Source organism: Schistocerca piceifrons, chromosome 9 (genome assembly GCF_021461385.2).
Source record: "Schistocerca piceifrons isolate TAMUIC-IGC-003096 chromosome 9, iqSchPice1.1, whole genome shotgun sequence".
Classification (NCBI taxonomy): Eukaryota; Metazoa; Arthropoda; class Insecta; order Orthoptera; family Acrididae; genus Schistocerca; species Schistocerca piceifrons.
The window spans coordinates 86,469,390-87,046,105 of NC_060146.1; the positions used below are offsets into that span (position 1 = coordinate 86,469,390).

The 576,716-nt window shown below is 40.5% G+C and overlaps 4 protein-coding genes across 7 annotated transcripts in view; 2 read left to right on the plus strand and 2 right to left on the minus strand.

Annotated features, from left to right (window-relative positions):
* The window catches only part of LOC124717384 (diablo IAP-binding mitochondrial protein-like), a 103,867-nt gene extending 67,705 nt beyond the window's left edge, over positions 1-36,162 (plus strand). For both annotated transcript variants that reach the window (XM_047244235.1, XM_047244234.1), the window contains 4 exons: positions 29,742-29,869; positions 31,402-31,537; positions 35,710-35,835; positions 35,930-36,162. In XM_047244235.1, the coding sequence (XP_047100191.1) occupies positions 29,742-29,869; positions 31,402-31,537; positions 35,710-35,835; positions 35,930-36,061 (522 nt within the window). In that variant the 3' untranslated portion in view covers positions 36,062-36,162. The remainder of the gene's footprint in view (positions 1-29,741; positions 29,870-31,401; positions 31,538-35,709; positions 35,836-35,929) is intronic.
* A 48,728-nt stretch (positions 36,163-84,890) lies between these two features.
* On the minus strand, positions 84,891-222,258 carry LOC124717263. Of its 2 annotated transcripts, none has more exons than XM_047244071.1 (7): positions 222,128-222,258; positions 178,267-178,398; positions 168,885-168,969; positions 149,623-149,726; positions 114,027-114,201; positions 104,651-104,729; positions 84,891-85,416 (listed from the first exon to the last, which is right to left on the minus strand). In XM_047244071.1, exons 1-7 carry the CDS (start codon positions 222,149-222,151, stop codon positions 85,314-85,316), a joined length of 702 nt encoding a protein of 233 aa, XP_047100027.1. In that variant the 5' UTR covers positions 222,152-222,258; the 3' UTR covers positions 84,891-85,313. The 2 variants fall into 2 exon arrangements, with proteins under 2 accessions (XP_047100027.1, XP_047100026.1); XM_047244070.1 differs by having other exon boundaries at positions 149,587-149,726.
* A 247-nt stretch (positions 222,259-222,505) lies between these two features.
* Positions 222,506-355,005, plus strand: LOC124717201 (CLK4-associating serine/arginine rich protein). Its single transcript, XM_047243980.1, has 18 exons — positions 222,506-222,835; positions 223,029-223,142; positions 230,542-230,639; positions 245,694-245,875; positions 248,960-249,226; positions 275,080-275,255; positions 281,554-281,627; positions 289,588-289,875; positions 297,086-297,202; positions 305,986-306,054; positions 310,720-310,980; positions 320,126-320,236; positions 324,348-324,390; positions 330,243-330,309; positions 332,684-332,789; positions 335,862-336,107; positions 343,853-344,020; positions 354,851-355,005. Exons 1-18 carry the CDS (start codon positions 222,833-222,835, stop codon positions 354,867-354,869), a joined length of 2,409 nt encoding a protein of 802 aa, XP_047099936.1. The 5' UTR covers positions 222,506-222,832; the 3' UTR covers positions 354,870-355,005.
* Positions 355,006-377,061: 22,056 nt separating this feature from the next.
* Positions 377,062-457,069, minus strand: LOC124716937 (breast cancer metastasis-suppressor 1-like protein-A). Of its 2 annotated transcripts, none has more exons than XM_047243518.1 (6): positions 456,940-457,069; positions 436,923-437,066; positions 436,667-436,757; positions 420,387-420,594; positions 408,143-408,524; positions 377,062-377,373 (listed from the first exon to the last, which is right to left on the minus strand). In XM_047243518.1, the coding sequence occupies exons 1-6, from the start codon at positions 456,956-456,958 to the stop codon at positions 377,336-377,338; spliced, it is 882 nt and encodes a 293-aa protein (XP_047099474.1). In that variant the 5' UTR covers positions 456,959-457,069; the 3' UTR covers positions 377,062-377,335. The 2 variants fall into 2 exon arrangements, with proteins under 2 accessions (XP_047099474.1, XP_047099475.1); XM_047243519.1 differs by lacking the exon at positions 377,062-377,373 and adding an exon at positions 378,276-386,768.
* Positions 457,070-576,716: the final 119,647 nt, after the last annotated feature.

The window sequence follows — 576,716 nt, forward strand, 5'->3', positions numbered from 1 at the left end:
CCAATGGAGTGTCCATGATGATTTGTATGACCCTTACTTAGCATCACTCACCTGGGCATCCACCCAATTGGCTCTTAACAACGCTGACTGGGATGCATTCACCATTTACACCTTATCACATGGAGGTATCGATGCAGCTGCACCCATTGTATTAGCAGCAGACTGAATGATTCCCTACTCTTTGGGATCTCTCTCCCTGCCTTTCTCATTTTGTGCGACTTCAATGCCCACAACTCTTTGTGGGGTGGAACTACTGCTACAGGCCACAGTAAAGCTATTGAAACTTTGCTTGCAGGGCTTGACCTGTGTCTCTTGAATATTGGTGCCTCCACACAATTAGTGTGGTATATGGATCTTATTTGGCCATTGATCTTTTCATTTGCAGCCTTGGTCTTCCCCCTCCATCCGATGGAGAGTCCTTGATGACTTGTGTGACAGTTATCATTTCCCAATCATTCTGTCCCTTCCTCAGCACCACTCACCTGGCCATCCACCCAGATTGGCTCTCAACAATGCTGACTGGGATGCCTTCGCACTTAACACCTTACCACATGGATGTATTGATACGGCTGTGCAGAGCACAACCTCAGACATTGTATCCCCCCCCCCTTCCCCCAATTGGAAGATGGGTGCCTTGGTGGACTAACAAATCAGAGTTCGCAGGCAGGGTCTTCAGTGCCAAAATGCCCCACCTAATAAAACAACAGAAACAATTCTGGGAAAGTATGTTACTACCATTGGACTGTGTATCCCTTTCTTCACAGTTTTGGGCAAAGATTCAATGCCTCCCACTGATGTATGTAGTGTGTCTGTGAATGGTGTTGTGTATGCTGGCTGACCCAGATATTGTCATGGAATATTTCGACTTCTGACAGTTATCAGCCTGCATTTTGTGTCAGACAGCGGGTGGAGTGAGTTCGCTTGTCTTTTCACTACACATCACCTGGAGCCATATAATGCTTCACTAAGTGAATGGAAATTCCCAGTGCCCTAGCCCTTTGTCCTGACATGGCTCCAGGGAAGACTGCATCCACAGCCAAATGCTTAAATGCCAAACGGTGTATTGCCATTGTCACATCCTTACCATTTCCCACCATATATGGAGCTCTCAGCATGATCGGTCTGGTACTGTGAAACCTGGTAAACACTCCCTTGAGATGGACAGCTATAACATAATTGATATCGCTAATGTTCTCTGCAAGTTGCTTGAATAGATGGTGAGCCAGCAGCTGTGCTAGTGTGATGAGCTGTGGTCTTTTGGCTCCAATCCAGGGTGGTTTTCACCAAGGCCATTCTACTGCTGCCAATTTGTTCTGTCTGGCGTTTGCAATCCAGTCAGCTTTTGCCGGCATCAACATCTTATTGTTGCCTTCTTCAACTCATAAAAGGCTTATGACACCAAATGGCATCACCACATCTTTATTACCTTACATGAATGGGGTCTCTGGAGCATGCTCCCGACTTTTGTAGCTTTTTGTCACATGGTACTTTCTGGGTTTAAGTTGGTGCTTCCCACAGTGCCCCCGCCCCCCCTCCCCCCTTCTCCAATAAATACAAGAGTTCCACAGGGCTCTGTATTATGTGTGCCCCTTTTTCTGGTGGCTATCAATGGTTGACAGCATCACCTTCCTGTATTTTGGCAACTTCTCACATTGACTATTATTGCTCCTCCACTTTGGGTGTTGCTGAATTCAACTGCTGGGTGCCATACAGAAGGCAAAGTCCTGGGCTGTTACACATGGCTTCCAGTTTTCAGCCACCAAGACACGTGGCATGCACTTCTGTTGCCATCATATTGTCCATCCACAGCCAGAACTCTACCTGATGACCAATTTCTCAATGTGGTGGAGTCTTATCACTTTCTAGGAGTGGTCGTCGATGCACAGTTGATATGGCTTCCCCATCTTCACCAACTTAAGTGAACATGCTGGTCACACAATAATACTGCCCTTCTGACCAGTTCTATGAACAGCCTACTTGTGAAGTCTGGGGCCCCTGAACAACGCCAGCAACTGCTGCTCAACTATGCCAATACACATTTGCTGGGTTTGAAACTAGCAATGCAAATTAATAAACTCTGAAGAAAGAGAACAGCAGTAACAAGACAGTAAACTAATTACAGATGTAAAAGAATAACAAGAATTAAAATGGTGGGGAGAGCAGGAGCCAGGACAAACCACCAAGAAAGGGCAGCCACGGGTCCCTGGGTCAGAGCGGGCAACAGGGCACCCCTCCAATCCTTCAAGGGGCCAATGTGCACTACAGAGAGACATAGAAACCACCTTCATGGGTAAAATGTAAAACCAGATCAGCCACTCTGGCACTGTCCATTAGTATCAGAGGCAGCATGTCAGCAAGTATTTGGAATCATCGTAAGGTGGTCAAATTGGGACAATCCAGTAGGATGTGGACTTATGCCAGACATGAACCGTACTGACGGTGAGATGGATTCTCATGTTGTAGGACGTGACCATAGGTCAGCGAAGTTTGGGCACTGCAAGCGGAAAAAGAACAGTAGACTTCCTGCAAGACGCAAGAACAGAACACTGTCACATAGTCATGTCCCCTTTATTGCTTGGAGTTTGTTTGGAGAAACCAGGGCACACCAATAGTGCAGCACAGAGTCAACCAAAGATCCGGTTCTAGTACCCTCACCTTCAAAGTTGGTATCCTGGTAGCGAACTTTGCCAATCGGTCAGCATCCTCATTCTTTGGGATCCCAATGTGACCTGGGGTCCACACAAAGACAATAGGCTGGGCAGCATGATGGAGGTCAGAAAGGAGACACTGGATAGTCAACCAATGACTATCAAGAGTAGCACTGGTCAATCGTCTGAAGATTACTCAGAGCATCACTGACAATTAAGAATATCTTGCTAGTGCAAGAACGAACATGATGATGATGATGATTGGTTTGTGGGGCACTCCACTGCTCAGTTATAAGCACCCGTACAAATTCCCAACCGTTGCTCAGCCCAATCTCGCCACTTTCGTGAGTGAGGATGAAATGATGAGGACAACACAAACACCCAGTCCTCTCAAGGCAGGTGAAAATCCCTGACCCCGCCGGGAATCGAACCCGGGACCCCGTGCTCGAGAAACGAGAATGAGACCACGAGCTGCGAACACAAACATGATGAAGCCTAAGTGATGGCCACAAAGTCTGCAGTGAGCACACTGCATCCATTCGACTGGGAGTGCCGGGCTGGGCCAGCACTTGGATGGATGACCATCCAGCCTGCCGAGTGCTGCTGGCAAGCGGGGTGTACCCTGCCCTTGTGAGGCCAGTCCATGTTGCGTGTGGGTAGGCAAACCCAGCTGGAGAGTGGGGAAACACTGGTCAGATGCAGAGGGCGTGTCTCCTATTGCCAAACTTGTTTCAGGGGACCTCCATCTGCTTTCTGGGTACAGCAAGTAAGCTATCTTGTTTCACTTCTACTTGCTTCTCTCTCTTGGTTTTATTGATTCTCAGTTACAGTCAGGTTCATCAGGATTTGCCTTCTGTGTCCTTCCTCCCTGAGGACTCTTCCCAGCTTTATGCATATGGGATGGAGGGACTGATGACCTTGCAGTGTGGTTCCTTTAACCCCATCAATCCAAATCATTCACTGCGTTACATATGAGTCAGAGAAGGAGCTCTAGAAGTGAGGTATTTATGCAAGAGTCCAACTCACTCTCTCAAACAGTGAAATTTAGAAGGCCATAGACAACAGTGCCCCACTGATGTGTGTTCCTTGAATTCTGAAAGGCATTCAGTACAGTTCCACAGAGTCAATAAATTAATAAAATATAAGATTATGAAATGCTGAACTATCTTTATATCTGTATTCAAGACCCCCTAAGAGCAGTTACTTTTCATTATGATTTATATAAATGATATAGTGGGTAATGTAGGAAGCCCTGTGAGGCTGTTTGCAGAAGAGAGTGTTGTATATAGGAAAGTTTCAGCCAGAAAACTATATCAGAATGCATGAGGACCTACAGAGGGTAAACACTTGATTCAAGGACGCAGTTGACCCTCTACATAAAGCAATGCAACTTGTGGCATGTAAGTGGATGTTACACTATTGGCTATAAATCACCGGAATAGTAACAACCATAAAATTTCTGCGAATATCCATCGATAGTGACCTAAATTGGAATCGCCACATAAAACCACTTACAGGAATGGCAGATGCTAGGCTGAGATTTATTGGAAAATCCTAAGGAAATGTAATTCATCCACGAAAGAAATGAATTCAAAACCTTCATTTGACCAATTCTTGAGTGTAGCTGGTCAGTCTAAAGCCTACTGTATTAGTAGAAGAGACAGTGTGTATCCAAAGAAGAGTGGTTTCATGTAGTATAGATGAGAGGGTTACAGAGATACCAACAAACTCCAGTGGCAGACACTGCAACAGAGGCATTGTGCACAGTTAAAATTCCAAAAGTATACTTTCATTTATTTTGTCTGACATACAAAATGTGAAATGCCAACATAAGTAAATCAGAAACTTAGTGTCTCAGATTTACATGCTTGATCAGCATCACCAAAGTAAAATTGCAGCATTATTTGTGCTCACAATTATTCACCCCATAGTGAATTTATTACCACACTTATTCCTGGTGTAGGATTATTCCGTACTGATGGTTGTTCCAAGTTGTAAGGGAATTTAAGGATAAGGCACTGCTTAAGTTGCTTCTAAAAAAAGGTATTTCCAACCAACATCTTAAGATCAATCACTAGAAAATTATGAAAAACAGCTCTTTTAACATACAAGCATCGTACTGTTAAGATTAATCTTTTGTTAACCACATGAAAATCTATTTTATGTCTCAGATCATCATTCTGAATTTGTGTGTTCCTATTTGTGACATCTATCAGTAATATAATAGAATAGCGATTCTGGCAATGCTTCACAGTTGCTAAATATGTATGGGAATTGTATATACATCCTAATCTGCTTCTTGACCCTCTCTCTGTCCATCTCCTCCACAGATGCTTTGTCCAGGCCCCTCCACCTCCTCTCTGTGTTCATTACCTCCTCCACTCTCTCTTTTGTGTATCTCCTTCTACCACTGTCTCCATTTCTTCCTCCCCCCTCTCTCTTATCATGAGCTTCATTTATTCCGTAGCAGTATTCTAATCATAAGCTGCTAAGCTATTAACACTATTTTTCTGTTTACTGTGAAAACTGGCTGCGATGAAAAAAATAAAACAACACATTGTTGTATATACAATTTTTCTTAATAAGATGTAATGAGAATTAATATATATGGGAAGACAATGAGTTTGACTGTGAGAAAGAAAACAAAACAACACATTTTCACATCAAAGTGCAACACAGCGTTCTGTTTTTCACATTTGCTTTTAACAGGAAACCTGTACATTGTTGTTTCAAAAAACAATATATAGCCTATATCCATATGAATGTCTGTTAGAGTATTGTGTAATTATTTGAAGTAAATTGGTCAAGAACTTGTAGGGAAGCAGCCTACTCACGCTGTAGTAAATTCACATCAGTTTCCATTGTGTGCCAGCCAGTCTGCTGTAACTAGCTCTGACGTCATAAATGTTGCGCAATACCTTAAAAATCAAGCAAATGAACTAAAACTTTTATAGCATGTCAGGAATATTACTAAATTAATGTGTGTTAAATATCAGTTCGATAACTTCAGCCATTTTCGAAATTTGGGCGGTTTTCTAAAAAAATCATTGGCGCAACAGAAACGAGCTAGCGACTTCAAAATTTATATTTAGATTCATCTTTCATAATGATTTAATAAAAACAATACTTTGGATTTCACATATTAAGATTTTAGTGGAAATTCATGATTTTGTGGTTTTCGTATCAAAACTGAAGGAAGCAAGATAGATTAAGTAGGTTAATAAATAAGGCTAGGATGTTTAGATTTAAATAGGTTGGAGGTCCGCTATGATTATGAAGATGTGTAAAGTTTCTTTTTAATACCTATAAAATTATAGCGATAGCGGATCTCAAAAGGGGCAGTTCAGAGCTCATCTACTGCGGGTAGTGTAATTAGATTAATTCTCTCGCCCAGAATATTTAACTTAGCCACGTCAAAATTTTATTATCAATACTTACCTGCGTGCTGAATGCACGTTTAAATTAAGAGCTTCATCGGCCATAAGCAAAAGAAGCTATAAATTATTATGTAACTTGAAGTGGTGCGTTACTAGCCCAGCGGCTAGTCGGGAGAGCCGAAAAGATCAGGCGTTCCCTTAGCCGTCCGCACCGCGGCTTTATATATAAGAACACTGCGCGAGGAAGCAAGGCCCCAGTTCTCTCCAGACGCTGAATGACACGCCATCTGTGTCGGGAGCCGCGTGGCATCAGTGTCACTGCTACAAACAGCCTCGGGTGCCGTATTAAGTTACTAGAGATACGCGGAACCATGAAAACATTTCATGTGAAGTGTTAATTCTGGGATGATTTTCATTATCTAGTTTCAGTTTGCGTATTGTCGTATTTTCACGTGCCGTCGCGGGACAGACATTCTACCAAATATTTAGCGTGGCGTTTGATGAAGTATTTTCATCAAATTATGGTGAGCATTCTTTTTAACATTTAATTCGGACATTTATAGTTGCATCAGCGCATTAGACTCTGAACTGCTCTGTTAGTTAGGTTGTAGGGATACTTGTGTTTTTTATCAGTGAATTTCAGAATATACTTAACTATTTTGGAAAACCGTTTTTGATTAGAAATCCCGGACAATCTCCTAATTCCTCAGAGCTATAAGCTGCAGCTATAATGGTATCTCAATTGAAGTGGGCACTAGGATCTCTAAATACTGGCTCCATGTTTTATTAAATCACTTTCTGGGTGCCAAGAAGTAAATAGAGAGCCAGTGTTGAGAACGGCGAAAGACAGCATTAACAACATTCTAAAAGCTAGAAACTGATCTACATGCAAGCAATTAAACAGCAACATAATTTTTTTTTTTTATTTTTAATAAACTCATCCGCCGCCCCACATTTGGTGCATCGGCCGGGAAATGTTACAACATTCAAGCAAGGATACAACAGTAATTTTTTTTACAAACTCACTCGCCGCCCCACATATGGTGCATCGGCCGGGAAATGTTACAACATTCAAGCAAGGATACAACAGTAATTTTTTTTACAAACTCACTCGCCGCCCCACATATGGTGCATCGGAAGGGAAATACGCTAAGTGAAAGTGATTTTTAACTATTCGGATTCGCGAGTGAAATGCGACACGCAGCTGAGTAATAGAGCAGTGAAAGTGTTACGTGTGCATATGGACGACGCAATTGGATTAACAACGCATCTGGATTGACGGAGCTGGCACTGAGTCTAGCGGTGCTGCCGGCATCGCGAGAAGCCAGTCTCGCCGTACCGCAGTCGTCCCCTGGAGCAGCCGGCGCAGAGCCTGCAATTGCGGGCCACGCAAACACACAACAGCCGTCGGAGAGCCGTCTGCAGTTCAACGTGCCACGTCGCATCAGGAATCCTGGTACGCCGCGCCGGCAACGCCATACGTCGTGCAGAAGGAACTAAGTTAAGTGAAAAGCTGTTAAAAATTTTACTAACCTGCACTAAAAGACTGTCGGCGATGGAACCGCCAAAAGAAACGGAGTGTAAACGTAAATTAGAACCTATGTCTGTTGAGGGAACTGTAAATCCAGACAACGGTTCAAGAGTAAATAGGCATGAAAGTAGTAATGTTAAAGTGAAAAATGAAGTATTGTCTCCTGACAGTAGTGTGGGAAGGGGCAATGATTCAATAATAGAGACCCCTGTAGTAAAGCGGAAAGTAGAAATTGTAAATTTATGGGATGATAGTTTCTCTGATGAATTAAAAATGAAACAGTCATCAGAGATGGTAGAGTTTAAGAAGGAGCAGTTGGATATGACTAATCAATCAGAAGTTTCATGTAGTTTTGATGATTCGGGTATTGGAGCTAGTTTTATGTCACCTGAGTGTGATAAAAAACCCGCCAGTGAGCAACCCAAAGATGCTGGGGCTGTTGATCTAAATGTTATATTACAAGCAATAGCTGCCAGTAATGCACAAATGACAGCTGAATTAAAATCTGAAATAAGTGAACAGGTCAAAAGCAGTAATGCTGAATTAAAGTCTGAAATTGTGGCCAGCCAAACCAATTTTAATAAACGGTTTGAGGCGATGGACAATAAATTAGAATCCAATAAAGCTGAATTAGAAAATTCTTTCAAGGCTAGTTGCAATAAGTTGAAAGAGGATCTGGACAGTTTGAATTATAAAATTGATTACAACCATGAGGATATTAAGAAAAAGGTTGCTCAACAGTTTTCTGAAATGTATAAAACAGTTAAATCCGAAGTTGCTGAGGTTCGCAAAGACTTCCGAATGGAAGATGCGAAGCTGGAGCACAAGTTAACAGAAAAGATCGAGGCGGAATCTGAACTGTGCTCAGATAGATTTAAAGATGTTAACATTAAAGTAAACATATGTCAAGCAGATGTAGATGCAATTAAAACTGACACTGCTCATATTGTGCAAAGAGTAGATAATGTTGAAATGAAAGTAGAAAATATCAGTACTAACATTGCTAACATTGAGAGTAAAGTAGCTTCAGTAACTTCTGGTAATGGTAATGTACAACAAGTTGTACCTGCAAACGCCGCTTTTATCGGGTGTCGGCAGTTCTTGCGGTTCGATCCAGATAAAAATATCCATCCGTTAGATTTCTGGAACGATTTTGAAGATGTGATTCCACCAACTTGGTCTGAACGAGAGAAAATCTCGTTTGTTAGAAGCCATTTAGCAGGTGACGCCATGCGTTGGTCAGCTGATGTTATGTTGAAATGTAAAACATTAGCAGAATTTAAAACAGCTTTTATTAATGAGCATTGGTCTAGCAATAAGCAAAATGAAGTGTTGAGAGAATTTTGGAGTGGAAAACGCTTCAATGCAGGCAAGGAATCAATTAAAGAGTTTGCTAGGTCATGGATTTCACGGTTGTCACATTTGGCGGAAAAGCTGAAACCTGCAATGATTATACTAGGTCTTGAAACCAAACTGCCATGGTATTGGCAAACTAGAATTATATCTGCCCCTAGAGACAATCTGGATCGTTTCATTGAGTATTTGGAACGTGTAGAGCGTGTTGCTGCCAATGAGGAGCAAGCACGTAATAACAGAAATGCTAATAACAATAGTAGTAATTTTAGGAACGAGCAAAATGGCAATGTAAACATCAGCACAGTAGGTGTTCGCCATCCTAAGAGAGGTAGGAATTGGGGAAATAATTATCAGAGCCAACAATGGCGTCCAAGGGATAATAATGTTGTTCCAAACAGAAATATGCATGTAAACAACAGTACGGAAAGTAATGCTGTGCCAGTCAACTATAATGAAACTAAAGGAAACAGCAGTAGGCCGAGGCAGGAAAACTAGTTCCCGTCTATGAGGACACTGGCGCTCACCAGGCGGTTACTTTTCCTATGCCAGTAGTTAAGGGAATTGGTAAGACAGATCAGAATACTCAAACTGAACAGGTGGATGAAGAGTCGGTAGCACCTAAGGATACAACAGAAATATTAGATCACTCACAGTATTTGATAGATACCATGTTAGAGACGCTTTCTAAGTGGGAAGAGAAAGAGAAGGCGCAGCAGTGTAACGATAGGGACGAGCTACAAAATACTGAATTGACAGGTGAAGAAACAGAAGAAATTCATGCTTATATTTACGATGAAGATGATGTGCTCTTATCTAAAGTGCCTGTGCAGGATGTTGATAATGTACTAATAGATTTAGGACAGGAGATAAGTGGGAATGTAGAGGGTAGGCTGTTTGGGGCCGATGAACCCAGTAGCTGTGACCAGTTGTCACTTGAGAAGGAAACCGACGATAATGGTGAAAGTGGTTTAGCTGTAACTAATGTTATGCCCGGTCTGGAGGCGCAGAATCGCTCAGACTACAGTAATTTGGGTCATGTTCAGCAAACTAAATGGAATGAAGTCGTGCGGTGTTTCGATTTAAAATTAATAGACCGACTGGAAAAGGCAGCTGAAAATGTAATTCAGGAAACCCCTACACACTGTGACCTAAATGTAATGAAGACAGATGTCGATCACTTTAGTTGGAGACAAATCCAAAAGGAACTACTAGATGAATGTGAGGAACCACCTGTACAACCTAGAATAAGCCACCCTATAATAATAGTGAATATGTTGGGTATCAATGTACGTTGTCTCTTAGACAGTGGAAGTGAGGTGAGTGCGATATCTCAGTCCTTCTTTGACGCATTACCTGGTAAGGACAAGCTTACAGTAATGAGGGTATCAGGACTAAGAATAATTGGTGCTACTGGCAAGGTGTCAAAAACGGTAAAGCAAGAAGCTTTGCTGCCCTTTAACATAAATGGTAATTTAATTGATCATCCATGTTTAATTGTAAACAATCTCAGTATTGAGGTTTTAATTGGCATAGATTTCTTGTCAAAATATCAGAGTGTTGTTGACTTTGAAAGAAACCAGTTAAAAATGGTCTTGCCAATAACCGGAGTAATTATAGTACCTTTTAGTGATAAACATGTAGTAACTGATCATGAAACTCGGGAGCTGCCTATACGAGTTCTGAAAAATAGGAGGTATTGGGACGAAGGTGTTAATCTTAGTAACAGTAAGCTGAACACAGAAGAAGAAGAAGCAATTATTTTGGACAAAATAGAAGCTAAATTGCAGGAAATCGATAGGATTTCAGGCAATCAAAAGGAAGAACTGAGACAGGTTCTAAAAAGGCATCATAAGGTATTTTCAGATCGACCTGGCAGATTCATAGGTAGCCAATGAATGCTGTAGGGAGGAGGTTGTTCTGTAACCTCTACACAGTGTGGCAGCTGTGCAGTCCCAGCTGTGTGAGATCTTCTTTCCCTTTCAGGTCTCACTCATTCTTCCTCTTTCCTGTCCTCAAAAATTTCGACCTTTTCTTTCCAAATACAAAAATTATCCGTTATGGTTATCAAACCAATAACAAACCAATGAATGCTGTAGGGAGGAGGTTGTTCCTTAACCTCTACACAGTGTGGCAGCTGTGCAGTCCCAGCTGTGTGAGATCTTCTTTCCCATTTCAGGTCTCACTCACTCTTCATCTTTTCTATCCACCTAAAAATTTCTAACTCTTCTTTACAGCATTAAACCAATGAATGCTGTAGGGAGGAGGTTGTTCTGTAACCTCTACACAGTGTGGCAGCTGTGCAGTCCCAGCTGTGTGAGATCTTCTTTCCATTTCAGGTCTCACTCACTCTTCATCTTTCCTATTCACTTAAAATTTCTAACTCTTCTTTACAGCATTAAATAAATGAATGCTGTAGGGAGGAGGTTGTTCTGTAACCTCTACACAGTGTGGCAGCTGTGCAGTCCCAGCTGTGTGAGATCTTCTTTCCATTTCAGGTCTCACTCATTCTTCATCTTTCCTATCCACAAAAATTTCGACCTCTTCTTTCCAGACATGAAAATTTTCTGTCATGGCTATCAAGCCACGAGTTATGTAACCATTCTATCTACCGATTAGTGAAGAAAAATACCTAATGTGACAGACCTAATAGTGACAAACAATAGAGAAGTATGACGTAATTAAGATACAAATGTATTTGAGTAACAATTATGTATAGAACCCTGGTAATATTGTAAGTACAAAGTGTTGTTTTATTGGAAATGGTCCACCAACAGTAATTTAAAAAGATATATGAATTCATGTACAAGCAGGATCTGAAGTGGTAGTGAAACCTAGTGTATGCATTAGAACTAACTAATAAATAGTAAGAAAGAGATTGCTTAGTGGTATGAAAAATATGCAGATAAGTTGTAAGATTAAACTCACCTGATGTAGCAAGGAAAGGCAGTGTAATAGAATTGAGCAGTGTTTGTGGTTGAGACGTGAAGGACACGTCCCTGAAGTCTTTATAAGGTTGGAGCTGGCCATTATTTTAGTGTAGTGTGTGACAGGATACACCTACACGTATTGAGGTTATGAGTTGGAGGCGTGAATGCGACCATAGGTACCCTTATGTTAGATGAGACAGAGCAGCTCATGGTGTCCTATAGGTTTAAGGAATTTAGCATTACGTTCGTCCATAATTACTTGATGCACTTTAGTGGTAGGTCTGAGAGAGACTACCTGAGGTTTCAGCGTCCGATCGAGTGGAAATGGATTGCCACGTGAGCAAACTAATCAGCTGCAATACACTATGAATATGAAATAAAAATGTGCTATCCTATGCTTTAAATATTAATACAGTGAGTGTTAAATAAGTTCATACACTAGCAAAGTAAATAAGTAACACAATGGCAGACGTAAAACATTATTTTAGCTCAGCATAAATACACTTCAAAGTAAGTAAGTACCTAATTGCAGATGTGGAACTGACAACAGTAGAGGACCAATAAGTGGATTTTGTAGTCAACTAAACGTAGTGTGTTTTGAACACTCACAACTGTACTATTACCAAAAGTTACTCACATGTACATAGAAGCTGAGAAAACAACCACTAATCATACTCATACTATCTCTAAGAATAAGGTAATCAAAGATGAGACAGTTAAGTGCTTAAAATACAAATGTGTCTGGAATGTACCGAGCATTGGTTCAGTGTTCCGGCCCAGAACTAATAAATTCAGATTAAATAGTATTTATGATTATATGCCCTGAGCATAAAATTTTCTCTTATAAGTGACTAACGGCGTTTTGAGCCAATTGTTGACCGATTTTATGACAGTTAAGTAATCGCGAGAGTAATACTGAAAAAGCTCTGTTAACTTTGTTCCAGCAAAATATTGATGGATAAAATGTATGTATCCCCATTTCATTGTGACCCACCCATAGAGATTAAGTGAACAGAGTCTGAGGCACTCTTTTTGTTTGTTCTACAGGACAAACCAGATAATGGCAGCCTGGTAGCTGCGTGAAAGCGTGGAGTGACTTGGACACAACTCACAGTGACCCCTCCCCTTTCCCCCATGTAATTTAGAGAGAAGTGAAGGACGCACACCATAGCAACTTCCCCTCCTCTACCCTTGTGAATGGAAGTGTAGGACGCCAGCCAAAGCGGCTACAACCACGTGTGTAAAAATTATTTGTGAAATTTTCTTTCAGGTTTAGAAAAAGACTGCTAAGAGACAATCATCTGTTTATGTATCATGTTATTTTCTTTGAATTTGTGTATGTAAAAATGTATTTAATGTATTTAATGGATCTAAGATTTTCATAATTTTTCAATTTGTATGTGTTTGTTTGTCTAAGGCAATATGTATGCCAAAATATTTCATTGACTTTGCTTAAAATTTTGAGTAATGACATTGTTTAAAAGGCAGTGAACATGCCTACAATTTAAATAATTAATGTAGGTAATCAGTCTTCTTTAATGTTTCTACAGGTTTATATTTCAATTTTGATTTTTCATAGGGAGTTAAGCTGTACTCTTGCTTCCCTTTTTGTAATTAAATTTTTTTTCATTCATTAACATTCATAAACAAAAAATTTAAGTAGAGGGTGATGTAGGGAAGCAGCCTACTCACGCTGTAGTAAATTCACATCAGTTTCCATTGTGTGCCAGCCAGTCTGCTGTAACTAGCTCTGACGTCATAAATGTTGCGCAATACCTTAAAAATCAAGCAAATGAACTAAAACTTTTATAGCATGTCAGGAATATTACTAAATTAATGTGTGTTAAATATCAGTTCGATAACTTCAGCCATTTTCGAAATTTGGGCGGTTTTCTAAAAAAATCATTGGCGCAACAGAAAAGAGCTAGCGACTTCAAAATTTATATTTAGATTCATCTTTCATAATGATTTAATAAAAACAGTACTTTGGATTTCACATATTAAGATTTTAGTGGAAATTCATGATTTTGTGGTTTTCGTATCAAAACTGAAGGAAGCAAGATAGATTAAGTAGGTTAATAAATAAGGCTAGGATGTTTAGATTTAAATAGGTTGGAGGTCCGCTATGATTATGAAGATGTGTAAAGTTTCTTTTTAATACCTATAAAATTATAGCGATAGCGGATCTCAAAAGGGGCAGTTCAGAGCTCATCTACTGCGGGCAGTGTAATTAGATTAATTCTCTCGCCCAGAATATTTAACTTAGCCACGTCAAAATTTTATTATCAATACTTACCTGCGTGCTGAATGCACGTTTAAATTAAGAGCTTCATCGGCCATAAGCAAAAGAAGCTATAAATTATTATGTAACTTGAAGTGGTGCGTTACTAGCCCAGCGGCTAGTCGGGAGAGCCGAAAAGATCAGGCGTTCCCTTAGCCGTCCGCACCGCGGCTTTATATATAAGAACACTGCGCGAGGAAGCAAGGCCCCAGTTCTCTCCAGACGCTGAATGACACGCCATCTGTGTCGGGAGCCGCGTGGCATCAGTGTCACTGCTACAAACAGCCTCGGGTGCCGTATTAAGTTACTTGAGATACGCGGAACCATGAAAACATTTCATGTGAAGTGTTAATTCTGGGATGATTTTCATTATCTAGTTTCAGTTTGCGTATTGTCGTATTTTCACGTGCCGTCGCGGGACAGACATTCTACCAAATATTTAGCGTGGCGTTTGATGAAGTATTTTCATCAAATTATGGCGAGCATTCTTTTTAACATTTAATTCGGACATTTATAGTTGCATCAGCGCATTAGACTCTGAACTGCTCTGTTAGTTAGGTTGTAGGGATACTTGTGTTTTTTACCAGTGAATTTCAGAATATACTCAACTATTTTGGAAAACCGTTTTTGATTAGAAATCCCGGACAATCTCCTAATTCCTCAGAGCTATAAGCTGCAGCTATAATGGTATCTCAATTGAAGTGGGCACTAGGATCTCTAAATACTGGCTCCATGTTTTATTAAATCACTTTCTGGGTGCCAAGAAGTAAATAGAGAGCCAGTGTTGAGAACGGCGAAAGACAGCATTAACAACATTCTAAAAGCTAGAAACTGATCTACATGCAAGCAATTAAACAGCAACATAATTTTTTTTTTATTTTTAATAAACTCATCCGCCGCCCCACATTTGGTGCATCGGCCGGGAAATGTTACAACATTCAAGCAAGGATACAACAGTAATTTTTTTTCAAACTCACTCGCCGCCCCACATATGGTGCATCGGCCGGGAAATGTTACAACATTCAAGCAAGGATACAACAGTAATTTTTTTTACAAACTCACTCGCCGCCCCACAAACTTTTAATAAAATGTAACCTATGTCCGTCTGAACATTTATTAGAGTATGGCGTAAAAATTTGGATTAAATAGACCAAAAACTTTTTGAGATTTTTGGTAACAATGTTAAACAATGACTTGTATTTATATGGTAGCATATATTGTAGATATACATTGCATAAATTGTGAGAATAGTAAAACTAGTAAATATTTTTGTAATTAACAAGTTCCTTGTTTAACTTTTGCTACTATTGTAAGTGATCTTTTCTGCAGTATGAAAAACATTTTTGTATTTGTTTGGCTGGTCCCACCCCACAGCAAATGATGTATTAATTCAAAATACAGAGTGCTAAGGGTTTCAGAATTAAGATGTGGTGATAATCTAAACGAGGAAAAACTGCAGCCAACCACCCCTGAGAGCGTAAGGACCAAAAAAGGTCATTTCAACATACGGCTGTTATGCACGGTGTCTGTGCTACAGGGTATTTATTAATTCAGCATGCATTATAGAGTATAATGCAGTGCATGACATGCTGTGATGAGACCATTGTTCAAAAAAGTGCCATGGACCTCTAAGTGTGTGCAAATACAGTACAGCTTCGGCACACGTTCAAATGTGCGATTCCGCAACCAAATGGTGTCACAGGCAGCATTATGTATTGTTCCAGAGTCTGCACAACTGGGAAAGGCTCTTCATAAACAGCTTTTTCAGGTGCCCTGACAGGTAGTCATGTAACTGTTCAATGCTTGAAGTCCAGCAACCGGGCGGGCTATGCGTCCGGACAGACTGGTCCGATCTATCGGCAGGGGTATATGTTGTCGAGTTGCCCTGCGCAGAAATGCGGAAGTGAGCTGGAGATGTCATCATTGTGTAGTAGCCACATACATTTCACACCAATAAAGGCACATCTTTTAGCAGGGGAGGCACCTGTTGGGAGTGCAGATAAGCCACATCTGTGAAGCACATGAAAGGATGACTGTCCCTCAAGGCGGTCACCAATAATCCCTGCCCACACATTGAATCTGAACCTGTGGTGACGGTTCGCTGCCATAGCCCGCAGGTCTGTGTCATGAAGGTCGATGATACTGCTCCTTGTAAAGGTAGCCTCATTTGTGAAAAGGGTGAATGACAGAAACCCCACCATTACAGTGGTGAGCTGTGCACAAACGGGTGACAAAACCATTGCCACAGAGGCAAGTCTGTAGGTAACGAGGCCTGCATGCATTGTAAATGATACGGATGTGACAGTCATCGTGGAGAATGTTCCACGCATTCGTCTGGCTTACCACACGCTGGTGGGCCACCTGCCTGGTGCCGACACTGGGGTCATATTCTACAGTGTTCAGTACCTGTTCCCCTGAGGCCTGTGTACATGCTGGACACACCCATCTTTCGTGGTTACCCATGTATGTAAATGAGCCTGACACACAAATGGTGAGACACTGTCACAAAAATTTACAGTGCGATTGCTGTCGGTGGGGATACTTTTCTGATACAGTTGTGCCACTGCCAGCCTGTAGCCATTTGCTTGTCCTTATGTAAAGACTGTATCAGCCTATTTCTGGTTGATATACTGGGCCACTGTGTCTCGGCGCTGCACTGCACGACACGTGTCCACGCCAGAGTAAGGTGGCAAGAGCAGTGAAGCAGATGGCTGATGTGTGAGCACACTGCCATTGTGGTCAGCTGTATTGCCTTCTTGAGTGTGGAGCTAAAACAATAGTACAAAGAGAGCATGCTCACTTGCCTGGTAGGTTCATGTGTGCTTTCAGTCATTGAAACCTACAATGTCAGTGACCTTGTATCTTCGCCTTCCAGTGGGTGTACCTCCCTTCAACCCATTTCTGGCCATATGTCCAAATAAGATTTTTGTTGCTCCTTCTCCTCTCAGGTATCATTTTGAGCAGTTTGTGTAGCCATATCACATTGTGTATATAGTGGATGTTACTTTTTTTCCAGGTGTGATCAACATTTCACTTTTGTAATAGCCAACCATTTATGTTTTCACAATATTTTGCCTATTTGAACCCACTCTGTTTAATGCGAACAATACTTGTTTCTTTCTCCCATTTAAGGAAAAATGTTTGTTTTGTTAACAACTCACCTTACTTCTCGACAGTCTCCTTAGAGGGATACACACTTGGTCCAGCGATCCTCCCAGCTTTTTCATCCCATTGGAAATGTAGGTTCTCAAACTCCACAAAGTACTCGTTGATGCAACTAACACTTGGTCATTTGATGAAAACTTTGTCCTGATAAGCTAAAGTTTAAAGTTATTGAACAGGAAGGAGTCACTTAGCCCTAAGTCCAGTGAATTGGATGGATGTGGAACCAATTCAGAGCTCATTTCATACATTGCTATCACTCATGTGACAATGGTGCATTATTGTGGTGAAAGAGCACTTTTTTTGTGTGTCAACCTTGATCTTTTTTTCAGCCAACACAAGATTCAAATGATCCAAGAATAAAGCATAATAGGGTCCATTTATGGTTCTGCCTTTTTCCAAGTAATCCATGAGGATTAGTCCTTGGGACACCCCCCCCCCCTTGCCCCCCCCCCCAAAAAAAAAAACAGTAATCACCTTACCAGTCTTTGTCCACTGTTTTGACTCTGGTGTGTAATAATGGATCCTGGTTTAATTAACTGTCTCAAACTGATGTAAAAAGTCTTGCGGATTGCAATTAAACATCACCAGATATTACATTGAAATGTATTCCTGGATGTGCTTTTGGTTAACTGTGAGTAATTCCAGCACACGACTCCTCTGTAGCCAATTATCAATGGAGGATATTACAAACTGACTCAGTTGAGATGTCTACAGTTTCAGCAGTCTCACGAATTTGTATTCAGTGGTCTTGCATTATCTTATCATTGATTTTGTCAATGGTTTCCTTTATGGTGACATCATTTGAAGACCAGATCACGCTTCATCTTCTGTACTTGTCCGACCAGGCTGAAATTCGGTAATCCGAAAGTAAATTGTCTTCAGTGATGATGGAGAGTCTGTGTGGACCTTACCCAGTTCTATTTTGATTTTATTTGTGCGGCAATCTGATCCTTCAAATGAAACTGTAGGCCTATGATAAGTGCATGAAATATGGTCTTCTAGATTTTCAATTGCATTTGACACACTGATCAATTCAGATGTCTGTCTACAATGAACTGTACATTTTTGAAATTCTTTATTCAATCCTTGGAATAATCATCCTTAACAACCATTAAGGCACAGCAAAAATGTTCCATTCTTTCATGGAAATTTACCAGACATGGCAAACTACCTTCATAGTGATCGGATGGCTATTATCTACAAAACTTTGAAAATCATTTACATAACATGCCATTTGCAAATGGTATAGCAAAAGAAGAGACTGATAGTGGCATCAGAAGTGCCTTCCACCAAACATCATAAGGTAGCTTCTGAAGTGTATCTGTAAATCTAGATCATATTATTTTCTCTAATTGTTGAAGCTAAAACATGAGTCCTGGTGAGATGGACCAGTGGTTAAGACTGTGGAATCACATACAACAGGAATGGCCTTAAAATCTCCAACCAACCATCATTGCATATTTAGATCTCATCTTTTTTTTTAATGATTTTCCCAAATCACTACACTTGACTACCAGTTTTTGTTTCCCCAAGGCACTTTGCTGGACTTCTATATCTATATCAACATCTAAAAACAAAGATGATGAGACTTACCAAACAAAAGCGCTGGCAGGTCGATAGACACACAAACATACACACAGAATTCAAGCTTTTGCAACAAACAGTTGCTTCATCAGGAAAGAGGGAAGGAGAGGGAAAGACGAAAGGATGTGGGTTTTAAGGGAGAGGGTAAGGAGTCATTCCACACACACACACACACACACACACACACACACACACACACACACACATATATCCATCCGCACATACACAGACACAACCAGACATTTGTAAAGGCCAAATGTCTGCTTGTGTCTGTGTATGCGCGGATGGATATGTGTGTGTGTGCGAGTGTATACCTGTCCGTTTTTCCCCCTAAGGTAAGTCTTTCCGCTCCCGGGATTGGAATGACTCCTTACCCTCTCCCTTAAAACCCACATCCTTTCGTCTTTCCCTCTCCTTCCCTCTTTCCTGATGAAGCAACTGTTTGTTGCAAAAGCTTGAATTTTGTGTGTATGTTTGTGTTTGTTTGTGTGTCTATCGACCTACCAGTGCTTTTGTTTGGTAAGTCTCATCATCTTTGTTTTTAGATATATTTTTCCCACGTGGAATGTTTCCCTCTATTATACAGGGCGTTTCAAAAAGAAAGAGCAGATTTCAAACATTTATTTCTCAAAAACTACAAATGATAGAAACACAATTCAAACGTTTCTTGTCAGAGAAAGGTTCAAAGTTTTTCAATGGTCCGCGCAGAAGTTCCATGCAAATCCGCAGTGGCGCTGGCGTTTGTTTGTAGGAAAATGGCGACGACACCACAGGAACGATCATTTTGTGTGCTGCAATTTGCAAAGTTAGAGTCCATTGTTGGTGTGCAACGTGCATTCCGCCGTCAATTCAACAAACAGCCGCCTCGTCATAAGCAAATTTATGAGTGGCATCACAGATTCGTAGAAGATGGTTGCATCTGCAAGCGAAAAAGCACGGGTCGTCCACGCACATCGGATGAAAATGTCGAGCGTGTCCGTGCAGCTTACGAAAGGAGCCCTAGAAAATCCACGGCACGGGCAAGTCACGAACTAAACATGTCTAAAACAACGGTATGGCGCGTTCTGAGTAACCGTCTGCACATGAAGCCGTACAAACTGCAGTTATTGCAAGCATTGCGTCCTGACGACCACAACAAAAGGTTCGAATTTTCAACTGCAATTCTACAGGACATGGAAGAGGACAATTTTGCCGAACGATTAATTTTTTCAGATGAATCAACGTTTCACATTTCTGGTAAAGTTAATCGGCATAACGTACGAATTTGGGCGAGTGAAACTCCGAGGGACGTTATTCAACATGAAAGAGACTCACCAAAGGTTAACGTCTTTTGTGCAATTTCGGTAAACAAAGTTTATGGACCTTTCTTTTTCATGGAGAAAACTATCACAGGAACCATTTACCTGGACATGTTAGAAAACTGGCTATTTCCTCAACTTCAGGAAGATTCAAATCACTTCATCTTCATGCAAGATGGCGCCCCACCACACTTCTCTGAACCTGTACGACGGTACCTAAATAACACCATTCCAGGACGGTGGATTGGAAGAGCAGGAGCACAAGATCAATGTCATCGTCTGTGGCCTCCCAGGTCACCAGACCTTACTCCCTGCGATTTTTATTTGTGGGGGTACATAAAGGACTGTGTTTATGTCCCACCTATGCCCGCTACTCTTCAAGAGGTACGACATCGAATTGTTGCGGCCGTGAATTCGGTAACTAAAGACCAGTTGCGTCGTGTGTGGCAAGAAATGAGATACCGGTTTGATATTTGTCGTGTAACAAATGGTGCTCATATTGAGGTACAGTTTTGATATTTGTTGTGTAACATTTGGTACTCATATTGAGTGAAGGACCGTTGGAATTGTGTTTCTATCATTTGTAGTTTTTGAGAAATAAATGTTTGAAATCTGCTCTTTCTTTTTGAAACGCCCTGTATTCATATCATTAATTTGAACCCAACAATTACGTTTGTTATCGTCACTATTGCATTTCGAAATCTTTACTGTCGTCTTATTTTCTCTTTCTGTTTTTGCCAGTAGTTTCACTTTGTATTCACCTTCAATTTTTTACCGTAATCTACTATACAATTTTATCCCGCCGATATATACTCAATAATACGTAACCCACTTCCAAAACATAACAAAAAAATTTTTTACTTTTTTTTTATTTTTTCCGCTTTCAACACTATCGCTGCTATAAAATCCACCGTTTCTAGTTCACAAACAGTTCCTTTCACCTATTAAACAACCATTTCGGCTAGTTCTAATAACTTTTGCTTTATTTTCATTTCCGTTTTTCTCACATTACTGATCATTTTTAGCCGCTTCCCACAGGTTTTAACGTCATTATTTCTTCGCCAGACAATTGTTATCCTCATTTTCATAATCTGCCACCACAAAACCACTCCTTTTAATACATTTACACACAGTTTTTTCGAAATTTTTCCGAATTTCTCAACCCGTTAACGTGTTTTGGCGGCAACACAACCTCCTAACCTTTATGCACATCATTGTCTACCTACACAAGTTCACCACAGGATCAACATAGCCCAGCTCTAACCAACACTTTTTCGCCTTTTTTCACACCAGGTCTCCAGTTGCTTTCTAGTTCACCTTTATCTCTCCCCATATATTTTTATTTTCATTTCAGCCTCATGGGCTTTTACAAATGTCTGCTTGTGTCTGTGTATGTGCGGATGGATATGTGTGTGTGTGCGAGTGTATACCTGTCCCTTTTTTCCCCCTAAGGTAAATCTTTCCGCTCCCGGGTTTGGAATGACTCCTTACCCTCTCCCTTAAAACCCACATCCTTTCATCTTTCCCTCTTTCCTGATGAAGCAACTGTTTGTTGCGAAAGCTTGAATTTTGTGTGTATGTTTGTGTGTCTATCGACCTGCCAGCACTTTTGTTTGGTAAGTCTCATCATCTTTGTTCTTAGATATATTTTTCCCACGTGGAATGTGTTATAACCTTTAATCACTAATAAATAGCATGGATATACAAACGTAGAAACAATAGCTGGTTACATGCTACCAATTCCGTATCGGTCATTCGACTGCTGTGCCATAACATGCGGCCCACGCCATTCGTAGCTAGGTGGCGCTCCCGCGCTCAGCCGAGTTGCGGAGCGCCTCTGTCGCCATTTGCGCGTACTGACGTGGCGGCACTCTTAAATGTCGTGGCGGCACTCTTAAATGTCGTGGCACTGTCACAACACTTTTCCCCCATGGAAAAAAAAACACTCACTTCCTGGGAGACACGGACGGAGACATCCATGGCCTCTTGGGAGGCCCCGAGAAGATCCCGCGGAGAAACACGAGAGTACGGTCGAAAATGTCCAGGACGGAAGCCCGTGTGTGGAACGTGCCTCCTGGACGAGATGATGGGTGAAAACTCCGGAGCAGCATCCGTAGGTGTTGTGGACCTGGGGGTGTGCTCCAGCGAGATGGGTCCCGGAGAAGGCGGCGTCGCGACTGGGGCCGGTTCCGGCGTACTCGGAAGTGGTAGTGACGTCGGCTGCAGCAACACGCACGGGAGATTGGCAGCAGCGACAGGACTGGCTCTTGGGCTGGTGGAGGCGAAGGAAGGGGCGATGGCACCGGGGTGGCCACCACTCGTGGGCACATCTGGTCATAATGGCGAACAACCATGCCGTCGTCCGTACGTATTTCACAAAGCCGGCGGCCGCGAAGAGCCTTGACCAGCCCTGGAATCCATTTAGGGCGAGATCCATACCGTTGTGCCCACACGTCGGCCCCCACCGAGTATTTTCCCGCACGAGGGGACACAGTACAAGGCCTGACAGGGTGAAGCAGGTGCAGTAGAGTGCGCGGTTGGCGGCCATGAAAGAATTCAGCAGGGCTGCGATCACCCAGAGGCATGAAGCGATAAGAACTCAGAAAATGCAACAGAGTGTCATCTGTGGAAAAATCACTAAAGAATTTTTTCATCTGGGTTTTGAAAGTGTGGACAAGGCGCTCGACCTTCCAATTCGATTGCAGATGGAAGGGTGGTGCTGTAACATGATGAATCCCGTGCCCAGCACAAAAATCACGGAAGGCCTGCGAAGAGAACTGAGGGCCATTGTCCGTGACGATCGTGGATGGAAGACCTTCTAGCACAAAGATTTTGGACAAAGCCAGCGTCGTCGCCGCAGTGGTGGGCGACAGACATCAAACAACAAACGGAAACTTCGAGAAGGCATCAATCAACAGCAGCCAATAAGTGCCGAGGAAGGGGCCGGCAAAGTCAGCGTGCACCCGTTCCCATGGCTGCGCCGGGTCAGGTCACGGAGAGGGCATTGTACGGGGTGCGTCACGGAGAGGGCATTGTACGGGGTGCAGCCATTTGTTGAGCACACTGACCACACGCAGCGACCATGTAGGCGATGTCTGAATCAATACCGGGCCAATAAACGTGCCTGCAGGCCAGGGACTTAGTCCGAGAAATCCCCCAATGGCCTTCATGCAACAGTTTGAGAACACCTTTGCGAAGAAAGGCTGGCACCACGACCCGTGGAGATGCGCCATCCGTGGCCAGAAGAACAACACCATCACGAACAGACAGACGAAGGCGCAAGGCATGGTAGTTGCGAAGGGGATCCGATGCCCGGCCCTTGGTCCTGTCCAGCCAACCCAGTTGAATAAAACCGATCACCTGATGCAGGACTGAGTCCCGCGCAGTAGCCGACGCGACCTGCGACCCTGTAAACGGAAAACCTTCAACCGCATGATGTTCTGCCTCATCAATGTGGAAACAGAGTAGTTCATCTCGATCGAAAACCGGGTCGGGGCCCATCGGCAAACGCGACAACGCGTCAGCATTGGTTTGCTGGGCCGTGGGGCGATAGTGAATCTCATAGTGAAAACGAGACAAGTATAAGGCCCAATGTTGCAGGCGGTGAGCTGCCTTATCCGGAAGTGACGCCGATGGGCTGAACAGAGGGACCAGCGGCTTGTGGTCGGTGATGAGGTGAAACTTAGAACCATACAAAAAAATGCTAAACTTTTTTAGAGCATAAATGATAGCGAGCGCCTCCTTTTCGATTTGAGAATAACGCCGTTGCGCATCGTTGAGGGTCTTGGAAGCATAGGCGATGGGTCGTTCCGACCCATCCTCATACCGATGGGCGAGAACAGCCCCTAGGCCTTACTGGGACGCGTCAGTCGCCAGAACCAAGTGCTGACCCAAATGGAATGTGGCAAGACAAGGCGCCGACTGCAAATGAGCCTTCAGGCGGACAAAAGCCTGCTCACACTCGTCGGACCAACAGAAAGGAACGTTTTTGCATAACAGCTGATGCAGAGGATGAGCTACCGCTGCCACGGATGGAATGAATTTGTGATAATAAGCAATCTTGCCTAGAAACGCCTGAAGTTCTTTTACCGTAGACGGCCGGGGTAGAGCCGGTAATGGCCGCAACATGCTGACGTAGAGGACGTATACCCTCACGGGACAAGTGGAAACCAAGGTACACGATGGAGGGTTGAAAGAACTGTGACTTGTCCAGATTGCACTTCAACCCAGCCGAATGCAGAACCCGAAACAGTGAACGCAAATTGCGAAGGTGCTCCTCAGTGGAGGCCCCCTTGACAACAATGTCATCCAGATAGTTTATGCAGCCGGGAACGGAAGCCGTGAGCTGTTCCAAAAACCGCTGAAAAATGGCCGGCGCGCTAGTGACGCCAAACGGTAACTGCTGGTACCGATACAACCCACAAGGAGTGTTGATGACGAGAAATTCCTTGGAAGACGCATCCAATGGCAACTGATGGTACGCCTCCGATAAGTCAAGTTTGGAAAAGAACTGGCCCCCAGCGAGATTGGTAAGTAACTCCTCAGGACGGGGAAGAGGATAAGTGTCAATGAGGCTCTGAGCGTTGACAGTGGCTTTAAAATCACCACACAATCGCAGACTCCCGTTTGGTTTAGAAATCACCATGATTGGCGATGCCCATTCGCTGGAGGTAACAGGAAGGAGAATCCCTGAAGCTGTTAACCTGTCTATCTCAGCCTTGACAGGTGCACGCAACGCCACCGGAATAGGGCGTGCCCGGAAAAACTTAGGGCAAGCTGTAGGTTTAAGAGTAATGTGGGCTTCAAAATCCTTGGCACGATCTAGACCAGCAGAGAACACGGACGAGAATTCAGAACATAATCCATCCAGCTGTTGATGCGGAATATCCTCAGATATGAGGTGCACATCATCATCAATGGAGAACCTGAACAACTGGAAAGCATCATAACCGAACAGGTTTTCAGTGCCCGCATGATCCACCACGTAAAACGTGAGGGGCCTAACAACAGACTTGTAGGCAGTGGAAGCATCAAACTGGCCAACAATAGGAATTTTCTGTTTATTATAAGTTCTCAGATTTCACGTAACTGGAGACAAGGGAGGGGAACCCAACTCCAAATACGTGCGAGAATTAATGAGAGTTACTGCAGAGCCAGTGTCCACTTGCATGCGAATGTCTTTATCCAGAACACGAACAGTAACAAACAACTTATTTGTTTGAGAAAGCACACAGTTAACATCCGTGTCCGATGCCTCGTCCTCATCGACAGGAACTTTAGGGGACTGACACACAGAAGCAATGTGGCCTTTTTTCCTACATGAATTACACGTGGCCCAACGTTTTGGACACGCGACCCTGTCATGCTTTACGAAACAACGTGGACAAGAAGGAAGTACGGAACGGACCTGCTTCTGTGGTTGCTGTTTTCGCTGCGAGCGTGGCGGCCCAACGCGACGTTGTTGACGTGAGTGAACCGCCGCCACATCGTCGGTCCCCTGGGAAACAGGCAAATTGTCTGTGTCGAAAGTGGTCTGTATAGCGCCTACATCACACCATGCGTCTATTTGCTCACCAGCAGCGTGAGACACTTCAAAAGATTGAGCGATGCTTAGAACTTCCGACAACGACGGGTTTGGCAGTTGTAAGGCATGTTGCCAAACTTCTGTATCAGGAGCAAGCCGTAGAATAGCTTCCCTAACCATTGAATCAGCATAAGACTCATGATGAGTGTCCGTGACAAACTGACATTTCCTACTCAGACCGTGTAGTTCCACTGCCAAAGCCTGGTAAGATTGATGGGGCTGTTTACGACACCGGTAGAACGCCACGCGGGCGGCAACGACATGGGTGTTTTTTCGGTGATAGTTAGACAATAAGTCACACATTTCTTGGAAGGACAGAGAGGCAGGTTCCTGCAGTGGGGCTAACTGAGATGGCAGCTGATAGATCCGTGGGGAAATCCAAGATAGAAATAACGACTTACACATAGGAGCGTCGACAACGCCGAAAGCCAAGAAGTGTTGCCGCAAATGCGTCTCATAATCCTCCCAGTCTTCAGCGGCCTCGTTGTAAGGAAGGAACGGAGGCGGAGAAGAGGAAGACAGACGATGAGTAAGCGACGTCGACAACGCCTGAATAGCAGCTGTCAGCTGTGTTTGCTGTTCAATGAGCGCTTGCATAAGCTGTTCCATGTCTGCCCCGACACGAACACACAAATCCACAACGCAGGAACAAAAATATCTGACCTCGTCGCCAAAAAGTGTTATAACCTTTAATCACTAATAAATTGCGTGGATATACAAACGTAGAAACAATAGCTGGTTACATGCTACCAATTCCGTATCGGTCATTCGACTGCCGTGCTGTGACATGCGGCCGGCGCCGTTTGTAGCTAGGTGGCGCTCCCGCGCTCAGCCGAGTTGCGGAGCGCCTCTATCGCCGTTTGCGCGTACTGACGTGGCGGCACTCTTAAATGTCGTGTCACTGTCACAACAGAATGTTTCTCTCTATTATATCTATATCAACATCCACATACATACTCTGCAAGTCGCAGTTCATGGTATCACGTTAGGGTTTCTTCCCATTCCAGCAGCGTATGAAGAATGACTGCTTAAATGCCTCTGTGTGCCATATAATTAGTCTAATCTCTTCCTTATGGGAATAATCATAGGGGGCTCATGCGTATTCCTGAGTTCTTGAAACTTGCTGATTAGGCATTCATGGGATAATTGGCATCTATCTTCAAGAGTCTGCTAGATTAAGTTGTTCAACATTTTCACTATGGTATCCTGAGAGTCAAATAAACCTATGACTATGTGTGCTCCCCTTCTTTATATATTTTCATCAGCTCTCTTTGGCAAGAGTCCTACACACTTGGTTAATATTCTAGGATGGGTCACACAAGTGTTTTGTAAGAAATGTTGCTTGTGGAGAGAGTGTTTTCTCCAGCATTCTACCTGCTTTACCTGCAACTGAACATATGTGATTGTTCTGTTTCATAATCCTACAAGTCTTTACAAGCAAGCAGGCGCGGCTCGTGGTTTCTATACGGGGGAAGGCTGCGGCATTTATCGATCGGAGCCAACATAGACCTCGCGTTACGCTACAGATTAGTCTGACGTAAACAACTAAGAATTCAGGGGGAGGGGGTGGGCAGATCACTCTCTACCCATAATTTTACGTACTGTATCTTCTATAATCAGGTATTAAATATCATTAGAAGCTAATTTCGAGTTAAAATCTTTGGTTAGTGTTTTTATACGTCATTATTACATTTTCTGACACTTTGCAGCAAATCATATGAAAAGACGCGTTTCGGAGAGATCTTTAATGCGGGTCTGGAAGCACCAAGTTCTTTCACTTTCATCCTATGGCCGTGTTCCAAGTTTTTACGTATTAATTTGCACACTGAATTCATATTGCGCTTGTTTCACACTCGCGGTATGTCGCAGATATTCACCAGCAAGTAAAACTCACAAAAATCCTGAAAAATATGCTCCGAAAAAGAAACTTGCTAATATCACACGGTATCAACAAAAGCAGTCAGCATCAGCAAGCAAGGAAAGTAAAGTAACGGGACAAATTTCGCGCGCTTTGTCCTCTAACCACTTATCAAACTCTCGCTAGATGGCAGTACTGGTATGTTACTGTAGTGTAGTGCAGTGCACTCTGGCGGGATATTTGCAAACTTATTATAAATGTGGATAAAATAGCCAATAGCAGAAACAAAACAAGTATGTAAAACATTATCAAAACAACAATACTAAATGTCGATTAATGACGCGTCGAACCGTAGTAGAGATGTGCAGAGACAGAGATTGGATAGCGAAGTTTCGGCCACTCTACATTCCTTTATTACACAGATAGTGGAACCTGAAAAATGTGTGGTGGTTGGTATGACACCCTTAGGCTGCAAGCTCTGAGCCTTCGGGTCGCCCATAAAGAGCAGTACTATGTAGAAGCCACGCCCCCAAACCACTACTACATGCAGCTTACGGACGTTCCAAGGCGCAGCCTAAACACTACTAACCGTTCGGAAAACATCTATCGATACAACAGTTCCAAAAACGTTGACCGTCGTTATTTTAATCGGAATGGGAAATATGCGAAATTCGTCCTGATAATTTAAATTATGTAATACGTTCTTGCGAAATTTACTTTAACATATATTTTGGGGCGGCTCCGCCTCAGAGCCTTTAATTACGAGCCGCGCCTGCAAGCAAGTATTTGTATGAATTGGCAAATTACAATTGAGAGTCATTGATATTGTACTCAAAGGATACTACTATACATTCTTTTCCTTTTGTGAAGTGCACAATTCTCTGAGCAATTAAAGTAAGTTACTAATCTTTAGAGCATTTTAAAATTTTATCAAGGTCTGATTGAAAGTTTGTGCTGTTTTTTTCTTCATATAGAACTTTGTTATAAGATGAATCTGAATTCACTATTAATATTGTCTGAAAGTTCATTAATACACAACATTAACAATAAGGGTCCATTTCCCTGGGGCACACCTGAAGTATACTGCATGTGTAAAAGACTTCCCATCCATGATAACATACTGCGTCTTCCTTATAAGGAAATCCTCAATCCAGTCACAAATTCTCCTCAGCACTCCATAGGCTCATACTTTTGATATTTAGCTTAGGTGTGGTAATCAGTCAAGCAGTTTTTGGATGAAATAAAAGTGTTTACCTCCTTGCCTAGCATCCAAATTGCAGTTATGTGCTCTGGTACAGAGGTATTTGTCAAGCCCATATCTAATATGAAGCAAGAAATTGTGTGTAACAGACAATGAGAAAGAAAAGTTACTACATACTTCATCAGACACTCCTATAAATTCTCTGATTATCAAGATTTGTTGCTCATATGACAGGTACTAGTATTCACTGTAAAGTTGCGCAGCTAATAGTTGCGAATTGTAAACAGGCATAAATAGGTAACTATTTTCTTTGAAAAATACCAATGTACTGAAATAAATATTATTATACTTGTTGAAAGTAAACAGCTGCAAAGTGATCTAAATAAGAAAGCAGCAGATTTTTCAGAGTAGTGACTTTCCTTCTAATGTACTAGGTTCCATTTGGCTTGTGTAAGCATAGGTATTATTTACCAGTACAGTACCAGCTTATTCTTCATGCAGTGTGCAGACTGAGTTCCAGTGATTTACTTATCTATTGTTACTGCATACTTTGACTCAGGAAAGGTTCCTTCTGGATGAGATCCACAGTGTGTTAGTATTTGCAGCTGGAATTCACATAAATACTCGATTTTCATTGATGAGACACTATGGAATTAAAAGGCAGTAATGTGTGTGCTCATTATACATTGGAAACTATCCTCTTTGTTGAAATTGGTAATACAATAAACTTATTCAGAAATTAACATTTCAGTTATCACATGTGTAGCTTTTCTGAGAAGGTTTAAGAAAATAATCAAGTGTTCAAGAGTACTGCTTATTATTTCTATAGGAGCAGCATGATATCTCTGTCACGTTTGCGCAAAAACTGAAGTGTATACACACTTACCCATCTCACATGAAATGACCAACCAATGAGGTATGTGTTCTACAGCTCCCTGAACCAGCTGACTTGAGCAATTTGAACCTGATACGGAGAGCAACAGTTGTAACAGTGGATGCAGCTACTCAGTTGCTGACGCAGACACTTGCAGCAGCAATGGAGAGCAGTGAAATGTACAGGCAAGTAATGTGTATGATTTAATTTGCTGAATACTTAACTTTAATAACTAAATCAGAGCTTGGTTGCAATAACAATTTTCTTGCACTTATACACATAAAACATTTGTCATAGTAACAGTGGGCTAAAGCCGTTTCCCAGGAAAGGTGGTCTGAAATTCACACAGATGTATTCCAAGGGGCAATAGTACTGACATGGATTTTGTTTCCTTCTTCGTCGCAGTCACACAGAAAGAGACTGGTATTTCAAAAGTGAACCAGGTGTGACATTAACTAACCGTTGTTTCTACAAGTTAAGGTATTGTCTATAGTCAAGGATATAAAATGCCAGGTGCTGTTAGGAAAGATAAAATAGGAAACCTCGGAAGACTCTGGAATTTGAGCCTGCACTATTCTTGAAAGACGGCGGTGATGTGTTAGTCTTCAGTCCGAGGATTGGTTTCACGCTGCTTTTCACATTACTGTCCCTTGTGCAAGCCTCTTCAACTCTTTGTTACTGCTGTGATCTATATACATTTTAAACTCTTTACTGTGTTCGAGTCTTGTCCTTCTTCAGTTATGATTCACCCCCCCCCCCCCCTCCCCCTCCCCATTACATGCACTTGCTTCCAATACAGAATTGTCTATTTCTGTCCAATGAAAGAAAATCTTTGTTGGGACACAGCAGAAAGTTTACTTCTGTTGTAAAAAAAGAAAGATTAAAATCACATTTCCATTAAAACTTAAAAGCTTAAATTCACTTTAGGCAGAGTAAAAAATATGAAAAAATAATGAGTAGCAAGGATTTCCTACATGTTAAACTTTAACCCGTATATTCTAAAACAATACATATTAATATGTGATATAACTGTTAGCAGGTGAAGTAAGAAGGAAAGAAAAAAAAAATAATTTTCTGCAATTTTACAGTGCAACCATTCTTTTCTAGAATTTCTTAAAATTTTGAGTTCTAAACCTAGAACCACATACAAAATCAATTTATAGAACAAACCAACAAATTGCTAATGCATGTAATTAAAAAAAGATAGTCCTAGTGTATTTTATGCCTTCAAGAGATGTAGACATAAATAACTATTTATGTCACAGTTGTGATACCCGTTACAAGCATTCCCTATATGTTCAGTTAGGATGTATGTGTATTTTCAGCAGTAGATAACTATCTTGTTTTCCAGGAAACTTACACATTCCAAGAGAGATATACAAGGAAATCCCACTTTTGCAATGAATTTCCTATCCCCTTCCTTGCTCAATTCATAATTAACGATTTTTGTAGTGGTAGCAAAGCAAGCTGACACTTCTTGATTGGCTGCGAAGATGGATAGGAGCTTTCAAGTGATGTGAGACCTACATTTTTTCAGTTGCACTGCAGTAAACATGCAAACTACTCAAGTAATTGCCAATACTATAATAAGCAAAATACTTTTCAAATTATTCTATATGCCAAAATACACATGCTCACTTGTCTACTTTTAAAAATTTTTAAGGTGTTTTTTTTTTTTTTTTTTTTTTTTTTTTTTTTTTTTTTTTTTTTTTGGTAGGAATGCTATGGAACACATGATGGACCATATGGATGAAACTTTAAGGCACGCAGTTGGCAGTCCATGCCAGGATCAGCTGTGGGATGACATGGTTTCTATTCGAGATGAACTTAATTCAGCACGGGATGCATTACTGGTATGATTAGTATGCTTTTGTTCCTGTTTCTCACTCATAACATTCTGCATGGAAGTTATTTTCTTACATGAGACTTTTAGTTATAAGTAGAGTGTTCTGTGGTTTTGCTAGTGTGTTTCAGGAAGAATGTTACATATTTCAGGAGATGGTTATATGGACAGTAACTAATTAGAATCTTCATTTATGTGTGTGGTGTGTTTTCAGTGAGTGTGAGTATAGAGCTGTTTGAAACTGAAGCATTCACTTCCATTATATGTACAGAAGTCTGAAGCAGCTGTCCAGTATTTGTAACAGAAATGCTCTTACTATTTGTGAAAAGATCGTGTAGGTGCAGTCCTGGCCACTGAGCTCTAAATTTAAAGTTATTTACTTGTGTTTTCTCAACAACTTTTGTTAAACTGTTGTTCACAACAAATGCATTTCTGCTGCACCCACAATTCAGCAAAATGTGGATGAAAAAGAAGCCATTTTTCAGTTGGCAGAATTTATTCTCACTGCAAATGCATAAAAATTTTAATGTTCCATATAAAAAATTATGATTGTTCCTATCTATTGAATTGTGAGTCGCTGCAACACCATTTGCAGGTAATGACGCTTTAAAACTACTAATTCATTTCACTGATGAAGCAGCTTTACAGCATAACTAATACTAGCAGCGAGGTAGAAATTCAGGTACCCCTCTCCAGACACATTTTCCACAGAACTACTCTGTAAATATGGTAACATTTGGGTCATACCATTTTTGGTCAAGAATTGTTGTGTTGATTGGGCTGTGTGAGCAGGGGCATTGTCATGATGGAAAAACCAGTCACCCGACTGCTGCGAAACAGGCCGCTTCCGCCATTGTCATGATGGAAAAACCAGTCACCCGACTGCTGCGAAACAGGCCGCTTCCGCCACGTGCTGCTGCACAGTCTTTTCAAAACTTCCAAGTAGAAAAACTGCTTAACTTCCTGACTCTGCAGAACAAACTCTGAATGGATAACTCCTCACACACTGAAAAAATAAACTAAATCGGCATTGTTTTGATGTTCGATTTCACCTGATGAGCTTTTTTGTGGTGAGACAAACTGGAAATCTTCCACTGGCTCCATTGTCGCATTTATTCAGGATTGTAAGCATAGCACCAAGTTTTGTCACCTGTGATAATTTAAAAAAAAAAAAAAAAAAAAAAAAAAAAAAAAGTTTGGATCATTTCAGGATTCTCCTTTTGAAGCACAGCATGAGGTCACAAGAGCTGGTTTTTGTTCAGCAGTTAGCAGTCGTGGCACGAATTTGACAAACACCCTTTACAATCCAAAACTTTTGTAATAATTTGCTACACTGAACTCCAAGTTACTGTCGACAGCTCCAAAATTTCTTCAGTGGTCCATTATCGACCTTTGATGATGATCACATGAATGTTTTCAACATTTTCATGTGTTCGGGCTGTGGAAGGATGACCAGAATGAGGTTTGTCATCAAGTGACATTTCACCATTTCTGAAAGAGGAAAACCATTCAGATACTTGAGTTTTCCCAATAGCATCGTCCTTCTATATCATTTTTAACATTTCGAGAGTTTTTGTTCCACCTTATCCAAGAAAAAAGCGAAATTTCACTGCCGCATAGTGTTCAGGAAATTGGCCATTGCGAAAACAGCAATCACACCAAACAGTTGTTACTACAGGGTGTTTCAAAAATGACCGGTTTATTTGAAACGGCAATAAAAACTAAACGAGCAGCGATAGAAATACACCGTTTGTTGAAATATGCTTGGGACAACAGTACATTTTCAGGCAGACAAACTTTCGAAATTACAGTAGTTACAATTTTCAACAACAGATGGCGCTGCGGTCTGGGAAACTCTATAGTATGATATTCTCCACATATCCACCATGCGTAGCAATAATATGGCGTAGTCTCTGAATGAAATTACCCGAAACCTTTGACAACGTGTCTGGCGGAATGGCTTCACATGCAGATGCGATGTACTGCTTCAGCTGTTCAATTGTTTCTGGATTCTGGTGGTACACCTGGTCTTTCAAGTGTCCCCACAGAAAGAAGTCACAGGGGTTCATGTCTGGCGAATAGGGAGGCCAATCCACGCCGCCTCCTGTATGTTTCGGATAGCCCAAAGCAATCACACGATCATCGAAATATTCATTCAGGAAATTAAAGACGTCGGCTGTGCGATGTGGCCGGGCACCATCTTGCATAAACCACGAGGTGCTCGCAGTGTTGTCTAAGGCAGTTTGTACCGCCACAAATTCACGAAGAATGTCCAGATAGCGTGATGCAGTAATCGTTTCGGATCTGAAAAATGGGCCAATGATTCCTTTGGAAGAAATGGCGGCCCAGACCAGTACTTTTTGAGGATGCAGGGACGATGGGACTGCAACATGGGGCTTTTCGGTTCCCCATATGCGCCAGTTCTGTTTATTGACGAAGCCGTCCAGGTAAAAATAAGCTTCGTCAGTAAACCAAATGCTGCCCACATGCATATCGCCGTCATCAATCCTGTGCACTATATCGTTAGCGAATGTCTCTCATGCAGCAATGGTAGCGGCGCTGAGGGGTTGCCGCGTTTGAATTTTGTATGGATAGAGGTGTAAACTCTGGCGCATGAGACGATACGTGGACGTTGGCATCATTTGGACCGCAGCTGCAACACGGCGAACGGAAACCCGAGGCCGCTGTTGGATCACCTGCTGCACTAGCTGCGCGTTGCCCTCTGTGGTTGCCGTATGCGGTCGCCCTACCTTTCCAGCACGTTCATCCGTCACGTTCCCAGTCCGTTGAAATCTTTCAAACAGATACTTTATTGCATCGCTTTTCGGTCCTTTGGTTACATTAAACCTCCTTTGAAAACTTCGTCTTGTTGCAACAACACTGTGTTCTAGGCAGTGGAATTCCAACACCAGAAAAATCCTCTGTTCTAAGGAATAAACCATGTTGTCTACAGCACACTTGCACGTTGTGAACAGCACACGCTTACAGCAGAAAGACGACGTACAGAATGGCGCACCCACAGACTGTGTTGTCTTCTATATCTTTCACATCACTTGCAGCGCCATCTGTTGTTGAAAATTGTAACTACTGTAATTTCGAAAGTTTGTCCGCCTGAAAATGTACTGTTGTCCCAAGCATATTGCAACAAACTGTGTATTTCTATCGCTGCTCGTTTAGTTTTTATTGCCGTTTCAAATATACCGGTCATTTTTGAAACACCCTGTATAAACGCTGCAGAAACTAGGCTTCACCATCTCCAGCAATGGCACTCGGCTTACTAAGTGCTCCTAGCAGCAAAACACGGCACTACAAAAGCTCTGTCCATCAAAAAATTAGTTCGGCTTCTTTTGGGTACCTCCTTGTACATTATATTTCATTCAGTAGTTGTCGTCTATGAAAAATGCTTTACTGTTCATCTTGAAATGACGTGTACAATTGTTACTTAACACATGCTCATGGCTGCACTTAGCACATTGTTCTTGGCGCAAAATCAAAACAGTTCCCCACACTAGTCTGTTGTGTGCAAGTCTTTTCGTACCTGCACCCTAGATACTGTATTGGTCTCCCTCTACAATTTTTACCCTCCACAATGTCTTACATTATCAAATTGACAATTCAGAATTCATCCTAGCAGCTTGTCCCTCTTTGCCAAGCTGTGCCATGAAGCTCTTTCTCCACCCAATTAACTTCTTTGTTAATTATCCAACTACCAATGAAGTCTTCAGCATTTTTATGTAAAAGCACATTTCCCTTTCCTATAAGGCTACACACAATGCAAGTGCTTGCCCCCCCTCCACACACACACACACACACACACACACACACACACACACACAAAAAAAAATTCATAATTGCTGTTAACATATTTATTTTTTTAAGAGAGCTTTTCTGCCATTGCCAGTCTACACTTTACATCTTTCCTTTTGATGCAAAACATGTCTACTACTTTCACTATGTTATTTCCCAATCTAATTTCAGTAATCTTCCATGACTGCATTGCATTTCCATGTAAACCCCCTCCTAATAATAAGAGACTGTCGATAATTGACGTTATTCTGGTAACTGCATGCACATTGTAATAAGTGATAGTTTAGTGTGCTAAAATTAAAAACTGTGTATATTACCGTGGCTATGGGTATTTTGTTAATTACCAGATTCACATTAACAAGCTTCGTGTTTCAGGAGATTGAGAGTTTCATGGTGTACGCGATGAGACTAGCTACTGATGCAGCTGAGGCATCATACATGGCTGGAGCTGAATCTATAAGCACAGCAATGTGTGAAAGATTGAATTATGCAGAACAGATGGTTAGTTTGTTCATCCTTCTCACTGTAGTATAGGGACAGGCAAAATAATGATGTACACATGAATTGAAAGACTAAATTTCCTTTTCATTTTCAGTGGAATGCTGAAAGGCAAAAGATAAAAAAACTTGAAGATACCTATCTGAAAGAACACGAGAGATTTATGGTAAACTACACTAAGGCAGCAGCAACTGATCAAAGAAGATCCGAAGAAGGGGTTGATGTTTAAGAGTAGATCTGGGTTTCCTAGTTCCCTGCATTTAGTTGGTAGTACTGGCTGTAAATCCTGCTGTGTTGTATTATCTAGGAATAAATTACACATATTGTAAACTGGTTGGTTTTTGTCTCGGTACTAAAAATACTCAACAAGAGTGGGATATATTCTGACAGGTGCACTGTGTGCTTTTGCATTACATCCATTCTAAAGCATACTTTGTCATTCAGTAAGAAGTGTGAGCTGGTATTATCATGTTACCAGCAAAATACAAAAATATATGAAAGAAAATTATATAATAAAATATAAATCTTATGTTAAGCTAGTTGTAGACTGAAAATAACTGTTTCACCTTCAATAATTTTGACAGTGACTCTTACTATATCTTTATGTTCCTAGAACAGACTGTAGGAGTTAAATATAGTTATAAACTTATTAATAAGTGATGAGAACAATCTTTAAGAATAAAGTAGAAAAAAATTTGCCAGTCATCAGACAATGTATACATGTCATCAGCACACGGTTCACTCCAGTGGCTGTGTACATGACTTTTTTTTGCATCTTTTGTATAAATAAAGTGTCAAAACCATCCCACAAGATTTGGTGTTGGTCCTGGCCCCATCTGGAGGACTCTTCAAAAATTGAGGTTTGCCAATGACACACATGTACCAATAAAGAGCCTAGGAAGACACAGCCAGAAAAATAATGGAACAAGTTTGAACCGGTTTCAAAGGAAACACTTTAATCCTTAATCAAAGAAAAAAATAATATTGTGTAATTCCAAACAAATGAAAATGAGTAGCAGGTATAAGAAGTAGAGATCAATGGGCACTAAGGATAATTCTCATTGTGTGAAGTTCATTAGCAGCCAGAGATGGCACTAGCATTAATTGAAAAGCTTAATTCTGTGTGCTGTATACTGAGAAATCTCATTGTGCTAACGGGATTGTTACCTGTCATATGGCACAATCATCTGGGGCAATGCAGCCAAGGTCCAAAAAGTATTTATTCTTGTAAGCATACAGTAAAAATATAGAGTAAAGTTAATAACCGAACATTTTTAAGCCTCTTACACGCCAGTACACATGCTCCCAGACAATATTTGTGGTTTAGTAAAGGAAGGAATCCACTCACCATAAAGCAGAAGTGTTGACAGAGAGTCTCTCTCTCTCTCTCTCTCTCTCTCTCTCTCTCTCTCTCTCTCTCTCTCTCTCTCTACCTACCTGCCTACCTCTGTGCCCCTACACGGTACCAGCTGGATGAACAATACCAGTGCTGCATTTTGGCAGATGGACAAGGTTGACAGGGAGAGGGGTTGGGGTTGCATGAGGGAGGGGTGTCAGGTGCTTCAGCTATGCATGGCTGTGTTCGAGCCGGTGTGGAGCAGCGCATGATGACATTTTACCTCCTGCCTTTGTTATATGCACGCCTCGCTACTTCCGACCGACATGGCCGTGCGCAACTTTCGTGATGCTCTGTGGCACTGTTACAATCGTGTTGCAATCTGTACCACATACCATCCCTCCAGTCCAGCGGACCACCCAACAATTTCCCCTTCCTCCATCCTGTCACATTCTTCCAGTTCACATCCCCACACCACCTTCAATGTGCACCACTCTCCAGTGGCTGTGACCACTTTGCATCACATGCCTAGCCTGTGCACCTGCCCCCTTTCCCTCCCGCATTCCTAGCTGGCAGACAGGCTGCCTCCCTATGCCACCCACCCACAACCCCATCCCCTTTCTTCATCTTCTCTCCCCTTCTACCCATCCCACATAACACAACCCCCAATTCTAATGTACTCCATCTGCTGAAATGCAGCACTAGTATTGTTCGTTCAACTGGCACCGTGTATGGGCATAGGCCCGTGTTTGTATGTGCGGATGTGCGTGCGCGTCCGTACCCCTCGATCTAGCTCCAAGAACAATTAACTGAAAGCTGCCAAGTTGTTGTTGTTTCTTTTTTTTCTTCATCTGTTGATGACTCAACACCTCTGCTTTTCAGTGAGTAGTCTTCTTTACTGCTGATAATAATATGAGTTAATTTAGGATGAACTGTGCAATTCACAAACGGAGTACAGTAAAAACAATTTGTATACAGACTACACATTACTATTTATGGTTCAGAACAGAGTTTTAGGTTCTGGTGCAAAAGTCTGTAACAAGTTATTAGCAGACAGGTAGGAAACTGAAAATCACGAGATATTCAAAAACAAAGTAAAAGACTAGTACCTCACTATCCACTTCTACAATTCCTTAACCTTTGGGATACAAATTCCATATAAGTAATTTTTATACAGGGTGATTGTGTGGTGCTGTTACTAACTTTCCAGAATGATGGAGAAGGGTAAATATATGTCTGAGGCAAGGCAGTCCAGAAATGACCGAGTCAAAAGTTATATGTAAAAATTGTTCTAATACTTCTGACAATGGAATATACACTGATAAGCCAGAACATAATGACCACCTACCTAATAGCCAGCATGCCCACCTTTGGCACAGATAACAGCGGCAACAGATTAAGGCCTTGGTAGGTTGCCAGAGAGAGAGAGAGAGAGAGAGAGAGAGAGAGAGAGAGAGAGAGTTGACACCACATTGGCACACACAAGTCAACTAATCCCCGGGGAGGGGGTGAAGAGCTCTGAAGCCACATTCCAGATGTGATCAATCGAGTTCGTATCTGCTGAGTTGGGGGCCCAGAATGTCACATGGGACTTGGCACTGTGTTCTCGAACCACTCCATCACACTCGTGGCCTTGTGACATGACAAATTATGTTGTTGAAAAGTGCCACAGCCTTACCGAAACATGGTCGTCATGAAAGGTGTATGTGGTCGGCAACCTTGGGCCTCATGGTACCTTGTACAAATTCCACTGGACCCATGGATGCCCATGTGAATGTTCCCCAGAGTGTAATGGAGCCGCCACCATCTTGTCTCCATCCTGCAGTACAAAGAGCTGTTCTCCTTGAATACGACGGATTCGCTCTCTCCCATAAGCATAATGAAGATGGTATCAGCATTGATCAAACCATGCAATGCTCTGCCCTGTGCCAATGTCCAGTGCCGATACTCACGGGCCTATTTCATTTGTAGTTGCTGGTGTTAAGATTGGCAAATACACAGGTCACTGGCTGCGAAAGCCTACTGATAGGAGTGAGTGGTGCACTGTGTGTTCAGACACACTTGTACTCTGCCCAGCATTAAACTCTGATGTTAGTTCCGCCATAGTTTGCCACCTGTACTGTTTTACCAGTCTGCCCAGCCTATGACATCCAACGTCTGTAATGAGCGTTGCCCGCACAACCCCATTTCGTCAGGACACGGTTTCAGCTTAGTTTTGCCACATGTTGAAGACACTCACCACAGCAGTCCTCAAACACGCAAGTTGTGTAGATTTTGAAATGCTCATGCCAAGCCTCTGGGCCATCACAATTTGACCTCGGTCAAACTGAGATAGTTTGTGCACCTTCTTCTCTCTACACACAGACAGCATGCTTGCTGAGGTTACATGCACCATGGATGTGTCTGATTAGCAGTCATTCCCTCACAGGTGATGCTGCTATCACCTGTATGGGTTTATATCGATAGTAGGGTGATGGTCGTAATGTTCTGGCTGATCAGTGTATGTACTGGTACTGTTGTTGTTAGATTATAGGGTAGGTAACTTTCAAAGGTGGTAGTATGGACCAAAACAAGGGAAAAAAATCCAGAAAATGTGGGCTCTAAAATGCATACCTTATGAGCACTTGCTAATCTTCAATACTGTGAAACACATCTCTTCTACTGCAGCAACAGTACCGGTACACTTTCAGAGGTATCAGAACAATTTTCACTTACAACTTTTTACTCTGTTGTTTCTGGACCATGGTCCCTTACCTCTTCTTCTTCTTCTTCTTATGCCTTTGTCCAACAATTTTGCAGGGTCAGCATGGTTATGATCAGATTTGGCAAGGTCAATTTAAGGGGCAGCCGAATGCCCTTCCTGTTGCCATCTCATAAAGCGAATGAAGAAGATCATCATGATGAAATGATGAGGACAACACAAACACCCAGTCCCCGCACAGAGAAAAATTCCCATCCCAGCCGGGAATCGAACCCAGGACACTGTGATCCAGAGGCAGCAACGCTAGCCACTAGACCACGAGCTGCAGACACCATGGTCCCTTACCTCAAACTGATAAATTCATCCTTCTCTATCATCTGTGAAAGTTGCATCATCATCAAGGAATCACTCTGTATAAACACCTCTACTTCACAAGTACATACTCAGTTGATAGTACTCTGTGTGAAGCTACATAAATGCTGTCCTTGAAAAATTACTTAAAAAAGAAACTGCTGAGTGGTAGAAGAGGAGCAGTACCTGTTTTTTCTCTGAGAGAGAGGAATAATTCCCATTGCTACCAGTATGGGTAAATTAGCCCTAGTCAATTTGTTGTTAGTGTACCTTACAGCAATAGTGTACCTCAGCTTGTTCTTACTATTAATGAATAACAGACTCATTCCACATTCCTGAAGTCTCTCCTTTGTGATGAGGTTATGGAACACAGTGTGTAAATCAGCAAATGATCGAAGTGAAGTTATACACCATTTAGCCATTAACTCTGATATCTATGACGGGCTGTCTTCATTGTGAATTAAGAATACAAGCTAAAGATATATGTCACTGATAATAATTTGTTGAAGTATAGAATGTACTTTTTGCATACACATAATAACTTACTTTGCAAACTTAACATGTGCTGTTCTAGTGGAAGTAATAGATACAGCCCCAAATAGCCATTTCCTTACTGTACTGAGGAACTTGAAATTTTCACACATCATTTGAAGAAGTCGGACAAAGGCTGGCCACACATATGTGGATTTCTGCACTGGGCTAAATCTGAAAGCGATGTTCCATGGGTATTTTGCACAGATCCAGACTGCTAGTCTTAGGCCCTGCATTATCCATTAACATGCAGCCCCCCCCCCCCCCTCCCATCAGATCTGATCTCTCAAATCTACCCGAAGGCTGAGAACCTTTGTGTGTGCCATAAATTCACAGATTTTCATGATTTATCCACGAGGAACACAGACCACAGGCAACAAATTTTCAGTGTTGTGACTGTGCCTTGCCGAAAGTACATTGTAGAGTATGGCGTTTTAAAGACGTTATTTGTTTGTAGTACATTTTTGGATTTTGAAACTCACTCATGTTGTCAAGAAGTTATTATGGATGATAGTATAAGGGGCAATCAAAAGTGTTCGTTGGAGGGCATTGCTGGAGTGTATATGCAACTTGGCATTGTATCTTTCTTATGCTTCCAAACAGGACAAATGTACTATTATTCTTTTCTTGGCTGCCAAAGGACAAACGCATCAGAGAACGGAGAATGTGTACTGGGCAGCGTGTCTGTCGAAAACCACGATTGTGGAATGGCGTGCAACACGGGGTTCTGCTGCTTCATGATAATGCACGTGTCCTTACCGCAAATGTTGTAACGCAGAAGTTACACCAACTCAAGTGGGGACATTCCAGCACCTGTCCTATAGTCCTGATCTCTCCCCATGCAACTACCACATCTTTAGACCCTTGAAGGGTAATCGATTCCTGTCCGTCAAGGAAGTGCAGCAGGCAGTTATGGACTTCTTCACACAGAAAGACATGGTATTTTATCAAATTGTTATCTTCAACCTGCTGCATTGGTGGGATGATTACCTAAATGCTCATGGCAAAAATCACACAAAATGAGTGAAAAAATGGAATGCCAACAGACAATATTCCAGCAATACGGGTATGATTCAGAGTCTCCAATACTAAACCTGATGACTAGAAGATGTACTTAATAATGAGTCTGTATAATTTTTAAGCACTTTTAGGTGATGGGGAGCACCTTGTACACAAATTGTATTTTAATTAATCACGCCATACTTCCAGGTGTTCTGCTGAGTTGTCATTTCCATTTTATGCACAGTATTTCGAGGACCAATCCTATAGTCTCCTTCAGGTGCTGTGAGTTTTGGTGTTACGTATAGCCACTTGTGGCCTGGTGGGCATTGCACCAGGACAGAAGTTTGCTTTCTTAATGATCGGCACTTCCCAGAGAATTGTGAAAATTTGGTATGTTACGAAGACCGTGTTCATGATTCTTTGTAAAGGAAAGTAACTCTTAATACTTGTAAAATTACAGATATGACACAGTAATGTTTAATAGAGTAATGATCATAGTACATGAACTTTAGTGACTTATACACTTGTTCCCTTTCATTTTCCACTTGCTTCAATGTTCCTGATCTCAAATTTCGTAGCTTAGGTATTATTCAGGGTGTATACGCGGGAAAAAAATCCCGAAAAATTTTTCCGGATTTCCCGGTTAAAAATACACTTTTTCCTAGGAGAAGTGACACTATACTTTCCTTCTGAATTGTCAAACTTATCAATTGTTTGAGAGAGATCTTTGATCTACAGCAACATGTAAGCTGCATATTTTCATACTGCAATATGCTCGACTTCCAGCAAACACAGCATGTTTGTTTCCGAAGAATTGAAATCTATATTGCAAAATCCTTTTGTAAGCGCACAGCTCATGTCACGTGATCTTACCAGCCAATGACAGCAGATGTTCAGAGCAGAACACGTGATGTAGTCAGCCAATAGCAACATCACTGTTAAATAGAGCGAACACACACACAGGAAAAGTTAATTGTTTAAATTAATATGCATAGTGTAGCTACAAGGAAAACTAAGCTTTCACATATAGTGGTCTCTAAAGCCTAGTATACACGACGACATTGGGTTGCACCACTAGTCGCGTGAAATGAGTTTCACACAAATACTTTCATATATGACTGTAGACGTGGCGAAACCAGTATACACTTCAGTTTTGTCAGTTTGTGGGTACCTGAGAATCGTCCGAAATGAAAATTTTGGCAGCTGCACGTCGCACGAGTTGTGTGATAGAGTTGTATTGTATTGTATTGTATTGTATTTCATTGATCTAGGCAATCATAGTATTGTACAGTTGTACATATGATATTGGACAGGTCAAGAGAACATATTTACAAGTAATTTTTACAAATTTATTTTTACATTATTTTGTAGTGGTTCGTGGTGTGGGTTCCTGTTGTCATGCCCTAGTTCATAAACCACGGGCAACGTATGAGTGGCCAAGTAAGTGGTCCTGCCAATCAGGATACCAGTTACTTTGGAATAAGGCTGGGCATCTCGGACATATTCTGAGTTGGGGTCACCTTTGTGCTCAGACGGCAAAGACTACCATCCACCGGTTAGTCCCTCAACTGTTTGGGGTAAAACTCAATGGGACCCGGGGCAAGTAAGGCTAGCAACCTGCTTCCCTGGTACTTTAAATATGACGCTGGCAACAATAAGAGCAAAATGCCTTGGACCTTTGGAGGTGTCGGAGTCCCACCTCTAATAGACAAACCAGGGACTCCTAAGATACAACTCGGCAAACGAACGGTAACGATATGGGGAACTTTAATACCAATGGGGGCTACTCTGGGAAGAAGGTAGAGCTGGCAGAGGCTGCAAGTAAGATGGGGTTGGACGTTTTAGCTGTTAGTGACATTCGGGTAAGGGGTGAGAAAGAAGAGTAAGTGGGAGAATACAAGGTCTACCTGTCAGGAGTCAAAGCAGAAATAGCACAATGGGATGTAGGGCTTTACACCAGGAAAGAAATGGAATCTAGTGTAGTTGCAATAAGGTATGTAAACGAACGACTGATGTGGATAGATTTGACAGTGTCTAGCAAGAAAATTAGGATTGTGTCAGTATATTCGCATTGTGAAGGGACAGATCAAGATGGATAGTTTTTATGATGCACTCAGTGATGTAGTTGTTAGAGTAAAGGACAAGGACAGTGTTCTGCTCATGGGTGATTTTAATGCCAGGATTGGAAATCGAACAGAAGGGTATGAAAAGGTTATGGGTAAATTTGGAGAGGATATGGAGGTCAACAGGAACAGGAAACAACTCTTGGATTTCTGTGCCAGTATGGGCTTAGTAATCGCAAACTCCTTTTTTAAACATAAGAACATTCACCGGTATACTTGGGGAAGGCAGGGGAACCAGATCTGTCATTGACTATATAATAACAGACAAGGAGTTCAGGAAGGCTGTGAGGGACAAACATGTATTCAGGGGATTCTCCGACGACACTGATCACTATTTAATCTGCAGTGAAATTGGTACTGTGAGGCCGAAAGTGCAGGAGGTCAGGTCCATATGTAGGAGGATAAGAGTGGAGAAACTTCAAGATAAGGAAATCAGGCACAAGTACATAACAGTGATCTCAGAAAGGTACCAGTCAGTTGAATGTAGTCAATTACAGTCATTGGAAAGGGAATGGACAAGGTACAGGGACACAGTACTAGAAGTGGCTAAAGAACGTCTTGGAACAGTAGTGTGTAAAGGCAGGATGAAGGAAACAGCAGTCAAGGCAGCCTGTAAAAGGAAAAAGAAGGCGTATCAGAAATGGCTTCATACTAGAACTCAGGTAGACAGAGAAAGTTATGTTGAAGAAAGAAACAAAGCCAAACAGATAATTGCAGCATCCAAGAAGAAATCTTGGGAAGTCTTTGGAAACAGGTTGGAGACTTAGGGTCAAGCTGCTGGAAAACCATACTGGAGTGTAATTAGCAGTCTTCGAAAGGGAGGTCAGGAAAACTGCTGGTGAATCCTGTTGATTCCTTTGGCAGATGGAGGGAATATTTTGAAGAGTTGCTCAATGTAGGTGAAAATACGATCAGTAATGTTTCAGATTTCAATGTACAATGGGATAGGAATGATAATGGAAATGGGATCACATTTGAGGAAGTGGAGAAAATGGCCAATAGATTGCAGTGCAATAAAGCAGCTGGGGTGAATGAAATTAAGTTGGAACTCATCAAATACAGTGGAATGTCAGGTCTTAAATGGCTACATAGGATAATTGAAATGGCGTGGGAGTCAGGACAGGTTCCATCAGACTGGACGAAAGCAGTAACACACCAGTCTTTAAACATGGAAACAGAAAAGATTGTAACAACTACAGAGGTATCTCTTTAATCAGTGTTGTGGGTAAAATCTTCTCAGGTATTGTTCAAAGGAAAGTGCGAATATTAGTTGAGGACAAACTGAATGAAAATCAGTGTGGGTTTAGGCCTCTTAAAGGTTGCCAGGACCAGATCTTCAGCTTACGGCAAATAATGGAGAAGTGTTACGAGTGGAACAGGGAATTGTATCTAAGCTTTATAGATCTAGAAAAGTCATATGACTGGGTTCCTAGGAGGAAGCTATTGTCTGTTCTATGAGATTATGGAATAGGAGGCAAACTTTTACAAGCAATTAAAGGTCTTTACATAGATAGTCAGGCAGCAGTTTGAGCTGACGGTAAATTGAGTTCATGGTTCAGAGTAGTTTCAGGGGTAAGACAAGGTTGCAACCTGTCTCCACTGTTGTTCATATTATTTATGGATCATATGTTGAAAACAATAGGCCGGCTGGGTGAGATTAAGATATGTGAACACAAAATAAGCGGTCTTGCATATGCGGATGACTTAGTTGTGATGACAGATTCGATTGAAAGTTTGCAAAGTAATATTTCAGAGCTAGATCAGAAATGTAAGGACTATGGTAGGAAGATTAGCATCTCCAAAACGAAAGTAATGTCAGTGGGAAAGATATATAAACGGATTGAGTGCCAAATAGGAGGAACAAAGTTAGAACAGGTGGACGGTTTCAAGTACTTAGGATGCATATTCTCACAGGATGGCAACATAGTGAAAGAACTGGAAGCGAGGTGTAGCAAAGCTAATGCAGTGAGCACTCAGCTACGATCTACTCTCTTCTGCAAGAAGGAAGTTAGTACCAATACTAAGTTATCTGTGCACCATTCCATCTTTCGACCAACTTTGCTGTATGGGAGCAAAAGCTGGGTGGATTCAGGTTACCTTATCAGTAAGGTTGAGGTTACGGATATGAAAGTAGCTAGGATGATTGCAGGTGCTAGTAGGTGGGAACAATGGCAGGAGGAAATCAAAGAAAAACTGGGAATGAACTCTATAGATGTAGCAGTCAGGGCGAACAGGCTTAGATGGTGGGGTCATGTTAACACATGGGAGAAGCAAGGTTACCCAAGAGGCTCATGGGTTCGGCAGTAGAGGGTAGGAGGAGTCGGGGTAGACCAAGGAGAAGGTACCTGGATTTGGTTAAGAATGATTTTGAAGTAATAGGCTTAACATCAGAAGAGGCGCCAATGTTAGCACTGAATAAGGGATCATGAAGGAATTTTATAAGGGGGACTATGCTCCAGACTGAATGCTGAAAGGCATAATCAGTTTTAAATGATGATGATGATGATGATGATGATGATGATGATGATGATTTGTAGTGAGGAGATTGTCTATCTTAAACAGAGCAGTCAATACAAATCATAGAATTGTATGGTTGTACATATGATATTGGACAGGTCAAGAGAACATATTTGCAAGTAATTTTTAATGAATTGGTTTAACATTATTTTGTAATGAGGACATTATCTATCTTTAACAAAACAGTAAATACAAATGTTGTATAGTAAAATACAAAGAGCCAATACAAATGTAATAGTAAAATAATCCAGTATATTTCATAGACATGCACAGTATATAATTTTCAGACCTAATTGAACATTAATTAGAAAATTGTTTACAATTTTAACCCCTTTCAAAAAAACGATCAACTGCATAAAAGCATTGGTCCAAGAGATATTTTTTTAACTTATGTGTGAAGGCTCTTGGGTTCTTTGTTGCTTTGATTTCATTTGGTAAATTGTTATACATTTGTATCACAACATTTAAAACACTTCAAAATTCAAAAATACCCATATGTGAATGGGGAGCAATGCTGCGACGTTTTAAGTATATTAATATTGAATAAGGAATGCAGCTTCTTGATTTGTGTACCCTCCCTCCTGTCAGCAATATTCCTTTAAATAAATAAAAAAAAGTCGGCCTACTCGAACGATGGGATTTTAGTCTTGTAGACGAGAGCATTTCCGCAGCCAGAGTTGTACTTGCTTGCATTTTTCTCAATTCAGTTGTATACGTGCTCCTAATTCTATAAATTTTACCCTGCAGTTCAGATATTGTCAAACCATCTATGTTCTGATCGCACATGACCTACTCATGAGCAGCAATATGTTGCTTGTTTTTGTAAGCAGCATCACTGAAATCCCACAAACACCTATGTAAAGCATAGATATCCGAAAAGCGAACATTATTCTCCGTTCCCCACTTCATATTTCAGTTTGTCCACAAGATTTAGTTTCACCACCGACTTGGGCAAACGCGCAGCACGCATGCGCAGTTGCCTGCAACCTAGTGTCTTCTTGTAAACTAGGCTTAAGGTTAATAAGCTACAAGAGAGAGAAACTTTCACATGTAATAGTGGTCTTTCTTTGCGTGTGTTTGCCATACACTTTAAATGCATCACACAAATATACCAGTACAATTTAAAATAATGTCTAAAATGTCTGGTCTGCTGGGCTCGAAATTCTTCTCAGTGGCTGATCTTCAAAGTGTTACGTTTTAAACAAGAGTCAAACGCTCTGTGGTGTAAGACATTCACTGCATATTATCACACGCAACATAATTTAGCTTGCGTAAAAGAAAATTTACTTTGAAAGTACCGCTTCTTCCTGCAACCTTTCAGAAATATGTTTGTTTCAGCAGTTTCCAGAGCCAGAAAATAGGCGTTATTGCGTGTGCGCAGCTACGATAACGTAGGAAGCCCGTAAGTTTGTACGTATAAGCATTAAGAGGTCTTACGTCATAAAAGAAACAGGACATCAGAATTACTCCAAGAGCATTGGAATTTTGTAAACCATACTAAGATGCATAATTCGACCTAAAATGCACATTCTTATGCCCAGATTCACAATGAAGTATGCCCCCAACCTGGTGTTAAGCTTTTCAGTGTGGTTCTCGGGATGTCTATTTTCTTGGAGTACCAGTTCTGTACTACCTCATTTTTGCTTCTTTATTATGGCATAATGCCATACGTGCCAGAAGATGATTCACTTCAAATAAAATGACTGCCTCAGCAGAAAATATTTATAAAAGCCATATTTCTTTAGCTAACCGACAGAAATTACTTCATTGCTTGACTGCTATACCCGTGGAAATAAAATAAGAAAACTGGAACTAATAACAGATTGTAGCCTTCTGTAATTATGTGAATGTATTTTAATTCCCTTGATAGCTTCCTGCCATTTGACCTGAGAGCTGTAATCAAAGAGGAAGCAGCAAAATCACTAAATGTATTTTTAGACATGGGTCACTTGGAGACTACCCCCTCCCCACTATAACACAGACTGCTTTGCGTATGCGCGAATGTGGAAGCTTAGGCATGATAGGCCTTTGACGCATTTTGCTGTTGGCAGACGCTTCCCGTGCGCACTGTCTTTGTTGTTGTAAATGGCAAATTTCCTTTGCAAATATAGTTTTATTTTGGATTTTTCTCTCTGTTATTTGTTACTGCTACAGTGTTATTCTGCAGTGGGGTACAGTAATATTCTTTGTTAGAGTACCAGTTCTTACCAGTCAAAATTACAAAAATTTAACTAAGAACTGAAACAATGAAAAATTTCCAGAATTCCAAAAAAATTCCAGGTTTCTCCCGGATGCAAAAATTCCCGGTTTTTTCCCGTATCTCCCGGTTGTCCCCGGGCGTATATACCCTGTCATTACAATGTGGTCCACAGTTGGAGTATCGTCTAGGAATGTTTCAACCATCTCTCCATCTGCACTACTTTTTTAATATCTTGTTTGCATACCATTCATGAGTCATTTTCCACAAACGAGGTCCATCTTTCAAAGTGCAATGGTTTTTTGATATGGTCATCGGTCAGCTACTTTGCCATACTGGAAGCAACTACAACTTGCTGTCTTGTTAAGACCACAGGAAAAGTCATCGACTTCCCGAATGTGGCCCACCGCAGAAATCTGCACGTATGTGCCCATCTAATGAGAAAATCACCAGTTCCGAGAACTGCAGTTGACGGGCATAAGGTCGTGTCTCCACTAATGCACAGGTGGGGAATGGTGGTGTTCCACAATCCGTAAGAAACATCTGGCCCCTCATTAAAATCTGCTTGTGTGTGGCCAGCTATTCTGCTCAATGAACAAAACAATTATCAGAGTCATAGATTTATTTTAACTTTATAAAGACATTTTATAGACACATACTACCATAAACATGCTGAAACAGTTAAGCTGTTACGAGGGGTACACCGACTGATGGTACCAGCCTGGCAACAGTGAGACTGTAGTAGGGACAGAATTAGGAGATCCTTGACAACTCGCAGCACTGTCAACTGTGAAGTGCTAATGGCTGCAAGCAAAAACCATAGCTGTCTACAGAACTGGTGCCAAGCTCACTGCAAGTGTCAGGGATCAACTTATGCTGCTCAATTACAGCCCAGCAGCGGAGTTTTAACTGCAAGCTGTACTTGTTCTCAAACCACAAAAAACGATGCCCTCTAGTGGAATATTCACAAAAGCACCACACCAATGTGCAAGATTGAAGAAAATGATGTGTGAATTGCGAGATTTTCTTCCATTTTAGATTTGTTCACTGATCATAATTTTATTTTATCTTTGTAACTGTTTTATTTTAACACAATGACTATTATCTTGACGTAGCACAAACAGAAAGTGACATCGCCAACACTCTTTCGTAATTCCTGTCTTTTATAATATAATATATCTGCCCAGTCCACTCAACCAGTACCACCTACTCCAGTCTCATCACAGGCTTATCCTACCCCAGCAGAGGCTGGGCCACCTGTGAAATCAACCATGTTATATACCAGCTCTGCTACAACCACTGCACAGTGTTTTACATTGGTACGTCAATCAACCAACTGTCAACTTCAGTGAATGGCCATTGTCAAACTGTTGCCAAAGAACAAGGTGGACAACCCAGTGGGGCACAACATGCAGCAGAGAACAACATGCGAAATTTCAATGGATGCTTCACAAACCGTGCCATCTGGATCATATCCACCACCATCAGCTTTCCTGAGCTGCGCAGATGAGAGATACGAGGGTTATTCCAAAAGTAAGGTCCGATTGATTGCCAAATTGAAACCACAGTGAACATCAGAAATGTTTTACTTGTAACAATTAGCTACACCTTTCAGCTACTTCTCTACGTAGTCGCCGTTCTGACTTAGACTTTTGTCATAGCGTTGTACCAACTTTTCAATAGCCTCATCATAGAAGGCAGCCGCCAGTGCTTTCCGCCAATTCTCCACGCTGGCCTACACCTCGTTGTCTGTGTCAAAATGTTGTCTTCAAAGACAGCGGTTCATGTGACCAGAGATGAAACTCAGGGGGAGACAATTGCGGACTGTATTGTGGGTAATCTAACATTTCCATTTGAAAACGATGCAGGAGCATCTTCATTGCCCCTGCAGAATGCGGCTGAGAATTGTCGTGAAGACGAAACAGCACGACAGTTATGTAATGTTGGCTGCATAGCTTCAGGCGAAATTTCTCACCAGGCCCTCGTACTTGGCGGCAGACACTATTTTCTAGACATCTTTACGCACTCACTGCGAGCTCAGAAATGAGAAGAGCGACGTGATGCTAACTGGGGTTATACTAGAGACACTACCCAACACATCTGTGCAAAGCTTTATCGGATTTTCATAGTCGTTTCCATTTCGCGACCGATCGGACCTTACTTTTGGAATAACCCTCGTATCATTACAGCACATCCATCGCTTCTGTAATCCATCGCTTCTGTAATCCATTGCTCCTGTAACCTTCCTGGTCCAAACCTAAGGTAACTTGCTCCCGTCCCCTCCACCCAATACTGCAAGTGTAGGCTATGTGTTTATTTTTCCCTACAGCTAGAAGAAGGAAGTACATTTCGAAAGCTAACCGAGCTCTGTACCTTTTTTTCGTGTGCCTATCGACGACACAGACACAGTGCTTCTGCTTTTCGTCGAGTCGTCTCCTTTATTCCTATATAATTGGTGACTTTTATAATGTATGCATTTTAGTGACCTATGGAGGCAGTTATATTTATCACAAGTGTCTTTCATATTAGTTATACTGAGTTTAACATATCTGAACTTAAAATTGTAGCACATAATCCTCCATTTGATATTGTGTCAAGCTTTCACAGACAAAATGTTTTCCTTTGCTTTTTACCCATTCATATTCTGGGACATATATGACACCTTATGCATATCATGTTTCCGTGTTTTATTATTGTTATTATTATTATTTTAGGTGCATCATTTAAGACTTGGAATTAACAAGATGGCTTCTTCTTGTTCTTTTATGGTCTGACACCACATCGTGTTTTGCCATATGGTGGTTCATAAGAGTTTGGTGATGAAAATGCCACAAAATTTATTATTGTTTAGTTGGAACAGGCAGATGTGCTTTGATGGTGCTGCACATATTAGTGATTTTGAATGAGGGAAGATCATGCTGCAGTGTTCTTCTTCAGCACACCAGTGTAGAAGTGTGCACAGAAACAGCTAAGTGAAAAATAACATGCGGTTCACATGTTTATTTACATATAAAAGCTGATTTTGGAATTTTCATTTGTGTGAGACCACATGTACAAGAGTTGTGTGCCAATTTGAAATTCTAGATTCGTATATTTTACTGTTCGTGTTGGTTCTGCATAATCTTTCAAAAAACCCACAGAAATTCTGGTCATATGTAGAGGCTGTTAGTGGCACCAAAGTTACTGTTTGGTCCCTAGTGAATGAGACAGGAACTGAAACTGAGGGTAACAAAGCAAAACCTGAAATGCTTAACTCTGTTTCCAAATGTTCCTTTACAAAGGAAAACCCAAAGGAGCCGTCCCAATTTAATCCTCGTACCACTGAGAAGATGAATGAAATAAGTATTATTGTCAGTGGTGTTGGGAAACAGCTGAGATCATTAAAATTGAACATAATTGATGGAATCCCTGTCAGATTCTATAGTGAATTTGCAGCTGACTTAGCCCATCTTTTAATTATAATCTATTGCAGACCTCTTGAATAGAAAACAATGACCAGTATTTGGAACATAGCACATGTCACACCCATATATAAGAAGGGTAGTAGAAGTAATCCACAAAACTACTGTCCAACATCTTTGCCATCAATTTGTTGTAGAATCTTAGAACACATTCTGAACTCAAACTTAGTGAGGTATCGCGAACAGAATGATCTCCTCCAAGCCAACTAGAACGGATGCCGAAAAAAATCAATCATGTGAAACTCAACTTATACTTTTCCCACATGATGAACTGAAAGCTTTGGATCAAGGCAGTCAGGTACATGCAGTATTTCTTGATTTCTGAAAAACATTTGATTCAGAACATGCGGTATCAAATGAAATTTGTGATTGGACTGAAGACTTTTTGGTAGGGAGGACACAGCACGTTATCTCAGATGCAGAGTCATCGTCAAATGTAGATATAACTTCGGGTGTGCCCCAGGGAAGTGTGTTGGGACCCTTGCTGTCCATGTCATATATTAATGACATTGTGGACAATATTAACAGCAACTCATATCTTTGACATATGATTTCATTACCCATCATGACATACGGCCTGCATGAAGATGTGTAAATATTCTGCCAGATCTGGAAACAGTTTTGAAGTGATGCAAACAATGGTACCTTTTTTAGTCACACTTGGAATCAGCCAACTCGTACAAGTACCCAAGTGTAACACTTTGTAGGGATATGAAATGGAACAATCACACAGTCTCAGTTGTCGGTAAAGCAGCTGGTAGACTTTGGTTTATTGGTAGAATACTGGGGAAGTGGAATCAGTGTACAATGGAAATTGCTTTAAAATCACTCATGTGACTGGTTTTAGAAAATTGTTCAAGTGTGTGTGACCTGTACCAAATAGGACTTAGAGGGGATACTGAATGTATACAGAGGAGGGTAGCACAAATGGTCACAGGTTTGTTTGATCCATGGGATAGTGTCACAGATATACTGAAAAAACTGAACTGGCAGACTCTTGAAGATAGGTGTAAACTATCCCAAGAAAACCTACCGTACTAACAATGCTGCAAGAACCGTCTTTAAATGATGACTATAGGAATATACTGCAACTCCCTACGTATCGCTTGCATAGGGATCGTAAGGATGAGATCAGAGCAATTACTGCACACACAAAGGCATTCAATCAATCATTCTTCTTGCACTCCGCATGTTATCTGAACGGGAAGATGCCCTAATTAATGGTACAATTGGACGTGCCCTCTACCATGTACGTCAGGGTGGATTGCAGAATGTACATGTAGATTACTATTTTCATACAAAAAAGCCGTAAGCCTTAATATTCCGGGGAAACTCTTAACTGAAGAAGACAACATTTGGTGCACAGAAGGATAATATGCATACTATTTTGAAATTTTTTTAAACAGCGCTACTGACCATAGCACATTTATTTCACTTTGAAATCTGTTGTCAGTAATTAGTCACAACTAGGAAACATTCACAAATAGTGGGTCCCTCGTGGATTAGTTAGTAGAAATTGCAATTCTGATAGAGGGTTTGAGGATGGGTAGCGAGTGGCTTGAGAGTTGCGGCAGGTTTGCTGGCTAGGAATGCAGGAAGGGGAGATGGCAGGTGCACAGGGTAGGGATGTGATAATACAGATGCCAGAGCATGTGAGGTGAGTTGCTCGATAATGATAAAGGAAGGGGAACAGCTGGGTAGGGGGTGTGGGGACAATGGGTTAGCAGAGATTGAGGCCAGGAGGGCAATGGAAGAGAAGGACATGTTGCATGGATAACTTCCATCTGCCTGATTCGGAAAAGCTGGTGATAGAAGGAACGATCCATATGGTCCAGGATATGAAGCAGCTGTTGGAATCAAGCATGTTGTGTCTGTGGTTGGTCAACTTTGTCATTGCCCACAGTTTGGTGGTGGCCTTCATTTTGGTGCTGATTTGTTGTCATACTAACATAAAAAGCTGTGCAGTGAATGCAGTGGAGTTCATGTGTGACATAACTGCTTTCACATTAGGCCCTGCCTCTCATGGAGTAGGATAGGTCCATGATAGGACTGAAGTAGAATGTACTGGGTTGGTGAATTGGGCAGGTTTTGCACCTGGGTCTTCCATAGTGATATGACTTACGTGGGAAGGAGTTGAGGATGGGAGTGGCTTACGGATAAACCAGAATATTGTGTAGATATGGTGGATGGTGGCTACGACTTTGGGAGCGGTAAGAAACATTTTGGGTAAAATGTCCCCATTTCTGGACATGGTGGTAGATAATCAAAGCCTTGGTGAAGGATATTGTTCAGTTGCTCTAGTCCAGGTGACAAGGGGGGGGGGGGGGAGGGGGGAGGCATTTCTTCATAGCTGATTCTTGGGGGTGGTGGGAGGGTTAGGGTCATGTAATGATATGGCATGGAAAATAATTTGTGGATTAGGTTGGGGGGAGGTGTAGTGTGTCTGTGAAGGCCCTTGTGAGTCCTTCAATATACTGGCATACTGGGCAATAGAATTGTCATCACTGCAGGTAAGCCATCCACAGGTGGCCATACCGTCTGGGATCAATTTTTCAATGTGGAAGGGGAAATTAGCTATTAAAATGCAGGTGTGGATGGAGCCATCAGAGAGTTGGAGGTCAACATCCAGATATGGCATGTTGGGTTGAGGAGAACCAGGTGAAGCATATGGGAGAGGTGTTCGAGTGTGTGGAGGAATGAGGATAGGGTATCCTGGCTGCGAGTCAGAATATAAAGATATCAGTAAACGTAAACTATACAAATGTTTTGGTACCAGTCTCTCTCGTATTGTCCATCCACATCTTTCCCTACATTTTCCTTCCAACCTTTGTTACACACATGCATCGCCGACCACGAGCAATGTAGTCGTGCATGACTTTGTGACACCTTGTGGCACCAGTTAGAGACATTTTGCCTGTGTCACATGCAATTCTGCAAATCAACTGGCAACTGGATGACATTTAAAACACTATCCCAGCAACAAACTATTTAATCTCCAAATTGACTCCCCTTCCTTACAAACTGCACCAGTCAGAATCTTAAGTCTTTCCTTTTTCTTTCCCATGTATGATGGTGACTCATCATATATTCTCATTGCCATCACCACAATTTCTGCCAAGCCTTTCACTGCCCAAACTAATGCTTTGTTATCCCGTTCCATTTACAACCACCTAACACTTTCGTTCGCCCATTTCCCACATCATTTCATATTTTTCTAGCCCAAATTGACCCCTGCTCCATATATCTGTGTCCTTTCGGAAAAGTATCCCTTTCCCTAGCTAAAACACACCATCTTTCCCCAGGACCCTTTCTAAGAACACTAACCTCTCAACAGACGAAACGACAGCCATTCAAAACCTCAAACCAGGTCCTGACATAATCATCCTCCCTGCAGACAAAGACTCCACCTTTGTCGTGATGAATAGCAGTGACAACCTGACAGAATGCTTCTGCCAACTGTTTGAGTCTACTTGCAAGCTCTGGCATAGCGATCCCATGGGACCTCTCCCAAGCCCATCTCCTTCCTCAGCCCGAGACCCCGCACACCCACCTCCTTCATGCATCCCAAACTCCACAAACCCAACACTCTTGGACAACCCATTTGTAACTGTTTATTCTGCTCTTGCTGGTAGAATTTCTGCTCTTGTTGACAAACACCTCCAATCACAATTGCCCAAAGCCTAGCCTCTCACTTCAACTAACCACTTACTTCAACAACTTTCCACTATCTCCATCCCTTTACCAACTGAATCCCTGTTCGTCACTGTTGGTGCCACCTCCCTATATACAACATCCTTAATGCCCATGCGCTTGCCACTAATGAAGACAACCTTTTTCAACGTTGTTCAGACTCCAAACCCACTACCTCAACCCCTCATATAGTTTCCCAACTATTTCCTCACTCACAACTACTTCTACTTTCAGGGGAAGGTATATAAACCAATCCAAGGCACAGCCATGAGCATTTGTGCAGCTCCCTCCTGTGCCAACCTTTTTATGGGCCATCATGGGGAAACCTTCCCATCATCACAAAACACCAAACCTGTGTCTGGCTCAGGTTTAATGATGGTGTCTTCAGGATCTGCACTCATGGGCAAGACACCTTATCCTCATTCTTTCACAACCTCAACACCTTCTCTCTGATTCAATTCACCTGGTGCTCTTCAGTCCAATGTTCCACCTTCTTGGGTGTTGAACTCCATGTCTCCGATGGCTCCATCCACATTTCTATTCATACTAAGCCCACTAACCACAAACAGCACTTGCATTTTGACAGCTAGTGACCTCTTCCACACCAAAATATCACTCCCGTACAGCCCGGCCACAAGCAGATGGTGTATCTGCAGTGATGACACTTGTATTGCGCAATATGCTGAAGGTCATATGAGGGAATTCGCAGACAGGTACTATCACCCCGCCCTCGCAAACCTAGTCTGCAAACAGTTTCCTCATGCACCACTAATCCTCCCACCGCTCCCAATAATCAGCCACAAAGGAAATTCTCCACCTCATAACGCACTCTGGACTGGAGCAACTAAACCATATCCTTCGCCAAGTCTCTGATTATCTACCATCGTGCCCAGAAGTGAAGTATGTCTTAACCAAGAACTTTCTGACCCCTCCTAAGTGGTATTCTGTCACTCACACAACTTGCTGCTCAACCCGTATGGCACTTCCACTCACAACCCCACTGCCACAGGTGTCATATCCCTGGGGAAGACACAGGTGCAAGGCCTGCCCGATCCATCCGCCCAGTGCTTCCTACTCCAGTCCTGTCACAATTGTGAACGGAGCCATGTCATACACCACTTCTGCTGTGATCACTGCACTGCTTTTTATGTCAGTATGTCAACCAATTAGCTATCCACCAGAATGAATGGCCACTGCCCAACTATGGCTAAGAATAAAGTTGATCAGCCCAGTGGCACAACATGCAGTTAAACACAATTCGCTCTAGTTCAATGGCTGCTTTACAATCCGAGCCCTCTGGATATTTACCTCTAGCACCAACCTTACTGTACTATGCAGATGGGAGTTACCTATGCAACACATCCTTTACTCCTGAATCCCTCCTGGGCTTAATCTCTGCTAACCCACTGTTCTCACACCTTCTACCCACAAAATTTGCCCTTACTCTGTCCTGTCACTCCCTCGCAAGCCACACCATCATTTCAACATTATTGTGCACTGCACCTTCTGAAAGCTAGCATCTCTTCATTCTTTTGAGTGTGTCTATCAACGACTCAATGCTTCTGCTATTTGGTGAGTGATCTCCTTTTTTTATGCACACAGACAGGACAAGAATGCAGTCTTGAATATAATGGCAGACCAAGCCTGCACGGAATGCTGTTGTATTTGACCATGAACTGACACCTGTCCAATGTTCTCAATATGTTGCAAGAATCAGTCGCAGTCAGAACAGAGTTCTATGGAGCAGTGAGATCATTATGTTGAAGATAGTTAATTTGAAGTGGGCTAATTATTGGTGCTTGTACAGTAGGTGGTTCTATAAACAATCCAAAGTGTCTGGTGTTCCAAGAGGCACCATACTGAAGATTTATTCTGCGTAAAGAGGAGCAGAAAAACACCTTGTGCAAGATCATAACGCAGACAAAAGAGAGTGTGGAGTGATCGTGACAGAATGCCACTGAAGAGGGTTGTGACGAAAAATAAGAAGATGACAGCAGTCCTGAATGTCGCTCTTGTGAACCCTATCTGCATCAAAACAACATAAAGGAAGCTCCATAAGCAAGGAATTGCAGTGCAGGCTGGAATTTCACAACCAAACAACATTGATGCAAATGCCCAAAAGAGGAAAATGTGCCACAGCCAAAAAACCTGCACTACGGAGCAATGGAAAAAATTCATTTGGCTGGATGAGTCTCGTTTCATTCTCTTTCCAATTCTGGCTAAGTTTACATCTGGCATGTGCCTTCCCAAGCCTATGATGCAAACCGCTTGCTGCCAAGAATGGAACATGATGAGGGTTCAGTGATGATCTGGGCAGTCATATTATGGTATTCCATGGACCCCACAGTTATTCTCCACGGTCACATTACTGCACAGGATTATGTGAACATTTTGGCTGATCAGGCCCATCCTAATGTTTGTTTTCCAGTAGTGATGCTGTGTTCCAAGATGACAGAGCCCTTTGAATACAGCTTGCATAATTCAGAACTGGTTTTGTGAGCACAACGATCAATTGTCCCATCTCCCGCGGTCACCACAGTCACAAGATATCAATATTATTGAGTCTCTGGGAACTACTTTGGAGAGAAGGGTGCGTGATCACTATCTGTTGGGTTGGGGTTGTTTGGGGGAAGAGACCAAACAGCGAGGTCATCGGTCTCATCGGATTAGGGAAGGAAGTTGGCCATGCTCTTTCAGAGGAACCATCCCTGGAACGATTTAGGGAAATCACGGAAAACCTAAATCAGGATGGCCAGACGCGGGATTGAACTGTCGTCCTCCCAAATGTGAGTCCCACTATCTGTCTCCATCATCATTACCTGAACTTTGAACTTGCCACTATTTTGCAGGAAGGATGGTATAAGATTCCCTTGAAAACCATACAGGAGCTTTAGAAGTAATTTGCATATAGGAAGTAAAACAGGCATCTTCTGGCAGATAGAAGATGCTGTTGCTTACTATGTTAACATTTATTGGTACAAGAAACTAGTCATAGGAATGATCATGATGTGACGAAACACCTGTTGCAGTGGTGACCACTTAGTCACTGTACAAGGCCTATCACCAGACCGAAGAAACACAGTGAACAATCCATCTCTCGAGCCATCACTGAACTCACTGACATACACCATTGCACGAGTGCCCACTAATGCACTACACAAGCCATCACTTGGCTGACTGCCACACACACTGCTGTATCCTGTCACTCAGATGACCACTAATGCACTGTTGTCACTCAGGCGACCACTGCTCTCGATGACATATCCCATCGCACACATGATCACTAATGCATTACACAGTCCATCACTCCGACAGCCAATGGAATCCAGAATCCGCAGAGTGCACGTAATGAACTGCCACATTCTATCCTGTGTCTGAGTGTGTACGCATTATATAGAGGTCTAGTGAAGTTGCAGCAGTTGGGGCACATCTGAAACCTCTGATCCATAATCCTGCTGGACCTCCTTGAATTGAGCTTACAGTGGATGGAAATACTGTCAATATAAATTAGACGTCAACCTCGCAGCCTCTATTGTTGGGGTCCTGTATTGTATTTCAGAAATTCTGGTCATATGTAAAGCCTGTTAGTAGCACGAAAATTAGCATCCAGTCACTCGTCAATGAGAGAGGAACTGAAACTGAGGGTAGCAAAGCAAAAGGTGAAATACTTAACTCCGTTTTCAAATGGTCCTTTACAAAGGAAAACCCAGGAACCTGCCCCAATGTAAGCCTTGTACCACTAAAAAGATGAATAAAATAAGTATTAGTGTCGGTGACATTGAGGAGCATCTAAAATTATTAAAATAGCAAAGTTCTAGGACTCCATGGAATTTTTTCAGATTCTATGCTGAATTTTGGGCTGAGTTAGCCCCTCATCTAACTATAATCTATCTAAGATCCCTTGAATGAAATACCCTGCCCAGTAGTTGGAAGAAAGCACAAGTCACACCATTTTACCAGAAAGGTAGTAGAAGAGATCCACTAAACTACCATCCAATGCCCTCAACAACAGTTTGTTGTAGAATCTTAGAACATATTCTGAGCTCAACTATAATGAGATATCTTGAACAGAATGACCTTTTTCACACGAACCACCACGCACTCTGAAAACATCGACCATGGGAAACCCATCTGACACTTATGTCACATGACATACTGCAAGCTTTGGATCAACGCAGTCAGATAGATGCAGTATTTCTTGATTTCCAAAAGCATTTTACTCAGTACATCACCTACACTCATTGTAAGTAGTACAATCATATGGGATATCAAGTGAAATTTGTGACTGGATGAGGATTTATTTGGTAGGCAGGGCACAGCAGTTATCTCAAATGGAGAGTCATTGTCAGATGTGGAAGTAACTTCGGGTGTGCTCTGGGAAAGTGTGTTGTGACTCATGCTGTTCATGACCTTGTGGACAATGTTAACAGTAAAATCAAACTCGTTGCAGATAATGCAGCTATCTGTAATGAAGTACTATCTGAAAGAAGCTGTATAAATATTCAGTCAGACCTTGATAAGATTTGGAAGTGGTGCAGAGATGGGCAACTTTCTCTAAATTTTCGGAAATGTAAAACTATGTACTTCACAACACAAAAAGTATTTAGTATCTTATACAATTATAATGTGATGAGCCACAATTGGAATCAGTCAACTCAACCTGTGTGTAATAGGGCATCCCAAAAAAATCGAAGTCATGTTTTTTGAATGCGTACCCTCTTTATTTGTGATTTCAAAACAATTTTAAATAAAATTTCAGAAACCAGGACCTTAGCATCCCATGCCTACTTGTATCGAAACATGTCAGGTTAGTGGCACTCGCTGAGTAAGGCGAACACGCGCTCCCACATCAATGTGGCATAATTTTCTTACGAAATTTATTGCTGTCAGTCAGTGAACATATCAGTGGAAATACATAGTAGTCCTAAAAAGTGTATAATTTTAACAGGTGTTGTAAAATATCAAATAAAAGATTCAACACTGCCCAATAATGGACAAGTTGTAGCAGTTTTATTTTGTAATATCTGTGAAGTGAATTTAACTGTCAGCGAAAGTGGAAATCTCACTATTTGGAAGGTACACTAAGGTGACAGAAGTCATGGGGTACCTCCTAATACTTTGTCGGACCTCCTATTGCCTGGTGTAGTGCATGAACTAGATGTGGCATGGACCCAAGTCATTGGGAAGTCCCCTGCAGTAATATCGAGCCACACTCCCTCTATAGTCATCCAAAATTGCGTAAGTATTGCTAGTGCAGCATTTTGTGCACAAACTGACCTCTCGATTATGTCCTATAGATGTTCGATGGGATTCATGTTGAGCAATCTTAGTGGCCAAATTATTCATTAAAATTGTCCAGAATGTTCTTCAAACCAAACACAAACAATTGTAACATCCATAAGAATTCCATCATTACATTATGGAGCTACCACCAGCTTGCACAGTGCTCGTTGACAACCTGGACCCATCACTCCATAAGGTCAGCGTCACACTCAAACCCTGCCATCAACTCTTACCAATTGAAATCGGGGCTCATCAGACCAGGCCACAGTTTTCCAGTTGTCTACAGTCCAACAAGCCCAGGAGAGATGCTGCAGGAAATGTCATGCCGTTAGCAAAGGCACTCGCGTCTGTTGTCTGTTGCCGTAGCCCATTAAAGCCAAATTTTGTTTGTTTGTTTGTTGTGTTTCAGGCACAAAAACAACTAAGGTCACATGCGCAGAAATCAGGACCTTAGAACACTAATACAAAAAGGAGTTAAATGCAACTACACATTAAGCTCAATTGATGGAAGGAAAAAGAGCTAAGAACAGGGACTTTCTCTTGGAGAAAGGTCCATAAAATACGCAACAGAGACAACAGAGGCGCCAAACTAAAGATTAAATGTCCTTCACCATATCCTACGATGGATAAAAAGTAAAATGCGGTTGACAGCATGTGCATTGTTTGCTTAAACAGCCAATAACTCAGACAGAAAACACATATTAGAATGTAAGTGATTTTAAAAAAAGAGGCATTCGGTCAGGAAATGGTGAACTGTCAAGGATTGAGGACAATGAGCACAAAGCGGTGGGGGATCACCACTTAACAAACGCCGATGGAAAAAATGACACTGCCCAGTACACAACCTAGCTATAATGAGCTCCTCGCAGTGAGAGGGCCGGGAGAAGGTTGGCCAAGCAGCTGGGAGAGGTTTAATTCCCTGGAGCTTGTTCCCACGAAGGGAAGACCAGTGGTAATGCCAAAGTAACACCACCTGCTGACAGTCGGTAACAGCGAGATCACAGGAAGGAATGGAAGAACTAGCAGATCGAGGTAGGAGGACTGCAGTCTTGGCAGCAGCATCAGCAGCCTTGTTTCCTGTCAGACCGACATGACCGGGAACCCACATTAGCATCAAATGGCTCCCTCAAGAGTGATCAAGTGGAAGCTTTCTTGACCTGTCGCACTAAAGGATGGACTGTGTACAGCACACAGAAGCTCTGAAGGGCACTGAGAGAATCAGAGCAGATGACACAATTGAAAAGCCTGTGTCGCCAGATATATTGCATGGCCCAATACAGGGAAAAGGGAGAGAAGGAAACATAGTAGGTGAATATGGATTGGGGGACAGAAATGAAAGAGGAAGCTGCCCGGTAGAATTTTGCACAGAGCACAACGTAATCATAACTAACACTTGGTTTAAGAATCATGAAAGAAGGTTGTATACATGGAAGAACCCTGGAGATACTAAAAGGTATCAGATAGATTATATAATGGTAAGACAGAGATTTAGGAACCAGGTTTTAAATTGTAAGACATTTCCAGGGGCAGATGTGGACTCTGACCACAATCTATTGGTTATGACCTGTAGATTAAAACTGAAGAAACTGCAAAAAGGTGGGAATTTAAGGAGATGGGACCTGGATAAACTAAAACAACCAGAGGTTGTACAGAGATTCAGGGAGAGCATAAGGGAGCAATTGACAGGAATGGGGGAAATAAATACAGTAGAAGAAGAATGGGTAGCTTTGAGGGATGAAGTAGTGAAGGCAGCAGAGGATCAAGTAGGTAAAACGACGAGGGCTAGTAGAAATCCTTGGGTAACAGAAGAAATATTGAATTTAATTGATGAAAGGAGAAAATATAAAAATGCAGTAAGTGAAACAGGCAAAAAGAAATACAAACGTCTCAAAAATGAGATCGACAGGAAGTGCAAAATGGCTAAGCAGGGATGGCTAGAGGACAAATGTAAGGATGTAGAGTCCTATCTCACTAGGGGTAAGATAGATACCGCCTACAGGAAAATTAAAGAGACCTTTGGAGATAAGAGAACGACTTGTATGAATATCAAGAGCTCAGATGGAAACCCAGTTCTAAGCAAAGAAGGGAAAGCAGAAAGGTGGAAGGAGTATATAGAGGGTCTATACAAGGGCGATGTACTTGAGGACAATATTATGGAAATGGAAGAGGATGTAGATGAAGATGAAATGGGAGATACGATACTGCGTGAAGAGTTTGACAATATTCCATTGGAACTACTGACGGCCGTGGGAGAGCCAGTCCTGACAAAACTCTACCATCTGGTGAGCAAGATGTATGAAACAGGCGAAATACCCTCAGACTTCAAGAAGAATATAATAATTCCAATCCCAGAGAAAGCAGGTGTTGACAGATGTGAAAATTACCGAACTATCAGTTTAATAAGTCACAGCTGCAAAATACTAACGCGAATTCTTTACAGACGAATGGAAAAACTAGTAGAAGCGGACCTCGGGGAAGATCAGTTTGGATTCCGTAGAAACACTGGAACACGTGAGGCAATACTGACCTTACGACTTATCTTAGAAGAAAGATTAAGGAAAGGCAAACCTACGTTTCTAGCATTTGTAGACTTAGAGAAAGCTTTTGACAATGTTGACTGGAATACTCTCTTTCAAATTCTAAAGGTGGCAGGGGTAAAATACAGGGAGCGAAAGGCTATTTACAATTTGTACAGAAACCAGATGGCAGTTATAAGAGTCGAGGGACATGAAAGGGAAGCAGTGGTTGGGAAGGGAGTAAGACAGGGTTGTAGCCTGTCCCCGATGTTGTTCAATCTGTATATTGAGCAAGCGGTAAAGGAAACAAAAGAAAAATTCGGAGTAGGTATTAAAATTCATGGAGAAGAAATAAAAACTTTGAGGTTCGCCGATGACATTGTAATTCTGTCAGAGACAGCAAAGGACTTGGAAAAACAGTTGAATGGAATGGACAGTGTCTTGAAAGGAGGATATAAGATGAACATCAACAAAAGCAAAACAAGGATAATGGAATGTAGTCTAATTAAGTCGGGTGATGCTGAGGGAATTAGATTAGGAAATGAGGCACTTAAAGTAGTAAAGGAGTTTTGCTATTTGGGGAGCAAAATAACTGATGATGGTCGAAGTAGAGAGGATATAAAATGTAGGCTGGCAATGGCAAGGAAAGCGTTTCTGAAGAAGAGAAATTTGTTAACATCCAGTATTGATTTAAGTGTCAGGAAGTCGTTTCTGAAAGTATTTGTATGGAGTGTAGCCATGTATGGAAGTGAAACATGGACGATAAATAGTTTGGACAAGAAGAGAATAGAAGCTTTCGAAATGTGGTGCTACAGAAGAATGCTGAAGATTAGATGGGTAGATCACATAACTAATGAGGAAGTATTGAATAGGATTGGGGAGAAAAGAAGTTTGTGGCACAACTTGACCAGAAGAAGGGATCGGTTGGTAGGACATGTTCTGAGGCATCAAGGGATCACCAATTTAGTATTGGAGGGCAGCGTGGAGGGTAAAAATCGTAGGGGGAGACCAAGAGATGAATACACTAAGCAGATTCAGAAGGATGTAGGTTGCAGTAGGTACTGGGAGATGAAAAAGCTTGCACAGGATAGAGTAGCATGGAGAGCTGCATCAAACCAGTCTCAGGACTGAAGACCACAACAACAACAACAATACAGGGCGAAGGGCTCGATGCCAATAATTAAGGCACAATCAACACCATGGTCAGTCCGAGAGTCATCAGTGTACACAAAGGTACTATCGCTGAGTTCTGTGTGAAGGTCGAGAATCTTACAGCGACAGATCAAATCTAGAGTAGTTTCCTTAAGAAGCGAGTGAAATCTAAGGTGGAAGTGGACTGCTGTACAAAGCCAAGGTGGTGAAGTGTTCACATCCATCAGGAAAGTGGCAGAGAGTGTGAAGTTAAGCTGCTGCAGCAATAGCTGAAAGCGAACTCCAGGGGGTAAAACAGAGAAAAGGGATGTGTCCCATACTGGTGGTCAAAGGAGTCATCGAAGAAGGAGGCATAGGATGGATGGCCTGGCATGGCAGACAAATGGTATGCGTATCCATTGAGAAGAACATCATGCCAGTATGACAGGGATAGTTCTGCAGCTTCTGCATAGAGACTCTCAACGATGCTAGTGTAAAAGGCGTCAGTGGCCAAATGGATTCCACGATGACGGATTGTATTTAGACGGCGTAAGATGGATGGACATACAGAAGCATAAATGAAACACCCATAGTCTAATTTGGAATGGACAAGGAATCAGTACAAATGGAGGACGGTGGTCCGAGTGTTCCCCACAAAGTACCGCTCAGGACATGTAGGACACTGAGGGACCGGGTACAGCAGGTGGCCAAGTAAGACACATGTGATGACCAAGAAAGCTTTCTATTAAACATGAGTCCCAGGAATTTCATAGTTTCTATGGGTTTCTTCCACCATCTTTACAGCTTGGACCTGTTGTTCTTCCATTCACTGAAACTATGAAATTCCTGGGGCTCATATTTGATAGTGTTGCCAGAAATTCATACAAATGGTTTTGTCAGTGGAAAAGCAAAAGCCGTTGTCGATGTTCCAGAAGTAAAGACATTTGAGACATCGCTGAAGATCTGCTCAAGGAGACAAGTCCATGGATAACAGTAATACATGGCCAACTGTTGAAAAAAAGGGAGCCAGAGATGCCTGGCGGGAGACAGGCCATAATAGGGTTAATGGCTATAACAAAGAGGACAATGCTCAGGACGGAGCCCTAAGGCACCCCATTTTCCTGGATAAAGGTCTTCACCAAGACAGAACCTACACATACCTTGAAAACTTTGTCTTTTAAAAAATTCCTAAAGGAAACGGGACATGCGGCCTCAGAAGCCTCACACATAGAGAATATGGAGGATACCAGTCCTCCAGCAGGTGTCGTATAGGCTTTGTCCAAATCGAAAAACATGGCTATAGTCTGCAATTTGGGCAGAAAACTGTTCATGACATGGGTTGACAATGTTGCGAGATGATTAACTGGCACACTCGAAATCCACATTGTGCAGTGGTTAGCAAATTGCTAGACTAGAGCCACCGTACCAGTTGGGCACGAATCATACATTCCATCACATTGCAAAAACAGCTGGTGAGAGAAATGGAGTGGAAGCAAGAAGAAAGGTATTTATCCTTACCAGACTGAGGTATGGGTATGACAGTGGCTGGGAAACATGCCGTCTGCCCAGATGAATAGTACGTATGAAGGAGAAAGTACTTGGCTACAAGAGATAGATGCAGCAACATCTGAATGTGAACATTTTCTGGTCCTAGGCGGAAGATTGCGATGAAATGAGAGCTTGATACAGCTCACCCATAGTAAAGGTGGTATTGTAGTGTTGACGATTCTGAGAGGAGAAGGGTATCGCCCAAGCCGCCTCCACTAGTTTCCAATGGAAGAAGGTAGGGTGATAGTGGGTAGAGCTCAAAATCTCTGCAAAATAGTGCCCTAAGGTTCGGAAATAGCAATGGGGTCTACAATGACATCATTTGCTATGGTCAGGACCAAAATTGGGGAATGGACCTGGGCTCCAGAGGACTGTCAGAGGTTGGCCCACACGATGGAAGAGGTAGTGGAACTGTCAAAAGAACTAGTAAATGAAATCCAACAAACTTTATTGCTATCACAAGGAATGCAATGACACTGCGCACACAATTGTTTATAACGTATACTGTTCACCATCATAGGATGATGGTTAAAAACGCGGAGAGCATGTCTCCGTTCATGAATTGTATCGTGGCAAGCCTCGGTTAGTGAGTTAGTTACGTGTTCCATTGGTCACTCTCATGGTAACCATTATGATGTGGAACGTGTCAAGTGCATAACAAATGCACAAATGAATCTTTTTTTTTTGTCTTTTTTAAACTTAAAATTTTTGCTACCCCATTCCCTTGAATGGCACAAAATGCATATATTTTAGCTATAGATTTATTTATTCCTATTCAAGAATTCATCTATGGTATAGGAGGAGTTCTCGAGGAGATATGATTTCAATTTCTTTTTAGAACTATTACTGCTGTCTGTCAGGCATTTTATTTCATCTGGTAATTTATCGAAAAGCTGTGCAGCAGCATATTTTACCCCTTTCTGTGCCAAAGATAGGTTAAGTAGAGGATAGTATAAGTCTTTCTTTCTTCTGGTATTATAATCATGAATGTCACTGTTGTTTTTAAACTGTTACATGTTGTCAAGAACAAATTTTATTACTGACAAGGGAACCTCCCCATCGCACCCCCCTCAGATTTAGTTATAAGTCAGCACAGTGGATAGACCTTGAAAAACTGAACACAGATCAATCGAGAAAACAGGAAGAAGTTGTGTGGAACTATGAAAAAAAAAAAAAAAGCAAAATATACAAACTGAATAGAACATGCGCTACATAGGCAACATCAAGGATAACATGAGCACAGGAGCGCCGTGGTCCCGTGGTTAGCGTGAACAGCTGCGGAACGAGAGGTCCTTGGTTCAAGTCTTCTCTCGAGTGAAAAGTTTAATTTTTTTATTTTCAGACAATTATCAAAGTTCAGGCACTCACACATAATCAACTTCGCTCTCCAAAATTCCAGGACATGTTCAGATTTGCTTGGACATATGCAGGATTTGACGGTCTACACACGGAAAAATTTGAAAACGTTAAAAACATATGTTTTGACAGAGCACAGGGAAAACTGTGCGACTGTGAAACTGTAGCATTCATTTGTTGCAGTTTATGTGACAAACTCTTATGTTTTCATCACTTTTTCGGGAGTGATTATCACATCCACAAGAAAACCTAAATCGGGCAAGGTAGAAGAATCTTTTTACCCATTCGCCAAGTGTACAAGTTTGATAGGTCGACAACATATTCCTGTCATGTGACGCACATGCCGTCACCAGTGTCGTGTAGAATATTTCAGACGTGTTTTCCTGTGGAGGAATCGGTTGACCTATGACCTTGGGCACGTCCTTTCGTCTACTAATCGCATGGTTTTGCGGTGCGGTCGCAAAACACAGACACTAAACTTATTACAGTGAACAGAGATGTCAATGAATGGACAGACAGATCATAACTTTGCCAAGATAAAGATAGTAAACTTTTTACATGAGGGAAGACTTGAACCAAAGACCTCTAGTTCCGCAGCTGCTCATGTTAACCATGGGACCACAGCACTCCTGACCGCACTGTTTCCGTGATGTTGCCTATCTTGCACATGGACTACTCAGTTTGTATATTTTGCTTATTTTTTTCATAGTTACACACAACTTCTTCCTGTTTTCTCGATTGATCTGTGTTCAGTTTTTCAAGGCCTATCCACTGTGCCAACTTATAACTAAATCTGAGGGGGGTGCGATGGGGAGGTTTGCTTGTGAGTAAATGAAGTGTGAGGCTGTTGTGCGAATTCCCAAGCTTTTAAACAGATGCCTACAAGGTGTGCGACTACGTGCCCCACATATTATTCTAGCCACTTTCTTTTGAACAGTGAATACTTTTTTGCCTAAGTGTTGAGCGACACGGAGGGTTAAAGTATGCAAAGTATGTTACCTCGCTAATTTCTATATCCTCAAAATTAGCAATTATTCTGATTGAAAAAGTTGCTGAACCTAGTCAGTTTAGGAGATCCAAAATATTTTTCCAATGAAGATTCTCATCTATACGCCCATTCGCAGAAAACCAATCAATAACTTTTCCAAAGACATTATTTGTATCATTTTCCATTGGAGTTTCTTTTACTGGATTAATAATGGCGCTTGTATCATTGGCAAACAGTGTCAGTTTAGCTTCTTGTTGCAGATAATAAGCAAATTTTTCACATATATCAACAACAGAAAGGGACTCATAATTGAACCCTGTGGAACACCTAATGTAATTTCACCCCAGTTAGATGAAGTGGGAAACTTCCTTAAATCATTTAAACTTTTTGCTTCCTGTTCTGTAGATATGACTTTAAACCACTCATATGCTGTTCCACTTATACTACAGAATTGTAATATCTGTTACACAGTGTCATAGTTCACTCCAACGCTTTGGATGAGTCACAGAAAATTCCTATTGGTGACAATATGTTGGCAGTGAAACTGTATATTGCCGTCTCAGTGGAACAGCATTTTTGAAATCCAAACTGTGATTTATTAAGTATCCCATTACTGTTGAGATGGCTAACCACTCTCGAGTACGTTACCTTCTCAACGATTTTTGAAAAGGCTGTAAGCAAGGATACTGGCCAACAATTATTGACATCAGTGGTGTCCCCTTTTTTGTAGAGAGGCTTGACAATGGCATATTTTCACCTGTCTGGGAAAATACCATGAGTTAGTGATGCATTACAGATGTGACTCAGAACAGCAGCTGCAACTCCTCCACATTGTTTTAATAACTTGTTAGAGATGTCATCTACTCCAACAGAATATTTACTCTTCAAAGATTTAATGATTTTCCTTATTTCCCAAGAGGTTGTTAGATGAAAATTAACCTGACTAGGATTTCTCAAAACTGACTCACCCATGTACTGCTTGGCTTTTTCTTTTGAACTATTCTCACCAATTTTCCCACCTACACTTAAGAAATGGTTGTTAAATAAATTAGCTACTTATATACTGTTGGTTAAGATGGTCTCATTCTCCTTAATAGTAATACTACCTACCTCAGTGGTTACTTTTCCTGTCTCTCTTCTAACCTCATTCCATACTAATTTGATTTTATTGCCCAAGTTGTTGATTTCATCTCTAATGTACATATTTTTTGATTTTCTGACAACTTTTCTCCGTATATTACAACAATTTTTATAGTGTAAAATTACTTCTGGGTCTTTACTAATTCTTGCTGCCTCATCCACCAAGAGAATGGGACATGGCACTGTTGAGGCGAAGTGCAAGGAATGGAACATTCTGAGGTGGTAAGGATAATGTTTGTAAGGTATTCTACCTGGTCATGACAACTGGGGAAATGTTGTTCATCGAAAGTTGCCAGGGTGGAGCAAAGCCTCCAGTCGGCCTTGGAAAGCTGCCAGTTGGGTTTACATGTAGGTGGAGTAGGTGTCAGCAAACAGATAGCACACAGTAAATGGACGCTTGAGTACTTGTCATAGGGAATGGACCACTCAAGATGAAGGTCAAGCTGGGTAGTGCAGAACAAGAGGTCCAAATGCGAACATGTGTGCCTGGAGCCTGAAGGGAATGTGGGTGCACCTCTCGAACAGGTTCTGGAAGAGCCTAAAGGTAATGGTGTACATTAAAGTCACCAAACAGCAAAAATGCATGAGGGAGTTGACCAATAAGCTGGAAGAAGTATGCCCTGGTGATGCCAAATCATGGATGGATGTAGACGTTACAAAGAAAAAAGGTGAAGTGAGGAAGGAAAATATGGACCTGGCTGTTCAGTGAGTTGGGTTGACTATGGATGTTATCCCAGAGGAGCAGCATGACTCCCCCACGAGATGGAATGGTGTCCTCAGGGGGAAGGTTAAAGTGGACCGAAGAGAAATGTGAGATGTCACAGTGGTCACGAGAATGCAATTTTGTTTCTTGCAGGCAGAAAACAAATCGGATACTGGAATTCTAAGTACAGGCATAATTCCTCCTTGTTGGATCTAATGCCGCGAAATTCCATTTGAGGAGAGTCGTGATGGGGAAAGCGGAGGAGGGGGAAAAAAAGGAAGGATTGTCACCTCGGTGGCTGTCGAATGCCAGCCTTTGAATACTCTCTGCTGCAGGGCGCAGAGGCTGGTGGAAACGAAGGCAACCAGGTGAGGGTAGCATGCAGCAGCACCGTTGAAGAGGATCTTAAGAGTCAGCTAAGGAGAAGATTTGTCTTTGATTGATTTCTTACAGCCTTTGGGACTAGCAATTGAAAACACAGATGTTTGTTGGCTGGAGGGATATCAGTAGTTTTCGCGGTAGTATTCCTTCTGCCCTGACAGTTGTGTTGCAGGTGATTTCGCTGCTAGAGATGGAGATTTGGTGGCTTGTTGCAAAGCTGGAGGAGGAGGGGAGAGGAGATGGGGATGCTACCGTGGTACTGGGCGATTTTAGTGCTGACTTTGAGGTTTCCACGTCTGTGTGGCCATGTCCACATGTAGTGAGGCATTTCAAGAATGGTACTGTAAGTGCCAGATGGTAAAACACAAGTGCCAGAAGGTAAAACACAGGGCTTTTGATTGTGAGTGACAGGGTAAGCTACTTTTTCCTTCAATCAGGTCTCCTGGACTGCCCAGTCATCGAAATACATGTGACACTCATTGGATGAGGCGGCACAATCTCCTTTAAAACTGAACAGCAGGGAGGACGAGGCAGGCAGTTGCCCTTGTGGGCATCCCTACCACATTTTGCAGTGTTTTTACAGGGCATTCGTGACTGTAATATTGACGCTGGTAGCAGTGCATTAGTTTTGGAATCTATGGTCAGACTGATGACTTCATGGCCTGCTTTGATCTTTGATGGAAGCACTACTCGATCAAAAGTGAGAAAAGAGTGCGCTTAGGAACTCAGGTGGCATAAACCATTTTTATTACCCAAGGGACTGCAGCAATGCCCTGATCAGAGAGGTAAGTTTGGATTTCTCCCTCAGTCAGACCATCGAGCAGCTGAGTGTAAATAACACCACATGAAGAATTCAGCATTGAATGGGCCTCAACATGAACAGGATAGCCTTGGAGGATAAAAGCTGTAAGGAGTAGTTGGGCTTGAAAATCACTACTGGTCTCCAAAAGCAAAGTCCCATTACGTAAACGAGAGTAAGATTTCACAGGGCCAGCTACTGCATCAACACCTTTCTGAATAATAAATGGATTACCTGTAGCAAAGGACCAACCTCCTCTGGATTGTGATACCATGAGGAACCGAGATGTGACTTGAAGAGCCTTTGAATATTTAGCATCATTCCGTTTGTGTTTAGCAGAGGCAGACTGAGATGAAGAGCGGTTCTTTGTGAAAAAATCCCTCACAATTGTCAGCGTCTCTGATGGAGCACCCCTTCCAGCTGGGGGCCCCTCGTAGAGACACCTCACACCTCAGGTAAGACCTCCTGAACAGGACCAGTTGGCAATTTGGGTAGGCCACAGCTCAGGCAATTTCCCGTACCACAGGGTACACACAATCCCTACCTGTTGACCCAGGGATGGGACCTACACGTTACCCAGTCACCTGTTATGCAACAAATGCATAGGCTGACCTTCAGGAGTGAACAGGGAGGAGGAAGATACAGAGAGGAACCTAAAAAGCTGAAGCAGAGGAAGGGTATGAGATGAAAAAAAAGAACACAGATGAGGGGCTTCTTCTGATGTCAGGCTACTAAAACCCCAGGACACATTCCCAAAAATATCCCAGACCTGTTCCCCAAGAGAGGGGAAAAAGAATAGCAGAAGGATAGACATGCAGCATGGAAAGGTTAGAGGTGCTGCAAAGGCTGGACCCTGCAGTAGCCAAACACGAACTCACCAAAGAGTAGGGAGCCCCTGAGGGAATGCCAAATTTTGCTGCACTGTCCTAATGGATACATTCGTTGCACGTCCCGATTTCTGCAGTTATTTCAAGCAGTGTTGCTTGTCTGCTATCACTGACACCTCTCTGCAAAGGCTCCTGCTCTCTGTCATGAAGTGAAGGCCATTGGACACTGTGTCGTCCACAGTGAGACGTAATGCCTGAAATTTGGTATTATCAGCATACTCCTGACACTTTGGATTTCGGAATATGGAAATTCCCTTACCATTTCTGAAATGGAATGCCCCATACGTCTAGGTCCAACTACCATTCTATGTTCAAAGTCTGTCTACTTCCGTCATGCGGCCGTAATCACGTCGGAAACCTTTTCACATGAATCACCTGAGTACAAGTAGCAGGTCCGCCAATGGGCTGTACTCTTATACATTGTGAACGCGACACTGCCACCAGCTGTATATGTGCATATCGCTATCCCATGACTTTTGTCATCTCAGTGTATTATCTTTTGGGAAATGGGGCATATACCAGCCAAATCTTTGGCTAATTGTGTGAAGAAAATAGTGAACTTACATCAAAACTGGAAGGAGTTACAAGAAGTGCACCAAAACCTATTTGAGCAATACGGACAAGAGTTTTAGATGATTTGTTTGACATTGCACATGCTGGTGAACTTCAATTAATGAAGACAGAACCTTCTTATAGTGACAGAGGGAGCCGGGTTGTGTTAGTCACTTAGCTGGAATGGACAAAAAATTAGTTAATAAAGAAGATAGGTCATGCCTCAGAACTATTGAGGAAGAAAAGCAATGTGCTAAATATATTCCCATGCCAACTTCTTCGACATCATCTTATGAACAATACTACTCATCATCTGATTTCAATGGAAATTACATGCATTTACAAGTAGATTTTCCCAGCTGTGATCAAGAACACTCATCCTAAAATCCTTAAAGCAACTATGTGGAAGAATTTCATTACTCTAAAATTAATTGCAGCACTAGACAGGAGTCAGTTAAGTATGAGAGACTATGTTTGTCAGGCACTTGTATGTAGTACTGATTGAATTTCCTGTATATAAGTCTTTTATTCAACAAATTTATGTGGAAAAATTGAAAGAGGTGCCAAACCTATAAAAGCTAATTTTCAAAGTGAGGTACTGTTTGATGTTACTGTTCACTGTGATGGCAAACTGTTACCTGCTTTACATGATCAGAAATCAAAAGAAGAACATCTTCCAAAAGTTATTTCATATGGAAATAAGGAACAACTTACTGTTGTTCCAAAGCTGGAAAGTTCTTCAGTATGTGAAGGCTGTTTGGAATGCAGCTGTAGACTGAAATCTCAAAGATAAAGTGTGATTAATTTGTTGTGATATTACAACTTCAATTACAGGTCATATCAATGGTGCCCCAATGCTTTTCGAGCAAAAACTTAATGGAAATCTGCTCATTTTTGCTTGCCACCAGCACGTGTATGAATTGGTGTTGGAAACTGCAAGTCAGTCAAGTGATAACAAATCCTGAAATTCCACCCTTCAAAAAGTTCCAATATAACTGCAAAAGTGTCTTTCTAAATAAAATTCAGTGCTATAAAGAAAAGCTCACAATGCACCTGACTGTTTCCAAAACTGACAATCTGCTTGAGTTTCACCAAACAGAACTGACCAAAGAAATAATGTAAGATGACTACTGAGAGTTGGCAGAGCTTTCTGTGATATTTTTAGGTGAAGATGCACAGAAAAAAATTTAAGATTCGACCTCCAGGTGCCATACACCAAACTTGGATGGTGAGAGCTATTCATTCCCTAAAAATATCGTTAATTTGTGCTCCGTTCAAAATTACCTGCAAGGGTAAGGCAGCATTGTTAGACTCTGCCTGTTCACTGACACATGCTATGTAAAGCCATGACTCCAATGTAATTTGACAGTAAAAGCACCCTCCCAAGATTTGTGCTTTTAGAAATCGATGAAGTCTTACGAAAAACTCAAAAAACCATCTCAAATGCAGCTTTACAAAAGGTAAGCCTGCATTTATGGTATTTGCCTGATGACATTTCTGTCTTGTCACCGACTATTATGTTGATCCAGAACCTAAAGTAAAAATAGTTGAAAATCAGCTCACTGTAAATGTTACATCCCGTCAAAGGAAGAACTTTGCAGTCCATTGTATGGTAAGTTAAACAAGGAAACACAAAAGTCATTTCTTTACTTTTCTGTTTACATCACAATTTTGTTACCTCACTTACTCTTTTTTAATTACAGGGAAAAGCATATATGACTTCATTTTGGTCAGAAGTCAGTCATTGCTCGATCATCTTACAACTGATAACAGTTTTCTCCCCAAATGTCCTACCATGTAGTCAAATAGTGCTTCATTTGAAGAAGCCTGAAATAAGGTTTCAACATTGAGGGCAGTGAACAATACAGGAGAAAGGATGGTCAAGTTCATGCACAATTTTCATGGTTTAATCATGGTTGAGGAGGAACAAACCCAATTTTTGTTACATTGTGCACAAGAACTCCAAAACATTTACTGTGAATGCAGAAAGCAAACTCTGAAAAGAAAATTTAATGATAATGTTTTTACATGTTAAACATTATATAAAGACAATATGGGGATATTGGTGTTTTATTTACCATATAAAAATTAAATTCCAAAATCCTTCCATACTCTCAGTACAAATTTTCACATCTCATGTTTGGCATAGAGTCAGCACTTTATTTGATTTTGTGGGGGAAAATGACCTACCTTATGTCTTGAGACACACTAACGTGTACCTGTAAGGAGAAAGGCTCAGTCATGTGTAAAGCACGAGGCAGAATCCACGTGACCCACCCCAGAATATTGCTCAAGTGTGTGAGGCCTATACCAAATACGACTAAGAGGGGAGAACAACATAAACTACCCTGAGAAAGACTAACTACAAAGTTTCAAGAACTGGCTTCAAATGAAGACTAGGTATTACTCCCATGGGGATGATGTGGTTAAGATTAGATTAATTACAGCATGTTCGGAGAGATGCAAACAGTCATTCTTCAAGTGCTCCATATGTGAATGGAACAAGACAAAATCCCTAATACCTGATACACTCAGGTGTACCTTCTGTCAAGCACTGCAAATTGGTTTGCAGGATGTAGATAAAGATGTGGATATAGATGTCTTCCACAGCATCTGGTATACAAGTTAATATCTCTGTGCAGTCGAGGACACTGAACACTGAAGTCCATTGAGAGCACGGTTGAAGTTTTGAAGCTACGGGACTGGATATCTGTGCAGGATAGTGCATGTGGTAAGAGCATGATGATCATCACAGGGTCAGTGGGATGTGTGCCTCCTTCACATGTTTAAGTAAGACAAAACAAAACAAAAGAGCAAGTGAAAAGTTTAGAAGAGATGGAAGTGTATTCAAAAAGTAGAAAGAGATGGTTATAAGGGTAGGAGACATGGAAAAAAGAGTAAATACGCTAGGCTTAATGGTTGAGGAGGTACTGTATAATAGAACACTGACAGCTGTGTTGAGCAGATGATTAAGGAAGAGCTAAGGGATGAAGTAAGTTGTGTTGCAAGTTACACCAAAATCAGAGTAAAAGAAGACCCACAAGTGGAATTTGTGAATAGCTGGTAAATTCAGTAAGTTTAATTGAAGTGGCGCACTTTATCCCATTGCATTCAGACACAATTTCTGTTTTTATGTTGTAAATCAGATGGATGATGAGGCTTACAATTGGGGGACACGGCTATAAAAAGAAAGTTTGCCATATATGGAGATAGAAACAATGTTTCTTGCAAAATACTGTGCTAAGACCAAGCAAGACAAGATTCTGAATTCAATTTGGTATCATCTGATAACTGGAGATATGACAGAAACCTATTCTGAATTTTTTGGATAAAGAATCAGAGAGAATACAATATTAGGAAGTTTCTTATGATGAACGCAACACTGCACTCTGGCTGGTTCAACGGCTGCTGTAGTCACTCGATTGGCACCATAATTGAAACTGTAGATCAGGCATGACAAATATTTGCACAAACTGAAAGAGAGGAGAAACCACTGGATTTGAGACAAAACAGCTGATGCAGAAACAAAGGAGGACGTGATTGCTATCACAAACACAAGTGATATAATTACAGCTCATCCAGTTACAGTCTTGACTGTGGAGGAAGACAGAATGAAGAGGGCGCACTAGGACATCTCTACACGTTTGGACTGCCATGAAATGTCACAAGCACTGATGAAGGAGCACGCTTTCATTTGAGGGATTCCGAAGGGCGGCAGCAACAGAGATGTGAACATAAGCCAAGCAATAAACATCGCATGAACTCGCATTAGTTCAGTTTGAGACCAGTACTGAAACTAATGATGTACAGCCAATGGAAGTAAACCACCCAGAGGATATACATTATACAGAGAGATGTACCGAGTGGAGAACAACAAGAACTGATAGACGAAGAAGGAGGCAAGGATAATGTATGGTTGTGACTCTGATTATAACTGCAAAAATATGTCAAAGAAAATTAAAGTGATGGTGGACTTTGAGACTCAAATCTGAGCTGTCACTAAAAATTTATATGAAGAACTGTTTAATATGGGTCAGGAGATACACAGTTATAAGATAAAATGAGCTATTGGAGACTACGCAGAGCCTATAAAGTGTCAAGTGTTGTTGGAAGTGAAGACTGAAGAGGCACTGTTTAGAATGGATGCTGTAGTAGTAGTAGCTAACTTCAAAGCAGAGTTGATAATGAGATCAGCCTGGTTAACAGTAAATAAGGAAGACATAGATTACCAAAATATGAAATGAGAGTGTGACATGGAGACAGATAAAGAATGGCACAGCTGTCTGGCAATACAGCCGGCAGTAATGAAAGTTTGTTTACAAGTATCTATTATGCAATGGCAGAAGGAGAAGTGGAAAAGCAGAATGAATTAAATGCTAACGAAGACAGAATAGCTTATTGATCACAGGAAGAAGGAGCAGCTCAACTGGTGGAAGAGGATATAAAAATGATGGTAGCAGCCATAAAAGAACTGATAGAAGGGGCAGCAATGGAACTTACTAACATGTTGCTAAATGACAAACACATTTTTTTCACGGAAGCCACGAGTGATAGAAGGACCGCCTTGCAATACAAAAATAAAGCCACATGGACCATATTTCAAACCTATATATCTGATTCCACAAGCATAAAATGCAGCAGCTAAAAGGGAATTTCGAAAGAACACTGTTCATTGTACATAAGAACGGACGAGATGTGCACATCATAATAGATATTAGCAAAGTGAACAAAATATTCAAACAAGACAGAATTGTTACAGAAGTTGAATGGTGCTGAAGTATTTACGAGTTTGGACCTGACTTCCAGATATCAACAGGTATTGTCAGATCCAGAATGCTAGCAGATAACCATATCCCTTCACGAAGAGTGGTGTTATTAGTTTCTAATGTTTCCCTTTGAGCTACAAGTGGTCACATCACCTTTATTCAGATGTTGGGCAGAGTTTTCTGACACGATCTACTGAAAAGCGTATTTGGTGACTTTAAAGGAAGTTGTCCCAGAAGTTTGAAGCTGCTGAAGCTAAAATGAACTTGAGAAAATCAGAGTTTGGTTGGCAGGAAACAAAATTCTCGTGGCACTTAACTATGTAATTATGCTAGAAGGTATACAGGTGGTCGAGGAAAAATTGTGGGTAATATGTGAACTCCTGATGTGTAGCTGCAAGAGGCAACTTGGGAGATTTTATGGGCTGTGCAGAGTCTGCCGCCATTTTATAGATAAACGAATACTAAACGATAAGTCTTTGCACAATCTGCTTAAGAAAAATAGCATGCAGTCGTGGACAGAACACTGTAAGGGAGCATTTCAACCAATTAACACAGCATTAACCAACACACCAATATCATCACATCTAGAGCTTAACAAAGCTTTTTAATTTGGCCTGTCACACATCTGATTATGGCATGGCAGTGCATCTGTATCAAACTGAAGAAGCTGTGGAGCAGAACAACATCAAGAGGATCACTTTCAGAAATAAAATGGTGACAAGCAGTTAACAAAAGCATTCAGTAATAGAGAGGGAAACACAAGCTATATTATTTGGATTTACGAAATTCCACTATTATTTAGCTGGGAGAAAATATGTAGTAGTCACCAGCCACTGGGCCTTTTTGTTGATGTTAATAAGTAAATGCTACATGGAGGGCAAGTAACATGAAGACTTAAGCCCTCCAATAATTTGATTTCGAAGTGTAGTACAAGCCGGGAGAGAATAATTTAGTCCCCTATGCTTTATTGCACTTGCCACTGGGTTTAAGGGAAGGTAGGAAGTAAAAAAATATTCAAAAATATGCCTATTTTGTAGTGCAAATCTTCCTGAATAGTTCGATGTATAAAACATATATATTTGAGAGATTATAAGGCACGTTATTTGGTCTTAAGTGCACCAAAATGCAGTGCCATACACCTTTTCACAGCATTCTTCTGTCATACGTAAGTATATTTCATTCTGTAGAATTTGAATGTGTATATTTGCACCAGAGATTGTCATACAAGAAACAAAGGACTATTGATATTGATACTTTCTCTGCTGCTATCTATGTGCATTGTTTTGATCGCTGATTTTGTTTGTTATCTGTTTTGAAAGGCTTGCAGTGTCGTGTTGTGAATTTCGAAATGATTTTAATTTGGCTGTGTTATTTTGTGTTCGTTTATGGCATATTATCCTACAAGATGTCCAGAATTTGTTGCTTCAACAGTAAAGAATGTCACCAGGGCAACAAATACATGGTAAAAGGTGCTACAACAATTGTTACAGCAGTGGCTCAGGACTGCAACCTCTCAGAGCCAGTAAACAAACCACCATTGTGTGCTTCAAGAAGGAACCTCGTTTTTGGTGCTAATGAAAAGGGAGGTTGTGAATCTGAAGGTTCGTGTAATATTATTGTTGATGTTAACATACTGTCACAGTTAATATTGGACAAGTTATGTGCAAGCATTGCTTTGGTGTGCAGTGTGTTTCTGTGGTGGAAGATCAGAGTGCCAGGCAAGGCCTTGCTACGAACTTATCTGTGATATGCAGTAAATGCAAAACTGGTGTGTCTTGCACAACATCAGGGGACTGATGGCCATAGATGTTAAGTCCCATAGTAATCAGAGCCATTTGAACCAATTTTGCACAACATCTAAAACCATAAACAAAGGTTATGATGTGAATTTGAGGGTAGCATATGGCATGCACTGTATTGGTAGGGGACAGAAGCAGCAAGAACACTGCAGTGATGAATCTTCCACCTCATCCAGCAAAATATGAGAGATATTATGGCTTACTGCTTTGGGCTGTACAAGAAGTTGCAGAATCATCAATGAAAAGTGCTGAAGAAGAATCTATTACCGAATATGATGGTGACAGGGACATAGTGGCCACTTTTGATGGTAACTGACAAAAAAGAGGGCACACTTCATCGAATGGTGTTATTACAACATCTGTTGACACTGGCAAAGTACTAGATGTTGAAATGTTAAGCACATTTTGTCACAGATGTGTGAAAGGGATTCCAGATCATGAATGTAATATGAACTATAAAGGCTCAAGTGGAGGTATGGAAGTGCAGGGAGTTGTCAGCTTGTTTATCAGATCTGTTGCCTTCCATGGCCTGCGATACGTGAAGTATCTTGGCGATGCTGATAGTAAAGCTCTCCTTGAGGTTAAAAAATGTGCTCCATATGGAGCTGAGACTACTGTGCAGAAGTTAGATTGTGTGGGACATGTACAGAAAAGACTCGGCACTACACTTAGAAGCCTGAGACAAGATTTGTCACGAAAAAAATTATCTGATGGGAAGGGAATAAAAGGGAGAGGGCGACTGACGGATGCAGAAACTGACAAGCTACACACATATTATGGCTTGGCAATAAGAGGTAACACAGGGGACTTGAAAAATATGAAGCAAGCAGTTTGGGCCTTATACTTCAACAAAATATCCACAGACAATAACCCTATCCACAACCTGTGCCCAAAAGAAATTGAATCATGGTGTGGCTACCAAATGTCAATTGCTGGTGGTGAAGAATATCATCACAGGAATTCTTTACCAAGTGCTGTAATGGAATCCACCAAATCCCAGGGACCTTGCAAATGAAAACTCACTGAAGAAATGTCTTCATGGTGGTACCCAAAACACAAATAAGTTTTAACCAATGTGTATGGGAAAGATTGCCAAAAACAATTTTTGTGGGAAGAAATGGAATTGCTAATTGGTGTTTATGATGCAGTTTCATGTTTTAATGATGGTCTGCAAAGTATGAAATATGTTTTACAGAAAATGGGAATTAAGCACAGAGTAAACTGCATCAAAGCTTTGTATGCAATAGACTGAGAGCATGTAGTGGAAACAAATAAATCATTTTTGGAGGTAATAAAAATCATAGGAATGTGAAAAGGAAGAAAACTGATTTAGAAAATGAAAAAGAACCTGCTTATGGTGCTGGTCAGTTCTAAAAGAATGTCAAATATAAGTAGAAACTTTAATGGCTATTTTCCACAAAACACCAATTTCTCTACTTAGGTACATGTAACACCCAAAATAAATATCCTATTACTTTCAAATTTGGTAAACAAAAACTCCTTAATGCAAAACTCTTGAATTTTCCAAATCTATTACAAACTGTGGCAAAATTGAGATAATTAACTATAAAAATTGAATTTTTTCTGGATATGAAGTTTAAAATGTAACAGCTCATTCATTTTTTCATAAATTAAATAAATTCTATAGTTTCGCACACCTGTAAGTATGGTTTGTATGCTGTGCAAAAATTATCAAAGAATCTCTCTTACTTATGAAGAAAAGTGTGCCTTTAGCAACAAATGCAGCCAATAGTAGGTGAAAAAAATCATGAAATTTCACATGTAAAAGAAAATTATTTTGCTATATTTTTTAACTTCCACTGCTGTGAGTGAGAATCCTGAATCCTTCCTGGTCATGCCGACAAAGTTTTATGAATTTATTTGTAAAAGTATAGACAGTGGAAATTAAAATGTCCCGTGGTGCCTCTCCTGCTCCAAGTCTTACCCACTTAAAAAGAACAAGGAGCTCAACTACTGAAGCCAGAGAACAGGATACTACTCATGAAAGGCATGGCGCATGAAGGGACAGCCCATAGAATGCTGAAAAACATATGTCGTGAACAATGCATCAACAAATGTCTGTTGTTGGTGAAGAGGAGAAAATCTGAAAATATTTTTGGTGCATGAAAGAGTACTGTATCAGAGAACAAATCCTAAGTGGACTGTAAATTGTGCATACTACAGCATGCCATAGATGATTTGGCACGGTACACACATTTTATCTGTGGACACTTTAGACTGGAAAAATTAAGAGGAGGTTGTTGTTTATTTTTCATTAGGGCCAAGAGCATAAGACACTTATTAATGCGTGTGAAATCCGCCAGAAAAAAAGGCTATTACCTTGAAGCACAAGCAATTTCTGCACCTTGTGTTGCTGAAAAGGCTTAAAAGACACAGTGGCATCTGATTTACTGGGCCACCTACTTTGGGTGACAAGAGTAACCACACAAGTACCTGTAATAATCAATGTCAATGAATAACATTAGAAGGTCAGTAGCTCTGGAGTGACCCAGAAAAGAGGAAGTACTGTATCTTGTCATTGCCTCTTTTTTATCTTCATTCTAAAATCTTGTACTTATATCCATTTGTGTGTGTCCCACAACTTTATTCAGTGATCATGAAAACCAAGAACAGTATAACTGGCTTTCTTTAGCAATGCAAGCAACTGTTGATTAAAGTAGGGTGCAATTCTGAACATACTGTATCATATCTTGCTTAAGTTGTATCTTGTTAGCGGCAGTGCAGTTTTTACATTCTTGAGATTATAGCAACAACCTTTTCACCTTACCAAAGTGAGTTGTGTGTCGTTACTGTTTCAACAGTCACTAAGTCTTCTTTTAGTACAAATTCTTCAAGGCTGCATCAACGGCTCGCTGTTTACGTTAATTAAGGTACTGTTGATTCTGAAGCACATTGTATTGAAGTGAATGGCTCAGAAGTAGTAGGTGACTGGGTAGAAGATAACTTTTTTCACTAAAAAAATACTTCAAATTGACATGATGTTCTCTTATTTAAAGCATGCTGTATGCTCTTTCTTCTTCATGTGGCTGAAAAGCACTTGACAATCCACAGTGCTTAAAATATTTGAGCAAAGCAGTGACTGCAGTAAGCTAAAGCAGATTCACCAGGCACAGTTTCAATCCAGTCCTCTTAATCTTGATAAAAAGAGTCAAGGGGCATGAAAGGGAAGCAGTGGTTGGGAAGGAAGTGAGACAGGGTTGTAGCTTATCCCCGATGTTATAAAATCTGTATATTCAGCAAGCAGTAAAGGAAACAAAAGAAAAATTCAGGATAGGAATTAAAATCCACGGAGAAAAAATAAAAACTTTGAGGTTCGCCGATGACATTGTAATTCTGTCAGAGACAGAAAAGGATCTGGAAGAGCAGCTGAATGGAATGGACAGCGTCTTGAAAGGAGGATATAAAATGAACATCAACAAAACTAATGAGGAGGTATTGAAGAGAATTGGGGAGATGAGAAATTGGTGGCACAACTTGACTAGAAGAAGGGATCGCTTGATAGGACATATTCTGAGGCATCAAGGGATCACGGTAAAAATCGTAGAGGGAGACCAAGAGATGAATACACTAAACAGATTCAGAAGGATGTAGGTTGCAGTAGGTACTAGGAGATGAAGAAGCTTGCACAGGATAGAGTAGCAGGGAGAGCTGCATCAAACCAGTCTGTGGACTGAAGACCACAACAACAACAGCACTATTTATTTGTAAATGAATACAAAAATACTTAAATCCCTTACCGAGTCATGCATTTCATTAGTAAGCACCAATTGAAATACAGTGCCCCTATTAAAACGATGGATAATACTGGATGGAATATTGATGTTACTTGGTTACACTAATTAAAACATGTAATGTAATGTAATGTAATGTAAGCAAGCAACATCACATACTTCTGAAGAAGATACTCATAGCAGTATTGAAACCATTGTCAAGTTTAAATAAATAAACTTCTGCAACTGATTGGCCGTTTACTTTATTAATTGAAGTGTACTCACAGTTGCTGTTAACAGCCATGCCCAAGACTGTCATAAGAGCTCCAAAAAAATTAACGGGGAGGGGCATCTAACATCACAATAACGACTTTTCCCCCCCTCTCGGCTAAGACATACTAGCCAATAAGCTGTAGCTTGGACACAGCCTTCAAACACTGATAATTTATATGGGATAATACTCACATAATTAATATAATATTTCACATGATGTCTTTAAAATTTGTCATTTATGAAACTCAATAAAATTAAATTACAATGCTAGGTCAAAAACATGGAATTCCATGATTTGTCCACGTAAAATGTAATACCATGACAATTCCAGTTGTACACTCTCACTTACCTATGATAGGTGCACCAGTAATGAAGACTTACCTATATTCTACAAGAATTTGTTTGAAATTAAAGGAAAACATTAAAACTGTGCTATACTCTGATGCATGTCATGTTATAATTTTGCATTTGACTACCCAAGCTTTAATTATTTAATCGCTGAAATTAAGAGACTAGCTAACAAATGAAAGAAATGGACAACTGTGTCAAATCGTTATAGAGTTGATGCCCAAAACGATATACAATAACTTCAAAGGGTTTAAGATTATTGCAGAAAGGAGACAAATAAATGGATGGATACTTAACAATGTAGGAAAAGATAGATTGCTACTTACCGTAAAGAAGACATGTTAAGTTGCAGACAGGCGCAATTAATAGAGACTTACACAAAGCTTTTGGCCACAGCCTTCATCAGTAAAAGAGAAAGAGAAATGCACACCACTTGTACACACAAGCAAGCACACCTCATGCAAATGATTGCCAACTCTGGCAGCTCCGCCTCCTACATGGTGTTCCCATTGTTTGATTTCGGATAGATATTACATATTCAAGAATTTACCAGAGCATATTAACTTCTCACAAGGATGAATTTAGTGGAGTTTAAGAGTGAATTAAATAACTTTATGTTGGGGAGCTCCTTTTACTGCACTGAATAATATCCATGCAAAGATTTTTGAAACTACTATTCCCCTAATAGTATTATGTTTCGTAACTTTGTAACTCTATTGTAGTACAGTTAAATGAACACTTTCTTTACTTCTTTTCACATACCAGACACACTTCTGTTGGATATTTGGTATATAGTATATGATTCTTCTAAAGTGGAAAAATTTTATTTTCTGAAGAAACAAAGTATGAAATTGAAACAAAAGGCATTTTTCTTCAAAAGTCTGTCATAAAACTGGTATCAATTTATAAACAAGTTATTAATACATTGTATTTATTTTACATCTCATGATTACAGAGCAGTAGCTTAAAAAAAGCTAACCACTTGACAGTTTTCAAAATTGTATGCTTAAATCATTTAAGCAAAATATTTTCACATGCACAAAGACTGCTGAGCATTGTAAGAAGAAATTTTGACTTGGAACAACCTCATAATGGGCGCTGAAACTACTTCAGTCAGTTGTAACTCCTGTTCAACTAACAAAACATTTATTCAATACAGATGACAATGTGTAAACAGTTGAAACTTTAACCTCTCCAGGTGGAGCAATACTAAAAACGAAATTAAAATTAATGCAAGAGTCCAGAGTGGAATAAAAGTGATGGCGGGACACAGCTCGTCAACTGCATCTGTTTACTGCCACTGTTCAGTGCGCAAAGTGTAGATGAGTCATAGGCAGAAATGCAATCATAAATTCTGCCCCAGTCACTAGTCTAGTCATTCAATAGCTGCTTCTGCAGAAGAAAACTGTGAATTTTCTGAAGCCCTGCCCTGTTTAGGTGCACTCTGTCCGGACGTCTTGTTCCAGAATAAAAACTGTGGACAAAACAAATCTTTAACATTTTGTAGCAGCCACAAGTCATACTTCCTGTTTTAAAAATCCACATTAATGTGACAGTAACACATACACAGCAAGAAACAGATATACAAGTGGAGATTGATAAATTTATTTCAAGCAGTTGGAAATTACCGTAAACATAATGAGTGTCGGAAAGTGTATTTTGTGTAACACTTATGTTTAAACATTTAATTGAAGAAATAAAGGTATAGCTGGGACACATTAAATGATCAATATGCACATAAGAATCAAAGTTGCTAATATTTCAGATAACGCCCTTCCTCAGAGATAAGAGCTGTTATCAAAAAATATGGTAGATACCACAAATGCCTGCTCTGCTATCAGAAGAAGTAGTGCTGCAAATGTCTGCCACACTGCAGCACATGTAAATAATCATTTAACTCACAAGTGAAGGCCACAAGGTTGGGATCACAGATTTACTTCAAACTTTGTACACTTTTAGTAGACCATTAAAACAACATAATCTGCAAGTAGTAAGGTGCACTACTCTGGCAAGTCTGAGAAAATTGCAAGAGCAGTTTTACGCGTCTATTATGTAACTGATGTATCTGGCATGGGTGCTTTGACGTTAGAGTTTATGGTGGTCCAGTTGCTACTGTTTCGTAAAACGAATGTGCACGAGACGACGGGTTGAGTCCCCTCCAAACTTAACTTTTCCAACCGTATTTTTTTCCACCACTGTTCTTATCTAATTTATGTGACTTCTGAGAGGTAATATAATTTAAAAAAATCACTTATATTTACATGAAGTTTCAGCAAATTTCATGATATTTCATGAAATTTGCTGAAACTTCATGTAAATATAAGTGATTTTTTAAAATTATATTACCTCTCAGAAGTCACATAAATTAGATAAGATATATATATAATAGAGTGAAACATTCCACGTGGGAAAAATATATCTAAAAACAAAGGTGATGTGACTTACCGAACGAAAGCGCTGGCAGGTCGATAGACACACAAACAAACACAAACACACACACACGCACACACAAAATTCAAGCTTTCGCAACAAACTGTTGCACACACACACATATCCATCTACACATATACAGACACAAGCAGACATCTCACAAGCAGACATATTTAAAGAAAGGTCTTTAATATGTCTGCTTGTGTGTGTGTGTGTGTGTGTGTGTGTGTGTGTGTGTGTGTGTGTGTGTGTGTGTGCGTGTGTGTGCGTGTGTGCGTGTGTGTGCGTGTGTGCGTGTGTGTGCGCGCGCGCGCGCGCGCGCGCGCGCGCGCGCTAGTGTATACCCGTCCTTTTTTCCCCACTAAGGTAAGTCTTTCCGCTCCCGGGATTGGAATGACTCCTTACCCTCTCCCTTAAAACCCACATCCTTTCATCTTTCCCTCTCCTTCCCTCTTTCCTGATGAGGCAACTGTTGGTTGCGAAAGCTAGAATTTTGTGTGTATGTTTGTGTTTGCTTGTGTGTCTATCGACCTGCCAGCGCTTTTGTTCGGTAAGTCGTATCCACTGTCTTGTACACTGGTAGTCTGCTCCTCCTGTAGTATCTTCTGCGACGGTACGGCATGGCGATGCTTAGCGTGCGGCTGCCTCGAGTCGAATGAGCATGCAGCTGCCTCAGAACAGGATGTACTTCCTGCCCCCCACCCGTGCGCGCAGCGCCAGCGCGCCTTATCAGTGTTGCGCAATCTTGATTTTCCAGCAACACGGGCCTAGTAATACTAGGGCCCGTGTTGCACGGCAGCCTCGCACAGCGGCTAAGTCCCTCTCAAGGTCACCCGCGAATGTACAGTATATGCACACAGCAATCACACCAAATGAGACTGGTCAACAGGAGTTATTACAAGGACCAATTACTTTTGTTGGTTGCAAGATTCAATTTTCTTGTACTATAACAGAAGTAGTTAGTGGCAATCCATGGTTAACAATTGCTAAGTCCCTCTCAAGGTCACCCGCAAATCACACACACACACACACACACACACACACACACACACACACACACACACACAGATATATAATTATCGACAAGTAAATGAAGAAATGCATAGATTTTTCCTGAAAACATTTGCCTATCACGGTTTGCAAAGTCATATATGCAATTTGGTAAGGTACTCAGAGCTAACTTGCACCGTCATACTTTTGAGCTGCAGGCACAGAGGCAGACCCCATTTGGCAGTTAACCTGCACAGCAGTGAGACTTTGCTAATGTAGCAAGAACAAATAGTGCAGGAGCAAATTTTTTGAATATCTAAAAATGTACACTTGTACTATGAAAATGAAGGTTTGAGTTGGAATTGAACTATTGTCTCATACACGTTCATCTTACGAAGCACGAATGCTAATCACCTGACCACCATGAACTCTAACGTCCGGCACCTGCCCATAGAGACATCAGTTACTTAAGAGATGAGTAAAACTTCTCTTGCTATTTTCTTGGAATTGCGGGAGTAGTGCACCTTACTACTTGTAAAGAATGTTGTTTCAATGGCCTAATAAAGATGTACAAAATTTCATGTAAACCGTGATCCCAATGTTGTAGCCTCCCCTTGTCAGATATGGTTTGTGTGTTTACCTGTGTGAATAAAGTTCATCTTCTCCACTCTACTTGTTGTAGTGATCAAACAACTCGCTCTGGAAGCTACCTACACTTTTGCATTGTATAAAGCAATGGAAAACATGGATATGGTTTTCGTTATGGTGACACTGCCAAACTCTGAAGAACAGGAGTGTGGTTGGAAGCCATCACCATTTGTCTTTACATACATTATGTAAAAAATTCATGAAACTGGAAGTCTGAGAAAACACACCAACAAAAAATAAAAGCAATTGGTGATAGAATAACAATTATGATGTATAGATAAAAGTAATTAAATTCACATGCACAAAGATTTGCAGTGGAAAAAGAATGATGAGAAAAAAATGAGAGCAAATGAAACAGTTAACATGATGAATAAAATGACCTGATAAATGAATATAAATAAAAAACATTACAATTAAACCAATTCATTGAATAAAATTAATGGCCAAAGACATTTTGATAAAGATTTAAAAATAAAATATTTCAAAGCACCTGATGAGATCTGAACTGACACTACTTTGCATGTGTAGACTTTACCTTAACCTTATTAAAGCTGTAGAGTATCACATGAAAGTCTGAAGTTTTTTTTAAATCGATTACTCGCTAACGAGGGCCCATCAGGATGAAAGGCTGCAGGGTGTGATACCTTTGACCTTAACCAGATGATTTCAAAAAGTTGATCCCACTGCTGAGAACTTCTCCTTGTCAGCCAGGAATCCATGCTCACCAAGAGAAATGGATGAACAATGACATATGTGTGTGGTGCAGGCTTTTTGAAGAATTGTGTAACTGGTCACTATTTTACTGATGTAAGTCTAAATACTCATGATTATTAAAATTTTCTTTACAGATCTGCTGCTGCTTTGCAAGTTGTCTCATGGGCATAAGGTCATTCATGTGGTATCAACATGTCAGATGCCTTGCCCATTCTGCACAGATAATTACACACATTCGTAACAGAACATTTGCAGAGCATTGGATCAATAATTCAGGAAAAACATAATGATCTATTTGCTCACCAGATGTATTACCCACTGGGAAATTAGAACGAGATAACCGTGACATCTCCTGAAGACATGAAATACTCTGTAACACAGTCTACACTGCAGTAAGCCCAGATGAAACTGAACATACTGTATCGTCTGTCAGCAATCGCTTTATACCAAGTAAAGAGTTCTCAATGTTGACATTTCGAGCACTCTATGTGACACTCACAGTAATAAACACAGGAAGCATGGAAGCATAACCGAGTTGTGTGTCTGCTTACATATTGTTCAATAGGATAGATGTTTGCGTGATTTCTTCCGATGGCAGGATGGTAGTTAGTGGCACTGTCATCTTGCTACTATTTGGTCAAGTTCTGAACATGATGTGTTATTGAAGTCCTCTTCAAAGGCTCTTTCCCTTGCCACAGAAAACGTTTATGAATGTACCCATTAATGGTAAGGGCCACAGAAAAGACAGGTTGCATTGCCACAACAATTTAGCTATCTGTACGCCTATCAGTTAGCTCTGAGGAAGGGCATTATCCAAAAGCTTAATTACAATTGTAGAAAATTTCAGTCTTACAGTTGTCTTCAAGAATTAAGTTTCCACTCTGCCCGTGTGTGTGAGAGAAAAAGGGGGGGGGGGGGGGAGGGGATCGAGCACACGCACACACTACTTTGAAATTTCAGTTTTTTTTTTTTTAGTGAATGTATTTCCTGCTCAACGCGTCAACTATATGGTGCGTAGTTACCTTTACTCCTCTTATTAGAACCTTGAGGTTTCAAATAGGTACAATACAGTTGCCTTACGTTATGCATGACTTGGGCTGCATAGTAATTTATCAAGGTTAATACTGTGCAGTGATAAAACTTTTTATTTAAAAAGGTTGCTTATGTTCCAAGCACAGACTGAGTTGAGGAAAGTACATAGTTACCGTACACCAGCACTAAATGCAGTTTATTACAGCATAAGTAAAACTTAAACGTGATCATAAAAGCACTACAGGTACGGCAGATTTTGGATTTTGAGGTTTCTTCTAAATAATCATTTCACAGAAATTTTATTAAAGCACGCCATAATAACATTCATGTGACTGTTGAGTGGTAGGCATCTCACTTAAAGTCTGTGAAATAATAATGTTGCGAACAAAGTTTAGCATACGAAAAAGCCAAGTGTGTGTTAGGTGCCACATTTTTTTGTTCCATACCCACTAAAGCTCAAAGAAGACATTTCAATTTTGTGTTTATAAATGGTGAAAGCTATAAGTAATTTTGAATGTTGTGGAATGTAAGTTGGGAGTAACTGTAGTACCACATACAGAAATTATTCGCTGCGGAGTCGCTCAGAGTTTTGTCCCGAGTCCTTCATTATTTCTGATTTATGCTAATGATCTGCCTGCAGCTGCGAAATTCGAATGCAAATTTGCTGTTTTCCAATGACACCAGGAATGTGTATGAAAATTTGTCAACCACAGACACCAACAGCATCTTATACAAAATCTTGAACTGGTTTGCTTTCGACTCCATTTCAACCAATCGAATTAAGACGTATTTCCTGTAGTTACAAAGTGTTTATAGTGTCATTGACCAGTCAGTCGCAAATGCAGCTTGTTTTTGCTTATGTGCACAACATTCTTTATACAATAAAACAATTATTTTCTGAAGATTAGTGTTTAATGTCCCATTGACAGAGAGGTCATCTGAGACAGAGCACAAGCTCAGAATGATTCAAGGATGGGGAAGGAAATTGGCCGTGCCTTTTCAAAGGAACCACCTGGGCATTTGCTTGGAACGAAATTGTGGAAAACCTAAATCTATGTGAAGGTGAGTGATGAGAACCTCGTCCCATCAACTAAGCTGGAAGGAGGTACTCTATGGCCTAGTTGCGGGCTTCACAACATGGAGCTTATTGTCAGTCACTTCCAGCCGCTCAACCTCCCACCGACAAGACTTTTGAGCGTAACAGAGAGGTCATAGCACGCACGGAGATGGCAGACTGAAATACCTGCGGATCGAGGCATGCCTCCTTGGCTGCTAGATCTGCCCTTTCAATTCCCACAATTCCAAGGTGCCCCAGTAACCAGCACAAAGACACCACCTTCCTCAGTAGTTGTAGGTGGAGGTGGCTATCCTGGATAATCTGGACTATTTTATCCGCTGGGTAAACACGTTTCAGAGAGTAAAGGGCACTCAAAGAATCAGAACAGACAAGAAATTTAGCACTTTAACATCTCTTCTACTCCAGTGCCTGCAAGACTGCACACAATTCTGCATCATAGAGAGTAAAGGCTTGAGGCAGTTGGAACTTGAGGACACAATCTGAGGAAACAACAGAGCAGCCAAAAGAATCCCCGTTTTGAGTCATCCACAAAAACAGTGACATAGTCGTGGTGCTCAGCTAAAATGTCAGGAAATATCTCAAAAACAGGAGCAGGAGTGCTATCTCTCCTGTACTGCACCAAACCTAAAATCACTCTGGGCCTCTCCAGTAAACAGGGTGGCAGATGGTTAAAACCCTGGATTTGGGGTCATATTGGCTCCACACCGAGTGACTACAGCACATGCTGCACGCGGATCCCAAATGGCACTGTGGCTTGTGGAAGGTTGGAAAAAATGACCATGAGGAATTGCTGCAGGACGATAAGTGGCGATTTCCCTGTCTCGGCATAGAGGCTGGGTACGAGACTGGTTCTATATGTACCTGTGGTCAGCTGAATCACCTCATGGTAGACAGTGCCAATGATCTGCAAATAAGAGAGCCTCGCTTACTCATACACCATGCTCCCATAGTTCGGCTGCGAACGTACAAAAGCCCTATAAAACTGGAGAAGATGCATCCTGCCTGCTCCCCAAGACCTGTGACTAAGGCGCTTTAAGATATTCAGTGCTGTCAGGCTTCTGGCTTTCAGATCTCTGAGGGGTGGCAACCAATACAATTTGGAGTAAGAAATGAGGCCCAGAAACCTCTGACACTCTAAATGTCGAATGGTGTCGCCCATATGCACGACAGGTAAATTAAAAATATGATGGGAATAACTAAAATGAACATTCGCGCATGCGCGTGCGCATCTACACACACACACACACACACACACACACACACACACACAGAAAACCCATCTTTGCAGCTCACTCCTCTAACCACCGCACTGTAAGCTGCAACTAGTGTCTCGCTCTTACAACACTGGAAGAGGAACAGAAAACAGCAAAATCATCCATAAGTAAGTAGCACTGTACAGGACTCCTTATCATAGACGAGATACTCTTTATGGCTACGGCAAAGAGGGCAACACTTAAAAACACTGCCCTGAGGGACACCATTCTCTTGCTCAAATAGGTCTGACAGTGTGTCCCCAACTCAGGTCCCAAAAAGCTGCTGAAACAGGAAAGACCGGATAAAGATGGAGATGTAGCCACAAAACCCCACTGATGCAGTTGTGCTACAATACAGTGTCTCCAAATAGTATCATATGTCTTACTGATATTGAAGAATATGCCGATACAGTGATGGTTACATATGACAGCCTGCAGAATAGCCGCCTCTAGCAGGGTCTGGTTGAAATCTCCGGAAACCACACAGAGTACCTAAGGTGTTGCCTGGTCTCTAACAACCAGACCAGACAATGGTAAACCATTCACTCCACGGTCTTTCCTACACAGCTCTCGAGGTGACTCTCTGATAACTCCTCAGATATGTGCGATCCTATCCTGGTTTGAGGAGAGCTATCAGAATTGCCTCCCTCCACAAGTTGGGGAAGTTGGCTGTCCACCATATGAGATTGAAACATTCTAGGAGGATTTTCATCAATGCTGCTGGCAGATGTCGAAGCATGCAGTGCCATATTTCGTCGTGACTGGGTGCAGTGTCACAAGCTTCAGTCAGTGCCGATTAAAGCTCCCACATGGAGAAAGGGGAATTTTAAGCCTCAGAACTGTGGGATCTGAAGTCAAACTACCAGTCTCTCTACAGTTGCACGGTAGTGACAAAACGCCGGATCCTGACTTACACTGGCAGTAGTTTTTGCAAAGTGCTCAGCCAATGTCTGTACAATGTCTCCAGATGCTTTTTGGAGACACCTCTATTTCAGCACTGCTGCTATTGGTAAATGACTGTGTTTACCGGAAATCCTGTGGATGGCTTCCCATAGCTATGCAGAAGAAGTGGAATGATTAATTGACTTCAGGAATGCTAGCCATCGCCTTTTCTTACTCTCCATAATGACGGGTTGAGCCTTGGACCTTTTTGCAACTAGAAGGGCCCTTACGTTGTCTGCTGTTGGTCGGTGTTGAAAATGTCTAAGAGCCACAAGCCTGTTCCAGATTGCTGAACAGCACTCATCTGTCCACCAAGGTACAGGTCACCTCCTAAACTGTCCTGAGGACTTTGGGATGGATGGGTCAGCAGCACGTTGGACCACTCGTGTGATGTGATCCACTCATTCGTGGATGCTGTCGCGGTGTTCGAACACAGCCAGCTGGCTGAAGAGCGTCCACTTAGCCCTGCTGACCATACATTTCGGTGGCCGGGTAGGGAGATGCGGAGTAGGCACTGCAATGGAGGTTATTAATGACCTCCCACTGAACAGAGCCTGTGAGGTCAGGAGAGCAGAAAGAGAGGCCGACGGCTGAGAATGACCCCGTAGCACTACAGAAATGAGTGGGATTACCTGTGTTGAGGATGCACAGCTCGCGAGACACCACGAGGCTCTCCAAAACCTGACCTCGAGGGCAAGTAGAGGTCGAGCACCCCAGGACGTGGTGGTCACTGAAGTCCCCAGAAGGAGAAATGGGTGTGGGAGTAGTCCTACGAGAGCTGTGACAGCCTCAGAGGCTACTGCATCTAGCAGAGGTAAAAAACAGTGGACAAACTGTAATCCTCTGATGGGCATGGATTTCAACATCAAATGCTTGCAAGTCAGTAGCGAAGGGGAGAGCAGAGGAGTGGTGCAAATTACTGACAAACGTGACGACCCATCCCTTGGTTCTTTCTGCCCCCACCCCACCCTATGTCATCCTTGTAGTGTAGTGTATAACCCTATAGTACAGGGATGTCTGTATCTTTAAAATGAGTTTCTTGTAAACACAGGCACAAGGGGCGTGCCTGTGCTAGGAGTTTCAGTTCCTCCACACGAGTCCTCAACCCATTGATGTTCCACTGCAGTATGGAAGCCATTTTAATGACAAGGGTTTACTCTTGTCTTTCCCCTTCTCAACTCGCTGTGGTGTCGACACGGCAACAGAGGGACTCACTGGTACCCTCAGGAAATCTTCTATGTCCATACCAGCTTTGCTATGATCTCCTTCAGATCCATCAGACAACAGCAAGGTCGCATGGTCTGATGGCTTCGAAGCGGACCACTTCGGCCATCCGGCCTTCGTCCTCACCTTGGATTTTGGGATTGTTGGCAAGGCTAACTGAACAAGCACTCAATGGAATCTCATCCGATGTCTGCCATGAGGGTTTTCTGTGTATTCTGGTGTTATGCTCTGTAACATTCAATGCTTACCGATAGGAACCAGCAGCGCAGGCTGGCAGCTACATTTACATTAACAGGTAGATGTGCCCTGCTCAACAGGCATAGTTGGGGTGCTAATACTGATATTCTGGAAACGCTGTGTCAAAGCCGAGACAAAAAGACTTGACAGAGTGTGATATATGTTGGATGACTTTAATTTTGTGAATCATCTTTTCTTCAACATAGACAGGACAATCCCTGCTCCAAACCAGATGGGCCTGTGAGCAATTAAGACACCTGGGTGACGCAGTGCACTGGAAATCCTTTTCGTGTGCTGCACTGCCACATCGGCCACATGTAGCCCGACCATTACAACCCGTAGTGGTGTAACTTAAGTGCTGGCACTTAAAGCAGCGCATTGGATTTCGGACATACAGTCTTACCTTAAGGCGGAGAAATCCTGCAACAATACAGTCTGGCAACTTCGGAAGACTGAGTGACAGAATAAATGAGGCCGACTTCCGCAGCTCCCCGTCAAACCTTTTCATAACGCTTTGGACGTCAGTCACCCGTGCACGTGCAAATTCCTCTTGCAGTTCTTTCATATCCATATCTGCAATGTCCCAGCAAGTAATAACACCTTTAACATTATTCAACCCGGTGTGCAGCTCATTGGTGATGGGATATTCCCCAAGCAGCTTGGCATTCAACAGCTTCTGTACTTGGGGAGCCTTCATAATTTCCAGCAGAAGAGTACCATTCTATAGCCTCTTGATAGATCTTAGTTGCCCAACAACTACCTAAAGTTTTTTATAAATATAAAACGTTGACAGTTTTCTGAAATAACCCTCCACATGTTTCATAACAACAAAAACATTATCCACCACAGGATGTGATGTTACTTTGGTTACTGTCGTTGACAGTCGGACATGATCCAGGTGGACTAACCACACGAGGCTTCTTAGCATTTTGGGTGGTAATACTGCCCAAAGGCCCACCCGAACTGCTGGGAGTAGGAAAATGAGATTTAGGCTTCATGGTTCAAATGGCTCTGAGCACTATGGGACTTAACATCTGTGGTCATCAGTCCCCTAGAACTTAGAACTACTTAAACCTAACTAACCTAAGGACATCACACACATCCATGCCCGAGGCAGGATTCGAACCGGCGACCGTAGCAGTCATGCGGTTCCGGACTGAGCGCCTAGAACCGCGAGACCACCGCGGCCGGCGGCTTCATGGTATTCCCATGAGCAGCTAGGGAAGGAAGTCCACCCGGACAGAGCCTCTCATGCCTGGGTAAGCCTTATACAACTGAGTTGCTGCAGGTTTCCCAGAGGTTGCCTGCTAATGACTGTTTCACCTCAACAGCCATGCATCTCATTGGCACACAGCACACCTTGAAATTTAGGCCAAGATCCCCATTCCCTGAGACACACAACATTCCACCGCCACACTACAAGGTGGTCGCTGAAGCATGCCCAGAGCTTACGGTGACAGGGACCTGGTGGCTCTCAGTGATGTAGGTAACGATGCATGCATGAAAATGCTGTGAAAAAAGAGTTTCATCCACAAGATGGTTGTGAGGCTCCTTCACAACTGATGGAAATGGAGTAACAAATGTTTTGAGGTACATAGCTTGAAATAGTTTTTGGCATCAGTGTGTGTCACACATTTTGTAACTAATTTCTTTATGAACTGTCTTTTTTTGTGTGTGGTTAATTTTGGCACATAAGCTGCCTGGCCATTATTGCCCTAAATTAGCATGGATTGTAATGGGCTGTCTTCTATGGTCAAGATTTTGGTACTAAATATTACTAGGGGTTAGTAAAAAATGGACAGAAACTAGAGCGTATAAAATAGGTATTCATTCCTGATGAGCCTGGAAAACTGAACATCAAAATGTAGACAGAGGCCTTTTCAGTCACCTTCTTTATTACGTTTCATTCTTTGGTAACACCTTCATCCTACCATATAGGATTTATGAACTTTCCAGGAAAGATAATGCATCGGACCAGACAAATATAAAAGAAATATGTTGTATTATATAACATTAAAGTTTAAAAACTAAGAACATCACTCGGGAACATTTAGTGACTTTTCTCTGCCAAATAATAACACTTTGTATTTTTTCAAACAATCAATTCAAATCAATCAATAAAAACCAGTCAAAACTCCTTTGTGAGAGAAGCGATCTCTTCAATTCCCCTCTGTACAGTGACACTTTCATCTACATCTACATCTACATGGATACTCTGCAAATCACATTTAACTGCCTGGCAGAGGGTTCACCGAACCACCTTCACGATTCTCTATTATTCCAATCTCTTATAGTGCGCGGAAAGAATGAACACCGATATCTTTCCGTACGAGCTCTGATTTCCCTTATTTTATCTTTGTGATCATTCCTCCCTATGCAGGTCGGTGTCCACAAAATATTTTTGCATTCGGAGGAGAAAGTTGGTGATTGGAATTTCATGAGAAGATTCCGTCGCAACAAAAAACGTCTTTCTTTTAATGATGTCCATCCCAAATCCTGTATCATTTCTGTGACACTCTCTCCGATATTTCACGATAATACAAAACGTGCTGCCTTTCTTTGAACTTTTTCTATGTACTCAGTCAGTCCTATCTGGTAAGGATCCCACACCACGCAACAGTATTCTAAAAGAGCACAGACAAGCATAGTGTAGGCAGTCTCCTTAGTAGGTGTGTTACATTTTCTAAGTGTCCTGCCAATGAAACACAGTATTTGGTTAGCTTTCCCCACAACGTTTTCTATGTGTTTCTTCCAATTTAAATTGTTTATAATTGTAATACCTAGGTATTTAGTTGAATTCACAGCTTTTAGATTAGATTGATTTATCGTGTAACCGAAGTTTAATGCGTTCCTTTTAGTACTCATGTGGATGACCTCACACTTTTTGTTATTTAGGGTCAACTGCTACTTTTTGCACCATTCAGATATTTTTTCTAAATCGTTTTGCAGTTTGTTTTGATCTTCTGATGACTTTATTAGTCAATAAACGACAGCGTTGTCTGCAAACAACCGAAGATAGCTGCTCAAATTGCCTCCCAAATCGTTTATGTAGATAAGGAACAGCAAAGGGCCTATAACACTACCTTTGGGAACGCCAGAAATCATTTCTGTTTTAGTCGATGACTTTCTGTCAATTACAACAAACTGTGACCTCTCTGTCAGGAAATCACAGATCCAGTCACATAACTGAGACGGTATTCCATAAGCATGCAATTTTAATATGCATGCAATTTTACTATGAGCCGCTTGCGTGGTACAGTGTCAAAAGCCTTCGGAAATCCAGAAATACGGAATTGATCTGAAATCCCTTGTCAATAGCACTCAGCACTTCATGTGAATGAAGAGGTAGTTGTGTTTCACAAGAACAATGTTTTCTAAACCCATATTGACTGTGTGTCAATAGACCGTTTTCTTTGAGGTAATTCATTACGTTCAAACACAATATATGTTCTAAAATCCTGCTGCATATCGACGTTAACGATATGGGCTTGTAATTTAGTGGATTACTCCTACTACCTTTCTTGAATATTGGTGTGACTTGTGCAACTTTCCAGTCTTTGGGTACGGATCTTTTGTCGAGCGAACGGTTGTATATTATTGTTAAGTATGGAGCTAATGCATCAGCATACTCCGAAAGGAACCTAATTGGTACACAGTCTGGACCAGAAGACTTGCTTTTATTAAGTGATTTAAGTTGCTTCACTACTCCAAAGATATTTACTTCATCGTTACTCATGTTGGTAGCTGTTCTCGATTCAAATTCTGGAATATTTACTCTGTCTTCTTTTGTGAAGGCATTTCGGAAGGCTGTGTTTAGTAACTCTGCTTTGGCAGCACTGTCTTCGATAGTATCTCCATTGCTATCGCGCAGAGAAGGCACTAATTGTTTCTTGCCGGTAACATACTTCACATATGACCAGAATCGCTTTGGATTTTGTGCCAGAAAATATGGTTCGGGTACGTGTTTGAAATCAAACTCAAGTTTCCTTTGAACCTTTCAGCAACTGTATAATCTGAATTGGGAGGTCAGTAAAAGGATCCAATTATTATTTTATTCTGGTTGCTAACAATGACCTCTGCCGATACTAACTCACAGGAAGTATCTACTTCAATTTCGCGACAAGTTAAAACTACATCTAACAGCAACAAACACGCCACTGCCAACCGCATTTAGCCTATCATTCCAGAACACCGTTAGGTTCTTCTCAAAAATTTTGGTTGAGCTTAGCCAGCTTTCAGTGCCTATAACAATTTGAGCATCAGTGCTTTCCATTAGCGCTTGGAGCTCTGGTACTTTCCCAACACAGCTACGTCAATTTACAAGTGTTATACCAATGGCTCCTGTATCTACGTTCTTCCTGTGTTCATCCTGCACCCTTTGTGACTGAAGCTCTTCTTGTGTTTTCCTGAGACCCTCTAATCTAAAAAACCACCCAGTCCATGCCACACAGCCCCTGCTACCCGTGTAGCCGCCTCCTGCGTATAGTGGACACCTGACCTATTCAGCGGAAGCCGAAACCCAACCACCCTTTGGCGCAAGTCGAGGAATCTGCAGCCTACATGGTCGCAGAACAGTCTGAGCCTCTGATTCAGACCCTCCACTCGGCTCTGTACCAGAGGTCAGCAATCGGTCCCGTCGACTATGCTGCAAATGGTCAGCTCTGCTTTCATCTTGCAAGAAAGACTGGCAGCCTTTACCGCTTCTGTTAGCCGCTTGAAACCAGAGAGAATCTCTTCTGATCCAAAGTGACACACATCATTGGTACTGACGTGAGCCACCACCTGCAGTTGGCTGCACCCTGTGCTCTTCATGGCATCCGGGAGGACCCTTTCCATATCTGAAATGACTCCATCCGGTATGCACATAGAGTGCACATTGGATTTCCTACCCTTCTTGTCAGACAAGTCCCTAAGGGGCCCCATAACGAGCCTAATGTTGGAGCTCCCAACTACCAATAATCCCACCCTCTGCGATTGCCCGGATCTTGCAGGCTGAGTGGTTTCCCTTGAAAAGAGGACAGGCGACAGCATCTGGCTCAGCGACAGTGTCAGCCACGGACAGCACCTGGAACCTGTTTCTCAGACCAACCGGTGAGGCCGTATGTGTGGCCGCCAGGAAAGTCTTTCGCCGCCTGCTTCACCCCGGGGCAAACTCCCACTCGACCACAGGTGAGGGGTCAGCCTCAATGCGAGCAGTAACTGGGTTGGCCACCGGTGAGGACCGATCAGAGGACTCTGATGTGCTGGACGTCTGTTGGATCCCCACGGCTGGCCTATAATAGTGGTGCCCATCCACTGCAGCCTCAAGCTGTGTAACTGAAGCCATCACAGCCTGAAGCTGAGAGTGAAGTGTCACGAACTCGGCTCACATCCACACAAAACAATCACAGTCCCTGTCCGTACTAAAGGTCGTCGAAAACTAAACTATGCAGAGAAATGGACTATCGACTCACGCTACGGATATCTACTGTAGAACCTGACGAAAACACACAAACTGTGTGTAATAATACGCAGATATTCAAAAACATAATTACCAAAGCACTCAGGTGAAACTAAATAATTTGACCCTGATTTGGAACTTGAAATATGTCACAAAATCGATTTACTTTCTGACGCAAACGAAAACGCGAGAACTGTGGCTATTAGATGTTAAATTTAGACGCAGAAACTCAAGAAACTAAACTATTAAAGCACACAGATGATATAATAAAATTCGCTCCTGGTTAGAAACTCATAAATGACTAATTTGGTTACTTATCTGTTGCTGTGTCTGCTGCGGTTGGCTACTGCTGCCTGACTAACTGACTTTCGGCCAGTAACCGTGACTTTTTGGCCTCCAGTTCTTTAACTTGTTGGACAATGGACCTCTTCTGTTTGGCTCTCTTGGCTTCTTCATCTTATTCACATTGCTTCTGCTTTGAAGCGTCACCATACCGATCTCGAGCATTGTGATAGTCCAGATTCATTCCCTTGTTAACGTCAATCTTTAAGACACCACCGGCTGATTTCAGGCCATCATAAACTTGACACCTTGTCCAATTCTGTGAAGAGAATTTCTGCAAGACATTCAAGATTCTAGCGTTGCTAGTTCTTGGGGTGCTATTTATGACAACTGGATCACAAAAGTCTATGAATGTACAAATTCTGTACTTCAAAGGTGGCTTTAGAAGGCTGTTTGAGCAGATTTCAATCCTGAAAGTCCTTGCACTCAATCCTGAAAGTTAAAATATCTTTGCAGGAACTTTTACTTTTCTGAGCTCATACCATACAGCATGACCTAAGTTCGTGTCTATTGCAGGAATAAGACCAACTTTATTATCAAGTTTTATATCACACACTTATCTTTCAACAGTTACATACTTCAGCCTTAACAAGTAAGGACATCACATCAGGAAGTAGAGATGACAAAGCATTGTACAGGAGATGTGCTGTAGGGGCCACACATTGGAATTCCCTCAAAAAGGGCATGACCTGCTCCAAAACAAAGCTAAAAAACGATATTTTAGCTGGCAGCAGAGGATCTGAGGTACCACAACATTGTTCACTGTAAGTATATATATTTTAATCTCGTGTTCCTTTACTTTGTCCACATAAGCCTCTGGAAAGGGGATGATTTTTACACCCCTGTTGACCGCATCCTAGTTCTCGATCTCATGAAAGGTACTATGCTCCAGTTAGTCTTTAAGGCTGCATTCTGGAAACTCTGATGAATTCTATGAGGACCACAACATCCCATATCAATAAAAGTTGATGCACTGTTCCTATTAATACTCTTCAGGTCACGACAGAAATCCATCAAGAATGTCCAACTGACATTGGGCCCATCCACTGATACCTTAAGAATGTTGATAAGATTCAGATCAGAAGTTTCTATCTTAAAACCATCCAACATATCGGCAATAGTGGTATGGCCTAAAAATGCAGACGAAAAATGGTGCATTTCACATCTTGTTTGTTAACTTTATGCCAATATCTGAGAGCAAAATCCATCAGCCACCTTGTTAAGGCTCTCATCAAGTAATATTACAAAAGGAACATCCCCTTCAAGATCTTTGAGAATATTTTTCCTAAAGTGCAGAGCTAACTCACGAACAATACAATATGGTGTCTTGGTTCACCCAAGATGCATTTTACCTGCTACATTATCATTATGGAACATGACCGGAAACAAAGCAGTCTGCTTTCTTGTAGTAGAAAAGGACACATGATTTTCAACAGCCTTCAGAGTCCATAATATTTCCGCCATGATCCTGGATCAGGTACTTTGAAATACGACTGTTAGCCGATGCAGCGTTAGTGGCATTGGTGGAGGTGACAACAAGAATGTTAGTTGATGTAGTGTTAGTGGCAGTGGTGGACGTGACTTTAGGCTGCAATACCTCAGAGGTCAAGAAATCGACCGTCAACTGTGAGCTTCCTGATTCACCAGTCACTGTGATCTAGTCAAGTGTCAAGGGAGCATCTTCATTATGTCCAGTAATCTCGCCAGACGACAGCGAGCATGCTCTGGAAGTACCAGTGTCCCCAAAACAATCAAATATCCAAATAAGACAATGATGTGAACCTTGTGATACTACATACCTACCAACCTTTCAAATATGAATGGTCAAAAATTGTGGCTCATTTTTAGTATAATCCAAAGGCAACTGATGCGAGTCTTTTCCTGTGATGTCAAAAAGCTATATAATGGATATAAAAATAGAAATAAAAACACTGGAAACGGCCAAAGCATCAATTCCATACCTGTTCTCTGAAGTGTAGTTGTAGTGCTAGGTTGGGATGTTTTTTGACCATTTCTCCATTGATTGTGACAGTTTTTGTTCTTGCAGAGCTGCATTCTTTGCTATATTGCTATCCACTAACATTTTCCTGAACAGGTCACTCGCATGACCAGTGCAATTAATTGGCAAATTGTAAATGACAAATAATTCTAACACCAAATTCTAACTTTCCCCCCCTTAGTAACAAACTTAACATTTTCTTCGTGGTTTGAGACATCTTGTATTCCACCATGTGATATAAAAATGTCACGTTGGGAAAGACAAGATATCTGTATGGCGTGAAAAGTGGCAATTGGCCCTAAATAAAGAAAAGTGTGAGGTCATTCGCATGAGTACTACAAAATATCCATCAAAGCTGTAAACTCAACTAAACACCTAGGAATTACAATTACAGACAACTTTAATTGGAGAGACCACATAGATAATGCAGGGGAAAGGTGAACCAAAGACTAAGCTTTGTTGGCAGAACACTTAGAATATGCAGCAAATCCATTAAAGAGACTGCCAACACTACACTTGTCTGCCCTCTGCTAGAGTACTGTCATACGGTGTGGGATCCTTACTAGATAGGATTGATGGAGAACATCAAAAAAGTCCAAAGTAGGGCAACTCATTTTGTGTTATCACGATATACGGGAGAGAGTGTAACGGAAATGATACACAAGTTGGGGTGGCAATCATCAAAACAAAGAAGTTTTTTGTTGCGACGAGAGCTATTTACGAACTTTCAATCACCAACTTTCTCCTCCACAGGTGGAAATATTTTGTTAACCCCCAACTACATATGGAGAGAGTATCATCATAATAAAATAAAGTAGAGTATGAATGGAAAGATTTATATGTTCGTTTTTCTTGTGCGCTGCTACTTGAGGCGAAACAGTAAACAAATAATCTGAAAATTGTACAAAGAACCCTCTGCCAGGCACTTAAGTGTGAACTGCAGGCTAGTCATGCCAATAAGTATTATAAAATGCAAACAAGGATCTTTCCTTGACATAATAATGCATGTCCACAGCTCGTGGTCTAGTGGCTAGCGTTGCTGCCTCTGGATCACGGGGACCCAGGTTCGATTCCCGGCCAGGTTGGAAATTTTCTCTGCCTCGGGACTGGGTGTTTGTGTTTTCATCATCATCACCATCACCATCATCATCATCCATGACAGTGGCTAGATTGGATTGGGTAAAAATTGGACTGTATAAAAAGTGGGACTAAGTCCAGCCCCTCTTTTAAAGAGGAAGCAAGAAGAACAGGAACATCGAGAAAGCAGGCTAGCGAGGCATACCTTGCCGATCCTCCCTCATTACTGAAAAACCAGTGGAAAGTTCCCATAATGAACGCCAAAACTGGACGTTAGAAAAGGATTGGCTACACCAAGCTGCGCAAGGGTGTGTTGAAAATGCCAAAGTCTGTCTGTCACTTTTGAACAACGGCATGGTAAAAAACCAACATAGTCATTGAAAACAAAATACCGTTAAAGTCAGTGAGATGTTGGGCAGCCTTAAAGAGTCTACACATCACTCAACAGCTGTGGCACTTCACTCACTGAGAACTGACGAAAAAGACAAATTTCCAGTATCTTTTTGACAGCCACGACTGCCATGGGGTGGTTAGTGCCTTCCACATGGCTGATTACAGCCATCTTCACCATGTTGCTGAGAGTGAAAGACTTGCTACATACTCTGCAATACACCTGGAATTCTGACGTCTTGTGGGCCTTGATGCTCTCAAACATCCAGTCATTAAGCACTGAAACTTACCTTGCTTGGTTTCATCACGATATACTACTAGAACATTGGGAAAGTTACCACATGGACGAGGTATGAAAGCTGTTTGTTGGCAACACTCCTGCAACAATCAAAAGCCGGTGCGAATTTGAAGGCTAGACACCACACAAAAAAAACGGCTTTTCCTGACGAGCCACAGATATTTCCAACAGATTCTTTGATACCCGTAGTCCATGCCTGTGTGTTTGTGGAGATCCGACCTGGAGACAACAAGTTTTAGTTGTCAGAAATATAATGAAGGAGCTGAACGAATGACCATATCGAATAATATACAATGGTACTATGAAACACGTTGGTTGTTTGTAAAAACTGACACATGAAGAATATGGAGGGGGCAGGAAAGGGGGGGGGGGGGGTGAAAGGAAATAACATTCACCTCCATGTGGGAAATAATACATTTTTAGGGTGTGATGAATGAATGTCTGGGAACAGATTATTGTTTAAAACAAATAGGCCTACAGATCATCTTTTTCCATCTATAAAAATTCACCAAGTAATGATAACTTATTCCATAATCTTAATTAATCCTCCTCGTATGGAGGGTTCATAATATAACAATGGAAGGCCCGCTGAGTTAATAAAGTAACATACTCACAGCTCATAGCAGTCAGTGCGGCATCTTTGTGGACCGATCAGGAATAGGCTTGTGATGTCTGCCACTACAACATTCCTATCTGTTGGGAACAGAAAACTGAATGCAGACTTTGATATGAGAAAAAGACATACACAGCTGTTTCCATGTAGCGTTAACATGCCACTATGAATACAATAATCTAAAGAAAGTTATGAAAAACGTATTATGTACTGCCCAATTTCTACAATAATCAAGAACATAATTAAATGCCGAAAATGCAAAAACCCAACCATTTTGCTATTGCTTAATGTAAATGACTGAAATCCAAGCAGTTTTATCTCAAGAATAACTGCTCATCTTTGCTAAAACATTCAGTCAATCATAATTTGTATTTAACAAAAGGACATTTCAAAGAACATCCCATGTTTTCAATATATGAAGCAGGTAATAAAAAGTAAAGCTGAAGGTTAGTTTTAACACCACATTACTTTACTAGGTATGATCCTATTGGGGGTGGTATGCCCTTAACCATCTCCAACCTTTGACTTATATGGATACCTCCTGTTTAATATGGACTTCTAACTTCTATACTTAAATTACAAAATACCAGGGGCATTCAATAAGTAATGTAAGACTTTTTTTCCTCTGTCAATAATGGTTGAAAAACAAAATGTGGAATACATTGTGGGACACAATGGAATATTCCCTCTTCAGTCCCTCTAATTTCGTGAAGTTTCGATAGGTTGTGGTGCTATACGTAGCCTTCAAAATCTCTGTAACAGAGGTACATTCGGGGCAGTGCCTGCCACTGAGGTTTTTTAGCGAAAAACCAGAGCATCACAGATATTCGTAGATACATGCAGAATGTCTGCAGAGAACTGGCAGCGAACAAAAGGACAGAGAACTATCAGGCGAGAAGTCTGTCACCATTGCAACAAGGTCGCGCAAAGCTGTCCGAATTCCCCCGTGCCGGCCGGCTGCATACAGCTTTGGGAAATTGAAGGGACAACTTCAGTGTACTCATTGTCACAAAAATGCAAACAAACTTCTTATTCTCTGTGACAATAAGAGGCCTCAAAACAGCCAGCGCACCCCAATGGTTCTCAAGGATGCATTCCATGGGAAGCAGAACACTGAAGACGAGGAAGTTATCGACACAGCAAGACTTCTGGTCCGATATTGACCAGTAGATCGGTACCGTGCGCACATACGGGCCTTCTCAGTAAGCTGGTATAAGGTCGTCACATTGAATGGAGATTATGCTGAAAAATAGGGTTTTGTAGCTAAAACAGTGGGGAGTAACTGGAATCCTAAATAAAACCAGTCTGCTTTCACAAAATAATGGGTTCAACCAGAAGACAAAGTCGGACGTTAATGTAACTTTGTACATGTAGACATCATTGTCAGGTACGTAAACGATTAGAGATGCTCCATAATTAGGGTGTCTGCCTAAATGGTCAGTTCACTCACGTGCCATGAGTTTAGGGATTGACGTGTCAACAGTACAAAGTACCCGGCAGAGGTCTTTATTATCACCCACCCAAAATTCAGGTACGTCAGTAACTTATGAAGACAATTACAAACAGCGACATGTCTTTCGTGAAACCATGGTCAATAACGAGAATGTAATTTTTTCTGCTTAGTGTTGAAGCTCATTTTCATTCAAATGAGTTTGTTAACAAACAAAACTGTAGATACTCGTGTAATGAAAATGAGGACAGCACAGATTCAAAAAGATGGTGCAACTGCACAAATAGCTTGTAATTTGATGGTTGTGTCACGTTGTGGAATCATGTTCCGAGCCTCCTATTTCCAGACATCACAATCTTCACTACTCTCCTCACTTCTCCAATCCGAGCTTAAATGACTTCTTTTCATTGTGAGATCTGAAGTCCTGAGTATGTGTTTAAGAGCTAAGCAGCCTCGAAGATCTGAGGAAGACAATCTAGGAAGAAATCATTCGTATTCCACATCAGATGTTAATTGACACTATGTGGAGTTTTTGGGACTGGCTACAACTGTGCACAAACATAAATGAGAGACACGTGAGCAAAGTGATCTTCAAAACACAAATGAAACAATCAGATTCCCAACATACACTACGTATTGCCACAAATAAAAATATTTTAAGCAGAAACTGGATAAGTACATCTTATCTAAAAACCATGCAATTCACACGATGGCCCCTGCACAAGTTCTGAAAACTATGAACAGCTTTTCCAGTACTCAAATTCTGTCTCCTGAAGAAAGTACCTATTTGTCAACCATTCTTTGTTGAATGTATATTAACTGTTCTTGTACCACCAATAACTGACCCTCCGCATGTGTACACTAAAATGTAAATAAGGGTGCATTGGTAAGTCTCAGACTTGTACAAAAGAGTGGAAAACTTAGTTAATCCACACGAGTGCTGGTTAGTGTAGTCACTGTAACACTTATCAAAAAGTTCGAATAGGTACAATATGCAGTTTTTTGTCCATAGTTATCTGAAGTAGCTTTGGTTGTTATTTACATTTTTGCTTGAGGTGTTCAACAGCTGCCCACAACAAAACTGAATTGGTAGAAGTTTATGAGAACTCTGTATTGAAATGTAAGATTATCTACTGGTCTTTTCTTTGATCTCTTTGTGTCTTCATGCCAATTTCAATTGGTTTTCACATTTCACTATCCGCCTACTCACTCAGATTTCATCTTGTTTTCCCCTTACTTCATCTGTTTAACGCTTTTTCCGATTTTTCCCATGTGTCTGGGTGTATTTTTGCTAATTTTTTTGGATATAATAGTATGTTATGTTCATATTTTTACGCGTATTTATCCAACAACATGGATTCTTGCTCCTTCCATCTGCATCAGTACACAAAACTTTCCTTATCCCTAGCCAGAACCCAATCCCACATACTGTTCCTGCATTGTTGTTTGGCTCACGGAATCCCCCCAAATGGTCTTACCCTCAAATTACCCATCTCTGGTTGCCACCCTCCCTTCCACAATGATCTCCATCTGTTGAGATCCCCCCAGTCCGTAACCCTCACCAACACAGCTCTGCAAACCACATCAATCAGGCCCAAACCTTGCAATACCTTCTCTCTGTTCCCAAAATTCTCCCGCTGTGCAATCCGAAATTCCTGGATCCCATCACACACAATGAAACTACAGCATCATGCACAATGCCACCTCAAAAATCTCTCCACCCTGTTCATTTCATACTGCCGCCTGGGGCTACCACTACCCACCACCTGCACAACAACCTCCAAGCCTCCCCCATGTCACCTCATAACTCACAAACCCTGTCTCTCAGATCTACTATATTTAGCCCACCCTCCCAAACTCCATCCCACCATAACACAGAATCCAGAACCTAAACAGACCTGAAACATAGTCAGGAACCTTTCCTCCAAAAGCCTTAGCCCCCACAGAAGAACAGTCCTTCCCAAAGGCCTCACCTTTTGCCACTTCAGTCATGCAGGATTTGTTAAAGATCTTCACTCCTTCTCCCGGTCCCTCCAGTGAAAACACTTTTTTGTCACCAACACTACCAATCAGACTCAACCGAACAGCAATGTTGAACCTTGCCTGACTCAGTGTGCTCCTCCATCCAACCATGATCCACCCCCCTGGCCCCAAATTACCTCCTTTTAACATTCCAGAATTTCTTAACCTCAAATGTTGCCTCCAAATCCCTCAATATGCAAACCAACCTTACATTTGCAGAACAAATCACAATCCAGCACCTAAAAACTGATCCTGGCCTTATCATCCTACCTGCTGACAAAGGCTCCACCGCTGTTCACAAAGGTTACCTGGCAGAAGGACTCCACTAGCTCTCAGATTCACCCACCTACAAACCCAGCAGCAGCGACCCCATTCCAGAAATCCAGCAGGATCTCCAGTCACTCCTCAGATCGTTAGGATCATCCCAGAACTCCTGCCCGGAGTCCATCTCTCTCCTCACCCCTATCACTTCCTGCACTCCTATCTTCTACATGCTTCTTGAAGTCCATAAACACTACCGCCCAGGACACCTCACTGTCAGCAGTTACTTCACCCCCACTGAAAGAATCTCTGCTCTTGTAGACCAACACCTTGAACCTATTATTCGCAATCTACCCTCCCACATAAAACATTGGAATCATTTCCTCCATTGACTCTCCACAGTTCCTGTTCCTTTACAACGTGGTTCCCTGCTCACCGCTATTCATGCCACCTCCCTTTACAGTAACCTCCCTAATGCCCATAGCCTTATCACTACTGAACACTACCTTTCCCAATGCCCAATGGATTTCAAACCAACAACATCCTTCCTAGTTGCCGTGGCCAACTGTACCCTCACCCACAATTACTTCTCCTTTGAAGGCAATACCTAAGAACAAATACGGGATATGGCTATGGGCAAATTCATGGCACCACCCTATGCCAACCAATTCATGCACCATCTAGTCGAATCGTTCCTGAACACCCAGAATCCCACTGAATCACATTCTCTGCCAGGGTTTCACCTACCACTCATAGTGCCCTGAAATGAGGAATGTCCTACCCACTATCTTTCCCACCCATCCCTCACAGGTATTCCACCATCCACTGAACCTACACGATATCCTCATCCATCCCTACACAATCTCTGCTCCCAAACTCTTGCCTCACAGTTCATATCCCCTGTAATAGACCTACATACAAACCTGTCCCATACAAATACATCCTCCAAATACTACCCACTCCAGTCCGGTCACAAACATCACCTATCCTATCAAAGGCAGAACTACCTGTGAAACCAGTCACATGATCTACACGCTATGCTGCAACCACTTTGCTGCATTCTACGTGGGCATGACAACCAACAAGCTGCCTGTCCGCGTGAATGGCCACCGACGAACTGTGGCCAAGAAGCAACTGGACCACCCTATAACTGAGCACACCACTCAACATGACATTCTTCTTTTCAATGACTGCCTAACCATGTGTGCCATCTGGATCCTTCCCATCAACACCAGCTTTTCTGAATTGTGCAGGTGGGAACTCTCCCTGCAATATATCCTATGTTCTCATAATCCTCCTGGCTTCAACCTTTGTTAGTTATTGTCCTTAACCTAGCCCCTCCCTGTTCCCATTCTAGCACTACACAGGCCTCTATTCCACCAATGTATCTTGTATTTCTACTTTTCTCCTATTCCGTCAACCAACCCCCCCTACCCCTGCCTTCCGTCTAACCACCCAACTGTACCTAACTGCCCTGCCCTCTCTCCAACTCATCACTGTCTACTCCCACAAGCAGCATTTTACTATTCCCACCCCTACCCTGCTATCATCTCTCCCCCTCCTTGCCCACCTCCTCACCCCCACCAACCAGTTTCCTCTCCCACAAGCTGCCAGAGACTGTGGTCGCACGTGCGTGCATGTGCGTGTGCGTGTGTTGAGCGTGCGCACATGTGCGTGGGGGGTAGGGGGGGAAAGTCTATTTTAAATGAAGGCCTCGTTGGCCGAAAGCTCACTTTCCGACAGTCTTTTTGTTGGGCCTATCTGCGACATAGCGTCTCTGCTATATGGGGAGTAGCAACTATACTTTTCAAATATTGTTACATTCCATCCCGCATTTTCCATTGATTGATTTTGATTTGTAAATGTCGTAACATATCACTTCTAAAGCACAGAAATTGCTGGTTTGCATTCCGGCCAGGCATCTGAGGTCATTGCACAGGAAACTATTGGGTAAGTTTGTCATATGGTATGGCAATACAAGAACCCAATATGAAACACTAATATTTTCATGGAAAGTTAGTATTTTGTTCAATGGTACTACAATTTCTGACTTGACCGAAAAGAGAATGTGTAGTACATTTGGACACAGAATCTGGGAACGCACAGAAATTTTTGCACTCATTCAGTGCAATAGATGAAACTTCAACCTGGTACCACACTCCATAATATGAGCAACTATCAAAACTATTGAACTTTTGAGAGTTGAGCAATGAAAGTTAATGCGTTATGTCTATTACCTTGAAACTAATGCAAATGGTAAAATTTCATTCTTTACAAGAAGTATTATTTTATAATTTTGCTTAGTAGCTATTTTTAGATAAATAAAACATTCCTTTGAATTTCTTAATTAGCATTATAATGCTACATCCTAAGAAATTTATTTACTACTAGTGACCCGCCAGAGCTTCCCGGGGTTAGCACTAAGTATCTACGGCCGGACAACATCTCTGGCATAGCAGTAATTTTGTCTACGGCAGAGTTACGACTAAAATTCAGATAACAATGTTAGGTAACAGAAAATCATCACTTTCACATAAGGGACTACAAATTGCTTCACAATGCAAGTTGGGCATCAAAGAGACCATGCAGTCGCAGCTGCTGCCAGTGGCACGGCAGCTCTCAGTCCCCGTCACTGCCACGACACGTCACTACAAATGTCAATTAAATTTGAAACAGGTAACACTTGTGTCACCTCAGAAATTGCCAACTACAATGCCCATCTGGCATGGGTATCAAAATACCTATAGTAGTTCTTGAGATTAGCCTTCACAAGAAGGCACCAAAAGGGGAGACTTTATAATATTTATGGAAGGAGAATACGTGTGTGTGCATGCCTAGAATGTGGTGGTAATAATAATAATAATAATAATAATAATAATAATAATAATAATAACAGCAAAACAACAACTTGCATGCTTGTAATGAGTTACCTAACTGGGCAAAGGGAACCTACAGTTCAACACTGAATTCAAATCACATTTAATTTCTGGATAACCTCCACATCATTGAGAAGTGCATACAATGTTAAAAAGGTAGAGTTAAAATCCAGTGCTCCACCTGGGATATGATACCACGATCTTGGTTTTGAAACACATACTTTACCACCAGGCTACCAGTGTCGACAGGGATTTTGAGCTAGCTCGGCTGTTCTGTAGAGTTTTGGCGGCTGTACCACTAGGCAGTAATGGCACCATTTTGATGGTGGCGAGGAACTTTAATTCGTTATAGTTCAACCAATTTCCATAAATACTTATACATTATACATGCAAACTGGGTCAAAATCCTAACAGTTGTTCCTCACATAAGCTCGAACATAACAGACAGAAAGTGCAGCACGAACTTCAATTTATGTATGAGAAGAACAGACAGATAGAAATTTTACTAACGAAGATATTTTTCCTTCCTTAACTCCACTGTATGTAAAATAGATACCACCAAGTACCTCCAGCATTAGCAGGGGAACCTCTGAATTGTGGAGGACCTCAACAAAGTGAAAGTGTCAAATTTTGTACAACCTACATTCCTTTAAATGTTTCTATTGATTTGTAGTGCATTCTCACAGAACCACTTTGTGCTGCAATAAGCACTGTACATTCTCTGGTACAGTACTCGCCTCTGTGATTCCAGCAAGGATGTACACTGCACCACTGGTGAGTGTAATTGATGTCTTGTACCCCTGAGTCACTGCGCTGCGATATGTTATGGAGGACAGTCCCGAAGCTCACAGAAGTTGCAAATCCTGGATCAATTGGAATGAAAATAAATCTAATCTAATCAGAATGATTATTATTGTGTGTGTATAGATCACCATCAGACAATTTTACTTTTTTCCCGGAAAACCTTTAAATGCTGCTAAATTAACTCAAACATCAACTAAAACTTCAATTGTTCTCGAAGATATTAAAAAGAACTGTTGCTAAACAACAACAAAAAATGATCAATCTGTTCTTATCTTATTAATATGACAGCAACAGTAGTTGAAGACTTCAGATGCATGAATGAATCTGAAACAATAATTGAGCATGGATTTGTTAATATGAACAAGTATGAGAATATTACTTTATATCTAAAAACAAAGATTCTGTAACTTACCAAATGAAACTGTTGGTATGTTGATAGAGACAATAACAGACACAAACACACACACAAATTTCAAGCTTTCACAACCCACGGTTGCTTCATCAGGAAAGAGGGAAGGACAGGGAAAGACGAAAGGATGTGGGTTTTAAGGGAGAGGGTAAGGAATCATTCCAATCCCGGGAGCGGAAAGACTTACCTTTTTCCCCCCAAGGTAAGTCTTTCCGCTCTCGGGATTGGAATGATTCCTTACCCTCTCCATTAAAACCCATATCCTTTCGTCTTTCCCTCTCCTTCCCTCTTTCCTGATGAAGCAACTGTGGGTTGCGAAAGCTTGAAATTTATGAGTGTGTGTGTGTCTGTTATTGTCTCTATCAATGTACCAACGCTTTCGTTTGGTAAGTTACAGAATCTTTGTTTTTAGATATATTTTTTCCATGTGGAATGTTTCCCTCTAGAATATTACTTTAGAAATATATACTTGGTTTTTGGATCATAATGCAGTCATGTTGATCTTAAATAATACATCTACTAAGGTCTAACGGTCTGTGCTAATTACAGGGAGAGGAGATTTATTGATGAAGAAAGCATAAGGCTTTTTGATCAAAACTTAAAAAATTACAACTTGGGACATGGAATTGACCTGTGATGTAGATAAAAAGTCCGAGTCATTTCTTGCAAGTTACAGGCACTGTTAGGATGTCTCACTTCCTGTCAAGCAAATCAGAATTAAAATAATAGCTGAGACATGAGTAACCTAGGGAATAAATAAAACAGCAGACACACTCAGAATTTTAAACAAATCTGCCAGAAATACTACTGCATTAGAACCATACAAGAAAATTTATAGGAAATTATGTAAGAAAGTTTAACAGCAGCTAAGAAACTTAATAATGAATCTTACATCAGAACAGGTAGAAACAAAATAAAATCAACCTGGGATATAACAAGTAGGAATAGAGGTGTAAAAAAAGTGAAGGGAAGACTGTTGTGGATCCACTGCAGATAGCTATCATATTCAACACACACATTACACAAATACAATGGCATAACTAATTCAAAGTAAGTGTAATTGCATGCACGCACGCACACACAAACCCAGCCATTTCCGGCAGCTCGGACTCAAGTAGCAGAGATGACTGTCGTGCAAGCGTGATGTGCACTTGCTTGTCTCAATGTGGATGTGTGTGCGTTTCCTTTTCTGACGAAGGCTTTAACTGAAAGCCAATTTGTAAGTCTCTTTTCACTGTGCTGTCTGCAACTTAATGTGTCATGTTTATGGCAAGTAACAACCTATCTTTCCCTTGTACTGTTGTTTTAATTAGATGAAATGATCAACGAATAACAGAATATTTTGCAGTGTTTTCCAAAAGCTGCTTTTGCGATGGAGGAAAATAAAATAAAAATCTTGCTCAGTCAACTGCATGCAGCAAAGAAGACAATGTTGTGGAAATGTTTGATATTAACAGAGAAAGAATTCATTAGTGATTTTTTATTTGACTTATTAAGGTACTCTCGTATCAGGAGAAATATATATGAGGAGGCAAATGCATTCTTTCATACATACACTTTTCCCGTCCTTTGATGCATGTATTGTAATCGTCGAGGCGCTGCCAGTGATCGGGCTTATGTGAGAGCCGAGGCACTGGGGGAAGGGTCAACACTATTATTTTTTCTGTGCGTAGTGTCAGCTCTTTCACAACACGTCTCAGTTTCCTCTTCATAAGGTCCATTTTTGTATCCTGGAATCATTTAAAAGTTGTACATTATAGTAAGCTTAATATATAGTATAAAACATTTAAGATTAAATAATACCTCAGTCCCACAAAAATGTAATTAATTTCCTACATTTTCTGCAGTTGCAATATCAACCACATTTATTAACCGCTATGTAAAGATTTGCATACTACCGACCAATGGATGCAGGATTGGGAGTAGGACTGGAATAGGGACGGGAAAGGACATTCCGTAGGTTGGGTGGGTGGCAGAACACTACTTTGGGATATGTGGGAGAGATTTTGGGTAGAATATCCCTCGCTAGGAGAATGTGGGAAGAGCTGGTGTGTATGATATCAGGAAGACATTGGAAAAGGTAGTGTTCAGTGGCCCCCAAAACCATAGGCAAGAGGACTGTGGTGTACAAGGGCATTGTATACAGTGGTCAACACGGAGACTGACATTAATGGGACAGGAACTGTGAAGAGGAGGCGAAGGGGGTGAGCGGTGTCTTGAATTTAGGATGGGAGACTGCGGGCAATAATTTGGAAGTGTTGGTCAACAAAAGGCAGAGATTTGTTCTGTGGGAGCATTGTACCCAGTCACAATGCATGACCACAAGAACAAAATATTTGATGACAGAATTGTATGTTTATTGTATTATTTCTGCAGTTTGTCTTGTTATGGTGGATTTTCCTGCAGGTAAATCAGGAAAACATTCAGAGTGTTTGATTCCAGTAAGTGGTATGTTGGACTATGTATCTCCCCATGTTTCAATTTATATCACAATGTACTTCACTATGAACAGTAAATTTTGCTTTGTTTTTGTGTGTTTCTTTAGAGCTAAATGGGCTGTAAAAGAAATTTAAACAGAAAGTTTACTTGATGTGCATCTTCATATTTTTGCACTGCAAAGACTGATCAATAAAATTTCGGGTGTGCAGCTGCATAAATTCAACTTCTTCTTCTTCTTCTTCTTCTTCTTCTTCTTCTAATACTTCGCCTGAATACCGACCAGCCATATTCGGAGTGAGCCAAGGTGACAGTCACCTCAGATGGCTGGACGGTATTCAGCCGAAATATTAGAAGAAGAAGTCAAATTTATGCGGCTGCACGCCCAAAATTTTATGGACCAGAAAGTTTACTTGTTTGCTAGCTACAATGTGTATTTGAATACCAGAAGCTCTTTCCAGTTTTTTTGTTTCTGATAGTTAATATTAAATTGAAGTTCTTCTGTACATTCATATTTCACACTAGCCATGTCAAAATATGTACATTTAAATTAAAGTAGGAAGTCCAAGAAACTTAAAAATGTTTTTGAATATGAACTATGTATTTGAACACAAGAGTTATAATTAAAACACACACACACACATTTTAGCCAGTCCACTTGTAATGGCAGCTACATACAAAACCATAAAAATATATAGCCAATGCCCAGGGCATGTTTAATAAAGTATTATACAAAAATTTGAAATAAATTGGTCAAGCACTTTTTGAGATTTTCTTATTTACATACTATTATATACATAGTTACACAGCAACACTGTTTCTGGGTGCAAAAATAAATTTTCGAAGCTACTGCTCGACACAGACCGTAATAGAAACAAGCTCAACTCAGAGTGTGGGTCACAACTGTATTCTAGAACACGAGAAGAGGGTTAGTACTGAAAAAGCAGGCCAGTGCCTGTACTTCACTGCTACACAGCAAGCAGAGCTATAGCAAAGAGTGCAAACAATGTAGTACAATGGCACACAGAATGTTGGTCTGCATACTCTAAATACGCAATATCTGAGCTCTGCCACCTCAAGGTGTGCTAGTACTGATGATAAATGTGTAGGCAGGAAAAACCATCTGTAGCTGAGACAACTCAGTGCTGACTAGACTACGGACACCTCTGTTTCTACATCTACATCTACATGGCTACTCTGCAAATCACATTTAAGTGCCTGGCAGAGGGATCATCAAACTACCTTCACAATTCTCTATTATTTCAATCTCTTACAGCGCACGGAAAGAATGAATACATATATCTTCCCATACGAGCTCTGATTTCCCTTATTTTATCGTGGTGATCGTTCCACCCTATGTAGGTCAGTGTCAACAAAATATTTTCGCATTCGGAGGAGAAGGTTTGGGATTGGAATTTCCTAAGATGATTCCGTTGCAACGAAAAATGTCTTTCTTTTAATGATTTCCAGCCCAAATCCTGTATCATTTCTGCGACACTCTCTCCCATATTTCGCAATAATACAAAACGTGCTGCCTTTCTTTGAACTTTTTCGATGTACTCAGTCAGTCCTATCTGGTAAGGATCCCACACTGTGCAACAGTATTTTGAAAGAGGATGGACAAGCATAGTGTAGGCAGTCTCCTTAGTAGGTCTGTTACATTTTCTAAGTGTCCTGCCAATAAAACACAGCCTTTGGTTAGCATTCCCCACAACATTTTCTATGTGTTCTTTTCAATTCAAGTTGTTCGTAATTGTAATACCTAGGTATTTAGTTGAATTTACGGCTTTTAGATTAGACTGATTTATCATGTAACCTAAGTTTAACGAGTTCCTTTTAGCATTCATGTGGATGACCTCACACTTTTCGTTACTTAGGATCAACTGCCACTTTTCGTACCATTCAGATATTTTTTCTAAATCATTTTGCAGTTTGTTTTGATCTCCTGATGACTTTATTAGTCAATAAACGACAGTGTCATTTGCAAACAACCGAAGACGGCTGCTCAGATTGTCTCCCAAATTGTTTATATGGATAAGGGACAGCAAAGGGCCTATAACACTACCTTGGGGAATGCCTGAAATCACTTCTGTTTTACTCGATGACTTTTCGTCAATCACTATGAACTGCGACCTCTCTGACAGGAAATCGCATATCCAGTCATGTAACTGAGATGATATTCCACAAGCATGCAATTTTACTATGAGCCGCTTGTGTGGTAGAGTGTCAAAAGCCTTCCAGAAATCCAGGAATACGGAATCAATCTGAAATCCCTTGTCAATAGCACTCAGCACTTCATGTGAATAAAGAGCTAGTTGTGTTTCACAGGAACGATGTTTTCTAAACCCCTGTTAATTGTGTGTCAATAGACCATTTCCTTCGAGGTAATTCATAATGTTCGAACACAAAATACACTACTGGCCATTAAAATTGCTACACCAAGATAAACGGGTATTCATTGGACAAATATATTATACTAGAACTGACATGTGATTACATTTTCACGTCATTTGGGTGCATAGATCTTGAGAAATCTGTACCCAAAACAACCACCTCTGGCCGTAATAACGGCCTTGATATGCCTGGGCATTGAGTCCAACAGAGCTTGGATGGCGTGCACAGGTACAGCTGCCCATGCAGCTTCAACACAATACCACAGTTCATCAAGAGTAGTGACTGGTGTATTGTGACGAGCCAGTTGCTCGGCCATCATTGACCAGACGTTTTCAATTGGTGGGAGATCTGGAGAATCTGCAGGCCAGGGCAGCAGTTGAACATTTTCTGTATCCAGAAAGGCCCGTACACGACCTGCAACATTATGTCGTGCATTATCCTGCTGAAATGTAGGGTTTCGCAGGGATTGAATGAAGGGTAGAGGCACGTGTCTTAACACATCTGAAAAGTAACGTCCAATGTTCAAAGTGCCGTCAATGCGAACAAGAGGTGACCGAGGCGTGTAACCAACGGCACCCCATACCATCATGCTGGGTGATACGCCAGTATGGTGATGACGAATACACACTTCCAATGTGCGTTCACCGCAATGTAGCCAAACACGGATGCAACCATCATGATGCTGTAAACAGAAACTGGATTCACCCAAAGAAATGACGTTTTGCCATTCGTGCACCCAGGTTCATCGTCGAGTACACCATCACAGGCACTCCTGTCTGTGATGCAGTGTCAAGGGTAACCACAGCTATGGTCTCCGAGATGATAGTCCATGCTGCTGCAAACATCGTCAAACTGTTCGTGCAGATGATTGTCATGCAAATGTCCCCATCTGTTCACTAGGGGATTGAGATGTGGCTGCACGATCTGTTACAGCCACGGGGGTAAGACGCCTGTCATCTCGACTGCTAGTGATATGAGGCCGTTGGGATCCAGCATGGCGTTCCATATTATCCTTCTGAACCCACCGATTCCATATTCTGCTAACAGTCACTGGATCTTGACCAACGCGAGCAAGAATGCCGCGATACGATAAACTGCAATTGTGATAGGCTAAAATCCGACCTTTATCAAAGCCGGAAACGTGATGATACGCATTTCTCCTCCTTACACAAGGCATCACAACAACGTTTCACCAGGCAACGCCGGTCAACTGCTGTTTGTGTATGAGAAATCGGTTGGAAACTTTCCTCATGTCAGCACGTTGTAGGTGTCGCCACTGGCACCAACCTTGTGTGAATGCCCTGAAAAGCTAATCATTTGCATATCACAGCATCTTCTTTCTGTTGGTTAAATTTCACGTCTGTAGCATGTCATCTTCGTGGTGTAGCAATTTTAATGGCCAGTAGTGTACGTTCTAAAATCCTGCTGCATATTGACATTAACGATATGGGCCTGTTTAAGCAAAAGACAAATGATTGCCTAACCTACAACAATCACATGATATTTGGCTTTAAATACTCCTGTTTCACCAGCTTGTCTGTTCATTTTGTCTGCATCACTGACCCCAGTGGAATGACAGTTTCGCTAGTTACAGGTTAGCACTGATGGCTAAACGTGATGTGCTGCTTGCAGCCTGTCTGGGACTGCTGCCTGCCTGTTGTGGGTGGACTTCGTCACTCCACAGCGTCGATCCTGATAGATCACAGCCCTGACTGATAGAAGAATGCTGATCTAAGGGCCTTTTTCCTTTGGTGAAATGCCATCTTCCTTCAACATACTAAAACTGCAGTCAGGATCCAAGATTGAGTTTTTGAAAAATCTGCAAAAAGAATACAGGAGGTATGACAAAAGTTTGAGAAGCCAATACAAAAGCAATGGAAAGGCAAGGACCTGCGGAACAGCGAGCAAGTCAGCTTCCACGTTTCAGAGTTGGTTACCAAGCTGTGCATGACAAATGGGGGGGGGGGGGGGGGGGGGGGGGGTGTGGATCAAGAAATTTTTAATGAAATATAGTGGTCCATATCGGATTACTGAGATGACCTCCCAGGCTAATATGAAGATACAGTTACCTACCAAAACACTGATTATACATATTAGTAGAGTGAAGCCCTTTGATGGTGAGATAGACACATTACTGCAAATTCCTTAACGGTACGACAGCAGAACAAGAAACTGGGGAAGGTTAAGAAGAATGCGCTGCCAAATACTTGTGCTACGCACAGGACACCGGATGAATTTAAATTGAGGAACTAATTTTACACTGTACTTGTCCATGCTTTTCCCCTTTCCTATGCAGCATTAAATTTTATATTGCATGTTAGGGATTGATAAGAAATTAGGGTAAGTCACTTGTTGTTGTTAGGGGGAAATCTTCTGAAGAAGGAAGGGGAATTGATGGGCATTCCTTTCCGCTAGGTGGAATGATGGGAGGGGCACCCCAAGGTAGTACTGTATTCGTGACGCTGCTACATGTCATTGGAGAAGCGGGAAGTGCCATCCTGAATTAATCGTTGAACGCAGACATATTGCTGACTAGACATCACCGGATACTAGGACTAACTTTCAAAGTTAGAGACAAGATTCGCAGGCACCTAGAGGTATTCAGGGAATTACACAAAACAGCACAGAATGAAGCTGTTGTCTCTGAGATTAATGACAAATACACGTGGTAGCAGCTGTCGTCGTATGACAAGTTAAGAGCACAGATAATGCGAACAAGAGAGGTAGTACCACAGGCAGTTTTACGCAGAAAGAGGTGGTGGGTCAACACAGGTGGGATCTAGGTATAAGCCTTATTTGGGACAGAAAACAAAAGAAGATGTGATTAAACTCAATACAACTATAAGTCAAGTGCAAGATACACTGTGCAACATATTGAGGAGTCTCATACCACTAAACCAACGAACCTGCAACGTAATGTAGTGACCAGTATTAGAGTCATACCGGAGGCACCTGAAGAGCTCATAACATATGTACACAATACAGTAGCAACAGTCAATAATAACCTGGTGGTCATTCAGAAATGACCATCTCTAGACTGTTACAGATACTGGTGGTCAGTGTTAATGAAGCTACACGTCAAATATAAGAATGAAAGAGGCCATTCATCAAGCAGTAGTGGGCAATTAAGTTTGGCTTTGTTGCCACCTGACAAGTTTTGGAAGGATTACATGAATCACAGAGAGATTTTCCAATGGACCTACAGCATGCAGTTGAGTTGATGCAACAATGGATAAGATGAGAGTAATGATATCAAACTGATATCCGGTAATGAATCCACTCATATTATCAATGGTTAGCTGGTTGGTTGGATGATTAAAGGAATCAAAGTACTAGGTCACCAGCCCCTTTCTTCTCAGACTCAAAGGTCTCCATCATGGAACATCAGAGATGACCTACTGCACAAAACCTGAGGAAAGAAAATCCAAAGGTCAATGAAGGCTATATAAGGAACAAAAAATAAGAAAGAGGGAATATAGGAAGAAAGGCAGGTGAGATGCCCTATCTAGGATAAGAAAGGGAGAATACAGAAAGAGAGGCAGGTGAGATGCCCTATCTAGGGTGTGACCCGAAGGCCCCGAAAGCGAGGGGACATACATCCCCCCAACGCACGCCACTTACCAGAGGTACACTATGAGATCAAAAGTATCTGGACACCTAGCTGAAAATGATTTACAAGTTCGTGGCGCCCTTCATCAGTAACGATGGAATTCCATATGGTGTTGGCCCACCCTTAGCCTTGATGACAGCTTCCACTCAATCAGGTCCTGGAAGGTTTCCTGAGGAATGGCAGCCCATTTTTCACAGAGTGCTGCACTGAGGAGAGGTATCAATGTCTGTCGATGAGGTCTGGCACGAAGTTGGTGATCCAAAACATCCCAAAGGTGTTCTATAGGATTCAAGTCAGGACTCTGTGCAGGCCAGTCCATTACAGGGATGTTATTGTCGTGTAACCACTCCAGCACAGGCCGCGCATTGTGAACAGGTGCTTGATCGTGTTGGAAGATGCACTCACCATCCCCAAATCGCTCTTCGACAGTGGGAAGCAAGAAGGTGCTTAAAATATCAATGTAGCTGTGATAGTGCCATGCAAAACAACATGAAAAACACAACCACACCATAACACCGCCGCCTCCGAATTTTACAGTTGGAACTACACACAATGGCAGATGACATTCACCAGGTATTTGCCATGCCCCCACCCTGCCATCGGATTGCCACATTGTGTACTGTGATCTGTCACTCCACACAATGTTTTTCAACTGTTCAATCGTCCAATGTTTATGCTCCTTACACCAAGTGAGGCGTTGTTTGGCATTTCCCGGTGTGATGTGTGGCTTATGAGCAGCTGCTTGACCACGAAATCCAAGTTTTCGCACCTCACGGTTAACTGTCATAGTACTTGCAGTGGATCCTGATGCGGTTTGGAATTCCTGTGTGATGGCCTGGATAGATGTGTGCCTATTACACATTACGACCCTCTTCAACTGTAGGTGGTTTCTGTCAGTCAACAGACGAGGTCGGCCTGTACGCTTTTGCGCTGTACATGTCCCTTCACATTTCCACTTCATTATCACATGGGAAACAGTGAACCTAAGGGTGTTTAAGAGTGTGGAAATCTTGCGTACAGAAACATGACAAGTGACACCAAAACACCTGACCATGTTTAAAGTCCGTGAGTTCTGCAAAGTGCCCCATTCTGCTCTCTCACGATGTCTGATGACAACTGAGGTCACTGATAAGGAATATCTGGCAGTAGGTGGTAGCACAATGCACCTAATATGAAAAACTTATGTTTTTTGGGGTGTCCAGATACACAGTGTAGCTCAATCACTCAGAAATTGACTAGGTAAGACTATCAACACAGACAGGGCAGGAGAAGTACAGATAGACATAAGTTCAACAAGTCAAAAAGACCAAGTGAGAGGGTGGGAGGAAAGGTAAAAGAACAGATAGGGTGTGGGCTGGGGTGGACCACCAAGCTCAGACAGCCGCAACCCAGTCTGGGCAGAAGAGGCAACAGAGTACCCTGCCAACCCCTCAATGGGGTAATAAGGTTAAGTGGCCCCTCCTCAAAGGGATTGGGAAAAGCTCTCTTCACGAATAAAACGTAAAACTAAGTCAGCCACTGCAGTATTGTCTCCTAATACCAGATGTAGTGAGGCACGAATATTAATAAGAGTCTGCCCCAGGGCAGCTAGATTGGGACAGTCCAGCAAGATGTGGACCACTGTCAAAGGGGATCCAAAATGACAGTAGGGTGGGTCCTTGCATGATGGAGGAGATGACTGAGTCACGCGAATACGGCCAGTGTGAAGCAGGCAAAGGATGGTAGAGTCCTTGCGAGAAGCCTGCATGGAGAACCTCCACAATTTTGTAGTCTCCTTCATCACCCGTTCATTCCATATTCCAGATCCCTAAAACTTGACAGCGTAATACCGATCAGAGGTCTGTTTCCAAATTATTTATATCAAGAGTTGGCTTACTGGTAGCCAGTTTGGCTAACCCATCAGCAAGTTCATTCCCCGGGACCCCAATGTGACCCACAGTTCAGACAAAGGTCACCAAGCATCTACACCATTCACGGGTATATAGGGAATCCTGGATAACCATGACCGAGGAATGGCGAGGGTAACACTGGTCAAGAGCTTGCAAGTTGCTCAAGAAGCTGCTACACATGAGAAAGGACTCACCAGTGCTGGAATGTCCATCTGGCAAGGAGCACAGTTCAGTATGTATGAATGCATGCCTTCACGGCGATATTCATTAATAAAATATTCTTGCATTTCAAGTCACATGAACAGGTTAACTACTTACCAGCTTTTGGCAGAGATCTCCTCTGCCATTGTCAAGTGTACTTACATAGCCACGCCACCATCAGTGATGTCACTGGTGCCTAGTCCCACGCCCGCTCCAACGCCCCGATCATGGGATCCAAAGCCGTTCTCAGCCGCAATCCACCGTCTTTATAGAGGGTGTTGACTGATATTTTGATCTCTATTGCTTCATGTATTATGCTATTCCAGAAGCCGTTGATCCATTTAATAATAGAAGCATCATCGGAAGCAATTCAGTGTCAACCCTTGTATAAACCCTCGTATCATATAAGCTTTTGTTTGTTTTGTTTAGAACAGCTCAGTGTCAGCTAGACCGTCAGTGAGAGCGCACCGTGAGTTCTAGCTGCTAATAAGGAGAGTACACTGTTCATTTGTTACATATTTTTACGACCTTCAAACAGGAGCGACTTCAGTAATGGATATGAACTGTGATTGCTGTGTACAGATGCGGGCTGAGTTGTTGACCCTTCGCTCACAGCTCCAGACAGTGTTTGCTTCCGTCACGCAGCTTGAGGCTGCTGCCAAGGGGCATCACTGTGGGGGACTGGATGCAGGTATGCGAGGGACGTCAAGCACGTCCCACGTGTCCGCTGATTGGTCCACTGCTATGGCTGGCCCGGGTACTGCCTGCGTTGAGATTGACCCGTCACCTGTGGTCAAGTGGGAGATCATTCCAAAGTCTGGCAGACAGTGAAAGACTTTCCGAAGGGCCAATCGTAGGGCCTCACCAGTTCATTTGACGAACAGGTTTCGAGCGTCATCTGTGGCTGAAGAAGTCTCCAAGACGGATACAGTTGGTCACCCTGTTCCAGAGGAAGCTTCTCGGCCCGCAAGGTGTGGGCATTCACAGAGGGTGGTTTGCTGGTAGTTGGGAGCTCCAACGTTAGGTGCGTGATGGGGCCCCTTAGGGACATGGCTGCCAAGTAGGAGAAGGAAGCAAGTGCGCACTCCGTGTGCATATGAGGGGGAGTCATTCCGGATGTGGATGGTTGGTTGGTTGGTTGTTTGAGGTTAAAGGGACCAAACAGCAAGGTCATCAGTCCCTTGTTTCAAATAGACTCCATTCTGCTAACGGGACATCTCAGTATAGTCAGAAAAATAAAACGGATAAAGGGGAAACGTAAAAGGGCAGTCACGTTGTCATTAGTAAAAACAAATGAGGGAAGTTGGCAAGAGAACGAACCCAACACTATGCTGAAGCAGCATAGGCAAGACCACCTGTGACTTAAAAGGTACAACTGCTATAATGCAGAAAGTACGTATGGGAATAGAAAAACTAACCAAGCCTTAAAAAGAAGGGGTAAAAACAGAGTAAAAGGGAAAGAAAAGAGGATTCCGGTCAGGGAGGTGAATCGGGAATCTCTTAACACTGCCTACAGTGGGAGACACCCAAACACTCACCGCCCTGCCCCAACACCAGAGGGAGATTAAAAACTTTAAAACTGAGAATAAAAACCACTCTCCCGGAGGAAACCTAGAACCAGAGAGACCATCCAGGAATCGTCAGCCAACATCAAAGGTAAAGTGTGGGGGAGTCTGTACTTAGCACGCAGAGCCAAAAGAAGGGGGCATTCAACCAAAATGTGGGCCACTGACTGGAAGGCTCCACAACCACATAGCGGGGGTGACTCATCACGCAAAAGGAAACCATGGGTCAGACTGGTATGGCCAATGCGGAGACGACACAGTGTGGTCGAGTCCTTGCGGGAGAGGCTAAAGGAAGAACGCCATGGGCCTGGATTCACCTTAATGGCACGAAGTTTATTAGACAGTGGAGTAGCCTCCCAAGAATTGGCCCATGACTGTGCAAAGTGGGATTTGATGTGAAGCCGTAAATCCGCTGCAGGAGGGGTTACAGAAAACGGGGGGTAAGTAACTGCTCCCCCAGCCAAACTATCAGCGAGCTCATTACCCGGGATACCCACATGGCCCGGGACCCATAGGAAGTCAATGGAACAAGCAGCACGGTGAAGATCAGCGAGATGGTCATGGATGGCAGAGACCAAGGGATGGCGCGAAAAACACCGGTCAATAGCAAGAAGGCCACTCATCGAGTCCGTACATAACAAAACGCGGTTGTGTTGGGATTGTTTAATAAAGGTAAGGGCCCAGGAAATTGCCATCAATTCCGCAGTAAACACCCCACATGAGGGTGGCAGTAGATGATTTTCCGTTCCAACAAAGGACGTGAAGGCATACCCAACATGATCAGCAGATTTAGAGCCATCAGTGTAAAAAACAACAGCATCCCGAAACTCCCATAAAATTTGGCGGAAAAAGGAACGGAACACCACCGGGGGGATGGAATCTTTCGGACCGCGGCGGAGATCCATCCGAATTCGAGGCCGAGGAACTAACCAAGGAGGGGTGGAGGGGAGGGAGCGAGGAAGACAGGACAAAGAAGGAAGCCGAAAATCACGGTTAAGAGACGCAAGGCGCAGCCCAACCGGTAAACCCGCCCAAGGGCGGGAGTCAGGCGGGCGACGTCCATGGTCTGGGAATAGGATAGAATAGGAAGGATGAGCGGGAGAAGAACGGATAGTAAGGGCATAAGACACCAGAAGCTGGGACCGCCGAACAGAAAGGGGGGGGATCCCAGCTTCAACCAGGAGACTATCAACAGGGCTAGTAGGGAAGGCACCGGTGGCCAAACGGATACCACGATGGTGGACTGGATCCAGCACGTGCAGCGTGGAAGGAGCAGCTGAACCATAAACTTGACAACCATAGTCCAAACGTGACAGAACTAGAGCACGATAAAGACGGAGGAGGAGGGAACGGTCCGCACCCCAGGAGGAGTGGGCAAGGAAGCGACCGGATGTGGAAAAGGTGCTTCCGGATGCCATGCAGAGTACAGGGTGCAGCTAACTGCAGGTGGTGGCCCGTGTCAGTACCAATGACGTGTGTCACTCTGAATTGGAGGAGATTCTCTCTGGGTTTCGGGCAACTAGCAGAAATGGTAAAGATTGCCAGTCTTGCTTGTGAAATTAAGGTGAAGCTCACCATCTGGAGCATTGTCGACAGAGCCGGCTGTGGTCCTTTGGTGCAGAGGCTAAGGTGGTTCTGTGACCGTGTAGGCTGCAGATTCCTTGACTTGGGCCATCGGGTTCCGCTTAATAGGTCAGGAGTCCACTACACACAGAAAGTGACTACATGGGTAGTGGGGGCTGTGTGGAAGGGACTGGGCGGCTTTTTAGGTTAGAGGGTCTTAAGGAACCACGGAAAGGGCATCCATCTAAAAGGGGGCAGGTAAAACACAGTAAGGTAGTTGTAGTATCGATCGCTATTGTAGTTGTAAATTGTTATATCTGTGCTGGGAAAGAACCAGAGCTCCAAGCACTAATAGAAAGCACTGAAGCTCAAATAGTTATAGGTACAGAAAACTGGCTAAAGCCGGAAATTAGTTCAGCCGAAATGTTTTCAAACACCCTAACAGTGTTCAAAAAGGATAGATTAAATTCAGTTGTTGGTGGAGTATTTATTGCTGTCAGAAGTAGTTTATCTAGCACTGAAATTGAAGCACATGGTTCCTGTGGAATAGTACGGGTAAAGGTCATACTTGACAATTGGACTAAACTATTAATTGGATCGTTTTACTCAGAAGATATAGTTGCTGAACAGATCCAAGAAAACCTGAGCCTCATTTCAAACAGGTACCCCACTCATACAATTATAGTCTGTGGTGACTTCAATCTACCCTCAATATGCTGAATAATTATACATTTAAAGCTGGCAGCAGGCATAAAACATCATTCGAAATTGTATTGAATGTTTTCTCAGAAAATTATTTTAAACAATTAGTTCATGAGCCCACTCAAAGTGTAAATGGCTGCAAAAGCACACTTGACCTCTTAGCAACAAATAATCCTGGACTAATAGGGGGTATCATGACGAATACAGGGATTAGCGACCAAAAGGCAGTTGCTGCTAGGCTAAATACCATAAAACCCACAACTGTAAAAAAGAAATGCAAAGTACATTTATTTAAAAATGCTGATAAAAATGGTCTTAACGCCTTTTTAAGAGACAATCTCCACTCCTTCCGGTCTAATCACGTAAGCTTAGAAAAGATGTGGAATAATTTCAGAGAGATAGTATTGATGGCAATTGAGAGATATATACCACATAAATTAAGAAGTGATGGTACTGATCCCCCATGGTACACAAAACGGGTCAGATTGCTGTTGGAGAAGCAACAAAAAAATCGTGCCAAATTTAAAAGAACGCAAAATCCCCAAGATTGGCAAAGTTTTGCAGACGTTCAAAATATAGCACGTACTTCAATGTGTGATGCTTCTAATAATTTCCACAACGAAACTCTTGTCTCGGAATCAGGCAGAAAACCCGGGGTGATTCTGGTCATATAGAAAACGCATCAGTCGCAAGACGCAATCAATACCTCCACTATGAAATGACAACAGTGAAGTCACTGATGACAGTGCCATTAAAGCAGAGTTATTAAACACGGTTTTCCAAAACTCCTTCACCAAAGATGACAAATTAAATATTCATGAATTCCAATCAAAAACAACTGCCAAGATGAGAAACATAGAAGTACATATCCTCGGTGTAGCAAAGCAGCTTAAATCACTTAATAAAGGCAAAGCCTCCTCTCCAGATTGTATACCAGTCAGGTTCCTCTCAGAGTATGCTCCATATTTAGCAGTTATATACAATCAATCGTTCACAGGAAGATCCGTACCTCAAGATTGGAAAATTACCCAAGTCACATCTATACCCAAAAAGTGAAATAGGAGTAATCCGTTGAATTACAATAAAACAATTTATTGTCACACAGTCAGCAACCGTGACTTATTAAATTGATAGTGCGGTAATTTTCACACCTGTCAGCACCTGCTTTCTTTGAAATTGGTATTATTATATTCTTCTTGACATCTGAGGGTATTTCACCTGTCTCATGCCTGTTGCTCACCAGATGGAAGAGTTTTGTTATGGTTGGCTCTCCCAACGATATCAGTAATTTTAACTTGGTTTCAGATAAAGCACAGTTTAAACAGAGTTTGAAAGACTTTTTTATAGGCAACTCCTCTTTCTCTGTAGATGGATATCTTAACAGACACTGTTAAGCCAGCTTAAGTAAAAATGTCTGTTAGATTTCAGTTTTGACAGCACTTGGTCACAACAGTCAAGATTAGGTATTTTGTGTATGATAAATTTATTAACAGTGCGTAACAATGTTTCAATCCGACAGTGTGTTAATTGTGTAAATATTATCCGTTCCAGTTTACTGCATTGTATTCACCTATTTTGACAATTTCCTGACAAATGATCAGTGTAGTAAGAATTATATTCAAATGTTTTATGTTATACTTTCTGACATGTTCCATACCCATGAGAATCATCTCATTTTTCGGGTCTATGGAACGAAAACTGAATCTAATCTAATCTAACGGAATGTTCTCTATTCCCAGGGCCTTGTTTCACCTTAGGTCTTTCAGTGCTCTGTCAAATTCTTCACGCAGTATCATATCTCCTATCTCAGTTTCATCTACGTCCTCTTCTATTTCCATAATATTGCCCTCAAGTCCATCTCCCTTGTATCAACCCTCTATATACTTCTTCCACCTCTCTGCTTTTGCCTTCTTTGCTTAGGACTGGTTTACTATCTGAGTTCTTTATATTTATACAGGTGGTCCTCTTTTCTATAAAGGTCTCTCTAATTTTCCTGTAGGCAGCATCTATCTTATCCCTAATGATATATGCTTCTACATCCGTACATTTGTCCTCAATAGCCATTCCTGATTAGCCATTTTGCACTTCCTGTTGATCTCATTTATGAGATGTTTGTATTCCCTTTTGCCTGCTTCATTTACTGAATTTTGGTATTTTCTCTTTTCATCAATTAAATTCAATATCTCTTGTGTTACACAAGAATTTCTACTAGCCCTCTTCTTTTTATCTACTTGATCCTCTGACGCCTTCAGTATTTCACCTCTCAAAACTATCCACTCTTCTTCTACTGTGATCCTTTCCCCAGATCTTGTCAATCATTACATAATGCTCCCTCTGAAGCTCTTTACAATCTGTTGTTCTTTCAGTTTATCCAGGTCTCATTTCCTCAAATTCCTACCTTTTTGCAGTTTATTCAGTTTTAATCTACAGTTCATAAACAAATTGTTGTCAGAGTCCACATCTGCCACTGGAAATGTCTTCCAGTTTAAAACCTGGTTCCTAAATATCTGTTTGACATTTATATAAATCAATCTGAAACCTTATGGTGTCTCCAGGTCTCTTCAGTGTATACAACCTTCTTTCATGATTCTTAAACCAAGTGTTAGCTATTATTACATTATGCTCTGTGCAAATTCCACCAAGCAGCTTCCTCTTTCATTCCTTTCCCCCAGTCCATATTCACCTATTATTTTTCCTTCTCTTCCTTTTCTTACTGCAGAATTCCAGTCACCCCTTGACTGTTAAATTTTCATCTCCCTTGACTACCTGAATAATTTCTTCTATCTTGTGATACATGTCTCCAATCTCTTCACCAGCTGCAGAGCTAGTTGGCATATAAACTTTTACTACTATGATGGGTGTGGGCTTCGTGTGTATCTTGGCTACGATAAGGCATTCACTATGCTATTTGTAGTACCTTATTCTCATTCCTATTTTTTATTCATTATTAAAGCTCCTCCTGGATTACCCCTATTTGATTTTGTATTTATTGCCCTGTGTTCACCTGGCACAAGCCTTGACCTCCTGCCACCGAACCTCATGAAGTGCCACTGTATCTATATTTCACCCAAGACGATGCCATCGTCATTTAACCACACAGTAGGCCTGCATGCCAATGAGAAAAATTACAGCTCTAGTTTCCCCTTGCTTTCAGCCATTCACAGTGATGTGTCGACAGAAGTGCCGACACAGTGTTATTTTGAGGGGGCCGATAGGCACGCTATCTAATGCAGACGGGCGTGAATTCTGGAACAGGATAACTATTGAATGGTAGCAAGAAAAGTACGTAGCTGCTTTATACTTAACTTTTAATTATTGTTGTATACATCGTTCTTCTTGAGACATTTATACTATAACTCTCAAAGTAGGTAAGGCTAATGGCGCCTTGCTAGGTCGTAGCCCTGGACTTAGCAGAAGGCTATTCTAACTGTCTCTCGGCAAATGAGAGGAAGGCTTCGTCCGTATAGTCGCTAGCAATGTCGTCGTACAACTGGGCGAGTGCTCGTCCGTATCTCGAGACCTGCCTTGTGGTGGCGCTCGGTCTGCGATCACACAGTGGCGACACGCGGGTCCGACATGTACTAAATGGACCGCGGCCGATTTAAGCTACCACCTAGCAAGTGTGGTGTCTGGCGGTGACACCACACACAGTACCAGCATAGCAGAGCTGTTTTGGTTGATGTTACAAGGCTATTTCAGTCAATCACCCAGACTGCTGTTCCTGCTACTACTGAAAAGGCTGCTGCCCCTCTTCAGAAACCACGTTTTCTGGCCTCTCACCAGATACCCCTCTGTTGTGGTTGCACCTACTATAAGGCTATCTGTATACGCTGAAGCACGCAAGCCTCCCCACCAACATCAAGGTCCATGGTTTATGGGGGGACATTGGCACTGAAATCACTCAACATTAGGAAAGGTTCTGAGACACTTCACCAAGGGGAGGGAGGTAAACACTGCAGATGGTAATATCCCGAAATGCCCTTACCTGAACAGCTACAGCTGCCAAAGGTGTATTAAGAGGCACAAGTTCGCTATATAAAATATCCAGAACATAAATGCACACACTGTCCGACACCCTGTCATAGGCAGAATGATTACCATAATGTCTCCAGTATCCATGAAAGGCCAGGGTCTGTTTTGCTGGAAACCAAGTCTCCTGAGACAAAGTGCTCAGAAGATGTAGCCCAGCCAGGTGGTGGAAAAAACAGCAACAGTTCCACTGGAGAATAATGCTGTCGATGTACTGTGAAGCCATGAAGGGATCAAGGAGGTGGATTATGCCTTGGATCACCTGCTGCTTCAAGTGAGGGGTTAAGGCATACACAAACATAGGTTTCGGTTCCACTGTTTGTTGCAACCTGGGGAATCAGGGGCCACCAGAATCTCTGTCTCGGCCACAGGAGTGGAACAGGCGTAATCTGGTGGCATGGAGAAACCTCCTTCTTGGAGAACTTTTCCTTATCTTTGGATGATTGCAAGTCCAGTAATGATGATGACTGCAAAGCCCTGCAACTAGCAGTCTGTGGCTCCTTCAGCCCTGGCTGGTACACAGTTGTAGACTGGCAGGAGCCTCGGAAAGAAGTGTCCCGAGGGATCCCTTCCTGGCGAGAGAAGCTGGAGGAAGGCGATTTGCCTCCAGCTGGGATATGGGGACCAATGTGCTCGGTGGGTGGGAAGTCACTGATCCTGAAGTAACTGAGGGGGAAGCAGGAAGGGGGAAGGGCGGAGGCAGGCTTGTTCGAGCAGTCCTGAGGGCCCACTGTAGGAGGTATGACAGGTGCAATTACCGTCATCAAAGGGGGCAATGCGTCGCAGCTGTAGTGTATGACACATTTATACGAGGGTTGGAACTAAAATAGGGGCAACTATTTATTCACAACCGATACAAAAGAGTTACATGTTTGCACCTGTTACTCTCCTTCAAAGTAGTCACTAGCATTGTGTAGAACCCATTGCCAGCAGTGTGGAAGGCATAGTATACTGTTAGCAGAGCTTGTTCTGTAGATGGTGCGAATGGAGTGGTCTAAGTTATGGTGATTCTCGTGTACGGCTGTGATGGTGTTATCCTAATGCATTACATTCCTCCACGGCAGACTGTCAGTGCACAGTATTACTGTCCATTTTTTGAGCATCACCTGCAATCAGCTTTGCGAAAGAAGCGGAGGCTCTTTCCGCGCAACCCATCCATCATTTTGCACGACAATGTGTGGGCGCATACAGCGCAAGCTGTGGCTGCTCTGTTTGGTCTATGGGACAGGGAAGTACTGTACCGTCCACTATACTCCCCGGACTTAAGTCCTTGCGACTTTGATTTGATTCCAAAGATGAAGGAACCACTTCGTGGCATTTGCTTCAGAACTGTTCCAGAGATTCGACAGGCAGTAGACCGTTCTATTTGCACCATCAACATAACAGGCTCTGCTGCAACCGCTCATACTTCTTGGTCTCTTGACAAGGTCTTATATTCTCGTATTTTCTTCTCTTTCTGGAAAATGGTGCAATCTGACAAGCAGTGAGAATAGTGCTTTCCATTGTTGACACAGATGGAGGGGCAGCACAAGGAGCATTCGCATGTAGCGGCCATCCACAATATCTACAGATGGGGCTAGCATCGCAGTGCATTTAGCCCCTTATGGACATGCCAGAAAGTGTGCAACCCATAGCACCAAGTCGGCGAATAGCTAGTCATCAGATTACAAGAGCAGGTCTCGGTGAAAAATGATGCCCTCAACCAAATTTAGACTATCATGGGGAGTTGCAGTCCGCATTATGTCGCCCAACTCATTACAAGGGAGCAGCGCCCATGAATGAACAGGGGATGTTGTTTTCATAAAAATTGATACACTTTTCATTTTAGAGATGGCTGCCACTTCGTCAAACTCGTCTTGTACATTCTCCATAAAGAATAAGAACGGCCAAGAAGGAATCACCATCAGTCCTTGTGCAAACCAAGTATTGCAGAGTATTGCTCTGCTTGCTGCTTAGGCTTACATTCCTCTCACAACATAGCCAGGGAAGGGAACATTTTAGGGTCGTATCTGTCTGTGTTGAAAGAGGCCTTTCCTTCTATACAGAGAGCTGGGGCCATATGGCCACTAGTGGGAGATAACTTCATCTGCTTCATTTGCAGCTCATCCGCCACCATGCCATCCACTCCAAATGGGGGCTCTCCCCATGGGTGCCAGTCAGCCTCAGCAACAGCTACCTAGTCAGTAAACTGTTGGTCGGAGTCGGAGTCGCAGTCACGACAGGCACATACTCTTTGGTGTACATGTGGGTTTTCAGCTCAGGCACCAGAAGTGTGAACCCTGCCTGGTGAGGGGGTTACCAGCATGCAGGTACTTGACGACCTGTCCCCACAACAGGATGGCTACCGTGCTGGGTTTTCGGTATATTGTCTTATTAAAGGGAAGGCACAAAGGACCACATTGAGCAACCTTAGCTGCACGAATGGAGAATTTTGAAAATTGCTGGCAGATCAAACCCAACAATGGGGACAATGTGTGTATTTAATGAGCACATACTCACAAAAGAATTGTGATCCCTCTGGGTGGTATCACTGCTTCATCATTCACCCATATATGATGAAGTGGGAAACCATGATTAAATGGGTGCAACTATGGATCAAGGAAGTCTTAATAATTACGGAACAAGGCAATGATCACACTGCTGTAACAATCAAGCAACATAAAACAGGGAGTGTTATTGTTTGTCCCACTAGGATGATGCAAATGGATATAGGGTCATTCCATGCTAATTCAACCAGTTTGAGAAATGTTCCAGCTGATCGCCTCAGATTTGGCTGAAATTTAGCACACCAATGCTACCAAGTGTGGAACACTCATGTACAAAATTTTAAGTTCCCCTGCCAACTAGTTCCAGAATTATGGCTTGTGAAAGAAGGTGGCATGACCCGGAAATTGAAACCCACATCTGGCAATCTATCATCAGACCCTACTCCAGGTCTTAATAACTTTGGAACAATTCTGCACAGTCCAGTGAAATTTTTACAACCCACTAACATCCACTTAGAGAACACACCATGAATCGAAACACCAACAACATATTTCTGAGGGAAAATAAAAAAAATTCTGAAATGTGATTTAAAAAATGTAATATGTTAAAAGGTACATATTGTAGGTGCCTTCCATGCCAAATATAATTCACTCAAAACGGGTATAATTATTTTTTTTTTTGTGGTAAGCTTAATGTGGCCTAAACACACACAGAACTCATCTTGCCCATATCAGTCACACAAACAGAGTTACATGCACACGAAAATACAAAAATTTGAAAAATTACCCGAAAAACATGGATTTTCTAAGTGTGGTAGCACAAAAGGGACAAGTGATACTAGCCAAATTTCACACATGGCATAAGTAGACCATAATATAATATGTGGCAAAATTTCAACTTGTTATTGCAAGGCATTAGGGTACAATAAAAGTTGACAGAGGTGTATTTGGTTAAGTTTCTTTTGACACAATTTAGCAAGTAATAGTGACGATGCCAACAGCTTGTTTCAGATAAAGCTGCAACAATTGTTGGGAACCATTAGGCAACAGAAAGTTAAACAATGTAATTTTCAGGGACAGAATGAGTCATTGTTAGGCAGGAACAACAAAGGAAACAAGCAACAATTACAGGTTACTCATGTTTTAAAGATTCTAGTTCAGACTGGTCAGTACTGTTGTGGAAAGTCAGTATGGAGGCAGAAGAGTGTACTAGTGGTGCTTTTGTTCAAACAAGTTGCAGTATTGGTAGAGCACAAGCATCTGAATGTCATAAAACAACATATGGAACAAAATGTGGCATTCGCTTTGTACTGTATGATCTGGATAAATCGGACTAAGATTTGTTGCTATGGAGATCTGGGATACACCCTGTGGGCACAAGAAGTACATTTCCTGGAAACTTCAGTGTTTGTTATCATCATATGAAAGTGTTTCTGGATAAGTATTCTTTCCTACAAAGAAGTTGTTTTGATCCATTTCGGATTCATAAGAAGGCAGTGAAGTGTAGTCTCAGAGAAATTGATGTAAAATCAGTATTGAAAGTGAATGGGACTTAACATGAAACCAGCACAACAGTTATGTTCCAGGTGTGTTACACTGCTAAAAATTGAAGACTATTCTGATAATTTACATGACACTGACAAAGAGTATCTGCCACCTACAACCACAGCGGATGAGCAATTAAATACTTCAGTGACTGCTCTTGGTTTGTCTCCCACGGAGACACACAAAGTTGGGAAAAGAGACAGGCCCAGCTATGGTAGAAGAAAACTACAAGAAGCTCAAATGGAATTAAAACACAAAATAGCTGACACACTAATGGTGGAAGAGGAAGAACTATCTGATCCAAAGGAACAGAAATCATGCCAGAAATGCTCTGATTTGGACAAAATTGGGCATGATTTGAAAGAAAAATGTGCCATATCCACACGCCACAAAAAAGTAGCTATTCTTACCATTGCACTTTCCAGCTGGTCTACTGACTACACTGCAAAGGAATTCAATGTTTCTACATATATGGTAAAGCAAGCTAGGAAAATAAAAGCAACTCAAGGAGTGCTTCCACTTCAGCAGGCTTAGGGTAAGCAATTGAGTTCAGAAATAAAGGTGCTAGTGTCAGAGTTTTTGTGAAAATAATGACTACAGCCGAATAATGCCTGGAAAAAAGAGACTATGTAACGGTGAAAATTGGAAATGTATGTGTACAGATGCAAAAAAGACTGTTGCTATCCAACATATCAGAACTATATGTAGAATTCAAGGAAAAGTATCCCAATACCAAAATAGGTTTATCATATTTTTTCAATCTTCGGCCAAAATGGGTTGTGTCTGTAAGTGCAAGGGGCACACACAATGTTTGTGTATGTGAGACCCATCAAAATGCTGAGCTGATGTTTGCTGCTATAAAGGATTCTGGTCTGGATTACAAAGGTGCAATGAAGCTGCTAGTGTGTGGCATCAGTTCCTACCAGTGCATGATACACAGGTGTGAAAAGTGTCCTGGTAAGGCAAATCTTGCAGAACACATGAATAACAAACTGTAGGGTGAACTCCTTATGGATGACGATGAACTTGTTTCTTATAAACAATGACACACATGGATCGCACAAGTCTTGACAAAAAGCGAAGTACAGTGGAAGATTTTGTTGAAATGTGTTGTCAAAAATGGACAAACTGACCACACACAGCTTCACAGCAACAGCACAATCGGCTTATCTCCACTTTTGTAAGGATAATTTGAAACAAGATGAAATTATAGTAATACTAGACTTTTCTCAAAATTATGCAGTTATAGTTCAAGATGCCATCCAAAGTTATCATTGGGACAACAGTCAAGCAACTCTCCAGCCATTTGCGATTTACTATAGAGGTGAATCAGGTGATGTGTCTCTCATGAACCTGTGAGTTTTTAGTGACTGTTTAATTCATGATGCCATTGCAGTTCACGCTCACATTGGCACTGTCATGGCATATGTGGAAAACAAGTTGCTTCACATACATTTTGTGAAATACTTCAGTGATGGGGCAGCTAGTCAGTACAAAAACTGTAAAAATCTCAAAAAATTATGCAAGCATTACCATGAATCTGAATTCATGGAAAATGGAATTTTTTCGCAACCAGTCACGGTAAAAATGTATGTGATGGTATTGGTGCTACCATTAAGCACATGGCATCACGAGCTAGTCTGCAGCACCCTACAGAAGGTCACATTCTGACACCTCTTCAATTATTTACCTAGTTACAGAAAAATATCTCTGGTATACAATCATTCTATGTTTCGAAAAATGAGGTGAAATCAGTTGAAGAGCTGCTAAAAAGCTGACTAGAACATGTTAAAACTGTTGCAGGCACAAGGAGCCATCATCACCTCTCTCCAGCGGACTCTGACAATGTGCAGATGAGCAGACTGTCCGGTTATAATTATAGGTTCATGCACAACATGTGTCTTCATGGTGTGCCTGACTCAGGATTAAGAAGCTAAAGCAGCAACATACAACCAGGTTGCTATGTTATTGCTGTTTATGATGACAAATGGTACTTAGGATGTGTTGCAGAGTGCTGTGAAGCAGAAGGTGATGTATTTGTGAACTTCAGGGCACCAGCAAGATCATTTCATTGGCCACGTTCGGCAGACAGGTTTTGGATTCCTTCTGAACATATTCTTATGACAGTTCCAGTTCCTACCACAGTGTCAGGAAGACAATACAATTTGCCACGCAATATACAGAGTACAGTAGCTAAAGTGTGGGAGAACTTCTGTTCGAAGCACAATCGACTGGTTTTTAGCAGTTAAGATGCAGTAAACATTAATGATAGGTTGTGTTAATCTGTCTATATGTTGTTGCTCAGTGATTAAACAGTTGTGGGTGAGGATAAGAAGAGGCAGAACAGTTTACGATACGTTTATACAAAATTGTGTTGTGGAACAGTAGCCACATCACCAAATACATCTGTCAACTTCAATTGTACACAAATGTCTTGCAATAACACGCTGAAATTTTGTGATGCATATCACTATGGTCTACTTATGCAGTGTGTGAAATTTGGCTTGGATACCACTTGTCCATTTTGTGCTATCACACTTCGAAAATCCATGTAACTCAGTTTTTGTGACTGATATGGGCATATGGGCAAGATGAGTTCTGTGTGTGTTTAGGCCACATTAAGCTTACCAAAAAATAATTTATACCCTTTTTGAATGAATTATATTTGTCATAGAGGGCACCTACAATGTTTTTCAGATAATTTTTCAAATTTTTGTATTTTCGTGTGCATGTAACTCAGTTTTTGTGACTGTTATGGGCATGATGAGTTGTGTGTGTTTAGGCCACATTAACCTTACCACAAAATAATTTATACCCTTTTTGAATGAATTATATATGGCATAGAGGGCACCTACAATATGTACCTTATAATGTATTACACCTCCCACCATGAACCATGGACCTTGCCGTTGGTGGGCAGGCTTGCGTGCCTCAGCGATACAGATGGCCGTACCGTAGGTGCAACCACAACGGAGGGGTATCTGTTGAGAGGCCAGACAAATGTGTGGTTCCTGAAGAGGGGCAGCAGCCTTTTCAGTAGTTGCAGGGGCAACAGTCTGGATGATTGACTGATCTGGCCTTGTAACACTAACCAAAACGGCCTTGCTGTGCTGGTACTGCGAACAGCTGAAAGCAAGGGGAAACTACAGCCGTAATTTTTCCCAAGGGCATGCAGCTTTACTGTATGGTTAAATGATGATGGCGTCCTCTTGGGTAAAATATTCCGGAGGTAAAATAGTCCCCCATTCGGATCGCCGGGCGGGGACTACTCAAGAGGACGTCATTATCAGGAGAAAGAAAGCTGGCGTTCTGCGGATCGGAGCGTGGAATGTCAGATCCCTTAGTCGGGCAGGTAGGTTAGAAAACTTAAAAAGGGAAATGGATAGGTTAAAGTTAGATAGAATGGGAATTAGTGAAGTTAGGTGGCAGGAGGAACAAGACTTTTGGTCAGGTGAATACAGCGTTATAAATACAAAATCAAATAGGGGTAATGCAGGTGTAGGTTTAATAATGAATAAAAAAATAGGAGTGCGGGTAAGCTACTACAAACAGCATAGTGAACGCATTATTGTGGCCAAGATAGACATGAAGCCCACACCTACTATAATAGTACAAGTTTATATGCCAACTAGATCTGCAGATGATGAAGAAATTGATGAAATGTATGATGAGATAAAAGAAATGATTTAGGTACTAAAGGGAGATGAAAATTTAATAGTCATGGGTGACTGGAATTCGAGAAAAGGAAAAGGGAGAGAAGGAAACATAGTAGGTGAATATGGATTGGGGGAAAGAAATGAAAGAGGAAGCCGTCTGGTAGAATTTTGCACAGAGCATAACTTAATCATAGCTAATACTTGGTTCAAGAATCATAAAAGAAGGTTGTACACATGGAAGAATCCTGGAGACACCAGAAGGTATCAGATAGATTACATAATGGTAAGACAGAGATTTAGGAACCAGGTATCAAATTGTAAGACATTTCCAGGGGCAGATGTGGACTCTGACCACAATCAATTGATTATGAGCTGCAGACTAAAACTGAAGAAACTGCAAAAAAGTGGAAATTTAAGGAGATGGGATCTGGACAAACTGATTAAACCAGAGGTTGTACAGAGTTTCAGGGAGAGCATAACGGAACAATTGTCACAAATTGGAGAAAGAAATACAGTAGAAGAAGAATGGGTAGCTCTGAGGGATGAAGTAGTGAAGGCAGCAGAGGATCAAGTAGGTAAAAAGACGAGGGCTAGTAGAAATCCTTGGGTAACAGAAGATATATTGAATTTAATTGATGAAAGGAGAAAATATAAAAATGCAGTAAATGAAGCAGGCAAAAAGGAATACAAACGTCTCAAAAATGAGATCGACAGGAAGTGCAAAATGGCTAAGCAGGCATGCCTAGAGGACAAATGTAAGGATGTAGAGGCATATCTCACTAGGGGTAAGATAGATACTGCCTACAGGAAAATTAAAGAGACCTTTGGAGAAAAGAGAATCATTTGTATGAATATCAAGAGCTCAGATGGCAACCCAGTTCTAAGCAAAGAAGGGAAAGTAGAAAGATGGAAGGAGTATATAGAGGGTCTATACAAGGGCGACGTACTTGAGGACAGTATTCTGGAAATGGAAGAGAATGTACATGAAGACGAAATGGGAGATACAATACTGTGTGAAGAGTTTGACAGAGCACTGAAAGACCTGAGTCGAAACAAGGCCCCGGGAGTAGACAACATTTCATTAGAACTACTGACGGCCTTGGGAGGGCCAGTCCTGACAAAACTCTACCATCTGGTTAGCAAGATGTATGAGACAGGCGAAATACCTTCAGACTTCAAGAAGAATATAATAACTCCAATCCCAAAGAAAGCAGGTGTTGACAGATGTGAAAATTACCGAACAATCAGTTTAATAAGGCACAGCTGCAAAATACTAATGCGAATTCTTTACAGATGAATGGAAAAACTAGTAGAAGCCAACCTTGGGGAAAATCAGTTTGGATTCCGTAGAAATATTGGAACACATGAGGCAATACTGACCTTACGACTTATCTTAGAAGAAAGATTAAGGAAAGGCAAACCTACGTTTCTAGCATTTGATGACTTAGAGAAAGATTTTGACAATGTTGACTGGAATACTCTCTTTCAAATTCTAAAGGTAGCAGGGGTAAAATACAGGGAGTGAAAGGCTATTTACAATTTGTACAGAAAGCAGATGGAAATTATAAGAGTCGAGGGACATGAAAGGGAAGCAGCGGTTGGGAAGGGAGTGAGACAGGGTTGTAGCCTGTCCCCCGATGTTATTCAATCTGTATATTGAGCAAGCAGTAAAGGAAACAAAAGAAAAATTCGGAGTAGGTATTAAAATCCATGGAGAAGAAATAAAAACTTTGAGGTTCGCCGATGACATTGTAATTCTGTCAGAGACAGCAAAGGACTTGGAAGAGAAGTTGAATGGAATGGACAGTGTCTTGGAAGGAGGATATAAGAAGAACATCAACAAAAGCAAAACGAGGATAATGGAATGTAGTCGAATTAAGTTGGGTGATACTGAGGGAATTAGATTAGGAAATGAGACACTTAAAGTAGTAAAGGAGTTCTGCTATTTGGAGAGCAAAATAACTGATGATGGTCGAAGTGGAGAGGATATAAAATGTAGACTGGCAATGGCATGGAAAGCATTTCTGAAGAGAAATTTGTTAACATCGAGTATAGATTTAAGTGTCAGGAAGTCGTTTCTGAAAGTATTTGTATGGAGTGTAGCCATGTATGGAAGTGAAACATGGACGATAAATAATTTGGACAAGAAGAGAATAGGCTTTCGAAATGTGGTGCTACAAAAGAATGCTGAAGATTAGATGGGTAGATCACATAACAAATGAGGAGGTATTTTTTTTTTTGGTGGGGTTTAAGGGCGCTCAACTACTGAGGTCATTAGCGCCCAGTCACCGTTGTTAGAGCACATGGAATCTAGTAAAACTCAAGGGGAGGGGGGGACACCAGAAAGACCTGACAAAGATGCAGATAAAAGAAGTAAAAAGGTTAGATGTCTTTGGACAAGCCAGTTAAAGTTATAAAACGCAGAACACAAGCAGCTGCTCAAGCGTCATCAGCTAAAATATCCGGTAAAGTAGATGGCAGGGACAGGACAACACGAGATTGACTAAAGCGGGGACACGACAATAAAACATGGCGCACTGTTAATGCCTGACCACAAGGGCACTGCGGGGCTGGGTCACCGGAGAGCAGGTAGCGGTTGCTAAACCGGCAATGCCCAATCCTCAACCTGGTCAGAAGGACCTCCTCTCGCCGAGATGGTCGGGAGGAGGTTGTCCAAGCAGTTGGGAGCAGTTTTACTGTCTGGAGCTTGTTTCCTTGGAGGGATGACCAAGCATCCCACCACAACGACACAGGCCTCTTACAAACATCGCCACGAACGTCAGATGACGGGACACAATGGGAGGCTGGCCGAGGCAGGAGGACTGCAGCCTTGGCTGCAGCATCCGCAGCCTCATTCCCAGGCACTCCTACATGTCCGGGAACCCACAGAAAGCTGACAGGAGAACCATTATCAGCGAAAGAATGGAGGGACTGCTGTATCCGTTGAATCAAGGGATGGACCGGATAGGGAGCTCCAAGGCTCTTAAGAGCACTGAGTGAGTCAGAGCAGAGTACGTACGATGAATGGCGGTGGTGGCGGGCATACTGAACGGCCTGATGGAGAGCAAAAAGCTCGGCCGTAAAGCTCGAACATTGGTCGAGGAGCCGGTATTTAAAGGTGGCGGCCCCGACGACAAAGGCACAGCCGACACCATCGTCAGTTTTGGAGCCATCGGTGTAAATAAAGGTTTGACCGGCAAGTCGAGCACGAAGTTCGACAAACCGTGAGCAATACACTGCAGCCGGAGTACCCTCCTTCGGGAGTGAGCTGAGGTCGAGATAAATATGAACCGGAGCCTGGAGCCAAGGTGGTGTCGGGCTCTCACCCTCTCTGTAGGTGGTAGGGAGGGCAAAATCCAATTGTCGAAGCAGGCGACGGAAGCGGACTCCGGGGGGCAGCAGGGCAGACACATACAACCCGTACTGACGGTCGAGAGAATCGGCGAAGAAGGACTGGTAAGAGGGGTGGTCGGGCATAGACAACAGCCGGCAGGCATATCGACACAGCAATATGTCGCGCCGGTAGGTCAAGGGTAATTCAGCAGCTTCAGCATAAAGACTCTCAACAGGACTAGTGTAGAAGGCTCCGGTCGCAAGACGTAACCCCCGATGGTGGATGGAGTTGAGACGGCGTAAGAGGGATGGCCGAGCAGACGAAGCTCCCATAATCCAGCTTCGATCGGACTATGGACCGATACAAGCGAAGCAGGACAGTGCGATCCGCTCCCCAAGATGAACCACTAAGAACTCTGAGGACATTAAGGGAACGTGTACAACGGGCCGCCAAATAAGAGACATGCGGAGACCAACACAGTTTCCTGTCCAACGTGAGCCCTAGAAACTTAGTTGTTTCCACGAATGGGAGAACAATGGGACCGAGATGTAAGGATGGTGGAAGGAACGCTTTATATCGCCAAAAGTTGATACAAACCGTCTTCTCTTCAGAGAACCAGAAGCCATTTGCCACGCTCCATGAGTATGGACTGTCTAGACAACGCTGAAGGCAGCGCTCCAGGAGGCATGTTCTCTGGGCACTGCAGTAGATCACAAAGTCATCGACAAAGGGAGAGCCTGAGACATTAGGTGGAATGCAATCCATAATTGGATTGATCGCGATGGCAAAAAGGGCTACGCTCAAGACAGAGCCCTGAGGCACTCCGTTCTCCTGGAGGAAGACGTTGGACAATACGGAACCCACACGTACCCTAAACTTTCGATCCGTTAAAAAGGAATCAATAAAAAGGGGCAGGCGACCGCGTAGGCCCCACCTGTGCATAGTGCGGAGGATACCTCCTCTCCAACAGGTATCATAAGCCTTCTCCAAATCGAAGAACACGGCTACCGTTTGGTGCCTTCGCAAAAAGTTGTTCATGATGAATGTCGACAAGGTCACAAGGTGGTCAACAGCAGAGCGGCGGCGACGAAAGCCGCATTGGACATTGGTAAGCAGCTGTCGAGATTCAAGAATCCAAACTAACCGAGCATGAACCATGCGCTCCATCACCTTACAGACACAGCTTGTAAGAGAAATGGGGCGGTAACTAGAAGGAAGGTGTCTATCCTTCCCAGGTTTGGGTATAGGAACAATGACGGCGTCACGCCAACGCATGGGGACCTGACCGTCGGTCCAGACGCGATTGTAGGTACGAAGAAGGGAGCTTTTGCCCGCCAGAGAAAGGTGTGCCAGCATCTGAACGTGAATGGCATCTGGCCCCGGAGCAGAGGACCGGGACAGTGCAAGCGCACGTTCGAGTTCCCGCATAGTAAAGGGGGCATTATAAGGTTCCAGATTCAGCGAGTGGAAGGAAGGTCGCAGAGCCTCTTCTGCCTCTTTCCTGGGAAGGAAGGCAGGGTGGTAATGGGCGGAGCTTGAAACCTCCGCAAAAAACCGGCCGAAGGCATTGGAGACAGCCACAGGATCAACGAGGACCTCATTACCTGAGGTCAGGCCAGGTACCGAGGAGTGGGCCTTAATGCCCGACAGCCGGCGCAGGCCACCCCATACAACAGAAGAGGGAGTAAAACTGTTAAAGGAGCTGGTGAAAGAGGCCTAACAAGCTTTTTTGCTGTCTTTGATGACTCTACGGCATTGCGCTCGGAGTCGTTTGCATCCAATACAATTCGCCAACGTAGGATGGCGGCGAAAGGTGCGTAAAGCACGTCGTCGAGCACGGATAGCGTCTCTACAAGCCTCGTTCCACCAGGGGACGGAAATGCGACGTGAAGAAGAGGTAGTACGAGGAATGGAACGTACGGCAGCATTGATGATAACAGCCGTGAGGTATTCGACCTGACTGTCACAACTGAGAAAATCGTGGTCCGGAAAGGGCGCCAGGGAGGAGTAAAGTCCCCAGTCAGCCTTCGGTATGTTCCAGCTCGAAGGACGTGGGGATGGGGTGTGGTGCAGGAGACGAACGACACAGGGGAAGTGGTCGCTCGAATAGGTGTCAGAAAGGACATACCACTCGAACCGACGGGCAAGAGTGATAGAACAGATCGAGAGGTCCAAGTGGGAGTAGGTATGAGTAGAGTCCGAGAGGAAAGTCGGGGCGCCAGTATTGAGGCAGACAAGATTGAGATGGTTGAAGACATCCGCCAAGAGTGAGCCTCTTTGACAGGATGCAGGAGAGCCCCAGAGGGGATGATGGGCATTGAAGTCGCCAAACAATAAAAACGGCGGGGGAAGCTGAACGATCAGGTGCATCATGTCAGCCCGACTAACAGCAGATGACGATGGAGAGTAGATGGTACAAACTGAAAAAGTAAAAGCAGAAAGAGTAATACGGACAGCTATTGCTTGGAGTGGGGTGGTCAATGGGATGGGATGGTAATAGACATCGTCCCGAACGAGCAACATGACCCCACCATGAGCTGGGATACCGTCCACAGGGGTGAGGTCATACCGCTCCGAGGTATAGTGGGTAAAGGCAATACGGTCAGTCGGGCACAACTTGGTTTCCTGGAGACCAAGGACGAATGGACAGTGAAGGCGGAGGAGCAGTTGTAATTCCTCCCGATTAGATCGAATACCTCTTATGTTCCAATGTCACAAGGCCATCGCTAGTCAAAAAAGAGGGGAAACAAGACGGGGGAAGAGCTGGTCACCTCGACGGCCGCGGAGGGCCAGGTTTCGAGGGAACAATGCTACAACCGGCGGGAGGCGGATCCTGTTCCATCGAGTCATCACCAGCTGCGGCCGCTGTCCCTGGTTGTGTAGGAGGGGCAGCATCATTTGCCGACGAGAGGCCAGCTGAGCGCCTGGCAGCAGAGCATCCCGGCGAAACTGAGGACGGCCGGGAGCAGCGACTCACGGATGGAGCGTCAGACGAAACGCGCCGGGATGGAGAGGGGGATAGAGACTACTTCTTGGAGGCCTTCTTGGAAGTCCAAGGAGGCACAGGGATGGTGGGCTGGACCCGAAGAAGGTCCTCACACGCCGGACCTCGGAAGCTGGGACACAACTGAGACAAATGAAGTGGTCAACAGCACGAGATGGAGGCGGTCATACTTCTTCCTGGCCTCAGAATAAGAGAGCCGATCCAAAGTTTTGAGTTCTTGTATTTTCTTCTCCTTCTGATATGCGGGGCAGTCTGAGGATCTAAGCGAGTGGATGCCAGGACAATTAACGCACCGAGGTGGTGGGATGCATGTATGTTCCTCACGAAGAGGACGTCCACAATCGCCACAAAGGGGCTCAGCCTCACACCGTGACGACATGTGCCCAAAGCGCAAACACCGAAAACAGCGCGTAGGAGGCGGGACGTAAGGTCGCACGTCGCACCGGTAGCACATCACCTTTACCTTCTCCGGGAGAATGTCCCCCTCGAAGGCGAGGATAAAGGCCCCGGTGTCAATGCGATGGTCTTTGGGGCCGCGCTGGATTCGCCGGATGAAATGCACGCCTCGGCGCACCAGGTTGGCCCTGAGCTCCTCATCAGATTGTAGCAGGAGGTCACGATGAAAAATAACCCCCTGCGTCCTATTTAGTGCCAGATGCGGGACAATGGACACTGGGATGTCCCCTAGGCGGTTGCACGCCTGGAGCGCCGCCGACTGTGTGGCGGAGGTGGTCTTTATTAGAACGGACCCCGAACGCATCTTACTGAGAGCCTCGATTTCCCCGAAGATGTCCTCAATGTGCTGAACAAAGAACATGGGCTTGGAGGTGGCGAACGTCCCCCCATCGGTTCGAGAACAGACTAAATAGCAGGGGAAGTATTTCGCCCCAAGCCGGCGGGCCTGTCCTTCCTCCCAGGGAGTGGCCAAGGGGGGAAAGGCAGAAGTACCAGAACCAGAGACAGAACCTTTCCTCTTAGAAGACGCGGCTGCAGAGCGACCTGATGCATGTTGATGTTTCATCCGCGAAACGTCCGCCCCGATACCACCCACTCCGACCAGGGGCTCTCCCCACGGGCGCCACCCAGCCTCAGCAAGAGCCACCTGGCAGGATGACCGTTGCCGGGAGTCCTGATGCCCCAGGTAGATGGGCATCTACTCCTTGGCTTACGTGGGGAGGGTGCAGCTCAGGTATCGGCAGTACGATCCCTGTGTTGTCAGGGGGCTACAAACTAGAGGGTACATGACGACCCCACCACAACGGGCTGGCTACCGTGCTGGATTTCAGGTGCCATGGAAAGTCCATCAGGATCGTAGGTGCAGATGGGGACGCACTATGGGCGAAGCTTGTGCAACCCATCAGGTGTTTAGGCCCAAATTGATGAACAGTGAGTGCAGTTACGACGCCGTTACGATGATGAGTGCCAAGGTCTTAGTGCACTGAGGACCGATGATACACCACGTAAGGTGTCCTTCCCCAAAAGGCTCGTACTTCTGTAGAATTTTGAAAAATGGAGGTCAAACCCCAATGGGGACCATCAAATTGAAGGCCAAAATGGTTGAAACTCCTTTTAGTCGCCTCTTACGACAGGCAGGAATACCTCGGGCCCATTCTTACCCCGGACCCGCAGGGGGGGAGGAGGTATTGAATAGAACTGGGGAGAAGAGGAGTTTGTGGCACAACTTGACAAGAAGAAGGGACCGGTTGGTAGGACATGTTCTGAGGCATCAAGGGATCACAAATTTAGCATTGGAGGGCAGTGTGGAGGGTAAAAATCATAGAAGGAGACCAAGAGATGAATACACTAAGCAGATTCAGAAGGATGTAGGTTGCAGTAAGTACTGGGAGATGAAGAAGCTTGCACAGGATAGAGTAGCATGGAGAGCTGCATCAAACCAGTCTCAGGACTGAAGACAACAACAACAACAACAATGTATTACATTTTTTTAATCATATTTTGGAATTTTTTATTTTCCCTCAGAAATATGTTGGTGTTATGATTCATGGACTGTGTTCTCTAAATGGATGTTAGTAGGTTGTAAAAATTTCACTTGACTGTGAGGAATAGTTCCAAAGTTATTAAGACCTGAAGTTGGGTCTGAAGATAGATTGCCAGATGCGGGTTGCAATTTCTGGGTTACACCACTTTCTTTCACATGTCATAATTCTGGAACTAACTGGCAGCAGAAACAAATACTTTATACACTAGTGTTCCACACATGGTAGAATTAGTGTACTGAATTTCAGTCAAATCTGAGACTATGAGCTGGAGCCCCTGGTTCAACTGACATGGAATGATCCAGAGTCCTTAATGATATCTTTAATACAGAATTCTTACACTTGATCGATGAGCTAGTCACTGAGGAAGAAGGATATATTACAACAAAACAGAAGTTCAGGCATATTCAAAATTTGTGAGCACAACAGTGTCGGAACATTACTATCAGAGTTCCAACTACTAACATAGCCATGTTTCTTACAGCAACACATACACTCTATCTACAATTGACGTTTAAAAGTTGCCAGTCCTTCAGACCTACCACTTCATCAAATCGCCACGGTACGGCTTCATGGCATATGTAAACAATAAGGGCTAGGCTTAATACTTATTACCAGATTATAGTAATTAGAGATTAAAATTAGATTTTAAGGAGTGGAGTGGTAATGAGCAGTAAACCTACTCTTGAGATTTGTTACACAATAATTGCTAAATGTTAAACTTTTGTAAGTATAGCCTATGTACATGAAATTGCTCTAGGGTGACAGCAACCAAAAATTCAGGGTGAATGCACAGGAATGCTGCGCTAACACATTTTTGAAGTTACTGTTCGACACAGATGGTAAAGTACCATGTCCAACTCAGACTGTGTTTCACGACCATAACCTAGAACACACAAGGAGTGCCAGTATTGCAAAAGCAGGGCAAAACCCGTACCTCTTTGCTACATGGCAAGCACAGCTATAGAAAGGGGCACAAATGATGCCGTATGATCGCTCCCAGAGAACAAATGGCTGCCTAACCTACTATAGTGATGAGATATATGGCTTTAGATACCCGTTTCGGACAGTTCATTCTCAGCATGTCTGTTCGTTCCGTCTGCATCACCGACCCCCTACAGAGTGACAGTTTTACAAGTTACAGGTCAGCACTGCTGGAGAAGCGTGATATGCTGCTTACTGCCTGTCTGAGGACTTCAACTTTGAAACTGCAGTCTACTGGCTGTGGGTGGACTTCGTTGCTCCACGCCGTCGTATTTGATAGGTCGCAGCCGTTACTGGTAGAAGATGCAGACCTATGAGGAAGTTCTGTGGTGAAGGGTTAGCTGATCAACAGCAAGCTACTCTCCTTCTTGTTGGGTGGGCACCTGAGTGCTGACTCCCAGGTTGTGCATGTACCACCTACCTGCCCGTACGCTGGGTAGGTACAGATGATGTAAGCACGCATCCCTTTTTGAGTCTACCGACAACTTCAATTTCACTGCCGGGTGTCTGCAGGTCGCCACATGGGATCCCGCTGCCGCCCTGCACTGATTCGTTGTCAGTCAGGGTATCGATCTGCCACACGATACACAAGTTGTTTGGGTGTCGCATCAGACATCTTCGCCAACACCTAGGGAAGTAGCCCAACCTGTTTCCTGGCCACCAGGGAAGGCAGTATTCACTGTAGCAAACACATTAATAAAATGTTATTTCAGAAACCACTGTTACTTTGGTACCTTCACATGTAAGAAACAAATGCTCCCCTGCCTTACAAGCTCAATCGCCAGACACACCGTAATTTCACTGCCTGACCAATCCAACTTCAACATCCGCAGATCTCTTGACCCGAGGCGTGGCCATTACAAAGTCTTTATATAACACACATATTAAATCAAACAATGGAAAACCCAGGATGGAATGCGCAATATTGTGAAAACCAAAGTTGCTTCTCACCAAATAGCGGAGATACTGAGTCGCAGTTAGGCACACCAAAAAGGCTGTCGGAAAGTGAGGCCACACTGTCACAGTGGAGCCTCAGTTGCTCGATACTGCAGTCACGTGCGTGTGAGTTGCGTTTGCGTGAGTGTGTATGTGTTGAAGGCGAAGGCGAAGGCGAAGGCCTTACTGGGCGAAAGCTATATTGGTGACAGTTTTTTGTTGTGCCTGTCTGCAACTCAGTATTTCCACTATATGGTGAGTAGCCACTTTCCTTTTCACACATGTTAAAAAAATATATGTAGCCTACATTCACCTGAATGTTTATTTGTGTCATTCAAAAATTTGAAATATATTGGTCAAGAACTTTGTGAGATGTTTGTTAACAAAGTTCTGTGTTTATATAGTAAATATATATTAAAAATAAGTAGCCTACGCCAGTCCAAATGTTTACTAGAATATCATGTAGAAATTTGAAGTACATCGATCAATTACTTTTTGAGAGTTTTGGTAACAATATTAAGTGACAACTTGTCTTTATACAGCAGTATAGATGGCTTAAAATCACGTAAGTAATTTCCTGAAACTTCTTCAATCAATCAGTCACTATAGTAACCATTTGTAATTTTCAGCACTGTGCAATACAGCACTAAACTGATGTTCTTTAATGGCAGGCTTTGCTGGGACTTCATTGTCTGTTAGTGAGAAAAGACTTCAAAACTTTGAATAAAAAGATATCAACACACAAGTAACTGAAAGCATGGACAATGGTCTGCACTATACATACCCTAAGCATATCATTTGTTCCTATCAGAAGGATCACCTTTTTTGAAATCGGGTACATTTCACTGACAACTCTTCTCAAAAGTTCACCAACTGTCTGGCCGCTGACACACAGTCCAAGGGCACGGGCACCATTGTACTCATCTAGAACCAAAAATACTGTGACTTTTATGCAGTGTAAAATACGCTACAATGTAATATATCTGTAGATTTCAAAACTTAAAAAAGTCAATAAACATATTGTATTAATAATAATAATAATAATAATAATAATAATCTCCCAAAGTATGCTGTAACACAGAAAAATGTTGGACAATGAGAACAATTATGTGTTTGTTAAAATATACTGACAACTGCTTTTCAGTTTAATGGCATACGAATCCTGTCACCTTTCTCCATAACTTTTTCCTGCCCCTTACTGTCTTCGATTACTCAGTCCTTAGGTTTATCAGTTGGGGGTTAAGGGACTAAACAATGAGGCCATCAGCTCCACAGTCACGAGATAGTTCATCTGGAGTTTCTGAGGTCAGGCAGAAATTTTATTGAATTATGAAAGTATGTAGCAGTGGTAAAATCGAGGCCTTGAAAGCAACATTGATGCCAGAGCTGAGAAACAATGTAAAAAAGAAGTAAGTGTGTATAGGTCATCGGTATGTGGGTCAGAGAGGTGTCTCAGGGCTCATCTACAATGAGAGAAAACCTACCTACATTCGATCTCCAACAACCTGATTTAAGGCGAAGACAGTTTGAATGTAAAGAATGCTTTCTAGCCAGAAGATTCACAACAGTGAAACAGAGAAGGCTACAAATCTAATGGATATCAGTTTGGCTGATAATAATAAAATAAGGTGAGAAAAATAATCAAGTCGACAAGTGGGTGGGGCCAAACGAGTCTCCTCTGGGCTTTGCCGGCAATGGGAGCTGTCCCTCCCATAGCTGTCCCACCCTGACCCATTACAGTGAAAACGTTAAAGAGGGGAACAGCACTCACTATTCATCAGAGTGCTACCCCTAAAACAAAAAATAAGCTGCAGCAGAAAAGTATAGCCTGTTCAAAATATTTTTGAATATCAGATATCCATCATTTTCAGGCAATGCTAAAGTTCACAGAAAATACAATACAATTAAACAAAGTAAAGACGAAGTTTTTGAGAAACAGTAGACCAGGTAATGACAATTTGCTCAAGAGTAAAATTAGGAACACACACTAGCAGGAGGAGTAAACAGATTCTATCTAGGAAGCAAGATTAAGGAGGATGGCCTCAGCAAGTACGAGTGTAGTTCGCAAAGCATCATTTTGAGTTAACACGTGATGTATCATTGCTCTGCGGTGAGGACTTCTCTCTGTTGTTGTTACCATATAGTGATTTGCGAAGATGGGGAGACGAGAGGTGGATAAAAGAGAGATGGGGAGAGGGGAGAGGAATTCAGGCAGTGATTAAGTACTTCATACAAAAGGCATGAAAGCAAAAGGAATTAACAAGTTTATATTTGATTAAGGCATCACTGGTGATGATCCATGTAATGATGAGCTGTGCCACTATTATAAGATTTACCACTGGCCCAGAAAGTATTGTAAAAGTATATAAAAAGGTCACGAAGGATTGTTCACCAAGAGCAATAAACTGCTAAAGCCATAGGGAAGTCATTTGAGCAGGCTTATCACATTTTAACAGTGGAAGTGGAGAAGAGAAAATTATCTGTTAGATAAGTGCAGACACTCTTAATATATCTCTTCAGGCTTTCCCGGCGAGATCTTGACATGTGGAACAATCGGGTCTACTGCCGGATGTTCGTGTCGCTCTGGCACAACATTTGGGCCACGTAACTCGTTGCCTTCTTCAGGTGCTACCTGAGACTGCCGTGCTGGAGGATCTTGTCCAGTATTTATGCCCAGAGGGCGCTGGGTGCTCCCTTTGCCATCTGCACCCGCCTGGCGCTGCTTGTAATGTGTTGTCTCTTCCCCAGTGTTCCCTCGGACATCCGCGCCCGACTTGGGCGCCATCTGTGGCAGCTCTCTGAGGCCTGTCCTGTGTCGGGCGTTCCGTTTGCTGTCTGTGCCCGCCAGGTGCTGCTCCTGAGGTTTTTACCCCTCCCTGGTGCTCCCACGGATGTCCGCGCCCAGCTCGTCCACCATCTGTGGTCGTGGCAGTTGTCTGGGGCCGGACCCGCATGTGGCGTTCTGTTCGTGGTCCGCGCCCGCTTGGCGCTGCTCCTGAGGTGTTGGCACTTCCCTGGTGCTCCGACGGACGTCCGCGCCCACCTAGTCCACCATCTGCAGTTGTGGCCGCTGTCTGAGGCCCGTCTCGTGTCGGGGGCCCTGTTCGTGGTCCACGCCCACCTGGCGCTGCTTGTAAGGTGTTGTTTCTTGGGGAAACAAGCAGCGCCAGGTGGGCGTGGACGGCAAAGGGAGCACCCAGTGCCCTCTGGGCATAAATACTGGACAAGATCCTCCAACACGGCAGTCTCAGGTAGCACCTGAAGAAGGCAATGAGTTACGTGGCTGAAATATTGGGCCAGAGCGACACAAACATCCGGCAGTAGACCCGATTGTTTCACATGTCACTGTTAATATAGTTTCAGAAATGCATCAAAATGGAAACGTCTGAATAACGTTTGTTCCATCATTTTCAGAGCGAGCGACAAGATTTCTTGTGCCTATTTATGGCTACAGATGGAACTTGGATCCACTACCATACCCCTGAGGGAACACACCCCGAGGGTGGAAAAGATAGAAAAATGGAAGAAAAGCAAGGAAAAAAAGTCAGAAAAATTCATACGGAAATTGTTAATAAGAGGTAATGAGTGGGCAATTTGTATTGATATGAAAAATAATAAAAGGAAAAAAATCGATCAGGAAAGTCGTCAAAACAGATGAAATGGTAGAAACTGGATAAACTGAAAGCGACACAAGTGACAGCAATAAAAGTCGACCAGAGCGGTTTGCCGAAAAACAAATGCAGAAAAACATGGAAGAATTATGTATAAATAAGACAAGTGGATGGTGGAAAAGAAAATCGCTCTCAAATCTGCAAATAAATCGGCAGAAGACAATAGGGAGAAGGCCATGCAGTGTAATGAACTTAAATCATTTAATGCAAATTCGTAAATAACTATGCAAATAAAAATGAAAATGGACCCATCTATGAGCATGGAAATCAGTATTAGAAAAGATGTTGGGGCAAAGTGATGATTAATCTGGGTGATACAGATAAATAAGCGGATGAAATAGCACATACAGTAGGAAACAGATGACAGTTTGAACATGACAGACGACAACAAAGACTGGCAAGAGGGTTAAATAAGAAGGAATGATGGCCACATGGAATAATATAACAAAAACAATCAATTATTGATAAAATTATTTAATTGGATAGGTAAAAAATCTACTCACCAAGTCGCAGCAGAACACACATATAAAATACTGTTGTGATTGGAAAGCTTTTGGAGCCAGTGGCTCCTCCTTCAGGCAGAAGGGTTGAAGGGGAAGGAAGAAGGGTGGGGATAAAGGACTGGACAGGTCTAGGAAAAGGTGTAGATTTTGGGAAAGTCACCCTGAACTGTGAGTCAGGGGAGACTTACTGTATGGGATGAGAAGGAAAGACTGACTGTTGGGGACTGCATCAGACAAGATGTGAAAACTGAGAGCTTAAAGATTGAAGACAGGGTAATATGCAAGACAGAGATTACTACTAAAACATCATGCACACGTTAGTAAGAGTGAAAAGCTAACTGCATTGTATGTAACAGAGGTGGGCAGTGAAAAATAGACAGGAAAGACAATCAAAGATAGAGAAAACTAAAACGAAGTGAAGCAATGAGTAGTTACAGTGAAGAAAAGCTGAGATGGAAGAAATTAATGTAAATTAAGGCCAGGTGGGTGGCGAGAACTAATGACATGTTGTAGTGCTAGTTCCCACCTGCGAAGTTCTGAGAAACACTACTCTATGGCTCCTACCCCTGTGACCGTCCCCGCTTTAAGACTTGCCCTATGCACCCTTCTACCACTACCAATAATCACCCTGTAACTGGCGAAACATGTACTATCATAGGGAGAGCCACCTGCGAAACAACATGTCACATACTAGCTACCATGTAAACACTGTTCAGCCTTCTGCATCGGCATGACTACCACAAAATTATCAATTAGGATGAATGGGCATAGGCAGAGGGTGTATACTAGCAACTCGCAATATTTTATTGCGGAGCATGCTCTACAACATGACATTCATGATCTTGGCACCTGTTTCACCATATGCACTGTTTGGATTCTTCACCCAGACACTAGTTTCTCATAACTCCGCAGGCGGGTACTAGCACTACATCATGTCCTTGGTTAACGCCACCCACCTGGCCTTAATTTACATTAATTTCTTCCATCTCAGCTTTTCTTCACTGTAACTATTCTTTGCTTCACTCTGTTTTAGTTTTCTTTTCATTGTCTTTCCCATCTATTTTCGACTCCCCCTCCACCTCTGTTACATACAATGCACTTAGCTTTTCACTCTTATTAACTCGTGCACGATGATGTAGTAGTAATCTTCATCTTGCATATTACCTTGTTTTCCACATTTAAGCTCTCAGGTTTTCAAATCTCATCCAATGCAGTCCCCAACAATCAGTCTTTCCTTCTCATCCCATACGGTAAGTCTCCCCTGACCTGCAGTTCAGGGTCACTTTCCCGAAATCTGCCCCTTTCCTAAACCTGTCCAGTTATTTTCTTTCATGCTTCTTCCTTCCCCTTCAACCCTTCTGCCTGAAGAAGGAGCCACTGGCTCCAAAAGCTTGTCAATCAGAACAGTCTTTTATGTATGTGTTCTGCCGCCACTTGGTGAGTAGATTTTTTATCTATCCAATTAAATAATTTGTTCACGACACGAGTACCGGACCATTCTGCTGCTTACAGTATACTGCATCAATCGCACAGTCTGCAACACACAAGTACCTCATGACGTGTGGACAGAGGAACTTCTTTTCGTCAGCGGCATCTACCGTGACAGCAACCCATGTCCAGACAAGTATTCATAGGACCGTTTTCCTTTATTTTCGGTCAGGAATCTGTCCCTGCAGTTTGTCTGTTTTATTAATGTTCAATCTGTACAAGAGAACCTAACTGACCTATGTTGTACTTAGCAGGGGATACTGGTAACCTAACATTGCAACATTTGGCAGGAGAGAGTAAACGAACTGGCACATTTGAGTTTGTTAAACATTATGGCATGCATGAAAACTTTACAGAAATGTGTTAAAACACAGTAGACAGACATACTGCACAGGCACAATGTGGCTTAACTCAAGATTAGTGAAAAGGAAGTAACACAACACCACAGAAACAGCACTGAGCTAGATTGTCAATAATCTTAATTCAAATGAACAATTGACAGACTTTGGAAATATCCTGTATGTTTGAAAGTTTCAATGGGTGGATGATGTCCTTTGGTGCGAGAGTATATTAATAAAAGATCTTTAGGAAAGCTTTTGTAAGAATGTAAAGCAAATTATCTCTGTTGAGAATATAGCAGTGGAAAAGAATATGTAAGTAAAACTGCTGAGCCAGTCTGAAATACAGAACATGTAATTCAATAAATTAGAATTCTTTCAAATACACTCTACAAACATTAAAAAATACAGACAATTTTATGTCAATGAATCATTATTCTGGCAAGCAAACAGATCTAAATAGTATTATTTTATCAGTTCAACACTGCTAAACGTTTATTTTCCCCTGAAAAAACTAGGCAGCGTGGCAGCAGGGCCCATTCCACATGCTGTGTCATTACATGGATAAATCAAAGCAGTTCTTCATAGCACTGATTCTTCTTCTTTCTGTTGATGTAATTGCCACTATTAATTTTTCATTAATACAGCATGGAAATGTAACCAGTCAAAATATCTTCAAAAATTGACAACTCTCTATAAATGGAGACAGCTACAACTGGAATCTCAATAATCACACATAAGGCCAGTGGGTAAATGCCGACAAGTGAAACAACAGAAAAAGAATTAAGACAGCAGAGTGTATTCTAGGGGTGACCAACTGATATTTGGTTGAGCAATGTACATAGCTCTTCAAAACTGCCTACATTTCAGTAAAAACTTTCAATGACTCATAATTCTCGAACATCCTCCCAATAACTAGTTCTTTGGGTTCATTTTACAATTTTTCTCCCCACACTATGGAATCTTCGAGGCTCCTACTAGAGGTTTGTGAGGAAGTTGCTGCCAACTTGACAAGACAGTTATTGAGCCTCATGAAGTCTCTAAATACACAATGTAAACTGTATATTGAAGAAATGCCTTTAGCAGAATTTTAGTATAAAGATAACCTCAAATATAGAATGAAATCTGGGTTTGTAACAAGCTGACATGAAGAAATCAAAAGCCACATTTTCCCCACAAGAAACAAAATACAAACTGACATGTACACACCCATCAATACAATAATTTTATAGTCTCACCGGCATTCATTATTTTACAGCTCTATCAAGCACCAAATATTTCCCAGGCTGGCAAACAGACACAGTGTTACATCACGAATCTGTGAACAGGGAAAGGCAACTACTGTTACCCTCAACTTCTCCTTAAATGCTATCTTGTCAAAAACTGACATTCTGACATTGTAGGACACCACCACCACCACCCAAAAGAAATTTGATCATTTGGGAAAACGAGGAGCAAAAGCTAATGTAACATGTATGAGCAATGGAACACTCAGCTTTCAGAATTCTGTAGCTGACTGCACAACTACGAAAGAGTTCAGAAATAATCAATAACTTAAAATATCCTAATGGCACACTCACAGATAGCGTCTACTCAGATTCTTCCCAACAACTGTCATATGCTTCAATTACTTCTTGTCAAAGATCTTAGAGAATGTCTTTGGACATCTCTGAGGACACACAGAATAGGTTTTAATTTTTATTTATTCACCACGGATCATTTTACACAAAATAGTCATTGTCATATTAGTGCACTCATATCAAAGGGTAGAGTTACAGTCTTAAATACTAAAATTAGCACTATTCATATCAAATGATATAGTCACAATCTTAGATATTAAAATAAACAATGTCCATATTATAAAACTCTTATATTGTAGTATTTATGTCACCCTGTCACGTAATTTTGTATTGGAATTGGTAAATGTCATTGATAAAATAGAGAGGAAATTCATTACAAATCTGAGGGCATTCACTTTGCTAAAGTTTCCTGTTCTCGATAGTCTGTGACCTTGTAATGTTGATGTTTCCCTTATTTCTTGTGTAGTGTTTGTTGTGCAGTGTTTGTGAACTGCTTCCCAGGAAACACATTCTTTAATGTTATTGCTGACAGAGAGTGCAGAGACACAGATACATAATTCATAACTGTTGGAATACAAAGTATGGTAACAGGAGAGTGACAGTGTTCTGTAGGACCAGCCTCACATATTTTATGAACAAATATTTTTTCCTTTCAAAGATCTTATTGATATTAAAGGACTGCTCCCATGAGTAAGTCATTTCAGATAAATGGCTGAAAGAGCCCAAACATGTCACACAGAGATAGTTACTACTGACTTTCATTCCTACATGGTGTAGAACAGCTTTGAGATCTTTTTGAAAACTTTTTTTACCTGAACAGTCAGATTTTGGGGGAAAATTTAAGAGTATATTGAAAGGATAGGCAAATGGGAAATGGAGGTAGTGTACTTGTCACAGCAGACAAGAAACTCAAATCCACAGAGACAGAAACTGGAGATGCCGTTCAGATTGTTTTGGCAAGACATGGTATCAGGGGTGGGCATAAAATGATAACTGGATCCTTCTATCGCCCACCAGACTCATCTCCTGATGTAACCGAAAACTTCAGAATAAACCTCAGTTCACCATACTGTAATCGGTAGGGACTGTAATCATCTAACAATTAACTGGGAAAATTACAATTTTGTCAGTGGTGGGCACGATAAGACATCCTGTGAAGCTTTACTAAATGCCTTCTCTGAAAACTACATAGAACACACTGTTAGAACCCCACTCACAACGGAAATACATTGGATCCAATGACAACAAACAGGCCTGATCTTTTTCAGGATATCCACATCGACACGGGTATCAATGACCAATGACGTGGTTGTGGCAACAATGATTACCATAGTACAAAGGACAACTAAAACATGCGGAAAGATGTATATGTTCAGTAAACTAGATAAAAAATTAGCAGTGTCATATCTCAATGACGAAACAAACTTTCAGTACAGGGCAGGAGCATGTACAGGAACTCTGGCTCAAGATTAAAAGAATAGTTGACCATGCACTGGATAAATATGTACCCAAGAGAACAGTTCATAATGGAAGGGAACCTCCACGGTGTACAGTCATTGTAAAGAAACTTCTGAAGAAACAGAGACTACTGCACAACAGATGTAAAACAAAGCATAGGGCTACAGATAGAGAGATACTGAATGAAGTGTGTATTGCTGTCAAGGAGAGCAATGAGTAATGCCATCAATGACTATCGTAGCAGAATATCGTCAAGTGATCTTTCACAGAACCGAAAGAAATTCTGGTCTTATGTAAAGGCTATTAGTGGCACCAAAGTTAGTGTCCAGTCCCTAGCGAATGAGACAGGTACTGAAATTGAGGCTAGTAAAGCAAAAGCTGAAATACTTAAGTCCATTTTCAAATGTTCCTTTACACATGAAAACCCAGGAGAATTGTCACAATTTAATCCTTGTACCACTGAAAAGATGAAAGAAATAAGTAATTGTGCTAGTGATGTAGAGAAACAGCACCTATGATTATTGTCAAAAGTATGATCGTATGTGGTACTAAGTGAAATTTGTGACTAGATTGAGGACTTGTAGGTTGGGAGGACACAATACATTATCTCGGATGGAGAGTCATCGTCAAATGTAGAAGCAACTTCAGGTGTGCCCCAGGGAAGTGTGTTGGGACCATTGCTGTTCATGTTGTACGGGGTGAGCACAAAGTCTTGCCCTGATTATAAAAATTTATAACAGAATAACCGTTTGACATAATAAGTTACATTTGATGCCGTTACATATATTAGTGTTACTAGTTGTTGTGACCAATAAATGGTGTTAGTACTCCACAACACTGATACAGTCTGTTAGGTCACGTTACTTGCTGGTGAAATGGCATCGAAGCAGGAGAAAGCACAATGTGTGCTTTGGTTTCACGAAACAAAATCGCTCATCCGTGTTCAGCATAAATTTCAGGCTTCTTATGGACACAGCCCTCCTGACGTTAAATCAATACAAAGATGGTATGCAAAGTTTAACAAAACAAGCAGCATTGAAGATCGTCCTCGAAGTGGCAGGCCTCATGTAAGCGATGCAACTGTTGATCGTGTTTGGCAATCGTTTCACCGGATTACGTCTAAATCAACTCATCAAGCATCATGTGAACTTCAAATACCGCAAGCAAGTGTAGTGAAGATTCTTCATTAAAGGCTTAGGTCGCATGCTTACAAAGTGAAAATCACGCAGGCCTTGCAACAGAATGATTTGCTCACACATGCTGAATTTGCAACTGAGATTCTCAACACGATTGATGGCACTAATGATTACTTAAATCTCATATACTTTACTGATGAATGCACCATTCATGTCAGTGGAATGGTAAATAGGCATAATTTCTGTATATGGGGATCTGAGTCTCCACATGCTATTGTACAGATACAGCGAGACAGCGAAAAAGTGAATGTTTGGTGCGGCCTCACGAATAACAATGTTTTTGGACCATTTTTCGTCACGGAAAAATCAATTACTGCTAACATTTACTTAGACATTTTGGAACAGTTCATCGCTCCACAGTTAGAAGAATATCAACCATGGATACTTTTCCAGTAAGATGGAGCACTTCCCCCACTGCGTTTTGATAGTGCGTGACTTCCTGGATGAAACGTTTACGGATCGGTGGATTGGAAGGGACGGTCCAACACCCTGGCCGCCCCGCTCTCCAGATATTACGCCTCTTGACTTTTTTCTGGACAGAGTCTTCGTCACACCAGTTGCTGACATCCAGGAACTGAAGGCTAGGATACAAGCTGCTGTGGGTACTGTGCAGAACACGTTATGAAACACCTGGTGGGAACTGGAATACCGCCTCAACATTCTCCATGCTGCCAAGGGAGCACATGTTGAGGCTTACTAACCTAAGTGGTCTTTTAAAAAACTAGTAACATTAACCTATGTAACGGCGTCAAATATAAATTATTATGTCAAACAGTTATTCTGCAATAAATTGTTATAATCAGGGCAAGCCTTTGTGCTCACCCTGTATATTAATGAAACTGCGGGCAATAGTAAAATCAGGTCCTTGTAGATGATGCAGTTATCTCTAATGAAGTACTATTTGAAAGAAGCTGCATAAATATTCAGTCAGATCTTGATAAGATTTAAACGTGGTGCAGAGGTTGGCAACTTGCTCTAAATGTCCATACGGGTAAAATTTTGCACTTCACAAAACAAAACCAAAAACATAGTCCATGACTATAATATCAATGAGTCACTATTGGAATCAGCCAACTCGTAGAAATATCTGGGTATAACACTTTTTTGGGATATGAAGTGGAATGATCACACAGGTCCAGCTTTTGGTAAAGTAGGTAGTAGACTTTGGTTTATTGGGAGAATACTGGGGAATTCAATCAGTCTACAAAGGACCTTGCATGCAAATTACTTGTGCGATTGGTTCTAGAAAATTGCTAAAGTGTGTGGGACCTGTGGCAGATTGGGCTAACAGGGGGTATTGAACATATGCAGAGAAGAGCAGCATGAATTGTCACAGGTTTGTTTAATCTGTGGGACAATGTCACAGAGACACTGAAGCAACTGAACTGGAAGACTTTCGAAGATATACATAAACATCCTGAGAAAGTGTATTAACAAAGTTTCACAAACCAGCTTTAAAAGATGACTCTACGAATATACTACAGCCCCCCTATGTATTGCTCACGTAGGAATCATGAGCATAAAATTGGAAAATTGCTGCATGCACGGAGGTATTCAAACAATCAGTCTTCCCGCACTCCGTATGTGAATGGAACAGGAAGAAACCCTAATAACTGGTGCAATGGGATGTACCCTTTGCCGTGCACCTCACACTGGTTTGTAGAGTATAGGTGTAGATGTAGATGTAAATGTAGATATGCTCTTCCCAATTGTGTCTGACATCAATTCCTAAAAGTTTGACATATTATTTTGTATATTCTTAGACAATCCTAACAGAAGCTTTTGGATTTTGTCTGGATTACAAACAAATTTATTGGCTGTGAAGCAGTTTAATTCACTCTTGAGTATCTTGCATTATTTGACAAAGAGCTGGGATGTCATGTGTGAAGCGAGCAAAGTTGTATCATCAACATAAGAGATAACAGATTGTGACTGAGCTAGGTGGCACAGTGGTTAGCACATTGGACTAGCATTCAGGACAAGGGTTCGAACCCACGTCTGGCCATCCTGATTTAGGTTTTCCACAGTTTCCCTAAATCACTTCACACAAATGCTGGGATGGTTCCCTTCAAAGGGCACAGCTGACTTTCTTCTTCATTCTTCCCTAATCCGATGACTTCGCCATTTGGTTCCCTCCCCAAACCAACCGACGAACAGACAGATTGTGATACACAATAGGCCAGGTAACTGATAGCCCCAGTGAAAAAGGAGGGACCAAGGCCAGAGCCTTAGGAACACCATTACCAATTTTTACGATGGGTTGGTTGGTTGGGGTTGAAGGGACCAGACAGCAAGGTCATGAGTCCCTTGTTTTAAATGTGGTCCATTCTGATTGTGTGACATCTCAGAAAAGTCAGAACAATAAAAGGGAAAAGGCTAAAAAGTGTAAAAGGGCAGTCATGTTGTCAATGGTAAAAACAAAATGAGGTAAGTCAGCAAGAGAGCGAACCCAACGCTATGCGAGAGGCAGGAAATATCCCACCTCTGAAGCAGCAGAGGCAAGACCACCTGCGACTTAAAAGGTGCAACCGCTAGAATGTAGAAGTGCGTATGGGAAAAGGAGACTAAACAATCCTAAAAAATGATAAAAACAGTAAAAGGGGAAGAAAAGAGGCTCTTGGTCAGGGAGGGTCACCGTCCTGCCCCAACACCAGAGAGAGATTAAAAACCTTAAAACTGACAATAAAAACCACTTTCCCGGAGGAAATTGAGAACCAGGTCGACCATCCGGGAATCGTCAGCCAACATCAAAGGTAAAGTGCGGGGGAGTCTGTACTTAGCACGCAGAGCCAAAAGAAGGGGACATTCAACCAAAATGTGGGCTACTGACAGGAAGGCTCCACAACCACAAAGTGGGGGTGGCTCATCACGCAAAAGAAAACCATGGGTCAGCCTGGTATGGCCAATGTGGAGACGACACAGAATGGTCGAGTCCTTTCGGGAGAGGCGAAAGGAAGAACGCCACGGGCCTGATGTCACCTTAATCACATGAAGTTTATTAGACAGGGAAGTAGCCTCCCAAGAGTTGGCCCATGATTGTGCGAAGTGGGATTTGATGTGAAGCCGTAAATCCACTGCAGGAGGGGTTACAGAAAATGGGGGGTAAGTGGCTGCTCCCCCAGCAAAACGATCAGCGAGCTCATTACCCGGGATACCCACATGGCCAGGTACCCAAAGGAAGTCAACGGAATAAGCAACGAGATGGTCATGGATGGCAGAGACCAAGGGATGGTGCAAAAAACACCGGTCAATAGCCAGAAGGCCACTCATTGAGTCAGTACATAACAAAACGCAGTTGTGTTGGGACTGTTTAATAAAGGTAAGGGCCTGGGAAATTGCCATCAATTCTGCAGTAAACACCCCACATGTAGGTGGCAGCAGATAATTTTCCGTTCCAACAGAGGATGTGAAGGCACATCCCACATGATCAGCAGATTTAGAGCCATCAGTGTAAAAAACAACAGCATCCCGAAAGTCCCATAAAATTTGGCGGAAAAAGGAACGGAACACCATCGGGGGGATGGAATCTTTCGGATCTCAGCGGAGATCCATCTGAATTCGAGGCCAAGGAACTGACCAAGGGGGGATGGAGGGGAGGGAGCGAGGAAGAGGGATGGACAGCGAGTGCATAAGACACCAGAAGCTGGGACCGACGAACAGAAAGGGGGGGGGGGGATCCCAGCTTCAACCAGGAGACTATCAACAGGGCTAGTAGGAAAGGCACCAGTGGCCAAACAGATACCACGATGGTGGACTGAATCCAGCACGTGCAGTGTGGAAGGAGCAGCCGAATCATAAACTTGACAACCATAGTCCAAGCGGGACAGAACTAGAGCATGATAAAGACGGAGAAGCAGGGAGCAGTCCACACCCCAAGAGGAGTGGGCAAAGAAGTGAAGGACATTGAGTTTACGGAAACATCCTACCTTCAGAAGCCTGATATGGGGCAGCCAAGTGAGCTTGTTGTCGAAAAGAAGACCTAGGAAACGAAACTGTGGAACCACAGGCAATCGTTGTGCATCGAGATAGAGCTCTGGATCAGGGTGGATCATAGTACGGCGACAGAAGTGGACCACCCGCGATTTTAAAGGAGAGAATAGAAACCTGTGTGAGAAGGTCCATGCAGAGGCACACCATATAGCTCCCTGGAGCTGCCATTCTGCAAAGACCATCGAAGAGGAACTAACTCAAATGCAGAAATCATACACATACAGGGCAGGGGCGACCAAAGGACCGACAGAGACCACAAGTCCATAGACAGCAATGAGGAAAAGAAGTACACTCAAGACAGAACCCTGTGGGATGCTTGTCTCCTGGGTCTGTGGAGAACTAAAAACAGTACCAACCTGAACCCTGAATGACCGATGGAACAGGAACTGGAGGATAAATGTCGGGAGTGGGCCCCAAAGACCCCACTGATTTTTTTTTTTTTTTTTTTTTTTTTTTTTTTTTGTGGTTTTCGGGCGCACAACTTCAATGGTCATTAGCGCCCTGACTACTCTAAGAATGCACCGCGAGGCACAAGTTGACAACAACAACTAAAAGGGAAAACACAATAAAAGACAGACTGACAGGCATAGGATTAAAAAACATCATCAAATGTCCTTAGCGAGGTTTGTCAAATTGATAAAACAAAGAACACGAGCAGCTGCTCGTGGGTCATCCGCTAAAATGGCATCGAAAGTATTAGACAGGTTAAGATCGAGGCGCAGTGTGGTAAGATCTGGACAGGACATTAAAATGTGTCTAACCGTCAGCAAGTGCCCACATGGGCAGAACGGCGCCGGCGCAGCCGTCAGCAGATGGCGATGGCTGAACCGGCAGTGTCCAATTCTTAACCTTGCTAAAACGACCTCCTCCCGCCGAGAAGGGCGTGAGGAGGACGTCCAAGCCACGGGAAGAGGTTTTAAGGCCCGAAGCTTGTTGTCGGTAAGTGCAGCCCAATCGGCATGCCACAGCGACACAACGCGCCGACAAATGACCCTGCTAAAATCGGACGAAGGGACACAACAAGAAGCTGTCCGAGGCTGGAGGACCGCAGCCTTGGCCGCGGCATCTGCAGCTTCGTTCCCAGGGATACCGACATGGCCAGGAACCCACATAAAGCTAACCGGCGTACCGACGTCCACCAGCTGCTGAAGAGAGCGTTGGGACCCCACTGATGAAGGTCCGTACAAAGGCCATCTGGGAAGTGAAGGCCTGGGAGGATGGACTGCTGATGGCAACCTTGGAGAGAGCAAAGTGCAGCCCATACCCGTGACATAGGGACCGTAGAACTGAGGGAAGAAACAAATCGTTCCCAACATATCCGTTTGCTCTGTTTGATAAAATAACGGGCTTTAGCGCAAAGGCGTTTAAAGATAATGAGGCTGGCAATGGATGGGTGCCTCTTAAGGTGTTGCAAAGCTTGACGGCGATCACTGATGGCAATGGCAATGGACGTACTCCACCACGGGACTTGCCGGCGACGAAATGGCACAGATGAGCGCGGTACAGCAAGGCTAGCAGCGCGAACAATCGTGTCAGATACGTCACGTAGGACGTCATCAATACAACCCGACAAAGAGGGAGAAAACACGACCTGTGCAGTGTATAGAGGCCAGTCGGCACATTGGAAAGACCAACGAGGTAACCTGTCCATCGGGGAGCGGGAAGGGGGAGAGAGAATCAACGGGAAATGGTCACTGTCACAAAGGTCTTCGTGTGGCGACCAGTGTAATGAAGGGAGGAGAGAGGGAGAAGAAAGAGAAAGATCAATGGCAGAAAAGGTACCATGACCGGCACTGAAATCATTAAGAAGGCACAATTCGTGGTCTGTAATAAACTGATCTAAGAGAAGACCTCGTCTAGATGGAAATGCACTGCCCCACAAGGGATGATGAGCATTAAAATCCCCAAGAAGGAGTAAGGGAGGAGGAAGTTGCTGAAGAAGGGCAGTTAAGGCAGCACGTGGAAGAGTCCTGTCAGGAGGGAGATAAAGATTGCAAACCGTGACCTCAGAGTACAGGTAGACCCTAACAGCAACCGCTTCCAATGTAGTTTGAAGAGGAATCCACATGCTAACAATGTCTGTATGGACTAACGTACAAATGCCACCAGAAGCCTGCAGGGGTCCGACCCGATTTTGACAGAAAACATGGAACCCACAAAGCGTCGGTGAGTGAGCATCAGTAAAATGAGATTCCTGTAGAACCACACAAGCTGCAGAGTAAGACGAAATAAGGAATTTCAATTCCAGAAGGTGACGATAGTATCCATTACAATTCCATTGGATAACCACAGAACGACGATTTAAATGGGGGTTGAACAGGCTAAAGGAGGGGGCGACATCCATGAATGACAGGTCAGAATCTGGTTGTGAAGCCAGGGATGGGACCTCTGGTGACACCAGAGGCTCTTTGTCCCGGGACTTATGTTTCTTCTTCTTTTCTATTTGAGATCGAGGAGGGCTGTGTGGCAGAAAGGAGCCAGACGCAGCAAGATCGGGAACAGAAAGAGACCGGGCGATCTGGGGGCCGACAGACCGCGGTTCTTGCGGTCGTCGCGTGGCAGCAATGTAACTAAAGCATAACTAGACGTCATGGACACAGGATGAAGACGTGTATACTTCTTACGAGCCTCTGTGTAGGTTAAACGATCTTATACTCCTGTATCTTCTTTTCCTTCTTATATACTGGGCAATCTGGTGAACATGGAGAATGATTGCCATGACAATTAACACACACAGAAGGGGGAACACAGGGACTTGCCTCATGGAGTGGACGTCCACAGTCACCACATAGAGGGCCCTGCGAACAGCGGGAAGACATGTTTCCCAAATGCAAGCAAGGGATGTACGGCTTCACATCACATTGATAAACTATAATCTTTACTTTCTCAGGGAAGGTATCCCCTTCAAAGGCCAGGATAAAGGCACCAGTATCAATGCGATTGTCCTTAGGACCCTTCTGAACATGCCGAACAAAGTGAACACCCCGCCGTCCGAGATTGTCCCAAAGTTCCTCATCAGTTTGAAGGATGAGGTCCCTGTGAAAAATCACACCTTGAGACTGGTGGGGGATAATGGACACAGGAATTGTGCCAAGATGGGTACAGGCACGAAGGGCCGCAGACTGGGCAGCTGAAGTAGTTTTGATCAGCAACGAACCCAACCGCATTTTGCTCAGGGAGTCCACTTCGCCAAACTTGTCTTCAATGTGTTCCACAAAGAATAAAGGTTTGGTATTGGTGAAAGTATCCCCATCAGTCCTGGCGCAAACCAGATAGCGGAGGAAAGGCAAAGGCTTTGCCCCTAGCTGATGGGCCTGACCCTCTTCCCGGCAGGGGGGGGGGGGGGGGTTTAGCCACAGAAGGGAAGGTCGAAGGGGCAGGAGAAGCAACACTAGAAGAATCAGTTCCACACAGAGAGACGGCCACAGAAGAACGGGCAGAGTTCTGGACCCGTAAGCATTTCATTTGCATAGTGTCCACCCTGACACCACCCACTCCGATCAGGGGCTCTCTTAACGGGCGCCACCCAGCCACAGCAAGGGCCGTCTGGCACGGCAGCCATTGCCGGGAGTTCCGATGCTCCAGGATGACGAGCAACCACTCCAAGGTTTGCATGAGGAGGTCAAAGCTCAGGTAACAGAAGTGTGATCCCTGTGTGTTCAGGGTACATAGCGACGCCACCACACGGGCTGGCTACCGTGCTGGCCATGCACCCTAGCATCAGACAACGACGTGAAAGAAAAGGTGGAATGAACTAGGAGGGCACACGTCTGAGACACTAGGTAAGGTGCTCTTCCCCAAATTGCTCACACTACGGAAGAGAAATTTAGTAATGGAGGTCAAACCCCAGAGTGGGACCAGGGAGTGCCAAAAGGAGGTGGTGATTACACAACAAAGCTAAATTGCAAAACCAACAGAACCAGGAGGATAGCGGGGGGCCAACATAAGCAAGGACACCAAGAGAGGGAGAGGAGAGGGCGAGGGGGAAGGAGCAAGGAGAGGAAAGGAGGGGGAGGGGAAGAGGAAGGAAATGCAGCCCTGGAAAGAAGGAAGGCTGCAATAGCTCGGGGCCCCGTGCTCGTCACGCACGTATCCACAAAAGAGTTGTTGACCTCCTGGGGGGGTTTTACAATGGGGGAATGTCTATTTCTATAGGAGACAAACAGCTTCTGTTGAAGTAGAAGGAAATTAATGCTAATGTAGGTTTGTGTACCCTGTAATACTCTAGCCTGGTTAGTAGTATTTTAAGGGAGTGCAATGAAACGCTTTACTTAGATCACATAATGCAAGTGACATCATATTTTACTTTCAAAAGCTGTTAAAGTCTGATCAACCATTTCCAGAACACCTGCAGAGGTAGTTTTACCTGGTCGAAGCTGATTGTTGCAAGGGAGCTCATGCTTTTCAAAATGGTTACTTAATTGCACGTCTATGAGCGATTCAAACATTTCTAGGAGTATTGGCGCAAGAGAGACTGGTCAGTAGTTCTGGGGAAATTCCTATCACCCTTTTTGAATACAGGGATAACTTTTGATATTTTGAGCATATCTGGAGAAACTCGTCACACTTAACATTTATTAAATGCAAGACTTAGTGGCCTACTTATTGAGTGAAATGTTCTTTTAATAACACAATTAGACATCCAGTAGCAGTTCATACTTCTAGAATTGGAGAATTCAGGTAATGTTTTACAGACCTCAATGGGTATGATCATATTCCAGTCAAAGATAGGTCCTTCAGACAGTTACGAACTTAAGCAGATTCTTTGCAGATGTGTCTGTTGCCTTAATTTTATCTTCAAGTTCTCTGACTGATGTGACAAAAGGATCATTCCCAATTCTCCTGCATCAAGCCGATTTTGACATACCTGGCTGGAAAAAAAATCAACTTGCCTAACAACTTCCCATGTTGTCTTACACTTACTTGGCTTACCTTCTACGTACCTGACATTCTGCTTTCTTGATTTGTAGGAGCTTAACTTCATAATACTTTTTACTTCTAAGATAAGCACTGTAAACCATACCCCTCTAGTCAGTCCTCACTTTTATATATTTGATGCAGTATGCACATGTTTTTTCTAATTTATGACAATTCTTTTCTATAAAAATTAACTTCTTTTAATTTTAGCAGTATCCATGCTGAACAACTGTCCGCTGTATAACCATAATCCACTTTTACTTGTCCATGCCACACTGTAACCTTTGGACAGACTTTTAGATGGCAATTCCTTTTACCGGTAACAAGTATGATTCTTTGAACAAACTAAATTCAGACCACAGAATGAGGGTGAAACAAATCAAACTTTACACAAACAACCTGCATTAAAAATGGCTCTGATATAGTGGTTAACACAGCCTCATTATCAGGCTTTTTATCTGCTAGTGGTCTCTTCAAAGGTTTACTAGTGTCACAGCCTGCCTGAAATTATTTATTTTATTGTGGTTAGAATAATACTGTTTGACACTGAAACCACGAATACACACTTCTAACTTGTAACCTGCACAATTTTATGCTATGATATTACATGCAAAATGTTTGTGTGCCTAGAGATTCTGTGTAATGTTACATACACAATGATTATTTTTTTAAATCATGTAATAACTGGTCTTACTGGAACAAGTGTGTGGCATCTTGCAGCATCTTTTCAAATCTATATTGAGTCACAAAAAAGTAAGAATGTGACTATTCACTTGATCACTGCAGACAGAGAACTTGAGATGTGCCATGGAATAATCCGTAACTGTGTCTGTTTTAATTTGCGGTGGGCAGGGATGGGTGTATCAAATTTAAATAATAATAATGAAATAATTCTACAAAAAGTAATGCTTAAAATAGATTGGAGACTTATGATACACTACCTGTTTTACATTTGTAAAAAAGTAACTGTTCTGAAAATCTGAGTAACAGGCTGTCCCCAATCAACTGATAATCTTCAAAACATGGCTGAAAATAAAAGTAAAAATAATAAAAATCAATTACAATATTTTGTTTTTTTAGTGCAATGAAACAAAATCCTAAAGCGGTCAACATACTGCATGTATACTGATGCTTTCACCAATTCATTAAGTACATTGGCTTACCGTTTCCCTTTTTTAACAAGTGTTCAATTCAGAATGAAGTTAAACAATAAAGAAATAACAATATCTGTGAAAGGAGCAACACCGGCTTGCTAAATTTGAAATTTTTTAAAAAAGCTTCATAAAAATGAAGATGGCTTATGGAAGAAGACAAAAATAGTTCAAAATCTGTATTTTATTTGTATGCAGATTAAAAAAATCAAATCTGAAACTGTGTAACATCACCATTTAGAAGTAAATGTAACCCCCTAGCCAATGTAGCAAGTTACCATTAACATTGTTGTTGTTCTTTAGTCTTTGATGTGAAATGTTTTAGTAGTTGTTGCAGCATATTGTGTTCGATAGTACAGTAGTATGTAAAATACAAATAATTTATGGAGTAAAGTATCATATCTGCTATCTACATGCGAAGACGCATTGATGGCAGAGACGGTGGACATAGTAGGTTTGGTGACTTTGCCAAAAGCGGCAGTATCAATTTATCTAAGATGTACAGTTCACAGATGATGCTCATTTCTATATGAAAGGAGAGATAAATAATAAAATACTGGTCAGATGTCTACTTGGAGAGACCTACCTAACATAGATAGTGCATCGAAAGTGACAATACAATGTGGACTATGGGCTTTTCATAATTTTTGGTCATTTCTGCATTTAGGGTCCACTAAAAGCAGTCCATTATTTGCAATTGTTTGACAATGTGCTGCTGTCTCTGAAGAATGGATATTTCCAACTTTCTTCCAGTAAGACAGTGTCTCACCTCAGCAACAGCCTAGCTATCCAGGCATACCTCAAGATGCAGTTTTCTTCATGTAATGCTCTATCTGTCTGATGTGTCACATGACTCCCTTTCCATCCAAAAATTATGAGGTCCACCTTAGATGGCCACCACGTTGGTAACGGGTAACACGTAAGTTCAAAATAACTATGGCAAATGTGACATCATTTTGGCATCGCGTGCTATATTGAAAACTGAAAGAGTTGTCTATTGACTTTCTCGATTGTTCGCTCCACTACATGTTAGGTGATGTTTGAAACAAAACTACAGCCTTCGCTTCAGAGTGAACTGGAGGTTTTCTTTACCATGTGGTACGTTAATTTCGAAACTACTTTGTTTATAAATGTGTCAATTATTTTGTTTTGTTTTAGGGTGCAAAAACAACTGGAGCCATACGCACCCATGTCAAAACTATAGAACACAAAGTGAGAAGAGTTAAAAAACGACTACACGTCAAGCCTAATCAATGTAATAGAAGACAGCTAAAAACAGGAACATGGAGAAAGGACTATAAAGTACACCATAGAGAAACAGAGGTTCAGAACTACAAATTAAATGGCCTGCGCCATATTGCTATGACCGATAAAAAGTAAAATGCGGTCGACAGCCCGCGCATTGTTATCTGAAACGGCCGATAACTTAGACGGCAAACTCAAGTGGGAATGTAAACGGTTAAAAAAAGGGGAATTCCATCGGGAAATGGTGGACAGTTAAAACTTGTGCGTAATGTGCACAAAGTCGTGGGGCAGCGTCACTTGTCAAATGGTGATGGCCAAAAAGGCAGTGCCCTTTTTGCAACCTAGTTAAAATGACCTCATCCCAGCAGGAGGGCCGAAAGGAGGTCATCCAAGATGCTGGAAGAGGCCTAATAATCTGGAGCTTATTCCCATGAAGGGTGGACCAATGGCGATGCCAATGTGACACCACCTCCTGACAGATGGCAACACAGAGATCATTGGAGTGAATATAGGAACTAGTGGGTTGAGCTACGAGGACTGCAGCCTAGGCAGCAGCCTTGTTTCCTGACAGACCGACACGACTAGGAACCCACGTAAACATTACGGTGGTTCCATCAAGAGTGAGCAAGTGACAGTTTTGCTGGACCTGTTGCACTAAGGGATAGGTGATGTACAGCGCACAGAGACTTTGAAGGATGCTGACAGAGTCTGGGCAGAGGACACAATTGAAAAGCCTGTGTTGCTGGATGTACTCAGTGGCCTGATACAGGGCAAAGAGCTCGGCTGTAAATACTGAGCAGTGTGCCAGAAGCCGATATCAAAAAACGTCAGTGTTCTGATGACGACAAATGAGTTGTCGCCAGTGTTGACTGGTGGCCAATGCTAAATAGAAACACACAAATCACAGCAGATTTGTCAATAATGTTGATAAGGTGCCGGCTGCATGGTCTGGATCTGCAATGACTAAAATAATTAGAAGTCATTGGTAAAAAATAATATACGTTGTACTTAACTGGTTTACAGGATTCTTCTTGGCTGCATACATATAATTATGAACAGATAGCTATTGAGGCCTCACTTAGGACACACGTTACTAAATGCCTTGTTAGTGGTAGCTTCCTATCAGCTGAAGGCTATGCTACTTTACTACTTGACATCCGGAGCAACAGTGGACGAGAGCTCACTAGGAACTTTATACAAGCCACAGAGCTGGTCATGACTCACGGGTACAATGATACTTACACAGACCACGGTTAATAACTGCAACCCCTAACATTGATACCACAGTCAGCACCAATGACCAAGGCACACCCCGACATCACAGTCAGTTTCAGAACCATCAGTTTACACAAAGGTACTATTGCGAATTTCCATGTGAAGGTCATGAGACTGAATGTGAACGTGATACTGGAGTACCGCTCTTAGGAAACAAATGAAGGCTAAGGTGCACACTGGCTACTGCACGAACCCAAGGTGGTGAGGGGTTCACAGCCACCGGGAAAGTTGCAGGTAGTGTGAAATGAAGCTGCCGGAGCAAGTGCCGAAAGTGGACTTCAGGACATAACAGAGAAGAGGGATGCGCTCCATACTGGCGATCAAAGGAGTCATCGAAGGAGGAGGCATAGGATGGGTGCCCACGCATGGCAGACAAACAGCACACACACCCTCCGGAGGAGAAAGTCACGGTGGTAGGACAGTGGTAGTTCAGCAGCTTCGACATACAGACTCTCAACCAGGCTAGTGTAAAGGGCACCAGTGGCCAAACGGATGCCACAACGGTGAATAGTGTTGAAACAGCGTAAGAGAGACGGACGTGCAGGTGCATAAACAAAGCACACATAGGCTTGTTTCGAACAGACAAGGGACCAGTACAAATGGAGGAGGGTGGTTCAGTCTGCACCCCAGGAAGTACCATTGAGGAGTGAGAGACCGTGTACAGCAGGCTGCCAGGAAAGACACATAGGAGGACCAAGAGAGTTTCCTATCGAGCATCAACCCCAGGAATTTCGTAGTTTCAATGAACGGGAGAGCAACAGGCCCGAGATGTGAAGATGGTGGGAGAAACCAATTGCGCTGCCAGAAATTCACAGTTTTGTCAATGGATAAACGAAAGCACAGTCGATGTTCCACAAGCAAAGATGATTGAGACATTGCTGAAGACTGCTCAATGAGACATGTTCGTGGAGAACTGAAATACACGGCAAAATCGTCAACAAAAGGGAGCCAGAAATGCCCAGTGGAAGAGAGGCCATTAGAGGGTTAATGGCAATAGCAAAGATGACGACACTTGGGACGGAATTCTGGGGCACACTGTTTTCCTGGATGAAGGTGCCTGACAAGGCAAAAACCACACACACCTTGAAAATTCAATCTTTCAAAAATTCCTCAAGGAAATGACGCAGGCGGCCAAAAAAGCCCCATGTGCAGAGAGTACAGAGGATACCAGTTCTCCAGCAGGTATCAAATGCCTTCTACAAGTCTGAAAACATGGCCACAGTCTGGGATTTCCACAGAAAATCAGTCATGAAGAGGGTGGACAAAGTGAGGAGGTGGTCAACTGCAGAACAGTATGCTCAAAATCCACACTGTGCAGTCGTTAATAAATTGCGAGACTCGATCCGCTGTACCAGCCAGGCATGAATCATACGTTCCATCACCTTGCAAACATAGCTGGTGAGGAAGATGGGGCGGTAGCTAGAAGGAAGGTGTTTGTCCTTATTGAGCTTAGGTATGAGTATGACGGTGGCTTCACGCAAGCATCCTGGAAACGTGCCCTCTGCCCAGATGCGATTGTACATATTAAGCAGAAAGTGCTTGCCCGCAAGAGAAAGGTGCTGCAACATCTGAATGTGGACAGTGCCTGGCCTTGGGGCGCAGGATTGGGATGAACTGAGAGCAAGATCTAGCTCTCTCTCATGGTAAAGACAGCATTGTAGCACTCACGATTCTGAGAAGAGAATGGTATTGCCCAAATCTCCTCCACTCGTTTCCGATTGAGGAAGACAAGGTTATAGTGGGAAGAGCTTGAAATTTCTGCAAAATGGCGGCCCAAGGTGTTGGAGATAGCAATAGTGTCCACAATGACATTGTCTGCTACTGTCAGGCCGGAAATTGGGTAATAGATTTTGGTCCCAGACAGCCGTCGGAGATTCGCCCAAACAACAGAGGAAGGGGTGGAACTGTTAAAAGAACTAGTGAATGAAATCCAGCTAGCTTTTTTGCTATCCCAAAGAAAGCGATGACACTGTGCACGCACCTGTTTATAATGAATGCAGTTTGCCATCGTAGGACAATAGTTAAAAACTCTACCCACGAATTGCATCAGGCATGCCTCAGACCACCAAAGGGCTGGGATACGTCATGGTAAAGAGGAAGTGAAAGGAATGGAACATTCTGCGGTGTTAAGGATAACATTTGTAAGATATTTCACTTGGTCATAACAACTGGGGAAATCCTGTTCTTCAAAGGTCACAAGGGAGGAGTGAAGCAACCAGTCAGCCTAGGTAAGTTGCCATTTGGGTGTGCACGCAGGAGGGTAGGAGTCAGCAAATTGATAGCACATGGGAAATGGTCACTCAAGTATGTGTCAGAAAGAACAGACCACTCGAGACGATAGGCAAGCTGGGCAGTGCAGAAGGAAAGGTCCAAATGGGAATAGATGTGTGAGGAGTCTGAAAGGAATGTGGGGCCTCCTGGGTTAAGGCAGAAGAGGTTAAGTTGATGAAGGTCAGCCAAGTGGGCAGCTCTCTGACTGGTCCTGGGAGAACCCCCAAAGGGAACGATGTGCATTAAAGTCACAGAGTCGCAGAAAGGGGTGAGGAAGCTGCCAAATAAGCTGGAGGAAGTCTGCCCTGGTGATGTCAAATGATGGTGGGATGTAAAAGGTACAAAGGGAAAAAGTCAGGTGAGGAAGAAAAAGGCAAACTGCAACAGCTTGAAGACAGGTAGTCAGGGAGGTGAGTTGACTATGAACGTCATCCCGTATGAGCAGTGTGACTCCCCCATCAGATGGAATGCCAAACTAAGTGGGAAGGTCGAAATGGACTGGGAAGAAATGCAAAAGCTCAAAGCACTCATGAGGGTGCAATTTTGTTTTCTGAAGGAAGTGTACAAGGAGACACTGTGATTCTAAAACCAGCTGTAAATCCTCTTTGTGGGATCAAAGGCCGTGAATGTTCCATTGGAGGAGAGTCACGATGCAGAAAAAATGAAGGTGTGTCACCTTGGCGGCTGCGAAGACTCACTGCTACAGGGTATAGAAGGAGAACGATCCTGCTCCATGAGGTCCACAAAAGCATCATACTTTTTGTGCTGTAGGTCTGTGGAGTCCAACGCAGACAAACGGTTAGTGGTGTGCACCGGCAACACTGAGGTCAGCCAGACGAAGGTATCAAGTGGCTATACTGTCGAAACGAATCTTTGAGTCAGCGAAGGAGAAGACAGTTTGCCTTTGTTGGACTTCTTAGAGCCTTTCTGGTTAGCAGAGGAAGACTCAGGTGTTGGTTGGTTGGAGTGACACAGGATGTCTTCCCAGGAGTACTCCTCCTGTCCTTTCCAGACTGCCTGTTGTGTAGCTGGTGGCTTTGTGCCTCAAGGCGAGAGTTTGATGGTTCGTTGCACAGCTGGATCAGAGGACGGTGATGCTACCTCGACACTAGGCAATTTCACAACCTCAGAGCTGAATTTGAGGTTGCATGTCTGCATGGCCGTGTCCAATGGAGCGAGATAGTGCCAGACTGTAGAACACAAGGTTTGTGACTATCCAATAACTTGTGAGCGTCTGGGTAAGGCACTGTTTCCTTTACCCGCATCTCCTGGACAGCCCGCTTATTGAGGTACACAGGACAATCTTGAGAGGAGGCGGCTTGCCTGTGACATTGCAGTTGATACAGCGGGGAGAAGAAGGTGGACAATCGGTCTTGTGAGGATCCCTACCACAGGTTACTCATTTGGCTGTGTGTCGACAAGACATTCTATTATGGTTGAAACGATGACACTGGTAGTAGCACATCAGGTTCAGATGTACAGCCGGACTGTGATAATTTCGTAGCCTGCTTTGATCTTGGATGAAAACACCATTATATCAGAGGTGAGAAAAAGAGTGCGAGTGGGCACTAAGGAGGAATCTAACTTTTTCATCACCCGATGGATGGCAATGACACCATAATCAGAGAGCTACAATTGGATTTCGACCTTGGTCAGACCGTCATGGAGCCTAGTGTAAATAACACCACGGAAAGATCTTCAAAGTTCTATGAGTCTCAACACGAATAGGATAGCCGTGGAGAAGCAATGCAGCAAGCAGTTGTTATGCTTGAGAATCATTAGCAATCTCCAAAAGCAAACTGCCATTCTGTAAACGAGAGCAGGATTTCACAGGGCTTGTAATTGCATCAACACCTTTCTGAATAATCAACAGGCTTACCATTGCGAAGGCTTGACCATCTTCAGTACGTGGAACTACAAGGAACCATGGTGCAGCTGGAAGGGTCTTTGAATCATCAGCATCATACCATTTAAGTTTCGTAGATGTTGATTGTAAATATGATTGGCTCATTGCGAGAAAATTCCCCACAGCTGATCCATAAACTTGACAACCTCAGTCCAGATGAGTCAGAACTAATGTTTGATATAGGCGGAGAATGGTTGAACAACCCATGCCCCAAGAGGTGTGGACAATGAAGCGAAGGACAGTGAGTTTACGAAAACAGCCAGCTTTCAGACGACAGATGTGGGGCAACCAAGTAAACTTGTTGTCAGAAAGAAGGCTGGGGGGGGGGGGGGGGGGACCACGGTCATGTGTTTGGCAGGAAGGTATAGCTTCGAATTGGGATGTAGCATAGTACAGCAACAGAAATGCACCACTCTCAACTTAAGGGAAGACAACTGAAAATGGTGTGAGTGTATCCACGCAGAAGCACGCTGGATGGCGTTCTGAAGCTGTAGCTCCAGGGACCACCGAGTGGGAGATAGCCCAAATACTAAAATCATCCACATACTGAGCAGGGGTGACCTTACAGTCCAGAGAAGGCCAGAAGTCCATTAATAGGGATGAAAAAAGAAGGACACTTCATATGCCACCCAGTGGAATGCCAATCATCTGTTCAAGTAACTTGCAGGGGAGTTTGGTCAGGCTGATTGGCCGGTAACTATCAGGAGACTACGGATCCTTGCCGAGCTTAAGGAAAGGAACCACAATAATGCCTCTCTGTTAAGAAGGGAAAATGTGTCGTCATGGAAGATTAAGGTGTCCAAGCAATTAGTTATAGTGGGTGGAATCAGGGCCAGGGACTGAACTGTGGGAAGAAGAGACGGCCAGAAGCAGCTCCCATTCAGTGAAAGGTTCATTCTAGGATTCCACTTGACAATGGGTTAAACATAAGTGAGAAGCTTCAGGTTGCTCTTTCTGGAGGATGACGGCAGCTCGACAGGAAGCTGATGCGAATGCCATCGCAAAATGGGTCATGAGGTTGTCCTTGACAACTGATGTATATGCACGAAGACCACCTGGAAGGGCAAGGTCTGGAATGGAAGACTGCTACTGGCAACTTTGGAGGGTGTGGAGTGTAGCCAACATCCATGACAACGTGACAGAAGAACCTAGGGAGGAGACAAAGCATTACCAACACACCCACTTGCTCTGTTTTATTAAGGGTTTTTGGACGAAGGCATCTCAAGGTAATAAGACCGGCACAGGACATGTGCCACTTAAGTGGTCGCAAGGCTTGACGACAATCGTGGACAGTGGTGGCAATTGCTGTTCTCCACCATGGATCTGGCCGACTGCGAACGGGGCCCATCGAGCAGGCAACGGCAATGCCAGCACCGTGAGTTGTCTTATCAGACAGATCACGAATGACTTAATCAATACAACCTGACAAAGAAGATGTAAACATGACCTAAGGAGTTATACAGAGGCCAATCAGTGTGATGGAAAGGCTAGTGAGGTAACGTGGCCATTGGGAGGTAGGGAGGGAGAAGAGGGTGTGGAGTGAGCGAAAGACCAGCATTTTCGGAACCCAACAGGAGCACAATTTATGAAAATTTAAGCATTTTGTGACAATTTCATGCAAACTGGTTTTTGAAATTTGTGGAAACTTTACAAAAGTGCAGTTCATTTCCATGCATTTTCTCATTCACTTCCTCAACCAACCCATCAATGACAACAGAAGGCCGCCCACTCCTCGCTTCCTCACGAACACTGGTTCGTCCATCATTGAATTCTCTCACCCAGTTTCTCACCATTCCAGTCATTAAATATTTGCCTCAAATCTCTAGACGTGGATGATGAATTTAAGCTTGTGTTCGGAAACCATATTATAGAACACACTTCGCAGTCGGCGGGCTCAGATCTTCTGAAGTATTTTCACCAATCACTAACAAATGCAAACACAACACAATTCAGCTGTAATGGTGTCAGTCGAAAGACAGTGAACCAGAGAGAGAAGCACGAGTGTGCAGAACTGCGACACTAGTGCTGCTGCAGCAGCAGCAGAACAAAATGGTATTTATTATTTGGACACGCCTTGTATTACATTAATAAGAAGGTCCCAGAATCTTTTAGAAATGTGAAGATAAATTAAAATTTTTTGGAAACACCAGGACTCTCAACTACTTTCCACTTAATTCAATGCCCTATGTTTGTCTAAACTTTTGTGAGCTTAGTGTTTTACCCATTCCACACCTATGGACAACCCATTCTTTACATACGCTGGTCACATGGTTTATATCAATTTGAGCTGCAAAAGCTTGCCCAAGGATGATGCAAGGTCTAAACTAGTAGCAACAAAAATGAGTAGTATTTAATAGCAGTTTTTGCTGACATATAAAAAGACGTGTGTGTATGTTGCTAATATTCATCCTCTATATTTTACCTTTCCGTTCCAATCCTGCTACTTACATCCATCATTACGCACATTCTACTTACCTCCACACACCTCCCAGTGTATAATTCTTTCTTTAAGGTACTGTTCTGCAGCTTCCTAAATTGTTCACATTCGGCTGCAGAAAGAGACGCCGTCTGCCGCTCATCCTGCTCCTTGGCTGAAGAAGAGCCTGACTGAAATAAATAGAACAGAATTTATATGATCAGTTTCAGTTAACACAGAAAATTCTCTGTATTTTGTGAGGTAATGTGCGAGTTGAGGCGCCCTGGAAATATTCTAAGTTCGGAGTTGGCGTGGCCGCACAGGCCGCTCGGCAAGCCGGGGCCCGGCAGTAAATACGTGGTGCCGAACGTTAGCCGGACAAGAGGGTAGCCCCAGCGCAGGGTCCAGGCCAAGCACGTGGCTGGGAATTCCTTGGTGACACTGTGTCGATGAAAGAGACTTGTATGCTGGGAGTGCCAAAGATGGCAGACTTCGTGAAACCATCATGGCAGACATTTCACAGTTCATATAGAAATTAATAGTAGCCAGATGAATCATGATACCTCAAAAAGAAACATGTACTTTGCTATTATTTGCATGACAATTCTGATAGTGTAATCAGATTTTCAATATCTTTATTAGTTTAAAGTTTAGTATCTGATGATAAATTATACAAGTACCACCCAGCAACGAATTTCCAAAATCAAAATGGTTCATACAATTCTGTCGATCGATGTGTCTTTAGAAAGCTATTAGTGTAAACCTAAATTGGTATAAATTGCAGGGATGTGACTTGAATAGTACATGAGTTATTGGAGGTCAAAGTGGCCGATTCCTATCGATCGTGTCAGCCCATAAGTACTCCACAGTTACACGAAAAAATGGTAGCAGCATGCTTATAAATATGCTATTCATGAAGAAATTGATTAAATATTTACAGTGTTTTAGAAAGCACAGAGACATCAGGCTACTGGCCTACCTTTTGTTCTATTCCTTTGAAATATGTTTATTTAATTTGTTTAGTTATTTAATAATGTGTGCTAGAGTGTGTTTATGGTCCAGCCATAGGAATATTTATTTAATTTCAAGTTATTTAAATGTGAATCCAGTATTTAGAATGTGTTTCATTACGTTTGTGAGCGAGCGTTGGCTTGAAGACAGGGCGGGAGCGCTCTAGCCAATAACAGGATCGTTTCCGGACAGGACACGGGGAGTGCTGGACAGTAGGGTGCGATGGATGCATGGCCGTTTGAGAGACTTGGAGTGTGGAGCAGCTTGCGTGTGGTCCTGAGAGATAGAAATACTTCAGAGTGTGGACTTGGGAACTTGTATGATTTCCAAGGTTTCTACAGTGAAGATGTATGCATTCAGAAGTGAATATCTCATGAACTATGTTGTCATTCGTAACTAATTACGTGCAGTAGGAATCTATTGTTTCCCTTTTATTCAACTTATATTTTATTTAATTGCTGGACTGTTGACACCAATAAGTGTTTTGCACAAATATACCACATTCTCAAAAGTACTTCTACTATTGTACTTATCATTTAAAGTCGTTAAGATAGTACCAGCAGATTTTATTTATTGCAATCTTTTATTTATAAATTTCTACGTTACATTCGCGATTGTCGAGTGATAGGAACCTTCGACCATTCGATTCGTGTGCATATTCATATTGTATACTGTAGACTCAGCAGTGTTTGGCTTGTAATGTGGCAACTATGTATCCCAGCCCCTAAACAACGAAACCAGCCAAAACGTTTAATATTTCAACTCTGAGTCGGAGGGTACGTAGTTGAGGGACAGCGCACCATTTAATTTAATTTGAAAGCCTGCAATCTGTTAGCGCTCGACTATAACAGTCGACGAATTATTTTCTTAAATTTGGGATGTATATGTTTATCTCAACTACCTTTTAATTTGTAGATGACTTGCCCTGCATCATTCAGAACCACACCACTCACAGTGTGGGTAATGCCTACTGTTCAAAATAGGTTTTCTGTATTTTAGTTATGTAGAATGATTCACATCCTTGAACATCTCCTCACTATGGACTGGTTGGTCGATTTGTGGGAAGGGAGCAAACAGCGAGGTCATCGGTCCCGTCAGATTACGGAAGGATGGGGAAGGAAGTTGGCCGTGCCCTTTCGAAGAAGCCATCCCGGCATTTGCCTGAAGCGATTTAGGGAAATCACGAGAAACCTAAATAAGGACGGCCAGAAGCAGGTTTGAACTGTCGTCTTCCAAACTGTGAGTCCAGTTACTATGAATGTATCTCTAGAACTGAATGAAATCCGCTTACAGCCACATAATTTTATTTCTGTGCAATGTGTTTTGTGGCTGAATGCAAATTTTAATCAAACTGAAATGTTAATCATAGTCATGGCCACACACTTTTCAATTAACCGTTACATCTACCTATTCATCTAAATCTATACTTTGCAAACCACTGTGAAGTGCATGGCAGAGGGTACATTCAATTGCACCAGTTATTAAGGTTTCTCCCTTTCCTTTCATATATGGAGCACGGGAAAAATGATTGTTTGAATCCCTCTGTGCATACTGTAATTATTCTAATGTTGTCCTCATGATACCTACATGAATGATATGTAGGGGGTTTTAGTACATTCGTAGAATCATTATTTACAGTCTGTTCTTGAAACTTTGTTAGCAGACTTTCTCTATCTTCAAGAGTTGCCAGTTCAGTTTCCAGCATCTCTGTAATGCTTTCCCACATGCTGCCCTTTTCTGTATACATTTAATATCCCCCTTTGGACCTACTTGGTATCACACACTTGAGCAATATTCTAGAATGGGTCACACAAGTGATTTGTAAGCAATCTCCTTTGTAGACTGATTGCACCTCCACAGTACTCTACCAGTACACTGAGGTCTGCCTCTTCTATTACCAACAACTGAACCTAAGTGACCATTTCGTTTCATGTTGCTGCTGCTGTTGTTGTTGTTGTTGTTGTTGTCAGTCTGAAGACTTGCTTTGCTGTGTCATCTGAACAAAACACAGCCAGGACAAAAGCACTACTGGCCCAAAGATGTGAGCTGGTGCCAGTGCCATAGAAACTCCCCACTTGCGCGAGTTCCACCAGTGCCACAGGTGGCACCGACGACGAAGATATCGACTTTGCCTCGGCCAACTGCCAGCCGGGCACAATATGTCAATGACCGGATGACAACGGACAGAAGCCTACTTGGAAGATAGAAGAGCAGCTCCTGCCCACTTGGTTACAGATCATCGTCCATGGCTGACTTAGACAGGGAACATCGTTTAGTGAACTTAGAAGTGAACAGACAGTTGTAAATTGCATTTGGTATGTACTGTGAAGTTTACCTACAATTATTTGCACTTAGCCTTTGAGGGTCCTTTGTTTGTGTTGTATTACAAGTGGTGTTGAGGACTACACTAGTCAACAAGCTACAAAGATAAGTAAACCCTTTAACTCATTTGTGTGACTTTACTAATTTGTTGGAGTGTTGTACAACTTTAGTTCTCTATCCTGTTCCCCGACTCTGGGGTATGGCTGTGTAATAGTGGCAGGGAGAAATTGTCTTAGCTGCGTACTACACCAGAAGCTGTTTCATGAACTCAAAAACTCAGCCTACTGTAACAACAGTGGCAACTCGGCCTCCATAGCAGTATTGACAAGGCATTTTCAAAAGGCTTGATGCAGCTCTCCATGCTACTATATCCTGTGTGAGCCTCTTTATCACCAAATAACTACTGCAACCTATATCTTTCTGAATCTGTTTACCATATTCATCTCTTGGTCTCCTTTTATGATTTTTACACCCCACACTTCCCTCCAATACTAAACTAGTGATCCCTTGATGTCTCAACAGACCCCTTATTTTGGTCAAGTGGTGCAGCAAAATTCTTGCTCCCCCAATTCTATTCAGTACTTCCTCATTAGTTATATGATTGACACATTTAATCTTCAGCATTCCTCCGTAGCACATTTAAAATTTTTCTATTCTCTTTATCTAAACCGCTTATTGTCCATGTTTCACTTGCATACATGGCTACACTCCAGACAAATACTTCAGAAACAACTTCCTAAAAAACTTTGTGTGTCTCATTTCCTAATCTGATCCCCTCAGTATCACCTGAATCAATATGACTACACTCCATTATCCTTGTTTTGCCTTTGTTGATTGTCATCTTATATTCTTCTTCCAAGACACTGTCCATTCCATTCAACTGCTCTTCCAAGTCCTTTGCTGTCTCTGACAGAATTACAATGTCATCAGCAAACCTCAATGTTTTTATTTCTTCTCCCTGAGCTTAAATTCCTCCTCCTAATTTTTCTTTGGTTTCCTTTACTGGTTGTTCAATGTAGACACTGAAAAACACTGGCGACAGACTACAATCCTGTCTTACTTCCTTCTCAACCACTGTTTCCCTTTCCTGTCCCTCGACAATTATAACTGTCACCTGGTTTCCATACAAATTTTAAATAGCCCTTCGTTCCCTGTATTTTATCCATGCCACCTTTAGAATTTGTAAGAGAATATTCCAGTCAAAAGCTTTCTCTAATTCTACAAATGCTATAAATATTAGCGTGCCTTTCCTTAACCCATATGCTAACATAAGGGGTCGTGTCAGTATTGTCTCGCGTGTTCCCTGGAATCCAAACTGATCTTCCCTAAGATCAAGCTTCTACCAGTTTTTCCATTACTCTGTACAAATTTATGTTAGTCTTTTGAAACCATGACTTATTAAACCGATAGTTCAGTAATTTCCCCACCTGCCAACAACTGTTTTCTTTGGAACTGGAATTAATATATTCTTCTCTAAGTCTGGTATTTCACCTGTCTCATACATCTTGCACAGCAGATGCAAGAGTTCTGTCATAGCTGAATCTCCCAAGGCTATCACTAGTTCTGACAGAACATTGTCTATTCCCGTGACCTTATATCCACTCAGATCTTCCAGAGCTTTGACAAATTCTTCTCCAGTATCGTATCTTCCACCTCATCTTCATCTACATCCACTTTCCTTTTTATAATATTTCTTTCAAGTTCATCTTACTTGTAGAAGCCGTCTATATACTCCTTCCACCTTTCAGATTTCCCTTCTTTGCTTAGGACTGGTTTAACATCAGAGTTCTTGATATTAACACAGCTGCTTCTCTTCTCCCAAAGGCCTATGTAATTTTCCTGTAAGCGGTATCTATCTTTACCCTAGAGGAAAATGCTCCTAAATCCTTACATCTGTCCTCTAGCCATTCCTGCTTAGTGATTCTGCACCTCCTGTCAATCACATTTTTTAAATAATAATAATAATAATAATAATAATAATAATAATAATAATAATAATAACATTTTTTAAATGTTTGTATTCCCTTTCGCCTGCTTCATTTGCTGCATTTTTAAATTGTCTCCTTTCATCAATTAAATTCAATACCTCTTGTTACCCCAGGATTTCTACTAGACCTTGTCTTTCACCTATTTGATCCTGGGCTGCCTTCAGTATATCATCTCTTGTCTTTTCCCCTGTTCTAGTCAACTGTTGCATTCTGAAACCTTCCAGCATATCCAGATCCCTTACACATATACAACCTTCTCTCGTGATTCTTATACCAATTGTTAGCATGATTAAATTATGCTCTGTGCAACATTTTACCAGGCAGTTTCCTCTTTCATTCCTTTCCCCCAGTCCACATTCACCTACTATTTTTCCTTCCCTTCCTTTTCCTACTATTGAATTCCAGTCCCCCTCCACTAATAAATTTTCATCTCCCTTAACTATCTGAATAATTTGCCTTATCTTATCATACATTTTCAATACCTTCATCATCTGTGGAGCAAGTTGGCATGTAAACTTTAACTAAAGTGGTGGGCATGCGGTTTGTGCTTATTTTGGCTATGATAAGGCATTCACTGTGCTGTTTGTTGTGACTTGGCAAGACAGCCAAATCACAATGAGAGGAAGCCGAAAGGCACGCGTTAAGCTCACGCAGATTGGCGTGAGGTCTGGAACAGTTAAAGGAATTAATAGTAGCAAATAAAGTACGTAGTTGATGTAATACTTAACTTTAATCCACAATTGTAGAACATCTCTCTTGACGGTACATGTTATAACCACAATATAAAATAATATCAAATGCTATGGCGCCTTGCTAGGTCGTAGCAAATGACGTAGCTGAAGGCTACGCTAACTATCGTCTCGGCAAATGAGAGCGTAGTTGTCAGTGATCCATCTCTGGCTAAGTCGGCTGTACAACTGGGGCGAGTGCCAGTACGTCTCTCTAGACCTGCCGTGTGGCGGCGCTCGGTCTGCAATCACTGACAGTGGCGACACGCGGGTTCGGCGTATACTAATGGACCGCGGCCGATTTAAAGGCTACCACCTAGCAAGTGTGGTGTCTGGCGGTGACACCACACTGTTCACTGTAGTTTACCCGCATTCCTATTCTCTTATTCACTATTAAACCTACTTATGCATTACCCCTATTTGACTTCGTATTAATAAACCTCTATTCACCTGACCAGGAGTCCTGTTCCTCCTGCCACCGAACTTCACCTATTCCAACTATATCTAGATTCAACCTATCCAGTTCTCTTTTTGAATCCTCTAACCTATTTGTTTAATTAAGGGATGTAACATGTTCCGACCCGTAGAACACCAGTTTTGTTAATCCTAATGACAACCTCCTCCTGGGTAGTCCACACCTGGAGATCTGAATGGGGGACTATTTTACCTTTGCAATACTTTACCCAAAAAGGATGTTACCATCATTTAGCCACACAGTAGAGCTGCATGTCCTTCGGAAAAATTATAGCTGTAGTTTCCCCTTGCTTTCAGCAGAGCAAGTCTGTTTTTGTTGATGTTACGAGGTCAGATCATCAATAATCCAAACTGTTGCCCCTGCAACTACTGAAAAGGCTGCTGCCCCTCTTCAGGAACTACAAGTTTGTCTGGCCTCTCTCAACAGATACCCCTCCATTGTGGTTGTACCTATTTGTGTCACTGAGGCACACAAGCCACGCCACCAATGGCAAAGTCCACGGTTCATGGGACGAACTGTTACACCCAGGCATTTGATGAACTGAATGATTCTAGTTGTGACTTCTCAGTATTAAAGTCGTAGGATAATACGGTTTTTTGTTTTTTGAGGAACACAATTTTATGTTTCTGAACATTTAAAGCAAGTTGCCAATCTTTGAACCACTTTGAAATCTTATCAAGACATGAACAGCAAGGATCCCAACACATTTCCCTGGGGCACACCCAAAGTTACTTCTACAGAATATTACGTATCTAATCTAATCATTGAATTTTGTTACTAATGAACCCACTGAGCCACCAATCCTGTCACAGATGCAACTTCAAACTTATATATATCACATATTTCTATTTGGTTTTTCTTATTAACACTACAGATTTATGTTGAACAATTTTAAGAAATTGACAAATAGAGGGCAGGAACTGAATAAAAGGTGAGTGGCTAGCGTTGAGAGGTGAAATACTAAAGATTGCAGAGGATTAAACAGGTAAAAAGGCAAGGCCTAGTGCAAATCCTTGTATAAACAAGAGATGTTTAGTTTAATTCACGAAAGGAGAAAATATAAAAATTGCAAATGAAGCAGGAGAAATGCAATATAGCCACCTAAAAGGAAGCGTCAGAAAATGCAAAATGGCTAAGCAGGGATAACTATAGGACAAATGCACAGCTGAAGATGTGTGCATGACTAGGGGAAAGATAGATCCCACTTATATCAAAATTAAAGAAAGCTTCGGAGCGAGAAGCAGTTGTATGGATGTAAAAAGTTCAGTACTAAGCAAATAATGGAAAGTTGACAGGTGTAAGGAATATATAACAGGACTATACAATCAAAATGAACTACAAGACAACATTATACAAAAGGAAGTGAAGTAAATGAAAATGAGTTGGGAGAAATGATTATGGAAGAAGAATTTGATTAGAGTACTGAAAAGACCTCTGATGAAAGAAAGCCCCTGAAGCAGACATTTCCCAGAATTATTGAGCATAATGCAGGATATATAAGACAGCCAAAATACACTCAGACTTCAAAAATGTTCCAGAGAAGGCAAGTGCTCACAGGTGTGGATGCTACAGAAACATCAGTTTAATAACTCACTTGTGCCAAACACGGACACAAATTATTTACAAAAGAATGAAAAAAGTGGTAGTTTTCGACCTCTGAGAAGATCAGTTTGGGTTCTGGAGAAATGTAGAAAAAAACAATGCAACACTGGTCCAATGACTTGTCTTAGAAAATAGACTGAAGAGAGGCAAAAATTACACTTATAGCCATCTTAGGCTGAAGCTCTTCTGTCTCTGTTTGCTTCAAATACATTTCTTTTCGCATTGAGCAAAATACAATATTTTCTTTTCCTTTATTTCCCAGACATATTTTGTTGAAGTTTCATCATCGTCATCATCAGTGGTGTTTCATTTTCCTTCTATTAAATAGGAAAAATGCTCTGTCCTACTTATACACACATAAATTTGCACTGTGATGACAGTATTTACAAATTTGAAAAACAAATGAAGTTTGTAAAGATACTGTGTTACAACATACTGTGGTTTTCCTGCGTTTTTATGTTCTTTATTGCACTTGTTTTCTTTCACAGTTTGTCATCTGGAACCATATAGAACTTAATCTAGAAAAGTTATTTACTTTGAAATTTTACGACTGGAAATGTTACGGTCAGGCCAAACATTAACTAATTCTATGTGGAGCAGAGACAGACAGTTGCAAAAAAATCACACACACACACACACACACGCACACACACACACACACACACACACACACACACTTACTTACTTCCACACTGGTTAGTTAACGTCGGGCATAATCGTAACATTCCCAGTCGTAAAATTTCAAAGTAAACAACTTTTCTACATTAAGTTCTATGTAGTAGCAGATGACAAACTGTGAAAGAAAACAAGTAGCATTTTTAGATTTAGAGAAAGCTTTTGACAACTTCGACTGTAGTCGACATGGGGTAAGAAGATCTCCGACACCTGGCAGTGCTGTTATCACCTTTCAGCTGTGAAGTGCAAAGAGCTGCAGGAGAAAACAATAGTGTTTTATAGAGCTCCTGCAATGATGAGGTGTTGCCACAGAGACATTTACAAACTCACGTTATGTCACTGGTGCGACTGGCCCACTGTAACTATCGGGGATCTTCTGATGCCATCTCGACTACAGACTTCATTCTTTGAAATTCTGAAGGAGAACATGAGTAAAATGTAGTGAGTGGAAAGTTAGTCACAACTTGTGCAGAAACCAGACTACAGTTATAAGAGTTATAAGACAGATGGGAAGCACTGGTTGAGAATGGTGCGAGGCAGCTTTGTAGGCTTCACCAATGTTGTTCAGTCAGTACACAGAGGAACCAGTAAAGGAAAGTGAGGAGTGATTTGGAGAGGGAATTAAAATTCATGAAGAATAAATTAAAACTTTTGAGGTTTCCTGATAAGACTGTAATTATGCCAGAGATGGCAAAGGACTTGGAGAAGAGTTTATAAGATGAATATTAACAAAGATACAATGAGGATAGTTGAAAGTCATTGAATCAGGCAATGCTGGGAATGAGGTACTAAAAGCAGTAGACAACTTCTGCTACTTGGGCAAAAAAATAAATGATGGCCGAAGTGGAGATGACATAAAACACAGACTAACAATAACTAAAGCTTTTTCAAAAAAAGGGGTGCTTTGTTACTATCAAATATAAAGTTAAGTGTTAGGAAATCACATCTAAAGATCCAGAATGAGATTTTCACTCTGCAGTGGAGTGTGCGCTGATATGAAACTTCCTGGCAGATTAAAACTGTGTGCCCGACCGAGACTCGAACTCGGGACCTTTGCCTTTCGCGGACAAGTGCTCTACCATCTGAGCTACCGAAGCACGACTCACGCCCGGTCCTCACAGCTTTACTTCTGCCAGTATCTCGTCTCCTACCTTCCAAACTTTACAGAAGCTCTCCTGCGAACCTTGCAGAACTCCGCTGCAGAGTGAAAATCTCATTCCGGAAACATCCCCCAGGCTGTGGCTATGCCATGTCTCCGCAGTATCCTTTCTTTCAGGAGTGCTAGTTCTGCTAGGTTCGCAGGAGAGCTTCTGTAAAGTTTGGAAGGTAGGAGACGAGATACTTGCAGAAGTAAAGCTGTGAGGACCGGGCGTGAGTTGTGCTTCGGTAGCTCAGATGGTAGGGCACTTGCCCGCGAAAGGCAAAGGTCCCAAGTTCGAGTCTCGGTCGGGCACACAGTATTAATCTGCCAGGAAGTTTCACATCTAAAGATATTTGTCTGGAAGGTAGCCTTTTATGAAAGTGAAATGTGGGCAATAAACAATTTTTAACGAGAAGAGGGCAGATGCTTTTGATGTGTGGCACTACTGGAGAATGCTGAAAATTAATTAGCAGATGTGGTTACTAATGAAGAGATTTTTAACTGAACTAGGAGGAAAAAAAAAGAAAAAAAAAAAAATCGGAAATAGAGATAAGCGTGGGGGCAAAAATTTTGGGAAGAGACCAAGGATTGATTATTGTAAGTTGGTTCAAACGACGTAGGCTGCACTTGTCATGCAAAAATTAAGAGGCAAACACGTTGTAGTTTAGTGTGGAGGGCTGCAATAAACCAGTCTTCAAGCTGGCCATGACATGAACATTTAAATTATAGATTGAGCAGCAGGCAGGTCTCTGAATGTGGTAGCTGTATGCAGGAAATTTTTCTTCAGTAAACACACCAGTGCCTACCTGTTTTCTGACGGACACATGTTTGTGACAGAGCCACTACATTCCATTTGTTTATGTGCCTATTACTACTAGACACATCCACTATACAGTTAGTGGTTACAAAGGGAAATTTTCCCACTGTAAGTGCCACAGCTGCATCATATTTACAAATAATAACATTTTTGTGAAGCAGTTATTTGGGGCATCATGATTTATTCCACTATCAAATTCAGCCCAGTAGCCATTTTCAAACAGTTATGAAATGCCTTAGACTTTATGTGTAAAAAAAAAAAAAAAAAAAAAATTGACATTGATGTCCAAGTTCTGACACAATGGTTGTTCCATGTTAGCTGTGAAATGTGAGTCAAGGCACTGCGTAACATTTACACCAGCCTATTGTCGTCAATTGTAACATGACAGAAGGTTGGCTGGGTGTGAAGAATGTGGTTCTCTGCAGAAGATGGGGTGGACATGCAGCAGCAGAACCATGTCCCAGTGAGGACACAATAACTTCTTTATTACTACGTTACTAATTTATACAACTTGGACCCCACTATGTAATTGGTTGTGAACAGGCAATTAACAGGTCTTTAATTAATCAAGACAATTCATATAGTCATTTGAGTGTTTCCATCTTCACACAGTATTCGAGCATAGTAATGGCAGGCAAGATACATAGCGTAAGGTAGAAGTGAGCTGCTCGGGAAACAGTGCGCCAAGCTAGCATCTTCGGTATGCCGGCTTTGTGCTTACAGCGACGGGCAGGCACTGCTTGCGGCATTCTGCAGAGGACAAGGTTTGTGACGTTTACCAGGACAGCAGGCCACGGTGTCCCAGTTGTACGTTTACGGCATTGCCCAGAGTCACAGTGTGGACGTATGCTGAAGAGAAGCGGTTGGCTGCCCGGCCTATGCAGGCAGAGGTCCATCATTCATGGCCCGGTGGCAGCAGACTTACTGTGGCTCCTCTGACTGACACAGCCTGGATGTCACATACTGCCCAGCTGTTCAAATGCTGACTGGCTAGTTCGAGCAGACTTAAATGCCGTTACAGCTCACCGACTTTGTGGGTGGGGCAACATTAGTGCATCACACCAAATTACCTAGAATGAAGGCAATGACAGCTGTCTTAATTGGCAGCAGGTCATGTTGCAGTTTGTCTTGGATACTGTCCCAGTTTCCCTAGGTAGATAGCAGTGACGTGGAAGACGTGAAAATGCTCTCAGCTTGAGGGATGTTGACTGGCACCTGGCTGACTCCAGTACGTGGCTTATTTACCATCCTTGTGCTCTGTTGCTATCTTAGTGCTCCTTTTAACTTCCTCCCTTTACACACCAAACTGTGAAAATAGGCACCAACAGATGATGTCACAGCACCCATTAATACTACTAGTCAATTCCGACAACTAGTGTCTAATGTTCCTCCTTAAGTAAGTGAAGAAACTTGTGCAAGACCTTTGGATATCAGTTTTACATACCGTAATATTCTTACTTCAGATTTCTGTGTCATACATCTTCTCTGACCTTAGCTGCAATTCTCCAGAAGATTAGGTTATAATGTCAAATCAGTGATGAGCTCATCAGAAGTGGAGCATAAGATGTGAATAGCCACTGTAGGGGATAAACCGGCTGTGAGCTCAATGATGGGACAGAGTATGTAAAGCAGATTTGCCTCTAGGGCATTAAATAGGAACCCTATAACAACAGAGCAAAGAGGGAAGCTGCCTACCGACTGTTTTCAACAAAATTCATAGTAAATCAACTTGCTGTAAAGCAGTGCATTATTTAAAATATTAATTTCTTAGTAACACCTACAAGAGGGAAAAGAACTTACTGGGAAATGGCTAAAACACAAGGGTTCTACAAATGGTGTATGTGATTGAACACACTATAGTAGGTCCTTGTAATACAAAATTGGATACATCAAAAACTCAGTTAACCCTTACTAGCTATTCACTCCCTGCCAAATTACACTGAAAAATCTATTGTTTAAACTGAATTTCTAATTCTTACTACAAATTAAAATTTGGTCCTGACATTACATATTTCAAATCTTATTCTTCGTTTGAAATGAATAAGTATGTACATACATAGTGCTGTCCACTATAGCATTTTCTGTTATGCATTTCAAATAATTTTTCTCAATAATGTACTGTACTGTAATTCTATAACAATGGCCCAATCGTATGTTTGCTGCTCACATGTCACTTTCATAGCACAACACACGAGTGGGGGAGAAACGATTTGATCTGTAGACAACACACGCAACACGTGACAGTCCAGACAGCTCTAGTACTCAGTTTGTGAACAGTGAATGCATTCTTTTCCTTTTGCTCCACCACTCTCAATATGCCGCAATTTTTTGGTTTGTGTGTTCTGAGGGTGGTTATGGTGTTTCCAGAAGAGGCATAAGATTGGTGCTGCTGTGCCAGTGGGGAAGTACACAGAGTAAATAATGAAGATGCCCATGACAGGCAAGGGAATTTCAATCCAAGTTCTCTCATATGTATCACCCAAAACATCAAGTTTAATATGCATGAATCTGACATTTTCTATAACTTTAAGCCTGAAGGAGACACTATAGATGAAGAACAAAAAAATGTTCTGGAGGGAAATGAAGCAAAGGGAGATTTGCATCATAACTCAGACAATTCTTGAGAAGCACTCGAACTATTGGTGATCGAAGAATGAAAGATCTGCCACAGCACTATGAGAATAAAAATAAAGCATGGATGACCCAGTCTCTCTTCTGTAGCTGGCTCTTGAAGGTTCAACAATAAGTGGCTGTGAGGAAAAGTATTTTGTTAATTTTGGATCACTGCTCGGCTCATCTGTTCGACCACCTGGAACTTCCGAACAATGAAATTGACTTCTTACTAGCTAACACCAAGAGTCATCTGCAGCCACTGGATCAAAGAATAAAGTTCCTCAATCGAGCATAATTACAGATGCTGACCTGTTAAGGCAACCATCAGTGCAATCAAATTACAAGAAACATTTCTGTGTTGGAATGTTCGCAAGCTATCAGCAACATATCAAGAGCTTGGGATGAAGTTACAACAGAGAAAATCTGTTTTAGGAAGACCTGGACAGCAACCGACAATTCCCTGGAACAGAACAGGAAATCAACAGTCCAACATCTGAACTTACTCATGATGTAGATACAATTTTGGATTTGATGCCGCTCTTGTACAGGCTTACAACATTTGGTGCCCTCTTGTACTGTCAGTATGGAAGAATGGCAGACTGTAACATCTATGCTGCTGAAGAACCAGACATCGGTTCTGCTGATGATGTGGAGGAGAACGATAATGCTTTACTTCTGAGGAAGATATGACACTGCCACTCCACTTTGAAGTTGCAGCTGCAGCTGCTGGTCTCTAGAGATTTGTTGCCACTTTTCTGGATGTGGTGTCTTCAGAGTGTGCCAAAATATTACAACCAGCAGTCCCAGAAATAACAATTAACCATTTTTTCTGGTTCATATTCATGTATAAAAGTAAGACATGTAAAAGATAAGAATTTTTGTAAAACAAAATCTGTACTGATTAAAACTTGCCATGTTAAATAACAGTACATTTTAGTGTTTCTTAAGATTATCAGCTGTTGTGTTGCAAGAGGCACCAATTCAATGGGTACAATACATCTACACTCTGCAAACCACTGGGAGGTGCACGACAGAGCGTACGTCCCATTGAACAAGTTATCAGAGTTCCCTCCTGTTCCATTCACGAATGGAATGCAGGAAGGATGATCGAATGCCTCTGTGCGTGCAGTAGTTATTCCAATCTTATCCTCACGATCCCTACGTGAGCGGTACCTAGGGGATTGTAGTACACTCCTAGACTCACTATTTAAAGCCAGTTCTCGGAACTTTGTTAACTGACTTTCTTGGGATAGTCTACATCCATCTTCAAGAGTCTTTCAGTTCAGTTCCTTCAGTATCTCTGCGACACTTTCCCACACTTTCACAAATCTGTTACCAGTCTTGCTGCCCTTCTTTGTACGCATTCAATATCCCCCCATTAGTCCTATCTGGTATGGGTCCCACACACATCAGCAATATTCTAGAATTGGTTGCACGAGTGATTTGTATGCAATCTCTTCTGTAGACTGACTGCACTTTCCCCATAATTCTACCAATCAACCGAAGTCTGCCACATGCTCGATCCACGACTGAACCTATGTGATCATTCCATTTCATATCCCTACGAGGTGTTACACCCAGGTATTTGTACGAGTTGGCTGATTAGTTTTGTTAATTGGAAAATTTTATATTCCTGAACATTTACAGTGAGTTACTACTCTCCGCACCACTTTGAAATCTTAACAAGAACTGCCAACCCCAGCATCTCAGGTAAGAATGCAACATCACGTGGGATGTAAGCAGCAATCTGGAGGCTTGGGGAAAGTGAAGAGGAAGGGGAATGGCAAGGGATAGTAGCGTACGGGTCAGGAGAGAGACAAACACTGTCTGGTGGAGTGTGCAGGGATTAGACTCCAGGCGCACGGTCAGGAGGTTGCAGGGAGTCGGGGGAGGGGGGTGGGGGAGGAATGAACAAAAAATGAGAAGAGTGGGGAAAGACAAGTGGATGCACTGGCAGAGGGCAGCAAATAAACAGGGTGGAAGACGTGAATGGGGAAGAGATGACAGGACATAGGGGGTGGAAACTGTTGTGTGGAGGGTGTGGGGACAGTATGTTACCATAGGTGAGACCACAATAATTACAGGTGTGGAGAATGTGTTGTTAAGGTAACTTCTATCTGTGCAGTTCAGAAGCCTGGTGGTAGACGGAAGGATTCAGATGGCTCGGGTAGTGAAACAGCCATTGAAACAAAATGTGTAATGTTCAGCTGCATGTTGTGCCACAGGGTGGTCTACTTTGCTCTCTACCACAGGCTGGTGACAGTCATTCGTCCTGGTGGACAGCTGATTGGTAGTCTTACCAATATAAAAAGCTGTGCAATCATTGCAGCAGCAATGGTGAATGACATGGCTGCTTTCACAGGTAGCCTTTCACCTGATGAGGTAGGATAAACCTGTGACAGATTTTGCACCTGCGTCTACCACAGGGATATAATTCTTGTGACAAGGGGTTGGGATTGGAAGTGGCATAGGGACATAGGGATGGACTAGGATGTTGTGGAGGTAGGGACACCACTTTAGGAGGGGTCGGAAGTATCTCGGTTGAATGTCCCACATTTCAGAGCACAATGAGAGGTAATCAAAGCCCTGGTGAAGGATGTGGTTCAGCTGTTCCAGTCTGGGGTGGTACTGGGTGACAAAAGAGGCACTGCTTTGTGGCTGGTTTTTGGCGGTTTTGGGGTGATTGAGGTTGTGAATGGAGCTGGCATGGGAGATCTCTATCCTGAGAGTTTTAACAATCCTGCAAACATGTTTTCAACTCTGAGCAATTTTATGACCAACATCATGCCATAGAATCAGTTATCACAGTTGTATTAATAAATGAAAAAACACTGAGTGGTTTAACACATTAAGATGTTTTCTTCAGCAAGCAATCTTTCTTTAATTCATTTACACATCATATTCTGTAAATTAATAAGTAAGGAGGGTCTTCAGGGATGTGGAATACCACGTTTCCTCTCTTTTTTCACGTTACAAAGGTGTAGCATGCATCATCATCATCATCATCATCATCATCATCTGGTAAACACATCTGAAGCGAAAACGTTTACACAAATATACTTGCACTAGATGGAGATGACACAAATTTGAGTGTGTTTTAGGAAATAGCCTATTAGATTTGCAGTTTGTGGCCACCTTTAGGTATAGAGTAAATTAGCCCAATGCCCCCTTCCACTTATTTATTATCAAACGTCAAAATAAAGTCAATGTTTACTATTTATTTAGGAATGTCTGTACTGTACACTGAACACCCTGTATACTGACAAAAAATTTTTCCTTTTTTTTAATTACAACTGCTGCTTGTTAACCATTAACAGACTTAATTGCCTTATTATACGAATTGAAATAAATTATTATGTCACTGTGTAAAATGGTATTCTTTTCTTTCTCACTGGTCATACCGGACTCGGGAGTCAGTTACCACAGCAACGTATTTTCGCCATCTGTCCCTGTCTTGGGCTATTTCCTTCCATTCACCTTCAATACCTAGGCTCCTCAAATCAGCCTTCACATTGTCCTCCCACCTACGCCTCGGTCTCCCCACAGGACGTTTTCCCTCTAGGTGCCCTACCAGTACTCTGCGCACTGCCCTGCCCTCATCCATTCCAGCTGCGTGACCCGCCCATCGCAGCCTATGTAATTTAATAATACTGATTATGTCATGGCTAGAATAGAGTTCGTGAACCTCTTCGTTATGCAGTTTTCGCCACTCTCCGCTAATGTCATCCCTTTTTGCTCTGAAAATTTTCCCTCAAAATTTTGTTTTCAAATACTCGAAATGGCTTTTCATTTTGCACAGTGAGAGACCAAGTCTCACACTCATACAGCATAACTGGAAGAATAATAGTTTTATATATTCTAATCTTTAAATTCCTAGACAATATCAGTGATGAAAGTAATCTATTCAGTGATAAGTAGCACGCATTTCCCGACCGTAATCTCTTCTTCAGTTCGGATTCAATCTCATTTCTCGAAGTGATGTCCACGCCTAGATACTTAAATGTGTTCACTTTTTCAAACTGCATGTCTCCAACTCCTAATATTTCCTGATCAGGGCGTATACGTGGACAAGGAAAAAAAAAATTCCCGGATTAAAAATACATTTTCTCCCGAGTGAAAATACACTTTTTCCGTCTTAAGTGACAGTATACTCTTCCTCGGAACTGTAAAACTTATCAATTTATCGAGATTGCTATGCGCTTTTGTAAGCCAGTCGTAGCTCACGTCACGTGATCTCGCCAGCCCATACAGCGGATATTCAAAGCATAGGACACGTCATGTCGTCAGCCAATAGCATTATTACTGTTAAGTAGCGGGTACACACAAATAGGAAAAGTTAATGGTTTAAATCAATATACATAGTGTTGCTACAAGAAAAGCAAAGCTTTCACAAAAAATATTGGTATCAACGATTAATAAGCTGCAAGAGAAGCTAAACTTTCACATATAACGTTGATCTTCTTTGCGTGTGTTACACTTTAAGATACATCACACAAATGTGCCAGTAAAATGTTTAATAACGACATAAATGTCTGATCTTCTGGGCTCTAAATTATTCTAAATGGTCATCCTCAAAGAGTTGATTTTTAAAAGAGAGGCAAACGCTCTGTGATTAAAGAAATTCATCGCACATTGTTCATCTTGGGTAAAAGGAAATTTACTTTGAAAGTAACGTTTTTCACCAATCATTCGCGATATTTTTCCACGACCTGTTAGAAAGAGGTTCGTTTCAGCAGTTGCCAGAGAGCGCCAGATAACAGGTGTCACAGCGCTTGCGCAGCTACGATAACGTAAGAAGCCTGTATGTTGGTACGTGTAAAACATTAAAAGATCTTACATTATGTCATAAAAGAAACAAGACATCAGAGGTTATTCCAAGAGCATTGGAATTTCGTGAACCATAATAATGTACATAATTCAGTTTAAAGTGCACATTCTTACGTCCAGATTCGGTTGTAAATTTTCTTGGAGTACCAGTATTGTATTATTTCATTTTTGGTTCTTTATTATCGCATAATGCCATACTTGCAAGAAGACGAGAACATGCTCTTTTGAAATGCAGAGAACAGTTGAAACTAGCCAATAGTGTGGACATAAACACTTCGTTACAAATAAATTGACTGCCTCAGTGGAAAAGATTAATAAAAACCACATAGCCAGAAGTGGGAGAAGGTACTACACATATGCAACTCAACTGCGCATGAGCATGGGCCCGCACGCAACTGCTCACACGAATCCAATGTAAACAGTTGTGACGTTACGCTCATCGGAGACAATTTGTTGTTATGAAGTACTTCATAGTCTTCCTAAAGCCTTTGGCACATTTTGCTGCTGGCAGATGCTTGTGTGAGCACTGTGTTTTGTTGTTGTACATGGCGCATTTCCTTTGCAACTTAAGTTTTATTTTAGTTTTTTCTCTCGTTCATGTTTTATTGCTGCAGTATTATTCTGCAGTAGCGGGATACAGTAATATCCTTTGAATATTATTTCTTACCAGTCAAAATAACAAAAATTTAACTGAAAACCAACAAAAAATCCCGGAATTCTAAAAAATTCCCGAGTTTTTCCTGGTTTTCTCCCGGATGAAAAAATTCCCAGGATTTTCCCGGATTCCCGGGTCGTATACACCCTGCTGATCTACTGCTGTTGGCATTCTAGTAGTAACCAGGTATTTAGTTTTGTCTTCTCTTATCCTTAGACCTACGTCTTCACTAGCCTTGGTTAACGCATTCGCATTTGCTGTTACAGATTCTTTTTTATCGCTAATGATGTTTAGATCATCTGCATACCCTAATATCTTAATATTTCCATTTAACTCCACACCCTCTGAATTATCTGCTGCCATTCGCACAATTCATTCTAGGACTAAATTAAAAAGTAGCGGAGACAGGGCATCTCCCTGCACAAGTCCGTTCTTTATTACAAATTCTTCTGACTCCAATTTCCCCACGCGTACTGAATACCAATAAGAGTAAAACAATGATCATCACTGGTATTCCGCATAGACACGACCTCATAAACGTTTCGTGTGTAAATAAAGAAATCATGAAAGCCAACAAACAGTTCGAAAACATATGCAAAATGTATGAAAACGCTCAATTTCTACCTGTTAACTACCTACAGAGAGACAGTTTTACAAGACATGGTATGCACTTAAACGGAAAGGGAAAAAGACTTCTCAGCTTTAAAATTTTAGAGACATTGATGACAACAGTACAACCAAGATTACCATGCCAGCCAAAAATAATAGTACAGCAACCACCACCAACTACAGCAGTGAAACCATCAAAAACTACAGCAACAAAAAAACCACTATCAATATCAGAAACAAAACCACCATCATCAGCTGATTCAGCACAGCCCTCACCAGTGGCAGAAAAACCATCATCGACTGAAGCAAGACAATCCTCATCAACAGCAACTGTAGGCATAGTCACAACATTAGCTGACAATCCACCATCAGTCATGACAGAACCACTACTACCACCACCACCACCACCACCACCACCACCACCACCAGATGAATCAGCATCATCACTAATCCCAGTAACAAGACCAAATACTAACAGGGTGAGTAAATGGAAAACAGTGCTTCCCTCCCATCTAAATGATTTTTTAGTGGTAGGCTGAAGGGGGAGGAAGATCTCAAGGTAAACAGACTCAGGCACAGATCAGACAATTTTAATGTCCTTCACTGGAATGTACAGTGTTAATCTAATAAGTTGGAAGTAGTGGAAGATGTCATGGAGACTTATCACTTAGATGTAGTCTGTCTCGTAGAACACTGGTTAAAGCATGATGAAATAGATCTATACTGCCCTGAGGGCTACACCCTAGCTGACAGATATTGTAGAACTAATAAAAATCATGGTGGGTGTGTTATATTTCTAAAAAAAGGGATTAAATATGAACCAATAGCAAAAGTTAAAGCATTATCTCTAGAAACGTTATGTGAAATTACAGCTGTTAGGTTAACAGATTTAAATTTAATAGTTGTAGCTTTGTACTCAACTAAGACTGGAGGCAATTCAACAGATGATTTTGTTAACAAGTTAGTGTCTTTATGTGAGACAGTCTGTAAGTATAAGTGTAGGATACTAATCTATGGAGTTTTCAATTTGAATTTTCAGTTGTCCACTATCTATACCTCATATGTAAATAATTTATTAAATTCTTTTGGTCTTTATATTACAACCACTGAAATAACAAGGCCACATTATAAAGGTACCGGTACCTGTATTGACAATATAGTTGTATCAAATGAGTTAATGCATCTCAAGTCAGAGGTAATTAAGACCTGGGTATCTGACCACTACTTCTTAGAACAGATATAACAAGAAATTGTAACACTGACTCAGTGCACATGGCAGGAAAGAAAGTATGTGTGGTCAATTATGATAATCTAAATATGTTTAAGTCTCATATTGATAAAAGTAATTGGTTGCAGGTTTATCGAGAACATGCAATAGACAGAAAGGTGGAAGAACTCATATCTACTCTTTCTGTATATGCTAAGATGTCCTTTCCCATTAAGTTACTAAATAATAAAAAGGCACTTAGAGTAAATAAGGTCAAGGATGAAAAGGTGTTGAAGATCAAGAGGGAGTGTGATCAATATTATGACTGGTATAGAAGTACAGGTTCTCAAGTATTTAAAGACATGCTCACAGTGAAAAAGAAAAGATTAAGACAGGCCTTAAAGGAAGCTAGGTGTAAAAAAAAAAAAAATGAAGATATAATACTAACATCTGAAAATAAGACACGTGCAATGTGGAATATCATTAACAGTCAGTGCAACAGGAAAATGACTTCACAGGCTGAAACCAGTAATCTGAATGCTGCACAGTTAAATACATTCTTCACTGAGAAGGTGCAAGAAATAACAAAGGTGACTGGCACTTCCAATATAGCCACTGACCATAAATACTACCTGAGAAACACCACAAAGCCTGAAAGTACATTTAGCTTTAAACTGGTCAAGGTATAGGATGTTACTAATATACTGAGGAAAATGAAGAACAGTTTTAGTAATGACATTTGTGGTCAAGTTCAGCCATGTTAAAGTGTGATTCAGTTCAACTGCCAGAATTGATAACACATGTAGTAAATACATCTATTTTGGAGGCTCAGTTCCCAAAGACACTAAAGTTTTGTTAAAGTCACTCCAATACACAAAAAAGGCAGCCTCTCAAATTATGATAATTTTAGGCCTGTTTCAATTGTGCCAATCTTGTCTAAAGTGATAGAAGCTATATTAAATAATCAAATAGTAAAATACTTTGAAGAAAACAAAATCTTCACCGATAGTCAATTTGGTTTCAGATCAGGGTTAGGAATTGTTAAATCTGCCTTACCACTTTTAACGCAGTGCGTGATGCAACTTAGAAAGCAAACTAGTGGTTCAGAATAAACTCTGATTTATTAAAAGCTTTCGACACTGTCTCTCATGAAATCTTATTGAAGAAACTGCAATTATATGGCTTTACAGGAAGTGTTCTGGAACTGATAAAATCTTATCTAAGTAATAGAGTGCAGAAGGTGGTTTTTAATGGTGCAGAAACAGATTACTTACCTGTGGGCATGGGTGTCCCACAAGGTTCTGTACTTGGTCCAATTCTATTTATTATTTATATAAATGACTTACCATGCAGTTGGGCCATCAACTAGGACTTACTTATTTACAGATGATCTTGCAGTCTGTATAAAGAAATATGTGGAAGAGATATAACAAGAAAGCAGATTACCAGGAGAAGCCAGCAACTCTGCAACACATTAAAACTTCCACCCTAAAAGCACTAAGGTGGAGGACACAGAGGGACAAAGGACATGTGCTAAAACTACGATTAAAGGATAAAACCCGCCCTTACGAATAAAACATAAAACTATAGCTGCTGTTGAGGCATTGTCGCCCAACACCGAAGGTAGCATGCTGGGAAAGTTAAAAATCGGCCGCAGAGTGGCTACAAGCACGGGCAATCCAGCAAGAGGTGGATGACCGTCATTCGTGAGCCACAGCAACACCGAGGTGAGTCCTCGTGACGGAGGAGGTAACCATGCGTTAGCCACATATGGCCAATGCTGAGCCGACAGAGAACAACTGATTCCATGCGAGAGGACTGTATGAAAGACTTCCACACATTCGTAGTCTCCTTAATGACACACAGTTTGTTGTGAGTACTGTTACACCATTCCGTCTCCCAAAGCCAAAAAACCCTGCAGCATAAGACAGACTGCAGGCAGTTTCGGAGATGCCCATCTCCAGGAGCGGTTTCTGCGTAGCCTGTTTGGCCAGCCTGTCGGCAAGTTCATTGCCTGGGATTCTGACGTGTCCTGGGGTCCACCACTGAACGACGGAACTGTTCCAGGTCACAGATGGACTCCTGAACGGACGCTACCCAAAGGATAGTAAGCGTAGCACTGGTTGATAGCTTATAGGCTGCTCAAGGAGCCAGTACACAGGAGAAATGACTTGCCAGGGCATGAGCGGATGTGCTTAAGAGCTCGAGATATGGCCGCCCGCTCTGCAGTGAAAACACTGCAGCCATCTGGCAAGGAGCACTGTTCAACATGTTCTCCATGAACATATGCAAAGTGTACATGACCATCAGCCATCGAGCCGTTGGTGCAAACCACTTCATGGCCCTGCGAACCGCAATCATAAGCCCTGACCTGGGCCACCCATGCGGGAGATCAACTGCAGTGGTTGGGAAAAGGAGATGGTAATTCGGATGTGCAGGAGCACTATGAACATGTGCGACGTAACTAGGGAGCAGTTGTGCGCCCCTAACCTTCAATGGAGGGACTCCGGCCTTAACCAGGACACTCATCACCGGAATCATTCTAAAAGCTCCCGTCGCTAGGTGAATGCCATAGCGGTGCACTGGGTCAAGTAAACGCAATGCTGAGGGCACCACCGAACCGTAAACCAGACTCCCCCATTGAACAAGGCTCTGTAGAGCTACAGCAGTGTGGAGCAACCCGCACCCCAGTTGGTGTTTCTCAGGCAGTGGAGGGCACTGAGGTGCTGCCAGCACAAAAAGTCAATCGGGCATCGAAAACCAGCCTTAAGAATCGATATGTTTCCACTACAGTGAGTGGATCGTCATTAAGGTTGTAGTGACCTGCTAAAAGACAACATCGATGGCGCCATGTGTTCAGCGGCGACAGTAGAGGTGAAAGCTTCCTAGTCTGCCTTGTTTAAAGCCCATCTGAGTAGGCACCTGTGGGCATGACACCGGGGAAATGATAGGAAGATGGGGAAGTAATCACTACCAAACAGGTCGGCATGTGCTCTCCGGTGGATAGATGGGAGAAGGCTAGGACTGCAAACCAAGAGATCAATGGCCGCATATGTGCCATGTGCCACACTGATAATGTGTGGGGGCACCTGTATTTAAGAGACAGAGGTCGTGTTGTGACAGTAAATTTTCAACCACCCTACTTTGGCCAGTAAGCATGATACCACCTCACAAGGGGTAATGCATGTTAAAATCTCCTAAAAGTAGGAAAGGTTTAGGGAGTTGATCAATCAGTGTAGCCACTACGTTCAGGGGTACTGCACCACCTGGAGGAAGATGTATGTTGCAGACAGTTATTTCCTGTGTCGTCCTTATCCTGACAGACAGAGCTTAAAGAGGGGTTTGAAGGGGCACAGGTTCACTACACACTGAGTTCAGGACATAGACGCAAACTCCAGCTGACACTATTATAGTCACTATAGTTCCTGTAATATACCTTATAGCCGCAGAGGGCAAGGGTCCGCATTGCCAGGAACCATGTTTCCTGGAGGGCAATGCAGAAAGCAGGTGTAAAGCTTAACAGTTGCTGTAGCTCAGCCAGGTGGTGGACTGGTGGAAAGAACCACTGTAATTCCACTGTAGGATTATGTGATCATGAGACTGGGAAGGCATGAAACACTCACTCAATGAGGCAGTCTACGCCTCAGGGTTACCTGCTGCCACCAGATGAGAACCCGTGCGATCGACATCCATTGTGGCTGAGGGCCCAGCGAGGTCTAAATCCTCAGCAGATGCCATAATCTCCACCTCATCCTCAGACACAGAGCTTGTAGGTGGTGGTGATGTGGGTGCCACCACAGTACCTTGGTTCTTGGGGCCTTTTTTCTTTTAAGGTTTCTCTCGCTGCTCCTTAGGTTTGTACGGCTGGGGGGGCTTCACTGATTCAGTCTCAGGGACTGACGAGGACTGTGAAGCCCTATGGCCACCTACCTGTGGTGGTTTCAGCCACTGGCGGGTGTCAGCTTTGCCACTAGTAGGAAACGTGTCAGCTTTGCCGCTGGTAGGAACCTGGGAAGGGAGTGACCCAAGGGAACCCTTCCATACGTTTATCTGGCTGAGAACATCTGGCCCGGGAGTTGTGACGGGCCAATGGGCAAGTGCACTGAGGAGCTCCCTCTCTGTAAACATGTTGTTATAGGATTCACTGTGGCGTGTACTGAACGAGAGGACTTTCCTTGCCATCCGCCGTTTGAGGGTGTGAATGGCTGGGGGTAATTCTACGATGCAGAGGCTCGAGAGTAGTGCTCAGCAAAGTGCTTGGCAATCGCGTTTGCTTCGGTAGATAACACGCCATTTCTGGTAACACCTGGAACACCTGTTGAAGTCTGGTACCCGAAAACAGGTTTGATCTTTGCCCAGACTTGGGAAGGTGATATATGGCACCCAATGGTCGAGACATATCTCTCCCAATACTCTTGCTTCCGTCGTTTGATAAGTTGGCGAACATGGGCATGGAGCCATTTGAAGGCTGTGAGATGCTCCAGGGAAGGGTGCCGCTTATGCTGCTGTTGACCTTGCCGATGCTCCTCAATTGCTTCAGCTACTTCTGGCGACCACCAAGGGTCTGCATTTCACCAGGGGTACCGTACAGAGTGAGGGATAGCATTTTCTGCCACAGAAATTATTGTTGTTCTCACCTGTTCAACCATCACATCAATGTTCCTGTGTGGGGAAGATTCAACTGTAGCAGTGGAGGTGAAAGTTTCCCAGTCCGCCTTGTTTAAAGCCCATCTGGGCAGGTGTCTGTGGGCCTGATGCTGGGGCACTGACAGCAAGATGGAGAAATGGTCACAACCACACAGGTCGTCATATGCTCTCCAGCAGATAGATGGGAGAAGTCCTGAGCTGCAGATTGATAAATCAATGGCCGAGTAACTACCATGAGCCACAGTGAAATGTGTGGTGGCCTCAGTATTTAAGAGGCAGAAGTTGAACTGAGACAGTAAAGTTTAGATATCTCTGCCTCGGCCAGTAAGCATGGTGCCACCCCACAAGGAGTTAAGGGCATTCAAATCTCCCAAAAGTTGGAAAGGTTTAGGGAGTCTATCAATCAGTGCAGCCAATACGCTCAGGGGTACTGCACCATCTGGAGGAAGATATACATTGCAGGCAGTTATTTCCTGTGTTGTCGTCATTTTGACAGACACAGCTTCAAGAGGGGTTTGAAGGGGCACAGGTTTACTACAGACTGAGTTTAGGACACAAACGCAAACTCCACCTGACACTCGATTATAGTTGCTACGGTTCCTGTAGTATCCCTTATAGCCATAGAGGGCAGAGGTCCGCATTGCCGGGATCCACGTTTCCTGGAGGGCAATGCAGAAAGCAGGTGTAAAGCTGACAGTTGCCGTAGCTCAGCCAGGTGATGGAAAATACTGCTGCAACTCCACTGGAGTACTACGTGATCGTGAGACGGGGAAGGCATGAAACACTCAATGAGGCAGTCTACGTCTCGGGGTTACTGCTGCCACCAGATGAGTACCTGTGCGATCGACATCCATTGTGTCTGAGGGCCCAGTGAGATCTAGGTCCTCAGCGGACACCAGAATCTCCACCTCATCCTCAGACGCAGAGCTTGTAGGTAGCAGTGGTGTGGGTGCCACCACAATTATCTTGGTCTTGGGGACCTTATTTTTGTACTTCTCTTGCTGCTCCTTGGGTCCCCCCCCCCCCTTTTTTTGTGGGGTTTTAGGGCGCTCAACTACTAAGGTCATTAGTGCCCAATCACAAATTAAAGTGCACATATAATCTGGTAAAACTCAAGGGGGGGGGGGGGGGGCACCAGAAAGTTCTTACAAAGACACAGATAAAATAATTAAAAGAGATGTCTTTGGACAAGTCCGTCAAAGTAATAAAACGAAGAACATGAGCAGCTGCTTGAGCATCATCAGCTAAAATTTCCTGTAAGGTAGATTGCAGAGACAGGACAACACGAGATTGATTAAAATGGGGACACGACAATAAAACATGGCACACTGTCAATGCATAACCACAAGGGCACTGTGGGGCGGGGTCACCGGATAGCAGGTAGCGGTGGCTAAACCGGCAATGCCCAATCCACAACCTGGCCAAAAATGACCTCCTCTTGCCTGGTCGGGAGGAGGTTGTCCAAGCTGTTGGGAACGGTTTTATGGGCTTATTTTCTTGAAGTGACAACCAAGTATCCCGCCATAATGACGCAAACCTCTTATAAACAACCCCACTAATGTCAGACGATGGGACACAATGGGAGGCTGGCCGAGGCAGGAGGACTGCAGCTTTGGCCGCAGCATCGGCAGCCTCATTCCCAGGCACTCCTACATGGCCTGCAACCCACATAAAGCTAACAGGAGAGCTATCATCAGCAAAAGAATGGAGGGATTGCTGGATCCGTTGCACCAAGGGATGGACCGGATATGGAGCTCCAAGGCTCTGAAGAGCACTGAGTGAATCACAGCAGTGTACATACGGAGAATGGTGGCGGCGGCGGCCATACTGAACGGCCTGATAGAGAACAAAAAGCTCGCCGTAAAGCTGGAACACTGGTCGAGGAGCCGGTATTTAAAGGTGACGTCCCCGACGACAAAGGCACAGCTGACACGATCGTCAGTTTTGGAGCCATCCGTGTAAATAAAGATGTTACTGGCGAGTCTCGCACGAAGTTCAACAAACCGTGAGCAATAAACTGCATCCGGAATACCCTCCTTCGGGAGCAAGCTGAGGTCAAGATGAATGTGAACCGGAGCCTGGAGCCAAGGTGGTGTCGGGCTCTCACCCTCTCTGAAAGCGGTAGGGAGGGCAAAATCCAATTGTCAAAGCAGGCGACGAAAGTGGACTCCAGGGGGCAGCAGGGCAGACACATACAACCCATACTGACGGTCGAGAGAATCGTCGAAGAAGGACTGATAAGAGGGGTGGTCGGGCATTGACAACAGCCGACAGGCATACCGACAAAGCAGTATGTCGCGCCGGTAGGTCAATGGTAAATCAGCAGCTTCAGCATAAAGACTCTTGATGGGACTAGTACAGAATGCTCCGGTCGCAAGACGTATTCCACGATGATGGATGGAGTTGAGACGGCGTAAGAGGGATGGCCGAGCAGACGAGGCTCCCATAATCAGCTTTGATCGGACTACGGACCAATATAAGCGAAGCAGGACAGTGCGATCTGCTCCCCAAGATGAACCATTAACTGCTTTCAATGATTATATAAAGTACAATCACCCACAATATGACAATCTTCCAAAGAAGCAGGACCGCTAGCCTTCACCCATAAGTGAATACTACAATCGGAATTTATCTTACAACGTCTACGACAAGACAAAGACAAACTCCCGTGCGGTAAAAGGTAGGAACCCTCACTAGCAAGGGAATGTGTACAACAGGCAGCCAAATAAGAGACATGCGGAGACCAACAAAGTTTCCTGTCCAGTGTGAGCCCTAAAAACTTTGTTGTCTCCACGAATGGGAGAACAACGGGGCCAAGATGTAAGGATGGTGGAAGGAATGCTTTATATCACCAAAAGTTGATGCAAACCGTCTTCTCTTCAGAGAACCGGAAGCCATTAGCCACACTCCATGAGTATAGGCTGTCAAGACAACGCTGAAGGCAGCGCTCCACGAGGCATGTTCTCTGGGCACTGCAGTAGATCGCGAAGTCATCGACGAAAAGACAGCCGGAGACGTTAGGTGGAATGCAATCCATAATTGGATTGATCGCTATGGCAAAAAGGGCTACGCTCAAAATGGAGCCCTAAGGTACTCCGTTCTCCTGGAGGAAGACGTCGGACAATACGGAACCCACACATACCCTAAACATTCGATCTGTTAAAAATGAATCAATAAAAAGGGGCAGGTGACCACGTAGGCCCCACCTGTGCATAGTGCAGAGGATACATCCTCTTCAACAGGTATCATAAGCCTTCTCCAAATCGAAGAACACAGCTACCGTTTGGCGCTTTTGCAAAAAGTCATTCATGATGAACGTTGACAAGGTCACAAGGTGGTCAACAGCAGAGCAGCATCGACGAAAGCCGCATTGAACATTGGTAAGTAGGCATCGAGGTTCAAGAATCCAAACCAACCAAGCTTTAACCATGCGCTCCATCACCTTACAGACACAGCTTGTAAGAGAAATGGGGCGGTAACTAGAAGGAAGGTGTCTATCCTTCCCAGGTTTGGGTATGGGGACAACGACGGCCTCACACCAACGCTTGGGGACCTGACCTTCGGTCCAGACGCGATTATAGGTACGAAGAAGAAAGCATTTGTCTGCCGGAGAGGTGTGTCAGTATCTGAACGTGAATGGCAGTGCAAGTGCACGTTCGAGTTCTCGCATGGTAAAGGGGGCATTATAATCTTCCAGATTCAGTGAGTGTAAGGAAGATCGCCGAGCCTCTTCTGCCTCTTTTCTGGGAAGGAAGGCAGGGTGGTAATGGGCAGGGCTTGAAACCTCCACGAAAAAGCGGCCGAAGGCCTTGGAGACATCCACAGGGTCCACAAGTACCTCATTACCTGAAGTCAGGCCAGGTATCGAGGAGTGGGCCTTAATGCCCGACAGCTGGCGCAGGCCACCCCAGACGACAGAAGAGGGAGTAAAACTGTTAAAGGAGCTTGTGAAAGAGGCCCAACAAGCTTTTTTGCTGTCTTTGAGGACTTGACGACATTGCGCTCGAAGTCGTTTGTAATTAATACAATTCACCAGCGTAGGATGGCGGCGAAAGGTGCGTACAGCACGTCGTCGAGCACGGATAGCGTCTCTGCAAGCCTCATTCCACCAGGGGACTGAAACGCGACGTGAAGAAGAGGTAGTACGAGGAATGGAACGTACGGCAGCATTGATGATAACAGCCATGAGGTATTCGACCTGACTGTCACACCTCAGAAAATCTTGGTCTGGAAAGGTCGCCAGGGAAGAGTAAAGTCCCCAGTCAGCTTTCGGTATGTTCCAACTCGAGGGACGTGGGGATGTGGTGTGGTGCAAGAGACAAACGACACAGGGGAAATGGTCACTCGAATAGGTGTCAGAAAGGACATACCACTCGAACCGACAGGCAAGAGTGGTAGAACACATCGCGAGGTCCAAGTGGGAGTAGGTATGAGTAGAGTCTGAGAGGAAAGTCGGGGCACCAGTACTGAGGCAGACAAGATTGACATGGTTGAAAACATCCACCAAGAGGGAGCCTCTCTGACAGGATGTAGGAGAACCCCAAAGGGGATGATGGGCATTGAAGTCGCCAAACAATAAAAACGGCAGAGGAAGCTGAGAAATCAGGTGCATCATGTCAGCCCGACTAACTGCGGATGACGATGGAGTGTAGACAGTACAAACAGAAAAAGTAAAGGCAGAAAGAGTAATACAGATAGCTATTGCTTGGAGTGGGGTGGTCAATGGGATGGGATCCCATCGTTCCGAACAAGCAACATGACCCCACCATGAGCTGGAATACCGTCCACAGGGGTTAGGGCAGATCGCTCGGAGGTATAGTGGGTAAAAACAATACGGTCAGTTGGGCATAACTTCATTTCCTGGAGACCGATGACGAGCGGACAGTGCAGGCGGAGGAGCAGTTGTGATTCCTCCCAATTAGATCTAATAAAAGAGAAAGGGGGAACGAAACGGGTGAAGAGCTGGTCACCTCGATGGCCGCAGAACGCCAGGTTTTGAGGGAACATCGCTACAACCGTCGGGAGGCGGATCCTATTCCATCGAGTCGTCACCAGCTGCGGACACATTCCCGGGTTGCACAGGAGGGGCAGCATTGCCCGCCGACGACAGGCCAGCTGAGCGCCTGGCAGCAGAGCATCTCGGGCGAAACTGAGGACGGCCGGGAGCAGCGACTGTCGGATGGAGCATCAGACGAAATGCGCTGGGGTGGAGAGGGGGATAAAGACTTCTTCTTTGAGGCCTTCTTGGAAGACCGATGAGTCACAGGGATGGTGGGCTATGGGGGCTGGACCTGAAGAAAGTCCTCGCGCTTGGGGTCCTTTTTTGAATGCCAGACCTCGGAAGCCGGGGTCCGTAATGTTTCCCTGATGGGCGCCTGAGAAGAGGATCGCTTCTCAGGTGGCGGCGGCGGAAGAAGAGGAGGAGGAGGAGGAGGAGGAGGAGGAGGAGGAGGAGGAAGGGTGGCCCCTAGGGCAGAGGAGACAGGGGCCGTGAGGGAGGAATATTAGGAAGGGAGGGATTTGGGAGGCGGAGGCATAGACCCTGGATGGGGTGAGGAGGTGGAGGGGGAGACAGGATAGGGGTGAGGATACTGTGGAAGGAGTGGACACGACCGAAGCAAACAATGTTGTCAACATCACGGGATGGAGGCGATCATATTTCTTCCTGGCCTCAGAATAAGACAGACGGTCCAAGGTTTTCAATTCTTGTATCTTCTTCTCCTTCTGATATACGGGGCAGTCGAAAGATATAGGCGAGTGGTGGCCCGGACAATTGACGCACCGAGGTGGTGGGGTGCATGTATGTCCCTCACGAAGAGGATGTCCACAATCGCCACAAAGGGGGTCAGCTTCACACCGTGACGACATGTGCCCGAAGCGCAAACATCGATAGCATCAAATAGGAGGCGGGATGTAAGGTCGCATGTCGCACCGGTAGCACATCACCTTTACCCTCTCCGGGAGAACATCCCCCTCGAAGGCGAGGATGAAGGCCCCAGAGTCGACTCGCCAGACAAAATGCACGCCACGGTGCTCCAGGTTGGCCCTGAGCTCCTCATCAGATTGCAGCAGGAGGTCCCGATGGAAAATAATCCCCTGTGTCCTACTGAGTGCCAGATGTGGGCCAATGGACACTGGGATGTTCCTTAGTCAGTCGCATGCCTGGAGTGCCGCCGACTGTGTTGCGGAGGTGGTCTTTATGAGAATGGACCCCCCGAACACATTTTACTAAGATCCTCGATTTCTCCGAAGATATCCTCGATATGCTGTACAAAGAACATGGGCTCGGAGGTGGCGAACGTCCCCCCATCGGTCCGTGAACAGACTAAATAGCAGGGGAAGTATTTCGCCCCAAGCCGGCGGGCCTGTCCTTCCTCCCAGGGAGTGGCCAAGGGGGGAAAGGCAGAAGTACCAGAACCAGAGACAGAACCTTTCCTCTTAGAAGACGCGGCTGCAGAGCGACCTGATGCATGTTGATGTTTCATCCGCGAAACGTCCGCCCCGATACCACCCACTCCGACCAGGGGCTCTCCCCACGGGCGCCACCCAGCCTCAGCAAGAGCCACCTGGCAGGATGACCGTTGCCGGGAGTCCTGATGCCCCAGGTAGATGGGCATCTACTCCTTGGCTTATGTGGGGAGGGTGCAGCTCAGGTATCGGCAGTACGATCCCTGTCTTGTCAGGGGGCTACAAACTAGAGGGTACATGACGACCCCACCACAACGGGCTGGCTACTGTGCTGGATTTCAGGTGCCATGGAAAGTCCATCAGGATCGTAGGTGCAGATGGGGACGCACTATGGGCGAAGCTTGTGCAACTCATCAGGTGTTTAGGCCCAAATTGATGAACAGTGAGTGCAGTTACGACGCCGTTACGATGATGAGTGCCAAGGTCTTAGTGCACTGAGGACCGATGATACACCACGTAAGGTGTCCTTCCCCAAAAGGCTCGTACTTCTGTAGAATTTTGAAAAATGGAGGTCAAACCCCAATGGGGACCATCAAATTGAAGGCCAAAATGGTTGAAACTCCTTTTAGTCGCCTCTTACGACAGGCAGGAATACCTCGGGCCTATTCTTACCCTGGACCCACAGGGGGACTTGGGTTTTCCCTGGCTGGAAGGACCTCACTGATTCAGTCTCCAGGACTGAGGATGAGCGTGAAGCCCTACGACCAGGCAGGGCTCTTCAATCACTGGCGTGTGTCGTCTTTCCCACTAGCAGAAATCTGTGAAGGGAGTGACCCAAGGGACCCCTTCCTAGCAGGAGGAGCCGAAGAAGACTTATGCTCCTCCGCCTCAGAAGTGGAAACTGATCCCCGATGGTTGGCGGGGGTGTTGCTTGCGAGAGCAACAGGGAGAGAAGTGTCCCCCCACCGTCAAGGGGACAGGTGTAGTCTTCTGGTTCTTAGAAGTGACAGGAATGTGAGGAACTGATGGGGCAACAACTGTTCTCGTAGCAGCTGTGTAAGAGGAGGTCATAGCCACAGGATGTAGGTGCTCAAATTTCCTCTTAGCCTCAGTGTAGGTCAGTTGGTCGAGTGTCTTATATTCCATTATTTTCCTCTCCTTCTGTAAAATCCTGCAGTCTGGCGAGCAAGGTGAATGGTGCTCTCTGCATCTGACACAGGTGGGAGGTGGGGTACATGGAGTATTGGGATGTGATGGATGTCCACAATTTCGACATGTGACATTGGAAGTACAGTGGGAAGACATATGGCCGGACTGCCAGCACTTAAAGCATATATGGCTTGCACCATGTCCTTCTCGGGCAATGTGTCACCCTCGAAGGCCAAGATGAAGGAACCGGTGGCAACCTGATTATCCGTCAGACCCTGATGGACGCGCTAGACATTCACCTCCCCACTCTAAATTGACGCGCAGCTCATCGTTAGACTGCAAAAAAAGGTCGCTGTTGAATATAATACCCTGGACCATATTTAAGCTCTTATGGGGTGTGATGGTAACAGAAACATCCCCCAATTCATCAGAAGCGAGTAATGCCCATGACTGGGCAGAGGATGCTGTGTTTATCAAGACTGACCCAGAGCGCATTTTGGACAAGCCCTCCACCTCCCCAAACTTGTCCTCCAAATGCTGCTGGACATGGACATCAACTCTCGTACATACAAGGTACCAGGGCGAATAAGCTTCACTGCCATCCTTAGCTTGGTGTTCCTCCTAGGGTGCTACCAAGGAGAGGAACAATTTGGGGTCATATTTCTTAACATTGAAGTTAGACTTTGCCCACTTAGAGACTGCTGGTGGTGAACCACCAGCAAGAGATGATGTACTACGCTTCATGGCGTGTCATTTGCCCTGATGCCACCCAATCCGACCAGGGACCCTCCCCATGGGCACCACCAAGCCTCAGCTAGGGCCACCTGGCAGGATGGCTATTGTCGGAAGTCCTGATGCCCCAGGGAGATGAGCATCTACTCCTTGGCAGAAGTGGGGAGTTAACGGCGCGGGCATCAGCAGAGCAATCCCTGTGTTGCCAGGAGGCTACAACCTACAGAGTACATGGTGGCCTCACCGTGCTGGATATGAGGCACTAAGAAGTCCATGGTCATTGTCAGCGCAGAAAGCGACACTTCATAGTGCATGGTGGAAAATGCACCCAGGAAGGTGTCCTTGCCCAAGAGATGGAGAATGATCAGGGCTGCAATGCAACGACGAGAAAGTGGGCTAAAGATCTTAATCCACAATGGATACAATGCACCATGTCACGCGCCTTTCCTCAACTGGTTCGCTCTTCGAGAAAATTTAGAAAGATGGTGGTCAAACCTAACACGGGACCATCACATAGAGGCCGAAACGTGAGAGACTCCTTTTAGTCGCCTCTTACGACAGACAGGAATATACCTTGGGCCTATTCTAACCCCTGGATCTGCAGGGGGGGAGGGGGGGGGGGTACGCGAGGGAAAGGAATATGGTAGAATCTTTGTCATAGCGGCGGCATAGGTTGACGTCATATGCACACAATGTAGCCTCTCATATTTTCTCTTAGCCTCAGTGTAGGTCAGTTGTTCCAGGGTCTTGTATTCCATTAATTTTCTTTCTTTCTGGAGAATCCTGCAGTCTGGCAGGCAAGGCGCATGGTGCTCTCTGCAGTTGACAGAGATGGGAGGTGGGTCACAGGGAGTACTGGGATGTGAAGGATGTCCACAATCCCGCCAAGTGACACTGGAAGTACAGTAGGAAGACGTATGGCCGAATTTCCAGCACTTAAGTACCGCATCGGGGGAGGGGTATATGGCTCTACATCACAGCAGTAGACCATCACCTTGACCTTCTCGGGTAATGTGTCAACCTCGAAGGCCAAGATGAAGGCACCGGAGGCAACCCGATTATCCCTCAGGCCCCAATGGACATGCCAGACGAAATGGACACTTCGCCACTCTAAATTGGGGCTGCAAAAGAAGGTCCGTGTGAAATATGATATCCTGGACCATATTTAAGCTCTTATGGTGCGTGAATGAAACAGGAAGCCCCCCCCCCCCCCCCCCAGCTTGTCACAGGCAAGTAGTGCCCGTGACTGCGCAGAGGATGCTGTCCTCCCATGATGTCGCCAGGCAGCAGCGAGGGGGGGAGGGGACGATTTGGGGTTGTATTTCTTAGCATTGAAGTTAGACCTTGATTGCTTAGAGACTGCTGGTGTTTGACCACCAGCAAGAGATGGCGTACTACACTTCATAGCGTGTCACCCACCATGATGGCACCCAAACCGAGCAGGGGCCCTCCCCACGGGTGACATCCAGCCGCAGCATACGCCACCTGGCCGGATGGCCACTGCTGGCAGTCTCGATGCCCCAGGGGGATGGGCACCTACTCCGTGGCATATGTGGGGAGTTAATGGCGCAGGCATCAACAGAGGGATCCCTGTATTGTCAGGGGGCTACAACCAACAGGGTACATGGCGGCCCCACCACAAATGACTGGCTACCGTGCTGCATATCAGGTGCAAAGAAGTCCATTAGCAAAGTCAGTGCAGAAAACGATATTGCACAGTGGATGGATGAAAACGCACCCAGAAGGGTGACCCTGCCCAATAGCTGGAGAATGGGCGGAAGTGCAGGTCCACGTCGACGAAGGATGCACATGATGGACACAGTGCACCATGTAAGGTGCCCTTCCCCAATTGGCTTGCTCTTTGGAAAAATTTGGAAGAATGGAGATCAAACCTTTACATAAAGGCCGAAACGTATGAGACTCCTTTTAGTTGCCTCTTATGACAAGCAGGAATATCTCGGGCCTATTCTAACCCCCGGACCCGCAGGGGGAAGCAATGTAATGTCACTTTGAAAAATCTATAGAATAAGAAGTCTATACACAATATTTAATTTCAATAATCACTACTTGGTGGCTATTTTATGTACAATTAATTCATGAAAAGAGGATGGGGGACGTAACACAGAACACAATCAATACGTTTGCAGTTCTCCTTTTGGTAGTTTAGAGAAAAACAGAATTAAAAATTGCTGTCGGCAGGTTAAGGTATAATGTTCAGAGGGCGACAATCTTATCAGAAACGCTATATAGTAAAATGAACTTGAAAGTCTGGGAAAGACAGATTTCTGGGGTAAATTTGAGCGTGTATCAAAAGGACAGGCTAATGTGAAACAGATGTGGTGTATTTGTCGCAGCAGACAAAAAACTCAAATCCACAGAAAGAAACTGGAGTTGCATACAAGATCGTTAGGGAAAGACTCAGTATTGGGGTGGGCATAAAATGATAATTGCATCCTCCTATCACCCACCACACTCTTCTCCTAAGGTAATAAAAGTTAAGAGAAAACTTCAGTTCACTTGTACCTAAGTTCCCCATGATACTATAACTATGTCTTCTGAACATTATACCTTAATCTGTCGATGACAATTTTTAATTCTGTTTTTTTTCTACACTACCAAAAGGAGAACTACTAATCCAACAACAAATTCAGAAATTTACAGTTTTGTTAGCAGTGGGAGCAACAAGATGTACTGTGAAGTACTACTAAATGCCATTTCTGAAACTGACTTGGTACAGATACTTCAGAAGCCCACTCATGATTGAAATATAGTACATCTAATGGCAACAAATAGACCTGACCTCATTTGAGGATGACCACATTGAAAATGGTATCAGCAACCATGATGTGTTTGTCGCAACAATGAACACCAAAGTGCAGAGGGCAGCTAAACCAAGGAGAAAGCTATATATGTTCAACAAATTAGATAAAAAAAGCAGTAGTATCGTATCTCAATGAGGAAACTTTTGGCTCAGGTCAGGACTATGCAGTGGAAACATTGCTCAAGTATAAAGAACAGTTGACCATGGATAGATATATACCCAGCAGTGCAGTTCATTATGGGAGGCATCCTCCATGGTATACTGCAACTGTAAAGGAATCAGAGACTACTGCATAACAGGTATCAAACAAAGCATACGGCTATAGAGAGAGATGCTGAATGAAATGCACTTAGCAGTCACGAGAATGATGTATGAAGGCTTCAATGACTACTGCAGCAGAAACTGTCAAATGATTTTTCACAGAACCCAAAGAAATTCTGATCGTATGTAAAGGCTGTTAGTGGCATCAAAGTTAGTGTCCAGTAACTCGTGGATGAGACAAGAACTGAAACTGAGGGTAGCAAGGCAAAAGCTGAAATGGTTAACTCCATTTTCAAATGTTCCTTTACAAAGGAAAACCCAAGAGGATTACCTAGATTTAAACCTTGTGTCACTGAAAAGACAAGTGAAAGCATTAGTAGTGTCAGTGGTGTTGAGAAAGTGCTGAAATCATTAAAACTGAACAATGTTCCAATGCCCAAACGAATCCATCTCAGATTCTATACTGAATTTGCAGCTGAGTTAGCCACTCTGTTAATTATAATCTTTCATAAATCCCTCAAATAAATACCGTGCCCAGTGGTTGGAAGAAAGCACAGGTCAAGGAGGGCTGTGGAAGTCATCCACAAAACTACCATCCAATATCCTTGACATCGATTTATTGAAGAATCTTAGAACATACTCTGAGCTCAAACATAATGAGGTATCTCTAGCAGGGATTCCGAAAACATCGATCATCCGAAACGCAGCAGTCACCTTTTTCACTTGACGTAGTGTAAGATTTGGAGTGAGGCAATCAAATAGAATCAGTATTTCCAATTTCTGAAAACTATTTAACTCTGTACCACATACATGCTTATTATCTAAATATGATCATATGCATACGCAAAATTTGATTTTTTTGGGAGGGTGAGTTAGCGACCGATGTAGAAATAACTTCGGGTTCGTCCCCAGGTAGCATGTTGGGATCCTTGGTGTTTGTTGTATATTAATGACCTTGTGGATGATATTAATAGTAACCTTGGACTTTTCGTAAGTGACACAGTTATCTGTAATAAAGTACTCTCTGGAAGAAGCTGCATAAATATTCAATCAGATCTTGCAAATATTTCAAAGTGCTGCAAAGATTGGCAACTTGCTTTATAATGTCCAGAAATGTAAAATTGCTTACTTCACTAAATGAAAGAAGGTAGTATCCTCAAACAACGTAGGAAAAGATAGATTGATATGCACCGTAAAGAAGACATTTTAATTTGCAGAGAGGTGCAATTTAAAGACTTACACAAAGCTTTCATCACAGCCCTCATAAGCAAAAGAGAAACACACACCACACACCATTCGCACACACCACCAAGCACACCTCATGCACAGATGATCACCAACTCCAGCAGTTTGGGCCGGAATGTAGTATCCCGTGGCTGTAATATCGATGAGTCACAGTTGGAACAGTTAACTCATACAAGTACCTAAGTGTAACACTTTGTAGGGATATGAAATGGAATGAGGACATAGACTCAGTCGTGGGGAAAGGAAGTGGTAGACTTCAGTTTATTTTTAGAATACTGGGGATATGCAGTCAGCCCACAGAAGAAATTGCTTACAAATCACTCATGCCACCCATACTAGAATATTGCTCAAATGTGTGGGACCCATATCAGATAGGACTAACAGTGCATATTGCACACATAAAGAAAAGGGCAGCACAAATGGTCACAGCGTTCTTTGACCTGTGAGAGGTATAACAGAGATGCTGAAGAAATTGAACTGGTAAACTCTTGAAGATAGACGTAAACTATCCTGGAAAGCCTACTTTCAAAGTTTCAAGAAACGACTTTAAATGATGCCTCTAAGAATATACTAAACCTCCTACATATCGCTCCCATAGGGATCATCAAGGCAAGATTAGATTAATTACAGCACACACAGAATCATTTAAACAATTGAAGGAGTTAGTGGAAGGCCTAATATTCCAAGAAAAGGGAGATTACACTAAGAGAGTCATTTTGTAGTCATCTGTATCTGCTATCCAGAGAATGAAGAATGGGGAATATTCCAATGGAACTTCAGTGATATAATTGAGACTGAAAACTTGTGTGAATGGGAGAGATATAATATTCTAGGTAGGCTACCTTTTCTGTTTCCACTCAAAGGTGCACAATTGTTTTAGAAGTTTAGAAATGGTGGGAGACTGAGTTGATGATGAGAGCTAGATTTGTTGATAGAAGTTCTTTAACAATGTAAGTTGGAGCTGCTTGTTGCATGGATGTGTTTATGTTCAGTAGGTAGTAGTTATTTCTCAGTGAGTGAGCGTTCTTTTGGGTTCTGTGAAACATGTCCGAATCAAATGAGGATGTGATTGAGCCTAGAAGAAAGCGAACAAAGATAAGCATTAAAGGAAATGGAGAAACTAGCCCAATAAAGAGGTTGAGAATTTGCCACAAGCAAGGGTTATTTGGTCCACATTGTTTATATTGTAGGAACTACATGGCTGGTTTCATGCTTTCAAGAAACAGAGTATGATCAACAATTTGTATAGTACATCCGAAAATGAAAAACACACATATCTGTCAGGACTGATAGAAGGATAGGATGTTACTAGACACTGACCAGCTACAAAAAGTTCCAAACACAACATATCATCCATCAAATACTTCATAAAGAAAGAATTCAATCAGCTTGAAATTTGTCATAAGGTCCATGTTAGTTTGCATGCTGTCTCAAAGTAGTGCAATGTTTAAACAAGCTTTAGAGAGTAATAAGTCATCTACTGACATGACAGGAAAGCATTCAAACCATGTAAATACTCTTGACAGAACAACCCTAGCTAAAATTGGTGAACATACCTCCTAATTTCTAAAACACTAGTCACACTACATTTCCATTCCCGGAACGTATTTGGGGTCCGGTTTAACAGTTCAAAAAATGCACAAACTTATCACTGAAAATCATCCCGAGCTCAGCAAAGCAAAACATTTTAAAGAGAACTATGACCACAAGTTTGGTAGGCCACAAGTCTATGTTTGATGCACCTGCGAAGATCTGAATAAAAAATTAAATCTTCATGTCTTAATATGGTAGCAAAGAGAGCAGCTGTCACTGAGCCAATGGTTGACAAAGGCGCACCAAGAAGTTTTACCAGAAGTGCAGAAAGACACTGAAATCTGCAGGACTAGAATTAATGTATGGCCATTGATTTTGATTTTATGCACAGGCTACCTTTGCCATTTTTACTAGTCCAGGAAATGTTTTATCTGCATAAACTTGGGTTTCATGTTTTTAACATTCATGATATAGAAAACAAGATATCAGTTCTTTACACATATGGAGCATTTTCAAAAATCATGCATATTTGTGTCCCATGTCATAATATGTTTAAATTAAAGGCACTGAAGTTTTTTTTCCAAATATCTGAGTTTAGTTTAAGACTATATTAAATCAATAATTTACTTATTTTTGCATAAAATTATTAATTTTTGTTAAAAATTTGAGTGACAGAATGTTAGATCTCACCTCTGTTACTTGTTCCCTACATTTATCTTGATTACATTAAGTTAAATTTTACAAAGTATTATAAAAGGTTTAAATTTTTAACCAGTTTAACAATCAGAAAATTTATTAACAGTAAAACATGTCTACAGTTTTTACAGAAACCCTTTTTAAAAGTTCTTTAAAAATTGTTCAAACCCAGTTCCATGCTACATTCTCACCTTTGTCAATGAGAGTTATTAGTTCAATAAATGCCTCACTCAGTGCTCTAGTAGCAGTCTTCTTCATGTAAGGGGAACTGCAAGCTGCCATCTTCATTCTTGAGCAGTTATAGTGTGGCTTGTATGATTGTAGAGTTTAACTCAAACTATTATAGTGCCAAGAGGAAATATTGACATTAATTATCATCATCTCTGTTACTCTGTGTTTTTGGGTAAGTTTTAAACATTTATAAATGATTCAAATGGCTCTGAGCACTATGGAACTTAACTGCTGAGGTCATCAGTCCCCTTGAACTTAGAACTACTTAAACCTAACTAACCTAAGGACATCACACACATCCATGCCCGAGGCACGATTCGAACCTGCGACCATAGTGGTCGCGCAGTTCCAGACTGTAGTGCCTAGAACCGCTTGGCCACACTGAAACATTTATAAATGTTATTTTTATCAACTGATTACATATGAACTGTAAATTAACACTAAGAAGATAAGAAATATAACCTCTAAAAACTGATCTTCATGGGGGGTCAGAATGTAGTAATGAAGTGCTGATTAGTGATTATTTATTTAATCTTTCTTATTTATCAAACTAGAAAAACTATCTCCATTTAAAGTGAGAAATTTATCTTTTAGCTAGGCAGTGATTTTTTTTAAAAAAAGACAAATTTAGGCTCTTATGATTTTTAAAATATTAAAAAGTTAGCATCATGCATCGAAATAATCCTACTTTATTTGCTTTTTAAAAAGTAGTGATGGAATTACGTAACTTTTATATGCTTGCTAAGCAGGTTTATATTAATGTTTTACACAATAGCCTAATGTCTTTTTGCTTTCCAAAGCTGTTCGCTGTGCTCACAGCCTTCCTTCAGGCTAGGGCTTGAGACTTTTATGGCCGTTTGTTTGTATTTCCTAAAAATGAGGATGACTCTCATATAGATGATGTTAAATCGTGACAATTTGAAATCCTCCAAACATCAACAACTGGGGACAGTACTACTTTGATGATTTGAAAAATTATAATATTTCAGCTTGATACACCATTTGTATCTTGATCTGTTCATATTGCAATGTAAAACAAACAATAAATAATTCACTTTATGTTTCACTGGCTATTATTAATCTCTAACTTCACAGTATTCAGATATTTTAGGCAGTTCTCACCTCCATTACTACCAAACTCACCTCCGTTACTATACTGAATAAATTTTTTAGTTCTTTTCAAAAAATACAATATTTTTTTGGGACCACTATTGGAGTCCTGATTTACTTGACTATGCTAACGTAAAATATATGAAACTTAATTATTTTCAAAATAAAAACAAAAAAAAATATATATATATTTTTTTTAATATGCCCGATTTTTGAGAATGACCATATACAGAAGGAAGAGCTAAGAGAGGCCCTAATGAGGTATGAAGATATGCCTTTGACTTCATTAACAGAATTCCTGCAGAAGTGAAAGAACTGCATATACAGGGTGTTACAAAATGGTACGGCCAAAGTTTCTGGAAACATTCCTCACACACAAATAAAGAAAAGATGTTATGTGGGCACGTGTCTGGAAACAATTTCCATGTTAGAGCTCATTTTAGTTTCGTCAGTATGTACTGTACTTCCTCGATTCACCGCCAGTTGGCCCAATTGAAGGAAGGTAATGTTGACTTCGGTGCTTGTGTTGACATGCGGTTCATGCACGATGGAGCTCCCGTACATTTCAGTCGAAGTGTTCGTACGGTTCTCAACAACAGATTAGGTGACTGATGGATTGGTAGAGGCAGATCAATTCCATGGCCTTTACGCTCTCCTGACCTCAACCCTCTTGACTTTCATGTATGGGGGCATTGAAAGCTCTTGTCTATGCAACCCCGGTACCAAATGTAGAGACTCTTCATGCTCGTATTGTGGACGGCTGTGATACACTATGCCATTCTACAGGGCTGCATCAGCGCATCAGGGATTCCATGCGCGGAAGGTGGATGCATGTATCATTGCTAACGGAGGACATTTTGAACATTTCTTGTAACAAAGTGTTTGAAGTCACGCTGGTACGTTCTGTTGCTGTGTGTTTCCATTCCATGATTAATGTGATTTGAAGAGAAGTAATAAAATGAGCTCTAACATGGAAAGTAAGCATTTCCGGATGCATGTCCACATAACACTTTCTTTGTTTGTGTGTGAGGAATGTTTCCTGAAAGTTTGGCCGTACCTTTTTGTAACACCCTGTATTTAGCAATACATGTGTTGGACAGAATCACAAACATACATAAACACTGACAATTACCAGGAATGGGTAGATTCTCAATCATCAGCCACTACTATCCAGTCTGAGGACACAGAACTTTTCTTGCCCCATGACAGTCATTCCAAGACTCAATTGGATTTATTTGCCTGAAGAGTATCAGGAACTCATTCGAATTGCAAAGGAACACTAACTCCCTTTTGTAGTTAAGTCTCAAAACCAACCAAGTGCTGAACTTCAAGGATTGGTGTCCCTGCTACCTCAAGAAGGCAGTCTTGAACATCAAGAAGTGGTGATTCGTTCAAAACTACTACACGCAGACATTTGGAGTACAGTAATAAAGTTAAAGGATATGGGAAAGCTTTTGAGTTCAATGATGGCCTAGTTGAGAGGACATTCAAGCTGAAGAAAGAATAGAATGTGCTGCTCGCGAAGACAAAACGTATGTTGGAAAAGTAGCTATCATCTCTGCGAAGCAGTAGGACATCTAAATGGTCAAACACAATGTACCTGAAAAACATAGATCATTTTATGACGAGATTGTTCAGTGTCCTACTTCTGAGACAGTGAACAGTGACACTGATGAATGAGGCACCTCGAGATGATTCTCTGAATTTTATTAGGTCAACTTTTTGTTCTTTTAGTAGATATAATACCCACTGTCTTAATTATTTTGTTTCGTATTATTTTCTGCCCCAATAGTCTTTCATATCAATATTTATAAAGGCGTTTAAACACTGAGTGAAAAAAAGATAATATTCCAGCATGTTTCACCATTAATAACTCGTTAACTAATGACACTCCTATTATGACATTTTGAGACGTTGCGTCTTGCTACTAGATCTACAACTGCTGAACAGAGAATTTTTCATTACGTGTAGCTTGGGCTTCAAAGAGTTTTTTTCATTTTCCCAAAAAACTTGGAAAATGGAGAGTTATCTTTTTCCATTCTGATATTCAGTTATTCTTCCCGTGCTTCACACGTGAAAATGGTAAAATGCGACTCTCTGCCATGCACTTAACAATATTTATATTCGCCACGGGTGACCGTCACGCAGGCAGACAACGTTACTATAAAAGAGATACATTACACTTATTGTTGATCAACAGTACTCAAAAGCTATTCTACAGCTCCATCGCTATGACGTATATAAAGTTTACTTTTAAATGTTTCGACGTTGGCGGAATTCCAACTAAATAATGTATTTGATGGAGGAAAACGACTAGGAATGTCAAACAACGAGATATAATTTTTTTCTCTCTTAAACTCGAGAGAGCGGTGTTCGAAATCTTCGCTTATTTTCTGTCACGAGAAATAACCACATACCAAGGATTCGTGCAGTCCCTCCATTTATGGCTGATTGTGGAAAACATATACCCGTTTCAAAAGTACAAAAGCACATCCGTTTGTCGCCCAAAAACTGTAACCTGCTCAATACTGCTTCTTCCCCAGTTCGTAATTCCTGCCAAACTGTTGACGCACCTCGTGATAAACAGAGATGGCATATTACCGACTTTTCAATTATTGAATTGTATGATTAGAAAAATGACCCACGTCGCGTAGTGCAATATGAAAAAAATTCCCATTGGCTACACAAATGTCTCAAATTGATTCTTTCACTAAAATTGAATTTGACTTTTTAAAATGTGTCATATCTCTGCTAGCATCCGCCTATTGATACATATCATTATGCTAACTTCCGGTTAGAGACATTTGTTGTGCTTGGGTTTGCGATTTGTGTTTAATGTAGGCAAGCAATGTTAATGCTGATTTGTGTACATTTTTGAAATCTTCCGTGCCAGACGTGAATAACTTGCGGTGTATATGTTTTATATACGGACACTTCTAGAAAGATGCCAAATGAGTACTAGGAAAACCTCCTGATCTGCCATCTCGATCAAGTAGTGAAACCAGTGGAAATTGAGCTACATATTTGATTATCCTTTGAGGTATTTTGTATATAAAGATAGAGGCGACATTTCGTCGCAGTTTTATTGGAGTAACTGAGGAGTTAATGTGAATATCATTTAAATGGTAAGCGTTATTAGACAATTGTTGGTTGTCAAGTAATGGCGATTTTGGAAAGGCCTATGGTTAAGTGAATATTGCATTTAGATTTCCGTTACGACTGTGTCACGTGTTCTAATTATCTTGCTGTGATGATCATCTCAGTTATAAATTAATTCAACCCATCGTTTAAAACCTGCTCATTTGGATTTTGTTGCAGTTCAAAAATTTAACTATGTGGCATGAAGCAAGAAAACAGGAGAGGAAGATACGGGATTTGATTGTCGACTACAAAAAAAGAGCAGAACGACGGAGAGATTTCTACGAAAAGATTGTGAGTAACTTCTCGGTAGTTTGGAAGTCTGTTTTTCTGTGCAGAGATTCCACTAGCAGACTATAACTCATATTGCAACTCTTTGCACACTTTACCATTTCTGTTGTCTATCTCCTTTATAAATTTAGGGTATTAGATAATCTTGAGTGAATGACATGAATAAAGAAAACATTCACTGCATACATCTACATCTACATTGATACTCCGCAAGCCACCCAACGGTGTGTGGCGGAGGGATAGTGTACATGTTAAACATTAGATACAAGCAAAAACAAAATCTCCTCGACACAGTATCTCCTAATCCTGGCAATCACCTCCACGTTTGGTCCCAACTTAATCCTCCTCGTACCACCAGTCGTACACCTGAATACTTCAGTCACAATTTCTACATTTGGTTTGATTTACAGATCTATGAGCTTTATTTTTGTCTACAATGCTGTCATTATGATGCTATTGTCTATAATCTATTCTGCACCCCCCGCCCCCCTCCGCCACCGCCATGAAATAACTGTCCAGTACTTCGTAATATTCAGGTACCTGTGGCCGCATCAGGGTGAACTCTCTGGTGTCATATCCTTGTCTTCTGACGTTCCCTTCAGTCTTCCCTTTCCCTCATCGCTTATTTGTACATTTTAACAATTCCAAACAGTGCAACTTGGGCCCAATCACCCATAAAATTTAATTGTGCTAAGCTATGTGACCAAAAGTATTTGGACACCTTGCTGAAAATGACTTAGAAGGTCGTGGCGCCCCCCATTGGTAATGCTGGAATTCAGTATAGTGTTGGCCCACCGTTAGCCTCGATGACAGCTTCCACTCTCGCAGGCATATGTTCGATCAGGTGCTGAAGGGTTTCTTGGGAAATGGCAGCCCATTCTTCCCGGAGTGCTGGAGTGCTGCACTGAGGAGAGGTATCAATGTCGGTCGGTGAGGCCTGGCACAAAGTGGGCATTCCAAAACATCCCAAAGGTGTTCTGTAGAATTCAGGTCAGGACTCTGTGCAGGACAGTCCATTAAAGGGATGTTGTTGTGCAACCACTCCACCACAGGCCGTGCAATACGAACAGGAGCTCGATCGCGTTGAAAGATGCAGTCGCCATCCCTGAATTGCTTTTCAACAGTGGGAAGTAAGAAGGTGCTTAAAACATCAGTGTAGGCCTGTGCTGTGATAGTGCCATGCAAAACTATCAGGAGTGCAAGCACCTCCATGAAAAGCACGACCACACCATAACACCACCGCCTTGGAGTTTTACTGTTGGCACTACACACGCTGGCAGATTACATTCACCGGGCATTCGCCATACCCACACCCTGCTGTCGGATTGCCACATTGTGTACCGTGATTTGTCACACAATGTTTTTCCACTGTTCAGTTGTCCAATGTTTACAATTCTTTCACCAAGCGAGGCATCATGTGGCATTTACTGGCATGATGTGTGGCTTATGAGCAGCCGCTCGACCATGAAATCCAAGTTTTCTCACATCCCACCTAACTGTCGTAGTACTTGCAGTGGATCCTGATGCAGTTTGGAATTCCTATGTGATTATCTGTATAGATGTCTGCCTATTACACATTACGACCCTCTTCAACTGTTGGCGTTCTGTCAGTCAACAAATGAGGTTGGCCTGTACACTTTTGTGCTGTACGTGTCCTATCACGTTTCCACTTCACTATCACATTGGAAACAGTGGACCTAGGGGTGTTAAGGAGTGTGGAAATTTTGCGTACAGAAACATGACACAAGTGACACTCAAACACCTGACTACGTTTAAAGTCCGTGAGTTCCGCAGAGTGCCCCATTCTGCTCTCTCATGATGTCTAATGACTACTGAGGTCACTGATAAGGAGTACCTGGCAGTAGGTGGCAGCACAATGCACCTAATATGAAAAACATGTTTTTGGGGGTGTCCAGATACTTTTGATCACATAGTATATGAACAACAACAACACATGTTTGTGATGTACATGTACATCTATACTCTACAATCTACCGTGAGATACATGGCAGAGAGCATGTCCCATTGTACCAGTTTTTAGGGTTTCTTCCTGTTCCATTCAAATATGAAGCGCAGGAAGAGTAATTGTTTGAATGCCTCTGTGCATGCAGTAGTTACTCTAATCTTATCCTCCCATTCCCTGTATGAGCAATACGTAAGAGTGTAGTATAACCCTAGAGTAATAATTTAAAGCTGCTTCTTGAATCTTTATTGATAGACTTTTATGGGATAATTTACATCTGTCTTCAGAAGACTGCCAGTTCAGTTCCTTCAGCATATCTGTGACACTCTCCCATGGATTAAACAAAACTGTGACCATTCGTGTTGCCATTCTCTGTATCTGTTCAATATCGCCTGTTACTTCTATCTGGTTCGAGTGCCACACACTTGAGCAAAATTCTGGGATGTGTCGCATGAGTGATTTGTAAGCAATCTCCTTTGTAGGCATATTGTACTTCCCCTGTATTCTACCACTAAACCGAAGCCAACCATGTCTTTACCCACAACTGGATCTATGTGATTTTTCCATTTCATATCCCTACAAAGTGTTACACCCAGATATTTGTATGAGTGGTCTGAGTCCAACAATGACTAACTGATATTATAATCATTGTATACCGCGTGGTTTTGTGTGTGTGTAAAATTTTACATTTATGAACATTTAGGACAAGTTGCCAATCTCTGCACCATGTTGAAATCTTATCAAGATATGACTGAATATGTATGCAGCTTTTCTCAAATAGTACATCATTACAGATAACTGCATGATCTGCAAAAAGCCTGATTTTACTATTAGTATTGTCTGGAAGGTCATTATATACAACATGAACAGCAAGGGTCCTAATACACTTCCCTGGGACACACCTGAAGTTACTTGTACATCTCACAGTAACTCTCCATCCAAGATAACATGCTGTGTCCTCCCCACCAAAAAGTCCTCAATCCAGTCGCAAATTTCTTTGAATACCCCATGTGATCATACTTTTGACAATAAGCATCGGTGTTTACTGGGTCAAATGCTTTTCGGTAATCGAAAACTGCATCTACTTGGTTTACTGGATCCAAAGCTTTCAGTATGTCATGTGAGAAAAGTGTGAGTTGGATTTCACATTATCAGTGTGTTCAAAACCCATGCTAGTTGGCTTGAGGAGGCCATTGTATTCAAGACATCTCATTACCTTTGAGCTACCCTCTTGTAGATGGAAGTGACCTGTGCCTTCTTCCAAGAATTGGACATGGTTTTTAGTTCGAGGCATCTGCAGTAGATTATAATTAGCAGAGGGGCTAACTCGGTTGCAAATTTGATGTAGAATCTGACAGCGGTTCTACTGAGGCCCATTTAACAATTTCAACTGTTTCTCAACATCACTGACACTAAGTTTGCTTGTAGCGACAAACTGATAGGTAGCGTAGTTTATTTGAAAACGTTGCCACCAATCACCATGTTGTTTACACCATTCGTCATATTTCCTATTTCACTAGTGAAAGCCAACAGCTTGCATGAAAGATTTGTCTTCATCCTCATTAAGTGCAGACTCATTGAAAAATAAAACCTTCACTGGCTGTATAATATTTCCAGCAAACTGTTGATGTGCTGTAAAATAATATACATGGAATTGGAACATATGTTATATCTCCCTGCAACAAGGAGTTGTTCTGTAAAGGATGAAATATTCTCTTGGACTCCTTTACAAAACTGGAGATTAACATCATTTACAGTAGACAGCTTGACTTTCAGAAAGGCAATCTTATCCTTTGCTGATGTAATGCTGATAAACAAGGGGATATTCACTTGAGAAAACTTATAAGTTATAAGACAGAATTGCTGATTAGTACTTACCTTTGGGAAGTGAAACTACGCCTTTCTCATCCCCGAGGAAGGAAGTATTATTTTCAAAGCTAGGTTGTGTGTCACTTTTGTATGTGGCTATTGGCAGTACTGAATATTTCGCCTTATGAAAATAGCAACCTGCTGCTTGGTGTCTTGTGTGATATCTCAAAAGATGTTTGTTTGATAGCAAGATATTGATAGGGAGCCCATCATTATAGAACTACAATACAAGACTTGCAGGCAACTGCTTGGACTCATAACTTAGAGGTGGAAGGCAAAAGATAATTACAGGTTCCTCAAATGTCATAACTGAAATTGCAGTGACTTATGGGATGGAGGTATAATACAGCCTGGTGTCCTTAGGGTTCTGTGCTTGGAACCTTGTCATTCCTAATATATTATCTTAGTAGACGAGCATTGTGGTGTATTGAACAAGTACATCAAGTTTCGTTCTGATGTATGAGGAAAATCATCATGACCGACAGAAGTAAAGTTTGGAAGGAGCTGTTGATATCTTCAGTAAAACACTGAAAAGTTGTGTTTCGACATTAATAATTCCATGTGGCTCAAAGACCTGGTGCAAGTTTGTAAATTGGAAGGTGCAGGTCTGTACATGGGATGCCATTTTGGTAATGTGCATTTCTTACCTACCCCAGTAATCCTATAGGGGAAAGGGACCTACAGCTCAACATCAAATCTGAACCACATGATGTTCTTGGGAAGTGAAGGCTAGGTTAAAGGCAGGCTGGAATATTCTGTAGTCTGGCTGGGTTCTGGTCCCTTGATCTTTCAGTTTCCATGCATTTGCTTTACTGTTAGACCATCAGACCTTATCTTGACTCTTACAATATGCTACGTTCCCATTCAAGTGTATAGTACGTAATAAATTCAAGTGCTTTTGGTTTGTTTATAGATAACTTTCATTCTACCAGTCATGATTTTCTTTTATGTTTATTTTACACGACTCATTTCAGGATTTATATTTTACATGACACATTTCAGGGAATGAGTCCCTTTTGTAACTGTGTTTTTCTTTCTGTCTTTTGTCAGACATTTTAAAATGTGTCTTTGCTAGGCCACTCAATAAGAAATAAGATTCCAGAGATGTCATTAACTACCAGCCAGTCTCACTCCTTAGATCATATTTCCGAGTTTTTGAGATGGTAATGTAATCAGTGGTTGTTGTCCACCTGTGTAGCAGTGGGATACTTAGTCAATATCAGTTAAGATTTTAGAGTGTCTCCTACACTGCGGCAGCTACTTATACATTCACTGAATACATATAAAGTCTTTAAATGATAACCTATCAGCATTTGAAATCTACTGCAAATCATCAAAGGCATTTGATTGTGCCAATCATAATGTTCTTACATAGAAGTTAAGTTCTGTCAGCATACATATTTAAGAAAGAGTAACACTGCATTAGGATTTTAGGTTGTCCATCCCAGAGAATGTGTTTTTGGTATTTATGTGGTTGGTGTGTCATTCTTATTAATTTATTTGAGTCAGAAACAAATATAACATATGGCATTTACCATTAAAAACAAGAGAGAGAAAGAATTATTAAGTGACACTGCTGTTGGCTGTTGCCCTAAACCTTGCCGCTTCAATTGCGCTTTGAGTTTTGAGTATATCATCTTCTTCTGTGCAAGATACAGAGCATAGTTATAGGCCAGTAGATGTTCCATTGTGTGTTCTTCTGTATATTCACAGTTCCATATCATCCACAGGTAGTTGCCATTTCTGGAGGTTACTCCTGGATCTTCCAACTCCTTACCGAAGACAGTTGAGTGATCTTCACACGATTCAGTTCTGTTCGTGTCCACTTGGTAGAGTTTTTGAAGAAAGTGGTCAAGTCGAGAAATCCTCAGTTGCTTCCTTTCAGTAGCTGCTTCTGTTTGAGATAGCGTGGTACGGTTGAGCTCAGATTATTTTTTTAGGACGGTAGTTTTGTGGTCGACTTGTGCTACCCCTCTCGAAGACGGATGTGACTCGTACTTATTCCAACTACTGGGTATGGTTTTTGTTTGAGGAATCTGGTAGAGTTTAGTTAAAAAAAAAGGGTGCTAACTCAGGTGCAAATCTGGAGTACAGACTGATAGGGATTCCATTTGGTCCAGAGGCATTGTTCATTTTAGTGATTTTCAGCTGTTTCATAACACCACTGACATCATTGTCTATACCACTCATCTTTGCAGAGGTTCGAGAATTAAATTGGGACATTGCTGTTGAATTTTATTCTGCTAACAAGTTGTTCTGTATGATAGAGAAATTCTTGAATAGAAAATATTATTTATCTACAAACGTGTAAATGGCCAGCATGTAGCTTTGTAAAATTTGTCTATATTCTTCTGTTCAGTTGAAATGTCCCACATCATAACAGTCATTGAGAAAGTGTTGTATGGAACTAACATACAAGGTGTGACCAAAAAGTAATTGGAATTTTTGTTTTTCTTAAAGAATCTTTATTTATTTGTAAACAACTACTACAACAAACTACTACTTTGTCCCATTCTAATAATCCCCCTCAGATATAATACACTTGTGCTAGTGTTTCTTACAATCTTGGAAGCAATTCTTTGACTCAGTTTTCATCAAGGTGTTCAGTTCTTTCAGTGATTACGTGTCTGTCTCGTCAGTGGTAGCAAAACTACATCCTTTCATGGTTCTCTTTGGCATTATGAATGGAAAGAAGTCTCAGGGAGCCGAGTCCGATAAATACAGTGGCTGTGGCAACATAATATTTTATTTTACTTATAATTGTGCCACTATTCCTGTTTGTGGTAAAACGACAATTCCGATCATTTTCATCGGATCGCTTTGAGTGAACGGCGTGTAACTTCGAAGAAGTATTCCTTATCGATTGTTCGACCGTAGGCAGGAACTCGCGATGCGTTATCACACTGTAATAGGAGAAAACGGTGAGGCGGGCCTTCACGTGTGATCAAACTTGTCTTTTCGAACGGTGGAAAATCCAGGATGGAATGTAACAATGTTGTGAAAAGGAAAGTTGCTACTCACCATACAGAGGAGATGCAAGGTCACAGATAGGCACAACAAAGTCACAGATAGACACAACAAAAGACTATCACAAATAATACCTTTAGGCCAGTGAGACAAACACACACATACACCCTCACTCACACATCTCGCACACACATGACTTCAGTCTCGAGCAACTGAGGCCAACTGGTGGCAGTAAACACAGCACTCATTGTAAAGTTTATTACTATAACTGCTTTGCTGCTATTGTAGTGATTGCTATTTACATTCTACACATTGACTCCTTGCCCATCTGAGTGAGCGTCTAATGCAACTTGTGTGTATACTGTACCTTTTCAGGTTTGGTGAGCCTCCTTTACAAAATGTTCGGTTTGGGGTACACCTTCTTTCTGTACCCCAAGTGACATTTTCTGCTCTTTATGGTTTAAGACCTTTGTGTAGTGAAGTCTGTTACTTATTTTACTAAATTAGTTATTTTACTCAATCAGTTATTTTACTCAATTACTTATTTTGCTCAGTCTGTTGTGTGAACGAGTAAGAATCGAGTGTGTACGTGTTACATTTCAGAAAGCAGATCCTACGCAGTTCCTTCAGCTACATGGACGGCCAGTCAAGATACATTTGGATCCCGCAGTTGCCATCGCAGGAGACAGCCCGGCAAACATGTAAGCTACTGTAGTTAGTTGTGTGCACCTAATTTCCTCATCCAGACTTCTGGAATTGCGTCACATTTTTTTCGTGCGATTCGTGATCTGTGTAGTGCCAGTGAATTTTTCAAAGTGTAGAAAGGGTGGTAAATACATGCAAATGATGAGCAATTAGGGCCAACCTGTACTCTACACCTACACTGTGCAAGCCGTCACGAATTGCACGGCACGGGGTACGTTTCATTGTACCAGTTGTTAGGGTTTCTTCCTGTTCCATTCACATGTGGAGCGCAGGAAGAATGATTGTTTGAATGTCTCTGTGCGTGCAGTAATTATTCTAATCTTATCCTCATGATTACTTTGTGAACGATATTTAGGGGGGTTGTGTATTCCTAGAGTAATCATTTAATCACTCCATTGTTTGTATCCCACACTGGATTTTTAGTACTGTACAATTAAGACTTCTATAACTTACACTGCTCAGTTCCTGCCGTGCCGGTGACAAGGTTTGAGTGGCGATCCGGTCATTTTTTTTTTTACATGTAATAGTGTCGACGAGAGACGGTCCCTGGCGGTTACGATGGGCTTGGTCTAGCACTTTGCACGTCTGTCTCAACCGATCATGTGATGTGCTCATGTATACATTTCTGTGGCAAAACGTCAGTGTTGTCACAGATCTGTAAATGTTTACTGTTTTCGCCTGCAGCTGTTTGTGTTTCACAGTTGAAACCTGACAACAGCGCTGCCAACATTGAGGATCTTGTTTAGCTGTTTCTACTTGGTTATTGCTCAGATTTTTGTGGCTTCTAAAATTACTCTTCATTTCTGGCATCACTGTGCAAGAAGAAAACAGTCTCTAAACTTTGAATACCACACTTCATTGTGGGTCTTACGTTAATTCTCTGAGCAATTTGGTTAATACTAGAGCACTGCTACCGTGTTTTGGCGAATCTGTGTAGACGACATTCATTTCCCAGCCCTCACTTTTCACACTGTTTGGCTTCATTCTGACAACAGTTTCATCATGCGCATAAATGAAGGTGAGCACTCGTTGATGCGTAGCCATTCCAGACTGCTAAGGAAATGTGGTGGTTGCCTACTTCACACAAAAGAATGAAGTGAAGTGGCAAATCAAAGGAGTGCAGTGTACTTGCAGATTACAGTGTACTTGCAGTGTACTTGAGTGAGTACAACTGAGTGAGATCTGTACGGTCAAGGATGCCGCATGGTCAGCTGTATTATTAGGCGAGGTAGTATTGGTCATCTTTGACAACATTTATTCACTGTGCTTCTCTCACACACCACATCTGAACGCAGAATACTTGGATTGGGCTCACCTACTGTGTCTAATTAATACAATGGAGAAAGACAAAAGCACACCACATCCAGCATGACTTCACCTAGGATATCACAGTAATTTCACCAGCCCAATGACTGTCTATCTTCCTTTATTTTATTCACAAACACTGTAATGATCAATGTTCTTTGGATTTAGTATTGATGTTTGACCACCATGAATTTCAAAAACACATAATATCATCAGGGCTTCAGTTTCTGATGAATTGATTTGATAGAGACTGATGATTTTGTTCCAGTATTGGGTAAAGGGATGACTGGCTGAAGAAATTTTGGCAAATTGAGTATGTCCCTCCTTAATATGCCATCTCATCTGCGGTACACAAACTGCTCTTACTACTACACAAAAGCCATCGCAAAGGAGCTGTGTAGGACACAGTGGGTTGCTACTCTCATATCTTCATAAAGTCCTGTCAGAATGATAGCAAATTGACACCAAATTGAGTATAGTGCTGCCATTAACAGTGTTATTGAAAATCAAGCACAAGAAAACAGGACACAAGGTGTTCTCTGACTGGTGATTAATTATTAAAATAAATTTATAGCTGTCTACAAAAAAAAGTTACAGAAATGAATCATTAGCTACATAACTCACTGCTAATCCCATAAATGCAAGTTGCCATAACTAAAAGAATACACAGATAGTGCAATTTTTGGTTGCAAGGCAATAAGTGATTTTGTTCTGTACTTTATATTCGGTTTGATGGACTGCATGTGTTTTTCCATAGTGGATGTGGAATAAACAAGACTCGAACCAGTTTGTTTCCATTGTACATTCTTTGTATGTTTTTCTTCTGGAGGGTGGGCTACAGTGTCAAACATTTTCCAGACTTCCTTCTTCCTTTGAAGGAGCATATTTACAGTTGTTTACACTCCATCACTTAATTTTCGTCTTGCAACCTCCAAAGCCTGACAAAACACAGCTTTGTTAGAGGCCATCTTATCCATACAGCCAGTGATACTGGCCTGTCAGTGCCACACTTAGGTGGCAAGATTACTCACCCAACTTCCATACTAACCAGGGAACATTCCCAAGTGTCAGTAAATGATGTTGTTGAAACTTGGTAGGAGTGTAGAGGGACCAAAATTGTGCAGCACATTTTTCTTTTTCTCCACTTTTCACTTTCAAGGGGTAAAATACAACTGGAAAGGTAATTTGGCATTTAAGGTCGAGAGGGAATATCTTTGAAATGACAATGTGCAAAAAATGTTTTTCGTGTAATTAATGTCCTTGAAAATTGCATAATCAACTTTGTGATAATTTAAAATTTAGAAAAACATCCCACCAGGATTAATTAATTCTGAAAAATGAACAATTTTGTTACAACATAAATTAACGAAGCTTTCAAGCCACATCCCTCCTGTGTAATAAAGCTGATTTTTGAAATAGCAGTGCACAGTGTACTGTCGGAGTATTCTTGACTTAAATAATTAAAATATCTAAATGCTCATTATTATTCTAATTATGGAGGAGGATCAGAAAGGAACATACAGTGATTTATTTTTTTTCTTCCCTGGTATTTGCAGTTGGTGTGTTGAAATTTCATGACGATATAGTTTGAAGTTTGTGCTACCGAGAGCATTTTGTTTTCATTTGCAGTTCTAGCAAGTGTAGCGTGAACTACAAAACAGATATGACACGCTTTTACTGTTGTCGACTTGTGAAGAGTGGCAAAGTGTAATCGATATTTGTGGGCCGAAGGATATAAATTGAGTGAAATTCACAGGGACATTGGTTTCGTATATGGGACTACTGTATGGACTGAAGCAATATCTCCAGGTGGTGTGCATTCGTCCAAGAGGGATGTGTGAACTTTAGTGATCTGCCACACTCAGGCTGGCCAGTAACAGCTGCAACCCGGGAGAATGTTGCAGCCCTTGAGGCGGCAATTTTGAATGACCAGTGTGTGCAGTTGCAAACCTTGTCACAGCAGTTAAACATTTCCTATGGTGTAGTGTATGATATTATTCATGACACGTTGAAATTTTGTAAAGTTATTGCTCATTGTGTGCCTAAGAACCTCAAGGACTAGCAAATGACAAACTTGGATCACTTAATGCGTTGCGCTGCAGGAGGACACGATTTTCTGAAAGGAATTGTCAGTGGTGATGAGTTATGGGCATATCACTAAATCCCCAAAACCAAGAAGCCTCCGTGGAGTGGAAACATGCTTGTTCCGCAGTACAAAAAAAATTCAGTGTGATTCAGTCTGCTAGGAAAGTGGTTGTGACAGTGTTTTGGGATGTGCATGGCGTGTTACTTGTGGACTCCCTCGCTGAACACAGGACCTGCCCTTCGTAACAGACGCCACGATGTTAATGTTCGAAGGTGTCAGATTTCTTTTTGACAGTGTGTGCTCCCATATTACTGCTCCTGTTTACGAGAAAATCGCCAAATGTGTGTGGGAAGTGCTCCAGCATCTGCTGTACAGTCTGGATGTTGCACCATTGAACTTTCATCTGTTTGGTCACATGAAGAAATTCCTGGGCAGCTGACTCTTTGTGAGGGATGCGGAAGTGAAATCAGCAATCCACAGATGGCTATGCTCCAACCAAATGGACTTCTACGAGCAGGGCATATTGAAACTGGTACCCTGACAGGAGAAGTGTATTGAGAATGTCGGTGACTGTAGAAAACTAGGTAAAATATGCAAGTTCACTTGTGATTGTTTTGTCACCTATTAAACTTTTTGCTAATAAAACTATTTTGCACCTCTTTCAGACATTCCCTTGTATTTATTTTACTCATTTTGGTTTATGTTTAACATTCATGGATTCATTTATTTTTTAGTTTGATATTAAACATACATGTATTTTGTTAATTGAAAATAATAGCTAACTCATTATTGTGATAGAAAATAGTTGCAGTAATGACAGTCTGTAAAGAAATGCTTAAAACATAATATTTTTAAACATCATGCACATAAAATGATTGAAATTTCTTAACGTAATATACAGAACGGAGAAGATAATAAATGAAACAAAATTCAGCAGGATTTCAAATTGTCATGACTGATCCTCTAAATTTTCTGATTTGTATCTGCTTTGGTTGTGTTGAATGATTTTGATGTCCACTTGAAAAACAGTGGAATTGAGCTACAGACACTACTACATAATTAATCCTCTTTACTAAGGCTTGCCAATGTACAGAAGTATGCCTGATACAAATCACGATATTTAGAGGATTACCCGTGACGATTAGAAGTTCCGCTGAATTTTGTTTTATATTCTCTTCTCTGTTGTGTGTATTATGTGAAGAAAACTTCATTACTTTATGTGCATGGCATATAAAAAGTTATGTTTTAAGCCTCTCTATAAAAAGTTACACTTTAAGCATTTCTTTACGGATTATCATTATTGTAATTATTTTCAATAAATAAAATACACATATGTGAAACAATAAATTAAAAATAAAAGAAAACACGAGTGTAAAACATGAAATAAAAATTTAAAACATAACACAAAAATAAGTAAAACAAATAATTAACCATCTTCAACTTGCAAAAGTCATGATGGAACAATGGGGAAGATACCCACTACCCCAAGCCCCAGTGAATTTACTGGTTTTTTCTGGTCATCGGATTCTGGGGGACTGGGAACATCACGAAGTAAAGAGTCGGAACTTCTCAAAACCTCTTTGCAAACATTTTATTGGCACACTCAACACCAATACACTGGTTAAGATAGGCAAACTTAAACTATCTGCCGATGTACTAGAAAAATTTCCCATCAAAATCCTCACAATACAAGAGACGCATTTTACTGGCGAGAACCATTTTGACACGGAAAACGACAGAATGTACAAAGGAAAACCTGCTGTCAGGAGAGAAACACCTACAGCGTTTGGCACAGGATTTGCAGTACACAAATCTGTCATGGACAACACCATAGATTTCAGTTCAGTATCAGAAAGAATCTCCACAGTAACCTTCAAATCAGGAAACTGAAGATACACAACCGTCAACGCACGTGCACCTACAAATGATCACAACAGGAAGAGACCACAAGAAGTTGGAAGACTTTTGTGAAGACATGGAAGAAATGACAAACAAAATACCAGAAAGACATGTCAAAATTGTACTAGGAGATTTCACTGCACATCTAGGCAAAGAGAAGTAGTACAAGCAAATCACAGGCCCACATACAGCACACAAATGCACAAACAAGAATGGGGAGCATTTCATAAAGTAGTGTCAAAATTTTAACTCAAAAGTTATGTCGACACAATCTCTGAAGCCGAGACGAAAACTGACAACGTGGAAAATGCCCAAAAACGTATGGGGAGAATTCCAAATAGACCACATAGCTGTGAGAAGTAAAACCTCGAGTGAAATTCTAAATGTGAGAACGCGCAAAGGATTCTTAGTCTGACTGTCACTTGCTACGAGTAAAGATTAGGCAAATTCCAAAGAATAGAAAGGCAATACAGAACAAAATTATAAGACCATATCCAGAACACATAAGGATAAACAAAGATAAAATTATTGAAGAAATTAATCAGAATACAACAGAGAATTGGATAGACCTGGCGAAGATAATTCAGGAGGAATGTGTTGGGATCAGTCTCCCAGGGAATGCAAATATAGATGGTGAAATGCAACTTCTGATCAGGCAGTTGAACGAAGAATTAAGGCATGGAAGTAGTTTAGCAGCAACAGAACAACTGAAACCTGGCAGGATTTCCATAAAATCCAAAAAACAATCCTCAAGACATGGAGCAGTGAAAAAGAGCATACAACAAAGATAGACTAGATGATATTTTTCTTGAAGTCCAATAATACAAGAAATTTATACAGAATATTCGGGGAAAATATAATGGGTTAGCAGCCTTATCTGCTTCAGAAGAACAAATGGAACTCCAGAAACACACTCTATAGAAAATTTCAATATTCTTGAAGGATACTTTGATAAATTCCTCAACTGTGAAGCCCAAGGAAAGATTACACTTCACAAAACACTACCAAACCCAGACTCAAAGCCGCCTACAATCACAGAGGTGGAGGAGATTATAAAACAACTAAACAAAAACAGAGCCCTAGTGGAAGATGGCATTATTGCCGAGATCTGGAAACTCACAGACCAAAATATTACAAAGAAAATTCATAAAATTCTCTTGGAAATATGGAGTTCAGACAAAATTTCACAGGAATGGAAATGGGCACTGATTCACCCACTCCACAGGAAGGGAGACAGAACAGAGCCTAATAATTATAGGGGGGTCTCATTATTACCGGTCACTTACAAAATTCTGTCCAAAGTGTTACTGAACAGACTAGAACCACAAGTGGGTACAAAGATAAGTGAATACCAGGCAGGGACTATAAGAAGGCCTATGACTCCATTGACAGGCAGACTCTCTTTGACACACTAGAAGAATATGGAATAGACAGAAGAACTAGGGCACTATTAGAACAGATGCTACTTCCAAAATAAAATTTATGGGAGAAATCTCCGAGCCATTTGAGACACATACAGGGGTCAGACAAGGAGATAATCTCTCATCACTTCTATTCAACATAGTCCTGGACAATATTATCAAGCAGTGGGAAGAAACAGTAAAAGGAATTCAGGTAGGAAGAACACTTGCAAACAAGACAATCATAAAATGCCTAGCATTTGCAGATGACTTGGCAATGCTCAGCAACAACAGAGAAGCAGCTCAAGAAGCCCTGGAATATTTACATGAAGTCTCTGCTAAAATGAGTTACATATATCATATGAGAAAACACAATATATGGAAAGAAAGAACAATAATTCAGAAGTCATGCACACAAAATATGGATTGGTTAGCAGAGTGGAAAAATTTAACTATCCTGGAGAGAATACATACAAATAGGAGGATCAAACAAGGCATCCAGTACAGAACAAACAGAAAAACTTCAGAAAGCGTACAAACTCACATGAACGCACTACAATAAAGAAGCACCTCAAGACAGGCGAAACTCAGGCACTTCAATACGGTTGTTCTACCAGAAGCCCTCTATGCATTAGAAATGACCTCAGCCGGGGCATCAGGCATCGTAGAGACACAAAAGATGTAACATAAAATCCTTCGAAAAATTTTTGGAGCAATACATAGAGATGGTATATGGATTAAGAGGCCAACCAAAGAACTATACGGACGTACAGACACTCACGGACATAATCAGAAAACATTGATTAACATTCCTTGGGCACATACACAGAATGAACAACACCAAATTCACAAAGAGAATTTTTGATCTAGTCAACAGCTCAATCAAAAATACCAACTGGTTTCATGAAATAGAAGAAGACCTAAAACAAGCAGGAATCAATAAGGAAATGATAGATGAAAGAGACAAATTCAGAAACAAAATTATGCACATGAAATTTGAAGTAAAAGAAAGGAAGAAACCATGGAAAATATGGACAGAGCAAAGGAAACACAAACACAGTCAAAGAATGAAGAGGTTTTGGGAAGAGAAAAAGAAGAAAACATAAAAAAGGGAAAATTGAATAATCATGTAACATTTAAGTTCAATCACTGTCTTTAGGGCCAAAATGTATTATAATAATAATAATAATAATAATAATAATTTTGATGATAATTTTGATATTTAATTAAGTATGTTAAAAATACTCGGACAGCGCATTGTGTACAGCTTATTTTCCAAAAATAGTATTTCGGATGCCAGTCTTATTACACAGGGATGTCCATGGCATGAAAGCTTCTTTAATTTATGTTGTAAAAAAAGTTTACATTTTTCAGTATTAATTAATGGTGGTGGGGTAATTTGCAAAAGTTCAGGTTATTTCAAAAGTTGATTATACTGTTTTTCAAGAACATTAATTACATATCAGCTTTTATATGAAAAACATTTTTATGTCACCGTTTTGAAGGTATACCCTCTAAACCTAAAATACCAAATTACAATTCGGAGTGTGTTTCGTCCTTAAAACTGAAACTGGGCACAAACAGAAAAATACGTATTTCACTATTTTGTCTCTCCACAAACCCACCAAGTTTCATCAAGATCGTTTATTGACACGTGGGAATGTGCCCTCTTAAGTCAAAACTTGCCCCTGACACCCCTGCACACTTCAGTTACAGAGAACGAGTCGACTAGTGTGTGTGTGTGTGTGTGTGTGTGTGTGTGTGTGTGTGTGTGTGTGTGTGTGTGTGTAGTTTTATGCTACTAAATATGATGGGGAGAGGAAAAATATTTAGAATGCTGTTGTGTGTATTTATATCTGGTATAAATACCACCCTCCATATTGCTAACTTAATACAGCAATGAATGTGATTCCAAGTTACTTAACATATATGTTGCATGCAATAGGAATGTGTGGAGGAGCCAGGTAAATGAGACAACAGTATGAACAATGAGCATTTTGAAGAATTTTCATTTCAGTACTGTGGTTGTCTGTCTGAGGAAATCAGTCTTGTACAATTGGTGTTCCAGTTTTTATCATATTTCACCTTAAAGCTATCATTTTAATTTCTCAGTAATGGAATTTCTTTCCTTAGTTTCTCTTTTTTTTTTCAAAAATATAATTAACATATACAATAATCAAGGTAAAAATACCGCTTTTTCTTGTTGTGGTGACAACGATTTGTGGCACAGCCCAAGATCTAGGTTTCGGTGAAAAATTGTTGTTTGATTTTGTGACAGTGTTTCTTCAAGTCCTCCACCCCCTGCCCCCTGAAGCCCCCAAATTGTGCATTCTGTGGTTATGTAGTAAAACGTGGTCTGTAGAGTAATGTGCCTACTAAGTGGATAAAGGATGGAAAAAACCCACCATGGTTTAATGACAAAATTCGGAAGATGCTGAGGAAAAAATGGCTGTTGCATTCTTGGTTCAAAAGAGAATGCACAAATGAGACAAGGAAAGGTTAGTAGAGTTTCATCTGTCTGTGAAGAGATCTGTACACAAAACATACAACTATCACCACCATCACACCTTAGCAAAAGATCTGTCAGAGAAGCCAAGAAAATTCTGGTCCTATTGAAAATCGCTAAGCAGGTATAAGTCTCTCATTCAGTCCCTTGTTGACCAGTCAGGTGTGGCAGTTGAAAGCTGAAATTTTAAATCTCACATTCAAGAAATTGTTCACCCAGGAGACTCACACAAGCATACTGTCGGGCAGACTCCCATATGGATGATGTAGTAATAAGCATAAAAAAACAACTGAAAGATTTGAAAGCAAATAAATCACAAGGTCTGGATGGAATCCCAGTTCGATTTTAAAAAGAGTACTCTATGGCATAGGCCCCTTACCTATCTGGCATTTATTGTGAATCTTTTGCCCAGCACTTAGCCCCCAGCGATGGAAAAAAAGGGCAGGTGACTCCAGTAGGTAAAAAGGGTAAAAGAACTGACCCGCAAAATGACAGACCAATGTCCCTAACTACTGTTTGCTGCAGCATCCTTGTACCTATTCTCAGGTCTAATATAATAAACTTTCTCGAGACTTTTTCTAAGATCATTACTATACTCATTGTCCTTCCTTCTAGCTCTTCTTTCCTGTGTTTCTCTTGTCGTGTTACAAGCTGCACTGCACACTGTACTTACAAGCCCTCGATTCAACCGTCTTGGCCATGCACAACAGACGGCTACAAGACCATGCTAATTGTTTGTGCAGCATCTTACATTCCACGTTACTCTAACCATTGTCATTAATCTTATACCTTCAAGTTGATCACTCTCCGTGTGTTTTCACATGTTATTTCTCTCACCTTTCCGGTGCCACACGATGTTGTATCTCGTCCTACCAACCACTCCCCACCCGCCACTCTTTCTCCGTACTGTCGCAGTTGACATCTATTAATTTCACCTCATCCGATCACATCTGCCGTCCCTGTTCTTCACACTTATCCACCCTCAGACCTGCAACCCACAGTAAAATATTTTTTATTTGTATCTTTTCTGTGATCTCATTGGGACTTCACAAGAATTTTAGTGAGTTTTCTCCTTTCACTACCATCATACACTCTCAGATTTCATCTTGTTTCCCCGTTTTCCATCCGTTTCATCCTTTTCGTGATTTTTTCCCCACTTATTTGGGTGTAGTTTTGTGAATTTTTTTGGACATAATTCTACGTTATTTATGTAATTTTTTGCATTTTTTCCTCACCATGGATCCTTGCTGCTTCTATCTGCATCAGTACAGAAAAGTTTCCTTATCCCTAGCCAGAATCCAGTCCCACATACTATTCCTGCATTGTTACCTGGCTCCTGGAATCCCCCCTTCCATCTGCGTCACTACTGAAAAGTTTCTTTATGCCTAGCCAGATCCCAGTCCACATACTGTTCCAGCATTGTTACGTGGCTCATGGAATCTCCCCCCCCCCCCCCCCCCCCCCACCCAAATAGCCTTACTGACAATTTACCCATCTCCAGCTGCCCCCCTTCCTTCCACAGTGACCTCCATCTGTACACATCGCACCAATCCTTGGCCCTCACCAACGTAGTCCTGCAAAACCATATCAACCAAGCCCAAAACTCCTAGCAATACCTTCTCTCCATCTGTAAAATTCTCATGCCGTGCAATCTCAAAATCCCGGATCCAAGGATTCTGCCAACTGTCATATACATTTACCTATAAACCTTGCTACAGTGACCCCATTCCAGACATCCAGCAGGATCTCCAGTCTCTCCTAAAATCCTTAGTCCACAGCTCGTGGTCTCGCGGTCGCGTTCTCGCTTCCCAAGCACAGGGTCCTGGGTTCAATTCCCGGCGGGGTCAGGGATTTTTCACCTGCCTCGAGATGACTGGGTGTTTGTGTTGTCCTCATCATTTCATCATCATCATGAAAGTGGCGCCATTGGGCTGAGATAAGGTTCGGAATTTGTACGGGCGCTGATAACCGCGCAGTTGAGCACCCCACAAACCAAACATCATCATCATCATCATCATCAAATCCTTAGGCCAATCTCAGAACCTCTCCATGGAGTCCATCTCTCTCCTCATCCCTACCAATTCCTGCATTCCTACCTTTTACATGCTTTCTACAGTCCATAAACACAACCACAGAACAGCCCATTGTGCCAGTTATTGTGCCCCAACAGAGAGAATTTCTGCATTTGTAGACCAACACTTTCAGCCTGTTACCAAGAACCTACCCTCCTGTATAAGATGATGATGATGATTAGTTTGTGGTGCTCGACTGCGTGGAAATCAGCGTCCGTACAAAGTCCCAAATTTTACACAGTCCATTTTCTTTTCACAATCCAATCTAGTCACTCTCCTCTATAATAGATACCAACCATTTCCTCTACCGACTCTCCACAATTCCTGTCCCTTGACCGCACAGTGCCCTAATCGTCACTTTTGGTGCTACCTTCCTTTACACGAACATCCCTAATGACCACGATATTACCACTGTTGAACACTACAACAATGATCGACGGATTCCAAACCAACCACCTCCTTCCTGGCTGCCATGACCAACTATATCCTCACCTGCAACCGCTTCTCCTTTGAAGTCATTACCTACAAACAAATCCAGGTTATGGCTATGGGCACCTGCATGGTACCATCCTGTGCCAACTTATTCATGGGCCATCTAGAGGAATCCTCCTTAAACCCAGAATCCTAAACCCCTCACCTGGTTTAGATTCAGTGATGACATCTTTGTGATCTGGATTGAGGGTGAGGACACCCTGTTCACATTCCTCCAGAACCTCAACCTCAACAGCTTCTCCCCCATTTGCTTCACCTGGTCCTACTCAACCCAACAAGCCACCTTCCTAGATGTTGACCTCCACCTGAAAGATGGCTACCTAAGTACCTCTGTTCATATCAAACCTACTAACCACCAGCAATACCTGTGCTTTGACAGCTGCCACCCACTCCATACCAAGAAGTCCCTTCCATACAGCCTAGCTGCCATGGTCATCGCATCTGCAGTGACGAGCGGTCCCTCTCAAAATATACAGAGGGTCTCCCTGAGGCCTTTATAGACTGTATTTATCCTCCCAACATAAAAACAAATCAACCGTGCCTTATCTTTCCAGTCACCCACCATCTCCCAAAGTCCCACTGTCCAGCCACAGAGGAGCATTCCCCTTTGTAACTCAGTACTATCTAGGACTAGAGCAACCGAATTACATTCTCTGCCAGGGTTTCGACTACCTCTTGTTGTGCCCTGAAATGAGAAATGTCCTGCCCACTATCCTTCCCACCCCTCCCGCAGTGGTATTTCGCCGTCCACCGAACCTACGCAATGTATGTGTCCATCCTTACACAACCGCTGCTTCCAACCCCTTACCTCATGGCTCATACCCCTGTAATATATGTAGATACAAGACCTGTCCCATACGTCCTCCCACCACCACCTACTACAGTCCGGTTATAAGCATCACGTAGCCCATCAAAGGCAGGGCTGGCTGTGAAACCAGTCATCTGATCCTCAAGCTAAGTTGCAATCACTGTGCTGTGCTGCATTCTGTGTGGACATGACAACCGACAAGCTGTCTGTTCGTATGAATGGTCACCGCCAAAGTGTGGCCAAGCAACAAGTGGACCACCTTGTTGCTGAGCACGCCGTCCAATACGACATTCGGCATTTCAGTGACTACTTCGCAGTCTGTACCATATGGATCCTCCCCACCAACACCAGATTTTCTGAATGCGCAGGTGGGAACGGTCCTGCATTCCTGCAACCCTCCTGGCATCAACCTTTATTAGTCATTGTCCTCACCCATCAACCCCTTCCCTGTCCCCATTCCAGCGTCTTACAGCCCTCTATTCCACCAGCGCAATTTTCACTTTTGCCCTTTTCTGCTATGCCACCTTTCCTGCTCTCCGTCTTATCTCCCGACTGCACCTAGCTGCTCTACCATCTCTCCACCTCATCCCTGTACATTTCCCAGCAGCACTTCACCGTCTCCCATCTCTAGCCTGCTGTCCCTCCCCACCTCAGCCTCCTCCGTACCCCCACCCAGTTGCCTCTCCCATCATGCACTGCTGCTCCTGCTCGTAGTGGGACTTCAGCTGCCACAGGCTCTCTGTGTGTGTGTGTGTGTGTGTGTGTGTGTGTGTGTCACCTATTTGTGACAAAGGCCTTGTTGACTGAAAGCTTATTTTGCGACAGTCTTTGTTGTGGCTATCTGCAACTTGAAATTTCCACTATGTGGTGAGGAGCTATGCTTTTCGTAATATTTTTTCTTGACACTAAGAAGCTTATGTCCACGAATCAGCATGGATTTAGAAAGCATTGCTCGTGCGAACATCAGCTTACCAATTTCTCTCATGGTATCCTGCAAACTATGGATAAAGGGTGACAGGCACGTTCCACATTTCCATACATTTGCCGCGGTGCCCCATTGTAGCCTGTTAACGAAGGTATGGGCATATGGAATATGTTCACAGGTATGTGAGTTGCTCAAAGACTTCTCAAATAATAGAGCCCAGTATGTTGAGAGGGTGTTCATCAGAGACGATGATAATGTTAAGAGTGGCCCAGGCAAATGCGACAGGACTGCTGTTTTTCTCTATATACGTAAATGATTTGGTGAACAGGGTGGACAGCAATCTGCAGTTGTTTGTTGATGACGCTGTGGTGCACGGTAAGGTGTAGAAGTTGAGAGACTGTAGGAAGATACAAGATGACTTAGAAGAAATATAGTTGGTGTGATGAATGGCAGCAAGCTCTAAATGTGGAAAAATGTAAGATAATGCTAAGTGATATGAAACAGAATGAGCATGTGAGAACTCTGGTAAAGAAGGTGAATGGCGAACTTCGGTTTATTGGGGGAATTTTAGGAAAGAATGGTTCATATGTAAAAGAGACTGTGTGCAGGACGATGGTGTGACCTGTTCTCGAGTACTGCTGGAGTGTTTCGGACCTGTACCAGGTTGGATTTGAGGAAGATGTCAGTGCAATTCAGAGGCAGTCTACTAGATTTGTTACAGGTAGGTTCGAGGAACATGTGTTGCGGAGATGCTTCGAGATAGCAAATGGGAATCCTAGGCCGGAGAGTGACATTCTTTTCGAGGGACACTATTGAGAAAATTTAGATAACTGGCATTTGAAGCTGAATGTCGAGCAAGTCTACTGCTGCCAACATATATTGCGTATAAGGAACACGAAGATAAGATTAGAGAAATTAGGGCGCATAAGGAGGTATAGAGACAAGTCATTTCTCCCTTGCTCCATTTGCGTTTGGAACAGGAAAGGAAACAACAAGTAGTGGTACACGGTACCCTCCTCCCCACACGGTACGGTAGTTTGCAGATTATCTGTGTAGATGTAGATGCAGGTATTTACAGCCCAATGGAAATTCTTATTTCCATATTGTAGTTTGATTTCAAGTACATTTGAAGGCATCAATACAAGAGTGTGCCTACCCAAAAAGCCCAGATGCCCACAGAGGTCTTGTTAAGTATGCACACGATGATATGATGTTACAGTTGTAGTAATTGTCCATAGCGTCATTGCTTGGAACTGGTGGTTTTTATTATACTAGTTACTACTTCCGGATATTTTTCTGTTGTGTACTTCATTGTAACTGTGACTAAAGAAGTAACACAAGATAAAATTAATATGTTGCTTTTCTTAGATCTGGACATATTTTTTTGCTGTGTGAAAACTCCGTGTTACAATGTTCCAACTATACTGAATACTTTCTCATAGATAAAAGTGTGTCATTGTTTTTACCTGCATCACACAGCTCTCACCCTCCTCCTTTTACCCTTTTTTGGATAAAAAATAAATAGTGCCATTACCCTTGAATGGAAATGTATTGCAGGATGCCGTGGCAAGGAAGACAGGATGTGTTGATAGACAGATTTGATGTACGTGCTCATCTGGATATCATCCCAGAGTATCCATCACGGACAGAGCCACCGCCACCAGAGGAGTTGTCAAGGGAAGAGAGGCTTATAAATTATGAGCGGTATCGCATCATTGTCCAAAATGATTTTCTTGGAAGTGAGTATAGCTTAACATATCCGAGATTAAGTGGAAACAGGACTTTGCCAAAGGACACAATTACAGCTATTATTATATTGTTAAGGCAGTTTCATTGATGATTTAAGCATTAGGTGAGTAAGAGAATGTGTATTATAACAATAATGATTTTTATTATGTAAGTATCATAAAGTGGCTAAATCAAATCAAAAATTGGTCATTAGTGGAAGTAAAAAACAGTGGAAGGCAGCACATTATAGTTTAAAGATGTAAAATTTGCTTCTGGAGAAGGTAGCAATATTTAAAAAAGATAAACATAAAAAGGGATAGATAACACTGACAATTAAAAAAAGGGGCGCTAATAATAGATCAGAAAATGAAATCTTAAGATACAAGATGTATGTCACATACAAAATCTGTTGTGGTGTCACGTGAAATGCGAATATTTTCTTGTAAGTGTATTTGTGTGTATGCTTGAAGAGTGCTAGTAGTTCTCAAAGCCTGACGTCCGAAGAGGTAGAAATTCTATTCTTAAAAAAGCGATTGTGTATACTAGTGCATTTAATGTTTTTGCAAGTGGTGCCCCACAGCTTGTTGATACTTACAGAAAATTATATTCCATCTGCTGTTAAGGAAACCTTTACTGTTGAATACAATTTCAGTTATCACAAATCTTTGGCAACCAAAGAAAAATTTATCAGTCACAGTATTTCTATGGGTGGGTGTGTACAGGATGTTCATCTGCACTATGTAATGTCAAAAACCCAAACTGAACACCTGAACTTGATTCATAAAACTCAATGTTAAGAAGATTCATTTTTGTTGATCAAAACATCCAACACCTGTACCATAACTCTTGGTGACTGTGATTTTCAATAAACATATGTTATTTGTTTTTATATTGTGGAATCTCTTTGTATGCTAGCACCAAATGGCACAGGATGATTTATTGAAAAATGAATTAGAAATAGTTGTAAAAAAAAATGCTTTATGTACTCTAGACTGCAGCAAGAAGGTGTTACAACCTTGTGCTTCCAAGACCATTTGTGTGTTTTTTTTTTTTAATTAGCTGAATGGTCAGTTTGTCAGAATACCATGCACGGGGCCTCGGGTTCGAGTCTCGGCCGGGGTGGGAGATTTTCTCCCCTCAGGACTGGGTGTCGTGCTGTCCTAATCGTCATTTTGTCCCCATTGTCGACGCGCAAGTCACCCAATGTGGCGTCGCACTCAATAAGACTTTCGCTTGGCAGCCGAACTTCCCGCCTGGGAACTCCAGCCACTGACGACATAAACTCATTTCCATTTTTTAAATTTAATTTTATTTTTTCCTCTGTAGAAAGAAGAAAGAACTTCCAGAGCTGTAAGAGGCTGTAAAGATTTCTGTAAGGAATTGAAATGGTAAAGGTAACCTGAGCTGCGTGTAAGGTGGTGTGAAAGGCAGTGCAGGAGGGAAAGAGTCGATGAAATGGTTTAGTCAAAACTTAAATGTCAGCTCGTAGTCATTTCGTTGCACAAATACAAGCTACAATAAATACCATGATAAAATACTGAATTATCTCGACAGTCTGATAGTAACACTTAAGAAACCAATTCATAGCCAAGAGTCGGTGCAGCACAAATAACAGTAAATCACACTTGAGTCTGGGGCTTGTACTGTAGCAGCACTTGTTACATCTGTCTGACAGATTGAGAGTGGTGATGCTGCTGTGGTGGCTTGACTTTATCCCCAATATGAAACGATCAGTCACGTCCGTGTGACAGAATTTGGCCAAGGTTGGCGTCGCGTTACACGTCTGTGGTTGCATGGTTCACACTGGCGAGAGACCACCGCCAGCTGCGTAGCTGTCTGTGCTCTAAGGAGTCTTATTGTTAGCACTGCCCCCAGAAAGGAAACCGATGACATGTACCAAAATGAATATATTCTGAAGATGAGGATATTTCCCATTAGTGACCATAGCTTTGAGATTATGATACATGGAAGTACATGATGAGATTAAAAACTGATGAAAGAAAAAATGAAGGTGGAAAAATTGAGATTTCTAATACATGTGACTCAAACCTTTGTGTGATGTAAAATTAAATAAACGAGAGAACCAATTGTAAATGTGATTTAGAATATGTAAACAACAATGTTAAAGAGGAGCTAACACAGATTACTTTGTTTTATGAGTTTTAAAATAAATAGAGGCAGTAGTTGAGCACCTTTGGTAATGTCTCAAAAGGGTGGTAATTCATTAGTGACTACCAGTAGTTAACTAAAGCTATTGAAGTGAGGAATAATACTGTATGAATGATGTTGTATCTGGACCATTAGTTTCTCTGTTCCATGCTAAATCATATGCATTATTAAAAATATTATCTAGTTTGACAGTTCATGTGTAACTCAGGAGTTTGTTATAGTGCTGTTACTGGTTTCGTGATTAAATCAATGAGTTGGCAGATAACTGTTGTAAATAGGGAATTCGCAATGACAGAAAATATTATAAAAAAAATGGAGACTGAAGATGACCTTCGACAAGAACAAATATAATGTGCTATAAATATACAAGAAAGAGGTAGAATTAATAGGAGGGGGGGGGGGGGGGGGGGAGAGCGAGAGAGAGAGAGAGAGAGAGAGAGAGAGAGAGAGAGAGCGCGAGAGCGCAAGCATCAGTATGTTTCACCATTGTTTTGTGCAGTAACAGTGAGAGCATCTGAGGCTGGTTTACTGTATGAAGACTAAAATAACATATGGAGCCTGATGTACTCTTTATCATTGTAAGTTAGCATGCAATGTACAGATGTAGGAAATTGTGTGTTTGTTTCTGTATGAGATCATCACCTGAAAAATTGGTTATTTATTCAATATTTTAGGTTGGTGAAGTTCATTTTCCATTGCTAAAGAGGAAAATTTTGATTTCTCTTAGCAGCCTGTTGTCAAAAGTTTTTAATGTTGCAAAAACTTGTCTTATTTTTATTAACTGTACTACTGTTGGAAAATGCAGATTTTGAAAGTTTGTATTTCATATATAACTTGAAGTGTATTGGTATTCTGGCTCATTACTAATTTAAAGCACCGACAAGGTGATGTTAGGACAGAAGTTACAACACTCCTAATTATTGCAGTTGAAGAAGAAAAGTTTCTGCACCAATTATATCTCGAGGAACAGTTCGGTCCCATCTCACGACCCGATGAGTCCACACCGCCACCCGGGGAGAAAGACGGCAAGAAGAAGCGGGAAAAGGGGGCGGCTATTCCGTACTCGTACGACAGCTCCACCTCACAGCAGGCTGCGCCAGCAACTGTTATGCAGGAAACTGCAACAGCATCTCGTGCTGCTGACACCGAAAAGCCCGAAGAAGAGGAAGAAGAAGACAGTGATGTAGATTTTGGTAAGCCGTATTCTCCCTTGTAGTTTGGTGTTTCAAAATATTGGTTACTACCCAGAATAATTAAAACTATATTATTTGCATATGCATGTCAAACAGTCACATCTCGTGGTTTTGTGCTCGAGTCTGTGGCAATGCCTCACTGTTGTTGCTGATGTATAGATGGCAAATGTTTTTACCTGAATCAGTGTGCACTTCACTGTTGAAGACTGGCAACAGCGCTGCCAGCTGCCAGAGATCTTCTTTCGCCTACACACCTATAGGAGTTTTAACAGTACAGTAGGCATTTCTTAGGGCCTCAGCCACTACCTCTGGGTGTAGAACACTGTGTGCTTTGACATTTGAGTATGACGTCTAAATGTTGTTTTTGATGGCTAGTGTCAGTTACATATTTACCTGTAATGCTCCTGCTGATATCCCTCATAGTAAAATATGTGGAATGCCACAGCATCACACACACATTTAAATTTGATGCCAGCTTGGTAACTTTTGTGCCAATTTTGCCACTGTCTCTGTGTAGAGCAAATTGTTGTTGTAGTGACGACTCTGACTGGACCCCATTCCAGACCTTCCCTCTACAGAAGTCCCACACTGCCTCAGGGAAGCAAAGCTCAGACCTAATTTAGTATCCTTGGCACTAACCTCTACACCACAAAGGTGGTTCCTATCAGTAAAATGTTTCATTCAGCATTTGTATCTTCAACAGTCTGCATTGGGTATGTCACAACTTTTAGTACCCATCTCCACGAACATTTACATGCTTTTAGACTATGGAAAATCATTCAGGATATTGGTCATTGTTAACACATTTGAGATGGCTCCTGAATGAAACTGTGCAGAGACTCTGGCACCATATCAAAAAAGTTAACATGAGAAAATGAATCATTCAAAAGAGCAGAATCACCCTCATCGCTATTGTCTGAATCACTTGAAAACACTATCATATTAGCTTCTTTACAGGTTTAATGGTACTCTAGCAAACTTCAGAATAATCCTGCAGCATTGAAACATAAAAGAGAGGAGAACACCAAAAAAACTTTAGTTGTAAAGAAAATGCACCATTTAAAAGAACAAAACACAGTGCAACACAAACATCTGTTGACAGCAAAATGTGGCAGAGGCCTTATGACAACTGTGCAGTATACTTCGTATCGACAAACTGCTTTCGATGAGTGCGACATCACAATTGTTGTGGAAAAATGTTGCGAATGGTGGCTTGAGAAGCATTACTTTCAAAGTAAATTTCTTTTTACACAAGTTGAATTATGTTACATGTGAGAAGCGGTGAATTTCTTAAATCACAGAACATTTGAATTTCATTCACAAAATTTCTTTATTCGTGGAGTGTTTGAATCTTTCATTAACACTTTGAGGACCTGCTCCCTAGAAAAACTTCAAGCCCTGAAGACCAGCCATTTATGCCACTATTTAAAATTTTACAGGCATGTGTGTGTTCGGTATTTCTCAAAGGGCAACACACACCAAAAAGAGACCAAGCTGCAAGGTTAGTTTTTCATTTTTATTTCTTTCATAGATTACAAATTATGTAATAACAATGGCAAAACGTATAATCATCCTTAAAAAAAGTGCTAGCTGAGTTCTTGAGCAATTTCACACTTAACAGGCGTCTCTATGGAAATGTCAAACAGTTCAACGGAACATTTATTCAGCCAGGTAATCCACAAAATGTTTGGTACACAGCAGTGAAATTTATAACTGTGCTTGTCAGAAATATCCAGCTGCTGCAATTTAAGCTATGCTCTCAGGATCCTGTCTAACCATGCCCTCAGAAAAATTGTATGTGAAAGCTTAGCTTTTCTTGTAGCTGTACTGTATGTATATTAATGTAAACCATTAACTTTTTTTATTTGTGTGTTTGTGCTGCTTAATAGTGACTTAGCTATTGGCTGACTATATCACATGTCCTATGCTCTGAATGTATGCTGTTACGGGCTGGCAAGATCACAACACATGAACTATGGTTGGTTGATAAAAGCTCATCGCTATCTTGATTTCAGTGCTTAGGAAACTACTGTGCTGTATTTGGTGGACTTTGTATTTATACTTAGGTAATAGGGAAACATACAGTGTACATGTTGCTGTGCATCAAAGATCTTTTCAAAATGATTTTTTGCTGGGTTTAGTTTCCTAAAGTGTGGGGAAGCTATACAACAGTGTATAAAACATTTACCAATGAGAGGAATGATAAGTTTTTCACTCTGAAGGAAAGTACATTACTTTCACACTGTATTTTCACTAGGTACACTGTATTTTCATGTGGGAAAAGTGGTATTTTGAACCAGGAAATAAGGGAATTTTTTTTAAATACCTTGTCTACGTGTACACTAAGTGCTTTAAACGTGTCACAGCAGATGATGATAAATTTTTTATTGCTGTGTACCGAACATTTTATGGATTACTTGGCTGAATAAATGTTCTGTCGAGCACTTTGACTTTCCCACAGAAACGCCAATATGTCTGAAATTATGAACAACTTCAATTGGAAAGAGCATGTAAAAATGTTGTGGGGAAGATCTGCAATTTATTGGTAGAACACTTGGAAGATACAATAGATCTACCAAAGAGACTGCCTACACTATGCTTGTCTGTCCTCTTTTGGAGTTCTGCTGCACGGTGTGGTATCCTTAACAGGTGGGGTTAATGGAGTACACCGAGAAAGTTCATAGAAAAGCAGTACATTTTGTATTATCAAGAAATAGGGGAGAGAGTCTCATGAACACATACAGCAGTTGCGGTGGATATTATTAAATCAAAGGCATTTCTTGTTGCTGCGGGATCTTCTCACAAAATTTCAGTCACCAGCTTTCTCCTCCGAATGTGAAATATGTTTTGTTGACGCCAATCTATGTAGGGAGAAGCAATCATCGTTATAAAATAAGGAAATCAGAGCTCGTATGGAAAGATAAAAGTGTTCATATGCACACTGCTTGAGAGTGGATTTATAGAGAATTATTGTGGAGATGGTTCGATGAATCTTCTTGCCAGGCACTTCAGTGTGATTTGCAGATTATTGGTGTAAATGTAGATGTAGATGACATCTACAGACAGTGTGTAGAAAATTAGTTACCATATTTACTCGAATCTAAGCTGCACTTATTTTTCCGGTTTTTGTAATGCCAATGCGGCTTAGAATCGAGTGCAAAGCAAGCGGAAGTTCTGAAAAAAGTTGGTGGGTGCCGCCACAACTTACTTCTGCCGTCGAATATATGTAGCGCTACACCGGCATGCTTTGTAGGCACAAAGATAAATACTGGCGCCAAAACCTTTGCGTCACTAAATAAATTTTAAAAAAAAGGTGGAAGATGAGTTTTTTCTCCGCCCCGAGTTTCGACCACTGCATTTTCATACATTATCCAACGAAGTAAATACAAATTCCGTATTGTTCATCTTCGAATGTAGCAGCATTTCAGTGTACTACGAAAATCCGACTGGCAAGACTGGGATGTTTGTCAATAATGCCAACTCTACGTTCTGAATTTTTTTCCTATCTGTGAGAAGAAATGGTTACTAACAGGAACTTTTATAAATTGTGAATCACATGCAGTATTCTTGTCACCATAAGAATAATACGCATATAAACATTTTGCCATGTACTGTTTCATGTTTGCTGCTATCTCATTTACATCCTGTCTGCCTGATAAACTACGAAACTAGAGTGAGACAACAGCAAACGCGGAAGAATATACATATCATGTCATGTTTATATTCGTATTATTCTTATGCTTAATAGTGATACAGTCCGAAATGAAGCATGGCAACTGACTAGATTTTTAAATCTAAGATGACTCTAATTTCTGTGTAGAATGTAATGTACTAAAGAGGCGCCTGCAAAGATTTTCAAACGCAGAAAAATTTTCGCTAAACTCTCGTTCAGACATGTTCTATCATACGCAGTCTATTATTTGGTTCTTTTTGATCAGTATCAAAGAAAGCAGCACTGTAAGTAACAACAAATAGCAGTTTCTTGCCATTGTTTTGCTAATGAGACGATTCCTTTTTTAAAAATGCGGCGGTAGCGCGCACAAAAGCAAGCCATGCCGCGAACGGCGACAGGCCGTAAACACGCACTATCAGAATTCGACAAACAATGCATGGCACAGTACAGTAATGCATTTTCAGCTTAGATTGACGTAAACACCTATAACAAAGAAAACTGCACTTATCATATCAAACAAAAATAAGCAATCAATTCAAACCAGACGAAGCACGTGGAAAAGGAAGGGTACCCGTATAAATACGGGCGGAACGTTTGACGCATAGCAGTGGCTACCTGGTAAAGCTTAAGTGCTTAGCTTATGACTTGAACCTAACTACTGTAGCTGTATCATCATTCATTCGACCTAAATTGTGTCTCATATTACAATGGACCAACTTTTTTTCAATTTGGAGATGCGGCCTATAACTTCTCTCTCCCCTTGAATTTCGAGTCTCAAATTTCAGGTACGGCTTAGATTCGGGAAATTTTTTTTTTCCTTGATTTCAAGTCTCATTTTTCATGTGCGGCTTAGGTTCGAGTGCGGCTTAGATTCGAGTAAATACGGTATCCTGAAATTGACCTGTAACAAATGGTGTGCGAAAAATGAGTAAATTTGAGACCCATCCGTAATGTGTCAACAGATTTCCATTGACACACATAAGAACTGTTAGTCTCATCACTCTTTACTGCTTTTGGCTAGAATATTGTAAAATTTTTTTCTTAGAGATAATGCGTTTTTTACTATTTGTGTGATCTGTAACCCGCATCTCTTTATCCTTTGGCTACTACGAATGAGGCCAGTCATTCTATAATTACATTAACACTATTAACAATCGGTTAATATAAGCAATTTTTCATCTCCCTGAAACTAGTAGTTGTGTTGACAATATTGTTAATTCACTGCCAGATCCATAATCAGTCAAGACAAATGCCTGAGGAAGTCAGATTTGGCAACACTTGGAATCCTTCAAAATATTGGCAATTTTTCAAACTTTGTAGGTGGACAGTGTGTCATTGTACTGATTATAAAGACTTGTCTTGAGCAGCATGTTGTACATATAACAGCAAAATGTTATCAGTTGTAAGTCTCACAGTGATAAGATCTTATCATCAGATATATGAGGCATTTTTCAGTATTAGTTTACTGAGAGATAGAGAGAGAGAGAGAGAGAGAGAGAGAGAGAGAGAGCGCGTTTACCATGGTACAACATACATTACTATGGGATAGTGAAACCAACGAATTGTCAATTCCTGTGATCAAAGTGGAAAATGTAGAATGTTCGGCCAGTGCTTTTGCAGTATATCTCTGCTTGACTGTGCTGTAATCTACAAAAATCACATGCTTTGGACAAACACATCACCTTCACTCTGACAGCAGCCTTTAGAAAAGAGGTCAGAGAACCAGATAGAGGTTCAGGATATCCCCTGTCCTTGAAACAGTCTATAAATACAACAGAACTTGCAATGATGGTAGGTGTGGGGATGCACACATCAACAGAAGATGCTCCTTTTAAAAACACAAAAAGACTGAAACTACTGATGTGGACAGTTAGAGCACGGACGTAAAAGCAGAGAAATCAGGAAGTGCAGAGGCAGGAGAATGGAATGGACCTGCTCCCAATTTTGGCTGTCAGCTAAGAGGAGAATAGAAGTTGTTGGAGTGTGGTGCTACAGAAGAATGCTGAAGATTAGATGTGTAGATTGAATAGCTAATGAAGATGCGCGAAAAAAGAAATTTATGAAATAACCTGACCAAAAGACGGGATTGGTTGATAACACTTCTTGAGACCTCAAAAAATTGTCAGTTTGGCAATGGAGCGAAAAGGGGGGCTAAAATTGTAGAGGGAGACCAAGGCTGTAAAACAGTAAGCAGATTCACTCGGATGATGATTGCAACGGTTACGAAGAAATGAAGTGGCCTGCACGAGATAGACTATCGTGGGGTGCTACATCAAACCCTTCTTTGCACTGAAGACGAAAACAACTACAATGGCAAGTTTGCGTAACAATTTTGTGACTGTTTGAATTTAGTATGAACTTTTAAAATTTATTAAACATGTTAGTAAACATAAGACTTGCACATTATTGGTTATAGTTTTCACTTTCATATTAAACTTTAAAATACCCCCATGGTATTTATAACATCTTGATATCGTACAATTGCCCAGTCATCTCGAACAGAAACGTTCTTTTTTAAACATTTATCCATGTCAGCAGATTGCCAGTGATGCAGCCATGTACTCTTACCCTCATCAATCTGTACTGCCTGCTATTAAGTAGTTCTGGAAGGAAGTCAGATTTTTTCTATTGATGTAACCCATACCTATATCTTGTAGCTTCTGCACATTTAACTAAACACTCCACAAAACTTTTTGTGTGAGCGCGCACACACACACACACACACACACACACACACACACACACACACACACAGTGTACCATCAGTTGTTTCAGATTCTGACATAATCTGTTGAAATGGGTAAGAGGTCCACCTGTGAAAGTGATACATTCAGGGGATAGGGAAAATAAAGTGAACACCTGTATTTACTTGGGAATGGTTTATTAATAAGGTGTTGGACCCCCATTTGCCTGTAATACAGCTGCGATTCTTCTTGGAATACTGGCATATAACGATTGTATAGTCTCTAGTGGAATGTTCTACCACTCTTCAATCAGAACCTCTTCTAACTCCTGTAGTGACAAGGGAGGCAGAAATCTGCTCTCGAGTCTGTGCTCCAATACCGCCCACAAGGGTTCGATAATGTTCAAGTCCAGGGAAGATGCTGCAGTTCAGGTGCATGCTCCTCATACCACAACTGTGCTTTCCAGGCTGTGTGAATGGGTGCATTAACATGCTGAAATGTGGCGTCATTGTTGGGGAACGATATTTGGATCATGGGGTGCGCCTGATCAACTAAAATGTTCGCATAATCGTTGGCTGTAATATGACCTTTGAGAGAGTAATGATGGGACCAGCAGAATACCATGACATGGCTCTCCATACAATCACACTTCCAACCTCCATGCTTTACTGATGGACTCAAGCAATCAGGATTGTAGGCTTCTTTTGATGTTCTCCAGATGAAAATCCAGCCCAATGTTGGCAATAACGAAAGTGTTGACTCATCAGACCATATGAGTGTTTTCTCTAATCAGATGTCCATGATTTATGCTCCCGACACCATGTTTTACGATTCTTTGTATTGGTTGTCATCACTAATGGTCTTGGTATAACAGCTTGTCCATGAGTATTCACTTTATGGAGTCCTCGGCAGACAGTGTCAATAGGTACAGAGTCTTGAAGATGGATATTGAGCTCTGCAGTCACTTTAGCCACCGTAGTTTTGTGTTGTTTTGACACAATTTGTGTTAGCGTATGACGCTCTCTGTCATTTAGTTTTGATTTATGCCCACTATTACGATTACACAATGATGTCTTTCCATGTTTTGTGTAAGCTGTCATGACTGTTGAAACAGTTGCTCTTGAAACGTCCAATAAGTTGACTGTCTCGGTTACTAATGCTGCAGCTAATTGGAGCCCCCACAATCTGCCGACTTTGGAACTCTTGTTGGGTCTTTCATTGCACATGGACTTTGGCCTTTGAATACAAATATGAAATGTGCACTATTCATAAACAACCTGCACTGATGCCTAGTTTGTACTGAACACACACAGTCCAGTGTGACACATGCCTTACCTGTGTTGTTGACTGTCAAACACAACCATCCCATTACTAACACTGTTCACATTATTTTGCCTATGCCCTGTATAGTGCTGGAAAATCCAGGGTGGACAGTATCTTCGAGGATAGATTACTACTCACTGAAAGGATGAAGAATTAAGCAGCATGACACATTCTAAAGCTAAAACAACGTCCACTAGCCTTGTCTAGCAATGTGACACATATTGGTAAGAACAGATAACAAATCTTCTAGATGAAGTCCTTAATTTGGTAACTAACACAAGAAGAGTCGTTTCTGGAAAGTTCGTCTCATAATTGCCTTTTTTGACCTGCACTTTTGCTGCTGAGTGTTCCTGCCATAAAGAGAGAAAAATTATGTATAAAAGATGTGGGAACCATTGGATTTTAATTAGAACAAGCTAGCTGTACAGATTGATAGGCCACAGTCAATCATATACAAGTTGTGAACAAAATTGTGCAGTGGAACAGTTTTGCATGGAGTTTGTAGATTCTGAAAAAGCTTTTACTATTGACAAAATCTGTACTGCTAGTGCTCGAGAAACAGTGCATTAAAATTCGATAAAAATTGCAGAGAGATGAAAATTTGTTTCATAATGTATCTTCGCATGCTGAATTCAGTGAGTGAATCCATTTGTTGGTTATCACGAAATTTTTAAAATAAACAGAGTAGTAGGATTTTTTTCATTTTGGCCATTTTGATTTTTTTGTCAAAGAAATTGAAGTATGGTGACCTTTTTAATACTAAGTATAGATATATTATAAAAATTCTTTTTATGATACGTGACAAGAATTTATTGTAAAATAGATTTACTGCAACATTATACAATATTTGGCCCAGTATGAAGGAAAATTAAATAAAAGATGACTTGATACATTTGAAAAATATGTTCTTTATTTTCAATTTACATATTGCAGCACATGCACACTGTATTTATAATAATATGCAGTTACAGCAAAATAATCCATCACAGTAGCTTACACCATCATCTCAGAGTATTGCTTCTTCTGTTTGATACATGCCAAAATCAATTTTTTGACAAACTTTTTTTTTTTTTTTTTTTCCTCCGCTTCAACTTTCCGCATTGCTACTTAGCCCATTTTTGCAGTTGCTTGTGCTGCTCAATGTGCACATTTTAGTCTTAATTTTTTGTAAGTATTTCTGAAATAACTCCGAGACACAATATTATATCCACAAATGATGATAGGAGTTGTTACTTGTACTCTCTTCGCAGAAACCCAGCTCTCTTAGGGACACCTATTCTGTATAATGCTGTTTAAACTCTCATAGACATTTTGTGTTAACATCAAGCACATTGTGTTAGTAGCAATTCATTAGTCAAGTGAGTATCTGTCAAGAGGCAGTATTTTATCTAAAAGTTGATTTAATTGTGTCTTTATATGAGAAACATGAGACCTAAGCTCAATTTCTTTCCCCAATGCTGATGATAAAACCACTATCATGAGTCTCCTTTCGGCCTGTGAGAATGTTGAAGATTTTTATCATTAGAAGCACAATGATATATTGATGCTTATATTGTATCTTTCATATTATGTAAATAATAAATTCTTTGGCATAATTGTTGCTATAAAATGTCAATCATATCGAAAAGTATGTTTTTACATACCTTCATATCACCTTTATTTCTATACATTGTTTTTTAAATATTCTGCAAGTTTTTTTTTTATTGTAGTGTCCTTTAGTTGTTCATGACCCTTGGCCAGCCAGTGTAACTTTTGTGGTTCTTTCTTCTTTCACAATTTGTGTTCTATCAGCATAAACCCTGAAAAAAGTATGAGTTGTGAATGTATCCATGTGAATTTTGCAATATAAATATTGAAAACAAAAGGGATATGAAGTAGATATGTACACATATCTATGTATAAACAAGAGATTTTGTGTAGACTTACTGCAATACAATACATTTTTGCGTTCTTCCTTTTGTTTTTCATGATTATCTCCGTAAATATTCAGTGATGTGACATGATTGATAGCTTTTGAATCACCGTCTTAAACCACTTTGGTCTATCGAAATCCACAGTTTTTAGATTGTTTCCATATATTTTCAGCAATCGTAGGTTCTGTTGCACCAGAGTATACTGACTGATTCATGAAACATTTTTTGGCCTGCCCTTCCAACCTGAAATGAAATTCTGGTGAATCTTCACCTAACTGAGTTGCTGTAACCACACATGTTTGACAGAATTTTGTAACAATATCAAAATCGGCATTGTATCCTGTGATCAAAACAATAACGCTGCCAAAACCAACTTTTGATCAGAAACCTCTGTTGGCCATAAACAATATCAATTCACACCTAAATCTATTTTGTCATGTGAAGTTTGCGTTATTATATCATTGTTGCCAATATTACCATCACTAAGCTCACAATGGGAATCCACTTGCGAATTGTCCTCACAACAATTTATTAACAAGCTCGTTATCAGTATCCAATTTTACATTTGCATCAAGATCATTATGAATGAGCTCATTCTAAAAATTTGAATCTTCATCAGTCACTTTCAGTAAGCTCACAATCACTATCCAGTTCTGACCTTTTATATACATTTTTTACTATTAACCATCATTAATCAAAAATGACTTTCATAGATTTCATCAACAGTAGTTTCTGTATGTTGTACATGTTCTTGAAGAATATCACAGGAGAAAGGTCGTACATTCATAATCTTTGTGAACTGCTGAACGCTAGAGTATCCTCTTTCTGCATATATAAATGTGAGATTCATATTTAGACATCAAAAGGAGCTCTGCTTGTATTTTGTTTGAAAAATCATCTCAAAATATTAATATGTGATTTTGAAGATTAATTTCCACTCATTTCTCAATAAGAACACTTTATTGTGATTCTACACAAAACCCCTCAGCACGTCATCGGGTCTAACCCAAAATTCAAGGTACTTTGGTCGCAATCAGTACAATTCATTTTTTATAATAATGATGAAACATTGAAAAATCAAGTAGCATGTACTTAAATTTGTCTGTCTTTCCTCCAATGCTTTTGTGTTTTTTCATTGCTCGTACTAGCAACATTGTGTGTTTTCAACTCTATTCCTAGAAAGAGTGTCAAATATCATTTGTTTATGTGTGGTTTTCTCATACGATGTATTTTTGGCGACTCATCTGAAAGTTTCGTTATCTTCACTGTCGCATTTTTCCATCTTTTCTTCACAAGCACAACAATTTACTGATTGTCCCTTACATTGAGGTATGTTTGATACTGTTAGTTACTGATATTTTGTGAAATCAAAGAATGTGTAAGAGAGTGCTGAAGTAGTGCACATGAACATTCACCCTCCAACACAGAAAGCACATTTCTGTCTCCGCTACGTCAGCGTGGGCGGGTTGTCGCCCATAGGTATAGCTGGCCACAAGGAATAAAAGTGTGTCTTTTCTGGCCACCAGATGCTGTGCTGCTAGCAATCGCCGGGCTTCCGCTTCACATTAGAGTTGGTAGACTGGTGGGGCATTACCACAAGACTATATGTATGTATCGTTTTATGAATAAAGTTTTGTAAAGTAATTGAACTGTATGTGAATCTTGATAACCTCCTCACACTAAGAACCTCACACCCTGCCACCACCCATCTAGGACCAGAAAACTTCATAGATTTTTACTTTCCATTTCACAGTTAGGTCCAGTGCAAACGTAAATCCTTCTGGAACAAAAATAAAAGAAAAGAAACTGTAAATTGTAGTTACACTTACATTGATTCTGGATATACATTAGATTAAGCACATAAAAAACATGGTTATGGATGTGTGTGCAGATTATGCATATATTATGGACATAGTCATGTAAAATTAATGTTTCAATTAAATTTCTGCACTGTCTGTATTTACCTAGTGACAGAAAACTAACTATACTTCAGATTTTTTGGAAAAAAGAAGAAAAAAGAAAATGGCCACAATAAAAAAATGCTGCACCTCCATCCAATATAAAACGTTTTACCTCAAACCTTTTTGTGAATACATTCTATTATAACCAACAACTCCATGAACTGCATGAAGAAAAATTGTTTAGCAAATTGGATTTACCCAATGAACGTTGCATGCCAAGATATGAAACAAATTTTCAGCTCCTGCAACTTGTTTATGACTGGATTGAAATTTCATCAGTACCTCCCCTTAATAAGTAGATCATATGCTAATGTTCAACAATACAGCTTTCCTTATAGTTCATTGCGGTAGTGCGGAGTACGAATTGAGAGAGGAAGCAGGTAATGATAAATCAGATACCAACAGAACTAATCCAGTAACCCTAGAGGAAAGTCTGATATTCCTAAAATGGGGAAAAAAGGAACATGTGTTAATGGAACATATCTGAAAGACTTCAATTTTGCTGATTGTCTTTAATGGAGACAAACTTTAAAAAGTAATAGAGGAACTTAACAGAATGAAGGCCGATTAACAGTAGACATCAACAGAATGGATCAGTCCAGCAGGTGACATCACCATCAAATTGTGGTTTCTCCAGAATAGATGGAATGTCTATTCAATATCACTTTGGTTAGCCAACTACTAAACTGTGAAAGTGAAGTTATGAGATATCACGTGGGATGCAGAAAGTTAGAGTATAGTATCAGAACTAAAGAACTAGCAGTGATAGTTTATTAATGGCCAAAGCAAATTCATAATGGATTTTCTTGATAAACTTTGTATGGCAAACTGCTAACAAGCGGAACAGCAAGAAAAATGCTGTCCAAACAATTTTTTTTAGTGCCACATAACTTCAGAAAGAACTGTGTGTTTATTAGAGCTGACTTTTTGCTGTTAAAAAAGGTTATTTAGCAGAAATCACTTCATCAATTTATGTCCTTATTTATACACAGTGTATGTTGTTTCTCTGTCCATATATCTGTTTCGTATATCTGGACCCTCTTCTGGAAGAACACTCAGTGGAAACAGATATCGAAATCATCATGGAACATCGCCATTTTGTCATGGACACAAATGTAAATAATATACTAAAAACTTCTCATGTGATTAACTTCTCATGGTTGGGATTCACAGTCATATAATATTTGTTAAAAGACATCATAGTCGCCATTGACTGTATAAAATATTTATTGTTACCATTGCAATTTCGGCCTTATAGCCATTTTCAAGTAACAGTGCAAAGTCACATTCTGTCAGAATATAAAACTATCTGACAGAATGTGACTTTGCAGTGTTACTTGAAAATGGCCCATAAGGCCGAAATTGCAATAGTAACAATAAATATTTTATACAGTCAGTGGCGACTATGATGTATTTTAAGAAATAAACTAAAAGCTAAGAAGCAGCAAAAGCATGAAATTTACTACTGCAACATGAGTGAGCAAATAGTTTAACTTCTGATGTTAGCTGGTGACGAGATTCCCCATCCTCCTCCCTACCAATATCAAAGTCAAAACTTTCTTCTTGATAAACTTTGACACTCAGTTCCTGTTCATGGCCTCTGTGAAAGGCTGCAGAATTTTTGACGTTCCATTCTGGCAAGTGCGGATCTACCTAAAGTCATAAAGTGGGCCAGAAAAATCAAGTGTGATAAAACTCAAGTAATGTGTGACCATCATATTGAAAAGGAAACAGTACAGAGTAACTGTGAATTTACAAAGCCCTTTGAAGAAATTTTTGTAACTAGGTTATTTGAAAACACTAATGGATAGACTCGAAAAGAAATGAACAGAAAATTAAAAATAGGCTGGAGTTCTTTCAGTGAACTGAATAGGAATTTCAAAACTAGATTTCGTTTACATTAGAGATGAGTGGTTTATCATTGACGAGTGTATTATCAGTATTGAGCTACAGCGAGAAAAAGACATTGATAAGTAGAGGCTGATTCAGAAAGCAGTGGAGGTGTGTGTGTGTGTGTGTGTGTGTGTGTGTGTGTGTGTGTGTGTGTTTTGGGAATTTCTGGGAGGGATACGGAAATGAGTGGAAGATACAGTTATGAAAATAGTGAAAATGAAGTGGAAAAGGGGCTTGTAGCCGGGAGAATGTACAGTAAATGAATGCAGGAATTTTGTGTCAGATTCCAGCAAATATCAAAGACTGATGTGGGATCTAACGATAAAAGAAAATTTGTAGGAACATTATGCACACGTATACCTGAAATTGGTAATGGATGCAGGAGTGTTGAGGTGACCTTTATACATAAGTGACAGTTAAATTGCTGATGACAGAAGTTCGTCCAAACACTAGACATTTGTTTGTGTAGAGATAACCTTACTGAACTTAACAAGTGGGTGATGTTGGCTCCACTATGGATCGTGTCCTCAAGGTCCGACTGCCTCAGACTTTTACTGTCTTTGATGCAGAATTGTCTGCGATCTTGCGGGCGCTGGAGCAGATGAGACATTCTTCCTCTCCTAAATTTCTTGTCTGTTCCGATTCACTCAGTGCCCTTCAATCGTTGCACCGTTTGTATCCGGCAGATAAAATAGTCCAGACCATCCAGGATGCCCTCCTCTGACTACAGCGACTGGGGAAGGTTGTAGCTTTCTGCTGGGTTCCGGGGCATGTCGGCATTGCTGGGAATGAAAGGGCAGATCTCGCAGCCAAGGAGGCGTGTCTCGATCCACACGTATCTCAGTGTGCTATCCCCTTGCACGCACTCACCTCGCTGTTGAGCTCACGAGTCATGTGTCGGTGGGAGGATGAGTGGCTGGAAGTGACTGACAATAAGCTCCGTCTAGTCAAGCCCACAACGCGTGTGTCGTGTACTTCCTTTCAGCCCCATCGACGGGACGAGGTTCTCCTCACTCGGCTTCGAATAGGCCACAGCCCTATGACGCATGGCTTCCTGCTCTGGCGAGAAGACCCTCCAATGTGTGGTGCTTGCGGCGTCCAGGTCACTGTGCACCACGTTTTCTTGGATTGCGTTTTATTTTCTGACCAGCGGGCCGCGGCTGACTTGCCAGCGGACCTGCCAACTCTTTTAGGCAACACTCGGACAAATGTGGTTAAAGTTTTAAAGTTCTGTGCCATGTCAAATGTTTTTACAAAGATTTTAGGGAGAGGATTTTAATTTGCTCACTGTGTGACAAGCTCGCCTGTATTTTATGTAAGTAGCCAGCCAGTGACAATTTCAGTGGCATTCTTGTTGCTGTGTTTTCCCTTTCCTTCGGTTTTACGTTCTTATATAGCATTTTTTTTCTTTTCCTGCTTTCTTTGCGTGTGTGCTTCAGTTTTCTTAGGTCTGTCCACATTCGTTCCTTTTAATGTGTGTCAGGGCGCTGATGACCTCAAAGTTGAACGCCCATAACCCCTTTTCTGACCAGCGGGCCGCGGCTGACTTGCCAGCGGACCTGTCAACTCTTTTAGGCAACACTCGGACAAATGTGGTTAAAGTTTTAAAGTTCTGTGCCATGTCAAATGTTTTTACAAAGATTTTAGGGAGAGGATTTTAATTTGCTCACTGTGTGACAAGCTCGCCTGTATTTTATGTAAGTAGCCAGCCAGTGACAATTTCAGTGGCATTCTTGTTGCTGTGTTTTCCCTTTTCTTCGGTTTTACTTTCTTATATAGCATTTTCTTTCTTTTCCTGCTTTCTTTGCGTGTGTGCTTCAGTTTTCTTAGGTCTGTCCACATTCGTTCCTTTTAATGTGTGTCAGGGCGCTGATGACCTCAAAGTTGAACGCCCATAAACTCCACCACACACACTCCACAATGGACCCAGGGGAGATCGTGTGGTTGCTTTGCAGTGTGTGCTATCCGGACACACTGTCTCCTTTTCATCACTACCCTCTTTCTTATCTGTTATCTTGTCTCCTGATGTTCATTTGGCCCTGAGCTTATTTTATCCCTTTTTCCTATCCATTAGAGTGCTGATTGTTGTGCTTGCTTGTTACAGCATTTACTCACTTTGTTTTACACTGTTGTTATTATTTCTTTTGTTTCTATTAGTAGCCTGTAGTTGTACTGATCTAGTGACTGTTGTCTATAATGGTCATTTGTTTTTCTCTTGCTACAGGGTAGTTACAATTAAACTTTTGCTGCTTGAGCCAGTGTAGATGGAAAAATATCTACTGTACAGGTATGTGACTTAATAGGAGTGGTGTTAAGACTGTGCAGTGCCGGATTGTGTCATTAGTACCGTTAATGTCATCACTAGCTGTTAGGCACAGGTACTGGTGCCGTCACTTAGGGTTGAGACAAGAACGTAATTTGGAAATTCTAATTAACTGGTGATTTGAGAACTACTACTGGAAGAGGCAGATGGCCAATTGTGCCTCAAATTGTTGAAGTTCCTGTTGTCGTGGCTGAGAATGTTGGATGTGACGTACAATGTTTGAGCAGTGCATGCTCTGTGTCACAACAGTCGAACTTTCCGTGTTCGCCATTTGAAAAGTGCTGTGTACCATTGTGAAATGAAATCTCTAGTGCGGTTCCAGCCTGTCTTGGATGCAGATGATTATCACATTGACCAACATTTGTAACCTGAAACATAAACATACCGCATAGTTAACAAATGTTACCCTCTCATGCAGAAATTAAAATGTATTTCTTTCAATAGTTTATTTGTTATTTTTCTTCCACATGTCCTTACAAATGTTTCCACAAAGTTTCATTGTCCTGTGATCACTCATTTTTTTGTAGGGCCCCTATTAAGTGTCAGAACTTCAACTGCAAGCACCATGTATGTCCTGCTTTGTTTTGCATAATTTAGCCAGTGCAGGTTATTCCTAGATTTCCGGGTAAGTTTTGACACAGTGTCATACTGAAGACTCTTAGCAACAATCCGAGCTTATGGAGTAGGTTCTTAGATATGTGACTGGCTCAAAGACCTTTTGTGGGGACAAAAAAAAAGAAAGTTCGTCGGAGACGAGTGTACTGTCAGGAGCGCCCCGGGGACGTGTGATAAAACCACTCCCATTCTCTGTAGACGTCAATCTGATAGACAGTGTGAGAAGCAATCTGTGACTATTTACTGATGATGCTGTTGTGTACAGAAAAGTGTCATTGTCGAATGACTGTTGAGGATGCAGGATAACTTGGAGAGAATTTATAATTGGTGTGATGAATGGCAACTTGCTCTAAATGTAGAAAAGTGTAAATTAAAACCGAGGAGTGGGGAAAACAATCCTATATTAGTGGCGTGCTGCTTGACACAGTCGTGTCTGCATCTACATCTGTACTCTGCAAACCACTGTAAGGTGCGTGACAGAAGGTACACCCAATTATACCAGTTATTAGGGTTTCTTTCTGTTCCATGTAACACTCTCATGCAGAAATTAAAATGTATTTCTTTCAATAGTTTATTTGTTATTTTTCTTCCACATGTCCTTACAAATGTTTTCACAAAGTTTCATTGTCCTGTGATCACTCATTTTTTGTAGGGCCCCTGTTAAGTGTAAAAACTTCAACTGCAATCACCATGTGATTATACCAGTTATTAGGATTTCTTTCTGTTCCATTCACATATGAAGTGCAGGAAGAATGAATATACGAATACCTGTGTGTGTGTGTGTGTGTGTGTGTGTGTGTGCGTGCGCACGCGCGCAGTAATTATTCTAATCTTATCCTCATGATTTCTATGTGAGCGATACCTGGGGGTTGTAGTATATTCCTAGAGTCATCATTTAAAGTTGGTTCTTGAAACTTTATTATTACACTTTCTTGGGATAGTTTATTTCAGTGTTCAAGAGTCTTCCAGTTCAGTTCCTTCAATATCTCTGTAACAGTATCTCATGAATCAAAGAAACCTGTGACCATTCGTGCTGTTTTTCTCTGTACATGTTCAGTATCCCCTGTTAGTACTTTTTGGGACGGGTCCCAGACACTCGGAACAGTATTCTAGAACTGGTTGCACGAGTGAGTTGTAAGCAATCTCCTTTGTAGACATATTGCACTTCCTCACTATTCTACCAATAAACCGAAGTCTATCGCCTGCTTTACCGACAATTGAGCCAATGTTATCCTTCCGTTTCGTATCTCTACGAAGTGTTACACCCAGGTATATGTGTAAGTTGATCGATTCCACCAGTAACTCGTTAATGTTATAGTCATAAAATACCACATTTTTTTCATTTTGTGAAGTGCACAATTTTACGTTTCTGAACATTTAAAGCAAGTTGCCAATCTATGCACCACTTCAAAAAATTTTACCAACACCTGACTCAATATTTATGCAGCTTCTTTCAGACCGTTTTTCATTACAGATAACTGCTTCATCTGCAAAAAGTCTGAGGTTACTATTAATATTATCTGTGAGGTCATTAATTTAAAACATGAGCAACAAGAGTCCCAGCACACTTCTCTGGCGCACACTTTGTTGAAGTTACTTTTACATCTGATAATGCCCCTCCATTCAAGATAATTTGCTGGTTCCCCCGTACCAAAAAGTCCTCAATCCAGTCGCCAATTTAACTCTGTACCCATATGACCGTATTTTTGAAAATAAGAGTAGGTGTAGTACTGTGTCAAAAGCTTTTCAAAAATCAAGAAACACTACATCTACCTGGTTGCTTCGATCCAAAGCTTTCACTATGTCATGTGAGCAAAATGAGAGTTGGGTTTCACATGATAAACGTTTTTGAAATCTGTGCTGGTTGGCATTGAGGTCATTATGTTCGAGATATCTCATTATGTTTGAGCTCAGAATATGTTCCAAGATTCTACAACAAATCAATGTCAAGGATATTAGATGATAGTTTTGTGGGGTATTTCTACAACCCTTCTTGTAGGTGTGTGTGACCTATGCTTTTTACCAAGAACTGGGCACAGTTTTTTGTTCAAGGAATCTGTAATACCTTATAGTTAGAAGAGGGGCTAACTTGGCCGCAAATTCAGTGTAGAATCTGATACTGGTTCCATCAGGCCCTGGAGCTTCGTTCAGTTTTAATGGTTTCGATTGTTCCTCAACACCACTGACACTAATAATTCTTTCATTGATCTTAACGGTGGTACGAGGATTAAATTGGGGCAATTCCCCTGTGTTTTCCTATGTAAAGAGTCATTTGAAAATGGAGTTAAGTTATTCAGTTTATCTCTGCTACCCTCGATTTCAATTTCTTTCTCATTCGGTAGGGACGAGCCACTAACTTGGGTGCCACTAGCAGCCTTAACATATGACCAGAATTACTTTTGGTTTTTTAAGATATTTGACAATGTTCTTCTATGGTAGTTGAAGGCTTCATGCATTGCTTTTATGATAGCCAAATGTATTACATTCAAAATTTCTACATATAGGCCTATACTTTCTTTTACACTTATTACACAGTAGTCTGTTTCCTTTGAAGTTTCTTTACAGTGCCTGTATACCATGGAGTATCTCGCCTGTCAGGAGTTGTTGTTCTGGGTAGGTATCTATCCAGGGCATGGTCAACTATTCTTTTAAACTTGAGCCAGAGTTCCTCTATGTGCTCCTGGCATGTGCTGAAAGGTTCAAGTTCCTCATTGAGATATGTCACTACTGATGTTTTAATCAAGTTTTCTGAACATACATATCTTTCTGTTTGTTTTAGTTGTCCTTTGTACTTTGGTAATCATTGTTGCCACAACTGTGTTACTGGGACCAGTTTCGATGTGGACACACTCAAAGACATCAGGTCTAGCTATTGCCAGTAGATCCAATAAATTTCCATCATAAGTGGATTTCCTAACTGTCTTTTTTAGATAGTTTTCAGAGAAGACATTTACTAAGGCTTCACAGGTTGTCTTATCACGACCACCACTAACAGAACTGTAATTTTCTCAATTAATTGTTGAGTGATTAAAGTCTTCACCGATGATTACAGTATAATTGGAGAATTTATGAGCAAATGAACTGATGTTTTGTCTAAAGTTTTCGGTTGTATCAGGAGGTGAGTCTGTTGGGTGATACAAGGATCAAATTATCGGTTTTATGCACGTCCTGGATACTGAGTTTTGCCCAGACAATCTCACATGCAGCATCAATTTCTATCTCTGTGAATTTGAGTTTTTTGTCTACTGTGACAAATACACCAATTCCATTTCCCATTTGCCTATCCTTTTGATATGCAGTCAAATTTTGCCCAAAAATCTCACTGCTGTCAGTGTCATGTATCAACTAGCTTTCTGTATCTAGTATTATGTGAGCTTCACTGCTTTTCAGGAGCACTTCAAATTGTGCCATTTTGTTGTGAATGCTTCACCAGTTTACCATTAGTATTGTAATACCTCCACCTGTGGGAGGCATTTCTTGCAATCTTACACTGATACTTCTGGGTTTCCTACAACTATCGAAAAAAAAAAAAAAAAAAAAAAAAAAACACCTTGTGTGCATGCCTCAGAACCAAAGGGAAAAAAGTTCTGGGGAAAATGCTGCAAATTGTGAGCTTTGTTGAAACTCCGTGCACAAGGCTGGTCTTCTCAACCTTCTGTACCTGTCATTGGAATGACCCAAGTATGATCTTGGAGTCCCCAGACGACAGGCATTATTTGCTCCCAACGTGTGCCACAATCTGCAGTTGATTGTGTCTTGTTCCCTCAATGGCTGCTGGAATAGCCTCTTCAGCATGTTTGATGAGGCCTCCAGGCATGCACCTGGTGTCCTTTCGTGTCTCTTGCTGCCTTTTCCCCATGGGATACCATCATTCGCCATATGTTTGAACTGCTGACGATTAATAGACTCCTACTCTTTTGCATTTGCTTCCTTAACATCGTGTAGCTATATGAAATGGAATGAACACATAAGGGTGACTGTGGTTTATTGGGAAAATTCTAGGAAAGTGTTACTCATCCATAAAGGAGACCACGTACCGAACACTTTTGCAACCCATTCTTAAGTACTTTGCTAGTGTTTGGGATCTCCACAAGTTCATATTGAAAGAAGACATCGACCAATTCAGACGCATCCTGCTAGATATGTTACTGGTAGGTTCAGTCAACAAGCAACAAGTGAGTATTACGGAAATGCTCCATGTGGGAACTCTAATCAGATTCCCTTTGTGGACTAGATGTTCTGTTCACAAAACACAATGGAGATAGTTTAGAGCACTGATGTTTGTGACAGATTGCAGTTTGATGCTACTGCCATAAATGTATCTCTCTCCTAAGGACTGCGAAGACAAGATAATAGAAATCAGGGCTTGTATGGAAGCATTTGCTCTGTTGTTTCTCCCTCACTCCATTTCCTAGTGGACAAGGAAAGGGAATGACTAGCAGTAATACATGGTGACACAGAAAAACAGGAACATTTCCACAATCCAAGTAGAAGTGATGAAGGAAAGAAATTGCATTCATAGTAATTGAAACCTTATAACTTTTCCATTTACGAAACATTGATGGCATTTATCATTTTTTTAAAATTAGGTCCCTTAGATGGTGGTGTCCTATACAAATATATCGTGAAATTTGCTGTTGAGATTCCTCATTGACCACTGCAACATCTTAGCTGGGAGACTGTGAATTGCGTCCCGAATTCTCTGTTTTAACTCATCCAGGGTTCTTGGTCAAGTCACTTAGACTTTGCTCTTGAGGTAGCTCCACAAGAAAAAAAAATCACAAACGGATAAATCTGGCCATCTAGGGGGCCAGGGATTGTTACCAAATCCTGAGATGACACGATTGCCAAACAATTCTTGCACATATGCCATTGATTGCCATCTGTAGTTTCTATGGATAAAATTTTAAATCAAGATGAAGAATTCTGCAAACACTGTCCCAGGACATTCCAACCACTGCTGCTTGCTTACAAATTGAATGCCGTGGGCTCCGTAAGACAAATTCGTGTACATCATCAATGTTCACTGCAGAACGCACACTTCCTGGTTGTCCTGTTGGTTTCTTCTTGGGGGCAGATCCAGTCTCTTCAAAGTTATTAATCCAAGATTTTATTGCATTTAGATGGAATGGCATCGTGATGTCCTACATCATAAAAACGTCGAAACTACCTCTGCACCACTACCAAACTATTATTGTTTTTATAAAACATTTTTATGGGTAATGCACGCTGTTGTCCGTTCCACTGATCCGTGATTATTGAAATGGCAGACTGTTTACTTGCTAACTGTCATAAACCCGCAGTGCTGTCACCTGTCCATGGCTGCCACTACTTGTGAGCTTAAATTAAATAAAGGCACATTTATAATTGTAACTGTATATAGGTCCCCATCAGGAAATTTTCATCTATTTCTGAAAAATTTGGACTCCTTGTTGTGCTATCTGTCAGACAGGGGGAAGCAAATTATTATTTGTGGGGACTTCAATGTAGATTCTCTGAAAGAGGGTAATAGGAAAAATGACCTTGAAGTATTACTCGGTTCTTTCAATTTGACACCCGTTATTGATTTTCCTACTCAGGTGGTAAAGGATAGCAGCTCACTGATAGATACCTTCTTTATAGACCAAGATAAGTTTAACCAGATAAATGCTCAGCCTGTTGAGAATGGTCTTTCTGATCATGGTGCACAGCTAGTTACAATATATGACATAGCTCCATTCAGCAATACTAAACAGTCCTCCAAAGTAGTACGTTCAGTCAACGATTTAACAATTGCAAATTTCAGGGAAAGCCTACAGCAGTTAGACTGGGATGAGGTGTACCGTGAACCTGATGCCAATTTAAAATATAATTTATTTCATGACATTTTTGTAAATGCATTTGAAAACTGCTTCCTCAAGAAAATAGTTAAATATACTCGTAAGAAACCTTGTAACAAACCATGGCTTACTAAGGGTATAAAAATATCTTGTAACCAGAAAAGGGAAATGTATTTGACAGCAAGAAAGAGTAGTGACCCGGAAACTATCAAAAATTATAAAAACTACTGTGTTATATTAAGAAAAGTTATTAAAAAAATCCAGGAGTATGTGTATCATGTCTGAAATCAGCAACTCTGATAATAAAATTAAAACAATTTGGAATATTATTAAATTGAATGAAAACTTTATGAACAAAAAGTCAGAAGTTGAAAATATTTTTAATAATCATTTTCTAAATGTTGTGGATATAGTAGGATCCAGGTGTTCATTAGAAGATGCTAGGCTGTTAATGGAAGAGGCCATACCTATGCAATTTGATACAATTGAAATCTCACCCACTTCTCCCTCTGAAATTAGGAAAATAATAAACTTGCTTAAAAGCAAAAACTCACATGGAATTGATGGCATTTCCAGCAAAATACTAAAAGCTTGTTCTCAACAGATAGTAAGATTCTCAGCCACCTGTGTAATAGCTCTCTGGAACAGGGCATTTTCCCTGATAGACTGAAATATGCTATTGTTATACCTTTGCATAAAAAGGGGGATAGATCTGATGTCAACAATTACCGTCCAATCTCCCTTCTAACAGCTTTATCCAAAATTTTTGAGAAAGTAATGTATTCAAGAGTAGCTTCACATATCTGTAAAAATGAAGTACTAACAAAATGTCAGTTTGGTTTCCAGAAAGGTTTTTCAACAGAAAATGCCATATATGCTTTCACCAGTCAAATTTTGAATGATCTGAATAACCGAACACCACCCATTGGGATTTTTTGTGATCTCTCAAAGGCTTTTGATTGTGTAAATCATGAAATTCTGCTAGACAAGCTCAAGTATTGTGGCATGAGTGGGACAGTGCACAAATGGTTTAATTCGTACCTAACTGGAAGAGTGCAGAAAGTTGAAATAAGTAGTTCTCGTAACATGCAAAGATCAGCACATTCCTCAAACTGGGGAACTATCAAGAATGGGGTTCCACAAGGGTCAGTCTTGGGTCCTTTGTTGTTCTTATTATATATTAATGACTTGCCATTCTATATTCATGAAGAGGCAAAGTTAGTTCTCTTTGCTGATGATACAAGTATAGTAATCACACCTGAGAAACAAGAATTAACTGATGAAATTGTCAATACTGTCTTTCAGAAAATTACTAAGTGGTTCCTTGTAAACGGACTCTCACTGAATTTTGATAAGACACAGTACATACAGTTCTGTACAGTGAATGGTATGACGCCATTAATAAATATAGACCTTAATCAGAAGCATATAGCTAAGGTAGAATATTCCAAATTTTTAGGTATGTCCATTGATGAGAGATTAAATTGGAAGAAACACATTGATGATCTGCTGAAACGTTTGAGTTCAGCTACTTATGCAATAAGGGTCATTGCAAATTTTGGTGATAAACATCTTAGTAAATTAGCTTACTACGCCTATTTTCACTCATTGCTTTCATATGGCATCATATTTTGGGGTAATTCATCACTGAGGAATAAAGTATTTATTGCACAAAAGCGTGTAATCAGAATAATAGCTGGAGTCCACCCAAGATCATCCTGCAGACATTTATTTAAGGATCTAGGGATATTCACAGTAGCTTCTCAGTATATATACTCTCTTATGAAATTTGTTATTAACAACCAAACCCAATTCAAAAGTAATAGCAGTGTGCATAACTACAATACTAGGAGAAAGGACGATCTTCACTATTCAAGATTAAATCTAACTTTGGCACAGAAAGGGGTGAATTATACTGCCACTAAAGTCTTTGGTCACTTACCAAATAGTATCAAAAGTCTGACAGATAACCAACAAGTATTTAAGTAGAAATTAAAAGAATTTCTGAATGACAACTCCTTCTACTCCATAGAGGAATTTTTAGATATAAATTAAGAAAAAAAAAAGAAAAAAATAAAATAAAAAATAAAGAAAAACAAAAAACAAAAAAATAAAGTTGTTATATTAACTTAAGTATGTTGTTAAATTAACCTAATTATGTCATGTATTGGAAAATTCGACTCGTTCCACATCATTACGAAATATCGTATTCATGATCCATGGAACTAGTATTAATCTAATCTGATCTAAACATTCTCATTATTCTGTGTCATCCTGTACAGGGTACCCTCCACTGTGCACTCTAATTTACATTTTAAGTATGTATATAGATCTATTCAACTTCCCTCGTCCACCCTATTAGCACAAGTAAAAATTCTGCGACTGTCACCACTGCCTTTGTGTCTGCCTTTGCGTCTGCCTTTGCATCTGCCTTTGCTTCTACTTAATCTGACAGATCTTATCACCTCACCCCACCCCCATCAATTTCCTCAAATCATCTGTTTTGTTTATTTTATTACACCTGTTCCAAAAGGAGGGAATGTTCTAACAAAATTGTAACTTCAGCTCATAATGTTGTTTTGCAAGTCACATCAAAATTTTTGGAAAGTGTGCAGTATTTTGTGTGTCTGGTTTATATCACATCCGTTTGTACACAATGTGATAATATAAAGATGTGAGGAGAATACAGATAATAGTGGGAGTAGAGTCCTCAAGAGCTAACAAAAAATTACACGGACACACACACACACACACACACACACACACACACACACACACGCACACACACCACACTGTATTTAGTAAGTTATAATTCAATAAAAATAACTTTGTGATAAAAATAACTTTTGCCAGCTCATACACTACGTGGCCCATGCTAATGTGATCGATAGTCGTGAGCACACAAAAATAAAAAAAAAAAAAAATAGTAGTGTGAGGCAGTGGTTAAGGATCCAGCAGCTGTAAAGATGGCGATACACACAATACTTCCCCTTCCTCCTCTGCAGCTTGCACTGCCTGGCGAGGCACTGCCTCTTATTGGTGCCTGGGAAGGCTCTGCTCTTTATGACCACAGAGCAGGCAACATATGAGCAAGTGGATCTGAAGGAACTGCTGTGAGTGGCTGACACCCGTTCCCAACTACTTGACACTCTGAAATGTCAGTCACAAAGCTATTTTAGTTGAACTATAGCTATGAAGAAGGACATTGCCCTGAAGGTGAGGAACACTTTCAATGTGCTCTGATGTTTTCCTGGGATATTTCTTACTTGTAGAATTCTCCAGTTTCGGTCCAGGTCACATCGTAAGTTCTTCGTGATATTCAGGCAAAGAGACTCTATGTTGTCTTCAGGTGGTTCCTGATGACTGCTGCTCCTCCAAACTTGTGACACAATTTTGGGAGACACCTGAGAATTTTACAAACTCTTTAAATCTTGTTCACATACCTATTGACTGCTACTACTTCTGTCATTTGTATCTGAATACTTGTTTTGGTCATGTATCAAAATGTTTGTAATATTTTCTATCTGTAATATGCTGTATGTATAGCTGACTAAATCTGATTTCGTATATTTCTGTGTACAATGCTTTCAATTCAAAAATATGTTCAAACTATTATTTTTACTAAAGGAGCAGAGGGCATTTATTCCAGATCTGTGTGTGGACGTCAGTCAAATTGGCCCGCAGCAGGCACACGAGCTCAACGTGTGCGGTGCCGCATACGGTATGAATGGGAACGATTTCTTCTCTTTTCTCAACCAGGACATTGAAGAAAAGGAGTCTCTGAGACTGGCACGTGAGCAAGAGGAGGAAAAGGCCATGTACTCGGTAAGCGACGGCTTCGGTCGTGTTGCTCCCGTTGAGCTATACGCTGCCTCTGTCGGGTGTACTGGTGTGCCGCTGCGCCATCGAGATTGCAAATGCACTCTTGCTGTGCTGCGGGTGAATCAGAGCATAAGTATATCTGCATGGCCGAAGCACTGTCGTGCTCTTCTGTCCCTAAGGATTTTCTCCCTTATTTTGTGGACCACTGTAGGAACTCTCCTGAATCAGTTGCCATTTCAGCATTATTTCAGAAACTTGGCCTGTAGTGTGAGACGAGAAGGAAATGGAATCCTGCAGTTTGGTTGGCGTTGGTACCAGGAGAGACGTGTGTTTTGTAATGTAGGATTTATTTGCAAGTGTTGATGGAAGGTAAACAGCAACTCTTTGGTGTCATATATTTCATACTCTTGGAAAATAGACATGTACGAAGTAATGAACTAGCGACTACTCCATTATACAAACTGCTGTTAATTAATATTAAGTGTCAGTGGCACTGATTGTTCTTTTCCGGAAGGATTTTAAAAGATCCTTGTTAATAAATTTGGCCAGAATTTAAGCTCAAGAACTTTGTCTCAGAAGAAGATATATGTGATTCCAGACACTCAAAAACATTGTCGTTCAAAGAATATGTAGAACACAGTATGCAGAACATTCTTCAGTGTAAGTATTAATTGGTTGTGTAATATTAATGATAAGGAGGATACTATTTGGCTGCTTGATTTTTCTTTTTTTATATGATTACATGCCACTATGTTCGGTGGAATTATGTTTAGCTTTTTAGTTTAAAGCCACTAATAGATGTGCAAAAGCTCACTTCTTTCCCCAGCAAATGACTGAAGCACACATCTTTTAATGTTAGAAATACTCTCGCTATAGAATTGATATAATCGTAGCCAGCAAATTTTATTAAAAAGGACATGTGTGTGGTAACAGTCCCTCCAATGTGAGAGTGTTGTGGTATGTGATATGTCCTATGACTTTAAATTAACATTGCATTACTTTGCTTTGAGTTTTCAGCAGTGTTTTTAGTAATAGTAACATAATTTAGAAAAGTAATTGATTAAACAATTGTGAAGCAAATTAGAATTTGTGTTAAAATTTAGCATTGAAACTGATTTTATTTTGGCAGGTGATACTTCCACAGTAAAATTATTATTCTTAGTACTTTATTATTTACGTCATGTTACTGAAGCAGATGAAGTATGTAAAACCCTGTTTAAAAACATACCTCCTAACATGTCATTCAAATTCTTTCCTGCTGTCCCATTTTATGTAAAAAATACTATTTTTCAAACACACACCAGATTGTTACACATAATGGGCTACTGTTCTTAGGATGTTTCATGATACTTAGATCTAGTGATTTTACACCTATAACATCTCACAGAATACAGACACACACTATGTTTATCCTCACTGTATTGACCAAATTTAGTGTGACTTGTACATTTGTATCTTCACATAAGTAATTGTCCTGTTGTTGAACACTGTGTGTGGCGGATACCTTTTTTCCTTGTTCCATTCTTGGACAATGGGCTTGAATTTATGAGATGCAAGTTGGAAGAAGTAATGGGTTTCTTGGCTCCAATTGAAACATCCTCTTGGAATTTTGAGAGTATGGCTGTCCACATTGGACAGTGTCTTCCTTCTACTATGTCTCATTGAAGTTTTTTGAGCATTTCTATGATGTTCACATGCTGACTGCACAAATTGTGACAAAGATTGCAACTCACCATTGAATCATCTTCTGTTTGTAAAGATATTTCAGCTTGGTAGGTGTGCTGGACTGACTAACTTTACTTGAGTATTGGTCCAACGAGAGTTTTGTAGGTGGCCTTCTGTGTGGGTAAATTACGTCTTCTCAGCATTTGTACAGTAAATGTTGATCTGTCATCTTCACAATTAGACTTATTTGATTTTTCAACTTTAAGTTTCTTCGCATAGATACGTGAATGTTGTGATTAACACTGTGCAAGTGACTGAGAGTGGAGTATATGTTTGCATTATCATATGCTTTGAAAAGTTAGTTTATTGTCGAGTCTAGAAGGATATATGTGTTTTCGAGTGCTCGGCGAATTTTTATTTTCTAAAAAGATGTTTTAAAGAATTTACATTAAATTTTACTTTAAAAATGGAGTAAAGTACAGGATCATGTTTGAAATGTTCACTGTGCCTCTTGGCGAATCTACTGTCAGTAAGACAAGAGTTTACAAGTGGTGTAAATGTTTCAAAGAGGGTCAAGATGGTGTTTAAGATTACGACCACCCTTCATGCCTTAGCAAATAAATTACTGAAGACATTGTGGAAGAAGCAAAGGAAATGGTTCTGAAAAGTTGCAGACTCACAGAGAGGTGGCTGATGATGTCAGCATATCCATTGGCGTGTGCCAAGCAATTTTTTAGAATGTTTTGGGCATGAAATGTGTAGCAGCAAAGTTTGTTCCGAAATTATTGGATTTTGACAATTGCATAGACATAGCTCAAGAATTGCTGAATGAAGTTGACAACGATCCAGAACATTCAGAGAAACTTATAACAGGTGATGGAACATGTATATGGATATGACGTTGAAACCAAGGCCCAATCATCCCAGTGGAAACTGCCCGAAGAGCCAAGACTGAAAAATATTCAGCTAGTTGGATCACATGTGAAGGTCCTTCTCACTGTTTCCTTCCATTGAAGTGGGATAGCGCACCACAAGTTCCTGCCTTACTGTCATATGGCAGTGAAGAATACTACCTAGAAGTTACAAGCCCTTTGCTTCAAAGCAATCTGAAGGAAAAAGACCAGAACTGTGGCAAAACTACTCGTGCAAATCACATCACAATACTGCTCCCACTCACACCTCAATGTTTGTTTGTAATTTTTTTCGCGAAAAAACAAAACCGTTATGTTGCCTCAGGCACTGTATTCGCTGGACTCGGCCCCTGCGACTTCTTTCTATTATCAAAGCTGAAGAGAACTCGAAAGGATGTCATTTTTCCATGATTGATGAGGCAAAAGCAGAATAGCTGAAGCAGCTGAACACCATAATGAAAAATGAGTTCCAGAAGTGTTTCCAAGATTGGAAAAAATGGTGGCACAAGTGTGTTATATCTGAGAGGGATTACTTTGATGGAGGCAAAGTTGATGTTGATGTGTAAATAAAGAAAGATTCTTATAGTAAAACGTAGCTAGCTGTAAGTTGACCCTACTTCTTCTGAACATGTCAGTTGGCTAACATCGTCAGTGCTTCTGCTTTTGATGTTGGTTGTAACTTTTAGTGTAGCTGGAGTAAGTTATATTATGTACATGTGTAATGTAGGTTTTGAAGTGGGAACTGATATGTGAATGTCACATGTTTCACAGGTACGTTGCTGACTGAAAACTAAGCTGTCTGGGGAGGATATCAAGGAAGTGTGTTCTTATTTTAAGACTTAATATTGTAAAAGCCTTGTTGAAGTAATCGGTAGTGTCATTCAAGGCCTGGGCAGTACTAAGTCACAAGAGGGGGAGGGGTGGCTTCTAACATTTTTAGAAATGAGAGCTGTGCTAATATTGTGGAGATTTATTGGGTAGTTACAGGAGAAAAGAGTCTTAGAGAGGTTATTGCTACAAGTATTGAGATTTGGTGTGGTAATGATGTTTCATAACAGTCAAACAATGGAAAACAAATTTCACGAGAACATGAAAATTAAATTGTTGTACAAGGGTTATTGTTATAATGAGGTTTTGTTATCGCAACTCGGAGCAAGGAGCCATGCTTTTGTGGCTGAGAAGTAAGTTACTGTAGCACTTATGTGATGAAAAATAACATTAAAACACAAATAATGAAACACATTTTGTTCCTTCATTTATTAATGCTGTACCTTTAGTATATCTTACTTTTGTGTACAGAAAAATTCACTTATTTTTCCTTTGTTTCTTTTTTCTTAAAAATTCTCTTGTGAATATTGTCTATCTCACCTCTACTGCAATCAACTGCTGCACTAAAATACTAGGGATTGAAGATGCTTCTTGCTGCTGGATCGTTTCCAAATGACCTATTAGCTCCAGCAGAGGTGAGGGATTCACACTTTATCACATCATTGTCATTGTCAGAATCTCAGTAGACGAATTACCCTTAAACTCCTCGGTGAGAGATTCGTCGGTTTATGTTTCAAACACCAACGCCTCATCATCCACTGGCAAGTATTCAACTACTGAAGCATCTATGGTTTTACCAATAACTGCTGAATAAATCTCCAGATTGCTTTGAATATCATCCTGCGTTATTTCATCCACCACAACAGTCTCACCAACATCTTCGCTTTCGGAAGTTCTTGCATTTTGCCAGCATTTCACAATCACATTCTCCTCATCATCTTCTCTGGCTAGAATAAAACAATCCCGTCTCATCTGCGTTGTACAAATTTTCAGGACGGTATTTTTCTAACAGTATTGACGGACCATTAATTGGTACATTCTGCACACACATCTCATTAAACCGCTCCTGTGTAGCCACTGTCCACATCGTCAGCAGCAGCCATCTTTGTTCTTTTTCTTGAAGGATTAAATTTGCCACGTACAAAACTTTATTCAATTTCTTTTCGTTTTTTAAGGAATGTAGCTAACATTCATTGTGCAAATCCATACTTCCTCGCCACATCTAACTTCTTTCAGTCCGTTATCAGTGTCTTTGAAAACCTCCATTTTTGTCTCCAACCTTATTTGTTTCCGAGTTCCAGCCATTGTCCAAATCCTAGCAAGGTCCAAAGCATTTACATTAACTAAAAACATTCACAGATTGCAAAAATCGCGGAGAGAAGCTGTGTACGAGCCCAACGAAACGCTTGTGTCTGCTACTGAAGCTCAACAATTAACGGACAAGCTAAACACTCGTTCAAAGGAGCTCTTTGACGTTTGCTGCTCAGCACAGCTCACCCGTGGCTGTATGCTATTCTCTTTACCGCTAGAATAAATGTGCTACTGTAGTATGTAGCGAAGCTTCTGGAAATAAACCGCCTAAAGTCTAGTAGCTAAATGAACAATACCTACCGCTATAGTGAGCTGCTTGGAAGTACGAAATAGTAAACTCCTTGAAATTTTGTCTTCGTTATAACAGTGTGTTGCTAAATTTACCTCATTGTTGTAATGAGGGGTAATTATCATAGTACATATAGGAAATCAGACAGGGCCATATAAAATTATCACTGTGCCTTGGTTTATGGTTTTATTGGTAATCGTTATCTGGAGGTTTGACTGTAGTAGGGTCGTGGTGGGGGAATGTGTAGCGCTGCTTGTGAAAGCGTGTAGGGACTTGGTGAGGACAAGATAGGACAGCTACTTGTAGTTGGGAGGGGTTGGGAAGGAGAGAGGTGGGGGAGAGATGGAATAAGAGGCTATGTAGTGCTGGAGTGGCAGCAGGAAAGGGGGCAGATAGGTAAGGGGGAGGGGTTATGGGAACATAGGATATATTGCAGGAAGAGTTCCCACCTGCACGTTTCAGAAAAACTGATTATGGTAGGAAGGATCCAGATGACAGGCTATGGAGCAGTGATTGAAGTGAGGCATGCTGTGCTTGGTGGCATGTTCAGAAGGTGGGTTGTCCAGCTGTCTCTTGGCCACAGTTTGTCGGTGGCTATTTGTGTGGACAGAAAGATTCTCGGTTGTCGTGCTTGTGTATAAAGCTAGGAAGTAGTTGCAGCATAGGTTGTAAATCACGTGACGGCTTTCACATGTAGCCCTGCATTATCATCTACATCTACATCCATACTCCGCAAGCCACCTGACGGTGTGTGGTGGAGGGTACCTTGGGTACCTCTATCGGTTTTATGTGATGGGAGTTGCCTGTGACTGAACAGGTGATGGGATGATTATGGGACATGTCTTGCATCTGTGTCTGTTGTAGAGGCAAGGAGTTGCTCTTACCTAATTTTGATTAATTTGCATTATATGGAAGTAGAAGGCAGTTAAGACGCTACACAGTCAACACATAATGTTGTTGTGGAACAAATGTTTTAATAAATTCCAATAATGTTCTAGTTATTATTGTTGATTTGCAATGAAATGCAGTGTTTTTAAATTAATTTTTTGCTTGGTCGTGCACTGTCCTCTAATTTGTTCATTTATATAGTGAAAATCTTTTGCTGTCTTTCCCATTCAATCATTGTGTTCTTCCCCCCCCCCCCCCCCCCCCCCCCTCCCTCTGCCTCCTTCCCCTTTGCAGGTTGAACATAAGCCTGAGTGTGTTATTTGATTTGGCATAGCAATAATTTTTCGCCTACGGACAAGATTTATTTTCATGTGTGTTTTGGTTGTTAGAAGACTTCACTCTGTTACAGGGAAGAAAATCTCGGCGTGAAAGGAGGGCATTCAGAGAAAGACGTCTACAGGGCAGGAAAATCAGCCCCCCAAGGTAACAACTTGAAATATTAGCTGTGGCAAAGGCACAGGAGAAAACATAGAAGCAGTCAAGTGTAATCAATACATTTTGCACATTCATCCAAACAGATTTGTGTATATTGTAAATTTTGGTACACAGACAACTCTTCGCTTTACTAAGGTTACATTATTGGGTATACAAAGCCCGAGATGGAGGACATAAGTAATACTACTGGTAGGTGAAACATAAGTTCACCTGTACAATTAACTCTTAAAATGCTGCTAGTGAGATTCATAAATCTATGCATTAAAACTGTCGACATGTAATATCCAAATATACACTCAGACCATTACATTGTCTCTTCCTTTGCTGATGCGGACTTCTGTAAGAAGTTTCACGCTATAGCCAATTGCTACATTTGATCTTACATAGTCTTTTGTCTCACTGGCTGTTCAGTGAAATTATTTATGCAGACTGTAGAGACAGACTACTTTGGATGTAAGATTTGTTCACTTTCCTATGTGCCTTCCAGAGTTTATGAAGCGGGCTACTGTATTTACTTGAATCTAAGCCGCACCTTAAAAATGAGACTCGAAATAAAGGAAAAAAAAAAAAAAATTCCCTAATCTAAGCCGCACCTGAAATTTGAGACTCGAAATTCAAAGGGAGAGAAAAGTTTTAGGCCGCACCTCCAAATCGAAACAAAGTTGGTCCATTGTAATATGAGACACAATTTAGATCGAATGAATGACGATACAGCTACAGTAGTTTGGTTCGAGTCTTGAGCTTAGCAGTTAAGGTTTACCAGGTAGCCATTGCTATGTGTCAGGTGCTCCGTCCGTTTTTTTACGGGTACCCTTCCTTTTTCACGTGCTTCGTCTGGTTTGAATCTATTGCTTATTTTGCTTTGATCTGATAAGTGCCGTTTTCTTTGTTATAGGTGTTTACGTCACTCTAAGCTGAAAATGCATTACTGTACTGTGTCATGCATTGTTTGTCGCATTCTGATAGTGCGTGTTTACGGCCTGTCGCCGCTCGTGTCATGGCTTGCTTTTGTGCACGCTACCGCCGCTTACAATAAAAAAAAAAAAGAGAGGAATCGTCTCATTAGAGAAACAATGGCAAGAGACTGCTATTTGTTGTTACTTACAGTGCTGCTTTCTTTGATAATGATCAACAAGAACCAAATAATAGACTGCGTATGATGGAACATGTTCTGAACGAGAGTTAGGCGAAAATTTTTCTCCGTTTGAAAATCTTTGTGGCTGCTTCTTTAGTACTTCAAATTCTGCACAGAAATTAGTGTCACCTTAGATTTAAAAATCTAGTCAGTTGCCTTGCTTCATTTCTGACTGTGTCACTATTAGGCACAAGAATAATACGAATATAAACATGACACGATACGTATATTCTTCCGCGTTTGCTGTTGTCTCACTCTAGTTTCGTAGTTTATTAGGCAGACAGGATTTAAATGAGATAGCAGCAAACACGAAAGAACACATGGCAAAATGTTTATATTTGTGTTATTCTTATGGTGAAGAGAATACTGCATGTGATTCACATTTCATCAGGTTCCTATTAGCAACCATCTCTTCTCACAGGTAGGAAAAAATTCAGAACGTAGAGTTGGCCATATTGACAAACATCTCAAACAGTTTTGCCAGTCGGATTTTCGTAGTACATTGAAATTCTGCTACATTCGAAGATGAACAATGCGGAATTTGTATTTACTTTGTTGGATAGTGTATGAAAATGCAGTGGTCTTAACTCAGGGCGGAGAAAAAAACCTCCTCTTCCGCCTTTTTTAAAAAATTTATTTGCTGACACAAAGGTTTTGGTGCCGGTATTTATCTTTGTGCCTACAAAGCATGCCTGTGTAGTGCTACATATATTCGATGGCAGAAGTTAGTTGTGGTGGCACCTACCAACATTTTTCAGAACTTCCGCTTGCTTTGCACTCGATTCTAAGCTGCAGGCGGTTTTTTGGATTACAAAAACCGGAAAAAAAGTGCGGCTTAGATTCGAGTAAATACGGTATACATTTTGGGATATTTGCTTAATTGATATTGTGGCTGGTGAACAGTAATTTTATACAGATTAGACAAAAATATATAATGCCAGAAATGCTGTGTCTTTTCTCAGATTGTACTGATTCAGGTTGGGAAATGTTTCTGCAAATATAATATTAATTTACAGAAATGAATACTAGTAAAAAAATAAAGCTTTAGTGGTAATGAGCGGGATTCATCTTGGAAGGAAAATACACATAATGTAGATAACCTTCAAAATATGAGGATGAAGATGGAAAGGATGGATTTATAACCATAAGGAAATTGGTTACACCATAGAAGGCATATCACACTCCACTGAGTTGTGGTCATAGGTTTAAAGGGGATATGTGTTAGTTGAGTATCAATGGTGTGAAACAATAGTATTTGGGTGGCATCCTGATTGTTAAAACGTAAGATAAATGTGGGATAAACATATGTGTCATTGCATATTTATGTGCGGTTTTTGGAAGGGGGAGTTTCAAACCAGAAAAATGGTGTCTGAAATTATACCATCAAAAGTGTTGCTCACACTTTGCCAAATGCACCTGGTGGCTATAATTAAACTTTCGCTACTTGAGAGGTCCCCCATGAAAAATGAGTGATTGTAAGACAGTGAAACGTTTTGGAGGCTTTTGTATGGACACGTGAGAGAGAAGTAATGAGTGAACCATTGAAAGAAATGCATTTTAATTTCCACACGAAAGGGAGGATTCAGATATTGTAATTTTGGTGGTTACTCAGTTTGGAACAATTGGCCAATGATTTGGTTTTCTCCAAATGTGTTATGGCGTAACTGAGTGACCTCACGAGCATTGTGAGGTGTAGCACCATTGTGCATCAGAACAATTGAGTCCAAAGCACCTCTCTCTTGTATAACAGAGGTAACATGTTGGCAAAGCAGATTACAGTAATATGTGCCATACAACTGTGTATCTTTGGTCCTCGGGATCAGAGTTCCTCAAAGAAAAGTGGACCAACTGTAAACAGTGCTGTAAAGCCACACCACACAGTGACACGTTCACTATGCAGGGGCATTTCTTGAACATTTGCTGGTGGTGACGATCCCCAAATGATGCAACAACTGTGAGTTTTCACTGCCCCAGTGAGCATAAAGTTTTCTTCCTAGGCCACCGTGTCGTCAATTTTAACCTTTGCAAGTAACACAAGTTCAAAGTCTATTCTAATGCGAGTCACGTGGGTCAAGCGTGAGTAATGTGAAGTTTGTACGGTTACCATTTCGCACTTATTCTCAGCACTTGTAGAACAGTTGACTGTGGAATGTTCAGCTGTTGTAGCATTGCTTGAGGATTGACATTGCATCCAGGATTCTCAGACATGGCAACAGTAACTTCTACAAACAGTGTGAGGCACAATTGGCTGCCGGCTCCTCCCAAAGCAAACTGAACCATTGGACGATCATTCCAAAGTGTGTAACCGACAATATTACCAGATTTGAACCCTCTCATTTGGAAATTAAGATGTGTTTCTTGAAGTGGTTTATTTGTTATTTCTCTTCTCCATGCCCTTACAAATGTTTGCACAAAGTTTCACTCTCCTAGGATAACTTTGTTTTTCGTGGGACCCTCTCAAGTAGCAAAAGGTGTATGATAACCAACCTGTATTACACAACAGAAACCAAAGTGGATTTTTCTGCTTGGTTATCTGTAATGAATTTAGATTTTATCCTCTCAGGGTGTAGGTGTGGTGTTATCATCATCATCATCATCATCATCATCATCATCATCATCATCATCATCATCCCATCACCATTGATACACAAGTTGCCAAAATGGTGTCAGATAAAAAAAGACTTGCACTAGGGGGTCGAAAAACCCCAGATAGGGTCTCTCTGCCAATAATCGCATATGATGATTTTCTTTTTTAATACAACAACATGATGTCCATGCTGCTTTGCAGTTTCATATATCTCTCAAACTCAATACACAGGCTTGTGGACATGACATAATGTCTATGATGAACTTTGAGGTATTCTGTTAGAGGCCAGTCAAACAGAAGTCTCTTTGGGTTTGGTATTCGTAGATGTAGTTTAGTCCACTTGTACAATGTGAATGCCCACATTATACATGACAGTAACCAAATGTAAAATGAGATAAAGCAACAATTGTTCTTTAAACTGCCATTTAAAGACACTATGCCATTTCAGAATAGTAATCTTAAAGTTCTTGGCCTTTTGTACCTTAAAAAGCTGTTTGCTCTCGGGGACTGAACCCAGTCACTGCTGATCCGACATGGAGCACTAAAGGTTGACTATCTTTGCCAACTGGAACTTTTAGTCCACTGTCCCCATCATTCATTTTTGATCACATTCGCCTTGCATGGTTTTGTTTGACATAAGTTTCATGTTTGTAATAAATTTGAGATGAGCCAGCATGATTGATTTCTTGCGTTGTTCTAAAAAATATTTTTCATGAAATTCTGTAGATCTTGTACTTCTTTCTGTTGTTGTGTTACTCCCACGACATCTTGAAAACAGCTGAACCACAGTCTCAAATATGATAGCTTCACCGAATATTCTTTGCACAGTCCGTATACCGAAATCACGAGCTCAGCAGTGAACAATATTCATGAACATTCAGTATTAAGAACACGGCACAATCTGCTCGGAATGGACAAGAAAGTGGCGGACGAGTGGTTGGCTGAAAGTCGTGTGATACACTTTGCGTTGCTTCTGCACATCTGACATTGACACACTTTTGTTTATGCTCCAAACTCTTCTTACTGCTCAGAAAATATTTCCTTTGTAATCCCGTTTCATTTGCATTGAGGAAATATTTGCAGATGATTCACATGTTGAATATAAGGAGCCCACGGAATCCGTAGGTATCTGAGAAGGAAAACTGGAGCATTGGGAGTTATATGGTTTGACCAATGCAGATTGTATGTGATTTATAAGACCGTGGTGCAGTAATTTAACATACTGTATACTTTTATAGCAGTAATCTATTTGAATCGCTGTTGTGGGAGTCACGGACAAGAGAACAGCTGTATTTTTTTGAGTTATCAATGTGAGATACATTTAACATACATTTTCTGCAGTTTCATAAATGTGTAGTCATTTTGATTTATGTTTGGAATATTGTTATATGGTCTGGAAAGCTATGGCTGAAACTTAGAAATCAAAAAAGAGTAGAAATGTTGGTTTTTAGGCTGCGTTTATAGTGGAGCGGCGTGGCGTGATCAGAGCTGTGCGGTGAGCAGAGCAGTGCTGGCAAATCAAACCGCTGTTGTGCGCGTGATTATATTAGTGCAGAGCAGAGCGATTCAGATGTGTTTATTTCACAGAGCAGTGACCAGTGTGTTCGAATGACTCTGGCTGCATTCGGGCAATGCTAGCAGCATTTGGCTGTTGCTGTGGGCAGAAGGCTCAGTGCTGATGCTGACACTTGTTTATTTTGTTGTGCTGTAGAGAAAATGGTATCAGCAGAAGCTTTGAAAGCAGTTGCTTTTACTCTGTTCTTTACGGGACCAGCGAAACAACTACTGTCACGTCCGATTCATTTTGGACAAGTTATGTGATGAGGCCCTCACAGAATTACTGACAATAAATTCAGAATACATTTCATTAATCTCTTACTTCCTTCATTGTCTGAAAATTAGAGTTGATAAAAATGCTGAAGTAGCACAACTGAGAAAAGGATGAAAATCATGTTTTATTACGTGAGAAAGTTTTTAAAATCATCTCATTTACACAGCCTCATTTGAAATCTCCAATGAATACAAATGTCAATCCAACTGATGTATTTAGTAGCAGAAAGTGTGGTGATACGTTAAGCTCCCCTTCTAGTGAAATACACTAGAAGAATAAATCTATTACCTTCACTTTCCTACCCATATCTCTGAACATTGATGATAATGAATTTCTCCTGAAGATCTGCAAAAGCTTGTAGTACAATTCAATGAAAATTTTTATTACTATAAAACATTGCACCACAATTTTCTGGGCATTTCCTGTAAATATCACCGAATGTAGTTATAAATTTATATAAATCATTTACAGTATTTAGAAAAAGGCATTCACTTGTAGAATGCCTGGAGCCAACCCCTCTACACTTTGGTAATTGACTTGACAGTACTTACAATTGTTGTGAATCCTATTGTAAATGTCAGAGCCATGTCTCAAAAACTTCTTCAGGTTTCTAGGAACTTGTAACCGTTCTCAAATGATCAGCTATCGATGGACTTTAAAATGACGTTGTTTCATCGGAAAAATCTGTAGTTGCCTGAATACTTGTTAAATACGGAAATATTGTATTTTAACTATACGGCAAAATATCTTCCTCTTTGTGTACTATCATTTGCCAAAACCATTTATGAGATATGAGGAATGTTACGAACGCGTCATTCTGGCTTTTTCGCTGGCACACGAGTTTCGGACGATCCGTTTTCTCGAGATTGGTGATAGCTAGCAATGTTATTCCAAGGTCAAAGAATAATTCAATGTGTTAGCTACATTTCATACGCAGAAACATACGACCTAACATGCACCAAACACAAATTCATAGCAGCTTCTATTTTTTGATACAAGCTTTTCAAAATTCTTGCAGTAGGTTACTTACTTTTGAAATAGTACAATAGCTGTAACCATTAATGAAATGACAGGCAGTTCACCGTGAAGCTGACGAGTAAGGCTATGAGATGTGCGAGAATCAAATTTTTCTACCTAGTGATTTCTTTAAAATCGTTTGAGAAAGACTACAGATCGGTTGGCTCGCGCATTCGCTGTCTGTGCAGTCGAGTGAGCCTGCTGGCTGCCGTGCCTCTCCCTGCCCCGCTGTACCTGAGCACAAAGCAGTGTTGCAGCAGGTGCCCAACACCCAGCTCCGCTCTGTGCTGTTGTGCCGCTCCACTACAATCCGGGACCTAAATAACTTGTGGTGGTTCAGATATTGAAAGAGAAGTAATGCATGTGGACTGTGCATAAGTGAAATTAAGACTGTCTTTGTACTGTACCTCTGTAAAAAGAGATTTAAAGAATCTGTGTTATCTGTATAACACTTCTAAAATGAGTGTTTTTTTTTTTTTTTTATGAGCGACCTGTGGCCTCCAGTGGCTTTTTACAGAATAATTGCATTTTCTTTGAGTTCTTAACCTGATTTATTTTTCTGTCTATATTGCACTGAAAAGTCTGCCCAGCAGGTCATTATACGGTGTATGTTATCTGGAAACAAATTTGTTTCATTGACTCACGGTGTTTGCTCTTGGCAACATTAATGCCCTCTTTATTCTTTGCCTTCAAGGCTGCATCCTGTACTGCTTTGTTGTATCTCGAGTTTGGTTTGATAGTAGTGTACATTAATAGTAATCCACAGTACGGATAGCTGTATCAATTGGGTCGGTCAATACTCATATCGTGTGCAAGTTCACTGAATGCGATGTAGGAGCAGCGTGATGGTGCTGTCCCTACAGTGATGGCAACCGCATCACAGTGCTTATGAATTATTGTGTGTTTTTTTGTTGTACGTATATTTATAGATGATCACTGTTTTGAAGAGATTTTAACAGAAACGAAGGTAATAAGGTGAATAACCTACGTTATTATACTGTAACAAGCTACTGCTGACCCCACGTTTCCTATACCAAAATACTCTGAAAATACCCATGAATAATGTCTGAAATATTGTTGGGGCTTGGTTTCACCCTATATTAAATAGTAACGTTACAACGAAATTTGTTTCTGTTTTTAATGGATGTTGTTGACCAATGATACAGTTTCACTCTCTGCTTGTGTATATGTTTGCATGCACTGTATGCATGAGTTTTAGCAAAGCTAATTTAAGAAATTATAGAAACAAAACCTTGAGGAACATTACTGCTTTTTTTAGGTTTTTGCTACAGCTGATAGAATCTTTAAAGTTTTGTACTTCTTCAGCACGTATAATTTCTCACCTCCATTGAATAGTTGTCGAAATTTCTTTTTACAGCTACGCAGCTCGCACGAGCCCGACTTACGACCCTTACCGCGTGTCTACTTCAAAGTCGCGCTCTCGCTCGCGCTCACCGGTAAATACAGGTCAGATAACCTACATCACCAGTTTCGGAGGGGAAGAGGAAGAGGAGCAGGCACACCCTACAGCGGCCCCTGGACCCGTGAATGTGAGGTCCTATGGAGGTGCCGACTCATCTTACCACCACAGCAGCAATGCCTCAGTGTGTTCCGCAACGGCGGGGTCGTCTGCCGGCAGTCAGAGCAGCAGCAGTCGACGAAACCGGTCGGTATGCTTATCACACTGGACGAGTTCGGCATCAGTTCTTTCGGTTACGGCAATAGTCTCACTGTTAGTATGAAGTTCTTTACTGTGCGTGCATAATTCCATTTCAGAGTTCAAAATTATGTTGCGAGGGGACCTTACAAACTCTCTCCCTCTGATTTTGTTCATGCTTATTGGATACTGAGGGCATTGCTTACGCACCAGTAGCCTAAAACATTGTGACACAATTCTCAGAAAAACTTGATAAAAAATTGCCTGGGGAGATTAGAAGATTTCCTATTGCTGTTAGTACAAAACATATACAAAGTACTGTTGAGTAGAAAACATTTGCAATGAGCTTCCAAAGTTGGTAGTAGCTGAGTGCATAGCATGAAACTCTTGTAAATGTAAAATCATCAATTCGAATCTCACAAGTAGTAACATTTTTTAATATATAGAAATGTTAATTAATAAATTGTGGTTCAGGCCATTACTGATTCTGCAATAATAAATTAAAATTTAATAATGTCGTTCTAAATGCCTTATTGTTAAATGGAAGAAAACTACTTCGATAATGAAAGTTTTTTGTTTTCTGTATGACATTTTGAATTTTGTACCAAATTTGATTTTAGAGTGAATACCGCACTATCATATTCATGTGACTAATAATTAAAAATAAAAAGATTTTTATTATTTGTTAAGAGATTATGAATCACTCTTTCTCAATTAAAATTTCTGTTTGTTAATAAATAAGGAATTTAAATAAAACTAAAAAAAATTACTGCTAGCGAGATTAGAAACGGCCGCTTTATGATAACGAGTCCACTATACTATTCTCTTAGCTACTGTCAACAGTGTGAAATAAATTGCAAATATTTTGTACTTTTAACACCAAATAATATAAACTTGATGAAATTTGGAGAGGGCTACTGTGTAAAGTCTCCTCTTAAGTGCTTAGGAGTGGTTTAGACCACCTCCGTGGCCTTCCTGGCTCCTAACACAGAAATCCCAGGTTTGATCCCTATTCCAGATTTTTCTGTGGAGTAAGGCTGGAATATAATCCACTTAGCTTTGTGAAGCAGATAAGAAGCTGGTTGATAAAATAAGCAGTGGAATCGACATGCGAACTGCCAAAGTGGTGCCCAAGGTAGAGGGTGCACCCATCTGGGAGCCAAACAGCATTTTTAGTAGTAGTGTTGAGGTCGTGACATGTCCACCCAGTTCTTGTTTGACGAGGAAAGTGGGTACCAGTCTCTTGAGTCTTGACTTAACTGTGGCGCATTGCTGCAGCATATTACAATAATATATCTATTTTACAGTAGTAGATGTAAATCTAACCCTTCTGACATCATCAGTGCGAGAAAATTAGGAATAGCAAATTTTGAGAGAGTTACCTATTCTAGTTTATAAAAAATTGGCCTAATACAGGGTGCAGCAGTCAAACCTGCATTTTTTAAATGAGTGTAAAATAAACATGAATGCAGATATCAAAATTTTAGCCATACAATCTTATTCTGCGTTAAAAAGCATTTAAGAAACATTCAACACATTTTTTTCATTGCTTGAAAATAACATCGGCAAGATGGCATCCTTCTCGATCAAGGCATTCTCGGAGGCAATTTACGAAGCTGTCCATCGGGAATTCTCTCGATTTCCAGCCAGATCAGATTCTTGCTTTGAGATCACCAGCATTATGAGATCTTTCTTCGTACACTTTGCTGTTAAGGTAGCCCAGTAAGAAAAGATCACAAGCTGTAAGGTTGGGTGAACGGGGGGCCAAGCAATCGCTCCATTCTTGGAAATCGCCCACTTAGGAACAACTTCATTGAGAACATTAATGCTCATGCAGCCTTTGTGACTTCTTGCTCCATCTTGTTGTAATAATGTTTCATCATTTACTGCAGATCGACAAAGCTGATGTATGAAGAATGTCCTTAACATTGTTGAATAGCGCTCAGCATCCACGGTAACATATTGCACACTTAAGTTCTCATTTTACTAAGAACCTATTATTCCCAATGAAGACATTGCTCACCAAATGTTACCTTCGTTGAGTGCAAGGGTTTTTCATGCAGTTAGTGAGGGTTCTGATCACTCCAATATCTAAAGTTCTGTTTGTTCACATATCCATTGAGATGAAAATCTGCCTCGTCACTCATCCAGAGATTGTGAACAAGCTCCTCGTTTTCTTCAATCATTTGCAAAAGACTTTCACAGAAATGCTGTCGAACCATGAAGTCATTATTATTCAAAGTGTTAACCACTTTGATTTTGTATAGGTTGTGGTGTAAGTCTTAACCTCAAAATATTTCGGACAGTCCTGTCAGAAATTCCAAGTGCAACACTCTGTCTACACGCTGATCTCCGGGGGCTTCTTCCCACAGCAGTTCTTCCACATTCTCGGGAGTGTGCAGTGTCTTCGCTCCACCACATCTTTTCCTTGTTGTTTCACCAATTTTTTCAGTTTTCAACCCAAGTTTTTATTGAGTTAACCGAAGGCACCAGCCTGTTACAATTAATTTGAAAATGCGCCCGGAAACGACACTGAAAATACGCCCGGAAACGAGTGGCTACATAGCTACCGCTTTGGTAGAACTCTTTTCACTGCAAATGACCATCGTTACTCAGTCCACTGCTCCGTGGCTATTGAAATGCTTTGTGTTGGGGAACGCAGTGGTGACCTCGGTTACTCGCCCCCCCCCCCCCCCCCCCCCCACTACTTCCAGTGCTCCGCGCACTAATAATAAATGCAGGTTTGACTGCGGCACCCTGTACAACCTAGGAGGGTTCCATACAAACTTAACCCCTTCACTTAACAACTATTTTTAAAAAGAGATTATGTTCCAAAAAATAATTTTTTTACGTTAATGAAAAACATCCTATTACGAATGACATTACATAGAGACATGTAAAGAATGCTTTTAAAGCTCAAAATAATACGTTAAAATTTTTTGAAAATCATCGGAATTAAAACCATACTATATTTATGCGCTGCACTTTGACTAAAATATCCTGAAACTTGAAGTCATTTTTTAATTTCCATGTTGCTGTGAAGTCTTACCATATATTTCACAGCTGTTTCCTATGAACATAAATCTTAAAGGAGTTGGCTGGAGCACAGTTGATGTATTTATCTTGTACAACTGGCGAGCACTTGTCGCTCAACTATCGTCACTTTCAGTTTCTAATGATGTAATAACATCATATTCTTCACTTTCTGAGCTGCTAAATTCATTGCCAAACTCAGGATCACTATAGTAATCCACTGCCTAAACAACAGTGTGGGAGAGAGTCTGAAAGCATGTGTTACGTTGTCAAGTATCAGAAACGGCAACAAACTCAACCAAAACATCAAAGGCAGGCTACAAATGTAGTACCAGATGCTCGCTAACAACCGAAGATGTAACTATCACTACTGAAACAAATATATACAGGGTTTTATTTTTTCCAAGATCTCCTCTTAGTTACCTGAATACACACGGGATTTTAAGTTTCTGTCAAAATAATAAAATCAAGGGAACTCGGGATTTTATGTTAAGGGGTTAATTATGTATATAGACAGTTCATCCATTCTGGAAATCAAGGACCTCTATGATTTTTGTCTGTTATCGACAGAGACATTGGTAAGATATCGGTCCCATGGATTCCGACATCTTAGAGTATACTTAGTATCAAAGTATCTGATGTAAATGACCATATCTTTTGATTGAATTGACTTAGGAGCTTCACTTTTTTACATCACCGGAGGGGGGGGGGGGCACATTTAACTTGATAGGTCTACCCCTTACGCTTTGAACAGTCAAACAGATGAGAAAACAAAGTGTCTTATAAGGGTTCAGTGTTTACTGATGGAGTTGCAGAACCTTAAAATTTAATGAATAAAAACATGTGAATGGCTTTCCTGTTTGTGTCAAGCAATGTTTTTAGGATGCTATAATGGAATGGAGTGCAGTTATGTGCTAATGAAACCTATTCTCTTCATCAAAGAGGAAGGTATGTATCATTTAAAAAGACAAGAAGAAAATGTTTCCATATTTTTGTGTTAATATACCTATTTAATGTGTTGTGTTTTGATTTAAAGCCAGTGAATATGTAGTGTTTCGTATTATCTTCAATGGGACTGGTGGAAGATATCTTTTTGTCACTTTTTTTGGATATGCTGTCTACCAGTGTCCTGATAAAATATATGTAAAATTATTGAAAAGGTTATTAATTAATGTGTTCCACACTGTTTTTTCAGACTCCCCCAAGCTATTGAATTAATCTGTTGGAACAACTTGTCCATGCCTCTCTTTGCATCTATTCAATTTGACATCCTCCTGGAAAATAAAAGTCTTGTATACCTCTCACTTTTCATTTATTTTGTGGCAGCTGAAAATAAAACAGCAGCAGATACAAAATTGCTCAAGTAAACACCTGATGCGTAATGTGACAGTTATCGAAAAAAACCACGGAACTTAAGTGGAAAGAAATATGTTGCAGCCAGGGGAGGTGTGATATATTACAAGCGGCAATGTGATATATTACAAGTGGCAGTTGAAAATTTGTGCCACACAGAGATTTGGACTCGTACTTCCTGCTTATCACGAACAGTTGCCGTAACCATTGGGCTGTATTCGCATGCCACCAAGATTGACTCAAACTTTGTCCAAACACCACTGCTAGACGTACACTCACAGGGTACGTGAAATTAGCACCACTGGGAACGCGGTCAATGAAAGACTTTGGCTTATCCTCTGTTGTCAATCCATTTGCTTCACATCGCTGTAACAGTCATATGTAATTAATCCTAAGTCGACCATTTGTGGTGTTCCCCTTTCTCGCATGTGTGTGCGTGCACCGTGGCTGTATGCAAACTTATTCTTCTCGACTTCGTTTCCTGTCAGTGGCACTGTACTACTTCCAGCTACTGAATGACGAACACATCTTTGACCATGATATTCTGTATTGTTTCAAATGTATACATTAATTGTGAAGAGAGAGCCAATTATCAATGACCCATAATTTCAAATGTATCATCCAATATGTCTGACCACACGAAATTCAACTTAAGATGTAAGATTTACAGTTTTCATTTGTCTTGAACGTTTAAGTTGTAGTACGTATGCTTTCTCTGAGGTGTTCGTGACACCTTGAAGGGGTACAATCGAGGAATAAATATCCATGTCCAGCAAGTGTAGTGACAGTCATGATGCTTTGCTGTGTTATGTCACTGTATATGCACCATCTGCACAGATCAGGATGTGCACTGTGTATTTTTCGCACTACATAAAATGTTTGTAAGAGACATGACCATCTTTCACCAGTGTGAGCTTCTTCGGTGGAATATAGGTCATTCTCACGAATAACCCCGTGTTGCAGTACACATTTAATAACCCCAATACTAATCTGAAACTTTAAATTGGTTTCTTTCTTTCTTTTTGTCATTCTCTGTCTCCCTCTTTAACCAAAGAAATCTTCCTACCTCACGTGAAGCTAGAAAAATTCTGTATGTAATCGAGAGGCTCGATTCGGGAGCACTGAGAGTTTTGTAAAACTCTTTGAGTATATTTTTTTGTAGCGTTGCAGGAGGAAGCAAAAAGTGTAATGAAAAGAGAACACGGTGTGGAAAATTTGCAAGAACAGTTGAGGCATTCTCTGGAATGTAATTAGATCAATATACAGAGCATCAGATGTTTTAAACAGTTTTTTTTATTCATTTTGAGTTCTTGTAAATGTACTAAATTTCAGTCAAATCTAAATGAAATATTTGTTGTTTCAGAAAGTGACATGATTGTGTAATATGCAAGAATTACTGATTGCTTTGGATTTTAGTTAAGGAGGGCCTCGGCCAATATGTTTGTGGCGTGTAAAGATTGATGGAGTAGAATTGTTCATTGCAATTACTGTTGAACTTTTAACCTAAGATCGGCCTCTCTATGAGAATATACTATCAGTGTTCATCAGATGTTGCTCAGAGCATGCAATGAAACTAGCATTTTTAACACACGGTAAAATGAACTTGCACAGACAGCCATTCTCTTTACTGGCAACATCACTTATAGAAAACTATTAAACAACATTCTGGTCACACACATTATTTATTACCAGATTGGAAGCAAATGAAATTTTAAAATAAATGTTCATTTCCTGTTGGACAAGTAAATGTTTGATAATAATTATTTACTGAAGGAAAGAAAGTGGAGTTTAGTTGCTCCACAGTTTCTGTACTGTTAATTTGAATAAGTCAAGATTTATTCGCATTTTTAAGCACTTAGAATGTATCATGTTAAATTTTAACTGAACTGTTGCAGGTCGTTTATATAATTTTGATGCCTTAGGCGTGTCACACATTCTGAATGTCAGCAAATAAAAAACTTTCCACTTATGGCGAACTGCAAGTTAATAAATTAGACTCTACTCAAGTGACACAATAAGTAAAGGAAATTGTGTTACGTTTACAAACTGTTGAATATCGTTGTAAATAACTGGTACTTAATATGCACCATTTGAGTTACTTGGTGATTTTTGTTTTTCTGAAGTTGCTTTTTGATGTGTAGAATATTCTGTGTCACCAAATCATTACATTTGTATATTTTTGTGAAATGCTTTGAAAATATTTTTTCCTTAACTCTCTCCCTCTCTCTCTCCCCCCCCCCTCTCTCCCCCCTCTCCCCCTCCCTCCCCCCTCCCTCTCTCCCCCCTCTCTCCCCCCCTCCCTCTCTGCCTCTCCCCCCCACTCTCTCTCTCCCCCCCTCTCCCCCCACCCTCTCTGCCACTCCCCCCCCACTCTCTCTCTCCCCCTCCCCTACCCTACCCTACCCTACCCTACCCTACCCTACCCTACCCTACTCTCTCTCGAATTTTACTTTTTGTTTTCTGTTGATACTTACTTTTAGATTGGATTACTGCATCTTTTTGTCTCTGATTTTAAAATGGTAATTCAAAAGTAATTCTTCATTGTGCTTTCAGTGTGAATATGCAGACCAATTCCTCAACTGCTCATATTTAAATAGGGAACTGTTATTAGGATTGCTGATATTCATTACTCAGTTCTTGTGCAGAACATGTATCTTTCGTAACTTTTTGCATTTATTTTTATCTTGCCGTCATTGAGGTTTCATTTCTCTCTCTTTTTTATCATACATTGAAGTAGGTATTTGCTTAAATAACTTTGTGATAGATTTGTGATTATTTTTATCAAAATGCTAATACAAAAAAGTAATTTGATTAAGCAGTGACTTTTCTACAGATCTCGTTCACCACGTTCATCTGGCTGGCGGAGACGGAGAGACCGTTCTCCTTCGTCGAGCAGCCGAAGCAGCCAGCGCAGGCGATCTGGAATGTCACCACCTGGTTATAGGAACAGGTATTTGATTATGATCAGTTTGGATATACTCATAAGTAAACTCATTGAACAGAAATTTTGTCACTACCCAGGGATATTACGTTAACCCTTGTGCTGCTTCAGATGTGCTCTCTGCGTTCTGTGCTGAATACAGCTTTTGTTATGACTGTACTGCTTACCAAATTCTGGTGCCTGTTCTGAGGGATGGTGTTCTGGTCAATATGAAATACTTATCATCCGATTTTTCGAAATCTATTGGCTGGAAAAATTTGATTTTTGCTCTACTTAGTCTGATATCGTCATTCGATAAAGAAGTTAATTTCTTTTTGTTAGTCATCATACTTCCCTGTGCACCATCAAATTAAGTAAAAAAATTGCACGAAATTTTAAAAAGTTTGCTGAGGTAAAAACAGACCGGTTGCATGTTCATAAAATGAGGAATGTACACATAAACCTTCCGAATAGTTGATTTCAGCTCATACGTTGCAATTATGAAATTTAGGTAAGATATCAGAATTTTATTTAAAACTGTGAGCAGAACGATATTTCGTTCCCGAGTTATTGGGCTTTATGTCCGACGGACGGTCAGACGTGATGCAGTTATTCGCATCCTTGGGCATTGCGAATCATGTGGTCATAACACTCATCGTATCTCATAAACGATTCAAGATATCAAAACAAGGTTTTTTGCAGATGATGGCATGCAATGAGGCACATATGTAGTATGATAAATGCTTTTATTAAGCTTTTTATTCGCCGAGAGATCGTAGTAACTCGTTTGCAGCAGTGAGAGTTGAGCTGCTCAGCACTTATAAAGATGTTCAAAGCACTGTAGGAAACCCAATCAACGTGCATATTCACATCCGCAGTAGGTGGAGAATGGCATGGCAGAATGTGTGTGGACATCCACAACAGCTAAAGGGTTAATGTTGTATAACTTAATAGTGGACTCATTTAGGTGACAAGAGTTGTCAAGTTTTATGATGTATGTTGTAATTTGCTGAGGACACTAAATGACAATTAGATCACGCAGAACTATCAAATCATGGGATTTTTGGTTGCTGCATTCCAGATGCTGTCCCAAATTGTCCCAGACAATCTGTAGTATGAAAATGTGTGACCTAGCAGACTGGTTGAGTGTTCATAAAATGTGGAATGTACACGTGAAACTCTATGAGCAAGGCTGCTGTTACATTTAGAGCAAGTTGCCAATCTCTGCACCACATTGAAATCTTATCAAAATCTGACTGAATATTTATACAACTTCTTTCAGATAGTACTTCTTTACAGATAACTGCATCATCTGCAAAAAGCATGATTTTGCTATTAATATTATCTGCAACATCATTAATGTACAACATGAACAGCAAGGGCCCAAACACACTTTCGTGGGGAACACCCAAAGTTGCTCCTACATCTCACAGTAACTCTCCATCCAAAATAAAATTAGATTAGATTAGTACTTGTTCCATAGATCATGAACACGACACTTCATAATGATGTGGAATGTGTCATGTTAATAAAAGGTGTCTATACAAGATATTACATTACACAAAATATTACATGACACTTAATTTTTTTTTTTTAATTCTTTTTTTGGGCCGGGAAATTACCCATTTACTATACCCAAAAAATCATCTAATGAGTAGAAGGAAGAAATACTTTTGATTTCCTTTTAAATGCTATATGACTATCTGTCAGACTTTTGATGCTGTTAGGTAAGTGACCAAAGAATTTTGTGGCAGCATAATTTACCCCCTTCTGAGCCAAAGTTAGTTTTAACCTTGAGTAGTGAAGATCATCCTTTCTCCTAGTGTTGTAGCCATGTACACTGCTATTACTTTTGAATTCGTTCAGATTGTGATTAACAAATCTCATAAGTGAATATATATATTGTGAGGCTACAGTGGAGATCTCTAGCTCTTTAAATAAGTGTCTGCAGGATGATCTTGGATGAGCTCCAGCAATTATTCTGATTACATGCTTTTGTGCAATGAACACTCTTTTACTCAATGACGAGTTACCCCAGAATGTGATGCCATACGAAAGCAGAGAATGAATATAGGTGTGGTAAGCTAATTTACTCAGATGTATATCGCCAAAATTTGCAATGACCCTAATAGCTTAAGTAGCTGAAATCAAACGTTTCAGCAGATCCTCAGTGTGTTCTTTCCAGTTCAACCCCTCATCAATGCATACACCTAGAAATTTTGAATATTCTACCTTAGCTACCGATTTCTGATCGAAGTCTATATTTATTAATGGTGTCATTCCATTTACTGTGTGGAACTGTATATACTGTGTTTTGTCAAAGTTTAATGAGAGCCCATTTGCAGAGAACCACTTAATGATTTTCTGGAAAACATTGTTTACAATTTCACCAGTTAATTCTTGCCTGTTGGGTGTGATAGCTAACCTTGTATCATCGGCAAAAAATACCAGCTTTGCATCTTCGTGAATATAGAATGGCAAGTCATTAATATATATTAAGAACAGCAGAGGACCCAAGACCGAACCTTGGGGCACCCCATTCTTGATTGTTCCCCAGTTTGAGAAATTACCAGTTTTTTGCATATTATGTGATGTGCTTATTTCCACTTTCTGCACTCTTCCAGTTAGGTATGATTTAAACCACTTGAGCACTGTCCCATTCATACCACAGTAGTTGAGCTTATCTAGAAGTATTCCATGATTTACACAATCAAAAGCCATTGATAGATCACAAAAAATCCAAACGGGTGACTTCTGGTTGCTCAGAGCATTTAATGTTTCATTAGTGAAAGTATATATAGCATTTTTTGCTGAAAAGCCCTTCTGGAAACCAAACTGACATTTGGTTAAAACTTTATTTTTGCAAAGGTGTGAAGCTACTCTACAATACATTACTTTTTCAAGAATTTTAGATAAGGCAGTCAGAAGAGAGATTGGGCGGTAGTTGTTGCAGGGTGTATACGACCCGGGACAACCGGGAAAAACCCGGGAATTTTTTCATCCGGGAGAAAACCGGGGAATTTTTCGGAATTCCGGGAATTTTTCATTGTTTTAGCTATCAGTTAAATTTTTGTAATTTTGATTCTCTAGCAAAGAATGTTATTGTATCCTGCTACTGGAGAATGATACTGCAGCAATAAAATATAAACGAGAGGGATAAAAATAAAACTTTAGTGGCAAAGGAAGTGTGCAATTTACAACAACAAAAAACCGTGCACACACAAGCCTCTGCAAATAGCAAAAATATGCCAAAGGCCGTAGGGCGCAGACTGTAATTCTTCGTAACAATAAACTGCTTGCTATGAGCATGACGTCACAACTGTTCACATTAGGTTCGTTTGACCAATTGCCAGTGGTCTGTTGCGCACGCGCATTTGACTCGTGTATTAAGCTGTACCTTCTCCCGCTACTTGAGGTTTGGCTGTTAGCTGTATCGGTAGTAGCAGCAGCAAGCAGCCAGATGCAAATGAGAAAAAATTTTCTCGCGCGCCCTAGCTGCCAGATTCATGCTTGCACAGAGTTGTCTGAATTGTAGTGGGGAGGGGGTTAACCTCCACGTGACTCGTGTTTACGTTAAGTGATTTCGCTGCTTCTTTTCATGTATAGCTCCCATGTAAAATGAAAACAAAACGGATTTCTGTGGCCGGGAGCTATCAAGTGAACTAAAATACATTCACATAATTACGGAGGGCAAAAATATATCATTAATTTCAGTTTTCTGATTTTACTTTATTTCCAAGTTAGTAGCAGTCAAGCATTAATCGCCTTGCAGAACAGTGAAGTTATTTTTGCAAGTTTGCTAAAGAAATTTGGCTTTATTAATCTTTCCGCCGAGGCAGTCATTTTATTTGAAACGAAGTGTTTCATTCTACAGTATTGGCTAGTTCGAACTGTTCGCTGAATTTCAAGTGCAATTTCAAGTGCACGTTATCATCTTCTGCCATATATGGCATTATGCCATAATAAAGAACCAAAAATGAAATTGTAGAGTACTGATACTCCAAGAAAATTTGCATCCCAAAAACCACACTGAAAAGCTTAATATCAGATGGGACCTACTCCATTGTGAATCTGGAAAAAGCCAATTTGCACTTCAAGCCGAATTATGCATTTTAGAATGGTTTACGAAATTCCGATGCTCTTAGGAGTATCCTCTGATGCACTGTTTCTTTTATGGTGTAATGTAAGCTCTCTTAGTGCTTTATACACACAAACATGCAGGTTTCCGACACCACCGCAGTTGCACACGCACAATAATGCCTGTTTTCTGGCGCTCTCTGGCAACTGGTAAATCGAACCTACTTCTAACAGTCTCCGAATAGTATTGCGAACGGTAGTTAGAAAAGCGTTACTTTCAAAGTAAATTTCTTTTTAGGCAAGATGAATTATGTTACGTGTGAGAAAGTGGGATGGATATCTAAATCACAGAGCGTTCGAAACTGAACAGTTTGAGGACCAACCACTTACAAGAATTTCGAGCCGAGGCATTTGTCATAATTTTAAATTTACTGGCACATTTGTGTGATGTGTCTTAAGGTATAACACGCGCAAAAAAAGATCAATATTACATGTGAAAACTTAGCTTATGTTGTAGCGTGTTAATCTTAGAGACTAACATTATATGTGAAAGCTTAGCTTTTCTTGTAGATATACGGTATTGTGTACATTAATGTAAACCGTTAACTTTTCCTCTTGGGTGTTTGGGCTGTGTAACCAGTGAGCTTGCTATTGGCTGACTATAACACGTCTCTTATGCTCTGAATAGCTGCTGTCATCAGCTGACGAGATCTCATGGCTTGAGATATGACTCGCTTACAAAAGGACATCGCAACCTCGGTTTCAACGCTCCGGAAACTAACCCGCTGTGTTTGGTGCAATTCGAATTTATACTTTCGTAATACGAAAATATACAACGTATATGTTGCTGCAAATCAAAGGTCTTTCCAAAACTTCTCTCATTTTTTTAAATTTTTTTATTAAAAGTCCCTCCAAAACTTCTTTGCCCCGTCTTTTCTTTTTTTTCCGGGAAGTTCTATGCGATTGTATAAAACGTTAACCATTCAAAGGATTGATAAGTTTTACAGTTCCGAGGGAAACTCTACGGAAAACCTACTGTTACTTAGCACAGAAAAAGTGTATTTTCGCCCGGGAAAAAGCATATTATTTAAACAGGATATCCGGGAGAAATCCTGGTATTATCCGGGAATTTTTTTTCCTTGTCCCAGTATACACCCTGTGTTGACATCAGATGTATCCCCTTTTTATGCAGTGGTTTAACAATGGCATACTTAAGTCTATCTGGGAAAATACCCTGCTTCAGAGAGCAGTTACATATGTGGCTAAGAATCCCACTTATTTCTTGGGAACAAGCTTTTATTATCCTGCTGTGTCCTCCCTACCAAAAAGTCCTCAGTCCAGTCACAAATTTCACTTTATACTCCACATGATTGTACGTTGTAGTCAAATGCTTTTCGGGAACCGAGAAACAATGCATCTACCTGTTTGTATTGATCCAAAGGTTTCATGAGAGAAAAGTGTGAGTTGTGTTTCACGTGATAGATGTTATAGAAATCCATGCTGGTTGACATTGAGGAAGTCATTCTGTTCAAGATACATCATTACCTTTGAACTCAAATATGTTCTAAGATTCTACGACAAATCAGTGTCAACGGTATTGGACAGTGGTTTTGTGGATTACTTCTGCTACGCTTCTTGAAGAACTGGGCACGGTTTTTGTTCGAGGGGTCTACAGTAGAGTATAGTTATAAGAGAGGCCAACTCAGCCATAAATTCAGTGCAGAATCTGATACAGATTCCATCAGGCCCTCGAGATTTGTTTAGTTTTAATGATTTTGGCTGTTTCTCAATACCACTGACACTAATACTTATTTCATTCATCTTTTCAGTGGCATGAGGATTAAATTGGGACAATTCACCTGGCGTTGCCTTTGTAGAGGAACTTTTGAAAATGGAGTTAAGCATTTCAGCTTATGCTTTGCTATCCTCAATTTCAGTTTCTATGTCATTCGCTAGACACTAACTTTGTTCTGTGAATGATCACTTGACAATATTCTGCTATGGTAGTTATTGAAGGCGTCTATCATTGCTCTCTTGACAGCCACACGCATTTCATTCAGCATCTCTCTATATGTAGCTCAACGCTTTGTTTAACAGCTGGTATGCAGTAATCTCTGTTTTTTTAAAAGTTTGTTTATGGTGACTGACTGCCATGGAGTTTCCCTCGCTGTATGAACTGTTCTATTGGGCACATACCTATCCAGTGCGTGGTAAACTATTCTTTTATACTTGAGCCAGAGTTCCTCTACATGCTCCTGACCTGTGTTGGTAGTTTCAAGTTCCTCATTGAGATATGACACTCTTGATTTTTTATCTAGTTTAGTGAACATATATACCTTTGTTCGTTTTAGTTGTCCTTTGTACTTCAATAATCATTGTTGCCACGACAGCGTCATGGTCACTGGTTCCAGTTTTGATGTGGACATGCTAAAAGATATCAGATCTAATTGTTGCCAGTAGATCCAATATATTTCCATCATGAGTGGATTTCCTGACTACCTTTTCTTGGTAGTTTTCAGAGAAGGCTTTTAGTAGAGTTTCACAGGATGTCTTATCACGCCCACTACTAACAAAACTGTAATTTTCCCAATTAATTGTTGGATTATTAAAGTCTCCACCAATGATTACTGTATAATTTAGGAACTTATGTATGAGTAAAATGTGGTTTTCCCCAAAGCTTTTGGTTACATTAGGAGATGAGTCTGGTGGGTGATAGAGGGACCCAATTATCATTTTATGCCCACCCCTGATACTGAATCAGTGGCTGCTGGAATAGCCTCTTCTTCATGTTAAATGAGGGCCCCAGGCACACACCGGGTGCACCTTGTGTCTTCCTGTCCCTTGCTGCCATTTCTCTAAGAGGTACCATCATTTACTGTACGTTTGAACTGCCGATGATTAATAGACCCCTACCCTTTTGCGATTGCATTCTCCGGAGACTGGACAAAATGGTTTTCTCCAAAACAGGTGACCCGACTCCCAATTGCTCAGTTTCAGCAAAAGGCAGTACCTCAAACTTGTTGCTTAGGGGAATCAGTACAATAACAAGAGTCCTCTCTGGTCCACTTCCACCTTGTGCAGGACACCTAGATCTACCATTGACACACCTCTCGCAGTGTAATGGATGGGTAATGACAGATCCTGTATTTCCTGCAGAGGAGACATGATCCACAGGAGAGGATAATACTTGAGGTACCTCTGATACAGTTATCAAAGGTGGACAACATGTGGGAGCTCTTCCAACACACCAGTTCAACAGCCAGTCATTTGACAGTAGTCAGGGAGATTTCCATCTGCTTACGAATGTCAACCAACTCATCACGCATTAGAGAACAGCAGTCACAGTGCAGCTGCATTTTTGCTGGTGCAATGTATTACAAGGCATTGAACAAATAACTCTTAATTAAGCTTGCTGATAATCTTTTAAGCTGATGAGCTAAAAAGTTGCTAATTCCGTATAAGAACTGAAGCAAGTACACAGAACGAGATTTCTATTAACGCATCACAAAAATCTATGGTAAAAATTACTAGTGCCCTAAAACATTTTGATATTAATCGTAGTTATTAGCAAACTCGAAAACAGAGTTAATTTATGATAAATGCAGATAATATATAGATCTACTACTCTTTAAGGGAAATTAGATGTAATGTTATATACTAGATCAGCAGTCGAGGGTCAAATGACCACTTGGTAGAACCACTTACAGTATTACTGTGTGACAGTGAATTGTACTGTTTTAAAGGAGTGACTAATATTTTGTCTGAGTTTGTGTGTAAATTAAAAACATAAAAGGATGTAGAAAAGTAATTTTAATCTGTTGCTATAAATTTGAACAGATCACCTACTGTTGCAACAGCAAATAAATTTACTGTTGTAACTTTGCACTAGTGCTCAAGAGTAAATGAAAACTTCAAAAACTGTGAACATCAAAGCTAAATTTTTTACTTCATTCCCATTATGTTAAATTCCTTCTCTTTTACTTAAAAAAAAAGCTGTTTTTGAAGGTATTTGTGAATGCTATGAAGATCTGAGCCCTGTTCTAATGTACAGGGTTTTTATAAATTAGTCATACAAAAATAACCTTTAACTGTGAAAATGATAAAAAAAACTTACAGAAATGTTTGAGACAGCAGTGAATGCAATATATCTTCAAGTTTTATTTACAAATTTTCAGTGTGGCTACTTTTTTTATAACACACAAATGTCTCATCTGTAATCAATATACTGCCATATCCTATGAGATACATAGCAAGTTTTGATGAAACAGTTGCACCAATGAATAACAGTTTGTCTTTAGGTGGTGGGTGCAATATTTTGTCCTGAATTGTCTCTGAACTGTAGTAGCAGATTTGGATTCGTGAAACCATAAACAACACTGTGCATGCTCTGCACTGTTATGTGTCACCATGATGACTGTTGAAATAACTCATGTGTGCGTGCCATCTAATGGTAATTTCAGAAATGAAATGTATCAGGCGGGAATAAAACTTGAAGATACACTGCATTCATCGTTATATCAAACCTTTCTATAAGTTACTTGTTGTTTTCACAATTCAGGATTACTTTTGTATAAGTAATTCATAAATACCCAGTATACTTGATATTCTGATTTCATTTGTAGTCTCATTTATTGTTTACATCTCTCAAGTGGTGGAAAAGTTAACGTTTTAAGGCTTCAAATACAGTTTATGAAAGAGCGGCATATGTACATTTTTGTGGTTCATTTATTTTACAGATCTCATTCTCGGGAACGAGATCGCGGCAGGAGGGGACGTTCACCCTACGGCAGTGACCGACATTCCAGGTTTGTTCTTAGAGTTCTCAGAGTAGCTTTCTATTATCTTTTTTGTTTCCTTTAATGTCATTCATAATGAATACTACAGTAGGGAAGACAGCCATTACAAAAGTAGTAATATTGGAGATCAGGAGCTCTCACAGAGAAAATCATATGAATACCCTCACATATACACTATGTGATCAAAAGTAGCTGGAAAGTCTAAAAAATATACAGTTTTCATATTAGTTACATTGTGCTGCCATCTGCTGCCAGGTACTCCATATCAGCGACCTCAGTAGTCATTAAGACATCGTGAGAGAGCAGAATGGGGTGCTCTGTGGAACTCACGGACTTTGATCGTGGTCAGGTAATTGGGTGTCACTTGCGTCATATGCCTGTGTGCTACATGACATTTCCACACTCGTTACCACCCATAGATCCACTATGTCTGATGTGATAGTGAAATTGAAACGTGAAGGAACACGTACAGCACAAAAGCGTACAGGCCGACCTCGTCTGTTGACTGATAGAGACTGCAGACAGTTGAAGAGGGTTGTAATGTGTAATAGGCAGACGTCTATCCAGACCATCACACAGGAATTCCAAACTGCATCAGGATCCACTGTAAGACAGTTAGGTGGGAGTTTAAAAAACTTGGATTTCATGACAAACTGCCTATTGGCTTCTGTATCGGGTTCTTTGGCCAATGTTCATCTAATGATTTTACTGACGTTTCGCCAGCATGAGTGGCTGGCATTGTCAAAGCTTCACCCTCCATTGCTGGTGGTGAACTGGAGCCGAGCTCGCGGCGGCAGGCTATATGTACCTGGCGCGCCAATGTCAGAGGGCTTCTCCTCGGTCATTTCCGGTGCAGTTCTCCTCTTGCTACCTGTGATGGTCGTTCGCTGCAGTACGGGAAGGCAGGATCTGTTTACCTTAAGGCTTTCCTCTTTCTTGTTGAAACTGTTAACAGCTTCTCTGAACAAGCACGTGTGATAGTGCCTCTCTACAGCCAGAACTTTTTTTATTACGTGGTCGGTCTCATTGAGTGTGTGCTCTTCCACAGCCGATTTCTCCATCTGCCCCAACCTGCAATGTCGCTTATGTTCTTTGATCCTGGTGTTTATGGATCGTCCATTCATTCCGACATAAACTTTTCGGTGTGTGCATGGTATACGGTATATTCCCGACATTGCAAGTGGCTCCCTTTTCTCCTTTGTCGATCTAAGACACTCTTTGATCTTCCTTGTCGGTTTGAAAATTGTCTTTACGCCATGTTTGCAGAATATATGGTGAATTCTGGTCAATTACAAACTTAATGTCGTCGGGCACTAATACCCCTCGCTTTATTTTCCCATATTAAGAAAACAGAATTACTGACAAACTTCAAAAATTCAAACTCCCAAATGGGATTTCCCTCAAAATACATATAATGAAAACAGTTGCCCAATAAGGGTGACTTAATGACACTTCGAGCTCAGATCCAGTTACATAACATGATAGAATCACTTACATAAAAAACTACAGCGGAAACACTGATCTTTAAAAATGAATGTTCACGTACTCAGACACGTTAATACAAGACTACCAGAAAGAGCTGCGCAAGGAACTCAGCAGATGCTGTACAATTTGAAGTTTAGCCAGTTGCCAGTGGCTAATATTTAAGGAAACAGGTTCATATAAGAACGGATTACATACAATATATATTTATATATCTACCAGCTTAACTTGTCTTGGTGGAAGGTAGATAAATATTTAACTTTGGAAGGTGGTATGTGAACAACTCCCGGTAGTGGCCAGGTTCTTAAACACTGCCAGGCTTAGACCTTGGATGACATACCACTCCCCGACAAGGCGCTGACACAATCAAAGGTTTTTGCACGAATCACAAAGACATTCCATTAACTCTGAAACATAGAAACACTCGGCAGAACCTTTGACTTGATATATGGGTAAGTGCGTAAAGGAACACATTACACTACTGACAAATTTGCAACTTTGACCTTAAGCATTTTCACATTGACAACTATATTAATAGAGTGCAGGCTTTGAAAATGCCAACATAAAATAATATGTTTACAAGGAACACAGAACACTAGTGAAACTTCTGAGAAAACTTTCAAATAACGGCCACCATTTAACTAGGCCAACTGAACTCTTCCACACCATCTTAAAGTTTGACTATGGAAGTCTCACCATAGTAATAAAATTTAACTGCCTCTGAGTGTGTCGGTCAACAAAACACAATTACAACCACTTACTTCATATCACGTACACAATACGAAGGGAGCGGGTTCCACAGCTTCTCCGCTTCACTTAAAATTTTGTTCCCAGGTAAGTCGCACAATTTGTATCTCCAAGCTGCCCATATCGCCAAAACGCCCGACCAATTTCACACCATCACAAATGACGGCCATCATGCTCGTTCGGCAGCCGTTGACACTCGTCTCCCAGCGAATCTCACGAGATCTCGAGGGTTACCCATCGAAGGCTAACAATACAATTGTTTCACCCACCAACCCGGAAGATAAAAGACACGTGAAAAGCAATGATAGCTTAGCTCAACCACAATCGATCTCAATGATACATGAACAAAATAACACTGGTGCCAGCTTGCCGCAGCTCAGTCACCACAATCTTTCTAAACTAGTTCCTAAAAAAATTTAGTCATTGTCTTGCTAAGTTATTACTGAAAAAATGCAATTATGACAGAGCAAGTTTAAGGAAACCTTGGGCAACGAACCTCAAATTATTTTAATTTTGCTACTCAAAATTTGTTGCTTTTTCTTCCTCACTTTTCAGTGGCGACTTAAAACTCTCCTTCTATTGGTCACATAGGACTGATATGTTACAGATCTATTCTAACAGTTTCGGCGACAAGAGAAGCGGTGCAAAACTGGATTGCGAACTTCACACTTCTCTTACTACAGTTGACTTGGTTGAAACGTTTAGCCGATCCCTTCTCTGGATATGTGGCTGTGTCAATATCCACAACTTCTTCTCCGAAGAAATAATGCTGGTTAGAGGAACTAAAAAATGCTCTCTCTCTCTCTCTCTCTCTCTCTCTCTCTCTCTCTCTCTCTCTCTCTCTCTGTCTCTCGAAATAAGCGTACAAGTGGTGGGTTTAATAACCACCAGAAATTCAAAAACAGGTCTTGCTTCTAGCAAGTGTAACACGAAGATTAAGTCAGAGTCTCTAGACACATCATGTTTCAATTGTCTATAACAATTACAATTATTCAACGACCATGGAATATTACATATTTACTCCTTGCACCCTCCTTACAGGTTCTATGGCACGAGCAGCTAACTCTTGTCGGCGTCGCTAGTCTGACGCAAATCCTGTCCTCCCACGACCAACGTCCATCCTGCATACACAGACATGTGTTGCGCAGTAAATAGGCTCTCTCTCACACTTATCTTTAAAACATCACGTGTTTGAGGTGGCAGAAGGTCGAGTGGTTCCAGAATTTACATGGAAATTCTTGACTCGCTGCACTATGTGCTGCAGAGGAAATGCATTGTGGTCGGCACTGCATCTGATCTTTTAAGGAGAGTGAAGTTTCTCTCTCTTCCTTTCATTAATGCTAACCATCCTCCCTCCCTACCATCAGCCAAGAAATACTTACCTTCCTGATCAAGTAATAAACACGGTTTGCCTCACTACCTCTTTTTGTGCAACATTTGGATAAATTGTATGTTCACCTAATGAAAAGCTGTCATTGGTCTAAAGACTGGTTTGAACACCACAATGACTTATTAAACTCGTTCTTATTGGAGGTGGAGTGCCCTTGCTTTCTTTTGACCTATGAAATGATTTACATGTGCAGTTGTAGGAGGACCAACTGTTTAATGTGGACACTGAACTGTGTTGCAGCTCGGCATTTTATATTTATGAACATAGCCAGCCGTGAAAGAATTGATAAGTGACAGATGCTAGAATGAACGGGGTTCAAAGACCAGACCTCTGTATCCATAGTCCGACACGTAATCAATGAGCCACCAAGAAACAAACGTCTTCCTCATGTTGAAATGTTTTACATTTAAGACGTATTTTGTTTTTTATATAAAAAGCTTTTTCAGTGGGCATTCCCAAAATATTACACTGAAAGGTTTTTTGAAACTCATTATTGAACTGTGTAATTGTAGTAGGAAAAGTTCTGATAGAATGTAAAGGAGCATTGTGCGTCCAATATGCACTGTAGGTGTGTGTGTGTGTGTATTTGTACTATAACTAGAGAAATGATTTATTCCGAAAGCTAGCAAGTTTTCTTTCTTTTTTGCGTGTCTCTGTCGATGACTCAGTGCTTCTGCTTTGCTCGTGAATTATTTATTGTGCTCTTTTGAGTTTATCATTGAGGTGGTTGTGAAATTGAAAGTCAATAATTGAAAGTTATGTTGACCATATGGGTTCATGTTTAGCAGAACCGTAATCCTTTATTAGAACAACAGCTTTATATCCTGACAAAATGATTTTACATTAATATCTTGAGAATGTAATAACATTTGTTACATGCTCTCTAACAAAATTATAACTTCTTAGAATTATGACCTATTCTTAAGCAGTAATCACACTTTGCTTACAGATATATCACTGTAAAATATATGTTAATTGCAATTGAGCATAACCTATCAAAGATGGTATCATTAAACATTGTCTTCATTGTTGTTCACCTCGGTCTCCCTTTTCAGATCGAGGCGAACTCACCGCAGCTCGAGCAGTGATCGATCTCCCCCACCGTCGGGGCGCCACCAGGTGGGCGGCTTCAGTGCGACTGATGGCTCTAAAAACAACGGTCAGCAACAACAGTTACCACAAGGCCATCCTGTCATCAACAACCAGCCACCAGCAGCTAACAGTACTGCAGTGCCGGCCACAGCTGGTGGTTCACAGACGCCTCGCAGGTCGACTTCCCCCACTGTTGCCAAACCACCTCCGCCACCTATTCGTAGGTAAGATGATGTGTAATAGACTCTTACAATGTGTTCTTTTCAGGACTTCCCTTATGCTTAAGGCTGCTTGTCCATTGGGCACTATAAGAATCTGGGATTTTCCACTGTAAGCAATTTCGCACAGCTGTCAGTTTGTGACCAGTATCTGTAGGCAGGTGATTGTAACATTACAGCGAGTGGATGCTGTGGGTACAGGTTACTTTTTTGACACTCCGTATCTGATGAAGTGTGTCGTGTAAATTGGTAAAAGAAAATGGAAGTAGTAGCTAAAGGAAATTGATGGGAGAAGCCTATCATCTTTGTGAGGATTTGGAGAGCAGCCTCCAGAAGTTCTTTGATTATTGCTGTATGCATCTGCAGAAGATGCACTAAACTTTTTTCCAGAGTAGAAGCAGGCATTGCAAAAACATCTAATTTAAGTGGAATGTTAACAAAGGTGCTTATTATTTTGTGGAATGAAGCATATGCTCTTAAAACGTACATGATGGCCATATCTTGATTCACAACTTGGGCCATCAGAAACAATATTTCAAACAATGGAAAATCCAGGATGTAATGTTAACAACATGAGAGAAGGAAAGTTGCTACTCACATATTGCGGAGATGCTGAGCCGCAATAGGCACAATAAAAAGATTCACACGATCATAGCTCTCGGCCATTAAAGCCTTTGTCAGCAGTAGACACACACACACACACACACACACACACACACACACACATGCCAGTGCATGATGGGAGTGGCGACTGGGTGGGGGTAAGGAGGAGGCTGGGGCGGGGAGGAGGAGGGATAGTATGGTGGGAGTGGCAGACAGTGAAGTGTTGCAGTTTAGACGGAGGGTAGGAGAGAAGGTGCGGAGGGGGAAGTGGGGTAATTAGCGGAAAGGAGAGAAATAAAAATAAAAGAAATTAAAAGACTGGGTGTGGCGGTGAAATGACGGCTGTTTAGTGCTGGAATGGAAACAGGGAGGGGGCTGGATGGGTGAGGACAGTGACTAACGAAGGTTAAAGCCAGGGGGTTTACGGGAACGTAGGATGTATTGCAGGGAAAGTTCCCACCTGCGCAATTCATAAAAGCTGGTGTCGGTGGGTAGGATTCATATGGCACAGGCTGTGAAGCAGTCATTGAGATGAGGGGAATCATGTTTGGCAGTGTGTTCAGCTACAAGGTGCTCCACTTGTTTTTTAGCCACAGTTTGTCGTTGGCCGTTCATGCGGACAGAAAGCTTGTTGTTTGTCACGCCTGCATAGAATACAGCACAATGGTTGTAGCTTAGCTTTTAGATCACATGACTGGTTTCACAGGTAGCCCTGCCTCTGATGTGATAGGTAATGTTAGTGACCGGACTGGAGTAGATGGTGGTAGGAGAACGTATGGGCTAGGTCTTGCATCTAGGTCTATTACAGTGGTATGAGAGCAGGGGTTGTGTAAGGATGGACGAGTGTATTGTGTAGGTTCGTTGGACGGTGGAACACCACGGTAGGAGGGGTGGGAAGGATAGTGGGTAGGACATTTCTCATTTCAGGGCACATCGAGAGGTAATCGAAACCCTGGCGGAGAATGTAATTCAGTTGCTCCAGTCCCGGATGGTACTGAGTTACGAGGGGAATGCTCCTCTGTGGCTGGACTGTGGGACTTTGGGAGGTGGTGGGAGACTGGAAGGATAAGGCATGGGAGATTTGTTTTTATACAAGGATGGGAGGGTAATTACGGTCAGTGAAGGCTTCAGTGAGACCCTCGGTATATTTAGAGAGGGACTGCTCATCACTGCAGATGCGATGACCGCGGGTGGCTAGGCTGTACGGAAGGGACTTCTTGGTATGAAACGAGTGGAAGCTTTCGAAGTGGAGGTATTGCTGGTGGTTAGTAGGTTGGATATGGACGGAGGTACTGATTTAGCCATCTCTGAGGCGGAGGTCAACATCTAGGAAGGTGGCTTGTTGGGTTGAGTACGACCAGGTGAAGCAAATGGGGGAGAAGTTGTTGAGGTTTTGAAGGGAGGAATGTGAATAAGGTGTCCTCACCTTCAATCCAGATAGCAAAGATGTCATCAATGAATCTGAACCAGGTGAGGGGTTTAGGATTCTGGGTTTTTAGGAAGGATTCTTGTAGATGTCCCATGAATAGGTTAGCATACGGTGGCGCCATGCGGGTGCCCATAGTCGTACCACGGGTTTGTTTGTAGGTAATGCCTTCAAAGCAGAAGTAATTATGGGTAAGGATATAGTTGGTCATGGAGGCTAGGAAGGAGGTTGTTGGTTTTGTAACGCTACGCTACTGCGCACGATACTTATTAAAGCCTGTACTATGGTAAGTTGACGGGCTTCACCTTATAAGGAAGGATTTTGGTATATATGTTGACCGCGTGTACCTGAATGGAGGCAAAATCAGACTTCCACCCACTCAGTAACAACAATGATACGTCAAGCAAGTCTGATGTGCAACTACACGTTAGGACGGACAAGAAACGACACAGCAGATGCTACCAAATTGTTAATAATACGGTCGCCAGCCTAATTAGGCATTAACTGAGTTTCTTCCCTGTACAAGTTGCTGTACTTTCATACAAAACAACACGTAATAACACTGCATAATATGGTAACTTTTAGAACCAGAAAATCTACTGAACTAATAATTTCACTTTCTGTACTAATATGGACGAGCCATAAATACACAACAATACACTATAATGTTTACTACAAACTTCGTACTGTCTATTGATCTGATTAAATTCGGGCATAGGTTACCCTAGCAATAGCACTTTCGAAACACACATACAATGTCAATTTTGAAAAGGGTAAAACACTGATAAATTTAGGTTTTATATTGACTTTAACTTTGCTGGTCAAATCAGTTCAGTTCACTTCAGAATTCAAATGAATAGAAAAGAAAAAAAGGGGGGGGGGGGGGGAGACCCTGAAACTGTTATGTTTACTGTATTGAAAATATTGATTAAAGGATTCATTAAGCACTCAAGATTTCCAATAGGTGAGTTACTACTCTTTTTAGCTTATTTCCTGCTCATTTAATTACCATTTTATCTACCTCAAATAATTAAACTTCATTACTAAACCAATTTCAACATTATCTTCCAACTTTGCCGGACATATATATTCATTAACAACAAAGTTCTTTAAACATCATTCTAACATAGATAGGTCTGCAGGTAAGTATTATTAACATAAACTTTAAATCTTCATTTCGAGACACTCGGATTGCACAACATGTGGAAAGGATCCTGTCTAGGTTAGTGATGAGGATAATTAAATGATAGGACAGTTCTGGTAAAAGTTTAGTTGTTATTGAACAGTAAGGAACAAAAGTAACACTGGTCCACACGAATACAGTACTAAAAGATTCAACCTGTTCGTATCAATGCGGCGGTTGGCAGGCGGTGAGATGGCAAGGCGCAGAGCACACATACAATCACAGCTATGGCTCTTGATGTATCAGCACTTTACTTCTTCATAGCGTCACAATATTTTTCCATTTAGTGCCTATGTAATTTTGCCATGCTGTATAGTCGTCGGAAACGGCACATCCGAGGCTCAATGAAACTACGTCTTCCAGGAGAGCCTCCTCGATCTAGAACGTGTTACTTAGACCGATACCCAACTCCAACTACTACTGCTGAGCCCGTTATGCCGTGCCGCGCCCGTGTGCATTTTCCCGCGCTCACCTGCCATCCACCTTTTACCGCTCCCCTACAGACAGGGTATTCACCAAAGGTTTTGCATTCTACATATCCTAATACATTGCCTACGTATGGACCAGGCGCACAATTACAACCTTAACATCTTACAACAGTTTCAACATTTCTTACATTTCCATTTTGTTATAATATTGCTTGCAATTTGACATAAACATTAATATTCACATCGAAAATTGTTTACAGTTTCTTTAACATAATGACATGAAAAGAAATGAAATGAGAACATCGCTTACACTAATTTATCGAAAATCAGAAGAAATTTTTTTTATATGTACAGTTGTTGTTGTTACAGTTTGGAATTCATAGGGTGTCTAGAAAGGTAGTGGTCGATAGCAGTAAGGCCGTGGGCATTAGGAATGTTAGTGTACAGGGAGGTGGCATCAATAGTGACGAGCAGGGCACTGTGTGGTAAAGGGAGAGGAACTGTGGAGAGACGGTTGAGGAAATGGTTGGTATCTTTTATATAGGAGGATAGGTTCCGGGTAATAGGTTGAACGTGTTGGTCTACGAGAGCAGAGATTCTCTCAGTGGGGGCACAGTAACCGACCACAAATGGGGCGCCCTGGGTGGTTGGGTTTATGGACTTTAGGAAGCATGTAGAAGATGGGAGTGCGGGGACTGGTAGGGGTAAGTAGAGAGATGGACTCTGGGGAGAGGTTCTGGGATGGGCCTAAGGATTTGAGTAGTCACTGGAGATCCTGCTGGATTGCTGGAATGGGATCACTGTGGCATGGTTTGTAGGTGGAAGTATCTGACAGCTGACGGAGTCCTTCTGCCATGTAATCCTTGCGGTTGAAACCTACGGTGGTGGAGCCTTTGTTTTTGATCAATTTCATTATTAAGTACTGAAAGAGCATTCTGCACTATTGACATACACACACTAAAAAAGCAACTACATACTTACCATTTATGATATCCATTTCCTCTTAAACTCTAACCTGTAGTTTTCATAGAATATCACAAGAGTGATACAGATTGTCTTTCATATTCCAGAAGAATGTTTTTGCGCATACTGTGCTATTTTTTGGTTTTGTGCGTACTGTGCTGCTCAGTTTTTTCTGATTTACAGAGATAATGATTCTGATTGTAGCAGTGTGTTGTGGCAGCTATCCTCCTGCATAATGAAGGTTAAATTTATTTACATGTTATTCAAAATTGCCTCTAATCCTGAGTGATACTGTTCTTCCAAAGTGTATGTTAGTTTTACAATTTTACTCAGGGGAACCACCACGATAAATGGCATAGATAATTAAGTTACCAGTTAAAAGCCATAAGAGAGGCCGTAGACTTTTTTTATCTGATGGTATCAGAAATTTTGCACCACTGACAAGACAATTGAATTAAAAATAACATTCCAAAAGAGTAAATGTTCAGCTTATGAGAAGGCCACTCAGCAATTGGAATTATATATTTTTTAATATTTATTGTATGTGAAGTCCAGAACTGAAATATCAGTATTCCAAAGCAATTAGGTGCACCTCTTAAAAATTCTTGAGAAAATCAGTTTCAAGTTTTCTGAGAAACTTTAATTAATTAAAATTGGGGCACTTTTCATTGAGGGCCGCATGGCTTATCTGATAGCTTTGGTGAATAGTACTTGGATAATCAGTATATCACTGGTTCGAATCTCACTATGCTCTTTTTATTGCATTTTATTTCAGTTTGAATGTCTACATCTTAAATATAAAATTCATCGAATATATGCGAATTAATTCTTATCTAATCATCATTTTTTTATGAAAAAGGCATGCCATCTTGTTTCTGATTACATATCATACGCAAAATTCAGATTTTTGTAACGAGTATAAATTCTTAAGTTCTGATGTTTTGCAAAGGACTATTAATAAATCTGTAACTTTTTTAATATTTAAACAATCTTTGTTAACACTCTTATAAAGTAATGATAATTAAAAATTTAAATTTGCAGTATGTGTGAATGTAATTAAAAATAACAGGACATTATTTTCTTCATAAAAATGATCATCAAATGTGTGTTAATTAGCATATATTTGCTGAATTTTATAGTTGAATGATGAAGGCATTCAAATTGAATGGAAGAGGTGGGAGGGAAGAATGTAGTGAGATTTGAACCAGTGATCCACTGATTATCCAGTTAACTATTAACCAACACTACTGAAGGAGCCACAATGCCAATCCTGCAAACTGCCTTAACTTAAGAGAGTTAAAGTTCCTCGAAAATTTTCAAAGTTGATGTTCCTGAGAATTTTTGTGACTTGCACTGAACTGCTTTGGGTGATTGATAACTGAGTTTGGAACTTTGTGTACCACAAATACTGAATATTACAAAAATTCTGTTGCTGGATAATCTACTTTTTAGCTTCACACAGCAGTTTAGGAACTGCACACTATGCAAATCTATTTAAAATAAATGAACACACTTTCATGTAAATTGAGTCCGTAAAATAAACAATTGATCACTGAATTGAAAACATTCATTATTCACTTTGCCTTTTGTCATGTAACTGTAGCCAACTGTGGGTGTGGCTACAGTTGCCTGAGACTGCAGTCATATTCATGTGAGTTGTGTGTGTGTGTGTGTGTGTGTGTGTGTGTGTGTGTGTGTGTGTGTGTGTGTGTGTGGAGGGGGGGAGGTGTTCTATTTTTGACAAAAGCCTTATGGGCTGACAATTTTATTTGTGGCAGTCTCTTTGTTGTGCCTCTCTGCGACTCAGCATCTCCGCTACATGGTGAGTGGCAACTTTCCTTTTCATAATATTGCAACATTCCATCCTGGATTTTCCACTGTTTGAAATTTAGAAATTAAGTTACCATACTTTTTCATGTATGAGGTGTTCTTCCTCTTCTCACAATTTAGTTAAAAACTTGATGTGCTCATGATGTATAATGAGTGTTCAGGATTTATTTGGTTTGCATATATGAGCATTGGTCATTGATTAAAAAACCATGGCAGGCTATTCTGTATTTAAACTTGTGAAACCATGGGCAATGTTGTGAATGTTGTGCAGTTTTAGCACTAACTATTAATAGTATAAAACTTGTTTGAGATCATGTTCCCAAATGGCGCATTAAAAATTTGTGTGTGTGTTTGTTATCTCCCCCCCCCCCCCTCCCCCCCCTCCTCCTCCTCTCTCTCTCTCTCTCTCTCTCTCTCTCTCTCTCTCTCTCATCAGCTGGTCACTTTATTTGCAGATGTTCACAGGAACCTGTACTCAGCAACAGTGTAAGATTCATATTATCCCTTACATTTGTTAAATTAATTGATAGAAAGTCTGGGTTGGAATATCAACAGTTACAAATCACTGTAAAGATGACATGTTGATTTGCAGACGGGTACAGCGAAAAGACTGTTTCACACATATCTTTTGGCCAAAACCTTCTTCAGAGAAAAAAAAAATGAAAAGAAAAAAGAAATTGCACAAGCAGGCATACATGACAACTATCTCCAGCCACTTAGCTAAAATGGGTACCTGAGTTCCTGCTTGTATGAATGTGTGTGTTTCACATTTTAAATTGAAATTTTAAGGGGAATAAAGAAATGTGTGTAACTGGTCCACTACAGTGTGTACTAGTGACAAGTGACTCCAAGCAACTAATCCCATTCTAGGCAGATCAGTCGCTAGTAGTTGCATGAATTAGTTGATTGTAGTGGACACTTTTCCACAGCATTGTTTGTCCTGGACTCCTAATCGCTTGTTCTCACAGTCCTGCGCAGTCAGTTGCAGTGGACGACCAGCCTATATCTTTGATCTAGTGTAATGCCAGAAGGCCTCTACAAGAATCGATGTGATGGAAGTGAATGTTGCTGAGGCATTTGCAACACGATCTACAAGGGGCACTTGCAAAGCTTGTACCTTTGTGGGAAGGGGGGGGGGGGAGGGGTGAATAGAAGTATCAACCTTTGTTTATTTATTAGGCATAATCTAAATAACATCCCTCCAAGTTTTCACTTTTTTCCCCATCACTGAGTACACCTGTCATAGAATTTCTCTGTTTGATTTTGGAAAAAACTTTTCTACCACAACCATCAGCATATAATTACTGACGATATGTCCACACTACAATGTCTTCTGATTTCGAAAGAAGGAGAAATAATAATTGGGTGCCAGATCTGATTAATGATCCAGGTATGGTGAGATATTGTAGCATGGGCACGAACAAAAAGCCCTAGTTCCTTGAGCGGTATGAATGAATGCATTGTCGAACAGGAGTCGGACACCTTAAACTGTCCTCCTTTTCTTCACTTCTTCTGCTTGATTGCACGCTGCAGATTGGTCTCAAAGTTGTGGAAATATTGCACCATAATTGTGTGTCCCTTTCTTGTAGTCTGTGTGGATGACTTCTTGTAATGGCTCTAAGTCGGATCCCATAACCTTCTCAGACTGTGCTTTCTGTGGTGGAGGGGAATCTATTCTTCCAACGTGTACTCTGTTGTGTCATAGTGGTGGACTTGACATGCAGCCATTGCATCAGATGGGTGGAAAATGCATACTGGTATTCTTTGTCCGTCCACATCATTAACATTTTCTCAACATGTCACGTAATGCTTCCTTTGGATGAGTGTTAACCAGAGGGGGATCTGTATGCGGTTTGTTGTGCAGGATCTTGTACATTGATCCTATGCCAATAACAAGCTCTCGTATAATTGTTTGAGGGTACAGCTATCGGACAAATCGTAGCTTCTACGTTTCCAGTGATCCTCATTTCCTCTATCAGAGACAGTCTGCTGCTTCGTGGCATGTGTTCCAGATCTGTGTGATCATATTGAAACGACCCTGTTCACTTCTTTCAGTCTCATATCCTGGCTCATTTTCCCCATATTCTATCACCATTTCATCCTGTGCTGATTTCCCTTTCAAATGCAGACGTAGGATCACTGTACATGGGCTCATGTTTACTCACCACAGCAACCATCTTGCTTCTTTTTGGTCCAGCGACATAGCCAAGTGATGCAATTCTGAAAGAATTTCCAAGGACAACCAAAAAACTAACTGCATTTCCAGTGCATATGCACACTTTCAAAACCTCATCCCCTTTGAGCAGTGATATAATGGTTAGGCACTTATGGCAACGAAGGCAGTTTGCCTTCCGTGCTGAGTAGCATCTCTCAGCCCTGGACGAGATATGCTCGACTGGAGTAAACTGGGGGAGGGGTGTTCGATGCAAATGCGTGCCTTCCTGTTGGCCCACATCTTCTCATTAGCACTCATTAAATGTGGATAAAAGACTAATCTTATCCTTGGTGGTAGATGAAATAGATGTGCTCAACTAGGATTGAACATCGATTTTTATCTTTCACATTACTTTCGCTCATTTTGGTGCAGAACGTGTCTTTACTTTGGGGACATAGTTGCTGTATCGAACTTTTGACCTTTTTGTTTTAGTATTTTAGCAGAGTGGATTTTCAGATTTGACAAATATAGCTATTTTTATGAAATATGTTGTTTATGTGCAGGTATTATGGAAGAAGAGGAAAGTCCTCTTCATCTGAATTGGAAGATTCTGAAACTGAAGAGAAGAAGGAACCATCTCCACCAAAAGTTGTGAAACCAGTGCCACCTCCCAAGTATGTTAACAGTAATATTCATTGTATCTGTTTATGAGATGTTCATAATTGTGTGTAGCTAAGGTAATGCTTTAATTAAGATATTAAAAAATAATCACTAGTGAATCAGTATTGAACAGAAGAATTTGCCAACTAGAGCTTCAACAATAAACTACCAAGGGTGGGTAATAGCATGCAGTTGCAGTAATTTGTTTCTTGCTTACATTGTTTTGCTCACCCAGTCTTCAAAACTTAATATATATTTTAATTTTATCCTTTGTTTGCAGTGTTTCTTCCCTAACTGTGTTACTTTCGTAATAATAAAGAACAACCACCTTCAGCCACAAATCATGATTGTATTAAAATGAATGATACATTTCGAGCCCTGGGCACTCATCTTCAGATGCTTTGACAGTCTACATCAACTTTCCATTTCGTTTCATTCTGGGCCTCGCAAGAGCACATTTTCATATTACAAAAATGCCACATTATGAAATAAAAGTTTATAAAACTATGGTAACTATGATAAATCGTAAAGTAACTTACTATTCCTAGTAGTAGGAGTATGTTTCTGGAGAATGTTTATGTACAAATACACACTTTCTGTTACACGGCTCATGTGCAGAAATATTTTGAAACAGCGCGTTTTTGAACACATTTCAAAACAAGTCAAAGAATTTTGACTGTGAAGATGTTGCATTTGTACAAATACAAAGATGTTACTTACAAGGTGATACTTCATTATTTACATAGATGTCCTTGTTAGTACAAATGTTTGTGAATGTGATAAATGTGCCGGTGTTTTATGAAATGGTTTCATTATTAAGTACTCGATCTGTGGGAAAAATAAACTTTCAAAATTACTGAAAAAAGCATGACTGCTAAACTCTTTTCATTCAACAAGTTTTTGAAGCTTTTTCTTTATGTAACATTATTTCTAATTGGTCTAGCAGATCAAGCATTTTACCTTTGTTTTCTGTATGGTGTACAGTTAAGCTGTTTTGGTGTCACTTAGTCTGTGTCTGTTAAGGTACATGTGGTTAGCTATTGCAGACTTCTCAAAGTGGTTAAGGGGCGTTGGAACACACTATCCCGACAATGTCAAATTTAATGACTGGGCTTCCCTGTATTTCAGGAACCACTGTAGCCATTGACATGAAACTTTTACAGGACATTAAACGGTATGTCCGAAGTCTACTTAACTGCAATAATTGCATTTCAGCCACTGCTTACGGGTGTGGTGGGTGGAGGGGGTGTGGTAGTGGTGGTAGGCAGAGAGAAGGGTTGGGGAGAAGAAGAGTTGGGGATGGGTGGTTGGTTAGAATTTCCAGTTTATGGGCAAGGAATGTATGAGGGAGCTGTGGCAGGTGCACAGGCTAGGAATATAATACATGGTTGTCAGTGGCAGTGGAAAGCAGCACACACACTGGAGGTGACACGGGGAAGACAAACTGTTGGGTGGAGTATGTGGCGGCTGTGGATTACCAAAGATTTAGGCCAGGACTATTATGGAAACAAAGAATGTGTTGTGAGGACAGCTCACATCTGCATAGGTTAGAAAAGCTGCTGGTGTAAGGGAGGAAATGGATGATCTGGTTTGTGAAGCTGCCATTTTCTCATACGAATAAAACAGAGAACATTCACCAGAGAGGATTCTCAGAGCAAAAGAACATTCTGTGAGAAAGTTTTCCGAACACGTATCGTCTTACATCTCATTCAGATTGCTCAAACTATCAAATTATTTAGTATACAGATGTAGAACTGGTATCAACATGTTCTGGATGAGTTGCACTATGTTTTAGTTTTAGTTTTGTAATGACAACGGTATACAGACAGTTCACATAAATGCATTTTCTGACGATGTTACCAAGTTTTTGACACGTGGGAAATTCTTTGTTATTGAAGTTAGGTGTGCGCAATATGAGAGTGAAATCTTAAGGATACATCACATTCTCACTTTCTCCAGACCAGAACTCTGTCAGAGTTTTTTTTTAACACGGAAAAATTTTGGTTAAATATAATGTGTAATGGTCTGCTCACGCATCAAGTACTTAAGTGATTGCCTGTGCAGTTCTATTAGTAGAAACAGATTGCTAAGGTTGTAATAAATCAGTTAATACATTTTTTGGTCCACCTATTTATTTCTAATGTAACAAAATGTAAGATTTATGATATGAGAAAATATGATGATGGGCATCTGAAAATGTCAATTACACTGTTGTCTGGAGTATACCTAAGTGTTCTCCTACACCAGACTGAAAACCTGAATCTTCTAAATAATGCAAACGTGTTTTCATTTTTGCCTCGTTTGAATCATATCCCTCTCTTCTTTCGTGGTTTTCAGGAAGGGAGTTCCCCAGCTAAATCATGTTTTTATTGTTAAGCCAGTCTAAACTTCTGTAGTTTCTCTCTTCAGTATTTTTTCTGGCTGACGTGTATCTTGTTTTGCCTTCTGAGCAACACAACTGTGCTATTTTTACTGGAAAAAAAAAAATCTGTAAAACTTAACGCCAATAGAACTTGTTAGCTAAAAGTTTGCTACAGAGCTCAGTTCAGAAAATGGAGACTGTTCTCCATTTGTGAGAAACTTCCCTGGAGTTATTTGTACAAAATTGGATAATTTAGTTGCAAAATTGGATAATTTTGTTGCATTGAGCTACTTCCCCCACTCTTTTTTTTCTCAAGCTTTGAACATTCTCACGTGAAATATATTCTCCCACTCACTCCATTCATTCGAATCTGAGAATGTTCTCCGAAATTCTGAGAATAAAGTACATCCTCCATTTTATTCGTTGACCCATTGAAATTGAGCATATTTGCTCAGCTGCATGTCGTGTCACTGGGTGGTCAACTTTGTTCTTGACAACAATTTGTTGGTGGCTATTAATCCTGACGGACAGCTGGTCGGTGGCCGTGCCGACATAAAAAACTGTGCAGTGTTTCCGGCAGATTTGGTATATGACATTGTTGCTTTCACTGGTGGCCTGGCCTCCTGTCTCTCCTAAAGTGGTGTCCTGTTCCCCACCCAACCTGTGTAACAGCTTAGTCTATCCCTATGCCACTCCCCGTCCCATGTTACAGATATCATTTTGCTGTGGAAGACCACAGTACATGACCTGCCCAATCCACCACCCAGCATTTCCTCCTCCAGTTTCATCACAGATCTGTTCCACTCCAGAAGCCTGGCCACATGTGAAAGCAGCCATTTCATATACCTGCTCTGCTGCAATCATTGCACAGCTTTTTATGTCAACGTGACTGCCGACCAGCTGTCTAACAGGATTAATGGCCACTATCAAACTGTTGCCGAGAACAGAATTGACCAGCTGGTGCCACAACATGCAGCAGAGCACAGCGTGCATAATTTCAGTGGCCGGGCTACCTGGATCCTGCCCTCCACCACAGGCTTCTCTGAACTATGCAGATGGGAGTAGTCCCTGCAACACGTTCTTTGCTCCCACAATCGCCCAGGCCTTAATCTCTTTTAACCCTCTGTCTCAACACCCTCCTTCCAACAGTGTCCCGTCCCTCCATCCTGTCACCACCACCTAAAATTCGTGTCACTGTGTTACCTTCAGTGTGCACTGGCTCCTTACACATCACATCAGATGCCTATCCTGTTCATTTGCCACACCTCCCTCCAATATTCCTGACTGGAAAACTGGCTGCCTCCTTCATCCCCCAAACCGTCCATCTTCAACCCTCCTCTGCCTCCCTCCCACCCTGTCCCAAATACCCGTCTCTCTCTCCCTGCACCCATCCAATCTGACACAACTCCCACCTTACCCTACTCCACCTGCAGAAATGCGGCACTGGCAATGGCATGTGCGTGCGTGCGTGCGTGCGTGCTTGCTCTAGTTTGAAAAACAATTGCTCCAAAAACTACCTGGTTTTATTTCTTTTTGTGTGTGCCTTTGGTGACTCAAAGCTTGTGCTTTCCAGTAAGTACCAGAACTTTGCTACGTTATAATTACTGTTTTGCTGTGTGGGTGATAGCATCAATAATCTAATGCATTTCAATGCTGTTCGGTATTTGATTCCTCCACTTTAGCTTTTACTTTGGCTTTTTAAAGTAATGTGTGGCTTCTGAAATCGAGAACACTAAATATTATTTGTATTTCGTTTGTTCCAGGATAATGAATACAGGGTTTGGTAATTCTGGTGCCGGAACCAAAGTCAGTAAGAATCACTATATATTTTTTTAAACTATTGTTTTTAGACTGTTAAATTTGTCCTTTAGTTGCAACGTGCTCTTCTGCCGACATGTGTGCTATAAGAGCACAGTAATTAATGTTTTACAATTAATTACTGGAAATAGTTAGTATTTGGGATCTTTGGGAATGCAGTGCTTGATGGTGATCAGTGGTAGACGTGTTCAAACTGAATGAAATTATCATAAATTTAATCTGTTCTTGTTGCATGCAATTTAATGTAATTTTGATGTACGCGAGTTTACCTTTGCATCCATTTGCACACCTAATTTTTCTCTTTGAGTTCAAATTTGGATCTGTTTGACACATTTGTAGAAACCGTGTAGTAAGGAGCAGCAATTAACAAATGATTTGTGGCTCTGTGAGCTAAATGTTAACATCAAGTTGTTTAGCATATACGTTTTAGTGATTTATTGCAGATAATAGCAGTGCAAGTAGTAGTAGTAGGAAAATTTTAATGGCTTGGCACCTCTTTCTCTTATAAAATCAACATTGTCTTTTTGAGATAGGATTGGTTTCTAAACATCTTGAGACATTCATATCAACTACTATTTATTTATATTATTTTGTGTGTAATAAATGAAACCGTCTTTTACTGTTGTGTGAATTTTCTTGTGCATTGTATTAAGTGGGCATGCGTATTAACAGTCTAGAAATCAGATTGTGTGATCTATCCTATTGTAATATTCTGTGTAGTTTGACCCATTGCACAAAGTCAAGTGGGGGAGGTACTGAAATTAGCACATTGTTGCTACAAGAAAGTTGTTGCTTATTACAACAAAAAGCTTCCTAAACGATCGATTATGCAAAAGGTAGACTGAAAGAAAATATAATCCAAACAGTAAAATATTTTTTAGCAAGTTCTCAGGCTATTGGTGACTTCTTCACAAGAATTCGTCTTCCCATTATATTTACTTCTAAAATGACAACCTTTCACCATAGTCACAGAAATTGTCCATTGAAATATTACTGTCTCATACAGGACTCATGAATCTTTAAAAAAATATTGATAATGGTGATACATTATTGTCTTGTAATACAGTTTGCTTTCAAATGAAGTCATTCATGTTACGGGTTGCAGAAATTTGCTTGGGAGCAATGTTACCTTTATTTAGTGTTCTCAGTTAGGATAAAGGCCACATGAATTTATGAGAGTAGTTGTGCATGCTAGTAAATGGCAACATTGAACATACACAATGATAGATCCCTTTTCCTAGAGTCATTGTAGACTCACATGCAGTATATTTATGTAGGGAGAAATGGAACTGCCCCGATGTTGGTCACCAATTGTCACAAGGAAATGATCCGAAGATAAAGCTAGCAGGCCATATGCAGGAGTTTGTGTATGTACAATTGTTGTTTGTATCTGACCACTCCCAAGATGTGGAGGGCTTCAGTGAACAGACCACAGGTACAAGAGTGCAAGATTGACACCAGACTAGATCTCATTTCGGTTGAACTGATGGTGTCTGGTGTCTGTGCCTTACTGACAGCTGTACCGTACTCTCAGGTTAGCATGACCTCCCAATATCTCTTGATATATTGAGGACTTCTGCCACAGTGTGCCAGTTTCATTCTTCACCTGGGGAATAGGATGCTGGTCATTAGCAGACCAGTTTGTAATTCACTCTTTCTTTAGCATCAGAAGTGTTCAGAACTAAAAAGTTACGTCAAATATGTGAATCAGAGATACTCTGTGAAAAAGTACAAACTGGAATGAAGGATTTCTAAGTACGTTTTGTGCTGTACTTATGTTCACTAGTTTTGACATAACAGTGCTACACAGATTTTTAATGCTGTGACTGTGGGTTGTGGCTCTCATTACTAGCTCGGTCAGTGAGAACATTGCCTGCAGAGGGAAAGGTGATGAATTTGAGTCCCAGTCCAGCGCACAGTTTTAATCTCCCAGAAGTTTCAAAACAGTGCACACTGCTGCAGAGCGAAAGATTCATTCTTCATTCAAAAACTGATTGAGAGATTCTTGTTGGAAATTACCAAGAGAGACAGGAAAACAAACAAACAAATCGGAGTCATCTTAAATTCACAAATGAACTTTAGTAGTTGGGTCACATGCATATTTAATTTAATGATTTAAGGAGAGTAGGATGGAGTGCAGTTTCACCAGCATCGCCAAATGTGGGGAGGACAGGGGTGAGTTGGCAACGAATTTTATTGCGAGTATGCATCCCACATACCTTGCTTTTTATGAACATTTATCACATTGAAATTGCAGTTCAGCTGAATGTGAATTAATCAGAAGTGAACTAACTTTAGAGATGGGCGAATACTCTGCAAACATGTGTATTTCTGTAGGAGACAAATTAATTCTGACTTATTTTTAAATATGTAATGTTTTTTATTTTCAGTGTTGACAGCAGGTGCTGAAGTACACTGTTCATATTTCTCCTGATTCAGCTCTGAGGAGCCAAGATAATAACATACTTTCATTATTTTGTTTCTATAATGCTGTATGAATAGTAAATTGTAGTGATTGGGAAGAGATGAAAATCACAACTGTCACTGTTGAGAAACAGTGACCTAAGAGTCTGCAGATCACAATTGTTTCATGGAGAAAATATGAAATTAATTTTATGTTAATGGTTATTCATAATGCAGAGGCCATAAAGAACTGTACAGCTCAAAGGCAGTTTGATGTTAAAGAAGTGAGTGTTCGTTGGTGGCGTCAGATGAAGAATAAATTTCACAGCACCCTTTCTGCACACCAGATTTTCAGGGGACGAAATCTGGGAATGTTTCATGAATTGGTGCAGCAGGTTATTCAGTAAGTGTGAGAGAATAACAACTGAGGCGTCCCGACTACTCGAGAAATTTTCCAAATGAAGCTGCTGAAGATAAGGAAATTTCCCAACCTTTTGCGTTGTGGAATTCAAAGCGAATATGAGCTGATGTTTGACGATTATGAAGAGGGTGGGGTTTATGTTGTGATGCAGAACAGCACTAGTTCAGCCATTTGCCATGGCTTTTGATGAAAAACTACTTGCGTATCTGCATCATATAACCTATCAAAGAAAATATGACGACTGTTTACGACAGACAATGTTAACTTCTTTAAACAGACTTTAAGATACCTTATATCAATGAAACAGTGTGTAAATTTGAATAACCGGAATATATTAAAAGTAGAGATTTGTCAAGGAGTCTTTAAAGGGGGGGGGGGGGGGGAGGAAGTTGTCATCTGATACTTGTGGTCATTTTGTTGGAATGTGTGTAGAAGACTAATACGTGGAAACATCCAGCAGTGAACGTCAGGAATGCCGGTGAAAGATTCACCAGTAATTTGATAATTTACTAGAGAATTAACTCAATATTAAGTTGCACCTACTAATCAAAACTGTGGTTTCTTAGTATTAAAAAAAATTACTGTAAGTAGACAATGAAATTTTTATACTAACTCACTTGTTAGTCAGAAAAACTATACTCAAGTGTTGTGCCTCACATCATTTACACTTTTGATGCTGCAAACAACAGCAAGATGGTGTACATTTAGATGCGTGGGTATTTGAAGTGTGAATGGAAAGTGATTGTCACTGGATTCTTTAGTAATTGATTTATAAAGTAATGAGCCTCAGATGATGCAGAATTGAAATAACTTCCACAATTACCTGATGTTTTTTGTAAATCTCAAAACTCAAAGATTAAAGAACTATGTATATTATGTTCTTATAGTTAGATAAGACTGTCATTCCTCCCATTGCCATATTATTTCAGAAAACATGCCGGAAAATTGCATAGTGTTACTTGCAGGTATGTGTGTTAAGATACAGTAAACAGTAAAAATTTGTGAATCACTGTTTGTGCAAAATGCTGATTACCAACTTCAGCAAACTGGTGGAGAAGCAGACCATTATGTACTGTTCCTCATGGTCAAAAGATATGTCCATAAAATATTCTGCTCTTATTTCTAAATGTTAAGTATGCTCTGCATTGTCATCTTTTACAAGGTCATTATTAATCACATTCCTACTTCACGAGGCTTATCAGCTTTTTTTCCTACCTATTGCACTTGTTGTCAATTTGGTGTCAATATCCTTCTTACGTCATTCCAGTCATCATCTGGGTCTTCCTTTTCTTCACATCATGTTATTTTCTAGAGAATTCTGTATTAGGTAGTCTACAAAGGGTAGTCATCACGTTTTAACTATCCCCTCAAAAAAGTGAAATTAAGTAATTAATTTTTTGTTTGTTTGCAGCGATATGTTAGTAATCCTGTCTCCTGTAGTAGCATGCTGTTGTAATGTGACATCAGGATTTTAATGTCCACCAGAAGTGCCGACATACCGGCAAACAAACAAAAAATTAACTAGGCCTATGTAACTTAATGTTTTTGAGGTGCTAATTAAAACATTATGGCCAAGCCAAATTGGTCGTTTTTCATTTCCTTGTGTGATGATGATATGGTGTTGTACAACTCCCGTGGTTCATTTTTTTGTGCAATCCCACATTCTCTACAATCTTTAATGTTCAAAAGTCCAATACTTCTTCCAAAACTATAAAGTTTCACAACCAAACAATAGTACCAGTTATATAGTAAATAGATGTGAGTTGGTGTTGAATATTCTTTTGTTTGTGATTGTGGTATAACTGTAAAATGCTGTCTGAATGAAATTTTCACTCTGCATTGGAGTGTGTGCTGATATGAAACTGCCTGGCAGATTAAACGTATGGCAAATTAAAACTGTGTGCCAGTCTGAGACTTGAACTCAGGACCTTTGCTTTACCAACTGAGCTACCCAAGCACAGCTCCGGAAGCATCCCCCAGACTGTAGCTAATACTCTTTCCTCTGGTCTTGAACAGTTCACATGAGAGCTTTTGTGGAGGGCTGGAAATGAGGTTCTGGCAGAAGTAAAACTGCGAGAATGGGTTGGGAGTCATGCTTGGGTAGCTCTGTTGTTAGAACACACATCAGCAAAAGACAAAGGTCCTGAGCTAGAGTCCCGGTCCAGGAGTTTTAATCTGCCAAGAAGTTTTGTAAAATAGTCTGTTGGCATCTGTTAAATATGCGCTTATTGTTATGTATGTTGGTTTGTCCTTATTGAAAAGCTCCCAAAGTACTTGTAGCAGTGATGGCCTTTGAAGGCGCATTGAAATGGATACTTAAAGAATTGTGATAGTGTCGAGGAAGCTGTAAACAAATAAGGTGTAGCAGTTGTCTTAAGTAGACTCCAGGAAGCAGTAGCAACAGTATTCTGAGGATTGTGAATTCCCCAGGTTTAATGGTCTTTCATGATTTGCTCTAGAGAGGAGCTGTGAGTAAGCAAAAGTTACAGAAAGTTCCAATTAATGTAATGAGCAGAAAAGATACAGAGCATGTGTTTGTATGAGATAAGTATAGTTGTAGTGGTTGCAGGACTCGCAACACTTTCCCTAGTTTCACATCGTAAATTTATTCAGCAAAATGAGATGAAGAACTAAAGGTCTTAGGAGCAGAAAAGACTCATAAAAATGAAAAATTTGATGAAAGAAGGTGCAAAGAAACTTCAATTTTCCAAGCAGTACCATAATAACACACACTAGGAAAAACCTTCATTACAACAGTTGGATGTTGGAGTATTTAGACTGTTGCATATGCTGAAAGTAGGTAACATTTGGGGTGTTCTCATGGTTCCTAGTTGAAATTTGACAAGTTACGGTGCTCCCACTGTTACTGTCTATGTTTAGAGTGGTGTGTGTGTGTGTGTGTGTGTGTGTGTGTGTGTGTTTCAGTTTGAATCAGAAAATGGCAGCACACAGCTCTGTGGTAACCATAGATTTTTGTGAAGCTCAGTGTCCTACTACACGATGATATATGTTACAGCCTGCTTCAAAACTTACACCACAGGAGCGGCTTAAGAAGAAGATGCAAGCTCTGTTGAACAGACAGTGTAAGTAACATTGCAGTTTTTGGGGGTATGTCCCATGTATTTATGTATTGTTTCATGAATAAGATGGACATTGTTATCAAAAGCACTTGTCTAAATGGCAGTTGGAAATGAAACTACATCCACGTACAAATGGAGAGAATATGTACTGGGAATCAGTAGATTGGCATATAAAAATAGGTGAGTGATTCTTTGGGAATCAAGGAATTGGATGTTGTTCTACCTGAAAAGAGCAGGAAAGGGTACAAAGGACTTATATTTTAAATAGATTGGACATAAAGGTTGTGTGGGTTCCCTTCAAAGAAAGTAGACTATGGCATGACCATGTAGAAATTAACACCAAAATAAGGCCAGGGTCTCTGATCTCAGTTCTTTTTTATAACTAACCTGTCATCACTTAACTGACTAACTTCTGAGGCCCTTGTTGTAAGAATCATTTCATTTGCTCAAGGTAAAAGTTAGAAGTTAATATTTGTTGATGTATTCAAGCTTTGTATATCTATACTATCTGATGGAAAGTATCTGGACTTATTAGTGGACATTACTTTGGGACATGCAACCCTTCACCTTTATGATGACTTGAACACTGCTGCAGATATTTCAAGTGAGGTGTCTTATAATGTCCACAAACCGTGCCTCACAGATGCAGCATTGACATGCTGACGCAGTTGGTCATCATCTCCGAACTGTTCCTCTACTGTGTACAGTACACATTGATTTAAAATGGTTCATTTTCAACATTTAGCATTTTCTTAAGCGCAATAATGGACCGCACCCAAATCACGAAAACCACCACCGTACCATAACACTACCTCCTCTGTACATCACTGTTGGCACACACGTGCACATGATAACTCTGTACGCACAGTCATTGTGCAGGCTGGACTGCTGGTAACACTTACAAACTCAAGAGTCATTCCTTACACTGATTTTGTGTGATTTTTCACAACCATTCTTTACAGTGCCTGACTGTTCCTGTCTTTCAGCACTCGAAGTCTGCCTAGTCTTGATTTGCCTGTGGTTGTCGCTTTGCGTTCCCACTTCACAATCGCATTGGCAGCATTGTAGTTGGGTAGCCTTAGAAGGGTTAACGTGTCCCTGATGGACTTGTTACTCTGGTGACATTTGATGACTAATCCACATTTGAAGTTACTGAAATCTCCTGTCTGACCCATTCTGCTGATACTGCTCCTTTACTGACAACGTAACACTCCTCACCACCTCTTATATTGGTTGGTTTGCCCCTTGTGACATCTAGCGGTCAATTCCACAGTATATAGGGGTGTCGGGATACTTTAGATCAGATGGAATATTTGTTACTATTATACTCTCCTCCTGAATTCTTATTCTTATTATTATTATTTGCTTTTACAGCCTCATTGGACCACTTTAGTCAATCATTTCCTGGTCCTCTTCTTCAGTAAGCACATGTTTCGTTCTTTCTTAACTGCCCAGTATCTTTTTACTGCCCAGTATCTTTTTATTCGTTCTGATCTCTCCTGTCTTTCCTTATATTTCCTGTTGTTAATATTTTGCCCATTTTCATGTAGAATAAACATTCTTTTTTCAGATGTTGTTAGTAAATACATTCAGTTAGATGGAACTGTACACGTTCCTGACATACGCAATTTCGTCTGACTTAATTTGGAATTAATCCCAGCTTCCTGCAGAAAAGTCCAATTGCATTGGTGCTTATAAAGTGCATCAGCTGTGATTTATCTTAAATAACAATGTCATTGATTTAGTATTTGAGTGTGTCATTAGGTACCTAATATTGAGTGGTGATTGATTCTTCTTCTTTGGAATTGAGAAGTGACAAAGTGGAAGCGTATATCTGTTGTGTAAATTTTTTCTTGCTGGGAAGAAAATTTGGTAGCTGTATAATGCAGTGATAACATCTATCTTTTGTATGTATCATCATTTAACCTTCATGGTGAGAGGTGTTACGGACGATAATGAAGAATTCGGTTGATGCTGACATGGCAAAGAATCTTTTGTACTTACCTGGAATAGCAGGTCTCAGCAGTATAGGTATTCTGAAGGGATACAAATTCTGTTTAGAATTTAGTGGGAAAGTAACTTTCCAAGCCAGCAGTTAACGTGGACTTTTTCAGATGTCTCTAGTTGTGCTAAAGACAGTTTGTCTTTGGCGTTCCAATATAAATTGAATTACACATGATAAGTATTGTAATTGCCGTAATGTGCTTTGTCTGATTGAAAGCTGTAGAAACAAAAAGCGTAAATGTGATTTTTTTTTTTTTGATTTTTTTTTTCCCCACAGATTTGCAATTCTGATTGACTTTTGTGGCATTTCCTAAATTGGTATTACTAAAATAATAGCTGGTTTTCAACATCTGAGTTCTTTTGTTACTCTCAGATAAAGCTGATAAGAGAGCAGAGCGCATGAGGCACGAGAAGATGGAACAAGAGAGGCAAGATAGGGAGGATGAACTGCGAGAAATGGCCATTAAATTGCGAAGAAGGTGAGTGATAACTGAAACATTTTATCAAACATTATTGTTAGTATTATTGTTATAATTAATACACTGGATTTTGTATTTTATCACTAATTGGACAATATTCAAGCAGTCCAGAACTGTGGCAGTTTTGTGCAGATCCCAGTTAAGCGGCTTGTTTTATTTGGAAGATGGATATTTCATCAGTGCCAGCCTTTTTCAAGTGCCCACTAAGATCTTCCAGCACAGCTCCCAGATTGCCGAGAACACCTGGGACAGCTGTTTCTGGTTTATACCAGAGTAGCTGTAGTTCAGTTTTTAAGACTTAATATGTAGAAAGTTTTTCAAGTTGTTTGTTGAGGATTCTGCTATCACGCAGGATAACAGTGCCAATGATCCATGTTTTCTTCTTCTTCTTCTTCTTCTTCTTCTTCTTCTTATTATTATTATTATTATTATGTGGAAGGTAATTAAGACTATCACTCAGGCACCAATCAGGTCCTTCCTCAGCCAATTTACTGAAAATTTACTTCATGCTGATCGCTTCGTACATTGTCACTGCCCAGTATGGCACAGTGGTTACTACGCTTGACTCCCCTTTCCAGAGATGTGAAGTTCAAAGACCCAACCACTCATTCAAGCTTAGATATTTTGTGGTTTTTGTAAACCGTTTAAGGCAGCTATTGAGATAGTTCCTTGGAAAAGAACAGTGCCAATTTCCTTTCCTGACCTTACCTGTTTAAAGTTTGTCCTGTTATACTTGATTCCCAAGGTAATCCGACACACTAGTAAGCAGGTGGTCATAACGTTCTGACTATCAGTGTAACAATAAACCCAACAAATAATATAGCCAATGTGTTCACCAGAAAAGATCCATAATAATAAATCAGTAATGATCTTTTCGTTGGCTGGATGTCAGCTCTACTCTTCCTGTTTTCCTCCTAATCATGCCAGTACTGTTACTCTGGTTTTTTTTTCCATTTCCATTGTTTGGATTTTGATAAGGTCTTTGATTTTAAAAGCAAAGCAGTCTGTGTGTGTCTTCTTGAAGAGACTTTACTTTGTGTATAATTGTCATTGTAGAGACAAGGGAAACACTTTCACCAGGCACTATAGAATACTAGTAGCTCCCGTGTTGTCATTTTAAATTATTGTGATATAAACAGATGGTGTTCTGTTGTTATACAAAAACTGACCACATTATTTACCACACCCACACAAAATATCCTACTCACTGAAGTGTGAAAGTCAAAACTAACTTTTGTGGTAAATCAGAACTGTTAACAAGTATGAGACTTGACTGTAAATAATGACTGTTGTGAAAATTGCTTTGTTGTGTGATCCTTCCCCATATGCAACACAGACAGACAGTCTCTCAAACTGGATCTTGTAATATGAAACCTCATAGGACAGCCTCGGTGGAATTTGAAAGTGTAAGAGAGAGTGTTTTTATCTCAGCATTCTTACTTTGAAGTGTGTGCTAAAAATGGATACTCATTTGCATAATTGAAAAGATTGGTATGAAATGTACTAAAAATTTTGTCTGAATGATCCTTGAGCTCACTGAAGATCTTGGTTTTATCATGATCTCAGCTGGCAGAAATCAAATATTTGCATCATATTATTGTGATAATGTCATTGAGGAATTATTACACTCATCGATGCACCTGAAGAGATATATGCTTTAGTTAATGTTCTCTCACATTGAATATAGGGAGCAAAGTGTATTGAAAATCATTATCATAAGTCAATAAATTTGTTAGGTAGAGGATATACATACCATGAACTAAGTAGACAGTCCCAAAATTTCTTGATGCCTCTTTTCTTTATTACACTGCACACCGTACTGTTCTTATTGTTACCAAAGTGTTCAAACCTGCAGTTATTATTTACATTAGTCACTGTTATTTGTCCTTTTACTTTTTGTTAGTGTTGTATTTTGATGTGTAGTGGACTTTATTTAGTTATTTTTTACATCTTTCTGTCAGAGACCTTTGATAAAACTCATCACTTCCGTGTTAGATCACTATCTAGATCTTTTAAAAACTTACCAATAGTGTAATACTTTACCAGTATTCCTTGGCTTCTCCTGGTATAACAAGAAGTAATTTCTGTTGATGTGTTCTCTTAATCTTTTATTTCATAATACTTTATCCAGTTGAGCACAAAAGATGATTAAGCTAATTAAGCTAAATAATGATTAATGAACAACTACACTCATGCCTGTAGTGATAGGAAGTCAAAGACTGACAGTTGAGGAAGAACGACTCAGTTCCGTACGTAGTCTGTGAAGTTAATTTGTTTCCCTGTGTGATGATGTCGCTGGCTGGAATCATGAGTATTTCACCTAAGATAGAAACTTTTAGACAATATTATGAAAAGATTATGAAAACGACAGATTGCTACTCACCACATAGCAGAGATTTTGAGTCACAGACAGGCACAACAAAAAGACTACTAAACACGTAAGCTTTTGGCCAGAACGCCTTTTCTGAAATAGACAACATGAATGTGTGTGTGTGTGTGTGTGTGTGTGTGTGTGTGTGTGTGTGTGTGTGTTGTGTTCTGTTCTGTTCTGTTCTGTTTTGTGTGGGTGTATTTCAGAATTTACGTGTTTGGTAGTCTTTTTGTTGTGCCTGTCTGTGTCTCAACAACTGTGCTATATGGTCAGCAGCAGTCTGGCCTTGTCATAATATTGTCATTATTCCATTGTGGATTTCCGTTGTTTGATGGAAACTTTTACTTTAGAATAATTTTTGAAGAATCTTTAAGGCAGAGTACTAAAGCTCAAGTGCCTGTCAACTAGCTGCTGGGTGCCTACTGGCTAATCGAATTTACTCATCTGACCAAGAGCCAGCTGGCGGCGGTAGCAGGGAGGTTCGCTTGTGTGCAATAGGGCCATCTAGGTGTAGCCTCCATTACTTCCGTGTGCCCAGCCCACGGGTGAGCTCGAGGGGTGTCCTCACTCTGTAGGAAAGTGTTGTTGCAAATCTAAATTTTGTAGCCAGTTGGCAAAAACTTAATATTTTGGTATTTTGCAAATTGAAATTAACTTGCAATTAAGAGAAAGGTGTACTGACAGAGATACTTCATCCACAGGGAGAGAGAACGCAGACACCGCATGAAAGAGGGTGACGAGGACGACGAGACGTGGGACGACGACAGCCACCTGAGCGTTTCATCACTGGAGTCGTACAGTCCATCTCAGAGCCCATCCCCGCCACCAGAGAAGGAGAGGCGGCCAGAACCGCCACCACCACAGCAACAGCAGCCTCCCAGGCCATACCCCCCACCCCTGCTGGGACAACAGATCCTGCCGCCGCCGCGGCCGCACAGGAATCGGTGGTAAGGCTTTAGTTTTCAATCCGGTCGGAAAATGGTAATAACCCAGCAGTAGCTGTCTCGATCCTTCGAGCCTCAGTGTACGTAAATTACTAATTGCAGTATCTTTGTAATGTGAAATGCTTTTAAATTTCCTCCGAGGAGAAAAAGTGTTGCTGCGATTCCTTACAACTTTTTTCTGCCCTGCATCCAAAGCAAATAACGCTTGGGCCAACTTTTAGATTTCTTACACAGATAGTGTGTATATGACCCGAGACAACCTGGGAGATCTGGGAAAAGCTGGGAATTTTTTAGAATTCCGGGAATTTTTTGTTGTTTTAGTTTTCAGTTAACTTTTTGTAATTTTGACTGATAAGAATTGATACTCAAACAAAGGGTATTACTGTATTCCGCTACTGCAGAATAATACTGCAACAATAAAACGTGAATGAGAGGGAAAAATAAAAAGAAAAACGAAAATAAGACATAAATTGCAAAGGAAATGTGCCATATAGAACAAAATACAGTGCTCTTACAAGCGTTTGCCTACAGCAAAATGTGACAAAGGCTTTAGGAAGACTATACAATGCTTCATAACAACAAATTGCCTCAGATGAGCGTGATGTCACAGCTGTTTACATTAGTTTCGTTTTAGCAGTTACGAGCGGGCTCATGCGCATGCGCAGTTGAGTGGCGTATGAGTAGTACCTTCTCCCATTTCTGGCTACAGAAATGTGGCTGTTGGCTGTGTAAGCAGTTGCAGCTAGATGCAACCGGGAAAAATTTTTCTGCTGCACCCAAGTTGCCAGAATCACGTATGCGCAGAGGGGTCTGGATCTATTGGGGGGGGGGGGGGGGGGGCGGGGGGACACCAAATTCGTATTCTTGAGGAGAAAAAAAACCTTGTGTCACAAAGTGCCTAGCATCCAGCACACGTTGGTCTATCCATTACTCATATGATTTTGATGTGCATCCCTGTTGGTTTTTGAACACACTCTGTAAGTTGATTTCTGAATGGTCCGTGTGGTCTGAGGCAACTTCAGTTCGGTCCAGTAGTAAAAAATTTTTTGAATGCGTGCATAGTGTTTCTGTCATGGGAATCCTTGTCGCATCTAGAAATAAACTTTCCTGCAGGCAAAAGGGAACCGGGCTATACAAGCTGATACTATCTTGGTATGGCCCCAGTTTGGAAATATCATAGACCCGGGGCTGATGTGCAGAGCAGTCTTAGTTATAGTGGGGAAGTGTGTAGTCTCTACGTGACCCGTGTTTACATTTAGTGATTTTGCTGTTTCCTATTTGTTTAATACTGCTCTCATGTCAAAAGAAAATAAAATGGATTTCTGTGGCCGGGAGCCATCAAGTGAATTAAAATACATTTACATAAGTATGGAAGGCTATTATGTTATTAGTTTCAGATTTCATTTTATTTCCACTTTTCTGACAGCCATGCATTAATCACCTTGTAGAACAATGAAGTTATTTTTGCCAGTTTGCTAAAGAAATTTTTATTAATCTTTTACGCTGAGGCAGTCGGTGTGTTTGAAACAAAGTGTTTAGTTCCACACTATTGGCTAATTTCCACTGCTCGCTGCATTTCAAGTGCACATTTTCATCTTCTAGCATACATGGCATTATGCCATAATAAAGAATCAGAAATGAGTTAATACAGTACCGGTACTCCAAGAAAATATACATCCAGAAACCCACACTGAAAAGCTTAATATCAGGTCGAGGCCTACTTCATTGGGAATCTGGACATACAAATGTGCTCTTTGAGTATCCACTTTAAATGTGCCATTTTAGTATTGTTCATGAAATTCCGATTCTCTTGGAGTATCCTCTGATGTCTTTTTTTTCTTTTATGACGTAATGTAAGATCTTTCAATGTTTTACACGTACGAACATACGGGCTTCATGCACCATAGCAGCTGTCAACGCGCCATGGTGCCTGTTATCTGGCGGGAAAGTATTGCGAATGGTGGTTTGAGAAGCATTACTTTCAAAGTAAATTTCCTTTTACGCAAGTTTAACTATGGGCGAGAATGTACGATGAATTTCTTAAATCGCAGAGCGTTTGATGGCGAGCCACTTAGAAGTATTTCGAGCCTAGAAGATCAGACATTCATGTCGTTATTATGAGCAAGTTAATGTAGTGCTGCAGGAAGCTCTCTCTCCTCTGTGGTAGCTAATTTATTTGTGGAAAACTTTGAGGACAAGTCACTGGACTTGGCTAAAAATTTTTACTGGCACATTTCGTGTTATATATCTTGAAGTGTAACACACGCAAAAAAATCAACATTATATGTGAAAGCTTAGCTTCTCTTGCAACTTATTAACCGTAGAGACCCAAATTATATGTGAAAGTTTTACTTTTCTTGTAGCAACAGTATGTATATTAATTTAAAACATTAACTTTTCTTGTTTGTGTATCTGCACTACTTAACAGTGATGTTGCTAGTAGCTGACTTCATCACGAGTCCTTTGGTCTGAATATCCGCTGTCATCGACTGGCAGGATCACTTGACGTAAGCTATGACTGGCTTACAATCTCGATTACAATGGCTCGGAAAGTAACATGCGGGGTTTTGATTGCATATCAAAAATCTTTCCAAAAGGAGTTTTCTTCCCTGAGTTTCGTTTTCTAAAGTGCCGGGAAATGCTTCACCTGTGTATAAAAACATAACCATTCAAAGGATTGATAAGTTTTGCAGTTCCAAGGGAAAATATACTGTCACTTAATAACACTTAAAAGGTGTGTTCTCATCCGGGAGAAAGTGTATTTTTAACAGGGAAATCTGGGAATTTTTTTTCCTCGTCTGCGTATACACCCTGACAGATCTGCAAAATATTTCAGTGATACAATGAGTTAGCATCATCGGGTGCTGAAGTACTTGAGGTTGAAATGCAATAAACAGAAATTTGCAAATGCAATAAACAGAAATTTGCAAACAAATAAAATAAAAGCAATGAATTGGAAACAAAATGGAACAAGAAATTGTAGATGTTCAAATACAGTGATAGTGAGCTGGAAAGGAAAAAAGGAGTATGTCCATTCCTAGTGTGTATTCACTAGCATCCCTTATAATAATCCAGCGTATCGTCCATATATTGTGTTTGCTACCACAACAATCTGGCTGTTAGTTGTCATGTATTCTTTGTAGAAAGTGGTTGCTTTTCAGTAAATCCGTAAACAGGGGCATGTTTTTGAGTAGCTTGTATTACTGAAAGTAAATTTAATTTGCCAGATACAGTGTACTGCAGATTATTTGGGTGCAGATTATTCATACATCTAAAAATAAATAAAGAGGCACATGCCTCACGCACACGTGGACCGGCAGCATGGGTTGCTGGCCATTAGGGGCAGTGGCGGGCACTAAACCAGACCGCCAGTGGAAGACTACTGTGCCAAGCTGCACCTGATAACATGCACACGTTGGCCACTAATGCTGCTGTTGCTACTGCTACCCCTCCAGTAGGCATGGTGTTAAATATACGTTTGAAAATATCTCAGTTATTCGTGTGTTTTTCAATCATTTGTGTATCTTCTTCCACACATCACCCCAAATAATTAGGAGTATACTGTACTTAGAGTGGCATAAAATTATGTTGTTTTGAAAACTCACATTCGTACAGTAAAGTGTTTCTGTTAAATTCACAAACTGCGAAAAATATCAAAGAAAAGAAAATCAAATTTTCAAGGAAGGAAGTCAGACGATAAATAATTGAATGAACTTGCCTTGATGTTAGTGTTGGTGAAACTTACTTTCGTACAAAAATATATTAAAGAAAGAAATTATTAAGTGATGCCATCATTTGTTGATTAGGCTGTAACTCAAAAGTCTAAAACATCTAACACAGCTGATTGTGTCCTCTATGGCTATTATCAATGGAAACTGCCACATAGAGGAAGCAGATAGTTCATTGTGTAGCAGGCTATCCTTTTTGGATTTTCCATTCTTTGATCCAGTCATTTACAAATACAAATGTTGGCAAGACAGCATTCAGATAATGAATGATGTTGACTGATAACATGGTTTTGGTGAGGCAACATTTAGATAATAATTTTGTACATTCCGTGGACTCTAGGTCCAATAAGTTATTTAAAATTTAAGGAATTGCGATGATGATATTTACAAAATAGTGTGCTGTTGCCGTAAGTACTACTAGGAAAAATAGAGAAATGCTGAATGAAACTGTTTGGCTGTCAAAAAGGAAATGTGTGAAGCCTTCAGTAACTGGCATAGCAGAATATTATAGGAAGACCTCTCTAAAGTGCAGAGAAATCCTGGTCGTATATAAAAGCAACCAGTGATACCAACGCCAATGTTCAAACACGAAGGTAGTGACCGATAGAATCCCTATCAGAGTATATATAGAATTTCCAGCTGCATTACCCCCCTCTTTTGCCTATAATATACTGAGGATCCTCAAACAAAAAACTGACAACTGATTGGAAAGAAGCTTGTTTCTACAAGAAAGGTAACAGAAGTAATGCACCAAACTACTGTCCTATATCTTTGACTACCAACTGTTGTAGAATATTCTGAGCAAAACCAACTGAGTGACCACCATGCCAAAGAGCATTAATTCCAAAAATATTTTTCACGCAAAATTCGATTTGTACTTTTTTCACAATCTTCTGAAAGCCGTGAATCAAGACAGTGGTAGCATACTAGGGAAATGCAAGCAATCTAAATAGGAAATTGCTTACAAAACACTCATTAAGGCCTGTATTACACTATCATTTTTCTTTGTCAAAGTTGATATGTCAAATATTTGTGTCAAAGAAATTTGATGGTGTAAGAGGGAACTTTGTCAAATCTCACCTGTCGTCAAATAAATATGATCAAATTGAGGGCTTCGCCATAGATTTGATCATAAAAGGTGTTCGTCTTCTGTTCACTGCAATATGAAATGTAACTGCTTGGAGCACTGGTGTTGCTACAGCTATTTGACATCTCTGTAACATGTTTGTAAACATGGCTTCAAAGTTGGTGTGTGTCTTCGACTCCTCTTTTTCTTCTTCTTCTTCCTTTTTTTCAAAAACTTGCTTCGATTAGGGTGGGGGATGAGCAAGGGGCACAGTGCATGTTATTAATTGTGTATTGATGGGCAGTTGGAATACGCTGTAGGTGGCTTCATGTCCACAATTACAGCTATAACCATTCACCTCTACATCTGGAAAGACCCAGGCAGCTTTTCAGCGAGCTGGAATAGAGGATGTAGTCACACTCTAAAATAAATATTCTTTCTTAGCTTTCCATTCTGTTTTGTTTATTTTCAAACCCTGGATACCACAAGTTAAAAAGCTCTTCATTTGTTCCATACTTTTTATTAATTTTGTAGTTGTTGGAACACTAATACCATTAATTAAATTATTCAAGTATAAAAATTGTTCTTATTGCCCGTATAGAGTACTAAACCTTTATTTACCTTCACATATTCCCCCTTCAGTGCTGTATAAATCACTTCACATGTTTCTGGAATTATTTTGGTTAATGTGCAATGTGATGTTCCAGTGCTGCATTGTAAACTAGAGTAGCTCTCTCCTGTGTCAAGAAATCCCAGTGCCACAGTTTGCTTGTCCTCTGCACATTCAGCATTTCTCAAGATAGTATTCTGTTCTGTAATATGAGAAGCCACATTACTGAGCAAATACTGAAATACACTCTCAGTCATTTGTATTCATTTATATATAAGACTCGACGTCCTTCACTAGCAGCTCTCTTAACAAATTTTGCTGAATTCTTTTACTATCACAAAGTACTACCTATGGCTTCATCCAAGTATATTTCCTTTTTTTCCCACCGCTTTTCTTCCAAATACACACAGAGTGCAATTGCGGTACTAGGAACTGCAGTGCATAATAACAAGTTGTTGTCCACCATCTTGAAATTTCATGAAAAATATGAAGACGGTGTAATATCCCTTATTAGCGCCACATCAAAGATCTTTGTTAAGGAAATTTGACAAATATTTGATCATATTTCTTTGTCAAAGAAATTTGACAAATATTTGATCATATTTCTTTGTCAAGGAAACTTGACAAATATTTGATCATATTTCTTTGTCAAAGAAATATGATAGTGTAATACCGGCCTGACCCATCCTAGAATGTGGAACTCATACCAAAAAGGACTAACAAGAGTGTAGGACAAAAGAGGATAGCATGAAGGTTACAGGTTTGCTCGACCAGTGAGAATGTGAACTAACAGATGCAGATGGATGGAGAATACTGTGTGGAAGTGTACTTTGAAAATTTTGAGAATCAGATTTAAGAGAGGACTATAGGGATACACTACACCCCCTTACGCACTGCTCCCGTAAAGTTCACAAAGAAAAGATTTGACTGACTAAAGCATGCATGGAGGAATTAAATCGCACGCCATAGGTGAGTGGAACAGGAAGAAATTCTGCTGAGCGGTACAATGAGAAGTACCTTCTGCCATGCACTTCATAGTGGTTTGCAAAGTGTAGATGTAGGTGTAGAAGGAAGATAAATGAGAAGGATGGTAAGCATGCTAATGTGTAAACAAAAACTGTCATCATTGGAATTTGAATGTGGGACATTTGGTACAATGACTGAACGTTCTACCTTCTCAACCACAGGAGATCTACAATACAATTACTCACAGGTATGCTTTTCCTGTGCTAAGTAGCACTTGTGATACTTTTAATTATCATTTACGCATTTTCTACTGAACGACAGCACACAGCATGAGCAAAATCAGTGTTTTCGTTCATTCTCTATCGACGCACAACATTTGGTACCAATCTGAGTGTCTGACATCAGAAGGTTTGGGTGTCAGAGGGAAGTAAAATTTGGGCACAAAAATTTCTCTAAGTGTGCCTATTTTGCAGGTCCGTATGTGCAAGTGTAGGTGATGGAACATTATTTTGTAAACAGTCATTGAAGTCATATAGTTTTTCAGTTACATTTTATAGACTGTATCTTTTAAAAATCAGACCTTGGGAAAACATAGCAGTAGTACAGTTATAACCCCTATAACTTGCCAGCCACAGGTTATAAACTAGTTGTGGCAAGTTAAGATTGTGACTGGTTGGGGTTAAGGAGTTTTGTTTCGTACAGTTATTCATCTGGGAGGTTAACAAGCTTTTAGACCAACTACGACTTTCCACTAATATACTAAGGAAATTTCTAGCAGAATGTAAATAATTTAGGAGTAAAGGAGACTACCTACCAAACAGCAGAAGCGTTCGATCATTGATGGTCACACACAGAAGAGAATGAAAACTTTTCTAGCTTTTGGAGAAACCCTTTGATGAGCTAGATGCATCTTCTCACAAGTGGTTCTCACTTTGATAGTGTATGTTTTGCCAGTTACCGGGCTATTACAGGTGGTGATTGGGAGGGGGCGCATAGTGCAAGTCTTACAGCAGGGGTGGTTACAGGGGCTGGAGCCATAGGGTAGGGACAGTTTGCCCATCACACATAGGATAACTTTTCACCCCCCCCCCCCCCCCCCCCCCCCTTTCCTCTGCCATCGCAGTATCCTGGACAGACCCTGTGCTCCTTCTGCACTCATTTCCTTATCTTGTGGCTCTGAAAGCTTGCAATTTTTCGTAACCTCTGTGTGTGTGTGTGTGTGTGTGTGTGTGTGTGTGTGTGTGAGATCTCTTGCCGTTGCTTGGTATGTATATTTCCATGGCAATATGTCTTTAATTGAATTTATTTAAAGTTTATCAATGATGAAATTGAAAAGTTTAATAATTGTTTGTAACCTTTTGGCATTTTGGTTTCGCAGGTCACGATCGAGCGATGATGAAGATTGTGGTGGTAACTACCGGAGGGGCTACAGCAGTAGCAGCCACTCCTCATATCACCACAGGCAGAGATCCGACGATAGGAGAGGTAGTAGTCGGAGAGACAGTAGGCGTAGCAGGAGCCCACCACAGAGAAGACCATATCCGAGGTACCAGGAAGGCCTTTAACATTATCGCCTTTGATGTAATGTCTGTGAAATTTGACTATTTGTATTTACAGGATATGTCAATTCTGCAGGTAATAAGCTTAACTGTATGGCTGATTGGAAACTTATTAGAGGCAAGAAATAGGTGGCAGAGGACATTGGGTGTAGTAGGGTAGAGATGAGTGCCTGAAAAAAGCAGAAAGTTTTCGGTCGTGGAAAAGTATTGAGTTGGTATCTTAAAGATGTTTAGAAGAAATAGATGTTGAAGGATGTCTTTGGAGTTGACATTAGCTGGGAGGAAAAATAAGCAGTCTGGAGATGTTAGGGTGAAAACAGAACGTTTATAAGGTGCGTAGTGACAGATAATGAGGACAAGTCTCGAAGAAAAGCCATTGGGATTCCAGTAAAAGTAAACTTGTACTTCTTGGCAGGAAAAGTCCTGAAACCTGTTGTTGTTGTTGAATTTCTCTCTCTCTCTCTCTCTCTCTCTCTCTCTCTCTCTCTCGGCATGGGAACACAACACCTCTGTGCAGATGACAGTATTTTCTTATTAAATAAATGTTACTCCTTGATGACTTTGCATCACATGTCATGCACACTGTATCGATTTTGTCTTTGTCCATCTCAGCCTTGTGGGTGAAAGGATCTATTGTTGAGATATTGTTTGGATCGAGAAGGTATCAGTGAAGTGTGAGTGAGTCACATATGTAGAAGTAACAATTTTCTACTTCAGTATGTCTCTGTTCACATTTTTTAAACATTTCAAGACAAATGCAATCATCAGGAGGATTTTGTCCAGATTTAAATTGTGGGTTGCATTTGCAATCTGCACTTGTGTGTTATTGGCAGCCAGTTATGGAATGAAGGGATAAGTGTCATCTTGTGTGAATAATGTAGTGGCAAACACATATACGCATATACTCTGCAAATCACTTTGAAATTAATGGCAGAGTAAATGGCAGTGTACCACCTGTAATGGATAGCAGTAGCATACAGGAAGTGTTTCATTTCCATGTACACACACACACACACACACACACACACACACACACACACGCCACAAATGCTTTCTTAGATAAAAACAGAAATAATTCTTTGCGGTGGTGGCCGCATGATTATGGAAATGCATATCAGATGTATGCAGACACTGACTGAAGCCTAAAATTATTGTGTGTGCATTTTCTTATCAGTCACATAGTCACGCCCCAAAAAGTTCAGTAATGAGAAAGTATTTCATACAGCACGCTTATGCCCAGTTGCTGGCTTATAGATGCAGAAATGAACCATAAGGAAGTAGGACGAGGAGAGATTTTACCAGAGTTAAATTTTTCTAGATAAGATAAACAGAATTCAGACCAAAACGATGAGGGTCATTGTTCAAGTCAACGAATGACAGTCCATAGTAATTAGTCTGACTTATATCACATGGTTATATGATACAGATGACTGTTAAGCAAATTATCACAGTGTCCATGAGGACCGTTGGACTAATAAACTTCACCGAGCGAGGTGGCGCAGTGGTTAGACACTGGACTCGCATTCGGGAGGACGACGGTTCAATCCCGCGTCCGGCCATCCTGATTTAGGTTTTCCGTGATTTCCCTAAATCACTCCAGGCAAATGCCGGGATGGTTCTTCTGAAAGGGCACGGCCGACTTCCTTCCCCATCCTTCCCTAATCCGATGAGGCCGATGACCTCGCTGTCTGGTCTCCTTCCCCAAAAACAACCAACCAAATAATAAACTTCTTCCATGTTTGCCCCAGTCTGTTTACAAATTGACTTTAATCATGGCTAATGCAGGCACAATTTTTTTAAATAAAGTACAGTCTTTTTTGATTGATGTTGATTAAACTGTAGGAAAAGATAGATTGCTACTTACCATAAAGATGAAAAGTTAGCTTGCAGACAGGCACAATTAAAAGACACTTACTCTTTTAATTAGCCTCTCTGCAACTTAATGGGTCACCTTTATGATAAGTAGCAATCTATCTTTTCGTACACTGTTGATATTCCTACCTGGAGTTTCCATTATTTGATTTTAACATTATTATTTTATTTTTTCATGGCAAATTGTGTAACAATAATTTGATGTGCTTATTGAAACGTGGTAAATTTTTGAAACAGGAATGAAATCAGCAGTTTCTGCTATAATGCTGTTTAATAACTGTTATAGATTCAGTTAGAGCTGGACATACATTCAGCAGTAGAATAATTCATATCCCTGTCTAGCCATTCAGATTTAGGTTTTCTACATTTATACACCTACATCTATACTCTGCAAATCACAGTGATGTGCATGGCATAAGGTATGCGCCACAGTACAAATTACTAGGGTTTCTTCCTGTTCCATTCACATATGGAGCACAGGAAGAACGATTGTTTTCATGCCTCAGTGCATATGCCCCTTTGTACCAGTTATTATGGTTTCTTCCCATTCCATTCACTAATGGAGTACAGGAAGAACTAATGTTTAAATTCCTCTGTGCGTACAGTAATTGAACTAATCTTGTCCTCATTGTCCCTATATGAACAACATGTAGCAAGTTGTTGTATATTCCCAGAGTCTTCATTTAAAGCTGTTAATTGAAACCCTGAACTTCTCTGTATACATTCAGTATCCCCCGTTAGTCCTATTTGGTGCGGGTTCCACACCAGTGAGCAATATTTTTTTTTTTTACATGCACAGTTTTACATTTCTAAACAATTAAAGCAAGTTACCAATCTTTGCTCCACTTTGAAATTTTATCAAGATCTGAGCGACATTCATGCAGCTTCTTTCAGACAATAGTTCATCAAATACTGGCGTCCAAAATTAAAGCAGCAAACTGCTATTTCCCTATGTTGTGTCTAATTCACAGTACAATCATACAAAATATCAACAGATGTCCATACAGTCGTGTTCTTCATGGAAGGTGGCATTCTGGTCAATGAACAACCACTTCAATGATGACGTCAGGGCACTTATGAAACAGGGTAGTGTTTTCTAAGTAGTCTCACATTCACACTCGCTATGTATAGATTCACAGACAGTGCTGTCTGGCACAAAGAAGACACCTACCAGACTCTCTGTGATGTAGGTCCATAAGAAGAATAGCATCAGGACCGTTGCAAACTGATGTGGCCTGAAGGCTTAATGGGAATAGCTCTGCTGTTTCTCGGACGTGGCGATAATTTATAGAGACGGAAACAGTATGCCGAAGACCAGGGCAAGAGGAGAGGACCATTAATGGCCATAAGGGCACGACAGTACTGCCTTAGTACTGTATGGGAACTGGCATCTGACCTTGCAGGATCCACTGGCCGTGTTGTATTGAAACAATGGTGTACAGAAGGCTTTGTCAGAGTAGCATTTATTGTCACAGACCTTCTGTATGTGTACCTTTGGTGCGTCTTCACAGAAGGGAACGTCTAGAGTGGAGTTGTCAACATGCCACCTGGATGATCAAACAGTGGACCAATGTTCTTTTCGCAGATGAATCTAGAATTTGTCTGGAGAGTGATTTTCAGTGCATTCGCATCTAGAGGGAATGTGGAACACGGTTTTAAAAACATAATATTGCAGAAAAAGACAGTTATCGAGGAGTGTCTTTAAGGGCGTGTGCAGGTTATGTTGACCTTATATTATATCATCTGTGTGCTTTAATAGTTTAGTTTCTTGAGTTTCTGCGTGTAAATTAAAAATATAATAGCCACAGTTCTCGCGTTTTCGTTTGCGTCAGGAAGTAAATCGATTCTGTGATATATTAAAAGTTCCTTATCAGGGGCAAATTATTTAGTTTCACCTGAGTGCTTTGGTAGTTAGGTTCTTGAATATCTGCGTATTACTAGACACCATTCATGCGTTTTCGTCAGGGTCTACATTAGAGTTGTGCAGCATGTGCCGATAGTCTGTTTATCTGCATAGTTTAGTTTTCCATGGTCTTTGGTATGGACAGGGACTGCAATTGTTGTGTGCGGATGCGAGCCGAGTTGGTGATACTTCGCTCTTAGCTTCAGGCTGTGATGGCTTCAGGTAAACAGCTTGAGGCTGCAGTGGATGGGCACCACTGTTGTGGGCCGGCCATGGGGATCCATTGGACGTCCAGCACGTCAGAGTCCTCCGATTGGTCCTCACCAGTGGCCAAACCAGTTACTGCTCGCACTGAGGCTGACCCGTCACCTGTGGTTGTGTGGGTGGTCGCCCCGGGGCGAAGCAGGCGGCGAAAGACTTCAGCCGCCCGGAGGCCTCCCCGCTTTGTCTGACAAACAGGTTCCAGGTGCTGTCTGTGGCTGACACATTCGCTGAGCTGGATGCTGTTGTCTGTCCTGTCTCAAAGGAAACCTCTCAGCCTGCAACATCGGGGCAATCGCAGAAGGTGGGACTATAGGTGGCTGGGAGCTCCAGCGTTAGGCGCGTTATGGGGCCCCTTAGGTACTTGGCTGACGAGGAGGGTAAGAAAACCAATGTGAGCTGCCGGGGTGGCCGAGCGGTTCTAGGCGCTACAGTCTGGAACCGCACAACCTCTACAGTCGTGCTGGCTGAACGCAGGAAGAACATAGATACAGGAACCGTTGGTATAACAGTTGTAAATTGTCATAGCTGTGTTGGGAAAGTACCAGAGCTCCAAGCACTAATAGAAAGCACCCATGCTCAAATTGTTATAGGCACTGAAAGCTGGCTAAAGCCAGATATAAGCTCAGCTGAAATTTTTGCAAAGAACCTAACAGTGTTACGAAAAGATAGGCTAAACAAGGTTGGCGGTGGTGTGTTTGTTGCTGTTGGAAGTAGTTTAACTTGTCGCGAAATTGAAGTAGATACTTCCTGTGAGTTAGTAAGGGCAGAGGTCATTATTGGCAACCAGAATAAAATAATAATTGGCTCCTTTTACCGACCTCCCAGTTCAGATGATACAGTTGCTGAAAGATTCAAAGAAAACTTGAGTTTGATTTCAAACACCTACCCGACTATATGATAATAGTTGGTGCTGACTTTAATTTACCCTGGATGTGTTGGCAAAAATACATGTTTAATTCCGGAGGTACACATAAAATATCATCTGAAATTGTGCTAAACGCATTCTCTGAAAATTATTTCGAGCAGTTAGCCCACGCAAATAGTAAACAGTTGTGAAAACACACTTAGCAACAAATAATCCTGAGTTAATAACCAGCATCAAAACTGATATAGGGATAAGTGAACACAGGGTTGTCGTAGTGAGAATGAATACTGTAATCCCCAAATCCTCGAAAAATAAGCGAAAAATATACCTATTCAAAAAAGCAGATAAAAAGTCACTTGACGCCTTCCTGAGAGACAATCTCCACTCATTCCAAATTAATAATATAAGTGTAGACCAGATGTGGCATAAATTCAAAGAAATAGTATCGGCAGCAGTTGAGAAGTTTATACCAAATAAACTAACAAACGACAGAGCTGATCCTCCTTGGTACACAAAACGGGTTGAAACACTGTTGCAGAAACAACGAAACTAACATGTCAAATTCAAACAGACGCAAAATCTCCAAGATTGGCGATCCTTTGCAGAAGCTCGAAACTTGGCGCGGAGTTCAATGCGAGATGCCTATAACAGTTTCCACAATGAAACTTTGTGTCAAAACCTGGCAGAAAATCCAAAGCGATTCTGATCGTATGTGAAGTATGTTAGCGGCAAGAAACAATCAATGCCTTCTCTGCGCGATAGCAATGGAGATAATATCGAAGACAGTGCTGCCAAAACAGAGTTACTAAACACAGCCTTCCGAAATGCCTTCACAAAAGGAGACGAAGTAAATATTCCAGAATTCGAATCGAGACCAGCTGCCAACATGAGAAACGTAGAAGTAAATATCCTCGGAGTAGTGAAGCAACTTAAATCACTTAATAAAAGCAAGTCTTCTGGTCCAGACTGTATACCAATTAGGTTCCTTTCAGAGTATGCTGATGCATTAGCCCCATACTTATCAATCATATACAACTGTTCACTCGACAAAAGATCCGTATCCAAAGACTGGAAAGTTGCACAGGTCACACCAATATTCAAGAAAGGTAGTAGTAGTAATCCCCTAAATTACAGGCCCATATCGTTAACGTCGATATGCAGCAGGATTTTAGTGCTTATATTGTATTCGAACATTATGAATTACCTCGAAGGAAATGGTCTATTGACACACATTCGGCATGGGTTTAGAAAACATCGTTCCTCTTAAACTCGACTAGCTCTTCATTCACAAGGAGTGCTGAGTGCTATTGACAAGGGATTTCAGATCGATTCCGTATTCCTGGATTTCCGGAAGGCTTTTGACACTGTACCACACAAGCGGCTCGTAGTAAAATTGAGTGCTTATGGAATATTGTCTCGGTTATGTGACTGGATTCGCGATTTCCTGTCAGAGAGGTCACAGTTCGTAGTAATTGATGGAAAGTCAGCGAGTAAAACAGCAGAAGTGATTTCAGGTGTTCCCCAAGGTTGTTTTACAGGCCCTTTGCTGTTCCTTATCTATATAAATAATTTGGGGGACAATCTGAGCAGCTGTCTTCGGTTGTTTGCAGATGATGCTGTCACATATGGACTAATAAAGTCATCAGAAGATCAAAACAAACTTCAAAACGATTTAGAAAAAATATCTGAATGGTGCGAAAAGTGGCGGTTGACCCTGAATAACGAAAAGTTTGAGGGCATCCATATGAGTACTAAAAGGAACTTGGTAAACTTCGGTTACACGATAAATCAGTCTAATCCAAAAGCCATAAATTCAACTAAATACCTAGGTAAACTAAATACCTAGGTAAACTAAATACCTAGGTATTACAATTACTAACAACTTAAATTGGAAAGAACACACAGAAAATGTTGTATGGAAGGCTAACCAAAGGCTGCGTTTTATTGACAGGACACCTAGAAAATGTAACAGACCTACTAAGGAGAGTGCCTACACTATGCTTGTCCGTCCTCTTTTAGAATACTGCTGCACGGTGTGGGATCCTGATGAGGTAGGACTGACGGAGTACATCGAAAAAGTTCAAAGAAAGGCTGCACGTTTTGTATTATCGCGAAATATGGGAGGGAGTGTCACAGAAATGATACAGGGTTTGGGCTGGAAATCATTAAAAGAAAGGTGTTTTTCGTTGCGACTGAATCTTCTCACGAAATTCCAGTCACCAACCTTCTCCTCCGAATGTGAAAATATTTTGTTGACACTGACCTACATAGGGCGGAACGATCACCACGACAAAATAAGGGAAATTAGAGCTTGTATGGAAAGATATGAGTGTTCATTCTTTCTGCACGCTATATGAGATTGGAATAATAGAGAATTGTGAAGGTGGTTCGGTGAACCCACTGCCAGGCACTTAAATGTGATTTGCAGAGTATCAATGTAGATGTTGACCTCTCGAACACCTCTTCATGAAATTGTAGGGGTGAATTAGCAAGGTTTACCTGCTGTCAGGTATCGCAACGAGATCTTGGGACCTCATGTGGGGTTGTTGCACAGTGGTGTGGCCCCGGACTTTGTATTGGTGGAGGATAATGCTCGACCTCATAGAGTACGGGTGGCTAATATTTTCTTGGAAATGGAAGATACTGCACGCATGGTGTGGCCTGCTTTCGCCTCCAATTTGTATGCCATAGAGCATATCTGAGATATGCTAGGGAGGTAGGTTTCATCATGTCAGCATCAGCCAACCACATCATTAACCAGTTGTCAGAATGTGTGTGCAAATCCATTAAGTTGGAAAAAAACAAAGAACATTTTTGTCTACCGTAATGCATGTTGCAGTTGTTTTACGTTCTGTGTTCTTTACATTGTTTCTATTTTACTGTCACCTGTTTACTCTTGCTTTGCAGCAAGATAAATGCAACCTTGGAAACTTTCTGTTTGTCACTTTAATTTTGGACACCAGTGTAAATAATTGCATCATCTGCAAAAAGTCTGAGGTTACTATTAATATCACCCAGAAGGTAGTTAATATACAACATGAACAGCAAGGATCCCAAAACACTTGCTTGGGGCACATTCGAAGTTAATGACTCCCAGTTCAAGATAACATGCTTTGTCCTCCCTACCTAAAAATCCTCAGTCCACGCAGAAATTTCGCTTACGATCATATTTTTGACAGTAAGCATAGATGCGTGCTTTTTGGTAATTGACAAAGACATCATCTACCAGACTGCCTTGATACAAAGCTTTCAGTATGTCGTGTGAAAGGTGAGAGTTAGGTTTTGTACGATCAGTGTTTTCAGAATCCGTGCTAGTTAATTGTGTTTAAGCTCAGAACCTGTTTAAAGATTTTACAACAAATTAATGTCGGGGATTTTGGACAGTAGCTTTGTGGATCACTTCTACTACCCTTCTTGTAAACGAGTGTGACCTGTGCTTTCATCCCAACCACTGGATACGGTTTTTTGCTCAAATCAATTCAGGCAGATACCAGTGTGATTTCTTCATCCTTTTCCAACTAGTTGTGTGCTTCAGCAGTAATGGCTGTACTGTTGGTGATGTATTAATGCATTTAACATTTCTTTTATCTCATTATTTACATCTAATATATTGCTTTTTGCTACTGCATTTTGAGTGTGCTTTCTATATTGCTGTATGCGACTGTCTGTTTTGACCCACGTGCACTAACTTTTGTCGTGTTTTTCTGTTTCTATAGTAAAATGTTTGAAATTGTTTATCAGTCTTGTGCACGGTGGGCATAATTCACAAAGCATAGTGATCCATTCTGTCAAATTTTTCATGCATTTGAACATCAATAAAGATGCATTAACAATTAATGAACCTCCAGCTGCTTTAATTTTCTAAGGTGGCAACAGATGGGCTGATGAGAGGAAGATAAGAATGTTTCTTTCCTCTTCAAAAGAGTCATCATTTAAAGCTGGTTCTTGAAACCTTGAAATTATCTCAAATAGACATTTTTTTCCATAGTAAGTTGGTCATCGCATGATTGGGGCATTGTTGGCTACAAAATGCTCTGTTTGGCTTAGGCTTATTAGTCGCCACCACCACCACCACTACTACTGCTACGACTATGCTACGACTACTTCTACTTCTTTTTATATTACTGGAACAAACCCAAGAGGAAGGGCATAACATTGATTTTTATTGATACCATTCAGAGTTGTATGTTTAGATACCTACGTCTTTAGGGTTGATAAGAGCGAGAAAACTAGTTCCAACTGCTGAGTGCCCTCCAATCTATACAGTCCATGTATCCAGCAGACAAATATGTCCAGAAAATCCATGTGAGATGGAGGTGATGTTCTGATAGTTGCCAGGACACATAGGAATTCTGGGGAAAATGAATTAGCTGATGTTGGCAGCCAAAACAAGGAATTCAAAATTCTACAACCGAATGTATCATCATCATCATCATATGTGCTATATTCGGCTACTTGTACATCGGCTGTGCGCCCACACCTGCTCACCTGGCTGTCCCCAGATGGGTTTGTGAGCTCAAAATGCCTATGCTATATCATCTCTCTGTTATCAAGGTGGTTGAAAGTGTCGGACAAAAAGCATTGGCTGATAGAATCAGCTAGTCGGCCATTGCGGAACTCGTTCCAGCAACTGAGAGTGGAGGAAGGCCTTCTGTTTGAATATAGATAGGGAACATTCTGATGACGTACGGCTTCCTGCTCCAATCGGATGACCCTCTAGTGTGTAATGTCTGCAGCATGTATGTATCCCAATGCACCACTTTTGTAGGTTTGTTTTCAAGGTGGAAGACATGGTGGTTTACCAGGTGATGTGTCCTCTATTTTAGCAGGCAGTTGGGACAAATGTGTTACAGCCTCTTAAGATTTTCTGTAATATCTGATATGCTCCCTAAACTATTAGAGAGAAGATTTTAATATTTTATAAGGAAGGTTGACTCATTGTGTTTTATATCAAGAGATCAGCCACCCACACTTCACCAAGTAGGTGTTTTAGCCTTTTTTCTGTAGACTAATCATGATTTTAACATTGACGCAGTTCACAATTCTACATTCTGTGTTGAATTGGTGGATATGGGAAATACTGATCATGATTTTAATTGAGTTTTGTCTTTTATGCATTTTCAGTTTCACGGGATCATATTCATCGGAATAATTTGGCAGTGTCACTTATAACATTGCTCTCTCTCTCTCTCTCTCTCTCTCTCTCTCTCTCTCTCTACACACACACACACACCAGATGAAAAACTACAAATTTAATACACGAGGGTTGCCCAGAAAGTAATGCAACACATTTTTTTCCTTCAGTTCTTTATTGAACATAATGAGAATTACACACACAAAAGAATGGTGTTTTATCTACACACACCTTATTTTTCCACGTAATCTCCATCTTGTTCTATGGCCTTCTTCCCGCATGAAACAAGGGCGTGTATGTCCTGTTGGTACCAGTCCTTGTCCTGGCGGCAGAGCCAGTGCTTCTCTGTGTGAATTACCTCCTTATTGTCCTCAAAATGTCTTCCACAAATGGTGTGTGTCCTCGCAAATGACAACATTATCTCACTGCAACATGCCAGGTGTGACAGCCGTGGATGGAGCTCTGTCGAACCACCTTCTCATGATGTCACCATCCATGCCCAGCAAGTAACTGTACTTCTGTCCACAGCAGATGCTCCATAGCCTTTGCGCAGTATTTGTCTGTCATAATTGATGGAACTTGGCGTGCTCACTCAGGATACTTCAAATAATACATACATAACGTTTTTCATTCATAGCATTGTTTTCAGTTGAGAAAAAATGTGGTGCATTAATTTCTGAGCAACCCTCATACTATTAAGATACATTAGGATACCACAAGTTTGAAAGTTAATCAATGTGAAAGTATTTCCATTTGTTTTTCTTCTTCTTCTGTTACAGGCCACTGGTTGACTATTGAAACATCCGTGTACAGAAATCGCTCAATACAGGTAAAATTAAAAATGCGGAGAACGAAAATGCTGAAAATTTTGTAAGACTGTGTCTTTCATCATATTTGTTTATATACTGTGAATATTTAGACACTATTATGTAAAGATGACTTGTTTGTTATTCAACTGCCCTTATGCCATTGCATCACTTTCCACCCCAAATTGCTGCAAATAATACTCAGCAGCTGATGGTTTTGTAAACCTTATTTACATTTGTTACAGAAAGTAATGTAAAAAGTTGTTAACAGTTGCTCCTTCTGAAATAATTAATCTTAATCACCTCTGCAATATATGAATAATGGTATACTCAAGGCTTTGACGGTGATTAGGAAGCAACAAATATTTCTCAACTGGTCATATAATTATCGGGTCTTGCTCATGTATTACTTTGTTGACCATCATCTGATCCTGTAATATAGGCTTTGTCACTGGTACTTCACAGTTAGAGGTTTGAAATTGTGTAGGTGACAGTTTGCTTGGTATTCAAATTTGTGTGTTTTGCAATGCCATCATGTGATCATCTGTATGTTATTTCTCATGAATATCATGTTATTCTGTGGAGCACAGCATGATTATTATTTTGATTAGTGCTTAAGTTATTTAATGTTTATAGGAACGGTTTTCATATTTTGTCATTCACATTCTAATTTATGAGAATTTTTCTTTATTGTGCTCTATATTTTAGCATATAAAATTGACATAGATGAACTTTGTACATCCTCAGTTTGATATTTTTATTGATTCAGATGTTTAATTGGTCAGTCATCCAACATCATTGGTAAATATCACAAAGAAAGGCTATGTGATGCTTGCAGTCCTCTTTGTAAATTATTTAACAAATGGCTTTTCTCAATCCAAAAGCATATTTATTTGGTTCCTAATGAAGTCATAAAATAGTTGCATGGCTGTGTGGTTGTTGCACATACAGCCTTCTCCATTTTTGTGATTTCTTTGCTGTTAAATGAGTAAAACCTGAAATTTGAAGGAAAAAAGCTTGAAGATCAAAGTACCTACTAGTGGGAACAAACAATGAGTCACATGACAAAACAGAGTATATGAAGTTTTTGTAGTTCTTATGTTATATGCAGCTGTCACTAAAATTGTTTATCCTCTTCAGTAATTATGTGACAGATGTTTCCTAAGCTGTCATGGTGCAATTTCTGATGTACAAATAATTTTGCTGTTTCTTAGTAGAATGTAAATTTCAGAAATGATAGAAATGTGACAAGACAATCACATTGACAAATTATTAAAATTTCAAACTCAAAAAACTTTAAAAGTGAACTCCCAAGAGTGTCTGAAAGATTTATGTACTATTGGATTCTAAATTTTAGAAAAAAAATAATGATGATGATATTCTTTTTATTGGGTGGGGCAGCCTTAGATTGGCACCACATCACACTAACAGATATGGAAAAAATAGTTTTGAGCTAGGAACATACATATTTGTGCATAAAACAAAGGAAAGGCATCCACTCAGCTTCAGCAAACAGATGTGTGGCACATACATGTCCAGAATCATAGAACACAGTGTTAACTAGTTAAGAGTCCTAGCTCGTCTGGAAGAAAGTACACACATTCACACTACCACACAGACATCCAGATGGACACTATCGTGGCTTTGCAAGTTTGGGTGTCGTGTGTGTGTGTGTGTGTGTGTGTGTGTGTGTGTGTGTGTGTGTGTGTGTGTGTGTGTGTGTGTACACCCAAACTTGCATAGCCAAGATGGTGTACATCTGGATGTTTGTGTGTTAGTGTGTGTGAATGTGTGTACTTTCTACCAGAAGAGCCAGGACTCAAAGCTGTGTTCTGTGATGTGCCACACATCAGTCTGCTAAAGGTGAGTGCTGACCTTTGTTATTTTATATATTGTTTCGACAAGGAATATTGTTATAAACTTGAGATATTTGTCATGTCATTGGTAAGGAAGTCTTGTGTTTCTGGTGCCTACATTTATAGGCTGAAGAGCAACATTAGTGTAGTGTTCAACATATTCTGTAGCATAATATTGATTATTATGCTTCCAATATTATTCACTGCAGCCATTGTTTTTGCAAAAGTTTACAAGAGGATTCTTTACTATTATCCTGTACTGTTTCATATTCTGTTAATCTTCAGCTTAACAAAAAGTGGAGTACTCTCATCAATAAGTGTCGAAAAGAAAGCTTTGTTATCGAAAGAAGTGTTAGTGAAAGTATTGCCCTTTTCATAATGCTGTGCTGAACATTTGTTCAGTGGCAATGAAATTTACCTTTGGCTTCCACGACTGTTATTAAGATTTCATCAATTCTTTGTTATATGTAAGTGTGATGTGTCCAGACTCTCTCCATTTCTTGAAAGATCTTTGGCACTCTCATCAAGGATTATTTACAATTACAATCCTTGTCATCTTAAAATTGTTGATTTCAGAGAAATGACGAATAGCACTTTTTTTATGTATAATCCATAAATTATGCCATCTGCAAACCACCACTGGTCACATGTCACTATTTCCAGACATTGTGTCTACAAATTATGACTCCCTTTAGTCAAGTTAAGATAACATTGAAACCGTAAAATTGCAAATTAGGTGTTTGCTTAAGGTTTTAATATCCTGGCAAAACCATTTTACATAATACACTTATAAGTTTCACAAACTAATTCTGGTTTTTGTATGTGCAATGTTGCATCACTAGTTTGGTACTGCTCAGATTGGGAAGTGATAATGGAAGGTAAGTAAAATGGTATAGTGAAGGTGTCAGCTTTGTTCTGAAGAAGACACATTGTTAATGCCGTTCTGCCAGCTTGTGGCATTCTCATTGTATACCACAGTGCAGAAATTGCTAGGCAGTTAGGCTTTAGGCCACTTGGATAGTGAATTTGCCATTAGTTGCATTTCCAGCGAATCACAAACATGAATACTTAATATTTTCACTATGCCATGTGGGGAAACAGCTTTCTGATGATCAGTCTATTATCAGAGAATATGACACACAACTCACATAAATATTTATTTATTTATAGTCACGAGAGGCAGAGCTGCATGAGAAGATACCAATTTTTGCTCATACCCATTGAAACGCCATTATTTTTATGTACAGCATTTTTATTCCAATCTCGTGACCTGTTCATTTTCACTTCATCTGTAATCAGTGTGCTCAGATGCTCTGGTTGGATCTTGCAATGTAAATAAATAATCAGAGGAGAAGAATGCATTGTACTACTATGTTCAATACCACCATTCTGTGGTTAGAGAGAGAGAGAGAGAGAGAGAGAGAGAGAAGTTTTGATATTAATGAACTTTCCTAAAAAGGCCTTTCCTCGCTATATTGATGTTCTGTTTGGCAAAGATGTTGTGTACTGTAACAATTACAGAAAGGCTTTGACACAGGTATTTTTTTAGCTGTGGTTGTCAAAAAGAGAGATCAGTTTTGCTGTTGTTGGAGTGATCTGATTAGTGCTATTACATATAACATAGCTGTCTGTATATACAAAGCCTTACTTCCATCCTCACGTATCCCATCTTTGTGTACTGAGTCAGATGATGTTTACCTCCACTGTCTTTGAATATAATAAAATTGCTGTACTAGTACAGACTTAAGTCAACTGAGTAGGCTTGGAATAAACTTTCACCAGATTGTTTACCAAAATACTGTCATATTATCAATTGCCAACACAGAGGTTTCATATTCTTTGTAGATGCTTTCCAAAAGAGACAAACAGTGAAAAACTTGTGCCTCACATGGGGCATCCTGTGAAAGGTATTAGCTTACTGTTTTCAGTAAACCCTTGATAGGAAAAAAAAGTTATGTGCACTGGAGTCTTCCAGAGTAAAACTTTTGCAGTCTCCTGCACAGACAATGGGGGAAGTTCCATTATTGTTATCACAAATTGACAGAGGTTTTAGAGAAGCAGATGGGTGACAGTAACATCATAATTTTGCTACAAAAATGTTTGTTTATTGGTGAATGCTTTTTGAATAGATTGACTTAAAATGGGAATCTCTTATATTCGGTCATCAGAAGTAGCCTCTCAAAATAACTTGCCTGGTTTTAACATACAAAACAGTTGTGAGAAGCAATTTTTGACAAGTGTGTCAGAACCTTTGTATATTGTACACTTAAATAAGGTAACATGATGGATGTTTCATTTGTTTGCAGAGTTTCTTCCCTTGCAACTTCTAATCGCCAACACTCTTTCATTCATTAAGGAAGAAATTAAAAGCCTTTTTTCCCATGAGATCTCTGGAAGAAAGACATGTTTACTGCATTGGCTATTATTTATTTTTTGATGTTTCGACTGTGTAGCCATTCTCAAAGGCAATATTTAATCAATTAATTACAGATATTTTGTGTTCCAGTCTGTGGTTTGCTGGGCTTTAAAATAGTAGCAATTATGTTTGGTATGGTACAAACAGTTGTTTGTGGTTTATACTGTACTGAAGATCATAACTGTTTTCACGCCCTGCCAACCAAGAACTGCCAATGAAAATGGCAGGAACCCAAAACATTGTAATTAACAAGTTAAACTTGAGAACGGCTACACAGCTGAAACATCACAGTACGCAAAATAAAATGGGAATAAATGACAACTGAAGCAGGAAACTTACTTATTTCAAGAAGTTTATCACAGTTGTGGATCCTGTTGGAGCTAAATTATTTGAAGGATGTACAGTTGTAGTTTTAATTCTGCATTATTGGTAGCATTTTGATTTTGTTTGGTTATGGTAAAAACAATTGGTGGCTTCCTTGGCATATTTACTTCCTTCTGCAGAACAATGTTAATCTTACCCAGTAACCCTTACGTTATTACTACTCCAGTATTGCAGTTAAGTGCTTAAACCCAAGGAAGTGTCTACTGCCGAGATGTTCAACGAAGTGTGTTGTTTCTTTCTCCAGTTGTCTATTTGTGGAGATTGAATTTCAAATATTTATAAAAAAATTTGATGAACAGATTACATTTCTTCTTATAAATACCCTTCCATTTTGTAAATAAAAAAATAGTGACTTACTCATTATTTGTATTTTGTAAACCTTTTTTCACTGAAGCATGTATTGTAATTAAAGTTGTTGGAGTAAAGCTTTTTGATAAAACTCTTTCATTACATTTAGTTTATCCATTTCCACATTTTTAAGAATCCTCTATAAGTAATCTGATTCTCATTTGAGATGCCTTTAAATACTACATTATTCAAAAGTAGTGATCATTATTGTGCAGGAACAGATATAATATAGTAGCGGAGTGTGAGGTGTAGACATGGGCAAATTGAAATGGAGAACAGGAAGTAAATTCAAAACACAAATATTTATTTAACGCTCTCATCAGAAAATGCGTGGTGGCCTGAGTTGTTTTATATCGTTTTGTATTGCTATCCATCTCGGGAGGTGACTGTTCATTAACAATAAATTATTGCACTTGGGTCACCTTTTCTGCATGTAAGTTATTAGACATTCAAATTTTGAAAAGGTCAGTGCTTCGAAACTGACTGCAAATAAAAAAAAAATAAGTATATATAAATAACATGTGATTGAAAATATGGATGATGATGATTTTATTCTCTATAATAAGAGCTTGCAAAGCCTTCAAAAGGTTTTTTTTCTAAGTGACATTTATTTGTTTTCTTCTCTTGGCTCTACACAAACTTTCAGTAAATGGAGAGGCAGCAGCATGTTCCCACCAGAGAACAGAGTGCCTCACCGATTTAAAGAGCTTCTTAACGTTATCAAATTGGGTGAGAAAAGAAAGATAATTGCAATACAGTAGAGTCTCGATAGTTCGAGGTGAACGGGATCGGAACCACCTCGAACTATCGAAAACTTGGACTATCAAAATTTAAATAGGAAAAAGAAATAATATGATATTGTAAGTAATACAGGTCAAAATATGAACTTTATTAAAATAAAAGTATTTACATATGCATTTGCATTGGCAGAATAACAATAATTATTTATTTAAACAAGTAATAGTGAAGTGTCTTTTGTTTGGCGAAGCTGCAAAGTTTCCTCGCGGCAATGTCACGCCACTGTCTCAGGAGCAGTAGGTCAGTTGGTGTCGCCTCAGGCTGTTGTTCCACGTAGCATATGGTGCCCTCGAGAGCAGCATAGCCATTGGTGTGACTCATCATCGGTGCAGACTCTGCCTCGTCACTCTCACACTGCGATGGAATGTTAACCATGTCAATTATAGAAGAGTCTGTTACTTCCAACTGTTCGTCCGAATTTAACCACTCACCTACTTCCACCTCTTCACACCCTGGCAATCTTCTGATTAAATTACACAATGGTTGATTGTCCTCATCTGCTAAATCTTCAGTTTCTGTGTCTGGCATACTTTCCTGTAGAATTTTCCCCCATGACTTAGAAATTGTGTCTGACTTTATTTCGCTCCAAGATTCGCTAATCCAGTACACGACGTCCTTCAAAATCACTTTCTTCAAAGCTCCTACAATGCTTTCGTTGTCTTTGAATTGCAGGATTGACTGTAGCAATTGCTGTTGATACTTGATTTCATTTTACTTTTTTTTAAGACATTCCAGAATGCCCTGATCCATGGGCTGAAGGAGACAGGTAACGTTTGGTGGGAAAAACTAGGCGTGGATACCGTCGCACTGCAGTTCTCCTGCACTTGAATGTGAGGATGCATTATCCATGAGCAAAATTGCTTTGCATGGCAGTCCCCTTTCTTTTAAAAAAATTCTTGCAGTCAAGTACAAATGAGTTAAAAAACCAGTTCTTGGAAGATTTCCTGATTCATCCAGGCATTATTCTGATGTGTAAAGACAACCGGAAGAGCTGAGATGGGTACATTCTTGAATGCTCTTGGCTTGGCAGACTTCCCAATCACAACTAGTTTCAGTTTGTGGTTTCCAGTTGCATTTGAAGCTGCCGTAACTGTGAGCCGCTCTTTGTTTTTTTGTGCCCAGGAGCACTTTTTTCTTCACAAGAAGCACGTGTTCTCGCTGGTAACATTTTAAAATTTAGCCCAGTTTCGTCACAGTAATATATTTGCTCATTAGACAAATTTTCGGCAGTTATGATTTTTTTAAACTTGACGATAAATTTTGAAATGGCCTGAGCGTCACCAGAGAGTTTTTCTCCACATACGTCTAGTTGACGCACCCCATACCTCTTCTTCCACTTGTCGAGCCAGCCCACACTAGCGGCGAAATTGTCATCTTCCTGCAGCTGGTTTCTGAAAAACAAAGCTTTTTCTTGCAAGATTTGGCCAGAAATCTGAGCACCCTTCTGTGTCTGTTGAGTAAACCCCATGAACAATGCCTCACTTGTTTTTTCGAAGTCTGACTTCTTTATACCTCTTCGACTGAGAGATTCGTGTGAGCATTTCTGTGAAGAAAACTGTTCCAATTTGTCAGTTTCTTCGCCAGTCACCAACAGTAACTTCACTGACACCATATTCGAGAGCAAGTTTTTTTTATTGTTTCTCCTTTTCAAGTCATCTTAGTGCTTCTAATTTCAGATGCAAAGGCACAAATTTCCTCTTTTTTGTTACCGCACTCATCTTTGTAAGGTGTACAACGGAACACACAGTCAACAAACAAAACGACCCACAACACTGTACAGTACAGGTACTGGGAACTACAGCAGCGTATGAACTACCTAGTTTTGATCGGTAGCAACTGGCAGCAGTCTGAGTATTTTGTGTCCTACTGACAACAGATGTTTGTGCACAACAGGGCAGCGAGCTAATCATTGGGGTTGATTGCATTGTGGCTCGGATTATTGGAAACTCAAACTATCAAGACTCTACTGTATCTGGATAACATTGATTTTGAATCTGTAGCATTTAAGCCCTGATAGCCTGTTGCAGAGCCCGTCAACAAGACTACATATAGACCAATAAGGTACTTACAACAGAAGTAGAACTGAAAATAACTATATGTGGTTCACAGAAATACTGAGCATGTTCAAAATACATTGACCGATTTTTTTTTTTTTCAGTCATTATGACTACTACTTTATCTGGTGGACAACAGCTGTGTTTGCTACACTACCATGGTGGTGTAATAGTTATACCTGTCTAGTATGCAGGGAGACCCAAGTTCAAATCCCAACCAGGGCACAAATTGTAATTCATTTATTCAGCTTCCACAGTTTTTTTTTTTTTTTTTTTTATATAAATATTAACATGCGGAAAATAAAGCTAGTTCATACTATTTCTAGTAAAATAACACACTTGGATAAAATTTTCTGTAAAATAGCTTTTGTTAGATAATTTATCAGTTTTGCGTTTTGAGGCAGAATTTGCATCTATACTTTTCAGGTCCATAGCAATCAGTATGAAAAGGATTAGCTGTGCCAACTGCAATGTAGTAATTAAGCTTATTTTGTTTCAAGGCTTAATTGTCCTTTGTAGAATTTATTATGAAACAGTTAATATTTTTATATCACATACAGAAATTGAAAATAATGATTATGATGATGATGATAATTGTGGTGTCACCGCCAGACACCACACTTGCTAGGTGGTAGCCTTTAAATCGGCCGCGGTCCGTTAGTATACGTCGGACCCGCGTGTCGCCACTATCAGTGATTGCAGACTGAGCGCCGCCACACGGAAGGTCTAGAGAGACTTCCTAGCACTCGCCCCAGTTGGACAGCCGACTTTGCTAGCGATGGTTCACTGACAAATTACGCTCTCATTTGCCGAGACGATAGTTAGCATAGCCTTCAGCTACGTCATTTGCTACGACCTAGCAAGGCGCAATTATCAGTTGCTATTGATATTGTAAATAATGTACAGACAAGAGCTACGTTCAACATTAATGGATTAAAGTTAAGTATTCCACCATCTGCGTCCGTTTTTCTAAGTTCTAATTTCCTTGTCCTGTTCCAGACCTCACGCCAGCCTGCGTGAGCTTAAACGTGTGCCTTTCGGCTTCCTCTAACGTTAGTGGGTTGGCTCTCCTGCCAATCCACAACAATAATAATCTCAAGGTCCATTTAATGTGCGTGTTATTAATTTGAGACGAACGGGGCGTGGACAAGTGGACTCATCCTTAGGTGTTTAGTGCCTTTTGTTGCGAAGCACTGCACAGGGGTGTGTAGACTTCGTGTGGTTGTGTGCAAGTCATTAGGCTGCAGCCCAATCTGGATCGGACCTCCACTTTTAGCAGCAACTAGTGCAACTGTCATCACCTGTGCCCGTGGCCAAAGTCTTGAGCTACTTTCTAGCAGACTTCAAACAACTATACATTAGACCTAGCAGATAAATATTCACGTTAGGGAGATCTCTCCACATATCATTCTGCAGAATTTTCTCTAAAATGTCTGTACATTTGATTGGCCACCTCAAATAATTTGTTAGCCACTTATGCTACGGTTTCGTAATGCCCTCCTTTCTCATGCTTGGAAACTTTTGACAAGAATGGTCCTTCCATAAAGCATTCCAAAATCTTTGGTTCAGCAACATCTGAATCTGCAGTAGCCGTATCCTTGTTGATCGTTAAATCTTATCAGTCCCTTTGGATGTCCATTATGGTATTACACTGGTCAACAACATTTTTGTTAGAAATGAAGTAAATAGTGTCCTTTGCTAAGTTATGGATGCTGAACTCAAAAATAAAATCATATTTTAGGTATAGGGATCAGTTTTCATGTGACATGCTATCCTCTATCCTTTGAAATCCTTGGAAATGCTGCACTATTTTTCTGTGACTTATATACCTGTCAGATCTAGTCATTGAAAAATAATTGAAATATGCACAAGGAATTAATCACACATGCCCTCTGTTCCAAAATCTACTTCCAGCAAATAAAGGTGGTTTGACGGAATTCTAGGAGCCTTGCTTAACATGTTCGCTGCAGTCAGCAGTGCGGGCCACTAATGTTCTAGGTGGACACTTGTAAGCGCACTTGAGCTGAAATCATACCCCTGCGAAACCTGTAAGTTCATGCTGTGCACATACGTAATATTGACAGCGAATATAACATCTGCGTGAGAGGTGGTGCTAGATATAGAAATACAAGTATGCTTTAGCTGCATGCCAATCATGTGATGAATGCTGCATGCTGTCTGCCGCTTATAAGCGGCATTTGCATTTATTGCAAACAATTCTAACAACTCCTCTGATTTACTGATTTTATTGCAAACTGGAAAGAAAATGCAATTCAAACAAGTGATAAATCTGCTCCAGTGAGAAAGAATTAGTCTGAAAACATCAAAAGATTTATCAAACAGAGAAAAACAGGAGTCATCTGCAGTGTGGTGTTATGGAAACCCAATCCCATATAACAAATAAATTTGCAAGGTGTAGAGGTGATGTTTTTATAGCAAACCACAAATAAGTCCACATACTGTACATAAATCTCATGTACTGAGCAATCAATGGAACAACATTTTACTTGTCTATCAAATAAAACAAACACTTTACAAATCAAACACAATCAATCATCCTCTGGACATCCCATTACATAACGGATGTGTAATACATCGCTTCCTCATAACTTGCTTCTTCCCTCCAGTTTTGTCCCACTTTTGCATGTGTGTACGATATTTATTACGCACACCTTTTGTAATGCCCATTGGTGGAAGTACTCCCTTTATTATCTGTATTCTATAATCATACGATGTCATTTTATGCCCTCAGTATTTATTATATAGGTAATGTGAATCGAAATTAGCATGTCAACTACATGGAAGAATAGTTTCTTTGGCCAGAGGATAGTCTTTCGTTCACATAAATAATACAACATCTGGTCCTGCCTATTGGTCCCAGACATACAACTATTATATTTGATAATTGGCAATGGTTTCGAGACTATTTGCTGGTGTGCATTTGGCACACGTCCCCATTGTATTAGGATATTCTGTGGAAATATAGGAGACCTCTCAACTATCCTTCTGTTTGCCAATCATTACGCCACCCGAATATCGTGCAAAAGTGTCTCCTTTCCCCAGTTTTGCGCATACCACGCCTTTAGGGGTATTTCTCCTATTTACCCTTAGTGTCCCAGTGCAATGTGTTTTTGCATTCAACAGGGGTTTAGCTAAAGCAGAGCTGTTGTAAAAATTGTCTATGTAAATGTGATGGCCAACATGCAGCTTCGCTTACAACAAATGTAATACTACCTTTTCAGTATGTTCTTTTCCCCCCATATCACCACACATCCCCGTGTACACAGCACATTTATTTACGAAACCATCTGGATTATTTAGCTTATACATTTTGATGCCATATTTATTCCTTTTGTTCTGTATATATTGTCTAAATGACAATTGTCCCCTCCATAGAATCGTTGATTCATCTAAAGATAGATCCCTACCTGGACACATTCTGTTGTTAAAGTAATTCAATATAGGGAGTACCGTATATAGCCAGTCATCTAGTTTCGGGTCTCCTGACTCTGGATTTTTCACAAAATTTAGTGAATGTAAAATAAGCAATTATCTGTCTGCCCATAATCGTCACTATTTGTCTATTTTTTAACAGTGGGTCTTTCTTCCAGTAGTCTTGTAATAGGGCATATTTGACATTACCCATATGTAATAAAATACCCAGGAAGACTAGTATTTCTCCTATTCTTACAGGTTTCCAATTACTAATCCTAGAGCCCTCTTTCTTATTTTCACTCGCAAATATATTGCGTGTGTTACCATTCGTTTCATCAACTACGAGCTGCAGTATGTCATCTGTAACCAGTAGGCTAAAGACCCAGCAGGATTTATCTGCAAACATTCTGCTTTTGTAATCGGATGATACTGCATTCCACGTGGTTCTTCATGCCAAGTCGCATCTGGACTGCTTACTTCTGCGAGCATGGGTTCTTTATCGTCAGTGATTTCCTCATCATCGTCGTCCATCGCGAAACATATTTGACAGTTCTGCTTCCACACTGTCATCACTATGGTATGTTTCTGCAGTCTCCAAATTCCAGCCACCCGCCTCTGGTTTGTCCCCTCTGAACTCAGTATCACTATCTTCTAACACACTCAGTAACTCGTGGTTAGTCTATTGTTCACTCTTCCTACTCTTTTTCAGGTTAAAAGGCCCCGGTGTCTGTTGATTCGCCGCCATTGCAAACAATGCACAAAACAGATGACTAAAGACGAAAACACACAACTGCAGACAGGAAAATGGTACATAATATTGCGTTGGTTGCTTGTACGAACACGAGTGCACAGCTGAACAAACTTAACGAATACTCAGCTAGCAAACGCACCACTTATAAGCCTTACCCGCACTGGCGTGTTGATCGCAGAAACGCTTATAAGTGTCAGCTGCAGCGAACATGTTAAACACCCACGATCGCATTGTGATTGTCATCACAAGTGGTTCAGTGTTGTGAGTTGTTGAAAGTGGCTGCTCGTTGTTCTGCATTTGTGTGTCTGTGGTCTGTATTAATTCAGAGGAAGAAATGTGTCTTATCTATGTAAGAAGCACTAATTCTTTTTGTTGTTTCTGTAGAGAGTGACAACTGAAACTGCAAAAATTAAAACTTAATACTCTTGTAAACAAGTGCTACGAGCTTTATTTAACGTGTAAAGGTCGGTGACCAGGGCAAAGCATTGGACCCCCACATATGATGGTAATCTTGTGTTTGAATTTCGAAGTCTTGTTGCAAAAGTGTGTCTTTTTCCAGGTAAATATAATATTTAGGCTGCTGTAAGCATTTGCAAAAACCATTATTATGTAAAAACTGAGGCCAGTACAGAAATTCTGAAATTGGATTCATATCCCTAAATCATACAGATATTGTGAACACATTGAAATCACCTGATGTGTATGCACAAAGTTCCTCAACAATACAGATGATGATCATTTATGACCAAATGAAGGCAGTAAACTGATGCAGATTGTAACACCCACAAATAATCATTTAGTCATTGAAATTAAAGAGGATTAATAGTGAAAATGTTCCTAACCAAGTAGCTACAATCAATGGTAACTTATGGCTAAATGTATCTTAATAACTAGCTACTAGCTCTTAAAGCAGAAATATTTAAAGTTTATTATTTGTACAAAACAAAATTTTGAACTAAAAGGTTCATGAACCTCAACTGGAGTCATTCATGTCAAATGCATGGACATACAAAGCTTAATCATTTATGCACAAAGCACACTACAGACATTGATTCATTTTAGGATAATTGAAAACAGCCATCTGTTTACAAGTTTGTTGCTTACAAATCACTTTTATGCTGGATGATGATAGTACTGGTGGAGAAAGAGTCAGACATTGATCACATACAAAGAACAACAGTGAGAAATGCTGAAAAATCTCAAATCACAGACCTTCCAAGGAGGAAATCATCAAGTGGAAATATGTAAAGAAAAGTCCAGGAATGGTTCTAAAGACAGCTATGAACATTCTTCAGCCCTCTAGGTATCCCATAGACTCTGTGACGATAAAAAAACAGCTCTCGTAGAGGTACATAAAGATTCTTTCCACATTTCATGAATGGAATGATAATAAACCATAACAAAGTTTCTAAGTAGTTACCTCCACCACGTACTTGGATGCAGATGGTTGTGTAGATGCAATGAAAGGAGTGTGTAAATCACATTGTTTAAAGAAAAACCCAACATTGTAAATTGTGCATTTTGGCAGACTCATTAGACTGCTACCTAGAGAATTACTTCATTGTACACATGTATCATGATTGCTGATATCTTTCAAGACTTTGTTTCATATCATCACTTTTCAGTGGTGGCAGTGGAAATAGAAAGATATAAAATTTAATAAAGACTGAGATCAAGAAGGGTAATAAAGATACTGAAGACACAGTATCGCACGGAAATGTCGAGATGATTTGGATATAGTTCTCTGAATGTAAGTGTCAGTGATCCAACATCCAATAAGTAAATTTATTGTTTTACTTAAGATTCCCTTCAATTAAAAGTCAAAGGGAATGTGCCAATAGCTAAAAATTTATTTTATGCTAAGAGGAACTTCGATTGTTTGTTGGAGTTAAGGCAAACATTGTGATCTGATGCCTAATTATTACGAAAGTGTTTGTGCCACAGAAATTTCATTTCTCACACTCCATGTAACATACTTTACTATACCTAACAATGTAAAATCGAGGATGGAATGTAATAATATTATAAAAAGGAAAATTTTTATTCACCATACAGCGGAGATGCTGAGTCGCAGATAGGCACAAATGCAACTTGTACACATGACCGCAGTCTCTGGCAACTGAAGCCACACTACTAGCAGCAGCACCCTTGCATAATCGGAGTGGCGACTGTGGGATGAGGAGGAGGATGGGAAAGGGGTAGTAGGATAGGGGTGGGGGCAGTGAAATGCTCCTGGGGAGCGTTCAGGGACGAAGTGGATAGAGGATAGGGCAGCTGTGTGCAGTCAGGAGGGTGGGGGGTAGTGGAAAACCGGAGGAGTAAAAAGACTGGGTACAATGGTGGAGTGAGGGCTGTGTAGTGCTCGAACAGGAACAGGGAAGGGGCTGGATGGGTGAGGACGATGACTAATGAAGGCTGAGGCCAGGTGGGTTAGAACATAGGATATATTGCAGGAAAAGTTCCCACTTGTGCAATTCAGAAAAGCTGCTGATGGTGGAAAGAATCCATATGGCACAGGCTGTGAAGCAGTCATTGAAATGAAGGCTGTCGTGTGGGGCAGCGTGCTCAGCAACAGGGTGGTTCGCTTGCTTCTTGGCCACAGTTTGTTTGTGGCCGTTCATGCAGTCAATCAGTTTGTTGGTTGTCATACCCACATAGAACGCGGCAGTGGTTGCAGCTTAGATTGTAGATCACATGACTGGTTTCATAGGTACCCCTGCATTTGATGAGATAGGTGATGTTTGCAACTGGACTGGAGTAGGTGGTCTTGGTGGTAGGATGTGTGGGACAGGTCTTGCATCTGGATTTATTACAGGGATATGAGCCATGAAGTAAGCGGTTGGGAGCAGGAGTTGTGTAGGGCTGGACAAGTATTTGTGTAGGTTTGGTGGACGCAGGAATACCACTTTGGGGGGGTGAGAAGGATAGCGGGCAGGACATTTCTCATTTCAGGGCACGTTGAGTGGTAATTGAAACCCTGGCAGAGAATGTAATTCAGTTGCTCCAGTCCTGGGTGGTACTGAGTTAAGAGGGGAATGTTCCTCTGTGGCTGGACAGTGAGACTTTGGGAGGTGGTGGGAGACTGGAAAGATAAGGCATGGTAGATTTGTTTTTCTACAAGGTAGGGAGGATAATTTTGGTTTGTGAAGGCTTCAGTAAGACCCTAGGTATACTTTGAAAGGGGCTGCTCATCACTGCAGATGTGACAACCACAGGTGGCTAGGCTGTATAGAAGGGACTTCTTGGCATGGAACAGGTGGCAGCAGTTGAAGTGGAGGCATTGCAACTGTTGAAGTGGAGGTATTGCTGGTGGTTTGTAGGTTTGATATGGACAGAGGTGCTAACGTAGCCATCTTTGAAGTGGAGGTCAGCAACTAGGAAGGTGGATTAATGGGTTGATTAGGACCAGGTTAAGGGAAAGGGGGAGAAGTTGTTGAGGTTCTGGAGGATCGCAAACATGTCATCAATGAATCTGAACCAGGTGAGTGGCTTAGGATTCAGTATGTTTAGGAAAGATCCTCTAGATGCCCCATGAATAGGTTGGCAGAGGATGATGCCATGGATGCCCATAGCCGTACCCTGGATTTGTTCATAGGTTATGCCTCCAAAGGAGAAGTAATTGCGTGTGGGGATATAGTCGGTCATGGCAACTAGGAAGGAGATTGTTGGTTTGGAATTTGTCGGGTGTTGGGGAAAGGTAGTGTTCAATAGCGGTAAGACCTTGGGCACTAGGGATGTTAGTGTGAATGGAGGAGGCATCAATAGTGATGAGCAGGGCACCCTGTGGTAAAGGTACAGGAACTGTGGAGAGTCGGTGGAGGAAATGGTTCGTATCTTTTACATAGAAGGGTAGGTTCTGGGTAATAGATTGAAAATGTTGGTCTATGAGAGCAGAGATTCTCTCAGTGGGGGCACAGTAACCGGTCTCAATGGGGCGTCCTGGATGGTTGGGTAGGAGTGCAGGGAGTGGTAGGGGTGAGCAGAGAGATGGACTCCGGGGAGAGGTTCTGGGATTGGGTCTAAGAATTTGAGTGACTGGAGATTGTAATGAGGTTATTGTGGCAAGGTTTGTAAGTGGATGTATCTGACAGCTGGCAGAGTCCTTCTATCAGGTAATCCTTATGGTTCAAAACAACAGTGGTGGAGCCTTTGTCGGCAGGCTGGGATCGGTTTTTAGGTAGTGGACTTTGGTTCTTTCTACAGATTTAAGGTTAGTTTGCATGTTGAGGGATTTGGAGAATGATGGTGAGGCAAGGTTCGAGGTTAAAAAATTCTGGAAAGTTAACGGGGTGATTTGTGGGCAGCGGGGGTGGATCGTGGTTGGTTGGGGGAGTGAACTGAGGCAGGCAGGGTTCAACATTAGTCTTTGGTTGAGTCTGATTGGTAGGGCCGGTGGCAAAAAAGTGTTTCCACTGTAGGGACCGGGAGAAGGTCTTTAACAAGTCCTGCATGATTGAGTTTGGGTGTGGGGCAAAAGGTGATTGTAGTTTCTGTGTGGTGGTATGAGAGAGCTTTGAGGGTGGGGTAAATGGAGTAGGTCTGCGAGACAGGGTTTGTCAGCTATGAGGGGATGTGTGGGAGGTTATTAGAAAGGTGGTGGACAGTGATACTCCAAGCTGGGGGTAGGAAGTGAACAGGGTGGAGAGCTTTTTAGGTGGTGTTGCTCTAGTTCCTGGAGGGCAAGACTTTCAATGTGTGTTATGGGTTCCAGGAATTTGGGATTGCATAGCAGGAGAATTTTGCGGCTTGGTTGATATTGTTTTGCAGGACTATGTTGGTGACGGCTAAGGAGTGGCAGAATCTGAACACATGGAGGTCAGTGTAGAAGGAGGGGTAGCAGCTGGAGATGGGTAATTTGATGGTGAGGCCATTAGGGGGATTCCATGAGCCAAGCAACAATGCAGGAACAGTATGTGGGGCTGGATTCTTTTTTCACTTGAATTTTATACTGAAGTGCCTGCTGGCAATTATAACAGAAAACAAGAAGTTGGTATCAGCCAGTATATTACACAGCACTATTATAATGTGCAAATGTTAGTCTTGATATTATGATTGACCAGAGAGAGAAAATGTAGTTTGTAATTTATTAATTAAGCTTCCTAGTTGCAAATAATGTTTTTATTAGTCACTAATTTTGAACATTTTCCTTCATTCTCAAACCATTACCTATATTAGAAGGTACAATGTTCCTAACAAAACATGAAATACAACAGTTTGTGAGCACAGAATACAGCACTGCGATAAATTTGCAACTCTGACAGAAACCTTAATTAATGAATTACAAATATATTCAATTGCTGTTCCTGATACCAACACAACATTGGATTGATTGCTAAAGCTATTATTTGAGCTGTAGGCAATACATACATTCTGACAAGGGCAAAGCCCCACATGCAGCCAACCGAGAATCTGTACCCAACTGAGGAGATGGTCCAGCTGATATATGACCAACTGTACTTGCTCTAACGGTGGGGTAAGGAGGTGTCCTTGTGCTGGGTGCCTGGTCATGTAGGAATATGGGGCAATGAACAAGCCGATCGGGCTGCCAAGGAGGCCTGCAGAGAGCAGGATGTGGTCCAGTGTCCTATTCCCTTGCAGTCTGTCATTTCTGCACTCCACAAGAAGTGCACGGAGTTGTGGGAGGAAGAATGGCTGGCACTAACGGCCAATTAACTGCAGTTGGTGAAGTCAACAACTCGGCCGTGGCATACCTCCTGCCGGGTGCTCAGGTGGAAAGAAGTGACCGTCACGCATCTTCGGATTGGGCACTGTCCTCTCACACATAGCTTTCTATTACAGCGGGAGGATCCCCCGATTTGTGATGCTTGTAGTGTGCACATCTCTGTCCGGCACATTTTAATAGACTGCATTTTATACCGTGACGCAAGGGCAGAAGCACAAGTTGATGGGGATCTGCCCAGTGCTTTAGCTAATGATGAGACGTGTACGTCTAGGGTTTTAAAGTTTTGTGATGTGCCTGGAGTCTGGCCTAAACTTTTAGGCTGGAGGTTTTAGTGTATTGCACAGTGGCTGACTCCTTCCCTTCTCCTTGCAGTCAGCTAGGTACTACCATCTGCTATATTGCTTTAGCTCCCTCTACCACTTTCTTCCTGAGTTGTCCATGTTTTACTGCTGGCAGCATGCTTCCTCCCACGCTTCGGTGTGGGTAGGCACATAGTTTTCCAAGCTTGTTTCCTTTGTCTTACGTTCTGTTTAATCTTATTGTTCTGAGTCTTTTCTTGACACCCTTCTCAATCTGTTACTGAGTGGGTGCTGAAGACCTTGCCGTCGTGCGCGCTTAAAACCTTCTCTCCACACACACACACACACACACACACACACACACACACGATTTGGCCCGTATTTGGCAGGTCGCTTGCATGCATCCTAAAATTAAAGGCTAACGTATTTTGGCTCAACAACCATCCACTTTTGAGAAGGCCACCCTTTGTGTTCATGACATGCAATGAACTCAAAATTGACAGGATCAATAGATAATTGAGAATTCAGCATTTTTCATCATTGCAAATGGGTCTGCAAACACATATTTTCCTAGAAATTGAGGAAAGAAATTTTTTTGACTGCTGTCCAACAAAAGCACTGGTGGTGTAGCGACCGAGATATCTGGACAGGAAACAGACCCTGGGTTCAGTTCCCAGATGCATTCTGCAGTTCTTCCTCCCATTTACGTTGGTAGACATAGAGGATTAATACTATCAGTAAATCAATAAGGAATAATAACAAGTCAGGCTAATACAACTTGGATTTCTCTTTTTGGGAAGAATTAATACTGATGCACGCCACACACAAGATAATATTGCCTGAAAAATCAGTGATTAAAGTTGGTCATGAATTATCATTATTGCATCAATACAGTTGTGCAATTTCCGCTGCATTTCCAGAAGCAGACTCTTATTTTGAAGCCTCGAAATAAAGTTTTTAACTTGGCAATAAAAAGGAATGTTATGTTGTTAGTTTGGTAGGTTGCTTTGAATTTTAAGGCTAGTTTTAGTAAGACTGCTATGTAGGTGAGCACATCCAACGCATGTTTTCGCATAAGGGAGAGTGTTACAATTGGTAGTATGTATAAAATAAAGCATTGATACACAGCACACTATTCCATCACCGTATCAGGGAAAGTATTGCCCAAAGTTTTCCCGTGTTTATAAGAAACTAATGACCGATCATCAGAATATAGAAGAGGTCAAGCACTTAACCAATCCCTTAAAAATGTTTCAAGTCACTTTTCCAAATCTTGGGAATTGACAAATTCAATTTGCAAAACATATCTTGAATTTTTTATAATGATATGTTTGCTGTTAATGTTTGTCTGATACAGGAGTTCAGGCATGGACAAACTCATACTGTCACATATGATAGCTTGTTTATAGATGATGAGGGTCAACCGACTTGCATAGTGGAAGTAATACTACCAAACTGCAAACACGTATGTCAGCCACATGACATTTATTTTTATTGCCAAGTTAAAAGCTTTATTTCGAGGCTTCAAAATTGCAGTTTGCTTCTGGAATCACAGCGGAAATTGCACAACTGTACCGATGCAATAACAATGATCAACTTTAAGCACTGATTTTTTCAAGCAGTGTTATCTTGTGTGTGGTGTGCATCAGAATTAATTCTTCCCAAAAAAGAAATGTTTTTAAATGTAAACCAAGTCCGTTTTCCGTGGAGTCTTCAGAAGGAATGATGTCGTTGCTTTAAGATTGCATTCATTAGATGTTCTTGGTGCCACGAGTATATTTGCTATGTACCTTTTATATGACAAGTATCGCTCGCCTCATTGTTTGAAGAAATTATAACAGAGTGAGTGAAAAACCCATTGTAAAGTGGCCAGCATTAATTTTATCTTAAGTCATTTGAGAAACTCATTTCCTACTTTGTTATTATTCCTTATTGATTACATGCCTTATTAACCTTCCTATTCCTACCTATTCAAAAATGAAAAAAATACAAATTTGGGGGAAAGGATTGCAGTATGAATTTGGGAATAAAACACAGGTCCTCTGCTTCACAGCCAGATGCTTTGGTTGCTGCACCAGAGCAGTACTTTCATTGAACAGTGATTACCTTATGGATACATAAGCAGCAGTCATAAAAGTTCCTTTCCTCAATGTCTAGGAAAATACGCATTTGCAGACCCCATGTATGATTGAGGAAAAAATGCTGAATTTTGAGTTACCTGTTGGTCCTGTCAATTTGAAGTCGACTGTACGTCATGAACTTTAGAGGTGGTTTTCTCTAAAAACCAAAATATTTTAGTCTTTCCTTTTAGGTTGTACATAAGCGACTGCCAAATATGAGGTGAATTACAGTGTATCTGAATACAAAATTTTTCAGAAACAATAATATTAGTGTATCTCATAGATTCAACAATAAAATGTACAAAGTAGTCAGTTTGCGTTTTATATACTTGTTCACCTGCCACTTCAAAGGGTGGCATCTACAGATGGTGAAGGGTAAATCTTTAATCACGTCAGTGTTCATTCCATATTATTTGTCATTATGAGCCCCATTATTGTATTATCAGTTTAAAATTACTGGCAGTCGTCATGAAGGAAAGAGTATGAATGATCCCTGACTAAACTGGATGTTCAACACAGGTAAAAATCTTCTATATGTAGAACAAAGAAATTGGGGATTAACTGTGAATTAGGAATTACAACGATATCAGTATACAGGGTTTTAAGGAAATGCTTCCAATTCCAACTTATGTTTATAGGGTTTACAAGCTATAAAAGCCAAAAGGCTAAGAATACATTTTACTTTACAAGTTAGTAAACAAAATGTTTAGTATATGAAGTAGACTGTCTGGATCCTGCCATCTTCAGTATTGAATCAATGTTTCATTTCTATAGATAGAGTAGGTAGGCTCTGGTAGAATGTAAATAATTTAGCAGTAAGGGAACCACTCATTGAATAGCAAAACCATTACTTTGTCATCATGCACACATGAAAGGGGGAAAAAAAAAGAAAGAAAAGAAAACTTTGCTAGTGTTTTGAATCAGTGCTTCTTCAGCTAGAGTACACACACACACACACACACACACACACGCACACACACACACACACACACACACACACACACACCAGTTGTCATACAGTGTCCATTTCTATAGGACGATAAACACTCATGTTCATGTAAAAGGATCAGAAAAATCTTGAGATACTGCTGTGTGAACGAGACTGCCAAACTGAATCCCTTTTTGTGCCACAAACCAAGAACATGTTTCTTTGTACTTCACAGAAGCTTGTGTGATTGGAACCTTCATCAAGCGTAGAATCACATTTGGTTACAAAATGGTACCCTTTCTCTGTGTGTGGTTGGTTAAATGACTGTGTCTTCACATTCACCCAATATGACACTGTGTGATTTCTTTCATTGACTAAAGATTGTGCCTCTGCTACCAACTGGTATGACTCACATTGATTACTCCAGATATGGCGATTATTGACTGGATTGTGCTCATATTAATAAATTTGACAAACTGTAGAGTTGCTTTTCCATTTAAATATAGATTTAAAACCCCAATATTCTTTTTGAAATGCCTGATAGTAATTTTCTGGTGAACATGATCAAAACAGGGACACCTGACCTAACCAAAGGACTCTTTCCTGAGCTGTGGATTTCTTGTGTTTGAAAGATGTCAAGAAGTAGAATGTGTTGCAAATATTTTAATACAAAATTTATCACATTCTTGCAGAGAGGGACATTCTTATTGCAAAAACAACACATGTATCACATGTGATGATACAAAAATATACTATGCAACAATCAAACAGCAGCAATGATTACACATTTCTTACTTACTGTTGTTAAATAAATGCACACTGTCATCCATTTTCCACTAGTATCAAAAGTGAACTACTTTTGATGTGAGATGGATAATGTTTTGAGCAAAAGGTCATGTAACACATGTCCATTACCAACTGGAGTTTCAGTTCCTTCTTCAAAGTTATATCCAAATTTAATACTAGCTTTTGCTAGTATGGTAACTTATTATTCTGCACTAATCATTGAAAGTCACGTTTCTGATACTTATAAGCACATCTGGCATCAAGACACAGATAAATTACAATGATTTATGCATCTTGAGGAAAGGTGAAGAGTAGTACACAATAACTGTGTGTCCAATTTTTTTTTTATAGTGCACTTGTCCTTTCACAGCCACATAATCCTTTCCTTTGCGTATCACACACACACACACACACGCACACACACCAGGCCACTAATAAATCTGTTTGTTCTCTGCTAGATACGTACATGATGAAGAATTTCGCACACTGACAATTCAGAGTGTCAGTTGTTCACTTTAAACTCGTGAAACACTGAACCTGCTGACCAGGTCTTGAATATTTTGTGGTTGTATCACCCTTTGCGAGTTTTTTCACTTTCATTCATATTCGCTGCCTTTTTGAGTTTGGATTTGTCAGAACTGAAAAAGAGAAAAGAATATAGGACATGAGAACCCATAATGTATTACTTGTTGCAAAATAATTTAACTGCTTTCCCCTGTATTAGACCCAGTACCAACACAAGTATAAGACCTAGGAAAGATGTGTACCTATTGTGAGAGTTAATTTCGGAAAGAGCAGTTGAGCTTATTGGCTTCACAATTTTCACACGGAGACAACAGTTTGTTACAGTTTATACACAGCTATTTTCAACATTTCCTAGGTGACTTAAATGAAAAAAAGCTATTGTTTACTTTGAGCTTATAACAAAGGGTTCATTTTCAATGTGTTCCTTCTAACAAATGTAGTTCCTCAGTGGAGACTTGAATGATTTACAGTAAGTAGTTTCAATGCTGTGCTGTTGCAGGAAACTGACTTAATCTTAGAAGCTAATATGGATAGACAAATTCTGAAATGCATCAGGAATTTAAAGTGGACATTATAATAAACCTGTTATAGAAACTACATTTTGCATGTGCTCTGCAAAAGTTCAACTGGCTCTGCTTGATTATACTCTGTAATATTTGGAGCACTCTTCCCATGCATGTGTTAAAGTCACAAAAGCACACCATAAGAGTTTGATTTTGTTGAAACACACTATAAAACTCAGTCAAACATTAACACACACACACACACACACACACACACACACACACACACACACACACACAAAAGAGGAGTTATCACTATTTTATGGTACAGCTGATAAGAACATACAAAACAAGGGCAAGGTGAAAATTTCTTGGAGTGGCAATGACAGATGATTTTGAAAGTAAGAAATAAACTGCCTTTTTGACCACCACCTCCACCACCATAATGTGTCCTGTCTGCTGGCAGGTTCCTTACACCATTGCTGTCTCCATATGATCCTGTTCCAGCCCAACTGTCCTTCCGTTGTAACTTCGGTAGTTGCTGTTAGAAATCCTTTTTCTCACAGTGTGTCTCTCACCCAGTCTGCATTCCTTTTCTTAATCAGGTTCAGGAGAAATCTTTTCTTCATTAACATTTTCAGTACTTCATTGTTCCTTATTTTATTTTCCCCATTCTCGTACAAGCCACACTTCAAATCTTCAGTTTTGTCACTTTTTGATGTAGCTCCCTTTTGGCTCAGTGAACTTTGTTCCACATTTTCTGTGCCGGTAGCTTTCATTCCTGAAGTGTTATTCAGGAATATCTTCCAAATACTCATATAAGAGTACTAAAATCTGAATTGCACCTCCAGCCTCTCATTTATAGGCTACCAGTGTCAGCAGAGAATTTGTTTTTATGATCAGCAAGAAAAAAATCTGCATCTCGGTGCAAGGCACAGATGTAATGGAGGCAACAGACAGCTTCACATACCTGCCATAATCAGTAAACTGTTGTCAGACACTGAGATCACGACTGTGAAAGCAACAGCTACATCCTGGTAAGAAAAAGGGTTTGGGATAGCAGTTTGCTTACAGAAAGTACCAAGGAGTAAACTATGACAGTGGCATTGAAACTGAGACATCTTTGTGATGAAACAGTGCAGGTCAAACAGTTTTCATCTCTACTGTCACAGAGGATTCTTGATAAATCACAGAAAGTCCCAAACGCATGTTCTGCAGTGACCAGGTACACTTTATGTGTAGAGCTTACCGAGTTAGCAACAACTTTGTTAGCTAGGGTGTGTAAGACAAATGGCTCTCCTACTCTGCTGTACGGAAAACTTTCTGACTGTATATGGATGTCCTAATCTGTTCTTCAGAGATTTATGTAAAATAGATTTGAAGGAAACCAGTGTTGTCTGTAGTCTGTGGTGATGTTTTGCTAATGAAGGAGGTGCAAGCCAGCTGGCTGTGTAAAACTGAATCAGGTATGGAAGGTAAAGAACTAACTCACTGCAAAATAAGCTAGGAGTAAAAGAGAGCAATTTCAGCTGAATCTATTTTACACTCTCAGAAATGTACCTTATAAATCGAGGGGTGTCCACTTGAGGTCAGACAATCCCTCTCATCTTTATTGATATGAGAATATGTGGAAGTCAGAGGATGCCAAATTTAGTGAATAGTTTTGTTCTTTCAACAATTCATAGTTAATATATGTTAATTTTATTGATCCCAAAAGAGAAGCATTTTTCTACAGAAAAAATTTAATTTTTGCTTTTGCAATGAAGGCTTTTCCTCAGTTTTTTATATTGTTGGTTGAGAAGACTTGAATTAATATTCACCAGTTATTGTCTTTCCCTTTTTGGAAAGAAAATTCCCTTTTGCCTTCCTAAATGTTATAGTTGTCACTTTAATGTCAGATGAAATTGATTTTGCCTTTCTTGGTGCAGTTTACTAAATGCTTTCATTGTCTCTCAATTTCTGGCATGAAATGACAGAGCAGCACACAAAAATCAGTTTGATTATTTTTAAAAACATACACCTGGTAGAAAGCTTTCATTCTTTGGGTAACATGTACTGCACTCTTTCTGCTAAACTACCTTATGGTGTCATTTATTTCAGATGCCTTTAATTGCTGTCTGATACCATACTATGCACTTGCTTGATGATCTGGCTGTACTTGCTGTTTTGTGTTGTCCTTAAGTGGATTGTCTTTGAGAAGCACGGCACAACTGAATTCCAGCAACCTATTTAACTAAATGTTGAAAATGTAGGAGCAGACTCCTTAAAATTCTTCATATAAAATATTACTACTGTACAGTGTCCAAATTTAGCCATTTGAATGGAAACACAGTATCTTCTTGCTTTTAAAAAGTTGTCTGAACAAAATTATTTTGAAGGTAAGGAAGACACTTGAAATTATATTATTGCACAACTCATATCAATGTAATAAAAAGAAAATTTTATTGATACTAGCCAAAGGTAGAGAACTTTTCACCTAGCCCATGTACAAGTAACTAATGTTTCAAATTTTAGAAGCACCGTATCAGCCTGCTGTTGCACAAGTTACTTTAGGTGTCCGATAATAAATGACACTAATTTAGTCTTATCTGCTACAGTACAAATTAGAATAAACAAATTATTTGTTGCAAAACAAGTTATAAACTTAAAGTCTGCATATTTTATGAGCCATACCACAAACAGGTATATAGAAAATTACCTATTTGCTTAGACTCTAAAGGACAACAATTATAAGCTGCATGGCTTTTGTAATGATTTATTAGTAACTGTACAGAATAGAAAATAACAAGTTGTGTACCACCTGTGCGTGTTGTCTGTAAGTAAAAAGTAACATGCTTGTTGCCATCACAAGAAAACTGGACTGCCCCATTTTTCATACTCAATGACAAATTATCAAAACTGAGCAGTCAAACTGTGACAATGATTCAATCATGGAAAATACTGCTGCCGAGTTATCTCGCTGTTGTCTGTACCAGTTTGGCAGATCTGACCATCCAGGCACTAATGACCTACAGAAAACACGCACTCAAAGTGAAAAACCCACTGGCAGCATTAAAAAGTGCACTGTCCAATTTAACAATCTCTGCCTAACATGACAGTTTGTCTGCCTAACACGGCGGTAACATCACCACATCATTAAAAAAAATTATAAGGACTTACTTGTTTAGCATTCCAAAAATAAAATAAAGTTCCTTATGATATGTCACTGAAACTATTTTACAAATAAACAAAATCACAAGGACAGCACACCTGAATTAATTTGTAGTTATTTATCTAAAAAAATCCTTTTCCAGCTGAGATATCTACAGGATGCACAAACATGTAAGTGCATGCCTCATCTTAAGTCAGTGGCTTTCAGATTCATAAATTCATGACAGATGCTTCATCTTGATTGACACGAGCCTTATCATCCACACCTGCCACAATTTAATGCATGGGAATATTCTAAAGGCACTCAAACAGCAAATGGATTTTTGTTATTAAAACGCTATATACACAGAAATGAACATAGAATACTGAGTAGTCATCACAACAAACAGGCAACCTGGGTCAAACAATCACAATGGCTCATTAATTTTTGTCACATGAATACCATATCAGACTGTCTAATGTGATTTACGTTCACCCTTATCTTCAGAACTAAAGAGTACATGTAAACACACACACACACACACACACACACACACACACACACACACACACACACACATTTTGTCCTGGCCAGGACAATGTAGCCATTCAGGTGTATGCGTACTCTGTAGCTTTGAAGAAGCATTTGTCTGAAAGCTAGCGACAACATTCTCAGTCTTGTTAATGAAGCTACTAATGGCTTAGTGCCTCAACTATTCAGCGAGTTGCTCCTTGTACTTTTCCAGTACATGTATACCACTGAGAACCCTGCATTACCATACTTCCCTCAACTCGGAATGATGTGGACATACCACATAGGCCACATCTACCTCATGGCTTTGACAATGTAAGTTCTCAAAATATGGGTCTGAACAGTGCATAGAGACATAAGTGCTGCAGGACAGTCATAAAAGTGGTCATTTCAGTTTTAGTTATCTGCACTGGAGGATAATATGCGGCCCTGGTGTTGATATGCTAGATTGTCTCTGGTCTTTTGGGAAATAGTTGCAACTGCTATTTCTAGTGTGCAGATGAAGTCACCCCATACAAATACGACTCGTAACATGCTTTGTGTAACACCCAGTCTCAATGGAAAATATCAGTGTCTTTCTTGTTGCAAACAAAATGTTTTTTGAAAAGGAATGCGATGTGTGCATTTGATTTAGGTGTCCTAAATTAGCATAGGACAATGTTTGGTTTAACAATATGTGTTAACTGAGGCAGCATTACCATAACTCCAGCAGTGAGTGGCTAGTGTTGCTACATGACAGTCAGAGAGAGACAGCACAGTGTGGGCAGGCACTTGAGACAACAAGGGACATATAGCGCAAGAAAAGACTTTGCGAACAGATGTTAGCCAATATTTCAGTGTCTGTCTGTTGTTCTCGACCACATCATAGACATTGAGTGTAAGGTATGTAGGCACATTGCTAACAGCGCACCCCATGCATCATCATTTGCAGAATATTTTCTTGGAACCACCAGATGTTTCAGCTTTCATATGCCCACTTGTCCTGTCTTGTGCACCTGATCTGTCAACTACTGGCATGTAGCAGCACTACACATGTGTGGCTGAAGTACCACTTACCCTTGATCTTTTGCTGCCCCTTTTAATACATATTATTATACTAAATATCACACCATATTAACGTGGGACAATTCCCTTGAATTGGCACATAAAATTTCAATTTAAAAAAAGAAGAAAACTGGTTTTTAGATTGATGATTTAAGTGCCTCAACTGTTAGGCAAGTTGTTACCTTTACTCTTTAAATTATTTATATTCTACCAAAGATGTTGCATAGAAATAAAAAACAACTGCAATGAGAAATAAACAAACGTTTTCCATTGACAATGGATGTCTCATGAGACATGATGAGCAGTATGCGTTTGGACAGACTCCATCTACCCACTGCAACAATCAAATTGCAAACATCTGCCAAAATACTAGAGAAAATGTGTCAATGACTCTTAGGAAGGTGATCAGTTTTATTATTCTGTAATGATCATGATTTGTTTTTTCTGTGGAGAAAAAGTTCCTACTATAAACTAGTGCTGTCGGCAGTCAGGCCAGGTAGGCTCCTGGGATGTCAAAGTCTGTTCAGAAGAATTCTGAAAAGACTGAAATTGTGTCGGAGATGAGAACAAGAGGGTTTATGTAACTTGCAAGTAATTTCAGTCCTGATCTCGCTAACTATTTTGGAGTGTGTGTTCATTTATCAATGCTCAATGGACAAGTTATGATGTGACAATTGGTATGTGTGTAAACTATCACATTAGAAGATAGTAATACGTAGCCGAACAATGTAATGTATCTAGAGGAAGATTCAGTTGAGAAAAGGGTAACATTATGGCTGGCCAGTACTTATTTACAGAATGCAAAGTTCCACACACAAAAATAGAAAAAAAACTATCCTAACATCATAAACTATTAGTTTCATCCTAAAGGAGAAAAAATGAATAGGCTGGAGAAGGCTAGAAAGGAGAGGCCCACTAAATCTTTATTCTGAGTGACCTACCCCATAAGAGTGCACTTTATTCTTCAAAATTGTAGTTTCCATTTTATGCTCAATATTTTGATGACCGACCCTGCCATTTTCTTCAGGTGCTGTGGGTTTTGCGCTGTTAATGGATTTGCAGCCTGGACTCCAACTAGTTTGTTGGATACACAGCACAGCAAAACTTGCAGCATCTGAAGAAGATGGCTAGGTCAGTAATCGAAACATCACGCATAAAATGGAAATGACAACTCGACAAAACACCTTGATACATGGCCCTCCCTTCCTTTATACCTTTCCCCAATGTATATCTCTTTCCACCATGAGGTAGCAACTAACAATTCTGAAAGATAAGATAATTTTTTCTACTTGTATATTTGTTTATCTGTAGTGATTGGAATTTCACATCCCAAAGGTTAATATCAGACAGCTATTCTGTATCCTTGTACAAGTATGTAACGTGTGCATTACAAGGCACGCTGGCAAATGCAAATAAAAGTATGTGCACAGGCAACGACCATTTACATGTCGTCAGGATGATTAATGAAAAACATTCAGAAAATGATGGTTATTCACAAAGGGATCAAATGAACTGGCCCCCTTCAATTTTCTTCATTATTGTAAGATTTGAAGCTCAATCCCAGGACATCAATTTCCTAAAGCAATACAGTGCAATTATCAAAAACACTTGAAATTATTGACTTTGAAGTTTTCTGAGTACCATTAAGCACAAAACATTTCAACTTGTGTTATTAAATCGCTTGTAGTGTGCTAATCTTGTAATCACAGGGTTGCTGGTTTGATTCCCACTAGATGCAGAATTTATTTGATTTCAGTGTTTATAAATAAGTACTACTGTTAATCAAGTAAATTGTTATGAATTGAAATTTGATACAAAAATGGGAAACATTTAGAAATCATACAACTATTTTATTTGTAAGTAGAGATTATGAAAATACAAATATATGGGGTGAGACAGCTAAATAACTGGACTGTCGCTGCTACCAGCAAACAACAAGCAAACTGTAGGAGATCTGAACGTCGTTTTTGTTGGTTCATGCTTTTCCCACCATGAGCTCCACAGTCACTCAGTCTCACTGTAGCAATTGTCCGTTGACATGCCTGTGGCTAGTGTCTCAGAAAAAGCAAAGTGTTCAGATGGGGCAGTAAGTTAACAAGTTCTCAGTGAAACTGGGGAAGGAGATCTGTCATGCTAAAGAAAGTATATTGAAGTGAATTTTATCACAAACACATTTTGAGTGGTTCAAAAGATTTAAGGAGCTAAGTGAAATGACCCGATATGATCCATTCCAGGATGACCTTCAATATCAAAAGTGCACAACAACATAAAAACTGTGACACGGTTGAGAAAATCATAATCTGAGTGTCCGAGCTCTTATTGAAATCAAAGGAATTAACAGAGAACGTGTAAGTCTTTTTTTTAATTGAGAATGAAAATTTGTCCTACAGTCCTGAAACAGTGCCAGTCCATGCATTGGAAGGGCCCAGTTTCACTGTGTCAAAATAAGGGAAGACGAGCAAATCAAACTTCAAAGTCATGATGTGATTCCCTCCCCCACCCCCTCCCCCACTGGATCCCCGAATGCCAGACAGTCAATCAATACACTGAGGTTCTGACCACCATACATGAACGGAAAGAGTGAGGAGACGAGGATCCAATTTGTGAAACAGCGAGTCCTGGGTGTTTCAAGATGTCAATGCGCCAGCCCATTCTGCCTTTGTCTGTGACAGCATTCTTTGTGACCACCCACTGCATTTGCTCAACCTGGCCCTCTGTGACATTTTTTGATTTCCGAAGGTCAAATGCGTGCTTACGGCGACAAGTGTAGAAGCAGTGAAAGAAAAAGCGATGGAAGTTTTCAACACACTGACACAAGCGGACTTGCAGCACAGCTTTGAACAATGGAAAATTTGTATGGTGCATTCTAGCAATCCACTAGGAAAGTACATTGATGGCGATAAACTTCATAATGTAATTGGTGATCAATAAATTGTTTCGTATCATCAGTCCAGTTATTAAAAAAATATATTACTAAAAATATTAAACTTATTATGAACACTCATTTTTTCAAGCAATTAGTATGTAAAAATTAAAATTTATTTTGATAAAAAGTAAGATTGTCTTGATATTTGTTGATTAACATTTGGAATCTCCAAATTTTCAAACAAAGTTTTTTTGAGTATTTTTGATAATGGCATCACACTGTTTTACGAAATTGATGTCTGTGCACTGACCTTCAAGTTCTATGGGTACGAAAAAAATCAAAGAGTGCTCATCTGTAAGGCCCATTGTCAGTTATATATGAAGAAGAAAAACTTGCAGGTCTGAGTTTCATACTTCCCAATTTTTAATAATTACTCATTGTTTGAGAAGTAACAATTTTATAGTGTGATTGTTTCAATCTCCTCTATGTCCAATACGCTCAAAATAAGGCAAACTCTGATCCGAACAGTGACCTGGCCCTAGGGCAGTGGAATGCCTGCTGTTTTCAGTAATGTGGCAGTATTACTATACAAGGATGACACATAACTTCCCACATTACTAGGGTGGACACAGAGAAAGAGAAGATCAGTTGGTCAAGACGAAGAGAAAGAAAAAGGAATACTGAGTTATGGGGACAGCTGGAAGGAAAACAGGGTCTGTTGTGATTTTTAAAGAGCTGTATCCAATTCTATTTTGGTGTGTAAGGAAATCTTAATGTGAGGAATTATAATATTGTTTCAATATACTATTTGTGTCGTAAATTACAACAAGAAGTATAATGTTTTATTTAATATTCCTCGTCAAGAGTGGGGGGGAGTGTGAATATTCCAATGAAGGGGCAATACAATTGTTATTCTTTTCATTAACTGCATTCTTCATACTATCGCATTAGTCTCTGTTTTGACAAAATTCTAGCAACAGCCACTGTGATTGTGTTTCCGGCAGGCCTGCATTCTTAACAGCCTCATTGGGAGAATAGTACTTTTATCCCAGCACTGGATTTCATTTCCAGCAAGTCACAAGTAACAAATGTAAAAGTCCAGAAACTGTCATACTGTTCTGCACACAGGCACTGGGAGGACGAGTGACAGAACAGCGAAGAAGACTGAGCAGAGCACAGAATGCAAAGCTGCACCGGAACACTGTCATTTTGAGAAACTGCAACCACACTGTACTCTCGCATTTCTCCGAGGACACTTCCTCAGTGTATGAGCAGCCAGCACGAGCACAGTGTCAGTAAAGCCTCCAGTAACTTGCAAGAGGCCAGAAACGAGCAAAGCACTCGGTCGGCGCAGACCGCCGAGAACATAGGTGCAGCTGGCAGCGTAAGGCACACCCACACACAGTGACATGCGTCACTTTTGTCAGATGTATACTGCAACAGAACCACGGTCCATCTTAGCTCAAAATATTGGTAAGTTCATATATGCAGCTGTAATGGAGGAACAAAATATTAAGGAGCTTAAGCTTGACATATAACTCACCACTGATGGAGGCCAAACAAATTTTATGACAAAAACGTGGAGCCGACGGTTGTTACATTTTACTTGTGTGTACAGTAGTGAGCCAAAACATTATACCACAGCTACCACAAGAATGAATACAATCTGGTGATGTTACAAGCAGGCAATGCAGTAAGGAAAGTACGTAAGCAGGGCAGAGCTAGCTAGGGTACGGATCACAAGTGGGGAAGTCATCTGAGGTAAGCAACTTTGACAGAGGACACACCATTACGGCCCAAAATCTGGGAATGAGTACCGGAGATACCCTAAGCTGTTCGTGTACTACTGACACGAACACGGAAAGTCACTGAAGAATGCTGAAACCTGACGTAGGCAGAAGGTGTCGGCTGTCCGCGCCTCATCACAGACCGTGGCGGTCGGAGGCCACACCAGCTCTGTAAAGCGTGAGAAGTGGCAATCTACGGATGCTGGTGCATGCTGAAGTGTTTCAGAGCATATATTATTGAATGTGGGACTCCACAACCAGTTAATGCCTACATGTTCCCATATTGAGACAATAAGATAATTTACAATTGCAGTGAGCATAGGATCATCCAGATCGGAATCTGGATCAATGGGGCTGTGTCGCCTGGTTTCTCGTTTCATCAGGTCGATGGTCGTTTTCAGATACATTGTCATCCCGCTCAGGTGCACTGCTGCTCGAGTCTCATACAGTGTCACGGGCACAGGCCAGTGGGGGCAGTATCGTGCTATGTGAGATATTCACCTGTGCTTCCGTGGGACCTCGGCAGCAACTGAAGACACTGTGACAGCTGTGTACTGTGCTGAGATGACTGCACACCAACTGCTTCCCTTCATGTTTGATGTCTTCTCCAATGGCGATGACAGCTTAACACGACAGGATAACGTCTGTGTCACGAGGCTAGTGGTTAGAGGAGCATGATTGTGAACTCACATTGATGTTTCAGCCACCAAATGTGACTGATCTGAACTTGACAGAACACGACTGATCGAACACCAGCTCCTCACCCACAAACCACCAGCCAGTAATTTATGGTAACTGCTTGACCTTTGTGTAGGCATCTGGTGCCATATGCCTCCAGAAACCCAATGACGATGACATGACAAATCCGTGCTGTGCAGAATCACTGTTGTATTGTATTCCTAAAGCGGACCGATACACTATTAGGCAGGTGGTCATAAAGTTTTGGCTCATCGGCATATTTTTATAGCCATTCATTTGATCATTCATTGTTCCACAGATCCCATCCAGGAGGAGAATCTTCAGGGTAGCAGGCGAGTCAAAGTATACATTAACAAAATAAATTTCCTTTATTTTACATCTGTGGTCACAAACTTTTTGTCATCAGACTACCGGTTTAGGTCTATAATGACTATCTTCAGATCTGTTCTATAAAAACATATCCTAATGTACTACACCCATAGTGGCATTGTCAAAAGTTAAACACACAATTAGCACCAGCATTGTCAAATATATATAAATAACAGCATATGCAATGCTCATCTTGCGAGCAGCACTACTGTTCGAAACAAACTGTTTTATTCGCAACCGTGTTGCAGCTTGTGATATTAACAAAAGGCAAATAACTAACAGAAACTTAATCTATACAGTGCGTGAACAATAAACTATTACTGTACTGATAAAAAGTTCATGGGTTTCCAACCGGGTGATGTGTTAAGATTCTGTGACATTTCCGGGCCCACAGATAATGTCACATGAATCTGAGATGGGCAATGTTCTGTATCATGAGTTTTTGATTTACTTCGGCATGATATTACAGTAATAGTCCTATTCAAATGGTTGATGAGTGAAGAACGTTGTTCTCGTTTGAGTTTGCAATTATATATGTACATGACATACATACATACACTGTATTCAACCAGACTAAGAAACTGCTGACACACAACGCGAGTCACACGAGTAAGCACTAGAAAACAGCACATAACTAAAATCAGTCGAGACTCTGAAAATATATTATGGTGATCAAATACAGTTAAGGTGGAAAATGGAATTAAAGTTTAAGAGAAATCAGCAGTGACAGATCGTAGCCTAAATGAAGAGCGTATGCTTGGTTTTGAAAATGCAACGTTGCTGCCCTGAGCAAGTGGGTATTGGGAAAGTGTTGTACAGATCCATGAGAGTCTTATCAAGAGGGATGAAGGTCATCAACTAATCTCACATTAACAGCTATATGTTGAGAGTGTGCCCAGCTGTGGACAGCACTGAGGGAATGCCTACCCTTGCATATGAATACTGGGATACCTGTAATATCTAAGACACTTTGCCAGAAGACAATAAGTTGAGGGCTTTTCATAGGTAGTATATGACAGGAATGCCTACATTCATGCACATGACTATTCTGGTTAATACAATGTGTGCCTACGCCAGCTACATGTATGCTAAGAAATAGAAGGAATGCTGCTATCTTTGAGAAAATTTGCTGGCGCCACATTACATAAAGTTGCTGTCAATCTTCCTATCACTGCTACTTGCTATGTAGCTAACATGGATTTTCAATTATTTACTTATCATAACATAGATTTGTACATACTATCAGCTCAAGTTTCCCACTCTTGTGCCTTTCAGAGAGGTCACCATAGCTGTCTAAAAATTAAAAACCCAAACTATTGCAACAAACAACTGTCTTACACAAAAACCCTTGATAAGATGTAATTTGTATTATGAACATAGTCAATTAAAGATTGCAGACAGCTGCAGAAGCTTCATATGCTATCTACACAATGAAGTCATTTGGGGCAATATATACATCCCAATAAAACATATGCAAACAACACAAACTTAATTTTGATTTTCAAACAATGGTAGTCAGATACCTTGCCACCTAAACAGCAATGACCGTATTGGGAATGACATGGTGTAAGCAAACAACATATATTTACAACAAACATATAATAAATAAATGGAAATCTGAACAAGTTTACACTTTTTCCAGCAATTGGCAATTTCCATCCACAATCTCCTACTCTATGGAAAAGTATATTTGAAAAATACAGGGCATTTATAAATGAATATCGGGGTTTTAACACTCTATAATATTTATTACATTAAACTTACAGTTATAAATGATATGTCAAATGAGAGGGCAACTCAAACAGTGTTACCAAAAACCTTATAAATGTTCAATGTGAGCACCATTTGTCACACGGCACACATCAAGTCTATAGCCGAGTTCTTCCCAAACGTTGATAAGTGTGTCTTCAGTGATTGCTTCAATCCGCCCTCTCTCTCCCCCTCTCCCCGCCCCCTCACACATGTATGCCCACCCCCCGTCCCAACACACACACACACACACACACACACACACACACACACACGTACATACAACCTCATAACACAAAAATACATCAGCAGGCATATTTTTTACAACCACTCTCAAAATTCTTGGAACATACAAGAAACAGAATTAACAAGGCAGTTTGATGATAATGATAACAATAGTAGGTGGGTGATTGCATTTCAAATCACACAGATCAAGAGTGAATGTGCCACATACCTCAAAGCTTACCGAGTTCTACATGATACCTCTCAAAAACTACAATATTTTGATTTCCTGATGATTTGTTTAAATGCTACAGACTTCTCTAAATGAGAGTATTTGTGAAATGTCATAATGAATGGAAAAATAGAAAAATTGTAATAAGGAAACCAAACGTGATAGAGATCTGAATTTTTTCCATAAATATATCTACATGGATACTCTGCAAATCACATTTAATTGCCTGGTGGAGGGTTCATCGAACTACCTTCACAATTCTCTATTATTTCAATCTCGTATAATGTGCGGAAAGAATGAATACTTATATCTTTCCGTACAAGCTCTGATTTCCCTTATTTTACCATGGTAATCATTGCTCCCTATGTAGGCTGGTGTCAACAAAATATTTTTGTATTCCGAGGAGAAAGTTGGTGATTGAAATTTTGTGAGAAGATTCCGTCACAACAAAAAACGCCTTTCTTTTAATGACGTCCAACCCAAATCTTGTATCATTTCTGTGGCACTCTCTCCCATATTTCGCGATAATACAAAACATGGTGCCCTTCTTTGAACTTGTTCGATGTACTCCGTCGACCCTATCTGGTAAGGATCCCACGTCGTGCAGCAGTATTCAAAAAGAGAATGGACAAGTGTAGTGTAAGCAGTCTCCTTAGTAGATCTGTTACATTTTCCAAGTGTCCTGCCAACAAAATGCAGTTTTTGGTTGTTTGTAATTGTAATACCTAGGTATTTAGTTGAATTTATGGCTTTTAGATTAGACTGATTTATCTGTAACCAAATTTTAACATATCCCTTTTAGCACTCATGTGGATGACCTCACACTTTTTGATATTTAGCGTCAACTGCCAATTTTCACACCATTCAGATATCTTTTATAAATCGTTTTGCAATTTGTTTTGATCTTCTGATGACTTTATTAGTCGATAAACGACAGCATCATCTGCAAACAACTTAAGACGGCTGCTCAGAATTTCACTAAAAGCTGCTTGTGTGGTACCGTGTCAAAAACCTTCTGGAAATCCAGAAATATGGAATCAATCTGAAATCCCTTGTTGATAGCACTCAACACTTCATGTGAATAAAGAGCTAGTTGTGTTTCACAGGAACGATGTTTTCTAAACCCATGCTGTGTATCAATAGACAGTTTTCTTCAAGGTAATTCATAATGTTTGTACACAATATATGTTCCAAAATCCTGTATATCGCCGTTAATGATACGGGCCTGTAATTTAGTGGATTACTCCTACTACCTTTCTTGAATATTGGTGTGACTTGTGCAACTTTCCAATCTTTGGGTACGAATCTTTCGTCGAGCGAATGGTTGTATATGATTGTTAAGTATGGAGCTAATGCATCAGCATACTCCGAAAGGAACCTAATTGGTATACAGTCTGGACAAGACGACTTGCTTTTATTAAGTGATTTAAGTTGCTTCACAACTCTGAGGATATTTATTTCTATGTTATTCATGTTGGCAGCTGTTCTCGATTCGAATTCTGGAATATTTACTTTGTCTCCTTTTGTGAAGGCACTTCCGAAGGCTGTGTTTAGTAACTCTGCTTTGGCAGCACTGTCTTCAATAGTATCTCCATTGCTATCAAGCACAGAAGGCACTGATTGTTTCTTGCCACTAACATACTTCACACACGATGAGAATCTCTTTGGATTTTCTGCGAGGTTTCGACACACAGTTTCGTTGTGGAAATTGTTATAGGCATCTTGCATTGAACTCTGCGCTAAGTTTCGAGCTTCTGTAAAGGATTGCCAATCTTGAGGATTTTGTGTCGGTTTAAATTTGACATGTTTGTTTCGTTGTTTCTGCAACAGTGCCTATAACAATTTGAGCATCAGTGCTTTCAATTAGCACTTGGAGCTCTGGTGCTTTCCCAACACAGCTATGACAATTTACAACTGTTATACCAATGGTTCCTTTATCTACATTCTTCCTATGTTTGGCCTGCACCCTTTGTGACTAAAGGCCTTGTGGTTTCCCGTGACCCTCTAACCTTAAAAACTGCCCAGTCCATGCCAGACAGCCCCTGCTACCCGTGAAGCCGCATCCTGCGTATAGTGGACACCTGACCTATTCAGCATAACCAAGACTATCAGACATAATTAATACACACACACTCCTGAGCCTTTATTCTTTCTTTCTTTTTTTTCCTTTTATTCCTTTTTTTTTTTTTTTAAAAAAAAAAAAAAGAAACCTCTGAAAATTTGTAACTTTTTGTGAATTTCAAAATTATGTTTTGAAAATACAAATACTCACAGGATGTTATCAGACTTGAGAAATGATAAAGTGGAAGAACTGTTAACTGTCAGCTATGACATTAATGTATCAAATTCTGAAACTGTCAAAATATTTATACATAAGATGAAAAAATCTGAATTTTTTTTGTTATTTAGAAATTATTTTCTACAAAATCCCCATCCTAAATGTTCTAAAAATTTCATGGTACATTAGCTGGTCATTGTACTTAGGAAATGTACAATCAGGGTGAGCAATACTAATCTGTACAAAATGCAAGAAATTTTTTAGGTACACCTAGCTCTACTCTCAAGGTCAAAAAATTACGGACACTTAAATATTAAAACTGATCGTTGATTTTAAGTAAATGTCATACAAAACTGGTGTTTCTGAATCCAAATAATTACTTTACAACATTATAAGTGATTGGGAAAACAATTCATAACAAAAATGAGATCTGGAATATTTATACCCATTTTTCTTTTTGTGATATTATTCACAAGTTATTACTGTCTTCTGTCATGATTTTACTTCTTGATGACTTTCCATGAATTAAAATTGCCTACAATGTATCAATCAACATTGCACTGACACACGGATATGGGTGATCCAACAAGAACAGTACTTGGGTAAAGGAACTGCATACAGATCTTTTGATGATGGACATTTGAAAGCATTAGCAGGACCATGAGGTGTCATAAAGGAGACTGTTATATCTTGCAGCTCCTGAGACACTTATTATCCATCCCACCTGCCACTGATTGTCATGCACACAAGAAATGAAGTGGCTCACTACAAAGTCTTCTAATGTATACTGTGATATCTGCATTTCACACACAGTAACAGGCTGCATTTCGTGGAGAATCGTTCTTGCAATGCATGTGCCACTTCGGGTTGCAACCCAGTAGTGACTTTATTGAATTCCTACCACAGGCTTCCTAGCAGACCACTTTCTTATCTTTTTTAAACAGAATTTCCTTAATTAAGAGATCAATGTTTGTTACTAATGTTGATATGGTGTGTAAAAATCCAGTAGCATCTCTTATAGCACAACAGCTTCACACTGGAGATTAAATCTTGTTGCAAGATGCTTACAGAGACCCCCTGACCAATCACATGCACTTTGCCCATGACCTGTTGCTAAAAATATCAATTTTTTGTTTTAATTCCTGTACTACAATGTTGACCAAGGTCATAAAGCTGAAAGCGGTTTTTGAAATGAAATGTTACACCTTCAGCAACATATACACATTTAGGAAATGCATGGCCTCCACATGCTATGCCACCAATTATCATGCTGACAGCATAGCATGCATGTGCACTGCCATGAATAAGATCATCACTGACAATAGCAGAATAGTGTGATGTTCCAAGAAAGTGAGAAACACATGTGAATATTGATACCTGTGATATTTGCCAGTGGTAACTTTGAATTTTGTTTTGCAAAGCAACAGACGAGTCCTCAACAAAGTCGATATGAAGAGCTAATGTATCTGTGTTTTGGGGTGTGGTTGATTTTACTTCTGTTATGGGCTGTCTCTTGACCTCCAGATATGATTCCTCTCGTCACCCAATGCCTAACCTCTGTAATAAACTTCTCTGACTCTACTGTCTTCTTCACTAAGTCTCCCCCCCCCCCCCCCCCCAATAATGCACAGGTTACGTCATTGCCATATGCTGAAGGTGTAATGCCTCAACAAACATCACTTCAGCACTGGGACACATTGCACACTCGCAACCAACATTTATCTTGCGGCTCTTGACATATATCTACATCTACATTTATACTCCGCAAGCCACCCAACGGCGTGTGGCGGAGGGCACTTTACGTGCCACTGTCATTACCTCCCTTTTATGTTCCAGTCGCGTATGGTTCGCGGGAAGAACGACTGTCTGAAAGCCTCCGTGCGCGCTCTAATCTCTCTAATTTTACATTCGTGATCTCCTCGGGAGGTATAAGTAGGGGGGAAGCAATATATTCGATACCTCATTCACAAACGCACCCTCTCGAAACCTGGCGAGCAAGCTACACCGCGATGCAGAGCGCCTCTCTTGCAGAGTCTGCCACTTGAGTTTGTTAAACATCTCCGTAATGCTATCACGGTTACCAAATAATCCTGTGACGAAACGCGCCGCTCTTCTTTGGATCTTCTCTATCTCCTCCGTCAACCTGATCTGGTACGGATCCCACACTGATGAGCAATACTCAGGTATAGGTCGACTGAGTGTTTTGTAAGCCACCTCCTTTGTTGATGGACTACATTTTCTAAGGACTCTCCCAATGAATCTCAACCTGGTACCCGCCTTACCAACAATTAATTTTATATGATCATTCCACTTCAAATCGTTCCGCACGCATACTCCCAGATATTTTACAGAAGTAACTGCTACCAGTGTTTGTTCCGCTATCATATAATCATACAATAAAGGATCCTTCTTTCTATGTATTCGCAATACATTACATTTGTCTATGTTAAGGGTCAGTTGCCACTCCCTGCACCAAGTGCCTATCCGCTGCAGATCTTCCTGCATTTCGCTACAATTTTCTAATGCTGCAACTTCTCTGTATACTACAGCATCATCCGCAAAAAGCCGCATGGAACTTCCAACACTATCTACTAGGTCATTTATATATATTGTGAAAAGCAATGGTCCCATAACACTACCCTGTGGCACGCCAGAGGTTACTTTAACGTCTGTAGACGTCTCTCCATTGATAACAACATGCTGTGTTCTGTTTGCTAAAAACTCTTCAATCCAGCCACACAGCTGGTCTGATATTCCGTAGGCTCTTACTTTGTTTATCAGGCGACAGTGCGGAACTGTATCGAACGCCTTCCGGAAGTCAAGAAAAATAGCATCCACCTGGGAGCCTGTATCTAATATTTTCTGGGTCTCATGAACAAATAAAGCAAGTTGGGTCTCACACGATCGCTGTTTCCGGAATCCATGTTGATTCCTACATAGTAGATTCTGGGTTTCCAAAAACGACATGATACTCTAGCAAAAAACATGTTCTAAAATTCTACAACAGATCGACGTCAGAGATATAGGTCTATAGTTTTGCGCATCTGTTCGACGACCCTTCTTGAAGGCTGGGACTACCTGTGCTCTTTTCCAATCATTTGGAACCTTCCGTTCCTCTAGAGACTTGCGGTACACGGCTGTTAGAAGGGGGGCAAGTTCTTTCGCGTACTCTGTGTAGAATCGAATTGGTATCCCGTCAGGTCCAGTGGACTTTCCTCTGTTGAGTGATTCCAGTTGCTTTACTATTCCTTGGACACTTATTTCGATGTCAGCCATTTTTTCGTTTGTGCGAGGATTTAGAGAAGGAACTGCAGTGCGGTCTTCCTCTGTGAAACAGCTTTGGAAAAAGGTGTTTAGTATTTCAGCTTTACGCGTGTTATTCTCTGTTTCAATGCCGTCATCATCCCGGAGTGTCTGGATATGCTGTTTCGAGCCACTTACTGATTTAACGTAAGACCAGAACTTCCTAGGATTTTCTGTCAAGTCGGTACATAGAATTTTACTTTCGAATTCACTGAACGCTTCACGCATAGCCCTCCTTACGCTAACTTTGACATCGTTTAGCTTCTGTTTGTCTGAGAGGTTTTGGCTGCGTTTAAACTTGGAGTGAAGCTCTCTTTGCTTTCGCAGTAGTTTCCTAACTTTGTTGTTGTACCACGGTGGGTTTTTCCTGTCCCTCACAGTTTTACTTGGCACGTACCTGTCTAAAACGCATTTTACGATTGCCTTGAACTTTTTCCATAAACACTTAACATTGTCAGTGTCTGAACAGAAATTTTCGTTTTGATCTGTTAGGTAGTCTGAAATCTGCCTTCTATTACTCTTGCTAAACAGATAAATCTTCCTCCCTTTTTTTATATTCCTATTAACTTCCATATTCAGGGATGCTGCAATGGCCTTATGATCACTGATTCCCTGTTCTGCACATACAGAGTCGAAAAGTTTGGGTCTGTTTGTTATCAGTAGGTCCAAGATGTTATCTCCACGAGTCGGTTCTCTGTTTAATTGCTCGAGGTAATTTTCGGATAGTGCACTCAGTGTAATGTCACTCGATGCTTTGTCCCTACCACCCGTCCTAAACATCTGAGTGTCCCAGTCTATATCTGGTAAATTGAAATCTCCACCTAAGACTATAACATGCTGAGAAAATTTATGTGAAATGTATTCCAAATTTTCTCTCAGTTGTTCTGCCACTAATGCTGCTGAGTCGGGAGGTCGGTAAAAGGAGCCAATTATTAGCCTAGCTCGGTTGTTGAGTGTAACCTCCACCCATAATAATTCACAGGAACTATCCACTTCTACTTCACTACAGGATAAACTACTACTAACAGCGACGAACACGCCACCGCCAGTTGCATGCAATCTATCCTTTCTAAACACTGCCTGTACCTTTGTAAAAATTTCGGCAGAATTTATCTCTGGTTTCAGCCAGCTTTCTGTACCTATAACGATTTCAGCTTCGGTGCTTTCTATCAGTGCTTGAAGTTCCGGTACTTTACCAATGCAGCTTCGACAGTTTACAATTACAATACCGATTGATGCTTGGTTCCCGCATGTCCTGACTTTGCCCCGCACCCGTTGAGGCTGTTGCCCTTTCTGTACTTGCTCAAGGCCATCTAACCTAAAAAACCGCCCAGCTCACGCCACACAACCCCTGCTACCCGTGTAGCCACTTGTTGCGTGTAGTGGACTCCTGACCTATCCAGCGGAACCCGAAACCCCACCACCCTATGGCGCAAGTCGCCATACACAAAAGCATCAGGTCCATCTCTGTGAACTTCTTCCCTGTGACACTGCTTATGGTGAAACAAACTAGTTTCAAATTCGTGCAGTACATACGTGTGTATAATTCCTGCACTGGGTGGTGTTATACACGTTATGATCATAAGGAGTAGAATTTTGTGAGACCAATTTTTAAATTCAAGTACTACTTTTTCATCAGGAGATATGCTCTCTTATTGATCTCGTTATATATCTTCTTACCTTTTAAAACTTTTCACCAACAAAGATAACATAAGCCCAATTAGGACTCTGAGTGCTCTAATCTTCATCATCACTAGAAATTACTGTAAATAGTCTGAGGAAGCGGGTATGTATCTCTGTATTTGCTGCTTGCAGTAGCTATCAGGTATTAGTGTCAGTAATTGTGCCCTCTCAGCATAGGTGGCTGCCAAGATAGCAATGTTTAGGTTTTGAAACCACACATTACATTTTGTGCACATCACTATCTTCAGGTTCTGTACCAAGTGGATCTACGTTATACACTTCACAAAGTTTTGAAGATGTTGCTTGTGTAAAACATGTTTCAATTTCTTCCAGTTTTCTTTTTACATACTGTTTTCTCCTTGTGCTCCTTACCTTCCCTGGACGTTCAAGAGGCGATATAGTAGGGGCTACAGTAGAAATGCTAACTTTCAATGCAACAACAACTCCACACCCAGGAATATAAACATCTGCACTGTCTTCTTCAGTTTCACATTTGGATGATGGTGATCATTCAGGTGGGTTGTCACTAAACTCCTTCTTGTAGTGAATGCAGCAATTCCTTCACAACAGATCTGATGCTAATAACATTATCTGAGGACCAAGATATTTCTGTAATACCCCTGTCAGATTTCCTACAACTTTTAAGTGTTTTTCACTTTTCTCACACACCACTTTCTTTTGTCTTTTTTCATAGTCAACATACCGGACTCTTTCACTACTGCATGTCCTCACTGACATGGTATCTAACAAAAAGTTCAAACCAAACACAAAACTCGATGCAGGATGGTTTATGCGCAAGGTCTCACTCGTTTGTTATAAACAGAAGAGCACTGAAAACAGTGTTGCCAACATGCATGTTTTACACTAGGAATTCAGTGATGCGAAATATGCAGAATGTTGAAAAATTTTTAACACTTTACACAGAGAAATATTTCCCACTGTGTTTACACTGACTACTTACTTAGCCACCAAACAATATTTTGTGTAATTCTCAAAAACTTTTGGATGGGGGTTTTCAAGTAAGTAATTTGTAAAAACTCATAAAAATGCAATTTTTTACATTTTTAGTAACAAATATTTACATAATACAGATAGCTGGAGTGGAGAAGATACTGTTTATAATTACATCAGTAGTGTCTGGTAATATGACACAGAAGATAGTGTTCTGTACCTTTCCAAATTAGGAAAAAAAGTGGAAAAATTAACTTAAATTTTATATTTTCATCCTAAATTTGTAAGATAAAGGAAGCCCATGAGAGTGTGAGTGCCAACTAAATTTGAACACACCGAGAGGGAGTTTTAACACAAATCATCTGCCAGGTTTCCAGCACTTTTGTTTTATTAGTTATATTTTTTTGTTCTCTATTGCTTTAAGAGACAAAATATAAATTTTTCAAAGGGCCATACCATTTCAAAAAATTAAGATAAAACAAAAATACTTTTATTTCTTAACATCTGGGATGTAGAGGACTAATATATATTTTTTCCAGAGAAATTCACGACCACGAGTTGACGTGACCTGTATGATCTGAGATGAAATCACCCAATAGTAGTAGTAGCAGCAGCAGCAGCAGCAGTAAAATAAAGTAATTAAGTAACTACAACAAAGTGAGAAAATAGCTCAAATATCAGTAGTTGCATTCTGGGGCTGACTTTTCACTCCACAGAAAACACAGCAGTATAAAACATCCTTATTAGTTGCATATGACAAACAGTATAAAAACACCAGCTCCAGTGTAGAAGACAGACAGTAACACAAACAACTAAATGCACTGTTGACATATGTGTTTTTGAATTTTTAGAAAGAGTAAAGCACACACTCACCTGCAAAATAAAAATTTATTCTGTATGTTTTTGTTGCAACAGACTATTCCCCCCCCCCCCCCCCCCTCCTCCTGTTTTCAACAAATGTTGTTTTTGAAGTAGAATTTTATGTGCATCATTTGATTAAGTGGGTTCTTATTAATCTAGTGTGATATTCATTTTAATGATATATGTTAGCAAAACATGAACAACAGACAGTAGTCTAACAACAAATGAGTAGTGCTGTTGTGTGACAGCAGCAGACAGATGGCGTAATATAGGCACACACACGAGATAAGCCGGCCGGGATGGCTGAGCAGTCCTAGGCGCTACAATCTGGAGCCACGGGCGCTACGGTCACATTCAGCGCAAAAAGTTGGTGATTGTAATTTAGTGAAAAGATCTCCCGGCAATGAAACTATTACCACACCAACTCGCGTATCATATCTAAGACACCTTCCCTCCTATAAAGTGATAAAATAAAATAAGCTGCCCTTCTTTGAATTTCCTTCAAGTTCTCTGTCAATGCTATCTGGTAAGGATGCTGTACTGCACAATAGTACTCAAGAAGAGGATGGACAAGTGCAACATAGGCAGTCTCTTTAGCAGACCTGTTGCATCTTCTGTGTTCTGACTACTGCCTTCCCCAGAATGTGATAGTTCCAGTTTAACAATGGAAAATCCAGGAAGGAATGTAACAATATTAGAGAAGGAAAGTCGCCACTCACCATATAGTAGAGATGCTGAGTCCCATCGACTCAGCACCTCCGCTATTTCCTTCTCTAATATTGTTCCAGTTTGAGTTGTTAATAATTGTTGAATTGACAACATTTAGATTTGTGTAATTTATCGTGTCACCAAAGTTTAATGGATCCCTTTCTGTATTCGTGGGTGATCTCACATTTTTCATTAGTTAGGGTCAATTGGCACTTTTCACACTATACAGATATCTTGCTGAAATCATTTTGCAATTGGTTCATCTTCTAATGACTTTGCTAGATGCTAGATGGCAGCATCATCTGCTCAGACTGTGCCCTAAATCATTTATACAAATTAGGAACAGCAGAGACCTATAACACTTCTTTGGGGAATGTCAGATATCACTTCTGTTTACTGGATGGATTACTGCCGAATCCAGTCACACAACAGAGACAGCACTACATAGGCATGCAATCTGATAAGAAACTGCTTGTGAGGAATGGTGTCAGAAGCCTTCTGGAAGTGTGAAAATATTAAATTAACTTGAGATCCCCTTCGTGTGAATAAAGAGCCAGTTGTGTTTCAGAAGAATGATATTTTCTGAATCTGTGCTGATTATGTATCAATACATCATTTTCTTTCAGGTATTTTATAATGTTAGAACACAGTATATGTTCCGAAAATCTACTGCAAATCAATTTCAATTATATGGGTATATAATTCAGTGGATTACTTTTATTTCATTTCTTGTGTGTCGGCGGGACCTATGCAACATTCCAGTTGTCAGTTACGAATCTTTCGTCAAGCTAGCAGTTGCGTATGATAGATGAAAAGTGAACTATTTCACCAGCACAGTCTGAAAGGAACATTTGTGGTATACAATATGGACCAGAAGACTCGTCTCTATTAAGTGATTTAAGTTGCTTCGCTACATTGGGGCACCTTCTCCTAAGGATTGAGATATTGACAGCTGTTCTTGATTTGAATTCTGGAATATTTACTGCATCTTCTTTGATGAAGGGATTTCAGAAAACCATATTTAGTAACTACACTTTAGTCATGCTGTTGTCGATAAATTACCGTTACTATTGCACAGCGGAGCTTATGTGCCTTGCTGCTGGTATACTTTACATATGACCAGAATCTCTTTAGATTTTCTGCCAGATTTGAAGAAATGGTGAATAAGCAATGTCTGAGTATCTTCTGTTGTTATTAAACACATTAGACACTAATAGAAAGGCAGCTGTATAGCCACCGTATTATAAATGGCCGTTACAGTATAACGTCCAAGCTGTTCTGTGGAAAGATACTGAAGACAGCTGACTTGTCCCTTCTCGTCTCGTATGCTGGCCTGTGCTGTGCTGTATCTTTCAGTGACATGCAGCAATGTAATGAAGTCACTGCTGGAATGCTAGTAGTAGTTGTGGTGTTTCGCTCTCACTGTTAACACACTGTTTTAAATCGAGTATTGCCCAAAGCTATTATGTCCAGGATGAGTGGTTTTCTTTCCCCTTTGCAACACCTTCTCTCGGGTCAGGTGGAGTGGCTGAGAGGAAGAAAGAAGGCAGGAGGGAAATGAGGTGAGGAAAAGAATGTTGACAGCTGGGAGGGGGAGGCAGCAATGGAACAGGATAGGGAGGTGGCACCAGTGACATCACGTTGCTGCAAGCAGAGCGAGTAGTGGCAGTAAAGTGTACAATCATGTTAACCTGACCCTCTGTTAAAAAGCCTGAACAAGCACCTTTTGCAGCACAGATGACCACTGTGAGATGTGCAGGAAGAGTCTCAATGAGTTTCTGGAAGGTACTGACAGTGATGTGGAGCTGTGTCAACTCTAGTGCCACAACCAGCTGTGTTGCATTTCTCAGTTGAGGATCAGTGGTGCAAACAGCCCGATTGAAACGGTCCCACAGATTCTCGATTGAGTTCGAATCTGGAGAGTTTGGTGACCACGGGAGTACGGCAAACTCATCCCCGTGCTCTCTGAACTGTGCACGTACACTGTGACCTATGTGACACGTTGCATTGTCCTGCTGGTAAAAGCCATTGTGCTGAGGAGAAAAACTGCATGTGAGTGTAGACACAGTCCCTGAGGATAGGTGCATACTTGTGCTGATCCTCTGTGCCTTCCAAAATGATGAGATCACAAGGGAATACCACAAAAACATTGCCCAGAGCATAACACACCCTCTTCCAGCCATTCTGCCTTTTGTTGTAGATGAACAGCAGTCGGCACGGGTACACGAACCAGGTGCTTGCTGCAGAGGCCCGTAAACAGCAATGTCTGCTGAAACATTGTTGAGGAAACACTCTTGATAGACACTTGGTTCATCTGGGTGGTCAGTTGCTCAACAGCTGCAAGTCTATTTGCCCGTACACATATCTGCAGTTGTCGTTCACCCTTATCTGTGGCCCCCGGCCTGTGATGCATCACAGTTGCCTCGGTGCCAGTTTCGGATTGCGACATTTTGCCATCCGCAATATACAGGGTGTACATAAAGTCCGGGAGCACTTTCAATTATTTATTGCACAAGAACTAAACATTGTAAAGATGTCATACATACTGCATTTTGAAGAGAAACTCTGAAAGTTTTTTTTACAAACATTCGATACGCGAACCACGAGTGACCCGGCAGACGTCAATACGGTAATGAATTCTTGCCACACCCATCCCAGCACGCCATCATCGACTGTGCCAAACACTTTGCATATTTCATAGACAGCTTCTGTTGCCGGACTTTCCACACAGTCAGTGGAGCCATTTCGAGTTCACGGGATGCACACATCGATTTCTTTGTACTCCTTACAAATGTCTCTTGTATGTGCTCCACATTCACTTCACTCACACTCAGATGTCCACTTCTCTTTTCCAGGCACGGGCAACCTGTCATAACGAATTTGTTGTGCCAGCAGTAAATGGCCTTCCTTGTTGGTGGCTTCTTACCATACATGGTTCTAAACATCCGTCGAACAGCTTTAGCACACTTGTTTTTGTTAAACCACAACACACAGAAAGGCCGCTTCGCACCTGAACGCGCCACTTTTGCGACTAGCGCTGACTGTCGGCAAATTACCAAACTATGCTGTGGCGGTATACATGGGGAGAAAAAAAAGCATTCAGGGTTTCTCTTCAAAATGTCATATGTATAATATCTGCACAATGTTTGGTACTTGTACAATAAATAATTGAAAGGGTTCCCTGACTTTATGTACACCCTGTACTTTAACTGAGGCAGCACATGAACAATTTACAAACTTAGCTGTTTCAAAAATGTTTCTACCCTTTTGGACACCAGATAAATCTTTCTGAATTACCACAAAAACTGAACTGTTTTCCATGCCCCCCCCCCCCCCCACACACACACACTTTATATACACTCCACTGCTAGTGCTACCACCTGCTGCATGTGAGTGGTTATTGTGTGTCGACACTGACACGAGGCGGTGGCCACATTAATGTCACTGGACTGCGTAGATGGAAAATTGTGAGTTTAAAGGAATGAAAACAGATGCATGGGGATAGCAGTGGAGGTAGGATCTGGCAAAGATTGATGCTAGGAGGTGGAGGTAGGATCTGGCAAAGATTGATGCTAGGAGGAATGCAGGATAGGAGGATGTTTTGCAAGCTAATTCCCATTTTTGGAATTCAAAGAAGCTGGTATTAGTGAGACATGAGGGGAGCAGCCAATGGACACCTATTAATGGACATTAATATGGAGTGTGTCCACCATTCCCTTTAGTATGGCTTGACCCCAGCTGAGGACAGTTCCAATGTCAAATGTCTGTGGAGGAATGGCAGCTGATTCTTCTTTGAGCGAGAAAATCAGGCTTTCTGCAGATGATGCAGTTATCTGTAATGAAGTATTATCTGAGAGAAGCTGTATAAATATTCAGTCAGATATTAGTAAGATTTCAGCGTGGTGCAGAGATTGGCAACCTGCTCTAATTGCTCAAGAAATGTAAAATTTTGCACTCCACAAAACAAAAAAAGTAGTATCCTATGACTATAATATCAGTGAGTCACTGTTGGAATCGGCTAACTCAAACAAACCGGGGTGTAACCCCTTACATGGATATGAAATGGAATAATCATATAGGTTCAGTCATGGGTAAAGCAGGTGATGAACTTAATTTTATAGGTTGAATACCGGGGAAGTGCAATCAGTCTACAAAAGAGATTGCTTACAAATCACTTGTGCGACCAGTTCTAAAATACTGCTCTAGTGTGCAGGACCTGTACCAGATAGGACTAACAGGGGATAGTGAACATATACAGAGATCAGCAACATGAATGGTCACAGGTTTGTTTAATCTGTGGGAGAGTATCACAGAGATACTGAAGGAAATGAACAAGCAGACTCTTGAAAACAGACATAAACTCTCCAGAGAAAGTCTATTAACATAGTTTCAAGAACCGGCTTTAAATGATTACTCTAGGAATATCTTACAACCCTCTATGTGTCGCTCACACAGGGATCACGAGGATAAGATTAGAATAATTACTTTGCACACAAAGGCATTCAAACATTTACGCTTCCAATGCTCCATAGACAAATGGAACAGGAAGAAACCCTAATAACTGGTACAAAGCGATGTACCCTCTGCCATGCATCTCATGCTGGTTTGCAGAGTATAGATGTATATGTAGATTACATGATTTTTCCTTCCACTGATTCAAATGACTTTTTACAACCACTTTCTGCAATTCTCAACAGCCCCTGTCCATCAGTACTTGAGGACTGTCCAGTTTTGGTTTAGCTGTTATTGTTCCTTCATATTTCCACTTCACAATCACATTACCAACAGTCAACTTTGGCAGCTTCAGAAGGGCAGAAATGTCCGTGATGGAATTGTTACTCAGGTGACATCCAATGACTAGTCCACGTTTAAAGTCACTGAGCTCTGCTGACTGACCCATTTTGCTGTTACTGCTTCTCCACTGACAACAGAATTGCTGCCTCCTTTCATACATACTCTCTTGACATCCACTGGTCAAGTCCGCATTACATAGGGATGTGTGGATACTTTTGACCACATAGTGTATTATGATACGACACATTGGTCACTGGTTGGTAATATACGAGGGGGGACCCAAAAATAACCGGAATTTCTTTCCAGAAAGCATATACTTTATTGTTTTCAAATACAACCTTAATCTCCTTTGAAGTACTCTCCATTAGCATTAATACACTTGTCCAAACATTCATTCCAGTGTTCGAAGCACCTTTTAAATTCATCCTCTTTGATACCTGCTAGCACTTTCATGACATTGCATTTTAGGTCTTCCACATCCGCAAAACGCTTCCCTCTCAAGTCTCTTTTTATCCTCGGGAATAGGAAGAAGTCCGAGGGTGCTTTTTCTGATGAATAGGGCGTGTGGGCCAAAAACTGGCGAACATGCACAGGAGCGTTGTCGTGATGCAGGAACCACACACTAGAATCCCACAAAGCCAGACGTTTTCGTGACAAACTTCTGCGAAGCCGTTTCATAACCTCCAAATAGAACTGTTGGTTTACTATCTGGTTTTCAGGAACAAATTTAGAGTGTACGGTCCCTTTGATGTCAAAAAAACAGATCAATATAATTTTCACATTCGATTTCACTTGTCGAGCTTTTTTTGGTCGAGGTGAGCCAGGTCACTTCCATTGTGATGACTGTTGTTTACTTCCTGGAGCGTACCCATAGCACCATGAAAGGATGTGGATCATCTTTGAACGCGTCCTTCATTTCAAGATAGGCTTGAACGCAACGATCCCTTTGATCTCCGGTAAGAAGATTCAGCACGAATTTTGCTGCCACTCTTCGCATCACCAAATCGATGGTCAAGATGCGCTGAATTGAGCTCCGGGACAACCCGGACAAGTTCTCGAGTTGGTCGATTGTCCTGCGTCGATCTTCACTGATAAGATCACGGATTTTGTTGATGTCTTCGCTTTGAGCAGTTGGAGGTCGACCGGAACGGAGCTGATCTTCAACCACCACATCTCCCTTTTTATACCGAGAAAACCATTCGTGCACTTGTGTTTTACTAAGAGCATGGTCTTTGTAGGCTTTCTGAACCATTGCAACAGTTTCTGCTGCGTTTTTGCCGAGCAAGAAATGAAACTTCACTGCTGCACGTTGTTCGTAAGAACTAGCCATTTCCTCGTGTCACGTCTGCACTGCACGCCCACTCAAAGAACTGCCAAAGCAACCACACTTCTCACTGTTGGGTGACGCCGCGTGGCAGAATGACTCAGCAGAGCTCCTACTACAACCCTCTCACGGCGCAACCTGCTACTACAAGTACACGATGTGCAGCATTACGATTCCAGTTACTTTTGGGTCCCCCCCTCTTATAATAGCTCAACTCCCTTGTGTTTGGATTCATTCAGGCTGCTGTTTTTGTGTGTTTTCAATTTCAGCAATGTTAGTGTACGTTAATAATTAATGTAATGGGCTGTACACTGTGTGTGCCCTATACCTTGGATGTGGTTACTGAAATGTTGCTTGGCAGTATATATGTGAATTATGTTTACACATTGGGTTATTGACAGCTGCATAATACATTATTAATCAAGCAGAGTTATTAACATAGAAAAGGCGTCCAACAATATAAAACGGCCTAATATGTTTGAAATCTTCAGAAAATATGTAACATTCAGAAAAGGTTAGACAAAAAATGACATAAGGCAGGCAGGCAGTTTTTCTCCTCTACTGATCAATTTGTGTTACAAAACAGCAATGAAGGAAATACGCAGTCCACTCACATTAACATGACCTCACCTATGAAAAATTTGAAAAATCAATTTGTACTGGGTGATGCGCTTGAGACGTGCAAGAAGAGAGTCAATGGGGCTCTGGAAGGCACCGACAGGGATGCGGAGCAATGTCGATTCAGTATCGTGGCCAGCTGCGCTAGGTTTCTCAGTTGCGAATCCACGGCATGTACATCCTAATTGAAGTGGTCCCACACATTCTCAGTTGGGTTTAAATCTGGGCAGTTTGATAACCAGGAGAGTACGGCAAACTCATCATGGTGCTTTTCAAACCGTGCACATACAGTGCGAGCTGTGTAACATGTTGCATTGTCTTGCTGCTCAATGCCATTGTGCCGAGGAAGAAACAAACTGCATGTAGGGGAGGACACGATCCTCCAGGATACGTGCATACTTGGGTTGATCCAATGTGCCTTCCAGAATGATGAGATCACCAAGGGAATGCTGTAAAAATATTCTCCAGACAATAACACACCCTCTTCGGAAGATTGCTGCGGGACTGTACACACTAATGGCCACGTCTGATGGAGCATAGAATATGATTCACCTGAAACGGTCACCTGTCGCCATTTGGTGGACGTCCAGCTGAAATAATGGTGTGCACATTCCGACCTTTGACGCCAACAAACAGCAGTCGGCATGGGTGTGTAAACCGGGTGCCTGCTGCAGAGGTCTGTGCCTAGCAACATTTGCTGAACATCTGAAGCCAAATTTCCTGGCAGATTATAACTGTGTGCCAGAATAGTATTTGAAACTGTGACCTTTGCCTTTTGTGGGCAAGTGGTCTAGTGACTGAACTAAGAAATTAGTTGTCTGAAATGTGGTTTTACATAGTGATGCTGAAAATAAAGTGGTCCGATAAGATAAGGAATGAAGAATTCCTCCGCAAAATCAGTGAAAAAGAAACCTGTGGAGAGATCCTGAGTAGAAGAAGGGACAGGATGACAGGATATACGGGAATAAATTCTGTGGTACTAAATGGAGCAAAACGTCAGCAGGAAGTATAGGTGAAGACAGAGACTGGAATATATAGAACAAGTAATTAAGTCTGAGAGATGCAATAAGCACCTTGAGATGAAGAGTTTGGTCCTTGGGAGAAAATCGTAGTGGACTGTATGAAACCAGTCAGGAGACCAATAAAGAAAAAGCAGATGTTAGCCCAGGTATCAGTGAGAAAGACAGATAAACAGATCTGTAGATCTGGGAGTTACAGGACACAACTCACATTCAGACTTTCTTTTGGACACGGAGAGGGCCTTCTTGATCGCCGTCCAGTCTTCCAGGATGTCCGTGTCTCGCAGCATGTACACGACGTACGGACCCGACACGGACACAGGTTTCCGCCTCGACCCTGAGCCACTGCCGCCACTACCTCCCGCACCGTTGCCACACCCACCAGCCCCCACGCAGTCGGCACCGGCACTCGAACCGTGCCGGCGACTGCCCGACCCACTGCGACCGCTGCCAGTAAGTCCACCAGCTGATGCCGACTGCTCCACGAGCCACAAGTCGGCAGTGATGTCGACATTGTTCCGGTCTTCCTCTAGGCGACGGATTTTTTCCTCCAGGTCACTCTGGATCGAGTCCCAGAGGAGTGACTTCTCACTCTGAAATGTGTGCAGTCATTAACTTTTTCTGTCCATTTCTATGATTTTATTCAGAATAATTTTAATTTAATTCATCAAGCTTTCTCAGTGAAATCTATGGCCATGGGAAAAACCACTACATAATTCACAGAAAGCCAAAAGGAAATAAAATAAAATAGGTTACACAAATTAAACACAAAAAGGATTTACAATACATTACAAACAAATATTTTATCATCATGTGGTAGCAGGAGAAAACACACAAAAAGGGTATGAAAATGGAAAATGCGCAAGCTTTCAGAGCTAGTGCCTCCTCCTCCTGGCAGAAGGATTGAAGAGTAAGAATGAGGGAGGACAAAAGAGTGGTGAGGTTTAGGAAAGGAAAGAGAGTTAAGGAAAATCCCACATTCTTTCTCTTCAACCCTTCTAGCAGGAGAAGGAGCCATTAGCTCTGAAACCTTGTGCATTTCTGTAGCATTTGTGTGTGTTTTCTCCTGCTGCCATCTGGTGAGTAAATTTTCTCTCTCTTCAATTGTATTATATTTTAAAACATCAATTATTTTCATTGACAAATAGTAAATATCATTATTCTGTAGGAGATGGTAACAGATTTGAAGCATCTGTTGGAAAGAGTCCATTAGTGTCTCTAACAGAGGTGATAAGATAAATGTCAACAGAAGTAAAATACGGTTGATAGAGTTTAGTTCAATGAAGTGAAGCGACGCTGAGGGAAGAAGATTAGGAATGAGACACTAAAAGGAGTTGATGCGACTGTAGGCTTTCATGGCTACTGTCACAGATGGTACAATTTTCCGAGTTTTTGGGCTGTAAATGAAGTAAACACACAGTCACGGCACACAAGGAATGTAAATGACTATTGAGAAGCCACCTCAGTGACACGACAACAATAATAGTCTGATAACATTCCCTTCTCTTTCACCACCTGCTGTTAGTATTTACCCAATGATGACAGCCTACCACTGAGAGCCTGAATTTTTCACTCAATAATTCCATCTCTCTGGAAAATTATAGGAAAATAGCCATTTGTACATGGAAGTGCTCAACAGTGTTCAGCCACTCAGGGACATCTGACCAAAAATCACAGGATACGAATCAAAACATCAACTACGAGGGCTACTAAGAAAGAAACTGAAGTTTTGGTTTATCACAGCAGTGGAGTGGGGATGCAGCCACCACCATCACCTTGTAATGTTCCTACACTCAATACACATCCATCAATTGTAGTGTGTGGTCTGTGTATCTGCTACTTTGCTTTTTGTGAGATGATAAAATGTGTGCTGCAAAAGAAAATCGTGCCATTTGTGAGGTGCATGCTGTGATTAAGTTTTTGTTGGCAAAAAAACTGCAAAACAATTGAAATTTCTCGTTTATGGTGTGTACTGGAAAGGAATAATGAGTGAAAGCTGAGTGAGGCAACGGTGGAGTGATTTTAGAAATGGTGCACAAATGTTCACAGAGAGGACGGCAGTGGTAGGCCTTGCCTTGTGACTGACGAACTGCTGATGAAAATCAACAACAAAATTTGTGAAATTTATTATGGAACTTTTGCAACATTTGCCCCATATTTGAAAGAGTTCGATGCATGAAATTGTGGCAGAGAAACTTGGTTACCAAAAGTTTTGTGCCTGGTGAGTTCCCAAAATCCTAACAGAAGACCACACAAAATAAGGACTGGCTGCAGCATTGACCTTCCTCAAAGTTTATGAGAAAAAGGGTAAAAAAGTTATCAATTGTATCACAACTGGGGATGAGGCTTGGATGAATCGTGTCTATTGTGAAACAAAAAGGCAGTGGATGGAATGGGGACACCCAAATACCTCCAAGAAACCAAGGAAGTGTTTGCAAACACTGTCAGCAAGAAAGATCATGGCCACTGTGTTCTGGGACACTAAGAGAGTGATTCTTGTCGAGTTCCTTGAACGTGGCACAACATAATGCAAAAACTTTGTTTTTTCATGACAACACAAGTCCACACACAGTCAATCGTACCCGAGAGCTCCTATGGGGCTGTGTGCAGTATAAACCAGTGGCCGATAAACTGCCTCAATTTGGATGGCGATTATGGAGAAAAATAGCGTAAGATTGTACCTTTAAAATGTATATAATAAAAATTATTTTTTCATATTGTTAATTTTTTATTTCAAAACATCTGTTACTTTCTGGGTAGCCCTCATATTTTAGAATTTTGAAGAGGAATGTGATATACCTTAACAACTCATAAGATTTTTACTATCAGTCATAGATGCATTATGGTATTTGGGCAGGAAAATAACTGACAAGATATAAAAGGAAGACGGGCAATAGTAAGAAAAATGTTTTTAAAAGGAGGAATTTTGTAAACATTCATTATACATTTAAGTGTTAGAAAGCCTTTTCTGAAATTATTTGCCTCGAATGTAGCTTTGTACAGAAGTGTAACATGGACGATAAGCAGCACAGACAATGACAGAAGCTTTTGAAATGTGGTGCTGCAGAAGAATGCTGTATTTTAGATGTGCAGATTGGGTAACTAATGACATAATATAGAATTTGATTGGCAAGAAAAGAAATTTATAACACAACCTGACTAAAACAAGAGAAGGCTTCAATGAATTGTTGATTTGATAATGGGAGGAAGAATGCGTATGTGTGTGGGTGTGTGGTGGAGGGGGGAGGGGCAGGGTTAAAAACTTCACAGGGAGACAAAGACTTGTTTACAGTAAATAGGTTCAAATCGACATGGGTTGCAGCAGCTGCACACAGGTGAAGAGGCTCACACAGGATAGACTAGTGTGGACAGCTGGATCAAAAACCAATCTTTGTACAGAAGACCACAACAATGACAACAACAGTAAATAATATGTTGCAATGCGTGACTCTGATAAACTACTGTGAGATACTCCTGCACAGAATAAAAGTAATTGGCCACAAGGAAGAGTGTCAACACAGATTTGTAAATCTATTCAAATTTCTCAGTTGTGCTAGAAATAAGCTGAAAATGAAACCCACAGAATAACGTATATTTTTCTGTACAATGTTAGAGAAGTGGAAATCATTTTCCCACCTAATTGATGCTCACTTTATTTACCACAAATCCCACGAGAGAGTATATGTGCAGAAATTGAAGAGTTAAAATTCCAATACATTTGAACAACAGCCTGCAAGATCTCACACTTAAAATGTAATCCACAAAATGTACAACTTTATGGGGCCAAATAATCCAAATATCTAAATCTACAATTCTGCTGCACAAACAGTCAAACAATGCATAAGGGATAGTACACAGTGCAACATTGTAATTTCCTTCTCTTTGTAAATAAACAGATTAGTGTGTAGGAATTACGAGTGTATATGTTTATACCTTCAGCAAAGTGTCACATTTCCGTATGTTATATCTCAATGAGGAATTTGAAACATTTAGCTCTGGATAGGAGCAAGATGGAGAGCTATGGTTCAAGTTTAAAAGAATAGCTGACCATGCGCTGGAAAGATAGGTACCCAGTAAAATAGTCCATGATAGGAGGAACTTTCCATAGTATACAGTCACAGCAAAGAAACTTATAAAGAAAAAGTGATTACTGCATAATGGTAAAACAAAGCATAGGCTATAGATAGAGATAGGCTGAATGAAATACTTTTGGCTGTCAGGAGGGCAATACCAGAGGATAGTATTTCTGAAGGATCTCTCACAAGATCGGATGAAATTCTAGTAATGAATATAGGTATTTCCTCTGTGTGCCAAGTAAACTCACATTTCAGCTAAAATTGCTTTGAGAACATATGTCCAAAACCTTTATGTGTGGAATTGTGGCTTATTCATCTCATGAAGTACATTTACAATCCAATTAGTTTGCATACGGGAGACATGTCAAAAATTTATAATACGGTTACCATGGTTTTTATGCTTGTAAATAATAGTACTAAAATAAATAACAACACTAAAAAGATATTTGTATCCATCTCAAATTTCCAGTTCAACCTACATGACTTGCATTAACTTGGATTCTAATTTATTATAAATTTTCATTCCCATTTATTGAGGTCACTGTGCATACAGTTTGGGGCGATGGGCAGGAAGCATAAAATTTTCTTTGTTTATCATATCCTACGAATGAACAAACTTGTATAAAAAAAACATAATGATCTTGGTGAAATCTGTGAATGGCTTGAGGATTTTGTCACTGAGAGGGTACAGCAACTTATGTTGGATGGAGAGCCATCAATGAATGTAGAAGAAACTACAGGTGCATCCAGGGAGGTGTGTTGTTTGTTTTATTTTAGGGCACAAAAAACAACTGTGGTCATACACGCCCAAGTCAAAACTATAGAACACCAACACAGAGACAAGGGAAATGACTATGTGTCAATCCCAATGGGATGAATAGGAGACATCTAAACAAGGCACATGGCAAAAGGACTAAAAAAAAACACGATACAAAAATGGAGATTCAAAACTAAAAATTAAATGGCCTTCACCATATTGTTTTGGTGGATAAAAAGTAAAACACAGGCAACAGCTCGCATGTCATTTGCTAAAACAGCCGATAAATCAGATGGCAAACCCAAGATGGAACGTAAGTTAGTAAAAAAAGGGCATTCCAGCAGGTAGTGGCGGACAGTTAAAATTTGGGCACAATGCGTACAAAGTGGTGGGGCAGTGCCAATGAGCGAATGATGATGGCTAAAAAGGCAGTGCCCAATACGCAGCCGAGTTAAAATAATCTCCTCTTGGTGGGAGGTGCGAAAGGAGGTCGTCCAAGGCGCTGGGAGAGGCTTAATGTGCCAAAGCTTATTCCCGTGAAGGGAGGACCATTGGCAATGCCAAAGGGACACCACCTCCTGACAGATGGCAATGATGCAGAGGTGATCGGAGGGAATAGAGGTACTCGAGGGCTGAGGTAAGAGGACTGCAGCCTTGGCAGCAGTGCCAGAAGCATGATTTCCTGGCAGACCAACATGACCAGGGACCCACAGAAACATGACATTGGCTCCACCAAGAGTGAGCAAGTGACAGTTTTCCTGTACCCGCAGTACTAAGGGACGAGCAGTGTACAGTCAAAGAGACTGTGGAGGGTGCTGAATGAGTCTGAGCAGTGGACACAATTGGGAAGGCTGTGTCGCCGGATGTACTCCACAGCTCAGCTGTAAATACTGAGGAGTGGGCCGGAATCCAATATTGAAAGACACGGGTGCCAATGATGAATGCACACCCAACCCCACAGTCAGTCCGAGAGCCATTAGTGTATACAAAGGTACTACCGCTAAAATCCATGCGAAGGTCGTGAAACTAAAGGGTACAGACCGAGGCTGGAGTAGTGTCCTTTGGAAGCGAATGAAGGCCGAGGTTAACATGGGCCGCTTCATGAAGTCCAGGTGGTGAAGGGGGCACACCCACGGGGATAGTTACACACAGCGTGAAGTTAAGCCGCCATAGCAAGTGGCGAGACGATCAAAGGAATCATCAAAGAAGGGGGCATAGGAAGGGTGGCCACACATGGCAGACAAACGGCATGCATACCTGCTGAGGAGAAAGTCACGGCGGTAGGACAGTGATAGGTCAGCAGCGTCAGCATACAGACTCTCAACCGGGCTCGTGTAAAAAAAAGGCACCCGTTGCCAAACGGATGCTATGATAATGGATAGTGTTGAGACGGCGTAAAAGGGATGGGCGTGCAGATGCATAAACAAAGCACCCATAGTCGAGTTTCGGAGGAGGGTGGTTCGATCGGCACCCCAAGAAGTACCACTGAGGACACGTAGGACATTGAGAGACTGTGTACAGTGGGCTGCCAGGTAAGAGACATGGGAGGACCAAGAGTGTTTCCTATCGAGCATGAGCCCCAGGAATTTCGTAGTGTCAATGAATGGAAGGGCAAGAGGCGCAAGATGGAGAGCTGGTGGCAGAAACCATTTGTGCCGCCAGAAATTCATACAGACGGTTTTGTCAGTGCAAAAGTGAAAGCCATTGGCGAAGCTCCAGGACTGAAGACAATCAAGACAGTGCTGAAGACGCCACTCAGTGAGACAGGTCTGTGGAGAACTGCAATAGATGGCAAAATCATCAACAAAAAGGGAACCGGAGTCGCCCGGCAGGAGACAGGCCATGGTGATAGCAAAGAGGATGACGCTCAGGACGGAACCCTGAGGCACACCATTTTTGTGGATAAAGGTGGCCGACAATGCAGCACCTTGAAAACTCGGTCATGTAAAAATGCCCAAAGAAAACAGGGCACGCACCCATGGATGCCCCATGTGTAAAGAGCACGGAGGATACCAGTTCTCCAGCAGGTGTCGTAGGCCTTCTCCAAATAGAAAAAGACGGCCACAGTCTGGGATTTTCGCAGAAAACCATTCATGACATGGGTGGACAAAGTAACGTGATGGTCAACTGCAGAACACTGTACTACAAATCCACACTGTGCATTTGTGAGTAAATGGCGAGTTTCAATCCACCACACCCGCCGGGCATGAATCATACATTCCATCACCTTGCAAACGCAGCTGGTAAGAGAGATGGGGTGGCAGGCAGTTAGAAGGAAGGCTTTTGTCCTTACCGGGCTTATGTATGGGTATGACTGTGGCTTCACGCCAGCGTCATCCAGGAAATGTGCCCTCAGCCCAGATGCGGTTGTATGTGTTAAGCAGAAAGAGCTTGCCCACAAGAGAGAGTTGCTGCAATATCTGAATGTGGATAGCGTCTGGCCCTGGGCCGGAGGACTGGGATGAACTGAGAGCATGATCTAGCTCCCTTATAGTGAAGGCGGCGTTGTAGCACTCACGGTTCGGAGAAGAGAAGGCTATCGCCCAAGCCTCCTCCACTTGTTTCCTATGGATAAAGGCAGGGTGATAGTGGGAAGAGCTCAAAACTTCCGCAAAATGGCAGGCCAAGGTGTTGGAGATAGCAACAGGATCCACGATGACAGCGGCACTTACTGTCAGGCCGGAAATGGGGGAATTGATCTTGGTTCCAGACAACCATTGGAGGTTGGACCACACAATAGAGTAAGGTGTGGAACTGTTAAAAGAACTAGTGAACAAAATCCAACTAGCTCTTTTGCTATTCTGAAGAACTCGACGACACTTTGCACGCATCTGTTTATAATAAATGCAGTTTTCCAGTGCAGGGTGGCGGTTAAAAACATGGAGGGGGGGGGGGGGGGGGGGGATTGTGACCTTTGCTATTGATATTATACATTAATTACTTTGCAGACAATACTAATAGTAATCTCAAACTGTTTGCAGGTGATGCAGTTATCGATAATGAAGTATTGTCTGAAAAAGGCTGTAGTAAAATTCTGTCAGATTGTGATAATGTTACAAAGCTGTGAAATGACTGGCAATTTGCTTTGAATGTTCAGAAATGTAAAATTTTGCAGTTCACAAAACAAAAAAAGAAAAAAAAGTTGTAACCCATGACTAAAATATCAGAGGCACAACTGGAACTACTCAACTCATATCAATACATTGGTGTAGCAATCTGTAGAGCTATGAAACATAAAGATCACATGGGCTCAAATCATAGGTAAGGTAGGGATCTCACTTCATTTCATTGCTAGAATACTAGAAAATGCAATCAATGTACAAAGGAGACTGCTTACTAAACACTTATGTGACCCATCTTAGAACATTGTTCAAGCATGTTGGATCTGTGCTGCATAGGGCTAAAGGGAAACATATACAAAGAAACATTTTCAGCTGTCCCCATCGAGGTATATCAACAACACCTGTCGGCAGGTGAGGGTTTCAATAAATTACCATTTATTCTAGAGAAGCTGCATGGTCATCAGTGGTATCTGTTCTTTCAAGAACAGTTACTATCTTCATATACATGTAGTTAAAGGCTACCCAGCCACTGACCTCCATCTGTGCGAACGCGCACAGGTTGCCCAAACTCTTACAGGGAATTGTCACCTTAGTGCGCGCGAGTAATGAGTGGATGGGCAAATATCTATTAGGTACATTACGTCTGTATGATTAATTTAAGTTCACACAGAGGCATTTATTAAGTTATCCTTCTTCCTGCACTCCATATATGAATGGAAGATGATAAAGCCGTAATACCTAGTACAAAGGGAAGTACCCTCTGCCATGCACTTCACAGTGGTTTGCAGATTATGGGTTCAATTTGTTTGGATGTCTCTGTACAATCCTTGATTTGTTTATCTGTACATGGCTTGATTTGTCTAGCTTTCTGGAAAGTTCATTCTTTGAAAGTTTAAATCTGGCTAGATGACTCATAAAAAGGCACTTTCTTAAATAGACACTGTTGCAGCATGAAATCAAAGGCAGTTTGAAAGTCTAGAAACAATTAATCCACTTTATCGCCTCAATTTATGATTATTAAAATATCAGGAGTGAGGAGTGCAGAGTTTTGTGTAACCTAGGTTTCTGAAATTTCTGTTGGTCACCATAAATGCTTCATTATTTGCATTAGTATTTGTCTGCATTTTTATAACTACAAGCTCAGCTAATACTGAAAACAAGATACATACAAAAAATGATTTTGTCGTTTAAGAAATAATATTCCATCAAAATACTTTGTAACACAGTTGCTGCAAATAACAATATAAACTGAGAAAAGTCATACTATGAGGGACATCTAGAAAGCTTTGTACAAAAACACAAATACACATATTTCAATGAAACATACAGGAACAGCAGCATAGGTATTACATCATTTTGTCAAATAATCACCTTTTACTTCAATGCATTTTATCAATCTCCATTATAGATATCTCCCACCAAATCCTTAAACCGCATCTCCACTTCGATTTTCATCTCCTCATTGTCAGAAAAGTGTTTTCCACCCACATATTTCTTCAATTTAGGAAATACATGATAGTCAATAGGCATGTGATTTGAACTGTAAGGTATGTGGTTTAAAATATTCCAACACAATGAGGTCAATAATTCTTGCACTGCTCGAGTTGAGTGCAGTCTGGCATTGTCATGAAAGAGGCAGACTCCCTGTGTCAGCATTCCATGTTGTTTGCTATGTATGGATCTGTGGAGTTTCTTTAGGGTCTCACAATATCAAGCAAAGCTGACTGCTTTGCTCCTCGGCAAGAATTCGACAAGCAGAACCCCTTATTTGTCCCAGAAAACAGTTGCCAGGCTTTTCGAGCTGACTCCTGAGTTTTGAATCTTTTTGTTGAAGGGGAATGAGTGTGGTGTCACTGCACTAACTGTCATTTATTCTGTGGGGTAAGGTTGTAAACATGTCATTCCTGTCACTATGGAGCCAGGAAAGTCCTTCGACACTTGCAAAACCACTAGTCAAATCTGTCAAATTGCATAGGACTGTCATTCGTTGCCGTCAGATAGAGATCATGCTATGTCATATTGAATTTATGCACTAAAATATGCAGTGTTCTTTTATCTCCACAAATTGTTATGGAAGATGCAATACAGATATTATTAGAAGAAGTATTTTCAATTATTTAGTAGAAAACTACAACCATATCAAAGTTTCCAGATTCCAGCACAAGAACAACTGCAAAGAAGTAGTAGCCCAAAACTTATTTAATATACATGATTTTATGATAACAGTAAATCAAAAAGCAGCCGTCCTGAGTTGGAAGACATCAATATTCTCAATCAGTAATAACTTAGACATTCAAAAAAACTAATAGGAACATTGACCTCCATTATTTCCTGTATCATCTAAAGCTTAATGATATTTTTGTTACAAGCTTATCCAGAAAATAGAAATGAAGTGCAGAGAGCAGATTACAGATCTGAGAAGATTTGAGAATTCAGATTTGTGAGAATGAGTACATAGATTTTTTATGTTATTATTTACTTTTTAATGTTTCTGCCCTACTGGACTATACAATGTTCAACAAAGGCCATTTTCAGAGTTCTGTTTCAGCTTTTTTCTTTGTGTCCCTGTCAATTTCATTCCATCAGAATGGACTCATATGAGCAAGTTCTTCTGGTCTTCTTGAGTTTTTCTGCTATGCCAATTGCCAATTTTTCAATTCTCTGCTTAAAATTCATCATCGAGTTGTCTTATTTCCCTAGAATTTTGGACTGATTTTTTCATATCCAAATATATATTACTATATTTTTCAATTTCTCTATTTGCTGTAAGTCGATACATTCCTCCTTCAATATTTTTTGAATCTGAAATTTTTCCAGTACTTTTTGTGCTCCCTTTTTGATTTCTTGTGTCTCTCTTTCAGTTTAAAATGAGTGTTAAGTTAAAACAGATCAATCTCCTGAATCATTTTGAGCTGTGAAACACTCTTTATTTTACTGTATTTACTTCCTAGAATTTTTGTTGCCAGATATACACTTTTTTTTGCAAATGGCATTCATTCTTTATAAAGTTACATTTGTTTTTGTGTTGTTTGAATGTCCTGGCATCATGTATTGTATTCTGAAGGAGAAACTCAAGAGTGATTTGTAACAAAATGACTCAGAAAATTTTCTTCCGCCAATGAAGAGTTCAACTCCTCCCAGAGCATATGAAACTTCCTGGAGTTTTTAAGAATTCCTTAGGATTTCCAGTAAATTTGATTTCCATGTTTTCCTGATATTCCAAGTTTTATAGACAAGTTGCCACATTGCCAGTTAATGCTCTGGCAAAGGAAAGCAATTCTCAGTAACTTAGGTGTATGCTATAATGAGAATTGTTACTATGCAGTTTGTACAAGAACTGTAAGGGTAAAATAAGAATGCAAGACAGAGAACTGAGAACTCAGATTAAAAAGTGCGTAAGACAGAACAGTCTTTCCTCTTACTGTTCCATGTGTGTACAGAGTAAGCAATGATGAAAATAAAAGATAGTGGGATTAAAACTCAACAAGAAAGAGTATCAATGATAAGATCTGATGATGACATTGCGATCCTCAGAAAATGTCGTGTGACTAGGGCCTCCCATCGGGTAAACCATTCGCCGGGTGCAAGTCTTTCGATTTGATGCCACTTCGGAAACTTGTGCGTCGATGGGGATGAAATGATGATGATGATGATTAGGACAACGCGACACCCAGTTGCTGAGCGGAGAAAATCTCTGACTCAGCTGGGAGTCAAACGCGGGCCCTTAGGATTGACATTTTGTCACGCTGGCCACTCAGGTACTGGGAGCAGTCCTCAGTGAAAGTGATGAACAATTACATGACATGTTGAATGGAATGCACAGTGTAATGAGTACAATTTATGGATGGAGAGTAAACGGAAGAAAGACTAAACTGAAGAATAGCAGAAACGAAATTAATCATAAATTTAACACAAAACTTGGGGGATCAAGATGTAGAGGAAGTGAAGGAATTCTCTTACTACGGAAGCAAAGTAACAAATGATGGAATAAGAAAAGAGAACATAAGAAACAGATCAGAACAAAAAAGAGAGCGGTCCTGGCCAAAAGAAGTCTGCCAGTATCAAATATTTGCCACATTTAACGAAGACATTTCTGAGAATCTACATCCAGACCAAAGAACCGTACAGAAGCGATTTATAAAATATGGAAAAACCAGAAAAAAAAGAGAATTGGAGCCTTTCAGATATATTGCTACAGAAGGATGTTTTAAAGAAGTTGGACTGATAAAATAAGAAATGAGGAGGAACATCAGGAAAACGCTGAAAATGAGAGGGACATATTTTAAGACATCAGGGAATCACTTTTGTGGCACTAGAGGGAGCAGTAGATGGTAAAAATTATGGGGGGGGGAGGGGGGAGGGGGAGATTAGAATTTATACAAGAAACAACTGTAGATGATGGGTATGTGAAGGAGATGAAGTTGTGGTGGGCTGCATCAAATATCAAATCAGTCAGAGAATAAGAAGAAGAAGAAGAAGAAGAAAGGAAGAGGAAGAGGAAGAGAGAGAGAGAGAGAGAGAGAGAGAGAGAGAGAGAGAGAGGAAGGCTTTGTGTCGCACCTCGAGGTTCTGCTGTGCGGCGAGCTCCTCGGCGTCGAACTTGTTCTGGATGTTGGCGAGGCGCAGCTCACGCAGGATGCCCGCCACCTCGGTGCGCACACGCATGTTCTGCTGCAGCTGTTCCAGCGGCTGCAGGTACTCCTGGGCGCGTCCGCTGCGCACCTCCGACAGCTTCGTGTCCACCTGCGTGACGCGCTCGCGGTACAGCCTGCGACACACCCCTCGCCCGATCACATCTGCAGCTCCGGTCTGGCCGTAAATTTTTTGAAGGGAACTCAAAGGAGGGAGTGAGGGATGTAGGACGGTCACGAGGTAATCTGTCTAGCACACTGGGGCACTGGATTCAGTTTATTAGAAATGTTCAGAAATGTAAAATGTTGCTATCGTATTGGGTGCCCCATTTATCTTGACCATCCCAAATATCTTTTTGTTCAGAATTGTAATTAAAAATGTATCAAAAAATGTTATTTAGCTACCAGTGGACATTAACTGGTATGACTGAGTTTCTTGTAACTTTATTTATTACAAAGGTACGAATAACAATATATTTTTTCAACAGTGAACTTGTCCACTTGTTAGAGTTGACGCTAAACAAATAGAAACATGAGAAAAATGCACCCCGGTCATTCAGCTGAATGTGTGTGTGAGTGCAATGTACAGTGATGAAGAGAAGACAGAAATGTTATGCACGTATGGAGAATGTAAGTTAGCAGAAAATAACTGCAGCTACATTTTAGTTACGAGATAACCGGTTTCGACAGTCTTATGCTGCCATCATCTGATCTTATGCCAAGTAACATTATACAAAGTCAAAGGATAAAATGTGCTCTCCACGTATACGTATCTAGATAAAAATTGTATCAATAAATTGCACACAGTCGATAAAATCTTCGTACCGTCCACACGTATCGGTGTCGAATGTGACTCTCCCGAGCTCGTTGCACGGCGTTACTGCCCCATTACCTCCTGATATTGCACCTGTCAGCATTCTAGTCCCTGCACACACTGCCAGGCAGCTCCTCTCCCCCTCCTCCCCTCCCACTACTATCCCTTTCTCTTCCTCTCCCCCTCCAGACCACTGCTTGCAACCTGTGTGACAATTGCATTCTGGCCCCAGCTGCAGGAGTTAGCGGACGTGTGAGCTCGAGGTATGCTCGCTCGTATGTACGAATGGTGTGAATTTCTCTTTTGCTGATGAGGCTGTGGCCAAAAGGTTTGTGTATGTATCTTTTAATTGTGCCTGTCTGCAACTTTACTGTCTTCTTTACGGTAAGTAACACTCTCATCATTTCCTACATTGTTGGAATCACACAACTTCTACATACAAGCAGACATACTTGAATGTGTTATACAGATTAGTATCTGCCTGTGCCTATACTGCTATGCATACTAGGCATGTATTGTGGGCTGCCACCTCTCCTGGAGGATGTGCACAAGCAGCTCCACACATCCATGGCGTACAGTGGCGCCGACCTCACTGACAGGCAGTATTGCAGTACAGAGTACTGTAGTTGGGGAACCACTTTCTTACGCTGTGCCATGTGAGGAAGGAGTACAGTGTGACAACAACTTTGACTGCGAGTGTAATGTGTTCAAAGATTTGGAGGTCATCACCCCCGTGCAACAGTACACCTCCCCACACCGTAACACCTGGACGACCAAAACAATCACGGTGAACAACACTGTAAGTCAGACTGCCATTTGGCCCCAAAAATGGTTTCTGAATAACAGTCTGGCACATAGTTTTAATCTGCCAGGAATATTCAAAACACTCTATGGCAATTCTCTTGGCTGTGGCTCTGCCATTTCTTTTTCCTTTCTCAGAAGTGCCAGTCCACTAAGGTGTGCTCGAAAGCCTCTGTGAACTGTAGAAGGTGGGAGAAAGATACTGGCTGAAGTGAAGCTGTCAGGGTGGGTCACTATTTGTCCCAGACAGCTAGGCAAGTTTCTAAATCTACGTCCCATTCTTGCAAGTAGTTTTAATTTGCCAGGGAGTTTCAACCACAAAATGCTTTCCAGAGAGCTGCTGATGCCTGATATTTGCAGAATTCTTGGAATGAAAACAAATTTTAGCCCTTTATCATCCAGATCAAAGTGCTCAAATTTTTGCTTCTACCATGAAAATGTTTTAAACTGCACAGTTCTTGAGCACGAGAGTTACGTAATGCTAGTGTCGGTAAACAAACGCATAATTAGAAAATGAGAGAACTGCCTCAGGTGTATATAGCAACGCAAAGTCAGTGATACCTTAGAGTCCGAGGAGTGGATGCTCCGAGACTGCAGTGTACATCATGTCAAAACCATTCAGTGTATCCATATCCATCAACAGCCTGTGGTCAATGATACTGAGTGTGTTCGGAAAATAATGTACATGCTATTGCAAAAAAAGTACCCCTTGTGCATCTACATTTTTTTTTTCTAGCAGGTTTTACTAGGCACAGTATGTGTCCTGGAGTGCCTCAATGGAAACCTCATTTGGAGTAGTTGGCACAGCAGGTTAGATCACATCAGTGCCATCAAAACAGTGTCCTATGAGGGTGGTTGTGATCCTCAGAAACAAAAAGCGGATGCCACATAGGGACTGTAAGGGTGTTGCAGCAGCATTGTGAACTCACGCTTCACCGAGAAACCACGGAGTGATGTGGCCGGGAGTGTTGTCACAATGGAGCATCCAGGTAGCATCCGTCTCCTTCAGGACCCGAAGGACTATTTTTCTCCATCTTTCAAGAACATCCACCGTGTAGGCAGTGTTGACAGTATGTCCTGCGGGTCTGGGTCACACCCTTAATGTCAAAAAGGATGGCATAATGCTCACCATCGAAACTCGGTGTCAACTTTCATTCACAGCACATCCAGAAATATATTGTTTATGAAAAAGTGAAAACTGTAAAAAATTTATAATACCTTACATTTATGACGGAAAACTAAGATCAGTGATTAGATCATAAGGCTGGACTCAAAATAAGAAAATACACCAATGATCCTAAACATTGTAACCACTACCCTTCCTTCCCCCAGGGATCAAATGCTGGCTGGTGGCATTGTGGGCATGTGACAAAAAGTAAGGAAAATAAATAAGTGCAGCACAGATGAATGGGGAATCACTGTAGTGATGACACGGGGTGCAGACTGGGAAACCCACTGACATAAGCAACTCTGACGAGGGCAGCTTCTTACGACCTGGCATCCAGGAACGAGCGTATAGGAAATGGCGAAGTTAGTCAGCTGTTCTCGTGCTACTGTCGTGATCATCTGCAGAAAGTAGCTGAAGGATGATGAAACCACTAGTACGTGAAAGGTGTCACATGTCCAAGTTTCATCAGAGAATGTGGAGGTCAGAAGCTTGCCCCCAGTGTTAAGCAGGACAGGTGGTAATCTGTGACAGATATGATGACAGAGTACAATGTTGGAGCTGGTGCAAGCGTTTTGGAGCACACTGTTCAGTACACATTGTTAAATGTGGGGATCTGCAGTGGATGGCCCTCCTCACGTGTTCCCACGTCGACTGAACTGAATCGTCAAATACGATTGCAGTGGGTACGGGATCATCAGGATTGGACTGTGGATCAACGCAAACATCTCACCGGGTCAGAGGAATTAAATTTCTTTTTTTGCCAGGTCGATGGCAGCGTCCAGAAATGCTATGGGGAACAATGATCTGAGCGTCCACGGGACCAACAGTAGTATTAGAGGCACTGCGACAGCTATGGGCCGACTGAAAATTACTGCAGACAACTCGAGCCCCTTCATTCACGTTTTCATGCCTGACAGTGATTACATCTTCAGGAAGGATAAATGTCCATGTCACAAGGCCACAATTGCAATACAGCAGTTTGAAGAGCACGGCAGTGAACTTGTGTCGATGTCTCGGCCGCCAAATTTATCTGACCTGAAACTATCAGGCTCTACAATAGCACCCACATATGGACGGCCCATAATTTATAGGAATTGCCTAGTTTCTGTGGAGACATCTGGTGCCATGTACCTCTGGAAACCTGCTAATGTCTTGTAAAATCCAAACACAATCACTGCTGTATTACATTTGAAAGGTCAACTAATACACTATTAAGCAGAGAGTCATACTGTTTTGGTTGGTCAGGATATTTCTATAGTCAGTTAATCAAAATTACACAACCATTGTACAATTTATCTAACACCTGTGGTGTAATATCTTTACCCTCTATGTGAATGGCTCAGAAGTTATGTAGGTCGGCCGGACCAAACGGCGAGTTCATCAGTCCTATCGGATCAGGGAAGGATGGGAGGAAATCGGCCATGCCCTTTCAAAGGAACCATCCCCGCATTCACTTGAAGCAATTTAGGAAAATCACAGAAAACCTAAATCAGAATAGCCAGTTGCAGTTTTGAAGCGTCATCCTCCCGAATGTGAAGCCAGTGTGCTAACCACTGCGCATCCTCACTCGGTAGAAACTAAGTAATACACGATACAGTTACACTAAAGTGACCACCAGCTGTGTTCGACATCAATGTGCAATAACCACTCACAGACCACAGATGGCAGCACAAGCAGTGGAGATTATATAAAGCCTGTTCCTTGGGGTGAGGAGTTGCAGAAAACAGTGCAGTCGTCGTCATAATGTGGAAATGGAGTGACTTATCTGACATCCTAAAGGACACAATTATTGACTTGCAGGCCAAGGCTAGAAACATTTCCGAAACAGCTCAGTTTGTAAAATGTTTGCATGCTGCTATGGTTAAAGTATACCACAAATGGCAAAATGGTTCTATCCACAACCAACACCAAGGCAACTGTGGTACACCACAGGCCACAGACAATAAGCATGAACGAAAGCGTCAGACATGTGTACGAGTCAATATGTGTGCAACTGTTAAACAATAGATGGCCCAAATGAACCGAGGGGCTACCGACAGTGTCTCCTCGATAACCGTTGCTGCAAACGGGCCTCTGCAGCAGGTGCCCGATTCGTAATACATCTGTGCCGACTGCCGTTCATCAGTGACAAAGGCTGGAATTTGTACAGCAACTGGACATCCACTGAATAGTGAGAGGTGGCCTTTTCAGACGAATTACATTTTACGTTCCATCAGACAGACAGACAGCTGTTAGCGTGTACGGAGTAAAACTTCTAAAGCAAACAACTTGCAAACAACAAGGAGCTTTATGGTATGGGTTATGTTTTTGTGGTATTTTTTTGACAGCATCTACCAGCAGCACAGTGCAACTTGTCACATAGCTCACACTGTACATGCGTGGTTCCAAGAGCACTAGGGTGAGTTTACCTACTCCCCTGGCCACAAAAGCCCCGGAATTACATCTAATCAAGACAACCTAAATCGTGCCACAGATCCTCTACTGAGAAACACAGTGCAGCTGGCTGCAGTGCACTGGAGTCAGCACGGCCCCGCATCCTTGTGGTCACCTTCCAGAACCTCAATGACGCTCTTCATGTATGTCTCACACTGCAAAAGGTGGTTGTTCACGCTTTTGCTAGGTGGTCACATTAATGTGACTGGATAGTAAATATATATAAAGCCGTCATGGATTCACTCGTTCCTGATATTTTCACATTCATGTGAGAAGAGAAAGTACATCTGATGATTAAAATAAGGACACTAGCAAACATGGAAATAAAACAGAGATTTCTCAGAAGAAGCCGTTAAAAACTTGATATTACAGGGATACAGAATGACTGACCAAAACGTACTTTCAGGGGTAAATTCCTATTACTGCATATCTACAAATACTAATCTAAGCTTTAGAAACATGCAAATTTCTTCTTCAGGGTGGAGAGAGGGATTAGCTGCGGAAAGCAGAAAAGGGGGCCAAGTTTACTCAGATTCTAAGTTGATAGGAAGTAACTTGTTGTTGAAGGGGAAAGTGACTGAAAGAGGGAGGTCTGTATGACATGACCCCCCCCCCCCCCCCCACACACAAAAAAAACTGCCTTTCTAGCCTCCTCTAATCATTCCTTTTTTTCCTCTCTGAAAAATGATCACACAACCCCCAACAGCTGGGATTAGTATTTTCAACTTTTAAGTTTTTCTGCTGGGGGCACAAAGAATTTTGGTTTTGCTTCCCAAAAGTAAGTAGTGACCACCCATTAAGTTTCCTCAACTGAATTTTCCCTTTGACAAAATTAAAAACTGAAGGCACTTTTCTGTTTATGAGGGTGAATAAAAGAGTCTTGTACCCTATTCATCTTCAACAAAAAGAAAAGAAAAAAAAAAAATTAAGCAATCAAATAACCAGATAATACTTTCAACAAGGCAGGATACACTCGGGCAGACATAGCGGTTATCTATTGCAGAGGAAAGATAGCTGGTGAGCTTGAGTTGCTTGTATTGTTTTAAGAGCAAAAGGCATTAACATTTTCTATTAGGAATAAGCAGAAATAAGTGGAATGAAAGGGGGGCAGCTTGGCACCATCCTTAATACTACCCCCACGAATGGAAAGTGGTGTACACCTAATGTTTCATTCCCAGGGTCTAGGCATTTCAGATCTACATCTACATACATACTCTTCAAGTTGCCATACAGGGCATGGCGGAGAATACCCTGTACTACTGCCAGTCATTCATTTCCTGTTCCACTTGAAAAAATAGACTGAATATGCCAATATATGAAAATGGTTCAAATGGCTCTAAGCACTACGGGACTTAACATCTAAGGATATCAGTCCCCTAGACTTAGAACTACATAAACCTAACCAACCTAAGGGCATTACCCACGGACTGAAGTGCCTAGTACCGCTCGGCCACCGCAGCCGGCTGCCAATACATGAGCCCTGATTTATCCCAAGTTTGCGGTCATTACGTGAGATGTACATTAAAAAAGTAGAATCATTCTCCAGCCTGTCACAAATGTCAGTTCTTGAACCTTTCTTCATAGTGTTTTGTTAAAGAGACTGTCTTCTGCCCTGTGTGCTGACCAAACCTATTGGCTACAAATCTACTATCACACTCCCGAATTGCTTCGGTGTCTTCCTTTAATTCAGTCTGGTGGGGATCCCAAACACTTGAGCAGTACTCAAAAATGGGTCAGAAATATGTTCTATATGCAATCTTCTTTATAGATGATCTACACTTTTTTTAGAATTCTCCCAATAAACTGACAATATGACTTCTGTAAAACTGAACTTATGTCATTTTGCAACATTATGCCTAGATATGCCATTAGAACTACTGACGGCCTTGGGAGAGCCAGTCCTGACAAAACTCTACCATCTGATGAGCAAGATGTATGAGACAGGTGAAATTCCCTCAGACTTCAAGAAGAATATAACAATTCCAATCCCAAATAAAGCAGGTGTTGACAGATGTGAAAATTACCGAACTATCAGTTTAATAAGTCACAACTGCAAAATACTAACGCAAATTCTTTACAGACGAATGGAAAAATTGGTAGAAGCCAACCTCGAGGAAGATCAGTTTGGATTCCGTAGAAATGTTGGAACACGTGAGGCAAGACTGACCTTACAACTTATCTTAGAAGAAAGATTAAGGAAAGGCAAACCTACATTTCTACCATTTGTAGACTTAGAGAAAGCTTTTGACAATGTTGACTAGAATACTCTCTTTCAAATTCTAAAGGTGGCAGGGGTAAAATACAGGGAGCGAAAGGCTATTTACAATTTGTACAGAAACCAGATGGCAGTTATAAGAGTCGAGGGGTATGAAAGGGAAGCAGTGGTTGGGAAGGGAGTGAGACACGGTTGTAGCTTCTCCCCGATGTTATTCAATCTGTATATTGAGCAAGCAGTAAAGGAAACAAAAGAAAAATTCGGAGTAGGTATTAAAATCCATGAAGAAGAAATAAAAACTTTGAGGTTCGCCGATGACATTGTAATTCTGTCAGAGACAGCAAAGGACTTGGAAGAGCAGTTGAACGGAATGGACAGTGACTTGAAAGGAGGATATAAGATGAACATCAACAAAAGCAAAACGAGGATAATGGAATGTAGTCGAATTAAGTCGGGTGATGCTGAGGGAATTAGATTACGAAATGAGACACTGAAAGTAGTAAAGGAGTTTTGCTATTTGGGGAGCAAAATAACTGATGATGGTCGAAGTACAGAGGATATAAAAAGTAGACTGGCAATGGCAAGGAAAGTGTTTCTGAAAAAGAGAAATTTGTTAACATCGAGTATAGATTTAAGTGTCAGGAAGTCGTTTCTGAAAGTATTTGTATGGAGTGTAGCCAGTATGGAAGTGAAACATGGACGATAAATAGTTTGGACAAGAAGAGAATAGAAGCTTTCGAAATGTGGTGCTACAGAAGAATGCTGAAGATTAGATGGGTAGATCACATAACTAATGAGGAGGTATTGAATAGAATTGGGGAGAAGAGGAGCTTGTGGCACAACTTGACAAGAAGAAGGAACCGGTTGGTAGGACATGTTCTGAGGCATCAAGGGATCACAAATTTAGCATTGGAGGGCAGCGTGGAGGGTAAAAATCGTAGAGGGAGACCAAGAGATGAATACACTAAGCAGATTCAGAAGGATGTAGGTTGCAGTAAGTAGCGGGAGATGAAGAAGCTTGCACAGGATAGAGTAGCATGGAGAGCTGCATCAAACCAGTCTCAGGACGGAAGGCCACAACAACAACAATGCCTAGATATTTAACGAAGATGTCTGTCATGCAGAACACCACTAATACTGTACTCATACAGTACAGCACTTATCTGCATTAACTTCCATTTTTCCCACATTTAAAGCAAGCTACCATTCATTACACCAAACAATAATTCTATCCAAGTCACCCTGCATTACAGTCACTCACCGATGACTCTTTCCCACATGCTACAGTGCCATTAGGAAACCACTGCAGACTGCTGCTCACCCTGTCAGACTGTTTATGTATCTAGAGAACAAGAGCAGTACTATCACTGGGGCACTCCTGACAGCAATGTGGAGAGAGACTTTTGCACACGAGCCCCCGACATGAAAAGGTGTTAGGGTTATGAGGGACCATTTTGTTCTTCCATATGATAAAACCCTGACTCCAGAGGCAAACAGAACCACAGCCTGACTGCAGCATTTCTGATGGGGTCTGCTAGAAAAGCACCATACAACCCAGATCGCATTGCAGCTGAAGTCTAATACAGCAGCATTGTCAGCCAGGCCATTACTCCTCTGTGGCACATGGGTTAGTGATGCATTTGTTTACATAGTTAATTATAGCTCAGCTGAGAAAAGAGGAACTTCATTTTGAGTGGCAAAAAAATTTGATCTTCTCTGCAGATTATTTGTAATTATGCTGGGTCATGTAAGGTTGCCCGGAACTACTGCCACCAACGTTTCCATTTTTTCCACTGTTTTGGAATCAAAGTTGTGGTAACAGACTTATCTGCAGCACAGATTGAATCCAGGCTTGGATGAAAAGTGATCTGTTTGTCAGTTACCGAAGCAATGAGTATTATGTCTAACTAAGAACATTTTAATGCAATAGTGTTCAATAGGTGAAATAAAATTTCTTTTCCTTTTGTTTCCATTTATGTACTTTCAGTTGAGAAGCCATTTTCAAATGTATGCGTAAGGACAGCCCATCCGAACAGCCATTAAATTACACATACAATAGTTTAATCATGCACTGTTGGCCACATTATCAAACTTCACAATCAAAGGTAAACAACAATTGTACCTCATACAACAGTTATCCAGTGTAACCTTCAGAATTGCACAGGCATATGAAGGGTACAGCTGGAACTATATGGCTAATGGAAACAAAACATGGAAAATTTCAGTTCATCCAACGAGAGCCGATGTGGTAAAATGTTACCGCCCAGACAATTTTTTGTGTCTGTGGATCCTTTTGCAACTCTTTCTTCTTCAACAACCATTCCAAGCTTCCTGGGTCAGGTTGTGAACCAATAGCCTCTGTTATTGTCTGACTCTATATCATACCTCTCCTTTTTTAAGTATATCTTCTGGGTTCGTCTCCCATTCTCATCATATGTCACCACTTCAGCTTTGTCGTTTCTACCTTGTCCTGAAGTGTTGATATTCATTTCCATTCTCAGATCTCCTCATTTCTTATTCTATCTCTCTTGACTTGTCTTTGACATCTCTTAAGAATTTTATCTTTGCTGCCTGCACTCAGCTCTCTTCCACTCTTTTAACAGTCCATGAACTAGCTACATATGATAGAATAGGTTCATCATAAATTCACTACAGAATGGAGTCCATACCTGCCACAGTAGTACAAGTTTATACGCCAGCTGAAGAAAGTGAAGAAAAGTATCATCACTACCACTTGGTTTAAGAATAGTAGAAGAAGGCTGTATACATTGAAGAAACCCAGACACTGGAAGGTTTCACACTAATTATATAATTATAAGACAGAGATTTCAGAACCAGGTTTTAAAAAGGAAGACATTTCCAGAGGCAGATGTGGACTCTGACAACAGTTTACTGATTATGAGCTACAGATTAAAATGATGAAATTACGGAGATGGGATCTGGATAAGTTTAAAGAATCAGAGGTTGTTGAGAGTTTCAGAGGGAGCATTAGGCAATGATTGACTAGAACAGGGGAAAGGGATTCAGCAGAAGACAAATTGGTAGCTTTGGGAGAAGATATAGAGAAGGCAGCAGATGATCAAACGTGTAAAAAGACAAGCCCTAGCAGAAATCCTTGAAAAATGCATGAGACTGAATTTATGCAATGAAAGGAGAAAATACAAAAATGCAGCAAATGAAGCAGGCAAAAGGGAATACAAATGTCTAAAAAATGAGATTGACAGTATGTGCAAAATGTATAAGCAGGGATGGATAGAGAACAAATGAAACGATCAGAAGCTTTCTTAACTAGGGGAAAGATAGATACCATCTACATGAAAATTAAAGAGGCTCTTGGAGTAAAGAGAAGCAGCTGTACGAATATTGAGAGCTAAGATGGAAAACCAGTCCTAAGCAAAGAAGGGAAAGCTGAATGATGGAAGGAGTATGCTGTGGTGTGCGCACTGTAAGACCTTCGGTACACACACCATCAGATTATTTGACCTGTCGCTCTAATGAAGTACGCGAGTGTCGGAAATATGTCTCATGGTCTTATCATGGCGTGTTTATCTTCTGCCGTTAGGTCAGACGATGGAAATGCCACTTGCACACTTAGAGTAGCAGACTGACGGTGACCAATTTTAAACAGAACTTGATTAATTTTCACACACATTTATTAAAATAGTAACAAGCATAAACCCTACGTAACTTGATTCTGGGTGCTATTTACAATTGACAATCTGAAGTTCCTTTGGTCTTACTATGTTAATCTTATTCTCACATATCTCTGATACTTGACAAAGTGTCTATTCATTTATCTTCATGGCTATGTACAGAAATACGGTAATCTTATTAGGCGCAGACTGAAACTTGACTATAGACTGGTACAGACTAATGCAGACTGGTACAGACTGGTGCAGACAAATGCATACTGGTGCAGACAAATGCAGACTGACTAATCGGAGGTCTGTACACTCGTTATAATACCTTGCACGTTCAGGTATCATTGCGTGAGTGTGATCCGCGAGGAGAAAAGGTTCTACGTTAGCAGCAATCTCATTGGCTGCGTTACACATTAATACGCGGATCGGCGGAAGCAGAATTTGGTCCGTCTCTAAGGCAGCGCCATCACGTAGTGCGGAGACGGAAGAGAGCTGCACCTGCGCTGTTGTGCTCAGCGGGACGCACTCTACTGGGAAAGTTGTGTATGCGCTGACTACGCGGAACTATGTACACAACATATACAGAGGATCTGTACAAAAGAGATTAACTTAAAAGCAATATTATAGAAATGGAAGATGATGTAGAAGAAGATGAGCTGGAAGACATGATACTGCGAGAAGAATCTGACAGGACAATGAAATACCTAAGTCAAAACTAGGCCCTAAGAGTTGACGACATTCTGGCAGAACTACTGATAGCCTTGGGAGAGCCAGCCACAACAAAACTCTTCCATCTGGTGTGCAAAGTGTATGAGACAGGCAAAATACCCTCAGACTTCAAGAATAATCTAATAATTCCAGTTCCAAATACAACAGGTGCTAAGAGCTGTGGATATTACTGAACTATTCCTTTAATAAGTTATGGCTGGAAAATGCTAACACAAATTCTTCACAGAAGAATGAGAGAACTTGTAGAAGCCAACCTCGGGGAAGATCAGTTTGGATTCTGAAGAAATTTAAGAGCACTTGAGGCAATACTGACCCTATGACTTATCTTAGAAGGCAGGTTAAGGAAAGGCAAACCCACAGATATAGCATTTGCAGATTTATAGTAAGCTTTTGACAATGCCGACTGAAATATTCCGTTTGAAATTCTTAAGGTGGTAGGGATGAAACACAGGGAGCGAAACACTATTTACAAAATGTTCAAATGTTTGTAAAATCTTATGGGACTTAACTGCTAAGGTTATCAGTCCCTAAGTTTACACACTACTTAACCTAAATTATCCTAAGGACAAAAATACACACACCCATGCCCGAAGGAGGACTCGAACCTCCGCCGGAACCAGCCGCACAGTCCACGACTGCAGCGCCTTAGACCGCTCGGCTAATCCCGTGCGGCCACTATTTACAACTTCTACATAATAAGCCAGGTGGCTGTTATAGAGTCGAAAGGCGTGAAAGGGGAAGCAGTGGTTGAGAAGTGAATGAGACACTCAATATGCTGAGCAAGCAGTAAAGGAAACAAAAGAAAAATCTGGATTAGAAATTAAAGTTCAGAAAGAATAAATAAAATCTTTGAGGTTTGCCGATGACATTGTAATTCTGTCAGAGACAGCAAAGGACTTGGAAGATCATTTCAATAGAACAGATGGCATCTTGAAACAAGGATATAAGATGAACACCAACAAAAGGAACACAAGGATAATGGAATGTAATTGAATTAAAGCAGATGGTGTCACGGAAATTACATTAGGAAACCAGAAACTTCAAGTAGTAGATGAGTTTTGCTATGTGTGCAGCAAAATAAATGATGGTGGCTCAAGCAGAGAGAATATAAATAAAATGTAGGATGTCAATGGCAAAAAAAGCATTTTCAAAGAGAAATTTGTTAATATTGAAAACAGATTTAAGTGTCAGGAAATCTCTTCTGAAAGTATTTCCATGGAGTGTAGCCATGTATGGAACTGAAACATGGATGATAAACAGTTCAGACAAGAAGAAAATAGAGGTTTTGAAATGTGGTGCTGCAGAAGCATGCTGATGATTAGATGAGTAGTTGTGTAACTAATGAGGACATACTAAACAGAATTGGGGAGGAAAGAAATTTGTGGCACAACTTGAGTAGAAGAAGGGATCGGTTGATAGGACACATTCTGCGACACCAAGGGATCTTAAATTTAGTACTGGAGGGAAGAGAGAGAGAGAGAGAGAGAGAGAGAGTGTGTGTGTGTGTGTGTGTGTGTGTGTGTGTGTGTGTGTGTGTGTGTGTGTGTGTGTGTGTAGGGGGAGGGGGGTGGGTTAAAATCATAATGGGAGACCAAGAGATGAATACAGTAGGTGGATTCAAAATGATGTAGGTTGCAATAGTTATTCAGAGATGATGAGGCTTGCACAGAATAGAGCAGCATAGAGAAGTGCATCAAACCAGTCACTGGACTGAAGTCTGCAGCAACACATTTATTTTTTAAATTTTTTAACATTCATTTGTCACATCTCTGTTCCACAGAACACTATTTACGCTCTGGGAGAAGATGTTTGCTTCTTGTATTCTTTTCCAAATTTCCTTGGCCATCTTTCCATCATTGGTGATCACACTTCTTAACCACTTGAAACATGAAACTTTACTTCCAAAATTTTTCCATTCAATCTTATCTTCACCATTGTTACCACTACTGTTTTGTTTCTCTCTGTGCTTATTCCCATCCCAACTCTGTTTTCTGCCACTTGGTCCCACACATCTAATTGCCTTTGGAATTTCATTTCATACTCATACCGAATCATTACGTCATTTGAAAACAACTTCAAGTGGTGACAATACTGTGAAACACTTGATAAAGGTACTACCCCTGATGTAGACTGATAACTCAACTGTTCCTTTGTGTTTGGTAAATGAAAAGATTTCTGGTGAGAGTGAGATTTATTTCCAGAGTAAACTGCAATGCAAGAGCAGATGCACACTCAACTGCACAAATTATCCAAATTAGCAGTGAGGTGGGACAAATGTTGAACTGCGGAGTTGAATCAACTTAAAATACTGATCCTATTTTAATTCCATTGCAAGTCTTAATGTGGTTGAAAATTAGAATGGATAAAGACTTTTTGATTCATCCTCATAACTGCCTTCATCTTCTATTGTATTTAATTAATACAGGGTGGCGCACAAAATGTGTTACCATTTTGTTTTTGAATATAAACTTTATTGTCAAAACAATCTGAAAGGAACATATACTACAACGAAGAGCCGTCCATGGAGATTTGTTCTAACTCAGCACATGCTCAATATGTCCACCATTTTGTTTCCTAACTTCCTTAAAACGAACACTGAAGTTAGTGATTACCCTATGGCACATGTCTTCCATAATTTCACTGCAAGCTTGAAGAATAAGTCTTCTGAGCTCCATTAAATCACGTGGACATTTTGGGAAAATTTTTTCCTTTAGGTACCGCCAAAGAAAAGAGTCACATGGACTGAGGTCTGGACTACTCGGGCGCCAATTTTGTCCGTCATTGAAGCGACCTGGAAACCTGAGTGAAATGATCCGCATGTCGAAATGCTCATGTAAAAAAACTAACACAGTGTTTGCAGTATGTGGCCTTGCTCCATCTCGCATGAACCACTGCGTGTTGAAGGGCAAGGCAGTAGCAAGAAGCTGTGGAATGAAGCTATTGCGAAGCATGGTCAAATAACGCTCACTGTTCACAGTTTCTTCAAAGAAAAAAAAGAGTCCAATAAGTCCGTGACTGGAAATTACTGCCCACACTGTAATCCTCGGAGCATAATGTTGTCGTTCATGAAGCACTTGTGGGTTTTCAGTGGCCCAAAAGCATACATTTTGTTTGCGCCTCTTATGAAAACCAAACGTTGTTGAGAGTTTCTTCCGTATCCTCCGCCCACTGAGCAAACAGTAGTCTCTGCTGCTTGTGTTCTTCAGTGAGCTTCTGTGCACAGGTCATCTTGTATGGGTACATACGGAGGTCACTTTTAAGAATGTGTTGAACGGAGCATCTGGATATTCCCAGTTACACTGCTCCCTTTCTACAGGATTTCCCGGGACTTCTCTGTATAGCAACTCGTACCGCTTCAATATTCTCCGGTGAACAAAAAGGCTTCGGCCGACGTCGCTTCACTTCCAATACTGTTCCTTCCTGTACAAATTTATTGTACAACCTGTGGATGGTCTTCTTGCAAGGGACCCATTGTGTGTCAAACTGTTGTCGAAAATGCCTCTGAGTCACAACAGGGCTTTTCATTTCGTGAAAAAGTAAGACAATTGCAGATCGTTGCTGTGTCATCAGTCTTCCATTATCAGCCATTGCTGCTTACTAGTCTCCTAGTGGCAGTATCGTGAATTACACGTCATTTCGTAACTCATTTGTTTTTCCAAGCTCTGCTGGTACTGCTGTAGAGATCCCAGTGGGATATCTAATGTGTGTCGTAAATTGTGAAAGAAACAATTGGTAACACATTTCGTGAGGCACCCTGTATTTAACTCATCTGATCATGGAGTGATAATGTTATGTACCTGGACAGATGAAAAAATCTACTCACCAAGCGGCGGCAGGGGAACGCACACAAAAGGATTGAACTTTCACAAGCTTTGGAGCCAGTGACTCCTCCTTCTGGCAGAGGAGTTGATTGGAAAGGAAGAGGGGTGAAGGAAAAGGACTGGAGAGATTTAGGGAATGGGGTACAGTTCAGAAAAGTCACCCAGAACCCCGGGTCAGGGAAGACTTACTGGACGGGATGAGAAGGAAAGACTACTCCTCATCCCGGTCGGTAAGCCTCCCCCCACCTGGGGTCCTGGGTAACTTTTCTAAGCTGTACCCCTTTCCCTAAACCTCTCCAGTCCTTTTCCTTCACCCCTCTTCCTTCCCCTTCAACTCTTTTGCCAGAAGAAGGAGCCACTGACTCCAAAAGCTTGTGAAAGTTCAACCCTTTTGTGTGTGTTCCCCTGCCGCCGCTTGGTGAGTAGATTTTTTTATCTGTCCATTTACATTATATTATCAATAATTGATTATTTTTGTGATCATGGAATGAGCTCAACATGACAGGAAATCACAATTTCCAAACAGCAATAAGCTATTTTTGTGTTATGCAGATTTAAATTTTCTAGAGTAATATGAATTTACTGACTGTTCACGAAGGAGACTAAACTGCCTCTCAAGATCTACTAAGTTTTCCATGCATTCAGTTCGTCTTCTTTCACACTCTTCTTCATCCATTTCTGTAAAACACAAGAAAGTAACAAAAATTCATCAGTATTGTCCTCTAACTGAACAATGTCAAGCATAGATTAAACAAAAGTTAATGCCTATGACACCTGGTGCTACCTGTAACCACACAAATCACATCTTAATGTGAAATATGCCACAAAATACATTCCCCTTACCTGAACTGTCATCTGTGTCAGTGGCCGCATCACTCGTCTCGCTGGTGGAGCTAGACTTGTCCGTCTCTCCGGACTCGTGTTCCATCTCTTCTCCATCACTGTCCTCCCGATCTTCTTTAATAATCTTTGCACTTTTATCCTGACCTGTAAAATGTAAAGGCATTAGTGTAATAAGGTTACATAAAAATGAATATATATATGTGTGTGTGTGTGTGTGTGTGTGTGTGTGTGTGTGTGTGTGTGCGTGCCTTCTGAGAAAGAAATTAAACAGTTATTGATAATATAATGTAAATGGATAGATAAAAGATCTTAACACCAAGTGGCAGCAGGGGAACACACACATGAAAGGGTTTAACTTTTACGAGCTTTCGGAGCCACTTCTGGCAGAAGAGTTGAAGGGGAAGGAAGAGGGGTGAAGGAAAAGGACTGGAAAGGTATACTATCAGACATGATTAACACCATACACATTTCTGAGCTTCTTTTCATCTTTAATGTGAAAAAAATAAACTACAAAAAATTGTAACCTTTAGCAAACTTCAAAATTATGTTTTGAAAATACAAATACTCACAGAAAGTTAACTGTCTTAACAAATGATGAAGTGGAAAGACAGCTAACTGTCAGCTATGGCATAAATGCCTGAAATTTTTAAACTATCAAAATATTTCTACATAAAGATGAGAGATTCTGAAATTCCTATGATTCTTTATACATTATTTCCTCTAAAACCCTTGGCATCTTGAATATTTTAAAAATTGCATGGTACTTTATTTGGTCATTGTACTGAAGGAAGGTACAGTCACAGAAGGCAAAATTTGTAGTAAAAAATTTTAAGAAGTTTTTATTTTAGACCAAAAAATCATGGACACTTAAAAATTTCGATTGATTGGTGATGTGGAGTAAATGAAATGCAAAACTGGTATATCACAGTCAAAGCAACTAATTTACCGCCTTATAAGTGAGTGACAAAACAATTGTTCATTTTGTTCAAGCAGTTTATAAAAAAAACACATACAGAAAATAGTTTTGTGCAGAGGAACCTCGCACAATTCATTCCAGAATCTTACTCATGCTGAAAAGCACTCATTAAGCAAAACAATTTGTTTTATATACATTAATGTAAAATATAATAATGCATTCCATGCAGAAATACAGTATTATGTACTTCTTTATCCACAATACATAACTAATACTTTTTTTATTAGGAAGCTATGCATAGTCATTTGTTTCTGCTGACACTTCAACACTTGGCGGAAATGCGACACAGGATTGTCTTCAAATAAAACGGTGATGTGCGTAGCCACTGCTTTATTGGGGTGGTGATTTTCAATGTATGGTGGAAATGATTCACATGTTTTCAGCATTTGCTGTTGCTGCCACTTTCTCCTCCTCCTCTGAAGAACCCCTCTGCACAATTTCCTGTTGTGAAACAAACTGCAACTCCATAAGCTCTTTGGTGGTTATTTCTCGGCTGAGATATTCCAAAAACTCATTGATATCACTGTTATCCACTTTTAGTCCCATGTTTTTGGCCAAAGACACTATATCGTTGACTACAGGCTCCACAGGTACTGGCTCACATGCCTCAGAGTCACATTCATCAACACCCTCTGGCCAAAGCTTCTTCCAAGCAGAAGTGAGAATTCTCTTGGTAACCCCTTCCCACATCTTTTATCTATCCATTTACATTATATTATCAATAACTGTTTAATTTCTTTCTCAGAAGGCACGCACACACACACACACACACACACACACACACACACACACATCTTGACACAGGCAACTACGTTGAAGTGAAATTTCCAAAATCTCTGAAAGTGAGACTGTTAGCTTCAGTCAACTGAAAGCAATGCTTGAAGAGTGTTTTAGTGTAGAGCTTCTTAAAGTTAGAACTAATCTGCTGGTCCACAAGCTGGAGTAATGGAGTGGAGTTGGGTGTTGGGAGGCAGAACTTGGATGTTGATGAATTGAAATTCTTCAAGAAGGTGGTCTTGTTGGTCTGGAGAATGGGCAGGAGTGTTGTCCATAACAAGCAAGACATGGAGTGGCAGATTCACCTCAACAGATATTTTTCATTAAAGGACCAAACAAATCATTGATCCAATCACAAAAAAGATCACACGTCACCCAAGTCTTGTTTGTTGGACCTCCAAACAACATTTAACCTGTTCTTCTGGACTTTACACTACTTGAAGGCTCGTGGAATTTCCGAATGGTAAACAAGCGATGGATTAACTTTCAAATCACCGCTTGTACTGGCACAGAATAGCAGTGTGAGACGGTCTTTCATTGGCTTGTGACCAGGCAATGCATTCTCCTCTACTGTTATACAGGTATCGCCACAATTAAAAACTTATTGCGACGGATAATCCTCAGAATCTACGAGCATCTATAAGTTCCTGAAGATGTTCTCTGTTGCCTTTGTGTCAGAGCTGGCTGCTTTGCTGTGCCTCACAACACTGTGGATGCTGGTTCTTCTCTTAATCTTCTTGAACCACCCACGGCTTCCCCTAAACACTTCTTCCACCACTGATGATCCTGGCATCATCTTAACGAGATAGGCAAACATCATTCTCACCTTATCACAAATGATATTCTCGTTAATAACGTTGCCTTGCAGTCGCTTTTCATTTATTAATATAAGGAGCAACCTTTCGACATTGTCTAGAATACAAGGCAGTTGTTTAGCTACTCTTGTGCCTTGCTATAGACAATAATGATGACTTACGATACGTGAAGATCACGTCTGTATATGTGAGTGTATAACTATTATTTAGTTTTTATTTGTAACCTAGTATATATAGCCTCCTCCCCCCACGAACCATGGACCTTGCCGTTAGTGGGGAGGCTTGCGTGCCTCAGCGATACAGGTAGCCGTACTGTAGGTGCAACCACAATGTAGGGGTATCTGTTGAGAGGCCAGACAAACATGTGGTTCCTGAAGAGGGGCAGCAGCCTTTTCAGTAGTTGCAGGGGCAACAGTCTGGATGATTGACTGATCTGGCCTTGTAACATTAACCAAAATGCCCTTGCAGTGCTGGTACTGTGAATGGCTGAAAGCAAGGGGAAACTACAGCTGTAATTTTTTCCGAGGGCATGCAGCTTTACTGTATGGTTAAATGATGATGGTGTCCTCTTGGGTAAAATATTCTGGAAGTAAAATAGTCCCCCATTCGGATCTCTGGGCATGGGACTACTCAGAAGGACGTTGTTATCAGGAGAAAGAAAACTGGCATTCTACGTATTGGAGCGTGGAATGTCACATCCCTTAATTGGGCAGGTAGATTAGAAAATTTAAAAAGGGAAATAGATAGGTTAAAGTTAGATATAGTGGGAATTAGTGAAGTTCGGTGGCAGGAGGAACAAGACTTCTGGTCAGGTGAATATAGGGTTATAAACACAAAATCAAATAATGGTAATGCAGGAGTAGGCTTAATAATGAATAAAAAAATAGGAGTGCGAGTAAGCTACTACAAACAGCATAGTGAACGCTTTATTGTGACCAAGATAGACACGAAGCCCACGCCTACAACAGTAGTACAAGTTTATATGCCAACTAGCTCCGCAGATGACAAAGAGACTGATGAAATCTATGATGAGATAAAAGAAAATACTCAGAGAGTGAAGGGAGACGAAAATTTAATAGTCACAGGTGACTGCAATTCGATAGTAGGAAAAAGAAGGGAAGGAAATGTAGTAGGTGAATATGGAATGGGGGTAAGAAATGAAAGAGGAAGCCGCCTGGTAGAATTTTGCACAGAGCATAACTTAATCACAGCTAACACTTGCTTCAAGAATCATGAAAGAAGGATGTATACATGGAACAGGCCTGGAGATACTGGAAAGCTTCAGATAGATTACATAATGGTAAGACAGATTTAGGAACCAGGTTTTAAATTGTAAGATATTTCCAGGGGCAGATGTGGACTCTGACCACAATCTATTGGTTATGAACTGTAGAGTAAAACTGAAGAAACTGCAAGAAGGTGGGAATTTAAGGAGATGGGACCTGGATAAACTGACAGAACCAGAGATTGTACAGAGTTTCAGGGAGAGCATAAGGGAACAATTGACAGGAATGGGTGAAAGAAATACAGTAGAAAAAGAATGGGTAGCTTTGAGGGAGGAAATAGTGAAGGCAGCAGAGGATCAAGTTGGTAAAAAGATGAGCGCTAGTAGAAATCCTTGGGGAACAGTTTCTCCATTTGTCTGTAAAGAATTCGCGTTAGTATTTATTAAACTCATAGTTCGGTAATTTTCACACCTGTCAACACCTGCTTTCCTTGGGATTGGAATTATTATATAATTCTTGAAGTCTGAGGGTATTTCGCCTGTCTCATACATCTTGCTCACCAGATGGTAGAGTTTTGTCAGGGCTGGCTCTCCCAAGGCTGTCAGTAGTTCTAATGGAATGTTGTCTATTCCCGGGGCCTTGTTTCAACTTAGGTCTTTCAGTGGGCTGTCAAACTCTTCACGCAGTATTGTATCTCCCATTTCATCTTTATCTACATCCTCTTCCATTTCCATAATATTGTCCTCAAGTACATCGCCCTTGTAGAGACCCTCTATATACTCCTTCCACCTTTCTGCTTTCTCTTCCTTGCTTAGAACTGGGTTTCCATCTGAGCTCTTGATATTCAAACAAGTGATCCTCTTTTCTCTAAAGGTATCTTTAATTTTCCTGTAGGCAGTATCTGTCTTACCCCTAGTGAGATATGCCTCTACATCCTTACATTTGTCCTCTAGCCATCCCTGCTTAGCCATTTTGCACTTCCTGTCGAACTCATTTCTGAGACGTTTGTATTCCTTTCTGCCTGCTTCATTTACTGCATTTTTATATTTTCTCCTTTCATCAATTAAATTCAATATTTCTTCTGTTACCTGAGGGTTTCTACTAGCCCTCGTCTTTTTACCTACTTGATGCTCTGCTGCCTTCACTACTTCATCCCTCAGAGCTACCCATTCTTCTTCTACTGTATTTCTTTCCCCCATTCGTGTCAGTTGTTCCCTTATGCTCTCCCTGAAACTCTGTACAACCTCTGGTTCTGTCAGTTTATCCAGGTCCCATCTCCTTAAATTCCCACCTTTTTGCAATTTCTTCAGTTTTAATCTACAGTTCATAGCTCAATAGATTGTGGTCAGAGTCCACATCTGCCCCTGGAAATATCTTACAATTTTAAACCTGGTTCCTAAATCTCTGTCTTACCATTATATAATCTATCTGATACCTTCTAGTATCTCCAGGATTCTTCCATGTATACAACCTTCTTTTATGATTCTTGAACCAAGTGTTAGCTATGATTAAGTTATGCTCTGTGCAAAATTCTACCAGATGGCTTCCTCTTTCATTATATCACCTACTATGTTTCCTCCTCTCCCTTTTCCAACTCTCGAATTCCAGTCACCCATGACTATTAAATTTTTGTCTCCCTTCACTACTTGAATAATTTCTTTTATCTCATCATACATTTCATCAATTTCTTCATCATCTGCAGAGCTAGCTGGCATATAAACTTGTACTACTGTAGTATGCGTGGGCTTCACGCCTATCTTGGCCACAATAATGCATTCACTATGCTGTTTGTGGTAGCTTACCCGCATTCCTATTTTTTTATTCATTATTAAACCTACTCTTGCATTACCTCTAATCGATTTTGTATTTATAACCCTGTATTCACCATACCAAAAGTCTTGTTCCTCCTGCCACCGAACTTCACTAATTCCCACTATATCTTGCTTTAACCTATCCATTTCGCTTTTTAAATATTCTAACCTACCTGCCTGATTAAGGGATCTGACATTCCATGCTCCGATCCGTAGAATGCCGGTTTTCTTTCTCCACTTTCCTTAGTACATACTGTTTTCTTCTTGTGCTTCTTGTCTTGCCGGATTTTTTTAAGGGGGACTATGTTAGGGGATACAACAGAAATGCTAACATTCAATGCATCAACAACTTCACACCCATGAATATAAACCTCTGCACTGACTTCTTCAGTTTCACAGTCCAGTGAGGGCGGATCGTTCAGATGGATTATCACTATATTTCTTGTTGCAGCGAGTATAGTAATTCCTGCACAAAGGATGTGATGGTAACACAGTTACTTGAGGAGCAAGATATTTCTCTAATACCTCAGACAGATTTCCAACAATTGTGGAGTATTTTTTACTTTTCTCAAACAGCACCTTCTTTTGTCTTCTTTTCATCATCCACACACTTCACTCTTTCACTACTGTAGCTATCTGGCATTGTTTCTAAAAAAAGTTCAAACCAGGCACAAAACTATATGCAGAATGATTCATATGCAAGTTCTCACTTGTCTGTTACAAAAAGAAGGGAGCTAGAGACAGTGTTGCCAACATGCAGAATGTTGAAAAATTTCAATCACTCAAAACAGAAAAATATTGCCCACTTTGATTGCAGTAACTACAAACACATCAAGCAAACAATATATTATGCAGTTTTTGTAAGTTTTGTGATGGTGGTTTTCAATAAAAATAATTTGTAAAAACACATAAAAATGCAATTCTTTAAATTTTTAGTAATAAATATTTATATAATACACATGGCTGGGGCAGAAAAGATATTGTTTATAACTATATCAGTTGTATTTGGTAATATAACAAAGAAGTAGCATTCTGTGACTTTATTTTTTTAAACAGCATTTGTTTTTGTATTTTCTTCTTAACTTTGTAAGATATGAGAGAGAGAGAGAGAGAGAGAGAGAGAGAGAAACACCTGCCAGGCCTGTCCAGTACTTTTAGTTTATTGGTTATACTTTTTTGGTATTTTACTATTTTAGGAGTTATTTATAAAATACAAATTTTCAATAAACTGTACCATTTACAAAAGCTAAGATAAAATGACAATATTTTACTTCTTAAGGTAGGGCAGAGAGTGTACTATTGTAAACAGTTCAGTGATAGGATTGTTCTTATCAGAATCGACAGCTAACAAACACCGTCAATGATAGTTCAGGTATACCTGCTAACGTTGCAAGCTGAAGGTTAAGAGACAGAGAAAGTATAAGAGGTTTTTAAAGGGGTAATACAGTAGGTAAAGGGAGATGAAAATCTAATAGTTATGGCGGACTGGAATGCAGTTGTAGGAGGAGGAGTAGAAGAAAATGTTACAGGAGAATGTGGGCTGGGGACAAGGAAGAAGAGAGGAGAATAAATTTCAGCTAGTAATAGCAACTACTCTGTTCAAGAACCACAAGAGGAGGTGGTATACTTGGAAAAGGTTAGGTGATGCAGGAAGATTTTTGTTAGATTACATTCATGGTCAGACAAAGATTCTGAGAGCAGAAACTGGATTGCAAGGCGTATCCAGGAGCAGATATAGACTCAGATCGCAATGTAATAGTGATGAAGAATAGGCTGAAGTTTAAGAGATTAGTCAGGAAGAATCAATATGGAAAGCAGTGGGATACAGAAGTATGAAGGAATCATGAGACACACTTGAAGGTCTCTGAGGCTATAGATGCAGCAATAAGGAATAGCTCAGTAGTTGAGAAGGGTTGGACATCTCTGAAAAGGGCAATCACAGAAATTGGGAAGGAAAAGATAGGTACAAAGAAGTTAACTGTGAAGAAACCACGGGTCACAGAACAAATACTTCAGTTATGCATGAAAGAAGGAAGTATAAAAATGTTCAGGGAAATACAAAAATACAAGTTGCTGAGAAATGACATAAACAGGAAGTACAGGGAAGTTAAGAAGAAATGGCTGCATGAAGAATGTGAAGAAATCAATAAAGAAATTACTATTGGAAGGACTGACACAGCATATAAGAAAGTCAAAACAACCTTCAGTGGAGATTAAAACCAAGAGTGTTAACATTAAGATTGCAACAGGGACTCCACTGTTAAATGCAGAGGAGACAGCAGATGGGGGTTAAAAGTACATTGTCTGATGCGATAGGTGAAGAAACAGGTGTCGATTTAGAAGAGATAGGTGTTTCAGTATTAGAATCAGAAATTTTATGAGAGCTTTCGGGAACTTAGGATCAAATAAGGCAGAAAGGACAGCTAACATTCCCTCACAATTTCTAAAATCATTGCAGGAAATGTCAACAAAATGACTATTCACGTCGATTTGTATAACATACGAGTCTGACGACATATCATCTGACTTTTGGAAAAATATCATCCACACAATTCTGAAGACTGCAAGAGCTGACAATGCAAGCATTATCGCACAATAAGCTTAACAGCTCGTGCATCCAAGTTGCTGACACGAATACAATATAGAAGAATGGAATAAAATGGAGTATGTGTTAGATGATGATCGGTTTGGTTTTAGGAAAGGTAAAGACACCACAGAGGCAAGTTTGATGTTGCAGTTGATAATGGAAGTAAGACTAAAGAAAAATCAATACAAGTTCACTGGAATTGTCAACCTGTAAAAAGCGTTCAACAATGTAAATTTGTGCAAAATGTTCAGAATTCTGAGAAAAATAGTGGTAAGCTATAGGGAGACTCTGGTAATATACAATACATATAAGAGCCAAGAGGGAATAAAAAGAGTGGACGACCATGAACGAAGTGCTCGGATTAAAAAGGGTGTAAGACAGGGGTGTAGTCTTTCGCCCCTAGTGTTCTATCTTTACATCAAAGAAGCAATGATGGAAATAAAAAGAAAGGTTCAAGAGTGGAATTAAAATTCAATGTGAAAGGATAGTGATGATATGAGTCACTGACAACATTGCTATCCTGAGTGAAAATGAAGAAGAATTACATGATCTGCTGAACGGAATGAAGTACAGAACATGACTGAGAGTATCGAAGAAAGACAAAAGTAATAGGCCTCTATTTTAAGAGGAAAATTCTGATAATGTACATTTGGAGCACAGCATTGTATGGTAGTGAAATATGGACTGTGGGAAAACTGGAACAAAAGAAACTCGAAGCATCTGAAATGTGGTTCTACAGATGAATGTTGAAAACTAGGTGGACTGATACAGGAAAGAATCAGGAGATTCTGCACAGAACTGGAGAGGAAAGGAATATATGGAAACACTGACAAGGGAAAGGGACAGGATGATAGAACATCTGTTAAGACATCAGGGAACGACTTCCATGGTGCTAGAGGGACTTGTAGAGGGCAAAAACTGTAGAGGAAGACAGAGATTGGAACACGTCCAGCAAATAATTGAAGATGTAGGTGTGTGATCTGAGGTGAAATTTCTCTGCAGTGACTATTCACTAGATAATTTATTTTCTGTGTGTTGTTATATTTTAGACATATGCGTATCATATTTTCTAGTGCAGAGATTAGGAAGCAGTCAAGCATTTGCCTAAATGTGTATGGAACAAGCGATTGGAAAAAAGCACAGGTGACAACTGTATATGAGCAGGATAAAAGAACAGGCTTACAAAATTACAGCAATATCCTTAAAAAACATAACTTTGTTGCAGAATTCTAGAACATATTCTGAGTCAGAATACAATAAATTTTCTAGAGGGTGGAAAGTTTATGCACACGAATCAGCACAGTTTTAGAAAGCATCACTCGTACGATACTAAGTCTGTCCTTTTCTCACACGATATATTGTGAACTATGGTTGAATGGCATCAGGCAGATTCCATAATACTAGATTTCTGAAGAGCATCTGACATGATATCCCATTGCAGACTGTAAATGAAGACATGAGCATATGGAATAGGTTCCCAGATATGTGAGAGGCATGAAGACTTCTTAAATAACAGGACACAGTACATTGTCCTCAACGGTGAGTGTTCATCAGAGTCAATGGTATAAGTGCAACAGAACTGCTATTATTTTCTATATACATAAACAATCTGATGAACAAGGTGGGCAGAAATCTGCGGTTGTTTGCTGATGATGCTGTGGTCTACAGGAAGGTGTAAAAGATGAGTGGCTGTAGTATGATATGAGATAAACCAGACAAAATTTGTAGTTGGTGAGATGAATGTCAGGTAGCTCTAAACACAGAAAAATGTAAGTTAATACAGATGAGTAAGAAAATCAAACCTGTAATGTTTGGATACGGCATTAAAAGTATTCTGCTTCACACAGTCATATCGTTTAAATATCTAGGCATAACATTGCAAAGCGATATGAAATGTAATGAGCACGTGAAAACTGTGGTAGGGAAGGTGAATGGTAGACTTTAGTTTATGGGAGAATTTTAGGAAAGTGCCATTCATCTGCAAAGGAGACTGCATACAGAACACTAGTATGACCAGTTCTTGAGTACTGCTCGACTGTTTGGGACCTGTATCAGGTTGGACTGAAGGAAAACAAGTAGTACAGTGAAGCTTTCAGAGTTCTCCAGCTCATTTCCTTCTTTTACTCCTCTTCATCTTTGCCCCCCTACTTCGCCTTCTCCTGTAAGAAAACATGGTGCTTATGTGAATTACTACCAGGAAAAGTTACTTTCAGGCTAAGGCACTTCTAGTACAGGGCAGTATGTGTTATATCTACCAACTTCAAATTGTAACAGAAAAACTGTGTATGCAAGTCATAATTTAATAGAGTTATGACATATAAGTATGTCAATTTGCAATTACTACAGTACATAAAACTTGCTGGCAAGACTTCAGTAAACTTTAAAAATAACTTCCTTAAGAATATTACCCCACTTGCCTGGGTGCACTATTGAAGGCATTGTGGGAAGGCGTCCATAACACACCCTAATACTTCCTGTGGAATGGTGATTATTTCACAGGGCTTTTCATGTAAACATTGCAGATTAACCTTGGACCAATACCAGAAGTTTTACATATTAACATACTGAGTTGTGAAACACTTTGCTCCACTGGACACCATAAGCTGTTTGGAAAAACAGTAGTTCTCAATTAATCACTGAACGACTGTCAGTGCAGTTGGTGAGTCTGTTTTGCTTATCAGTGTCTCGACTCTTGAACCACCTGCAGTTAATACGGATAAAACTTCAAGTCACAAAGTTCGCATCTCAACAAATGTTGTGACAGTTTAACATTTGTGCATGTTGCTGTGCTTGGTGCCCTGGACTGTGCTCGAGTGACATATGTACTCATCCAGATTCTCACACATTCCAACACTTCTTCCTCGGCCTGGTGACTGCCAAATCAAAATAAAACCAGTGGCCTTCCACTGTTGCAGTCATACGAGAAAACTGTGCTTCTAAGGTATAGCCAAATGGTGATTACTGTTGTTCCATCACAACGTCTGCTGAGTCTCGACGACAGAACCAGCTGGACAAAGGTTTCCACTGCCACAATTAGTGTCGGTGCAGAACACCACTCCATGGCAACCCAACTGCCTGATCCCCTTCCACCCAGTGGTGTATGCATTTGCAGCATTAAATGTGAATCTGGTCAGAGTTACCAACAGCAACTGGTAAATACAATACAAGGCTTTAGTGGTGGCATCAAAGGGGGTCACATGTGAATTATATAGTGCCAGTCCATTAAAGACAAGTGTACCATCAGGAGCACCTTGGAGAAGTGTGACAAAACCAATTTTGTCTATACTACTATATAAAGACATACCGCCGTTTAATGTTATTACCTAGTTTTGAAAAGATCTTGACCAATTTACTTCAAATTTTTACATGATACACTAATTATATTCAGAACTGACATAGGTATATGTTTTTTTAAACAGAAATGTAGAGGTTTTCTGTTCAAACTGACTTTCAGAAAGAAAAACCTGTGCTGTGAAAATGTGTGGTTTCGTTTTCTTTCTTGCAGTCAGTTTCAACTACAATTGCATGGCAAATTGTTTCTCACATATGTATTCTTTCTCCTTATATATAACATCAAACAAAATTGTAAACACAACAATGTGCTGTTTTGTTTTCTTTCTTGCCGTCGGCCTTCCAGAAATCAAGAAAGATGTACTTACGGCCTATCAACTCAATTTAGAATACTACTACAGAATATGAATTTTCTGAAATTACGTAATCCTACCAATTCAAAGATTAAAACTATTCAAAAACATAACTGTCACTATCGTCATAGATACAGCAGCTGTTGAGGTGTCTGTCATAGCCCATATACCAACGATCCCAGCCGATTCATTTTAAGTGAGTTCATTTCCCAATGATGTTGCAACAACTAACAAGCTCAAAGTCAGAGAGACAGGTAAGAGGGCAGAGGGTGAGGAAGTGCATAGACAGGGGGAAGAGATTATGCATGGAGAGAAGGAGGGGGGGGGGGGAGGAGAGGAATGAAGAGGGGGGGGGGGGGGGGAGCTCAATGGCAATTGAATTTCTTATGGACAAAGTGTCACATGCCTGACATGCATAAGCACCTGTAATAGTCTATAACAAGTAGCAGAAATAAAGTCATTACCACGCAATCATAATGAAAAGTTACAGCTACCATTAAGAATATTACGCAGCAAATTTTAACAAAACTTCAGAAGGTTTTCTCAAATTACCAAAATGATTTTTTCCTATGTCTTTCCTGTGTCACATGGAATCAATGACTAGTGTAGGGACTGGCAGTTGACCCTGAATGTAAATATTTGTATTTTACTATACATAAATAGGTGGTGATATCCACCAGGTCTACTGCCCAACTACATTATTGGCATGGGGGATAAAAAAAAAAGAAAAAAACCCTCTGGAAATAGAAAGAGCCATAAAATAACTATGGGTAACAGCCTGACACCTCCCAAGGTGAAATGACCACACAAAATTAGGTACAGCAAAAGCAGATGCCAAGCTGAGATTAATTGCTACAATGAGGTTTCAATTTAAGGGAACTGGTAAACATTCAATATGAAGTAAAGAAGTAAACTTAATGTTATCCTCGATACCATCACAGAAAATGTGTTTTATTGTGTTGACGGTAGCTCCCATCACTGACCATGAACAGACTGACTGAAAGCAGCATCAGAAAGGCACCACGTAATGGTTTGTCTGACTACTTGGCATCCATCTAATGCTACTTTCAATCATTCTGATGATGCCCAATGGTGCCTGATACAGGTTAATTATATAAAATATTTTCTGTGATTGTGTCAAAGAAAATATTAAGTGTTCAAAAAAATTAAAAAGTGAATCATTATCTGCATGACAGAAATCATGAAAACTTAAGAAGCTTTGGTGAGGAAAGAGATCTCTTGGGAACACATGCAAGAAACAGGTTAGCGGGCAATGAAAAGACATGCAGGGGCAGACAGTTTCTGGTTAATCATACTCTGCAAATCGCAGTGCCAGACAAAAGGAACTTCTCTTTGTAACAGTAATTTGGCTTTTTGGTGCATTTCAGTTTTTTTTTTTATTTACACATCTGACATGTAAAAGTTAAACTTACCATTGCTCCTGCTGTTGAACAGCTGTAATGTACCTTTTACTTTGCAAATACATTATAGCAACTAATACAGTTTGGATAACCACTAATAACAAAGTAGAATTTTATTTTTGAATACAAAATAAATTACTTTACTTCTATTATGCATGTGAAAGGGAAAATATATGGAAACCTATCATTCTGGTAATCTGAGAAAATCTTGTGAAGTTTCGTTACAAATTAGATGCAATAATAAGTTTATTGGTAGCCATAACTTTTCATTACAATTACATGGTAATCACACTTTACTTCTGTATTTCTAGTACTTGTTATATACTACTATACATGCTAGTGGTCATTAGGCCTGTGACACTTTGTCCATAAGAAATTTTATTGCCCTATAGCTTAAAAAATGATTGAAATATACCACAAGAACACTATAAAGCAGGAGTAAAAGCTTTTTATTCTAAAAATTTAGTAGGCAACCACATGATGATAACCACACATCCCCAAAAAGATGAAGTGAGGTTCACAATTACTCTATAAGGCTACATTCGTAAACGAACTTTAAATATCAAACAAGGCAACAGTGTACTTCAAGCACCTTCATTAACAGATATTAAATATCAAACAAACCAACAGTATACTTACACCAACTACCTAAAAATACATACTGTATCCAGAAATCTCAACAGCAAAACTCACTTAATCCTTCTTGTCCAGAATTGGTTCAAGCAAAACACACACCATGCCATTATCATCAGTCAGAACACATTCATCCTTGTTGTCTGGCCACACAAAGGTGGCACAGTTAATTTTTACAAAATATGTCTCCTCAGTCTCGTCATACGTATCTGGCATAACAACTGAATATCATGTAGCTCTGTATTAGACTTAGGATTGATACAGTAATTGCTAATATCACAGACATAAAAAACCTGAATCACATCACAGGTATCACATACAATGTTATCAGATCTCTCCCTCCTTGATGTTTCTCCAACTACTACGCATCCCCCCCTTTTTTTTCTGGTGACAATTTGCAGTAGATTTGCTGTATTGCCATTGGTTGATACTGACAGTGCTATCTTAGTTCTCCAGACTACTCTTTCCAATGTCTGACGAGAACTTTTATGAGCATCTGTGTCTTGTTAGTTCTTTTTAAGTTTTTCTTAATTTTGCTGACAATGTTGCACTCGTTTTCCTCTTTTGGTGATACCCTCTGCCTCTCTCCTACTGCTTCACTTGACAATGTTCTTCCTCTTTGCATGGTAGCTTTTTTCTCCAATTTTCCCAGCTTCCTTTCGCAGGTGTATGAGACTACATTAAGCCAATATTTTGAAGTAAGAACAGGCTTGTCACATGTCTAACAAAATGAAACTTACAGAATGCTACACCTCATATTTCAGAAACAAAAATAATTAGATGAGAATTGATTGTTCAAGCAGACTCACTCAATGATGAAATTAGAGCATAGAAGTTCCCAGTCTTATACTGATAGGCATTAAAGTAACACTGCAAGTCCAAACATAGTATTGGCAGCCATTTTGAATAATTTGGGCAATGTTGTCAGATATGGTTCATGGATGCTAAGTGCAATTGTCAATGGTGCAAACTTTGGAAAATACTTTCCTCTTGCTCTGGGAAGAAAAAAAAAAATTAATGTCACATGCAACAAAAACATTACAATTTTCCTGTTTACTGTTATACAGTCTTGATACATGAATATCTGGTGGTTGTTATACTTGGAAACTACATATAATTACCTTTCATTTCATATGCCACTTTCACTAGTTTCTTGAAAAATGAAATACACATATCTTCAAAATATTGTGAAATGCCCCAAATTTCCCATTCCAATTACTTGTGGAGCATGGAAGAATGACTGCGTAAATGCCTATATGTACACTGTAATTAGTCTAATGCTAACTTCTTGATCCCTACAAGAGGGGGTTGTAGTGTAATCCTATATTCATCATTAAAAAGTTGGTTCTTCACACTTACTAAGTTTGCGTTCATGGGATAGTTTGCATCTATCTCCAAACGTTTTCCATTTTAATTCTTTCACCATCTATGTAAGGCTTTCCTATGTCTCAAACAAACCCACGTGCATTCATACTGCCCTTCTTTGTGTGTATTCATTATGCCCTGTTAGTCTTATTTGGTATGGGTCTCACACACTTGAGCATTATTCACAGATGGATCGCAAGAGAGTCTGGTAGGTAATCTTCTTTGCAGACGGATTTCATTTCCCTAGTGTTCTATCAATGAAAGAAAAGTCTGCAACCTGATTTACCTACAACTGCACCTATGTGACCGTTCCATTTCACATGTTGTAAATTGTTACACCCATTTCAACTGTGACTCGTTGATATTCTAGTCACCTGATCCTACATTTTTTTCCCTCCATTTTACGAATGAAATTTTATATTTCTGAACATTTACAGCAAGTTGTTAATCTTTCCACCACTTTGAAATCTTATTAAGATCTGACTGAACTATCAAAGTGATATGGAACAGGCCAGTTTTTCTTTTTTTTTTTTTTATTTTTTATTTTTAAAAAAGGTCTATCTGCTTTTGAAAAGAAATTTGTCCACAGAAGAAATGATTTTATGTTAGATATAAAACTTGCTTTGCTACCTATCACACATTTTATGTTATTGAGGAATGCTCAAAAATTTTTGTTGCTGGATATTAAATGCTTTCTGAGACACTGGCAGCTTTAATAATGGGTAATAAAGGTCACTTTTCCCTCTTGAGTTGTAGGTATGCACATCACTGTTGTTCTCAAACTGTGATAGATTATATGAGAAATGTCATTAGCCAATACACGTATTGTAATGATGCAGTTAAAAAACCTAAATGCTTGAAGAACAGCAGTATTATGAAAAGGATAATTGTTACTAATAATACAAAGGAGACACTGAGTCACAGACACGCACAATGAAAATACTGTTATGCATTTAAACTTTTGGCCAAAAGGCGTTGTTCTGAAATACTCACACACTTTCACACAAACACAACATGCCATTTGGAACTTGCAGCTCAGCCACAGAGGCCAGAAGCAGTGGTCACATTTGTGCGAGTTCTGCTTGTTGAATGTGTTCTTGGAAATACGGAACCGTCTGATTCCACCCGTCTGCTTTGACCCATGACGTCACAAATACGGCGGAAACAAAAACACACACACACACACACACACACACACACACACACACACACACGAGGGGGCCGTAACCCCCCCCCCCCCTCCCAGGGGTCGTAACCCCTGCAACCCATAGAAGATAAAGATGCTTCAGTAGCTGATTAGCGTTTTTTGTCTTTTTAGAAAAAAATCTCACGGGATAGAACGAACAGATCAGAAAGATAAATATAATAAACTAAAACAGAAAATTAAAATAAGTAATAAGCGTTTTTAAATTTTAAAAAAAATCTCACGAGATAGAACGAACAGATCAGAAAAGCAAATAAAATAAGATAAAACAGAACTGGAGACAGCCACACGCAAACCAAACTCCGCGCCGTCATGACGTCACACACAACACCCTTACGTCACGGGTCAAAGCCGACGTGTGGGATCGGACGCTTCTGTCGACCCGTGTTCTTTACTTTGGATGAAAGCATTTTGGCTGAAAGCTTAAATGTAAAAATTAACAAACATCTTGCTCACAGTCCAGATCTCATCCTAAATGACCAGACACAACTCAACACTTCCCCTCTCCTAAACTTCATATAATCATCTTTGTTGTTCAATACCTCCCACACTCTCTCTTCCTACATATTCCCATTTTCCTGTAGTCATTAAGTTGTTTTATTTGTTGCAGTTGTCTTTGTATTCCACATATGCTGTAGTTTCAATAGTTAAGGGTTTGCTTTTAACTTGTACTTGTATTACTGTCCATGTTTAACTCCCCTTGTAGTTGTCTCATCAAATACTGTTCATATTTTACTTTGCTCATTTATTTAATGTAAACTGGTATACAGCCACTGCTTTGATTATAATGTTAATGTTAAAACGCAGTACCACCACACTCTCAAACTGTAGGTTCCCTCAAACACCTCAATTTTCCTGCATTTACTAATTTCTGTTTATCTTATTGATATTGTTTAAGTTCCTTGTGTATTCTGTATTTACATTGACAACTGTCTCTTCTTTTTAAATTGGTTGTGTATCACTCTCCATGTTTCATACCTCTTGATACAGCCTCGTCTAGTACTAATTTTATTTTATATCATTAGTTTTGTTTATTAATAGAAACTGTTATGTAGGCATGCTATTCCTATTTTGTGCTAAAGGTTTTCCTGTCAACTCCATTGTTATTTATGTACTGTTCAGATTTCACTATTTTATTGCAAAGATGTTACTCACTGTATGTTTCTACTTCACTCTAGATGTGTTACTTCTCTTCCAATGTTGTCTGCTAACATTTAACTTCTTTGGTGATAATACTCAGTAAATGTCTGAAGATGGCCTTGTAAGACGAAAACCGGTTAGCAATAAAAATAATATTGTAGAACAAAAGCGAACTGGTGCTTTTCATTTATTATTATAATGTTGTTCTACCAAGAACCGACGGAAGATTCTGTTAAATGTAAAACAGTCGTTTTATTGTGGCTGTCTGTGATGCAATGTTTCCTCTATATGATAAGTAGCTTTCTATTCTTTTCATAATACGGATGTTATTCTCTGCTTCAGTGTTTAGCTCCTTGAAGAGGCAGCTACATGACAACTGCAGGTGAACACCACATATTACTCTTACTGTTCACTTTTGTGCAATCAAAACTTTCTTGCTACATGGTGAGTTACCCCAGAAAATTACTTCATAAGAAATTACTGAGTGGAAATACATAAACAAAGTTAAAAATATCAATTATATGAAGAGCTGAAAATAATGTGTTTTCCAGTGCCAGTTTTCATCAACAGTACATTCAAAACTTTCGAGCCTTCTGCCCTATTCACCAACTCCTACTTGATGTCCCAATGTGGCCATACTTTCAACAATAGCAATATGTGTGGTATTGAGTCAAATGCTTTTTCGTTGTCAAGAAATACTGCAGCTAACTGCATTAACCCATGTCTTTCAGAATGTCATCTGAAAAACTACAAGCTGGCTTCCACATGATCAATGTTTCCAGATTCAATGCAGGCTGTCATGGAGGATGTCATTCTGTTTGAGATAGCTCACTGCGCTTGCACTCATGTTGGTATATGAGGGATTGGCACAGGAGAGAAACCGTAGGGGCAGTTGTGGATGCATGTCGATGGAAAGAAAAAAAAGGTATGGAACGTCAGAATTTAATGTCCCGTCAACAGTGTGGTCATTAGAGATGGGTCATGAAAAGATTAGCACAGAACACCAGGAAAAGAAGAACAGCATTAGGCCAATAGGTAGAGAAAAAAAAAAGCTTTTGAAAATGCAGACTGGAGCAACATCTAAAATTATATTCAATATGTGAATTGAGTAGTAAATAAAAAGAAACCAAAGAAAACAATTTGAAAGAGAGTTAAAGTACAGGGAGAAGAAATAAAAATTTTGATTGTTTGCCAGTGACACTGGACTTCTGTCGGACATAGGAAAGAACTTGTAAGAGCAGTTGACAGAATGACTAGGGTAATGATAACAGATTACAAGATGAACATTAACAAAAGTAAAACAAGAATAACTGAATATACACAAAACTAAACCAAGTGATGCTGGAGGAATTAAACAATGAAATGAGACCCTAACTTATGATGGCAGAAATAAAGAGGATATAAAATGTAGACTTACAGCGGCAATACATACATTCCTGAGAAAGAAAAATTGGCCAGCTGTGAAAATAAGTTTTCGTTATAAAATCTTTCATTAAAGTACCTATCCAGAGAGCAGTCTTTATTTGGAAGTGAAATGTATGCAATAAACATTACAAACAAAAAGAGAGTAGTAGGTTTTGTAATTTGGCGCCCAGAAGACTGCTGAAGTTAGATAAGGGGATGGAGTAACTGATGAAATGGTCAGAGAAGAAATTTGTGACACAGCCTGCCTAGAAGATAGCACTGGCTGATAGTACACACCCATAGGCATCAAGCACTCGCCAGTCTGGCAATGGAGGTACAGGGTGGGAGAGTGGGATTTGTAGAAAGAAGATCAAAGTGTCCCCCCTCATCATAATCATTCACTAATATGGCCTCCTTTGTCTACCTCAAACCGTAGCACCTACACACAAATTTTCCCACATATATTACTAGGCCTACAATAACTCTGCTTACTTTCTGTTTCCGTACCGAAAGCTCTAACCTTTAGTGGAGACATAAATAGAGGAGCCGGTAGTTCCATAGCATGATATACGGCCACCAATAACAGCTTGAGCTGAAATGTCATATGTAATGTCTAACATCATTTCGTTAAATGTATTCAAGCACGAATAAATACAACGACATAAGTTCTGCTACGGTTAAATTTAACTTTGCCTTACCACATTCATATTTGACGTTACAGGGGGTGCGTTTATCTAACAGAAACTCAGTTTATGGTACAGATTCCTCTCCAAAACAAGAAAGTTCGGAAGGTAATATAACTGTTGGTTATAGCCATAAAGACGGTTGTGGCCAAATATTTCGTAGCGGACGTAATGTAGTGTTAAAAGCAGCTGGCTGCACCCTTTCCGTTCGCATTAATACACACAGAACAGTACGACAATAGACGCTCGTGTGGTCTGAATTCCTACGAACGACAACATAACGTATGCAACGTTCGTGAAAGTAAACTCGAAATGTTACTGTTTTACTTACCCTGTACCACGCGTTTCATTGTTCTCGTCTTCTTCTTTTACAATTAAGTGCATGAGAAAACTTCACGCATCACTTTCTAATATTAGTAAACACACGCCGTCAAACAAAACACTATCAACTGTCGCTGTCCTTCTACATCAAAGTTGATCGCAGAGAGTAGCATAATGTCTTTGGAGTAGTCATGTCGATAGATGATATCGAACCACACTCTAACATGTCGAACCACAGTCTAACATAATGTTAGACTGTGTGCCGAACTAACACCCCGTTGACATGGGTCTCTCAAAACCGGATTTCGTAAACTGATTTCCCAATACCGCTACAGGATGGTCATATAAACATTTCAAAGTCGATTCTGGAAATCCACTTCTAGTTAGCGGTTTTCCAATTCCGTAATCGATATTCGCTGCTATGTAAACGCAACAGGTTTTGAATCGTGGTTGAGCTGTCAGATTTGGTCTTATTTTTAAAAAATTTCGGTTAATATGGACAAAGTTGTTTCTTGTATGATGAAGGATAAGTTGAAATATTAGACAAAAGCTGTTTACACATCGTGTAACTGAAGAGAAATAGTGACTGTGCTGACTAAATCAGAAACTGTAGCAGCTGGTTTTAAGACGCAATATTTAAATGGGCTAGCAAATCAGCTTCAGACCTTAACATGTTAACACGACAGCGAAAAACGGTTTCCGGAAATCAGTTTTCCTCTTTCGTAAGATGTGTCGCATGTAAATGTAGTGTATCAGACCGGTCTATCTTAACGACGTGCTTACGCAAATCTCCACTCTCATAGCATCTGCGCAGGCAAATGCTAGCGTGTGGATAGGAGAGTGTCAGAAACCTGATACGTGAAATGTGCACGAGGCAATTGCTTGTTCAGTCTAGTGTTTCTCGTTTTTGTGTGCACAGCGAATTCTTAAAAGGGAGATACACGTCACTGCTCCAGAGAGTTCATTACAGAATTTATTGAAATATATAAGAGTCACAAATGTCTGTGAAAAATTAAGAGCAAAGAATACAACACTCGAGATAAACAAGCAGTTGCTTAAGGCCCTCCATAAACAACGATATGTCTGCGGAGAAGTGTGCACAAAGGTCTGTGCATGCAATAGATCGCTGCAAATGTGGTGTGTTCACACGCCACAAGTTCCGATCTAGTGCTTGCCCGCCATTTGCAGTGTAGAAAAGAAATTTCAGTGGCAAGAGACTATGCTCTCGGTACCTAAAAGTTTATTTCGTTTAATGAGAAGCGCAGTAAGTTCTATTATGGTCTGTGTTTGTAACTTACCTCGAAAAAAAAAAAGAAATTGCAAATAACGTTCAAGAAACAGGAAGACCTTCCAAAATGGTCTAAACAGTGGCTGCTTAAGCGAAGGCAGTTTTCTCAGACAGATTTACTTCAGGAGTTGCAGGATGAACCTAACGACTGGTGCAATTATTTGGGGATTGATATGGAAGCGTATAATTGTCTTCTGATGTCCATAATTCCTCTATAATACAGGAAAATACTGGTTTGGGAAAGGAATTTCTCCCCATTTGTGGCTAATGGTGGCGTTAAGATTCCTGGCAACAAGCATAAAGTGAAATCATACCCAATACCTGAGAAGCTATTTACACTTTCGTGAAGGATGATTTCATGAAGGCAAGTAAAGACCTGTTCATCATTTCTGACAAGTTACACATATTTTCCTGTTTTAGACGTGTTTGATACACAGTATATTCTTAAAAATTTTGTACTTGACCTATCTGCTATAGTTTGTTTCCTGCCTGAAGTCTACCAGTAACCTGTTCAATACTTTTGCACCAGTATATAAAACTCCATTCTAAACTGTAGTTAGGGATTGATAGGTTATCTGGGAAGTGTTACTTCTAGTCTTGTGGTTCGCCCTTCGCCTCTACATCAATCTTGTTATGAACTTCATATTATATTAGGATAATAAAACAAGTATAATTATTCCTACATCCCTAAAGAAACTGTTTCAAGGTCTCCCATTATCAGCTTAACACAACATTCTGGCTGCAGTCTTCTTTAGAACAAATAGGGCCTAGTTTTTTTTAGCTAGACTGTCGCATAAGATTATGGCATTGGACAATGAAAGTATAATAGCAATCCCCTGGCTCCAGATAGAATAGAATTCGTTACTTTGCTTAGCTCTTTGCAGTACCAGAGTAATTTTTTATTGGTGTTTCCCTGTTTCCTGTATGGTCAACCTCTCGTAATTTCTCTGTTAAAGAGATGTAAGCAGCTACCTTCTTATCTCTGTCTTATCTCTATTTTATGCCCTTAGATTTCAGCAAACATACACCAGTAAATTTCGATAAATTCAGCAATGGAATCTGTAGAACACTGACTTATATCTACCATTTTAACATCCACTATGTACACACAGACAAGAAACATTAGACTGAACAAACAGGGACCTTAACACGTTTTACGCGTCAGATTTACGACGATCTACTGTCCACAAACGCTCCAACTTAGCTGTGTAGATATGATTTGAACCCACACATTCGAGCAATTTCGCTCAAACTTCCAAGTCCAACCTCCCGTGTTGTGCACATTTGACATCTGTGCAAATCTTCTATTCACACCTGACGATCTGTCCATGTGGATGCAATGTGCACAGACAAATCATTGCGTGTGGACAGGCCTTGAAAAATAATTCGTTACGGGCTGTTTGTCACAAAGAACTAAGAAAAGTAAGGAAATCTATTCGACATGGTGCCGGGGACGACCAAATATACAAACCAAGTTTGTCATATTATGAACTCATGTACATTTTGAGTGATCAAAAAATACTATGACTCAGCAGAAACATGACTGAGGATGAAAGTGGAGAGATAATGTCAGAGCAAATGGAACATGAGGTATTATGAAACAATATATTTAACATAAGTTTATTCGAGCGCATGTATATTGTTTGCATAACAGTTCTTTCCAGCATGGTGTATGTCTCTCAGTATTGAAATGTTATTTATATTTGCCTTTAACTAAATTCGGCTTATCAAAAGTTTCTACACTCCCTACACGTTAACGGGCATGTATGACTTCGTGTCCACACGTTTCGCACAATTCATCAGAAGATTCGAGAATTTTCTTGCTCCATGAAAGGACTGTTAACACTGTTGACGTAACATCAAAACATTCTACAACGCATTTCAGATGGCAGGATTCATACAGGCCGCCAACGGACCGTCACGTCACGTCACGCCAATGTTTCTCGGGATGGAAGTTTTGGCGGTTTCGTTGTCTGCTAATATCGGAAGTTAACTATTTTCCCCTCACGCACTCATGTGTCCACTGAACAGTGGAGTTCGTGCTTTTTGTCGGCTTAATCTTTATTTTCATCAGTGCGCTTTGTTTTCGTCGCAAATGTTCCTTGACGACTTCTACATTTTGAGCAAGTCTTAGTGTTGTTCCACGAGAGAGGCTATATAACTGAAACTGGTAAATTATTTAAATTTTATAATAACAGAACAGAGCTGATGCCTACACTTTTTATAAATAAGAACATAAGTTGATGATGCAGTTTCCATTAAATAACATCTTCAGAGAAAAATCCAGCTCTAATGAAGCAGAAAATACAGTTGCTTATGATGTTGTTAGTTACATAACGAAAAAAATGTTAAGGTAAACAGACTCTATTGCCTTACAAATATTGTTTGATATGTTTGTGGTATATATAGTTTCACTATCAAATAAATGTCGATATTTTGAAACGTTGTTTCTCTTCTCAGCACTTCACCACATAATACTGATCAAGAGCATACGTTAAGAAGTTTCCTTTGACCATTAGTAAACTTTGTCATTGTTAGTTTCTCTATTCGGATAACATACTCTGATTTTATGCATCACAGACAGTGACTCATAACTTCGCTTTCACCACTCAGTTCCAGGCTAAGTGAGTTGATGTGACGTGACAGACAGTGTGAATGCACCCTAATGTGTCAGTGCCATAACGTGAGTGACAATGACAACAAGTGTAAATGGGCCTTAATTCGTGTGATGTGCAGAGCTGTGGGTTTCTTCTCCTCAAAAAGTTGTGCAAAAGACATGGTGAAAAGAGAGCATAAGTATTGTCCAACATCAGACTGTTAGTTGTACGAAAGTACAGACCTAAATTAAAATTTTCTGCATATGTCTTGTTTATCACTGTGTGCCCTAGATAGGCAATAGTTAAAGGTGTTTTAATCCTCACTTAATGTTTCTTGATGATACGGCTTTATTGCACCTCAGCAAAAGAATACTACATCATTTCATTTGAATTTACAGCAGGTTGATGGTCTGGATTCTTTAAACGATCATTGACTACCACCTCATAAAACTTAGTGTTCCGCATAACTCGCTCAACTGGGATTCTGCCATTTATGCCTATATCAAATAAACAAATTGACTGTTTACATTAGCTATAGCCATTAAGACAGCATTACTGTTTTTATTGAAGTTAAAGAAAAACGATCCACTTCCTTTAACACAGCAGTGGTGTGTGGGGATGTGGTACACACCATACAACGAATTACATGGCACGTCACACTGCTTTGTAGTTCCAAGTAGCTGCCATGAGATGACTGTAGAGTGTCAGAACTTAAATTGTGAACAGATTTTCGTGAGGTGTTGTTGAAACGAGTTGGAGCATGCTGGGCACACCACTTTTGTACTGCAAGAAGAAAAGTCAAGGTAGCAATTTCATTGCATTCTTGAACGTATTTTGTGTAAGATACAATATTTAGTTGTAGAGTTAACAGCAGATATTGTTACAGATGGATACTTAAGAGTGGGTCAACTAGGAGCATTGATTGATTGACTGAGGATGTACTTGATGAGGAGCCTATGCATTCTAAAATGAAGATGAAGAGGCTGCTGTTATTGCAAGCGTTCACCACATATCATCAGAGCAGCAAGGAGATGAAAGTGGTGAAAATGAGATCAATCATAGTATTTATCTTGGAAAAGAGGGAACAACTAAATGTGTAAGGAATTCCCACAATCTAATGTTAAAACAAGATCGCACAATATTATTACTCACCTTCCAGGCATAGTTGGTGATGCCAAACAATGCTACAGCATTAGAATGTTTCAATCAGTTCATACATCCTGACATAATTGAACAATTTGTATTGTCTCCAGAATGAGATTTTCACTCTGCAGCGGAGTGTGCGCTGATATGAAACTTCCTGGCAGATTAAAACAGTGTGCCCGACCAAGACTCGAACTCGGGACCTTTGTCTTTTGCGGGCAAGTGCTCTACCATCTGAGCTACCGAAGCACGACTCATGGCCGGTCCTTACAGGTAGGAGACGAGATACTGGCAGAAGTAAGGCTGTGAGGACCAGCCGTGAGTCGTGCTTTGGTAGCTCAGAGGGTAGAGCACTTGCCTGCGAAAGGCAAAGGTCCCGAGTTTGAGTCTCAGTCAGGCACATAGTTTGAATCTGCCAGGAAGTTTCAATTTGTATTGTGTACAAATAAGTGCATAGAGAGTCATAGAGAGAAGTATTCACAAGAATACCTACCAAAACCAACAACAAAATATGAATGATGACAGTATTATTGATTCTGTATTTAGCAGGGACACACAAGGCGAGTAGGCTGTATTTGAAGGATCTTTGGGCGTCTGAGGGGACTGGGATAGAGATTTTTTTTGGGGCAACTCCGTCCCTCCAAAAATTCCAATTACTCTTGTGATGCTTTCGTTTTGATGACCAAAATATTCCAGAAGTCAGGAAGGAAGCAGACAGTCTGGCTTCAATTAGAGATGTTCTTACCCAGTTTGTGGGTAAGCTTAAGAAACATTTCTCTGTCAATGAAATGCCACGGTAGGTAAAAAGTTAGAAGCGTTTCTTGGTAACAGCTTCTTCAGAATGTACATACCTACAAAGCCAGCAAAGTATGGTTTGAAAATCTTTGCCTTAGTTGAAGCCAGGGTGTATTACACTGTAGGTCTGCAGCCAGGTGGCCTTTTCTAAGTTAGCAATAAAACAGAAGACTTAGTGGAACATTACAGATGGTGGTAGAAATGTTCTGACAGATAACTGGTCCACAAGTTGCAGCCTTGCTTCCAAACTTCTAAGTGAACATAAACTTACAATGGTTGGTAAAATGCAGAAAAACAAGAGCGAAATTCCTCCATCATTTGAAAATGCACGAGGTCGAAGAGTTCATTCCAGCATTTTTTATTTTCATAAGGACTAAACTTTAGTTTCATATGTCGCAAAAACAATAAAGTGCTATTACTGATGTCAATAATGCACCATGATGCTGTCATTGACGGTTCCACAGGTGATATGGCTGAACTGGAGATCAATACTTTCTACAATATTAAAAAATGTAGTGTTGATGTTGTAGATGAACTTTCTGCCTCATATGATGTATCAAGAAACAGTAGACAGCGGTCACTGAGCTTGTTCTTTGCTCTCAAGACTGTGGCAGGAATTAGATCATGAATACCACATTTTGTAATGATGTGGAATGTATATAATATTATTATACAACCCATTTCAGATGGTGGTAGAAGTGTTCTGACAGATAACTGGTCCACAAGTTGCAGCCTTGCTTCCAAACTTCTAAGTGAACATAAACTTACAATGGTTGGTAAAATGCAGAAAAACAAGAGCGAAATTCCGCCATCATTTGAAAATGCACGAGGTCGAAGAGTTCATTCCAGCATTTTTTATTTTCATAAGGACAAAACTTTAGTTTCATATGTCGCAAAAACAATAAAGTGCTATTACTGATGTCAATAATGCACCATGATGCTGTCATTGACGGTTCCACAGGTGATATGGCTGAACTGGAGATCAATACTTTCTACAATATTAAAAAATGTAGTGTTGATGTTGTAGATGAACTTTCTGCCTCATATGATGTATCAAGAAACAGTAGACAGCGGTCACTGAGCTTGTTCTTTGCTCTCAAGACTGTGACAGGAATTAATGTCCAAATAATTTATGATTCTAATACAAAAACGTAATATATAAGTCAGAAATTCTTGAAGAATTTGTCTCTTCAGCTTATTAGGAGCCAAGTGAATTAAAGACAAAATGTGAATCTCCCCACAGAACTCGCTGCATGTGTCTGATGACATTCAACAGGACCTTCCCCTGAAGGACCTCCTAACAAAGTTCAGAAAAATAAAGTCGTTGTGGGAAATGCCCAAGGAATAAACACTGCAAAACAAAATATACTTGTAAGAGATGTGACAGATATTTATGTATGGATCATTTCGAAGTAATGTGTGATGATTGTGTCAGTAAGAAGAAATTAGACGATGAGTCACAAAAATGTTAATTGCATATTGAGTATTGAGGAACTGTGTATACCAAAACCAAATTTTGTTGACTGTAATCTTGTAATGTATAACTGATACATGTATGTCACATAATTTAAAGTTTTCTATTTTCCTACATTACATTGATTGTTTTTAATCTGATGTATTCACATATTTCAGGAGAATAGCTTTGTACATAAAAATTGTTGGTATTATATGATTCAATATTCATAACTCATATCTGACTAGCAATTACTAAATAAACTCTATCTTATTATTGTAACAGTATATTAATAACAAACAATAGCGTTAGTAGATAGTGATAACTCACAGTCGATTAAACCACTGATTCCAATGTTAAAATATTCAAAAGACATAAAAAACTTTTGGGGTGTATTACACTCCACAAAACACTAGCATAAGAATTCCAGGCCACAAAACTGCCAAGGTTAATAAGTTCTTTTATTCTGGGTGCCACAGCCATAAATTTATTGAAAGACAATTCCATTTTCCACCTTGGCTATTATATAATCATTGTCATGTATACCACATTCAGCAATTCTGGTGATCAGGTAATAAAATCTTAACATGTTTTCTGCCAATAGCTGTTAAACAAATGGAGAAATTGAGTTCCTCATATACACCTTTTGCCATATTATGTGAGGAGTTATGAACATCAAAAGATATTTAAAAGTCTCCATGCCCATCTGGAAATAATTTAGATAGTTGTCCCATTCGCCCTGTAACTGGCTAAGTAAATTTATATGTTAAAACTATCTTTGCTTAAGCAGACACTGCCCTGACAATTTGGATCTCTTTCTGTTCCTTACACTTTGTTTGCATTTTTTTTGCAGCACAGGTTGCAAACGTGGAATATAATAGTATTTCCTCCATTACAAGTTCCGAATAAATGAAATACATTAGACTCTCACTAATCCAGCCATTCCTGGATTAGCGGAAGTGCCGGATTATTGAGTGTCTGAAACTTATTTTATTCATTTATTTTGTTTTTTATTTATTTTGAAAACATAAGGGATATAGTGTATTTTACTTGATTAAACGAAAGGATACAATGTTAAAATGTAGAGGATATACTTCGTTAAATCCAAAAATATATTAATTTTCAAAGAAAACTTAGTTATTGAGTGTATGATGTACATAATTATACACTCATGTCACTCACTATGAAACATGTCTTTATTTTTTAACTGTCACAATGATGATACACGATGGTGGCATGCTTTATCACACAACCGTTTACAAGCATTACATTGGTACTGCATGTATCTGGTTGTTGCATAATGTACTCCAGGAAGACCTCGGCACCTTCAGCACCAGCAGTGTGAGAAATCTTCAAGCTCTCTCCTCCTGTGTCCTCTTTGTAATCACTTTCATCATTACTTTCTTGTACGCTTTTGATTATTTCTTCATCTGTTAAAGTTTGGTCTGTATCACTGTTTTCCTCATTCAGCCACTTAGTAACATCTTCATTGTCAATTTCTTCTTCTCCTGGAAGGTTGAGGAACTTGTCAGTGTACAAAGTAAGTGATAATTCCTAATTTACTGGCTCATCACTGCCGCGTGGGACTAGCCGAGCGGTTTCGGGAGCTGCAGTCATGGACTGTGCGGCTGGTCCCGGCGGAGGTTCGACTCCTCCCTCGGGCATAGGTGTGTGTGTTTGTCCTTAGGATAATTTAAGTTAAGTAGTGTATAAGCTTAGGGACTGCTGACCTTAGCAGTGAAGTCCCATAAGATTTCACACACATTTGAACATTTCTTGATTTGGCTCATCGCTGTCACTCACTACCAGATCCAACTCGGCATAAATGGATGGCCACAGTTGTCTCCAGCTGTTCATTATGGTAGCGGTCTCCACTTTATCCCATGCATTGGCTGCTTGGAAAACAATATCACGTATGTTAATTACTTTTCATGCCTTTAGCATAGTCTCGATAAAGTAGTTTTCACTTTCGTTCAGCAAGGAGAGAGAATATTTGTCTGTCCATCCACGCTTTCCTCTGAGTACAATACTTCACTGGCAGAGTATTTATGTCAGTGTGTTGAAAACAGCGTGGATGTTGGGATTTTCCAATCACCATAAGCGGTAGTACCTGATTCTCATATGCATTACAACAAGCCATTAATGTTACATGCTGTTTCTGTTGCTTGTAACCACGTGCTTTCTTTTCATTCTTGGCAGCTAATGTTTCTGAAGAAAGCATCTTGTGAAACAGTCCTGCTTCATCAGCATTATACAAGGCATCAGCAGTTAAATCTTCTTCCTCTATTATCTTCCATATCTTGCTTACAAACTTATCAGCATCCTGAGCGACTTTCCCTGGTGACTGTCAGCTGCTGAATGCCATGTCGTTTTTTCCAGTTTGATAACCGACCTTCGCTTGCTGCAAACAAGTTGCCACTGCCAAGTTGTTTATTAAATGCAGCTTCATGTTGCTTTATAATCGGGCCACTGACTGGAATTCCTCTACTGTGTTGTTGCATGAACCATCTATAAACAGCTACGACCAGTTCGCATAATCTTCCGTTTTCCCAACTCACTATCCATTTGTGTTGAGTACTATTGAATAGAATCTTATCTCTTTTTGATGTAATAAATAGTTGCTTGTCCAACATTACACACAGCAGCAATGGCTTTCTGGGAAGAATATTTAACTTATCTAAAATTTTGAGTTTCTGCTTGAGGTATTTCCTTTTGGAAGACATGATTCTGAACTGTAAAGAAAGCTGCAATTTCAAATATAGTATATAAAGCATTGTTTAACTAAGCTTTGTTGCACAGGAGAATTCGTTGTGCACATGTTTTTGGATGTGTGCCAGATCACTGAGAGGCCAGACTACTGAGGATTGGATTAGCGAGAGTCAAGTGTATATTTTGCCATAGTGTAGTCGCTTGCCACTGAATTTTCATTTCTAGACCTGACATGTGGTGGTGTAATTGTAGACTCAACTTGTGTCATGTGGATCAGACAGATTTTCTTCAACTTATTGCTTGCACAGACATATGCACAGATATCTGCACAGACAGGTCGTTGCATGAGGACTGGTCTTTAGTGCGATGGCTAAAGGATTGTACCTGCCAAGCTACAAAAAAGTGAAAGCAAAAGGAAATAAATTCTGATTCTGTGTCCTCATGAGTCTGTTACTGCACATGTTCTAAATTTCTGGAGAAGAATGAGAAGGACAGTTTCCAGTTCAGTGCAAAGAAAAAAACTGCGAAAATTATGTTCTACCATTTTCAAAATCGTGCATTATCCAAATACTGGCATGCTGATAGTATGTTATTTCATTTATGCTTTACAGATCTCATATACTTTCCGTCATGCAAGAGAACGACATGAGACACAATAGAAAACAGTAACTCAGTTATTAGATAATCTAAATTTAACAAATGTTCAGTGGAACCTCGGACAGTGAGCATTATTTGTTCCAGAATCTTACTCATAGTGTGAAACACTCATTAAGCGAAACAATTTATCCCATATAAATTCATGTAAAATACGATAATGCATCCTATGTAGAAAAAATACTAACAGTTTGTCTTATTGACACCATTCATTCAGAGAAAATTATACATACTGTATTATTTATATCATTATTCTCGATATATAACTAATTCGTTTTTACTAGGAAGCTATCCACAGTAATTTATCTTTGCTGACACTTCAACACTTGGCGAAAATGCGACCCAGCAATGTCGTCATATGAAATTGTGGCATGCTTAGGCACTGCTTTTTTGGGGTGACTCTTTTCAGTGTATAAAGCAACTGATTCCCATGCTTTTAGCATTTCTCTTACTGCCCCTACAGATTACTGCTTTGCTGGTGCCACCACCTCCTCCATCTCCTCTCCACAACTTCCTTCTGTGAAACACACTGCTGCTCCATAATCTTTTTGGTGGTAATTTCTTGGCTGTGATCTTCCAAAAGCTCATCGATAGCATTGTTATCCACTTCTTGCCCCTTGCTCTTGGCCAAAGACACTATATCGTTGACTACAGGCTTCACAGGTACTGGCTCACGTGCCTCAGAGTCACATTCAACAACACCCTCTGGCCAAAGCTTCATCCAAGCAGAAGTGAGAAATCTCTTGGTACCCCTTCCCACATCTTTCCTATCATCTTTACACAGGCAACGATGTTGAAGTGATATTTCCAAAATCTCTGAAAGTGAGATTGTTAGCTTCAGTCAACTGAAAGCAATGCTTGAAGAGTGTTTTAGTGTAGAGCTTCTTAAAGTTAGAACTAATCTGCTGGTCCACAAGCTGGAGTAGTGGAGTGGAGTTGGGTGTTGGGAGGCAGAACTTGGATGTTGATGAATTGAAATTCTTCAAGAAGGTGGTCTTGTTGGCCTGGAGAATGGGCAGGAGCGTTGTCCATAACAAGCAAGACATGGAGTGGCAGATTCATCTCAAGCAAGTATTTTTTCTCCAAAGGATCAAACACTTCATTAATCCAATCACAAAAAAATCACTTCTCATCCAAGTCTTGTTGTTGGACATTCACATGACATTTAACTGGTTCTTCTGGACTTTACACTTCTCGAAGGCTCGGGGAATTTCTGAATGGTAAACAAGCAATGGATTAACTTACAAATCGCCGCTTGTACTGGCACAGAATAGCAGTGTGAGACGGTCTTTCATTGGCTTGTGACCGGCCAATGCATTCCCCTCTGCTGTTATAGAGGTATCGTCACAATTAAAAACCTATTGCGACAGATAACCCTCAGAATCTACGAGCATCTTGAAGTTGCTGATGAAGTATCTGCTGCCTTTATGCCGGAGCTGCCCGTTTCGCCGTGCCTCACAATGCTGTGGATGCCAATTCTTCTCTTAAATTTCTCGACCCACCCACATCTTCCCTAAACATTTCTTCGGCCGTTGATGATCCCATCGTCTTCTTAACTAGACTGACGAAAATCATTCTCGGCTCCTCACAAATGATGTTCTCGTTAATAGCGTCATTTTGCAATCGCTTTTCATTTATCTGTATAATGTACAACCTTTCGAGATCGTCCCGAATACGAAACCGTTGTTTAGATACTTTTTTCACTTCCTTTTAAGCTCACAACACCCTCGCGTTTTTCAGTGATTTTGCCTTTCATGTCTAAGGAATTTTCTGCCTCTTATGTTCGTCTTCTTGCGGCCTTATCTTCAGGGACATTTCTACAGAGGTTACTAAAATCTGCACACAAAAAGCACTGTGTGAACACAAGTTTAGAGAAATGTTTGGTCAAAAGCTGCAGTAAGATGGTTGTAGAAAGAGCACTAAACCAAGACTGCAGTACGTACTAAAGATGTTGTTCATAACTGGCTGCCGACAAATAAAAGTGTTCTTATTGTTGAATGTTTCCCCTGTCATGCGCATACGGTTGGTGACGCCACACTAAATCGTTGCCACTCATTATGTGAACCATTGCACATTATGCCTGTCATTTTTTTAAAAATTTGTTTTACTCCTTATTGATATTGCCTGTTATGGGAGGTGCTCATTAAGCGAAGTTCCACTGTAGTTAGTAAAATCAGGAGTTATAAACAAGGCAGGTACCGGAGGTTGCTGGCATATTAAAACTGCATGCCGGACCAGGTATCGAACCTTGGATCTCTACCTTCCACAGACAAGTGCTGTACCAACTGAGCTGCCTAAGCATCACTTACAACCTGTCCTCACAGCTTTACTTCACTGGTTTCTATATCCTTCCATCGAAACTTCAAAGAAGTTCTCCTGTAAAACCTGTGAGATTAGCACTCCTGGAAGAAAGAAAATTGCAGAGATGAAGGTCGTAAGTTGTGCTTGGACCATTTAGTTAGTAGGTACAAGGCCACCAAAGACAAAGGTTCTGGGTTCGAATCCCAGTCTGGAAGGCAGTAGTAGATACTTTTTATAGGTTCTGGACCACTAGACCAATTTTATAAAAAATAAAAAATTGCTTGTTAACACTCACAATTTTGTTATTTTTTCACAAAATTGATCTAATTATCCAGAACCTGCAAAAGATATCTACTTACTTAAATTATTAAGAAGAACCTTTATTAAATACTTTACTAAGCAAAATCATTTTAGTAAAGCACTAAAAATAATCACTTATTTTACATACATTTCCTACAGGTGTATGTAATAAAATAAATAAAATGCATTAATTAAAAAAGGTAAATATTATTAAAAATTTTATATTGTGAACATAAGTAAATTAATTAACATGTATTGATTAACAAAGGTAAATTATATTAAAAACAAAATGGACAACAAAGATGTACATCATTATGAAAATAAATAAATAAAATATATTAGTTAACTAAGGATAAATTATGTTTAAAAAATCATATTATGAATATAGGTAAATTAATTAAAATGTATTAACTAATAAAGCACATTTAAAAAAAAATATTTTTAATGTAAACTACAAATGTGTTTTTGTAAAACCAATAAAAATTTTTTCTGTATAAATGGAAACTACTTTAATCAAGAAGCTAAATAATTTAAGTATTTCTAAAAAATTAGAAAAGTAAATGAGCTAGCGATAAATGATTAAATAATATTACGAAATGTGAATATTTATTTACTAGGTATGAAGAACAACTTTGTCTAGAACTTAATAATTATTTTCAAGTTATTTTACCAAATAGATTTTCTAAATTAATTGATGATTTTTATTTTGAAATGAAATTGAAATATAAAGGAACGAAGAAACTATAAAATAGAAATAATGTATCACAATGTGATTTTCTAAAATAATATAATTTTGAAAGTATAGCTAAATGGTTAATTGAAAATTATTATTAATGGAAAAAGGAAAGTTTCCATTTTCTAGAACTATTATTAAAAGTACAGAACCAACATTAGATGATATATTGGCTGCACTTAATTCTTTACCAGTGACTATAATTACATCTTTTGATACTATAAATTAGAGACCTCATCAACAATTTAGAAATCACCATTATGAATCTGATGATGTTTTATTAAATAATTTATATGAATAATTAAAACTTAAAATTTAAAAATTATAAAAATTTACTTTTTCATATATCTAATAAATTTTTTATGTATAAATGGAGCAAGCACCAGCTGAAGCAGGCTTAGAAATGTGTGAAGCACCAGCTGAAGCAGGTTTAGGACTGCATCAAGTTCAACAAGATTGTTCTGTGAAAACCTAATTTTGTAAATATTGTAATACAGAGAAATCATTTGATAATTTTACTTAACAAAAACTTACAAAAGATGGTTACAGAACTATATGTAGTCCTTGTATAAATAAATATCATGTACAAAATTAAAATAAAAACCAAATTCCTTGTGTATATGTTGCTAAATATTATTTTAAAGACCATTTAAGACGAATGCAAGTGAAGAACACACAAAAATATTATTATCAATGGGTAACGAAGAAAAATCTACATCTACAATGATTAATGAAGAAGTTGTAACTGAAGAAACTACTGCATCTACAAATAAATGTAAAATTTGTTTTGAAATTAAAGATTTTAAATTTTTTTTATAAATCCTTCACATAAAGATAAACATAATACTAAATGTAAGTAATACACTTTAGAGTATTTTAAGAATAAGAAAGTTTAACTTTATGATTCATTATTCGTTAAACAATAATCCTTTATGATTATTTATGTATTGTATAAGAATACATATCCATCAAAAAATTAATTATCATTTTATTAATAAAAATAATTTTTACAAATCTAATGAATTTTTTTTGTAGTAAATGAAAGTAATAGACTGTTAAACTAAATAGTAAACTAATTTTGAAAAAAATTAACGTTTAAAAACTAATTGTTTAAAAACGAAATAATAAATTAATTGTTTAAAAAAATAATTGATTGTGGAAGTTAATAATAAACCAATTCTCTTTTTGAGTAATTATTAAATAATAATCCTGATCATTCTATTACATAATTATCTTTCTATTAATAAAAAGAATTTTTTCAAATCTAAAAATTTTTTTGTAATAAATAATTGAGCAAAATAGAAAGTAACAACCACAACAACTTCAATGTTGCAGAACTTCGTTAGTTTTGTAAAATAATTTATTTAACTAGGATATTGAAATTTACATTAAGCTGATTTAATTACATTTATTGTTAGTTATCGTTCAATTTTTTAATAGTCGTCCAAATATTGTTAGAAATAATACAACTGTATTAAGTGAAAATAATACAAATATTGGTGAAAATAATAATAATAATAAATCTGAATGTAATTCTAAGACACTACAGGTGTCATTGAAGTGAGAGAAATTCATGAAAATTATGTAAATGGAGTAAGTAAAAATTACAAAAATATTGTTCATATTTATATACCCGAACGCAGTGAAAATAATAAAAATATTGTTAAAAATAACAATAAATATGAAAGTTGTGAAAATCTTTGGTAATAATTACCGTTTCATGATATCAACCATTAAAAAGAATATTTCCATTTTCTACAAATATATTTGTAAAAACAAGAGACAGAAAAACAATTAAAGATTGCTTAGTTGAAAAGGCATTTGAAAACAGATTACAAACTATAAATTTAGAAAATAATATAGATATACTTGATCCTAAACATTACTTAGATGCAGTAAAAATTTTTATAACTGTTAAATTTAATTGAAAGTACATCATGGTGTAAAGATAAATTTTAATTTGTATTGTGAATATAAACTAAAAAAAAGATGAAATAAATGAAAAAGTACAAGAATTTGGACAACAAACACGAAAATATACTATTTTAAAAGAAAAAGATTTTAATAAAGAATTCAAATTTGGCAAAGGACATATTTTAGAAAATATATCTAATTTTCAACTACATAGATCAGGATGGACATTAAATAAAATTATTGCTTTACAACTGGCAACTAATAAATATGTTCTACTATAAAGATCATCATATAGTGATTTACCTGAAGTAATAAAAAACAAAAAAATGTGATTCTTCAGTTTCTCCCAGTGTAATTGTTGCTTGAACAGTCCACGGGTATACTGCTGGTTCATAGTGTCCAACAAGCACAATATTTCGGCGATCAGACATGTCGCCATCGTCAGGTGCGCTGACGAAGTGAGCCCCTGAGGGCGGGTGGCCGATTTAAATCCCCTCCCTCTGTGGCCGCCCGCGCGCTGGTGGTTTCGAAGACATGGGCGTCGGAATCCGTCGTAGCATCGATGTGCTTGCTACGTCTGCCCTGGTCGCCAGGCTAGATCTTATAAAGCGAGATTGCGGCTACAATCTCAGCAAGGCTTGCGACCTGTCACTGACTGTAATTAAGAAGTCCTCAGCAAGAACTACGAACTGGTGAACAGGCGGACGTAGCAAGCACATCGATGCTATGACAGATTCTGATGCCCACGTCTTCTCGATCGCCGGCGCGCGGGCGCGGACGGCGAAGAGAGACATATGGTCATTATAAGTTATTGAATTAATAAAATTATAAAATTAAAAAGTTTTTATATATAAAATTTTATGTATAAAATTAATCTTTTTACAAAGGTAAAATCAGGTTTTACAAAAATCAAATAAAATATAAAGATTTTTGTATACAAAAACTACAAAAATTAGATGAGAAAGTTTAAACAATGAAATAATTAAATTAAAAAGATAGAAATAAATTGAAAGATGAAAGTATTAAAGTAACAGATGAAAGAATTAAAATAAAAGATACAATAATTAAATGAAAAGATGTTCAAATTCAAAATTTGATGGAAGTATTTTATACTAATTTTTTAAAACGTATTTGAAGGCAGTTTTAAGACTGCTACAGCTCTCACTGATTGTTAAACTAAATAAGTAAACTAATATTTTGCTACAGCGAAAATCTGTCTTCAGAATGCCTCTTTATAAAATCTCTTTATCTTTATGTATCCAACTGTTGTGTGTATTTTCAAAACCCAAGCATTTAACATAAACTTCATTATCTTTTCTTCTTAAAAATTATTCAACTAAGTATACATATGGATATTCAGTTCTTTGTAGTTCTTGCTCATAAAAATTTCCTTTCATATCCTCTCATTTATGTGTAACTGGATTAGAATGAATAATCTGCCATTTCAAATGTTTCTGTTGACCAATTACCTATATATCCTTTTCCAAAAAGACCTTTAAGTTTACTAATTCTAACCTTATTACCTTTTCATAATATTGCTATCTCACTGGATACAATGTTACTTATATTTAAAATTTTTTCATTAACATCTATTGGTTCCATTTTTCTTGTCGAATGTTTTGTATTATTGTATTCATCATTAAGTTTTTTAAATAAATTTAACCATTTATAATTTCCTCATACAGCAAATTTCTTCCTCATTTTTTCATTAAGTGGTCGATTAAATCGTTCATTAACAGATGCTTCTAGTACTGAAAAAGTTGAATAATGATTAATGTTATGTTTCTTCTTAATTCTTTAAAGGATTTGTGATAAATACTTTACCATCTTCTGTTTGTAAATTATTTGACTTTCTTACTATAAAAATATTTTGAAAGCATGAAATTATATTTTTAGCTTTTTTATCTTTAATAGGTACAGCAAATGCATATTTTGAAAAAAACATAATTATTAATTGTTGTTAATAAATATTTATAACATTTGTTTATTTTAGAAATTCCTTTTAAACTGACAGAATCCATTTGGACTAAATAAGCTTGCCATAAATAATTCATATTAAAAGCTACTACATTTCTTCTTTTAAAATTCTTTCTAATTGTTTTATGTAATTGAATAATTATATTTTCACAGATATTATTGTTATTATTTAAACCTTCAACAACAGCTCTAGCCGTCTCAGTACTGCGTTCAGCATTTACAAATTTTTTTAAACAAATTTCCTTTTTTTACTTTTACATATTGTACAGATTGCTTCAATTCTTTGTCTCCATTTTTAGTTATTATTCTATGTGGACTATGTATTTCAGTAAACATTTTATATATTAAACAATAAATATGATTGTGATGTGAAGTATGATTTTCCATTTATATGGAGCAAAAATGTATTAAATTTTAAATTATTTCACCAAATACAATCATATTTACATCTACAGGAATAGTTTTGACGGAATCTTTCAGTATTACAAATATGAAACTTGATTTATGTACCATTGTTGATTGATTATTATCATCATTAATTTGATATAACTTATCAGCTATACTTACTGTTATATCAAAATCAAGTTTAAATCTCTATTTATATTTTTACAAACAAAAATAATCCTTTTAAGTATGAAACAATATAAAAAATTATTAATTTTTTGTTCACCACCTGTGATAAAGGTAAATTCAATTATTTGTTTATAATTTAGTTTTTCTTCAAAATTACGTAATTGTTCTAAGTATGGAGCTAAATTTGTTTTTTAAAAATAATCGGAAAAAGCTTTTTCTATTTCCATTTTTGTGAAATAATCTGAAAAACCATTTTCTAATTTCATGAAATTATTAAAGTCAGTTTGGAATTTGATTAACCTGATCCATTTTTTCATTAAACTGCGTATTGGTTACATAATTATCAAATTGTGTTAAAATGGTAGTGTATTTTGGTTTTGTACCATATTCTTTTTTTAAGTATTGTTTGTTAATTACATCTTTTTACATTAGCAAGTCTTCTACCTTTAAACACAAACCATCCTTTAGTTACTTTAAAAAAAGCATTAAAAGCTTTTTGAAATTGTTTAATTGCATTAGATAACATTGGATCTGTAGGAAGTTGAAGTTGTTTAATAATATTTCCAATTTTTTCTAAATTGAATGTAGGTGTATTAACCACTTTTTCATTTTGTTTAATTAGATATATCTTATTTCCAAAAACGTCCATTTAATAAAACTAAAATATCATTAAAATTATGATGTTCACAAAGCAATTTTAAAACAAATAAACGTAAATGACCACATATTACTTCATCAAAATTTTGTATTCTTTCTGTATTGTAGTATAATTCACTTTTTCTTAAATAATTAACTAATTCTTTTGGTATATTACCACCAAATTAATCAAAAACAGCATTTTTATTGTCATAGTCTGAAGACTGCTTTAGCTGTCGCTCATTTTTATTATAGTAACAAATCCAATGAGTATTAGGATTCTCAGATGTATCTAAATTATCTATACCACATTTAGTTTAAATGGTTTATTTGGCAATTCATCAATCATATATATGCCACGAAAGTTTTTAAATTTTAATTGTGTAGTTAATTTTACTATATCAAAATTACTTAATGCATTAGGATATTTATTAATTTTTGCATTTTTTGTTATCTTTAGTCCAGTGCCAGTATCTTTGTTTTTCATTTCTAAGTTATGTCTTTGTTGTTGTTCTAATCGATTTTCGTTTTTCTTTTTATTTGATACTGCACTTGCAATTGCTGCAGAACCACCAGCTAAAGAAAGAAGTGTTGCTAAATATGGTAATGCAGCTAAGAATAATGGTAAAAATCGACCTTAATGTTCTCTTTATCCTTTCCCTTCTTTCTTTTTTGTTACATATTCAAAAAATATTTAACAACAGGAATAGCTAATGTAATATATAAATTTCTACCTACTCTCTTTCCTTTTTTATGATTATGTGGTTCAGTAAAAATTGTTAAAAATCATTGAATTGTTCATTATTTAACTTTAATTTAATTGAGTTTGGTTTACTTTTACCACTAGGTAGCAAAGTATAATCAATTGTAAAATTATTCATTTATATAGTTAAAAATGTAATAAAATTTTTTGTATATTTAAAAATTTATATAGTGTAAAATTTATAATGGTTTTTATATATATTTGAAATTCATAACGATTTTTTATAATGTTTAAAAATTTACAATCTCCAACCGTTTTCAACAATATTAACTCCCATACCTAATTTATATTTTCTATACATTCTTCCTCTTATTGCTGTTGCTGAAGTTTATCCACCAAATGAAGCATCATTTGTGTACATTCTTTTTTTTGCAGCTAATTGAAGTTCTTTATCAGTTATATGTCTTTTTTGTATATCTTTGTTATCTCTATAATAAATATCATGTTTTTTTACAAGCTTTATCTATTTGATTTATCACCTTTATTAATATTTCTTGTAATTTTGTGACTGGACCAAAAGAGTTATAACCTGGAAGTTGCATTTCAAAGGGTAGTTTGTCATTAAATATATTCAGTAATCCATTTCCATATTTATCGCTTTTGCAAAAATGTATCTGGAATATTATTCAAAAATCTAGTTGAATGAGGAATTTCTTTTATATTATCAATTATAAAATCACTAAATTTATTTGTTAACATTTGCGTAATACTAACTTTTTCATTATGATAATTCTTATTTCCAGCTAATTATTCACCATGAATTACTGCTAATCTATCAATTAATTGTCTAACATTATTCATCCAAACACATTCAATTCTTTTATCTGTATTTTTTCAAACTAAACCTTCACGTATGTTTTCAGGAGAACAGTTATCTGAAGAATCTATAGTTTGTTTTCTTAAATTTGGAAAATAAACATATACAACTTCTTTTATTAAGTAATTATATCTATTATCTCTACTTGATCTCATTTTATTCAGATTAATATCAGAATATAATGTTCCTGATTAAATAACATGTCTCATAATTTGATAAATCTACATTTTCAAACTTTTTATTTAAATGTTCCAAAGTAAGTCTGTTTTAACACCAATTTTTAAATTGTCACCATTAATTTCTTCAGGTAAATTACCAACAGGTTTTTAAACCGAGTACTTAATTGTCACTACGATTTATGTACATTAACATTCTTTCACTAACATTTATTTTTTTACTTTGATTTTCATTTATATTTTAATTTTTATTTTCATTTATATTTTTCTTTTTCTTTTCTACTTCATATTTATTTAATATATCATTAATTTCTGATTCACTTAACGTATAATTATAATTCCAGGAATATCATAAGACCAATCAGTTAATTGTTTAATTGGTGATAAATCTCCAAAATCATCTATATGGTGATGATATGGAATTATTTATTTTTCAACTTCTCTGTTTTCTTCAGTTGCTTTTAAAACATTATCACCTAAACTTCCAATACCTTATTTCACTATTTCAATAGCATCAATAACAGGTTGATCTTCCTTTTTATATTTTTCATATTCTGTTCTTGGTTGGTTTTTCCAATGTTAAATTTTTTTGGAATCCTTCAGCTTTCTTTCTACTTTGTTTAGCTTGTTTAACAACTTCTTCATAATACCTAGCAAACATTTATTATGGAAGAAAAAACATTAATTATCCAGAGTGAAATTTTCACTCTGCAGTGGAATGTGCACTGTTATGAAACTTTCTGGCAGATTAAAACTGTATGCCCGACCGAGACTCGAACTCGGGCGCTTTGTTTCTTGTGGGCAAGTGCTCTACCGTCTGAGCTACCGAAGCACGACTCTCGCCCGGTCCTCACAGCTTTACTTCTGCCAGTATCTCGTCTCCTACCTTCGAAACTTTACAGAAGCTCTCCTGTGAGCACTTGCAATGAGGAAGGCAAAGGTGCCGAGTTCGAGTCTCGGTTGGGCACACAGTTTTAATCTAACAGGAAGTTTCAACATTAATTATGTTTAATATTTATGTTTAAGTTTATGTTTATGTTGTTTTTAATGGTAATATATGTTACAGTTAATATTTTTATCTAATGTTTATGTTGTTAAGAAATGTTGTATTTTATTTCTACATTTTCCTTCATTTAGTTTGCTAGACATATCTATTGATAAAAACCCAAAGGCATCATTTCAACATTAACTACACTATTCTTTAAAATAATCAAACTATAAATGTTCACAAACAAATTCAGAGATAAATATGATCTAAATTTGTATCATCTTGACTAAAATATATTTAAAAACTTTAAATTGCCTCTAACTGTTTTGGTGTTTTTGAGTATATTTGATCTAAATAAAAACAATCTACACCTTTGTGTCTGCCTCTAGTACAATAATCTCTGACAATATCTTGATTTTCTAACAAAAATCATCAAATACAACAACTGATTTATTTTCACATTTTTCTAAAGAATAATTTTTTCATTATTTTCAATAAAACTAACAATACACATCTTTTTTAAAAATCTTGAGTTCTTATATCATAGATAAAAGAATCAGTATACATACAATGTAAATCAATATCTACACCAGATCTTGGTTTTATAAAATTTTAATTAAAATTGTTCACTTTTTCGAAATATCTAGAATACTCATTTCAGTATAAATTGGTTTATTGAATATTATATCTATTTTTGCATATCAACTGACATTAAATTTTTATGAAAATGTTATAGTATATTCATAATTTGTTTTTTTAAAAAAATTGACTTCTTTTTTGGCTTTGTAATTATTTTATATTTCGTCTATTTCTAATATTTTCTGTTGTTTTTCCAAATACCGAATTATTCATCAACTTGTAGAAAACTTTTTCAGAATTGTTAGCTGCATTTTACTCTGCAATGTATTTCTTAGCCCAATCTGATTGTTCAAATGGTTAAGATTCTATGAATAATCGTTAATTTTAATCCAACATTTATGCATTGTTTAAGATTTCTGTAATGTAAAACGTATTTTTCTTTTTTGGTTAATGTTGCTAAAAATTTATTTCCTCCTTCTGGTGTTAATGGGAAATCTTTATGTAATTCATGTAATTATTTAGTTATTCTAAATGAGCTTCTAAAATATAACCATATTTACTAACATTCGACATTTTAAGTATTTTTTCAGAATGAAATTATTTCGGTTCTAACCAACTAAAATCTTTAAATGGAATAAACTGAGACATTGCCAAATCACATAAATTATTTGCATCTGAATATCCAGTATAGCTCGATTGCTGCTCTAGTTCAAAATTTTTGATATTTATATTATCTGATGTAGCATATAGTTTAATACATGAGAAATCCCACCTTGAAATTCTACATCAAGAAATAAAAACATGTCATAATCGTCTAATAAATCTATTTGAATTTTTGTCATTTGTAACATAGAATCCCAAGATACTCCTGGAGCTGTAAAATACCAAGATGGATCGAGTTTTAAGAATTAATAAATGTATCTCTAAAATTTTTGATGATATTTACTAAAATTAAATTATGAGTATTAATCGAAATTTTTAATATTGAACTTTTTCAAACTGTTTTTGGTCTTTCATAATATTCATCTGAAATATTAACTTTATTAAGTCTTTAATGAAAATTTTTTTGATAAGTTATTTTTTGTAATTTTTTCAGAATATATGTATATTTTAAGAATGAATCCCTTTTTAATAATTAAATCAAATTTTCACCTTCAAAATATTTTGCTGTTTCTCTTTTGTAATATTAGGAGATAATTTATCAGAACTTGAGGCCATAAATTTAAATGTATCTAATAATCTTAAAGTTAATCTGTCTTCAGCATGTTCCTAAAAGAAATTCATTTTTGTTCACTATTTGGAAATGTATCAATACCTCTATTGTCAACTGCTAATTCATTAATAAACAGATGAATATTGTAATTTGTTAAATTAAAAATATAAACTGGAATAAAATTAGGATTTTAGTAATTAAAATGGTAATCTTCATGTGCAGTCATCTATTTATCCTGTTAAATGGCAATGATTGCTTACTTTCTACTCACTAAAAGTAAGTTCTTTTTCATAAATTTGACAGATTTCTAAATTTTTTAATTCATTACTCCTTCCTTAGTCTATTTCATTCTTTTTGAATTTCAATAGATTTTTGTGCTGCATCTTTACATGTGTAAGTAGCATAATTTTTATAATCTCCATTAGAATATTTAACATATTAACTGAATGAAATTGGTATATTCTTTATTTGTTAATATTTGATTTTTCAGGATTTGGTTGGCAAGTTTGAATATCTTTTAATAAACATTCGAAATCTAGATAAATTACAAAAGGAACTGTTAATGAGTGACTGTAATTTTTTAATTCAATTTTTTGACCTTTAGAAGGAATATCTGTTTGTGTTCTTTACAATCATTTTCATAATTGCATATGTTTTCTTGTGAATCAAATTATCTTAAAGATGTCACAAAGATAAATTTTTCCATTATGTTTACTTGTTTACTTACTAATTAATTTAGATAATTTTTTTCCAATGGTAGTGTGAAGTATTTTCATTTCAAATTAAAAGAAGATTAACAAGGTTTCTATGTTTATTTTGTGTATGGTAAAGAAGATATATAATTTTTTCCTCTTCAGTGCCTTGATATGACTAAACATTAATCGATTAATATGTTTAACTGAACAGTAAAATTAATTTTCTCCTTTTCAAAACTTTATCTAATTCTAAGCAAAGATTTTTATAATGTATTAGCAATTGATTGATGTTCTTTTAAAGTTTTAGATTCTAGTTCTGTCTTCTTTATTTCAATATTCATTTGTTTCCTATTAAAATAATAAATAAATTGAAACAGATCTTTTCTAGTTACATTTCAGTAACCATTTTCTTTCTAATAATTTTGTAAATCTTCATAACTCAACCCAAACTTTTCTTGACAATAATTTTCTAAGCTCTACAATAGCTCAGCATTCTTGGCCATTTTTTCCATTGTATTTATAGAGAAGGAAAATTGATTATTTTTACTTTAATCGTATTTGGTTAAATGTAGCTTTTGAGATTTTAGGATTGATGGTTCTTGAAACTTCCTGGCAGATTAAAACTGTGTGCAAGATCAAGACTCCAACTCAGGATCCTTGCCTTTTGTGGGCAAGTGGTAGAGCACTTGCCTGCAAAAGGCAAAGGTCCTGAGTTGGAGACTTGGTCTGGCACACAGTTTTAATCTGCCAGAATGTTTCGTATCAGTGCACACTCCACTACAGAGTGGAAATCTCATTGTTTGATGTCCTTATTTATAAACAACAAAATTTATTAGGTTTGTAAATTTTTTAATCAGAAAATGAGAATTTGTTTTTTTATATAGGAAAATGTGATTCTTTGTTCTTATTTATAAAGAACTAAATTTATTACATTTAAAAATTTTTAAATGTGAAAATGAGAATGTGTTTTTTCCAATATAGTCAAATGAAATTTTTTCTCTGGGGAAATTCTCAATTATATTCTATATTGCAACCTGAAAATATAGGTTTGTTGGTATAGGCTAACGTGATTTTTAGGACCCATTTGTCAGACAGGTTAGATTTGAAAATTTGAACTGTAAAATTAGATTCTTGATCGGCATCCTAGAAATTTCATTCGGAAATAAAATTAATTCTGCATTGTTTTAATTTCACATAAGTAACTTGTTTGAATTTTACTGACCAATGGATTTCATTTCAGATGAGTTACATCCACCGCTGCAGCAAGGAAAAGATGGGAACAACCAGAAAAATGCTCCTATGGGTGCACAAAAAATGCCACTACGTTCCTATTTCTTTAGAAGACATCGACTGGGAAAGTGGTGAACCAGCTTCCTCATTCTATCTTCCTGAGAACTTTTAACAATTATCTCAAAAATTTTGACATGCAAACATATTTGCACTTTTTTATACTGGAGAGAAGGCAGTGGCAGTTGCAAAGATATGGAAAAGTGTAGAAATAGTGAAGAACAAAGTACACAATGGCAGTGTGCAAGAAAAACAGTAACAGAGTGGCAATGGAGCATAGTAAGTGGACAGTGACAAAACAGTGCTAGGAAAAGAGTGAATGAGACTGTGGGGGGGGGGGGGGAAGGGGGGGAGAATGAAGAGAAAGTGGAAGTGAGTGAGAGCCAGAGATAATGAGAGACAGAGTCTCCGACAAAAACGAGGAAAGGAGTGATAGTGACAGTGAGAACAGACAAAAGCAGTAGGAAGCAAGGAATGATATATTAGCAGTATGAGAGAGAGCAAGAGGGAGACAGTGACAGAGAGAAGATACTGCAATAGTTGAACGAAGGAGACTGTGGGTGTGACACAGGAGACAATGATAGAGAGGCACAAAGAGGTAGTGACAGTCAGTTGGGCTGAATATGTGAGTGAGAAAGGGCAACTGGGAGTGGATGAGTATGAAGGCTTACAGCTATGGACTGGTGGTTGTGAATTAGTTACAGTTAGGTAAACTAGTGGGAGTTTCAGATGAGTTGTACTTTTAAAAAATCAGTAATATGTTCTCAAACCAATATTTTTGGGGAAATTGCCATAAGTGCTGAGTAAGGTAGAACGAGGCAGCTGGAACACACCTTTCATTCGAAGTGTTTTAAATAAATAGGAACATATTCACGTTTTTTGTGCTTCGATAGGAACATTTTTCCGTTGGTACAGTAAGTTTTGGTGCACTAGTGTATGCCTCCTGTCGGTCCATTTTACGTGATTTAATATCGATAGTCAATCGATATTTATATCTACATACAGGGTGTTTCAAAAATGACTGGTATATTTGAAACGGCAAAAAAAACTAAACGAGCAGCGATAGAAATACACCGTTTGTTGCAATATGCTTGGGACAACAGTACATTTTCAGGCGGACAAACTTTCGAAATTACAGTAGTTACAATTTTCAACAACAGATGGCGCTGCAAGTGATGTGAAAGATATAGAAGACAACGCAGTCTGTGGGTGCGCCATTCTGTACGTCGTCTTTATACTGTAAGCGTGTGCTGTTCACAACGTGCAAGTGTGCTGTGGACAACATGGTTTATTCCTTAGAACAGAGGATTTTTCTGGTGTTGGAATTCCACCGCCTAGAACATAGTGTTGTTGCAACAAGACGAAGTTTTCAACGAAGGTTTAATGTAACCAAAGGACTGAAAAGCAATACAATAAAGGATCTGTTTGAAAAATTTCAACGGACTGGAAACGTGACGGATGAACGTGCTGGAAAGGTAGGGCGACTGCGTACGGCAACCACAGAGGGCAACGCGCAGCTAGTGCAGCAGGTGATCCAACAGCGGCCTCGGGTTTCCGTTCGCCGTGTTGCAGCTGCGGTCCAAATGACGCCAACGTCCACGTATCGTCTCATGCACCAGAGTTTACACCTCTATCCATACAAAATTCAAACGCGGCAACCCCTCAGCGCCGCTACCATTGCTGCACGAGAGACATTTGCTAACGATATAGTGCACAGGATTGATGACGGCGATATGCATGTGGGCAGCATTTGGTTTACTGACGAAGCTTATTTTTACCTGGACGGCTTCGTCAATAAACAGAACTGGCGCATATGGGGAACCGAAAAGCCCCATGTTGCAATCCCATCGTCCCTGCATCCTCAAAAAGTACTGGTCTGGGCCGCCATTTCTTCCAAAGGAATCATTGGCCCATTTTTCAGATCCGAAACGATTACTGCATCACGCTATCTGGACATTCTTCGTGAATTTGTGGCGGTACAAACTGCCTTAGACGACACTGCGAACACCTCGTGGTTTATGCAAGATGGTGCCAGGCCACATCGCACGGCCGACGTCTTTAATTTCCTGAATGAATATTTCGATGATCGTGTGATTGCTTTGGGCTATCCGAAACATACAGGAGGCGGCGTGGATTGGCCTCTCTATTCGCCAGACATGAACCCCTGTGACTTCTTTCTGTGGGGACACTTGAAAGACCAGGTGTACCGCCAGAATCCAGAAACAATTGAACAGCTGAAGCAGTACATCTCATCTGCATGTGAAGCCATTCCGCCAGACACGTTGTCAAAGGTTTCGGGTAATTTCATTCAGAGACTACGCCATATTATTGCTACGCATGGTGAATATGTGGAAAATATCGTACTATAGAGTTTCCCAGACCACAGCGCCATCTGTTGTTGACAATTGTAACTACTGTAATTTCGAAAGTTTGTCTGCCTGAAAATGTACTGTTGTCCCAAGCATATTGCAACAAACGGTGTATTTCTATCGCTGCTAGTTTAGTTTGTATTGCCGTTTCAAATATACCGGTGATTTTTGAAACACCCTGTACATACAAACTCCGAAAGCCATCATACAATATATGGCGCACTACACCTTGAAAAACTGCTACCATTTCCTTCCTCTTCCAGTCGCAAATGGAGCAGGAGAAAAACGACTGTCTATATGCCTCTGTATGTGTCCTGATTTCTCTTATCTTGTCTTCGCAATCCTTACGTCAGGAGTGTACTGCTGGCAGTAGACTCGTTCTGCAGTGTGTCGCAAATGGTGGTTCTCTAAACTTTGCCCAATAGAGTTTCGCGAAGAGAACGTCTTCTTCCTTCCAGGGATTCCCATTTGAGTTCACGGAGCATTTCGGAAATACTCCATTGTTGATCGAGATTACAAGTAAGCAATTACATGTACAGCTGAGAATGGCTTTATTTGAGAAAGATGGTGCAGTCATTAGCACGCTGGGCTGGCATTCCGGAGACCGATTGTTCGAATCAGCGTCCAGGCATCCAGATTCAGGTTTTCTCTGCTTACCTTCAACCACTCCAGACAAATGCTGGCGTGGTTCCTTTGAAAAGCACAGCCAATTTCCTTCCTCAACCGTTCGTAATCCGAGCTTCTGCTCCGTCTCCAATGGCTTCGCTGCCGACAGGACGTAAAACTGTTCTTCCTTCCTTTTTAGGATTTCATACCTCAGTCGGTAAATACGGAACCCTTATAGAATCGCTTTGTTGTCTGTCTGCCTGTCTGTCCGACTGTTAAAGCCCTTATTCTGAGGAATGATTGGACGTATCAAGCATAAATTTATGTCATTTATGGTCCCGTGACGGTGTAAAAGATTTAGGCTTCCAAGTCAATGCAGTCAAAAGACATTGCCTTTTATTTTACATATTTCAATACTCATCAAGACCTGTAGGATACTTCTCCTTGGCCTAGCATCATGAAACTTGGCAAAAGGGAAGGTTACACAGTACAGCAAAAGGAAAAAATCGTGTATTTATATCACACGAATAACATATAGCGACGCAAAAATTTCACCATCAAAAAATAATTAATAAATTAAATAAAAATAATTAATGTAGAATAATGAAACTTCGGAAATATAGTTGTCTAGGTAACATATTTAAGTGATTAACATTCAAGATCGTAGGTTAATGTAAGCGCGAGATAAACCATTGAAAATATGAAATGCTAGTTCATTAAAAACCAGTGTAACGTAAGCATGCAACCGTGCAAGCATTGTGTTGTGCAGGTGTCGGATGTCAGTTTGTGGGATGGAGTTCCTTGCCTGATGCGCTTGGTCGATCATTAAAGGGGCGGTTAATGCTATTTGTGGGTGACGCTGCAATTGTCGTCCGATGTGTCTCATATGTGTTCGACTGGAGACAGTTTTGCCAATCGAGCAGGACAAAAGAACATGTCAACACTCTGTAGAACATGCTCGGTTACAGTAGCGACATGTGGACGAGCGTTAGCGTGCTGGAAAACACCCCCTGCAATTATGTTCATGAACTGCAGCACAACAGGTCGAATCGCCAGATTGACGTAGAAATTTGCAGTCAGGGTGCTTGGGATAATCACCGGACTGCTTCTGATGTCATACGAAATCTCGCCCCAGAGCATAACTGCAGGTGTAGGCCCTGTGCGTCTAGCGGACTGACGGGTGCGTTGCAGGCGTTCAGCTCGCCTTCTGTTCAACACACGGCCATCACTGGCACCGAGCAGAACCAGCTTTCAATAAAAAAACACCTCCGCTCTGTCCTCTAAAGTCCTCTCGCTTGGCACCACTGAAGCCACAAATGGCGGTGGTTTGAGGTCAGTGGAATGCACGTTAAATGGCGTCTGGCTCAGAGCTGTCCTTGAAATAACCGATGTGTAACAGTTCGCTGTGTCAGGGTGGTGCCAACTGCTGCTCAGTTTGATGCTGCAGATGCAGTGCGATGTGCGAGAGCCATACGCCAAACACGATGGTCTCCGCTCTCGGCAGTGACATGTGGCCATCCGGAGCAAGCTCTTCTTGCGACTGTACATTCCCGTGACTACCGCTGCCAGCAATCATTTACAGTAGTACATTCCTGTCAAGTCTTTCTGCAGTATCTCAGGAGGAGCATCCCTATTACACGACCTCTTTCAAACTCAGTGATGTGCTGATAATGGCGTGTTTGTCACGTTAAATGCATTTTTGACTAACATCAACTCACCACGTCCAATTTCAAAGGCACCTAACGCTCAAGACCATTACAGCGTGTATTTAAAGCAAACCTGATTTGAATCCTCGCAGTCGCGACTGGAGCGAAATTTCAATAGACCCTGATGCTGATTTGGGGGAAGGGACCGAACAGCGAGGTCATCGGTCCCATCGGATTAGGGAAAAATGGGAAAGGAAATCGGCCGCGCCCTGTCAAAGGAACCATTCCGGCATTCGCCTGAAGTGATTTAGGGAAATCACGGAAATCCTAAATCAGGATGGCCGGACGCGGGGTTGAACCGTCGTCTTCCCAAATGCGAGTCCGGTGTGCTAACCACTGCGCCACCATGCTCGGTGAAATTTGATTAGACGTCATCTTTCAGATGTAGAAACACGCCTACCAACTTTGGTTTATACCGGTCAACTCCTTCTTGTTGTCCCGATCTTTTTCCTTCTGTGTATTTCTACGAGTATTATCATTTGTTATCCGAGGTCAAACTTGAAATTAAAACAGTCAGTAGTTCTGAATTCAGGCTGACTGCGTCTTAATGGTAAAAGTCAAACATCAGGCAAGGGATGACTTTATTGCTCATATGTCGTGTTTCAGAATTTATCCGTCATATGTCCAGCAGTGAATACTGCACGTAGATACGGCGTTTCAAGTCGTATGTGAAACAAACATTCGCAGTCTCCACGTATATCAGGAGTTTCAAGTTGTATGTGAAAGAAACGTTCGCAGCCTAGTGTAAGTCTGGGAATGTTTGTTTCACATACAACCTTAAATGCCGTATTTCGATCCTGTAATCGCTCCTAGATATCTGATGAAGGATAAATTCAGAAGTGCGTCATGTGAGAAAGAAAGTAATTCCTTGCCTGATGACTGAATTTCACCATTGTGACCCAGCAACCTAAATGTATAACTACTGATTATTATAATAATTATCGCCTGTCTCCTGCATGACTTTACGACACATTTATATTATTGAAATTAAACCATACTCGAAAATCTTCGAATCACTGGGATTATAAGCATATGCAAGGGCGAAGCAATTTCTGTGTCCCATCGTCAATGTGAGGGTAAGAGTGGTACAGTAAACCAGCAGCAGTGCATCGGTTACAAGCTACTGGACTCCCAGGAGAGGTTCGATGCGGTGACGGTAGCCGACTACCAGCGTCAGAATCATGGATATACTACAGCAGAATAACTCCAACAATATCCTCGAGGCATATCAGTGTCACAACTCCCGTCTGATGAAGGTGCAGTTCCTGAGGGCAGCACTAGTGTCTCTAAGAGACGTCGGCACTGAGTCTGTTATATGCAATGGCGAAGCAATTTCTGTGTCCCGTTGTCAATGTGAGGGTGCGACAGCTACACTAAACTGGCAGTGGTGCATTGGTTGGAAGCTACGGGACACCCAGGAGAGGTTCCACAGGTGCCCGTAGCCGAATGCCAGTGCAAGTATCATACACTACCGGCCATTAAAATTGCTACACCACGAAGATGACGTGCTACAGACGCTAAATTTAACCGACAGGATGAAGATGCTGTGATATGCAAATGATTAGCTTCTCAGAGCATTCACACAAGGTTGGCGCCGGTGGCGACACCTACAACGTGCTGACATGAGGAAAGTTTCCAACCGATTTCTCATACCCAAACAGCAGTTGACCGGCGTTGCCTGGCGAAACGTTGTTGTGATGCCTCGTGTAAGGAGGAGAAATGCGTACCATCACGTTCCCGACATTGATAAAGGTCGGATTGTAGCCTATCGCGATTGCGGTTTGTCGCATCGTGACACTGCTGCTCGCGTTGGTCGAGATCCAATGACTGTTAGCGGAATATGGAATCGGTGGGTTCAGGAGGGTAATACGGAACGCCGTGCAGAATCCCAACGGCCTCCTATCACTAGCAGTCGAGATGACAGGCATCTTATCTTATCCGCATGGCAGTAACGGATCGTGCAGCCACGTCTCGATCCCTGAGTCAACAGGTGGGGACGTTTGCAAGACAACAACCATCTGCACGAACAGTTCGACGACGTTTGCAGCAGCATCGACTATCAGCTCGGAGACCATGGCTGCGGTTGCCCTTGACGCTGCATCACAGACAGGAGCGCCTGCGATGGTGTACTTAACAACGAACCTGGGTGCACGAATGGCAAAACGTCATTTTTTCGGATGAATCCATCTTCTGTTTACAGCATAATGATGGTCGCATCCGTGTTTGGCGACATCGCGGTGTACGAACATTGGAAGCATATATTCGTCATCGCCATACTGGCGTATCACCCTGCGTGATAGAATGGGGTGCCATTGGTTACAGGTCTCGGTCACCTCTTGTTCGGATTCACGGCACTTTGAACAGTGGACGTTACATTTCAGACGTGTTACGACCCGTGGTTCTACCCTTCATTCGATCCCTGCGAAACCCTACATTTCAGTAGGATAGTGAACGACTTCATGTTGCAGGTCCTGTGCGGGCGTTTCTGGATACAGAAAATGTTCGACTGCTGCCCTGGCCAGCACATTCTCCAGAAGTCTCCCCAATTGAAAACGTCTGGTCAATGGTGGCTCGTCATAATACGCCAGTCACTACTCTTGATGAACTGTGGTATCGTATTGAAGCTGGATGGGCAGCTGTACCTGTACACGCCATCCAAGCTCTGTTTGACTCAATGCCCAGGCGTATCAATGCCGTTAGTACGGCCAGAGGTGGTTGTTCTGGGCTCTGATTTCTCAGGATCTATGCACCCAAATTACGTGAAAATGTAATCACATGTCAGTTCTAGTATAATATATTTGTCCAATGAATACCTGTTTATCAACTGCATTTCTTCTTGGTGTAGTAATTTTAATGGCCAGTAGTGTAAATATACACAAGCAGATTGACTTCGACAACGTCCTCGAGGAATATGCATTTGTGCAGCACCCGCATAATGGCGAGGCAATTCCTGAGCAGGGCATTAGTGTCTTGGAGAGACGTCGGCAGGGAGCCTGTAGTATGCAATGGCGAAGCAATTTCTGAGTCCCACCCTCAATGTAAGGGTGCGAGAGTTAGTGAAAAACGGCAGCGGTGCATAGGTTACAAGCAACTGGTATCCCAGGACAGATTCCACGCGGCCACAGTAGTATCATAGGTAAATACTAGCGTGAATGACTCCAGCAACGTCCTCGAGGCATATCCAGTAGCGCAGGACCTGTGTGATGAAGATGCGGATCCTGAGGCCACCACTAGTGTCTTGGAGAGACATCGGTAGAAAGTCTGTACTATGCAATGGCGACGAAATTCTTGTGTCCCATCGTCAATGTGAGCGTGCGAGGTGTACAGTAAACTGGCATCGATGCATTGGTTACAAGCTACTGGACACCCAGGTGAGGTTCCATAAGGTAACCATAGCAGAACGTCAGCGCAGGTATCATAGATATACTCCAGCAGAATGACTCTAACAACGTTCTCTAGGCATATGCAATAATGCACCACCAGCCTAATGGCGAGGCAATTCCTGAGAGCGTCATTAGTGTCTTGGAGAGACGTCGACAGAGAGCCTGTAGTATGCAATGGCGAAACCATTTCTGTGTCCCATCGTGAATGAGAATGTGGGAGGGTTACTGTAAACCAGCAGCAGTGCATCGGTTACAGGCTAGTGACTCCTAGAAGACGTTTCATGTAGTGAGCGAAGCCAAATGTCAGCGTCAGTATCATAGACACACCCCAGCAGAATGCCTCCAACAACATCCTCGAGGCATATGCAATAGATCAGCTCCCGCCTAATGGCGCGACAATTCCTCAGAGCGTCATTAGACTCTTGGAGAGAAGACGGCAGAGAACCTGTAGTATGCAAAGGCGATGCAATTTCTGTGTCCCATTGTCAACGTGAAGGTGCGAGGGTTGCAGTAAACTGGCAACGGTGCATCAGTTACAAGCTACTGGACATCCAGAAGAGAATCCATAAGTTGAACGTAGCAGAATGCCAGCAGAAGTGTCATGGATATACTCCAACAGAATGACTCCAACGACGTCCTCGAGGCATATGCAATATTGCGGCACCAACCTAATGGCGAAGCAATTCCTGAGTACGGCTTTAGTGTCTTAGTGAGGCTTCGGCGGAGACCCTGTAGTAAGCAATGGCGAAGCAATTTGTGTGTCTCATCGTCAGTGTGAAAGTGCAAGGGCTACAGTAAAGTGGCAGTGGTGCATCGGTAAAAAACTACTGGACTCCCAGGAGAGGTTCCATGCGGTGACTGTAGCGGAATTCCAGCGCCAGCATCATAAATACACAGCCACAGAATGGGACCGACTATGTCCTTGAGGTGTATCCAACAGTGCAGCACCCGTGTGACTTAGAGGCAGTTCCAGCGTGCAGCATCAGTGTCTTCGAGAGACGTCAGCTGAGACCCTGTACTACGCAATGGCGAAGTAGTTTCTGTGTCCCATTGTCAATGTGATTGTACGGGGGTTAAACGGCAGCGGTGCATCATTTAGAAGCTACTGCACACCCAGGAGAGGTTTCATGCGGTAACCGTACCAGAATGGCAGCACAACAGTCATATTGCAGCAGAATGTCTCCAACAACGTCCTCAAGGCATGTGGAATAGTTCAGCACCCACGAAATGGCAAAGCACTTCCTGAGGATGGCTTTAGTATCTTGGAGAGACGTCGGCGGCGACCCTGTAGTATGCAATGGCGAAGCAATTTCTGTGTCCCATTGTCACTGTGAAAGTGCGAGGGCTACAATAAACCGGCAGCAGGGCATCAGTTACAAGCTACTGGACTAACAGTTGAGGTACCATGCAGAAACTGTACCTGAATGCCTGCACCAGTGTCATAGATATACACTAGTTGAATGACTCCAACAATGTCCTTGAAGCATATGCCATAGTGCAGCTCCCGTCTGACAGAGACGAAATTCCCTAGGGCAGCATTAGTGACATGTAGAGACGTCGGCGGAAACCCTGTACTACGCAATTTCTGTGTCCCGTCGTCAATGTGAGGGTGTGATGGCTACAGTAAACGGGCAGTGTTGCATCGCTTAGAAGCTGCGGGACACCCAGGAGAGGTTTCAAGCGGTGAGCGTTGCCAAATGCCAGCGCCAGTATCATATATATAAACTAGCAGAAATACTCTGACAATGTCCTCGAGGTTTATGCAATAGTGCAGCACTTGTCTGATGGAGATGCAATTCGTGAAGGCAGCATTAGTGTCTAGGAGAGACGACGGCAGAGAGCCTCTTGTATGCAGTGGCAAAGCAGTTTCTGAGTCCTATCGTCAGTGAGAACGTGCGAGGGATGCAGTATAACGGTAGCAGTGCATCAGTTACAAGCTACTGGACTGCCAGTAGAGGCTTCATGCGGTGACCACAACCAAATGCCAGCGCCAGATCATAGATATGCACTAGCGGAATGACTCCAACTATGCCCTCGAGGCATATGTAAGAGCGCAGTAGCCGCCTGATGGAGGTACAGTTCCTGAGGGCAGCATTCGTGTCTTGTAGAAATGTTGGCAGAGAGCCTGTAAGCAATTCGTGTGCCCCATCGTGAATGTCAGGTCGCGAGGCTTACAGTTAATCGGACACAGTGCATCAGTTACAAACTGCTAGACTCCCAGGAGAGATTCCGTGCGCTGACCGTAGCCGAATGCCAGCGAGAATATCGGAGAATGACTCAGACAATTTCCTCGACGCATATCCAACAGCGCAGCAACCATCTAATGGAGCGGCAATTGCTAGAAGAGAGGTCAGCAGAGATCTGAAAGTATGCAATGGCGAAGCAAATGGTTCAAATGGCTCTGAGCACTATGGGACACAACTTCTGAGGTTAGAACTAGTTAAACCTAACTAACCTAAGGACATCACACACATCCATGCCCGAGGCAGGATTCGAACCTGCGACCGTAGTGGTCTCGCGGTTCCAGACTGCAGCACCTACAACCGCACGGCCACTTCGGCCGGCAATGGCGTAGCAATATCTGTGTCGCATCGTCGATGTTAGGGTGCGAGGGTTACAGTAAACCGGCAATGGTGCATCAGTTACAAGCTGAGAGGTCCCATCCTGTGACCATAGCAGAATGCCAGCACAAGTATCATAGATATAATGTAGCAGAATGTCTCCAATAATGTCCTTGAGGCTTAAGCAATAGCGCAGCACCCGTCTTGTGGAAATGCAGTTCCTGAGGGCAGCATTAGTTACTTCGACGGACGTCGGCAGAGAGCTTGTAGTATTCAACGGTGAAGGAGTTTCTGTGTCCCATCGTCAATGTGAGGGTATAAGGGTTACATTAAACTGGCAGCTGTGCATCGGTTACAAACTACTGGACTCCCATGAGAGGTGAAATTTGGTGACAGAAGCTGAATGCCAGCTCCAGAATTATAGATATACAGTAGCAGAATGACACCAACAGCGTCCTCAAGGCCTATTGAATAGCGTATCATCCATCTGATAGAGATGCAGTTCCTGAGGGCAGCATTAGTGTCTTGGAGAGTCGTTAGTAGCATGTAGCATGTAATGGCGACAGAATTTCTGTGTCCCATCGTAATTGTGGGGGTGCGAGGGTTACAGTGAACCAGCAGCGGTGCATCGGTTACAAGCTACTGGATTCTCAGGAGAGGTTCCATGCGGTGACAGTAGCCAAATGCCAACGACAGTATCATACATTTACACTATCGGAATGACTCCGACAAGGTCCTTGAGACGTATCTGATAGGGCAAACCTGTAGATGGAGATGCAGTTCCTGAGGGCAGCATTAGTGTCTTGGAGAGACTTCGGTAGAGAACCTGTACTATGCAATGGCGATGCAATATCTGAGTCCCATCGTCAATGTGGGGTGAGAGGGTTACAAAAAAACGAGCTTTGGTGTATCAGTTACAAGCTACTGCACACGCAAGAGAGCTTCCATGCGGTGACCATAGCAGAATGCCTGCACAAGTCTCATAGTTCAGTAGAATGACTTCAACAGTGTCCTCGAGGCATACACAATAGTGCAGCAGCAGTCAAATGGCGAAGCATTTCCTGAGGGCGGCATTAGCGCCTTTCAGAGACTACAGAGAGTGTAAAATATGCGATGATAAAGCACTTTCTGTGTCCCATCGTCAATATGAAGGTCCGAGGTGTACAGTAAACCAGTAGCAGGTCTCAGTTACAAGCTACTAGACTAACAGGAGAAATTCCATGCGGTGACCGTATCCGAATGGCAGAAGCAGTATCATAGATATACACCAGCAGAAAAACTCCAGCAATATCCTCTAGGTATATGAAATAGCGCAGCACTCTTCAGATGGAGATGCAGTTCCTGAGGGCTACACTAGTGTCTTGGAGAGATGTCTTCAGAGAGCCTGTAGTATGCAGTGCCGAAGCAATTTCTGTGTCTTATCATCAATGTGAAGCTGTAAGGGTTACAGTAAACTGGAAGCAGAGACTCGATTACAAGCTACTGGAGTAAAAGGAGAGGATCCATATGGTCACTGTACCCGAATGCCATCGGCAGTATCATGGGTAAACTCTAGCGGAATGACTCTGACAATGTCATCGAAGCATATGCAATATTACAGCACCATTCTGACGGAGATTTAGTTCCTGGGGGTAGTATTAGCGTTTTGGAGAGACGTCTGCAGAGAGCCTGTAGTATGCAATGGCGCAGCAGTTTCTGTGTCCCACTGGCAGGCTACGGGACACCCAGGGGAGGTTCCATGTGGTGACCATAGAGGCACCAGTATCGTAAGTATGCAGTAGCAGAATGAATCCGACAATATCCTCGAGGCTTATGCAACAGCTCAGCACCAGTTTGATGGAGTTGCAATTACTGAGGGCAGCGTTAGTGACTTGGAGAGACGACAGCAGAGAGTCTGTAGTATTCAATGGCGAAGAAATTTCTGTGCCCCATCGTCAATGTGAGAGTGCAAGGGTTACAGTAAAACGGAAAAGTTGCATCAGTTACAAGTTACGGGATAACCACGAGAGGTTCCGTGCTGTGACCGTAGCAGAGTGCCAGCACAAGTATCATAATATACTCCAGCAGAATAACACCGACATTACAAGTCCCTGAGCCACCACTCGTGCACTCACTCAATGATGTTAACCAGTCCTTTCCTGAATTGTCAATACATGTGCAAGCACTAACATATTCATATAGTCTCTGAGATTTTATACACATAGTATGACCTACAGACAAATGTTCACAGTAAAAAGAATCCATACTCTTTACCTAACTGGGAGAACTGGTGTCTATACAATTACAATTGTACAGGATAAGAACAGAACTACAATTTTAAAGGAAACATCGTTATCGAAGAGAACACGATAGTACAAATAACATTTGTAGTAATACATGATTTACAAAAAGAATAAAAAAAATCATATATGTATAACAGGAGTTAAGACATAAGTAAAGAAATGAAAAATGAGAATATCGGTAGACACATTAACTTGACACAAGAATAATAAAAGAAAACATTAAAGAATAAATAATGTCTGAACACGTTCCTAAAGTAAAGAACATGGTACAAAAACAGAGAGTAGGTTTGAGGATAATAGTTTTCCTCATCATAGCGAATGCAGCCTAGTATTAGAAGGAAAAAAATTCTACCAAATTTATCTTATGAGGTAAACAAAAAGAGATAAGAAGACACCGAGACATAAAGATACACATAAACATATCGGAATAACACAAAAGGAAAGGACAAGATATGTTTTCAAGTGTAAATGTGTCAAAGAGTAAGTTAAACATCTGATACTGCAGTATTTGTAGCGGGCATTTTGTACTACTGTTTCATTTTTTTTTCTTTTCGATAATATCCTTCATGCTCATACCTCCTTTACTTTCAACCAAAACTACTTCATTTCCAACCAAAACTTTATTTAATTCCCGCAGACCTGTCCTATTTCAACATTTGTTTCCACTAAAATCCTATCTAAGAATGCCATCTGTATTTATACTTTCAACCAGTGCTTATACTTCCATGTTTTTCTTAGCTCATCATTCGTTTCCAAGAAAATCCTACCAAAACCTGTTGTATCTATATCGTCTTCTTCCTCATTGGCCAAACCTTTCCCTTATAGCTTCTCAATGTATTTCTTCCCAACTCATCACAACTCAAAAAATGGTTCAAATGGCTCTGAGCACTATGGGACTCAACTGCTGAGGTCATCAGTCCCCTATAACTTAGAACTACTTAAACCTAACTAACCTAAGGACACCACACACATCCATGCCCGAGGCAGGAATCGAACCTGCGACCGTAGCGGTCTCGCGGTTCCAGACTGAAGCGCCTAGAACCGCACGGCCACTTCGGCCGGCATCACAACTCATTTTTATTATATAGCATACCCCCTCTTAAACTAACTTAAATCTACTGAGCTCAGATGTGTAAACTAGAGGACGAGGCAATGCACCAGCACAAAAAAAAAAATTAACACAAACAACAATGACAAAAGTGCAAATTAGCGAAGCAAGCAGCAGATATCTAAATTAGCAAAGTAAACGCAACATTACAACTAATACAAGGCAACATGCAGCAAACAAGAAAAATAAATCAGCGGTCAACCTGTTTTAGCACAGTAATACAAAACAAAATTCAGTAGGGCACAGTCTGACTAATAGCAGCAGCAAATGCATTAACGTATACGTAAAGATGACAAAGCACAAGCAGAAAAAATAGTACAGTAAAGACAGCAATGCAGATAAGGGAAATATACAAGGTGGTCGGAAAATCCCGTTACATACTTCTATGACATGTAAAGGGTAGTGAGTACATAACATTTTGCATAGGAACCCATGTCCAGTAACGTATCGTTTCCGTTTTACGACAGTTTCAATGCAGATGATTATCTCATCCACACCAACGTGAGAAATGTACTTAGGCGTGACCCAGTACAATTGTTGCAATCCATTTGAAAAGAATACTGACTCGTTCAGTTATTACTTACGCATTTGCATTAAAACGTATACCTTATGGTTTACATTAGTCGACAACAACAAGAACCCACCATCTACGGTACTAGCCTCAATGTACCGAGGGATTAGAACAGAGGCTCGATGTGGCGACCGCCAACGTTGTTACACACGTTGTACCTCCAAAGCATGTTCTGGTACACTCTCTCCATCCCATCTGGTGTACTTCAATGTCTTGTGCAGCGACCAGAACTCGTGCCAGCAGATCTTTCTTTGTCTCTACAGGTGTATCATAAATTAGGCTCTTCATACGAACCCACAAGAAGTAGTCCATAGGGTTTTAATCCGGCGATCGTGGCGGCCACGCGGTTGGACCACCTCGGCCTACCCATCTTTCACCATACCGTCTGTTGAGATGTCTCCGGACAGCCAGTGAAAAGTGAGGTGGTGCTCCATCATGCTGAAACCACTATTCCTGGCGCACATTTAATGGCACAGCTTCCAAGAACGAGTCCATTACGTGTCGCAGGAAGACTTAAGTATGCGGGACCTGTGAGCTTGGATGGAAGCAGGTATGGTCCAATCACATGACCGTCCAGAATACCTGCGCACACGTTAATTCCAAACCTGTCTTGAAATCCATGCGTGGCATGAGGGTTTTCGTCCGCCCAAACATGGCTATTTCGAGCATTCGGAACACAATCCCTTGTGAACCTACATTCATCTGTGAAGTGAACTCGACGTGGAAACAGGGGCGCGTCGATGCAACGGTGCAGGAACCATGTGCAGAAGGCGACACGTTGTGGAAAGTCTGCTGGACCCATAGTGTGTACCCTTTGTGAGTGTTGCGGATGTAATTGTTGCTTATGCAGGACGTCCAAGAGGGTACTGTGACAGCCGTTGCACGTGCAATTGTTCGCGAACTCGTTGACAGGCTATCTGCAATGCGACGCAGTACACCTTCTTCAAATGCGGGAGTGCGGCGTCGCCGTGGAGCACCACACTCCTGAAGGTACCCGTTTCTCGTAGCCGTTGTGTAACTTGGGCAAACAGTATGTGCGATGGAGTGTGACGGTGTGGAAAACGTTCGTGATACAGCCGACTAGCAGCTCTGCCCTTACCTCAAGCTTCGCCATACATAAGGAGCATGTCTGTGTATTCCGCAAAAGTGTACTGCACCATGTTTCCTCTGTCGGTGATGCACAGACTCGGTCTCACAGCAAAGCAGACAATAAGTGACATCTGGGGATCGTTTGACGTGGTACACGTCGCCATGTCTACCCTGTTGCATACTACGACAGGGAACTCTGAGACGTTTCTCTTGCCCTAAGCAGATGTTGATGAGGTACACATCCGAATTGAAACTGTCATAGAACGGAAACGATACGTTTCCGGACATGGGTTCCTATTCAAAATGTTATGTACTCACTACATGTCCTAGAAGTTTGTAACGGGGATTTCCGATCACCCTGTATGTGTAAGCCTACAATAGGATGTGAAACTACAGCCGTAATTTTTCCCGAGGACATGCAGCTTTACTGGAGAGCTGCATCAAACCAGTCTCAGGACTGAAGACCACAACAACAACAACAACAACAATAGGATGTGTGCATCTGTGATCATCAAAACTATGCAAAGCGCCAGCACATGGAACAAGATATATACTATCTCCCATGTGAAATGCATTGGTTCTATGTCACATCTTAACGCTAAAGTGGTGCACCAAAACAACTCATTGAACCAAAAAATTACCAATTTCTTCAAAAGAAACTTAAGTATGCAGTTTCTGTTACTAGTCTCTTCCCGTTCTTATTGTTCTTTCCTTTCCAAGTGCTCCTTTCTAAAGAAGGTGGATCATAAAATTAATATTTAATGGATCTATTGACAGATAGTGTTCACATTAGCATATGTATTAAATTTTTTTTTATAAAACCAATGCTGCAGCGCAGCTAGAAACCAGATATCAAATAAAATAAGCAAATATGTACAAAGCAAAGCATAAAAATATCATTCAATAGCCATGTGACATTTCATAAGTCAGTAGAAATTCTCTCAACACTTGTAGAGAGACACTTGTCATAATCAGGCGTGTATGTGTAACAATATTTCTCATCAATTCATAAGCATTTCAGTAAGTACCACAAAGTTCACAGTGTAATCATATGCTTGCAAGTAGTAGTGTATGTCGTGTTCGTGGTGTGTTCCGCAAAGAAATGTCAATAGTGAGGTCAATGGCCTCTCTTTTCTACAGCTATGCGAGCACTTGCGGGAGCGCGGCGAGATTGAAAGTGGCTGAAGCGGCAGAAGTAATGTTGAAAGGCAAGACAACAATGGGTATTTACAAGGCGGCTAGCGCAAAGACCAACACAGCAGAGCGTTACATCAAGGTCACATATACTCCTTACCAAAATATTTACGACAGCAGTTTCAACTACAAAGACAGTTTTATACAAATAAAAAAAATTCACAGGTTGAAAAATTACAGGAGAAGTGTGTAGAAACGAAATCTCATTAATTACATTGTCAAAAAATTTCCGTCGACTTTCTGGTACCCACATTCACATATACACTCATTTTTCATAACTCTTTGAGTACAATCCTTGGTTTCCAACGTTTTTTCCACAAACCAGAATCCCTAACCCCACTCGTTATTTACTGCCTCATTACACATACACATATTCGTCGATACTTCAATATTTCATCATAATAAATTGGATTGTTTTTGGGGAAGGAGACCAAACAGCGAGGTCATCGGTCTCATCGGATTAGGGAAGGACGGGGAAGGAAGTCGGCTGTTTCCTTTCAAACGAACCATCTTGGCATCAGCCTGGAACGATTTAGGGAAATCATGGAAGACCTAAATCAGGGTGGAAGGACGCGGGATTGAACCATCATCCTTCCGAATGCGAGTCCAGTGTGCTAACCACTGCACCGCCTCGCTAGGTGATAATAAATATGTAGCATACTCGTATTCCTTATATAACATCACCTTATTGATCATAATCATATCTCAACATCGTCGTTGTAATGATATCATCGTAACACATCAATCAAATCTGAAAATCGTTGCAGCTTCCTTCAATAATCTCAAAACATCTTAAAAAATGCTCTCTGCTCGCTTAAAAAGTGTCATCTACCTCAAACGTATTTAAAAAATCGTGATTTCATACATCACTCAAAGCTCTCGCAGTGTCACAATCGTTCCGAAAATATATGTGGACAGTTCACAAAATGCAGACAAAGTAATGCAAAGTAATCCAACTGTGTAATTACGTAGACGTGTGTCAATGAGGTAGTAAAAATATTCATTTCTCTCTGTTAAATGACCAGATAGCTGTGTAATTGTGTGATAGAGAAATATGGTACCGGTGTGTAAAACTGTATAAGCAAATACCACATTAGCCAGGGCTCTTTGCGCTTGCCACACGTATGGTACACAAAGTAGGCATACCCCCTTGAGGGATAATGTAATTATACCTCAGATCTTACAGATTAAAGCTGCGGAATGAAATGTATCACCGAAAACCTTCTCTGTATCATTGTAGTTCAAAAATATTTCTAATAATGTTTAAATAACAAAATGTAATCAGTCAAATGATTGTCATGTAACGCTAAACTGTACATCTTGTGAGAAAATATCTGTCACCACTTAACGGTAAAAATGTTACAAGTGTCCTAGTTATTGTCGTTCATAAGCAAAGTTCTCCAGAAACCAATGTACTTACCCTGTTATATACACAAGTAAAGTGCTATGCGTATAAATGTCGTAGTTATTGCGTTCACTGATGTGACCTTGAAAGTATTCTACTGTCACGTATTGTTGTGTTACGAAAATAACTGTCTCGCTGTAGCCATGCCACAAAAGTCATTACCAAAACGTGTTCTACTTTCCAGAACAACGCAGAAAAACTGTGCAGACATAAAACAGATACAGCGTAAAAGCAATAATGAAAATTGTGTCACTCATTAGCGGCGTCATAATACAATCATGTATGTGTCAAACAAACCAAATACTGCATCATCTGTGACCTCTTAGAAAGTACTTTAATTAAAAAATGTTTTTTTCAAGTGAACCAAAATGTTGCAGTAACAAAAAAAAAAAAAAAAAAAAAAACCCTCATTAGCAGTATATGTTCCAAGAATGTGAGCATTATAGTATTGACGCAATCGTGCAACTGACAAGCGGAAATGTACTCACAATAAGACTGTGTCGCCTGTTCCCTTTAACAGTGTACTTGCAAAATTAATGTCTTAATATGTTCCATAGGTTCTTGCTGGCTAGTTAATTTCAAAAAATTGCTGCATGTTAACAGGTTCTAAATGTGACAAAGCGTAATAGTAACTTGAAGAGAATAATTTTATAGCAAAGGCTGAGCCAGAACGCAAATTATTTCTCAATAAACGATTTTACATGAGAAATGTGGTGTAATGATTTACTTTTCTTAGTACGCAGAATTTCAACTTCAACGCAACTTCAGTGCGGTATACGTCGGATCCTGTAAGGTTCCATTGTAAGTCAGAAAGAATTTGTGACTCAAATGTTTCTTCTTATGTGACAATAAATGGGCTTTAATAAGAACTTTTTGACCATGTGTAGTTTCTTTACATTTGTTTTACCGTGTAGTTTTCTCCTTTTGTCTGCAGCAGAAATTATACTTTTAATAGCCAAATCAATTATGACTTTATGTCGAAGTTTGTGTGCACTCGGAAAAGGTAGAAGCTCTCTGATTCTGTTCGGTGATTCTTCATTCTTCAGCATAAGAGTATGTCGTACAGCAGTGGAGTAATGAGGCATTTCTTTCAGTACATTGTGAAATAAGTGTAAGTAAGTCCCAATACTGATGCTTCCTGTGACAATAAAGTCTGCTAAGCTTATTAATTTCTTTCATAATGCGTTCAGACGGGTTACAATGTGGAGAGTACAATGAAATAAAAACATGTTTGGTTTTACGATTCCGAAGCAAGCGAGACCAAATAGCAGATATGAATTGCGTTCCGTTATCTGAAATGACCTTGTCAACACGTCCACCTTCACGTAAGAAATTTTTAACAAAGGCGTTGGATACAGAACGTCCGGTGGTTTTACGTAGCGATGTGAAAGAAACAAACTTTGTAGTAAGTTCAACAGCGGCGAAAACGTACGAGCAGGCCGCGGTGGCCGAGCGGTTCTAGGCGCTTCAATCTGGAACCGCGCGACCGCTACAGTCCCAGGTACTAATCCTGCCTCGGGCATGGATGTGTGATGTCCTTAGTTAGGTGTAAGTAATTCTAAGTTCTATGGGACTGATGACCTCAGATGTTAAGTCCCATAGTGCTCAGAGCCATTTGAACCATTTTTGAAAACGTACGACAATTCATGCAATTTTTTAACAAGGGGTCCCAGAAGATCAACTGCGGCTAATTCTTTTAATCTGGTAGGAATAATGGAAAACAATGGACCGCGATGTGAGATAATAGACGGTTCTACATCTACATTTATACTCCGCAAGCTACCCAACGGTGTGTGGCGGAGGGCACTTTACCTGCCACTGTTATTACATCCCTTTCCTGTTCCACTCGCGTATGATTCGCGGGAAGAACGACTGCCGGAAAGCCTCCGTGCGCGCTCGAATCTCTCTAATTTTACATTCGTGATCTCCTCGGGAGGTATAAGTAGGGGGAAGCAATATATTCGATACCTCATCCAGAAACGCACCCTCTCGAAACCTGGACAGCAAGCTACACCGCGATGCAGAGCGCCTCTCTTGAAGAGTCTGCCACGTGAGTTTGCTAAACATCTCCGTAACGCTATCACGCTTACCAAATAACCCTGTGACGAAGCGCGCCGCTCTTCTTCGGATCTTCTCTATCTCCTCTGTCAACCCGACCTGGTACGGATCCCACACTGATGAGTAAATACTCAAGTATAGGCCGAACGAGTGTTTTGTAAGCCACCTCCTTTGTTGATTACATTTTCTAAGCACTCTCCCAATGAATCTCAACCTTTCACCCGCCTTACCAACAATTAATTTTATATGATCATTCCACTTCAAATCGTTCCGTACGCATACTTCCAGATATTTTTCAGAAGTAACTGCTACCAGTGTTTGTTCCACTATCATATAATCATACAATAAAGGATCCTTCTTTCTATGTATTCGCAATACATTACATTTGTCTATGTTAAGGGTTAGTTGCCACTCCCTGCACCAAGTGCCTATCCGCTACAGATCTTCCTGCATTTCGCTGCAATTTTCTGATGCTGCAACTTCTCTGTATACTACAGCATCATCCGCGAAAAGCCGCGTGGAACTTCCGACACTATCTACTAGGTCATTCATATATATTGTCAAAAGCAATGGTCCCATAACACTCCCCTGTGGTACGCCAGAGGTTACTTTAACGTCTGTAGGCGTCTCTCCATTGAGAACAACATGCTGTGTTCTGTTTGCCAAAAACTCTTCAATCCAGCTACACAGGTGGTCTGATATTCCGTAGGCTATTACTTTGTTTATCAGGCGACGGTGCGGAACTGTATCGAACGCCTTCCGGAAATAAGTTTGCAAATAGGCAGATCTCTCCTAATTCTCTTTTCCATGTTGTTAAAATAACAAGTCGTCCGAAGAAAATGATAACATTTTCGTGGACCAAAATGTGCGTAGCTGAAATGAATGTACCAGATGAGCTTATTAACTAAATCGTCAGGAATACAAAGAACCAATAGCTTGTCATCAACAGTGCAATGTTTGAAGAGTACGTTATTTCTAACGAGATAATAATGACGAATCTGTGTATGTGTCTTTTCATGCTATTTACTTTTAATATCTTCCTTCAAATCAGATGCTTGTCTTGCTCATGAGCAATATCCTTTAACACTCTGATGCTGGCGCTGGATCGCACAGATCCACTAGGTAGTCTTTCTGTGCCTACGCCTCAGCGCCTGCAGTGTTATTTACCCCCTCTCGCCTATCCCCCTGACTCGGGCTTTCACAACAGGCAACTGTGTGTTAAATTCCGCAAGAGCAACACCTTACATACAGAGGAGCGACGGTTCGCACAAGTACCACGTCAGCATCCCCGTAAGGATCCTTGATTCATTGAATTTTCCTCAATGTAGTGTCTCTTTGTGTTTTACATACAAGCATTCTGTATGTGAAGTGGAAATTATTATTGTGCACTTATATGATAGAAACTGGTACTGGATCTCTTTTCCATGTTGTTAAAATAACAAGTCGACCGAAGAAAATGATAACATTTTCGAGGACCAAAATGTGCGTAGCTGAAAAAACTCTTTTTATTTTTATTTTGTTTTCAGCTATAGAATTTTAACATTGTTTACAGGTCTGCTGTTTGTCTGGACATGGGCTCAAATGAAATTCGGGATACACGCAATCCAGAAGTTACAGATTTTCAACAAATTTTGCTTCATGACAGCAATGACGAAGGCGAAAGTAATGCACACAGAGCTACAGAGCTCTTATTCTCGATCTGGGAGACGAAGAGATCGATATCGAAACCTCAGAAAGCACAGAAGAAAGACACGACTCAGAGACCGAACAGAGCGACACAGGCGTAACTTCAGGTGAGGAAGATTGCGATGCGTATCGTTGTTATAGAAAGAAAGGTAAGAGAATAATCGAATCATTCGACTGGAAAAAGACACCACACACAAACCACAGGAAACCCCAAAATCACAACATTCTCCACTTATGGCTTCCTGGTGTCACTGGGAAAGCAAAAAATATTGAAAGAATTTTAAAAACATGGGAATGCTTATTTGACCAGGAAATGCAGGAAATGATTGTAAAGTACACGAACCCAATACATTGAAATTATCCTAAACAGTTACCGGCGAGAACGAAACGCTCACCCAACGGACATAGTCGAGATAAAAGCCTTCATTGGACTTCTATACATAGCTGGAATGCGCAAGGCGGGAAGGAAAAGTCATCAAGATTTGTGGAAATCCAAGGGGTTCGGAATCGAGATATTTCGGTTGACCATGAGTGAGTACAGGTTTCGTTTTCTGTTAAAAGCTCTGCGATTTGATGATAGACACTCACATTGTGTACGCATAGTAGTGGACTGCTTGGCGTCAATTCGACATTTATTTCAAAAGTTTGTGAAGAACTGCCAATCTTGTTTCGTCGTAGGCCAAAACGTCACCACTGACGAGAAACTCGAGGCCTTCAGAGGAAGTCGCTCTTTTATCCAATATATACCGTCGAAGCCGGCAAAATATGGAATAAAAATATTTGCTACAGTTGATTCCAAACTGTTTTACACCCGCAACGTGGAGATCCTTGCTGGCAGACAGCCAGATAACCCTTCTCAGCTTAGTAATAAAAGCAATGACGTGGTTGAACGTTTAGTGGCCCCTCTCACTAATTCAGGACGCAATGTCTGTGCTGACAACTGGTCCAGCGATGTAAATCCGCTCCGCGACTTGTCAGAGAAGCACCGGCTGTCATATGTTGGAACCCTGAAAATAAAAATAAATAAATGGCAGATCCCGAAAGAAATGAAGGACGTGAAAACCAGGGCTGCAAATTCTCGCCTATTTGCTTATAGAAAAGAAGGTACGATAGTTTCTTACGTAGTACAAAATAAAAACAAAAAAAATGTTTTATTGCTCTCAAGTATGCATTATGACGCTGAAATTGACGAAAACACAGGAGATAAAAGAAAACCTATTATGATAACTTATTATAACACACACAAAATTGGAGTTGATATGGTCGACAAATTACTTTCTACCTACAACGTTCAGAGGGGTACACGACGATGACCCATGGTGGTATTTTTAATTCGATACTAAATGTTGCTGGTATATGGGAAATGGCAACGAAAGTCTCCGCCGACGGCTGTTTCTTCGTCATCTCGGATGGGAACTCTTGCAAGACCAGTTAGTAAAACGAAGCCTGTTTTCCAGTCTATCTCGGACTCTGACTACGCGCATTATTGAAATTCTGCCGCAAAATCGCCGACCTTTAGGTCTTGTTGGTGAGAGAGCCGACACCAATCAAGGAAGGAGGAAGCGTTGCAAACACTACCTCACAATTTGTACAAGACAAGTGACGAAATACTCGTGTAAATCGTGCGGACAATATCTGTGTCTTCAACACCGTGATTCTGTTTGCTGTGAATGATGTGAATTTGGTGCTTCTCCAGAAGAAATATGAAAACGTCTCTTATTTGTTATATTTTTAGTTGTAAGTTACCTTTCAGGACTTTGTATGTCGTACATACCATGTAAAACATTTCCTGAACATTATATTTTTCCCAGCGTAGTTCCTTAATACTATTTGTATGTTTATGAAATAATTCTCTAATAAAATTGTCCGCAGCTCGTGGTCGTGCGGTAGCGTTCTCACTTCCCACGCCCGCGTTCCCGGGTTCGATTCCCGGCGGGGTCAGGGATTTTCTCTGCCTTCTGATGACTGGGTGTTGTGTGCTGACCTTAGGTTAGTTAGGTTTAAGTAGTTCTAAGTTCTAGGGGACTGATGACCATAGATGTTAAGTCCCATAGTGCTCAGAGCCATTTTTCTAATAAAATTATTAAAAATAAGTGTAGTACCTTAGCCGATCCTGGAGCTCATCCGTTCGTGATATTTTCAAAGTATTGTTAATGTGAGTGAATGAATCTCACAGATCCGGTGCCAGCATCCGTGTGAGTTTCGGGGCGCCAGCACTGGAGTGTGAAAGATACAGTGATGAAGATTTCAAAAGCTACTTTTTGAATGTAAAGAATACTGAAATTTTTTCTCAAAGTTAGCTTCTGTGTTGCTTTTCTCAATGCTAGCTGGTGCACGTGAGAGTGCGTCCGCAACAATGTTTTCCTCGCCTGGAATGTAGACTACTGTGAAGCGAAATTCTTGCAGAAATTCAGCCTGTCATGATTTAATTTTGAAGACATGTGAAATTGCAATGCTCGATGATCACTATAAACATTTACATGTTTGCCAGAAAGAAAAAGCGAAAGTTGTCAAATGCTCAAACGATAGCTAAAGCTTCCAGTGCAATAACAGAATAATTTTTCTCAGATTTTGTTAGCACAAGGCTAATTTTCAACATTCTACTGTAGCAACGCATTTTGTCTAAACTGTTTATTGTCGATGTTTCACTTCCATGCATAGCTACACTGCAGACAAACACCTAACACATAAATCTATATTCGACGTCAACAAATTTCTCTTTTTCAGAAGTGTTTTTCTTTCCATTGCCAGTATACATTTTATATCCTCTCTATTTCGGCCATAGTCAGTTATTATGCTACCCAAATAGCAAAACTCATCTACTACGTCAAGTGTCTCGTATTCTGCTCTAACACTCTTAGCACCGCCTGATTTAATTCGAACAACGTAGGTTTGCTTTTTCTTAACCTATCTTCCAAGATAAGTAATAAGGTCAGTATTGCCTCGCGTGCTTCTATCTTTCCCCGCAATCCAAACTGATCGTCTTCCACCAGTGTTTCATTCTTTTGTGAATAATTCGTGTTATTATTTTGTCACAATGATTTATTTAACTTATAGTTCGGTAATTTGCACACCTTTCAGCAAGCGCTTTTTTGGAATTACCGCAGTTTTATTGAAGTCTGAGGGCATTTCGTCTGTCTCATACATCGCACACGATATGGAAGGGTTTTCTCATGGCTAGGTCTCCCAAGGTTATCACTAGTTCTGACGGAATATCGTCTATCCCCGGGGCCTTGTTTGGATTTAGATTTTTCACAGCATTGTCAAATTCTTCTCGCAGTATCACATCTCCCATCTCAGCCTCATCTACGTCCGCTTCCCTTTCTGTAATATTGCCTTATATCCCTTGTATACTCCTTTCAATTCTCTCTTCTTTGCTTAGGACTGTTTTAACATCTGAGCTCTTGATATTCATGCAGTTCCTCCGCTTTCGCCAAAGGCCTCTGTAATTTTCGTGTAGTTGGTATCTGTCTTTCCTCAAGTGAAATATGGTTCTAAATCCTTACATTTGTTCCCCAGCCATTCCTCTTTATCCATTTTACGTTTTCTGTCAATCTCATTTTTAAAGGTTTGTTTTCCCTTTCGCCTACTTCATTTACTGCATTTTTAAATTTTCTCGTTTCATGGATTAAATTCAATATCTCTCGTGTTATTGAAGGATTTCTATCAGGTCTTGTCTTTTTACATATATGATCCTCTGTTGCCTTTGTAACACCATAGCTTAGACACTACATACCTTTTGTTGATTCATTTTGCTTTCTGTTTTGTTCAATATGCCATCGTTGAGTTTCTGTAAATGTTGTTGGTTTGATTCGATAACACAAAATTGTATACTTCTTTCTTTGTAAAAACTTCGATGTCTTTTAGAGTGTAGGAAGTGTAATCTCTGTAATATGTACAATATGAGCAAATTATATGTTTTGTCTTTCTTATATAATCTCTTCGGTTATCTTTAAAATTGAGTAATTTTATTTAAATAATTTTGTGTAGAACTACCAATATGTGCAAATGATATGTTTTGTATAAAGTGATTGTTTGCTGTTATGTAAACTGCTGATCTTCACTAAGGGCTTTTAATAATTTTTTATGTAAAAGGTGGTGTGGTTCCCCTCGGGAAATGAACTTTGTAGCGCGCGAAAAATGTGGTTGGCATAGGTAGAAGAGGTGGATTAAGAGTCAGTCGGGGACGAGCTACCAAACTGCCAACAGCTTATGTAAAAGTCGTGTATTGTGCTGGTACCGAGAAAGGCTTTTCGTGCCTTTTTCCAATGTGCCAAAGCCTCGGATGGATGGATTTGTAAGCTAGCTGGAATTATGTTGGAATTGATATCTTATGATCGCCACCAAGAAATGACAGAGTCGAGCAATTCTACCTGCAAATCCACCTACCAACATGCACTCGCTACCACATTGCCCAATCAATGTAGTGGAACAGAAGAACTATAGTAATGTACAGTGAAGGATCAGCTCATTGGACGTTATAGTGTACTAAAATATAAGGTAACTTATACTCGAACTCTTATACCTACCTTGATTTTTTATCCCCAGTCACACAACCACTTAGGGTCCTTCCCATGTCAAAAATGCTTGCCGAGTGTCCGTATTGTGAAAATAGGAAAGCCCAGTTATTAATTCAATAATGCCACTTGAAGATAGTAAGAAGAAACTAAGTTGAAGTTAATGTAGCAGAACTGAGTAATATAGTAAATGATGCTTGCTGAAAATAATTTTTTTATTAAAACTGCTTATTAATATTTTGTTGCCAACTTCAAAAGTGAATGTTCTCAAAACTGTGGCTTATAGAGTTTTGCAAATTAAATGATCACAGTAAAGTCTGTTGAAAATCACCCAAAGATGAGCTATTGTCTTTAACCACGTCAAGTTGTGTTCTACTGCAGTAAAATTTGAGAACTATTACTGTTGAAAGTTACATGTTCATGCTTGTTATGGGCTTGTTTCTCTAGTGAATTGAAGGTGTGTTTAGTTTGCTTTGCTACAGGGGCCATAATTAAGGACCCCCTCCATTGAAAGTAGTTCAATTGCACAAAGTTACTTAATTATAGAAAGTTACTCTTGCTATTCAAGTCAAATTCTGTACAATATTGGGTTCCTCTTGTGTATTAAAAGTGCATATTAATGGTGTAACAGGATCCACAGCTTGTCTACTGTGCTCATGCTAGATAACGATTAATAGAAAGGCCACTATCTATGAAAACAGTAACTTCCATATTCAAAGGACAGTGAGAAGTAATTTGTTAGTAAACTCCATTTAATTTTCATTCTAAGCAGAAAGGTGTTTAGTAGTGAGAGACTTAATCTATGCATAATAACTAATTTTGCCGTGAACCGTATCCATATTCAATGTCAGACAGGAATATGTTTGAAAAGTAATATTGAACCTATGTCCAATTTACGATTCTACAGTGAATATTAATAGTAACGTTATTGAGACCATTCAGTTTGACTAAACCCTCAAGGTAATAGTGTGTTTCGTTATCTGTTATATTTATGCAAATAGTTTGTTCTGCTCTGTCAGCTCCAACCTTATGTGAACATATGCAGGTGCCAGAGTTCATTGCACTCCCGTGTGGCAAAGTATAGGATGTGTTTGCCCGCTTAAGTTACTTATTTTAAGTTTCTTGAACAAGAATGTTACTCATTCTTACGCCTAATTAGGCTGGCGACCGTTGTTATTATCATTTGAACAGTGTGGATAGGTAAATTATTCTTTGTTACTGTTTAAATATTACGTACCGGTAATTCGAACGTTCACTTCCGATAAGCCATCTCCGTTAGGTATATCACAGTCAACACAACTTAATTCCTTTCAGAGGTTAACACTGCTCTCCTTCTTTACAGTGCAATTGCTTCAATAAAAATAATTTCATTATACGAACTGCCTCCAGCTTTGAGGTTATAGTTTAACAGTAGCGAACGGTAGTGTTATACCTTCACTATTTCATCTCTCAAAGCTGCCCACTCGTATTGTACTGTTTTCCTCTCCCCTATTCTAGTCAACTGTTGCCTAATGCTTCCTCTGAAACTCTTAGTAACCACTGTTTCTTTCAACTTATCCAGGTCCCATCTCCTTAACTTCCTACCTTTTGGCGATTTCATCAGTTTTAATCTACAGTTCATTACTAATAAATTGTGGTCAGAGCCCACATGTTCCCCTGGAAATGTCTTACACTCTCAAATCTGGTTTCTAAATCATTGTCTAACCATATATAATCAATCTGAAACCTTCCAGTGTCTCCAAGTCTCTTCCACGTATACAGCCTTCTTTTACGATTCTAAAACCAAGTGTTAGCTATGATTAAATTATGCCGTGTGCAAAATTCTTCCAGGTGGTTTCCTCTTTCATTCCTTTCCCCCAGTCCATATCCAACTACTGTTTTTCCTTCTCTTCCTTTTCCTACTATCGAATTCCCGGCCCCTAAATACAGTTAAATTTTCGTCTATGTGAATAATTTCTTTTACATCACACATTTCATCAATCTCTTCATCATCTGAGAAGCTAGTTGGCATATAAATTTTTACTACTGCGGTAGATGTGGGCTTCATGATTATTGTGACAAAGATAATGCTGTTCATAGTAGCGTAACCGCAATCCAATTTTCTTATTCATTATTAAACCCACTCCTGCATTATTCCTATTTGGCTTTGTGTTTATAACCCTGTATTCACCTAACCAGAAGTCGTGTTCCTCCTGCCACCGAACTTCACTAATTCGCACTATATCTGAATTCAAGCTATTCATTTCAATTTTTCAATTTTAGTAACCTACCTGCCCGATTAAGGGATCCAACGCTCCTCGCTCCGATCCGTAGAATGCCAGTTTTGTTTCTCCTGGTGACGACATCCTCCTGAGTAATCCCCGCCCGGAGATCCGAATGGGTCCGAAATATTTTATCCAAGAGGATGCCATTATCATTTAACCTTACAGTAGAGCTACGGCTGTAGTTTGCCCTTGCTTTCAGCCGTTCGTAGTAGCAGAACATTGAGGCGTTTTGGTTGATGTTATAAGGGCAAATCAGTCAATCATCCACACTGTTGCCCCTACGACACCTGGAAAGGCTGCTGCCCCTCTGCAGGAAGTACACGTTTGTCTGTTCTCTCAACAGATACCCCTCCATTGTGGTTTCACCTATGGTATAACTGTCTGTTTCGCTGAGGTACGTAAGGCACCCCACCGACGGCGAGATCCATGGTTCACATTATCATTAGTTCCCGGCCAAGTGGTGTTGTGGCTCAATCTCGTTACTTGGAAAAGAAGTACCCATGCATATAATCATACAATACCCTACCTCAATACAAACATTTTTAAAATCACTTGAAAGTGTCTAGTTCACATTGAATAACCCCGTAAATGAGTTACGCTTTCCCAGAATTCCTCCAGTGAACCGAAGTCGACCATTTACCTTCCATATTATCGCCCCTATGTGCTCGTTCCATTTCGTATTGCTTTGCAACTTTACGCCCAGATATTTAATCGACGTGTGTCAAGCATCACACTACTAATATTGTATTCGAAAATCACAGCAATATTTTTTTTCTACTCATCGGCATTATTTACTTTTTCCACATTTATAGCAAGCTTCCACTGATCTCAGCAAATAGAAATTCCATCGAAATCATCTTGCAGCCTCCTACAGTCACTCAACAATAATTTACCGCACACTATAGCGCCATCAGCGGACAGTCGCAGAGTTCTGCTTACCCTGTCTTTCATGCCGTTTGTGTACACAGAGAACAAGAACTGTCTTACCACAATTCCCTGGGTCACTCCCGACTGTATCTCTGTCTCTGATGAGCACTCGCCGTCCAGGACAACTTACTGGGTTTTATTATTCAAATAGAGTAGAGCTATTCGCATACCTGACAAATTATTACGTATGCGCGGTCTTTCGTTAAGAGTCTACAGTGTGGTATCGTGTCAAATGTTTGACGGAAATTATTCTGTGTCGTTTATGTGCCTGCAGTTTTCTAACTCAATTTGCGCAGCAGTTTGTTTGGACCAAATTTTGATTGAAGGTGACATGTGAGTTAAGGATATTCACGTGCAATGCCAAGTGGTTTTCTCTGTGGATTGGAGAAACAAGAGTGGACACGTCTTAACCATACTTGTGTCCAAGAAAGGGAGGAGGATACAAATAGTAAACTGTGGCATTAACTGGAAAGCCAAGAATAACAAAGGCGCCTTTTGGAATTCCTCTCTGTTTGTAAAGATTCTCTAGATATTATTGCTTTTACTACCCTCTATCAGTGTAATAAATACAATATAGAGTTTCTATGTCACGTCTTTAAAGCTGTTTATTTGCCATTTTCCACAAGTGTAAGCAAGGAGAGAAATGAGGACCATCTATCGCAAGTGGCGTCACGTTCCCTTGAACGTGAAAATCAGGACAATGATGTCTTCTTCAAAAATGCTCCATAGTCCGCTCCCCTTACTGGAGCCTCGTTCTGCATACGATGGGGTTTCCGCTCTGCGGAGCACGGTAACAACTAGGCGGTAGATCTGCGTGCTGCCGCTGCAAGCACTTTGAAAGCTCCGGAGCAGATCCAAATAACAGGACACCGCTCTTGAGGCTGCTGTGCGAGCGAGGAAAATGAGAGCTCCAGGGGCTGTCAGGTGGAGTCAGTGCACTGTTTCTAGGACCACGACTCATTCTTTCCGCGGGACCCATTCAGGAAGTCGTGCGCCAAGCGTACAGTCGAGAACAGCGGGTGATGCCTGAGGCTCGGAGACATGTCTGTGCCGCAGCTGCAATTTTCGGTCGTTGGCTGTGCAGCAGATGCACGTTTTAAGCGTTTAGTAGTGCCATTTCCGTTTGGCTGTCACGGCTAGATTCTGTGGCCACTGCTTCTCCCTGAGTGAAGGGTTCGTGTTCCGATTAAGCGTTGAAGTCTCCAAATGGATAGTCGCTGAGTGAAGAGTTCGTGTCTTAGCCATTCGTTGAAGTCTCCAGCACATCTCATATCGGCAAGCTTTTGTTTGTAATTCCACAGTACTGCGTTTTTCCGTGTTTCTGTGAGAGTCACGAACAGTCACTTAGAACAGGCAATATCGTCTCTTTGAAGCATAAATCTCTTACGATTAAGTGGTGTATTGAAAAATAGGGAAAGCATTAATTTTGCGTGTTCTCAGAATTTCAAAAATGCTATTGGCTGTAACTACTGGTGACTACTACAACGAGTATAAATGGGCTTAGTGACATTTGCCTAAAGATGGGATCCATAATTAGTGAATGTGTCTCCTGGTATAGTTTCAGCGATAACTTCAAATATGACAAGGAAATTAGAGAGTAGCAATTCTAAACTGTCTCTGTTCGTAAAGATAGAAACGGTTGTGGACGATGCGTAACAACAGATTGTGATGGACATCTGGTAATATTCAATCTTTTTCGCTTGTTCAGTAATCTTGGGAAGATGTTGCAGTCATTCTTTGAAAATTGTATTCGCTATTTTAAAGTTACCATTAAGTAAATATGAATCGCTCGTTGGTTTCCGGTTTCCCTACAGGTCCTGTTACGGACAGTAGAGCGTGTGTGTGTCGAGTGATCTTCGATAGTACTCTGTGAACGAAAGAACTACAACATATAATTATGACAGTGACAATCTATGTAGATTTTGCCTGTGTCCAACATAAATTTCATGAACGAGTGAAAAACATTTACTTGTGTTTAAACAACCTAAGGAAGATCCAACATACCACTAAAATCGAACTGCCATAAATTCACTAGGTAACTGATAAGTTCAAATCCACTGGATGTTACATTTCACCAGAACAATAAGAAGCTTCTCTTGCGATACAGGACTGTAAAAGTCTGAAGTGACGTATTTGATTTCGTTGGCGCATAATAATTGATTTTGTTATTAGAAATGACTGTTTCTCGAAGACGGTAACAACATATTTCTAGCGTGCAGCTTCTCCAAAAGAACATGTACTTATGTCTTCTAGGCCTCTTTAATTGCACATTTAAAAAGAAAACAGTCGTAAAGCAAATTATTAAAATGTTGTTAGTTTATCATTTTTATCAGCCGCAGAATCTTCTCGCCGTTACTGTTATAAACAAGCAACTGCAAGCGATCACAGAAAATAACATCGGAATTATTTTCATGTATGTACGATGGACAATCTAAATAGCCGGTACTGCAAACAAGCGCCCATTGAAGACAAAACAAGAAGGCTTCTGAAATCCTGTGGAAGAAGCATGCTTGCTGGAATCTGAAAAGGTAAGTTTTCGTAACTGATCATTCTCTATTTGTAAAAAAGGATTTCCGGTGAATTTTTCATAGTGGAATGTTTCCGGTGCGCATGCTCTCATGCATAATTTGCATAGCAGAGTGTAACGTGATCAATAACGCATATGAAATTAAAGTACAACAAAACTTTTGTGCTTCCGTCGTGTTGTTGATGTAATCTTCAGTCCGAAGACTAGTTTGATGCAATTCTCGACGCAAATCCATCCTGTGCAAGATTTGTTTATGTTGTTATCCCCCCCCCTACTTTTCTCCGTTACCTAATTAACTATTTCTCAAAGCCTTGGGGTATGTTCTATTACACAGTTCCTTCTTTTAGAGCAGTTGTGCCACGACACTAATTTCTCTTCAATTCGATTCAGCATCTTGTAACATCTCACGTAGTTTCCGCTTTCCATCGGGGGCGGGAATTCAGCGATTAATCTCGGTCTGAGATAACGTTAGCCACAAATAAAGTAGAACGGACATCTCTGCCTACTTTCTCATGGTTTTTTATTTCGTAGCGCAAGACAAAGATTACTGATTCGCGGTCTAGAATTGCCTGACTTGATTAACAGTCTGTAGAGAGCAAATTTATTGCGAGAGTCCTGATCCACCACTAGCGTAAGCACACAAAAATGAACGGAGGCCGCCATTGTAGTGTACCGAGCGAGGTGGCGCAGTGGTTAGCACACTGGACTCGCATTCGGGAGGCTGACGGTTCAGTCCCGCGTCCGACCATCCTGATTTAGGTTTTCCGTGATTTTCCTAAATCGCTCCAGGCAAATGCCGGGATGGTTCCTTTGAAAGGGCACGGCCGACTTCCTTCCCCGTCCTTCCCTAATCCGATGAGAGCGATGACCTCGCTGTTTGGTCTCTTCTTCCAAACGATCCAATCAAATCCAGCCATTGTAGTAATTTATTCAAGAATCGGCTGCAATAGCCATAATTATGAAAGAATCTGTGTGCAAAGACAAGAAGTTTTACTTGTGTATTCTCGAATATATTACGCATTTTTTGAAGAGGAAATAAAAAAAGTCAAGGTACATCTAATAGCTCATGATTGTTCAATGAACAATACCAATACTATGAGGGGCGTTCAGTAAGCAATGTAACACTTTTTTTTGCCCAATATCGGTTGAAAAAATGTGGGCTTTGTTGTGAGACGTCGTAGAATATTCCCGCTTCAGCTCCTATAGCTTCACGACCGCTTCAGCTCCTATAGTTTCATGAGGTTCTCATAGGTGTCGGCGCCTTCCAAATGGCGTCTGTAACGGAGGTGCATTCCAAGTAGGGAGGTTTCACTGAGCGTCTTTTGGGGGAAAACTGGAGCATCGCAGATGTTCGTAGGCGCTTGCAGAGTGTCTACGGAGACCTGGCAGTGAACAAAAGCACGGAGAGTCGTTGGGCGAGGGGTCTGTTATCACCGCAACAAGGTCGCGCGAACTTGGCCGATCTTCCGCGTGCTGGCCGGTTGCACACAGCTGTGACTCCTGCACTGTTGGACTTTTCAGTGTGTTCGTCGTCTCAAAAATGCAAACGGACTTCTCCTTCTCCATGACAATGTAAGTCCTCACACAACACGAGTTCACAGAACTTCATTGGACTGTTCTTCCACATCCACCCTACAGCGCTTTCCGACTTCCATCTGTTTGGCCTAATTAACTATGCATTCTACGGGAAGCAGTACGTGGGTGATGGGGAGGTCACTGTTGCAACAAGACGTTGGCTCCGACGTCGACCAATGTAGTGGTATCATGCGTACATACAGGCCCTCCCAGAAAGGTGGCGTAAGGCCGTCGCATTGAACGGAGATTACGTTGAAAAACAGAGTTTTTTTATCCAAAAGAGTGGGGAGTAACATGGTGTAATGGAATCCTGAATAAAACCAACCTGCTTTCAGGGAAAAAATGTTTTGCAGCAATTACTGAATACACCTCGCATTTGAAGTTTCCATAGCCATTGCCGACTCAGCAGTCAAATCATTTTGTATAAGTTCTGCTCTGTATTTAAGATCCTGACCATTCTGGTACATAGTCAAAAACTCAAAATTACGCGGGAAGAGGATGCTGCGACCATTAGTTACCGCATCCACCCATCAAACTTCTATAAATCTTATATAACATCACATTTCGATAGCGTGTTTTCGCCTCTTCCCAATCATTTCCTTATAAGGCTACAGCCCAGAGAAATACTTTCATTAAAGAGTTGCTTACATTTAACTTAACAATCGATGTTAACTCACTTCTCCTTTTCAGGAACGATTATTTTGCTGTTGGCATTCTGCACTTTATGTCCTGTTTGGTTCTGCTTGCGGTTCTAGGCGCTCAGTCCGGAACCGCGTGACTGCTACGGTCGCAGGTTCGAATCCTGCCTCGGGCATGGATGTGTGTGATGTCCTTAGGTTAGTTAGGTTTAAATAGCTCTAAATTCTAGGGCACTGATGACCATAGATGTTAAGTCCCATAGTGCTCAGAGCCATTTTGGTTCTGCTGTCGTCTGTTATTTTACTGTCCAAATAAGAAACCTCGTCTTCCATTTGTAGTATCTCATTCTGTAATGAAATTTTCCTCAGAATCCTTTGATTTAACCAGACTGCATTCTGTCACCTTTATTTTGTTGTTTATTTTCATCTCATGATTTCTTAATTTGCTTAGCCGGTTGTGCGGTGGTGTTCGACTTGGAAGTAGCCGGTTTGAATCCTGGTGGTGGGTTAAACTTTCAGTGCCCGTTTTGGGCTAGCAAGGGCAGGAGTTATAGTTTTTGGCCATCAAGCTTTGCGCCAATGTGCTGGACTGAATTTCAGTCTTTTCCTCTATGTCAGTAAGCATATGGGTCACAACTGATGGTGAACCGTGCGTCGTTGTGCACATTAAGACTGGTGACCCTCTGAAGCCGTCCTCTTACGGGCCATGGACGAGTAGCTGGTGACGGCACAACATGGAATTCCACGTTACGCTATACCGCGCAGCGTAAAATAGAGGATCTGGCATGTTAGATTTTTGCCTCGTCGAGAGGAACGTGACCAATGAGATGCGTCATCGTTATACGTCACAACCAGGCCGTAGCAGCCTTCATACTGTATGGCGTCAAACATGGTATCTGATGGATCTTCTCTCCGACAGGGCACGTGGTATGAATATAAACTGTTTCAAAGCATCAGGATATCTCGAAAACCCTACGATTTGTTGTAATAAAATGACAGGTAGGTAACGCCTTCCTGTAGTTGATATTTTTGTTGTTGTTGTTGTGGTGTTCAGTCCTGAGACTGGTTAGATGCAGCTCTCCATGCTACTCTATCCTGTGCAAGCTTCTTCATCTCCCATTACTTATTGCAACCTACATCCTTCTGAATCTGCTAAGTGCATTCATCTCTTGGTCTCCCTCTACGATTTTTACCCTCCACGCTGCGCTCCAATGCTAAATTAGTGATCCCTTGGTGCCTCAGAACATGTCCTACCAACCGGTCCCTTCTTCTTGTCAAGTTGTGCCATAAACTCCTCTTCTCCCTAATTCTATTCAATACCTTTTCATTACTTATGTGATCTGCCCATCTAATCTTCAGCATTCTTCTGTAGCATCACATTTGAAAGCTTCTATTCTCTTCTTGTCCAAACTATTTATCGTCCATGTTTCACTTCCATACATGGCTACACTCCATACAAATACTTTCAGAAACGACTTCCTGACACTTAAAGCTATACTCGATGTTAACAAATTTCACTTCTTCGGAAATGCTTTCCCTCCCATTGCCAGCCTACATTTTATATCCTCTCTACTTCGATCATCATCTCATTTTTGAGACGTTTGTATTCCTTTTTGCTTGCTTCATTTACTGCGTTTTTATATTTTCTCCTTTCATCAATTAAATTCAATATTTCTTCTGTTATCCCAGGATTTCTACTAGCCCTCGTCTTTTTACCTACTTGATCCTCTGCTGCCTTCAGTACTTCATCCCTCAGAGCTGCCCATTCTTTTTCTACTGTATTTCTTTCCCCCATTCCTGCCAATTGTTCCCTTATGCTCGCCCTGAAACTCTGTACAACCTCTGGTTTAGTCAGTTTATCGAGGTTCCATCTCCTTAAATTCCCACCTTTTTGCAGTTTCTTCAGTTTTAATCTGCAGTTCATAACCAATAGATTGTGGTCAGAGTCCACATCTGCCCCTGGAAATGTCTTACAATTTAAAACCTGTTTCCTAAATCTCTGTCTTACCATTATATAATCTATCTTATACCTTCTAGTATCTCCAAGGTTCTTCCATGTATACAACCTTCTTTCACGATTCTTGAACCAAGTGTTAGCTATGATTAAGTTATGCTCTGTGCAAAATTCTACTAGACGGCTTCCCCTTTCATTTCATACCCCCAATCACCTACCATGTTTCATTCTCTCCCTTTTCCTACTCTCGAATTCCAGTCACCCATAACTATTAAATTTTCGTCTCCCTTCATTACCTGAATAATTTCTTTTATCTCATCATAAATTTCAATAATTTCTTCATCATCTGCAGAGCTAGTTGGCATATAAACTTGTACTACTGTAGTAGGCATGGGCTTCGTGTCTATCTTGGTCACAATAATGCGTTCATTATGTTGTTTGTAGTAGCTTACCCGCACTCCTTTTTTTTTATTCATTATTAAACCTACTCCTGCATTACCCATATTGGACTTTGTATATATAGCCCTGTATTCACCTGACCAACAGTATTGTTCCTCCTGCCACCGAACTTCACTAATTCCCACTATATCTAACTTTTACCTATCCATTTCCCTTTTTAAATTTTCTAACCTAACTGCCCGGTTCAGGGATCTGACATTCCACGCTCCGATCCGTAGAACGCCAGTTTTCTTTCTCCTGATAACGACGTCCTATTGAGTAGTCACCGCCCAGAGATCCGAATGGGGTACTATTTTACCTCCGAAATATTTTACCCAAGAGGACGCCATCATCATTTAACCATACAGTAAAGCTGCATGCCCTCGGGAAGTGTCATAATTTGTGTGGTAGGAAAGTATACAGATTCAATGGTGCATGGCAGTGATGATCTATCACTAGCACATCTTTTTCGTACAATATGCATATTCAAAATAAATAATGGAATTTGTAGATACAGTTTTTAGTATTTCATATGTGTAGACTCGTTAGATATATCAAAACTGGAGCGCAGTTGATAGCGCTGTGAGCTGTGGAGACAAACGTAGCAGGTTCGCGTCCACAAAACTTTTTTTCATCAGTTGTTATCCTAAAGATTCTAGGTTTTTCTTATTCACTTAATAGAAGTGTTATCTCAAGAGTCAATGTTATTTATTATAAATAATGCATTTGCGGCAATTGTTTTTGCAAACGCCAACGACTGCAGTGGACAGGAATCTTAAAGCGGCTGCCATTCTGAGTATAAAACCGAACGCAAGTCCCACACTGCTAGTTTTTGCTGTTATGAAACTTTCTGGAAAACACAGGGTGTATCTAAAGGAATCATCCGATTTGGCAAGTCTATATTTTTGAAACTAATAAACATATAAATGAATTTTGTTTTTTGGTGAATCGGAAACTCAAAAAGTTTTTTTTCATACCTTTTCACAAGTGTTCAGTATGCCCCCTTGAGATGCACGGCATATGTCTATGCAGCATTCAAGTTCCTCCCACACTGCAGCGAGCATGTCTTGAGTTACAGCTTTCACAGCTACTGTCATGCGATGTTGAAACGTCTGTAACGTCCCCTTTGAACAATTATACAAGACTGTCCTTAAACTGACACACAATATTTTGTTAGCGCAACGCAATCTGACTTTCAAAATTCCCTACAAAAGAATGGCCCTGACTAACATTAAACTATACCTTTCACAAATCACTTACCTCACAAAAATCTTCGCTGCTCAAGCTACTGCAATACCGCGAGCGCCACTACTGCCAGCTAAATAAAAGATTCAAACTATGGAAGGCACTAACTACTGATAGGGATAGTTAGCAAATGAAAGATATTAATAGAGAACAAACAATGTATTTACCTTGATATCATCATATATAAATATAGCAGTTCATGACAAATTTCAAAACTCCGCCATCTCTCTCCCCACATCCACCACTGCTGGCGGCTCACCTCCAACTGCGCAGCCAGCTGCCTAACACTACAATGGCGAGTATTACAACAATGCAAAGTAGCCACAGACTGCACACAGCACAGCCAGTGATTTTCATACAGAGGTGGCATTACCAATAAAAAAACCTAAACAGCCTACTTACATAGCCCCCATGCTCCCCACAAAAAATTTTACAAATTGGATTGGGCAATGGCCAATACAGATTTGAAAAATTTTTTTCATAATTACAATAACAAAGAAATCAAATGCACACACTTATTCATACAATGTTGGTCAAAAGCTAAAATTGTCTCACAGTCCATAAAGACAGTCCTAATCGTACATAACAGGAGAATAGCAGTGTTTTTCTCAAAGTCTGAGCAGTAAAAGAAAATGCACACGGAAGTAGTGGATTTCCATGCAGTCTTGAAGAAGTAGTGTTGTCCTTCCAATGGAAAGACAGTGCTGACTCTCGACATGCAGACAGGTAATGGGCCACAACAGAGCAAACCCACAGCAGAGTCAGTCGAAATTTTGAAGAGTATTGGTAGGTAGGTCATCACAGAGCAGACCCACTGTAGTCCTGGTAGAGATTGTGGTATTGGTGGGCCACCAGAGGTGCAGACCCACTGCAGTCCTTGTAGAAATAATGGTATTGATGGATCATCAAAGATGTAGACCCACTGTAGTCCTTGAAGAGATGGCCAGCAGCCATCTGTTGTGATTGTGCAGGTGCACAATCACCACTGAAGAGTCTTGCGGATAATATAGCAAGTCCACAAAGTTTTTGGAATTGTCCTTAGAACCAGCAATGCTGTTATCCAGTCCCTTGCTGAATCATTAACACACGTGCAAACACTATCAGTCCCTACTTCTTACACATTGTCCATATACTATGACCAACAGAAACGTGTGTAGTGAAATGTAACTAACAAGTTAATAACATCATGAACTGGTGACAATTACAATTTTATAACATAAGAATACAATAACAAAGGTACAAAACACATCATTAAAAACATAATAATACAGATAACGTTTGTAGTAATAGGGGCTTTACAAAAGAATAGAAATAAACATATACATCAGTGTTACAGGAATTATGACATAAGTAAATACATAAAAGATCAGAATAACTTTTGAAACATCAACTTTACACATGAGCATTAAAACAAAACAGAATTAATAATGTCTAACATCTTTACAAAGTAAATAACATATTATTAACGCAAATTATATTTGAGGATAACAGTATTCCTCATCATAGTTCATGTAGCTGAGTATGAGAAAAATTCTACAACAAAAGTCTGATGAGGTAAACATATAAAGACAGGAAGAACATATATACACAAGGGTACCCAAACACATAGTGGGATAACACAAAAGGAAAGGACAGGGTTTGTTTCATTGCAGTATTTTGCAAACAAAACTTTCTTTGCTTCTTGGAGATCTCCCTTCATTCATCATTATTCCCAAAAGTCCTATCTAAGCCTGCCTTCTGTATTTCGTTCACATCCTCTGTCAAAAATAGTTTTTCTCTCTGCTTTCTGTATTCTGTTCACATCCTCTGTCAATAATAGTTTTTCTCCACTGTACAGTATCCCTTTTATTTTGCCAGACCATTTTCTGATAGCTTCTCAATGCATTTCTTATAAATTTATAATAGTTAGTTTCTTATATAGTCTCCTCTTAAGCTAACTTAAATCTACTGAGCTCAGATACTAAACTAAGGGACGAGGCAATGCAGCAGCACATAACAAATTAACACAAACAACAAAAGTCTGATGAGGTAAACATATAAAGACAGGAAGAACATATATACACAAGGGTACCCAAACACATAGTGGGATAACACAAAAGGAAAGGACAGGGTTTGTTTCATTGCAGTATTTTGCAAACAAAACTTTCTTTGCTTCTTGGAGATCTCCCTTCATTCATCATTATTCCCAAAAGTCCTATCTAAGCCTGCCTTCTGTATTTCGTTCACATCCTCTGTCAAAAATAGTTTTTCTCTCTGCTTTCTGTATTCTGTTCACATCCTCTGTCAATAATAGTTTTTCTCCACTGTACAGTATCCCTTTTATTTTGCCAGACCATTTTCTGATAGCTTCTCAATGCATTTCTTATAAATTTATAATAGTTAGTTTCTTATATAGTCTCCTCTTAAGCTAACTTAAATCTACTGAGCTCAGATACTAAACTAAGGGACGAGGCAATGCAGCAGCACATAACAAATTAACACAAACAGCAATGCAAAAAAAATGGAAAATTGCAAAGCAAGCTACAGTAAATATAAATTACCAAGCAATGCAACATTACAACTAATATGAGCCAATGTACAGTAGCAAGAAAAATAAGTCAGTAGTAAAATTAGCTTAACAGAGTAACACAATTTAAAATTCAGTAGCACTATGCCTGGCAAACAGCAGCAGCAAATATAAAAAATATAAAAAATATAAAACTTATATCTATACATGACAAAGCTCAAGCAGAAAAAATATTACAGTAAAAACAACAATGCAGATAAGGGAAATGTATATTCACATCTTAATATCTATGTAATTAAAGTGGTGCACCACAACAACTGATTGTAAAAAGAAATATTACCATGTACTTGAAAAGAAAATTATGTGTTACTGTTACTAGTTCCTTCTTATTGTTCTTTCCTTTCCAAGTGCTCCTTTTTTAAAGAATGTGGATCATAAAATAATTATTTAATAGATCTGTTGACAGAAAGTGTTCACATTAGCAAATGCATTTTATTTTATAAAAGCAATGCTGCAACACAGCTGGAAACCAGATATCAAGTGAAATAAGCAACTACGAAAAGCAAAGCATAAAAATATCATTCAATAGTCATGTGGCATTTCGTAAGTCAGTAGCTCTCAACTCTCATAGAAAGACACTTGTCATAATCAGGTGTGCAGCTGTATGAATATTTCCCATCAATTCATAAGCATTGCAGTAATTAGCACAAAGTACGAGTAATCATATGTTTTCAGGTAATGAGCGTGTAATATTTGCGATGCTTTCTACAAAGGAATGTCAATAGCAAGGTTAATGGAAGTAATGAGGGTGTCGCATTTGCAATATTTTCTCTAAAGGAATGCCAATGGCGAGGATAAAGGCCTGCCTTTTTTTCTTTTTTTTTTTTTCTACCTGTGCTTCCGGAAAGGCACACCCTAATGGCTTGTTCTCCAGGTGTTTGACACAGCTGCGTGCCCACGACGCATTACGTGCAGGTGGTCACTTAACTTTCTTACGGAAATATTTACGACACCAGTTTCCGCTACAGTGACAGTCTCACATAAAAATATTTCACAGGTCAAGAATTAGCGTTGCAAATCTGTAGAAAGAAAATCCTATGAATATAACGTTGTCCAAAAAATTTTCGCCGGCATTGTGATACATTCACGCATTTACACACATTTCATAACTCTTAAAGTACGATTCTTGGTTTCCAACATCCTTTTTCACAAGTCAAGAGTCCCTACCCACTACTCATTACTCCTTACCTTATTACACATATACGTATCCATCGACACTCGTCAATATTTCATCATTATAAATATGAAGCATAATCAAATAACTCATATAGCCTCAGCCTATTAATCGTAAACATACCTCAGCAGCATAATACACATCGTCGTCGTAAAAATAACATCATAACACCTCAGTCAAATCTCAAAATCGTCGTAGCTTCCTCCAATAATTAAAAAAATTCTCTGCTCATGTCAAAAGTGTCATCTGCCTCAAACGTACTTTAAAAATCATGAATCCATACCAAATACATCATTCAAAGCTCTCATAGTATCACAATGGTTCCAAAAAAATATGAGCATTTCACAAAGTACAGACAAAATACAATTTCATAAGTGTGAAGTTATCCAACTGTGTAATTGCGTAAACATCTGTCACTGATGTAATAAAAAAAGTTTATCTCTCAGTTACATGATAAGATAGCTGTGTAATTTGTGTGTTAGAGAAATATGGTACCGATGTGTAAAGTTGTATAAGCAAATACCATATTAGCTAGGGTTCCTTGTGGTTGCCAAACACATGGTACACAAAGTAGGCGTATACCCCCCTGAGGATTAATGTAATTATAATCTCAGGTGTTACATATTACAGCAATGGAATGAAATGTATCACGGAATACTTTCTTTGTAATTCAAAAATCTTTAAAAATAAATGTTTTAAGTACAAAATTAATCACTCAAATACGTGTACTGTAGCGCTAAATGTGCGTCTTGTTGCAACATAATCTCTGTGGAAGTGTCGTAGTTATCGTCCTCCGGAAGCTAAGTTCTCCAGAAGTCAATGTACTTACCTCATGATAAACAAAAGTGAAATGCTTTGTGTATAGATATCGTAGTTATTACGCTTATTGTTGTGATGAAGAAAGTACTGTACTATAACGTATTGTTGTGCTACGAAAAAGGCTGTCTCATTGTTGCTATACCACAAAAGTTACTACTAAAACATGTTTTTCTTTCCAGAAGAATTCAGAAAACTGTGCAGATATAAAACAGATACACCGTAAAAGCAACATTATAAATTGTCACTCATTAGTAGTGTCGTGATAAAAATCGTGTAGCTGTCACATAAACTAACCTCTGTGTCATCTGGTATCTCTCAGAAAGCACTTTAAATTCAGAATTTATTTTCAAATAACCAAAATGTTGCATTAAAATCTCATTAGCAGTACTGGTAAATGCTCTAAGTATGTGAGCCTTATAGTTTAAATAAGTTCTCTTGGTTCTTGATTGGATATTTAACTTCAAACATTGTTGTATGTTAACAGATTTTAAGTCTGACAAAGCATATTAGTAACGTGAAGCGAAAAATTTTATGACAAAGACAAAGTTAAAAAGCAGATTATCTTTCAATAAATGGTTTTACATGTGAAACCTGGTGTAAACCTTTACTCTTCATAGTACTCAGAGTTTGAACTTGAATGCAATTGTCATGCGGTATACGTCGGCAAAGAATACTGGAATTTTTCTCAAGGTTAGCATCTATGTTATTTTTCTCTGAGCCAGCCGGCGCACGTGGGTGCCTGCGGCGCGAGTCATTGTCTGTCTCTTTGTTGGCGCGCGTTGTTATTGGGATTAGGAGACCTAACTTCTACAAATTCACCGTGACGAGAGGGCCCTGCCCTGTTTAAATCCCGCCAGTTCTGATGCAATTCAGGTCTGTCGTTACGATCACATCGTCTGTCGTCATGTCGGTAGATTCCATAGTTTCTTTCTCGTCGGTCACATGGTGGAGAATTTCTCCTTGAATCGTAGCTGCACGCTGATCCGTTGCGTCTAAAGTTATTCTGTCTCCCTTGATAGTATTTATTTTGGTTCCCATATTGTCTGTTTCTCTTATTGTCTCTGTGATAGTCATTACCACGGAGAGGTGATCTTTCCCTGTAGTTATTACTACTCTGCCAACGGTTGTCATACGGGTGGTGTCTGTTTTGGTCACGATTTGTGTTGTGATAATAGCCTTGTCGCGTCCAGTTATCATTTCTGTCGTCACGGAATTGTGATTGTTTTCCTGTTTTCGCATCCCGCGACGGTAAGTGTCAATTTCCAGTTCTTGTAACAGTCCCTGAAATGCTTCAATGTCGTCTTTGCAACGTCCTGCTAAAATAATATGTCGTAAATGTTCAGGCAATTTGAGTAAGCAAATGCGGATGAGTTCTGAGGGGCTGTATGGGTTTGAAAGATATTGATTCTTATGCAACATGTCTTCAAAATATTTGACAAGACTGGAAAATTCAGATTGTTCAAAGTGTTTCATCATCATGATGCTATGTTTTACACGGTCTTGTGTAGCTTGAGACCAATATGCTGAGAGGAAGGCATGGTAAAACTCTCCTTCACTGTGGCAATCGTGAATTACCGATCGCATTCTTACAGCTGGTTCATTCTCTAAGTAGCCACACATAAATTCTAATCTGTGTTCCAACGACCAGTTGGGAGGAAAACAATGAGAGAATTGATGGAGCCATGCTTGTGGATGAATGTCGTTGCCAGAATTCTTAAATGTTTTGAATTTACGTGTAGTAATGAACAGCTTATAGTCAAAATCATCATGTCGGCGAGTCGTATATCGGTCATTGTTACGTCGTTTCGGCGGTTCCATTTCAAAATTCGGTGCACCTTGCCAATTTCTTTCATAACTTCCGAAGTGTCCTGTGTTATTATTTTGTGGTTGTTCCGTATTTCTAAGTCCCTCTTCCCGTATTGGAGCGCGAGTGGCCTCTGAAATACGTAATTCTTGTATTACATGAGTCAGCTGATCTTGTACTTCCCGGATTTCTCTTTGGTGTTGCGTATTAATTTGATTCTGATTTTGTTTGAATTTCCTAATTTGTTCGCACTCTTCCGTGTCATTAAAGACTACCGGTTTTGTGTCGTTCAGATTATCATCTACCTTCGTAGATAAGTTAGTGAACTGATCCGAAAGTTCGGCTACTTTCTCCGATAGTGAACACATTTCCTCAATGTGTTTTTCTGAACCAAGTTTCAGAGTGTCCATTTGTGTTGAAATCGAATCTACTGTGTTCTTTAAGTTTTCCTGAGTTTTTGCAAGTTGCGTAACCGAATCGGTAGATGCAACTGAGTCAAATTTAGCTTGCAAGGTCTCATGATTTTCATGAACAATAATTTGCAGTTCTTTTATGGCTGCTTCGTGATTCTGTAATGCCTTTTCATGCCGCGAAAAAATAGGTTGAAAATGCTCACAAATTTGAGTTTTTACGTCATTACAGACTTTTTGACATTTCGATTCAATGTTATGTAACTCAGTAGTTAAATCTTCACGCGTTTGTTCAAGAGTTTGTTCCAATGAGTCTAACTTTTGAAGCTGTTGCTGTGTCTGTCTCTGATTTTGTTCCAGTGTGTCTAACTGTTGCTGTGTTTGTCTCTGATTTTGTTCCATTGTGTCTAACTTTTTAAGATTTTGTTCCACTGTGTCTAACTGTTGCTGTGTTTGTCTCTGGTGTTGTTCCATTGTGTCTAACTTTTCAAGCTTTTGTCCCATTTGTTGCATTAATTGTAATAACAATGCACTGGTGTCTGAAACATGTTCCTCAGTGCTTTTCGGCAGTGAAGTTGCACCGGCAACATTCACATTTTGACAAGCGGAAAATGTGTCTTGACTCATTTGAGAAAACGGTGAGAACCCAAAACCTGAGTCTGCAGTATTTGCAATATTGTGTTCTGTCATTCCCGATTCCTGAGGCGAGCTGTTGCCGACCAATCGATCGATAACGCTTCCCTGTTCACTACCTGTTTCACTGTCTACACCATTGTTTGCCGCCCGCTCCATTTCCCTATGCGCAATTACCAAATTACTACTTTGAACATTAGTTAATTCATTACTCTGCAGCGCTAACACACTGCTTTCGTCTCCACTGTCATTTCTCAGTTTACTTTGGAGCCTAGTATTACGTTTTTCACACGCCATAATTGTCACAATATTTCACACGATAACACAGAAAAGCACAATTTGAAGAGCAAAATAAAATAACATAGCAATGGAAATAATGTCTACTTAATTGCCAGCGCAGCTGCGAAATACTTGGTGCAAATCTACATGCATGCCAGAACTGTTTTACTGTACAACAATGAAAAACTACAACTACAAAGGGAATTCTCTCTATGATTACGCGCTATCAATAAACAAAATCTACACTAATTACACAAACTACAAGAAAAAAAATCAGAAGATTCCAGTGAGGTATCCTCGGCTAAGGGTCGACATATGAAATGTCCCCTTTGAACAATTATACAAGACTGTCCTTAAACTGACACACAATATTTTGTTAGCGCAACGCAATCTGACTTTCAAAATTCCCTACAAAAGAATGGCCCTGACTAACATTAAACTATACCTTTCACAAATCACTTACCTCACAAAAATCTTCGCTGCTCAAGCTACTGCAATACCGCGAGCGCCACTACTGCCAGCTAAATAAAAGATTCAAACTATGGAAGGCACTAACTACTGATAGGGATAGTTAGCAATGAAAGATATTAATAGAGAACAAACAATGTATTTACCTTGATATCATCATATATAAATATAGCAGTTCATGACAAATTTCAAAACTCCGCCATCTCTCTCCCCACATCCACCACTGCTGGCGGCTCACCTCCAACTGCGCAACGCTACGCGCTGTTCACAGCCAGCTGCCTAACACTACAATGGCGAGTATTACAACAATGCAAAGCAGCCACAGACTGCACACAGCACAGCCAGTGATTTTCATACAGAGGTGGCGTTACCAATAAAAAAACCTAAACAGCCTACTTACAATGTCTCTGTTTATTCATTTTTGCTGGTAACGGAGCAACATAAACAGAGTTTCTTATAAGCCCCCACAGGAAATAATCACATACAGTGGGGTCCGGTGACGTTGGAGGCCAGTAATGTAAGGCTGAATTATTTGGTCCAGTGCGACCGATCCATCGTTCAATAACCAAATCGTTCAAATGGCTCTGAGCACTATGGGACTTAACTTCTGAGGTCATCGGTCCCCTAGAACTTAGAACTACTTAAACCTAACCAACCTAAGGATATCACACACATCCATGCCCGAGGCAGGATTCGAACCTGCGACCGTAGCGGTCGGTCGGTTCCAGGATGTAGCGCCTAGAACCGCTCGGCCACTCCGGCCGGCGTTGAATAACCCTTTGATTTAAAAATTCCTGCACTTCCAGATGCCAATGTGGCGGTGCTCCATCCTTTTTGTTAAATGAAGTCGTTCGAATCAGTCTCTAACTATGGGAAAAGAAATTTCTCTACCATATCGAGATATGTGCTTCCTGTAACAGCGTTCTCAGCAAAGAAAAATGGACCGTACACCTTTTCCCGTGTAATTGTACAAAACATATTACATTTTGGAGGGTCCCCCTTGTGTTATACAACTTCATGTACTTATTCTGTACTCCATATTCTCACATTATGGTCGTTCATCTTTCCATTTAAATAGAATATTGCCTCATCACTAAACACTAAGCATGGAAGAAAACTGCCATCTTCTCTACTGCCATGAACGAAATTACGGAACTCCACACGTTGTTTGTCATCTTCACGAAGAGCTTGCTGTAGGTGAATTTATATGGTTTCGTGTGTAAACGTCGACGCAACTCGCACCAGACGGACATCGGGGACATGTTGAGCTGTTGACCTGCACGGCGAACGGATTTCTGGGGACCCCTTGTGAAACTACGGCGAATACGTTCGACGTCTGTGTCAGACACTCGGGGACGGCCGGCGATTTGCCTTTACACAAAAAACCTGCTTCTCGGAATTGTTCATGCCATCGTCTAATACTCTGTGCTGCTGTAGGAGGATGCACACTATACTTAGTGCGAAAGCCACACTGAAGAGTTATTACTAACCCACACTGCGCAAAACGTAGAATACAAAACGCTTTGTGTTGTCCCGACGCCATTTTGAGTAGAACTGAAGTGGGCGCACACTGCTGCTACACAGCGGGAACCGTGTAAAACTCGAGAACTTGCTCTTTCCAGCTGTAGTTTGTTCACGCACATACCTCAAATAACATAATAGCTATGATTTTTTAAAAGTCAGATGATTCTTTTTGATGCACCTTGTGTATATACCTATCTCTGCGTTTAAGGAGTGGGTCATGTTTGTACTTTGTGGGTGAATATCTTTTTCAATAATAGTGAGCGGATTCGAAAAACATCTCCTCTTCCATTCGGATGAAACTGCGAAATGAATCTCGATCTTGAAATATATGTGACAAAGTACGTATTTTCAGAGTCTTGGTACTCTATGCAACCTTTAAAGAATGGATCTTACGCATGTACAAACTGACATGAGACACTATGCCTTAACCGTACCACATTTAAAACCGAAAATAGGATGAAAATTCAGGTGAACTAACGAATTACAGGGGATAGGCAAAATAATGTGTACAGTAGTAGTACTGGGATGACTGTGTTTGACGGTCAACAGCGCAGGTAAGGCAAGTGTCGCCCTGGACTGTACGTGTTCAGTACGGACTAGGCATCAGTGCAGGTTGTTTACGAGTAGCGCACACTTCGTATTTGCATTCACAAGCTGAGGTCGACATGCAATGAAAGACGGCAGACTGTGGGGGCCCGATTAGCTGGAGCATCAGGAAACAAGACAGCGAACTTACTGAATGTTTCAAGAGCAACTGTTTCAACAGTCGGGACAGTCTGCATAAAACATGGAAAGACATCATCGTGTAAACATAATAGTGGGCGCAAATGAAAACTAACTGACGGAGATCGTCATACAGCAACACGAATTGTGTCAAAACAACACAAAACTACGGCGGCTAAAGTGACTTCAGAGCTCAATAGCCATCTTCGAGACACCGTATGTATCGACACTGTCCGCCGAGAACTCCATAAAGCGAATATTCATGGACGAGCTGCCATATCGAAACCGTTAGTGACGACTGTCAACGCAAAGAAACGTAAAACATGGTGTCCTGAGCATGAATCCTGGATGGCTGATCAGTGGGGACTCGTCATATGGTCCGACGAGTCAACGTTTTCGTTATTTCCAGCATCGGGCAGGGTTTACATCTGGAGAACGACAAAATAAATATACAATCCTAATTGTTTCCTTCCATCGGTTAAGTATGGAGGTGGAAGTGTGATGGTGTGGTGAGCCATATTATGGTATTATGCTGGTCCCATTATTACTCTCAAAGGTCGTGTTAGATCCAATGATTATGTGAACATCTAAGTAATCAGGTTCACCCCATGATTCAAATCAGTTGTGCCATATTTCAGGACGATAACGCACCCATTCGCACAGCCAGGACAGTACAGTCGAGGTAGAAGGAGCACGCAACAGAGCTGCAGCGTCTTCCCTGCCCAGCACAGTCCCTGGACTTGAACATTATGGAACCCTTGTGGGCAGTGTTGAAGTGCATACTCCCGAGCAGATTTCCGCCTCCCTCGTTACTACAGGAGTAAGAAGAGGTTCTGATCGAAGCGTGGCATAACATTCCACTGGAAACTATACTATCATTATACGCCAGTATTCCGAGAAGAATCACAAGTGTATTACGGGCAAATCTGAGTCCAACCCCATAGTAGTAAACCATTCCCAAGTAAATACAGGTGTTAACACTATTTTGTCTATCCCCTGTACTTCTGCTAGTAGGTATCTCAGATCATCGTAAGGCGTTGTGTAGCGTTCCTACCAGCAAATCGCTGTTTAAGCGATCCACGAGTCTAGAATCTGTTCGGCGATTTTCTCCGCTCTCCTTCGACAATCGCTAACAGAGTTAACGCAGGTATTTTACGCACGTACATTTCTGTAAAGGAAGTGTTGTGATCCGCGAGCCAAATAGAGCCGACAAAGGCCGCTGGAGAGCACCGAGGGCGCAGATCACGTTAACCAGCTCGTCCCGGTGTCTGCATCGATGGCGCCGTATCTCGTGAGGTCGGGCGTCCCGTCCACGTCCGCGCCGACGTTAGCTGCCTCGGCCCGTGTGAGGACGGCTTTAGTGTTACTCGAGAGGAGTGGGCGATGTGCCGGTACTGGCACTCCCTTCTCTCAAAATCATACAACACCAATGCCAGACCACACATCCACCATACACCCCTGACAGGACCATTAGACTTTCATCTGTTTCCAAAACTGAAGCAAATATTTTCTTGGTAGAAAGCGCTCGGAGACTGATGGCATGTTGAAAGAAACTGTTACTAACTGGTTTAACGGTCAGACGGCATAGCACTTTGATGTTGTGATCAAAAAGCTGGTGCAACAGCTTCACAGTTGTTTAAATGTTCGTGGTGAGTATGTTGGAAAGTGAAGAAATGTGCATATTGTAGTTCGCGATACAATTTACATTCATGAATAAAATCTTTCTTACTCCATTAAAAATCGGTTCTTACTTTAAAAATGACCCTCGTAAACAAAATCAACATTTTATATACAAATACACTAAGTACACTTTACACATTTTCACCCTTTTTTCGATTTATATTCAGCCACAGTTTCACATTGACTACTCACACTTCACTATTTGTTTATAGTCACTCTCTGCATTACTGTCTCGGTTTCTCCCTTCATCAGTGACAAGAAGCTGACGTTCGAACCCACGACGGGTCTTGCTTAATATACCCTAACGAACGAATAGCCCCACCAATGGCGAAGTCCGGAACATACCAAAAAGTCTTCGAATGGTCTACAATGGTCCAGAACATTCCACAAGATTCGACAGTGTCTAGAATGTTCCGTAATGATATGGGATGTTCCCGAACATTCTAGAATCTTCCGAAATGTTCCAGAGCATCCCGGATCATTGTGGAACATTCTGGAATGTTGTGGAATACTCCCGAATTTTCTGGAATGTTCTCGAATATTCTCGAATGTTCTGACTGTTCTAGAAATTTCTATAGGGCGAAACTTATCCGCCCTTACATCTTGAAAAACGCGCCCTTCTGATGAAAACGGGAACCTTCTTCACGGATGGGGGACAGAAGGCTTCCGCACCATTAATTCCCTTGATCGTATTGGGACTCGTTTCTGAGTTTTAGCGACACGCTCTTCGTACACTTACTTTAATAATATATTGATTAAGAAAGGGTATTTGGATATTTTGATCTTATAAGTTTCTTATAACGGATTAAGAGCTCAGATTTAAAACACGATCTTCCTCTCCTAAAACAATCTCGGCATCTCCTAATTGTTCCTCCGTTTGATTTTCTATATTTTTCAAAACATTTGACAGCGTTTTAGACGCCACGCGGGGGAAGGCGGGCGGGGATTTCCTGTTCACGTCTGCTTTGTCTCCTTTTTATAATAAATAAATGTCCTATATTGATATATTTTTATTTGTCGTTCACTTCATTGCCCCTTCTGTGGGAGGGCTGGCTGCAGAATGTTGTCGTACTTCAGCCATAGAGGTTTTAAACATGCAAAGGTGCTTACATTCAAAAATAATAGCGAGTGGATAATATTAATACTGTATGTGACGATGATTTCAAAAGTGAATCTTTTTAAGTTAATGCTCTGTTGGTGTTGGCGGTGATGGTGAGTGGAATTTGGATGACCAGCTCCATCTAAAAGTAGTAGTAGGAGTGGATTGTGAGGAAGCAAGGCAGGTGGGTGGTATCACTAACGAACTAATATTGGTGCATGGGCTGGTGAAGTAAGTTGAAAGATGTACAAGCAAACTGGGTGCAGGATGATGGGATGCGATAAACAAGGGCGATGGGAGGCGGGTTTTATACAAGTGTACCCAGATCTAGAATGGGAAATTGGAGACTTGTGCTGTTTCCTGGTCTTATGCGTAGTATTCTGTCCTTCATATCGCCAGTCCTTCCCCCCAGGGGCGGAATCTGTGTGCACCATATCTGTCTGCACCTTCTGTCATCCATTGTGAAAGTGTGAGAGCGTCTTAGAAATGTTAGCGAATCGTGTTTGTGAGGTGGCACGTGGGTGCAGCCCAGTATTCACCTAGTCGTCCTAGTGGAATGTGTAGAACCACCTGAAAACCACATCCAGGCCGGCAAATACACCGGCCCTTCACCGTTAATCCGCCGGGTGGATTTGATCCGGAGCCGGTGCGCTTCCCCGAATCCTTGATGTGATGTGATAATGCGCGCAGCTGCCCGTCCGAGGAACGAGAGGAAATGGGAGTGATTTTGGGAATATATTGCGGTGCCGTTTAAATGGAACATAAGACGAGCAGCTAGGGTTATTTGCCGGAAGATATGGGGCCGTTAAAAAGGATGGACGTCGTGAAGAACGTTGGTAATGAAACAGATGACGTTCTGCAGCAGCAGTGAGACACGACAAGTCTGGAAGGTAGGTCAAGAGGCTCTGGCAGAAGTAGAGCTGTTGCGGCGGAGCACTTGACCGACAAAGGCAAAGGTCCCGGGCTCGACCTCTGTGGTTTAATCTGCCAGAATGTTTAAAATCAGGATCTGGATGGACACCTGACAAACAGACCATATATTCATCGCCATTAATGTTCCACGATTTCAGACTTATTTTCTGCTTCATTGTGTTTCCCTTTCTTACATACCCCATGGGAGATCAGTCTGCGTCCGATTTGTTCCCCCGCATCCTAACCCAAATATGCTTGGTAAACTCCCCCGAGTCTAGATCCCCCTTTGTTCACGACTTTCCCCGTTCCTATTTCTTAATCGCTCAGAGTACAATGGGAATTTCACAGTTACATGAAGAGGAGAGAGCGGACAGGTGGAAAGAGTGCATTGAAGGCCTCTACGAGAGGGAGAACTTGTCTGATGAAGTGAGGGAAGAAGAAAGAAGAGTCGATAAGGAACAAATTGGAGGACCATTATTAAAAGAGCTTTGGAAGATCTAAGATCAAATAACGCAGTAGGGGGTAGATAACATATCGCCGGAATTTCTAAAATCATTGGGGAAAGTGGCTACAAAACGCCTATTCACGTTGGGGTGTAGAATGTATGGCACTCATGAGATAGCATAAGGCTTTCAGAAAAATATCATCCACACAATTTCGAGGGTAGCAAGAGCCGAGAAGTGCAAGAATTATCGCACAGTCAAAGTAACAGTGCATGCATCAACTTTCTGACAAGAATAATATACATTATGTGATCAAAAGTATCCGGACACATGGCTGAAAATGACTTACAAGTTCGTGGCGCCCTCCATCGGTAATGCTGGAATTCAGTATGGTATTGGCCCACCCTTAGCCTTGATGACAGCTTCCACTCACGCATGCATACCTTCAATCAGGTGCCGGAAGGTTTCTTGGGGAATGGCAGCCCTTTCTTCACAGAGTAGCTGCACTGAGGAGGGTTATCGATGTCGGTCGGTGGCACGAAGTTGACGTTCCAAAACATCCCAAAGGTGTTCCATAGCAATGAGGTCAGGACTCTGTGCAGGCCAGTCCATTACTGGATGTTATTGTCGTTTAAGCACTCCTCCACAGACCGTGCATTATGAACAGGCGCTCGATCATGTTGAAAGATGCAGTCGGCATCTCCGAACTGCTCTTCAACAGTGGGAAGCGAGAAGTGCTTAAAACATGAATGTAGGCCTGTGCTGTGACGGTGTCACGCAAAACAACAAGAGGGGCAAGCTCCCTCCATGAAAAACACGACCACACCATAACACCATCGCCTCCGAATTTTACTGTTGGAACTACACACGCTGGCAGATGACGTTCACCGGGCATTCGCCGTATCCACACCCTGCCATCGGATCGCCACATTGTGTACCGTAATTCTTCACTCCACACAACGTTTTCCCACTGTTCAATTGTCCAATGTTTACGCTCCTCACCCAAGCGAGGCGTCGTTTGGCATTTGCCGACGTGATTTGCGGCTTATGAGCAGCCGCTCGACCATGAAATCCAAGTTTTGTCACCTCCAGCCTAGCTGTCATAGTACTTGCAGTTTGGCATTCCTGCGTGATGGTATGGATAGATTTCTGCCTCTTACACATAACCATCCTCTTCAACTGTCGGCGGTCTCTGTCAGTCAACAGACGAGGTCGGCCTGTACGATTTTGTGCTGTACGTGTCCCTTCACGTTTCCACTTCCCTATCACATCAGAAACAGTGGACCTAGGGATGTTTAGGAGTGTGGAAATCTCGCGTACAGACGTATGGCACAAGTGGATCCCAACCACCTGACCACGTTCGAAGTCCGTGAGTTCCGCTGAGCGCCCCACTCTGCTCTCTCGATGTCTAGTGACTACTGGGGTCGCTGATATGGAGTACCTGGCAGTAGGTGGCAGCGAAATGCACCTAATGTGAAAAACGTTTGTTTTTGGGGGAGTCCGGATACAACATCAACAACCATAACACTCGAAGATATCATTCCCTGAAGTTGATGTCCTTAAGTAAGACTGTGGTCATTCTCACTCTATATCTACGAATGTAGTGTAGGAAGCAGCCGAGTAATTAAATGAAATAGAACACTGTGTACTTTAAAGAGTAAGGGCAATGACATAACAAAAATAAGTGTGGAGCCAGTATCGACTCTTGCGGGTCCTCGCACGTACGTCCCATGTTTCTGAGATTAGTTTCTTTCACGTGGTACAGTCTGCCAATGTAACTTTCTCCTTTCTGTTCTCAAAGGCTTTGACAAGGTCACGGAATGTAGCACTGAGATAATATTTCTTCGGGTTCTCTAAGAACTACAACAACGGCAACAACCGCAATAAAGACATCTTGAGAAATTTAAGGAGTACATTCCAGTCAACAATGACAAAAACGTAATTCCAAGTCTTTTCTTAATCTAATGGGTCTATCAAAAAAGTTTCCGTTCGAATCCCGTACAGTCCAGGAAAAATTGCCGTGAGAACTGATGCAATCATCCCACCGGCACACCAACTGAAGGTATCCCTTTGGTAGGACACCGTGGCCTGTTGCGTGAACAAGTGCTTAGCTCTCTGCTGCACGTTCTCGTCCGACAAGAATCGTCGACTCTTGAAGATCTTCTTTAAGGAACCGAAGTGTGATACTCGCACGGGGAGAGATCAGGCTTATAGGGCGGGTGCTCGAATGTCTCGCGCTTGAGACGGTGTAACTTTAGCGTCACGACTTTTGTGATACGGGGGCCGTGTTATCATGAAACAACACCACCCCATGGCGCACCATTCCACTACGGTGATTTTCGACAGACACGCTGCCCCATGCACATTCTTCATTCTCCGATGGTTGTCTACCGGTGTTTGTCCTTCAGCAGCCAAGAAAAGAATAACACTACGTCAGTCCTGTTTGGGTGCATCTGGTAACAACGTCACCATAGTCGACATTTCCGCGTTTACCGCACGCCCGTGGGAAAGACGCAAATGCCACATTAATCCGTTGCCTATTTGTCGATGCTTATACCGGGTGATCAAAAAGTCAGTATAAATTTGAAAACTTAATAAACCACAGAATAATGTACACTCCTGGAAATGGAAAAAAGAACACATTGACACCGGTGTGTCAGACCCACCATACCTGCTCCGGACACTGCGAGAGGGCTGTACAAGCAATGATCACACGCACGGCACAGCGGACACACCAGGAACCGCGGTGTTGGCCGTCGAATGGCGCTAGCTGCGCAGCATTTGTGCACCGCCGCCGTCAGTGTCAGCCAGTTTGCCGTGGCATACGGAGCTCCATCGCAGTCTTTAACACTGGTAGCATGCCGCGACAGCGTGGACGTGAACCGTATGTGCAGTTGATGGACTTTGAGCGAGGGCGTATAGTGGGCATGCGGGAGGCCGGGTGGACGTACCGCCGAATTGCTCAACACGTGGGGCGTGAGGCTCCACAGTACATCGATGTTGTCGCCAGTGGTCGGCGGAAGGTGCACGTGCCCGTCGACCTGGGACCGGACCGTAGCGACGCACGGATGCACGCCAAGACCGTAGAATCCTACGCAGTGCCGTAGGGGACCGCACCGCCACTTCCCAGCAAATTAGGGACACTGTTGCTCCTGGGGTATCGGCGAGGACCATTCGCAACCGTCTCCATGAAGCTGGGCTACGGTCCCGCACACCGTTAGGCCGTCTTTCGCTCACGCCCCAACATCGTGCAGCCCGCCTCCAGTGGTGTCGCGACAGGCGTGAATGGAGGGACGAATGGAGACGTGTCGTCTTCAGCGATGAGAGTCGCTTCTGCCTTGGTGCCAATGATGGTCGTATGCGTGTTTGGCGCCGTGCAGGTGAGCGCCACAATCAGGACTGCATACGACCGAGGCACACAGGGCCAACACCCGGCATCATGGTGTGGGGAGCGATCTCCTACACTGGCCGTACACCACTGGTGATCGTCGAGGGGACACTGATAGTGCACGGTACATCCAAACCGTCATCGAACCCATCGTTCTACCATTCCTAGACCGGCAAGGGAACTTGCTGTTCCAACAGGACAATGCACGTCCGCATGTATCCCGTGCCACCCAACGTGCTCTAGAAGGTGTAAGTCAACTACCCTGGCCAGCAAGATCTCCGGATCTGTCCCCCATTGAGCATGTTTGGGACTGGATGAAGCGTCGTCTCACGCGGTCTGCACGTCCAGCACGAACGCTGGTCCAACTGAGGCGCCAGGTGGAAAAGGCATGGCAAGCCGTTCCACAGGACTACATCCAGCATCTCTACGATCGTCTCCATGGGAGAATAGCAGCCTGCATTGCTGCGAAAGGTGGATATACACTGTACTAGTGCCGACATTGTGCATGCTCTGTTGCCTGTGTCTATGTGCCTGTGGTTCTGTCAGTGTGATCATGTGATGTATCTGACCCCAGGAATGTGTCAATAAAGTTTCCCCTTCCTGGGACAATGAATTCACGGTGTTCTTATTTCAATTTCCAGGAGTGTAGATAGAGAGGTAAATATTGACACACATGCTTGGAATGACATGGGGTTTGATTAGAACAAAAAAAAAAACACGAAGTTCACAAAATGTCCCACAGATGGCGCTGGACAGCAAAACGTCAGTGACTGCGCATGAAAATCGTGTATACAAGGAGCTGTAATGAGAGAGAGAATCAGATGCGCCAGCGGTCGCAGCATGTTGACGTTACCTGAAAAGGCGCTTTTAGTGAAGCTGTATTATCAGAATGGGGAATGTGCTAGTTCAGCGTTACGATCCTATCGCCATAGGAAGGGGATTCGAACGGGTAAAGGTCCGTTGACAAACGCAGCTGTGGCGAGAATGATTTCGAAGTTCGAAGCCACGGGTTGTTTAGACGATAGACATGGTAGTGGCCGACCGAGCACAAGGCGTAATGCTGCTGAGACAGTTCAGAAAGAAATGGAGACTAGAGTGTTCGTCTATGCACGGGGAAGTCAGCGCTCGTGCAGTCGCACGTCGCACTGGCATTCCATACACTACTGTGTGGTTGGCACTTGGGCGTACCCTCCGATGCTATCCGTACAAAATCCATCGGCATCATGAACTGTTACCTGGCGATTTAGTGAAGCGAAGGGCATTTGCGGTGAGGACGTTTCAAAAGATGGCGGAAGGTGACGATTGGTTGAGTAACGCGTTGTGGACCGACGAAGCTCATTTCACGTTCTGAGTGCCTGTCAACACCCACTACTGCCGAATTTGGGCTACCGAAAATCCTAGAAGTGTCGTGGAAACTCCATTGCACGTCGATAAAGTCACGGTATGTGTTGGATTTAACACATCTACCGTTATCTGGCCTTTTTTCTTCGAGGAAATGCGTGATTATGGTTTTGTAACTGATACCGTGACGGGTGAGAGGTACGGCGATATGTTACAGAATCGCATCATCCCCAGCCTGGCTGATAAACACCTGCTGGAACGTAAGATGTTTATGCGGGATGGCGCTCCATCACATATTGTTAGACGCGTGAAAGATCTCTTGCGCGCGTCGTTTGGTGATGATCGTGTGCTCAGCCGCCACTTTCGTCATGCTTGGCCTCCCAGGTCCCCAGACCTCAGTCCGGGCAATTATTGGCTTTGTGGTTACCTAAAGTCGCAAGTGTATCGTGATCGACCGACATCTCTAGGGATGCTGAAAGACAACATCCGACGCCAATGCCTCACCATAACTCCGGACATGCTTTACAGTGCTGTTCACAACATTATTCCTCGACTACAGCTATTGTTGAGGAATGATGGTGGACATATTGAGCATTTCCTGTAAAGAACATAATCTTTGCTTTGTCTTACTTTGTAATGCTAATTATTGATATTCTGGTCAGATGAAGCGCCATCTGTCGGACATTTTTTGAACTTTTGTATTTTTTCGTTTCTAATAAAACCCCATGTCATTCCAAGCACGTGTGTCAATTTGTACCTCTCTATCTAAGTTATTCCGCGATTTATTCACTTTTCAAATTTATACTGACTTTTTGATCACCCGGAATACTCGTACCGTAGTTGCGCTACGTTGCGTATACGCTGCAGCGACGCCCTCAGACGCAAACTTTTTGACGGACGTTTAGAATAAACTGAAGCAGGAAATGTGTGAAGTAGTCTATCACAGGTCGCTGAAAGAACGAACGGTAGAAAACAACTGAAAAAACCACGAGTCATTCCCGACTTCAAGAAGGGTCGTCCTACTGATGCTCAGAGCTATAGACCGCTTTCCCTGACGTCATATTATGTAGAATTATCGAACGTATCACGCAAAACGTTTGTGGAGAGTGAAAAATCTCCGTAAAAATCGACAGGGTTTCCATAAGCAGAGATCTTCCGAAACACAGCTTGCTCTGTTCGTCTACTAAATTCAGCGCGTTGCGATAAAGCCGCCCAGTTGTACGGCGTGTTCCTCGATTCACCGAAGGCATGCGATAGTACTCCTCACTGGCGGTTAGTGTCCGACTCGAGGAGCAGAACTCAGTATGTCATTCTTAAAGGGGCCAAATCGACAGGTGGAAACGTAATTTCGGAATACCTCAAGAGAGTGTCCAAAATATTTACAAATGATCTAATAAGCAACATTGGGATCTCATGAGGCTTTTTGCAGAACATGCTGTTCTATATCATTATTCACAATGTTGATAATGTGATGTGGGATCTGAGTGGGGTACTGTCAAGTGGGGAGTGCCCCATGGATCAGTGTTGGGGCCGCTCCTGTTCCTTATTTATATAAATGATATAAATAATATGCCCTCTAGTATTATGGGAAACTCTAAAATATTTCTGTTTGCTGATGACACTAGCTTGGTAGTAAAGGATGTTGTGTGCAACATTGACTCGGTTTCAAGTAGTGCAGTACATGACCTCAGTTCATGGCTTGTAGAAAATAAACTAACGTTAAATCACAGTAAGACTCAGTTTTTACAGTTTCTAACACACAATTCAACAAAACCTGACGTTTTAATCTCACAGAATGGGCATATGATTAGTGAAACTGAACAGTTCAAATTTCTAGGTGTTCAGATAGATAGTAAGCTGTCGTGGAAAGCCCACGTTCAGGATCTTGTTCTAAGACTTAATACTGCCATTTTTACTATTCGAACGATATCAAAAGTGAGTGATACTTAGACACATAAATTAGTCTACTTTGCTTATTTTCATTCAATTATGTCGTATGGTATTATGTTTTGGGGTAACTCTTCCCATTCTAGAAGGATATTTTTGGCTCAGAAACGGGCGGTTTGAGCAATAAGTGGTGTGAGTTCACGAACCTCTTATCGACCTCTGTTCACGAGTCTGGGTATTTTGACATTCGCCTCTCAATATGTATATTCCTTATTGTCGTTTCTTGTTACCAGTATTAGTTTATTTCCAAGAATAAGCAGATTTCACTCGGTTAATACTCGGCAGAAATCAAACCTCCATTTGGATCGGACTTCCTTAACTCTTGTGCAAAAAGGTGTGCAGTATACTGCTGCATCCGTTTTCAATAAGCTGCCACTCGAATTCAAAAATCTTAGCAGTAATCCACGCGCTTTCAAATCGAAACTGAAGAGTTTCCTCATGGGTCACACCTTCCATTCTGTCGAGGAGTTCCTTGAAAAATTAAGCTGATTCTTATTGTATTGCTGATAGCTTTTACTTAAACTTATGGACTGACTTTTTTCAGGTTCATGAACATTTATTTTTATCTGCTATTACTTTTATGTTGTAAGTTCATGTACTGACACGTTCCATGACCTTGGAGATTTGCTCCTCAATTTGGTCCTACGGAACTTGACTTGTAAATAAATAAATAAACATTTCGTTTGACAGACTGGCAGTTCGTCCAGGACGAAAATGGATGTGTCGTAATGCGCATAAAAGGATGAAGAAATTCGGTAATTTTCGCTTACTCCGATGGCGACAAATCGCTTGACGGAGCATAAAGCGTAAAATACCTGGGAATAACCGTCCAGAGTGACCTAAAGCGTGATAACCATACAGAAGTAATTGTATGAGAAGCAGACGCCAGGCTTTCGTAGAATCTTAAGGGCATGTAAATTCGCCTACGAAAGAGTAGGTTAAGAAATACTTGCCCGACCGATGCTAATGCCGCCGAGTTGAGGTCGGTGCTATTTCAGGAACGTTATGGCCCACAAACCACTGCCTCAAGTATGCTGCTTTATGAGAGGGATCATTGCCACACTGAAACGAACAGTACCGTTCCCTAACTGTTCCTCCACTACACACAGTAAACAATACTGCAATAAGTCTTCACGTGCTTCCGCATTTAGCTTTTTGTTAAGAGCAGCACGAAAAGCACTCCCATACCGTAACACAACCTGCTCTGTACTCCACTGTTCGCACTACACACGGTGACGTGTGACGCTCTCCAGGAATTCGCCAAACACATCGAATTGCCACAGGGCACAGCGTGATTAATCGCTGTAAATCACTCGTTTCCAGTTATCCACAGCCCAACGGCATCGCTTTTTACGATATACAGGTCATAAAATCCCGTCTGAGGCCTGCGATCATTTTTATGTTCATAATTGGCAACCAACGCTGTACAATCGCAATAAGTCATGAGATGTTCAATTGACTCTTTTATTAGAACATGTTACGCGTTTCTCAAGATGGTTGTAACCCCGAAACGCGTACCATGTTCTAATAAAAGAGTCAATTGAACATCTCATGACTTTATTGCGATTGTACAGCATTGGTTGCCAATTATTATCGCTTTTTACACCACCTTCAGCGTCACTTAGCATGACTGCAGACGTTTGGTTGGTTGATTCGTTGTTGGGGATCAGACAGCGAGGTCATCGGTCCCATCAGAATAGGGAAGGATGGGGAAGGAAGTCGGCCGTGCCCTTTTAAACGAACCATCCCAACAATTGCCTGAAGCGATTTAGAGAAAACACGAAAAATCTAAATCAGGATGGCCGGACGCGGGTTTGTACCGTAGGTAGAATGTCCAGCGGCTTTCCATGTCAGTACAACATAGGCTGTGTCTACTTAAGTGTGGTTTTACCAGTGCCGTAGCTGGTAGACCAAATATAGTGCCTCCTATGTCTCGAGCCATACCATTTATTAATAGTCTGCTGTTACATAGCTCCATTCTAGCAATGGCCTTTCGGGTTTGTACCGTAGGTAGAATGTCCAGCGGCTTTCCATGTCAGTACAACATAGGCTGTGTCTACTTAAGTGTGGTTTTACCAGTGCCGTAGCTGGTAGACCAAATATAGTGCCTCCTATGTCTCGAGCCATACCATTTATTAATAGTCTGCTGTTACATAGCTCCATTCTAGCAATGGCCTTTCGTTTTCTATGTTCACAACAACTTACAATTGCTATTTCCAGCGAAAGAACTGAGTAGACAGTCTGCCCAAACTCTGGAGATGTGGACGCGGCACTAACACTCCCCTTCGACATTCACTTGCTTTAGTTTGTCCTAGGAATAACTGTGCCTCGCACGTCTGCCTGCCAGTCTGTGTCATTCCACTTGGGAAGATCGTAATATTGTCCCTGTGACATCCCCGTAAGTCCTCCAATGACACCAGAGTGTAGGTCTCCCCAATAACCTAGGTAAAAACAAATGCGCTAAAATAAAATCAAACGGTAATATCAAATCCTATCTATCGACGCAATCGAGTGCATAAGGCGTATCGGACGTACTTGGTTTACAAGTCGTCCGTCCCTTCTTTGCTTTACTAGATTTTGTGTTCTACATTTCAGAGGGACATTGTACTTATGGCCAGGGATCCACGGCCGTGTGATTTTTGGAACAGTATACAGTGGTCACTTAGGTACATCCCATTTATCATGATTACTATTGACACAGTAGCTCAACGTGGATTCGTTCTATTCTCCCACTGGCATGTGGGTGGCAAGGGCACTTTTGCAGCCTGCCAACGTGATGCAGTGCACACAACTGGTCCGTCAGATCCGATGTAAAATTAGTGCCCTGCTTGGGCAACTGCACTCGATATGTTGTGAGATATGGACTATTATGGCCAATATGTACTTATTTCCTGCTGGTGTCTTACTAAAATGGCCTAAAATATCTACCTCTAACATTTGAAACGATTGAGATGCTTCCAGTAGCCTTTGCAATGGAATCAGTCGATGGATGAGATCTGCCCATTGTGCATTCCTGACATATTGCTAGACACCTCTTTACCTGGTCCTCCATCAAAATTGTCGTCACCCCATCTATCAATTGCTTTCTGCCCACCATGACCTGCCAACAGATTGTCATGCGCTTGCTTCAAAATTTTATCCCAAAATGCTGCAGGTACCACTACTTTTAGCCGAGTGATCTAAGGCGCTGCAGTCATGGACTGTGCTGCTGGTCCCGGCGGAGGTTCGAGTCCTCCCTCAGGTAGCAGTTAAGTCTCATAAGATTTCACACCCATTTGATTTGTACCACCACTTTGTTGTTCTGCACAAAAGCATCGTGCGTGTTGAACTATTGTTGAAACTTGAACATCTGACTGTTTACGTCAGCTGCTTGGGTGTTTTGTCACTCACTATGCTTCTGCCCATTGCCTGCAGAAAAATAATTTTCCCACTCAGTCTGCATGGGTATGCCTCTATCGCAGCTTGTGCTCAGTCGTAGGGCATACCTGGTGAGAGTATCATTTACCCCTAGTAACCATTTTAGAGTGGCATGATCCATCACCACTTTAAACTTTTGGCCATATAAATAACATCAGAAGTAAGAGCTACTGCCAACATTTCCTTCTGTCATGGAATAATTTCGTACTGATTTGTTCAGCTGTTGGGATGTGTATGCTGCAGATGTTAACTATACTCTGGATAAGTGCACAAAAGACCACTATATTACTCACGTTGCAAGTTAGACTGAATTCTTTTTCGAAGTTTGGTAGTATCAGTACTGGAACTGATGCCAAAGCTTGTTTCAGAGTATCAAATGCTGCATGACACTTAGTAGACGATTCAAATCTTGCTCCTTTTCGTAACAAACGATTCAAAGTTTCGGCAATTTCAGCAAATCTCTTCATAAATTTACGATAATAATTGCAGAGACCAAAAAAAGATTGCAGTTGTTTAACTCCATGTGGTGGCCACAAATTCCACGCTGCTGAGATTAATTATGGATCTATCTAACTCCTAACTAATTATGTATCCATGATAATTTACTTCCATTGCTGAAAGACGACATTTATCAATGTTGTGTGTTAGTCATACTGTCTTTAGTCTTTCGAGCACTTCCTACAGCTGTTGTACATGCTGCTCCATGTCCTTTGAAAAGATGATGATGTCATCAGGACACACCACATAGTTCTTGGGCTTCAGTCCTCTAAGTATCCAATCCAACAATCTTTAAAAAGTGACAGGTGTATTCTTGAGTCTGAAAGGCATTCGACGACCATGAAAATGGCCACAGGCGATGGTAAAAGCTTCTTTTGACCTACCTTACAGCGCTAATTCCAGTTGACGAGACCTGCTCTTCAAATCCATGGTAGAGAAATATTGACACTGATCAAAACTGTCCAGACTCTCCCTAATGTAAGTATGGTAGTAGTGGGACAACCTCCGCTCGACGCCACTCTGCATTGTTGCCAAATTTATTCAATATGGCGGCAATGACGTCATCCAAGATGGCGGCATGTTGGGTTGGCAACAGTGCATGACAACATCCAAAATGACGGATTTTGGAGGGGAAAATAGGCCGATTGGGCTACATCCACTAACCTAACCCTCCAGAAAAAATTGGCTCCAAATTCAAATTCCAACAGAATAATGGCTGCAAAACCGTACTTGTCTTTATTATTATTCATTATTATTCATTATCATTTATTATCATTCATTATCATTTATTATCATTTATATGATGCACGTGTGTTTGCTACGAGGTCCGGAGTCCAACTGTGTGAGTTCATACCCCTGCCACCAGAGAGTGTTACAATGATATAATTCAAGATGGCGGATTTTGGTGGGAAGAAAGACAATTGGGCTACCTCCACTAACCTAACCCGCAGAAAATTGGCGCAAAATTTGAATTTTGGCAGGAAAATAGTTCAATTGTGCTATGTCCACTAACATAACTGTTGTGTACATAGTTCCGGGTAGTCAGCGCGTACACATCTTTCCCAGTAGAGCGCGCCCTGCTAAGCACAACAGCGCAGGCACAGCGCTAGTCCATCTCCACACTACAAGATGGCGCTGCCTTAGAGACAGACCAAATTCTGCTTCCGCCGATCTTTGTATTAATATGTAACGGAGCCAATGAGATTGCTGCTAACGTAAAACCTTTTCTCCTCGCGGTGCACACTCACGCAGTGATACGTGAACCCGCGAGGTATTATAACAAGTGTACAGACCTCCGATCAGTCAGTCTGCATTTGTCTGCACCAGTCTGTACCAGACTGCATTAGTCTGTACCAGTCTGCATTAGTCTGTACCAGTCTATAGTCAAGTTTCAGTCTGCACCTAAGAAGATTATCATATTCCTGTACATAGCCATGAAGATAAATGTATAGATACTTTGTCAAGTACCAGAGATATGCGAGAATAAGATTAACGTACCAAGACAAAAGGAACTTCAGATTGTCAATTGTAAACAGCATCCAGAATCAAGTTACGTAATTTCTATACAATAAAAATAGAAAGTAGCTGATATGCTGCTTGTGTCCATGTAACATGCCGTTATCTGCTTATAGCCCTTGAAAACGGACAAATTAACACTACAAACTAAGTTTTGACCCTTTAGCACTGACTATTCGTAATGGCCCAATAGTTGTACGATTTCCGATTACAACAGCATTTTTGAGCAGAGTTTGCAAAATTAGAATCAATACGAGAATACTGGTGACTTTTTTAGTATCCAACCACCCATCACTTTCTGAGAATCTCAGCGAATGGTAGACCGACTAAGTTTTTGGTAATTTGTGGTAAGGCCCTATAGGACCAAACTGCTAAGGTCATCGGTCTGTAGCCTTACACATTACTACTTAATCTAACTAACTTATGCTAAGGACAACACAAACACCCATGCCCGAGGGAGGACTCGAACCTCCGATAGGGGAAGCCGCGCCTTAGGCCGACTAAGTTTTGTTTTATTTGCCTGTTTAATTTAAGATTTTGATTCTATGTATCTGGAAACTCAGAAAGTCAACATTTTTCAACCTTTGTTCGACTTCTATGATTGCTACAGGAAGTAATAGGAATTAAAAGCCGAAAATCGGTTATTTAAGAAAACGTTTATTTTGAGCGGTTTTAACAGTTAGGTTAAACTGGCGTGGAAATAAACCGATACCTGGCATCTTTATGACAGTGCCCTATATTAGGGATTCCCAGACTTTTAGTCCCTGCATACCACTTCACATTTTTAGAAACTTGGCCGTAACACTGTAGCTTGTTCAGTTTTTAACAAACCCTGAGCTTTGGTAGGGAATGGGAAGGGGGAGCGATTTGGGACGTTGGAGCATGCTTGGATAATTTGGAAACTTGTGGTAAGATCCTATGGGACCAAACTGCTGAGGTCATCCGTCCCTAAGCTTAGACGCTAGTTAACCTAACTTAAACTAACTTACGCTAAGGGAAACACACACGCCAATGCCCAAGGGAGGACTCGAACCTCCGATGGAAGGAGCCGCACGAACCATGACAAGGCGCCTCAAACGGCGCGGCTACCCCGCGTGGCGCATGGATGGAAAATAGGGGGGGGGGATAATTTTCACCATCTTGCTGAGTGCTGACAACACACATACAGTTCTTACGTCTTGTCCATCAACTATTACATATGGTACAGATGTGATACACACAAGTAAATGTTTTGTGGAAGCTCTTTTTAGAGTCGTTGACGATCACGTGTGCTACTAGTTTGAAATTAAATTAAGCAAGTCCTGATACAAATAATCAGTGAGTAAGAGGGGAATGGTATTTAAAATATTTATTAACCTTTTACATCACAAATAACATAAAGCAGTTGTGCAAGAGAGTGATAAATTGAACATGGAGTATAGTAAATTAGAAAAAAGAAGACAGAATCAAATCAAACTTTGACGGTAAATCAGATTTTAAAATCAGTAATAGTTAGTATTAAAATTTAGATTCTGATGAAAGAACATCTACGTGTTTCAGTTGGACGCATGTTGGTGTTTATCTTTAATCGGAAACTCAAAGTCTGGCTCGACTGAACTCTTGTTAACTGCCAGGTCTTCTTCAGCATTAAGTCTGTTTCTGTATTTATTTTTAATGTACAACACCTAAGGTAGCCCATTTTCATGTATGTAAGTAAAAAAAAAAAAGCATGAAAAATCGGGGTGCGTATTTGAAAACAGAAGGTTATTCTGTTTTTGTTCCCGTCCAAAATGAATGCAGAGTTTTCTTTAACTGTCGCTAATCACGTCGGCGAAACCTTCTTTACTGATTATTTCGTCCAGTAGTTTTCCTGAAACTAAATCTCTTGTCAAGATATACTTTATGTAAACTTCGGATAAGTGATCAATGTTTGTCGACTGAAGCGACGAACGAAAATTTTACATCAGTGGCACGATCCGAATCCGTGTGTGCTATTCACTAGGCAGATACTGTAGCCACTACACCACCCTGACACTGTGACTTTGCACAACTGCACCCTAGCACTCCTCCCTCCTCAATCTAAACTCAGCCTCAGCCTAGTTAATATTCTTCCTAAACTCCAACGGCATTACAGAAGTTCTGCAAATGTATTGAAATACCGCCTCAGTGGAGAAAGAAATGGGGAATCCTGCCTGAACCCCATGTGTAGGTGCTTTTAATAAGGTGCTTTTCATCAAATGAAACTGTTCGAGTTCAGAGACCTTTCCAAGTCTCCAACATCTATGATGTACACAGGCTGACTGAAGCGACGAATGAAACTTTGTACGAAGGCCAGGATTTGACACTAGGAAGATGCTTCGGGAAAGTACTTTCAAAAACGTTTTTGAAGGATCCTTAAATGTTTAATAATGTCTCGAACTTAGTCTACCGTGGGAGGTAGTTCTACATCTACATCTACATCCATACTCTGCAAGCCACCCGACGGTGTGTGGCGGAGGATACGTTGAGTACCTCTCTCGGTTCTCCCTTCTACACTCCTGGAAATGGAAAAAAGAACACATTGACACCGGTGTGTCAGACCCACCATACTTGCTCCGGACACTGCGAGAGGGCTGTACAAGCAATGATCACACGCACGGCACAGCAGACACACCAGGAACCGCGGTGTTGGTCGTCGAATGGCGCTAGCTGCGCAGCATTTGTGCACCGCCGCCGTCAGTGTCAGCCAGTTTGCCGTGGCATACGGAGCTCCATCACAGTCTTTAACACTGGTAGCATGCCGCGACAGCGTGGACGTGAACCGTATGTGCAGTTGACGGACTTTGAGCGTGGGCGTATAGTGGGCATGCGGGAGGCCGGGTGGACGTACCGCCGAATTGCTCAACACGTGGGGCGTGAGGTCTCCACAGTACATCGATGTTGTCGCCAGTGGTCGGCGGAAGGTGCACGTGCCCGTCGACCTGGGACCGGACCGCAGCGACGCACGGATGCACGCCAAGACCGTAGGATCCTACGCAGTGCCGTAGGGGACCGCACCGCCACTTCCCAGCAAATTAGGGACACTGTTGCTCCTGGGGTATCGGCGAGGACCATTCGCAACCGTCTCCATGAAGCTGGGCTACGGTCCCGCACACCGTTAGGCCGTCTTCCGCTCACGCCCCAACATCGTGCAGCCCGCCTCCAGTGGTGTCGCGACAGGCGTGAATGGAGGGACGAATGGAGACGTGTCGTCTTCAGCGATGAGAGTCGCTTCTGCCTTGGTGCCAATGATGGTCGTATGCGTGTTTGGCGCCGTGCAGGTGAGCGCCACAATCAGGACTGCATACGACCGAGGCACACAGGGCCAACACCCGGCATCATGGTGTGGGGAGCGATCTCCTACACTGGCCGTACACCACTGGTGATCGTCGAGGGGACACTGAATAGTGCACGGTACATCCAAACCGTCATCGAACCCATCGTTCTACCATTCCTAGACCGGCAAGGGAACTTGCTGTTCCAACAGGACAATGCACGTCCGCATGTATCCCGTGCCACCCAACGCGCTCTAGAAGGTGTAAGTCAACTACCCTGGCCAGCAAGATCTCTGGATCTGTCCCCCCTTGAGCATGTTTGGGACTGGATGAAGCGTCGTCTCACGGGGTCTGCACGTCCAGCACGAACGCTGGTCCAACTGAGGCGCCAGGTGGAAATGGCATGGCAAGCCGTTCCACAGGACTACATCCAGCATCTCTACGATCGTCTCCATGGGAGAATAGCAGCCTGCATTGCTGCGAATGGTGGATATACACTGTACTAGTGCCGACATCGTGCATGCTCTGTTGCCTGTGTCTATGTGCCTGTGGTTCTGTCAGTGTGATCATGTGATGTATCTGACCCCAGGAATGTGTCAATAAAGTTTCTCCTTCCTGGGACAATGAATTCACGGTGTTCTTATTTCAATTTCCAGGAGTGTATTCCAGTATCGTATTGTTCGTGGAAAGAAGGGTTGTCGGTATGCCTCTGTGTGGGCTCTAATATCTCTGATTTTATCCTCGTGGTCTCTTCGCGAGATATACGTAGGAGGGAGCAATATACTGCTTGACTCCTCGGTGAAGGTATGTTCTCGAAGCTTCACCAAAAACCCGTACCGAGCTACTGAGCGTCTCTCCTGCAGAGTCTTCCACTGGAGTTTATCTATCATCTCCGTAACGGTTTCGCAATTACTAAACGATCCTGTAACGAAGCGCGCTGCTCTCTGTTGGATCTTCTCTATCTCTTCTATCAACCCTATCTGGTACGGATCCCACACTGCTGAGCAGTATTCAAGCAGTGGGCGAACAAGCGTACTGTAACCTACTTCCTTTGTTTTCTTATTGCATTTCCTTAGGGTTCTTCCAATGAATTTCAGTCTGGCATCTGCTTTACCGACGATCAACTTTATATGATCATTCCATTTTAAATCACTCCTAATGCGTACTCCCAGATAATTTATGGAATTAACTGCTTCCAGTTGCTGACCTGCTACATTGTAGCTAAATGATAAGGGATCTTTCTTTCCATGTATTCGCTGCACATTACACTTGTCTACATTGAGATTCAATTGCCATTCCCTGCACCATGCGTCAATTCGCTGCAGATCCTCCTGCACGTCAGTACTATTTTCCATTGTTACAACCTCTCGATATACCACAGCATCATCCGCAAAAAGCCTTAGTGAACTTCCGATGTCATCCACAAGGTCATTTATGTATATTGTGAATAGCAACGGTCCTACGACACTCCCCTGCGGCACACCTGAAATCACTCTTACTTCGGAAGACTTGTCTCCATTGAGAATGACATGCTGCGTTCTGTTATCTAGGAACTCTTCAATCCAATCACACAATTAGTCCATATGTACTTTGTTCATTAAACGACTGTGGAGAACTGCATCGAACGCCTTGCGGAAGTCAAGAAACACGGCATCTACCTGGGAACCCGTGTCTATGCCCTCTGAGTCTCGTGGACGAATAGCGCGAGCTGGGTTTCGCACTATCGTCTTTTTTGAAACCCATGCTGATTCCTACAGAGTAGATTTCTAGTCTCCAGAAAAGCCATTATACTCGAACAGAATACGTGTTCCAAAATTCTACAACTGATAGACATTAAAGATATAGTTCATCGTCTTCCAAAAATGGCGTAATACTAACAAACGCCAAAAAGTTATTGTTCGGTACTTGTGATGTAAAAGGAGTCAACTTTCTTCTGTAAGAGGATATTTCGTTACCTGCTTCGAATGACATGTGGGATTTTATTAGAACAAAAAAAAAAAAAAAAAACAAAGTTCACAAAATGTCCGACAGATGGCGCTGGACAGTAAAACATCAGTGACCGCGCATGAAAGTTGTGTGTAAAAGGAACTGCAATGAGAGAGAGAATCAGATGCGCCAGCAGTCGCAGCATGTTGACGTTACCTGAAAAGGCGCTTTTAGTGAAGCTGTATTATCAGAATGGGGAATGTGCTAGTTCAGCGTTACGATCCTATCGCCATAGGAAGGGGATTCGAACGGGTAAAGGTCCGTTGACAAATGCAGCTGTGGCGAGAATGATTTCGAAGTTCGAAGCCACGGGTTGTTTAGACGATAGACATGGTAGTGGCCGACCGAGCACAAGGCGTAATGCTGCTGAGACAGTTCAGGAAGAAATGGAGACTGTAGCGTGTCCGTCTATGCACGAGGAAGTCAGCGCTCGTCCAGTCGCACGTCGCACCGGCATTCCATACACTGCTGTTTGGTTGGCACTTGGCGTACCCTCCGATGCTATCCGTACAAAATCCATCGGCATCATGAACTGTTACCTGGCGATTTAAAGAAGCGGAGGGCATTTGCGGTGTGGGCGTTTCAAAAGATGGCGGAAGATGACGATCGGTTGAGTAACGTGTTGTGGACCAACGAAGCTCATTTCACGCTCCGAGGGTCTGTCAACGCTCACTACTGCCGATTTTGGGCTACCGAAAATCCTAGAACTGTCGTGGAAACTCCATTACACGACGAGAAAGTCACGGTACGGGTTGGATTTGCTACATATACCGTTATCTGGCCTTTTATCTTCGAGGAAATGCGTGATTCTGGTTTTGTAACTGTTACCGTGACGGGTGAGAGGTACGCCGATATGTTACAGAATCGCATCATCCCCAGCCTGACTGATAAACACCTGCTGGAACGTACGATGTTTATGCAGAATGGCGCTCCACCCCATATTGCTAGACGTGTGAAAGATCTCTTGCGCGCGTCGTTTGGTGATGATCGTGTGCTCAGCCGCCACTTTCGTCATGCTTGGCCTCCCAGGTCCCCAGACATCAGTCCGTGCGATTATTGGCTTTGTGGTTACTTGTGTCGCAAGTGTATCGTGATCGACCGACATATCTAGGGATGCTGAAAGACAACATCCGACGCCAATGCCTCACCATAACTCTGTACATGCTTTACAGTGCTGTTCAAAACATTATTCCTCGACTACAGCTATTGATGAGGAATGATGGTGGATATATTGAGCATTTCCTGTGTTACTTTGTTATGCTAATTATTGCTATTCTGATCAGATGAAGCGCCATCTGTCGGACATTTTTTGAACTTCTGAATTTTTTTCGTTCTAATAAAACCCCATGTCATTCCAAGCATGTGTGTCAATTTGTACCGCTCTATCTACATTATTCCGTAATTTATTCAGTTTTCAAATTTATACTGACTTTTTGATCACCCGGTATATTACACAGTGTGTACTCGTATGCGTACCAACTGAAACGTCCTCGCCAATGGTACCACCGTCCGGGAACCCCTGCCCTGTATAAACGACGCAGACTGGCCAAGACGCAATGCTGAGTGATATGTAGGGAGCCAATAAAACTCTTCTGGGTTTGTGATCGCATTGCCAATTGTAAAACTACCGACGTTTCAGTCACTAAGTGACCTTCTTCGTTGATCAGAGATAAGGAACATCTAAAGGATGGACTACAAAATCTCATGTCCATTTTTGGTGCCAATGCTTATGCGACAAAGAAGCACAAAACATCGCTGCCATCAAACCGATTTTCCGAAGCAGCACCAGAAAAAAAGATGTTTTTCGCACAACGAAAGATACAGTTGACAAATTACACGCTGCTGGAGTTTACGAAATCAGGTGCGAATGTGGATTAGTGAATGTAGGCGAGACGGGGCGACCCACATATGTGAACACGAAAGATATATCCGACTGAGACAACACACCTAGTCAGCTGTGACAGAACACCAGGATGAATGCGCCAAACAGATGTATTTTGGTGAAGCTCGTGTACTGGCGAAACAGCATCTTACTTTCAGGAGGAAGATTAGAGAGGCAAAACAAATAACCAAGCGACCCGTCAACACGAACAGAAAAGACGGGTACCGCCTTCGACGTCTTGGCTGCCAGCAGTAACAGCATTACGGGACGACAGCTCGCGTGAAGCAATGCACAGAGATGCGTGGGAGGTAGCACCCGCCGCAGGTACACTACGTGATCAAAAGTATCCGGACACTCCCAAAAACAATCGCTTTTCATATTAGGTGCATTGTGCTGCCACTTACTGCCAGGAGCTGCATATCAGCGACCTCAGTAGTCATTAGACATCGTGAGAGAGCAGAATGGGGCGCTCAGCGAAACTCGCGGACTTCGAACGTTGTCATGTGATTGTGTGTCACTTGTGTCATACGTCTGGTCAAGATAAGGCAGGATTCGGTAACGATTTTGGAAGGGTTGGGATGTTTTGGGGAAGGAGAATAGACAGCGAGGTCATCGGATTAGGGAAGGACGGGGAAGGAAGTCGGCCGTGCCCTTTTAAAGGAACCATCCCGGCATTTCCCTGGAGCAGTTTAGGGAAATCACGGAAAACCTAAATCAGGATGGCCGGACGCGGGATTGAACCGTCGTCCCTCCCGAATGTGAGTCCAGTGTGCTAACCACTGCGCCACCTCGCTCGGTGTCATACGTCTGTACGCAAGATTTCCACACTCCTAAACATCCCTAGTTTCACTGTTTCCGATATGATAGTGAAGTGGAAACGTGAAGGGACACGTAGAGCACAAAGCGTACAGGCTGACCTCGGCTGTTGACTGACAGAGACTGCCGACAGTTGAAGAGGGTCGTTTTGTGTAATAGGCGGACATCTATTGAGACCATCACCCAGGAATTCCAAACTGCATCAGGATCCACTGCAAGTACTATGACAGTTAGTTGGGAGGTGAGAGAACTTGGATTTCATGGTCGAGCGGCTGCTCATAAGCCTTACAATACGCCGGCAAATGCCAAACGACGCATCGCTTGGTGTAAGGATGGACGATTGAACAGTGGAAAAACGTCGTGTGGAGCGACGAATCACGGTACGCAATGTGGCGATCCGATGGCAGGGTACGGGTATGGCGAATGCCTGGTGAACGTTATGGTTCAAATGGCTCTGAGCACTATGGGACTTAACATCGGAGGGCATCAGTCCCCTAGAACTTAGAACTACTTAAACCTAACTAACCTAAGGACAGCACACACATCAATGCCCGAGGCAGGATTCGAACCTGCGACCGTAGCAGTCGCGCGGTTCCCGACTGAAGCGCCTAGAACCGCTCGGCCACCACGGCCGGCGGTGAACGTTATCTGCCAACAGCAAAATTCGGAGGCTGTGGTGTTATGGTGTGGTTGTATTTTTCACGAATGGAGTTTGCACTCCTTGTTGTTTTGCGTAGCACTATTCACAGCACGGGCCTATATTGATGTTTTAGGTTCAAATGGTTCAAATGGCTCTGAGCACTATGGGACTCAACTGCTGAGGTCATTAGTCCCCTAGAACTTAGAACTAGTTAAACCTAACTAACCTAAGGACATCACAAACATCCATGCCCGAGGCAGGATTCGAACCTGCGACCGTAGCGGTCTTGCGGTTCCAGACTGCAGCGCCTTTAACCGCACGGCCACTTCGGCCGGCGATGTTTTAGGCACCTTCTTGCTTCCCACTGTTCAAGAGCAATTCAGGGATGGGGACTGCATCTTTCAACACGATTGAGCACCTGTACATAATGCACGGTCTGTGGCGCAGTGGTTACACGACAATAACATCCCTGTAATAGACTGGTCTTCATAATGTGCTGACCTGAATCCTGTAGCACACCTTTGGGATGTTTTGGAACGCCGACATCGATACCTCAGTGCAGCACTGCGTGAAGAATGGGCTGACGTTCTCCAAGAAACCTTCCAGCACATGATTGAACGTATGCCTGCGAGAGTAGAAGCTGTCATCAAGGCTAAGGGTGGGCCAACACCATATTGAATTCCAGCATTACCGATAGGGGCGCTACGACCATCAAGTAATTTTCAGCCAGGTGTCCGGATACTTTTAATCACTTAGTGTATATAAGAAACAAAGTTTTCTCATTCAGCAGTAAACAAAAAGACCCTGAAGAAGGTCACTGGCAACAGTGACCGAAACGTCGGTGGTTTTAGATATTGACAATGCGGTCACAAACCCAGAAAAATTTTATTGACTATGACAATGGCTGCGGAAGCTTGCGTTTACGGCATGTAGGAACCTCGAAAGTTAGTTAGACGTGTCGTTCCACGCTAAGACTACTGCTCGACATGAGTGGCGCGCCGTCAGAGGGGAGTGGGCGTTGCGGGTTTCCTGCACACCCGTCTCTGGCGCTGTACGGATGACAGGTGCATCGCAGCGTGCCAACGAAATAGCGCGCCAACTGGAAACCTACGTGGAACAGTTCGGATGTCGTGGGCAAAACGTCCAAATTACACACTGAATTCTGGCGGTATGTGGACCAAATGCAAAGTCGCGTCCTGCCGCAGTGAAACACTGCCAACAGTGTGACCGTGGCGGCACAGACGAGGCTGGCGTCGATCGGGAAGCCGGTCGATCGACGTCCAGCACGGGCGACAGTGTCAGGCCAACTGAGGAACAGATCCGCGGCAATCGCAGAGCGCCTGTCGCGGTCACTGCTCGGCAAGTGAGCATCTCGGTAGGTGGCGCCCTCCGAGGTCTTCTGCAGTACCCGGTACTGTGTTCACGACGGATTCCCTTGTCACTGTCATCCGCGTACAGCGCCGCAAGGTTTATGGCGTCTCTGGACTTCTCTGAGAGTTACTAAGGCAATGAATTCCTAAACGTTATGGACCATGATACCCTGCTCATCATACGAATAAACCTGATGCAAATATACATGCCGGCCGAGCGGTTCTAGGCGCCTCAGTCCGGAACGGCGCTGCTGCAACGGTTGCAGGTTCGAATCCTGCCTCGGGCATGGATGTGTGTGATGTCCTTAGTAGACTTGGCCACTGTTTCTATGTTTCGATACAGTGTATCGATACGTGGACCTGTTTCAGTGTTTCGAAACGGCTATGTTTTACGGTTTCGAAACAGTGGCGCACCATTCCACTCTGTCTCGGATAAAGGGGCCAGATTCGATCTCGACCCAGATAGAAAATGTATCGTTGTTTCAAAATAAAGCTGTTTCAGTCCACTTAATTGTATCGAAATAGTGATGTTTCATTCCACTCCGTCTCGACGAGATTTGGGCTTGGCACAGATGCTGAAACACATTTAACATGCCACTTCATGGAACAGTTTCAAGAGTGTCGAAATCTGTTTGACAAACAACAGCATGAAACTTAAGATTTATGAAATTAAAGATTGGTTTCTAATTGACTGCCATATTCTGAAATAGCATAATATCTGCTTTATAAACACTAAAACACAATGAAATAACGCACACTATTTGAGTTCAAAATAATAAATTACACATCTCTTATAATATACGCTTCTCTGTTCATGTACAGTTATCATGTTAAAAAAACGCAAGTAAACCTGCAAACCTTGAATAAAAAAGGCGTTGAGGGCAGGTTTTAGACATTGAGTATAGGTGCAATTGCTAGCAATGTGATTGTCAGATCACTGATGGTGTAATGGCGAATGGGACGGACTAAGAAGCATGGGGGATTTATGCTAATGGTTCAAAACAGCTTGGGGGACGAACATTTTTTTTATCTTATATTTTGTTATTTATTCGAATTACGTGGCATTATTTGTGAGTCTATAGACAATGTGCCTATTATCCACAATGATTCCTTTTTTGTGCATTGAAATTAGCGGGATATGTATATTACCAATACTCACAGAATGTAAGAATACCAGTAGCGCATCTGTTGTTTCTGCAGTTTGCTCCCTCCTCCAGTTTCATTCATGTAGGTTCTTCTGTCGTCAGCTACGGCAGTACGAAACCCAGAGTGGGATTATTTTATCAAAATGAATCCTGAGAAAATTAAGGGTAACTTGTGCTTCAAAGTATTTTCATTTCAAAGTAATTCTACTTCTTGCTTAAAAAGACATTTTTGATATAAACATCCAGCAGTTATTTTAAGTGAAACTCGTTGAAAAAAAGTTTTTATAAACCTGAGCAGTGATGAAGCCAGTTCAGATTCCACAGAAACTGTTCAGGAAACTGCCATTTCAGTGACTGTGCATCAAGATGAACTGTCTGTGCAAGAAATACCCAGCACTTCTACCGGTTCGGTTCTGGGGAGGTGTGGTAAACAAACAAAGATTATTGGATTTGCATCAAGACCAGTGATTTGTCCAAACGAACCAAACTAGAAGAACAGATTTTAAGACTTGTTGTTAAAGAATATCTTCCATTTAACGTAGCTGAGAGTGTAGAGTTTACAAAAATGACTTATTTATAAAATGAAAACTATGTATCTCCCAGTAGAAAAACACTCTCCAACAGTTTACTCTCTCAAGTGTTGGACAAGACACTAGTGCAAGTAAAATCTACAGTACAAGCTGTATCCTACATCTGCATTACAACTTATGGATGGACATCTGTGAAAAATGAGAATTACATTGCAGTGACAGCTCAATTCATGGATGAAAACTTTAACCTTAAGTAAAATTTGTTATCTAGTTTTAAATTCCATGACAAGCATACATCTGAAAACATTTCCAGTGACAAACAAAATGTGACATCAACTTGGGGTGTTACCAATAAAATTGTAGCTTACACTACTGATAATGCACCTAATGTGGTGGAGGTAGTGACAGTGTGCAAATGATGGCATGTACCTTGTTTTGCACATGCATTGAATTTAATTGTGCAAGCAAGACTTGAATCAATTACAGACACAAGGCCAAAAGTGAAGACAACTGTGGAATTTTGCTAAAGAAATCCTCAAGCACTTGAGAAATTGTATAAACTTCAAAGGCAAATGGGCTAACCTATTTTAACATCGGAATAAGATTGTCCTATGACGTGGAATTCCATGTATTAAATGTTTGACAGGCTTTTGGAAATCAAAGAGCCTTTGCACAGCACCCACAACATCGTCAGTGTGGATTCACAAACAAAACTTCCCAATGAAGACTGCTCAGTTATTGAAAAATCTGGTTAAAAACTATCTCCTTTTGAGCAAGTAAGAACTTGATTTACCTTTAACACTACGAGGAGGAAACAAATTATTAATAACTTTAAATAACAGAGAAAAATATGTTTGAAATTATAGAAATGTTAAAAAATATTAAATCTTAGATTAAAACTAAAGAAAATTCATAGAATCTTTGCAATTGAACAATCAGATTGGTTGGAGAGATATTTTGATTTTAATACAGAAATGAGAAAAATAGTAGCTAATGATTTTGAAAAAGATTTCTACAAGTTAATGAATAATTCAGTGTTCAGAATAACAATGGAAAATATTAGAAATAGAGAAAATATTAAAATCAAACAGATATATGCAATACATTTCAAAATCAAATTATGAACAGACCACAATATTTTCAGAAAATGTAGTAGCAGTTCATATGAAGAAAATTAAAATTTGTTCAATAATCCTATTAACATTGGAATGAAAGTACTAGACATTTCCAAAATAAAAATATATGTTTTTCACTACAAGTTATGAAACCAAAATATTGTGAAAATATTGATTTATGTTCTATGGATACTGATACTTTCATTTACGATATAAGAAATGAAGACTTCTATAAAGACATGAAATCAATGATAAACGAATTTGATACAAGCGTGTAACGAAAAGATAATATTTATGGACTTACACAACTAAGTAAGAATGTCTTAGAAAAAATGAAAGATGAAAATTGTAGTAAAGGATCTTCGAGCAAGTTAATTAAAGAGCAAAAATTTATGCTTATAAAGTGGAAAATAAAAATTATAAAAAATCTAAAGGACGTAAGAAATCAGTTGAGAAAAATGAAATTATTTTCAATGATTATAAAAACTGTTTAGAACAAAATAAAAGAACATATAAAATGAATTTACTTAGATCATCTAAACATTAATTATATACAGTTGAATGTAATAAAATTGTTTTTAGTTCTGATGATGATTAACTTGTTGTATTACAAATTGGAAATAATACATTACCAAATGGACATTATAAATTAAATCTAAATAAAATAAACGATGATGAAAATGTATTTTTAAAAGAATTAAACAGTTGCATAGAATATAAATAAAAAATCAAAAATAAAAATTAAAAATTAAAATTAAAAAGTTAAAACATAAAAACACGAAAAATTAATTCATTTCTAATATTTTTTCACGATATGGTAATTTTTGATGTCTTCGTAAATAAAATTTACAAACACATATTTCTCAAAAACATTCAACTTTTCCATAATCCCTTTCTTTATATTTTTGATGTCTTGGAGCTAATTTCTCATCTTTTGAATAATGAATTTTCAATTTCATTTCTACATTTTTCACAAATAAATGTTTTAATATACCAATTATGATGAAGTTCTCATTGTCTCTCTCTTTAACAATCTTTACAAACTGATTCTGAAGCTAAATTATGTCTTGTTATTTTAATTTCTTTGTGAATTTCCCATTCTTCATTACATGGACAAAACATTTTAACTTCACTTTCCATTTATATAAAACGGTTACATTAAAATTTTAAAAATATTATTTTTAACATATAAATGGAGTCACTTGTGGACTATAAAGAACAAACTCATTTATAATAATAAAATGTTTTAATAATTGCTGATGAAAATAAAAATACATGGTGTAAAGCAAACGATGTGGCTACACTTTTTGAACAGGAAAAAATACACAATGTTTATAATCATATAGATGAATAGGATAAATTACAAATAGAAAATTTTAAGAACCCCAAATTAGAGCATTAAAAAAATGAAAAATCCGTCATGTTTCTTAATGAATCTGCATTATACTCTTTAGTATTAAAATCAAAGTAAGAAGAAGCAAAACAATTTAGATCGCTGTTTTACCATCTGTTAGTAATATGCTGAATGTAAAACAAAAGAGAAAATAAATCACTTAGAAAATTTTATAAATGAAAAAATGATGAAATAAATACATTATTGCCACAATTGTTCCCCAGTTAAATGATGAAAATTTTATACCTACTTTTCTTAATTTAAAATTATATGATCATGGTTTGAATTATGATTATTATGTTCTTCAAACACATGTAAAAATGAACAAAATCAAATAGATATTGTCAGAAATGGGCATCAAAATAGTGAAGAAACTTTAAGAATAAGTTATGTAGTAAATTCAGTAACTTTTTATAGAATAATAAAAAAAATTGACAAATGATTTCTATCGAAAATGTTCAATATCTTGCATAATTATTCCTGAGAACAATTAATTGAAGATACAGACTTTGACACATTCCTGAGAATTTAAACTTTCTTCATATTTAAATTTCATATAACATTCATAAGTATTTCCATCTGGTTCTAATAAACAAAATTTATTAATTCTCTTTATTTTCTTCTAGCAACACAAATTTATATCCCTCAAATGATTTTGGCATTAAATCAAATTTGTTAAACTTTTTGAATATCAAAATAAACTTTCTTCTTTAATGTGAGCAATAAACATTATTAAAATTATATATAATACCAATCACATTTAAAGTTGCAGTAACTAACGCATTTTAGATATAAAATTTTTAAATAACATTTTAAAAAATACCTTTTGTTTTATTTACCCAAATATTGTCTGAACTATCAACGCACAACAATTTAACATAAATTTTATTACCTCTCTTACTTAAAACGTTCTCAACACAGTAAATATCTGGAAAATTCGTTTTCAGTAATTCTTGTTCATAAATATTTCCTTTTACTTCTTCATGGTTTAAATCTTTCAGTTATTTTGTGATTGGATTGTAATGATTAACATCTTCAATTTCGAAACTTTCTGTTGACTAATTTTCTGTATTACCTTTTTCAAACAGTCCTTTAAGTTTATGTATTCTAACTAGGTTCAGTATCTAACAAATTTGCTATGTGAAAAGCTTGAATAACATTCTTTCAGTTTCTTTATTTATGACGTATGGGGCCATTATTATAGTTGCATACTGTATGTTATTATCAATTAATTTCAAAACTATGTCAACCCATTTATAATTTCCTTGAAGAGCAAATTTCTTCCACATCTTCTCTTTTAATGATCTATTAAATCTTTCAACAACAGATGCCTTTAATTAACCAAAAGTTGAATCGTGTTTAATGTTATATTTCTCATTAATTCTTGAAATTATTTATTATAAAGTTCTTTGCCGTATCAGTTTGCATCTTTTTTGGTATACTCCACTCAAAAAGCTCAGTTGAACGGATTTTTACCTGTTTTATCCTGAAATGGAATAGCTCAAGCAAATTCTGGAAAAACATCTATAGCAGTTAACAAATATTTATATCCTTTATTTATTTTCGAGATTCCTTTTAAGGGGCTCAGGAACGCCCTATACTTGCAATGTTAAAATAACGCTTATAAATTACATCTTTCCTCACAAAGTATTTGAGGTAGGAAGTTGAACGTTTTACAGATTATTTATTGGAATATGGGCTACAACTTAACACAGGGATTTTACAAAATTTTAGTTCAGTTATTAAAGATGATTTTTTTTCAATTGTAATGAAAATTCACAACATTTTTTTTGCAGTTTTTTATTTATATATTCAAAAATATACAGTTTTTTGGAAAAAGGCTGTGTTAAATTATGCAGAAGGTACTGTGTAACATTTACTGAAAGTTTGAAACAAATATGTTTGGAAGATCCTTAGAAAACATGTAATTAGTATGAGAAAATAAAAGTTTTGGGAATCGAGCGACAAAGATTGGATTAACTTTTTAGTGCATTCCAGGTCCATTGGATGGATTATCTTCATCCTCTGCAAACTCCTCCTCCAGCTTCCTCTTGTTCCTCCTCCTGTTTACTCTTGCTTGTATTTCTAGACTCTTTACAGCCCTGTCTGCAGCCCGAAGGCGTTCCTTGTCTAAAGCAAGCATCGCTCGTTGTTGTGTTCGTAGATTTTGCTACCATTTTCTTCAGTTGCAGTTACTGTAACACTGTTCCAAAAGGTGGTCATGTATGAACACTTATCACATTTCAGTTGTATTTCACTAGCAAGTCCTACGTGCTTTATTACGGAGAGTTCCAGACCAACTTCACTACAATGAATACATCTTACACCGTTTGAAAAAATTCCTTTGAGAACCAACATATCAAATATTTCATTCACATCCGATTCGCCCATAAAACATTCGTAGTTTTCACTCATTGAACCAAGCTTCTTCTGTGAAGTATTTTCTTTCCCACTTTGACTGCTATGGGCAGGTGTACTTGAGAGGTTAGGTTCACTCACTTGGTTATCGTCTTTATTGTTTACAGTAATAACACATACCTTTGGCTTTCCAACATTTCTCCTTTTCATAAAAGCCTTCAGAGGATTTCTAATAACTTTACTTTTACTCATTATTATACTTCAACAAAACAGAGACTCAAGAAACAGAATTAATTACGAATATATTCGAGATAACAACAGAGTAAATAAACATGAAACAATCGACAATCACACCAGCGATATATATTGAACCATCACAGGTTAGCCACAACACATACTTTATCTCACATCACTAAAATATACCTGATGAACACGGACATTAATAATAACACCATTTGACAGCAGTTTAACAGCGCCACAGTGGGTCACGCCCATGTAGAACACATTTCAAAAAATTTTTAAAAATAGTTGTAGTCTTCAGAATTGAATAAATTATATACCTAGTAGAAGGTAATAGTCTGTAGATTCAGAAAACGCAAAAAAGTAAAAATTGAACTTTTCATGATTTTGAGCCTTTCAGGAGCCCCTTAACTTTGCAGAATCTATTTTGGCTAGATCAGTTTGCCTAAAGCAGTCTATTCCAAAATAAATTACAATTTTTCTATTAAAATTCTTTCCAATTGGTTTATTTAACTCATTAATCATTTCTTCACGAATATTTAAGCCATCACCTACTATAATTTTAAACAATTTTTTTTCGTTTTACAAATTGATCAAAGACATTCAGTTCCTTGTTTTGTATTTTTAGTTGTTAATTTTAGAGGATGAAGTGTGTCAGTATAGTTTTTGCACTTCAAACAGTAAATGTGATGATTGTTCTGCATTTGTATAGAATAAAAAATCGTTAAATTACTTCACCAAAGACAATTACCTTTACATCAACTGGAATAGCTGTAACAGAATCTTTAAAAGTAACAGTTAGAGTATTTAATTTGCTAACTATCTTTCTTCCAAAACTTCAGGACCTATTTTATAAAGTCTGTCTTCATCACAAATTGAAAGACCAAACTTCATCAAATGTTAAATCTCTGTTTATGTTGTCTCCAACAACCCGACATTTTCTTAAGCATCAAATCATATTCTTTGGAGTTGTGCATTTTTTTGTTCACCTTAAATCATAAAGGAAAATTCAATAATTTGTTTAAATCATACTTTATAATTACGTTTTTAATTCATTTAATTATGGAGTTAAGCCTATGATGAGAAAACTCTTTCATTTCTTTTCTTGCAAACTTATTACTAAGTTCTTATTTTATTAATATAATTACTCAACAGTTCATGCTCAGTTCTTGTAACAAGATTTGATAATTCATTTTGTAAACTAAGTTTGTTAACTACATCTTTCACTACAATTGTATCATTTACATTCGCAAGTCTTCTATTTTTAAAACCAACATAAACTTCAGTTACTTTAGAAATAGCATTTATTTGTATTTTGAACTTGTATAGTCGACCATTTATTTGTTTAGATACTAAAGATTAAAAATATTTGAATTTTGAGTGGAAATCTTTAGGTTCTTATAACTGAAAATCCTCTTTTTTTGTAAATCATGACTAAGTTTATTTCCAAAGATGTTCATTTCTTGAATTTAAGATATCATTAAACATGTAATTCATGCATAATAGTTCGAAAAACAGCAATCACAAATGACCACAAATTACATAATCTAAATTTTGTATTCTTTTAATATTGTACTAATTTTCCCAAATAGTTGACTAGTTGTTTGGAAATATTTCCTCCATATGAATCAAAAATATATTTTATATTCTTATTTCTATAATAACAAATACAACAAGATCCAACATGATCAGATGTATCTAAATCTACTATTCCACATTCTGAATTTTCAGACTCACTAGGTAATTCATCAATCATAAAATACCTCAAAAATATTCAATTTTTAATTTTTAACCACTTTGCTTATATCGAAATTAGATAAAGATTATTAATTTTGTAAATTATTTACATCAAATGTTTTTACTTCTTTCCTTTCTTTTCCATGTCTGTATTATGATCTTCTGTTCTTCTAATTCTTTATCACCTTTTTTTCTTAGTTATTACTACATTTGCAGTTGCTATAGTTCTATCAGCAAGTAAATCAATTGTTGCTAAATGAAATAATTCAGTTAATAGTAAGGGAAGAAATCCACCTTCATGTTTTGTTAGTCCAGAACTTCCTTTCTTTTTTGGAGAGATATTCAATAACTATTTCACAACAGCAATAGTTAATGAAACAAGTAAATATCCACCAGATTTTTTCTTTCTTCCTATTTTGAACATCTGTTAAAAATGGTTCAATAATATTTAATTGTTCATTGTTAACTTTAAGTTAAATTGATTTTTGTTTAGTTTTGCCACTTGAAGCAAAATTTAATCAATCGAAAATTTATTAATTTATATAAATTCAAAGCCAATAAAAGAATTTTTTAAGGCCAATCTATTTTTATCAAGTTCTTTGCCAATTAATAATTTTCGTTTTCTTTACATAATCCTTCTAGCTGCAATTGCAGCTATTTTTCTCCTAAAGATGCATCTGTTGCATGCATTCTTTCTTTCACAAATACTCGAAGTTCTTCATCAGCTTCATGTCTTTTATCTAAACTTTACTATCTCTATAAGCAATATCATGTTTTTTATATTTTTCATCTAAAGAATTAAATTCTTGGTCACCTCTAGCTAATTTCTCTTCTAGTTTAGTAAAAGGCCTACAAAATTTGTAGCCTGGAAGATGCATCTCTAACATGGGTCAATTATTTAAAGCTCAATTGTTAATTCTTTACCATGTATTTCCCTTTTCTAAAATGTATGTGGGAATTTATTCAAAAATAAAGAGTTCATTAGGGATTATTAATAATAAAATCACTAAATTTGTTTGTTAACATTTGGGTTATTCTGACTTATTCATTATGATAGTTTTTATTTCCTCCTAATTCTTCACCATAAATTACTGTTAATCTGTCAATTACATCTCTACCATCATTCATTTAAATATATTCAACTGGTTTTTCTGAATATTTCTTTTTACTAAGCCTTCACCAACTTTTTCTAATGTATCATTAAGAGTTCTTTCTGAGAAACAAGGAAAGTAGTCTTCAACAATTGTTGTAATGAAATGATTAAAATTACTTAATCTACATATTTTTTGATTAATTATGTAATAAACTCATTTTGAATCGAAGAGCAAAAAAAAGTTTTGTAAATCAAGAGTATCAAATTTTGGTCCTAAATCATCTATAGTTATTTGTTTCTTAGTTAAAAGTTTCATTACTAGATTTTGATTCGCCTTTTTAACTCCAAATATTACATAAAAAAATAATAATAAACTTTATTGTGATGCAGAAATAACAGTTTGTCAAAATAAATCATATACTCTCATAGAAGTGATAGAAATTCCTGTTGTGTAATACAGTTTGAAAAATTTATCCAATTTACAAAGTCAATAGAGTTTTTATTGAAAGTGATGTTAATTTATTTATGGATAAAGAATATTGTGTTGCTAAAGTTTTAAGAATTCATAATCAAATTATTGAACCTAATAAAAAGCTGCTGCTAAAGATGTTCCTAAAATTATTGATTTGGAATTAAGTTAGGTAGAGTTTAATTTGGCTGGTGGATTATTTTCATCAAGAAACTAATATTATTGCTTCGTTTAAACCCAATTCTGAATTTGGTGGCCCAATTATTTTTGAACCAAACCATCCCATAAAAATTCCAATATTCAGTACTATTCACAATTGAGAAATAACCATAAATGATGAGAATGATTATTTGATTGACTTTAATGGTGCTAATGTAACAGTGATTTCGAAAATAAATTAATGAATTTTTTACTGTTAAATCATCATCAATTTTAATCTCTTTCCTCTTTGATGAGAAACCAAAAAAATAATTTAAATGTTCCTAACAAGGAAACTGAAATTAATATTAATACTGATGATAGTTGCATTCATTCCAGTTTTTTGCAACTTTATGTGACTTTTGATATTATTCATATAGAAGGAACTGATTTTTCAGCATATGATGGTAAATCAAACTTTACACAAATTGACAATTATGTTTAAAAATTGTTTGGCATTATAACTATTAAAAATAATATATTATCTAGAATTGAACATCCTTCTATTTCCTCTTCAATTCTTGTTTGTTCAACATCTTTTCTTTTGAATGTACTAAAAGTGGAAGGACATATTCTTAAAAATGGAAAAATTGAAACTAAACAACATGAAGTTCTTTATCCTTTAGAACTATATGGTGTTTTTTTTAATTATTAAGAAATTGTGTTCGAAGGTGATTTAGCTGTTATTTTTACTTGGACCCGAGAAAAGGTCAAGAAGATTCTATTCTTCATTGGACTAATGGTAATGATAATTCTACACTTGCAAAATAAGATAAAATTGTTGTTAAAATTATGGAAATTTCTATTCCTGTTATTAAATATGAGCCACAATAATCACTTGAATCAGAACAAGAAAGACTTAAAAACTCAAAAATTCCAATTTCTTTTTTCAAACTTCCAACTACTGAATTTACTGGTTTACAGGGAAACGAAATTTCGAACTAGATATTACTAATTATTACAATTCTACAGAATCTGATATGTCTTCTTTTTAAAACTAATTGAAAGAATTATTAATTACTCGATTGTTCTTTATTTGATCATGTTAAATTACAAAATATGTATGTTAAAAATGGAAGAAATGATGTTTTTCCACAAGAATTACGAATCTCGATCCACCAAATAGCTTCTTAAAAGATTACGATTCTTTTAGAAATTTCAAAAGCATAACTCAATTACATAATGATGTTAATGTAAGACTTTTCAATTTTATTCAAAATTAACCTATTTATGTAATTAGTGTAACTAGAAGAATGAATGTTTTAACTACTCAGAAACAATAAGGAAATGATATGCATCGTTTAACAAGAATATTCCAAATGTTACTATTGCATATGTTCTTATGTATGGTCAAAAGAATTTAACACATGATTTTGAACTGAAAATTTTTAGTTAATTAAATGAATGAATAATTAGAAAAATTTAAATATCTTTCAGCACATTGTTTTCATTTCCTTTTGAAATATTTTTGTAAAACTAGAGAAGATAAAAACTGAAAGGTTCAGTTCTTTACAAAATTAAAAGTTCTCCAAAATGCCTGGAAAACATGGTAATTTCTTCATTCCTTAAATTTTCTCTTTATAAATAAAAATATCCATGAATGGTAGCACTGCAAATCTATCAACTGAACATAAAAATTCTAGTAATGGTTGTTTGGATGTGTTGACTAAATTATCAGAACTTAAAAAACATAGTTCTTATGCAATTTGAAAAGCTGAATTCTTACCTACTAAATATGGAGATATAATTTGTTTCCTTTGAGATGAAAAATATAAAATTACTCTTCAAGAGTGATATACCAAAATCTTTAAATATGATGATGAAAAATTAGATAAACTTCTAAATTTACAGCTTGTTTATCGAGGTAAATACCTAAATAAAGGTCAGCCAATTCATGTTATCGAGTTTGAATAAATTTTAAAAATTTTGATTTGGTTCTTTAATTAAATCAACATTTACTTTGCAATAACTTTCTAAATTCTTTTAAATTGCTCAGATTTCTTTGTCACTTCTTTTTCCATTGTATTTTGGTAAAACTTAACTGTTCGAAATGGGGGAAATACGATTTGTAGGTTTTGGAGAAACTGAGATATTAGCTTCTTGGTCGGCATCTGGGAAATTTGATTCAGAAATGTTCACTGTACTAGACTCAGCATAGACATACTACTATCCACGTTAAAACACTTTATTCCAAGCGTCTTATCGTTGGCGACGAAAAATGACTGTTTACCTGGCTCCAGGTACATCCATATTAACTTTTTCTCGTATTTTTCTTACTGCCACATACACGTTCCCATGTGCAAGAATTTTCCTGCACCAAGCAGAAGACATGCAAGTACTCCCCCAATTTCGATCGCATTTTGGCGTGTTTCCCCCAATTTAGACGTATTTTTGATAATTTTTCGTATAATAATATCAATTATATGTCACTTCCACCCATGCGATCATGACCACTACACTTCTCGCGACGTATTCTAAAATTGCTTGTAAATGTAGTACAGTCGTCAACACCTAGTTCACATGCACTATTTTTCTGGCTTGATGGTACAGTATAGCACTGTACGCGTATGCATCCAGTAAACTTGTAACCGAATCCGCTGATTCCACGTGTGACCGATTCGACTTTGTGTTTCAATTGTCCAGATCGTGTGTAATCAGACCGTTTTTTCGTTACAAAGTAGGGAAAAGATTGCTTTTTAATTACGAACGTGACAATATTTAGCTAGATGACTCGCCAGTATTGCTTAATATGAAAGTAAAATTGTGCAGAATAATTTCTGCATCGTTCTCTAGCGTTGATCGTGCTATCGAAAGTGAATCCGTTAAGCGGCCGGATTTAAGTACGCCCACGCGTGTACCCCTAACCATAGACCATAGCTAACACAGACTGCACAAGACGTCATTTTACTGAAACCAACATCTAAGTCACGTGATTCGGGGCACGAAGCTGAACATGTCATTATGTAATTATAATGCACAGTTTATAACATATTTGCTACAGATCAAATTTTTACTAGATGCAGAAGTAAAGACCTTCACATATGCTCAGATTAGACAGATGGTTTGTATCCTACAGATTAGGTTAAGTGACGAAAATCTCTCTTGCATAAGTGAATCACTTTAAAATAATTGTGGAGGTATTTCCATAAGTTGGAAGTCAGTATGGTTTCTGGTCCTTGGATGTAAAACTTTGTGAATGACAAAGATTTAGAGATGACATATCGTTAATATCTAGCTCAGTACATCAGTATAATCAGCATTTTGTAATATATTCTTCCTGTCTTGATATCGTTTCGGTGTCTGTACTGGTTTAAGCAAAAGTCAGAAAGCATACATGCTTATTTTGTGTAAATACCAGGCAATATGCTCATAAACGAATTTCCTTTCTTACAAGAACGTACTGAAGTATTTCATACACATTCTTGTGGAATCGTTAGAAAACTGATCCTGCTTTCGAAACTGTTATTTTGTCTTCCACTTGTGTGGAAGCGGCGAACTACGATAATTCACAGTGCAAAAAAAAAAAAAAAAAAAAAGTATTCACTAAAGCGCAGAGACTCTGTTACTTGTTAGAAGAACTGTTAATACATTTCAACTTGACCACATGCAAAAACTATAGCCGCTGCTTTATTATCAGGAACTTTGGAGAAACTAGGTTAACTGCACTACTACATGTGTAAGAGTGGTACTACAGTTCGTTGAATTGTCCAAATCAATGCTTGATTTCAGCTGTAAATGAGAGAAACTGTAACTGTGAGCTCCACTTCACACATCATGTAGTGATGGGAACTCGGCTCTCCGCCCCGAGTCACGTGACTTATATGTTGGTTTCAAGCGTTAACACAGCGGGGATAGGGACATGCACAGTCTATGCCTCTACCTGCTGGAACTGCTGACTAACAAGAAAGAGCAACCTTCATCCCTCCCGCACTGACTACATTCGCTTCTCAGAAACATACAATTTTTAGATCGCACGGTAGAGCTTTTTCATCAAAATGCACAACATTACACTGTTTTAGCTAACCTTAACGACAGTTCCTAACACAAATTTTTGACATGTGTTATCTAACAGAATACTATTATTATCAAGACGCCTATTTATGTTTTAACTTTCTCTCCAAAGCGAGGTGTGGATAATGGGGTTAGATTTTCATGATTCGTATGCCACAGAAGTTGTTACACACACCTAGATTTGCTTTTATCCACACCCCTGAAGCAAACAGCTTGCAGCTACGTAGCCTTATCTTACGACAAACCCACTGAAAGAAAACTGTATCTACGAAGACTGCTTTGGTCGCCTGTGAAAGAGCTGTTTCAGTAGTGTATGTCAGTTTATCTTTAAAGTGCCAGAAACAAATTTACTATAACAATTTTTGAGGCAATAATTTTATTTGCAAACAAGAGGGAGGCAGATTGAGATCTTTGTACGTGGCTTAATGGCTGCCATCTTTAAGTTGAATAATTATGTAAAGTTAATATTCTGATAAATCTATTTTAAAGGTAAGAAATCTCATTAAATTTAACTTTACAATGATATATCGAAACGACCACACTTCTTATCCCTTCAGTTTGAAAGTAAACAATTATTATTGGAAGTTCCCCTAACGGGAATGTCTGACACCAGACGAGCGTAACTCCTGTGTTTGCGTGGTGAAGTCCCTATAGTGTGCCCGTACGTGGAGACAGTGTTTGCGCAGCAATTCCCGACATAGTGTAACTGAGGCGGAATAACGGGAACCAGCCCGCATTCGACGAGGTAAATGGTAAACCGCCTTAAAAACCATTTACAGACTGGCTGGACAATAATCCACTGGGCGGATTCGTGCCGGTGACTGGCACGCCTTCCCACCCAGAAAGCAGTGCGTCACACCGCACGGCTAATTGGGCGGGCCATATGCAATTTACAACAACTGTCTGTTCACTTCTAGGAGTTCACTATACGAAGTCAGCCCTGGACGATGATCTATAATCAAGTGGGTGAGAGCTGCTCTTCTATCTTCTGAGTAGGCTTCTGTCCGTTGTCGTCCGGTCATTGGCGGATAGCACTCGGCAGGCAATTGGCTGAGACCAAGTCGATATCCTGAGCCTCAGCGGCGCCCGTGGCGCTGGTGGAACTCAGCAAGTGGCGAGTCTCTATGGCACTGGCACCAACTCCCATCTTTGCGCCTGTGGTGCTTTTGCCTTGGCTGTGTGTTGTTCGGACAGCGCCGCACTAACATTCTGTCGCCTCTGCTCCCACTGGAAGTTATCAGTTTTGGCAACAAAAGGCACCACAGTTATGGAACTTGGTCCGTGAGGATCAGTTAGCGTTTATGAAAAAGAAATAATCCACACATCAGAACCTAGTCTCTCCGGAGTTCTTACACCTGTGTAGGATCTAGTGGCCTAGTGGTAAGGCTCGTTTCTGAAAACCGAGAGGTTACGGTATCGAATCCTGGCCGTACCACGGAAGTTTCCATTCTGTCTTTAATGTAACCTTCACCTCTCAGTGATGTGGAGAGTCGTGTGGAATGTATTCCACATTAGCAGGAATAGGTTATGGACACGCAAGTTACCGATGTGGCGTTCAGTCGAAACTCTCTCGCCAGGCCGCTAAGATTCCCAATCTGCCAGCCATTTCATATAACCGTGAAGATCCAAAAATACAGTTACTAAATTAGCTAAGTACGACAGTTATGTACGTTAGAAACGAAAACATGCTGATACTTACCTAAAGTATGATATTCGAACCAGTGGCAGCTCATGCAAAGTTATGCCAGTGTGCCAAAATGTGGTGGCCTACAGCCTTTTGCCTTACAGTAATAATTGCATCGAACTGTTTAAATGTATTTAAATTTATAATTAATATAATAAGATTGCGAGGAATAAAATAAGATGAAAAAAATTGACGCCAGCAGGAATCGAACTGAAGTGCACAAATTAACAGTCTATTCTTTACACCACTGTCGCACAGTGGAGTCAGATAATGGAGCTTTATTAATTCCTCATAATCTAGGTTTCCACAGTATACTACACATAATATTAAATAAAAATACTGACCTTTTGAATTTATTAATCTGTGGAAAATGATTGACTTCAGATTAAATATTTGTTTATAACAAGATCTGCTCTTCCTAATACCATCTTGATACTCACCTAAATACTCTCCAATATTGTCTCTACTCTGTTTAGCAGAATCTCGTAAAATATGTTATATGAAGCTGATTGCAATGAAATTCCTATGTTGTTGTTAACATCTTGTTTATTGCCTTTCTCATATAGTGGATGTATCAAAGTCACCTTGAACTCTCTTGGGAGTTTTTCTGTTCTCAAAGTTTTCTCAAAGATTAGTTTTGGCTCATTATTTTATTTTTAATTGAGAGCATTTCAAAAGTTCTGCTGTAATTGAAACTCCTGCACTACCTTTATAAGGTTTAATAATGTCTTCAATTTCTTTCATAGTTGGGGGTAAATGTTTTTCTAGATCTGAGAGTTTGGTTGTTTCAGCTTATGGATTGGTTCTGGACATCTAAGAAGCTGCTCAAATTACAAGTATTTCGAGATTTCAGTGTTACGTGAGGCACATCGGTGAGCCTCGTCCCTGCCCCTGTATTCTTAGAGTTAAATTTGAAGTACATCTACCTAACTTTAAATCTCACTTTCTCCTCCAAAGATGTACTGTAAAACGGCCTCTTTAGCAAATCATCTACAGGAAACACAGGAAAAATTTTCTCGTATAGTTGCTAGCTATAGCCTTCCGACCTGCAAGGATAGTAATCGTATCTTTATCGAATTTATTAATTTCACGTACGTAAACTGAAGTGTTACTTTTAAATTTTATAATCAACTGTTTAACATTGCGAGGAATAAAATACAATGAAAAAAATTCGTATGAATAGGAATGTAAGCTGGATCCACAAATTACCGGTCTGTACTTTACAAACCTCACGCACAATGCCGTCACAACGAAGGTTGTTTGAAAAGTTCTCCCTCTCTATTTTTGCTCAGTAAACTACACGCAGTTCCAACGTTGCACTCGTAGTGCTGGAAGGAGTGACGTCATCAGAGCGTGCGCACCCGAAAACAGGCAGCTGCGTCGCTTCTCTGAGTTTCTTGCAGTGCGGACGTACATCATTTGGGCACTCCACACTGGTTTCCAAATATTGCGAAAAGAGTGCGACAAAACATACTTTCGTCCATTTTATTTGGATACTACCATGCATTCGAAGGGAAATGGCATATATTTAGCACGTTTCCGGCTCGCACTCGAAGAGAAATGGCGTAATTTAAGTGACTTCTTGCATTCGAAGCGAAAGGGTATAATTGTAGTGCGATGTTTACAGTGTGCATATTGGTACAATATAACTGGCCGCCACTGCCTTTCCAACTGATTCGTAACTACAATTAGTACAGTTGTACACTGAACGTAGCCTATACTGGGCGTGATTTGTGTTCAACAAAAATACATTTTAAATTACATTACGAAGTCAAAAATATAAAATTATGGAAGCAAGACTTAAGAAAAATCAAGATATCTTCATTCACGAAATTTCTTTGCAGTTGCAGAATCTTGCTGACATTAGCTGTATTAGGTATGAAGGTATCACATATTCGTGACACATGAAAATTGGTGCTGGACCAGGACTTGATCCTGCATTTCCTGCTTCTCACAAGCGACCGCCTTAAGCAGTTCGGCTATCTGAGCACGCTTCCGTGTGTCATACATACTGTAAACGTACCCATCGCTCGCAACTTCACCTGCATACCCATCACAAGGTTTCAAGGAGATGAACATATTCAACATTAATATTATGGTCGCCTTTTGCCCGTCGATGCTTTTAATACCTGTTTTCAACAATGCCTGAGGAAGCAGACACTGGTGACGATCTTGGAACTGTACTACATTTATGAAATTTATTCGCAGGTGTGGGATTTTCCTGACTTTAGCAGCACTGGGTAAGAAGATATTTTTGTGACACATGAAAATTTGTGCTAGACTGGGACTCGATCTTGGATTTCCTGCTTGTCACGAATGGTGGCCTTAATCACTTTGGCTACCCGAGTATGCTTTGAGAACTGACAGTGACATATGGAAGTTTCGGTCGAGTCTGGAAATGCGCTCAGGTTCGACCCATACTACCGTGCCACGTCCAATTTCTATACTGCTTTCTTGTTCGGTTTTAGGAAACCAAACGACACATTTGGCGATACCGTCTGTGGAATGCCACTGGAATCTGTTTTTGTTAAAAATTATTTCTCAGCACAGCCCACCCTACAACCAAGCTTTTCGACTGCTCCTGACCACCCTGTAGATTGAGAGTAAATCGAAGAAAGACGAAAGTAATGGCGATTAGCGGAAATGAGGCTGGCTAAAACTTAAGATCAGAATTGGTGACCAAGAAGTAGACGAAGTTGAGGAATTCTCCCACCTAGGAAGCAAAATATCCCATGACATACGAAACAAACGGGACATAAAAAGCAGATTAGTGCAGGGGAAGGGGGAATTCGTGATCAAGAGAAGTCTACTGGTATCAAACATTGGACTTAATTTGAGGAAGATGTTTCTGAGAATGTACGTTTCGAGCACAGCATTGCATGGTAGTGAATCCTGGTCTGTGAGAAAACCGGGAAAGAAGAGAACCGAAGCGCGTGAAATGTGGTGCCACATAATGTTTAATGTTAAAAATTGGGTGGACCGATAAGGTAAGAAATGAAGAGGTTCTCTGCAGAATAGGACAGGAAGGAAATATGGCCGGCCGAGGTGGCCGAGCAGTTCTAAGCGCTACAGTCTGGAGCCGCGCGACCGCTGCGGTCGCAGGTTCGAATCCTGCCTCGGTCATGGATGTGTGTGATGTCCTTAGTTAGGTTTAAGTAGTTCTAAGTCCTAGGGGACTGATGACCTCAGATGTTAAGTCCCATAGTGCTCAGAGCCGTTTTTTGAAAGAAACATGGAAAACACCGACAAGAAGAAAGGACAGAAGGTAAGGCATGTGCTAAGACATCAGGGAATAACTTTCATAGTACTAGAGGGAGCTGTAGATGGTGGAAACTGCAAGGATAGACAGAGTTTGGAGTACGTCCAACAAATAACTGAGCACGCTGCTGAGTGGTGGTGCTTCTTTGAGATGAAGAGGTTGGGCGCGGACCGCATCAAACCAGCCAGAAGACTGATACACAAAAAAAAAAAAAAAAAAAAAAAGTGGAATGAGAGAGAGAGAGAGAGAGAGAGG

Coding starts and splice junctions, on each gene's coding strand:
- LOC124717201 (XM_047243980.1), top strand. Junction 223,143..230,541: donor GAGATTTCTACGAAAAGATT/GTGAGTAACTTC, acceptor GTTACATTTCAG/AAAGCAGATCCTACGCAGTT. Junction 289,876..297,085: donor AGCAGCAGTCGACGAAACCG/GTCGGTATGCTT, acceptor ACTTTTCTACAG/ATCTCGTTCACCACGTTCAT.
- LOC124717263 (XM_047244070.1), bottom strand. CDS start 222,151: ATGGAGGGACTGCACGAATCCTTG. Junction 178,399..222,127: donor AGGGACTGCACGAATCCTTG/GTATGTGGTTAT, acceptor TATTTATTTCAG/TCAGGCTCTTCTTCAGCCAA. Junction 85,417..104,650: donor CGCACTGACTGCTATGAGCT/GTGAGTATGTTA, acceptor TTTTGTCCACAG/TTTTTATTCTGGAACAAGAC.
- LOC124716937 (XM_047243518.1), bottom strand. Junction 436,758..436,922: donor TGACACAGATGACAGTTCAG/GTAAGGGGAATG, acceptor TGTGTTTTACAG/AAATGGATGAAGAAGAGTGT. Junction 408,525..420,386: donor CCGCACAGCAGAACCTCGAG/GTGCGACACAAA, acceptor CACACATTTCAG/AGTGAGAAGTCACTCCTCTG.